The sequence below is a fragment of the Pan troglodytes genome, chromosome 1, assembly GCF_028858775.2.
Source record: "Pan troglodytes isolate AG18354 chromosome 1, NHGRI_mPanTro3-v2.0_pri, whole genome shotgun sequence".
Classification (NCBI taxonomy): Eukaryota; Metazoa; Chordata; class Mammalia; order Primates; family Hominidae; genus Pan; species Pan troglodytes.
In genome coordinates, this window is record NC_072398.2 from 212,804,258 (window position 1) to 213,380,973 (window position 576,716).

General features: G+C 49.3%; 1 protein-coding gene and 1 long non-coding RNA gene across 6 annotated transcripts; both read right to left on the bottom strand.

The window, feature by feature from the left end:
- Positions 1–19,536: 19,536 nt before the first annotated feature.
- IGSF21 (immunoglobin superfamily member 21) lies at positions 19,537–292,904 on the bottom strand. Of its 4 annotated transcripts, none has more exons than XM_063804624.1 (10): positions 292,850–292,904; positions 172,424–172,536; positions 107,791–107,912; positions 64,465–64,583; positions 35,759–35,874; positions 32,292–32,766; positions 21,676–21,761; positions 21,079–21,271; positions 20,640–20,678; positions 19,537–19,764 (listed from the first exon to the last, which is right to left on the bottom strand). In XM_063804624.1, exons 1-10 carry the CDS (start codon positions 292,887–292,889, stop codon positions 19,694–19,696), a joined length of 1,374 nt encoding a protein of 457 aa, XP_063660694.1. In that variant the 5' UTR covers positions 292,890–292,904; the 3' UTR covers positions 19,537–19,693. The 4 variants fall into 4 exon arrangements, with proteins under 4 accessions (XP_063660694.1, XP_003307882.3, XP_054535906.1 ...); XM_003307834.7 differs by lacking the exon at positions 292,850–292,904 and adding an exon at positions 292,153–292,599; XM_054679931.2 differs by lacking the exon at positions 292,850–292,904 and adding an exon at positions 290,471–290,551.
- A 54,201-nt stretch (positions 292,905–347,105) lies between these two features.
- LOC107973884 (uncharacterized) lies at positions 347,106–360,675 on the bottom strand. 2 transcript variants are annotated; one of them, XR_008546813.2, is made up of 8 exons: positions 359,744–360,660; positions 359,064–359,414; positions 357,681–357,741; positions 355,907–356,007; positions 355,683–355,820; positions 355,177–355,566; positions 349,775–349,881; positions 347,106–347,688 (listed from the first exon to the last, which is right to left on the bottom strand). It is a non-coding gene; the product is annotated as an uncharacterized LOC107973884 (long non-coding RNA). The 2 variants fall into 2 exon arrangements; XR_001716395.4 differs by lacking the exon at positions 347,106–347,688 and having other exon boundaries at positions 349,762–349,881; positions 359,744–360,675.
- Positions 360,676–576,716: the final 216,041 nt, after the last annotated feature.

Below are 576,716 nucleotides of genomic sequence, written 5' to 3' on the forward strand. Positions count from 1 at the left end.
GAAGAGTTCCTCAGATTCATGAGAACTGGTGCTCTGGACCCCAAATTGCCCCATTAGTGCTTTCTTCTAGGGCTGTCTGCATCAGAGCCCAGACTTCCCTCAGCATAGCTTATTCACTGGAGTGGGAGTGTTGGGACACCGAGCTGAGCCAGGCCCAGACTGCCCTCAAGGGAAAGCTGGCCAGAGATGAGGAACCCCACCAGGTAGGAAATCTCTGCTCTGCCATCCATGAAACATGAACCCTGTGACCTTGGGCAAATCATGTCTCCTGGTTGAGGCTCAGGGGCCTCATCTTAAAAATGGGGCTCTATTGCCTAAGATATAGAGAAAGATTGTAAAGATGAAAAACGCTAATGAACAATTTTGAAAGAGCTTTGCAAATATTACAGATGTTATAAAATGATGTATCTCTGTTGGTTCCTCCTTCCAAGAATGGTACAGATTGTGGATATTGCCTCTTTCCCACCATGGAAACCCTGGAAATCTTCTATGAGCAAATTTCTTCCTACCTGACCTCAGATCTGGGCAGATTCTTAGTCTTTTTGTGTTGCTATACAGGAATACTTGGGTAATTTATAAAGAAAAGAAGCTTATTTGGCTCATGGTTCTGCAGGGTATACAAGAAGCACGGTGCCAGCATCTGTGTCTGGTGAGGGTCTCAGGCTGCTTCCACTCCTGGCAGAAGGTGAAGGGGCGCAGTGTGTGCAGAGATCACCTGGCAGGAGAGGAAGCAAGAGAGAAGGGAGGGAGGTGCCAGGCTCTTTGTAACAAACAGCTGTCATGGGAAGTAACAGAGTCAGAACTCACTCACCCCCGACCTGGAAGGAGATTCATGAGGGATCTGCTCCCATGACCCAAACACTGCCCATTAGGCCCCACCTCCAACACTGGAAATCACATTTCACTATGAGGTTTGGAAGGGATAAATATCAAAACCATAGCAGCAGAGGAAAGAACGCATGATGGAGATTTAGGGCTGGCTCTGTCACTAATTCACCTGCTGACCTGGCAAGTTCCTCTCTCCCTCTGGGCCTCAGTTTTCTCTGTTTATAACATGGAAACAGCAATACTCCTGCCTATCATTTTACCACCACTTCAGATTCATTAGTTTTCCATCTTGTTCCAGAACCGCCACTAAGATACATCTGTGCTGAAGGCCTCGGATCGGCACTTCTCTGAAGAACATTCCAGAAAAGAGTGGAAAACATTGTTTTAGGTGGGCCCCTCTTGGAGGCTCAGGAGGCATGCTAGCATAGTAAAGGCTCTGATAAGCCCTGCTGCAAGGAGATTTTCTCAAGTTTGTTTGCTCATGGAAGTCCTTTGGGCAGAACACCCACCAGCATCCTACAGTCTCTGCTCTGCCATCCATGATGAACGGTCTGCCTACAGAACGGTCTGTGACTTTCTCTTGGTGGCTGTTGGGCTGGGAGGACTCAGACAAGATCAGTCCCAGTTATATCCACTGAATACAGATCCATGGACGTCCCCAGGTTGGTGGCTGCGTCTTTGCCCCAGCCTCAGTCCATTAGAAAGTGATCTTTGCAGCTGGAACTACTGACATTAGCTCCAGTTCCTCCAGGTGTTATTTCATTCCTGGATGCCTGAAAATCCCTGAAAGTGCTGCTTGAGCCAAATTCAGAAGACATGATAAACCAGGTTAATTTTAGGGCCCATGACAATAAGCAGGCGTCCTCTCAGTGGGTTGGTTGGATAAATGAGTTAATTTTGTCCAAGCTCCAAACATCTTGGGGACTTTGGTGCTGAGGGTGCGCATATGTGTTGGGGGGCGGGTAGGGGAAATAGGTCCTGCATAGAACTGCTCCAGGGGGTTTGTGGAGACCTGACAAAGGACAGCTGCATACTCAGCACTGCAATTACTGGTGGTAAAAGGGTCCGACGGTAGATCCCAGTGAGGGAGCTTGGCGGGTGGGCTTGGCATTCTTTAGAAAACCCCACATCAGCAGCTTTGCTGGTGGGAGTGGGGGTGATTGGGGACCTTGGTGCCTTATCCTGAGGCTGGGCAAGGCAGTCCAGGGCAGTGGAGGGTGGGACAGAGGGGAAGGTGTTTTTCAGAGTGATCCCAGCAAGGGCAGAGACAAGAATGGGGGTTTTAGGCAGACCACATAGGTAGTTGGGGGAACCTCAGCTGTGCTCTGAAGGGACTGTGTGATGTTGGGGGGCTCCTTTGGCCTCTCTGAGCCTCAATTTCCTCATCTGCAAATGGAGGCAATAATCTCTCTCTCTCTTTCAGAATAATGAATGGAATAACTTGGGCTAAGTGCCTAGAAATATCTGGCACATAATATGTGCTCTTGTGAATACCAATTCTCCCCCATTTCTTTGGATAAGCTCAGAGACTGGCAGAGAGGTGTTTTTTTTTTTTTAACTTTTAATTGAAGTGTAACATACACATAGAAAAGTGCATACAGCTTTTTTTTTTTTTAATTTACAATTTATTTCAACTCTTCCAGGGCTGGGAATGTTACAAAACCTTAAACCAACAAAAAGTCCTGTTTTTATTCTTTTTTGTGTGTGTCTCATTTTTTAAAAAGTTATTTTGAAATAACATAAGACTCACAAGTTGCAAAAATCATAGAGTTCCCATGAACGCTTTACCCAGCTTTTCCCGATGACATCTTAGCCTCAGAACATTGTCAAAACCAGGAAATTGACGCTGGTACTCTAGTATTCACTAAGCAAAAAAGTCCACGAGTCTTAAGTGAGCTCAGCGGATTTTCACAACCTGAACACAGCCCCATAATCAGTTCCCAGAATGAGAAGGAACATCGCCAGCACCCCAAAATGCTCTTGTAATCCCTCCAGGCTCCTCCACTCCCAGGGTGACCACGGTGGGCTCTGTGTGCCTGGAACCAAGGCAGCATGAGTTTCTTTCTGATTGGCTTCTTCTGCCCTGCCTCCAGCCTGGGCACTTCATCCACATTGTCGTGTGCAGTTGCAGCTTGTTCAGCTTGTTCATTGCCACTGCTGATGGGCAGAGAGTTTTACAGGGTCACAGGGCACAGCTGCCCTGGTCCCCAGCTGCCCTACTTTTGGGGAGCCAGAGGAACTGGCCTTAGAGTCTCTAAGTCTCAGGAGCACTACTATGGAAGGAGTTGTGTCTCTCAAAATACATATGTTGATGTCCGAACTCTATTTTTTAAAAAATATTTCTTTAAAATAAAGATGGGGTCTCACTATATCGCCCAGGCTGATCTCAAACCATTTGACCCAGCCATCCCATTACTGGGTATATACCCAAAGGACTATAAATCATGCTGCTATAAAGACACATGCACACGTATGTTTATTGCGGCATTATTCACAATAGCAAAGACTTGGAACCAACCCAAATGTCCAACAATGATAGACTGGATTAAGAAAATGTGGCACATATACACCATGGAATACTATGCAGCCATAAAAAATGATGAGTTCATGTCCTTTGTAGGGACATGGATGAAATTGGAAATCATCATTCTCAGTAAACTATCTCAAGGACAAAAAACCAAACACCACATGTTCTCACTCATAGGTGGGAATTGAACAATGAGAACACATGGACACAGGAAGGGGAACATCACACTCTGGGGACTGTTGTGGGGTGGGGGGAGGGGGGAGGGATAGCATTAGGAGATATACGTAATGCTAAATGACGAGTTAATGGGTGCAGCACACCAGCATGGCACATGTATACATATGTAACTAACCTGCACATTGTGCACATGTACCCTAAAACTTAAAGTATAATTTAAAAATATTTCTTTAAAATAAAGATGGGGTCTTACTATATTGCCCAGGCTGATCTCAAACTTATGGGCTCAACCAATCCACCCACTTCAGCCTCCCAAAGTGGAGGGATTACAGGTGGGAGCCACTGCACCTTGCCTGACATCCTAACTTTCAGGACCTCAGAATGTGACCATATTTGTTTCGGGAAGGTGTGGAGGGGGCAGAGTCAGGAGGATGAAGGGTCACATTGGCTGGGAGCCACTGGCCACAGGGGACACAGAAGAGAAGAATGCAGAAGACAGTGGCTTCCTTTGGGCTGAATGCCTCAGGGCATGGAGAGAAATCCCATCAAGAGTTCTGGGTATGGGATTTAAAACTGGGAGTCATTTGCATTTGGAGGTAACTGGAGCCCTGTGGGTGGGTGAGATTGCTCAGGCTGTACCTCCTAACCCCAAATTTCTATGATGGAATCCTAACTCCCAGGACCTCAGAAAGTGGCTGTTTGGAGAAAGGGTCTTTACAGAGGTAATTCAGTAAAATGAGGTCACCAGGGTGAGCCTTACACCAACGTACCTGGTGTTCTCATGAGAGAGGGGATTAAGACTCAGACACTTGCAGAGGGAAGGCCACGGGAGGACACAGGATGAAGACAGCATCCATAAGCCAAGGACAGGGGCCTCCAAAGGAACCCACTCTGCTGAATCCCTGGTCTTGGACTTCCAGCCTCCAGAGCTCTGAGAAAATACACACTGTTGTTTACACCCCGCAGTGTATGGTACTTTGTTATGGAGGCCCTAGCAAACTAGTATGTTCTACTCCTTGGTTGCCATCTCTGTATTTGGTAACCCCCAAGTCTCCAGGCTGGTACCCACAGGTGATGGGGACACAGGGACTGCCTCTCCCGAGAGCATTGCCTGCCTTCTGCCCTCAGGCCTTGTACAAACTGAGCGCAGTGTTTTAAGTGGTTGTTTTTGTGGAAGTTTCAGCTCAGCACAGAGGCTGAAGGAGAGGGAGCTGCTCTACATTCCCTGGCCCCCACTGGGCTGGGCAGAGGAGGAAGGGTCCCTTGGAGTGGGTCTCTGATTTCCTCCCCTCCCCGCCATGCTCCATCCTTTGTCCTCTCTTGACACCTACTCTCTCCTGGGCGGGCCCTGACTCTCAGGTCCCATCATTCTCCTCTGAGCCAAAGTTCTCCAGCACCCAGAAGAAAGCTTCATCGCGGACTTTCCATGTGGCCCCGCTGGACTGCCGCACCTCTCTGGGTTTCCCCTTCCTCCTGCAAGATTGGAGCTGGGGGTGGAAATCTGCTGAGCCGTGGAGGAGAATATGGAGGGTCTCTGGGGCCATGGGCATGACCGTCCATGAGGTAGCACTGTGAGTGTGGCATGTGCAGAATGCGACAGAAAAGCTCTGCAGGAGGACTCCCTTGTGTCTCTCACCCCCTGGGCAGCAGCAGGCAGAAGGCGAAGGGGGCTTCAACGGTGGGGTTGAAACCCAGAGGCTTCAAGGAGGAGGTGACGTGGGAGCACGGTGGGTTCCAGGTCTCTGCTGAGCTTGTGTGCATGTTTTGTGAGGTATGGAGGGGGTGGTAAGGGGAACCCAAATGGAGGTGGGAGGAAGCCTAGAAGAGATAGACAGCATGGGGCTGGGGAGAGAGGAAATGTGGCTGAAACAGGTCATTTGCTGAGATGTTAATTAGAAATAAGGCTGGCTATGATAGACAGGAAGGTGGCATGTGTGATCAGGGAGAGGGATTTTGTCCCCTCCTCTGCACGTGATCAGAATAGCTTGCTTTTTTATCTTTTTGACATAGAGGTGCCCCTGGTATACGAGTCAGCTACTGCTGTGTAACAAACCACCTGAAACTCAGTGGCATTCAACAACAAGCGTTTATTTCTCACACATGGTCCCCTCAGCTTCAGCTGACCCCGGATGGACTTGGCTCCACGCTGAAGCTTGGGCCTTGGACGGCTGCCAGTGTCTCTCTTCCTCTTTGGGCTTGGCTCCCCAAGGCGTGTTCCCATTGACAACAGATGCACAGGTGAGGAAGCCCCAGCTCCCACTGGGCCCAGGCACATTGCATTGGCTACAGCAAGTCACATGGCCATGTCTGGCATAACTGGAGTGAGGAAAGGAGGTATACACAATCGTGGAGACAATTACACTTGGCTTACAGGATGGCAGGGAGGAAGTGAATATTTCCTGGAAGGTAAACTCATCTATTCACCCAGTAAGCTTTTTCACAAAAGGATTTATTTTCCCTGAAAAAACAAAAACCACTGGTTGGCATGATTGCATTCCACAATCTCCCTGGAGCATCACCTCAGGACCCCAGCCTATACCTTGAGTGTCCACTGGTGACCCTGCTATAGCTGCCATCCACCAACAGCCTCGCGGTGGTCTCCCTAACTCTCTCACTGCGCCGCCTGCTGGCAGAGAAGAACATTGGCAAGACCTGGCCTCCGGACCTGGACCACAGACCTCATTCACACCGGCAAGTTATCAGAAGACAGAGCTTAAAAAAATGAAAAAGCCACCTAAGTTCCAATGCTGATTCTGCCACTTCATGACCGGGAGCAAGTTCCTTAACCTCTTTAAGCCTCAGGTTCAACGTGCATAAAATGGGCCTAATCCTAGTACTTTTTCCTTGGAATTTTTGTGATGTTGAGAATATGAAAATAAAACCCTTAGCCCATTGTACGTGCTAAGCAACTGTTTGCTATTATTATACCAGGCGCTTTTCCAGAGATGAAGATATAGCAGTTACACCCTTGCAGAAGCACCCCCATACCCGTAAGCCCAGGGAAGGGTATATTCCGTGATGCTAGCATTCAGCCACCAAGCTGACTGGCTCCCAGGGGCTGCCATCCTCTTAGCCCAGAGCACTGACCCCAGAGCGCCTTGGTTGGCTTAGCCACATGGCAAAGAAGGCTTTCCGTGGATGCTGGCCACTCATCTAAAGGCGGAACCTCGAACATCATGTCCACGTCTGGAGCTGCCCCTTTCTGTGAGCATGGGCCGTGTGGTCTCAGCTTAGGAGGAGAAAAGCTGCCCATAGGCTGCCTGGCACCCACCTGGGCACTGTGGGCCATTGGCCAGCATGCTGAAGTGGGCAGTGAGTCCACATGCCCGGCCTGTCGCAGCTCAAACCTGCTGGCCCACTGCAGTAAAACCGCCTTCGACTTAATATATGCTAATTAGATTTTAATGGGATTCAGATTTCCAACAGTAGTGCAGTGTTAGCCAGGGTAAGTTATAATCATATCTAATTGGTAATTCTAACATAACAAATTTCTTGGATAAATTATTCTTAGTTAATAGTCCCCCAGGAACAACCTCAACACGCGGGTGCCCACACACACACACACACACACACAATCACACACATATATATTTTAGGGGAAAAGAACAAGGGGGAAGCAGGTTCACAGCAAGGTAAAGTTATTATTTAAAACCTGGGCTCTTCAGAGGCTAAACCAGAGCCCCAGACTAAAGCCCTTAAAGTTGTTAGAAACCAGAACAGGGTTCAGAACGCCGGAGCCTGGTCATGGTGGTGCATGTGGCAGTCAGGGCTGTGTCTTGGAGGGTGGGCTACATTCTCTGGTAGAAGATTCCCCTCTCCAGGAGGTGGCAGCAGGAGGGGCCACCGGGCTCAGAACTCAACCCCTACTTGGGACACGGTCCCTCTCCCTGGGGGAGGCCTGCTGTGGTTACAGTAGCCCCTCCCTCCCTGCCTGGGTTTCTCTGGAATTCTTCCCTTCCACCCTCCAAAAGACGTAAAGAGGGACCCACTGGCTACATTACTATTTTCTTTACTGGGCAGACAGCAGAGTGTAATTCCAGAAAAAGGAGTGGGGGTCAGCCAGCCTGGCATCCTGCCCTTACTTTGCCACTAAGCCTGGGCAACCCTGGGTAACCCTGGGTATAACCCAGGTACAACCCCAGGCAAGATGCTCAGGGCCTCTGTTTTCCCAGCTGTAACATGAGTTGAGACTCACCAGGCCTTTCTACTTTAGGTGGAAAGAAGAGGCCTCCTCTCTGGTATTGGGGTGAAGGTGTGGACCCTGCATAGTAGACAGATGGTCTGGGAATATACCAAGCGGGCCTGCCCTGGGCATCCACGGAGAAGTTTCTCTCCTTTTTCTGTCAAGTTGCTCTCTGTCCTCCTAAAGCTGCCATTGGCCATAGGAGAGTGTGGCTCTCTGCCTGCCCTCCTTCCCTGCTGGCAGGAGCTTAAGGCTTGACTTCCAAGAGGGTCAGTGTTGAGGTGGCCGTGTGCAGAGAGCATCATTAGTTGAAGGCAAGAAAGTGGGAGACGTGCTTAAAAAGGATGGGATTCTCACCTGTGCTCCCCACTTACCAGCTGTGTAATTCTAGGCATGTCCTTTATTCCCCTTGGGGTCACTTCTTGTTTCATTTATTGAGTACAATAATAGCTTCTTATATGGTTGTTGGGTGGACCCAGGGAAATAACCTTGCGAAGAATCTGAGTTAGTACATGTGAGTTTCTCTCTCCTTTGTTCTTTTCCTCTTCCTCCATTCCCTTCCCTTTATAATGGGATGATTTGGGGGCGCAGAATGACTTTGGGGGAAGAGCAGCCAGCCCCAGGAGATCCCTTTTATCTAGTATTAAAGATGGAGATTACTGTTAACACCTGGTGCCAAGTGCGTAATAATGACAGGGAACATTTTTTGAGCACATAGTATATGCAGACACGTTTCTAAGTATTTTATATCCACTCTCTCATCAGCTCTCATAACAGCCTTAATGGGCATGATGGGCATGATTGTGATCCTCATTATTTTGACAGATGGGTCACGCGAGCACAGAGAGGTTATGTAAGTGGCCTGAAGTCATACAGCTAGTCAATCGCTAACCAAGGATTTGAATCCAGGGGAGTTTGGCTCTAGAGCTCTTTAAAGACTTCATGGTGCTGCCTCTTGAACTGACTAGCTCAAGATCATCAGAATATTTAAAAGAACCATCTGCCTTCGGGGAGCTTCCAGGGAGAAAGGAGGAAAGGGAACCAACATTTACTGAGTGCCTGGCCTACGCCTGACCCTGTGCTGGGCTTCTCACCTCTGGAGGCAAAATTACCTGGTGCATTAAGCCTAGGTGCAGATCCCAGCTCCAGGACTTACTTGCTGTGTGATCGGGGGCAAGTTACAAAACCTCTCTGAGCCTCTGTTTCTGTATTTGTAAAATAGAGATAATGCTTCCTCTATTGAAAGGTTATTATAAAGATCAAACAAAATGATTCATGCAAGGTGCTTAGCACAGTGCCTGGCACATACAGAATATCTGGTAAATGATGAATTCCTAAATTTATAAACATTGTTACTTATGTAAATTCTTATATGTGTGTAAATATCCCCATTTTGTAGTGGGAAAACTGAGTTCCAAAAGTTAAGCAAGCTGCCCAAGATCCCACATTGGGAAAGTGGCAAAGTTGCAGTTTGACCCTCAAAGTCTTTCAAAGCCCTGGGTCTCACTGTCGCTGGATAGATTTGAGAGCCGTCCTCTGCGGCTCTACAGCTGCACTGCCACCAGGCTCCAGCAGACGCCTCCTGCCCACACACCACCTTTCAGCCCTGACTGCCTCTTCATCAAAATGAAGACCATTCCCGGATGGGTGAAGTCAGCTGCCTGTGCTGGGAGAGGAAGCTCTAAGAGCATCCCCAGGGCTTGGCTTGGGGTCACCTCCAGGGTCAGGAGTGGATCCATTGGGCCTTTGAGCATTGTGCTCGCTGGATGGTCTCCATCTTCACTTCTCTTCCTGCACAGCAGTTCTGTTCAGGCTGCTATAACAAAATACCACAAACTGAGTGACAGCAGAAATCTATTTCTCACGGTTTTGGAGGCTGGAAAGTCCAAAATCAAGGCAATAGCAGATTGAGTGTCTGGTGAGGGTCCACTTCCTAGATGTCTTTTCAATGTAACCTCACGTGGTAGAAGGGGAAAAGGACCTCTCTGGGACCTCTTTTATAAGGGCACTAATCCCATTCATGATAGCTCTGCCTCCATGATCTAATCACCTCCCAAGGGTCCCACCTCCTAATCCCATCACCTCAAGGGTTAGAATTTCAACATGAATTTCAGACCATGGTGCCAGTCTTTGGGCAGCCGCATCCCTCTACCTCAAGAATTTTCTCTCTCTTACCTCGGGATTTCAAAGGGGGCAATGGGTGCCCTGGGAGGCTAAAAGGCTCAGTCTAGCAGATACTATCCCTGCCCCACCTCCATCCTCAAAGCCCACCAAGGGTCTCCTGCAGTTTACCATGCTATGGCTCTCTACCAGGGACTTTCTCTGGTTGGTTGGCTGCAGGTAGTGGATTTAATGTTCCAGCAATTGGTGACAGTGCTTCCAGCTTCCTTGCTCCTTAGTGGGGACAGACTGAGATGCATGCAATGCAAAATCTCAGGGTTCCTTGGGATAAAGCCCCAATTGCCCAGGTCAGGCACACCCTGTATGAGCTTTCTTCCTTTCCCTACCCCATTTGCCTGTGTCACTGTTCTTCCTGGATCTCCTCCCAAATGAACCATTTGCACCCAAATCCCTATCTCAGGGTCTACCTTGGGAGGAACCCTAACTAAGACCCTCAGCCACTTCAAGCACCAGATTATGTGTGTTTGGTGCAGTGGAAAACAGTGTGAGTTCTTCGTCCGGGCGTATGGAAGGCTCTGATCACAGCACTGTGCTGTAAGCTGTGTGGACTTAAGCAAATGACTCCCCTCTGGGAGCCTCCACTTGCTCATCTGCAGGATATGGAGCATCTGTTCTTACAGGCAGTTAGGCGAAGTGCCTGGCCAGTGGTTCGTCCTTAATGAATATGAATTATTGTTGTTCTCAAGGCAGATCATCCCAAATTGTCATGCCTCTTGAGCTCCTGGCCTGCTGGACAGTGGCATGGAATGTCCCTTCTTCCCCTCGAGCATGCCTTGTCCAGAATCCAACTAATCACCACCATCCCCCTGTGTTCCCATTCCTGGTTCTTTTCTTTCTTTCTTTCTTTCTTTCTTTCTTTCTTTCTTTCTTTCTTTCTTTCTTTCTTTCTTTCTTTCTTTCTTTTTTGAGACAGAGTCTGGCTGTGTCACCCAGGCTGGAGTGCAGTGGCACAATCTCGGCTCACTGCAAACTCCTCCTCTCTGGTTCAAGCGATTCTTCTGTCTCAGCCTCCCGAGTAGCTGGGACTACAGGAGCCCACCACCATGCCTGCTAACTTTTATGTTTTTAGTAGAGACAGGGTTTTACCATGTTGGCCAGGCTGGTCTTGAACTCCTGACCTCAAGTGATCTACCCACCTCAGCCTCCCAAAGTGTTGTGATTACAGGCATGAGCCACTGGCCTGGCCCCGTTTCTGGTTCTTTATCCCATCTGTCCGACTGTGCAAGCCCAAGGCCTCTGGTTTCTTATCACCCCCATGACTACACAACTTCCATTCCCAGAGGGCTGGGAGCCTCCCTCTGAAGCTGCCTTCCTCCAGCCCCATTGTCTGGCAGCCCTGCTTGCTGGAATCAGTCCTGACACACACGGGGCATCTGTGCCTGGGAGAGTCACTTAGCCTCTCTGAGCTTTACCCCCTCCTTTGAAGAGTGGGAAGCAGGGTCATTCTGCAGGATAAAGCACCCAGCACAGCGTGCGGCAGACAGGTCAGGGCTGGTGCACCCTAGGGCCCTCCCTGTCCAGCCATGACTGACCTTGATAGCGTCTCACTCTAACTACCTAAGTAAGCTTCTAACTGGGCTCACCTAGGCCAGGAGCAGACTTCTCCAACTTGACTGGGCACACAAATGGGCTGGGACCTTGTGAAAAGGTAGATTCTGTTTCTGCAGGTCCAGGGTGGGGCCTAAGATCCTGCATTTCTATCAAGCTCCCAGGAGATGCAGCTGCCGCCGGTCCTGGGACTGCGCACTGAGTAGGCAGGGTCTGGAACTCTCTTGTTCCACTTTACTTCCAAGCATCTTCTGTGACTCTGAGGCTTTCACCCACTGCTCCCTATTGCATGATATTGATGACAATAGCTAATACTTACTGAACACTTACCATGTGCCAGGCACTGTTCTAAGGATGTTCCACATCTTCATTTATTTAAGTCTCCGAGGTGAACGCCATGGACCTCGGCGTCCCCATTTTCAGAAGAGGAAGTAGAGGCACAGAGAAGTTAGTAAAGTGCCGAAGCCGTGGAAATAGTGAGTGACAGAGCTGACAGTGACTTCAGACGCAGGCTGGGTCCCTGTGCTTGATCGCTCTGCCATGCTCCTCTTAAAGCAGGAGCCCAATCCCCTAAGCCTAGGCTTTAAAGGATTTAAGGAAGGGCTTTTCCTGTGGTCAGAAAAGGATGGTCCCTGGAGGAGGTCAAATTTGGGAAGTTGGAGGGGAGAAGCAGTTTAGAGAAAGATTCCTCCGAGGACCTTTTGTCTGTGGCTCTGGGAACTCCAGGCCCAGTGGAGTAAGAGGCAGGAGAGTATGGGGGCCAGGGTTGGGGACTACAAGGGCCCCTCATGAGCTGGCAGCTGCTGGGATAGGATGGGAGGGAAGAGGGGGAAGAGCAGGGGTGACGCAGGGGAAGCGGCTATGGAAACTCAGCCCCAAGGTCAGGTGCAGCTGGCGGCCAGGGCTCCACTGTGCCTGCTGACATTTAAGCCTGCCGCCCCATTTGAAAAAATGCATGCATTTTGCACGTCTATTTCCTTCCACCCACCACTCAGGACTGTCATTCCCCGGAGGAGGCCAAGGGTGTCATCACTGACGCAGCAGCTTAAATGCTTTTTGGAAAACTTCCCCGCTCTGGCCTGGTCTGCAGCTCCACCTCCCCGGCTGGGCTCCAGGGCCAGTCTCTTTCTCCTTACTGTCTCTCTGTGTCTCACTGCCTTTATCTCTGCTTCCAGGCTTGCTCTCCCAACCCTCTCTCTCTCTGTCCTCTCCTCCCGTCTTCTCTGTTTCTCTCTGCACTCTGTCTTTCTCTGTCTCTGTCTCTGTCTCTATGTCTCTCTTTTTATGTTTCTCTTTCTCTGTCCCTCTGTCTCTGTATGTCCTCTGTATTCTGTCCCTCTCTGTCTCTGTGTCTCTGTCTCTCTCTCTCTGTATGTCCTCTGTCTCTCTCTGTCACTCTGTCTCTGGGTGCCTGTCTCTGTGTACCTCTCTGTGTGTGTCTCTGTCTCTGTCCCTATCTCTTTATGTCCTCTGTACTCTGTCCCCCTCTGTCTTTTTGTGTCTATGTCTCTGTGTCTCTCTCTGTCCCTCTTTGTCTCTGTGTGTCTCTCTGTGTGTGTCTCTGTCTCTGTCCCTATCTCTTTATGTCCTCTATCCTCTGTCCTCTGGCCCCCTCTATCTCTTTATGTCCTCTGTACTCTGTCCCCCTCTGTCTCTATCTATCTCTGCCTCGTTTTTGTTCACTTCCTACTTCTCCAATTTTCTCTTTGCCTCATTCATTGCTGATTTTTGCCTCTTTTTGCTCTCTTTCAGAACCCCTCCCCCAAGTGAGTCCCCTTCTCTGCCCCTTCCATCCCATCTCCTCATCCTTGGAGGAGCCTTCCATCTCCCTGGATCTCTGAGCCTCCCGCTGCTGGCTGCCTCCTCTTCTCCTCTCTCCCTCTGCTCCCTGGCCTCTCCCCACCTCCCCTTTCTCAGCTCCCCTCCCACTCCCTTTCCCTCTCTTTCCAGGCTCCTCCTTCCCCTCCTCTCCCTCTGATTTTCCTTCTCCCTGCCTCTTGCTTTCATTTTCATAGGCACTGCAGTGCTTCTGAAGGGAGTCAGCCCCTGACCCTGGCCCACCCTCATCCCTGCCTCTGCCCCAGAAATGTGCAAGTCCACGTTTGGGGGTCTTTCTGGGGCTGCTGGCTCCCGTGGGCAAGAGTAGAGCCCAGGGGGTCTTGTTTTTGTTTTCTCAGCTCTGTGTACACTTGTGCCTTTAATAAAACCTACAGCTTTTCTGAAGTCAGGACAGTAAATCTGAAAACCCTGCATCACTGTCTTGTGAGGGCAGCCAGTGCCTCTTGGATGGGAGCCACAGTTCACTGCCCTGCGTCTCCCTGCAGACAAGGTAACCATGGCCCAAGATGAAGCTCGCTGCTGGGTCACAGTCACCTGTCAGGGACGGGGCCTCCAGATCCTCTCCTGCTTGGCCAAGAGCCCTGGCCAGGGTATAAGCAAGAGGGATAAAGGTCTCCAGTCTGCGGAGGCGAGAGGGCCAGAGGAGCATGTGACTTCCATTGGGGTGGGGGCTGTTGGGCCCCAGAAGCACAGTGCCCCAATGCTGTGGAGAAGACGGGGACCACAGACTCTGATTCTCTCACAGGCTCCTGGCCAAATGGACCACCATAGAGCCAGCGCCAGCCCTCCTCCCTGGAAGGGGCAGCCTTCCTCCTGGAAGGGGCAGCAATAGGATGAGGGGCATGGCTTCCCTGACTTCCTGTGTCCAGAGTGATGGGGAGGACCCCAGGTGTTCACACTTGAAGAGCCCAGGCCAGAGAAAAGATGGGCCCATCTTAGAGCCACCACACACAAGAATGCTAACTACCAGCTGTGGGCACTTCTTGCTGACGAGCCCAACTCTGAGGGCTGATTGCCCAGGAGGCGGGGGCTGAGTCCTGGGCTGATGTGGTGGGTGTTGGTGACAGTGGCCCCCTTGAGACCCAGCAGGTGTCTCTGCATCTACCCGGCCAGCCGGGCACACCTACAGCCAGCAGGGATCAGTGGGCACCTTGGGCCATCCCAAGAGGCAGCTGACCAGCCCAGGGGGCCTCTGCACAGCCAGAGTACCCCTGGGGGAATCTGCAGATGGTGGGTGGTGACCAGGACTCATGACTGGGAAGAGCCATGGGCTGAGGTGGAGTTTCCAAGGAATGGGGAACTTGGTGGTCTGGCCAGGCCCAGTGGCCATGTGTTTGGCCAGTCTATTTTTTTAAAGATGAGGTCTTCTCAGGTGACAATGCAAACCTAACCAGAACTTGGGGCCTTGTCCCTCCTAGTGACCTGCAGCATTTGGGCTGGTGTCTGAGAGATAGCTGAGGCACCTGAACTAACCTGGGGCCAAATTGCGTTGGTGGCAGAGTTGACTTTGATGCTCTCTCTTATCCTTCAAGGCCTAGCTGCAATGTCACCATTTCCTAGAAGCCTGCCCTGATGTCCTTGGGCAGAACAGCCTTTCACCCTTTCTGTGCCCCTATTGCATCCTCTTCATACTTTTATTCTGATATTTATCACATGGAATTGCAGTGCTCTCTCCCCCAGGTCTGTCATTCCTGATGGATGGGAGCTCTTTAAGGGCAAGGCCTGGCTTGCTTGTCTTTGTGCTTCTCCTGCCTGGCATAGGGCCTGGCCCGGGTGATGCTCAGGGTTTGTCCAATGAGTGAATGAGCGTGTGGATGAATAAATGAGCATCCGTCTCCCCTTTCAGGCTGGACTCCGCTTTGCCCATCGCTGTCCTCCCACTTCTCAATTTCAGGTTGAATAAGCCACCATCTCAGCCTGCTCAGGGCTCAAAGTCCTCAAATTCAAAGCCCAAAGCAGGCAGCCGCCCCAACCCTTTAGCCTTAGGCCTCCCAGCTGGCTCTCTTCGGGCGTGTCCCCTGCCACTTTGTGCGGTTCATCCACTTGCTGCTGAGATATTAATGCCCCTCAGGGGTCAGTGGAGCCCAATGACCATGCTGTGAATGGAGCAAGGCAATTCCAATTTCATGCCTACATGGGCTTCCCTCTGTTAAGAAAAAGAGTGGGAACACATCTTTCTTTTTTTTTAAATTTCCTCCAGAAAACAGGCAAAGGTATTGTGCAGCAGAGGCTTATGTAGAATTGCTAGCAGAGAGTGAGGGGCCAGGTGGTTCCCATGAGACAGAGCAGGGCTTTGGGGAAGAAGGAAGTAGACGGAGGAGGCAGAGGGTACTCTGTGGTTGTTGCCTGCTGATCAGGCCTGGGTGTTTATACACTGATGATTATCTGAGAGCCTTCAGCAACTGAAAATCATCTACTTCTGTCTTGCTATCAGCTTGCAAAATACAGGCATACAAATATTTATTACTGTTCTCACTGGCCTCCTCTGACTCATCCCTCTCACATTGATGCTTCAGCGTCCTGAGCAGGTCCTGGTGCCAAGTGCACATCACAGTTTGACTTCCATTGTTTAGCTGGATAGATGCTTTCCCAACCCAGGACTGTGAGCTCCTTGAAGTTTTCTTGCTCATCTCTGCAGCCTGGTGACCAGCACAGTGCTTGGCTCATAGTAGGTCCTTGGGAGGTACTGATTCATTCATTCATCATTCATTCACTCACTCAATAATTAGTTATTGAGCCATGTGCCAGGCTCTGGTCTAAGTGTGAGGATACAGCAGTGCACAATACAGACCTGGTCCCTGTGCTCATGGGGCTGACGTTCTGGCTCAAGGTAGGGAAAGACTGCCAATAAATAAACAAGTAAGTAGAAAAACCATAGGGTAATAATGCACGCCTTGCAGAGAATTAAATCGAGGGTGGCACCATGGAGAGGGGTGTGGTGGTCGGGTAGGTCTCTCTGAGGCAGTGGGAGTTAAGCTGCCATCCAATTGCATGGAGGAGCCAGCCCTGCAAAGGAGAAGAGAATTCCAGGTGGAAGGAACAAGTAGAACAAAGTCCTCAAGCAGGAGCAGACTTGAAGAATTCAGTGAATGGAAAATGAGTGTGAATGAAGCAACAGGAGAGAGGGAGTGGGGATGAGACACGTTAGAGGGTCAGGCAGAGCAGAGCACATCCAGTCGACCTGTAAAGGGCTCAGATTTGTTTTCTGTGTGATGGGAAGCCAGGGTTCTGAGAAGGAGGTCGCTGTGGCATGACAGATTTAAAATGATTCCACTGGCTGCTATGTGGGGGACTGGACTGGGGACTGGGGAGGAAATCTGAAGACCAGATTGGAGGCTGAGGTGGTTTTCCAGGCAAGAGGAAGCTTTGTCTAGGTTGGCAGTGGGGAAAAAGAAAAGTGGGTAAATTCTGGATGAGTTTTGAGAGGAAAGCCAACAAGCTATTGGGTTGGATGTGGAAGAATGAAAGAAAGAGATGAATGAAAGATAACAGTGAAATGTTTGACCAAAGCAACTGGGTTGATGGTACTATTTCTAGAGAAGGGGAATGCTAGGGAAGGAGCATGTTTTGGGAGGGAAAGCCAAAAATTGGGTTTTGGCCACATGAATTTGGAAATGCATATTTGATGTCCAGTGAGGTAGGGGAACCATATTATGAAGTTGGACATCTGAGTCTGGAATTCCAAGGAAAAGTTAGGGAGTCAGAAATTTGAAAGTCAATGTGGAAATTGATTGAAATGGTCATTCACGACCCGACTTGACCAGGGCCAAATGGGCTATGATGACCACAAGGAGATAGAGCCAATGCTTAATTCTCAGCTTGGTGTGTCTGGCACCTGGAGTTTTTGTAGGGATGTCCCTGATTCTTTAAGACATTTGCACTGTCTGAGAGAGAGGCACAGATGACTCAGTGATGTCTCTGCTGGTTGGAAAGGGAGGAGAAGCACAGGGCATTCATGCAGCAGAAGTGATGAGAGCCATTTCTGGTGATGGAGCCTCCTCCCAGTGCTCCCTCCTCTGGCCACTCTGGCCTGGGCAGAATTCATTAATTTCCATGGGATGAAATAAATGAATGAATAATTTCCATTCATTTCATTTCATGGAAATGAATCATTAAATGGGTCCCACCTTCTCTGTGGCAGATGCAATGCTCTGGGGTCATCATTCTATTTCCTTCTCCAGGGTACACAGGAAAACTGCATTTCCCAGCCTCCTTTGCAGTCAGATTGGGCCATGTGACTACTCCTGGACAATGGGTTATGGACAGGGGTGATTTATGTTCTATTAGGCCTGGGCCTTAATCACATCCTGTGTGATCGTATTAGTTTCCTAACTGCTGCTGTAACAAATTGCCACAAACCTAAGTTTAAAAGAATATGGCAAATTTATTCTCTTAGTTTTGGAGTCAGAAGTCTGAAATGAGTCTCATGGGGCTAAACATGTTGGCAGGGCCAGTTCCTTCTGGAAACTCCAGGGGGAGAATCTGTTTTCTTGCCCCATTTGGCTTCTAGAGCCTGCCTGAATTCCTTGGCTTGTGGCCCCTTCCTTGCGTGACTCCTATCTCTTGCTTCTGCCATCACATCTCCTTCTACTGCCTTTCACCTTCTTGCCTCCCTCTTATAAGGACATTGTGATTACATTGAACCCACCTGGATAATCCAGGCTGATGTTTGCATCTGAAGATGCTTAACTTGATCACATCAGCAAAATCCCTTTTGCCATGGAAGGTAACGTATTTACACGTTCTAGGGATTAGGATATGGACATCTTTGGTGAGAGGGCATTATTCTGCCTACCACAGTGATACTCCAGCCTTCTCTTCTCCTCCCCTGGGGATTTTGGAAGCCACATATTCCAGGTGATGTAGCTACAAGATGGAACAGGCCTGCTTAACCTACTTGGGCTTCTCATGAGCCCAAAATAAATCTTTATTTTTGGCTTAGGCTGTTCTTGCATTGCTATAAAGAAATTCCTGAGACTGGGTAATTTATAAAGAAAAGAGGTTTAATTATCTCATGGTTCTGCAGTCTGTATAGGAAGCATGCTGCCAGCATCTGCTCAGCTTCTGGGGAGGACTCAGGGAGCTTTTACTTGTGGCAAGAAGGAAAGCAGGAGCAGTCACATCACATGGCAAAAGCAGGAGCAAGAGAGAGAGTCAGTTGGGAGTGGGGAGGTGCTACACACTTTTAAACAACCAGATCTCATGAGAACTCACTCACTCATCACCAAAGAGATGGCACTAAGCCATTCATGAGGGATCTGCCCGCATGATCCTAACACCGCCCACCAGGCCACACTTCCAACACTGGGGATTATATTTCACTATGAGATATCGTGGGGACACAGGTCCAAACCACATCAACTGTGTTAAGGCAGTAAGACTCTGGGCTCAATATGTTACTGCAGTAGGACCTACCCTATCCAGACTGCTTACAATCTTCCATGGGCTCTTCTTGGTGAATCCCAAGTCTTGACCATGGCTCAGAGAGGCCAAACCCACCCCTCTCCAAAGACTCTCGGCCCTTCTCTCTGAGTTAATAGCTGAATGGCATGATGAATTTGTAATGGTTGAGTAGAAAGTTCTGAGAAACCTGTACCACTGACATACATGTGACCTTGACTGATGTCAGCCTTGGCCATGTGACTTGCTTTGGCTAAAGGAGTGTTCATGGACATGACACAGGCAGAGGCCTTAAACATACTTGAATGGTTTGAGTTTCTTCTTGAGCTTTGGTGGTCTACCATAAGAGGATCAAATGTCAGGTAGTCACTTCTTTAGTGTGGGCCCCAGACAAACACCCATGGAGCAAACCAACCCATGGAGGAGGCCTGAACCCAACCCATAGCTTGGAGTCCAGCCCAACTGACCTGCTGCCTGAAGCAGAACTGCCCAGCTGAGCCCAGATTAGATCAGCTGAACCACTTTAGCTGAACATGAACATAGTTACAAGTGCTTGTTGTTGCATGCCACTGAGGTTTGGGTTGGTTTGTTATGCAGCATTATTGTATCAATAGCTGACTATTATACTTAGCTCTGAGGAATTTGGATTTCTCATCTCTGGCCACATTCCACGCCTGGATGCTAGGACTTGAGTGAGATAGTGAGCTCCATGTCCACTGTTCATTTGGGAAGAGCATGCCTTCCATTTCCCTTGCCATTCCCCTCTCAGTGCCTGTCCCAATGCTGAATGCCAGGAGGAGGGGCCCAGTTGCTGCTACTGAACAGATAAAGAATGCAGAGCCACAAACCGAGGTGGGGAAAATTGTTCTGTTTGTTTTAATTAAACCCACTGAAGAAGCCAAGACACAGATGGAAAGAGACTAAGAACAAGACTGGAAATAGTTTAGAAAAGAAATGAAAACCGGTCGCGGAGATGTCAGTGCCTGATGGAGTGGCCGGGGCGGGTGCCTTCACGTCAGCTCCAGAATCACTGTCAGGGCGAGCACCAAAGTGAGCCGGGCGCCAGTGGGGCCAATGGAACCTGTGCCAGGAATCAGGGAAAGGGTCAGAGCCTGCAGACCCAACCCCGTACCTGTGCCAGGAGGCAGGGAAAGGGTCAGAGCCTGCAGACCCAACCCCGTTCCAGAACAGCAGAGCCTCCAGGTCCCCAGCAAAGACGCTGGATTTCAGCATCAGGACAAACTGGGTTCGAAGCCCAGCTCTGCCACCTGGCCACCTAACTGTCCATGATCTCCTCCCCTACCACTAGGTTTGCTGGGCTGCGGTCAGATTTCCTAGAGGCCATGAGGATGGTGCAGTGAGGACCAAGAGTGGGAGCCTCCATTGTGAACTGTGAGATTGGCTCCATGTAGGGAGGGGGTGTGGCAGGCCTGGGAGCAGCGTCTGGGCCCCTTGGGGTGGTGCTCAGGCTAGAGCAGGTTGGGGGATGCCCAGGGAGGACAGTATAAAGGGCCTGCACTGAGACATCCGTTGATGCTCCCAACCACCCTACGGAGTGGTCTGGAGTCTCAGAACGCAGCCCCATGGTCGAGGCTGGACACACCCTTCTGAGGTCAGGGCAGCCAAGCTCTGAGCTAGGAAAGCTAGAGATGCCATGGACAGTGAGATCGAGCTCTGAGCTAAGAGGGCCAGAGATGCCATGGATGGTGAGATGGGGCAGAGTTGGCCCTGGAAATCTCAGCTGGCTGCTTTGGCAGGCTGAGTCCCTTTTTATTGCCTCAGTACCCACCTCTGCCCACTTTGGACCCTGACTCTGCCCTACTAGAGGGCAATGACCTGCCTGAGGTGTCAGGGAGTGGCAAGGGTGTGCATATGGGAAGTTTGGGGGACCAGAGCTTTCTGGCACCTCAAAAGCCATTCCCTTTTAAGCAAAAAATCCTGAGGGTAGAGACTTACCATTAGAGTCCTCCGTTCCTCTTGGGATATTTGGGTTTTCTGTTGGAAAGAAACAGAAAGAGAACCAAAGGGTGGATGGCATTCAGAGCTCAGGGAAGGAATGGCCCTTTACCCAGCACCTGCTGTGAGGTATCACACGCACTGTCTCAGCGCAGCCACACAACCTTCAGGGGAGCTGGATAGTATCAGCCCCATTTTGCAGATGGACAAAGTGAGAGAGGTTAAGCAGTTTGCCGAAGGTTCTTTCTGAGTCCGAAGCTGATTTATAGTTGTAACCACTGAGCGACCCTGCCTCCCAGTGGGGCACCCTCTCAGGGCAAATTTGGGGGATTTAGGCCCAAAATTTTGGGCCCCTACTGCTTCTTCCTCCTGGGGAAACCTCCCAGCCAGGACCCGCCCCTGTGGTTGTTCTCCCAGTCCCCAGGTGAGCGCGCCATACCAAACACGATGAGCCGGGTGTGTGTGTCGGTGGAGCCCAGTGGGTTCTGGGCGGTGCAGCGATACATGGAGCCATTGAGCTCGGCGGGAACCCGCTCCAGCACCAGCTCCTTCCCGTCGAACTCAGCGCTGCCGTCCAGGAGGCGGCTCCCAACCCGCGTCCACGTGAACATGGGCTCCGGGAAGACTTCGTTCTGTTGGCCAGATCAGGGGAGAGGTGGGTCGCAGGAGGGCCCATTCTGCCAGAGCAGCAAGGGGTCAGGGGCTGCCTGGCCAGGGCTGGCACAGCATTCTCATCCGACGGGTTAGGAGTGGCTGCCCTGAACTCCAGGAGGAGGAGGAGTCCGGGACTTAAGAGAATGTCTCATTGAAGAGCTAGGTTTACTCTGAGTTCTAGAAGGTGTGAAACATGCATGCACCTCTTTGCCATTCCTCATGGGAGCCGATTCTCCCAATTACACATTGGGAAACTGAAACCCACTGGATGTGGCTGGGGATCGAAGGAAGAGTGTTAGAGAGGACTGCCAGGAATGCTGGTGCTGGGTCGGTGCTTCTACCACCTCCCACCACCCTCCCAGATGCTCAGAGAGAGGCTGACCTGAAACCCATGGACCAGAATCCTCACTGTGTCCCCTACCCGGGCTCTGCTGGGCGTCATCACAATTTTGGGTCCTTTGGGGGCAACTGTAGGGAAAGAAAGGCCAGGTCAGAGAGAGTAAGGAAAGGAGGGACAGGGTACATGGAAGAGAAAGTTCTAGTCTAGCAATCAACATTCTTGGGATCAGCTGCTTCTGTGAGAAGCTCAGTGTGCTCATTCGTTCATTCACTCATTCACAGCTGCATTCATTCAGACATATTCCCTAAGCCCATGCAATGAATCAGATGCTCTCTAGGACCTGGGGAGTCAAGGGTGTATACAGGACACAATTCCTGCCCTTGGGGGGTTCACACATCAGTGGGGAAGAAAGACAAACAACAGACAAGTACAAGCCAGTGCTACTAGGCTGCTGAGGGGGAGCAGCCTGCACCAGCAGCCAGACTTGAGGTACCCCCAACTCCCACCCACGCTACCCCCTTGGGAGGTGCGTTTCTGGTGTCATCAGCCCCACTGTCCAGTTGAGTTAACTGGGCCTCAGAGGGTCATGAAGTGATTTGCCAAAGGTCACACCTTGAGGAGAGCCAAGATCAAGGTGCGGGTCTCCTACTCCTGAGTCAGTGCTCTTTCTAACAGGTTAATCTTCCCAGTGGGATTTTTCCAGAACCTCTGGGTAGGGGTGGACATGGTGTGGGAAGAAAGACCACCTCCTTCCTTGTGCACAGCCTCCCTGCCTCTCTTCCTCACTTTCTTGTATCACCTCTTATTCAGTCCCTTTATGTCTCTGAGCTTGAAAGCCAAGATGCCCAAAGGCATGGCTATCCTCTGAACGACGCCTGAGAATATCAGGGATGGAGGAGCCACTCGGGATCATTGGGTCTGTTCCCTTCATTTCAGCTGAGAAACAGAGCTCCACGGATAATGTAGAGGCTTATCCAAGGTCACTCACAGAGCCAGTTAACCATGTTTCCTGACCTTTTCACCAGCACTCTTTTCCCCAGATTCATTCATTCACTCACTCACTCACTCAACAGTAATTATGGAGCCAGCCATTTGGAGCAGAGCTGAGGATATGGTGGTGAACAAGACCCAGTGCCTGCTGACATGGAGCTCCCACTTCAGCAGGGGTGAGAGTTCATAAGCAAACAAACACATACGTAAAACAGGATGAGAGTGACAGCGCTCCATGCAGATCACTAGACCAAGGGAGGGGGCTCAGAATTGGTGGGTGAAATCCTCAGATAGTGGTCAGGGTGCCTCTTCCAATGAGGTGACATTTAAGCTGAGCTGTGAAGCTCACGAGGCATATTCCAGGCACAGGGAACAGCCAGGGCATGGGACAGAGGCAGGTCAGGGAGGGAAGGGGGTTGGGAGACAGATCCCATTGAGTTTCCAGGGCCGGAGGAAGGGGTGAGGGTTTTGTTTGGTACTCTATGCTTTGTGCTACTCTGTGTAAACATCTTCTAAGGGTGGAAAAGGTTTGTCCTGAGGCCCTGGGGCTGCCCTGGGATTACCCCCACCTTTCCTTGCTGGACCCCGGAACTCTCTTTCTGACACAAAGCTCTTAGAACGGAAATCAGAGCAGTTGGCAGATGTGGGTGGTCTCCCAGGCACTGCCAATTTCATTCTCTGAGAATGAAATCAAAAGACTATTAATTAAACCATAAGCAAGACATCTGAAATGCCACATGGGTCTAGGGAAGCATCCGTGGGAAGAGCAGGGCTTGCACCAAGGAGAGGGAATTGCTGGGAAGGGAAGGGCTGGTTCTACAGCTGCCAGTCGTGTGGAAGGGCTACTGGCCTGGGATACCTGCGAGCTGAGTTCTAATCTGTTCTTTGAGCCCTTGGATGAGTGGCTCCCCTTCGCATTCCCAAGTGCACCATGGGAACAATGATACCCCTTGCCTAACACGCGGGGCCGTTAGGAACATCAGGCAGTGGCAGGTTTGATGGCTAACATTTGTTTAGCGAGTCCTAAGAGCCAGGACCTACATGAAGTGCCATATGCATAATCTCATTTAGCCTTCCAGCCTTTGAGATTGTCGCCATAAGGAAATGAAGGCTCAGGGAGCCCAAGTAAGTTTCTGGGTTTTAAAATGAACCCTCAAGTGCTGTAGACATCGTTTTGCAGATGGGAAACCAGGCCTAGGGCAGTCTGCCCCTGGGTAATCTTGGGGGCTCTTTACGTTCTTCAGGTGCTGCTGGGGCGGCATTGCTGGCTGCAGCCAGGAGAGGGCGCTGAAGGGCATCCCGGTCCTGGAGAAGGCTAGAGCCCTGGAGGGCAGGGGCAGACACCTTTCCCTTCTAGGTTAGATTCCTCACTGCCCTGCTTTCTAAAGGGCTTGCCTTACTCCTTCAGGCCTGGGCCTGGGCCTGCTGGTTCTAAGGGAAGAAGGAACCAACTTTTCTCAGGTGTCAAACATGCGCTAGACTCCATTTTAGGCATTTTAGGACAGTCACACCATTCTGGTACTTACGAGGCAGGTTATCACGAAACCCATTGTGCAGGTCATAGAACTGGCCCTCCAGGGGGGCAGTGGCTTGTCCAAGGTCATGCTATAGGAAGTACCAGTAACAAGACGTGATGGCACATAGGGCTTCAGAGGGAGTCTCAGAGCCCAAGGGTGGAGGTGGGGCAGAGATGGGTGCCTTCTTCCACCCAGGGCACCCCAGCTCCTGGGCTCCTGTGTGCATCTGATCCTGAGGGGCACAGAGGGTGGGCAGAAGAGGGGTCTGGTCCTCCCTCGCTGCTTTCAAGCTCTATCCTGGCAGCTGCCACTAGACAAGTGCGTTTGCAGCAGATGGTCCCTGACTCCCTCTTTTACTGCTGTGTTGAGATGTTGCTTCTGGAAGCCAAGCCAGCTGCTGTCAGCCTCCTCACTCCTTCCACCCTCAGGCTCCTGACACTCCGAGCCTGGCCCATTAGCAGCTACAGACAATCAAAACCTGGCCCCACTTGCCTGCTTCTAGACCACAATGGCTGAGAGTGCCCAAAAGGAATGCTCTTAGTCTCCGGACTTTCCTGCCTCTCAAGCCCTGGACGTAGAGAAAGAGCAGGAGTCCAGAGACCCAGGATTGACACCTAGCCCTCTACTTTCTGGCTGCATGACTTGGATGAGTCATTTCAACTTGTTGGGCTTCAGTTTTCTAACTTGTAAATGGGGAGAATAGGCTACCACCCTGCTTGAGGAAATACTCTGAAAATGACAATGGAGGAGGGAGATAAGACTGCAATGTGAAATGTAAAGTGATGTCTATCTGCTCAGGGAATGAAAAAGATCCTGGACATATAAGTTGCCTTCCTTACCTGTCCTGAGCATCCTGATGCAAGGATAGTACTGTGGAATCTCAAGGAAAAGATCCTCTAGGTTTCCCCTAGGAATTCTGGATGCTTTCTAAGACAATCACTCACCCATTCACCCACTCATCCATCCATCCACCCATCCATCCATCCATCCATCCATCCATCCATCCATCCATCCAAATATCCATCCATCCAAACATCCATCTATTCATCCATCCCTCCAAACATCTATCCAAACATCCATTCATCCATCCATCCAAACATTCATCCATCTAAACACTCATCCATCCATCCCTCCATCCACCCATCCAAACATCCATCCATCTAAACACTCATCCATCCATCCCTCCATCCACCCACTCATCCATCCATCCATCCATCCATCCATCCATCCATCCATCCATCTATCCATCCATCCAAACATCCACCCATTCATCCATCCCTCCAAACATCCATCCAAATATCCATCCATCCATCAAAACATCCATCCATCCATCCATCCTTCCATCCATCCAAGCATTCATTTTATTCATTCATCTATTCAAACATCCAACAATCCATCCACATGCCTACCCATAAACCTACCAATTTGCTTACCCATCCATTTCTTCATTTGCTCTATCCATCTAATTCTTTATTGTACACCTAATTTGTGGTGGTCACTATTCCCGGTCACTGTTGGGGATACTATGATGAATAATAACAGTAGCTTATATTTCCTGAATATTTCCTCTGCCTGTCACTATAAGCACTTTGTATGCACTGCCTTACTTAATCTTCTCAACAACCTAGAAAAGCATTAATTAATTAACTATTAAACAGTTGTTTATTAAGAACTATGTTGGGGTTGTTCTGAGCCCTGTACTCTGTGAACTAGGCGGATAAAGAAGACCCTGCCCATGTGCCATTTAAATTCTAGTGGGTGATGGGAATGCCCAGAGTTTGATTGAAGTGGTGGTTACACCAGCATTCACATTTATTAAAATCTGTCAAATTGTGCACTGAAGGACCTGCATTTCCCAATATGTAAAATTTATCACAGTTAAAAAATATATGAAGAATGAATTGTTCAAGCCAGTTCACCTGACTGCCATTACATCTAAAACCAAATCTCAATTCCTACCTTGTGGGCGATTCAGACAATAAGCAAATATAGAATATACTTGTAGGTGGAAATGAGTTATGTAAGAAAGCAAAGCAAGAGAAGGGGTGGAAGGAACCAGGAGGAAGAGGCTGCTTTAGATAGAGTGTTCAAGGAAGGACCCTCTGAGTAGAGGACTCGAGCAGAGGCCTCCTTCCAGTCAATTTCCATTCTTCATAGGCCAACACTGTTCCCATTTCTATCAATGGATATTTATTTTTTGTTCTAGAATTTCAAATAAATGGACTCACACAGTGAGTACTCTGTCATCTGGCTTCTTTTGATCAACATTTTTTTTTTTTTGAAATGGAGTCTTACTCTATTGCCTAGGCTGGAGTGCAGTGGCGCACTCTCAGCTCACTGCAACCTCCACCTCCCAGGTTCAAGGGATTCTCCTGCCTCAGCCTCCCAAGTAGTTGGGCCTACAGGCATGAGCTACCATACCCAGCTAATTTTTGTATTTTCAGTAGAGCCGAGGTTTCACCATGTTGGCCAGGCTGGTCTCAAACTCCCGGCCTCAAGTGATCCACCTGCCTCGGCCTCCCAAAGTTCTGAGATTGCAAGTGTAAGCCACCATGCCCAGCCTGATCAACATGTTTTTGAGCTCCATCCATGCTAATGCAGGTATCATGAGTTCATTCATTTGTATTGATAAAAAGTATTTTGTTATATGAATATACTACAAATACGTTTATTCATTTTTCTAATTATGGACATTTAGATTATTTACAGTTCTGTTGTTTTTGCTGTTGCCATGAATAAAGGTGCTGTGGACATATGTTTTCATTTCTCTTGGGTAAATACCTAGGAGTGAAATCGTTGGGTCATAAGAGCAGAAATATTTTTATCTTTGTAAGAAACTGCCAGTTTTTCAAAGTAGTAGTACCATTTTATTCTCCAGTCAGCAAAGCATGAGAATTCTGATTGTTCTACCTTCTTGTCAACATCTGGTATTGTCAGTTTTTAAAATTTTAGCCAGTCTAATAGATGGGAAATGGTATCTCATGGAGGTTGGAATCTTCATTTCTCTAATAACTAATAATGTAGTGTATGTTTTTACATGTTTATTAGCCATTTGTATATTTTCTTTTTTAAAAAATTGGGTAGTCTTTCATTATTGATTTGTCATAGTTCTTTATATATTCTGGTTACAAATGCTTTGTCAGATATATGTATTGAGAGTATTTTCTCTCATTCTATAGTTTGCTTTTCTTTTTTCTCAAGGATATCTTTGTAAGAGCAGAAGATTTAATTTTTGATTAAGTCCAATTTACCAAATTTCAATTTATCATTTAGTTTTTATTTAGTTTTTATTTTGTGACCACTTTAAGAAACCTTTGTTACACCAATATCACAAAGGCTATGTTTTGTTCTAGAGGCTTCACGATGCTGACTTTTACTTTTAAATCTATGATTCATTTCAAATTAATTTTTGTGTGTGTGCGAGGCAGGGGTCCAGGTTTAATTTTTCCTTATGCCTATTCGTTTGTTTCAGGGTCATTTTTTAGGAGAACTTCTCCTTCCTGATTGAACCGCCTTGGGGGTCTTTGGCAAAAATCAATGAACTCTGTGTATGTGGGTCTATTTCTGGACTCTATCCTGTTTTGTCAATCATCTATTTGTCTACCACAGGAAGGTTTTGGGCGGGTGTCATGATCTGATTTATATTTTAAGTAGATCAATCTGGGTGGAAAATAGGATAGGGCGAAAGTAGAAGCAGAATGACCAGTTTGAAGGCTACTCTAATAACCCAGGCTTGAACTGATGGTGCTTAGGTTGGGTATTTGGAGAGGAGACCGTGAGGAGTGGCAGATTTGGGATATATTCTGAAGTTGAGCTGCCAGGGCTTAATGATGGTTTGCATGTGGGATAGGAGGAAAGACTGCAAAAGGTGAGGGGTCTGCAAGGCTTCTGATTTGATCAATGGGAAGGACATGGTTGCCATTTAGTGAGATGGGTGCCAGGACGCTCAGACATCTGTGGTCCAGATTACAAGAAAGGTACAAATCTGGTGAGACAAGAACTCAGAAGAGGCACAAACAGCTCAAAGGGTTGGGGGAGGGTCAGAGAAGTCTTCCTGGAGGGGTGGCATTTCAGCTGGGGAGGGCATCCCTGCAAGGGAAGAGGAGGAGCGAAGGCTCATTGCAGGGAGACACGCCCCACCCTCGTTGGCCTGATCTTCAAAATCCTTGTTGAATGATTGGATTTTGTGCTCTGAGGTCATCTAATCCGTCCCACTGTCTCACCCAGAGTGCAGGGTGCCCTGATGGTGCAAGGTGCATACACTCACGACTCTTTGGCTCATGGCACATTCCACTGGTCATATCCCCTGGCTCAGTGATGCCTCACCACAGCCCTGACAGGTGGGCTGTAGAGCACAGTGGTTAAGAATGTGAGCTCTGGGGCCAGACAGCCTTGGCTGGCTGACCTAAGAAAGGTTACTCTAAACCTGAGTCCCTCACCTCTCAGATGGGAATAATATGATAGCAACTCTCAGTGGCCTCACAGGTTCACTGCAGGTTTAAAGGAGACCTGGTGAGGAAAGCATCTTGCAGAGAGCCTGGCTCTGAGTAGGTGCTCAAAACATTTGTGCAGTTACTATTCTCCCCCTTCATCAGGTCAGAAAACAGAGATGTTAAGAAGTCTGAATTCTCACTCAGCAGTCGAGGGAGGCTAGGAAGTCAGCCCAGGTGTCTCTTTACTCACCCACCCAATTAGGGCCCTTCATCTTGGTGGCCCTGCTGTGTCCCCCATGCCCCAAATCCCCCGGTGTGTGCAGACTTGCCTGTCCAGGCCCACTGCTTATGAGTGGGCCCTTCTTTCCCTTGCTCTGATGATGAGGAGTGGGGGTGCCCACAGAGGCGGCTCCAGTTAAGGGAGGGCCTGGGATCTAGGACAGAGCAGGCAAGTGCTTTAATGTGGTTTGGGGTGCTGTTGATAGGGGTCATACAGGCCAGCAGAGGCACACCCCCTCCCATCACTAGAAGATGTCAGCTACAAGCTCACTTTTCACCAGCTGCCTTGAAGTCTGTATCTGGCCTTTCATCTTTCTCCTGCTTATTCTTGGTGGGGTGGGGCAAGGGTGCCACCCCGCTGGAAGCCAGAGCTTCCACAAGAGGGGCAGGAGGGGGCTTTCATAAATGAAGCAACCAGGTGAAGGGTGGAGGCTGCTCTGTTGGGGGAGGAAGAGGCCATGGAAGGATGGAGGGTCCAGAGAGAGGAGTGAAGGGCTGGCAAGGTAGGAGGACCAAGAGAGGGGTCGGAGCAGGCTCTGGGTTGAGAAGATCCCAGCACTTAGTACAGGGCCTGGCCTTAAGTGATGCTTGTAATATCTTTTGTCCCCCCCCACTTTTTTTTTTTTTGAGATGAAGTCTCACTCTGTCACCTAGGCTGGAGTGCAGTGGTGCAATCTTGGCTCACTGCAGCCTCTGCCTCCTGGGTTCAAGTGATTCTCCTGTCTCAGCCTCCTGAGTAGCTGGGATTATAGGCACACACCACCAAGCCCAGCTAATTTTTGTATATATTTTTTTTTAGTAGAGATGGGGTTTCACCACATTAGTCAGGCTAGTCTTGAACTCCTGACCTCATGATCCACCCGCCTTGGCCTCCCAAAGTGTTAGGATTACAGGCGTGAGACACTGTGCCTGGCCCTGCTTGTGATATCTTTATGGAATGATGAACAAAGAGTACCCAGGAAGTGGGCACCTGTGACAGAGGGACGCCATGAGGAGGCAGAGTGAGAGGCTTAGAGCAGACTCTGGAGCCTTTGAATTCTCCCCCACTCATCTTGGGCAACTTAACCTCCCTGAGCCTCAGCTTCCTCCTCTGTGACATGGGATAATAATGGTGCCTGTCTCACTGGGTTAATATAAGAGAAGCCACAGTCTGTGGCATATAGTAGGTGCTCACTAAATGTTAGCCTTTATTGTTAGTTTCTGTATGGGCAGGTGGCCTGTGAAAATCAAAGGGCTGCTGGGTGCGGTGGCTCATGCCTGTAACCCCAGCACTTTGGAGGCCGAGGCAGGTGGATCACCTGAGGTTGGGAGTTTGAGACCAGCCTGGCCGATATGGTGAAACCCCACCTCTATTAAAAAAAAAAAAATTAGCAGGATGTGGTGGAAGGCACCTGTAATCCCAGCTACTTGAGAGACTGAGGCAGCAGAATATCTTGAACCTGGGATGCTGAGGTTGCAGTGAGCCAAGATCACCCACTGCACTCCAGCCTGGGTGCAACAGAGCTGGACTCTGTCAAAAGAAAAAAAAAAAGAGAGAGAGAGAGAAAATCAAAGGGCCATTGTAATGGGTCTTCAGGGAACCAGTCCCATAACCAGTCAAGACACCACATCCTGGGGCTGGTGAGTTCAGTGGTTGGCATGGTAGTGAGTGAAGAAGGCACCAATAAACTTGGCTTGAAATTTCAACGCTGCTACGTACAAAGTTAATGACTTGGCAAAGGACTCTACCAACTTGAGCCTCAGTTTTGCTCATATGCAAAATGGGACTACACAGCCAACTTTTGCTTGTGAGGATTGGATGAGAATCCTTGCAGATGTTCCTGGCACATAGTACATACTATCCGTACAAGAAATCCTTTTCTTTGGTATTTGATACTGAGGAGGTGTTGGGTTTTCTGATGGTCCAGCTGAAACAGAAGCTCTCTAGAACACCTGACACAAGCTGCAGTCCTAATTCTTGTCAGTTACTGCTCTCAGTCCTTGGTCATGAGTGGCCTGGGTTAGAGGCTGTGGACTGCTCCAGGCAGCCCCTGAACACTACAGGAGTTTTGGAGTATGAGCCCAGGCATCTCGGGCTCAGGGAGGAGCTGCTGGGGGCTGCAAATCAAGGTTCAAAGGACATAGGGCAAAGGACAAGCACAGGTCATCGTGCCCATCCCCTGCCCTCGCCCACCCAGTCCATACAAACAACTGGAGATGAGTCTTGTATATTTTCAGCAGCGAAGATTCCACATCTCCCCTTTCCCTGCCCTGAGTCAGTGGGGAGGACCAGTATAAGGGGAAGGGAGTGAGTTACCAGGGAACCGCTTTGGGGATCCCTGGGTTGGTGCTCTGTGGGGAGAGGAGCAGATCATGGACAGGGATTGGATTCTTGGGCTGAGATGGCTCTGGGCAGCCAGTGTCCTCTTTGCCTGCCTCCCACATACCACAGATGACAGGGTTTTCATTGTACTTAAAAGTGTAAGCCGGAGTGATATCCTTCCATGTCCTATGTGTTCCTGACCCCAACCTGGCAAAAATTCCTATGACTTTCAGAATTCCCGAACCTGATCCAGCAAGCCTGCAACCTCCCAGGTTTGCAACCCTTATGCAGCAACTGTCCTCTGAGCTCACTGGGCTCATATGCAATCCAGAAAATCTCCCTGTCACCTCCCATGTTCCCACCTATGTTGTAGAAAACTCCCCTGAGCATGCCATGACCTCAAGGTTCCTCCCCTTGACCCGACAAATGTCCCCTGATCTCTTGTGCTCCTGAGGCTGACTCGAAAAATCTTGACCTCCCCTGGTCTTCACGCTGACCTTCTATGCTTCTGACTTGACTCAGCAACCCTTCCTGAAGAAACCCGACTCTTGTGTATACTTTATTTACCCAGCAAACGTCCTGGTTCCACTTTTGACCTAGAAAACCTCCCCTGTTTTTAACACCAATCCGGCATATTTCTCTGACTTTCCATCTTTTTTATCTGGGCTGTGCAAACTCCCTGACCTCTCATGTTGCTGACCCAGCCCAGTGACTCCCTTGCTTTTCCCCAACCTTTCATGTTCCTGACCCAACCCAGCAAATCTCCTCAATCTCTTGTTTCTGACCCTTCCAGAAGACCTCCCAGACCTCCCATGTTCCTGATCTAATCCAGGAACTCCTCTGACCTCCCCTGATCTCCTGTGTCCCTGACCCTATCCAGCAAACTCTTCTGACCTCTCATGTTCTTGGCTCAACCCAGCAAACTACCTTGGCCTGTGGGTACCTCCCATCTTCTCCAGTCCAGCTCAGCAAACCTCCCTAAGAACCTGACTCTACCATTTGTGCTCATCCTGACTCCAGTTTGCTCCATCTCCTCCGCCTCTCCATGGCTGTCCTCAGCCCAGGAACACTATTCCAAGGCTCTCCCCACACCCAGGTCTGCAAGGGCTCTACAGAAGGGCCCCTACCAAGTCTTACCCAGCGTGACCTCTGCCTGCATGGGCATTGACAGAGCTGGGTGCTTGACCTCGCAGCTGAAGAGGGCCTCGTTGTCGATCTGTGGGTTGAGGGTCCAGGTGAGCAGGGCACGTACTTCCACAGTGCCGTCACTGCTCGGGGTGCGGCTGTGGCGCAGGAAGTAGGTGGGCTCGGCGCTGTGGACCCAGCGGGGGAACTCACGGCTCACGACCGTCTCTGGTATGTTCTCTGTGGTTGGCTGGAGGAGGATGTTGGGATCTGGGGTCAGGCCACGGGAGGGGCGCTCCGTGTAGGGTCGCCCACCCCGGTTCTCGGCGTCCAGGAGGGACAGTGACTTCTGCATCTTGGTGTCATCCAGGTCACGGTGCAGAAGGCTGCCGAAGGGCCTGCTGTCCTGTAGGGGGCCGGAGCTCGCAGCTGGTGGCTCTGACAGGGGCACTGCGTCGATTGGTTCCCCATCTCGTTTGAAATAAACCTGCCATTGTAAGGAGGGTGTGGGAAAATGATTTTGTGCTACTAACTTCAACCTCCCAGTGGGTTCTCCGATGAACTGGGCACAGGATGCCAGTTCTTCCAGAGCGTAGTAGTCTAGACAGTAGCCCTCACCCCACTCTTTTCCCTTCAACACCCCCAAGAACTATGAGCCAGTGTGGTACAATGGGAACACATGCAGGCCCTTGGGGCAGAGGCTTAGCCCAATCCCATCATTTACCAACTGATGAGGTTTTTTGAGCCTCAGTTTCTTCACTTGTCAAGAGAAGAATAAGACACCTGCTTCATGGGGCTGTTGGGTGCATCAGTGGAACCACGTGGGAAATGGGGACTTTGGCCTACACCATGGCAACCACCTGGGGTCCAAGGGTGTGGTCCATGCCCACTCAGGGAGGGCCTGGGGATGAGGGAAAAATGGAAGGCACCGGGGATTAAGTGAGACGTTGGGAGAGGATGAGGGAAGAAAGAATCTCCGTGCATGTGCGTTTTGGAGATGGAAGGCAGAAAACAGGTGCATGTGTGGGAGGAAGCTAGGTGTGGGGATGAGGTGAGAGCAAACATCTCCTCACTTTCTCTGCTAATGGGGAACTCAAGTTTTGTGAGGCGGCATTTAATTTAATTTGCTGTCTTTTTATTTTGGTACATGTGCCCAGAGTCCTGAGGGGATTGGATGTATTTTTAATAAATCTGATAAATAAATCGATAGGGGGGCGGGAGAGGGAAGAGTGGGATGCAGCTCTCTGGGACACAGGTGGGGGAGCAGAAGGAAAGTGTGTGGAGGGAGGGACTGCAGGGGGGTGAAGGAGGTGGGAGGGGATGGGGGTATGAAATGTAGGATTTTTGTCGGAGTTTGTAATGCCAACAAAGAATCTCTTCTGCACATGATAGCCTGCGCTGGTTTTTTCCCCCCCATTTATTTTCTTCTTTCCTTTTTTCTTTTTGAAAAGTGCTTTAAATGCAGGTTTGTAATTTATATCAAAGAATTACTTTAAAGTTCTGATGTCTCAGGCAAACATAAGATGCCTGGGATTTGGGGAGATGAGGTTCTTTTGCATGTCTATATCTGAATATTTTATTGCCGTGTCGCAAATGTTGGGGCAGGCAGACAGGCTGGGTAGGAGGGGTCTTCCTGCAGCCCCTGGGCTGTGAAAAGCCTTTCTTTGTGCCTTTCAGGAAAGGACTTTTTCTCTGTGAGAAAAAAACAGCTTTCCTGATTTTAGGGAGACTGGACCTGTCTATGGCCTCCAAAGGGGAAAATCTGGGGTCATGTCCTGCTTTCAGCAACTGGCTTTGAAGCTACCTTTTTGGGTCCACTTCCTAGGGACTGAGGCTTGTCTCTGTTCCCCTGCCCACCACCCCACCTGTGTCTCTGTGCCCCTGCCCAGTGCCCCACCTGTGTCTCTACTCCTCTGCCCACAATCCCACCTGTGCCTCTGCACCTCTACCCACCGCCTCACCTGTGTCTCTACTCCCCTGCCCACCACCCCACCTGTGTCTTGGCACCTCTGCCCACTGCCTCACCTGTGCTTCTGTGCCCCTGCCCATTGCCCCATCTGTGCCTCTGCACCTCTGTCCACTGCCCCACCTGTGCCTCTGTGCCCCTGCCCACTGCCCCACCTGTGTCTCTACTCCCCTGCCCACTGCCTCACCTATGTCTCTGTGCCCTTGCCCGCTGTCCCACCTGTGTCTCTGCATCCCTGCCCACTGCCTCACCTGTATCTCTGCATCCCTGTGACCCTGCCCGCTGCCCCACCTGTGTCTCTGTGCACCTGCTTACTGCCCTGTCCTGGACCTCTACAGACCCATTTACCAGCCTGCCCCAGGTCCCAAGGCAGGGCTGGCCTAGATTCCCAAGGCCGCACAATTGGACCATGCCTGGGAGACAATTGGGTCTGGAATGAGGGGAACCATTTGGCTCCCGTCTTGAACTGTAATCCTATGTACCCATTGCTCTAGCTCCACACCTTGCTAAATCCTAGTACTGTGCGAAACTCACAGGATCAAGACCCAAAGTATTATAAAATGTCAAAATTGAAAGGGTACGTAGCCCAAACTTTCTCCAAATGGGTTTCATGGAAGCCTACGGGTTCTAAAGAGGTGCTTCAGGTGCAATGAGAGTGACTTGGCCTCTCTTCACTTTTAAATGTCATATATATGAGGCTTCCCTGTATATCATTTAGACCAAAAGGGTCCTGGTGCTACTAAAAAAGCTGAAAAACAAATATTGTCCAGCCCTCTAAACTTCCTTGCAGAAACAGAGGGAGAAGTGGGGAGGGGGCATTTCCTGCTCATGGTTGTTCAGTGAGTACAGCAGGGCCAGGACCCCAGCTCTCTGGACGCTGCACCTCCTGCCCCACCCCCTTCAAGAGGTCATAAAAAATCTCGTGAACTGCACTGACAAATATCAAAGAAACTACGTTGGGTCTAATAAGTTGGTCAAAAAGGAATTTCCTCTCTCTTCCCTCCCTTTCTCCCTTCCTTCTCGCCCTTCCATCCTGTCCCTCCTTTCAGATGGGCTTCCTGCTGATCATGTGGGCTCCTGGGAATGCCAGTGAACCTGGAGCTTGAGACACGGACTTGAGACCCAGCTCTGTCAGGAGTGCCATGGTGACTTGGGACAAGCCCCTTTTCCTCTCGGGGCCCCCTTTCATTTGTCTCCGTGGGACTCAATAACTGGGGTCAGGCATGCTGGGTCTTGGGTTCCCCGAAAGGCTGCTCCTGCTGTGAAGTTCTAGGACTTTGTCTCCAGGAGGAGTGGGGGTTCTCAGCATGGGGAGACGGGTAGCAACAGGGGCACATGGATGCCTGGGCCAGTCCAATGGGTAAACGGGATCAGACCAAGGCAGATGGGGACAGAGTCAGCCCTGGCCAACCACTCCCTTTCCAGGCACAGTGGAGACACCTGCAGCTGGACCAGCCCCGAAGCAGGGTGGTCCGGCAGATAGGAAGGAGCTGGGCACTCCAGGGGTACTCACCATGGGTGCTGGTTTTCCTCCAGACACGATGCAGACCAGCGTGAAGTTCTGGGCTTGGTAGCGGCTGAAGGGGGCTGGTGTGTCAGCAGCCACCACTTCAATGGAGGTGGGAGGAGCTGCCCCAAAAGGAAGCACAGGAAGACAAGGGCTCAACTGGGAGATTCAGGAAGAGTTCACTGATGACCTAAGATGGGCCACGTCCATGCTGGGTGCCGGGGTGGGGGAGGGTAGGTGTTGCCAAACTCCAGGGGGTGCCATTGGCATCCACTACAGTGAGGAAGATGTCCTTGCTGGGAATATAGACAAGAGCCCTCCCCTCCTGGAGCTTACAGTTTAGTGTAGAAGACACACAGGAATCAAGAGATGGCACAGATCAAAGTGTGAAGTGCATCAGATCCCTGGAGGCATCAGTGTGTTGAGGGGACTCTGCCCGAGCCTGGGAGTTCTGGGCAGATGCTGCTGAAGCAGCCACATTGCTGCCGTGATCTGAGGTCACAAGAGTGGGTGGGAGACAGCGTGGCACGTAGAAGGAGCTTTGAGTTTTAACACCTTGAGTTTTAACAAGCCCTGAGATTCCCAGCCTCTCAAGTAGCTGGGACCACAGGTGTGTGCCACCATGCCTGGATTATTTTTGTGCCAGAGCCCGGCAGTAGTTTGGCCAGGAGAGAGCGGGGCAGGCCAGGGGGACTGTGGTGCCCAGCGGGGCTGGGCATATGAGCAGGGCACAGAGCATGTGGCGTGCTGTCAGGGGGATTATGACTTGAACTGGCATGCTGGAGCAGGTTGTGACATTTTCAGGAATTTTATGAACCAGCGGTTAACTGTTTGTAACTTGTCACAGTGAGTATCTTCACATCACAAAAAACAGCAACTGCTATACTTTGGGGCCTTTTCCCCCCTTCCTCTGCCCTAGCCCCCAGAGGGCTGATTTATCTTTAAAGCACAGGTTATGGGTTTTTCTTCTTTATCCTGAGAGCAATGGGGAGCCACTGAAGGTTTTCAGTGAGAGCAGTGACATCATCTGACTTGCATTTGGAAGAGACTGAAAACAGAGTGGGAATTTCAGCTGGGGAGGATGGTACCGTACACTTGGATGGGGGCAGCTGGACAGCTATTTGTGGCCAGGAGTCTTTCCTTCCATCCTTTCTGGAAGTTGGCTTATTTTTGTTGGCCACCCCTCCCACCCAATCAACCTCTCTTCTCTCCTCACCCACTGCCCCTGGCTGGTTTGTCAAAACCCTTGCTCGCAGACACCGTGGGGCATCGCAAGGGGCAGGGACTGGGCCATCAGGCACACTTGGATCTGAATCTCAGCTCGGTCGCCACCACCTCCACGTGCTTGGGCAAGTCACCAAAACTGTGAGCCTCAGTCCCCCAATTTGCTAAATGGGAATAATATTAATACTTGGCAGACATTTTTGCAGGACAAAACTAGCTAATGCATATGAAAATGCTTAGCATATGGTAGGAATTTGCTATTATTGTGATTTCTGCTATTATTTCCCTAACCTCCTCATAATCAGCAGGACAGGAGCCAGAATCTTAGAGCCTCACTTGGGAAAAGCTGTCAGTTCTGATTTACCCAGCCTTGGGACACGCACAGGGAGGGAAGCAGAGAAAATAAAGAGGTATGGGCCTTTCCTTCCTTCAGGGGGTTTTTACTCTAGTTAAGTTTAATTAAATTCGACAAACATTTCCTGACACCTACTAGGTGCCGGGAACAATGCCAGGTGCTGCCAGGAGGTGCCCAATGATGAAACAGGTGAAGCATTGCAAAGTTCACAGTCAGGTGGGGGCGACAGACACACGGGCAACTCTATTTCAAGGCCTAGTGAAATGAAATCAGGTATAAGTCATTCATTCATTCAGGGAGCCAACCCATGCTGTCAGCAAGAGAAGCAGAGCACACAGAAAACAATGGGAGAACAATAGTTGGAGAATTGTAATTAAGCGTAAGATCGCATAAAACAGATGGTAAGCGGGATAGGAATTCCGAGAAGGGAAAAATACAGCAGAACACGTCAATTACCTAGAAATTGCAGATTCTGCAATCTAACCTTTCCAAAACTCAACCGAAAACCTGGATCCCACACAAGAATCCACAACGGCTAACTCTTAGGAATCAGGACCTGTTCTGAGTCCTTAACATGTGTGCATTCTTTCTGTCTTCACCATCAGTCTACAGGCTGGGTTTATTTATTCCCATTTTACAGATGGGGAAAATTAAGAGGTGAAGCAACTTGCTCAGACTCACTCACGGTGCCAGTATGAGGAAGAGCCAGGATTTGAACTCAGGCAGTCTGACTCCAGAGCCCAGCCTCTGACATGAAGCTGAGCCACCTCGACCTTTGGGAAGAAAAAGGGAGCTTGTATCTATTGGTGCCTTTAGGTGTATGTACACATTTGAACCACCAGGAACATTCACTTACCTTCCATGGATGCCTTATAATCAAATTCCATCAGGAACTGATGCTGTGGGTGGCTCTAGTTACTCAGTTACCCCAAAGATCAGTGACCTCTGCAGTTAGAGCTTAGCATAAAACTCTGGCATGGCTCGTGATGGCAGGTGAATAGGTATCAGGATACACTCCAAGAATCCTAGAGGCTCAGAACCAGGCAGGTGACTCCTTTAAAATCACTCATTCATTCTTTCTTATCTTCACTGAGCAAACAGAGATCAGACACCTAGAACCTTCCTGAGAGGAGAGGATTGCTTTTCCTTCCTTCCTTCCTTTCCTTCCTTCCTTCCTTTCCTTCCTTCCCTTTCTTTCTTTCTTTCTTTCTTTCTTTCTTTCTTTCTTTCTTTCTTTCTTTCTTTCTTTCTTTCTTTCTTTCTCTTTCTTTCTTTCTGTCTTTCTTTCTTTCTGTCTTTCTCTTTCTTTCTTTCTTTCTTTCTTTTCTTTCTCTTTCTCTCTCTCTCTCTCTCTCTCTCTTTCTTTTCTTTTTCTTTTTTTTTTGTGTTTTTTGAGGCAGGGTCTCACTCTGTTACCCAGGCTGGAGTGAAGTGGCACAATCATGGCTCACGGCAGCCTTGACCTCCTGGGCTCAAGTGATCAATTGTCCTGCCTCAGCCTCTCAAGTAGCTGGGACCACAGTTGTGTGCCACCACGCCTGTTTTTTTTGTTTGTTTGTTTTTTGTTTTTTGTTTTATGTTTTGTAGAGCTAGGGTCTTGCTATGTTGTCCAAGCTGGTCTTGAATTCCTGGCCTCAAACGATCCTCCCAACTTAGCCTCCCAAAGTGTTGGGATTACAGGTGTGAGCCACTATGCCTGGCTTCTAAGAGGTTTGCTTTGAAGAGTAAATGTGATGGCACATGTAAGTTACCTGCAATGCAGGGTAGCAATTTTAATTAGTGTATGACTATAAATAAGGGAGGTGGTATAGGACAATGGCTAAGGAGGTGGGTTCTAGATCAGACTAGCCAGATTTCAAAGATCAGCTGTACCACTTACTGGCTGTGTGACCTTGGGCAAGTTACTTAACCTCTCTGAACCTGGTTTCCTGATCTGAAAAATGGAATTATAAGGTACTTGTGAAGATTCAGTAATGTAGTGCCTGCAAAGTGTTTTGAAAGTGCACCCAATACATATCAGCTGTGCTTATTGTCAGTGTGATTTACTAACATTCTTATTTGAGCCTCCTTGCTAAGGACTGGGAGAATAAAACATGGTCGTACCTTTGGAGCATTCACAGTTTAGTAAGGAGATCAGAAAATGCCCTAGATTCGGGCTGTCTCGTAGAGCAGCCACTCACCCCATGTGGCTGGGGAGCACCTGAAATGTGGTTTGTTCAAGTTCACATGTGCTGTAAGTGTAAAACAGAAGTCTTAATTTTTTAAGAAGAGCGTAAGATATATTGATAACATATTGACATGATAATATTTTGGATATATTGGGTTTAATAAATATATTACTAGAATCAATTTCACCTTTTCTTTTTTAAACTTATCTTAATGCGGTTATTAGAAAACTTACAGTGACATATGTACTTTACATTATATTTCTCTTGGACAACTCTGGTCTAGACTTTCCATTTTATAAGTAAGCAAACTGAGATCAGAGAGAGGCACAGGTTTGGCTACAATCATACCCTAAGTCAGTGGCAGAGCCTGGAATGGCCCCTAGCCTTCCAAATCCTGGCTAGGGTTTTTGCACAGCATGGCGCTTACACCCTTCACCCCCCTAAACATTCACACACACACACACACACACACACACACACACACACACACACACCCTCTCTCTCTGGAGATCTGCACCTAAGTCACACGCACCACCCACACAGACCCTGGTTGGAGCTGTGTTTCCATCCCTCGTTATATTAGCAATATGTACAGTTAATCAAGCTCATAAGACAATAACAGATTTCAGTTGTATGGACGATGACATAGCAGAGCTGTTAACATCAGCATGGACAGCTCAGGCTTCCCACACCCTCCCCATCAATATACTCCCATCAGTGAGTCCTAGGAAAATGTCACTCTGCATCTCACCTCCTGTCTCCTGGTGGAGGGCTCTGAGTGCCGGCAGTCAGGGAGCCGTCTCCATCCAGGAGTCCCTGGCTCCTGACAGATGCTTCACTCTTCACGTCACTATTAGCATCGCCCTCTTCTTTTCTATTTTTCTTTTTCCCTTCTCTTGACCAAGTATGGCATTCCTGCCTGCATAGCCCAATAAAAGCCAGTTTCATAGCCCAATAAAAGCCTTCCTTCACTTAGGCTTCCCCTTTTATATTCCTACTCCCACCCCACTCCCCCTCTCCACCTGCTCCTCCACCTCATTCCCATCCCCATCCCCACCTCATCCCTCATCTCCATTCCCATCCCCATCCCCATTCCTACCCTCATCCTCATCCCTACCCTCATCCTCATCCCCATCCCTTTCCCCAATTCATCCATATCCCCATCCCCATCTCCATCTTCATCTCCTTCCTTATCTTTATCCCCATTTCCACCCTCATCCCCACTCCATCTTCATCTCCATCTCCTTCCCAGTTTTTATCACCATCCCCAACCCCATCTTCATCTCCAAACCCATATCTACCCCCATCCCCAACCCCACTCCCATCACCGTCTCCATCTCTTCCCCCATCTTTATCCCCATCCCCATCTCAGTCTCCTTCTCTATTCTTATCTTTACCCCATGCCCATCTCCACCTCTATCTCTATCTCCATCCCATCCGCATCCACATCCCCTTCCCCATCCTCATCTCCATTCCTATTTCTATCCCCACCCCCTCTCCATCTCCATTCTCATCTCTGTCTCTATCCTCACATTCAGCTCCATTTCCATCCCTCCCCATCCTCAATCTCCATCCCCTATTCTCTCCTCATTTCTGTCTCCATCTCACAACCAACTTCAACTCCATCTCCTCCCCATCTCTATCCCACCTCCATTCCCATCACCACTTCTATTCCTGTCCCCACACTTAATCTCTATCACATCTCTATCCTCATCTCCAACTCAATTCTCATTTCTGTTTCCATCCCATCCCCAACCCCAATACCATCTCCATTCTCATCGCCATTCCCATCACTGTTACAGTCTCTGGCCAAGGTCAAAAGCCAGCAGCTTTTTATGTGTCCTATGCCTGGGATAGATCCCATGCCCCAGGAAGTGTTCAATCAAAGGTGAAAGATCAGCTGTGAACACAGATATCAACTCTACATGACTTCCTGGGCAAGAATAATCCCAAATATAAAGTCAGGTAACAGAATGAGCAGTGTAAGGTGAGGCCACCTGCCTGTGTCCCACTGTATTCACAGGAGATCCAGGTGGCAAAGAATCATCAACGAAGACCCCTGGCTCACCAATCTCCCTCCCACTCTTCTGTTATCACCTGTAGACAATGATGTCCAGTGCTCCCACCAACAGTGCCTCATTTTTGTGGACTTTGGGGCTGTGTTTTCTGAAATGCCTGTGGCAGTGCAATGCTCTCTGGGGTGTGTGTGGTGGGGGTGGGTGAGTAAACACACTCATCACACTCATCAGCACCATTCATCTGAAATGGCCCTTCTAAGGTGAAGAGACACCAAGCAGGCATATTTTGCTTGGGGAAGAATAAACAGTAGTCGTAGTTGTAGTAGTAATAGTAAGAATCTAGGCCAGGTGCAGGGGCTGACGCCCGTAATCCCAAAACTCTGGGAGGCCGAGGAAAGTAGATCACGTGAGGCCAGGAGTTCAAGACCAGCCTGGCCAACATGGAGAAACCATGTCTCTACTAAAAATACGCAATTAGCTGGGTGTGGTGGCACATGCTTATAATCCCAGCTACTCAGAAGGATGAGGCAGGAGAATCGCTTGAACCCGGAAGGCGGAGGTTGCAGTGAGCCGAGACTGTGCCATTGCACTGCAGCCTGGGTAACAAGAGCGAAACTCCGTCTCAAAAAAAAAAAAAGAAAAAAAAAAGAGTCTAGACATGGGCAGAGTTTCATAATTTACAAACCACTTACAGACACATTATTCCACTTGTGTAACACCAGACCTGGGCAGTAGGAAAGGCCGACCCTATTCTATAAGTCCACCATGATGATCAACCAAGGGTACCACCATAAAACTCCCTTAAATCCACTGATCCCTGCCCCCACCCCCAATCAAACCAGTTGACTTTCTAGTTTTTTTTTTACTGTGCCTTAAGGGGAGAGAATTGCTGCTAGAAGTTTCCATGAATAATTTTTTCTAGCATCGGGAAAGGTAAAGTGGCTTCCCATCTGACACAGCTGCATGTCACAGCCAACCTCCATCACTCCTGTTCCATGGCCACCAAGGGAGGCAGGAGTTGAAGTTATTTTAGACTCAACAGTTAACATCGACACAGGGAGGTAATGGTTGGATGATCAGTTTTATGAAATTAACTCTGAAATATTGCCTGTCTTTATCTTGAAAGCAGAACTTTATTTTGGTCATTATAACTCACTTCGGAGACAATGCAGCAGCTCCTCTTTGCTCTGTAAATCATCCCGTGGCCTTTGAAATTTGGGAACACAAACCTGATCTGATATAAATCTCAGAATTGTTGGAGAGGGAAATCTGCCCCACGCCTGTGTCAAACTGTGGGTACTAGAGTTAAATACTCTTCCATGAGGTCCGCTCCCACTTCTCCCAGGGTGCTGGCTCTAACAGAGTCAGACCAAGGTTCTAGCCCAGGCTCTGCTCCCAACATCTCATAGAACTTTGGGCAAATCAGTTGATGCCTGTGGTCATCAGTCTTCCCATCTATCAAATGAGTTCAATAAGATATACCCTGCCAGCCTCTCAGCTTCCAGGGTTTTTGAGATGAGAAGCAAATGGAAAATAAACATAAACCTTCTGTAAGGATAGCAAAGTGCTGAGCAAACAGGAAAGCTTTAATTATATTATCTCTCCAATGGCCCACGCCCCTCTCTTGGCTGAGAACAATGTATAGGGGAATTTCTTTCCCTCCCAGGAGTAACCATTGTCTCGAGGAAGGGAAAATCTCTCCAGCTCCTTGGGTACCACTCTACGAAGGTGCTTAGCACACTCTGGCTCCCAGTGTCATTCATCATGGGGTGGTAATCAATTAGGTTTGGGGGAGGGATGGGGGAGGGGAGAGACAAGTTCAAAATTATATTGTTTGCAAAAAAATCCATTCTTTCCTCTCAGCATGCCTGCTCTATTGACTGCCTTCCTTTTCAATCAGCTCTTAGTCATTACACCATATTTCACAAAAGAAGAAAACCACCTTCTTAATATAAAAGTGTCCATGAATATAAATGTCCCTCCATGTTCCCTACTTTAATTTCTTTCTTTCTTTTTTTCTTTTGGTTCCACACATCTTAGTTTCTTCCCCATCATCTCCACCAGCCTGTCTCTCTGCTCCTTCAAGAACCTGCTCAAAAGAGACCTCCTCTGGGAAGCCCTCCCTGCTTCAGCAATGCTGAGCTGCCTGTGGTTCCCTCTTCACTTTGCTCATCTCCTCTGTGCCCTGCACACACTGGGCCTTCTGCTAATTACCTCCACCTCATCCTTTAAGGCTGGCCTCAGATGTTGCCTTCTCCAGGCAGCCTTCCCAGGTTTTTCCAGACAGGGTTAGAGCCTGTCCTCTGGGTGCCTGGAGCACCTTGTGCTTTTCATACTCCTTGCTACTTGTTATTCTGTTGTGGGTCAATGTCTGTCTCCCCACTAGAGTGCGTGTTCCCTGGAAGTTGGAGCTTTGTCTTTCTTCCACCTAGCCTCAGAGCTAGTGTCGACCAGCCATGCAATAGGAGTTCAATTTCACTGTCTGTTTGTTTCCTTCATTTCTCCCAGCACAGGAAAGCACATAGCCCATCTGTGGAAGAAAATTCCAGAAGACCCTGCAGTGCTGTAGACCTTGCTCCCTTCTCCAACCTTTACACCTTGACCAATACTTACCCTCCCATCACCATGTGCCAAACACACTGAGACATTTTTCTCTTTGAGTCTATGAACACACTCAGCTCTTTCCAGCCACAGGGCCTTTGCATGTGCAGCTTCCCCTGTTTGAAGTCTTTCACTCAGCTTTTTAGCCTGGCTGAGCCTTGTCAGGACTTTCAAGAAGTCTCAGCTCAAATGTCACCCCTCAATCTAAGCTAAGCTCTCTTTTGTTTGGGGCCCCAGCATTTTGTATATTTTCTTCACAGAGCACCTCACAGTGTATAATTATCTCACATATTGGTTCACACACATCTCTTTTCCTCCGATACCCTCACTAGAATGTAAGCAACACGAGGTCAGGGAAGGCTTCTTACCTGCGGCCGCACCCAAGAGCCTGGCACACCAGGATTTGCTCAATACATATTTTCCAAGTGAATGAGTGAATGGATTGGAGGGAAGGGCCCAGGCATCCTTCCCTCCAATCCCTGCCCAAGTTGGAAGGGCTGAAATCTCCAGCCCCATCCTAAGCCCCTCTCTCCCAGCAGAGACCCGAAGAGACAGATCCCACCAGTGGAAGGGAGTCCCCGGCAAGAAAAAGAGAGAGGGAAAAAAAAGTGCAACTCTTTGGTTTATGGGAAAATTAAATATTGAACTGAGTAGTAACAGCAGCCAAGGGGAAAAAAAAAGCAACAACAAAAAGCCCCCAAATGGAGCCGCCATCAGTGACAGGAGAGATAAACGCTGCGTCTGTGCTTATATGGGCTGCAATGGGCCCTTTTATGTGGCAGCTGCTGAGCTGAATCTAGCCCCACCCCCAAACTTGAAAGCGGCCATGGGAGCTCCTGTGCTTGGTGCAGTGGCGAGGGGTGGGGGGCCCGGGGTCCAGGTCATTGCCGGAATCTGAGATGGGGGCCGTTCTGAGTGGAGCGGGTTCATGAAGGATCCCAGTGGCTGCAGGCATCATCCACCCACACCGCCTCTGCTCTGCAGGGAGGTGCCTGGAAGCACCCGCTCACCTGCCTTGCCCCTCCCCTGCCAGCTGTTGTGCTTTTGCAGTGGTAGAAGATAAAATTAACAGCCCCAACTGGAGGCTCTGGCTGGCTGCTCTGGGGATGCTGCAGACAGGGAAGGCAGCCTTCTAGGCAGTGAATCAGTGAAGCCCGGCAGAGCGGACCCAACTGAGGCTATTGCTGGTGGAGAAATAAAATGCCGCACACCTGTAAAGAAAGGGGTGGTGGGCAGCCACAGACGTCTTGTGTTGGATCTAGATTTGTATTATAGCACTATTTTTAAGACTAGTCCCTTAACCTGGTGGTTCTCCAAGTGTGTTCCCTGGACCACCAGCATCCAAATCACCTGGGAGCTTATTAGAAACGCAAATCCTTGATCCCCATTCCAGACCTGCCCAACCTGGGATGGGGTGGGGTCCAGCAGTCCCCACCCTGAGTTTTCACAAGCCCTGAGATTCTAATCCAAGTTCAAATATGTGGACCGCTGCTTTAATCTATGTAAGCTTCAGTTGGTGCATCTCTAAATTAGGGTCCTAAGAACCACTAAATTATGTGAACTAAGGGCTTGGTTCATAGTAGGTGATCAGTAAACAGTAGTGAAGATGATTACTGATAGAAAACGAAAGGCTTGGGGGAATTGGAGAACCTTAGCCAGGCTACCCCAGGCCTCAGCAGAGGGGCACAGGGGAGAACCCTCTGGAGCCTCCCTGGCCTTATACGCTGATTGGATCAAAGGGCTTCAAATCCCCAAAGCTCCACTCCCCACAACCGGTGCAACTTTCTACTTACGGCTTGATTGGCTACTTGTCAATGTCTCCAGTTTTCTGATTGGCCCCCTAGGCCTCTAGGCCCATGCAGATCCTCTCTGCTCCTGGAGTTTTGCTGGCTGGAAGCAGCCTGCCCCGCAGCCTGTGGGTGGCCGCTGCCTGCAACTGCCTCCGCTCTGTAGTTTATGTGGCAATAGAGAGAATGTGTTTAAGCCCCACGACAGGTGCCGTGTCGGCAGAGATGAAATCTATGGGGTGTAACGTGAATCTGTTTTAAATAGCAGCAAAGCTAGCCAATTTGGGGGATGTTTTCAATATATCTGAGAGGTGAGTATTACACACACGGGCAATTTCACCAGGTACCATACTTGCAGCTTTATGAGAGAAGCCTCTGGAAGCCCACGGAAGCTTGGGGAGGCAGGTAGGGAGGCACATTCAAGAACTGGCCAGTAGCAGAGCACCAGCTCCTTATAAGCTGTTGCTCGTCCGTCCTCCCCCCAGAGAGCAGTGGGCTGGACTTGGAGGCTCTGGGCAGACCCCTCTTCATCTTCCCCCAGCGTGCAAAACCTCTGTCCCTTCCAGGAAAACCGTGTACAGGCCTTGGCTTTCTGAGGCTTAGAACAGAACTTAACCCTGGCCTTGAAGGCCTAGGGCCTGGGAAACCTGGCTCCGAGGTCACAGCCCTTCTGCTTAGAAGCGGTGTGTCCTTGAGTCCATTGATGGCTTCCTGCCCACCCCTACCCCCCCACCCATAGAATGAAGATGGCACGGGTGGCTGTCTCATGCGAGGGTGGGGAATGAAGTACTGCCGCTTAGCGAGCAGAAAGGCAATTCTAGTTGTTACGGCTTTTTTAGTTTATTATTGTGTCTGGGGAAAAGGTGTCAACCGAGAGTCAGGGGGCTGAAGATTCCGTCTCAGCGTTGCCGTGGACTTTCTCTGTGACATGGCCGTCATTTCCCCCTCCCTGGGTCTCGGTTTCCTCATCCAGACAGTTAGAGGTGCAGAACAAGGTGTCGAAGGGCCCACGTGTCCTCTAAATGTGGCAGTGGTAAGAAGGCCTCATGTGTTTGCACAGCTCAGTGCTCTGAGCCACTCCCAGTCTCTGGACCACTCCCAGCACCACTGGGCCACGCCTGCCGATCTCCCTGCAGAGCCCCTACCCCCCACCGCACTCAAGGCCTGGCTCAGAGCCTTCCTTCAAGCGGGAGATTTCCCGGGGGGCTCTGTGGCCACGTCTTTTCCTGTCCTATCAGCATTTTAGGACTGATTTCCCGAGTCAGAGAGCAAGTAAATCATTCTTGCCGCTTGCTCCTCATAAAGCAATTTCCAGGGGAGATGAGGTGGGTGAGTGGGGAGGAGCTCTAGAGAAGGGCGTTTTGTGGGAGGGGGATTTTTTTGTGGGAGGGGGATGCATTTTTTTTCTCCTTGACATTGGACTCTGCAAATTTCCAAACCTACCAAACAGTTCAAGTAATTGTACAATGAACATTCATGCACCCATCACTCAGGTTCTGCAATGAACATTGAACTGCGTTTGCTTGATTGAATATCTCTTGGATTGCATTTTTGTAAAGAGCTTGGTGAGGCAGATCAAGGCCTCATTCCCAAAGGAACACAACTTCTGGCCAGGGTGGCAGGGCTTGATTGAGAGTGAGGGTGTCTCAGAGACCCAGTGCCTGAGGCCTCTTCCCTTGGCCTTGCCCTGACCCAGGTATTGGGACCTCGAATGCACTTTTGTTCCCTAGGAAATACTCTCTCCACCCTCACTCCTGCTCCCCACCCACAGGCTACTGCAGGGAGCGTCCCCTGGCTCGTCTGGCTCTTGAGGCATCCTGGCCATGGGCTCCCCATATCCAGTGGATGGATGGCACTGGATTCAGGGTCTCTCCTTCCCTCTCTGCCTGTGGCCAAGCCAAGTGGACAGTGGGTGAGCAGGGACCGTGACAGCCTGGAGGAGCGAGGGCCCTTTCCTCACCACCCACTGCTTCCTCAGGACTGGGCACAGCATTGGACCTTCCATGGGCTCAGGGCCAGGGCTGACGATTGTATCGTGCTTTGGACACCTACCAGCTGGGTAACCTTGGCAAGCCACTTATCCCTGCTGCACCTCATTTTCGTCGTGTGATTTGTTATTTTTGTAATTTAGGTTTTTTTTGTTGTTTTTTTTTAAGAGATGGGGTCTCCCTATGTTGTCCAAGCTGGTCTTGAACTTCTGGGCTCAAGAGATCATCCCATATCGGCCTTCCAAAGTGCTAGGATTACAGGAATGAGCCACACTGCGCTTGGCTAGTTTCCTCATCAGTGAAATGGGATCATCATAAGATCTACTTTCTAGGGATCTTGTGAGCACTACGTAAAGTATGTAGACCCACACCTGGCACCTGCCAAGTGATGAATAAATGTCAGCTGTGGTGAGTGTTGTTGTGGTGAGTGTTGCTGTGGTGAGTGTTGTGGTGAGTGTTGTGGTGAGTGTCGTTGTGGTGAGTGTCATTGTAGTGAGTGTCGTTGTGGTGAGTGTCGTGAGTGTCATTGTGGTGAGTGTAGTTGTGAGTGCTGTTGTGAGTGTTGTTGTGGTGATTGTTGTTGTGGTGATTGTTGTGGTGAGTGTTGTTGTGATTGCTGTTGTGGTGATTGTTGTTGTGAGTGTTGTTGTGGTGAGTGTTGTTGTGATTGCTGTTGTTGTGATTGCTGTTGTGATTGTTGTTGTGGTGAGTGTTGTTGTTGTGAGTGTTGTGCTGATTGTTGTGGTGATTGTTGTTGTGGTGAGTGTTGTGGTGAGTGTTGCTGTTGTAATTGCTGTTGTGATTGTTGTTGTGGTGAGTGTTGTGAGTGTTGTTGTGATTGCTGTTGTGGTGAGTGTTGTTGTGATTGCTGTTGTGGTGATTGTTGTGGTGATTGTTGTTGTGAGTGTTGTTGTGGTGAGTGTTGTGATTGCTGTTGTGGTGATTGTTGCGGTGATTGTTGTGGTGATTGTTGTGGTGAGTGTTGTTGTGATTGCTGTTGTGGTGATTGTTGTGGTGAGTGTTGTTGTGGTGAGTGTTGTTGTGATTGCTGTTGTGGTGGTTGTTGTTGTGGTGAGTGTTGTTGTGATTGCTGTTGTGGTGATTATTGTGGTGAGTGTTGTTGTGATTGCTGTTGTGGTGATTGTTGTTGTGGTGAGTGTTGTTGTGGTGAGTGTTGTTGTGATTGCTGTTGTGGTGATTGTTGTGGTGAGTGTTGTTGTGGTGAGTGTTGTGATTGCTGTTGTGGTGAGTGTTGTGGTGATTGTTGTTGTGGTGAGTGTTGTTGTGGTGAGTGTTGTGGTGAGTGTTGTGATTGTTGTGGTGATTGTTGTTATGGTGATTGCTGTTGTGGTGAGTGCTGTTGTGGTGAGTGTTGTTGTGATTGTTGTTGTGGTGATTGTTGTGATTGTTGTGGTGATTGCTGTTGTGGTGATTGTTGTTGCGATTGTTGTTGTGGTGATTGCTGTTGTGGTGATTGTTGTGATTGTTGTTGTGGTGAGTGCTGTTGTGATTGTTGTGGTGATTGCTGTTGTGGTGAGTGCTGTTGTGGTGAGTGTTGTGAGTATTGTTGTGATTGTTGTGGTGATTGTTCTTGTGATTGCTGTTGTGCTGAGTGCTGTTGTGGTGAGTGTTGTTGTGATTGTTGTTGTGGTGATTGCTGTTGTGGTGAGTGTTGTTGTGATTGTTGTGGTGATTGCTGTTGTGGTGATTGTTGTGATTGTTGTGGCGATTGCTGTTGTGGTGAGTGTTGTTGTGGTGAGTGTTGTTGTGGTGAGTGTTGTTGTGATTGTTGTTGTGGTGAGTGTTGTTGTGGTGAGTGTTGTTGTGGTGAGTGTTGTGATTGTTGTTGTGGTGAGTGTTGTGATTGTTGTTGTGGTGAGTGTTGTGGTGAGTGTTGTGGTGAGTGTTGTGGTGAGTGTTGTTGTGGTGAGTGTTGTGGTGAGTGCTGTTGTGGTGAGTGTTGTTGTGATTGTTGTTGTGGTGCGTGTTGTTGTGGTGATTGCTGTTGTGGTGAGTGCTGTTGTGATGATATGTTACTCCCTGCCCCTTCTCATGCCTTGGGTTCCTGCCATGCAGGGGTGCCCCCTCTTGCCATGCTTTTCTGCCCCTCATTGTTGCCTATAGAGCTCCTTCTGCCTGCAGCGCCTCCTGTCCTATCTCTTCACCAGCCTGCTAGGCCCAGCTCCATGCCACCTCCTCCATGAAGCCTTCCTGATGCCCTCCTCTGGAGGAAGGACTCCCTCCTTCCTCATCTCTTAGCTTGCACCCTAGTCCTCCCCCATCATCCTTATTTTTCTTCTGCTGGAATTCTGGAAACCTGTGCCCTTCTCTCTCTCACCCATCATTCATGGACTCCTTGAGGGCCAACACTGGACCTTAAGTCCCAGAGCAGAGAGGCCAAGCTCTGGCTTCAGAGAGAGGGGCTTGGACACTCCATTTGGTCACTCCCTAAGTCACGGGGTCTTGGGTAAGTTGCTTCTTCTCTCTGAGCCTCAGTTTCCTCTTCTGTAAAAATGGGAATAACAAGAATGACCACCTCAGTAGCTGTTGTGAGAATTAAACCAAAGAAAGCTCTTAAAGAACTTAGTATAATGCCTGGCACTCAGTGAGCACTCAATCAGTGCTAGCTTTTGTTATGAAAATTATTGTGATTATTGCTCCTAGGGAGTGAGTGAAGTCTTCCTGCCTCAGAGTTGGTTTTCAAACCAGATTGCTTGGCTTGGGAGCTTCTCTACAGCACATGAGCTTCTCATATGCAGATGGGGAAACTGAGTCCAGGGATTCACTGCAAGTTGGCAGCAAATTCAGGGCTGCTGAGCTTCAGACCAAGCCGACTTGCAGTGTGATCCTGGCCTCAGTCTCCCTTTCTGTACCTGTACCTGAGGCAGTAGGATCACCTCTCTCTCCCTAAGAGTGCCTGTGAGCAGCATTCCTCCAGAGGCAGCTATAGCCTCCTCAGGCTGTGATCCCTGCTCTCCCAGCTCCTGATACAGCTGTTAACACCTGTAACTTCCACTTCCTGCCTGCCCCTTAAATCACTGGGCCCGAGGCACTGCAGTTTCAACAGCCACATATCACTAGTAATTAAAGGGCCTGTTCCAGGGAGGGGAAGTTTACCTTCTGCTGGAGCCACTAAATCCAGCTCCCAGGGGTGGAGAGGATAAAGCATCGTACTGACCTCACACTTGTCAAGGTTTAATGATGCACCTGCAGGCCTGCTCTGGCGGGGCCTGGGAGGCTGAAGCTGATCTGACTCTGCAACAAGAGGGGAGCCCTGGTATGTGAGACACAGAAGGTCCAGGGAGTTGGTGAGGGCCCCAGGGGGCTTCAGACACCTGCCTAGATAATTCCAGAAGCAGATGAATCCCTTCAGTTGGCTCAGGAGGGCTCAATGGGCCATCTCATGAGAGGCTGTAGAGAAGCTCCCAAGCCAGGCAATCTGGGTTTGAAAACAAACGCTGCCACTTACTCACTGTGTGACCTTGGGCAAGTTACTTAACCTCTCTGGGTCTCAATTTCTTCATTTATTAAAATAAGAATACTAGAAATACCCATCTCCTAAGGATTGTGAGGATTAAATGAATTTATATATTTAAGTGCCTGGAGCAACATTTGGTACCTTATAACTGAAAAATTCATTGCTATTAGACTGTATCCTGGCTGTCCTATATCAAAATGAATTTCTAAGTTGTATAGCTACCTTGAGGGAGATGGGACTCTCTCAGTGCTCCCCCAACAGCAGGTGCACAGTAGGTGCTCACAAATATTGCTTGAATCAAAGGATTTGTAAGCATGAGAAACGAATGAGCAAGTGGTCTGTTTCCACCCTAGGCTCCGAGTTCCCTTGGAGAGAGGCTGATTATAATCTGCTAGCTCTATTCCCCAGGGACAAGATGCACCAAAAACTGTGTGCTGCTTGACTGGGTTGTCTGCTTCATCCAGTCACAATAATGGGTCAGAGGTTTCAAAGGCCTCGCTTCCCTCCCGAGCTCAGGGCCTCAGATCCCCACGGAAGGAGAGTGGCAATCAGAATATTTAGATTCAAACTCTAGCCTTCCTTTTATTAGCAGACTCAGTTTTCTTCTCTGTAAAATGGGGATACAGATCCCCACCCCACTGAATTCCAGGACTGTTGGGAGGCCCTTGATCCAGAGGTCCATATGGCTACCACATTGTCCCACACTCAGAGAGGTGGATGTCCCTCTGTTTTCCTGACAGCTTCATGGAGTGGGAACGTCAAGGGCTCTGGTCCCAGAAGACCTGAGCTCCAATCTCAGCGCCACTCACTGCTGTGGGACAGTGGGCATGTCTCCTGACCTCTGTGGGCACTCATACTGAGGCACCACAGGCTCTGCCCTGCAGGCTGTAGGGGGATTAGAGGAACAGCTGATGGAATGAGCTGGGCCTGTTTCTGGGTGAGGGTGGGCTATGGTCAAGGGCACTTCTTTGCAGAACTGTGTTCAGACAGGGAGGGAGGGAGGGTTCTAGAAGCCTGTCCAGGAGGCAGTCAGCAGGCTTGGACCTTTGGGGCTGATGCTGGGAAGTGACCGTTCTTGCTAGATGACCCAGTTAGCTTCAAAATGCTCCTCCGAGCCCCAAACCCATCTGTCTGGCCCCTCTCTCAACTGGCACTCAGCTGGTGACCTCAGCTGGCTGGGAGGCCCGTGGCAGGCAGGCGAGCAGCATGGGTGTCCTTCCTCCAGCTCCCTGACCAGGTCCAGGCACTCAAGACGACAGTGTCCCATCTCTGAACATGCTCACATCCAGCTCAGGGGCCCCTGACCACTCCCGCCTCAGTCCTGTGGGCTGCAGCCCCCACTCCAGCCAGCTTGTGGTAGCTCAGCACAGCCAGCTGTCTCAGGCCCCCCACTTCTCATTCTGCTGCCCTTCTCAGAAGCTCTGGCTGGCAGGGAGGAGGCCTGTAGAGGTCCGTAGGCCCTGGCCTCTCCACCCCAGTGGCCCATTTTCTGCGGTCGCTGGCTGCTAAGTGAGATCATGTGGTTGCATTGGAACCTTCTCAGAGGACCATCTCCATCCAGTGCCAGGTCCGCCGTGTCTCCACATCTGTTCCCATCTTTCCAATTGGTCCCCATGTCCTGTGGCTTCTGCTTGGAAAGGCCTCTTATGTCTGGCCACTGCATTTATTGTCCTAAGTTGGCTCCTATCGTCTCTGTTCTTCGAACTTCCTGCCCTGTCCTAACAATGATGCCAGCATCTGGGCCAAGCACTTCCTGTACGCCCAAACATGCCATCTTATTCATTCCTTGAGACAGCCCATAGGGTAAAAAGCATGATTACCTTCAGTTTCCAGAAGAGGAAACTGAGGCTTGGAAAGGAAAAGCCACAGCAAGACAGTGGAGGGCGTGTGATTGGACTCCGGGCTGCTGGCTGCATCCTCTTTCCTGACCACCTTTGCCAGCACCCAGGGTGGGAGGCCACAGATGTCACTGCCTGGCTTTGAGAGCTCCCACAGGGCCATTGTCACTTCTCATAGTTCTGACCCTACCCTCAGCTCCACTGACATTTACAGGGTGAGGGTTGAAGCCAAATACGTAGGAAGTAAGAACAGCTTTCCTCCTCCAGAGCACTCACTGTGAGCTACGGACACAGCCCTTCACTTGTCTGTTACATTTCATGCCCCAACAGGTGCTACTGTAACCCCCATTCAGCAAAAAGGGACACTGAGGTCTAGGGAAATGAAATAAACTTTCAAAAGCCACATTCCAGTGAGAGGTGGGGGAGCATAGTGGCTGGGTCCCTGTGCTTGGCAGGCAGCCTGCCTGGGTTTGAATTCTAGTTCTGTGTCCTTGGGCACATTTTATAACCCCTCAGTTTTCACATTTGTCAAATGGATAAAGTAATCACAGAATCGACCTTAGAAGGCTGTTATAAATGATATAGCAGGTGTTAAGCAGAACAGTCCCTGGTATATAGTAAATGCTCAATAAACATTAACCATAGCCGGGTGCGGTGGCTCACGCCTGTAATCCCAGCAACTTGGGAGGCCGAAGTAGTTGGATCATCTGAGGTCAGGAGTTCAAGACCAGCCTGGCCAACATGGAGAAACATGTCTCTACTAAAAATACAAAAATTAGCTGGACGTGGTAGTACGCGCCTATAATCCTGGCTACTCAGGAGGCTGAGGCACAAGGATGGCTTGAACTCAGGAGGTGGAGGTTGCATTGAGCTAAGACTGCACCACTGCACCCCAGCCTGGGCGACAGAGTGAGACTCTGTCTCAAATAAATAAATAAAAAAACAAGCAAACATTAACCACTTTTATTACTATTAGTTGCAGAACCTGGTAGAAAAGTCATGTCTGAATCCAAAGCCCATACCCTTAGCCACTCCTCAACTCTCTAAGGAAGTAAACTCCATTTATGGTCAAGCTAATTTACTAGAGAGATCATTCTCCAGTGGGGGATTATCTAGCCTCCACCTTTTCTAGTTTGGAGGGGCTGGGCATCTGCATGTCACTCACCCAGACTGGTAAGAAGGGGTGCAGGCAGAGGGAGAGGGCTTGGGAATGGGCTTGTCCAGGCTTTTGCTTGGGGAATAAGAGTAGCCCCAGCCTGGTCCTCAGACCCTGGGGGTTTCTGGGGTAAGAGGTGGAAGCTCGTGTTCATACCTCCTCCCCCTCAGTGCTCTGGGAATTCTCTGCAGCTCTGGCCTGGATCCCAGCCAGCCCATGCCTCCCTCTGCAGCCTCCTCGCTTCCCCTGTGGAGCAGCAGCCTGGCTCCCTGGAGTCTGTGGCCACAGTAATCGCCTGGAGCCTGTTAATGTAATTAGCCCAAGTCTGGCAGGTGGTTCATCCACTCAGGCTCTAAGACAGAGGAAGGAGCTGATCATTTTCCACCCAGCAGACATCCTGGGAAAGGAGGTAGCTGAGGCTCTAAATCTTGACTTTCTGGGGATTTCCCAGGGATCTCAGACTGGCAGCCTCCCTCCACTGACCTACCCTGCCCCTTGGACCACCATACACACCATTGTATGGCGGCTTTGCTTGGAAGAAGCCCCACTTCCCCCACAGCTGTCCTGTGCACAGACAGCCTTCTTGAAAGGGGATTCTGCAAACTGAACTCTGCTTTCCCATTGCTGTCCCCCAGAGAAGCACAGTGGTGTTACTTCTGTTGTGCTGAGGCCTACAGGAGATCAGCAGACCTCTGAGAGGGGTGAGGTCTGCCCTCAGCCCTCAGATCTCCTTAGCTCACTTGGAGGTATAGAGTATTCTTCTTCCCAAGTCAAAAGAGGTTCTTCCAGCCTGACCAACAGAAAGAGACCCTGTGTCTACAAAAATTTTTTAAAATTAGCCAGGCATGGTGGCACACACCTATAGTCCCAGCTACTAAGGAGGCTGAGGCAGGAGGATTGCTTGAGCCTGGGAGGTTGAGGCTGCAGTGAGCTAATGGTTGCACCACTGCACTCCAGCCTGGGTGACAGAGTGAAAAAGAAAAGAGAGAAGTTTTTGGCACTCTGATTATTGGTCCTGGAAATTTGCTTCTTTTTCCAGAGGGGAGTGCCAGGCTGGGATTCCAGAGAATCACATTCAAGAATCTGGTCTTAGAAAGCAAGAATCCAGCTCTCCAGAAACCCAAGGTTCTGGCTGGGCCTCCTGGAAGTAGACTCAGCCTTCATTACCCCCAGGACCTTCTGTACTCTCTTTTCCTCTGGGAACCCTCACCAGTCCCAGGGTAAGTTTCTTTTAAGGGGAAAGGTCGAGAAACTGAACAGGAGAGCTTCCTGTGAAACTCATTGCCCAAAGTCACATAGCTGGAGAGTAAGAGCCAGGCTGGAGGTGGCAGATGGTTAGAAAAGCACCAGACGTGCACAGGGATAGACATATAGAGCAGTGAAACAGAATGGAGAGTCTGGAAATAAACTCGCACTTTCACAGTCAATTGATTTTCGACAAGGATGCCAAGATAATTCAATGGGGATAGAATAGTGTGTTTGACAAATGGTGCTGGGACAACCAGACATCCACATGCAAATGATGAAGTTGGACCCCTCCCTCACACCATATATAAAAATAAACTTGAAATGCATCATCAACTTAAATGTAAGAGCTAAAACTATACAAACTCCTAGAAGAGAAATACAGGAGTAAGTTGTGACATTGAGTTAGGCAAAGCCTCCTTAAATAGACACGAAAAGCACAAGTGACAAAAGAAAAAATAGATAAACTGGATTTCATTGACATTAAAACATTTTGTCCTTCAAAGGACACCATGGAGAAAGTAAAAAGACAATCTACACAATGGGAGAAAAATATGCAAATGATATACCTGATAAGGGACTTACATGTAGGTCAGATAGAGAACTCTTACAACTCAATCATAAAAAGAAAAATAAGGCCATTGAAAATGACCAAAGGCTCTGAGTAGACATTTCTCCAAAGAAGATGTCCAAATGGCCAAGAAGCACAGGAAAGGACGTACAGTGTCATTGGCCCTGAGGGAAATGCCAATCAAAGCCACAAAGAGACATCACTCCACATTCACTAGGATCCACTAGGATGGCTATATTCAAAAAGACAGATAGTAACAAGTGTCGACAAAGATGTGGAGAAGATGGGACTCATATGCAGTTGGTGGGAATATAACACAGTGCAGCCACTGTGGAAAACTGTCTGGAAGCTTCTCAGAAGTTTAAATGCAGAGTCATTGTTTGACTCAGCAGTTCTACTCCGAGGATACATACCCAAGAGAACTGAAACTACACGTTCACACAAAAACTTGCACGTGAATGTTTATAGCAGCGTTGTTCATAATAGCCAAAAAGTGGAAAAAACCCAGATTTCCATCCACTGAGGAATGCATAAACAAAACGCGATCTATCCATATGAAGGAACATTATTCAGCATTGAAAATGAATAAAGTACTGGTACCTGCTACAATATGGATGAACCTTGAAGACATTATGCAAAGCAAAAGAAACTAGCCACAAAAGACCACATATTGTATAATCTCATTCATATTAAATATCCAGAACCAGCAAATCTATAGAGACAGAAAGGGTGTTTGTGGCTGCCTATGACTGAGGAGAAGAGGGACAATGTGGGGTGGTGTGTAACTGCTGATGGGTACAGGGTTTCTTTGGAGGACGATGAAAATGTTCTAAAATTGATTGTGGTGGTAGAGGCACAACTCTGTGAATATGCTGAAACCACTGTTTTGTACACTTTACATGAGCGAATTGCATGTTATATGAATTGTATCTCAATAAAACCATATTTTAGAAAAACCAAAGGGCCGGGCATGGTGGCTCATGCCTGTAATCCCAGCACTTTGGGGGGCCGAGGCGGGAGGATCACTTGAGGTCAGGAGTTCAAGACCAGCCTAGCCAACATGGAGAAACCTCGTCTCGACTAAAACTAGAAAAATTAGCCAGCCATGGTGGTGTATGTCTGTAACCCCAGTTACTTGAGAGGCTGAGGCAGGAGAATCTCTTGAGCCTTGGAGGCAGAGGCTGCAGTGAGTTGAGATCATGCCACTGCACTCCAGCCTGGGGGACAGAGCAAGACTGTCTCAAGACAAAACAAAACAAAGCAGAGCAAACAAACAAACAAACAAAAAAACACAAGGAAAATGCACCAGGCACACTTAATAAAAATCAGTAGAACATACTGAAAAAAGACAAACCAACCAGAAACGTCATGTAAAGTTCATTAACATCTGTTCTTTGGGGTGGAAGCTGTGTTTCCTGGCTCCAGACTTGCAAAGCATATGGTGTGGTTTGTTGCCACTCTGGCCTCAGGTTCCAAAAGTCTACTTCATCTGCCAACCTCACTTGGAAGCTTCCAGAAGAGAGACAAGGATCCCAAGATAGAACATTTTATTAATGTGTACCAATACTTTATGAGTCTGGGCTTCCTACTCATTGGTAAACTTCTGGAGGAGCAGAGATGTTAACATGCAGGATGGCTATATACCCCTGCCCTGCCACACACTGGCTGGGTGATGTAGGGAAGTGACATTACCTCTCAATTTCTTCATCTGCTAAAGAGAAAGTGATAGTACTCACCTTGCAGAGCTTTTGTGAGTGTTCAGTGAGTTAACACAAGAAGAGTTTAGCACAGCGCCTGCATATTAGTCAGTGCCCAACGAAGGGTGACCCACGGGGTTGGGAGCAGAGAGTGTCAGCTTCAGACTCAGACAGGGAATCTTGGTGTGCTACATCCTGACTCAGTTACTGCTGTGGGTTGAATTATGTCCCTGAAGATGATGTGTTGAAGTTCTGACCCGCAGTCCGTATAAATGTAACCTTATTTGGAAATAGGGTCCTTGCAGTTGTGCTAAAGGTAAGATGAGGTGACACTGGATTAGAGTGAGTCCTAATTCAATGACTGATGTCCTTATAAGGAGCAAATCTGTTGAGGTGGGCACAGTGTCTCATGCCTGTAGCACTTTGGGAGGCCAAGGTGAGTGCATTGCTTGAACTCAGGCATTTGAGGCCACCCTGGGCAACAGAGCAAGATTGTGTCACACACACACACACACACACAAAAAGAGAAGAAGAAGGAGAAGGAGGGGGAGGAGGAGAAGGAGAAGAAGAAGAAGAGGAAGAGGAAGAAGAAGAAGGAGAAGAAGGAGAAAAAGGAGGGGGAGGAGGAGGGAGAAGAGGAGGAAAGAAGAAGGAAGGAGAAGGAGAAGCAGCAGAAGCAGGAGCAGGGGCAGAAGCAGAAGCAAATCTGAACACAGGGACAGGAACACAGAGCCAGAGAGAGAAGGCCATATGATGAGAGAGGCAGAGATCGGCATGATGCATCTATAACCCAGGGAACTCCAAGGATTGCCAGCAACACCAGAGGCAAGGGGAGGGACAAGGAAGGATTTTTCCCTTGCATGGGGAGCATGGCCCTACTGACACCTTGGTTTCAGGCTTCTAGGACTAGCACTGTGAGACAATACATTGCTGTGGTTTTAAGCCACCCAGTTTGCAGTAATTTGCTATGGGAAGCCCCAGAAACTAGTTTTGTCCTCTGTACCATGAAGCTATTTCCCTTAGAGAATGTGAGTCCAGGGAGCAAGGACCTTGTCTCATTGTCAGTGTATCCACAGCACCTAGAATTGTGCTTGGCACCTGGGGAATGCTCAGTAAGTCACTGAATCACTGACATGAATGAATGAAGTCCATATAGCTCACCTCTTTTGAATGTTACCTTCTCAGAGAGGCCACATTGACCTAGAACAGCCCCATCCCTGATGGGTTTTTCCTGACGTTGCTTTACCACCCACTGACATCCCATTTGTCTCCCCATCTCTTCACTTGCTCATCTTCTGCCTCCCCTATTGCACTGTCTGTGAGGACCAGTTTTTTGTTTGTTTTTTTGTTTGTTTGTCCTCTTTGTTCATTGGAAACTCCAGTGCACACAACAGTGCCTGCAATGTACTAGGTGCTCAATATATATATGTTAAATGAATGAACACACAAATGAATAAATGCAAATTAGAATGTCCATGTACGTGGGCATCCAAGTCACCTTATAATATATTTGAACAAAAAAGACATTCTGATATGCTGTTTTACCAGAAAGGAAACTCAATACTAGACCGTCCATGTCAAAAGTAGACACTAATTGGGATTTGGACCCAGGTCTGCTGGACTCCAAGTTCAGTGCTCCTTTCAGAGGGTTTGAGAAGTGGGGGAGGTGCTGGATAGCAGTGGATGAGAGAACCAAAAATGGGGATGGGGACAGGAATGGAGGCAAGGGCACAGACTCTCTGTGTTCCTTCCAGACTCCTACATGTTCCGAAAGGCAAACAGCCCCACCCATCCATCGGAATTCGTTGTTGTTGTTTGGTTTTATTGGTTTGGTTTTGTTTCATTTTTGGAGACAGGGTCTCACTGTTGCCCAGGCTAGAAAGCAGTGGCGTGATCTCAGCTCACTGCAGCCTTTACCTCCCAGGCTCAAGTAATCCTCCCACCTCAGCCTGCTGAGTAGCTGGGACTACAGGCACATCCCACCACAGCCCAGCTAATGTTTTGTAGAAACGGGATTTCGCCAGGTTGCCCAGGCTGGGCTAGAACTCCTGGGCTCAAGAGATCCACCGACCTCAGCCTCCGGAAGTACTGGGATTAGAGATGTGAGCCGCCATGCCAGGACCATCGGAGTTTTTGAGCGACCTAGTTAGGGCTCGGTCTCAAGGAAGTCCCCACTCTCTGCACTCTGTCCCCACTCCAGTGCTTGTTTGAGGTTTGTGTGACTCATGGCCTTTGGGTCAAGGGGAGGGAAATTTCCTTTGGGAGTTAAGGCTGCTGTATAAGTACCTGCTCTGGGCTCAGGCAGACCAGGTGGGATGCCCCGCTCCTGCCCACCCTGCTCTGTCACTCACGTGGATGTACCCCTTAAACTCTCGGAGCCTCTGCTCCGTCATCCGTAAAATGGGGATGACCAGGCCCACATCCAAGGGCTTTTGTGAGGTATTAACTGTGGGTTGAACACTGAGCTCAATGCTGGCACGCAGAGGGTGGCCTTGCTTTTTAGCTTTAGGTTGAAAGGGCCCCACTCGGTGGCAGAGAAACCCTGCCCCTTGGCATTCCAGAGGAGCCAGAAGTGCAGAGTCTTTTAACTTCGGTGGGGATGGGAGTGGGGTGCCTGGCTCTCACAACATTTAATTGATTGTAACAGCGCACCCTTAACACGCTCCCTCCCCCCTAACCTGCACCCCCAGAAGAACCTTCAAAATCCTTCCATGACTGTGTATAATGCGTTCCTGGGGCCCAGCATGCAACTTTCAAATTGGCTTACAATTTATCTGCAGCTCGGATAAAAACATTTTAATGACTGTGTGCAGCATACACCCTTGGTGTCACCCACGGGGCTCCCAAATGTCTTTCCCCACCACATAGTGGGATGTTATAGGCATGAAATTACAGCTGCACTCGCGTTTTCATCTTCACCCGGAGGCCTCTGGAAATGGCCGCGTTAGAATGTGCTGGATGTGGACGTGTGGATGGTAGACCGGGGTGCTGGGCTTTCTGGTGGAACTGCTCTGTGCTTTGAGGCAGGTGGGCCCTGGGCCGCCCCTGGCTCCTCGGCTCTCCTTCTCCCCACTGTCCTGGGAGCTTCCCATTGACCTCCAAACTGGGGAGGATCTGTCTTGCCCCATTTTGGCTGCAGTGGCCCTTAGGGTCCTGTGTGGCACAAAAGAGACCCCAATGTTCAGTGACCTCTGCTCGCTTGAAGAGAGGGTCTTTGTGTGTGAATGCAATGCCACAGATGAACCAAAGCAATGAGTCGATTTTAATTTTTGAAACCTGCCCTGAAACATATTTGAAGGAGACGTTCACAGAGATTGGTCTAATTGTGCCTGGTTTGTAACTGACCCGACTACTATTTGTCATTAAGAGATACTATTTATTGATCATCCAGAATGTGCCAAGCCTCAGGCCCAGAACATTCTGTTCTATAGATTATCTCATTTAACCCTCCAACCTCGGCCAAGTCCCATGCCCCTCTGAGCCAGGTCTGTGCAATGGGCTCATTGTGGTGTCTGCCTCCCAGGCCCACGTGGTCGATGGGTTACAGGAGATGCTGTATGAGAAACACTCAGCCACGCCGCCTCCCCCGGCCCTCCCCTCACCATTCAGGACCTTGGTGAGCTACAGAAGCCACGCTGCTCTGGCACAGAGATAACCCCCACCCTATAAGGCCTGGAGCAAATTCATTCCCTTCCCTGGGTCTCAGTCTCTTCATCTGTGAGTTAGAGATAATAGTAATCCCCCACGCGCCGATCTGCAGTGAGGATTGGATGATGTCCTCAGTGTGAAAGCCCCTCTGAAATTGCTCAGATTGGGCAAGTGTGGGACATTGCCGTCATTATGACAGTTGGGATATATCCTGGCTCCTTCCATAGGTGCATGGCGCCAGGACACGCAGACCTTTGGGGAAGAAGCCCAGAGAAGGTGAGTAAGGAGAGACCCCTGTCTCTGCCACTCCCAGAGACACACCCTGGCTTCCAGTTCGCCGCGGTGCGTGAAGCTGTGTTCCCAGAGCAGTCATTCCTCAGACTAGTGCAGGGCTCTTTGGAGCTGTGAATGGGGGACTTCTCTTTGCTGGGGCCAAAACCAGGGGCAAGAGGGAGGCAGCCACAGTTGTGCCCAGGAGTGGGCACACCAGAGACAGTGATAATAAAAACAACAGTATCCAAGTAACTGAGCTCTTCAATGATATTCTTGATGAGGTAGGTGTTCTGCAAACTTTATCTACTTTAAGCCTCACAGCCACCCTAGGAGGGAAGCATCCTTATCCCTGTTTTACAGATGGGGAAATTGAGGCCCACAGGAGCACAGTCCCTTGCTCAGCAGAGACCATCAGGCCAGTTGTGCAACCTGAGTGAGTCCCACGAGATCACTCTGTGCCTCAGTTTCCTCACCTAGTGGATGGAGTAACGGACTCAGAAGTGTCGGAGCAGGGAGGGAGTGTAGGATTGTCTGGTCAACCCTCTGATGATACATGATATGGTTTGGCTGTGTCCCAACTCAAATCTCATCTTATACTGTAGCTCCCACAATTCCCATGTGTTGTAGGAGGGACCAAGTGGGAGATAGCTGAATCATAGGGGTCGGTCTTTCCTGTGCTATTTCTCATGATAGTGAATAAGTCTCACAAGATCTGATGGTTTTATAAAGGGGAGTTTCCCTGCACAGGTTCTCTTCTCTTGTCTGCCACCATGTGAGATATGTCTTTCACCTTCCACCGTGATTGTGAGGCCTCCCCAGCCATGTGGAACTGTGATTCCATTAAACCTCTTTCTTTTGCAAACTGCCCAGTCTTGGGTATGTCTTTATCAGCAACATGAAAATGGACTAATACAGTACAGATGGGGGAAATTGAGGCCACAGAAAGAGAATAACCTGCTCAGGGTTCTTTGGTGAAGTAATGGGAAGTGTAGGCCTCATGGAGGGATGGTTTTTAAGGACTCTGGCCTTGCTTGAAGGCACCTTAGATTGAGGCCTTAGCGCAGTGTCTTCACTGCCTCCAGCAACGTGACAGAGCTGGCCTTGGAGTCAAGATACCTGAGTCCTGGCCCAACACTGAGCTGCCTGATATCATAGGAGGATTTTGTGATCTTGGCTGTGTGACTTTAGGCAAGTTGCTTGCTTTCTCTGTGATCCATTTCTGCATCTGCAAAATGGAGTTAATGCTAGCATGTACCCTCGGATTGGTTGTGAGGACTAAATGACATAACACATGTAAAGCACTCAGCCCAATAGCTGCAGAGGGGCCTTCCCTGAGTCCCCTCCCTATGCTAGCAGCCACCCACCTGCAGTCACTCTTTATCCCTTTACTCTGCTTTATTTCCTTCCAGCATGTTGCAGGCTCTTTTTGATTCATCTATGCATGTGTTTTATGCTTGTCTCCTGCAAAATCTCTACAGATAAGCATTTGTCCTATAAAAAGTTTGGGTCCATTCCCGGCCGCCTCATAGGTAGGTGCTCAGTACATTGTGATGCATAAATGATTGGTTAAGTACATGTCTCTCATCAGACTGGGAGTTCCTTGATGGTGCAAACTGAGTTCTGTCCCTCCTAGGTTCCCTGGTGCGGCCAACCCAGGGCCAGGCACCCAAACGCTGCTAGTTCCTTTATCAGAGGAGCTGAGTGGTGCATGAGTAACTGCGAGAGAGGGGCTTTTCCTAGCAATGCCACCTCCTGCATCGTGGCTCCATCGGGAAGCCAGAACCACCACGGGTGTGCTGCAGGAATCAATGTCCCTCTGGAGGTCTGGCCTTTGGAGGTTTTCAATTTCCCCAGAAGCGGCGGCTTTCAGCGGGGCCTTTATGCTTTCATCGATTGCCTGTGTACTGCAAGCTTTGTTTCCCTGATACATATTATTTGATAAGAAAACCGGAGAACACAGAGTCTGGAGTCAAGGCCAAGTCCCCAGCATCCTGGCAATAGAGCCAGAATCCAAAGGTGTGTATCTGACAGGAACATTAGAGCCAGTGGGGGCTTCTGAGAATGTGCAGAGCAGCATTCTTGTTTTACACATGGGGAAACTGAGTCTGGGATGGGGCTAGACTTACCCAAGGACCCAGCCAGCTAGAGACAGACACCAGTATTATTACCTCCATTTTACATGTGCATAAATGGAGGCATGGGGAGAGGGTGAGAACCCAGGAGCTCTGAATCCCAGCCATGAGCGCTTTCTAATTCATCTCCTGATCCTATGCCCTCTCCCTTAAGGCTTCAGGAGGTGCAGGGGAATCTTTTGGCTGAGGGGCAGAATAGTTCCCTCTGCAGCAGGTGTGCATCTCGGCTGAGGTGCTATCCTTCACTCCCTGGGGAGGGACCTGTTGGGGTACCTGTGCTGAGAAGGGGACCTCCTGAGGGGAGGCCCATGGGGGGCAAGACTTCACAGGTCACACCTTGGCTCGGCTTGGTCTGGTTGCCCCTCCACAACAAGGGCAGGAAAGGGAAGACACCAGCACAACAGAACTTCTGGTGGATGGCCCCCAGGATGGCCGCTCTGTGCACGCATGTGTGCCTGTGTGCACACATTCACACACTCAAGCATACTCGTCCTCCTCACTGAGACACCAGGGGCCAGTGGCCCTGCACTCACCCATGACGTTGAGGAAGATGTTGCCTGATGCCAGGACCACCTTCTCCCTGGTGGCGCGGTCGTAGATGCCCACATGGCACTCATAGGGACCATTGTCCGAGATCCGGACCTCGGGCAGCCTGGGGGAGGCAGAAGACAGGGTGAGGGCCCATCATCATGGGGCTGGGTGAGGCAGCGTTCAAGGAAACTCATCCTGATGCCCACTGGTGCAGCCTCCACTAACAAACATAGGCCTGTGTGCTGGGCTGGGAGGAGGGGAGCACTTATGGAACACCGACTGTATGCAGACCCTATGCTTGGCATCTCAGACAGTGAAGGTGTGGACTGTGTTCAGCCAGAGCCCAATTTGTGCTCAGTGGGTCCTGGAGCAGTTATTTAGCCTGTTGGCTTCCATGAGCCTGGGATGGTGCCCACTTCCAGGGAGCCGTGAGGATGGCACAGGTGAAGAGGTATGGGCATTTAGTATGTCGCTGCATGCAGTATGGGCCCAAAACTGTCACTGGAGGCATCGGCTCCCTCTTTCCTCATGACGGCCTCCACATAGGGTCCATATTCCCATTTCATAAACAAGGAAACTGAGGCTCAGGACGGAACTCAATTGCTAATAAGAACCAGTATGGAAATTTGAATTTCTCTCTCCATGCCACCATGCTGCCACTTCATGCCCAGTCCTGAGATCATGGAAGAGAAAGACAATAAAATTCAGGTCCCAAAGGAGCCCCCATCCCAGAGGACAAGGAGGTAGAGAAGCTGATCTGGGTTCCACACTCACATGGAAAAGCGTGAGCTTATCTGAGCTCAGGTTGGGGAGCAGCCACTTCCACCTCTGAGGTGGTTGGGAGGGTGTCTCAGAAGAGGTGATCCCTAAGGATGGGAGAGACCCCCTCAAACCTGCTTTCAGACTTTTCTCCTAAAAGTCCAGAGAGTAAATATTTTAGGCTTTCTTGCCCTTTACAATTGCAATTCAACCCTGTCCTTGCAGCACAAAAGCAGCTACAATCGGTGCGTAAACAAATTGGTGCAACTGTGCTCCAATAAAACTTCACTTATGATCATTTAAATTTGAATTTCATATAATTTTCATTTGCCATACAATATCCTTCTTCTGTTTTTTTCTCCAACCATTTCAAAGTACAAAAAGCATTCTCAGTTCACAAGTTGTGAAAAAATAGGCGATGGGCTAGATTTGGCCTGCAGGCTGTAGTTGGACGGCTCCTGTTCTGGATCTTTCTATAGCATATATAGGGTCAGACCATGTGAAAATGAGTTGGTATGTTGTTCTGTCTCCCCATGGAAAATGCAAGCAGGGAGGCTCTTTCCTCCCTTCTATATTGAAAAGAGCCTTGACATGGAGTCAAAGAGAACCAGGTTCCAATTCTGCTCCTACTGTTTGTAAATCATGGGACCTTGGCTAAGTCAGTCCATCTCTCCTGGAGACTCCATTTTCTTTCCTAAACAGTGGAGATGCTACTTCCTGTGACTGCAGTGAAGATTAAATGCAATGATGTCCCTGCAGGACTTCTGTAAGCAGGAACGTTGCACCAAATGGACAGAGGGGCCATTTTGTGTTGTTCCTGGGTCCTGCGAAGCTCTGTGGGGAGAGCGAATTCCTGGCAAGTGGAATCTGGACACTTGGATGGGAAGGAGCCTTGGCCTGGAGTTGCAGAGGCTATGTCATTGCTGCATTGGGGAAATATGTCTGTCTTCATGCGAGTTCCAGCCTATTCTGGCTACAACTTAGAGGGACTGGGGTTCTGATTAAGTCTTAGAAGTTCTCAAGTCATAGCAGAAAACTATGGGAAGGGATCCATACCCACAGACTTACCTGACTAACCTGCCTGACAAGGACCCCACTGGGGACAGGAAAGAGCAGCAGTTGGTTGGCGCTCACGCTCTTGGGCGTGTGACCCATCTGCCACCCCTGAGAAGGAAGGTTCTTTCAATCCAGTTCTTATCCTCCCTTCAGCCTCCTGGACACACTTCCTACTTTGCTCTCCCACCTGCTTCTGCAGAGCAACATAACCTCAGCTTCGCTCTTTTCTTCTCTCCTTTTAGCTACCTGCTCCATCTTCGTCTTCTGGCTCCTTTTCCCCTGTGACTCACTGTCCCCCCACACCTGGGCTGCCAGCCTCTTTTTCCATCACTGTCGTCTTAGTGAACTGAGCCAGCCCATCCCTCCCACCACCCAGCACACATTAGCATAAACAAACACCTTCATTTACATAGAACACACAGAGGTTGACATCTGTTCTACCGACTGTCATGGAAGGACTTAAAGAATGGGAAGCTTTTCATCAGGGGGACTTTGTTGAGAAGACGCTGTCCCCCTCCACTCCCTGATCTCAGAAGAAAGAGCACAGTGACATGGGAACAGCAGGGGACCAGTCTCCCCTCCGGGAATGATTTTCTTTGTTTGTAACTCAGCTAGACTGAAAAAATAGCCTCTCTACCAGGCACCATTACTGAGTGACAGTCACCTGGAGTGACATATTTTAGATAAAAAAAAAAAAAGAGAGACTCAGAGAGAGATGGCATGACTTACCCAAGGCCCCATGGCTTACAAAAAGTAGGAGCAGAATTTGCACTTGGTGACACTCATAGGTGTTGGTTATAGAGACAACCTGCTTAAATGACTTTTGTAGGTGAAAGGAGTGCAGGTGGCAGGTTCAGGCGACAGCTCTGTAAAGAAACAGGCTCGGGAGACATGTGTAGCTGGCAGCTCTCCAGGTGAGGTAATAAGATAATAATAACATGGTTGACACCCAGGCAGATACATGCAGGTAACCGCCACCTAGGTGATGGCTGCAGAAGATGTGTTTATAGGATAGCGACACAGGTGTCATGTTTAGGCAACTGCTACCCCGATGACATGCTCAGGTGATAGTAACGTAAGCAATATGCTTGGGTGACACATGTAGGTGACATCTCACAGGTGGTATAGAAGACAGCTTGGGGTACACCGGGATTGCTGCTTTATGAAAAAGGCAGCTTCTCACTGAGGACTATGTGTACAGCCCCAGATGCTCCTTCTACCATCCATTGAAGGAGCAAGCCCAGGTTCCCTAGTTCCTTGAATGTCCAGACCTGTCCTCCACCATTAGCCCAAGGCACACTCTTGGGCACCCTCCTTGACATCTCCCACTTCCACACCCTCCAAATACAGACAGCGACCAAGTCCTGGGTGTTCTACTCCTAATAGATCCTGAACTATCCACTTCCCTCCATCTCCACAGTCAGCATCTCTTCTCACCTGGAATATGGAGGCAGAGGTTTACTGGGCTTTCTGTCCCTGGTAATCTCCCTCCTGATCCATTCTCCAGGTAGAATCCAGATCTTTTCAAATGCAAATGAGATGAATGGTACTCCCTTACCTAAGTCCCAACAAAGGCTCTCTCTGCTTTTATGACAAAGACATTATATGAAAAAGATACTTGCACACACATGTTTATAGCAGCACAATTTGCAATTGCAAAAATATGGAACCAGCTCAAATGCCCATTAATCAATGACTGGATTAAAAAACTGTGGTATATATCTATACCGTGGAATACTACTCAGCCATAAAAAGGAACAAAATAATGGCATTCACAGCAACCTGGATGGAATTGGAGACCCCTATTCTAAGGGAAGTAACTCAAGAATGGAAAACCATACGTTGTATGTTCTCATGCATAAGTGGGAGCTAAGCTAGGAGGATGCAAAGGCATAAGAATGATACAATAAACTTTGGGAATTTGGGGGAAAAGGTGGGAGGGGGTGAGAGATAAAAGACTACAAATTGGGATAGGGCATACTGCTCGGGTGATGGGCACACCTAAATCTCACAAATCACCACTAAAGAACTTATGTAACCAAACACTACCTGTTCCCCAATAACCTATGGAAATAAAATAAAATAAAATGGAGAATATAAAAATCTCCTAAATAGAAATAAAACTGTAAATTTTAAAATATGAGACAGCAATATCAATTCGATAAAAATATTTTAAAAGTAGTAACCTGTGCCAAAACCTAGTAAATGCAGAACACCAAAAGTGAACCCTACTGTGAACTACGGATTTTGGGTGGTAACGATGTATCCATGTAGGTTAATTGATGGTAACAAATGTGTCACTGAAGTGTAGGAAGTCAATGGTGGCAGAGGTTGTACATGTGTGGGACAGGGGCAGGTGGGAACTTTCTGTACTTTCTGCTCAGTTTTGCTGTGAACCTAAAGCTGCTCTAAAAAATAAAGTTTATCAATAAAAAATGGCAAAAAGAGAGATAAGAATCGTCATCTTGGCCAACAGGGCCCAGCACACTTTTTCCTTCTACATCTCTAGCTATGTCTTCCACCTTCCCTTATCCCATGTCCCTGCCCCTTCCTCCAGCCATGTCTCCCACCTTCCCTTCTCCCACGTCCCTGCCCCTTCCTCCAGCCATGTCTCCCACCTTCCCTTCTCCCATGCCCCTGCCCCTTCCTCCAGCCATGTCTCCCACCTTCCCTTCTCTCTCGCCCCTGCCCCTTCCTCCAGCTACAGTGGCATTCTTTCCATTCCTCCCATGAGCCAAGTTATTTTCTAAAAAAATAAAATTTGTATTTTGGATAAGTTTAGAATCACAGAAGATTTGCAAATATAACAGAGATCGCTGTATACCCCTCACCTGGTTTCCCCTGTTACCATCTGACATGGCCAGGATCCCCCCACTTCCAACCAAGGCAGATTCTAGTTCTCATTGGCAGACCAAACAGCTGCCAGGTCACAGCTTTGGTTTTGACCAATCCACCTCTTCTCAGCACCTCATCTAAAATTTGATCTTTTCTGTCTTCTTTCTAAAGTGGATTAAGTGGCCCAGAGACTCCCTTTCCCCAGAATTGAGTGGCATTGATCTGCATGATGAATAGAAGGCTTTCCACAGATAGCAGGGACCCGAGGGGGGTGAGGGTGAGGAGGCCTGCTCTCATCAGCAATGGGCTGTGATCAATAAACTATTAATAACTGCAAAGGTTTCTGGAGAGATCAGTGTAATGCAGTTTAGCGGCTGGAGTTTACCAACACCGACGGCATCTCTGAAGGGCGAGTAATTGTGTTTTTGAAAAGCCAGGCACAGCGAGAGCGGATGCTGCATGCCCAGTGACCTGCATGCCTTCACTAGGTAAGGCCATGCAAGCGCTGGGCACTGCAGCTTCTGCTGAATCTGGGGCCAGGGCTGTGGGCCATCCACCTTCAACAGAAGTATGCCATGCCCTAAACTGAGGCTTGGATTGGGAGTGGGTACACGGATGCTGGAGGTTTTGGTCCCTGCCTCCATGCTTGTGCCTATAATGTTAAGCTCTATAGGCTCTACATTCAGATGCCACCTCCACCAGGCAGGCTACCTTGACTGCCCAGCCCTCCAAAGACATAATTCATCTCCACCTCTCCAGGGCTGCATCTGTCTCTGGGAGCACATACCTGTCCATGTCATGCTGCAGTATAACTTGTTTCTTTTCCCTCCCAGGCAAGGAGGGAAGCCCGGTCACTTGGTAGGTGCTCAAGGAGTATCACCTGTATGAATGAGGTTAGTGGAAACAGCCTGCACCAGGAGTCAAGAGCCCTGGGCTCTAGTCTTGGCTCTGCACCTGACTAGCATGTGATGTTGGATGAGGTCCTTTGGCTTCTTTGAGCTTCGGTTTCTCCATCTGATACATGGGTGCTATGACACCTGCCTTGTGGATTACAGCATCTGGGGAGGTGCCAATATGTATAAAGATTTACAGTAGGAGGCACTGCACTGAGCATTTTACCCTCTCTAACTGAATCTTTGCTACATAGAGTGAGTAGGTGGCATGATTTGAATTCAAGCCAGATGGAGGCTGGAGCCCATGAATGCTCTCCCTGACTGCCCCCTGATCTTCCTTTATCAGCAAATTGATTTGAGCTCTCTGGTCTCTGAATTTGCCTCCATCACTCTTGAGCATGTTTCTATTCTGAGGCTTGCCACCTCTCTAGGTAATGAGAGCCATATGTTTTCTCCCTGCTGGAAGAAACAGGATGGCCTTTTATTTTCCTAAATTTCCTGCTCCAAGCTTCTGGCGGGCCCCTTAATTCTGATGACTGAGGTTTGCTGAGCAAGTCCTGTGCACATTCTCCACGCCCCACACGAGTTTACAGCCTCTGCTTAGCTTTCCTTTCCTGGTTTTGCCTTTCCACTGGGAAGAATCCTAGATTTTCATAGAATGGAGACACTGGAGGGGAGGGTGGAGCTGTGAGGACACAGGAAATGAGTTTGATTTGCTTTTCCTGTGCTGTTGAAGAACCAAGTGATCCAATATTTGACTTTTGCTGAGAACTGAAGCCTGAATGAATGAACACTTACCAGTGCACTTACAACAGGGCCTGGCATGCTGGGAGTGCTTGTCATATTCTCCTTACACTGTTAATTGATGAAAATTTTAAAACAAATCGTTAAGCACCCACCATGTACCACACACCGCTTGTGGTGTTGAGTATATATCAGGGAACAAGACAGACAAAATGATACAGAAGGTCCCCAACTCACAATGGTTCAACTTATGATTTTTTGACTTAAGACAGCGTGAAAGCCATACGCACTCGGTAGAAACCAGACTTTGAGTAGCCATACAACCATTCCATTGTTCAATTTCAGTATGGTATTTAATACATTCCATGAGATACTCAGCTCTTTAATACAAAATGGGCTTTGTGTTGGATTATTTTGCCTGAGTGTCGGCTAATGAAAGAGTTTTCAGCACATTTAAGCTAGGTTAGGCGCTAAGCCATGATGTTCTGTAGATCAGATGTTTTAAGTGCATTTTCGACCTAAGATATTTTGAACTTATGATGGACTTATTGGGACGTAATCCCCTCATAAGTCCAGGAACATCTATACTTTTAAATGACCACACTATAAAGACACCTTTTCTCTGGAATCTGCCTCCTGTCTATATCCGTCTACTTCTTAGAGGGAGGAGGCTGGACGTTAATTCACCTGTCCCAGGATCAAGGTCATTAAAACAAACATCAATCTCATCCTGTCGAGTCTTAGGGGTTTTGCAATGTGTTAGGTGAGCTTATCCTGATGCTAAATGTCTCCTGGGATCCTTGCCTTTGTTTGTTTCAATTTTATTAATTGCTTTATTGGGGTATAATTGACAAACAATAAATTGTACCTACTCAGCATTTCCACATTTGATAAGTTTCAATGTATTGAAACCATTGCCACAATCAAGATAATGAACATACTCATCTCTCCCAAAAGGCTCCTTGTGCCCTTTTATAATCTATGCCCCTCATCCTCAGGCAGCCATTGATCCTCTTTCTGTCACTATAAATCATGATTCCTAGGATTTTATATAAATGGAATCACAAAGTGTGTACTATGTTTTGCTTGGTTTCTTCCACTCCTCGTCATTATTTTGAGATTCATTCATGTTGTTGCCTTTACCAGTTGTTGCGTCCCTTTCCCCACTGAACAGCATCACATTTCGTGGCTACACACCATTTACTTACCCATCCTCCTGTTGATGGACACCTGGATGGCTCTCTCTTCATTAAAGAGCCTCAAAGGCCTGGCAGCTACCTGGATCGTCTCTGTTAGCCCAGGGAGAGGTGCTGTGTGTGCAAATGAGGACATGGCACGGCTGGTCCTATACCTAACTTTATAAGACACTGCCCAAATGTCTTCTAAAGTGGCTGCATGATGGCTTCTTGGTTTTTCATGAGTTTTTGTCTTTTTGCCCACACTGCTCAGTGCCTTCTTCTAGAAGCAGCTCACTCCATGTTGCCCCTCATGCCCCTCCCCGCCAACCTATTCCTACTTTCTAAGTGTTGCTGTCAATTTGCAGTGAGCTTCAAATAACAAGTCCTGTTGGAATTGTGTGTGCAACGTGGATCAAAAGGCTTGGAGAGGAAGAATGGGGAGCTACAGGATTTCTCTATGAGAAAAGGGTGCATGACATTTGCCTAGGTGCCCCTGACCCTCTTTTCTTTTAATCTTCCCCCAGATTAGAGGATGTTGTGGCACAGGAGGCTCAGCGATGTTTCCTCGCCTCCACCCCACTGTCTTGCTTGGCCCAGAACCTCTCCATTTTTGTCTTCATTCTTGCCACCGTCTCCCTGCCTGAGGCCCCCACCCTGCTGTCAGAGTGACCTTATGACAGCGAAGATCTGGCCTGTCCTTTCCCAACATAAACCCTTCCTGCAGCTTCCATCGACTACGGGAGCAAGCCCAAATTCAGTCTGACTGCAAACTCAGATGTGGCCCAGACCCAGAAAGGAGGAAGGGAGGGACAGATGGAGGGAGGAACGTGGTGTGTGGTTTTGCATCCTTGCCAAAATTCAGCAACTGAAGGAGAAGACTCTTCAGGACCAAACTTTCATAATCTACCCGATTTAAAAAGCATTTTGTAATTCAAACGTCTTCATTTATATACACAGTATCTCATTCTGGGCTAACAGAGAAGATTCAGGTAGTGATGGGTCCTTTGAGGCTGTGCTTTAATGAAGAGATGAGAGAGGCTTTTCATTTGTATAACCATTGTTTGCATGGAAACCAAGCTTCTAAAGGGCTGGGGACAGAGTCGTTCCTGCAAGTAGGTTAAACACACCCCCTGCAATCTTATGAGCCAAGTGCCTGCCTGGGCTCTGCCCTCCCTCATTCCTGCTGGAAAGATCCCAAGCATGAAGTAATGAAGTTTTACTGTTTCTGCGCCTGCCATGCATCCCTGATGGGCTGCTTCTTCCCTGAGGCCTGGGCCTTGTTTCTCACTCCCTCCAACACCTGCTCATTCTCCAAGTTCAGGGTCATGCCCTGTGATATGGGGGCAACATTTGCAGAATGCCTGCTCCACCTGGACAGAGCCGTGAGGCAGAGCTAATAAAACTGGCAATAAAGTGTCTGGCCACTCTGGGTACTAGAGGGACGTTTGCTAATAAGACACATGGAAAAGGTTTGCTACTCCCTGGAAAAAAAAGGGGGGGCATGGGCGGGGAAGAGGTCTCTGCTCTTCCCCCCACCTCCTCACACCTGTGTAATTGGCAGAGGTGGCTGGGAGCTGTGGGTGGCTCAGGTCAGTTAGCTTGGCCTAGTGGCCCAGGTGTGCACCTGCTCAGCCAGCCCTGGCTGCTGCCTATCCCCAGCTGCCCTCACGGCATCTTGCTTTTCCATCACAGTCCCTGGGTGAGAGCACAAACCTCCCAGGACTGGGGAATAGATTAGCTACTGGGGGTAGCATTTGTGGTAGCTGGCAGACCTGGGAAAACAGATGGAGACGGGCAGGAAAGGCCTCCCTAGACCTTGTGGTGGGGTGGGGTCCCTTACAGGAGACCCCAGGGGGGTTCTGGGATGTACAAGAATCCCCTGAGGATTTGGTTCCAATGCAGATTCTGGTGAGCCTACAGTTGGAGTCTCAATGAATCAAAAATAGCTGATGTTCTTTTCACCAAACAATGCTGGGGAGTTGTGGTCTAATTTTTCCCCCAGCCACATAGGAAAGAGGCATGGCAGAATCATTCCGGGGCCCTGAGAATTTCTAACCAGCCACCAGGTACTGCTGCTGCTGGTCAGAGAAGCCCGCTCGAAGACTCAGGGCCTCAGTCCTTCTCCCTCCCCCTCAGTCCATCCATCTGTTTACCCTTGCCCTGCCCCACCGCAGACACAGTGGGTGGTCTCCTTCCATTGGCTTCACCAAACCCCAAATACCAGAGCCTAGTGCTTGGATGTTTTTGACACAGGGCAGCTGCCTAATGAATATCGTTGAATGGACATTCCTTGAGGACAGGGGTTCTTTCAAACACCAGGGGCTGCCAGAAAGCTGTACACACACAGACATGGCCCCTGCACTAACCGAATGCTGAGCCTTGATCTGCTCTCCCAGCCCCTGCTCTGTACCTGCTTCCTGTCCTCCGGCTTCTGAAAGAGATGGCGATGCACTCTCTGTCTTTCCCTGCCTGGTGGAGGTGGGTCTACATTCGAGCTCAGCCCAGAAAGTGGGACCTAGACTCCAGACCTAGCTCAAGAGCAAGTTGTCTCATCCTCCCTGCTGTGAACTTGACTAAGGACACCTTAACAATGGTGTCAATATATTCCTGGGGACCTGCCTGTGAAGGCGAAGTTTCAGCTCCAAGGATAGCGAAGATGGAATAACCCCAAATCCTGAAATGACTCCCTACCCTCCTTTTGGCCAAGCCCTGGGTTTTCTCCTCCATCAGGCCCTTTCCAGGGACACAGTAGGGACACACTTCCTCCGGGAGGTGTGGGGCCATTGGACAGCACCAAGCAGAAAAGCAGGGGGACACAGGAGACCCTCCCTTGAGCTAAGGGACCTGTCTTGTGAGCACAGAATGTACATGGAGAAGCTCCATTCCTTTAATAGCTCTCCCAGAAGAGTCTGGTCTTAACCAGGGTGACCAGCTAGTCCTGGTTTGTCCAGTCAAGAAAACTAAAGACAGGGAGGTGATTTATGCAAGGCCAGGCAGCAATCAGCAGCAGATCTGGGAAGGAGAGGCCGGGCCACCTGGACCAGGTGATCCGTCAAAGGTTCTGGGAAATGGAGGCTCATGACCGCCCCCTGCAGGCGGTTGGAGGCTTGGCGATCCGGCCATGTTGTTACAAAGCCTATGCATCCATCCAGAGGCGGATGTGGAGTACGTGCTCAGTGATCGGCAGCTGTGGCTGCTGTGAGCCAGAAGTCTCAATGAGTCAAGGTATCTCAATGAACCAGAAATACATGGTGCTCTTTTCACCACACAACGCAGGAGAATTTGGGTCCAACTTCTCCCCCAGCCAAACAGGGAAAAGACACTGCAGAATCATTCCATGGGGCTGGGAGCCCACTGCCTGGGGTCTCCTGCCACCTTCCAGCCATTCCTCTGGCTGGGGAACCAGTCAGGAGCCCGGCCATTCTTAATGTGGTGGGCTTCCCTGAGAACACTCAGCACAGATGGAAGGTCTCCCAGGTTGTACAGCCTGGGAGTGGGATGGGGGAGTGGGACCGGAGGGAGAGGCAGGGATGGGGCAGCGCGGGACAGGGGGCCTGGAGCCTCCAGAAAAGCCCCACTACCTAAGAGCTGAGCCCCTGGACACTGGGAATTTTATGACCTTCCTCCTTATGTGTTTTCGCCAATTCCAAGGCTGCCTGAAATCTTTTTCTTCAGGGCCTTTAAAAAGCCATTAGTATGATTTTCACTGCCCCCCAACCTGAAAATGGTTTCTGTCATACAGTTGCTCATTGGGTACAAAATATCTGTGGCATCCACTGGAATGCAGGGCTGGCTAGGAGGGGTGCCAAAGAAAGTAGACACAGAGGGGAGAAGTTCCAGAATACTCCAGCCGATGCCCTCTCCGCCCTGCCCCCAGCTCCGTCCCTAAGCCCTCCCCTCACCCGCTTCAGGGAGCCTGGGTCCCGTCTCAGGCTCCACCCCTGCCATAGACGTCTCTTAAATTGGCCTGATCGTTGGCGGCCCAGCTGCCTTAGCTCCTTGGCCATTTCCTCCTGCTGACCTTGAAGGGTGAAAACGAGGGGACAACTCTTGACTCACACTGGGCCATGTTTGAGCCACATCTTTCTCAGTTCTATCTTCACACTGCAAGGGGACTTTTGGTGCTGGACGGGTGGGGCTCACCACACTCTGCTCTACCTCCCAGGACTGTGTGACCTCAGGCAGGTCATCGGCTCTCAGCTTCAGCTTCTGCACCTCAAGCCCTTTGTCCTGAGGCCCTGGGTGGTGAAGCTGGGACAGGACAAGGTCACCATGGAAAGCTCCCTTACTCCTAACTAGAGGGACACCCCAGACCTGCCAGTCATGATTTACCAGTGGGCAAACTGGTAGGAACCTTTTTCCAACATGAGAAAGCACCTCTGAGAAATCAGGTTTTATTTTCCAATGTTGAATTACCCCAAGAAAAACCAGAGAGAGCTTAGCTTGGGATCCCAGATCATCCAAGCCAGGAAGTCAGTGACAGGCCCTTGGGTGGTGACAGATATGGGGTCGCTGGTCCCGACCGCTCTTTCCTGCCCTGTCCAGCCACTGCTGTTCACCTTGGGCCCTGAACCCGCTTCCCCATTCCCACCCTCCATCTTTCACTGGCTGACCCCTTCCCCTGACTTCCTGGCCCATCGCTTCCCGCTCCCCTTCACCCATTCCGACATCTCCCGCTCTTCTCCACCCGCTTCCTCTCCAGGTCTCTTTTCCAGACTCTGGCTGCTGCCATGGAAACCACTTCCTCCTCCAGGTCCTGACTGATCCACTTAGCCCCTCACTGGTCAGCCTGTTGGACTCAGGCTCTGGGTTCAGGGGTGGGCAGGGGCGGGAGGGCCCAGGGTTCAGAGTGTTTTTCCTACCTTCACCCGACGCCATCCCAGGACCGGCAGGCAGGGGGTGTGGGGCACGTGCTCTTCAGAAAAAGACTCCGTGTGGTGGGGAACCAGGAGCCAGGTGGTTGGCCAAAGGGAAATGAGACCAAAGAAGCTGGGCAGTGAGCAAACTTGGAAGGCTGGGCCCGTGGCTGAGCTTGCCGCCTCCTTCCTATCGTTCGTGATTGCTTTATTTAACAGGAATCTCTGCCTCTGCCTCTCTACTTGGTGGTGGGTGAGAACTGGCATCAGGAAGGCCCCAAGCCTGTTGGAACCAAGCCTGCCTCCAGCAGAAGAGGGAAGACGGGCGTGGAAGGTGGCTGCCTCTGGGTTTCCCGGACTTCCTCAACCTGTTGTTTCTATGATCTTTTTTCAATGAACACGGCTGTGCCCCTACTGTGTGCAAGGTCAGCATCAGGTCCCTCGCCCTTGAGTTCCAGGGGCCGATGCAGGCCTCGTTCATCAGTGTACCAGTGAGAGGTTCACTGAGCACCTCCTGTGTGCGAGACCCTGTGCGAGGCACTGAAAACTGATCTCATTCAATTCTCAGGGAAAGCCCTTTGCAATAAGAACAATAATAGCTAATCCTGTCTAGACCTTCCCATGGGCCAGAACCGCCCAGCTGTAACATGCTGTAGTTGAGTGATCTGGGACAAGTTATTTAATGCCTCAGTTTCCCCATCTGTAAAACTCAATTTCACAACACTCCCATGAAGTAGGTGTTGTTATTGTCACCCGGCCCTCACAGAGGAGGAAACTGAGTCACAGGGATGTTGCTTACAACTTGTTGGCTGAGGTTACTCAACCAGAGAGTGTCAAAGCTGGGCCCTGAACCCTGCAGCCAGGCTCCAGAGCTGATATCTGCTACGGTCCCAATGTTTGTGTCCTCCTCAAATTCAGATATTGAAACCTAATTACCAATGGAATTGTATTAGAAGGAGGGGCTTTTGGGAGGCGATTACGGTGGGATGAGCACCCCCACAAAAGAGGCCCCAGAGAGCTGCCTGGTCTCTTCCAGCATGGGAGGACACAGCCACTTTCTGGCTCATGGGGTGAGAGGGCTCCATGTGCCAAGTAGTGGGCCCCCAACCAACCTGGAATCTGCCTTGACCTTGGGCTTCCCGGTCTCCAGAGCTGTGAGAAATGAATGTCTATTGTTCATAAACCACCTGGTTTATGGTATTTTGTTATAGCTTTCCAAATGGATGAAGACAGTGCCCTTAACTCACAGGCTAGTTGCTGTTTGAGGTGGGTGTAGCACACAGAGAGGCCGAGGCTTCTGCAAGGTCACATAATCAGTCAGTGGCAGAACAGAAACAAACTCTTTCAGGCTGGAGAGAGAGTCATAAAGGGCAGGCAGAGTGAGTGGAGGCTCTGGGGTCATCGAGGCATCAGACTATGGCTCTACAGCAACATGGGGGCCTGGTGCACAACCTGCCTCTGCTTCTGGTGACCAAGGGCAGACCCTTTTGTCTGCAGGGACCATGTTTTCCCTGGAAGCAAACTCCAGCAAGAATGCATCATATGGGTCCCTCCAATATGGGGCCAGAGCCCCCGACGCCAAACTCTTCCACCACAGTTTGACAAAACGATCAGAAAAGAGGTTCAAAGAGATGGTGCTTGACCCCTAGAAAAGCAGGCAGCATGCCAGAGCACTGCAATTCAGAGAGAAAGCTCTGAGCTGACTTGGCCTACCCGCGTGGATGTCAATCAGCCCAGTTTCCTGCAGGGAGAGGGTCCAGGTGAAATATCCTCAAAGCCTGAGATGGACACAGCAGTCAACCGGCATTACATCATTTAGTACCTACAACCACCCATTGAGATCAGAATGATGAACCTCACTGAACAGATTAGGAAACTGAGGCCCAGGGAGGCCAAGCAATTTGTCTGAGGTCACGCAGCTAATTCCTGGAGGAACTGGGCAGGAACTCAAGTCCAGGGGCCCATCAACAAGATAAAATATTTGAGAATGGCTGGAGATCTCTCTCTCTCTCTGTCTTTTGGGATGGACCAGGGGCAGCTTCAGAGCAGGACCGATGACTCCAGTTGGGCAAAGCAAACCTGAGCATTCCTTGCGAAGCTGCGGTTAGGGCTGGGGCCCCCACAGGAGGCCTTTCCCAACCAGGTCAGCTGATAGATGACCCAGGGCCGAACCTGACTCCCGCCGCTTCATCAAAGCGGAGCTAAAAACAGCTTTGCTTTGGCAGTGGAAAATTGAAACTCCGAGCTTCCTCTTAAGGCTCTTAAACAGGTCAGCCCACCAAAAGCCCAGTCCTTCAATCTGGGTTCTCTTAAAAAGTAGGGCAGGCCAATTATGTTTGACTGTCCTGCGCTACGTGGTGCTGAAGGCGGGGAAGGTCAGGCCAGGGTGCCCAGGGCTGCCAGCAGATGAGAGACAGAAGAGCCAGCCAGCTTCTCCCATCAGCCCCTTTGTCAAAACAAAATTAAAATGCCTGGACTCCTGCTGGCACCAAGATCCGATCCAAGGTAATAGGTATTTATCTTAGCGTGTTCTGCTCTGGGCTCAGTGCCATGGGGAGATGGAAACTAGAAGATATCTTGCTTCCAGTTCTGTCTCTCACACTGAGCACAGTACCCAGCTCTGAGAAGGCAATAGCTATCTGGTCATTCATGCATCCAACATATTGTTACTGAGTACCTACTATGTACCAGGGTCTATCCTAGGTGCTAGGGATACAGCTGTGAACAATAGAAACCAAAACCACTGACCTCATAGAACTCGTATTTTAGTCAAGGGACACAGACGGTAAACAAAGTAACCTTTGAAAAATATAGCAGGTCGGTGATTACAGGTGTATTTAGAAAAAGAAAGACAGGACAGGGATAGGGAGTGCTGGGAGTGGAGGGGGCGCTTCTATTTAAAATTTGAAATTGCTGGGAGGTCAGGGAGGCTTCACTGAGGAGTGAAGTCCTGACAAAGGGGAGCCAAGTAACATCTGGTGTAGAATAGATGAAACAAATGCACAATCGCTGAGCTTATATTAAGTACCAAAACGTTGCTAGACATACTTACATTCGTCATCTCCTAGTGAATTCCTTGGAACAACTTAATGAGAGGAACAACAGTACATAAATTTTTAATGAAGTAGCAGAAGCTCAGAGCCAAAGTCAAAGACAAAGTTTCATCTTCACGGGCTTACAGCCTGTGTAAAGAAGTTAAACAATTCAGCAGCTATGCTTCTTTTCATAGTAATAGTTACTATGATAGTTTCCTGGACACATGGTTGCCCAAAATAGAGACTACACTTCCCAGTTACCATTGCAGCAGGTGGCCATGTGACTAAGTTCTGGCAGAGGGATGTAAGTAGGTGTGTTACACACAAATTCCTAAAGGGTTCTTATAGGAGGGGGTGTGTCCTTTTTTTCTTCCTGCTTCCTCCTAGCTGGAATGTAGATGTAATGGCTGGAGCTGGTGCAGCCTTCTTAAACTTTAAGGTGACCTTCAGAATGGAAGCCATGCACAGTGGAACATCAAGAGAGAAGGAGCTTGAGTCCCTGACACCAAGGAGTACCCTCTGTCCTTTAGACAGGCTACCTGGGACTCCTAGGAGAAAGAAAAATAAACTCTTATCTAGTTTAAGACACACTCACTTTGGGTTTTTGTTGCATGGAGCCAAAAGTAGTTCTCACTGATATCATTTCAGACAATACAGAGTGGTGTGGACGGTGAGGGAAGGAAGAGGTCATTCCCTGGTTTAAATCCAGCCATTATTTATGGTGGCTGTTTCCTACAATTTGGGAATAACTGGTATAAAAGCCACATCTTCAGCTTTTTAAAGCAAAGCCAAACATATAGATTTGTTTGTAAAATCTCCTGGTTTTCAATAATTTGTCATTGATTTAATTAAAAACATAGTTTTAATTAAAAATGTTCAGTGTTAGTCAAATAGAGCATGTTGACAGGCTGATTCTGGGCTGTGAGTCCCTGGTTTGTAAGCAAGGTCTGGTGAGGAAAGGGCCCCAAAGGAGAGAGTGTGCAAGTCAGTGAGTGAGCTGGGGCCGTCAGGTGCTCAGGGATGATCCTGCCGTGGAAGAAGTGGGGTGGCATCCACCTGAATGGGTGAGTGCCCAGTGGATTCAAATTCCTGGAGTGAGCCCCTTGGATTCTCACCAAGGTCTAAGCAGAAACAGTCCCATTTTGCCAAACGCACACATACACACACACACACACGCACGCATGCACGCACACGTGCATGCACCCTATCAGTGGAGACAAGGCCTGCAGAAGTGATCTGTGGCTCAGCAAACTGGTACATTTTAATGGACGCATCACAATCAACCAAAGCCCTCAGTATCTGTCCCTTCTGCCAATTGCCAACAACATAAGGAGAGGTGTTTTTTGATGGTAGTGAGGGCAAGGTGAGAATAAGGAAGGAAATAACTGTCTACCCACCTGCAAATTTGGGAGAGGGGGCCAGGGCTTCTTCCTCATTCCCACAGCTGCATCATTTAACAGTTATACTGGCTCAGGAAATGCCAATGGCTGGGTGTGGTGTGGCCCACAATCCTGGTTTGGGAAGAGCCATCTATAGTCACCATGACTACCTGCTGGCTTCTAGGAAGGTCTTTCATTTTGCAGGGAACCTTTCCCATGCATTCTTCAGCCCCCACTGCTAGGGCCTGCATGAACAGCGTGGATGACAAAGACAGTGGGGCATGGGCTGTAGAGCCTAGCTGCCCAGCTTTGAATCCTGACTCGCTGCGTGACCTGGAGTAAGTCACTCTACCACTCTGTGTCTCCATCTCCTCACCTTACAATTTGGGGTAATGAGAGTACTTTTCTCATGGGTTGTTGAGAGGATTAAATGAGATAATACACAGAAGGCACTTAGGACGGTGCCTGCCCCGTAGTTAGCACATGTGTGTTTGCTTTGTCATCATGCCATGCATTGGCATTGGTGTTCATGCTTTCTTCCAATCACTCAGCTCTCCTCTGCTGTCTTTTGAGAGGCCTGGGTATGAATGTGGATTCATGGCCATAGACTGAGTGGGGGAAAAGAAAAGGACCAGGAGGTCCCAGGAATGTGGAGCCATTGGGTGCACCAGAGAGAAGGTGCATAGATGCGGCTCTTGACAAACACTCTAGACCAAGCCTCAAGAATCCACATTTTCAAATGATTCCTGGAAGTGCAAGGCTTTGTCCTGGCTCTCAGGTGTGGTTCCCATGGAGAGGAGTGTGGCTTAGTAGCCAGGAGCACAGGTAGTGGCATCCAACAGACTTGGGGTCAAACCTCAGCTCTGCCACTTGAAAACACCGTGACCTTGGGTAGGTTGCTTAACCTCTCTATGCAATGTCTCTTAAGCTGTAAAATTCAGTATTGTGATGCCTGCCTCACAGGATTGTGGTGAGGAGTGAGGTGGTAGTATGTGAAAAGATGAAATGTTCTTTTTCTAGCCACAGACCTGGAGTAGAGGAACCACCACTGGTCCTGGAAAAATTAGCATGAACAAAACTAACCACCATTTACTGAGAAGGCTTTGGTTCTAAGCACTTGATCCATGCTATCTCTAGCCCTGCCCAAAGCCTAGAGGGGCAGGCACTGGTCAATGAGAAACCTAGGGTACAGTCAGATTACGTGACTCACCCAAGGTCACACAAACAGGGAGTGTTAGAGAGAGATGTCGATCAATTCTGCAAAATAAAACAAAGGGTGGACTCTGTCCTTGAGGTTACCTCCATGAGCCACTCTGTCTGCTTGCAGCCCCAGCATTGAGAACATTGCTAGGCATGGATTGGTGTTCAATGTTTATTTGTTGACTAATAATAGATAACACACAGCACTTAGTATGTACCAGGCACTGTTCCAAGCACTTTACACATATTAGCTCATTATGCCCCTTGCAACCCTGTGCTGCCTATGAGGTAGTATGACTATATTATGTACTATTACTCTCATCCTCATTTTACAGTTGAGGAAACTGAGGCACAGAGAGGTCTAATAAGATGCCCAAAGTTACACAAAAAGAATGGAGATCTCACTATCAATCCAAGAGGTAAAATCAAATCAGGGTCTTATCCGGGAGGAATTGGCATCCCAGAGACAGACTACAGCTGGGACCTAGGGACAGGGGTTGCATTAGGGACCTGCTATGAAATACAGGGGCAGGGGCTTGCACACAAGACAGTAGGAGAATTGTTCACACCAGAGTTCAAGGTTGGAGAGAGGATGATACAAAGGAGAGTCCATGCAGAGCCCTGAGCAGGAGTAGGACCCTCTGAGTCCACAAGCAAGGGTTAGGAAGGGGCAGGGCAGCTGTGGTTTCTGGAAGGCCCTGAGGACTGCTCCCTTAACAGCAGGGGAGACTTCCATTCTCCAATAATCAGCTCAAAAACTCATTCCCTCTGGCTTCAGCAGTGGTCAGATTCATGCTGGGGAGGAGGGGACAGGATGACAGCTCTGCTCTGACAGGGCCCAAAGTCTCTGGGGCACCTGACCGCCACCGCTCTGCATCATCGCCTGGCAAAGCCCAGGCCCTGTGAATGGCATGGGCCAAGGACCTCAGTTGGCCTCGTGATGCCTCTGCTTGAGGTTGGCTCTGGGTCTTGGTTTCCCATCAGGGGCTCTGCCTTCCAGAAAGTAAGCTTGAGAGTCAAGCGGGAATACCTGCACTGGAGCATGGCCAGGGCTTTGTGTTTCCAACCTAAAGAACACCAAATGACTTTTCTATGTCAAGCATATGCTGGAGGCTTCTACACAGCATCTCATTAAACCTTCAGCACATCTGTCCATCCATCCATCCACCCATCCATCCATCCACTCACTTCTCATCTCTCCAGCTATCCATCCACTCACCCACCATCTACCTATCTAGCCATCTAGCCATCCACACCTATCCACCACCCATCCATCCATTCATTCACTTCTCATCTTTCCAGCTATCCGTTCACCCACTTACCATCCACTTATCTAGCCATCTATCCATCCACACCTATCCACCATCCATCCATTCACCGTCTACCCATCCATCATCTATCCATTCTCCATCCATCTACCCATCCACCCATCCATCCTACCATCTACTAATCCATCATCCACCTACCATCTGTCCATCCACCATCTACCCATCCACCCATCCATCCATCCATCCATCCATCCATCCATCATCCATCCACTCATCCAACAATTCTGCATTGAGTGTCTAGCATGTGCCACTCAATGGTAGATGGGGTAATTACTAGGAAGATAACAGTGAGCAAGATGAGCATGATTCCTGCCCTGATGGACCTGACTTTCTAGTGTTGCAGACAGGGATGGAACTAACCACCTAAATATGTGTTTAATTAATAGTGTGAGGAGTTCCCAGAGGCATCTGGGGTGCTGGTAGACCTGAGAACAGAAAGATCTGACCAGGCTATACTAGAACGTCAGGAAAAGCTGACCTAGGAAGGGACATGAAAGCAGAGATCAGGAGGAGGAGCAAAACTCTCAGCTCGCTGTTGCATTATCTGCATGCGGCCAAATGAGACCTGCCCTGGAGAGCAGAGATGGGCCGTGGAAATGCTCTCCACTGCTGAGATCCTCTCCTATCCCTGCCCCATCGCCACACTCTCCTCCCTTCACTCCAGCCACAGATCTCTGGAAGCACTGCCTGGCCCTTGTCCCTGCTCTCCCCTCTGCCTGGGATGCTGTCCTCTTATCATCCCCAACTCATGCACCAATCATGATCTCTGATGAACTTCCCAAACCCCTTTCCCTCCTGCACCTCCATCAGCTGGGCCAGGAAGATACCTGTGGCCTCCTGGGACCCCCAGCAAGAGTCCCCATCATTGTACCTGCCGCTGAGCCTGGATGTCATCCGCCCATCCAGCTCTTCCCCTCCTCCTCCCCGCAACCAGGTTTTGAGCCCCTCCCACCGCTCAAGAAATAAATATGTCTCATGGCAGCTTGAAGTCCCAGCAGGCCACTGGTGCAAGTTTTCTGAGAGGTAGGGTAGCACAGTGATGAAGACGAAGGCTTTGGCACGAGACCTCCCTGGCTGGGTCCCAGCTTCACTGCAAGTCACTCTGTGTGGTCTCAGGCAAGTCACTTGCCTTCCCTGATCCCTGGCTCCTTCACTTGCAAAGCAGGGATCATGAGAGGGCGCTCCTTGCAGGCTTATTATGAGGTTTAAGTGAGTTCCTGTAGAGGCCGTAGCAGAGGGCCCGGCCCACGATACCAGTCAAACCCACTCAATTAAAGTAGCACCATTATCATTATTAATTAGGCATGAATCATCTTTATCTATAATGGGCGACCTCTGCTAACCTCAGGGGAGTGAGTCAAATCTCTTAAGCTGGAATCGTGGTAAGAAAGGGGTAGCTAGTCTGGGTTGGAGAAAGAGTCCTGAGACAGACTAGATATTTTCTTTGTTTAAAAAAAAAAAACCACTGGGCTATGCTTATGAGGAAGGCAGATGCAGGAGAATAGGTTTATCAAGGTGGTTTCAGTTCCACTGTAATTTAAAATAAATAAGTCAATTTAATGTTTATAGAGTGAGTTATGCCTTATTAGGGACACGGTGAGCTGAGAAACTTGGCCAAGGCGAAATTTGAGAAATTGGCCCCCGCCGTGAGAGTAATTACAGCAATGCTTCAGTGTGCAGCCTTGCCCAATGATATTTTCATTCTGTCTAATTTATTAGTTTATTAGCTTTATGGTGGATATAGAAAGTTATATCACAACACGGGCCTAATTTGATCAGAGCCAAATTTTCACGTCTTCCCGAGACGGCTGTAATAAAGGAAAAGACCCCCTGCTTCAAAACTGTTTCCAAGTTTTCCAGAAAGATTCAGGGCAGAGTTCCAGGGCTCTGGGTCCCAGCACTGCAAATCTGAAAGGTGAGAGAGCGCAGTGGCCCAGAGTGCAAGCCAGTTCTAAATACTGGCTCCTCTGCTTTCTAAATATGTGGACTCGGGCAAGCACTTGGCAGGTCTAGGCCTCAGTTTTCTCATCTGTAAAATGGGAGCAATATTAATCCTTATCCAGGTGGTGATGGAGAGCCCTGTGTAACCAGAGGCAGAATTGCTCACTGCTGTCTCCCTGGAGCCCAGTACAATATCTGGCTCACAGCAGGTATTCAGAAAATGTTAGCACATAGTCATCACCAGCCCCCTATCCTGCATACCTTGTGCCAGTTCTAAGAGCTTTATTAACTCATTTAAGCCCCATGAGCCCTCTGCAAGATAGACACTATTATCATCATGTCCATTTTAGAGATGGGGAAACCAAGGCATGGAGAGATGAGTGACTTGCCTAGGATTCCACAGCCAGGAAGCGGCAGAGCTGGGATTCAGAGGCTAGGAGCCTGGCTCCAGGTGGCTCTAACATCTCACTCTTGTCTGAAGTGTTCCTTATGTTTTAGCTTTATTATCCATAGCAGAGACCCAGTTCCATGAGTGGTTCCCTGGGAGGGACCCACCTGAGGTGGGGCAAGGGCAAGCCTCTCTCATTTGAAGCCCGAGACCTCCCCGAGTTTCTTCCCCTCCCTCACCTTCCTCCCAGCAGTCCTCCCTGTCCCTCTGCTGGGGCCCTGTCCTCACCGGTCATGCACAGTACCCGGCGGGTCTGCTCAGTCCAACAAATGTTCAGGGCCAGGATCAGCCCTGGATGGTGGGGGCACAGGGATGAGTAAAATGGGGCTCTTGCCCTTCAGGAACTCAGGCCACATTCCTGAGCCCCTGCTGTATGCCAGGCCCTGAAGAGGGAACTAGAGACACAGAAAGAAAGAAGAAGGCAGTCCGTGTTGCAACAAGGTCACTGTCCAACAGAGGAGGCAAACTTGGACATGGTGAGTGATTGTCACAGTGATAACCACAGCTGTGGTATGTAATGCATCCTCCTGCCTCAAAAATGCCCACGTTCAAATCCCTGGAACCTGTCAATGTTTCCTTAGTGGCAGAAGGGGCTTTGCAGGTGTGATTAAGGATTTTGAGATGGGGAAGATTATCCTGGACTACCCACATGGATCTAATATAATCACAAATGTCCTTATTGGAGGGAGACAGGAGGGTCAGAGTGGGAGGGGATGTGATGATGGCAGCAGAGGCCAGAGCGAAGCCGTTGCTGAAAGAGGCCACAAGCCAAGGTATGTGGGTGGGCTCTAGAAGCTGCAAAAGGCAAGGAAGCAGACTGTCCCCTGAGCCTCCAGAAGAAGCACAGCCCGATCAACACTTGGATTTTAGCCCAGTGAGACTCATCTCGAAGTTGTGACATCCAGAACTGTAAGATACTAAATTTGTGTTATTTTAAGCCACTAAGTTGGTGGCGATTTGCTACAGAAGCAATAAAAAGCTGACACAACAGTTAACGTTGACTGAGTTCCTACTGGGCTAAAATCTAGCTAAGCACGACCTATCTCAGTGAATCTCCTGACAATTACCCCTGCTCCTGCCAGTAGTTGCTATTTTTGTTTTCATTTTGCGGATTCATTTAATTCATTCATTCAACAGATATGCATTGACTGCCTCAGGCAACCTTCCAGGTGCTAAAGATGGAGCTGTGATCAGGAGACCAGAGGAAACTTCATTTCTAGTGCAAGAGGGAGACAAGAGATGGGCAAACAAGTGAGGATGCCGTGCCCACCCCTAGGCAGAGATACATGCTACGGAGAAGCAGAAGGAAGGTGAACCTGGTGATGGGGTGGCATTTTGGAGCAGATGGTCAGGGAAGGCCTCTCTGGGGAGGTGACACCTGAGCAGAGACCCAGAGGGACCAGAGGAGGGAGCTGATATTGTTTGGCTCTGTCCCCACACAGATTTCATCTTGAATTGTAGTTCCCATAATTCCCAGGTGTTGTGGGAGGGGCCCGGTGGGAAATAATTGAATCATGGGGGCTATTCCCCCCACACTGATCTCATGGTAGAGAATAAGTCTCACATGATCCGATGGTTTTATAAAGGGAAATCCCTTTCACTTGGCTCTCATTCTCTCTTGTCTGCCACCATGTAAGATGTGCCTTTCGCCTTCTGCCATGATTGTGAGGCCTCCCCAGCCATGTGGAACTGTGAGTCCATTAAATCTCTTTTTCTTTATAAATTACCCAGTCTCGGGTATGTCTTTATTAGCAGTGTGAGAACAGACTAATACAGGAGCCATGTGGACACTGGGCTTCCTCCTGGAACAATCCAGGTAAAGAAATGGATGGCAGAGAGGTGAAGACACTTGTTCACATGGTTTCAAAGACCAGCTCCGCCACTCCAGAGCCTGCAGCCTTCACTGTCACAGAATGACAGTGGAGTCTGTCCAGAATGACCAAAGTGCAGAGACGAAGCAGAGGGAGGGCCCGCTGAACTTGGCCAGGGCAGATGTGCTGGGGGAGGCTCCTGGGGACAGTGATTAGTCTTATGGATGGGGAGGGGTTTGCCAGGCAGAGGTGGCAGGTGCTGCTTCTGCAATGTCTGGATGGGGAGAGGCATGGTGGACACTTTCAGAAACAGGGAGTCATCCTTGCAGCTGGGTCAAGAGTGGGGGTCACACAGGATGTGGGGCACCTGGGGCTCTTATATCCTGCTGGCAGGGATGTGAATGTGTACATGTGCTTTGAAACTGTTAGGCGGTGTTGTGGGGTGAATTGCGCTCCCCACTCCCAAAAGATCTGTTGAATCCTAACCCCTGAGACCTGTGGATGTAACCTGATTTGGAAATAGGGTCTTTGCAGATGTAATCAAGTTAAGATAAAGTCAGGTTGGAGTTGGGTGGGCCCTAATCCACTGACTGTGTCTTTCTAAGAAGGAAATCTGGACAGAGAGACAGACACACAGCGGGAGAACGCCGTGTGATGATGGAGGTGGAGTTTGGGGTGATGCATCTACAAGCCAACGAATGCCAAGGACTGCTGGCAACCACCAGAAGTGAGGAGAGGCAAGGCATGACTTTTCCTTGGAGCTTTCAGAGGAAGTGTGGCCCTGCCAACACCTTGATTTCAGACTTCTAGCCTTGAGAATTGTGAGAGAATACAGTTCTGTTGTTTTAAGCCTCCCAGTTTGTGGCATTTTGTTACAGCAGCCTTGGCAAACAAGCACAGGCAGCATCTCTGAAAGCTGAACATTTGCCTTCCCTGCACCCTACACGTCCTCTCCAAGGGATACCACCAAGAAAAATGAATGCTTACATTCAAAGCAGCTTTAGTTGTCATGGATCAAAAACTGGAAGCAACAGCTCCAATGCCACTCCACAGGAGAACAGGTAAATAAACTAATAAGGTCCATGCAGTGGAGTACTACGTAGTAATGAAAAAGAACAAGCCACTGCTACGAGCAACCACATAGAGAAATCTCCCTGATATTCTAATAGTCTAAATTAGACTTAAGGAAAAACTAGTCTAAGTTCATACAAAAGTCAGAATAGCACCTCCCTCTTGGTGGAAGGAAACCTCATGAGGGGCTGAGAATGTTTATCTTGACCTGGGCAGCTGTGTGTGCATGGATACCAACTCCTTTATAAAGCCCTTAACTGTGTGTATGTTATATTTTAACATAAAAGGAAAATAAATTGGTAGGGATTCCACAGTAGAGAGCCTGGAAGGCCTCACCAAGGCATCTGTTGGTTCTGTCAGCCTTCATGAGGCTGAGGATGGTGGGGTGTTGAGCAAAGGAGGAGGCACATGCAGCCACAGGCGGGACTGGGGATCTTTAGTGGTGTGTAAAGGGAGCTTATGACAAGTCCAGAGCCCCCTTGGCCCATCAGCAGCTAGAGCAGCTGGCAGGGCCTCCATGCACGCCCCAGGGCCTCGTCGGCTGGCATCACAGTCTGGGTAGGTGGGGGAGAAACAGAGCAGGAGAGCTAATGGTGTGGGACTCAGTCCAAACTGTCTCTCCCTCCCCTGCCAGCCTCTCCTAATCAGCTCACTCTGCCGGTCCTGCTCTGTTTCCAGCAGCTCCAGCCCTCCCAGGGCACCCTGGTATTTCCTCTGTCAGACCGCAGCACCTCCCTGCTGACTGCTGCCTCCCGCACTGGCAGAGGGCAGAGGCAAAAGGAGGCCGGCCCTCAGCAGCGGCTAGAGGCGGTGGAGAGAAGGGCCACCCAGGGTGCAGAGGACTGGGCTCCCTGTCATGGAAAGTGCGGTGCAGGGGCTCAGAGAGGCCCACATTGTCGAAGGGACAGATGTGGGGTTCCCCTGAAATGAACTTCCACGCCAATGGGGAAAGGAGGGGGTGTGGTCTAGTGGAGAAGGGCCAGTACCCTAACCTGACTGCCTGGGTTCAAATCCTGGCTCTGCCCCTTGCCAGGTGCCTAACCTAGGGGAGGGCATTGAAGCTTTTGATGCCTCAGGTTTCCCATCTGTGAAATGGGGTTAACAGTGGCATCCCCTCCATGGCTGAGTTCTCACATGTAAGTGCACTTGGCTTGGCACACAGTAAGCCCTAGACCCGAGTGTGTGTTATTATTAGCAAACGGTGGCATCGTTGCCCCTAGGGTGGCTACAGAGATGAAATATGCCTTTATATTTCCTTTCATTCCCCAAAGGGCAATGACAGTAGCATTTCCACTTGGAAGCCCTTTGAGGGCATCAGGCCCACAGACAAACTCCCTACAGCTACCTCCTCCTGTTTCTCAGTGGCTCTGCTCGGGGGAAGCTGGGGGCGGGGAGTATGGGGGTATGCAGTGAGGGGGCTCTCACCCAGCTGGTGGAGCTCTGAGGCACAGCTGCATCCCCTCCTTGGAGGTAGCAATATGAGTATGGGGACCTGGTGCCACCAGGTGCCAAGTGGCTCCCACTTCCCAGCAGCTCCAGGCTGCACCTGTGAGTGCCCTGGCCTGGGCTTGCCAGGCCCCACTGCCCTGATCTAGCCTGATGCCCGCCTTGAAATCCAGGGTCTCTTCTGCAGGCTGCATAGGTCCTGGGCATGGACTCAGGCTCTGCTGGGCCCACAGGTCTCACAGGTCATCAAGGCTATCCTCCTGCCTTCCCACCACACTCAGGTCAAGCCAGAAAAGGGGGCTCCTGCTGCATGTCTGAGTCTCCTGGGGGAGGTCAGAAGTGGAGGAAGCCTGGGCATGGAACACACATATCCTTGGCTCCCACAGCCCATTCCGGGGCTTGCACACTGTACTATAACTGCCTCATTACATGTCTGTCTGGGCCTCAGTTTTTTAATCTATAAAAATGGGACATGGGGCATGAGCTGCCTCAAGGGGTGTTGTGGAGCTCAAAGAGAGAATCCATGTAAGATATTTAAACCGTACAGGTGCTCTGCAAACCTAAACTCTTTGTGTGTGTGTGTGTGGAGGGGCTCTGGCTTTTTCTATGACCCAATCATCCCGCCGCACTTGGCCTCTGGTGCATCAGAGGTGCTCACTACGTGTTTGCTGAATGAAGAAATGAACAGGATGTCCAGTGATGTCTCAAGGCCAGAAGGTGGATAGGGCACGGGCTGCACTTGGAAAGGCTGGCCAGGGAGAAGAGCCAAGAAGCAGTCCCCTAGAAGCAGAGGGAGAGGCCAGATCCCCCGTTAATTCTTCTGTTCCCTCCTCACCTCTTTGTGCTGAGCTCTGTGGGAACTGGGGTGAGCGTCTGGCAGTGATGAGGGAGATGTGGACATGGCCCCTCCGTCCAGGAGCCACAGACTAGTAGGAGGAGGGGGACATTCACCAAACCATGGAAGAGAGAGGCTCATGAGGTCACCCAAGGGAGCAAGGTGTCCCTTTAGGGGCCGTTGGGAGGGTCATCTATGATGCGATGACCTTTTCTCCTTAAGATGACGATTGCATTTTATGATGTGACAATTGTTCCATCCAGGAGAATAAGCATGTAAGTTCTGAAGCACAGCATGAGCAAGGGCCTGGGGTCGAGCCCTCCTTTACTTCATGGACTGTGCACGAGATGCTGGCTTAGGCACCCTGAAGATGAGAACCACTACAGCCCTCACCGCAGCTTAGGAGTCAGAATCGTGATTCCTTTTACCAATGAAGAAGCTGAAGCTCTGAGTCCTGCCCAGTGTCACCACTGATAGCTCCTGGCAGAGGCCGACCACAGCTGCCTGTCTGCCCGCACGTGGCCAAGGGTGATGGGGATTGCGCATCCCCTTTTCCCAAGCCTGCTGGAGCACTCACAGGGCAGCGATGGACAGCCTGTGCCCTGTTGCTGGGTTTTCACCCAGCAGGCGGGTTTGAATCCCGGCTCAGCTGCTTGCCTGCTGTGTGACCTTGGGCAAGTCACTTAACCTCTCTGAGCTCCATCTTTTCATCTACAAATAGAAATCATAACAGGACCTGCTTCATTGTAACATTGTGAGGATAGATGAGTCAATGTGTGTAAAGTTCTTAGAGCAGGGCAGGGCACATGCTAAGAACTTGATAAACATTACTGTGAGCACTGTTATTATTAGTCCTCAGATCTCAGGGCTCTTGCTATATCATCACTCTCATGGGGGAAGCAGAGGTCCAGGGAAGTTAAATTAAAGTGTTCGAAAGCCCCTGGCAGGGTTGGGGAGGAGGAGGGAGAGTTATGACTGGGCTTAGTCCCATGGTCCCCACAAAATACTCAACATGCCCAGGAACATTAACCAAGCAGGGGGAAAAAAAACAAGACATGGCCAAACAAATGCCCTGTCAAGGAAGGAAATATGTAATCAATTAACTGAGCCTCCCCAAACCTCTCCAAATAATAATTAGGAGTGTCAGCCCAGCTCACAAGGAAATTGCCATTGAGAGGGCAGGCCACTCCCCTGAGAATCCAAATGCGAATACGCAGAACCAATCGGCTGACTGGGTTCCTGGCAGGTTGCAGGTTCCCAGCCCCAGTCCTGGCTGTGCCTGGAGCCCGGTCACCCTGGGGCCTGGTCTATTGCCTGTTTCTCTCAATCGTGCACCAAGGAAGGGGCCGATAAGTGAAGCTGAGGGGGCTTCCCATCATCCAGCACAAACACATTTGTGCATTGGACAAAAAGGAAACTGAGGCTCAGACACATTGTGTGACTGGCCACCTCACCCTATGGCTCTGTCACAGGATCAGGACTAGAACCCAGGCCTCTCCGCTCAATGCCAGCTGATGGCCCAACAGCCAGGCCCTCTGATCAGGAATTCGCTTATCCGTATATGAAATCTACATTGGCCCCTGACTAGGGAGGGGCTGCCTGGTGCCATTCTGAAAGCTAGGGGGACAGAGGAGGGGCAGGGGGACCAAGTCTTTATCCTCGGGGTGCTTGATATGAGAGGGAAAAAGGAAAATGTATATTCAGATAAATAAATGAGTCTTACTGGGTAGTAATCAATGCTTTAAAAAACAAGCAAACAAATCGGATCAATGGGTTAAGAATGATGGGACACAGGGGTGGGAAATTCTGGGTGGAGGTGAGGCAGTCAGGGAAAGCATCTCTGCAGAGGGACATTTGATCTGACACCGGGGTAGAAGAAGAATGTAACCGGCAGAGAAAAAGCATGAGTAAGTGTCCTGAGGTAAGAACAAGCTTGGCGAGAAGGCCAAGGTGTCCGGAAGCTGATGTTTATGAAGCTGAAGAGGGAGAGGGTAGGAGATGAGGCTGGCCAGGTGGATGGGGCCGAGCATACAGGGTCTCCTAGGCCTGATGGGAGACTGGGTTCTATCCCAAGTGAGTGGGAAGCCCATGGAGGGCTTCAAGCAGCAGGTGACCTGATTTCACTTTAGAAAGCTCACTCTGGCTGCTGGGTGGGTGTAGAAGAAACTCAGGTGGAAAGAAGCCATGATGCACAGAGAAAGGACCTAAGTTGTGAGCTGGAAAGAAAACTATAGCTCTTAGCTGGACATGAGGAAGGCTGGCCCCTGTCTTAGCTCCATCGCTACTGGGATATGTGACCTCAAGCAAGTTACTCAATGTCTCCGATCATCTCCTTCCTTTCTGTAAAATGAGGACAGCTTCCCTGCCCTGCAGCTTTGTGCAGTGTTGCTTTATTATCTCAGTTGAAGTCTGTTATTTGCAAATAGAGGCAATGGTACATATTTTGTACAAATGGCCCAATGGTCCACCAACTTTTATTTCTGTCATTTCTATCAATGGCAAGTTTAAGATGACTTCTTTTCCTTGACTAAGATTTAGGTCTGCAAAAACCTGATGATTCATCTGGAAGCTCATCCATCCATCCATCCATCCATCCATCCATCATCCATCCATCCATCCATAATCCATCCATCCATCCATCCATCCATCCGTCATCCATGCATGCATGCATCCATCCATCTGTCATCCATGCATGCATGCATCCATCCATCCATAATCCATCCATCTATCCATCCATCATCCATCCATTATCCATCCATCCGTCCATGCATCCATCCATCCGTCCATGCATCTATCCATCTATCCATGCATCCATCCATCCATCATCCATCCATCCATTATCTATCCATGCATCCATCCATCTATCCATTCATCCATCCACCCATCCACCATCCATGCATCCATCCATCCATTCATCCATCGTCCATCCATCCATTATCCATCCATCCATCCATCCATCCATCCCCTTCCCTATCTCTTATTGAGTGCTTACTGTGACCTCAGGCAAGTCTCTTAACCACTCATCTTCTGCCCTCTCTCAGCCTTACTTTCCCAGGAACTTCAGGCTCACCAGACCTTCCCAATCATCCTCAATTCCACCTAACCCTCACTCCCTGAAACACAGTTATCTTTCAAGGCAAAGACTCTCCCAGAACTGGGAATTTTATTAGATTGCCATAATATATTAAAGAAGGTTTGAAGCACCTGGAGCAAATTCTAATGTGAAGAAATACCACGGCAACAAATACTTTATTCTGAACTGTTTACTAAATTGGGTCTTTCCTGGACATTTTTAGCCTTCAATTTTTTTAAATACCAGCAATAAAGCACTTGCATAATTAGTAATAAAGCTGACAGCCTGGTTACTGATTTTTTACTTAGAAGAAGGAAAAGGATAATGTGTGTGTGTGTGTGTGTGTGTGTGTGTGTGTGTGTGTGTAGATAATTTCCAACAGCTCTGGTTTCCTGACTGCAGACATAGAAATGATTTGCCATATCAGCAATTCTGCCCAGCAGGCTGCAGGTCAGGGGGAAGCTGCATTGAGCACTGTGGAATGGAAACAGTTCTCCTTTAGGAGTCAGAAGTTGACTTTTGATTCTGCGGCTGGCTTGCTGTGTGACCTTACGGAAGTCATCCACAGTCTCTGGGCCTTGGTTTCTCAGGTGGAGAATGAGAGGATTGGCCTGGGTGATGTCTGAAGGCTGCCAGCAGATCTGTCCCGAGTCTGGAGGGGATGGTGGCTTTAAGTGGCATCCGTGTGTTGGTGGCTCCCATATTTGTATCTGTGGTCACAACTTCTCCCCCGCCCTGTGTTTCCACCAACCTACTTGCTGGCTGTGCTCAGGCATCTAACAGACATGTCTAATCTGATTCAAACAACTCGTGAGTTCTGTCCTACACCCTCAGCCAGAGCAAGTCTTCATCAGTCACCTCTTCTCAGGAAGGAGCCCCTCTCCTCCCAAATGCAATGGCTATGGCCCTAGGGGCCACATTTAACTTCTCTCTCACTTTCTGGTGTCCCCCTTCCAGCCCATCAGCAAGTGCTGCCAGGTCTGCTTCCTAATTCATCCCCATTTCTTCTCTCCACCTCCGCCTGTCCAGCCCCATCACACCCCACCCCAATCTCCCTGCTTCATCATTTGGCAGTGTAAAACTCAAACCGAGGTCAATTTCAATGACTCCTCATCACTCTAAGAATACAATTCAAGTTCTCTCTAATGACCAAGGATGTTCTATAACAGTGGTCCTCAAACTCACCTGCAGATTGGATGATTTAATACATGGATGCCTGTGTCCCTCACCCTTGCTGAGGTTCTGATTTCAAGGGCTAGGGGTTTGGCTTGGGCACTGGGAGGTTTCTGGTTCCCCTGGGTGGGCCATAGAGCAGCAGCCTCAGCCTCATCTAGGAGGACATTGGAAATGCAGACTCTGGGGCCCCGTCCCAGCCCCACTGAGAATCTGCATTTTAATAGTCAAGTTCCAGAAGCCTGCTCCATAAGGCCTGGCGTCATCTTCTGCATTCTTTGCAGGGCTCACCAACTCCGTCAGCCCCTCTGGACATTTTTCTATTCTTTGTTGACATATCGAGCTTGCTCCTGTCTCAGGTCCTTTCTTTCCCTCTGCCAGAATGCTCATTCTCTGGACTTTGAGTGGCTGCGTCATCTCGCTCACCATCTAGGAGGTAGAGAAAGAGTCCCCCCACCACATATCTGACCTCTTCCTGGCAGAGCCCCACTGCCTCCCCACCTCTCTCTGTGTTGCTAGCATAGCCCTGGGAATGTCAGCTCCATGGGGACAGGGAACTTACCTGTCCTGCTCATCTCTGTCTCCCGATGGCTACAGTTAATAAGCAAACACTTCTAAAAGGATGAATGAACAATTAAGGCAAGCCCTTACTTGAGGTGCTTGAAACATGTCAAAGTGCATTCAACATCGGAACTAACTTCCCACTACTCTGCCCAGGGTGCTTCCTGGCACTGGGCTACAATTCCTGATGGCTGATTCTGGGTGAAGATGCTGTCTCTGGAAGGCCCCTGATCAAGGCAAGCCACTACCCAGAGGTGGGAACAGGTGACCCCAGTGCCCCCACCCTATTCCATGAGCCTAGGGCTCAGCCTCCTCAGCTGGGGAGGCTGCCGGGGGAGGAAAATTCTGCCTTAACGGGGAGCTCTCAGCTCTTGTGCAAGTCGCTTCTCTTCTCTGGGCTGCACCTGAGCCCCCTAAATAGAGTCTGAGATCTGCACTGCACAGGATGGTTGCTAGGGTTTGATCAAACAATCGGTGGGGAAGAGTTTTGCTGAAATCATAATTCCATATTTGGATAACCTGACAGCTCATTAATTTAACAAGCCTTTCCTGAGACCTTGTGCTGGACACTGAGAACCTAGAGATGAATAAGGGAGGGTCCCTAGCCTTGAGAAACAAGACCCATCCTTGGTGGTTGGGGGCCCCAGGCAAGATGCCCCCCACCAAATCCGACCCCCAGCCCCCAAGTTGCAATACCCTAGTGCATCACCAGAGGGCAGCAGACAGCTTTGCAAGTGCTTCCCTCCCTGGGGAGCTAGGCTGGTGTCAGAAGGGTGTGTTCTGGGAGTTCCAGTGGCCTCCTTGTGGGTCCAAGGTCAAATAGAGAGTGGGGGAAGGTAGGTAGAGAACTCAGTGGCAGCTGTGGATGCAACAGGGATCATCTCAATTCCCTGCCTCAAATCTCTTCACTAACCCAAGACCCAACCAAGGAGAAATACCCCTGCCCCTCCTTCTAAATTGGAAACGGGAGCCTCCTTGAAGTTCCAGGGGCCTCTGGGGCATCAAGATCTGGAGTCTGTGTTGCAGGGGAGATTTGAGGACCACAGAGGGACTCCTAGCCAAGAGATGCAAGAATGCATGGGGAGGGAGGGAATGAAAACATCGTGCAAGCCTGTGTGCACAGGATGGCAGGAAAAGGGCACCGCAATAGGAAGTGGGCTATTGGAAAGGGGGAAGAGAAAGAAGAGAAGAATATCATTCTAAAAAGGAAAATCAAAGACTGAAGGTCAAGGAACAAGAGGAGAAGAGTGTCCACCTTCAGTAACAGGAGGTGGAGAGAGTTAGGGAGATGGTGCCGGTCCTCTGTGGAGCTTGCTCCTGTGCATGAGGTAGGAGCCATGGAGAAGAATCAGCCCTGCCCTGCCTGGGCTGCTCATGGCCTTGGTGGAGACAGTAGACATGCGAGTGGACAGGTGGGAGCCAGCAGGAGAAGGCTAAAGTGGAATGCATGGGGCGCTCCCTGGGCACAGCAGGCAGGTTCGATTCTGCCGCTGGGGAGAGGGTCGGGGAGGGCTGCTGCATCAAGCCGAGCATTGGAGCTGGGCCTGGAGCACCACTGGGCTTTGAAAAGGCAGAGAAGGCCAGGCAGCCCCTGGAGAAGGAGAGAAGAAGTGGGAACCTGAGAGGTCAACGCCGGTATGGGGGAGGCAGTGAGAAGGTGGCAGGGGCAGGGGAAGATGGGGAGCAGGGGAGTGTGCCCAGCTCCATGGGGACTGAGGCGGAGCATCTGAAGCACATTAGGTTAAACAGATTTCTCCTCTAGTCAATGGAATTGATGCTACCAGCCAAGAGAGCAGAGAAAATGCAGGGCACTGGCTTCCCAGGTCCCTCTCCCAGAGCCAAGAGTAGGCATCACTTGCTCTCCCTGGCTGTGGCATCCAGGGGCCTGGGACTGCCAAGCTGTGGCTCTTTTTAAGGTGATGACTGATGCTGGCAACTTTCTACTTGGAGGGACCAAGCATCCTGGGTAGATCCTCTGTGTACACACGCACATGTGTGTAGGGGTGGAGAGACAAGCTCACGTGTCAGTCTCCCCTACTAAGTGACGTGGCACAGGGTGAGCATCAATTACTGTTTGTTGGGGCTGGGCACAGTGGCTCATGTCTGTAATCCCAGCACTTTGGAGGCCAAGGCAGGTGCATCACTTGAGGTCAGGAGTTCGAGATCAGCTTGACCAACATGGTGAAACCCTGTCTCTGCTAAAAATACAAAAAATTGGCCAGATGTGGTGGTGGGTGCCTGTAATCCCAGCTACTCGGGAGGCTGAGGCAGGAGAATCTCTTAAACCTGGGAGGCAGAGGTTGCAGCGAGCTGAGATCGTGCCAGTGCACTCCAGCCTGGGCGACAGAGCAAGACTGTGTCTCAAAAACAAACAAACAAACAAACAAAAAAAAACAATTACCGTTTGTTGGATGACCTGCTCACCATGCTCCATGGCCCAGGGGCCCCACAAGTGGACCTGGCTCCAATGGCCCATGGAGTGCCACAGCTTGGGCGTTAACCCAGGCTTCCCACTGCATGACCTGCGTGACCTTGGACAAGTGACCATACCTCTCTGTTCTTCCATGTCAGCATCTGAATAACAGGATTCAATGAGTCTGAGATCTGTGCTCCACAGGTTAAACCAGATGATGGGTTGGGAAAGAGTTTTGCTAACTGTTTGAAATGATAATTCCACATTGGAATACAACCCATCAGCCCATTGATTTGACAAATCTTTACGGAGGCCCTGGTCATCTACCCCAGGAGCTGGGCTGAGCATGGAGGACCCAGAGATGAAGAAGGGAGGGTCCTAGTCAGAGAGATGAGAACCAGGGAGGAAGGCTGAGAGCAGATTCCTGCAGTCTGAGCGGAGCGTTGCTCTGGGACCTGACAAAGGGGGGCCCCCCTTTCCTAATTAGAGCTCTGGGGGTAGGAGGCCTGGGATTGGGTCCAGTGGAACTTCTAGCTGGAAAGCATGGGCACACTCTATCTCTGGGGAGAGTGTCATGGCCAGGGAGCTACAGAAAAAGCATCTTGCTCCTGGCCTTCCCTTTGGCCTGCAGGCAAGGCCTCACTTCCTGAGGAGTTTAGCCCAGGGCCTGGCCAATGAGTGCACCACACATGCCAGCTATTATTGCTTTGCTAATGACTGGCAGCCCAGGCATGCGGGCAGCTCAAGCTCCAGGGCTGGCTGGTGCCTGTGAGTTCACTCTGGCCTCAGGGAATGGACTCTTAGGTCACTGGCTGGCCTGGCTATTTCATCATCTTCAATTAAAAGTGGTCTGGCTTTAGGGGCCTTAGAATAACCACCTGTTGGCAGATAGGGACCAGCAACAATTAGAATTATCTATGCCTTGGTGCCGGCCATTGAATTCTTTGACCCCAGTGTGCACATCCGAGCAGGTGGGTGGGATTGTGTGAAGCGGGCTTTCCAAATCTCACTGCCCATATCTTAACCTGGAAGACTTTTTAGCAAATGAATTCCAGGTTCCCCAGGTCTTGCTCTGGGCTTGAATCAAATTCTGTCTTGGTGGAGCCCAGGAATTGGTATTTTAAAGCAACTTCCAAGGTGATCCTGATGCAGGCAGTCAGTGAGCTGGCCTGTGGTATAGACACCACCAGTGGGTGGCTTGTTGCTCAGTTGATATGTAACTTTATATTTATTTATTATTTTAGAGAAGAAGTCTCACTATTTTGCCCAGTGTGGTTTTGAACTCCTGAGCTCAAGTGATCCTCCCACCTCAGCCTCCCAAGGTGCTGAGATTACAGGCATGAGCCACTGGCCAGTTGATGGGAAATTTAAGGCTGCTGAAGGCTGCTGAGCATCCCCCTAGTGGCTGGGAGGAGACCTGCAACCCTGTCTTCTAAAATCATCCCTGATTTTGAGAGGGGGACAAGGTTCCCACTTGGGGTTGAAAGCCAGGGGCTTTCAATTCTAATACTAAGAGGCATAATCTGTTAAAAACAATAAAATAGACAATTCTACTCTCTCTCATTCACACTCCTGGATGAATTCTGGGTAGGAGAGAGAGGAACGGGTTTCCAGCAGGTCAGGAGCTGAGCATATTCTTGGAGAGTTAGTTTCATAAGGGCAGGGCCTGTGTTTGTTGTTGCTGAGTGCCTGGCAACAACAACGTGTGTTTGCTGAGTGGTCAAAAGAATCAATAAATGAATGACCACTTCATGTGGCAAGCAGCACCTGTTAGGTATATTTTAGAGAAAAAAGACGTATGCTTCATGAAAATATACAGAGGGAGAAGGGAGCTGGAGAATTCAGACTTTGAAATCAACGAGGGTCAGATGGCACTTTTCTTTGTATCAACTGTAAAAAAAAGAGTTTGGCCTCCACATGAATAGATTGTAGAAGGATCATTTAACTTTTCAAAGGGAAACAAACCCCTCTGCTCTTTGAACCAAACAGTTAATGTGCCTATTTAAAAATCAATCCCTTATTTTTTTCATTTGAACAGATTCCAGAGAGCTTCTGCTTAGAAACCATTGTCTGCCTATGGAGTGGTCTTGCCACTACTTGGTCAATTTCCTCTTGCCATGTCTGCACACATGGGGCCCTCTGACCAGAGAATCAGCTCCCAGCTCCTCTTTGTCTAAAACCCACTGACGCCTCTAGAACCACTTCAAATGCCAGCATCACCCTGATTTCCCCAGTCTCTGCATCTCTGATTCATCATTGTATTATATCTGAATCTTCTCTATGACAGCGATCACTTTATTACTTGAATTGTTAGCTATTTATCTCGTGTTTTATCTCCCCTTTCTCTCTTTTCATTACACAAATATTTATCGTTCCTTTCTAAATGCCAAGTAGGTCCTGGGGTTACTGAGATGAAGAAGATGTAGCTGAGCCTTGGAGGAGCTTATAGGCCAGCGGGCGTGAAGGGAGAGGAACAGGCTGTAAGCTCCGAAGAGGCAGGGGCTGATTTTAGCCACCTTTGTGCGCTGTAGCTCTGTGCCTCAAATGCAGCCAACGCTTATTGTGCACTGTTGAGTGTATATGTGAACCGATGCACCTCAGAGTAATAAAGGAAGTGGCATTTCTTCCAGCCCCCTGCATTCTCAGCCTCTTTTTTTCATTTACTCCAGCTCTCCCGAGTCTCCCTCCTGATAAACGTGCATCAAAAGGTGCAGCCCAGCATTGGCTTTCTCTACATGGCCCCCAGGTCCACCCCTCCCCGCCCGGCTGTTCCCCACCACCTGTGGCTTTCAGGATGCTTCAGGAAATGGAAGACACAGCATGTGTGTGGGAGGAGTGGTTGAAGCCTTGCTGTGATTCACCTGGACCTCCAAGGAAGTCACAGCTGCCCTCTGGGATGGCCACATTCCATGGGGAGGGGCTTCAGGACACGCTACCTCAAATACGGCACCTTGGTATATTGAATATTTTATACCTGGAAGTCAGATTCCAGGCTCCTCTGTGGATGGCTTTGTCTTCGTTCCCTGGCACCTCCAACCCACCCTCTCTACCCAGGAACTGAGGTGAGCTTGACAAACCGCATATCAGAGCATGCCATACCCTTCAGCAGCTTCCAGGGCGCAGAGAGTGAACGTCAGCTGACCTCCCCATTCGCTGTGCTCTGGCGGCAATGGCCCTCTGTCAGGTCCCAGATCACACCAAGCTCTTTCTCACCCCAGGACCTTTGCACTTGCCATGTCGTCTACCTGGAGTGCCCTCCCAAGCCCCAACCTTGCCTGGCTGGCTTCTTATACTACAGATCTGTGCTCAGATGTCTCCAGATTCCTGGAGATACATTCCAGGTATCTCCTATGAGGAGCTGTGCAATGCCCTCACTCCATTATTCTCACCCCTCTCTATCACATTTCAGTTGGCCTTCCGGATCCATGGGTTCAGAATCTGCAGATCCAACCAACCGTGGACCAAAAATATTCAGAGAAAAAAAATAATAATGCAACAATATAAATAATACAAATAAAAATATAGTATAACAATGATTTACCTAGCATTTACATGATAGTAAGTATTATAAGTAATCTAGAGATGCTGTAAAGGATCCAGGCGGATGTGCGTGGGTGATGTGCAAATGCTGTGCCATTTTATATGTGGGACTTGAGAATCCTAGGATTGTGGTATCTGCTTGGGGGTGTCCCGGAACCAATCCCCCACGGATCCTGAGGGACAGTTGTACCTTATTCCCTTCACCACACTCATCACACATTGTAACTATTTTTCCTTATTATTTTAAAGGCATTTTTGTAGTGTGTCTCTCCTCACCCACTAGATCAGAAACCTCCCGAAAGCAGGTCTGATTATGTCTTGTTCACCACTTTATCTCCATCATTGTCCCTGATATATGGTAACTACTCAATTCCTTTGTGATGAATGAATGAGTGAGTGTTGGGGGAAGGAACGGGGGCCTGGATGTTCATTTCCTGAGGTGTCTCGTTCATCCACCACCAGCAGCAAGTGTTGCATTGAAAGGACTCTACCACCATGTTCACCACGAACTCATTGACCCCACAGATATTTACAAATCATCTACCACGTGCCCAGGGTTGGGGTGCTGTCCTGGGGGTTGGGGAGAGGATGGTGGTGAAAACATCAGACCTAGTCTCTGTCCTCATGGGGCTTCCAGTCTAGTGGGGGGGCGGGCAGACTCTGAAGACATAGCATCAGTCGGTGAGCTTGAGCAGTCGGGGCTGACTTCCTGTAGGAAGCAACCTTTAAGCTGAACTTGAAAGGACAAGTAGGACCTTGTTGGCAAAGAGCATTGGCCAAGGTGTTGGAGGGACCTGCAATAGCAGGTCGGGGGCAGGAATACACTGAGCCCCTCGAATCTAGATTCCCTGCATCAGTGAATTAAGGCCAGTGAAATCTGTCCGGTGTTCCTCATCGCTTCCTGAGCAGATCGAATGGGACAAGGGCCTCAGGGTGCTTCAGGAAATGGAAGACACAGCATGTGTGTGGGCGGAGTGGTTGAAGCCTCACTATGATTCACTTGGACCTCCAAGAAGGTCACAGCTGCCCTCTGGAATGGCCACATTCCATGGGGAGGGGGTTCAGGACACGCCACCTCAAATTTGGCACCTTGGTATATTGAATATTTTAAGCAGATGGAATTTGAGAAATGGCAGGCGCAGGAAGGACTCTCTGACCTTTCCCTGAAGCAGGTCACAAGACCTTCACGTGAGAGGTTCCCTGTCTGTACCTGGAGGAAGGAAGCATCTTCACTTCCAAGGGATCTGAACAAGCCACCCTGCTGAGTGTCCCCAGTTTACTGCCCTTAGCTCAGATCCTTCTATCCTTCACACTTTCCCATGACTCCCCACCCTTCATCCAACCCAGCAAAAAACACTCAGCTAGAACCACTTCTGTGGGTCTTCATTTCCTTGTAAAGTGTCCTGCATCACCTACAACGTATACAAACTAGACTTGTATCCTTTTGTCTTGTGAATTCGTCTTTTGCTACAGGGGACCCAGCCAAGAACCTAGAAGGGTGGAATGAAGAGTAGACCTTGAAACAAGGATTTAGGAGGAAAGGGTTTATGTGAGAAGGGGTCCCAGGAAGCTGATGGAATGAGCTAGAAGGGAAGGAAGCCAATACAGGTGCCTTCTCAAGGTTATTCTGGGGGGGCACTGAGAAACTCCGGGAGACAGTTGACAGCATTCATCCCATAGTTTCTCAATGTCCCCCCTTCTTATCCCATTTTCTAATTTTACCCATTAGGAAACACCCCCAAGGGGCCGAGGAGCATACCCAGAACTGCCCGCTCATTTTGCACATTTCATTATGCACCCACTGTGTGCCAGGCCCTGGGCTGAGAGCTGGGCATACGAGGTGAAGGAGGAGCATGTACTTTGTCCTCCCGAGCATGCATCTGAACTGTCCCCCTGGAGGGACGAGGGGGCTGGGTATGCACCCAATAAACAGTCACTGGTCAAGGCTGCTCCCGGGGTGGCGTCAACTCCCTGGCACTTCTCACCTTTCTCATGTGCAGGCTGAGTGGGCTCCAGTGCCCTGAGAAAGCCCTGTGGAAGCATCAAGGATGCTGGCACTGCCAGGAAGAGCGAGGGGTAAGAGGATGTGGGCAGGGTGGGATAACTGTCGGCCACATCTGCCTCCTCGCTTTCACAGAGGGCTCCTTCCTGCCCTCAGTTCTCCACCCAAGTGCCACCTTCCTCGATGGCCCTGCCTGACCACCCATCTAAATGGCACCCAGCATCTCATTCCTTCCCGGTACTGCACCCCACTTGCCCCTTCATTACACGCCCACGGTTTAGAATCACTTCTTTGCAGAATGTGGAATGATGTATTCATCTACATTTTGCCATGTCTCTCCGACTAGATTGCACAGCCGTGCTTTTCTCATTCCCCCTGTATCCCTGGGCACCTTCCACCAAGCCAAGGTCCTAGTAGGTGCTCAACTAAATAGCCTTAGAGGGAACACATTCTTGTCAATTCCAACCTGGGAGTTCTGGGCTCTGGGGCTAAGACCTAGAAAAGCATTTGATAGATGTGCCTCTGGGACGCTCAGAGAGGCAGTGATCTGTCCAAGGTCATACAACCAGGGATACGCACCTGCACCCCCTGGGGGCAGAAGTCCTGATGATCCACCCGACTTCCATCCCTCCAGGGCCCCATCAGTGGGACAAAAAGCTCCAGGAGTCCTTGGGGCTCCTCTAGGCTACCCGCGAAATTGCTCTCAGCCAATTCTTGGTAATCTTCTCAGCCTCATTCTCCCCCTACTTTCCCCAGCTGAAGAGGAAACGGCTCAGACAGCTGTGGAGCTGGGACTCTCTCTCGTTGAGATGCATTAATTTGTAAATATCTTCATTTATATGTAAATGCGGAGTCCCGTGCCCCGTCGCCAGCCCTGATTGGGCTCTGCAGCCGGAAGAGGCAGTCGCCCCCAGCATGGACAATCCTCCGTGATCCCGTTAGGCTCCAGAGGGTCTGCTCCTTCCTTCCCTCTCCCTTGGTGGTCACCAAACAGGACGGCTCAGCTCCCTGGGGTGTTCTTTGCTTGGGAGACCGCCCCTGTTACTGAGGCTCAGGGAGATTGGCCCCCACGTGGGGAAGAAAAGAGCACTGCTCCTGATATCAGGCTTAAGTCAGGGCCGCTGTGTGACCTCAGGCAAGCCTCATTCCCTCTCTGGGCCTTGGCTTCCACAACTGAAAAGCAAGGGGTCTGGTCAAGTTCATGTCATTCCAGAGGGAGACTGTTGGGCCTGCTGAACTTTGACCTCTTCTGTAGTAAGAACAGGGCTAGAGAAAATGATTAATAATAATAATACCTGTCTGCATTCATGGGGTTGTTTGTGCAGATCAAAACAGAAAGCGCATAAAAGGAGGCTTTATGAGATTTGTAAAAAGGTGAGTTTTTTTTTGTTTTGTTTTATGGTGGGAGAAGGAGAGGCTGTTCTAGGCAATGGCAGCAAACATGTACCACTTAGAGGCCAGAAACCAGCACTTCACTTGAATGCACGCCATCAGCTCCTCACAAGCTGCAGCTAGCCTCTTAGTGCTGTCATGTTCCTTTGGAGGTCAGGAAACTCAATTGTGGGGTTACCAGCCCCAGATTTCACTAATGCCAGGATGTGGAAGAGGCAGGATTTGAACTCAGGCTGTTGGACATAAGTTTCACTGAAATTCCACAATTGTACAAAGCCTGTCATGTCAAGTCTGCTCTACAGGCGAAGAACCTGAAGCAGAGAGAGAGAGAGGTTAAGGCTCTCATCCCAGGTCATACAGTAGGCAGAGACTGAGCTGGGATTTTCATCTAGGTCTTCTGGTAGCAGGGCTTGCCCTTGAGGCTCCAGGGAGCAGGAGAGGGTGGTGCTCAGGAATGTTCTAGATGGTCCCTGGGTTTCTTTCTTAGCTAGAAATCAGAACCAAGGAGTCCTAGAGGCCTTGCTGGTGGCAGCGGGTGGCTTGGTGAGGAAGGAATTCTCAGAGACACAGTGACCGGCAGGGGTGGGCTGGGTGGCATTAGGCTTCTGGGAGTCGTGGAGATTATTTGGGAGTTCACTTACTACAAAACCATCTGTGGTTTCCAGAATAGCTATTTTCTCCAAAATGAATTTTTATCTCCTTTTTCATCTTGATTGTAACTGGCTTGTTTTAGGTGTGCTTTAATATTTTAAGGCACCATAATTTCTTTTTGGAAGCAGGTTCAGGAGAAATCATAACTAGGGGGATGAAGGAGTTTGTGCGGCTGTTCACACACCTCTTCACACACCTTCACGTCCACATTCTCAGCATGGTCCTGGCACAGAGCCCAGAGAGGAGGAGGACCCAGCCAGGCCGCCTGGGGAGCACACTTACCTTCCCATTTTTACAAAAGCAGGCAGAGGAGGATGCCTGGGTCAGATTCTTGGTGCAGGGTTGGACTTACCCTTTACAATCTTCTTGTCCCACTTTCTAATTTTACCCAATAGAAAACAGGCCTGAAGGGCTGAGGAGTGTAGCCTGAGTTGTCCACTCATTTTGCAAATTTCATTATGTACCCACTGTGTGCCAGGCCCTGGGCTGAGAGTTGGGGATGCAAGGTGAAGGAGGAGCATGTGCCTTGTCCTCCTGGAGCTCATGGTCACAGAGACCCACAGCCCATGCTGGAGAGTAGGGCTTCCCCCTCCTCCAGGCTCAGTCTAAAGACAACACAGTACCAGGCACTAGCTGAGACATCCACATAGCATGGTGCCACAGTGCACATCATGTGGGCTTGCCGGGGCTGCAGTCCCCTTCACGGTACCCGATGCAGCACGGTCCCCTCCAGCTTTGGAGCAGACCACTACTTTCAGGCTGGGCAACTGGCAAAGCATTTGGCGGTGTGGCGTGGAAGAGTGTGTGTGTGCAAAGCTGTGCACTCTTCATGAATGCAGTGAGATTCCCTCTGAGGAGGGGTGGGTACTGGGGCAGTTGCAGCCGACCAGCTTTGGGGGATCAGTTCAGCTAAGGTGAGGGGTCCCATGGGTGGAATTGCTGGAGTGGGGTTCTGAAGGCTGATGAGGAGTTTACCGGATGACCAAAGGGAGAAAGCCCCTTTGAGAAGAGGGACCAGTGTGTGTTAAGGGTCAAAGGGATAAAACAGGACTAGGATCTTGTAGGGAGTTTGTGGGAAGGAGATAGAGCCACACACATAGAAAACAGCAGGCTCTGGAAGATCGAGTCAGCTTGATTCTGCCACCCGCCTCCTGGAAAACAGGGATGGGGTAGGAAAATCAAGCATCTCCGACTTGAGCACTGCTCCTTCCCACCCTGCTGCTTCTGACCTGGGAGTCCAGTTGCTTGGGGTCATTCTCTCTTAAGCTCGGGGCCCTTATGGCCTTGGAGCACACAAAAAACAGTAGAATGTGGTGTTTGAGCTTCCAAGCCAGGCAGAACTGCTTCACCGCCCAGCGGTGTCATTGTTGCCTGTGTAACTTTAGGCCCATTGCTCCCCCTCTCTGGGCCTCAGTATCTCACTTGGAAATAAATGGAGTTTGGAAAACCCACCTTCCAGGACTGTTGGAGGAGCTGGCAGAGGAGGCCAGTCAGAAGAGCGGTGGCCTGGCCCTCTCCTGCCTCTTCCCTCCAGGGGATGTCCCTCCAGGGAATGGGTCCCACTTCCATAAGGGGAGCCCCCAGTTCTGCCTTCCAAGCCCAAGAGCACCGAGGGATTGATGTGAAAGGGCTGGAGAACTGCCCTCTGCCCCACTCCCCATCCCTCCGCCCTTCCCCCGCTGTCGGCCCGCCGCCCCCAGGCACTCACCTCACAGTGGACTGGTACACCAGGTCCTCTCGCTTGCGGTAGTTCTCCATGTGTGAGTAGTTGGTGGAGAACATGGCGTCGAAGGTGAAGATCTTTTGCTTGATGGTGCCACCATCCGTCACCTGCCACAGAGCACAGAGAGGAGTGCTCAGCCGGCCCTGGTCACCCCTTTCCCCAGGACACTGACAAGATGCAGGCAGGAAGCCCAGAAGAAGGACAGCCCCCATCCTGAGAATAAGGTAATAACCGAGGGCTTCCTGGAGGCAGCGATGTTTTAAGTTGCCTCCTGAAGGAAGAGTAGGAGCCAGCCTGGCAACGGGTGGGAGTGTTCTAGGCAAAGGGAACAGCAAAGGCCCTGCGGCAGGAAAGAGCAGTGTGTGCTCAGGGGAAGCTTGCTGCCTTCACAGCACCTGGAGCAGAAAGGAAGTGGGATGAGAAGAGGCTGCGAAGAAAAATGTGGGCCAGATCATGGAGGGTCTCCACAGCAAAGGAGCTCAGCTTCTCCTGAAGGCGGTGGTCCCCGGGGCCAGGATTAGATTAGATTTACAAGCTCCTCTGGCTATAGATTGAGGATGAATCGAAAGGGGCAAGACTAGAGGCAGGGAGCCCGGGAGGAGGCCAGGAATCCAACATCCCGGCATGGGCGATGCAGACGGGGACAGCGTGGGGCACTTGCCCTCGTCTTGGGGTGGGCCAGGAGAGAGGACACGAAGTCCCCATTTCACCTAAGAATGCGGAAGTGGGAGAAGGCAGGGAGGTGGCGATGAAGCCAGCGCTGGAAGCCCAAGGCTGCCGGGCTGTCCCGCTGTTCACGGCTGATGGAAAGCGAACCCAAGCGTCCGTGCCCTCAGCTGCCGCCCGCCTGCTTCCCCACATCTGCGCTGCCTCCAGCTAATGAAAGTGTTACTCCACAAAGCAGCAAGGTATGTGTTGTCACTGTTTCAATTATTTATCTGTTTACTCGGCTGCAGTTTTCCGCTTGTCTCAGCAACTCTATTATAGACTGGGAGCTTGCAGCCTCTCGCAGCTCAGCTGGGCTCTGCGCTAACAGCCTGCAATGGGGAGGCCTCATGCCTGGGCCTAGAGAAGTGGAATTAGCTCCCTGCGGCTCTGCGTGTTGGAGGCAGCGGGGAGAGGGGCAGGGAGGGGGGTGGCTAGGGACGGGTGACTCCAAGGGGCTGGGGTAGGGGGGATGCTGAAAGCAGCTTCCCCAGGCAAAAAGGTGAGGATTGGAGTGTGAATCTGTCCCCCTGTCACCTGCCTGGGAGTACTGGCCCTAGACACAGCTGGGCTCCTCTGGACACATATGTACCCAAGCTGACTTGGACCACATCTCTCTGACCTAGGTGGTGTTGCTACTGGTTTAGGAGAGACTCCATGCATCTGGCCAGCACTGGTTGAGCAACCAGCTGTGTGCAGACACAGGCTACGTCTGTGCCGGTCACTTTCCATAGCCTGCAAGCTTTGTAAAGAGTAAGGTGGCCTCTGTGAGGACCGGGGATGGTTAGAATCATGAGAAGGCCTTCGCAGGCTCTGGGACCCTGAGAGGAAGCGGCAGTGAGACTTCCCAGGGCACGGCTTCTCCTTACCCCTCCGTAAGCCCACACCCCTCCTATCTCTGTCGGGACTTAGCGACATGCACACGCGTCACTTTCTTCCCTTTGAAGGCTTGGCGCTTTCTGACCGTGTGCAGAGGGGAGACAGGGGACCACTTCCTCCCACCTGGCTGCTTCTGCAGCACAGGCCCAGCTTCTGAAACGGGACCATGAGAGTGGAGGAAGATGAGGAGGACGGGGACAGGAGGATTCTCCTCTCCTCTTGGGATCCCTGCTGGCACTCACCCCAAGAAAGATGCTCACCCCAACCAACCACACCTTGACTCTGCGTCCACTGTCATCACCCAGAAAAATCCCTGAGTTGACTGTGTCCAGCTTGGCACGGGGTGGAGAAGAGAGTTGGCTGTACTTGGGATCAGAGCTTCCATCTCCCCACATCCCAATGTCCCAGCCTGGGGTAGAGGCCAAGACCCTCCAGGGGCTCCCCATTCTCCATGCACCCTCTTCCCATCCCCGCCTCACCCATTTGACTTTTTTACAGCCACCAAAGTACCTTTAAAGCAGGGCCTTTTCACTTGGGGGGTGATTTTGCTCACCCTAACCACCAGGGGACATACAGCAAGCTCAGGAGACATTTTTGGTTGTCACAACTGGGGAGGAGAGGTGCGGTTTGGTAGGTACCGGTGTCTAGCTGATAGAGGCTAGGAAGCTGCTGACCATTCCACGATGTCCAGGACAGCCCCTTGCCCCCCTCCCAAGAATTATCTGGCCCCCAAATGTCAACAGTGCCCAGGTGGAGAAACCCAGTTTTAAGCCCATCACATTGTGTGGCTGTACCAGGTCCCTGGGAACAGAGCCGAATAGACAAGAATGTTCCCATTTTGCAGGTAAAGAAACTGAGGCTTGGAGAGGCAAAATGATTCGGCTGAGGCCCCACACTAGGTTCCTGACAAGCGTCTGGCTTCTGGACCAGAGTTCACATCCCATCCCATCAGGCTGGAAGAGACTGCGGGTGAACTGAATGCCTCTCAACGTCCCTTTCCACCCCTGGTGGCCAGGCTCATTAGGAGAAAGGATGTCAGAATCTCAGTGGAGGTGTGAGGATTTTTCTCCCAAAGTCATAAAGCGGAAGGCATCCTGCCTGTTTAACTGGCAGCCCGTCTTCTGGCCTCGCCTCCCTTCAGGTACTGCTTTTTTATCTCCTCCTAAAATGCGGCAGCCCTTATCGTCCCAATCTCAAATTTCACTCCATTTTTTTTATTACACAAAAGAGAAAAAAATCTGTCAGTAAAACTGTCTCCTCAAATTTATTCGCCGAGACTGAGGGTTTTATTACGAGGAAAATACACCCGCACCCCACACATCCACACACATACCCACACACCCCAGATAAAGCACTGAAGAATTATCCGAGTCGTAAATCTCTGTTTCAGGCCGAGGGACAGGGGAGTTTCAAGGACGAGCCTAGTTTTCCTTTGGTTTTATTTACATCTGTTTCTCTGGGGCTGTGTCAGGGCCTCACTGTCAGCTAGAGGAGTAAATAACTGCTTCTGTGAAACCTGCTTCAGGCAGCTGGAGACAAGTGCTTATCTCGGCTGCAGGGTGAGGGATCTGGAGGGCAGGCCCCACTGTCCCAGCTGTCTGTGGTACACACTCCTTCCTCCCTCAGCCTCTCGGAAGGCAAAGGAAATGGGAGGCTCAGACACGCTCAGGTGGGGCCAGCGGGCGAGCAGCTATTTGCAAGGATGTTATTCTGTGGTTCCTGGTGGTTAGAGGGCCCAAGAAAGAGGCCAGGTGGGAGTTGGGGATTATTAGTACAGGCTGTGGACAGAAGGTGTGGTGGGTGTGCTGGAAGACACCTCGCCTTTAATTCTAGAAACATTTCTCCACGCCTGAGACATACAGGGGCAGTTGCAGCCTCACGGCCGAGAAGGAAATACATTTCAGACATGGTTGCCGCCCATTACGACCTTATTCACAAGAGGTACACAGTCCACAGTTAGCTGAGGTTCCAGAGTCAGTAAGATGATGGCTGCAGCAGCAACAGGTAATTACCAAGTGTTATCCAATGATGTTCTGACACTTCTGAAGGAGGCAAGAATCCCCTTGGAGGGAAGGGTGATCATGGAAGGCTTCCTGGAGGAAGTAGGCCCTTTTCAGGGAGTGCTTGGTCCTAGGCTGGCTCTTTCTGTCTATGGGAGGCTTTGGAGCATGAAGCAAGGCTGATTTCCTCCATCCCCAGTTGAATGTTTGATTTCGGTTCCTAATTTTGTGCTCTGAAGAAGTCATTCCACCTCCCCTAGTCTGTTTCCTCATCTGTGAAATGGGGATAAGGCAACGTTCCTCCCTGTGAGGATTACATGAGCCTTGTAGAGTCCCTGGTGGGTGGGAAGTGCTCACTCATGGGGTATTTTCACGAGCACTCACACCTTTCTGGACCATCTCTTTTTCTGTGTCCCTCCCCACCCTCCAGGGCTCTTTCTGTCTATGGGGCTGGAGAGCAAAGTATCTCTTGCTAAAATGCCAGAGGATGTGGAATTCAGTAAATGAAAGAAGGGAGCCCACACCCAGAGAGGGAGGCAGGTGGGAGGTGCCAGAAGGCTGGGTTGTGTCTATAAGGAGTGGGGTGCAGAGAGCAGGGACCGAGAATTTGCTAGTAGTCATCATAGCAGCTTCAAAACAGAGTGCAGGGATGCCCTGAGTGAGTACCTGGAGGCAGGCAGGTCTCATGGGCTCTCAGAGGCTCCCATGGTGCCAGTGGGCAGGGACCATGAGGCCAGGGCAGACCGACAACCACAGAGCTGACAAGGCAGACAAGGTAAGCCAAGCCCTGTGGATGTGTGGGTTTGTCTGGCCCCAGAGCGAGAGGCACTTCTGAAATGAATGATTTCATTCACTCCATATTCAACAGACTTTTGATGAATAAACAAACAGGTCCTTGAATATGAGCTACTCCTAGAACATAAGCTCTATGAGGATGGGTGGGGTTTTTTTGTTTTTTGTTTTTGTTTGTTTGTTTTTTTGAGACAGAGTCTCGCTCTGTCACCAACCTGGAGTGTAGTGGCACGATCTCAGCTCACTGCAAGCTCCGCCTCCCAGGTTCACACCATTCTCCTGCCTCAGCCTCCCAAGTAGTTGAGACTACAGGCACCTGCCACCACGCCTAGCTAATTTTTTGTATTTTTAGTAGAGACAGGTTTCACCATGTTAGCCAGGATGGTCTCGATCTCCTGACCTCGTGATCTGCCCGCCTCGGCCTCCCAAAGTGCTGGGATTACAGGCGTGAGCCACTGTGCCTGGCCGAAGATGGGGTCTTTATCTGTCCTGTCCATTGCTCTGTTTCCAGAATTTAGCAAATGGCACTCGCTCGATAAATATCTGCTGGATGAGTCAATGAGTGAATGAATGAGTTGAGACCTTACCATGTGCCAGGCACTGGGAATACCATGAAGAAAAGGGAAAAGGCCCTTGCTGCTCTGCGATACAGACTGGCCCCAGGACAGCCTGCTGTGCCTGGACCCTCATCTGTCTGGGAGTCCCTGGTAAGAGTAGCCTGGCCCAGGCGGGACAGTGGCCTCAGAACACCCCCGATGTGAGGCTCCAAAAGGAACCAGCAGGGTTTCTCTTTCTTAAAGCTCCCAGCATTAATGATATTCTGTGCAGGAAAACATCCTAACTCTGCAAAGCGTACACCTGGACCAGACAGAAGAGGCTGTGCACGTAGTTATGCAAAAGAATCTGCATCCTAACCAGTGCCTACACAGGCTGAGTGTCCCCCAGCCCTCCCTTCCATTGTTCCTTGGAATCTCAGGACTGTAAGCTCCAAGAGCCCTGTATCCCAGAGCCTAGCACAGTGCCTGGCATACGAAGGGATGTTGAATAAGTGAACTATACCAAGAGACGTGTGTCATGATCCCCATTTGCAGACAGGAACCACGGCCAAGAAAGAGGCAAGTGAACTGCCCAAGGCCACACATGTATTATACTTGTAATAGTAAACAGCAGAGCTGACCGCTCAGCATGGATTAGTCCAAAAGAAGGGAGCAGAAGACCTACTTTGAGGTTGGGGATATGGGAAATGTGCAGAGGCTTTTGGGGTCACACAGCTCTGGAATCAGATCCCAGCTCTGCCACTCAGTTGATTGCTGGGTGATGTTGGAGGGTTCTGTGTGCTTCTGTTTCCCCATCTGCAAAATGGGAAGGATCATGCCTCCCTGTAAGGCACATGTGTGAGAATTCAGTGTGTAAGAGTGAACACACAGAGAGCCCAGAGGATTGCTTGGAATGCGGTAATAATAGCATGACGGGAATAACAATAGCTGGCATACATTGGCGCCTACCCTGTGCCAGATATTGCTTGCAAACATCAACTCCTGTCATCGTAACAGAAAGTGCTCCATCATATTAGCTATTACATATTTTTCTTAAGTCCAAAGTAGGGAGTTTGGTCAGGGTGCGTGGACTGCAATGATGGCAGCAGACCGTAACATGGGTTCTTAAGAACAGGTGTCTCTTTTCTTCCCCATGCTGAGAGCATCTCAGCCAGGAATTCCCCCAAATGACCAGCTACACTGTGTAGAAGTTTCTGAGAGGCAGAGAGCTAGGTTCTAAGTCCCAAAGGTTGTCTCTGCACTGTTCCTCTCTCTGGGACCCAGTTTCCCTAAATGTTCCATGAGGAAACTGAGGACTTTTTGCTGCCCTGAATGCCCATGGTGTTCTGATTCTAGAAGAGTCAGCCTAGAGACCACAGTTTCTCATGCTCCAGAGCTGCCAGACCCCACCTCTGGGCCCTGACTGCCCCCTGACCCCAACCAGCAAATCTGGGCTGCAGCCAGGCCAGGTTGCTTTTCAAGTAGAGTCATCAAAGCGTGGCCGGTGGACTTAGTCCATCCAGCAGTGTGAGAGCCCGCTGACCAGCCTGGCTGTTTAACTTGAAAAACAAATAAGTCTCCAACTTCGGCTGCTTCACCAATGTCCCTGGGTGCTGTCATCCGAAAAAGAAAAAAAAAAAGAAAAGGGGAAAATATCACCTCCCCCCACCTTCCCAACCTCCTTCTCTTTGTGTTCCACAAAACCAATTACAGGTTGGAAATAGCTGTAATAAACTTGATATCCCACTTATGGGCCAATCCCGCCACGGCTGGAAAGTGTAATAGTGGCAGAGAGTGAAAACTGCTGGTGTATTTTGCTGGCTGTTTAAATTGCCTGCCTACATTATCCCAACTCCTCTCCAGCCAGGAAGGAATTTGCTCTCCTGGAAATGGAGCAGCTGAAGTCTCTGTGTCCAGGCAGCCGAGAGAGTGTTTGCAAGGAGGGTTTTAATGAACTGATTGGATATAGAGGAGTGGATGGCACCTGGGATCTTGTGTCAGCCCAGCACAGCTTCCAATCCCAGCCCAGGCAAGAGGTGCTCCCTGGCTGTAAACAGCCTAAGGCGATACCTGCCTTTCATGGTAGTTAGGGGAAAAGGGCATTAAATTAGATAATGCAAGAGACAATGAGGGCTAGAAAGGGACTCAGTTTTACTGTGGGTGCTTCACTCCCTGGCTCTGGGTTCTCAGGCAAGTCACTGATTGTTTCTAAGCCTCAGTTTCCTCATCTGTAACGCGAGGGATATTAAACAAACTCACACCCCAGAGTTGTGAGAAATACTAAAAGAAACAAACATATGTAAAAGCATCTTGCAAAATGCAAAGGCAAGTGGACACTGCTGTTAGTGTGAATTTATTGCTCAGCTTCTAGACTGTGGGAGGTGATGAGCAAATCTAGAAACTTCTGCCATGCAACTATCAAGTGGGAGTCCTTGCCCATCTCACTTGATCCCAGGAGCCTAGCATGGGAACTGGCACGTAGTACATGCTCAATGTGCATTTGTGGAATGAACCAATGAGTCAGTGAAGAAAGGAACGGACTTCCTGTTCACTTAAGCAGATCTGCCGCCATCCCAGCCACTCAGAAAGTATGCCTAGAAAGCGTCCTGCAAGGCTGGGCACAAAGATGGCACTAGACCAAGTCAACCTCAGGCTAGAGCTTGAGTCCACTGGTGCCTTTGTGAGTTTGTCTATTGCTTGAGGTCCTTTCAGGAGCTGTGCTTGGTGCTGGGAGTATGGCTGTAAACAAAGCAGATGAGGACAGTGAGAAAACTGACTCATCTCTTCTAAATTTCTGAAACGTGTGGTTTCCGACTCCTCCAGTGGAGCCTGAAGCCCAGGGTGGGACTTCATTTTGTTCAATGTTGCATCCCCGATTATAGAACGGAGTCTGGTACTTAGAAGACTCTTTTTCAACATTTTTTTTATAGGAATGAACATCATTTTTTCTTTTGGATGCAAAACCCATGGCCAGAGAAGGGATGCCATTTGCCCTGATTCCCAGTTAGGAGGTGGTGAAATGGAGAGCTTTGAACATGGGTCTGATTCCAAAGTCCAGACAGGAAGTGGCTCAGGTAGTAGAGTTGGATTTAGTTTTGGGCAGGGGGGCAAGAAAGGGAGTAGGTATTCTAGGGAGAGGAAAACCAGGGCAGGGGTGTTGAGGGAAGAGGTGAGGGGAATGAAGGCGGAGAGGAAGCCTGGGAGAATGATTCAGCCGCCTGGCCGCCTGCTGTGTAGGGGGAGGGGCACAGGGTTCTTCCCTTTCTTGTTGCCATAACGACCCTGGACCACTCTTCCCCTAAACCTCCCTGCCCACCTGTTCTCCACCCTGAAACCGCTCTTGCAGTTCCTAGGCCTGGGAGCTGGGCCAGAGAAGCAGCCTCAGAGAGGGTAGGGCAGGCTCTGTCCTCCCCAAGGGGGCCTGGGGGAAGAGGATACCAGATGCCCAAAGACAAGAAGAGGCAGAAAATCCTCATGTCAGGTGCCACTCACCTCTCTGGGCAGTCCCTGCTCTCCCTTGTGGGCCCCGGTTTCTGGCAGGGCTGGGCTCAAGGTAATTGGCTTCCCCTGGTGTGTGTGGGAGATCCGGTTTTGACAGAGACAGCTGGTGTCATAAATTGCCTGTCTCATCCGGTTACTGTGCGATGGCAGACAGCAGCTCAGTGATGGGCCTGGGGGCTGGGGGGAGAGTGGCAGGGAGGAGAGCGGCTGCAGCTTCTTTGTAGCACCCACACCCCACATGTGGGCAGGTGCTCCTGCAAGTGTGAGGAGGTGTGTGCCACTGGTGTGAGCTGGGACCCCATCCTGCGTGGGTGAGCCTGCTGTGAACAAGGAAGCCTGTGTTCAACGGAGTATGGGTGTGCATCTGTGCATCCGTAGGGATGACTGTACAAATAGGTGTGTTTCCAGGCTGCCTACGAGGCTGTACATGTGTGTGAAAGGCAAAGTAATAATGAGAATGTTCATGCGTAGTTTTAGATGTTTGCACAGGGAAGACCAGGAGGTCTCACAGGGAGTGTAAGAGAGTGTATGCAGGCATTTTCAGGGCTGCGTGTCAGTTTGTGGACTTACGGTGTTGTGCATGCACAATGCCTGCACCCACAGCTGTAAGTGCAGTTATATACCCTGCTCCTCACTCCGGGAAAGGGTGTGTGTGTGTGTGTGTGTGTGTGTGTATGTATGTATGTATGTAAGGGGATGAGTTTTTGGCAAATGTAAGGTTGTATCTCCCTTGCCATTTCCCATGCCCAGATAGGCACCCACCAGTCGAACACAAAGCCCACAGTCACGACCCAAACACCTGAGCCCCCCAAACTCTATCAGACACATGCATGGGAGCTCTGAGACCTCCTTCTCCACCTCCCATGCAGCACCCCGCTCCCGCTTCATGCTTTAGGGACTAGCAGACAGGAAGCAGGGGAAATAGAAAGGGCCTCAGATAGATGCCAGACATTCGAACTTCAGTGCACAGTGGAATCACCTGGGCCAGAGTGGGGGTGGGGTTTGAAAATGTCAGTTTCCCCAGAAGCCCATCCTGGAGGTTCCAACTCAGTGACTTCTGAATGCAGTCCTTATTCTGCATTTTTAACAAGCGTCATCAGGTCATTTGGACACAGGGGCCAGGAACCACAACCGGAGACACAGTCCTGAACCCCCAGGCCCACTCCTCACCAGGGTCTCTTTGCAGCTTTCCCAGGGGGCCATCAACTGCTGGACCCTTGGTGCCCTAGGAGGTCATTCAGAGCAGGAGCGCCCTTGACTGTCCCATTTAGGGCTCTCATTTTACACAAGGCAAAGCCAAGGCCCAAAGAGGGGAGGCGCATGCCCAGGGTCACAGAGGGAGGAGTCCGCAGAGCTGGGAGCCAGGCTCTTTGCTCTGAAGCACATCCTCTTTCCACCACACCCCCAAATCCAGATGCTTGGAATCCAGACCCTAAAAGCACAGGTTCACCAAGTGCTGAACAGCTGCAGCACCTGAGATACTCAGGTCCCTCCTCCAGACCAGGTGATCATGTCCAGCTCCTCGCTGCCTCCTCCCTGCCTCCCGACAAGTATGCTCTTGGAAAATCCCAGCATTAGAGACAGGGTTCAGGGTCACATGGCTCGCCCCTAAAGAGAGGGGCTCGGGGGCTCTTTCCCAGTTTAACAAATGCCCTCCCCTCTTGTGTTCTGGAAGGAGTGGGCTGAGGAGGAAGGAGGAGGGACTTATTCAGCCACCTGTGTCTCCATGACAGCCACTCTTTTTTTTTTTTTTTTTGAGACAGAGTCTCACTCTGTTGCTGAGGCTGGAGTGCAGCGGCACCATGTCAGCTCAGTGCAACCTCCGTCTCCTGAGTTCAAGCAATTCTCCTGCCTCAACCTCCAGAGTAGCTGGGATTACAGGTGCCCACCACCACGACTGGCTAGTTTTTATATTTTTTTTGGTAGAGACCTCAGGGTTTCACTATGTTGGCCAGGCTGGTCTCGAACTCCTGACCTCAGGGTGACGCGCCCACCTCGCCTCCCAGAGTGTTGGGATTACAGGCATGAGCCACCGCGCCCGGCAGAAAGCCAGTCTTCACTACACACCCTCAGTGTGCATTCCTGTAACCCCAGTGACCTCAGCTTCCCATTCTTTCACTCACCTGTTCTTTCATTCATTCATTCACTCACCTGTTCATTCATTCATTCACTTACCTGTTCATTCATTCATTCACTCACCTATTCATTCATTCATTCACTTACCTGTTCATTCATTCATTCATTCATTCATTCATTCATTTGTTCATTCATAACCACCTCCTGCAGGCCAGGCCTGTGGACAGAGGGGTCATCAGGGAGTTCACAGAATGGGTGAGGTGGAGGTTGGGGTCAGGAGAGAAACATTAGCAGCAGGTGCTCGCTCAGCAGCAGGCTGCTGACATGGAGTGGAAATGGCACTGGCGTGCAGGCCGGGGAGCTCTGCCAGGGAGGGTCCAGGGCAGGCCCTGCCCAGAAGGGGACCCTGAGCCCTGCTTTGGAGGTTGAAGCAGAGCCTTCGGGGCAGACAGGAGGAGATCATGGGGGTCCCCAGGCATCAACAAGAAGGCAAGGCTTGGGTAGAGAGTGAGGGGGGTTCAGGACAAGTTCTGGGGGTGCTGTGTAGAAGGGCCTGGTGTGGGAGGGTCATGGCTCACACATGTGGAGTCTGGGTTTGGTAGTGGTTAGGCTCTGGAGTCAGACCTCTAGGTTCAAGTCAATTTGAGATCTCCTATCTCCCTGTCTCAGTCTCCTTACCTGTAAAATGAGGATAGCAGTAGCACCACCATCTAGGGTGGAGGATGAATCGGGTTCTTCCCTATAAAGTGCTTAGAAGGTGTCTTTCACATAGTACACATGCTATAATTGAGTGCTGTTAGCTGTAAAATGCTAATAATGCATATTATTATTACTATTATTTTATTGGAGGGAAATGGAGAGCCATTGAAGGCTTCAAACAGGAGAGTGATCAGCTCCATTGGTATCAGAGAAATCCCCCTGGCTGCAGTGTGAACAGTAGAACTAGTGGCAATTGGGAAGAGGCATTGGGTTGGAGAGAAGAGACCACTTTTCCAGCCCCTCTTTCAGGGCTGCAAACTTGATTTTTGGATCCCACCAGTCAACAGGGCAGGTGTGGGGGGCGGGAGCATGGCAGAGTCCTATCTGATCCCAGTATCTGTGTACCTGTGTGTGAGGTTCTGGCCCACATACCCTGCCTGTGACACCCCCTACAAGGTCTCCCCATGGTCATGCTCAGCACTCAGTCCCCGTGTCACCCCCCAGGCTGCCGGTCAGTGGGCACACCTGTGTAGACAGGTTGTGTCCAGCAAGGGCTCATCATGGGACAGATGCCCAGCTTGTACCAGTCTGGCTGACCAATGCAGTCAGAAGGGGCTGCCAGTCCTCGGGGAGGGCCCTCGCTGTGCCAATCTGCCTGGCCCACCCCACTTAGCAGGCGCTGTGCACAATTGGGCCTGTGTCAGCATGATCATCCGCCGGCAGACCCGTGGCAGATCAGTGGCCTGCGCCAGCCTGCCCACCTGCTAAACGAGGGGCGGGTGCACCGGCAAACATTGCTAGGCTGGCATATCCTGTCTGCTGTAATTAACACATGGCATCAGGGCAGCCCAGCCCAGTGAAGCCTGTCTGTCCATCTGCCGGCTGTTCCTGGGAATCAGCACTTTACCATGAGCCCCAGCATCCAGTTGGAGAGGAAGAACACTGAGCTGGGAGCCAGAAGACCTGGGCCCCATCTCTGCTCAGCCACTCACTGGTAGCGGATGCTGGGAAATTTACATTCCCTCTCTGGGCCTTGGCTCCCCCATCTGTTAAATGGGGCCCAGGGGATGGCTGATTGCTAAGTTCTCTTCCTGCTGTTCTATGGGGGTGGCGTTAACAATAGGCAAATTCTGGGTGGCAGAATTCTGCACTTGAGGGGTTACGATAGAGCATATGCAGGCCCTACTCATTGCTTCCTTCATTCCACAAAGAGTTACTGCATCCCCACTATGTGCCAGAGATATTGCCACGAATAAGACAATGTCCCTCTTCTCCTCGAATCCACATTCTACTGTCAGGAGACAGATACCTTAAATTAAGGAAGATGGAAGAGATGTATCAGCTAGAGAGAAATGCCATGCAGACATTAACATAGGGTGATGGCTACAAGAGATGGGTGGCCAGGGGAGGGCAGCCTCAGAAGGTCACATGTAAGCTGAGATCCAAATGAGGAGGTGGGGCCCCGCTTGCTTAGAAGAATCAAGTTGCTTCCTGCCACGTCCCCATGGGCTCCTCTTTATTCACTGCTTCTCGTTTGATCCCAGGGTTGCCCGTCTGGGTAGTGCTGTCTGCATTTGACAGATGAGGCTCAGAGACAAGCCCTAGCTTAGTTCTATAGCTTCATGTTTTCTTCCCCCAACATTTGATTACGAACATTTCCCAACATGCAGGAAAGTGTAAAAATCTTTAAGGCAAACACCCATATACCTATTACCTGGCTTCCACAATTAAAATGTGAACATGGGCTGGGTGCAGTGGCTCATGCCTGTAATCCCAGCACTTTTGGAGGCCGAGGCAGGCAGATTGCTTGAGCGAAGGAGTTTGAGATCAGCCTGGGCAACATGGTGAAACCCCATCTCTACAAAAAATATCAGAAAATTAGCCAGGCATGGTGGTATGTGCCTGTAGTCCCAGCTACTCAGGAGGCTGCAGTGGAAGGATTTCCTGAGCCCAGGAAGTTGAGGCTGTAATAAGCCAAGATCTCGCCACTGTACTCCAGCCTGGGTGACAGGACAAGACCCTGTCTCAAAACAAACAAACAAACAAACAAAAAACCTTACACCTGTAATCCCAGCAGTTTGGGAGGCCGAGGCAGGCAGATCACTTAAGGTTAGGAGTTCGAGACCAGCCTGGTTAACATGGTGAAACCCCATCTCTACTAAAAATACAAACATTAGGCAGGTGTGTTGGGGGGGCACCTGTAATCCCAGCTACTCAGGAGGCTGAGGCATGAGAATTGCTTGAACCTGGGAGTCAGAGGTTGCAGTGAGCTGAGATCGCGCCACTGCCCTCCAGCCTGGGCAACAGAGTGAGGCTCTGTCTCAAAATAAAATAAATAAATAAATAAATAAATAAATAAATAAATAAATAAATGCAGCCATGTTTGCTTTATCATATCTCCCCCCACCCTCCATTCATCCCTCTCGATGCAGCCACACAGCCTTATTTATTCGATGCCTTCCAAAGTGAGCTGCAGACACCTGTACAGTTTACTCCTAAACCTTCTATTTAGAGTTCAATATTTATTTACAATTCCTTTTCTTTTGAGGTCAAATTTACACACAACGAATTGCACAAATCTCAAGAGTACCGCTCAGGGTTCTTTTTGAGTTTTGGCAAATGCGTGCACCAGTGTAAGCTGAGCCCTTCTCAGGATGCAGAACACTACCATTACTCCAGAAAATTCCCTCCGCTCCTTCCCAGCCAAACCTCACCCGAGAGATGATCGTTATTCTAATCTGTTTGTCACATTTTATCCTGTTCTAGAATTTCGTATCAACGAATTATACGGTATGTAGATTCCAGGGAAGGCTCTTTTCTCCCAGCATAATATTTTTTAGATCCACCCCTGCTGTGTGTGTACCATGGTTTATTCCTTTTAATCACTGAGTAGTATTCCATGTCAAGGAGACGCTATGTTTGTTAAGCTGTTCTTTTGTTAAAAGGCACCTGGACAGTTTCCAGTTGGGCTCTGCTATGCTTCAAGCTGCTAAGAACATTCTTGCACAAGTTTTCTTTTTTTTTAAAAAAAGTCACGTTTTCATTTTTCTTGCTACTGGTTTGTTTGACAAAGGGTCAGTCCAATCCAACAAGGGTTCCCTGAGCACCTACTATGTGTCAGCCCCTGTGCTAGACACAGAGGTGAGTGAGTCTCAGCTAGGGCGGGGGAGTTTGGCCTCTGAAGGCCTCATGCAGGCACAGAGCATCAGAGTGTACAGGAGGGCCTGTCAGGACCAAGTGCTCCGTGCCTGGCACTGTATTTCATCCTTGCAACCACCCCACGGGATTCACGTTATGGCCCCAATCTTCAAAGGAGGCAACCGAGGCCAGAGTGATGGAGTGATCTGCCTGAGACAAGAGGCAGGAGCTGGGCCTCAAACTTGGGGTGACCCCAGCCTTTGTCCTGCATGATGCAGGGGTGACATCTTTTCTTTGTTCTGCACAATGCAGAAGCAACAGCCCAGGGAGGCCAGGCGATCTATTCAAGGCCACCAGGCAGTACGGTGACAAGAACACAGGCCCCTGGGTCTCTCAGTCCTGTCTCTTTCCCCAACACCATCTTGGAGACTTCAGAAAAGGTCTACACATTTGTTGAACCAGCATTTATTTCCAGAAATTGGGCTGGGAGAGCTGAGTTATATAAAAGTTCTGATAATTTGTATGTATGAGTGTCCTTGTGTGTGGCCCATCTGACTGCTCCCATGCACCTGTTAGTCCAGGACCACCAAACGATGGCCCCAGGAGCCAAGGAGAGAGCCCCTGGCAGGCAGCGGGAAGGGTGGGACCAGTGTTGAGACAGGGAGTCTATGCAGGTCCAAGTCATCTAATTAAAAACAGAAACCCCAGTGTAGATCAAATTAACACAATCTGCAGGACAAATTTGGCCCCAGACAATGGCTTGTGACCCCAGCTCTCAGCAAATGAAGAAGGTGATGACAATGAGAGGAAGGAACGTGTGGTAGATGAAAGATGGCACATATTCTTTGAGATTCCTGCATTAGAGATGGCGGGGGTCGGGGGGTCTAAGATCTCTCCCTTTGAAATTAGACATGTTTGGAGACTGCTTTGACCAATAGAATTGGCGGACATGGCAGACGTGTGCCAATCTCCAAGCCCAAGCCTTAGGGGCTGGAAGCTTTCATTCAGGGCTCTGGGAACAAGCACATCCTGAGCTGCTGCTTAAGACATCCCATTGTGCTGCTAGAGAGGCCACCTGGAGAAGGAGGGGGACCTTGCTGAGCCAGCCTTCTAGCCATGCCTGCAGGTGGGTAAAGCTGCCTTGACCCCTGCAGACCAGATCAGCCACCCACTGAATACTACCCAGTGATCCCAGTGGACACCAGGGGAAGCATTAGAATTGCTCAGCCAGAGCAGTGGTCAACTTCTTGCCAAGGAGGAGCCCTGTTCAGCACCCACCTTTGCAAGAGGAAGTGTGGATGCAACTTCCATCTGTTACAAGGCTCTATTTGACTGAAGCCATTTGGGTTGGGGGAAGATGGTTGTGCCAGGCAGGGCCCAGCAGGAAACAGATATTCCATGAAAAGATCATAAATAAGAAGACCTTAATTCCAAGGTGATTTACAAAGATATGGGCAGGGCGGAGAAATTCCAATGAGGCATGAGGCAACACTGGGGCAGAGACCGGTGGGGACTGTAGTCCTCTTAGGAGAAAAGGGAAGGGGGCAAAGGAGTGGGAGGTCTCCCTGAATCCAAGAGAGCAGCAGCTGAAGAAGAATTCCACCCAAAAGCTTGGGTGGAGGGACCCAGGGGCCCCACTGGGAGGAGCTGGGGAATAAAGACTTTGGCCGCATTTCCATCTGGCTTCCTGTCTCCAGCAGGTGTCTGTGCAATGGAAGGGCAGATGACACAGACTTTAGTCCAGGAATCTAAGGGGTTGGGGTTGAGCGGACACCTAGCATGGAAGGTTTCCATGAGCCCTTGTTCTCATTTTGCTGTTCCATAGTTGGGTGAAGTGAGGTTCCTTTCCCCACTGCTCCCCCATCAGATAGTTCCAGGTGAGCATGGGGAGAACAGCATCGTCAAAGAGAGGGTCCCATTAAACTTCCATGTGTCTTCTTATGGCTGCTGCATGTCTGATCACCAAGACACTCCCGGTGGGAGAGGCAGCTGGGCCCACCTCTGCTTCTCATCACAGCCAGGCTCCAAGAATGGGACGGGAGAGCTGAGACGGGAAGGCCAGTTCTCCATCCCCTTGGCTTGGGGAGTAGATCCGAGGCTGGTCTTTCTGGAGGTTTGGCTTGGGGATTGGAGACGCCAAGCCCCAGCTTAGATCCCTGGGTCAAGACTGCCTCCCAGATCTACTCCCAGTGTGGTTTCCCAGGGAAGAGCATGAGCGCAACTTCTAACTCTGCCCAGAGCCTGCAAGAGCTGCACAAAGACCTGTGCCTACAAGGGCTCTGCAGTTGGTTTAAGACTCTGCTTCTGAAATTTGAAATTTGTAATTGGTTTTTAAGAAGAGGCCCCTGTTTTCATTCTGCATTGGGCCACACAATTTAGGTAGCCACTTCTTTTTGTTTGTTTGTTTGTTTTTGTTTTTTTCAGAGTCTTACTCTATCACCCAGGCTGGAGTGCAGTGGTGCGATTTCGGCTTACTACAACCTCTGTCTCCCAGGCTCAAGCGATTCTCTTGCCTCAGCCTTCCCTAGTAACTGGGATTCCAGGTGCATGCCACCACATCCAGCTAATTTTCATATTTTTAGTAGAGATGGGGTTTCACCGTGTTGGCCAGGCAGGTCTTGAACTCCTGACCTCAAGTGATCCGCCCACCTTGGCCTACCAAAGTGCTGGGATTACAAGTGCGAGCCACCATGCCCAGTCATTAGGTGGCCAATTCTAGTTCTAAGCAAGAAAGAGATTTCTGGGCCTTTCCTTGGCCTGACTCCTTTGTCTAGATCAGTGGACAGCAAACTTTCTCTGTAAGAATATTTTAGGATTTGCAGGCTACACAGCGTCTGTCACAATTAATCAACTCTGCTCTTATAGCACAAAACAGCCCTGGACAATCCAGAAATGAATGAACATGACTGTATTCCAATAAAACTTTATTTACAAAAACAGATAGTGGGCCAGATTTGGCCAATGGGCCAGAGTTAGGCAACCCCTGGTCTAGCTTATAAGCCCCTCTTTTCCTCATCTACCTGTCTGATTCTGGCTCATTCTTTGCGACTCAGGTCAATAGCTTTTCCTAATCTCTCCAGGAAGAGTTCAGTTTCTCCTCTTCTGGCCAACCTGACCGGAACCTGTACATACTTACTTATTGAGCCCAGGCTAAGAGGCTAGCTTTGTGATAGGCACAAGGTCTGGACTGTTGAGCAAGAAGGTGTGGTTATAGCCTTCACAGGCCTTTGTCATAGATACCTGATAGTACCTGGCTATAAATTGCAGAAGGGTAGGGGCTGGAACCATTTTGCCCAACACTGTGTATCTCCAGTCCTAGTATAATAATGGGGTAAAGAAACAAGTTAGCCAATACCCAAACGCTCTGCCACACACTTACAATTCTTTTCTTCTAACTGGACCATGTGAGCCCCTGACTCATCTTTGACTTGGTAGGTGTCTTTACCAGAGAGGCCGAGTGATTTCCCCCAACACATAGAGCAGCAGACTAGTGGCGAAGCTGGGATTCAAACTCCCAGGCCAGGTGCATTTCAGCCACACCCAGGAGTTAGACTTAGGCACTGGGGTCCTAATAGAGCCTGAGAGGTAGCACGGGCAGCTCCTATCTCAGGTCCCAGTGAGAGCTGTGCTCATGTTTTCCCTCCCACCTCGTCTGCAGGAGGCCTGGTTTATTTCCTTTGGGAGAGAGGAAGTTCAAGAGTCTAGTGTTGGTTTCTATTATAAGGAAACTGTTCAATAAAAAATCACCCAGTATATAAAAACAAAATCTTTACCTGGCTTTGAACAAACCCTTGGTGTTATTACAGCAACAACAAAAAAACCCATTTGCTTTTCATTATAGATCTGGTTGTGTTTTGTTTTGTTGTCCCCAGAGAGCAAGGACTTTATGGGCAGAGTGGTTAAAAAAAAAAGTAAAGAAAGACAGAAAGAAAGAAAGTGAGAAAGAAAGAAAGGAAAGGAAAGGAAAAGAAAGGAAAGGAAAGGGCGTGGTGGCTCATGCCTGTAATCCCAGTACTTTGGGAGGCCGAGGTGGGTGGATCACTTGAGTTCAGGAGTTCAAGACCAGCCTGGCCAATATGGTGAAACCCCGTCTCTACTAAAAATACAAAAATTAACCAGGCATGGTGACATGTGCCTGTAATCCCAGCTACTGTCTGAGGCATGAGAACTGCTTGAACCTAGGAGGTAGAGGTTTCAGTGAGGTGAGATCATGCCACTGCACTCCAGCCTGGGCAACAGAGGGGGACTCCATTTAAAAAAAAAAAAGGGAGGATTTGGAGTCAGACAATCTTGGATCTAAATTTCAGCTACCACTGATTCACTGAGCAACTTAACCCATTCATTTAACTTCTGGAAGCCTCAGCCTGCTTGTCAGTAAAATGGGAATATGATGCCTCCTTCCCAAGGTTGTGGCAAGAATGAAGTGATAATGTAGTCAGTAGTTATCACTCTGTGCCATGGCCCTTTATAAGAGACATAGACCCTGCTCTCAGAGAGTATACATTGTACTAAGAGACCAAATTACACAATCTAAAGAGAAAGATGATTTTGGGTGGCGATTATTGCTACGAAACCAAAAACACACAGGGGTTGAGGGGAAAGAAAATGACCTGGGGATTATGTTAAGGGCCAGAGAAGGCTTCTCTAAAGCCTGAATGATAAGAAGAAGCCAGCTTTGGCCAAGCAGAGATCAGAGCAACTGCAAACACCCTGAGATGGAATAAAGCTTGCTTTGTTGAGGGAAGAGAAAGGTGGTTGGTATGGCAGACATGGAGTGAGCAAGGTAGAGAGCAGTGGGGTCTCAGTTAAGAGAGCTATCTGGGATCAGATCATATAAGGTCTTAAAGGCTGGTGCAAGGAGGTTAAATATTCATCTCACTGCAATGGGAAGATATTGTAGGGTCTTGAACAGGGGAGTAAACTGACCTGATTCATGTGTTTAAAAGATCCGAGGCCGGGCACGGTGGTGGCTCATGCCTGTAATCCCAGCACTTTGGGAGGCTGAGGTGGGTGGATCACGCGATCAGGAGATCGAGACCATCCTGGGTAACATGGTGAAACCCCATCTCTACTAAAAATACAAAAAATTAGCTGGGCGTGGTGGCGGGTGCCTGTAATCCCAGCTACTTGGGAGGCTGGGGCAGAGAATTGCTCGAACCCAGGAGGCAGAGGTTGCAGTGAGCTGAGACCACTCCACTGCACTCCAGCCTGGCAACAGAGTGAGACTCCGTCTCAAAAAAAAAAAAAAAAGATCCGTCTGGCAGCTAGTGGAGGGCCCAGTGGGGGCAAGGAGACCTGGCCAGTAATGGGGAAAGACACCAGCTCCCACCTGAGCATAAAGTGGACAGAGGCTGGGCCCCTTGTCCATTCCTTTTGTGGTTTTATTGTCTCCTCCCACATATCTCTGTCATCTGAGGGGTTTGAATGCATGTCAAAGGCCAAATGGGGAAAATTCTGGGGGAGGGATCTTTAAAGTTAAGTGCATCTTTGAATTAAAATGGCTCTTTTGTCCAGTGGGCAAGACTGTGAGAGGCTTGAGAGGCCCCCTCTCCACTGCCCCAGGGCAGCCAGGTCCCTGGCAAGAGCCGAGGGGACACACTCAACCTACTAAGAGATCCAGCTTCTTCCAAACCACTCATTCCAAAGCTGGAAAATGGAAGAAGGGGCTGTCGCGGTCACATGGGTGATGGATCTTCAGCATCAACATAATGATGTGGAGAGCAGCGATGACAACAGCGGAAGTGCGACCATTTCCTCAGAACTCATCTAAGGCCACGTGCTAAGTGCCCTGTGTGCACCTGCTCACTGGATCCTCCCAACTACCTTAGGAAGTAGGGCTCTTATTCCACGCAGATGAGGAAACTGAAGCCTGGAGGGGTGAAGCGACTGGCCCAAGATCAGGTAGCCAGGAAGTGGCAGAGAGGGTGATATGGCTTCGCTGTGTCCCCCCCACCCCACCCCCAATCTCATCTTGAATTGTAGCTCTCATAATTCTCACATGTTGTGGGAGGGACCTGGTGAGAGGTAATTGAATCATGGGGGCGGTTTCCCCTATACTGTTCTAGTGTTAGTGAATAAGTCTCATGAGAGATGATGGTTTTATAAGGGGAAAACCCTTTCACTTGGTTCTCATTTCTCTCTTGTCTGCTGCCATGGAAGATGCCTTTCACCTTCTGCCATGATTGTGAGGCCATGATTATGAGGCTTCCCTGGCCACGTGAAACTGTGAGTCCATTAAACCTCTTTTTCTTTATAAATTACCCAGTCTTGGGTATGTCTTTATCGGCAGCATAACAATGGACAAATACAGTGGACTTGGAACTCAGGCTATGACCACTGCCATGCTGCCCTGCCTCTCAATGACACCCTGTTAGTCCATCACGAGCCACACTCCATCCCTAGCCTCTCAAGGTGCCATCCTCCATGCCAGCTACTCACCCATGGTCTTGGGGCTTCCTACCCAGAATCTCCTTGACACCCTTCCACAGCCCTGAGGGGCTAGGGCTTTGGCTGAGGCCACCCAGCTAAGAAGTGGCACAGGTGGGTTTGAGCCCAAGATTGAGTCTGGCCCATCCACCACGTTGCTGCTTCTAGAGACAGGACCAGCCACTGATGCTCCCGGTTGATCTTTCCTGCCTCCCTGGGGTGCCTAGGGGAGGGAGGGCAAGAGGAATCACAGCAACCGCACTTGTACCTTGGGTAGGCTATCAGATGGAGGAGGAAAGATTTTCAGATTTGCTGACATAGATTTTTCTGCATAGGGTGATCACTAGGCCAGGTTTGCTTGTGATTGAGAGGGTTACCAGGACGCAGGACTTTCAGACTTAAAATCTGGATAGGTTTAGACAAACCACACTGAGTTACTCATTAAAGTGGAGGCCTGGGATGTGGGGCTTTCTGTGTTAAAACTGGGAAACATCTGGGCAAGTCGAAATGAGCTGATCACCTTAATTCTACATCACCCATGAAGCAGAGACAGCATTAATGGGTTGAAGTTATGGGATGACAGATACCATCAGTGTCAATACAGTACTTTGTAACTGTCAGAGGCACTCAGAGATGGAATGGTATGTCTACGGTGGGTGGTGAGCTCTCCATCCTCAGAGGCATGTAAGCAGCAGTGAGACAATGCTTCATAGAGAACCATGAAAACCAATCCTCTGCCCATAGCTCTGCGAGCAGCTGTCTCTCTGTGCTTGTCTGAGCTATTAGGACACCTTCTAATAACATTTTAGCTTCTCTTGGGCCTGCTGTCCAAAGTCAACGCCATCCCTGCTTTCTTCCATGCCTCAGTGGCCCACTAAGTGAAGCCTGAAAATTACTTGCACGGTCAGGTAAATATTACAGCAGTCAAAGGTGTGGCTTCAGTGGGGAGAATGATGTGTAATTTGCAGAAATGCTACCAGTGTGTCAAATCGCACATGCGGCTGGCTCGTAGGGAGGAGAGTGAGTGACAGCCTCAATGGCACCAGTTTGGGTAGTTTTCTTTTTCTTTTTGAATCTCTGATGGACACTGATGTGAAGGAGGCTGAAGAACCCCCCTCCACTGGTGGGGTCTGCACGAAGGGCAGGAAGCCCATTGTCACAGAGCCCGGCCGTTTTCAGTGCAGCCGACATGGCCGCCTCCATGGCCTTGGTCAGAAATCTGGTCTCTAGTTAATGGTGGGCTCTGAGCATCCAAGAAGAGTCCTGCTGCAGATGCTCTGCACAGGGAAGGAAGCTGCATGTGTTGGACACCTCCCACCCAGGTGCCAGCTTGATGCTCATGTGCCCTCTCCCTGCATTCTGACACCAAGGGCTCCCTCTTGCCCGAGGCTGCCCTGGAGTGGCATGAAGCAGGACCAGATGCTGAGTGTTGGCAGAACCTTGCAGGACATGAGTCATCCAGGCCCACCCCCATCCTCTGCCCATTCTCCCTCCCCAGAATATCTGGGGCTTGGGAAGGAAACCATTATAAGGGATGGAGCCAAGAGAGTGGGAAGAAAATCTCAGAATTGTTCTCTCCCTTGTTTAAATTGAGGTCTTCAAAGGAGCTGTTTCCCTGCACTTTGGAGAGTGAGTGGATGGCAGGCAGGGTTGGGGTCTCTTCATTTTGCTTCCCTGCAAGACTGGTAGTTCAACCACAAGAAATGCTGTGAAGGCAGAATGGGGAGCAAAACAGCTAGTGTAGAGTCAGCCAGTGTAAGTGCAAAGATGCCACCTGGCTCTGCCTCGGGGCCCGGGGTCCTTGAGAAAGGGAGATAGCATGAGGGTGAAGGGCGGTGGTTGGTGCAGAGTCCTTAGCAGGTTACCTCCAGAAGGCACATGGCAGGAACTGAGAGAACCGGAAGGATGCTTCTAACATACTGGAAAAGTCTCTGGGTTTTTGTTTGAGGGACACTGAGGCCCAGAGAGGGAAAAGGACTTGCCTAAGGTCACACAGTAAATTCCAGTTCCTAACTCAGTGGCTGCCCTTGCCTTCCTGGAAGACTCTGCTCTTTCTCAATGGGCCCTGCGGGGAAAGAAAGGTCTGAGATCACCACTGGAGGGCAAGAAAGGGCTCACCTTGCTGCTGGAGGGATGAGGGAGATGCGCTTCAGACTGGGGGTATCTAGCACCCACCCACTAGGAGCTGCCAGTCTGGTGCACATGTATACTTACTGGTCTTGGGGAATCATCAGACTGATGGTGGAGACACAGCTCTGACTCTTATGGAGCTCCCAGACACAGCTCTGCAGCAGGAGGTGCAGACTCTGGACTTTAGGGAACTTCTGGGCCAAGAAGAGACCTTCTGTTCAGTCTCACTTCTTGGCTGAGGGGAGCCCACAGTAAGCTTTTCCTTGTAAACGTATCATTTATTCAAATATGCTGATCCTCCTCCTCCTCCAACAAGTCCTCCCCAAACACTTGCATCCATGCCAATGACACAGGATCAAGGCTGTCTGGATCCTTCTGCATCCACTGAGAAAGGACAGTCACCCTAAAGTCTCAGGCAAATGCCCAAATGGCCCCTCGGGGCATCACACTTGTCCAAGACCTGCCCCAGGTGGATCACCCCAAGTCTCATCGGCATCAGCAGCCACCCTCACCTGCAGATGCTATGGGATCCCATGAGTCTGCAGCCACCCCAATCCCCAGTGACCTTCTGTCTGCAAAGCTGCTGCAGCCTCACTTCCTCCTTCAATAGCAGCTCCTCCTGCGCCCCATGTGATGTGGTTGTTTACAGCTCATTTGCTCCTGGATTAAGAGGTTTGGACGAGGAGCTGAGGACATCAAGAACAATTGACCAGCTCGGGAAAGAGATTGCCCTGAATTGTTACAGGCACAGGATTTGCTGTACAACATACCTGGGAGCTATCATGAAGAGTGAGGTGGGCCTGTCCTATATGTGTTTCAACTTGTAGAATCTGCCAAGGACAGGGATGAGGGATTCCTGCTTTTGGTGTCACATATGGGACATAAGACTGCCTTCCATCCGGATAAGCCTGTGGGACAGCTCTCAGCCCTTTCCCCAACCCTGGAGACCTTCAGGAGGGAGACCAACTACATGCGTGATTCCTCCCGCCCTTCTATCTGTTTCTGGATCTGCAGAGGAATAAATTGCCTTTTGTTTTGCAAGTTCTGACAAATAATTTCCCCCACTCCCAAGGCACATTGGTGACCACCTTAGGGCCGGAGGAGAGATGAGGCAAACCACAGCTGCAGGTTTCACCGTGCACCCGAGTTGGGGTTGGGTGTCTTTCCAGACATATCACATGTAAGCTTGGTGACCTGTCTTTGGGACCCACCTCGGCTTCAGCTTCAATTCCTGGGACCCAGGAGTCCCTGACACCCCCAGCCACAGCCCAAAAGCACTTACAGCAGCTGGAAATCTTTTACCAAACGCCAAAGGAGAAAATCTCCTAGCTGATGGTGCAGGCTACCTTGTGGTAAGAAGCTGTTGAGGAGCATTTCAGCATGTCCAGCAGAAAGAGCCCTGCCCTGTGGGTCAGTAGTCCTGTGTCCCAGAGCTGGCTCTGCTACTAACTGGCTGGAGGACTAATGCTGCTCACTTTGACTTCCCAAAGTTCTGTTTTCCCATCTGTAAAATGATCAGTCGAAGTAGATTAAAACAAAGGGGTTGGGTAATATTGCTCCGTGTGGTTGAAAACATGATTTGTAGAGAGGCCAAGTCGTTCATTCCTGCATTCTGCATGCATTGATTAAGCACCTATGATGTGCCAGGCACAGTTCTGGGCACTGGGGACACAGCAGCAAATAAAACAGACAAAGATCCCTGCCCTAGTGGTGCTCTCGTTCTAGATAGAGCAGGGATTGGCAAACATTTTCTGTAAAGAGCTAGACAGTAACTATTTTAAGCTTTACGGGCCAAATGTTCTGGGTCACAACTACTCAGTCTGTTATTGTAGACAATACATGAGTGAATGAGCATGGCTGTGTTCAAACAGAATCTTATTTATGAAACAGGTGGTGGCCCAGAGTTGGCCTGCAGGCTGCAGTTCCTTCTCTCCTAGAGGCCTGTTCTAGAAGACACAGGCTGCAGAATGAGCTCCTCCAACTCTGACGGTGGACCCAGGCATGGTCCAAGGAAAGCAGCCTCCACCTAGGGCCCATGATCTGAGAGCTCAGTGTCTGGGAAAGTCCCAGGTCCAGCCGCAGAGCTACCCTCTTCTCCCGCTTCCTCCATGCTCCCCTTTTTCCAAGCTTCTCAAAGTGGCCTGAGGCCTTTCTCCAAACCTCTTTCCACTCTCCCTCTGAGCCTAGAAATGTCTTTTTCCATAGTGGCTGCTGTGGAGTGAGGGAGGCAGAGGAAATCTAGGATGTTACCAGAGGGTGGGCCCAAGTGGGAGGCCAGGGCAGGGTAGAGAAGAGTCTCCATCAAAGGCCAAGGAACTGGAAAATGAGCTCCCCACATCCTGTTTTCCTGAGCACCTTGATGCTCACCTTCTAATCCTTGTCCAGCTCTTGAGAGCTGCTTCTGCTTCCTTAACTGTAGCCGAACCTCACCACCTCCAAAACGCCCACACAAATTGACTCTCCTGAGTAAGTTCTTCCCATATCTCCCCAAATCAGCTGGTCCTCAGTGTACAATGACATTTATTTTCTGCTTATATCAGTGTCCTGCCTCACCTATTAGACAACCCATTCCCATTAGAGTGAGGTCAATGCTTACCCTGTCCTACTGGGAGCTCTCTGAGCCTGAGTTACATACATACAGCTCTCCACAGCCAGGGGCCATGGGCTCTCCAAGGGCAGAGACTGAGTCTCCTCCATCATGCTGGCCTCTCCTGGAGGTCAAGTGTTGTCTCCCTTATTAGTCCTGGAAGTTTCTGAAAGCAGAGAGTGTTGACCCCATTAGCTGGGTCTCCCTTTCAGTTTGATTGGGAGCTCACAGAGGTGGAACCCAGGGTCATGAGACTCACAGGTGGTCCCTCTTGTCTCCCTGGAGGACATAGGTGCACACTGTGGCTGTGAAGGCCCCTGTGTCACGTAGTGAATTGCAAAAGGGTTCCCATTTTCACGGCTTCTTGGGTCCACACTCAGCGTTTCTCACTAAAAAGGCAGCATCTATTTCTCTGCTCCTTGGACCTGGGATGGCCATGTGATATGCTCTGGCCAACAGGGAGGTGACAATGCATGAGTGACGGTGCATGGCCTCTGGAGGCCTAGCAAGTTTCCACGTATGTTCTTGGGCCACTGCCATGAGTACATGCTGGGCCAGCCCACTGGAGGATGGGAGACACATGGGACAGAATTGGTCACTCCTGTTGTCCCAGTGAGGACAGCCTGGGTCAGTAAAGGTCAGATGCTCTCAGACATATGAGTGTGCACAGCTACCTAGCTCATCCACCTGAATGTGTGAGCAAAAAAGTGCCTATTGTTGTACACCACTGAGGCTCTGTGTCCAAGTGTTACACAGCATGTTCATGGTAATAGATCACAGATACACATATGGTCAAGAATTTGGCTCTTGAATCCAACTGCCGGTGATCAGCTCCTGGCTCTACCATATACTGGCTGTGTGGCCTGGAACAAGTTACCTAGCCTCTCTGACCCTCTCTCCTTTTCTATAAAATGAGAATAATAATGGTAGCCACCTCCTAGGGTCTTGTGAAGATTAAATGAGATAGTTCATGTAAGGTACTCAATGCAGAGCCTGACACATGGAAAGTGATCAATCAATATTATTCATAATAATATTGCTATTCCAGAGCCTGCAGGGTAAATTTCTGGGGCATTCCCACCTCATCTGCACAGTCTGATAGCAAAGAACCCCTTGCCCCTGTCTCCGGGCTTCATCAAGGCTGCATTAAATCCCTAAAAGCCTCTCCCTTAGTGGGCGCCTCCAAGCTCTTAATCTCTATGGCTCAGGAGGAAAACTTGCTGGAGAAAATGCCAGTGGAAGGCCCAGGCGCTGGGACAGAGCCCATTGGCTGCACCTCGCCCGCTCCTCAGCCTGCAAGCTTAAGGAAGGAGCGGGCTTGCCTAGGAAATGCATGCTTTCTGTTTTGAGATCCCGGTTGTGTGGCTCTGGTGCCAAAAATCGGAGTGAAGAGCAGAGAATTCAGCCAGCAGTGCCACATGGGGGAAGGCAAGCATGTGGAGGTTAGCCAGGGAGGACGCTGTCCCTTCCAGTGGCCTGATGGGCACAGGCGTTGGCCTGGAAACCGGACTGGTGTAGGGGCAGGTGGGCAGCGTGATAGGATGGAGACTAAGCACTCCAAGAAAGGGGCTCCCCAAGGATGCAGGTGTACCCAAGTGGGTGGGTTTGAGCTGGATTTATGTACAGGGGCAAGTGAGGAGGCCGCTGCATGAACAACAATTTTCCCAGAATGGAAGCTTGCAGGAGGAACACCCAGAGGACACCCAGAGGTGAGAATCTTTGCCTGACATTAACACTAGTTCCACAACCACCATCCCGAACCCTTGGAGCCAGATGTGTCCCAGAGCTCAGGCTGAACCCTACTTCTGAAAGGTGATATGGGGCTTGTTCAATATATCACACAACACAACTGGGGTCCAAAGAATCACTATGTAATCACTCAACATTAATATTTCTGCAGTGACGCATTTGGATGGTGATACTAAGTGAGAAAAACAAATACCATAAATATCCTCCCATCGACCCAGGCTGGGTTTTGCCACCAAGTCAGTTCAAGTCAGTTCAGGTCAGGTTCCGTTTTCTTATCCAATGAATTACAAAAAATAAAATAAAATAAAATAAATCTTTCATTTATCAGAGCTTTTTGGATTTCTGGTTTGCAGGGAAGGGGTTGTAGGCTTGTGAAAAGAGCCGGGATTGTGACATCATGCTCACGACCACTGTAATAGCTGCTATCTGTGGGATGGCACAGTGGGATGGCACAGTGTGGTGGCCCTGAGCCTAAGCTGGCTGGAATATTCACCATGGCCCTGCAAAGCAGGCCCTGTCTTCTTCATTTGGTAGAGAAGGGGAAGGGTAGGGTTGTCAAGGTTACGGGAGCCATCTAAGTCACCACAACTGATAAGAGGAGACAGAGCATAGAGGAGGTAAATTGTCCTCAGAGAATCATCTGGAACAAAGTGACTAGAAGGACAGAGGTTTAGGTCAAACTCAATGATTCCTTCAGCTACATTTGCACCAACCGGTCTGGGGGCAGACATAGCTCCTGTATGTTCTGTAGGTATGTTAAGGAAATAACAAGGCCTTAAGAACTCTAACCCCTTTGCCTAGGGGCTGTCTGCCCTCATGTCCTCCTGTAATGAGATTCTAGCATAATAATCCCTGCTCTGGGCTCCCTCCGTCCATGTGTTCTCTTCCCATTTCACTGCTGGAAAAACTAAGGCTCAGTGTGCAACGACTTGTCTGAAGGCACAGGCTATCTTGTTGAGACCAGAATCATGGTATTCAAATGCCATTAATAATGACAATAAACATGAGTTGGGCACTTACTCTATGCCAGGAGTTGTTCTATATGCCTCAGATATATTATCTCATTTAATTTAAGGGTTAGGGGCCGGGCAGGAAGCAAACATGCTAAAAGTGGTTCATAAATGCGTGGCTTCTTGCTGCCGGTCTTAACGGGATTCTTGTGAAATAAGAAACAATGAGAGAGGGGGAAATAGGGCCATCCCCTCATACAGAAGGAGGGGACTACAGGCTCCTGGGAATTTAAGATAATGAGCAAGGAAAACAATCACTTTATTTAAATGAGTTGAAGAACTATTTGGCTTCTCTCTGTAAGAGGAAGCAGTTAAGGGGTTTTATTTTATTTTTGGCCCTAATAATATTACAATCTCCAGGCTGGTTATTATCTGTCACTTTCCAGGGAAGATTGAAAAGAAAATAGTTTTATCCCAGGCAATTGTAAACTGTTCTTTTGATGAGTTGTTGCTTCCACTTAGATATTAAATGCACCAGCATCAGGTGACCTGGCCCAGCTGGGTGGCTTTGTTTAACTGGCTACAGAAGAGAAGGAAGACAAGAAAATTTTCTTGTTTTTTAGACAGGACTTCTCAAAATGCAATACGTGTGAGAGTCAGGGGGGATGAGCATGCAGTGGAAGATGAAAATTCCTGGGTTTTACAGGAAGAGTGTCTGACTCTGCAGGGCCCCAGTGGGACCGGGAATCCGCACTTTTCGCAACCGCTCTGGGTGATGCTGCCAGAGAAGGTTGCTCTGGGTTCTCCCTAAACCTGCTTGGCTGGAGAAGTGTTTGGTTCTGAGAGACCTCCCCAAAATTAAGATCCAGAAGCTGTCAGCAAAAAGGACCCCAGAGATAACTGAATAGATTCACATCGCAAATAAAAACCGGAGTCCCAAGATGCTACAGCGAGTGAGAGGCAAAAATGAACCTGAAACTCAGATGTGCATTCGCCTGGTTCAAAACTGGACCCGTTACACTGCAATGGTGCTGAGCAGGTGCCTAGTAGAGGTGGGGGTGGGGCTGGAGGACCCCCACACTCTTTATTCCCTTTGCTCAGGCTCACCTCATTGTTGTTTCACAAGCAGTGATGCAAGTAGGTTGAGAAAGCCAAATGGCTCCCAGGCAGTAAGAGTCCTTCCCGAAACTGGCTCTGAGTAGCATCCTACATCCAAATCCCCAGTGCTATTATAAACTAGAAAAACTCAGTGTGATATGGTGAAACCTCTGAGTTGTTGTTCTTTTATTGCCCCAAGTGGCCCTCCGTATTTTTCACCATTGACCTCTCCTCTTTTCTGCACGACCTCCCACCACCTGAAATTCTTGATTTTGTCTTGCAGGTGCCAATTGCCCCATCCTGCGGATGTCCAGAATGCTTCCTTTTATGCCATCCCCCAGATACTCAAGGGAGGGAGGGAAAAGAATGGGCTGGGAGCTACCCTGGGGTGGGGAAGGGGAAGCGGCCAATGCATTCCATTCCCACAGCATTCAGTGTGCAGTTGCAGTTGCCAACCACCCCTGGAAATGCAGACTTGCCTCACCAGCCCCTTGGAAAACATGCCAGGTCGCAGGCAGCCCCTTGAGGCCAGGTCTCTAGTAAAGCTTGCCTCTGGATGGCTGCAGATGGAAAGGACTTGGTTCTTAGCACCCAGGAAGAATCTCTCTCAATTGATTATTTACTTATCAAGGCAATGAAGATCCAAGCAGACATGGACTCATGCAGGGCTTGTGCCAGCCTGCAGCCTCCAGCTTTCTCCAGGAACCAGACCTCTCTCATCCCGATTCTGGAACAGCGCTGCTACAGATGCAATAAACATTTATGGTGCATCTACTATGTGCCAGACACTCGCACCAGATTAATCTCATTACATCTCCATAATGACACTGATGTTGGAATTATTATCCCCATTTTTTCAATGAGGAAACTGAGGCTTGGGGAGATTATAGACTTTACCTAAATCCCACAAATTATAGATGACAGGGCCAGGATTCAAAGCCGGACCCTCTGAGCTTGCAGCAGATGCCACAGTGTTCATCCCATCTGTCCTCACGTGTCTACTTGCTGCCATCCACTGCACTCTCTGCCTCAGGTTCTTTATCCGGCCGCCAGAACCTCCAGAGTTCATGCCCCCAGAAGCAGCCCTCAACAAGGACAGATGCAGAGTGGGTGGATAAATACTCCAGCTTCCCCATCCCTTTGTGGGCTGGGGATTAACCCAGAGGTGTAGTCTACACTGCTATTCAAAGTACGGTCCCCGATTTGGCAGCATCAGTAGCACCTGGGAGTTTGTTATATGCAAATTCTTGAGCCCCGCCCCAGACCTGCTGAATCAGACTCTCTGGAGGTGGGGCTCTGGAAGGTTTCAGAAGCCTCTTTAGGTGATTCTTACACACATTGGAGATTTAGCAACTCCATTCTACTCCACTTCCCAGAGCTCACTGGTGAAGCTGAGCCCCACCTGCCCAGTGCTACAACTTCACTGGCTTTCTTCCCTTTGCTGGTTCACATCCACACTCCCCTGACAATGCTTCCTGACGTCACCTCCAAAATACATGATTTGTACTCAAATCCTTGTCTGAGGGGTGGGGGGGCTTCAGGGGAGGGGGGGCTTCAGGGGAAACCCTGCCTAGGACAGACCCAAGTCCCTCCACTTCCTCTGGCATCTTCAAGGCTAAGGCGGGGAGACATTCTGGACGCTGATGGTGAGAGTGAGTTCTGAGAGGTACCAGGTCCTTCTGTTCTGGCCCAGAGGGGCAAGACCTAAGACCTCACAGGCAGGGCTACCCCACAGGCTGTGCACCGAGAGTCATAGCTCAGAGGCAGTTGTGCACTCCTATTTATACCCACTTTCAATTACATGCAAATTAAGGTGTGAATTATGTGGCCATTTCTAGAAAAAGGGTGGTGACTTCCAGGTCATCAGGTCATTGCCACAGAAGGGGGAAGTGACTTCTGAGTGTTGGCATGGCAATGGTAAACTGACATGGTGCACTGGTGGGCATGTCTTATGGAAAGTTCCTTCTGTCCAGTCCCTGTTTTAGCTAGTCCTCAGTTTGGTCCAGCATCCGAACCCTGCCTCTGAAGTCAAGTCCCACCTCCTACCTAAGACCCCTGACTGGCTTTTCTTCTCTTTCTCCTATTCTCTCTTCTTGCATGACACTTCTGGAAAACATTTTATAGGCCAGCCACTGTGCTAAGGGCTTCCCATGCGTCCTCTCATTTAGTTGCTGCAAGCATCTTCCTGAAGCAGGTGCAGCCAGAGATGCTTGGCCTGGCTGAAGTGGGAGGAGGAACAGAGAGCTGGGTTGGCCTGGGGTCCCCAGCTGGGTGCTCCAGCAGTCCTAGGCTCCATTTGAATCAGAATACAAGAGATAGGACTGATTAGAATGTCTCCAGTCACTTCTGGCCTCGAGGCAAAGCGATGCTCCCCCATCTCTTCACCTAGGCTCCATCTGCTGCTCCCTCACTCTGCATACCTCCCCTCAGGTAGGTGGCCCCCAACACCTCCACGTGGAAAAGGCACCCACTAGCCAAGACCAGATGGATTCCCATGGCAACTGTGCAGAAGTTCCAAATGAGGTAGGAGGTGGGACTGGACTCCAGAGGCAGGGCTCGGACGCTGGACCAAACTGAGGACTAGCTAAAACAGGGACTGGATGGAAGGAACTTTCCATAAGACATGCCCACCAGTGCACCATGTCAGTTTACCATTGCCATGCCAACACTCAGAAGTTATTGCCCCCTTCCATGGCAATGACCTGATGACCCAGAAGTCACCACCCTTTTTCTAGAAATGGCCACATAATTCACACCTAAATTTGCATGTAATTGAAAGTGGGTATAAATAGGAGTGCAAAATGGCCTCTGCACTATGACTGTGGGTGCACTGCCTGTGGGGTAGCCCTGCTCTGCAAGGAGCATTCCCTCAGCGGCTGCTGGGCACTGCCGCTTCAATAAAAGTCGCTGTCTAACACCATCGGCTTACCTCTGAATTATTTCCTGGTGAAGCCAAGAATCCTCCTGGGCTAAGCTCCAATTTTGGGGCTCCCCCACCCTGCAGCACAAAGATAAGGCAAAGCTCTCCTGCCACCATCTCTGGGCCTCTTGCTTCTTGGCTGGCCTTGGCCCCTGGACCAGCCACCTGCCCCTTCCCTCGACAGACATTGGGCTTTCACTCTCCTCGGACCATCCTCAATGTCCCTCCTGTTTGCCCCTCTCCACATCTTCGCTCATCCTCTGCGTGCTTCTCCAGCCATGAGGAGGAAAGGGAGCCAACATTTGTTAAGAATATTCCAAGTGCCAAGCACTGTGCCAGTCTTGACTTAAATCTACTGCCTCTCCAAACGATGAGGGGGATGTTTTTATACCCATTCAAGAAGGGAGAAAGCCGAGGATTGGAGAGATGAAGGGACATGACAAATGCCACACATCTAGCAAGTTACAGAGCTGGAGTTTTAACCCAGGTTTTTCTGTCACTACACACACATCTCCAGAACACCATTGTGCCCCTACTGTCCAAGAACTCATGCTCCTTTCTATGGTGAGCCCTTCACTTGAGTTCCCAAGCCCGCCGTTGCCTACACATGCTGTGGCCTCATCTCTTCATTGACTTTCGCATCACTGCACCTCCAAGTTCTCTCCACCCACTGGCTCCTTCTCTGCAGCCTATACACGTGTGTACAATTCCTCATCCTATGTGTGTACACACACACACTCACACACCCTTCCTCCTTGAGCCTCATCCCTCACACTTTTCTCTCTCTCTTCTTTATATAAAATGTCAGGAGGAAAGTCCCCATGAAGAGAAAAGAGTGAAGACTAGAATGCAAGAGGTTCTGGGGAGGCAAAGAATGGAGGAAAGGCATTTGTAGGTGGACTTCCTTCCAACAGGAGCTTCATGGAGACCAAACCCAGTGGCCTTTTTCAGACCTCTTCTTTATCCTCTGCAGTTAAAATGAACGACCTTGATTTGTTCTATGATTCTGGGACAGGGTGGAAAACTAGCCTGTACTGAGCACCTACTGTCCACAATGAGTTCATGGTGACTTTCTTTCTAGTCCTGACCATTGTGAGATGGGTATGGATCTCCTTATTTTACAGATGAAGAAATTGAGACTTAGAGTGGCCCCATTCAGCATCAGAAAGATGCCCAAAGGGAGAATCAAGATGCAAACCCAAGCTGGCCTGGCCCCAAAGTTCCACTAAGATTTCTCTCATAAACTGGCCTCAGTCATGTGGCTCAGCCCCGAGGGGATGTGGCAGGTGCCCAACCTAAGAGTAATCTTTCTCCTTTTACTGTTTTATTTATTCACCTAAAGGCCCAGTGGCCAAACCCATTTAATTTCTTTCAATATGTATTTGTGTTTTGCCTGCTTTCAAAAGGGCCCCAGCAGAGGCCAAAGGGAGAGGGAGGGAAAAAAAGGGCTGGACCTGGCTCCTTGACTGGTTCTGTCCACCATCAAACTCAGATGAGCACTGAAGCCTGGTTACTCTTTCAGAATCAGTTGCAGAAAGCATGTCTGGAAACTGGATTTGGCGGAAGGGGACAGATGAGCACTTTTGCACACTTACTAGGTGCTAAGCCTTGTATCAGAAACTGAGCTTTGCTGTGCATTCCATTCTCACAAGATCACATGGAAGGAAGTATCTTCCCATTTTATTGATGAAGAAACTGAGTCTCAATGAGGTGAAGCAAACTGCCCAAGGTTACACAGCTGGAAAACGCAAGGACCAAGCTTTGAATGCAGGTCTGAGCTCTTCACTGTATCATGCCTCCACCCTAAGGAAGGATTCTCTCCTTAAACATTCTTACACAGGGGCTTCATTTCACACACAAGGAAACTGAGGCTCAGACATGCCCAAATTCAAACAGTGTACTTATGACAAAAATCAAGACTAAAACCCAGGTTTCCTGACTCCCAATCCAGTCCTCCTTCTACCATCCTACTGGGCTTTGCTAAAAGCACCAACTGCCAAGGTCAAGGTTGCTGGAGCCCCAAAGGCTACAGGGTCCATCTTACCATTGGTGGTAATGCCTCTGGGACATTCTGCTCCTTAATCAGTCTAGACAGAGAAGAGAACAGAAGTAGGCAGGGTGGTAGACAGAAGTCCCTTTAATCCCCAAACACCCCCTAGAAGAGATCTTGGAGAGAGCAACAAAGCCCAGTGCAAAGAAGGGAACCCCTTTCCCTCTCCCATCCCTTCTGTCTTTGCTTGTGTATCCTTGGTGGGTCACCTTAAGCAGCCAAAAAACTTGGGGAGTGTCAAGGAGCACAATTGTCCCAAAGGAATTGAAGAAGCCAACAGAGGCTGCTACCTCCTGCACATTGGTGCCTGGGTTTCTCAGGAGGACCTGACAGGATGATTTACAAGTTGTATAAATATAACTCAGCAGCCAGCGGCCCTGCCTCAGCTCAATGAAGAGCATCACTCACTTTTGAGTGGGAGACTGCAGCAGGGGACCCCTTACCCACGGGGCTCTCAGAAGACTTCAGGTGAAGGGTTCATGAGGGGGAGGGAGAAGTTTCCCATGTCATTCTACCCTTTGTCCAGTACTGGACAAAGAGAAGAGCCTCAAGGAAAAGGATGCCTTCCTCTTGACTATTCTTCCAGCCCCCTTTTTGTAGATGTCTGTGCTCTGGGCTAAATCCTCCAGGTTGTAATGTCTGAACCTGGTGCACAGTAGGCATGCAGTAGAAATTCACTGTACCCAAGCCTTTCTGTGGCTGTAGCTTGGTGCCTTTGCCACACAGTGGGTACTGCTAAGTGTTTGTTGGCCAGAATTGAGCTCAGTGCATCAGGCATCCTAGAAACTCTAATCAGCAGCTCTAGTTTCCACTCCAGCCATGACTTGACATACGGTCTCTCTGAGCCTCCGTAGCCTCCACTGTCACATGGGGAAAGTACCTATACAGTTGTCTATAGTGTTGGATGGGGAAAAAAATTAGATAACAGGTGGAAATATGATTTATATATATAAAGAGTAATGTATTGCCATTACAAGGGGCTTTCATATGCATTCTCTCCACTGTTAATATTAAGAAGACCTTCCATAGGTCTGACTTCCATTCTGCCTGCTGTAGTTTGGTAAAATAAAGATCTATGTATTCCAGGAGACATAGGCTAGTGCAGTCAACACTGGCATGATGCTCCTGGTCAAAAGGAATGTGGAGATGAAAATAAAGCTTGTGTTTTCTTTAAAAAATAATTTCCCTCACTTTCAACGCTGTTCAGAATAAAGAGTATAATTTGCTTGACTGCCCTGGCCCATCAGCTTATCATGGAGGCCCTAGCAACTCTGAGAGGGAAGGATTATGCAAATAGAAAATCAGCTTTCAATAAAGTGGGCTAATCCAATATTACCAAGAGGGCTGGGTTTGAGAGGAAAAGAGGAGGCAACTGAGATGGGTGAGCTATGGAGAGAGTCAGCCAGTTCCTGGAATGATGTGGAGTAAAGAAGTTGGCTAGAGAGTGTCCGCTTGCTGGCAACTGGGCCAGGGTTTTAGGAAAGGGGACCTGGTCTCCATGTCCCTGGTACTAAAAGATGGAGGAAGAGGGGATTAGGCTAGCGGGTGGAAAAGTCTTTATTAAATTATTTGCGGCTGGGATGTCTCCTGCCCTGTCTCAGAAATATAGCCAGATGCTGAGAGGCAAATATGGTACCAGGAGGTAACGGCAGCAGCTCAAAGCCTTCCCAGTGAACCTCCGCAAACCAGCAGGCCCCGATCCACTGGGAAGGGCAGATCGTGGATTCAGAATGTCAGACCAAGGCCTTTCCCTACCCCTTGGGAAACATCCAGGAGAAGCGCACAGGGCACCGCCAGGGTGGTTTCTGAGTGAGGCTGCCCCTTGCTGAAACACGGGAACTATCAGCACCACGGACAGCTCTCAGGGCTAGCCCTGGGAGCCGGCTCCCTGGGTGACCTGAAACCAAACGTTAGGGAGACAGCTGTACGCTTTCCTTGGGGAACTGGAAGCCTATTGTACCCTAAGCCCTTGTGGCTCCAGCAGTGAAAGCAAACAATTAAACAGGCAATTAGAATTCACTTTAATAAATGCTGTAATTTAGGAATCACAGGGAACCATTGCAGTGTAGTTGCGTCTCAGTGCAGAAGCATCTCACCCAGACTTGGCAGTTGAGGAAAGATTTCCAGCCTAAAGGGGGGTAGGAATTACCCTAGTCATAGAGGAGGGTATGTACAGCAGGCAAAGACCCAGAGGTCAGGGAGGGCATGGCTTATTTGATGAATAGAAAGAAGCCCCATTGCATGGCTAGCCCATCAGGTGGGAGGGCCTGGGTTGGGGCTGATGAAAGATGGGGTGCAGGGTGGGCAGAGGCCAGATTCTGTAATGCTTTGTAGAACATGGAACAGAGCTGCACTTCATCCTGAGGCCAATGGCAAGCTGCTGCAGGGCTTTATGCAGTGAAATGACACCATCAGATGTGCATCTTGAAAGTTCCCTCTAGCTACAGTGTGGAGAATGGACTGGGGCTGCACAAGCCTGCACCCCTGGGCAAGTCGGGAGGTGACAGACATTCAGACTAAGATGATGGTGGACTAGAACAGCACGCGGGACCTCAGGAGGGAGGGGAGGAGCAGGCACATTGAAGAGAGATTTAGGAAGTGGAATTGACAAGACTTGGAGCAAGATGACCTGGGTATGGGGAAACAGTAGGAAGGGGGGTTGAGGATGACTCTCAATGTGTGTGAGCAGGTGTAAGATGCAGAGAGGAAGAGAGGAACACAGGGTATAATCAAGAGGGAGTTGCAGGGAAAGAAAGAGGGAATGATTTAGAACAGAGATGAACAGAGCCAAAGAAATGAGAGTGAGAAGTGTGGAAGAAAGGGAGGGCCATGAGAAGTGAGGGAATGAGGAAGTTAGGGGCATGATGGCAGAATCAGGAGAAGGGATTTGAGCCTTTATTTTGTCATCTGTGTGTCCTGTGAAGATGTGTCCATGTCTGTCCCAATCACAGCATTGCAACAGGCAGAGGGCATATCTCTCTGCACAAGACCATGGGCAATATTGGGCTTGACAAAAACCATCCTGCTTGGATGGGAGAAAGCCCCCACAAGCCCAGCAGGGGCATCAAGGTGGGTGAGTACTGAGCAGGTACCCAGGGGAGTGCAGAGTGAAGTTTGGCTTTAGATTGCCATGCTCTTGAGGCAGGCTTAGCCCCCTCCTCCAAGCTTCAGTTTCTCACTCTGTAATCCAGGTGCTGGGACACTTCTTCATGCACATCTCTACAGAGGAAGGGGCTGGAGACTGGAAGACCAGATCTGGGCAGGGCCAAATTTGTCACTTTCGCTGGGGTCAGTGTATTTCACCTTGTGGCTTCAAAGCACCTATTCCTTGACAAAGCCTGAAGGCAGATGGGCTGTGTGAACTAACCCCTTCATTCTCCAGATAGTCCCAGCCCACAGTGCTGAGGGCCCAGTGTAAGAAGGACAACGTCACTGGCTCAAAATAAGTGCTGGATGAATGGAGGGATGGATGAATGGATGGATGGATAGATGGATGGATGGATGGATGGATGGGTAGAAGAATGGGCAAACAACTGAAGAATCACCATGCTCTTATAGGCTATAAGCATTGACAAAGTTTCTGGAAGATTCCAGAAGTGGGACAGAGCCACCAGACACTTGGCTTGGACAGCCTATGTCCAGGAGTGGCACAGGCAACAGCCTATTTAGTGGTTGATGAGGAATTTCAAGTCCATCAGCCACAACCTGAGAAGGCCACCTGACAGAGAGATACCCCTTTGGGAGCAATGGCTTTCAATGGCACCTACTAGACTAGAAAGGATGAAGACAGCTGACAAGAGGGACCAGGGCCCAGGGACAAGTTCAGGCAGGAGGTCAAGATCCAGTGAATGGGTGGGTAGAACTAAATAAGGTTAGGGTTAGGGTTAGGATTAAGTTTTTGAATCTAACTCTAGGGTTAGGGTTAAAGATACCTAGATCCAGTGAATGTGTGGATGGAGCTAGATAAGGTTAGGGTTAGGGTTAGGGTTTTGAGCCATTCACTGTATTCAGATAGAGGTCTAGATCCAGTGAACGGCTCAAAAAGAGGGAAATGGGGGCCTCTGGACTTCAAGGAATGACAAACTCTCTCCACTTCACATCCGCCTGAGCCCTCCCCAACTCATCTCTCACTTCTCAGCCTGGGGTTAAGAGTGGAAGCACTGGGATCATCTGCTTGGGCCTAGTTCAGGCTCCAGAACTTACTACAAGCATGAACTGGGTAGAAGCACCTAAACCTCAGCTTCTACATCTACAAAATGGTGATAATCATAGAGCCTGTGTCCCAGGGTGGTTTGAAAGATTAGAGATCATGTCTAAAATGCTTAGCGCAGTTCCTGAGACAATGAAAGTGTCCAATCAGCACTGAGGATTAGCCCCTCAGCCTCACCTTTGCTCCTGCAGAATCTCCTGCCTGAGAAGCCCCCACTTTCTTTCCACTTTCCCCTGACTTGATCCACCTTTCAAAGCCCAGCTTAAAATCTGCTGTTTCAGAAAGGCTTCTTTGAGTAACCTCACTCCATTATCTCATTTCTCTCCTTTGGCTTCTCTCTGGAGCCTTCTAGGAAGCAGGCGCCCAGTGACTGTGCGGGGTTGTTCCTGTCAGAGGAAGCAGAGAGGGGGTGTCCCAGAGGCTTCATTGCCTCCTCTTCCAGATAAAATGCTACCTCCCCCCATCCCTCCTCTTCCAGATAAAATGCTAGTAATAAAGTCATGTTGAACTGGCCTGGGCCTTTAATTGGTGTTTTGGCAAAGGACAGATTCCCTGCCAAGCATTAAGAGGTTTTAACATTCTCTTTATTGAGCTACTTCTGAAAGCCATGCTGGATCTAAGGGACTGGTAGGATCCAGCCTGGGGGTTCTCTGGGCAGGACCAAGGAGCAACGAAGGGGCCCACGCAGCTTCTGCGAGGCTGATAGGCTGTGGCCAGAATCCTGGGACCTGGCCCAGTCCTCAAAGGTGTGCATTGGCTCCCCTGCTCCCAGTGAATTTGATTCAAGGCAAACAACAGAAGTTCATTTAAGGATATTAGGGTGCCAGGAAACAGTGTAGCTCATCAGATGACTCAGGAAAGTTTGAGTTTGCTGAGGCCCCCCCTGGCCCTCTGGGCAAGGTGCCAAGGATGCATAGTGTATCTTACAGCAGAGAAACATGGGGCTGGGTAGACCCTGCACATCGGATGAAGATGCTGGGAAACACAGCCTGCTTGGGGAAAGAGGGACACATTCATTTATTATGGTAGAGTGAGTTCCTAAGCTTGTCCCAATTCCAGAAGAGCTTTTACAAGGTGACACAGGGACAGCACCCAGGGTGCTGGGAGTGAGGGGGAAGGTGAGGAGAGGAGGCTCAGCGTTTCTTCCAATTAATTACTTCCAGCGTTACTTCCAGGGTTGAGGATCTTCTAGGTATCAAGCTCTGAGCTAAAGGTTTGTTACCTACACTATATCATTTAGCCCTCATAACAACCTGGCGAGGCTGGCATCATTAGCTTTCTTTTCTAAAAGGGAAGTCTAAAGTTCAGAGAGGTTAAGTAGCTAACTCAAGATGTAACAGTGAGGAAATGGCAGAGGTGGGCTGGAACCCATGATCTTTGTACCCCCGGCCTCCATATATTGTTTCTCAGGAACAAGAAGGAAAAAGAGCAGCAGACAGATTTGGGTGGGCAAGACCAAGTCCTCTCTGATTCCCTTCCTCCTCTTCCACTCAGATTTTATCTAATGTGACCAGGAGAGAAACTCTACCCCAGGCTTCCCCAGCTGTTTGTACTCTTGGACTTGCTGGGGGAGAAGAAATCCGGAAATCACTTGACTTCATAGACAGGCACATAGACCTGGGCCCTGGCCCTGGCCCCTGCTTAGATGTTGACTGCCTCTGTGACTGGAGCAAGGCTACAGCCACCTCTGAAGCACTCACTCTTTCTACCTGTTAAAATGCAGAAGGAAGACTTGAACATCTCTAAAAGCCATTACTACATTCCAAGGTTTTATGAGCACGTCTTTAAAAAAGCCTTGGTCAGGCCGGGTACAGTGGCTCACGTCTGTAATCCCAGCACTTTGGGAGGCTGAGGTGGGTGGATCGCGAGGTCAGGAGATCGAGACCATCCTGGATAACACGGTGAAACCCCATTTCTACTAAAAATACAAAAAATTAGCCGGGCGTGGTGGCAGGCGCCTGTAGTCCCAGCTACTTGGGAGGCTGAGGCAGGAGAATGGCATGGACCCAGGAGGCAGAGCTTGCAGTGAGCCGAGATTGCACCACTGCACTCCAGCCAGGGTGACAGAGGGAGACTCCATCTCAAAAAACAAAACAAAACAAAACAAAAAAAAACGCCTTGGTCAGAAAGTGTTCCAGCCTATTGACCTTGTGAAATCAGAGAAAACCCATTTGGCAAATATGACTTCATCTTGTAAAGAAAGATTAAGGTGTTTTAATTATAAAGGATATTAAAATAAGAGCTATTGTGTAGTGGGGGCCTACTGCTTAGCCATAGTACCAAGTGTTGTATGAATGTTACATGTGTCCACTTCCCTGCATCCTCATTGCCACTTCTCACATGCAGGCCACCATCATCCCTCATCAGGAAGACTAGTAGAGCCTCTTAGCTCTCCTAGTCAGGAAAATTGGGAGAGCCTCCATATACACACTTCTGTCCTTAGCAGAAACAGCTGTATGATCCCCAAATCTTGTTTCATTATCCTCTTCCTGGGCATCCAGTAAAACTACACTTTCTCAGCCTCCCTCACAGTTGCATCCGTGTGGATGGACACAATGAGTGGAAATGACTTAAGCCACCTCCAGACTGGCCCATAAGAGCAATCCACATGACTCTCTTGGTTTTGTGCCCCCTTTGGATGGTAACTGTGCATATTGAGAGGATGGAACTCAAGACAAAATGAGCCTGGATCCCTGAGTCACTTCATGGAAGAGAGTAGCTCTGGAGATTTGCCAGACTCATATCCAACTTTCCATGAATAAGAAATAAACCTTTGTTGCATCAAACCACTGAGATTTGAGGATTATTTTGTTAGTGGGGCACAATGCAGGCTCTCCTGACTAGCACACTCCCCTACAGTCCAGTGCATGCACAACAGCCAGAGAATTTTTTTGAAACCTAAATTAGATCATGTCACTCTCCACCTAAGACTCTCCACTAAGTCCTATTATGCTAAGAATAAGATCTACAAAGCCCAATGTGAGAAAGCCCTGTCAACACCCTGACTTGTGTTCCCCTTTCCTTTGCCTATTTTCCAAGAACACAGTCTAATCCCTTGACAGTGTGACCATGCTCATCCCATCCATAGATACCCTCTCTGCCGGGCATGCTCTTCCCTCAGGTCTTTGCTTGGCTAACTCCTTGTCATATAGAGCTCAGCTTCAATGTCACTTCCCCAGAGGCATCTTTTCTGGCCAGCTGATCTAAGAAGCCCCAATTACTCTCTATCACATCACCTGAAATTATCTACACCACACTTATCATTATCTGATATTTTCTTGCTAATTAATTAATTAATGGTCTTTCTCCTTACCCCACTAAAGCAGATATCTTGTTTGTCTTATTCACCATTACATCCTAGTGCCTAGAATAGTTCCTGGCACTCAGGCACTTTATAAATGCTTGTAGACTGGGAACATTAACTTTTATGGCTCTGTGAGGTTGGAGTTACTATCCCCAGTTAGCACAAGAGGAAACTGAGGTCCAGAGAGGTTAAAACCAGTAAATGGCAGAGCTGAGATTTCAACCTGGCTTTAACTACATGGCGATCCTCTTTCTAGTTTATAATTTTCACCATATAATGTTTGAAGGTATTTTAATTACATGTCTCTTTATGAGACAGCACAAAGAAGAGAGGGAGAGACAGCGATGGGAGACGGGTGGGTGGCCAGGTGCGTGTTAGACACACTGCACAGTGAACAGACGGCTGAGTGAGAACATGGAGGCTGCTTCACCAGATGCAGAAGGTGAGGGAGAGGGAAAAGTGGTGTGGACAGGGGCAGCTGTACGTGCAAAAGCACTTACTCTGTCTTTAGTAATTTCTCTTCATTCAGCCCTTGGCCTCAGGGGTTCCCAGTCTGATGAGGGAGATGCAGTCTTTTGCTCCTGAAGGAACTCCCAGACTGATGCTGAAGACACAGCCCTGGCACCTGAGAGCATCGTCAGAACATTTACAAAGCAATACACATGTGAATTCCCTGGGGTCTCTGAAAAGCCTGTACAAATTGAACTAAGAGAGAGCAGGAGACAGAGGGAGGGAGGGAGGGAGCGAGGGAGGGAGTGGGGGATGGAAGGGGAGGGAGGAGGGAGGGGAGGAGAAAGAGAGAGACAGAGACACAGAGACCATGTTGGGCACTGGGGCCCCAACTGCCTCCTCCGTGTCCACACCTCTCTCCCCAGGGAAAGGAGGGGAGCAGCCTGCCTCATGGCAGAGCCGGCAGCAGAGTCAGATCCTGCCAATGCCTCCCCTGGCAGCAGGAAATGAGGCTGAGGACACACAAAGGGAAGGTGGTCCAGAGCCAGGGCCTGGGGTGCAGTCTGACTGTTGCCAGCACCCGTGCCAGTGGGTTTCCCATCCACAACTGTGGGCCAGTAGAGGAAAGGGAGGCAAAACCTAGCATCTAGAATCAGAGCAACTGTTGGCAGGTGTTATTTGAAAAACTGAAACTTCTTCTCTTGCTGCATGGCTCTGGGCCATTCCTCTGGCCCCAACCAGAGAGATTTATAGGCACAGCGGGGTGAGAGACACCACGGGGGCAAAACAGCTTGGGCTTCATTCAGGGCGGCCATCTAACTGTGCCGGCTGAGCTCTCCAAGCCCAGAGAGGCCGCCCCCAATGTCCACACTGTTTTTGCATGTACAGCTGCCCCTTCCCACACCACTTTCCCTCTCCCTCACCTTCTGCATCTGGTCAAGCAGCCTCCACGTTCTCACTCAGCCATCTGTTCACTGTGCAGTGTGTCTAGCAGGCACCTGGCCACCCACCTATCGCCCGCGATCCACCCCCAACTGCTGATCCCCTAACTCGGGCTGCCATCACTTTCACCTGAATGGCTGCAGCTGCCCTCAACCTGGAGCCCTTGCTCTGTCTTTACACCTCCCACCCTCCCCTAATCCTAGTTCAAGGACCTCACAGCTAGCAAGCAGATAAGACCATGCTGCTCCTCTGCTTAAGAAGAATGGCTCCCCTTTGTTCTCCAGGTAAGGTTCAAGCATCTCACCAAGGCGAATACCTGATCTGGGTCCTGCCCACCTCTCTGGCTGCTATCCATTCCTTTCCTCCTCCCTGTCTGGCCTCCAAACACATGATCCAGTTTAATTTGGGCGGGGGTGCCACACTTTCTCTCATTTTAGGAGGCCTGCGCAGGCTCCCAGCTAGATTCTACTCATTCTTCAAACCTTAGTGTATACTTTTCTTCCCCTGTGAAGCCAACCTTGACCACTCGAGTCTGGCTTGGGGGGGTCCATGCTATGTACCCCTCCATCACTTACCAAGCAGGTCAGGCCTACCCCCTCTGCATCCCAACAGGATGTAAGCTCCTTGGGTGTAGAGAGAACTTGCCTATCTCGTTCAACGCTATATTTAGTCTCAGCAACTAGCACAGGGCCTGACACCCCTGTAGGGGCCCAGTAACTATTTGTTAAGTAAAGGAATGGTGTGGGAATGTTGGAGGAATGAAGGATTTTCACCCAGAGCACCTTGCACCGGAGAACTCGCCATGTGGACTTGTCAGATATTATCTTATCAATATCTGTGTCCTAAGCACCACGGCAGGCATGAAGTGAACACATTGAATGAATCTCTCAAGGCCCCAAGAAGGAGACTGTCTGTCTGCTTGGGTAGCATTTTCCCAGCTCCTACCCTCTGACCTTCTAGAAAGCCACAACAGCGAGCCTCCCTGTTCTAATGGAAAATCCCAGCATCACTTTTCTACAAAGGCAATCTATCAATCACGCCACAGAATTTCACCAGATCACAGAAATCAACCTCCGACAGGCTGCCCAAAGCCCCCGCTATGCTGTGCAAAGTTTTGAGATGTACAGAGGGGTTAATTCTGGCAGCTCGAAATGCGTTGCAGTGTCTCCCTTCAGAGTCCAGTTAGCCAGCATCAGCCAGGCTCCCACTGTGTACACAGCCTCTTGTGGGGAGTGTTGAAGAAACAAAAGGGAAGTAGAGGCAGAAGCTCAGCTTAGGGGACATTTATAATCCCAATAACCTGGTTGCATCTCCTTTGGTGGTGTTACGTGCACATTTCTCTCCAGCACTAGAGGAAAAATCCTCCTTGCAGTGTAGACACTTCTATCCTTGCCAGTGTAGATGCTTTAATCCCTGGAATTTTTAACTGGAGTGCTCACACCTATAGCTAATGGCTCTATTTGCCTGGGCAGACTGCGTGTGTGGGGGGCTGGAGTTTGGGGGCGGAACTAACATTTTAAAGAAGGTACTAAATGAGAGTGTAGACGCTGAAGCCAAACCACCAGAGGTTGAATCCCACTTCAAATCCTGTGGGATCTTGAGCAAATGATTGCCTTTCTGTGTCTCTGTCTCCTCATCTATAGAATGGGGACAATGACAGTACCCACCCCTAGGGTTGCTATGGGGATTAAATAAGCTGATATATGTAAGTGTTTAGACAGCATTTGGTCTATAGTCAGTGCTCAATAAACAGTAGCTTGTTATTGGTATTGATATTATTTGCCAGCCCTTGCCAGAGTGATGTCATTTTCTCCCTGCGATACCCCATCCAGGGGCGTTACTTCTCTCATTTTGCAGATAAGAGAATGGAGGCTTTGACAGGCCAGTGACCTGCCACCTCCGAGGATGGGCTGCTTCCTGGCCCATGGTTCCTGGCTGGGCACTCTCCTGCCACTTTCATCTCTGATGCTTTGAGTGTAAGAGCTCCAGAAGCTCACACTCAAAGGATGGCACCCTCATTCCCTGCCACCACCCAGGGCAACAAAGACACGTGGTAGATGAGGCTGGCAGCAGGTCCCAGGCGGATGAAGGAGTTGATGGCCCAGGGGAGGAAGGGGATGTACCTGCTCCTTCAATCCCCAGCACAGGCCAGGCACCCAGTCTTGCCTCCAGAAGCCTGACAGAGCTGGCCCCCATCCTGGGGTCACCAAGGCTGGCAGCCCCTGTGAAGTGGAAGGTTCACATCCCCTGACCATCTCAAGGGAACAAGAAAACGGGTAGAGTGGCAGTCTGGAGTTAGAAGCACTGGGTTCAAAGTCCAGCTGTGCAGAGATCGTGCCACTGCACTCCAGCCTGGGCGACAGAGCAAGACTCTGTCTCAAAAAAAAAAAAAAAGAATTCCAGCTCTGCAACTTTTGGGAATTCACATCACGTCTCTGCGCCTCAGTTTTCTTGTCTATACAATGGAGCTACTTGTAGTTCCTCCTTCCGGTGGTGCATGGAGAGCTCTTAGCTTAGTGCCTGGCTCAGCATCAATAATCAACAAAGATTCGCTCTCTTCTCCCTGAGTCCAAAGCAGCTTCCAAACTCAGATGTGTTGAGCTTCACAGAATCTGCCAAGAGCCTGGGGCAGGGTGCAGAGCCTGAGGACTTCCCGGGATCCTGGGAGGCTCCCAAGCCTGTTGTTGGTGTGGACAGGGCAGCTCTTTGGTGCCACCAGGGTGTGCTAGACAGGTTGCCACAAACCACACTGCAATTTAGTGTGAATTAATAAAAGATGTCCCAAGCATGGAGTTTGGAGATTACAGCACATACCGAGCTAGCTCCCTCTGCCTTCTCAGTCAGGCACCCTGTGTAGGGTGTAACTCCAGGGACTCCACAGCAAGACACCAGCTGCCATCTTTGCAGGAAGCCAGAGGGGACAAGACCACAGAAATAATTGCAGAGTATGAGCCTGGAGGTTGGAGTCCTAAGCTCCACATGCATAATTAAGCTGACTTGTGTTAGGTGAAGGGAGATTACAAGATACACGCTCATAGGGCTGTCAGTTGCTGGGAAGAGTCAGCGCAGTGATGAGACGGAGTAATTAGCTCAAAAACCAAGGGCAAATCTATAGGCAGGAAGGGGTGGGACCTGAGGCAGCAAGAGTCATGCCAGGCGGTGAGGGGGGCCCACTGGGCACTGAGATGCCATCAGCCTCTTAGTGACATTCACCCAGGAAGCTAGAGGGCCTCATTCACAGACTCCGGGAGGGCCTGGGATGGCAGCATGCTGCCATGCCATCTCACACCCCCCAGAGCTGGGATGCTGCTCAAGAGAAACAAACTATAACTGGGACTTTCACTCCTGTTTAATAGCAGCAAGTCCCAGATACAAGAACAAAAAGTGGGTCAGAGAGCTGGACCATTCAAGGCCAGGTTGCAGGGTAAGGGCATCTATCTTCACCTCCAGGCCAGAAATGACTGCTGCATTCCCAAGCTTTGGTTTCCCCTTCTTTGTCAAGGTTAATTACCCCTGCCCCTTGAAGGGGAGAGTCATCGGTCAGGAGGCAGCCTGACCTGAGGGTTAATGTGTTTGAATCCTGATCTGACTCTAAGTGGTTTGGGACCTCCTGGGATTCATTCCCTCATAAGGCCCCTGCTCTCAATATTCCAGCTGAAGAGGGTACTCCAACCGCCCACCCTGCCAAGCAGCAGCAACAGCAGCAGAGGAAACAGATCCTAGCCCAGTGCCTGGCACATAGTAGGCACTCAACACATGCTTGCTCATTGCTAAATGCAATAGATCTAAAAATACAGGAAAGAAGGAAACAAAAATATCAGCTGGGGAGACTGGATGCCTAGACAACTCAGAGAAAGCACTACATGCTTATTAAAGAGAAAAAAAATGAATTCATCTAATTTGTAGGATGCAAGATAAAGCCACAAAAAATCAATTGCATTCTTACATCCCAGAGACCCACAGAAAATCCAATGAAAAAGATCCCATTTATAATAATAAAAAACAAATACTTGAGAGCTCTTTTAATTTGCTACACAAGCTATTTGTTTAAAGAAATTACAAAAACCCAATGGAGGCTCAATATTAGGAAAAACATCAACATAATTCATTACATTAGTAAATTAAAGGAGAAAAACCATATGATTACTTCAATAGATTTTTAAGAAGCATTTAATTAATTTTTCTTTATAAAAATTCTAGGTGAAATTGGAATAGAAGTAACCTTCCTATTCATAACAAAAAAGAATATTTATCAGAAACCAGCAGGAAGTATCATATGCAATGTTAAAATTATAACTGCATTCCTATGAAAACTAGGAATAAGACAGGGAAACCTTTTTTTACAAGCATTCTGGAAATTTTAGACAATGGAATAAGGCAAGAAATTATAATCAGTTCAATAAGTATAGCCCTACCAATATTTATATAGCATCAGGCACTGTCCTAAGTTCATTACATGAGATGAGGAAACTGGAGCACAGAGAGGTTAAGTAACTTGTTAAAAGTCACACAGCTTCTAAGTGGCAATGCTGGAATTTGAATCCAAGTGATCTGGTTCCAGGATATACATTTTTATACCTTAAAAATGCTGTCTCTCAGGCATTGAGAGGAGAAGTATTATTATTATTATTATTTGCAGATAATATTTTCACATCATAATGCAAAAGATCAAAATAAAAAAAAACTATTAGCACTGATAAGTGTCAGTAAGATGTCTGCATAGAAGATCAATGTGCAATTACCAGTTTCCTTTATTCCACCAGGGCAGGGGCCTCTGTGGCAGCATCCAGCACCAGGCCTGAGACACAGTGGGCTCTCAATAACTATTTGCTGAAAGATGAAGCAGCAGGCTCTACGTATGGCAGAGTTTGGAAAGGCCACATAGGTCAGCAATGCAGCTGGACTTGTGCAAGGGATCCATTGTTCCGGCATTGAGTCCACTCCTGGGTGACTGGGTTGCCTTTCCTTCACGCGCTTCCAGACACAGAGAAAGGCCCACCCAGCATCACCTGCAACAACCCCTTAAACCGTGATTCCTGTCCTGCCCATCACAGTCCAACACCTAGGTGGGATCAAGGCCCCTGGTCCATGCTGGAAAGGGAGAGGGAGGTGAATTCCAAAGTCAGCTCTTTTCATCTGGCAGGCTAGGGCTCCGTCCCTCTTTCTACCATTGCCCAGAGTTGTAGCTTAAGAAATCTCCCGACCGGGGGCAATGCATGGAGCGCTGCCCTTGAATCTGTCCCACAGTCTGTGTGCACAGAGAAGTAGAGCACCATCCTGAGAAACGACATTTGCAAAGCGCTTCCAGAGTGCTGCATTGGCAAAAGTGTCATTTGTCGTCCAAATCAGGCACTTTTGAGGCTGAACAAGGGTTGCTCTTAACAGTCACCCTCAGATAACAAGCGCCATCTGGACTGTTCCAGGCATGCTTGGTTGCATGGTTGCTGTCATGGCCCTCCATGAGGTCAGTGCTATTATCGCCATCCCATTTTACAGACACAGATATGGAGAATGGGGGAGGTGACAGAGGAAGAGGTGGAGGCAGGAGTTGCTCTCGGATCTTTCTGTCTCTAGAGGCACCTTGGCAAAGCAGCATCTTCACTGCTGGTCCATATGCTCGCTCCTCAGGGTTCATGCTGCTCATCTTTGAAATCCCAGCAGCACCCAACACAAGGGCCTGCACATCGTGGATCTGGAGGTGTGGGCTGGCTCCTGTTTACAGAACCCAAATGAGGCTGGTGTGGTGGGAGGTAGTGGAGTGGGCGAGGCCAGAAAGGGGCAGTGCCAGACCGGGTGGTGCCTCCCGGGTTTTATTGTTAAGTATCAGGCAAAACTGAGGAATGATAAGACTGTTCTGATTTCAAAAGGTCACTCTGGCTGCTTGGTGGATACTGGATTTGGGGGCTGAGGGGACAAGAGTGGAAGCAGAGAGTGTGATCAGGAGGGTGCTGACTTGAAGTAGTGATAGAGGCTTCAGCTGGCTTGGAGGCCCAGGAATGGGGAAGAAGCAGTGGATTCAGGGCTTGTCTTTTAGAATGGATTCGATGGAAGAGATGCGGGGAGTGGGCAGGGGCAAGGGATGAGATGTGATAGGAGAGACGCCCTAGATTTTTCGCTTCGGAAACTGGTGGATGGTGATGCCGTTCGCTGAGGTGGAGAAGACTAAGGGAGGGGTAGGTTTAGGGAAGAAATGCAGAGCTTTGCTTCGGCCATGTTAAGTCTGAGATGCTTATCAGACATCTCTAGGGAGGGGTCCAGAGCTTCCTAAAATCGAATGATGATGCTTTTGTGTTTAAAATTTCTTGACTGTTCCCCTTGGATATAGCTCAAGCTCCATTGCAGGGCACCCCAGACTAGGCATAGGTCCCTGATTGCCCTCAGCCTCCTCCTCCTGCCTCCCCTCTTCCTGACCCTTCACTGAGCACCTGATGGGAGTCAGATGGGCCACCCCCAGGCCTTTGCACCTGCTCTCACCTCTACTTGCCATGCCCACTGTCCCTTCCTCACTCTTGAATAGCTCCAGACAAGGGTGCGGATCACATGACACCTGTCCCCTCCAGCAGAGTGTGAGCCAGGGATGGCATCTCTAGGCTGCAGCCAAGGCCCTGCCAAGGTTTTCTGCAGGTGTTAGTTCTCTACCTGGAGGGATGAAGGGATGAACAAATAAACTGGAGACTTCCCTAAATTAGAGCCTGCGATTTCAGACAGGCTTCACTTCTCTGTCTCCAAAGAACAGGCTTTGCATGACTTGATATTCATAGAGTAAAGAGGGTTGAAGGGGAACGTTGAAAGCACGTAAGGAAATAAACAGCCTTCTTACACCCTCAATTATTTTAGAAGCACCTGCTCCCATATAATTAATGTGCCAATTGAAATGACTATTATAGCCATTACAGCAGGTCCCCCAAGAACCACTACTTGACAATACTTGTTTAGACTCATTTGAGTTACTCTACCACTTTGCAAAATAATAAAATAATAATAATACAACTTCCTTTCTTGAAGAATGGTATCCAATTCAGAAGCCATCCCTCTCATTAATGGGATTCCTGAGGTCTGTGTGCCATGACTGGAAGCAGCCTCAGCCGTGGACGGTTTTGCTAGACATTTTCCACCATTCACCAAAAGAGAGTCCAGCTTGGGAGGGGCATGCAGGGAGGCAGCGTGGGGGAGAAGGGGCCCTTCCTTACACCTGTCTGCTCTGCCGTGCTGAGAGTAGGTGAACCATGCTGCCTGTGTCATCTCAGAGTAGGTGAACCGTGCTGCCTGTGTCATCTCTGCAGGGTGGAAGCTGTTTTCCCTCAAGTCCTCATTTGACGTTGACAGCCTCTGTGTGGATCTGTGCCGCAGCACTACTGCAGACAGATGGCTCTGGCAGGGTGATGATGAGGACAGCCTGAAGCAGCCAGGTCCAGAAGCTCCTCTGCCCCCAGGCCATCTCCATCTCTCCCCCACGGAGGAGGCCACAGAGCTTCCCAAAGGGGGATCCAGACCACTCCATCAGCTTAGAGTGAGAAGGCTGGGCTGCTCTAAGGGGACTCAGACAAACCCCTTCTGCCTTACCATATGCAAGACTTGGGGTCAGTTAGTTAACTTCTCTGAGCCTCAATGTCCCCAACCCTAAAATGGACAATTGTACCGGCATCTTGTGATTCCTGTATGGATTCAGTGAGGTGATCTTTGTAACATACCTAGCGCAGCACCTGACCTGAACGCACCGCTACAGCAGTGGCATTCATGATGATATGAGGGAGATGGGAGGAAGGCTTGTCTTACCTGCCACAGGCTCCCCAAGCCAGAGGGATTCAGCGCATTCGAGGGTCCAGTCCTCATACTGCCCATCGCTCAGGGGGAAATCCCTCCAACCCCTAACAGGGTGTTTATGGCCTTCAATGGGACCTAACAGAAAGAGCTGAACTTTGTAGTCAGAGAGTTGGGTTTTGAAGTTTGACTCAACCACTATCTAGCAGCAGGACTTTGAGCAAGTTGCTTAACCTCACCTAACCTCAGTCTCCCTGACTCTAGTCCTTCTACCTCCTTCTCTCAAGGCTCTCTGAGATCTCTGATATCCCCAGAATCTTCACTTATGGGTGCACACTGGGAGAGGAGCCTCGAGGGGCAGGCAGGGGCCAGACAATGCAGAGTCCTGTATGGCAACACCAGGGATATTTGTCTGTATCCTAAGAACCATGGAAAGGCATCACTGATGTGTTTAAAGCAGTGTGGCATGGACAGAGATGCTTTGTATAAGGCCATAAGTTGTGGAGTGGACTTCTGAACCCTACAAAATTCCTTCACATCCCCCCCCTCCTCTCAGCTCCCAGGTGTCCCCTGGCCTCACCTTTGAATGTTCACTCAAGGGTGGGGCACTTTCTCTGGACATTTACAGCCACACATGTCTGCTTCCCAGAACAGTCACATAACACCACTCCTGGGGAATCTGGAAATTTCTGATGCCTGATTTCCACAGAAGCCCCACACTCAACCCCAACTAGCCAGGTTGGCTGGACACTCTGCTTCTTACCCCTTGTCATGATATCATGGCTGCGCAGCTGAGCTTGAGGCAGCACAGAATTCCAGAGCTGAAACAAATAGAGTCAATAGCTCTGGGTGCACTGGGCCCAGGATTACTTCCTACTACAGTTTTGACAGGTGGCCATGCCATTTTCTTAGACATTTCCAGGGTTAGGAAGTCCACCAGTCCTTAAGACAGCCCATCCATGGTTGAAAAGCTCCAATTGTGGGAAAGTTATTAACCTCATCAACTACAAGTTTACCTCTGTGACCCTCAGGGCCACATAAGATATCCATCCATGCATACATCTATCCATCCATCCAACCATCCATCCTCTAAGCTATGTGCTCAGCATCATGCTAGACACTCAGGAGAGAAAGACAAACAGGACACCTGGTCACTGCCAGCAAAGGGTTTGCATTCTGGGAGAGAGACATTCAACTATTACGGTTCATCTCCTACTATGAGCTCTCAGCAAGCAGACACCTGTCTTTCTCTGTCAAAGCGGTGACCACAATTTGAAAGAAGCATTTATTTGACAATCTTTCATGTAATACCTGTTTCCTCCCACTTAACTACAAGCTCCACAAAAAACAGGGCTACCTTGTTTTGCGTATTTGTTTGGGGTTTCTTTGTTTTTGTTTTTGAGACAGGGTCTCTTTCTGTCCTCCAGGCTGGAGTGCAGCGGTGCAATCACAGCTCACTGCAGCTTTGACCTCCTGGGCTCAATCCATCCTCCCACCTCAGCCTCTTGAGTAGCTGGGACTACAGGTGTAAGCACCACCATGCCTGGTTAATTTTTCTGTGTTTTTATAGAGATGGGGTTTTGTCACGTTGCCCAGGATGTTCTTGAACTTCTGGGATCAAGCGATCTATCCTTCTCAGCTTCCCAAAGTGCTGGGATTACAGGCATGAGCCACAGCCTGCGTGTGCCCAGCCCATTGTTCTTATTCTGTGCTCTATTCCCAAGGCTTGGCACTAGTTGGTACTCAAGAAATATCTGCTGCAAAAATGAACACATGAGTCCAGTGTGTTGAGTCATATGGTCACGTGCTTAGTATTTTGAGAGTGTTATGAGAAGCTAACTCAGCCTGGGTCATGGCAGTTGAATGTGGAAGAAGATTGAAGGGGGAAAAATGGATGGGGAAAGGCCTCTGGTGGCGGGGAGGGGGGGCAACACTGAAGCTGGGCCTTGGAGGGCAAGTGGGAGTTGACCAGATGGGAGGGGAGAAGGGCATTGCAGGCAGAGACAGCACATATGCACCAGCTCGGAGGTGGGAAAGAGCGTTGGCACATTCTGAGAACTGCAAATCAGCCATATGATTCGAATGGTGGGCCCATTTGGGAACGTGGTAGGAAGCAAGGCTGAAGAAATCAGTCAACAGAGGTTGAATCAAGAAGAACCTTGTATGCTGGGCCAATGACCTTGAACTTGGTCTTTCAGGTGATGAGAAGCTCTTGTGAAGTGTGGGGCAGGGAGGGGTGGTCATGGTAAGGTCAGATATGTGTTTTAGAAAAGCACACGTCTGTGCCTGTCTGCAACGGGAAGACTGCCTGCCCTGTGGGAGCTCACACCCAACAAGGAAAATGTGGGGAGAGGAGGGGGAGAAAGGATTTAGGAGGGATGGTGAGTCTGAGCTGGGAAACATCCCTCATTTCAGTCATGTTCTTTTTTTTTCACTGGTGTGCTGGAGCTGAAGTTCACCTTTAATCCTTTTCCGACAAGTTAAGTCAGCCCCTTTGTCATTTAAACCCAACAGGGCATAGGAAAGCCAGGAAGAATCTGCTGGAAATCACACTTTGGGCTTAATATACTTCTGGATTCCATGTGCTCGGAGGCCCCAACAGTAGCTCAGGCCAGGACTCTCACCCCTGAGAAAGCATTGTTCAAGCCTCACCTGGGGGGTGCCCTGACCTGGGAGGCACCCACCTCTTCCATTAGCTCTGAGTCTTCTGGGGAAAAGATAGGGGGGTGGGGAGGTTGACCGCAAGGTGGGAGAGAGGCTGCATATTCCTTAGAGACCATCTCACTGCACGCTTTTATTTTACCTATGAAGATCCTGGAGCTCAGAGAGGGGTTGTGGTTTCTTCAAGATCACACAGCAGGATGGTGTGTCCCAGGCCCTTGCTCTTTACTTTTCTTGGTAAGTGAAGTGAGCTGAGCCATCAGTGTGTTATCCTTAGATATGCCATGTCCTTCTCACCCATCCAGTGTGGGAGCCCATCACTGGTGGACTCTGCATGTGGTCCAATAAAACACCTGGTTATTTGGTTGTCCACTTCAGCTGTTGGCACCCCCTCTCAAGAGTTTGGGAGCCAAGAGCTCTTATCAACCCCGTGTGGACCAGGGAAGTAGTCTCCTTGCCATTATCAGAAACTGATCTTAATCCCCAAGAGAAGATGGATTTGCTTGGTCAAAAACCCCTCCCCTTCAAGCCAGGGAGAACAGTGACGTGTGGCCAAAGCCAGCCTTCCCCCACCACCCTGCTTCTTATCTCCTCTTCCCGTCCAAGGGCACCTGTGCACAAATCCAGGCTGACTGAGCTGTGGTGCCTGGACGGATCCCAATCACACAGCAGCTCTTCCTGCCTAAGGTTGACTGCCTCACCTCTCACCCCCATTCCGCACTGCACTCCTTGGAAGCTCGTGGACCACTCATGGGCCATCTGGCACAACCTCGCAGCTACAGGGTCTGGTAGAGCCAACCTAAATATGGACCTTGATGACCCAAGAGTGGAGATAATGAGATGCCCTACACATTTCACACTCAGCGAACACCTGCATGCCTGCTGTTGCATTTCCTGGGTTTTTCAGTTGGGGCATGGGGGCATCACAGAGTCCTTTGAGAATATTCTGCACCTTTCTCCCACAAAAACACACACAACATATTAGGCATATTTTCTGGGGTTTTGAGCACCCCCAGAAGCCCATCCACATATTTCCTAGGGACCCTGAGGCCCCCACATAGAATCCCTGGCCCAAGGATCATTCATAAATGAAGGGCTAGAGCGGGATCTTTCTTTCAAATACCAAATATATTGTTTAATTACATTGGAATCCCCTAAACTCTCTGGGAAGCCACTTTCACATTTTCAAGTAGGAGTGCAAGGCTGCTACCAGTTCCAGATTAAAAGGCTAAAGACAATGGACTTGTAATTTTATGAATGACACATAGGAGAAGCGGAAAAATAAAACTCCGCAAGAGATGCAAAGATGAATAACTAAGCTACCAGGTGCTGTCTCTCTAATCGAAGAATGTACAAAACGCTGAGAGAACACAGCAGGTGATCTCTTAATTCTGCTTTGGTGAGAGGGGTCAGAAGGCTTCATAGAGGAGAGAATGAGTAAGATTTGCCCAGGCAGAAAAGAGAAGATGAAGTAATATATGTGAAGCCTATTTCCCCTGCGCCACGGGGGACAGAAGCAGCTCGTCTGTGGGGCTTTTCGTCTGTTTTGCACAAATCTTTGTGAGATCCTTAGGGAAAGTGCAGTCAAGCCCATTGGCCAGATGATGAAACAGAACTTAACAACTTGATGATGGGCAACTGGACGGGAAGCACTCCCCTCGAGGGGAGTGGGCCCACCTGTCCTTCTTTATACCTTCAGACCTGTGTACTGTGCCTAGGAAGTTTTGGGAATAGTTGTCATCCAAGGCCACTGAGTTAATTAAATGGTAGAGCAGGATTTTTCTTTCAAATACCAAATGCATTTTTCAATTACACTAGAATCCCCTAAACCCTCTCGGCTGCCACTTTCACATTCTCGATGAGGAGAGCGAGGCTGTCACCAGTCCCAGACTGAAAGGCTAAGGATGGTAGGAAAAGACAGTGGGCTTGGAATTTTATGAATGACATGCAAATAGGAGTGGATTCAATAGAAGCAATTGGGTCTTCATGTTACTTGCAAAGGTTTGTTCAGATGTTCAAGCTCAAAACTCTTTACTAGACAAAATCTCAAGGCCATGTTACTGCTGATCTCAATGCACCCCTCAGCCCACTCTAGCTAGGCATTAGCCCCCAGGACCTCCAAGGACTCTGCCCTTGCCCAGGTCCCCAGTGGGCTCCATATGTTACCAAGTTCATGGTCATTTCTCTGCTCTCAAGTCACTCACTGGAGTGTGAGACACAGCTAGCTGACAGCTGACTATGTTATTTCTGAAACCACTTTCTTCTCTTGGAATCCAGGACACTCCACTCTCCTCACCGTCTTCACATCTTGCTGGCTGTTCCTCCTCCTTCTCAGCCTCTCTGTTGGTCTACTTTTCTATCTCTAAATATTGGAGTGCCCAAGGGTCTAGCACTGGGTACCATCCATTCTCTGACAATGCCAAGTATAAGTCTCCAGGCTTCACCTCTCCCCAACATTCCAGATTTGTGGCCTCAACAGCAGCTGCAGCAGCTCCATCTCCATGTCTTAGAGGCACTCCCAGCTTAGCATGGCCAACAGAGAGTGCTTGACGCCTGTCCCTGTGTATTAGTCTGTTCTTACACTGCTAATAAAGACAAACCTGGGACTGGGTAATTTATAAAAGGACAGTTTAATGAACTCACAGTTCCACATGGCTGAGGAGGCCTCACAATCATGGTGGAAGGCAAATGAGAATCAAAGTCACCTCTTACATGGTGGCAGGCAAGAGGAGCTTGTGCAGGGGAACTCCCATTTATAAAACCATCAGATCTCATGAGACTTATTCACTACCAGGAGAACAGTATGGGGGAAGCTGCCCCCATGATTCAATTATCTCCACCTGGCCCCACCCTTGACACATGGAAATTATTACAATTCAAACTGAGATTTGGGTGGGGACATAGCCAAACCATATCACCTTGCAACCTGCTTCTCCTGTCCTGTCCTCCCTGTCTCATTAAATAGCACTGCTCCTGCAAACCCAGCCGAAGCCCCAAAGCAGGGAGTCATCCTGAATCCCCCCTTCTCTCATCCCTTCCACATGTTAGCAAGCCCTTAACTTCTACCTGCAAATCATAAGCAGAACATTTTTCCCTTCCATCATCTCCACTACCACCATCCTGGTAGTCAACCAAACCACTGTTGCCTCTTGCCTGAACTATTCTAACCTCCAAGTGACCCCTCTGCTGCCAGTTTCTCACCTCCTCTGCAAACCATTCTCCACCCAGAAGTGACCTTTTTAATAAAGTAAACCAGATCCTGTTACTTCTCTGCTTAAACTCAATGCTTCCTGGTGCCCTTAGAATAACTCCAGATTCAGTTTCTTATGGCACAGGGCCCGGTATGAATGGTCTCTGCCCATTTTTCCAACATCACCCCCTATTCGTTTTGTTCCAGCCACATGCACTTTCTGTTATTTGAACACACAAAACTTTTTCCCACAGAACTGTCTTGCATTTGCTTTCCCCTCTGCCTGGATTGTTCTGCCTTCTTCCCTTGGCATGGTAGGTTTCCTGTTGCCTTTGCGATCTCAGCTTAAATGTCTTTTCCTGACCACACAATCCCTTTCTATCCCACCACTCGATTTTAATTATATGCACTGCGCTTATCATTAGCTGGTATCTTTCTTATTTGTTTATCTTTTTAACTCCTCCCCCATGGTAAACTGTGTGAGCACAGGATCTTGTCTTCTTCCTTGATGAAATCCCAGTGCCTAGAACCATCCTGGTTTCATAAATATGTGTTGAATTAATGTTGGATGAGTGCATGGAACAGCTCCCTCTATCAGAGTTTCACAAACGCCATGACATGCTCTCTGGCTGGGTTGAGTGCGTCACTGTCATCTGGGGAACTCGTTAAAAGTACAAATGCCTTGAGGCTCCAGTCCTGGAAATTCAGATTCAATAACTGTAGAATGAGTCTCAGGCAACAGTGTATTTTTAGTGGCCTCTGAAAAGTCTAATGAGGTGTCAAGAGTGAGGGACCCCTGCCGGTTTCCAATAGAACTTCCATTAAAGATCAAGGATCAGGGCTGCAATGATTGTGATTCACACTCTGGCCTCTAGAGGGAGCTGAAGGTTTCTCCCATCACCCCATCCCCAGGAGGAGGAGCTCAGTGTGATGAGTCTGGATGGTTACAACTTAACAGCTGTAGTTAGGGGTGGAGTTTTCCTTGGGGTTGAATTAAAGGATTGTGATATGGTTTGGCTGTGCCCCCACCCAAATCTCGTCTTGAATTGTGGTTCCCATAATCCCCATGTGTCGTGAAAGGGACTCGGTGGGAGGTGATTGGATCATGGAGATGGTTTTCCCCATGCTGTTCTCATGATAGTGAGTTCTCACAAGACATGATGGTTTTATAAGCACCTGGCATTTCCCCTGCTGGCACTTCTCCCTGCCACCATGTGAAGAAGGACGTGTTCGCTTCCCCTTCCACCATGATTGTAAGTTTCCTGAGGCCTCCCCAGCCCTGCAGAATTGTGAGTTAATTAAACCTCTTTCCTTTATAAATTACCCAGTATTAAGCAGTTCTTTATAGCAGCATAAGAACAGACGAATACAGATTACAATGGAAGTAGAACTGGGAACTTGTTCTTATTTCCTCTTTATGTGTTATTACATTTGTTGTAAAATCAACTATTGTTTGGTGGGCCCTCTCTGGCTGCCTTCTCTTCCTTCCCATGTGACTGATATGATAAGACTGAGCACTGGACATACCTCATCAGGGAGAACCTGGCTCTTTGGAAGGCCAGGGGTTGGGGAAGGAGGCCTAGACAAGGCAAGTTGGGTTGGCTCAACCCTGGCTTTTGTCTTCCTCACTCACATCCTTTTCCAGACTTATATCTGTAAGATCTGAACTCAAGATCAGAATGTGGGGTCAGAGGAGTAGCAAAGAGCAGCCAGGATGAGTGGCTGCCAAGCAAGAAGGGCCACAGGGGTTGTCTAGACCCATCCTCTGGGACCTTGGTGCTGGTCTCTCTTGGTCACCCGAGAGTGTACCTACCTTCTTGCCCTTATGATATGGTTGGACTGTATTGTCTCCTGTCTCCTTAGGATCATCATTTTCAGTTTTGCTTCAAATAATGAAACATTGTGAAGGGCTGGGACTGAGAGAGAGCCAATGATAGTAAAGCCATTTTGAAATAGCTCCCTGTTTCAGGGAGAGCTAAAATCCATTGAAATGGCTTAACTGTGTTAAGCCACTGGGTTTCCAAGAATTGAAACCCAGTGAGTTCACCAGCATAACCATTTAAAGCGTTGTCTCTGCCCATATCCCTTGGGAATGCAGGTGGTAGGATGGAATTCAAGGAATCTAACCGTGGTGATCCTCCCCAAATACCTTCCTCTCTTATTCTATAATTTCCCTCTCTAGATCCTGTAAGCTATCAACAGACATGAAATGACAATAGCTATCATTGAATAGGTGCCACAATGAGCTGAACAATGGGGTCTTTTGGTTGCAGACATTATCTCATTTAAGCTTACAAAATACATGTTTTCATGCCCAATTTCAGGTGAAGTTTCTAAAAGGCTGAAAGGTTAGGTCACCACCCAAGGTCAAACTCACACACAGGTATTCTGATGCTCAAGTCCTCTCTCTTCCTACCTCAGCCTTCCCAGCCTCTAGTCTCAATTCCTTTTCAAATGGTCCCAAGCAACCACAAACCCTCACTGCAGAGGCATCCAGCAGAACCCAGAGGGGACGATCACCTGGCGAGGTCGCATCATCTGCACCACAAAACACACACCCAGGTATGCATCTTCCCACATGGTGAAAAAGGTGAGATAAGGGGGTACTGAAAGCAGGGATGTTATCACTGTTTGTAGATCTCCTTCTCTCTCTATCTGGCTCTCTTTTCTGTGGCCTTGTAACCTGGGCCCAGAGTGGCTCCTGGGAACAAATTGTAAAAGAAGGAGCGAAAACAAAGGAGGGATGATAAAAACTGCTGTAAAAGGTTAAACTCCCATGATTCTCTGTGGCTGTTTAATGGAGTTCCATGATATAAACAGACCTTCGGCTTTGCCTGCTGGGCAGGCGGCCTCCAACCAAATGAGTTCAGACAGTGTTTCCTAATAAGAAATGTTCCCTTTTCCTTCATACTTAACAAAGCCCCCTGAGTATCCAAAGACCCACACTCCCCACCCCCTGACCAACAGATACTATCAACATTACACAGATGCCCACATGAGACAGAAGGGGGCTACATAGCATGGTCTGTCAACAGGTGCACATTATAGCTCCATGATTTGTTAATTTAGCAAATGTTCACTGAGGTGACTCTGCTCTAGGTGTCAAGAATACAGCAGGAGAAAAGACATAGTCTTTGCTCTTCAGATAGTCATGGTCCAGGGGCAGGTATTTTGACATGATGAGGTAAGCACTAGTGTAAAGACCCACACAGAGGATTCATGGAGGAGGGTGTGCCTACAGCTTTCTGGAGAAGTCAGGGAAGGCAACATGACCTGAGGCACAGTCTCTTCGAATGGCCTCAGTTTCTTCATCTGGAAAATAGAATTAATCATAGTATCTACCTTTCAGTGAAAATATGAAAATGAAATGTCATCACGTATGTAAAGCACTTGATCTAGTGCTCACACATAGTAAAGGCTCAATAATGTCAGCCACTCAAATTAGTATAAGCAGCATTAATAAATAAGTCCCCAGTTACAGATGTAAATAGGAATGATTAAGTAAAGAACATTATTTATTATTCATTTTCTTGAACCAAGTCCCAACTTAAGTGCTAGGGTAGATTAGTTATTAGCTGACAGCCTCCTACTGGTGAAGTATGGAATTGCACCCCTACTCTATTAGCCAAAAAAAAAAAAAAAAAAAAAAGCTCTCTGGAGCTTATCTATATGAGCTGTGAAGATGAAGCCTGGACACTCAAATCTGGGAGATGAACCCAGGTAACAGTGGAGAAAGCAGAGGGGGATGGTGAAAAGCATCCTCAAGTTGGACAGGGCTTTAATAGACAACTACGATACTCAGCACCTTAGAGGGATGACAACTCTCTTGACATCTTTATGTTTTCAAAGAAGTGATATGAGCATGATGACCATCTCCCTTTTTTCACCCTCCCCCACCACACACACACACACACACACACACACACACACACACACACACATACACACACACGATCTAATGATGTCAGGTTACCAAATGAGATCCATCTTACTAAAATTCATTTCAGGGCAAGTTTGCCTGGAAAACTGACTCAATGAGCACTCACTGATATTCTCTTGTCAGGTGAGCACAGTGTATTCCAGAGGCTGCAAAAGAAAATCTCAATGTTCTACAGCAGGTTATCCAGTGAAACTTCCTGCAGTGATGGGAACGTGCTATACTTCATCTGTCCAATATGGAGGCCACCAGCTATAGGTGGCTAGTGAGCACTTGAAATGTGGCTAGTCTGACTGAGGAAATGAATTTTAAAATTAATTTGATTTAATTTAAATGTTAACATCCACGTGTGACTGGTGGCTACCATATTGGACAACCCAGACCAAGGGGCTATGATTACACATACTTCCTTGAGTCTATTCTCATAGTTTTGGCATCTTATTCTACAAACGGGCTGAGCTCCTCCCCACTTGGCCAGACCATGGGGGTAAAGTGTCCAAGAGTCAGGCTCTTGCCACTTCCTCCCAATTTCCTTCCCCTCCCTTGAGGGGTCCACAAGCAAGACCTTCCCAAATATCCAGCCAGAGGTTTTGTTAGCTCCAAGGTTAGGTGATCCCTATGGCTTCAGATAATTTCATCAGCTGCCCTGATTTACCCAAAGAATCCAATGCATTCATGATGTTTTCTGACAGCTCAGGATGATCCCTTTGCTAAGATAATGTATTTAGGACCAGAGGGGAGGCTGCTGGGCTTGACACATGTTTTGGGCCATTTTGTGCCCACTGTGCTGAGCAGGCAGTGGCGGCCTCATCACAATGCCCTGCTTCTTCCTTCTAACGGGGTTGGAGACACAGTCCTGACTGGGCCTGTGTAATCTATTCATTTCCTTCCAAGCCGGGCTCTGTAAGCTCATTCACGGAGGATGGAGAAAGGAAGCTGGGACGGGAAGCAAACACACGTACAGAAAACAAACAGCACTCGGCAGCTCCCTGCTTGGAGGAGGGGGGCAGGCTGCAGGGAGAGGGAGATGGGGAAGGAAGCCACAGTGGGGGGTTCGTCTGGCAGGGGAGGAAGGGGTCAGAGGAGGGTCTGGCTGGAGAAGGAGACTGGAGCTCCTGTTGCTGCTGCTCCCATTCCCTCTGGAAGCCCTGCCCTGACCTTGACTCCTGGAGCCCCCATCTTGGTAGGCTCTTATCTCTCTCCCTTCAGCTGCCTCTTTGGGAAGAGAGACAATCACTAGAGAAAGCTAGAGTGGCAGAAAGCAAAAACTGGCCACACGGAGCCCTTCCCTGGAATTTCCTTCCTTCCTCTGCCCCCATCCTTCCCATCATAGGCGGGCACGTGGGCTCCCTGAGACCTGAGGACAGTAACCAGTCAGCTGAGCCACCACCTCCGTCCAGCTACAGAATTACAAGGGCCCAGGCATTTGGCTCTAGTGGGTGATTTGCATGTGATTTGCATACATCTGCATATGCCTGCTCCAGAGGCCCTCAGTCAAAGGATGTGAAATGAAATAAAATAAATTAATTAGTGCAGCCTACCATGGCCCGATATGCAGCGCCTGACAATGGTAAGAGATGCCACTGATTCTTAAAACTACCAGTGGCATCAAGGTTAGGCAGCAAGAGTGGGGGAGAGAGGAGGGTCTCCCTACCGGAGGATGGCGAAGAAAAAGGAGAGTCTCTGTCCAGCCCAGGACATGGATCCTCCTGCCCCAGTCCTGCTCACCATCTTCAAGAACATCAAGTCAAGCCATGTGGAAACCTGCTCCTGGCTTCTACACCTGGGCACAGCCTGGCACTAGCATTGCCCATAACTCCAGCAGGAGCCTCTGCAGGGAGATTTTCACCACTGTGACTATGGTAACATTCGATTTCAAACCGGAGGGAGGACAGTTGCTTCAAGAGCTTGGAAGGCAATGAGGTGCCCACTGCTATTTTCCCATCTCCAAACTTCCTTCCATTTCGCTCCATTAACTGTTCCCACTGGGTCTCCATATTTCTATCTGTCTTTCACCACCCCTCCCTCTGATCCCATCTATGGGATGGCTGAGGGAGAGATGTGGTCCCATCATCAGCAGTGAGCTGGAGTTAATTTATCCCTGTCCTTCTGCCAGGTGCTAATGAGATGCTCCCAGCCTGTGTCAGCCAAGCAGTTCCCATATCCTGTAAATACACCTCTTAGTGATTCAGTTCATGGCACTATTTAACATATGCCTTGACTTTCTCTAGGCCCACTGATCTATCTAGGATGGCACCCTTCCTTAAGGCTGGGACCCTCTAGGGTGCTGGATGTCAGGTTCACACCTGTGAGGCCCAGGCTACCTGAAGAGCTTGGGTGGAGGGCACTAGAATTAACTCTAAACAGGAGAGACTGCAATGCTGAAATAGAGAACTACGATTTTTGATTAGAAGGAGTGCAGATCACAGCCAACAAAATAGCAACAACAAGCAAACCATGAATCAGAGACCGAAAATGCAAAGCAGAGCAGCCAAGACAGGCTGGTTCAAAGCTCACCTGGACGAAGAGCAAGAAGGAGACTGAAGAGAGCTGTTCTGAGTCAAGACTATGAACAGCACGCATGCCCCAGGGATTCCTCTAACACTGAGTTTCCATGCTCTGTGTGTAGATGTGGTGACAGCTCCAAGGAGCAGAGGAGCCAGCTCTAGATCTTGAATCACAGTTTGGTGCCCACCCCCCACCTTCCTTGCCCTCTCTTCCACGCTCCATCACTTCCTCCAGAACAGCTCCACCTAACTGTGCTATCCATCCATTTCATTTGAAGAAAGGGCAACAAAGATTAGGAAAGCGTGGTTTCTGATCAGGGATTTGCAAACTATAGCCCATGAACCAAGTCATTCTATAGCCTGTTCTGTACAGCCAGCGAGCTAAGAACAGTTTTTACCTTTTTTAATCATTGAAAAAAAATAAAAAGAAGAAGAAATTATGACACGTGAACCTTGTACAAAATTCAGACTTTGGTGCCCATGAGTAAAGTTTCATTGACACACAGCCATGCCCTTTCATTTACACACTGTCTGTGGCTGTTTTGATGCCATATCAGCAGAGTTGAGTAACTGTAACCAAGACTGAATGTTTGGCAGACAGGAGAATATTTACAATCTCAGTCTTCACCAAAAAATGTTGCCAACCCCTGTTTAGATGACAGAAGAGGAGTTCTCCCCCAGGATGGTGGTGCCTTTATCTGTGCACACTCGAGCATGCATTGGAAGAAAAGCATCACTGCCCGCTGGACCTTCTGAGCCCAGCCCCAATTCCTTTGTGGCAAAGGGATAGAAGACTGGGATGCCCCATCCAGACACAAGAAGATTTCACTCAGTGGTTGAAAAGGCCCCTTGTGCTCAAGATTCCAAGCTGTTCTTCCTGGTGCCAACACCTGGGCCCTGGGCAGGTGGGTACCTGCTCATCTCTAACCAATTCCCTTCTCAGATGGTGCCAGACACCAGGATTAGTCCTATATGTAGTCAGATTAGGTGGCAGACTATCTCTGTGATTTGATTTTGCAAAAGGCAGGAAGCCTTCCTGTTTTTCTCTCTCCCTTGCCAAAAACATTATCTGAAGCCTCATGCTCAAAATTCCACCATCAGATATCACTTGTGATTACACTGTGCCCAGTGTCCAGGGTGTTCTCAGTAACTTCTACTTTGCCTAATGGAGTTTTCCAAGCATAGGGGCATAATAGGAGCACAAAGAAGGTGGAAACCAGATCAGTCCTGAGGGTAGAAGGGATGGCTAGTACCCAAGGAGGGTGTCAGCAGAGGGCGGGGACCCAGCAGATGCCCAGGACAACTCAGGACTGGGTCAGGGCTGAGGTCATAGCCACACCAGTGAGGGTGTCCAGAGGGCTCTGAGGACCTCACACCAGTCCTGGCCATGGGCATGAAGGGGGCAGTAGTAGTGACTTACCCGGTACCACACGATCTCCCGCATGCGCCCATCTGTCTTGAAGTTACACTTCAAAGTCACGGCGTCTCCAGCCACCACAGGTGGGAGAGGCTCAATGTTGACTGTCAGGTAGCCTACAGAAGAGAGGAGAAAGGGGTGGTAAGGGCACGAGCAGATCAGGGGGGCTGGGCTGATGAGGGCAGGGCCAGGGAGACAGCAGACAGAGGAGGGAAGTTTGGGGTCTGTAGTTGCACAACTTTGAGTGACGCTGTTCACACTGTGGTTTCTGTGAATGGTGACTGCAGGCCCAAATGGAGCCAATCACCCTCTTCTTCCGTCTCTTCAACATCTCCTTTTTGGCTGCCTCCCTGGCTCCAATGGATCCCTCCAAACCAAAAACACTTCTGCTTGGGACACATTTTTCCCTGAAGGTAGGACCTGCTGACACCTCCAAGAACAGCCTCAATGTATTTCTATAAGATACCCCAGAGAAGGCTTCTGTGCCCCAACATCGCCCCTCCACCCCTTTTTAGAGTTGTGGCATTCATGATTCATCTATTCGGTCCTGCAGGAAATGAATGCCGAAATGTATTTACTTGGCATTTCCAAACCTATTTGAATATGGGTCGCTCAGCCACCCCTTAAGCCCCATCACCATCCTACGCAGCCAGGATCTGAGAAATACACACTGGGACATGGTGTTCTAAGTGCCCATACTCCTCCATTTCCAACCTCATAAACAAATGACTCCTGGTAAAAAGAGAGCCCTGGGAAACCACCACTGGCTTCCTTAACACCCGCCATTGGCTTTCCCACCACACATACTTTGCCACCTAAAGGGAGGGTCGGGTCCAAGCCTTGGCCATGGCAGTGGTGATACGCTAGAGAAGTCCATTATAGACCCACTATCTGGGGAGGAGTCTGAACTCGTTGCAAACACCAGGTGATGCTTCCTGGACTACTACCAGCTGCCCCTGGGAGTGCCTGGAGCAGACGCTGGGACTCTTGCCCTGGTAGCCACACCTTGGGGACACTGCTCTCTCCACACCAAAGTCCAGTCTGGTGAGGCCTCTAACCCACTCCTCTGCCTCCACTAGCCCCATCCCAGAGGCCTGGACCTTCACCACAGTTCCGAGGAGAACCTCATTCCTGGGCTGATCATCCAGGCTCATCTGATCGGCTTCCTGCTGGCTGATGTCCAGTCATTGATCTAATGGATCAATCCAGTCCGATAGTCTTAATGAGAAAACTAGCCAGGATGGGTTCGAAGATTTCAATTGTGCAGGCAAGCTGAATAGATGGAGCCCATGGGCCTGACCCCTGCCTGGAACTCAATGGTTACAACACTCCAGGAAAACAAAAAACAAAACAAACAAATGGACCTGGAGAGGATCAATTTGGAAGTTGGAGTCAGAGTGGACCTGCATGGTCCACGGCTTCAGGACCCAGCCTCCAGGGTGAGGGGCAAGGCATGGGGCTCACTCCAGGGTGGCCTGTAACTTAGGCCAGAGGTCAAGCTCCTGGATAGCCCTGGAGCCCACTTGGTCTGACAAAGCCACGACCAGAACCAACCGGTCCAACTTCCAAGATCAGAAGGACCAATCCGGATCCTCCTTTCCTCATTTACTCAACCCCAGTTCACTCCCACCTACCCTGTGCGGGCCTGGGGCCAGGATCTGGGAAGCAGAGACCCAGGCATTGCCCGGCCCTCCAGGAACAAGCAGTGAGGGCGAGACAGAGATGCCCAACACAGTCACCACTCAGGTGACCAGCCAGCCTCTAGGTAGGCGGACGGGGGCCTGTGGGTGGGCACAGAGGGAACCTGATCCAGCCTGGATGATCCCAGCCATGGGGCATGACAAACAAGGAGGCCACCTTCAGGAGGACAGACCCCACGGAAAGGGAGACCTCCGGGCAAGCCAAGCCCGAGTGTAACATCGTGATACTGGCTCACATGTCCACACCTGCTTTGTGCCAGGCACTGGGCTAAGCACTTGATATGATATGCATCTACTCACTTAATCACCAGGACACTCCTAGGAGAGAGGAACTATTATGATTCCCACTTTCTGTGAGTGAACCAAGAAGTGAAGTCCCCTGCCAGATCACACAGCTGCAAGTTACAGAGCTGGAATTCAAACCCAAACCTTCGGGCTCCATGACAACCACCACGCTATTACAGCCTCTCAGAAGAGGTGAGAGAAAGTGGCAAACACTGTACATCTGCAGCCTGCATACTTTTTTCTTCCAGCCCTAAAGACGGAGGATGGGCATTGTGGCAGGAACGGTGATAGGAGTTGAGGACCTGACCCCATGGCCACAATTCTGAGCCACGTGGCTCAATCTTCCAGTGAGGCTGCCCTCCCCTGGGCTCTCTCTCACCTTTGCAGATATAGTTATGAGTTGAGCATCATCAGTCCAGATGGCTGATGAGATCAAGGCTCATGAAGGTCCTCCTCCCACTGGAAAGAGGAGGGAAGGACATATTCTCAGATGCATAAATCTTTGAGCAGCCCGAGGTGGGTGCAGATGGTGTGTGCCTGTGAGGCAGGCAGGGCGGGATGGAGGGTCATCATTTGTGGGCAAGCCATGAGGGAATTGCAAGTGTAAGTGTGGCGGTGGCGGGGAGGGCAAGTAGGGGAGTGGTTGCAGCTCTGGTGATTGGGTGGTAGTGTTAGGAGCACTGTCAGGTGCAGCAGATGTCTGGGGCAGTAGAATTCACAGAGGCATGCCAGGGTGAGATCAGAGAGCCCACTGCGTACACACTCAGTCTTAGAGGTGAATCAGGAGGTGTGTGCAGGAGTGGGGCGGCTCTGACAGGTTAAGACAAGACAGCTTTTCCCAGAGTGTGCAGAGAATAGGGATCTTCTTACCAGTGTTTCAGGAAACATGATTTCTTTGTGTGTGTGTGTGTGTGTGTGTGTGTGTGTGAGAGAGAGAGAGAGAGAGAGAGAGAGAGAGAGAGAGATACAGAGTCTCACTCTGTCATCCAGGCTGGAGTGCAGTGTTGTGATCTTGGCTCACTGCAGCCTCCACCTACTGGGTTCAGGCAATTCTCCTGCCTCAGCCTCCTGAGTAGCTGGGATTACAGGTGCTTGCCACCATACCCAGCTAATTTTTGTATTTTTAGTAGAGATGGGGTTTCACCATGTCGGCCAGGGTGATCTCAAACTCCTGAGCTCAAGTGATCCGCCCGCCTGGGCCTCTCAAAGTGCTAGAATTACAGGCATGAGCCACCATGTCTGGCAGGAAAACATGATTTCCAACATCCATGAATTTTAAGAGATATTGGGTTAAGTATAATTAAACCCGTTCTTCCCTTCAGGACTTCTCTTAACTTTCTCTCCTTCCTTCTTCCTGTCTTTCCTTTATGCATGAAAAACAAATTAATTGAGAATCTATTCCGTACCAGGCACCGTTGTAGGCAATGGGGACATATCAGTAACAATAGACACGTCCCTGTCCTCATGGAGCTGCCAGTTTAGCAGAAGAGCCCATAATCAAATAAATGATGGAAAATATGTCCAGTGGTGATAAACATAATGAGGAAAAGCAAAGCAGAGTGAGGTGATAGAAGGCAATGGGGGAGGGGCTTCTTTAGCCAGAGGGGCCCTGGGAGGCCCTTCTGAGGAGGCTGGAATAAAGGAAGGTGTGAGCCATAGGGGTACTGAGGAGAGAGCATTCCAGACAGAAGACATGTCAAGCGCAAAGGCCCTGAAGCTGGAGTGTGTGCTCACAGTGCCTTGTGACCCTCCAAGTTTGGGCCAGAGTGGGAAATTTTTCTTCATATTTTACACTCTGGAGCCCATCTTTTTCAGAGCATCTTGTAGAACCTGAGCCAGGAATGGGAGCGAATACAGTGAGACAAGCGAGGGGCCTGCAGTGCAAAATTAAAGGACACCGTCTCATTGCACCATCCTGAGAGTGAGTGGGTGGCTCTTTGAATGTTACCCGCTGTGCACCTGGCTAGCTTCACCCTAGTCTCAGCCCTGCTGGAGTCCTTGAAAACAGATGTCGGGAAACACCACTGTAAACCGAGGCAGGAGTGACTGTGCCTTCCATTCCAGGGATGGCCCTACTTGGAGTCACGGTAGCAGCCAGGAGGAGAAATGCTCGTAGCTGGGCACTCCCCTTCTCATCCCCGCAGGAAGCTGAGGGAGTGGGGTTTCCAGGCTGCAGAGACAGGTTTAGCTCTAAGGATTAAAACTCCTTGCCTGAGCATGTGTCACTTAGTTTTCCCAGCACTCTCACTCCCATTTTTTCAGCAGCTCAGGCAGCAACCAGTGCCTTGTACGATGCCACGACCATGAGTATGTCACACTGGAGTGCAATTGTCTGTTTGCACATCTGCCTCTCCTTCTGGAATATGAATTCCATTAATATCAGTAGAGTATTAAAATATGAATACAATAAGCGATGCATTCTGAGCGTTCATGGGCACAGGCAGTTTGGGTCCTCGTACCCTCCTGTAAATATGCCTCTGTCACAGACAGGGACGAGCTACTGTTCAGAGCTATGGAGCACCTCGTTCCATGCCTCATGGACAGAGCAGCCAAGCTGGGATCTGAACCCAGAGCTATCTGGCTCCAAAGCCAACTTCTTTCTACCACTTCTTTCTACTGGCTGGAGCAGAACATACTACTTGATGGGGTCTCTTGGGAATTCTGGGTGGTATCCCCCAATTTGCAGCTCCATCAGTTGCCACTGAGTCTTCACCAGCTGCTGGCTCTCAGACAGGACAGGGAAGCCAGTGCAGGAGCTGGGCCAGGTGAGTGGGGAAAGGACTGACCCAGAATTACACACTGAATGATAGGAACCATAAACAGAGAGACCTGGGGTTGGGGCCAGGCTCACGTGAGAGATGGTGGGCAGAGGGGAGACCCTACTGCCTCAGGGCTTGAGGTCACAGCCTGGCAATGAGCTGTGGGCTCCACCCTTCTTATCCAAGGCCAGGACAAACATCAGGTGATGTGTGGGGTCTAAGTCTCAGGTCTGGAGGTGGGCTCTCTGGCCGGGGTGAGGAGGGAGAAGGTGGAAAGCAAGGAAATTTTCCAACAGATGTGCCAGGCAAGGCTATGACAGCACCAATCAACACCTGGATCACAGGTGAGAAGACACCTCTGAGACACAGACACACACAGGAGAGGAGATGGCAAGGGTTCATATAGCAAGGGAGCTGTTTCCAAGAGAAAAACACAGGAAAAGTTCTCCTCTAGGTCCAATTAATATTCCCCCAGCCCTGATCTCACAAAATTCCATCATCTTCCAGATACCCTGCACGGATTCTTTTTCTGAAAATCTCCTCCCCATCCTTCCTGGCTCTTCTCCACTCATGTACCTCCCCAGAATTTGAAGTCTTTCGATAGAATCAAGTTTCTCACTCTAGCATTCAGTAGCGACCTGGGCAAGTTATGGGACTGCCATGGGACTCAGTTTCCCCATGTGTAATGTGGATGCAGGAATAATCACAGGGTCCAAAGTGGTAAAGCATGGTCCAGGGCTTCATTCAACGCAAGCTCTACAACAGGACATCCTGGATCAGAGCGAGGTGGCACCATGCTTCCCGCCAACCCCCTTCCCTTGCCTGCACTCCCTCCAGCATTCCACTCTCCAGTCTAGGAAAGACAGCTCCAAGGTAGAGGTTGAAAGAGCAGAGACTGGCATCTGGAAGCTGACTGGAGAGAAGAGAAGATTCAGAGATGACCAGCTCAGCCAGACATCTCATCCAGGCTGGGGTCAAAGTCAGGAGACCCACAAAGTGAGATCCTCCCCCGAGGCAGAGGACATAAAACTAGAGAGGAGGCTCAAGAAGGCTTCTGCTGGGGACCCTCCTGGAGAGGTTTCTGAATGGAAGCACTTCGGGGTTCATCCCTCCTATGGAGCCCCTGGGAATGAGGAGGCACAGCTGAGCAGGCATGGGTGGGGGAAGCCAGGGGCACAGCGGTGAAGAGCAGAGGAGAGGTGAGTTCTGGTCTCAGCAACACTGCCACCCAGCGCTGGGACCTCAGGCAAGTTTTCCCTCTTTCTGGGCCTCAGTTTCCTCATCTGTAAAATGAGAAGGGAGCTTGATTTTGGGGGTCTTCCTGCTCCAACTAACCCCATATCAGATGCTAACTGAGCCTGAACCTGGGAGGCCAGAAGCAGAGGCCACCTTGCCACCTTCCTTTTGGGTACAACTCAACACCGTTCCTTAGAGAAGCAAATCCACCAATTACTCAGCCACCAGCTGAAGACGGAGCTCTGTCTTTCAGGGCATTAAATTTGCCACCAGTCAGCCTTGATGCGTGAGCCCCACTAAGCGCGGTATCCAGAAGTGGATCAGGAGTGCAGATGGATCCATCTTAACTAAGCAGTTCATTATCCTGGATGGCACCATCACTCTCCCCTCTATCTCTGACAGCGTTTACACCACTCCTGTTAAGATACATTTAGCAAAATCGCAGGCAATATTTAGGAACCTGGCACCCTTCTAACGAGGTGATGACAAATAGCTCCTACACCCGGGAACTCTCCTGGCAACATCCCGACATCGCTCCCCGCCCTTTCCCAGCTCCAAGGGGATGTGTCCAGAGGGATGGCTCAGGTCTGGCCCCAGGGGACGGGGTCAGCGAGGGCTTCCATGAGAGGGATATGGGCCTGTCTCTGAAAAGAGACATAAATTATGTTAGAGTCACCACATGTCCCTATCTGCCCAGGGCTGAGGGGGTTTCCTGGGACGAGAGACTTTCAGCACCTAAAACTGACAATGTTTCTGGCAAACCAAGATGAGTTTTCACCCTTGTTATGACTTCACCATGGTCCATGGATGGCCCTGGCTAATTCACTTAAACCTCTGTGCCTATTTGGACAATAGGGGTAACTATGCCTCCCTTGACTCAGTGTAAAGCTGAGTGAAAGTGAATGGCAACCCCCTCCTCAGAGCATGGCTGCTCTTGGGTTCTCAGAAGATGGTGGTGGTGGTGGTGGTGGTGACAAAGTATGCAACATGGGCTTCCTGCACCCATTCATGGTCCCTGATCATTTCTCTAATATGCACGCCCCTGGCCTTCTTTAGGGTCTCCAGGAGCTTCCCATTGCTCCATAGGAAAAGTTGCACATCCTCCCAGCAGGGAGATCTGGCCCATGCCTAGCTCTCAGGTTCCTCTGGCACCTCTCACTCATCATCCAGGGCCTGCTGCCTCTGCTGCCCTGCACACACAGCCTCCTCTAACCTCTGGGCCTGAACACAGGCTGTCCCTCTGCCCTAAGCCCTCTCCCTCACTTGGGTAACTTGGATATTTCCTGGGCATCCTTCAAGGATTCACAAAAATGTTACCTCCTCAAGAAAACAACTCCTCTAACTTCCATAGTTCTCAAAGCACTCCTGCCTCTCCCACTCCTACTGCTTGGGACACCGAAAATTACCTGTAATGACATATTCAGGGTATGCTCACCTCAACACAGGCCATGAACTGTTTCTATTTGCTATGGTCCCCAGGTGCCTAGAACAGCACCTGGATCAAAGATGGTGTTGAAGAAAGAAACAAATGGATTCTACTCATTCCCTTGACTGTTCTATAATTCCCAGGAGGGCCCTCACAGAGGCACCTCTTTCTAATGGGCTTTTCCCTAAGCAGCCTGAGCCAAAGTCTCCCCTGACCTCAGGTGTGTTCTGAACCTGCTTCTCTGACCACATCTGCTTGGATTGGTGCTGCTGCCAGCTTGGAGTATCCAACAGCCTCCCATGAAACCAAGCATCAGAACTGCATCCAACAGAGAAAATCGGCACTGAGTGGTGAGTGGCCACTCAATCGGGTTCTCTCACTCAGGATGGTAGGATATGAGACGTTAACCATGCGTCAGCAGACAGCACGGTGGTAAGGGAGAGACTGTAAGGCAGACAAATCTACAGGTAGTGGCACTTAACTGAACCACCATAACAACAGGGCCCTCAAGCAAGAAACTTGGTGCCCACCTCGACAGGTGAGTGCCAGAACCAGCAGATTCAGGGCTGCAAGAGGAGCTGCTGCTGCTTTCTGAACAATATCCTGCTTCTCCTGGTGACAGTGAGCTGAGCTTTTGTCCTATCTTCCTGGCTTCTCCCATGTCCTTGCCACGAGGGGAGCTAACAAAGGAGCTTGCAGCAGATGAGGGTGTGGTTCTTCATGCTATCTCACCAGCCCAGATGCATGGACTCAGATTAGCCGGGAAAGTTCACACTTAGAAATGCAAACATCCTCCATGCCCGTGCCTAAGTCCTGGGTAGGGAACCCTGCTGTAAGGCAGTCCATCACTGCCTGATGCACCTCTTGGTTGTCTCCAGGCCCCACAAGGAAAAAGGCCCTACAATGATGTGATGTTTCCCCCTATTTCCCAATCGGGGAGCTCAGAGCACACCAATCTACTTCTTGGAACCTCCTCTTTTTCTCATGCTCACATCAAAGCAGCCAGCAAGGCCTGTAAGCTCTATAAAATATATGCAGAATCCAACTAGCTCACCCCTCTGCTGCTATCTCCCTGCACCTGGCCACCATCATTTGTTGCCTCACCTACTGCTCCATCTCCTCACTGGCCCACCTGTTCTGCCTTCACCTGGCCCTGTGTCCTCCCTAACTCTCTGATTTCAGCTCCCCTCACTCTGAATTCATTCAGTTTCTCTACTCACAATGAACGCTGCTGGCCCCTGAGCTTCCTAAGAATATCCTCACCTCAGGGTCTTTGCCCTTGCTGCTCCCACCTTCCAGAACAATCTTTCCCTAGATACCCACATGGCTCAATCCCTCAATCCTTTCTCTGCTCAAATGTCACCACTTTGGAGAAGACTCTTGCAACTACCCCATGTAAATAGCACCCCTGTCACTCTCTCACTTATTACCCTGCTTTACTCCTTCTTAGATGTTTATCACTGCCTGCATATACCTACTTGTTTATTGTCTGTTGACATCCCTGACCTCCAACTAGACTGTACACCCCATGAGACTGTGTGTGTGAGTTTCAATATTTTTTTCTCTGTTATTCAGAGTGGATAATTTCTATTGATCTACCTCCAAGTTCACTGATTCTTTCCTCTGTCATCTCTATTCTGCTACTGAGTCTAGTCAGTGAGTTTTTTATTTTTGTTATTGTATTTTTCAGCTCTACTTTTTCAACTGGCTCTTCTTTATATCTTCTATGTCTTTGCTGAGCCTTTCTATTTCATTATTTGTTTCAAGACTGTTTTTGATAACTTGTTCAAGCATTTTCATAGCTGCCTCAAAATCTCTGTCAGATACTTCAACCATCTGTGCCATCTCATCATTGTAGTCTACTGATTTTCTTTCCCCATGTGAGTTGAGATTTTCATGGGTTTTGTGTGTGTGTGTATCAAGTGATTTTCATTTGTATTCTGCACTTTTTAAGTATTACCTAGTAAGACTGTAGGTTTTATTTATCTTCATTCTTTATGTGGCACCTTGATTCTAGTGTTTTTCCCCAATCCATCTGCTAGTATTTACTTTTCAGATTTTTCAAATAGATGTCCATATATTCTGCCTAGGTTTTATATTTGAATTAGTGAAAGATGAAATGAGGCTTGTCTTCGCTTCATCTCACCAGAGCTGGAAGTCCTTGATTTTGTATTGTTTAATTACTACTTTGATATGATTTGGCTCTGTGGTCTCCACCCAAATCTCATGTCGAATCGTAATACCCAGTGTTGGAAGACGGACCTGGTTGGTGGGAGGTGACTGGGCAATGGAGGCAGACTTTTCCCTTGCTGCTCTCCTGATAATGAGTGAGTTTTCAAGAGATCTGGTTGTTTAAAAGTGTGTAGCAGCTCCCCCACTTTCTCCTGCTCCAGCCATGTAAGATGTGCCTGCTTCCCCTTCACCTTCTGCTATGATCGTAAGTTTCCCAAGGCCTCCCAGCCATGCTTCCTGTACAGCCTGCAGAACTTTGAGTCAATTAAACCTCTTTTCTTTATAAATTACCCAGGCTTAGGTAGTTCTTTATAGCAATGCAAGAATGGACTAACACTACTATATCCCTAGAATCTAGAACAGTGCCTGGCACTTAGTAGGAGCCCAATAAATAATTGTTGAAGGAATGAAAAAATGAACATGTGACCAGTGCTTGGCAGTTTTCAAAGGATTTCTGTAATTACTAGCTCATTGATTACCATTGCAACCCTGTCGGATAGTGTCCCCATTCTACAGGTGAGGAGACTGAGGCTCATAGATGCAGAGTGACTTTCTCACCATCACAGAGAACCAGGCTTGGCAGGCAGGCCCTTTGACTCTGAGTCCAATACTCTTCCCACCAACTCATGGCAACCCACTCCCCCTTGCTTCTAAATGGAGAAGCTGAAAACAGGAGTGGGTAGTGGGTAGTGGGACTAGGGGCTAGGAAGGACACAAGAAGTCTTGCTGGAGTGTAGCAGGGTCAAGCACCCTGCTATAGTCACAGGACACAATGCGTCCACAAGGTGGAAGCAGGAAGACAGATGGCTGAGGCCATTTTCAAGTTCAAAGCCAGCAAAGTCTGCAAGGAGGGCCAGGAAGATGTGTTTGACTGAGAACGTTTCTGGAACTGTAAGAGACTTGTGGCTGCGCTGGCCAATTTGTTCCATCACATCTCTGACATACAGTCCTCTGAACCTAGCTCAGGACCAGTTATTTTGGCCCAGAAGTGTCTGCCATGTGTCACCCAAACCATTACTTATTGATAGCAAGTAATTAGTGAAGACTGAAAAGCAACATGGGTCATCCATCCTTTTCTCAGGGGGCAGCGGGTATGTCTGCCATTGGACTAGGAGTTCCTGAGAGCAGGGACAGGTTCTCAGCCCACTCTGCATCTGGAAGTGCAGCAGTGGTGACAAGAATTCAAGGACCCTTATCTCCTAAGAGAACCATTGTGGATCACACCACAACTTGACCTGGGGCAGACGGGTGGTCAGGTGGTTGGCAGCAGCTCCACTAGCTGGATTTTAGGTCTTGCTGGGATGGACCATGACAGTCAGGGCCACATAAATTCCTCGCACCACCCTCCCCCTGCTGTGGGTCTGGAATTTATCTCCATGTGATAACAGGAGCTCCACGCACTACCACTCATGAAGAAAAGAGGTCACCCCTATCTCATGAAGACAAATACCCTATCTTGGCACTAAGGACATCCTCCCTGGGTTCCAGTGATGCGTAATTACTATTGTAATAAATATTATTACAACAAACCAATTACTGCAACCATATCTTCTAGGCAGGTACAGAGAGTTCTGTGAAATACACTCTTCCATGCTGGACTAATGGGCACTCCGAACCATCTACCTCCTTGTTGGCCGAAAAAAGGGTGAGAGGTGGGGCCAGGAGTAGGCAGTGCCTCTTAAGAAAAGAAAGCCACTCCATAAAGAGGGGGAAAGCTAACAGGTCATCAGTCTCTAAGACGGATCAATTCTGCTTCTCCAATAACTCTCACAACTGTCTTTTTCACTCCACTCTGCACCAATCCGGCCTCAGTTTGGACCCTCCACATCTCCTGGTGGAACTCTGCAATAGCCAGCTCACTGGTCTCTGACCCCCAAACTTGTCCCTGTAAGGTACCCATCCCCCTAAAGTCTCAATGATATTTCTAAAATGCAAATATGATGATGCCACCTGTCTGGTTAATGCCATTCAATTTCCCTGCCCCATTGCCTTCCAATTCAGGATAAAGTTCAGACTGTCATGGCCAACTGAGTCCCTTATGAGCTTGCCTCTCTTTGCCCCTCCAACTCAATCAGTCTCACATTGTGCCTTTGCCCGCCTTGCAGCACCCTCATCAGCCCTTCCAAACCCCTCCAATTATTTTTCCCTGTGCTGTTTCCTCTTCCTGGAATGCCCTTCTCCTCTGAGTTCACCTAGGGAAATTTGCATCCTTCCAGGTTCAATGTGACAGTCACCCCCTTCTTGACTGATATGAGTCTGATACACCCTCTCCTGAGCTCATAGACCTTTGTAAACATCTCAGTCACATCCCAAACACATTTCATTGTAATATAACATGTGGTTCTTCGTGTGTCTGTCTCAGACATCAGACTAGCGCTCAAGCCCAGGGACCCGGTATGTACCTCTGCATAATGCTTGACACATGATGGGTGCTCAGTGAGTGTGCTGCATAAATAAAGTAATGAATGAACCAAGACATGAACACTGTACCTTACGGGGCTTTGTGAGCCATGGAGCCCTGGAACAATGTGGATTATGCTGTAGCCCAGGGTGCTCATGTCCTGGCCTGCATCCAAATTCTTCTTTGTCTCCCTGTTGCCTTTGGGATGAAGTCCAAACCCCTGACCCCTATACAAGACCACTCATGGGTCTTCCTCCTGCTCTGCTCATCTCTTGCCCTTCTATCTTTTGCACCCTGAGCCACAGCCATCCTGACTTACTTAGAGCTCCCCAAGTATGTCAGGCTGCATCGGGCCACTGGGTCTATGCACCTGCCGTTCCTTTGGCCTGGAAGACCGTCACTTTGCCCCCATCACTTTGCTATGTCCTTCAGGTCTTAGCTTAGAGGTCATTTACCCCAAAGACCACTCCTGATGTACACTCCAGCTTCACCTACCCCATGCCCAGCATTCCCAAATCTGGGTTAGGTGGCCTTCTCACAGCATCTACCATAGTCCTAACTCATTGCATGAGGACACTTCTTTTTGCCAGTCTGTTTCCCGCAGCAGACTGGGAGCCTCTAACGGGTCAAATGCCTGTCTCTGTTACTACATTCTTAGTGCTTTGCATGCTGCTGGCCACACTACTGGCATTGAGGACACATTGAATGAATGAATGAATCCATGAATCTATGAATGAATCCATGAATGAACTAATAAGTTCTATAGGTGATATGGTTTCGCTCTGTGTCCCCACCCAAATCTCATCCTGAATTGTAATCCCCACGTGTCAGGGGAGGGATCTGGTGGGAGGTGACTGGATCATGGGGGCAGATTTCTCCCATGCTGTTCTTGTGAGTGAGTGAGATCTCATGAGATCTGATGGTTTAAAAGTGTGGTCTTGGCCAGGCGCAGTGGCTCACGCCTGTAATCTTGGCACTTTGGGAGGCCGAGGAGGGTGGATCACGAGGTCAAGAGATCGAGACCATCCTGCCCAACATGGTGAAACCCCGTCTCTACTAAAAATACAAAAATTAGCTTGGTGTGGTGGCATGCACCTGTAGTCCCAGCTACTTGGGAGGCTAGGCAGGAGAACTGCTTGAACCCAGGAGGCAAAGTTTGCAGTAAGCTGAGATCACGCCACTGTACTCCAGCCTGGCCAGCCTGGCAACAGAGCAAGACTCCGTCTCAAAAAACAGAAACAAAAACAAAAACAAAAAACTGTGGTACTTTCTCTCTCGCTTTCTCTCTCTCCTGCCTGCATGTAAGACATACCTTGCTTCCCATTCACCTTCCTCCATGACTGTAAGTTTCCCAAGACCTCCCCAACCATGCAGAACTGTGAGTCAATTAAACCTCTTTTCTTTATAAATTACCCAGTTTCATGTAGTTCTTTATAGCAGTGTGAAAACGGACTAAAATAATAGGTATGTTCAACTGGCCTAGCCTGGACCATGAACTCTAATTTTGCTGCGGCTGGATACTTTTTGCCTTATTGAGCTATGGATTTCCCATCCTAAATTTGGGCCATGAAAGAACATCAGAGGGGGAGCATCTCACTCAAGATTCCTGGTTCTCACCTCCCCTAACAGGTCAGCTCAGCTCTGGGCCACCAGGGACCTCAAATGATTTACAGCCTTTGCAGGGAGCAGTCCCCAGTGCTTTCTGGCATCCATCCCCTGCCCCGACCTCCCGGGCTCTTTTGAAATATTCCCCCTCTCTAATCTCCAGCAAACTAATCAAATTCCCCTCTGTCAGAGGCAATAGATGTTCAAAAACTTGTAGGATTAATGTATTATTCATGATGTATGTATTATTTATCATTAGTTTGTTTACTATTAATTTGTGTGTCATTATTGATAATAATATGCTTATACTATTAATAAGACTTGGGAAGGCTGTTCTATGGCCCTTTGTAGACACCTGATGCTCCTCCAATTCCCTGCAAAGCTAATGTTGGTCATTTTTCTTCCCATTTTATGGATGGGTGACAATGAGGCCAGAGAAGGGCAGGACTTGCTCAGTCAGTCCTCAGGCCTTTGAAGTGTTGGGGAGGGAAGGTGATGAGACTAGGGAAAAGCTTCCTTAGGCAGCAGATCCTGGGCTGATGACAGGGATTCCTGTGGGATGCAATGCTGGGCCTGCCAATTCCGGGTCCACCTGGGACCTCGCGTTCTTGTGTTTGTCCCAGACTCCTTCATCTGAGCTCTAATTGGGATCTGAAGCTTCTGTCTTGTACGTGGTCCTTGCTCTGTGCTGTGTGTGTGCTCCCCACACCCAGGAAGATGGCCGTGTGCTCCCCACACTCCAATTCCTTTCCCTCCCAGCTACTCAGGCAGTACTTGCAGTTTGGCAGGGCCATGTGACTATATCCTGGCCAGGGGAATATGACTTTCCTGCTTGGCCCCTAGAAACCTCCCATGCTGCCTGCACACCCTCTCTCTCCATTCATCACCAGGGTGGGGAGGGCTCTGAGGACTTGGCAGAGGGTGGATCACAAGATGAAAGGATGAAAGAAACCTGGGTACTTGAATGACTGTATGGAGCCAAGTCCTCCTATGGTCCCCAAAAGCCCTGATATGAATAAGATATACAATACCACTGTGTTAAGCTGCTGAAATTTGGTTTGTTACAGCAGTTAGTCTACTATTACATTCCACTAATGCATTGCATACAGTGGGAATTCAATAACGTTCTTGGTGGAAAAAAAGTGAATGAATGAATAAGGTGAATGAAAAAGCAACAAAATAAATCCGTGGGTCTGGCCATACTGTTGCTGAATTGGCATCCCAAAGCAGGTTTCCCATGGCAGGATATCAGAGGGAGGGGACTTAAGGATCTGGAATTGAAACCCTTTTGTTACACAGATGGATAAATCAACACCCAGGGAAGAGAAAGCCCCAGGCCAAGGCCACAGAGCCAATTAACAGGCAACTCAAGACCAGGACCCCTGTCACCTAAAGCACAGTCCTATGACCTTTCTACCACACTAGTGTCTTTTCCCTGACCGTCTTTCATCTGACAGCCTGCGGTCACCCTCTGGAACTTTCTCCATGTCCTTGGTGGTGGGTGAGGGGAATTCCCATTTTCTTAACCCTGGGTCAATCCTGCATCCAAGGAACAGCTGAAACTGCTGACAGGGAGGAGGGCTGAGACCAATGTGACCACAGGATGCTTGTGAGGTGCCCGGACAGCCCATGGCTGTCTTTGCAGTGCCCTCTCCAGGGCCAGGGGCATGTTGAGCAGAGGGGCCAGGACCCCCCCTGGGTTGGGCTGGCGGTGCAGTCAGCAATAGGGAAACCACAGGCTGAGGCAGGAAGAAAAGAAAGCAGCCCAGACCTTGAAGCAGACCCGGGCTAGCCCTCATTCTGCCATGGACACAAAGGGCAAGTCCCTACTCCTCTCTGGGCCTAGGTCATCTCATCGGAAAAATGGGCTCGTGGCGCTTATTTCTCAGGACAATGGTGATGCCAAGATAAGAAGAGCAGGGAAGGTGTTCTGAAATGTTCTATTGGAGAAGTTGGTCTCCTTGCTTGTAGGAGAATTGTCAGGACCACTAGTGCTGAGAGATTATAACCTTGAGCTTGGGAATCAGACAGACCTGGGGACAGCTTCTGACTCTATCACAAGCTAGCCTTGCAACCCTGAATAAGTCACGCCACTGTTCTGAGCTTCAGTTTCCACTTCTGCAAAATGGGATAATTCTCTTTACTTCTTAAGGCTGGCAAGGGGAGATGCAGAGAGATGGCCCAGGCAAGGACCGTAGCACTGTGCCCGGCACCCGGGGGCCGTGCTGCCGCAGATGACCTGGGATTCACTGCCCTGCCATGCTCCAGCTCCCTGCAGCTATCCCACTTCTCTGCGCCCCTCCCCCCCCATCAGCTGCTCCCAGCAAGCCTGCCTTACGGAACATTGCTGGGAAGCTGTGAGGCAGATGGCCCAACCTGTTGGCTGCTCCACGTGGGCCTCAGGAGCGTGGAGGCTGGGCAGTCACCAGTGGCTGCTGTTTCGCTTTCTGCACTGAGACTTAAAGCAAAGCTGGCAGAGGATCTGGCAGCCCTGCATCCTCCAACATTACTCAGAATCATGAGGAGAGACGTGTGAGCAACAGGGAGGCATCTCTGACTCAGAATAAAATTTAAAATATGGATGATGGGTTATTAAGGAATATTTTAAAAGAAAAATAGTTATTACTCAAGGAATACAGTCTATGCTAGCTTATAAAACTGGTCTTAATAGGTAAAAAGAGGCAACTTAATGAAAAAAATTACAATTTAAAATAGGCCTACATTAAATAATAATGCCTCATAAACACAGAAGTCCTTTAGCACATAAGAATTAATTGCTGGGCTCAGAAGCTAAAAGCAGAATAAAGGAATCCTTAAATATTTTGCCTTTTATTTTTCTCTCCCAAAAAGGCACCTCGCATTAAACTGGATTACCTCGCTTTGGCACGGAAGGGCCTGGAAATTTGCAAAGGGAATTTGCTCAGTAACAACGCTGTTTCCTTGAACCTATTGTCTTAAGACATGTTCTGAATGCAGCATGGCTTTGCTCTCTGGATTTGCATCAGTTTTAAATGAACTCAGGTGACAGGGTTTTCCCACTGAAGAACAAGGGAATGGACTCTTCTTGCAGGATCAAAGCTCTTGAGTTCAGACTCTTCAAGCTGGGCAGCTTAGTTATCAGGGCAACAGCCCGACTGGCCCAGGGAGATTTCACATCTCCACTCTAGCAGCCGTTAGAAATGGTCCAGGGAAGGCCAGGCACAGTGGCTCATGCCTGTAATCCCAGCACTTTGGGAGGCCAAGGAGGGCGGATCACTTGAGGTCAGAAGTTCAAGACCAGCCTGGCCAATATGGTGAAACCCCATCTCTACTAAAAACACAAAAATTAGCTGGGTGCGGTGGTGCACACTTGTAAACCTAGCTAGCTAGTCAGGAGGCTGAGGTGGGAGGACCACTTGGATATAGGAGGTGGAGGCTGCAGTGAGCCTAGATCACGCCACTGCACTCTAGCCTGAGTGACAGAGTGAGACTCTGTCTCCAAAATAAAAAATAAAATAAAATAAAGAGATGGTTCAAGAAAGCAGAGTGGTTCTCAACCAGGGGTGATTTTTGATCCCCAGGGGACAGTTGGCCATGTCTGAAGACATTTTCTGCTATCACAACTGGAGGGGGGCTGCGCTACTGGCATCTGGTGTGCAGGAACTGGGGATGCTGCTAGACACCCTGCAGTGCGGGGACAGCCCCACAACCAAGAGTCATCTGGCTCCAAGCACAAGAAGTTCTGAGGCTGAGACACCCTGCAATAAAGGTAAGAAAACAAACTTCAGGGGGGTATGCACGTGGACTCAGGAGTTCCCTAGCACAGCAGAGAGAGTCTCCAACACCAGGACCGGCCGTCGAAAGCTGGAAGTATAGATTACTGGAAAACTTCTCCCCAAACGTTACCCCACACTAGCTATGCCTAACACCTGACATTCAGCCAAACTTCTTTGCCACTAAACTAGATCCACTCATTCCATGGGAGCATCTTTCCTGCTCTCTACAACATATTTTGATTTTGCAATGCAAAAATCCTATGAGAAAGTCCCTTTACAGTCACTCTGTTAGGATGCATTTATTCTGCAAAGCAAAGGAGTCCTGGCTCACAAAGGAGAGTGTCTGGGGGGGATCCCTCTTCCCAGGGGAGCACCCAGCTTCTCTCTCCTCTCTAATCTCGTTCTTCCACTTGACAGGAGAAGCAATCTGGTCTTCATATTAATACTTTATTAAATGCATACATCCTACATCCAGCAAGATAAACATCAGCCTATTACAGTTGCATGGTTATAGAGTGCCTGGATGTCACCCGAAGGCTATTTGCACCTGATTCACACACCATCTAACTTCGTCCTGCTGAAGGCCCAGGTGCAGACTGTAGACGTCTCATTGAATGGAGGGGTTGGGTGAGGAGCAAGTGGGCCAGGGTGGGGTGAACAGAAGATCATTTATTCCCATTCTTCAGGGCTGCAGGCTGCCAGATTCTACATGAAGACAGAAAGGCCTGGGGCCTCAAGGCAACGGATGCATGGACCGTGTCTGGGGCAGGTTTGTCTCCAGGGAGAAGAAATGACAGGACCAGGGCAGGGCACACTCCACCAACTGTCCAGTGCCATTTAGAAAAGAAAGCAGGCCTGGCCGGGTGCGGTGGCTCACGCCTGTAATCTCAGCACTTTACGAGGCCAAGGTGGGCAAATCACAAGGTTAGGAGTTTGAGACCAGTCTGCCCAACATAGTGAAACCCTGTCTCTACTAAAAAAAAAAAAAAAAAAAAAAAATTAGCCAGGTGTGGTGGCGGGCGCCTGTATTCCCAGCTACTCGGGAGGCTGAGGCAGGAGAATCGCATGAACCCAGCAGGCAGAGGTTGCAGTGAGCCAAGGTCACCCCATTGCCCTCCAGCCTGGGCGACAGAGTGAGACTCTGTCTAAAAAAAAAAAGAAAGAAAGAAAGAAAGAAAGAAAAGAAAAGAAGGCGGGCCCTCTGTATGCAGGTATTGGGTAGGCCCTGGGCCCAGGTCACCTGGCCTTCCTGATAGGAAAGGCATTGAGACAGGCCAAGAAAGCAGCCAGGAATCTTGTTCTGCTACTTCCTAACTATGCTCTTGGACACAGGAAGCTTCAGTCTTTTTATCTATTAAGCAGGAATCATAATGCCTATCTCCCAAGGTTGGAGATAATAGCTGTATAGTGCTAATGTAGCACTCAAAATGTGGTTGATGCTACCACTATTGTAATGATTTTATTCCTTTTTGTAGGTATAATTTATAGTTAAATGCGCAAATGCTCAAGCGAGCAACTCGATGCATTTTTACTTATGTGCACACTCATGTAGACACCACTCAACCATTCCCAGAAACCCAGAAAGTTCCCACCTTCTCCTTCCTCCCCAGTCACTACCTTCACCCCCACGATAACTTCTATGCTGGCTTCTCCATATAGATTAGCTTTGCTTTTTCTTGAGCCCACATACCTGGAATCCTGCAGTATGTGCCCCTTTGCATCTGGCTACACGTTCTCAGCATGATGTTTCTGACATTCCTCTATGTGTTGCATTTATCAGGAGTTTGTGCTTTCAAAAAAATGTGTCCTGGTTAGTATCTCATTGTGTGAAATATTGCAATCCACTTATTCCTTCCACCTACTATTGAAGGACATTCAGTTTGGGGCTATTATGAGAAAAGTCTGTTATTGGTATTAATATATTATTCCTAGACCGGGCTGGGCACGGTGGCTCATGCCTGTAATCCCAGCACTTTGGGAGGCCGAGGCGGGCGGATAACGAGGTCAGGAGATCAAGACCATCCTGGCTAACATGGAGAAACCCGGTCTCTACTAAAAATACAAAAGAAAAAAAAAAATTTAGCCGGGCTTGATGGTAGGCGCCTGTAGTCCCAGCTGCTCGGGAGGCTGAGGCAGGAGAATGGCGTGAACCCGGGAGGCGGAACTTGCAGTGAGCCGAGATTGCGCCACTGCACTCCAGCCTGGGAGACAGCGAGACTCCGTCTCAAAAAATATATATATATATATTATTCCTAAACTGAAGGAGAACGGCCCAAAACCCAAAACCTTTAGACAGCATTTTCCTTCCTTCCCAGGGGAAGGAAAAATTGCTTCCCAGCACATTCCTTCCCAGGGGAACTGAATTCTGCTCTGGGCAAGGAGATCAGGTGGGTTATGAAGAAGGTGAAGGTTGCTTTCAGCATGCCCACCAGGCCTCTGGGCCCCTTCCCTTCCTCCCAGGGGCCCTCAGGCATCTGTGCTATTCCTTCCACCAACCCAAACTTTTTCCGGTAAATCTTCCCTTAGGAAAACTCCCCTGTTGGCCAATGATTTGCATTTGATGTGGTTGTTAATTCCTATCTCTCTCCCAGGGGCATGTCAAAGCGAATTCCTGCCACTCACAAAAATAATGACACTGACTTTTGAACCCGTTTTTTTTCTTCCAAGTGTATAGCCCTTCTGTATCTGATCTTCCCACAAACGTGGGGAGGCCAATACTCCTATTTACTGGTATGAAAACTGAAGCACATTGATTCATGCACTGGCTGGACAAATATTTATGAAACACCGGCTAGTTTCTGAGCCAGGCACCAGACCAGAACATGGACTGGTCTGGTGGGAGAGGTGTCAACAGGAAATCCCAGCCCCTGCCAGATTCTTCCTGCCTTTGCATCCTTTAGCACTGAGCTCCCTTGCATTTTACCAAATCCAGTACTTGCTTTCTGCATCATTAGTTTCAGCTCCCCAGTGATATGCAATTGTCTGCTGTTGTTTTAAATCCTTCATCATGCAAAACACTTTTAGGAATGCAGAAGTGCTTAATAAATGCTCTTTGAGGGAGTGCAATAAAGACTGGTATTGTAGTCCTGACTTTGTAACCCTGGATTTCATGGTCCATATTAGAGAGTCTTCCACATACCCAGATGCCTTTCCCGCAAGGAGAGCTAAACCATGCCTCACATGAGGTGGGCAGAATTCTAAAAACGATCCCCTTCCCTAAGGTTCTGCATCCTAATCACCAGAATCTATGAATTTGATGGGTTATCACTCCATGATCATGTAATGTTACATGACACCCTTGACCTTAAGATAGGGAGATTATCCCAGTGGGCCTCCTCTCATCACATGAGCCCTTAAAAGTGGGAAGTTTTCTCCCTCTAGGGATGGGAGAGGAGGCCAAAGAGATTCAAAGTCCAAGATGGATTCAACATGCCCTCATTGTCTTTGAAGAAAAATGCAGGCAGTCTACAGGAGAAGAGAGTGACAATCAGCAAGGAAGCAGGGACCTCAGTCCTACACCCACAAGGAATTGAATTCTGCAACAACCTAAATGGGTTTGGAAGTGGATTCTTGCTCCTAAGGCTCCAGATAAGAGCCCAGTCAGCTAATGCCTTGATTTTGACCTTGTGAGCCCCAGAGTAGAGACCTGAGTGTAGCCTACTCAGACTTCTAAGCTACAGAACTGTGAGAAAATAGACGGGTGGTGTTGTAAACTGCTAAGTGTGTAGTAATTTGTTACACAGCAATAGCAGACCAATACAACATGTTTATCTGAGATAGCAGCAGTCCTCTGAAGCATCAAGCAGATCATGCTGCTCCTTTGTGCCAAGCCCTCAGGTAGCTCCCATCATACTGAACAGTCAGAGCCAAAGTCCTCTCCATGGCCCAGAAGCCTGTGCGGTGAGGCACCCAGCTCTCACTCCAGCCTCACTTCTACCACTTTCTCAGGCCCACTCTGCTCCAGCTACATTGGACTCTGCTCATTCCTAAACATCCCAAGCTCATTCCCACACCAAGGTCTTTGCACTTACTGTTCCATCTTCCTAGAACACTCTTTTTTTTTTTTTTTTTTGAGATGGGGTCTCACTCTATTACCTAGGCCAGAATGCAGTGGTGCGATCATGGCTCACCGCAGCCTTGAACTCGTGGGCTCAAGCAATTCTCCCACCTCAGCCTCCCCAGTAGCTGGGATTACAGGCATGCACCACCACACCCAACTAACTTTTTATTGCTTGTAGAGATGAGGGTGTCATTATGTTGCCCAGGCTAGTCATGAACTACCGGGCTCAAGCAATACTCCCACCTTAGCCTCCCAAAATGCTGGGATCGCAGGCATGAGCCACGGCACCCAGCCCCAGAACACATTTGAGCCAGCTGTGCACATGGCTTGCTCGTTCACTTTGCTCTGGTCTCTGTTCAATGTCATAACCCACAGAAGCCTTGACTACCCAGTCTCAAATGCTCTAAAATTCCCAGCTAACCTCTCTCTCTATCCTGAAAATTGCTTTATTTGTTACAGCACTACATCTTTGCCTGACACCATATTTAAAATTTATCTACCCCTTGACTAGAATGTCAGCCCCATGAGGGGATGGGTTTTGTCTATTTTGTTCACTGTAGTGTGTCCAGCAGAAGAAACAGTATCCAGGAATTGTTGACATTTTATAAGGCCTATGATGAGGTAGGCATAGTGTTAAGTGCTTTCTACTGCTTCTTGAAAATGACACATCAACCCGACCATTCTGTAACATAGCATTAAAAGAGATCATCATACAGGGCAAGCATTTAAAAGAACCCCGTAGGTAGAATTTTGAATCTTTCTCACGAATCCCTGACAGTTATCATTCACGATTTCTCCTAAGTCTGATTCCAAGCTACATTTTTATTAGAATTCTTCATATAGATCACCTTAGTCCCACCTTGAGTCAGTCCTCCTTCCAGTTCAAGACAGACTCCAGGGTTTCAGCTGAGCTTAAAATCAAACGCTTGGGCAGTGTCTCTTGGCTACAAGACATGGCATTTTATTTGATTTCCAAAGCTGATTCTGCGATTACCCTCCTTCACAATGGGTTGTTTGAGTCATGCTCTGTGGGCCTCACTCGATCACAGTCCCTTTTCCATCCTTCTCCTTGTCAGCAAGATAAGAGGGAGTCAAGGAAACACCGGATGACAAACGTGTCCTGTACAAACAGGATGATTTTTCTCGCTGGAAAGGTAGCTTCCTACTCCTACCTGGCTCTGGAAGAAGAGGCACAGACCCACTCTTATCAATATTTTAATCTTTAATGACATCTCTCTCTGGTGATTTCAAGAATCATATATGTTTATTGTAGAAAATAAAAAATAACCCAGGTAATCATAAAAAAACAAAAATCTTCTCCTATAAACCACTACACAGAGAAAGCCATGGTTAATATTGCAGAATTCTCTCTCTCCTCCTCTCTCCTCTCCCTCTCTCTCTCTCTCTCTCTCTCTCTCTCTCCCCTTCTTATCTTTCTTCTCTCCCCCATTCCTCTCTCTCCCCATCAACTTTTTAGCAGGACTCTGTGGCCTTTGCATCTTTTGACATGTAAATGTCATCCCTCTCTGTCCTACATGATAACGATCTAAAACTTTTCCAGGAGTTTTTGGAAATCCTCTCAGAGGCTGTGTGTCCAACATCAGTTTATTTTAAACAAAAAACGAAAAGGGAGTTTTGAACACCTGAACTGTAAGGAAGGTATTTGTACCTATGGAGTAGTTTTTCTCTGCAGGTCATAAACTCCCAAGCCCAACAGGAAGACAGGATGTAGCCCTGAAAGGTCAACTCAGTCATCCCCCTGCCTCTGGGCTAAAACCAGGTCATGAATTGAATGTGATCCATTCTCAGGATGTTTCTCTAGTTCCTGCTCCTGCCCAACCTAAATCTCTCTTTCCAGGACTGAGAGAAGCCAGCTCTCATGCTCCAAGGGAGATCAGACACACACTGCCTTGTGTGTTTGTAAACTGGATGGCCCTCCTACTTGACCTAGCCTTCTCTAGCCCCTCTCCCCTTCATCTCCCCTCCACCTCTGAGCACACATTCAGAGATGTCAAACCAACAGATTCAAGCCATGGTAACCCAAGAGGTGAACTGGTGGCCAAATAAAACCAAGCAGCGCACGCCACACTCAAAGAAGGAAGATTTTTGTATCATCCATTTTCTGGCAGTGTTCCTGTCCTGGCTCGCTTTAGATTCCTTTGGATCCCTGAGAAGGATAATTAACAGCAGCAACAATGACTACTGCAGCTGCTGATCACTGAAGTTGCGAGCACAGGCTCTGAAGTCTGAGTCCCTGTGTTCAAATCCCAGCTCTGCCATTTAACCAACATGTAACTTTGGGCAAATGACTGCATCGTTCTAAGGCTCAGTTTCTTCATCTGTAAAATGGAGACCGAACAGTACCTATGTTATGGGGTCAGAGGAGCTTATGAGTTCATATTCTCAGAGGAGTGCCTGGGAGTAAGCCCTCCATCCCATAGGGCTTTTAGGATTATGGTGTTACCATGTGCTAAGCGCTGCCAGGCACATTCTGTCTGGTGTATGGAATACCCACAACCACCCTCAGAAACAGAGGTTGGTCACATCTTACAGATAAAGGAAACAAGGCTTAGAACAGCTCTCGGCAAGCGATGGCCCCAGATCAAATCTTGGCCAGCCTGTTTCTGTAGGACCCACCAGCTAAGAATGATTTGCATATTTATAAATAGTTACATTTTAAATGATATACAAATACCCACATAACAGCTTCGATTTTGCCCTGTGGACTACAAAGCCTAAAATGTTTACCATCTAGCTCTTTACAGGAAAATGTGCTGACCCCAGGCTTAGAAAGAACTAATACTGGAGGCAGGATTCTGACCACCCTCGCCCCCACCCCACCTGTTCCCCTTCATAGCAGACTCTGCTGCTCTCATTCTGGTGAATGAAGTTCCTTCAGATTCAAGGATATACAAACAGTCATTCATTCATTCATTAACAATTAGTTATCAAGGGGCTGGTCACGGTGGCTCACGCCTGTAATCCCAGCACTTTGGGAAGCTGAGGCGGGAAGATCACTTGAGGTCAAGAGTTCAAAGCCAACCTGGCCAACATGGTGAAACCCCGTCTCTACTAAAAATACAAAACCTGGCCAGGTGTGGCGGCATGCACCTGTAGTCTCAGCTACTGAGGAGGCTGAGGCACAAGAATCGCTTGAACCTGGATGGCGGTGGCTACAGTGAGCCAAGATCGCGCCACTGCACTCCAGCCTTGGCGACAGAGGGAGACTGGGTCTCAAACAACACAAAGCAAAACAAAACAAAAACAATTAGTTATCAAGGGCCAGAGGTGGAGCCAGTCATGTCCCTAGACTTGAGGAGGCAAAGGCCTGCTTGTTGCAGCATCCCTGGAGCCTTTCCCCACCTAGCCTAGCAACAAGTGGGCTCAGCAGGAAGGACCATGAGGTTTCAGTAAAACTAGATTGATAAGAAAACGTCTCAGTAACTGAGTTGTGATGTCCTCTAGAGAAAGCCCACTCAACCACCCAGAGGCTCAGGGGCTTGCAAATCCCAGTGTTACCCAGCTAGCCTGATGCAGCCTGGCCACTCCCAACTTCCTTAGAAGTGTGTAGAGTGTCACGAATGGTGTCCCTCACCCAGAGCCAAGACTGGGATGGGTCTAATGGACCAGGCCCTTGGCACCTTTCCCTGGGATAACAAGGTTTAGGGGATGCATAGTCTGTGCCTTCTCTGGGTGCCATTTTTGGTGTCTGTCCATTCCCACAGCTTAAGAGTAGTCTAGCAGGTTTTGATGGTTCCAACCAAAAATAGATATACTGATTGATATGGTTTGGCTTTGTGTCCCCACCCAAGTCTCATCTCAACCTGTAATCCCCACGTATCAAGGGAAGGACCTGGTGGGAGGTGATGGGATTATGGGGCCGGTTTCCCCCATACTGTTCTCATGATAGTGAGTGAGTTCTCATGAGATCTGATGGTTTCACAAATAGCTCTTCCCCCTTGGCTCTCTCTCTCTCTCTTTCTCCTGCCACCCTGTGAAGAAGGTGCTTGCTTCTCCTTGGCCTTCTGCCATGATTGTAAGTTTTCTGAGGCCTCCTCAGCCATGAGGAACTGTGAGTCAAACTTCTTCCCTGTATAAGTTACCTAGTCTTGAGTATTTCTTTATAGCAGTGTGAAAAAGAAGGACCACCCAGATTTAGGCATAAAAGAAGGGCCCCCAAAAGTAATGAAGGTGGTAACCCAAGGAAAGACAAAGAAGACACCTAGGAGTTTGGCTCCCAGAGTTTGCCTTGAGCCGTCCTCCTGTGCCAGTCCCAGCCAGCCCTGAGAATGTGAGATTGCATTGCTCATCGACTTTGAATACATGGAGGACTATAACAGGCTTATGAAAATATGGGTGTTTATAGCCTTATTCTCATCAGGGGAAAATTGACATTAGGAAAGTACATGATAAAAATCTTATGTACTTTCCAGAATGTAAATAGAGTTAAAAGTGAGACTGTCAGGAGGCAACAGGGTGCGTGGAAGCAGAAATGAGCTGGGAAGGCTGGGAATGGAATTTTCCAAGTGCTTGGTGCTCTCCTGAACAAAATTGGCCACTTTTGGGGCAACTAGAGGGAGAAGAGGGTCAGGAACGGAGGGAGGACTGAAATCATAGATTTGATATCTAACTTATTTTCAGATGGGTTTAATCAAGATTAGAGGACAGAAATAAATGATTCCACTTGTAGGGCACAGGAAGGGATGCTTGGGCCTGTGGAACCTTCCCACTGTTGACTTTGTGGATGTTCTATCAGCACAGCTCAGACTTGGCTATAAAGGTCAAAGTCTTGGGCATGGGATGGGAGAGGGATGCCAGTAACGGACAGACCCCCCGACACACACCCCAATGAGAGGGCAGAGGAGGCAAAGTCCATAGATACCTATTCCTTGCTATTTCCCTGAGAAGGGAGAGCAGCTGGGTCCCAGCTCCCAGATATCCTGGGGCCATGCCTGGTGTCCCTCACCAGCGTGAAGGAGGAATCAGGACCAGGAGGCTGAGTCGACATGGGTGCTGTCCACCCAGCCAGGCTGGAGGTTCCTCTGGGGAATTTCTGGATGATAGACTTCCACAGCTCCTTGAAATTCCAGTGCTCGTTGTGTCCCTCCGTGGTGAGGCTTTCCTTCAGCAAAAACTTTGAAATGTGTTTGCTGCTGGATTAGCCCTTGGAGCCACGGTTCTGCTCCTACCATGTCTCAGTTCCACAATCTTCACTGGCTCCCCAGTGCTGGCACAATCAAGTCTGCACTTCTTAGCCTGGCCATTCTGAGTGTCAGCCCGGCTGCCTTTAAAGCCTGACCTCCAGGGAGCTCCATCCTTCCCTGAGCACGTGCTCAGTCCCTGACTCAGTCTCCCAGGGCTGCTCACCCATGCTGAGACAGCTCAGGGGCGCTCCTTCCTCCAGTCCCCAGCTCAAGCTCCTTCCTCTTCCCAGAATGCCTTCTTTACCCTTCCAGGACCAGCTCAGTGGGTCTCTCGAGAGCCTTCCTATTTTCACTTCCACTTAGTGAGAAAGGGACACCATCTTTGCTTCCATAAATGCTTATCTCCGTAGTGTGGCCCCTGTCTCATGTAAACACTATTATCTGTTTACACCTATCCCTAGCACAGAACAGGATAGCACAGCAGAAGAGCAAAGGTGGACCCCTCCTCATTATCCCTCCTCATGCGGCTGGGGTAAAGTCAATGACATAAATCACGTGAAACTCAAAGCAGGGTCAGCTCAGTGACAGAGGCTGATCCAAGGGCAACGCGGATCCCGGCCACTCAAGTTAGGAAGGCTTAGCCAAAAGGTAGCATTGTAGGGTGAGCTATATCCCTCTAAAAGGTACATTGAAATCCTAAGCCCTACACCTGTAACTGCGGCCTCATTTGGAAATAGGGTCTTTGCAGACATAATCAAGTTAAGATGAAGAAGGGCCCGAATTGAATATAATGTTCTTATAAGAAGAGCGGAATTTGGACACAGAAGCAGACACAGAGGGAGCAGGCCACGTGATGGCAGAGGCAGAGACCGGAGGGATGCAGGCACAAGCCCAGGAACACCGAACACCAAGAATTGCAGCAGCCACCAGCAGCTAGGAAGGCACCAGGATGGATTATTCCCTGCAGGAATCAGAGGGAGTGTGGCCCACCCACACCTCGATCTTGGACTTCTAGCCTCCAGAAGTGTGAAACAATAACTTCTGCTGTTTTAAGCCACTGTTACAGCAGTCCTAGGAAACTAATTCAGGTAGGAAGCAAAGGGGGGCGCTGTCTACCTACTAAGCCCCAGGCATTTCCCTAGATAATTTCACTCACATAACCTCACTTAAACTCTCTTTGTCAGGAGACAGATAGGCTTGTTTCTTATTTTATAACCGAGGTGACCAAGATGCAGAGAATGGAAGTGACCATCATGCAGTTGGGAAGACGCAAGAGCCCGGATGTGAACCAAGAACTAAGGCAAGCCTTCCCACTGTCCCACAATGGGCAGAATCTCAAGGGTCTTCCAGCCAGCAGGAGAAGCAGCAGAACCCATGAGTGGGGAAGGAGCAGAGGCTTGGGGTCTTTGTCTGGATCCCCAGAGCCCCCTTGGACCCGCTCCTACCCATCCCTCCTGTTACCCTGCTCACACAATGCAATTGCCTAGGGATGGATTCTCACGGGGGTGGGGGGTGCCGGGAGCAGCTTCCCTAGTGTGAGCCCCCAAGCAAGAGCACCTTATCTGACGAAGCGGGGAGGGGCTCTGAGCTCCCGATAAAACTTTGCCCATTTGTTAACATGTGTTCCCAGCTGAGATTACCAGGCGTGGAGCAGACAATGGAAGCGATTAAATAAAGTCGGAGCTTTGCAGCCGAGGTGAGAGATAGGGAGGGAGGGAGACCAGGGAAGGGGGAGGGGGGCTGCCACCCGCTCCCTCTGGGCTCTATTACCGCACCGAGGAGAGGCACAGGCACAGTTTCCCATCACGCACATGCAGATGGCCAAAGAGGAGGCAGTGGAGTCACCAGGGCTGGGAAGCTGAGAACTGTGGAGTCGGATGCCTGGATTGACAGGGCCTCTGTGAGGGCACTTCAAGAGCCGGTGCCCAGGATCCGAGGGGCGCCTGGATGTCCGTGTATCCAACAGCAGTCAAATCACAGTAGCCGTTGTTGTAATGGGGATATCTGAGGAGTTTACTCTGAGCCACGCGCATCTTTTGTCTTACTGAATCTCCACCATGAGAGGTGAGTTCTAGCACTATCCTCATTTTACAGATGATGCGATAGAGGCTGGGAGAGGTCGAAACACTGAAACACATCCCCTGGGTGGTGAGTGGCAGGGACAGTATTTGAACTCAGGGCACGTTACTGATGGGTGCAGGGGCCCCAACCCACTCTTTATTCACCACAGCCACCCTCCCTTCTATCTGTTTAATGTACCGGGGGGCCTTGCAAAACTGAGTATTTTTTAAAAGTTTGCTTTAGAAGGACATGGGCCTAATTCATTCAGCCCATTTACGGGCACCAGAGCACCCCAGTCCAAGGCCCGGTGGGGAAGGGGGACCAGTGAGATGGGCAGGGGAGAAAGACAGAGAGTCCCAGGGGGCCACCCTCATCTGGCCCATGGAACCTGCCACCATCAAGAAGTCTTGCTTTGTGGGGGCATCTGGGCAGAGGGGGCAGGGGAGAGGTCTTCCTATTGTCCTTTTATTCGAATTATTTGTAAATAACAAAGCCTATTACTCCCACGATCTTATTAGATCCTCAAAACACCCCAGCAGTAAAGTAGGGCCAGGGGGGTGGTGACAGAAGTGGCGTCACTCTGCCATCGGATGACCCAGCCCCGTTCCACCTGGGGCCCAGTGTGGAACTGCTGCAATACTCTGCTCTCTCTCTCTCTCTCGATCCCATACATTTTATACTGCCGGCCTCCTCCGTAATTTTAGAATTTTTCCCCAGCAAGTTTTATTACAGCATGAAGAAAGCGCCTGGCAGGCCTTGCCTAACATCACAGACTCATCTGGAGACCGTCTGTATTTTTTTAAGGTCTGGCTATGTGGTTTTTCTATGCTTTATAGTGAAGAAAATAAAAACGGGAGAGATGAATGACGACGATCCCTTGGCACCCTGGGAGCCTGGCTCCTGGGCTCACTCAGTTCTTACAATGACAGCTGCTCCCCTCTCTGCATGGGCAGGGGCCACCCTACGGGCCCATGTGGGTCCTGGCAGCTATAAATGGCATCTCAGGAAGAGAGGCAGGCAGGACCCAGAGCTGCCACTTACGACTGGGGCAGGTCCTACTCCCTGGAGCTGGCTCTGGGCACTCTCCCCCAAGTTCTGATCTCTAGTGGGCTCTTACTCTGGTATGACCACTCAGAAAATGGCATTGTCCGGTCAACCCCATGTTCACTTCGAGACAGAATATACTGTGTACATCATCTTTATAACTTTTCAAAGGATTGCAAAATATCAGATACACTTGAAAACTGAAATTTTATTTAAAATATCTTTCTGCAAAGAGCCAGAGAAATGTCTACAAGTGATTAAGAAACTGCTGTGTGCCAAGCATTTTAAGCACATTGAATTTTTAAATCCCCATCCCCTCTACACAGATGAAGAAACCAAGCCTTGGAGAGGTTACGACACCTTTCCAAGAATCCACTGGATTCTTATAGAAGCCAGTGGCCACGTCAGCACAGCTAAGATACAGTCACAGTGACAGGAGTTGACACTGGCTGAAGGCTTACTCTTGTTCCAGGCATCGTTCTAAGCCCTTGGCTTTCACCATAGCCCCAATATGAGGTAGTCTTGGTTATTTCCCCAGTTGATAGATGAGGAAACTTAGGCTCAGATAGATAAAGTCACATACCCAAGGTCACTCAGCTGTTGAGTGGCAGAGCCAAGGTTTGAACCCACAGGCTGCCTCCAGAGCCTGGATTCAAGGCCCTCTCTGGAGTGTTCCAACGTCTGCCTTTGTCCTTCACACCCAGTGACTTCTCTGTAGGTACCAGGCAAGTTTCTGCTGCCTGGGAATCACTGAGGATTTGTCAGCACCAGACAAATGCAGTTATTAGAACATCCAGCAGGGTGAATGGCTTAGCTGAAAACAGCATTTGTGGGATGATAATTATGGAGCGAGATTTCCAAGGACCAGAAAAGTTAAGTAACTTATCCAAGGTCACACAGCTTACTGTGGGCTGATGGAGACCTAGAATCTGAGGTCAGCCTCCCTCTTGGACTCTTGTACCTTGTGCATCCAAGGGACCCCTCCTGGGTCCAGACACCCCACAGGCTTGCCATCTGGGGGCCACAGCACCTCTCAGCACCAGGCTTCTCTGCTCTCCAGGCACTGACAAGACTGGGTTGCCCGCCCATGACCTTGTGAAGGGACAGGAGTGGCTTTAGCAATCCAAACACACTCCTTCCTCGCATCGAGACACCCGAGTGCTGAGTGATTTGTATGCTCTGAGCACGTCACCTCCTTTCAGGAGACAGAGAGGCTGCCTGAAAAGTCATTTTTCAGCATTTGACACAAAGTCTCTTTCGCTCTCTAGCGAAGCCAGATAACCATCAGCAGCCGGGCCGATTAGAAAAAATATATACTTGGTACCGGGAAGCCGGGAAAAGAGAGGAAGCCAGCTCGTCCGTCTTCCTTCACTCATCTGGACAGGGGCGCGGGGCGGCTCCCCCACTTGTCTCTGTGGCTTGCATAGAAGGATGTCTTCCTGGAGATATCAGCTTCCTGGGAAAACAGCATCTTCCAGAGGTGGCAGCAGAGGCCTGGGCTTGAGAGGCTCAAGATCATGTGTTCAAGTCCCAGCTCCGCCACTGCCTAGGGTTGTGACCTTGGGCAAGTCACTTCCCTGCTTGGAGCCTCAGTTTCTTCGTCTATCAAACAGATATAATAAGAGCACCACCTCATGGGGCCATTATGTGGCTCCGATGAGATAAAACAGAGCACTTCTAACAGACTCTGTCAACTAGACAGCGCTCAATAAAGGTCAGCCTTGACACGGATAATTTTTCAGGGGGTACCTTCAGGACCCTGTGGAGCCCCCTGCTAAGCTTTGGCAGTGAGGACAGACCCTGGGCTCTCTTGCTGACATCCAAGTATGTTGGTTGTTGAGCTCTTGGCTGCACACTGCACACTTGGATTCTGCAGACGCGCCCTGCAGGGACTCAGGAAGTATCCAAGGCATGGCCTCTCCTCCCTGCCATGAGGTCAGATGGAGTCCTGCAGGTCAATACAGAATCCAGCTCAACGAGCATTTAGTAATAACCCAAATTACTCCTCCCTTCCCTGTAACCCCAAATCCATTCAGCCTGCTGGCATCTTTCTCAGGGATTATAAGGTGGCATCCTCCCCGGCCTCCCTGCCTCCAGCCTCTGGATATCTGACAGAGATCCGACCACATTCAGCCCCCTGATTAAACTCTTCAAATCCTCCTCAACCCTACTGTCAATCTCAAGAGAAGGGATACCCCAGGATGAAGCCCCAGCCTCTTCATGTGGACCTCTCCATCAACATTTTCCCTTCCCAAGTCTCTCTGCACACAACCCCCCAGCATCACCAAGCTGCTTGCAGTTCCGGAAGGCTGAGCTCTCGCTTTTGCCCAAGGGCTCTGCACCTGCCACTTGCGCTGGCTGCTGCCTCTTCTGGGAAGACTTCTCTGCCTCCCTCCCATACCATAGTCTGGACCAGGCTTCTCTCTGGGCTCTACTATTGCCATGCACTGCCCTAGGGACCAGCATCTGTTTATGAGTCTTGGTCCCCACCAGACTGTCTTTCATTTCATTCCGATCTGTGTTTTCTGCTTTGAACACATAATTGTGTTTAAAAACTCCTGTGGAATCAGTGAATCCACAGTGTAGCTGTTGTGTGCCGCTGCCTGTGTTAGGTGCAGGGAATGCAGGAGAAAAGAGCAAGCCCTGGCCTTGAGGAGGTCCAAAGAGAACGCCAGGTGCAAAGAGAATGGAATTCATTCCAGAGAGACACAGACAACAGGGCTGGGCAGCTCAGAGCAAGGGAACACATTCACACAGAGCCGGGGAATCTGGGAAGGTGTTAGAGGATGGTGGTCTCTGTGCTAGGTTCAGAAGGTTCCAGAAAGTGGAGAAGAAGGAAGAGGAAGAAGGGGTTCCTCTACCCCTCCAAGCCTGTTCTGATCCTCATTCCAACTTCATTTCAACTGACCTGTCTCCATGCCTGCTCCAGCCGTTATAATCCATCCATGGCACCCAGAGCACCCCAAGTTCCCTGTGCTGTTCCGAGGCTGGCATGACATTCCATCCCCTGGAGACAGCTTGGCTGTGTAGAGTGAGTGAAGACTCTCATCAAAGATGCTCTTGGGTGCAAATCCAGCTTTGCTACTTTCTAGCTCTGTGGCCTTAAGTAAGTTTCTTAACTTTCTGGATGCTCTGTGAAGTGGGGGCGTGATACGGTTTGGCTGTGTCCCTACCCAAATCTCACCTTGAATTGTAATAATCCCCATTTGTCAAGGGCATGGCCTGGTGGAGATCATTGAATCATGGGGGCTGTTCCACCCATACTGTTCTTGTGGCAGTGAATAAGTCTCAAGAGAGCTGATGGTTTTATAAATGGGAATTCCCCTGCACAAGGTCTTTTGCCTGCTGCCATGTAAGACATGACTTTGGTCCTCATTCATCTTCCACCATGATTGTGAGGCCTCCTCGGCCATGTGAAACTATGAGCTCATTAAACCTCCTTTCTTTATAAATTACCCAGTCTTGGGTGTGTCTATTAGCAGTCTGAGAACAGAGGGTGACATTATCACTCCGTCAAAAGAGTGGGTCTCCTGGGTTGACTAGTGAACCCCACAACATCCCTGTCCTCCTGGAACATCAGAATGTGAATTTATTTGGAAATAGGTCTTTGCAGTTGTAATTAGTTAAGAGGCAGTCATACTGGATGAGGGTGAGCCCTAAAGCCAATATGACTGGGGTCTTAATAAGAAGAGAAGGGACAGAGACACACAGGAAGATGTTGGCTGTGTGACCACAGAGGCAGAGCTTGGAGCAAGGCATCCACAAACCAAAGAACACCAAGATTTCTGGCAACCACCAGAAGCTGGAAGAGGCAGAAAGGATCCTCCTCTGGAGCCTTCAGAGAGAGTATGGCCCTGCCGACACCTTGATCTCAGATTTCCAGTCCCCAAACTTCAAAGGAATACATTTCTGTTGTTCTAAGCCACCCAGTCTATGATCATTTGTCATAGCACCCTAGGAAGCTAAGACAATAAGGGTCAAAGGGGGATTGTTTGTAAAATGGTCAGCACAGAGCCTGCACATGGTACCTGCATGAAACATGTTCGCTCTCCTCCCTTTTTAACTCTGTAGGAGGGTCTCCTTTCTCTTCCCTTTACCAAAAGCAGAGAACTGCTGTTTTGTGGAATTGGGAATTCCAGTGGCTTCCCCTGCTGACCTGTTTGCTCCAGCGTCTCTCACATCCAGTCACATCCTAAATTCCTATTATCCTAAATTCACTCATTCACTCTTTCACTCTCTGGGGACTTAGGAAACAGCCCACATGATCATTTCTTCATAAAACCACAGAATCTCCAGGTCACAGGGCTTACTGAGGCTGACTAGTCCAACCCTTTTCTGATTCCTGAATGTCCTCAAGTGTGGCAGCATCCAGCACACACACAGACCCACACTCAGGGGGAAACTCCCCTTCAGCTTGTTCCATTGTAGGCTAAACCATATTTGTATGTTACATAAGCATATAATAGACAAACACCCACCCCGTCCATCCCTGCCCCATCCAAAGCCTCTGTGATGGTCAATGCTGAGTGTCAACTTGATTGGACTGTAGGATGCAAAGTATTAATCCTGGGTGAGTCTGTGAGGGTGTTGCCACAGGAGATTAACATTTCAGTCAGTGGGCTGGGGAAGGCAGACCCACCCTTAATCTGGATGGGCACCATCTAATCAGCTGCCAGTAAATATAAAGCAGGCAGAAAAACGTGAAAAGGTTAGACTGGCCTAGCCTCTCAGCCTACATCTTTCTCCCGTGCTGGATGCTTCCTGCCCTCGAGCATAGGACTCCAAGTTCCTCGGTTTTGGAACTCAGACTGGCACTCCTGGCTCCTCAGCCTGCAGACGGCCAATTGTGGGACCTTGTGATCACGTGAGTTAATGCTTAATAAATTCATATATATATATTCCATTAATTCTGTCCCTCTAGAGAACCCTGGCTAATACAGACTCCCATGGTTCTCATCTCCCTTGGACTAGATTCCAGATTCTAAATTTGGCCCACAGAGCCCTGTAAGCACTGGCCCCTGACCACAGCTCCAGCCACACTGGCTCTCCCACTGCCTCTTTTCTCCACAGGGGCCTCTATGCTGCTCTTCCCTCTGCCTACTGCCCCTGGCCCCACAATTTTGGGCTTTTTCTTTCTTCACTCAGCTGTTGGTGTCAAATGCCCTTCCTCAAAAGCCCCTGGACACAGCCCTCACCCCCTTCCCTGCGGGCCACTTCTCTTTCCCCTTGTCTCAGCCCCGTGAACTTGGTGTGCTTGTCTCTCTGCTTGGGGGGTGCTACCTGCTGCCCATTTGGAGTGAAGGCCTGTGAGGACCAGGATTCCAGTGTTGCCTTATTCACCCCAGATCCTCAGCGCCAGGGCTGCACTTCCCACTTAGTAGATATTCAATTAATATGTGTCGAATAAACGAATTGAATCAGCCCACTGCATTTTATGTCTTTCAAAGGATATTCACGTTTATTTTCTTGTTTAATTCTCACAGAGACTTCAGGAGGGAGATTATCCCAATTTTCTGGCAGAAGGAAACCAAAATTAAACCCAGAGTATGGAAGCAACTGGCTATTGTCCACCAAGATAATTCATTGCAGGGGAACGATGCCAACCCAGGCCTTCTGATCACCCCTCTGCACTGCTCTCCAGCCCTCAGCACACAGACTCAAATCTTAGCTCAGCTATAGGATCCCAGTGCAGATGCTGAACCTTGTGGTCCCCAGTATGCCCAGCTGCAAGCCTGGCAATGGCCTTACCCTCTATGGGTCCCAGTGAAGTCACAGGACAACACCAGTAGGGATGACAATGTGAGCACCCACATGGCGCTAACTGTGCCTCAGGCACCTTCAAAGTACGTTGCAGATATACAAACTCGAGTACTTCCATTAATTCTATGAAGCAGGTCTTACTCCCATCTTGCAGATGAGAAAACTGAGGCACAGAGAGAGATTCACTAATATGCCTTGAAAGAACCAAGATACAGACTCCAGAGACTCGGCCCAGAGCCGTGTTCATGCCCCAGTCTGCTGACCACAGGCAAGAAGGTGTTAGACAAGACTGATCTTGTTGCATCCTTATGGTACTACAAAGTGGGAGCATGATCCCCATTTCACAGAGGCAGGAAACAGAGGCTTCTGGAGGTTTAGCTCAGGATGCTTATGTGGTAAATGCAGAGCCAAGAGTCCACCCAGGCTTGCGTGGCTCCAAAGCCAGTGCTGGGGAAGGCTGGGCTCTTCTGCCATCTGAAGCCTGGTGGGGGAGACAGGTGTGCATGACAGAGCGTGGCAGCCCTCCCCGGCCCAGGAGGGCTGGAGAGAGGAAGAAAGCTTCTTACTGGACTCTCAGGAGGGCAGATGTCACATGTTTGTGTCAGGCAGGACCAGCGCCTTCCACAAAGATCGGCCCTCGCCCCACCCATCCCGGACCCTGGCTCTAAGACCTGCTGAGGCAGCCGGAACCACCTACTGCCCTAAGAGCAGATGCCCAGGTTGCAAACAGATCTGAGCCTCAGAACGCAGGGGGCAGGGACCGGATGAAGCCCCAAACAGATGCCAGGTTCAAAAGAAAATCGCAGGGAAACAGTGACAAAAGGGGAATTCAGCACAAAAGCATCCAAAATGACAGCAGAAAAACAGAGCCAGATGGGCCCGGCTTCCCCAACCCGCAAGCCTGCCACAGATCCACACAGCTCAAGCCGTGTGCTCCCGCGCCAGGGGATACACACCCCGTGTATCCCCTGCCCAGCAGACCGTATGGATCCCATTCCCTTTGCCTGGAATGCCCTCTCTATTTCAACCCCTCCTTCCCCCAGAGTCTTCAGCAAAGCCTCACATAATCTCCTGCTCCGGGAGTCCTTCTCTGGTCCCCCTGAGATGTCCCTCATCCCTCTAAAGCCATTCCTCTAGGTGTGTAATCCACATGCAGGCTTATCCTTTGATCTCATCCTTATGGGCACAGGACTTCACAGTTTGTAAGGCAATTCTTTCATATCCACTGCCTCAAGGGATCCCCATAGTAACCTGGTGAGATGGGCACTATTATTCCTATTGGACACTTGAGGCTCAGAGAGGGCAAGTGACTGGCCTGAGGTCACACAGCAAAGTCCAGCACTTTGGATAGCCTAGCAGAGGGCCTGGCACTGAGTGGGTGCTTAATGAGGAATGGGTGAGGGGGCCACTGACATTGATGCAGTTCTGAATGTTTTTTCTGGAATTATCTCCTTCTGGGTCCCTGGAGCCTCGCAGGGTCCCCCCACACTCTACCATCTCCCTGCAGGGAAGAGAAGAAGGAAGAATGGGGCATGGAATCTGCCATGGTCCATTCCAGTGATGTGTCAGCCCCAGCAGGCCTGGCCCTGATGCCCCCCAGCTCCTCCACCCACCCCAGCCTTTTCCAGAGGACTTGGCTGCTGCCTTCCCAGGGTAACCCAGCTCTCCCCTCAATCACAGGCCAAGATCACCCAGTGATTAGGCCCAGCCGAGAAAGCACTGTGCCCTGGGGAGATGGCGTGATAGCTGGCCATGTTTTACAAGCTCACAAATCCCCGATAACAGCTGGCCAGTGGCTGGCTCCTGTGAGATAAGGAAGTGGCCAGCCTCCTGCCCGGGGCTTTCACTGAGCACCCTGCAGGGAAAGAAAGAGGGACCAGAGATGAAGTCTGAGGAGGAACCACTCACCCCCACTGTCCCCAGCACTGCCCAGCAGAGTTTACAATGACCCACAAGACAGGCTTATCGGCCCCTCGTTGCAGATGAATAGAGGTGAAGAATCCCTTCTCTGTGACTTTCTTAGCTCCAGATGACCTGGCGGGGATTTTGGCAAATATTTATGAACAGTTAGTGTGTGCCAGGAATCTTGTGCACACATCACACGCACACTGGCATGCTTGCCTCCAGACTACCTGACTAGGTGTTCCATTCCCATTTCACAGATGGAATCGGAGGGTCAGAGGGACAAGTATGCTTAGGAAACAGACCATGAGATAGACAGCTGTGTGCAGGAGATTGTGGTACTCTCAAGACAGCTTCTGCAGAAAAGTGGAGACCAGGCAAAGAGGGAGCTGGCTGTGGATCCGCTGGGAGCTCTGAAGCTGAGACCAGCTTTCCCTGAATTGAGGGAAGAGGCAGGGCTTTGTGTCCTCATCCAGCAGCACAGATGGGGGCCGCCTCTGGAGAGCATCACCTTGGGTCTGGCGGTGACCTTCAAGGGCAATTCCCAGACATGGATCAGCTGTGAGCAGGGTCTCTGTCCAGGAAGGGGGCTGAGGGTGGCCCACCAAGGGAGGAGTCCCCATCCCCCAGGCCGTGGACTGGTACTGGCCCCCACTTCTCACCCCTGCAGCAGCCATACACTTCCCTAATACCACAAGCCTGGAGTGGCATTGGTTGGGCCAACCAAAGGGCAGTGGCTAACGGTAAAGGCTCCAGGGCAGAGGAACCAAGTTCAAATCCAGTACCAGCCCATGGCCTGTTAGGAAACGGGCCACACATCAGGAAGCGCATGGCAGGCAAGCTTCATCTATGTTTACAGCCACTCCCCATTGTTCACATGACCACCTGAGCTCCACCTCCTGTCAGATCAGCAGCGGCATTCGAGTCTCATAGGAGCACGGACCCTACTGTGAACTGCATCAGTGAGGGATCTAGGTTGTGAGCTCCTTATGAGAATCTAATGCCTGATGATCTGTCACTGTCTCCCAGCACCCCCAGTGGGGCCATCTAGTTGCAGGAAATCAAGCTCAGGGCTCCCACTGATTCTCCATCATGGTGAGTTGTATAATTATTACATTATATATTACAATGTAATAATAATAGAAATAAAGTGCACAAGAAATGCAATGTACTTTAATTATCCTGAAACCTTCGCCCCTGCCCTGGTCTGTGGGAAAGTTCATCCTCCACGAAACTGGTTCCTGGTGCCAAAAAGGTTGGAGACGGCTGCACCATGGTGCCCAGCACAATGTCCAGCTCACATGATTACTAAGTGAGCTGGGAGGTGATGACACTAAGCCATCTCTCTGAATAAACTCATGATCCAAATTTAGTTTTCTGCTCCTTTCAGCGAGCACGAGAGAGAACTACATAGCAAGAAGGGGATGTTTGCCCCAAAGTCGGGCGACATTGGCTTCAAGGTCTGGATCTGCTGGCACCCCGCTATGAGGCCTTGGGCCTGCTGCCACTGCCCATCTCTGGGCCTGAGCTTCCTGTTAAGTGTGGGGAAGGGCCTCCCTGGCCTTTCCCTGGGCTCTGACTCTGGGATTATCTGTTCTGTTCCTCAGCCAGGGTGAGCCCAGGGGCAGTGCCAGCTCATCTCTGACTCTCACAAAGATCCTCATTCCTCACCCCTGCAGCAGCAGAGGGTTTGTGGGAGCCACACTGCCCTAGCACCGTAAGTCAGGAGTGGCATCGGCTGGGCCAACCAAAGGGCAGTGGCTAAGGGTAAAGGCTCAAGGGGCAGAGGGGCCAAGTTCAAATCCAGCTCTGACACGTCTGGCTATGAGTCCTTGATCAACTGACTTTGCTTCTCTGTGCCTCAATTTCCATGTGTATATGGGGACCATAATAATGTCACCTTCCTCTTGGGAGCTAGAGGAGCTAACACACATGAAGTGCTCTGCACAATTCTGGGTACACAGGGAACCTCATACACCAGCTGTCACCAGCACCAGGTTACCCAGTGGAGTCTACACGCCCAGGTCTGTCCTCATCCCTTCCCTCACGCTGACAACCTTCAAGAAAGTCCAAGTTCCAAAATGTCTCCGTTATTAATTTACCTCCTCTGCTTTCTCTTCCACTCCATATATTTATATTTTACTTTGTGAGGATGTGGTGAGAGTTCCTATTCTCAGCTAGCACCTCAGCCTTCCCTGCGGTGATCTAATCAAAGGCCATATTTTACTGGCATGCACTAACCCAAAGGCCATATTTTATGGGGGAGATCTAATCAGCAAACTCTATTTCCAAGGAGGAGATCTAAATTCATGGTTATATTTCACGGCTTGAGATCTAATCATGGGGCAATACTTCACAGCGGGGGATCTAATCCCAGGGGGATATTTCATGGCTGGGAGATCGGAGCAGTTCCACGTGACTTTTTCCTCTTCTTCTTTTTCGAAAATTTATTTTTGTTTCACAAAAAGTCAAAATATCCTAGCAAGCCACAACTTTGCTACCAGTTAGGTCACTGCTAAGAAAAGATAGAGTCTTTGCTGAATAGTGTCTTATCCAGCCTCCCCTGTTGTCACAAAGACCTCTTGAGGCATACGTGGATTCACAGGGTTCCTCCAAAATCTAGGGGGGACCTCCAGATTCAATGTTCAAGCAGGACTATAATTTTTTTCATGTATTCACTTGTGTGTTCATTCATTCATTCATTCATTTATCCATTTGTTCATTCATTTAACAAACATTCTGAGTGTCCGCTTACTACCAAGGACTGTGCTCAGAATCAGTGGTCCAGAGAGGAACATAACTGCCTGTTACGTACTCAATGTTTATGTCTCCCCCACCTCCCCAGAAAAAATTCATATGTTGAAGCCCTAGCCCTAATCCCTAATGTGACAGTATTTGGAGGTAGGATTTCTGGGAGGTAATTAGGTTTAGATGGGTCTTGAGGGTGGTGCCTGATATGGTTTGGCTGTGTCCCCACCTAAATCTCATCTTGAATTGTAGCTCCCATAATTCCTATGTGTTGTGGGAGGGTCCCAGTGGGAGATAATTGGATCGCAGGAGTGGTTTCCCCCATACTGTTCTCATGGTAGTGATTAAGTCTCGTGAAATTTGACGGTTTTATAAGGGGAAACCCCTTTTGCTTGGCTCTCTGATTCTCTGCTGCTGCCGCCATGTAAGAAGTACCTTTCACCTTCCACCATGATTATGAGGCCTCCCCAGCCACGTAGAACTACAAATCTATTATACCTCTTTTACTTTATAAATTACCCAGTCTTGAGTATGTCTTTATCAGCAGTGTGAAAACAGACTAATAGAGGCCCTTATGATGGGATTAGTGTCTTTGTGACAAGAGGAAGAGAGAGAGACCAGAGTGTGCTCACTCGCTCTCTCTCTCTCTCTCTCTGTCTCTCTCTCTCTGCCATATTCAGACACAGTGGGTAGGCAGCCATCTGCAAGCCAAGAAGAGAGCCCTCCCCAAGAACCAAATCTTCTGCCATCTGATCTTGGACTTCCTAGTCCCCAGAACTCTGAGAAAAAAAAAATATCTATAGTTGAAGCCACGCAGTTTACAGTATTTTGTTATAGCAGCCCGAGCTTGCCTTTATGGTACCACTCCCCTAGGAGAGGTTAAAACAATGGTCACAGGAGGGATGATGGTTACAAAAATAAGTGTGTTGAAGAAAGACAGAGGATGCTATGAGAGCATAGATCCCAGACACAGCCGGGAAGGCCTCCATCAGTGAGCAAGGCAATGGGAACCTGAAGAATGAGCAGAAGTTACCCCAGGGAAGTTAGGTGTGGGCAGGGAGATCATGAGAGGAGGGAAGAGAATTCCAGGGGGCAGGAAAGGCATATGCAAAGCCACTGAAGTTGGACTGAACCCCCTCTGCAAAATAAGGTAACAACAGGTCCTTCTTTATAGGATTTTGAACATTTTTCTTAAAAAAGGGAAGCCAACAAAGAATTGGGGGACAATCAGATGAGTGTTTTTTAAATACTCTGCAAGCTGCTACTTGGAGAGTGGATTCTAAAAGGACAAGAAAGGAGGTAAGAGATGCAGTTAGATGTCATTGTAGACATTCAGGGGAGAGACACTGGGCTCTCCAGCCAGGGAGACAGATTGGGTCACTCCAAGTGCTATTCTGGAGGGATCTTTCTAGGCCTTGGTGACTGACTAGCCACGGAGGGTGAAGAAGCAGGTATGAGGAGTGATTTCCAGGTGCCCGGCTTTGAGACAGATGGTATCCATCTTCTTCTTCAATTGCTTTAGAGGAGGGAGGAAGAGCAGGAGACAGAGAGATTGAGATTCAACAATCCATTTCCCAATCATCTAGAAACTCACTGTTGGGGGCAAGATTTACAATTTCCCTGTCCCTTTGTGCTCAACCCCCTAAGAGCTTTGCCCTCCCCAAGCCAATTTTGAGCAAATCAGTCTCCCAGGTGGAAAGTGGAAAACTACGAGATGTTCCAACACAGTAAGTGTTTGGGGACAGGGAATACAGGCTTCTGGGGAGCTTCAAAGTTCTCATTTAAATAGCCCAGCTCATCACTCACCTCACTGCCACTCACACTTATGTTGCCATCCCCCTAATAATCCCTCAAAATGCATAACGCTTTGGCATTTGGCTAGGCACTTTCCACCACTTTATTTCACCAGATTCTCACCCAGCCCCTGGGAGACAAGGACCAGTGCACCTATTTTATAGAAACTGAGGCTCAGAGAGGGGCAATGACTTGCCCAGCTGCAGAGATACAGTGAAATGGCAACAACAATAGCAACAAACACATGACCAGCTCTCCTGTGCTGGGTACTCTCAGAGGCACTTTCAACATTTTGATTTATTCATCCTTACAGCAACCCTATGACATAGGTGCTATTATTATCATCCTTGTTTTTCCAAGATGGGGAAACTGAGGCTCGGAGAGGTAAAGTTGCTTGCCTAAGGTCAGAGAGTAAGAGGCAGAGCTGGGATTCTGAGCCAGGAAGTCTCACTCCAAAATCTATCTTTAACACCAGGCCCTCACAATTAGGAAGAAGAAATTCAACTCAGATCTGCCCAGTGTCCGTGTAACAATACTCCAGCTGTCTATAGGCTGCACAACCTGCAGCTTAAATGCCCGAGCAATGCCTGAGTGATGCCATTAGGAATTACAAATTCATGTGGATCCTGCTGCCTGGCTGAACTCTGGGAGGGAATATGTTTTGTTCCAGTGTTTCTCCTCAACCATTGACTTTAATACTTGGAAACCACTTGAAGATCAGTCAGAAGGATATTTCCTAGAAGGTAATGGAAACAAGCAGCCAGCTTCCAAACCCACAACCCAGAGACTAAGAGAAGGACAAGCTGTTCGTGTATCTGACATTCCATTAGTCCCTAGATAGGTCTGTGGATCCCACTGATTGTCCCACTATGCAGGGATCCCTTGCACCCTTTCTGCCAGGCTGAGCCAGAGTGTTGGACCTACATTAAGAGAGGGGTTCTAATCCCATCTCTACAACTTGGGCAGCTCACCTCACCTCTCTGAATGACTCTCTCCATCTGCCATGCATGAGTAATTATGACTTACAACAACCAACATTCATCAAGACCAAATACTATTGTGCCAAATACTACTTGAAGCTGTCCCTTGTATTCTTCCAACAACTCTATGATACAGGTACTCTTATGAACCCATTTTCCAGGTGAGAAAACAGTTAAGTTACACATGCCCAAGGTCACACAGCTCAGAAGTGTCTGGACTGGGATTTGAACTCACGGTCTTACTATGGTCTCATCTCACCTCTCAGGGAGATCGTGAGGATTTGACATGCCAAGTACAAAGACAGGGCACACATTCCATATAAGGGATAACTGGTGGCCAGTGGGTCACAAGAGGAGCTGGGGGAGGGAGGGTGCACGTTATCAACCACCCATTCCTACTTCAGGAAACACACAGGTAAAGAGGCAGGACACCCACAAAAGCTTGGGTTGTTTTGTTGGTATGAGTTCCTGATACCCACAATCTTCTTATCTCTGGGGCAGCGTGGTGCACCCTCTCCAAAGGGCAAGAAACCTGTCAGCATGACAGGCTGTCACCAGGCTGCAGCCCGTGTGTGGTGGGAGTCCAGAAAAGCGTCTCATTTGAATCTCATTCGAGGAAAATGATTAAAGGTTCAGAGGGATTAATTTACGAGGAAAGATTAAAGGAACTAAATCTGTGTAGCTTGGCTTAACCATGACCGAGATTGGGGACCTCAGGGACATTTCCAAATATTTGAAGAGAGTGGAGGCCCTGGGGAGGGGGAGAAGGGAGGGTGGTTTGGCCCAGCAGAAAGAAAGGAGGATGCGGGGAACCAGAAAGGATGACAAAGAGGAAACTGGAATATCTCTCATCATCTTTGAAATCATGGTGGACATAAGTGCTCACTCTGTGAGAAGTCCAAGGCTAGAAGGCTTGATGGAGATTATGTCATTGAATGGGCTATGTTTGATATCTGCTTTTTCGGTGGGGAAATTGAGGCACAGAGAGGGGAAGTTACTTTCCTGAAGTCACATGGCTGATGAATATCAAAATGTGAACCCAGACTCCAGAACCTATTCTCTTGACATTATCCTGTGTTACCTTGTGAATGCTTGAACTGATGTTCGGCAAATACCCACTCCCTTCTCCCCTTCTCTGTGGGCAGAACCTACTTCTTCATCCCATCAATGTGGGGTTTTGTCATGTTACTTGCTTTAGCCAATGGGATGTTCGGTTGAGCAATGGCTTGGAATAGGCTTGCCCAGTGGGACCCTCCCTTCTGCATTTCTGCCCCCTTCACAAGAAGAGCTTCCCCCCGCACCACCCGCCACCCGAGGGAGCTGCTGCTCCCTCAGCTGGGACCTCAGAATGAACTACACAGTTCAACCCACCATCTGGAGCCAAGCCCAGCTGGACCAGCAGCTTAAATGGCCCAGCTGAGCCCAACTCACGCAAGCTGACCTCCACCCACCATAAATCTGTGGTAGGAGAATAAATGGTTATATTTAAGCCACTGAGTTTGGGGCTGGCTGTTACACAGCAATGGCTGTTACGTATCTCATGATGTCAAATGCTGCTCAAGGCTATCCATGACCCGGGCTTGTGCCAGCTTTCCAGGCTCACCTCTGACCTCCTCCTCATGGGTACCAGATGCACAAGGTTATCATTGTTCCTGGAATATTATTTCAGCTGCCATATATCCTATCTACTTGCATTCATTGTTACCAGCTACCTTGAGGTTTAATTTACATAAAATAAAATTCACCCATTCACAGACATGGTCCAGTTCTCATGCAGTTTACAACTTAATGGAAAGGAAGAGCCCCCAAATCTCAGAGCTAGATGGTGCCTCAAAATTCGTGGAATGAACCTGTTTTATTTTATTATATTCTATAAAACGGACATTCTTCAGCCAGCCAGCAGGTTCAGACATGCAGGGCAAGGTAAGATCGTGCCTCCGCCAGGGGAATTACCTGGCTGCCTGTCTCAGGGGCTTCCGAGGCTGCTTTTAGAACAGCACATAGGGTTCGGGTCACTCTATTAGAAAAAGGATATTACAGAGGCGAGGGCAGCCAGGCCGAGGAGGGGGCAGGGTGGCTTCCTGTAATGCCTGGGCAGCCAGTTTGCAGCGGGTGAAGGAGGGTGATGTCGCGTCTGCTGGATAAGGAGAGTGATGATGCTGTGTCACCAGGCCTCGTGTGATTCATCAGGGGAACGAGAGATGACGGCAGCGGGGCCTGGAGCATGGGTCAAGTGGACAGACACAGACATGGAATCTACAGGCAATTTCACCAGGTGGAGAGGCTTCGGACCCCATTAGGCACCTTGGCTCTGTTCCCACCCCTATACGGATGACCCCCCTCGAGGGGTGGGAAGTGCTCAGAGGGTAGCATGCTAGAGCAATGAAAGGACAGAACTCAGGAAAGAGTTTCATGTTTCATTCATTCATTCATCCATGCATGCGTTCATTCATTCAACAGTGGTGACAGAGACAGTCTCTGCTCTCACAATGAGTCACTTAATGACAGCTCTGGTCACTGCCAGGAGGGAAAAGAACCAGTGCTGGGACAGCTGCTAAGAGTTGTGACATATGCCACAGGTTCAGGAAAAGAAGAAACAAGTTACCCTCAAAAGACACTTTCTGGGGGCCGGGTGCAGTGGCTAACGCCTGTAATCCTAGCACTTTGGGAGGCTGAGGTGAGCGGATCACCTGAGGTTGGGAGTTCAAGACCAGTCTGACCAACATGGCAAAACCCTGTCTCTATTAAAAATACCAAAAAAATTAGCCGGATGTGGTGGCATGCACCTGTAATCCCAGCTACTGGGGAGGCTGAGGTGGAAGCATCACTTGAACCCGGGAAGTGGAGGTTGTAGTGAGCCGAGATCATGCCACTGCACTCCAGCCTGTGCAACAGAGAGAGACCTTGTCTAAAAAAAAAAAAGACACCTTTTGGAAGTGGTGGCAAGACTTTCCACCTCGTGGTGGAAGGAAAGGAAGGAAAGCTTGGTCTGCTGGACACTCAGGACTTGTCCCGATAAATAAAGGTTTCAGATCCCATTTAAAGGCTAACAAATGGGGGTGCCTGGCATAGGGCAGACACCCAGAGATCTGAATCTGAGTCCAGCTCTGGAAATTCCTAGCTGGACAACTCTGGGCAAGTTGCTTAACTTCTCTGAACTGCTTTCCTCATTTTATAGCAGAGCTCATCAGACACAAAATGAACACAGCCCGCTGTCCCTCTCAGTGTCTTATCTAGTGATGGCAGTGGTGTCAAGATGGGAACATGCTTACTGAAGGCCCTCACACTGACCCAAATGCTGCCTGGGCCGAGGGACCCTGGCTTTGGGTGGCCCAAAGATGCTGCCAAGCCAGATGTGCTTCTGGGAGCTGGGAGAAGAGTCACTATCTTCAGAAGGCCTCCCCTGTTCCCATCTCCTGCAAATCCTTGGAGGACAAATTCAAAAAAGACAGAGCTGACATTCTGCCTAGCCAAGATAGGATGGGCACCTTTCCAGGGCATGGCTAGGCAGAGTGGGCATCCATGTCAGGAGCAGGAAGGGGAAGGAGGAGCTGGGACCTGACCACAGGTCACTGGCTGGTGCCCTGCTCCCTGCCAGAAGCGTGTATTATCTCATTTAATCCCCAGCACAATCTAAAGGTCCTTATTATTATCATCACATACAGGGTTTGGGCTGCTCAAGCTGGAAAATTCTGGGCCAAAACAGCATTTGGGTCAGTGTGCATGGTCCTGTAATTAAATGCACCCTGTCACATCAATGTCGCAGCCATAATTAGACAAGAAGCCGAGCAGGGCAGTGGCTTATGTCTATTTGGAGTTCAGTAGAGCGATGTGCTCACAGCTACGTGTAGGATGGGGCTTCGGAGATATGAGGCAGGTGTTAAATGATGCCAGAACACAACTGCCGCACGACCGAGGATCCACCACCACCTGCAGGCGTCGGGCCCTGAGCCGGGGACTAGGAGGAGGGGAGGCAGCAAGGAGGAGGGCTCATTCCCTTCCCTGGTGGGAAGCCTGGATGCAGAAGAAGGGAGCACTCAGCCCTGCCCAATGCAGGGATCTCAGACTGTGGCCCAGTTCCCTCTTTTACAGAGGGGGAGACTGAGGCCCAGGGGAAAACAGATCTGCTTAGGTTCTGCAGGGCAGGCACTTAAACCAGTGTCCCCAACTCCAATGTCTTTCTTCTTGATTTCAAATCCCTGATCCGCCTCTTACCACAATACCATGTGATATCAAACGAGTTATCTAACTTCATGTTGCCTCAGTTTCTGCACCTGTGAAGTGGGGATAATACTGCAGAACTCATCAGGGTTGTATAAGCCTTAAATGAGTTAATATACGTAAAATGCATAGAACAGTGCCAGGTGCATATTAAATTCTGTATAAGTAAGTATTAGCTATAGTATGACATCCACAGTTTCCAACAAAGAGCCTAGAAGGCTCTGGTGCAGACAGAAACTGAAATGCTGAACCTGGAGTAGAAAGGGAAATCATCAGCCCCCTTATTCCCTCATCCTTCCATAATTGCGCCTTCCAAACCACTTTTTTGCTCAAACCTTGGACCTGTCTACACTTTGTTTTATCCAGGGAAGCTATTGATCTACCTTAACTGTATGACTGTGGGGCATGCTTGTTTGTATGTCCAGGCCTCAGTCTCTGCAATGGTGGAAGAAGGCCAATACCTCCTCACTGAAGGCTGAGGGCTCAGCAACCCAAAGCGCTAGGCACAAAGATGGTTGTAACTGCCATGTATGTGCCAGACACGTTTCATTCATTCATTCATTCAGGATTTTTTGAGCACCCTGCATGGCAGGCACTATTCTAGATGCTAAGTGCACAAAGAAGAATGAGACAAAATCCCTACAACCTGGTAAACATCTACACCTTGCCACATGCAGCGTAAATTCTATTATACCCTATGTTTCCATGTGTCACGCAGTGGAATATAAGGAAGCAAGAAGTGCTATGGAGAAAATTAAGGAGGGGAAAAGAACAGTGGATAAAGGGAGTAGAGGGGCTATTTCGATCCAAAAGCCAGGAAGAACCTCACTAGGATGGTGACCCAAGAAGAAGGGAGAGCAAGTCACTCAAATATCAGGAAAGAGGATGCCAGGCCAGGAGAGCTAAGGCGAAGGCCCTGGGCCTGGAATGTGCTTGGCAGTTTCTTTTCCTTTTGCTTGGAGGCTTTTGAAGAATGCCAAGGTGGTCAGGACAGTCAAAGCGGAGTGCGCTATTCATTCATACTCATTATTATTACTTTTGTTATTCATAGAAATTGATGATTCTTACTTAATTTCAATCTGTGATCTGGACATAAAGGATGGGATCTGAGTTTCCAGATCCTCACATCCCTTGGGTGGCTCTGCCATCCCCTGGAGACCCTCATCCCCAAGCCGACCCCTCCTCACCAGTTCCTGCTTCCCTGGCTCAAGCATCCACCACCCCGACCCCAGCCAGAGAGTTGTCGCCTCCATCAGGCCCAGTAGGCACCGTACCCAGGGCCCAAAATATGTTTTCATTTTGATTCCTTTTAAAATCAGGAAAAAAAATGAATAAAATAATAATGAATATAGAATTACGAATCCAGCCTGGATTACATCTTTGGAATACATCTTTATTCCAATGTGGTCATAAAATAAACATTTTACCATTTTTACATGGAGGCAGGGGCCGACGGAGGTAACACTGCTGGACCCATGAAAGTCACGATGGGGCCAGGCTGGGCTGGGACAGTGGCCCCTCTCTGAGGGATGGGGGTGGGAGTCTGCTCCATGCTTTGGGCAGCTCTCAGGTGGAGTCTCTCTCCCTCCAAGACTGCAGCCTGGGAAGGTTGGAGCTCAAACGAGCACCTGTTGAGTTGCCGTGAGCTGCTTGGATGTTGCCTCTGCCACCTGCCAGCCTCCCTGATGGACAGAGTCCCCTCTCAGCTTGGACAGGAACCAGGTGACCAATGGTCGGTGGCTCCGTAGTCCCACCCCACAGTTGGCTTCTCTGAGCCCTGCACAGTGGCATCTCCAGGACACCTGCTGCCTCCATCTCTTGGTGAGTCCCCCACCCTTCCTCTTAAATCTAGGGAAGTGGTGATTTAATATTAATATTTATTCATGTACTCAATTCTTTCCCTGTTAAATAATTTCTCAGCTGTCGGAGGCTTCTGAAGGCTAATTTAAAACAGGTGTCACGGTTATCTAACTTATGCCCTTAGATTCTCAAAGAGAGGAAGGGCGGAGAATAAGCATCCCTGCACTCGCTCCCCGAGCTGCTGCCTGCCTGGGGGTCTGGAAAACAGGCACAGACCCATCCTCTGGGAGGCCAGACCCTGGGGTGGGGTAGGGGGAAGGGGAAGGGGGGATGACATCACTTGCTGGCCAGAGAAGCCGACCCCAGGGCTTAACTCTTAAAAGGAAGGAGAAGCTGGCAGGAAGGGGCACTGGGGAGAAAGAGGGAGGGACAAGATTTTTAACTGAACAGTCTATGCTCATAGAATAATAACAATAGAATAATAGCTAATACTTACTTATACAGAATTTAATATGCACCTGGCACTGTTCTATGCATTTTATGTACATTAACTCATCTAAGGCTTATACAACCCTAATAGTTCTGCAGTATTATCCCCACTTCACAGATGCAGAAACTGAGGCAACATGAAGTTAGATAACTCGTTCAATATCACATGGTATTATGGTAAGAGGTGGATCAGGGATTTGAACTCAGGAAGAAAGACATTCGGCTGAAACCCGAGTCTCCCTTTCGGTGGCCAAGGGACCTCTCTATGGTTTCACTTCCTCTTCTGTAAATGGAGAACATACAGCTTAATTGTAAAGAATAATTAAGGGGATAACGAGAATATCTGATTGGGCAAGACCTGGCTGTATGCATTTTGGGGCTGGCCTGGGGCAGGTCAACAGGATACGATGGAGGGAATGACGCTGTTGTCAGAGTGTCTGACACTCCCTTTCTCTCTTTTCCAGCCTGCTCCCTGTTTCTCTCTCTCTCTCTCCCCACTTCCCCACCTTCCTTTCTTCTTTTTCCTGACAGCCTCACACTTCAAGGTTATATCTGTTACAGCTGATTGAAATCTATGTGATGGCTTAAGCACTGGCCAATGAGAGCTAGAAAAAAAAGTAAGAAACTCACCCCATTGTGCCCACCTTTGCATCCCACCCCTGCCCCTTCAGATAAACTCACCAATCTCAGCGCCTCTTCATCCACCCCCTAGGAGATCCAAATTCATCATCTTCTCCACTCACTGAGAAGCTTGTTTGCCATAGGATATATTTTGAAGACAACGGGCATACCGAATATGACTTTTTAACATATATGTGCCACCTCCTTGATCCAATCACCCAAACACACCCACTCCCCCTTCCACAGGGTCGTTGCTCTAAATGGGGAATTCCTTGTTGAAGTGGAGAGAGAGGATGAGACATTTGATCATTCCCCAGGCACTATGCAAACCCATGCAAATTAATGAAGTGCACACCACATCAGTAAGTGTGTTTGTGAATAAGAAATAAGAGATGAAGAGACAGGACAAGGCAATAATCAACTGCAGAAAAAAAAATCATCAGAGAGAACCTGAGACTGGATAATGGCCTGTGTTTATGTTTTATGTGCACATGAATATAGATAGGTTTATGCATATGTACCAAGAACCATGTATACACACACACACACACACACACACCCCTCACTGACCCCATCCCCACACACGACCACAGTCCTTCTCAGCCATCTCTGGGTACATGCTCAGGGCTCTGCGTGGACTTTTCGGGGCAAAGGAAAAACCTTGGACCCTGGACCACCTGCCCTGTTGTCTGAGTCCTTCAGAAAGTGCCCACTATTGGATTATTACTGACTCTGGATTCTCCAGGCCACCAGAGTCTATGCAATCTTTAGCTTATGGAAGGATCTGTCTGTAAAGTTCACTTCTAAGTCAGCTTCTTGGATCAAGCAATATATCTTCCCAGATAAACAGTGTCAGTGGATACAATAAAGTCATGGTTAAAAGCACAGACTGGGAGGATGGCAAACTTTAGCCTGGAATTAAACCACTCGGTGTCCTCATCTGTTAAAGGGGGAAATAAAAATACTCACCAACCTCAAATACATCCAGAAAAATTATAGGAAGCGCTGTATGTCAAGTGCCCAGCAAATAGGAGCTCAATAAACAGTGGGCAAGGCTACTAATAGCACTGCTAAAGTCACAGCTGGCCTGTTGTCCTTAAAGTCCCAGGGTAGCCCCCAAAGCCCCCTAATCCCCAAGCGAGCTGACAACGTTTTATTTATATTTGTGGTTACCAATGACCTGTAACATTGTTTCCTTGGGGAATTGCTCTGTATTCGAAATTCTCTGTGGAGACCCTGGAACTCCTCCCACCTCACCAAGGAAGAAGAGGAAAGTCTTCCATGGTGGGAAGGAGAAGGTCACAGGGGCAGGGGCGCAGATACTCTTAAATACCAGTTACGTGAAAACGGCACATCAGTGTGAAAAGGCTTACTCCTTGGAAAACTGCTCCCGAGGATTATCTGCTATGTGCCAGGGGATGCCCTACTTATTAGATTGTATCCTTTAATCTCGACAACAGTTCTGGGCTTGACTGACTCCTTTTGCAGATGGGACCCCTAAGGTTCAAGGAGGAAAAGTCTTGCTCTCAAGATCACTTGGCTAGAGCCTGGGGGAGACCAGACTGGAATTCAAGTCTGTTTGGCCCCAGAGCCTGTGATCGTTCCTTAACTTTGCCACAATGCCTTCAGGTGTCTGAAAAATGAAGCCAGGTGTCTCGTCATTTGCAAGTCAGATATCTTTAAGCTAGGATGCCTCTCTGTGTCCCCTCCTGCAGTTACCTGCCTAAAAGCAGCTCAACCATGTGACACTGCCTTGAAAATCCTTCTTGTTTTCACGCTGCAGGCAGAGCCCACAGCCCGCGGAGCAGGAAGCCTGATTCCCAACCAGGCTCATTGCTGTGTGTCTGTAATTAAGGCCCTTGATATCTCTGAACCTCATTCTGCAGTTTCAGACGTCCAGGCCAGGCACTGGGCCTTCCCTCCTTCACAAGGCAGAGGGTACAATGAGCTCACATCCAGCGGCATGCCCAGGGACTGGCAGAGAGCCAGCATCCTACAAATCCACAGGTCTGCTGGGCATGATCTACTGCCAGGAGCAGGGAACAGGCACTGCCCTCTCCTCCAAGAGGGCTGGAAGAATTAATATTAGTACAATTATTTTAATCAGTGCGTGATTAACAGGCACATGCATAATTCACCCGGCTCTTCCCTCTGCCTTGCTCTGGGCTTTTGGAGGCGGAGGGAACATGGCTCTGGCTCACTAGCTCTCCCTCTACCCTGTCCTGCCACCCCTGTGCTAGGGGAGGTGACCTTCTGGTGAGAGAGTCCTCGTAGGAAGGAGGGTTCAGAACAGCCTCTGCCCAAGGGACCCCTTATAAGGGACTGGGCAGAGGAAGGAGCCCCCGCTACCCCAGGTTCTTCCCGGGTCACTTCCCACCAGGAGCAAGGGACAAGGAGGTTCCAGACTGACCCCTCCTGCCTTTAACCTTGGATGTCTGCACCCCTCTCCCCGCAGCATCCCTCAAGGAGCTGCCCTTGTTATTCCATGGCATCTTCCTCTGAATCCTTCAAATGGCTCTTTCTCGTTTCCTCCCGGCTGTCTGCGGGTGCTAACTCTGCAGTTCACTCCCCGCTAGATAAGATAGGGAGGCCTAGTATTTGTCCTAAAATCACCTCCTTCAACCTTAGCTTCTACCAAATGTCAGAGCTAGAGGGGCCTGTTTACATCACACAATCCAGTCCCTCCAGATTATAATGGGGGAAATAGAGCCCAGAAAGGGGAAGTGACTTGTCCAAGGCCACACAGCACATCTGTGACAGAGGCAGAGACAGAATTCTGAGTTTTGGACTCCCAAGCCCAAGAGTTTTACTCCAACTCCAGATAAGGGTCACACGGGCATTTGAATATGTTTGTTTCAGGGTGGAGGTGGGTGGGGGAGAGGCTGGGAGTCTGAAACCTGGCTTGGCCACCCACTAAGTGCTCGACTTCAGGCAAGTTACCCATCATCTGCAAGATGGCAGTGAACGGTCCCACCTCAGGGGACTGTACTGATGAAAGCAGTGCATAGAGCAGCCAGCCCAGGGCCCCAGAGACCGCCAGTGCTCGCTGCTACCATTTGGCTCAGAATGGGCTTCCCAGAAGCAGACCTGAGGCAAGGATTCTGGTGCAGGTAGTTTATTTGCAGACCATGTCAAGAACCACTGTCAGGGCACAGGAGAAGCCAGGCAGAGCGTGTCGTCGGCAGCTACCCCAGTGGGCAACGGGGCTCAAGCCCTGGGGAAACGCTGGGAGCCAGTGTCGAACAGACGTGAGCCTCAGAGTTATCCTTCCCGGGGGGGGGGGGGGAAGGCGATGGGAATCAGGTGGGCAAAACTGCCCTGCCAGGCAAAGAGAACCCTAAGCAAAGAAATCAGAGAGCTGGCAGGGGAAAGTCGGGTGGCACGCTTGAAGTGACAAGAGCGAGCGAGGGGATGTGGGTGGGCCGTGACAACAACAGCTCCTGGAGCAGGCAGCTTTTTGTCTAAGCAGGGACATGGGAGAGACTCCTGGGCCTTCCCGTCATCCTCTTCCTCGAGCCTTCAGATCCATGCAGTTCCCTCACTTCAAAGCTTCATTTCATCAGCAGCGGGAAGAATACTAATGAAGCATGAAAGCTTGAGACTAGATAAAAGAAGAACTGCCCATCTGTGAAGACGCTTAGACATGGGCTGCTCGGATTCGGGGAACACATGGAATTCCTTCCTGCAATGCCTCGGGGGTGGGGTGCAAGCTCTCTGGAGATATGAGGGAACTAGAGCTATTTAGATGCAAGATCCCAGGATGGCTGTTGGAAAGCAGTACCGGCCCAGCAGCCCCAGCCATCTGGGTGTTTCTGTCTTTGCGGTGTGATTCCCCGCAAGCCACAGAACACATGAGGCTGAGCTTCCCGGAACATTCATGTATGGAAAGCATGATTTTAAAATTCAAAGAGGCCGGGCGCGGTGGCTCATGCCTGTGAGCCCAGCACTTTGGGAGGCCGAGGAGGGCAAATCACCCGAGGTCAGGAGTTCAAGACCAGCCTGGCCAACATGGTGAAACTCTTTCTCTACTAAAAATACAAAAATTAGCTGGGCGTGGTGGCACTCGCCTGTAGTCCCAGCTACTCAGGTGGCTGAGGCAGGAGAATCGCTTGAACCTGGGAGACAGAGGTTGCAATGAGCTGAGATGGCACCACTGCACCCCAGCCTGGGCGATAGAGTGAGACTCCGTCTCCAAATAAATAAATACATACATACATAAACACATAAAATAAAACAAAATAAAACTCAAATAAATCCACATCTGATATTTCCTTATAACAGAATACTACACAGCAATAAAAAGGGATGAACGAGTGGTCCGTGTAACCACATGGCTAAATCTCCAAAGCATCATGCCAAGTGAACGAAGCCAGACCCAAAAGACACAAACTGTATGCTTCCACTGGTAGGAAATTCTAGAAAAGACCAAACTGCAGGGACAGGAAGCAGGTGGGTTGTTGCCTGGGCCTAAGGGCAGGATGCAGGAGATTCCAAAAGGTCCGTGATGGGACTTTTGGGAGTGATTGGCTTGTTCTATATCCTGACTGTGGTGGTGTTTACACAACTGCATACATTTGTCAAAATGCAGCTAATCTGACAGTTCTAATTGGACTTTTTTGTTGGTAAATTATACCTCAATTAAAGCTGATTTTTTGTCGTTGTTGTTTTGTGTTTTTGAGACGGAGTCTTGCCTGTCACCGAGGCTGGAGTGCAGTGGCGCGATCTCAGCTCACTGCAAGCTCCGCCTCCCGGGTTCACGCCATTCTCCTGCCTCAGCCTCCCAAGTAGCTGAGACTACAGGCGCCCGCCACCACGCCTGGCTAATTTTTTGTATTTTTAGTAGAGATGGGGTTTCACCATGTTAGCCAGAATGGTCTTGATCTCCTGACCTAGTGACCCACCTGCTTCGGCCTCCCAAAGTGCTAGGATTACAGGCGTGAGCCACCGCACCTGGCCTAAAGCTGTTTTTTAAAATGTGAAAAATTTTATATTAATTATCTTTCCCAGAGTAGGATAGTAAGATGACTTACGGATTGAGTCACACACACACACCAGAGGGGATGCTTGACTAGCACAGAGAGCACACACTTTAAAGTGCAGACTTCTGTTCAAAGCCCAGCTCTGCCCCTTGCAGGTGATGTGATTTGGGCAAGTCACTTCATATCTGTGAGTTTAATTTTTCTTGGGTGTGCAGTTGTGATATGGACTGAATTGTGTCTTCCCAAGTTCATATGTTGAAGCCCTAACCCCCAATGTGACTGCATTTGCAGATAGGGGTTTTAGAAAGTAATTAAGGTTAAATGAGGTCCTAAGTGTGGGGTACTAATCTGATAGGATTGGAGGATTTGTAAGAAGAGGATAAGATTCATTGTCTCTCTCTCTCTCTCTGCACATGCAACAAGGAAAGGCCATGTGAAGTCCCAGTGAGAAGGCGGCCATCTACAAGTCAGGAGGAGAGCCCTCCCCAGAACCCGACCCTGCTGGCAGCCTGATCTCAGACTTCCAGCCTCCAGAACTGTGAGGAAATCAAATTCTGTTGTTTAAGCCACACAGTCTATGATATGTGTTATGGCAGCCACAGCAGACTAAGACAAATAGGGATATTAATTCTGCTCTATTAGTGTGAGGGTAACAAGAAGTAATATGTACATAAGTGCCTTGCTCCAGGAAAACAGACTCTTACCAAATTTTAATTAATAGAGTATTAGGTAGATGCTTCCATCTCAGGTAACAGGAAACATCAACAGGAAACTCAATTTGGTTTAAACAATGTTGAAAATTATTCTCTCACATAAGAAGTCCTGAGCTAGGGGGATTCTAGGGCTGATGAATTAATCAGCCCAGGCCCTCATCAAGGTCCCAAGTCTATCTTTCTTTCCTGCCCTCCTTAGCCTGTAAGCATGGCTGCAAGGTGGCTGCTGTGGTTCCAGCCCTCAACTGCAGACACAATCCTGTCCAGGGGAGAAGAAAAGGAACTATTTCTTCCCAGGTACCTCTTCAACCTTTCCCAGAAGCTCCTTTATAGATTTCCACTAATTGAACAGAACTGTATCAGCTGCCCATGGTTGAACCAATCACTGTTAGAGGGAACAGGTCAACCAGGATTGGCTTAGCCTTAGACCAATCATCACTCACTTCTTGGCTCTAGAGTTGGTGCCACCCCCGTGAAGTCCATATCCACATGGGGGAAGGGGAATTACTCAACAAAATTAAAGTTTTGCTAGAAGAGAATTGTTGCTAAGTAGGTGGCCAAGGGAGTTTGTGCCAGAAATAAGAATGGAGGCTTTTGTTTATTAAGCGCTTGTGATAAGCATTGTGCATTATCTCAATGGTTCTGCATGACAACTCTAGCTTGATTAATTCTTGATTTACAGCAGAGGAAACTGAGGCTTGGAGAGGAAAAGTCACTCGTGGCTAGTGAGCAGCAGAGCCAGAATGAAAACTTTCTGACGCTGGGAACTGAGTTCCTAGCTGCTCTGCTACACCCCTTCCTCAGCATGACTATTTCGTTACCTATTATTACTTAGCCCTTGCCAGGAATCGTGGACCTTCAGGCGCTTCCTGTTCCAGAGCAGAGAGGGGAGCGATTTCCCCTCCAGGTTGCTATGGGTGCCCTGGCCTTGGTTCTGCCCTGCAGCCCTCTGACCCCAGCCCTCTGACCCCAGGGATCCCATCAGGCCCTAAGGATGAGTCTTCATTTGGGAGGATTGTGAAGCTGTGAATGCCTCCTCTCTGGGCTGACCTTTTAATCATGGCTCAATTTTCACTGAGCCTAGGGTGGCTCTGGAAATGAAGGCGTCTTGAGGGCTTACAATTACTGGCATGAGAGTGAGGCCAGCATGCTACAAGACACCGAGACACTCGCTCCAGACAGTGTCTTCCAAGCTCATTCCACACACCTAGCCTCACTCCCAGGTCCTTCCACAGGCAGCCTCCCTGACGGGCCTGCATTTCTGCTGTTTCCTTGCTTTTGTTCATGCTGTGCCTCTCACCCAGATTGTCCTCCTCTCTGATTCCCTGCATCCACCATAACCTGACCCTCTTAAGTCCACCTGCTCCATGAAGCCCTTCCTGAAGGTGCAACCTACCCTGACCACTGTCTTCTCTGAATGTAAGACCACTGGTTGACAATGATCATGAGTCTCAAATCTGCAGCCTGGAAGAATCACGGACAGGAGGGCGTGTGCCCAGCCAAGTGAGATTTCCTCAGCCTTCATCAGAACCGGGATAGCAGTGTGCTTTAAAGCATGGGCTCCAGAGTCAGGCAGTGTACGTTCAAATCCCAGCTCTGACAATTGCTGCTGTGCCAACTTGAGCAAGTTGCTTAACCTCTCTGTGCTTTACTTCCTCCATCTGTAAGATGGGGACAATAACAGTACCTATTCCCATAGGATTCTTGTGAGGATTACATTAGTTAAACAAAAAAGTAAAATATATAGGATAAAATCAGCAAGTAGAAGACATTTAATACATATTAGGCATTCTTACCTATTGAATCAGACTCTCTGGAAGTGGGACCTGGCACTCTGTATATTAATGTATTAACCAAATGGGGTCTTTGGGGTCTATAGCCAGCCAGCAGGGGTTCAAAGTTGGCCATTTGGGAGCCACCGATCTGTCTTATACAAATCTGGATTCTAGAATCCCTACTCAGAAATGGTCACTGGCTTCATAAGACCCCATTCCTTAGCTAGATGTCTGGTTCCCAAGAATCTCTCTTTCTGACCTCACTTCCTCCCCTGCCCCTGCCACTGGCATCCTTTAATCCTGGCACAGGATCCCCCAAATGCAGCATCAAGGTCCAGTGATGCCTTTGCCCATGTGGCTCCCTATAACTGGAATGCCCTCCCTACCTCCTCCACAATGACGGCACTCACAGCACCCACAGCTACCACTTCCTGGGCGCCTGCTGTGGGCTGGGGCTTGTGACAGATCCTGGGCTTGAACACAGATGCACTTGGTCCCAAGATCTGTGGCCTTCATGGCCACCTGCCATACCTCGTTGGCACTGCTGCTCTGTGGAACTTCTCCCGGTTCCATCTTCTGCAGAGTAAGAGATCCCCTCCCCCGCCAAAAAACCCTGCTCCACTCCTGTCTTATGGTCCACGCATTTTCCAGCCTGTCTGCCTCCCCCATCAACAGGCAGCTCATCTCTGTGGGCCAAGTACCACACTGTGGACCAGGAGCCCCAAGGACAGTCCTTCCCCGCACCCCCAGGACTCCATGATTTGAAAACCCTGCTCTCCCTACCAAAGAAGCGGCTCATATTCAGCAGCAATTAGCCCATCTTTCATTTCTGTTAATCAGGCGCATCTGACTGCCAGTGAGAACTCCCTACCCTGGGCTGGGGGCAGGGGGCTTCAGCCATCAGCAAAGACACTCGCTAACTCGGCCACCTGTGCCGCCATCCTCACGTGGGGCGGAAGCAGCCAGGGTATGTGATTTCCTTGGGGTCTTATGAGGAAGTGGAATTAGCCCTGGAATGCTTGGGCCACCCTTGTGAACTGGAAAGAGCAGAGGACCCCAGCACCACGGTTGGCATCCCAGTTAGCGTGGGCAAGACGGGGGTTAGAGGAAAGGTGGAAGAAAGAAATACGCCTGGGCTTCATCTTCAACCACTCCCAGGCATGAGTGGAATTTCCCAAGCACAGGGGCCCTACTTCCCAGTTCCCTGCTCTTCCTCCACCCTCAGGACCTGACACTGGATCCCGCTCGCCAAAGCTACTTCGCAGATGGGCCTCCATGGCGGATCCAGCTGGTGGGGATCTGATCTGGGGAGTCTCTGCCTGGGACATTGGGGCCCAATGTGAATTCTGAGCCTTTCTCTGAGGGAGTAAACAGCAATTCCCCCAAAGTCATCATCACTCATTAAATATTAACACTGTCCATTTGCCAAGTGGGTGCTCCTAGGTGAGCATAGCCACGCAGGTGAGCAGCCACAGGTTAGTGCTGTGCCCTTGTCTGCAAACCCAGACAGATGCTCTGAGCCCCCTACTCCTGATTTCAAAGCCTCCACACACAGGGCTCTTCGGGGCCCCTCGGGGCTGTCCACCTGCACCAGCACCTGCTCCCCTCCGGCCCCAGAACCCCGTGTTTCCTGCAAATGACATATATGCAAGGGCCATAGGCAGGGTTCAAATCCCAGCTTTGTCACTTACAAGCTGGGTGACCTTGGACAAGTTACTGAGTCTCTCCAGCTATAAATGAGCAATAACACCTTTACTACTGTGTACAATCGAGCATTTCATGAGATAATATGTGTAAAGTGCCTGGCATGCAGCAGGTTAATTCGGATAGGGAGCGATTCCTTTCTTCTTCCATCCCCTGCCCCTTGCAACATAAGGCGTAATTAAGGAGAAGGCTGAGTGAAAGAAGGAGAGAGGGACAGGAGATAAAGTGACAGGGTCTCCTGGCGCATCTAGCAGTGGTAACATCATGGGATTCAGTGGTCCAGCTCTGAGGCAATGCCCCTGTCCTCAGGTCCCCTCGTCTAAGTGACGATGACCCAGGGTGCAGGATGTTGGTTCTGTGCTGCTGAGAAACTCAGGCATGGAGCTGAGTGATGCTTTGATATTACAGTGGTTCTTATTTACGCAACAATGTGTGTGTTCAGTGTGCTGCTAAGTCCTTAAGCTGCCCAGTACCAGCCATAAAAGCCTCCGTATATCACCCTGAATTCCCTTCCTGGGTAGTTTAAAAGAATGACAGGTGACTTAATGGCAGCGTTTAAGGGTTATTACATATAAGTTAACGGCCAGATGCTCTTCCTTGGTGAGCAGAGTGACGAGGAGGGGGCTCTGGCAGCAACAGAGACCCTCCTTGCAGTTCAGAGGGTTTAACGTGTCTTCACCCCACCCCCACCCCAAAGGCAGCAGGGTGGTCCTGCTGGACTCCCAAGGCCCTGTCCGGCCCCTGGGGGACATTTTGGACCATGATGCTAAGCTGGTTGTTCTCTTTCCTTGAATGTGGTCGTTAAATGGAGAGCAGGTGTTCCTGCGGTAGAGGTGATCAAGGTGTTTGTGGCGCACGTGGAGCAGGGAGAAGAATGAGGAACGTGCAGGAGGAGCTGGTCCTGGGATCCGTGGAGAGGAGCCAGACACTTCGGAGTGGCACCCAGGGCGCCGGGAACCTGAGAGTGCCCTGGCCACACAACTGCACTTGCTGTGGGGAACAGAGAGTGTTCAGTGGGGACCCTTCTCTCCCCTGTACAGCAGGAGTGGGGATGGAGGTGAGGTCCCAAATAGGCTCCTCCACCCCAGCAGATCACGAGGGTGGAGGCATGCAATGAGGTTCCAGCAGCTGAAGGAAAGCGTGGAAGGGGCCCTTTTCTCTAGAGCGGGCTCACCATAAACCCCACGCCTTCTCAGCCTAACCCACTCACGGTGGGAAAGGAGGGAACTTGGCAAGGCAGGTGGGTGGTGGAGGGCACTAAGCCTTTCCACAGGGATCACTTTCACTGGGGTCACCACCACCCAAGACCCTTTTCTAACCAGCATGGGGGTGCATGCAGAGAATTTAGGCTCCCCGGGTTCTAAGCTCAGCTCCTCCACCTAGTTCCTAATTTGACTCTGGGTAAACAATTTCACCTTTTCAAGTCTTGGTTTCCTCCTCTGAACAATAAGGCCGGTCATATCTACCTTGCAGGTTTGCAGTTAGCATTAGATGAGGTAAAGGGCCAGGCACTGAGCCACCTCTATCCAGCATCGGCCCTTGGACCAATCCCCACTTCTTGGGGATGTCTCTGATCATCCAGCACTCTTGCTTCAGATACACCCTTCTCAAGCCCTCTGCGATCCGTGCCAGCAGAGCCCTTGCTCCCTGCAAGCTCAGGCTCAGCCAGCGATGTGTAGTGTGAACAGCATCTGCTCACCCCGTGCCCCTTCCCTCTGCAAGCACTTGTGGCCTCACAGTCAAACTCCATCAAACACTTGTGTGTTCTGCCTGTTTCAGGTAAAGACGGTTCCTATTTCCACAACAGAGACTCCACGCTGCCTCCCACTTTCAAACCAGAAACTCTCGAGTAGACAAAGATGCCTTGTGATCCAATGAAGGTGATCTCTCCTTTCCTGCCTCCCTGCTCTGGGACATCTTGGGCCCTCCCCCTGCAATGCCCTCTCCCACACCCCTCCTTCCCACCTGCGAAAATCCTCTTCCACTTACAAGGCTCAGATATGAGTCTGCCTTCCCCACTTGGGCTTTGAAGGACAGCAGGGCCTGGCCCATGCATTCCAGCTCGTGGTCCTGACCATGAGTCCCTGAGAGCAGATGCCCAGACAGACCCCACTCTGCATCCCCCTTCCCCTCAGGCCCTCGGTGCCATGGATGCTTGATAAATACGAGCTGTTATTCATAAAGAAAATCGCAATGGTTGCAGCATACTGAACCCTGGTGACGGGCCAGACACGGAGCTACGCGTTCTAGAGATATCATCTCATTTCGTCCTCACAGGAGCTCTGCCAGCTGGCTATTATTAGCGTCGTTTATAGAAAAGAGACTCTGCGTCTCAGATAGAGTGACTTGCCCAAGGTCACCCTGCGGCTGTGCGAATTGCCAGGACTTCAGGCCAGGCAGGTCAAAGTGACTCCAAAGCCCATCACACCCTTTCCTCTGGATCAAGCTGTCTCTGAAGACAAATTAGGGGAGACCAGGCAAAGATAAACACTCAGTTTTCTGGAGCAAAGCTGATTTCAGATATTCAAATTTGGAGACTTGAGGAGGCTATACTGCATAGGGTAGGGAGAAAATATACAAGGTAAAATTTTTTTTAAAAGCAAGCTCAGAAAAAAAGATATGTGGGACTCTGTTATTGGCTTGTTAGGAATGCTTGTTCCCTGGTTCTGTAAAGAAATAGCACTTGAACATAAATTTAATTTCTTCAGCAAGGCCATTTTTACTTTCTGCAGAAAGGGTACACTTGCTAGCAGTTTTACCACGAGAGTACACTGAACAAAGGAGACAGGGTCGTTTATAACCTGACACATCTACCTTACTGCTGTGTCTGGTTTCTACTGGCTGGAATGGGACCTCACATTTTGTATTTGTCCTGATTGGCTAGCAACTTAGAACTTTTTAAAAGAGGCAAAAGCAGAAGAGAACAAAGGAAGGAGGAAGTAACTTGTGGAAATCTGAGAAAGATAAAAACACTTTTAAATAAGGAAGAGGACACAGGCTATGACTAATGCCTGCTTGGACTGGTATAAACATGCCAGGGCAAATATTTAGGCTAAATTGTGGGAGCTAAGAACATAAAGCGCAATTGATTTCTTTATTACGGCTAGCAGATGTTTAAGGATGTTAGCGCAGGTCTTTGAACAAATTTTGCCTCTAAGAGAAGTTACTATTTATTCTTAATTAGATGGGGAGGAAAGTCTTTGAAGAAGAACCTCTACTTTACTTTTTACAGGCTGAGAAGTGTTCCCTCAAAATTCTTATTTGAAGCCCTAATCCCCGGGACCTCAGAATGTGACTGTGTTTGGATATAGGGCCTTTAAAGAAGTAACTGGCCTAAAATGAGGCTGTTAGGGTGGACCCTAATCCGCTCTGACTAGTGTCCTTATAAGAAGAAATAATTTGGAGGCGCAAGAGACACCAGAAATTGCCATGCACAGAGGAAAGACCATGTGAGGACTCCGCAAAAAGGTGACCATCCGCAAGTCCAGGAGAGAGGCCACACAAGAAACCAACGCTGCCAGCACCTTGATCTTGGACTTCCAGCATCCAGAACTGTGGGAAAAACCATTTCTGTTGTTTAAACCACCCAGTTTGTGGTATTTTGTTATGGCAGCCCTAGCCAAGAAATACAGACTCCTATTATGAATGTTATCCTCAACATATGAAAAGTTCCTAGAAATTGTGAAGAAAATGTGGCACATATACACCATGAAATACCACGCAGCCATAAAAAATGATGAGTTCATATCCTTTGTAGGGACATGGATGAAGCTGGAAACCATCATTCTCAGCAAACTATTGCAAGGACAAAAAACCAAATACCGCATGTTCTCACTCACAGGTGGGAATTGAACAATGAGAACACTTGGACACAGGAAGGGGAACATCACACACTAGGGCCTGTTGTGGGGTGGGGGAGGGGGGAGGGATAGTATTAGGAAATATACCTAATGTAAATGACGAGTTAATGGGTGTAGCAAACCAACATGGCACATGTATACATATGTAACAAACCTGCACATTGTGCATGTGTACCCTAGAACTTAAAGTATAATATATATATATGTATATATATATATATATATATAAAAAAGAAAAAATACCAACAAAGGAACAAATATGGGCAAAAAGTATGAAAGATAATCGCGAAGAAAGAAATACAAATTGCCCATCAATATATGAAAAGATGCTCAACCTCCTTCACGATCAGTTAAAATTGCACTGATCAGATGGGCAACATTTCCTAAGGCGTGTGTTTGCTGACACTGTGTTTGACAAGCCTGTGGGAGAACAGGGTGAGGCTCTCCAACATTGCTGGGGGGAGCGTAAATTGTACAACCTCCGTAGAGGGCAATTTATCAATATCCGATTGAAAGAAAGGAGAGAAAAGGATAAAAAGGAAAGATGGATGGAGGGAGGGAAAGACAGGAAAGGGAAGGACAGCAAAGGAGGTAAGGAGAAGAATGAAAGGAAGGAAAGAAGGGGGTCAGAAGGAAGGAAGAGAGGGAGGGAGGAAAGAAGGAAAGGGGAGAGGGAAGGAGCAAGGGAGGGAAAAACTTGTGCCCTGGAGTCAGTCAAACCCAGGCTGAAATCTCAACTCTGCTACTTATTAGTCCTAAACCCTTGGGCAAGTTACTTACCTTGCCTATGCCTCAGTTTCCTCATCTGTACAAGGGAGCAGTCATAATACATGCCATGTAGAATGCTATACAGATGGAGCTAGTATGCTGTTCTATCATTATTGTCATCATCATTATCCTCCATGTGTCAGCCACTGGGCAGTCTCCCATTGGTGGATTCTCTACTTCTTTTCACGTTCATTGCGGTCCAGTGATTCACCAAATCAGTAACTAAATTGCATTTCATATAAATGATGGCTATCACGGTATTTCCCTTTTCATATAAATCATTTTTCAGGAATTAGAAAACACCCGTTATTGTTAGATCCTGAGCCCTGACTTTTGGTTTGGAAGTTATGAGCACTTAGCTAAATCCATCAGTGCCCCTAGGCTGTGAAGACGCAGTGAAGTCAGAGAAGACATTGGTGGGCACTTCTGTTCCTTCCCTTCTCCCACCCCAAAGAGGCGCTGGGCAGGAGCTTGGAGGGCCTTTTCCCACCCACCAATGCTGGCTGCACCAATGCGGTTGCAGGGAAGTTGGAAAAATGCAGGTCTCTAGCACAAATAGAGTGGATGAAAAGGACAGCATAGGCTTATCTCAGGAGCCTTGTCTCCTGCTGGGGAAACCGAGACCGATGTACCTGAAATGTAGCTGTGCAGGCTCGTCCAGAGCCTTGGGGATCTGCTCTAACCCTGTGCAAATGTGTCATGGTTTGCAAAAGAAACCGCCTCCCGGCAAGCGCCGAGGAAATTGGGACTTAGAGGCAGGTACACCCATCCTCCCATCCTGCACTAACTCCTCCCTCCACCCTCTCACCTCTTTCTCTTTTATCCCTTCTGCAACTCATCCTCTGTCCACCACCCCATCTGCCATACCTCCTCCTGCGACATTACCACCACCACCAATAACAACCACTACTCTGAGTAGTCACCACGGGCCTGCCACATTGCTTTTTTTTTCTTTTTTGCCCAACAACTCCAGAAGGTAAATATCATGATTCTCCCTTTATAGTTTAGGAAACGGGCTCACAGAAGTGAAGCAGACTTGTCCAAGGTCTTGACCCCAGAACACGATACCCGGCCTCTGCCACTGTGCCCCCAAGCCCCGTGGAAACATCTTCCATTCAGAAGAATCACCCTAGAATGATTGGGGATTAATTTAACCTCCCCATGTCCAAATCCTGCATGGCCAACTCCAACTCACCCTCCGTCTACCACCCCCAGTGTGACACCATCACTGTTCACAGAACATGATCCTGGTCCCCCAAGTCCAAAGACTCCTCTGGGTTTCAACCCTTCTGCCTTCTGGACCTCACTTACCATCATTGTCCCCAGGAGAGCGGCTCCTTCCTTTTGGCCTGGTTTAGAGGGTGAATATGGTCTCATATCTCAGCTTGCTAAACCCTCTAATAAAGGGAATGAAACTAACATTTACTGAGCACCTATCATATGTCAGGCCCCACGCTATGTCCCTAATATGCAGACGCTCCTCAACTTACAGTGGAGTTACATCCCAATTAACCAATCTTAAGTTGAAAATATCCTAAGTCAAAAATGTATTTAGTACACCTAACCTACAGAGCATCAAAGCTTAGCCTAGCTGACCTGAAACATGCTCAGAACACTTACAACGGCCTATATTGGGCAAAACCATTTTGCACCACAGTAAGCTGCAGGGTATCAGTGTATCACTGTCCTGATGGCATGGGTGACTGGGAGCTGCAGCTCCCTGATGCTGTCTGGCACTGCTAGGGAGTTTCCTACTATATCAAAATTCAAAATTCAAAGGATGGTTTGAACCATCAAAGGATGGTTTCTACCAAATGGCTATTGCTTTCACACCATTAACGTAAAGTAGAAAAATGGCAAATTGGGCCAGGTGCGGTGGCTCACACCTGTAATCCCAGACTTGGGGAGGCAGAGGCAGGCAGATCGCTGGAGCTCAGGAGCTTGCAACCAGCCTGGGCAACATGGCAAGACCTTGTCTCTACAAAAAAATACAAAAATACAGGCACACGTGGTGGCATGTGCCTGTAGTCCCAGCTACTCAGGAGGTTGAGGTGAGAGGATCGCCCTAGCCTGGGAAGTTGAGGCTGCAGTGAGTTGTGAGTTGTGATCATGCCACTGCACTCCAGCCTGGGTGATAGAGTGACACCCTGTCTCAAAAAAAGAAAAGAAAAAGAAAAAAGAAAGAAAGAAAAACAGGAAATCGAATCATTGTAAGTTAGGGACCACCTGTATATTAAGAAGTTTGCTCTATAGGAAGGGTATGATGATCCCCTTTTGCAGATGAGAAAACAGAGGCTCAGAGACGTTAAGTGCCCTGCCCAAGGTCACACAGCCCTCCAAGGGGATCTGGAATTCCAACCCAGGTCTGCTTCATCTGCTTGATTTCAAGCCTCTGGGCCTTTGCTCCACCGCTTTGCCTTTTGCAGTAAATGCTTCATAAATATTTGGCCTCCTCCCACCGCCACGCAAGACTGTATCAGTGTAAGTTGGGAGCACATCTGTCTGCCATCTGTTTTCCTTTCAAACATGTGTTTGTTTAACCCCGTTTCATAGTTTTTCTCGCCTTTGAAAACTCTGGCAGGCCTCTCAGCCAGGGGATTGCTGAGGGTTCAGGCTTGTTTGTTCTCCTGTCACCGGCGGGATACTTGGAATGGGCGCTTGCAATGTGAGCAGCTGCTTCGGCCTCTGCCTGATAAGCCCAGGAAAGTGGGCTGGGGGGAAGGTAAATAAGGCTCTTGGTGGCCTGGGTAGAGTTCTGGGACTCAAGCTGGCATTTGCAGGCTCGGAATACAGGGCACGATGTTGGAATCAGGCAGGCCTGGGCTGGTGACCTATCTCCAAGGGTCATTCACAGCACCATCCCCGCAAGCCACCTCTGCTTGCTCCTCTGCGGCATGGGGATGGTAATAGTGCCTAGAGAAGCACCTGCTGTATACAGCAGGCATTGTGTGAATGCTGGCTTTCCCTTCTCGTTCATGCCAGTGGAGGTTGGGAGAGCCCCGTAGGGACTCTGTGGAGAAAGGAGGCTGGCCATGCTAAAACAGGAGAGGGCCGAGTCACGGGGTTTTCTTTCCTTACCTGGACCCCTGAGATTCAGGAGTTTTCTGATCTCAAGTGCAGGCCAAGGAGGCCAAACTCTGGCCCAAGAGATTCCCTGGCCAGGCCCCAGCAGGAACAGAGGCCTAAAGCTCTACAGTTGGTCCCCTGCACCCATAATGACTTCCCAGTGTCTTCCAGGATGCAGGGGGTACATGGATCACAGTCACCTCCCATCTCGAGCAGGTCAAGTCAGCCTCCAGGAACGGCCACCACCACCCTCCATACCCTCTGTGGTCCTAACCGTCAGAGCCCACATTGGTCCAGCACTCTACAGTTTAGGAAGGCTGGTCAGCAATAGGATCTGCTGACTGCAGTGATTCTGGGTGGCTGCGGGTGCAGGGACTGTGATTCCCAGATAGAACAAGGAAGCTGAAGTTCAGAATGGGGAAGCTGCTGGTTTAGTTCCCCCCATCAGTGGGTTATAATGACTATGACAGGAGCAGCCATCGTCACACCGAATGAGCACGCTCTGAGTGCCTGGTCCTTCCCCAGACCCTGTGAGGAAGTACTGTACGATCCTCATGTTACCAGAAAAGAAATTATGACTTAAACCAGAAAACACACAAGTTCGCCCAGCTAGAAAGTCCAGAGCCAAGTGTGCCTTAAGTCACACTTGGGCTTGTCACCAGGAAGCCACACCCAGGAGAGCTCACCGCCTGCCATTATAGGAAATCTAACTATAATAACATCTGCCTTTTGTTGAACACCTACTGCATGAGGGCATAATGCTGTGAGCGCTTGAAGTGCTTTATGTCATGTATTCTCTGAACACATCTGATAAGGTAGGTTTAGCCCATTTTATGGATAAGTATAGGAAGGCTCAGAAGGACCCCAAAGCTGGTTAAGTCCCAGAGCTAGGCTCTAACTCCAGCAGAGTGAGACCAGTGAGGCTTTTCTATCTGGTTATAACTCTTCTTAAACTAGTTCGGTGAGAAGTGACTGTTTTTCCTTCCTTCTCTCCCCCTAGCCTGGCCCTGCCCAAATGTCACCACTCTGCCTATCCTAGGGGATCCAGAAATGCTTCTGAATTTGTCCTCTGAGGACCTGGACCAGGTCAAGATTTGGATGTTCATTGGGAAGCTGTACTAGTCTGTTCTCATGTTGCTAATAAAGACATACCCAGGGCCAGGCAAGGTGGCTCACACCTGTAATCCCAGCACTTTGGGAGGCCAAGGTGGATGGATCATAAGGTCAGGAGTTCAAGACCAGCCTGCCCAATGTGATGAAATCCAATCTCTACCAAAAATTCAAAAAATTAGCCAGGTGTGGTGCTGGGCACCTGTAATCCCAGCTACTCAGGAGGCTGAGGCAGAGAATGGCTTGAACCTGGGAGGTGGAGGTTGCAGTGAGCCGAGATTGCACCACTGCACTCCAGCCTGGGTGACAGAGCGAGACTCTCTCTCTCAAAAAAAAAAAAAAGACATACCCGAGACTGGGTGATTTATAAAGAAAAAGAGGTTTAATGGGTTTACAGTTCCACACGGCTGGGGAGGCCTCACAATCATGGCAAAAGGCACATCTTACATGACAGCAGGCAAGAGAGAGAACGAGAACCAAGCAAAAGAGTTTTCTCCTTATAAAACCATCAGATCTTGTGAGACTTACTCACTATCACGAGAACAGTACAGGGGAACCACCAGTCCCTTCCACAACACATGAGAATTATGGGAGCTACAATTCAAGATGAGATTTGGGTGGGACAGAGCCAAACCATATCAGCAGGTGAATCCGAGAGAAGGCAGAGGGAGCCGTGAAGGGCCCATTGATTCTAACATTTCTTCAGCCCCCTGTTCGGAGTCCTTCATGGCTCCCTATTGCCTGCTTTCTCTAGAATCCAAACTGCACCCTGACTTGGAGCATCTTCAGCAGACAAGTCCAGCCTACTGATCATCTTTCATTGAGCACATTTTTCTCAGGTTCCGGAGCTGTGCTGGACACCAGGCTAGTGGGTCAATAGAACAGAACAGGTGGAGGAACTCATAGTCTAACGGGTACAGTAACAGCACGATGTGATGGTCGGGGATGGGCAGAGAGGTGACCAAACTCAAGGCAGAGACCCTCAACACAGGCACCAGGGGTCCTGGGAGGGTCTGGGAGGAGGTGCCACCCTAGCAGAGCCCCGAAGGATGAGCGGGAGGGAATCGCCCTCAGCACCTCCTACATCTGGGGATAACACCCATCTCCAGATTCTCCCACATACCCTACATTCTTTTCTCCTCCAGATTCTCTGCCTGGGCAGGCCTCCCTTCACCTCAAGATGCTATGTGTCTTTCAGGACCTTCCCACCCTTCTCTGGAAGGGTGCATAACCTTCTAACTACATAACCTCCCTGATTTCTCAATGCCCATCACCCATATCCAGTACTTAGCCTGAAGAACATGGCTCAGAGAGGGGAAGTGACTTGTCCAGGGTCACACAGTAAGTGGCAGAATGGGGATTTGAAGGCAAGCCCAGGGCCTTCTGAAGGCAGAGAGATTGAGAGAGAGAGAAGAAAAGAGACTGAAAGCCACAGGAGCTCCAAAGTCAAGGGCAGAGGGATGCCAGGAATGACCCCTGGGCAAGGGCGGCAAGGATGGCTTCTGGAGGCACCGTTCCCCGACGCTGCCCTGGTCAGGAGTGGGCAGCAGACACCCGGGCCTGGGTGGGTGGGCAGAAGTGACTCAGATGTCCTGTCAGGAGGATATTAACAAGCCGTCCATCCAATTAGGAACCAGTAATTAAAATTCCTCTTCGTTCCTACAGCACACTATTAAACCACAAACACTTCATTATATGCCTCTTACCTCGCTGATTTGCATAAATGGGAAGAAACACTTAACAGCAGCAACACTAATTAATGCCGAGGGTGCACTGTGGTTTAGTGGCCTGTTGGCAGCTTCTGCTCCGGCTGAGGGTGAGTCCTGTGCAGGATGTGAACACCATCAGGGGTGCCATGGCAGGGGGTCCTAAGGCTGGGGATGGAATGACAGGGCAGGTTCGTGAGATGCTGAAGGACTTCAGACTCAGTCCCTGCCCTCAGGAAGCTCCCAGTCTGATGGAGGCGCCACTGAGCTTGCCCTTAGGGAAAGATCCCAGTTTGATGGGGGGAGATATGACCCTCATAGTGTCCCCTGGGACCCTATACTAGGATATTCCTAGTGTAATGGAGGAGACGCACGTTCTACTTTTCGAGGGTCTGGCTGACGGGAGGTGCACAGCCTCTGCCCTCAGGAAGCTCGCAGTCTAGTGGGAGAGACAGAGTTCCTGCTCTGAGCAAATGCTTACTCTGATGGAGGAGACCCCATGGGAGCCCTGAGTCAGATGGAAGAAACACCCCTCCCCTCCAAGACTCATCCAGCAAAGAGGCAATCTGATGGAGTGGAAACATCATGGTGTTGGAGTGGCGAACCAAATATGTGACCCTGGGAAAGTTATTTAACCTCTCTTAATTGCAATTTCCTCATCTGCAAAATAGGCACTTAGCATCCCATTAGTGGCTGCAGCCGGGAGGAAGACGGGCTGTAATTGCAGGTGGCAGTCTTGCTTAACGTGTGTACCAGACCGGGCTGGGAGGCAGAAAGTCAGAGCAGACACGTTGAGAACAGGACGATGGTGACCACAGAGATGAATGAACCCCCTGCCTTGGGAGTCCCCAGCTTGTGGGCTGCAGCGTGGAGGCAGGGGAGAAAACTACTCACTTATAGACAGACACACGCACAGGGCCGTGGTGTGGCTATGACCGAGACCATGAGGGGATTGGCGGGGAGCAGTAAACCTGAGCTCCTGGAGCTGCCCCCAGAGTGGCTCACAGGGTGAGGTCCTGGGGTACCCACCAGGCAGGTGAGCCACCATGGCCAGGGGACAGACAGCGAGGCAGAGTTAGCCCTCCAAAGAAAGAGCTAGAAGCCCCACTGCCTCCCCGAAATTCCACGAGGCACCAGCGAGTCTGGGGCCCTGGACTGAGCAACACAGCAGCAGTGAGGGTTGTAGAAAGTTATTTTGAGTCTGAATGTCTCTTTTTTTTTTTTTTTCTTTTTTGAGGTGGAGTCTCCGTCTGTCACCCAGGCTGGAGTGCATGCAATGGTGCAATCTCGGCTCTCTGCAAACTCCGCCTTCTGGGTTCAAGCAATTCTCCTGCCTTAGCCTCCCAAGTAGCTGGGATTACAGGTGCCTACCACCATGCCTGGCTAATGTTTGCATTTTCAGTAGAGACAGGTTTCATCACATTGGCCAAGCTGGCCTGGAACTCCTGAACTCAGGTGATCCACCTACCTCCGCCCCTCAAAGTGCTGGGAGAGTCTGAATGTCTTTTTGACGGGAACTGCTGAGTCCGGATTTCAGTCCCACTGTCCGCTCTCACTTCCAGCCTCACACCTGCACCCTGCCCGGTCACCTGCAGTGGATGCCAGACTTCCTGGGCTGTAAACACTCAGAGACGAAAGCCTCAGAGCTGGCTGTTAGTGGCAGCTCAACTTGTTTGGAATCTTCCCTTAACTTTCTCTGGTTTCTCAACATTTGAGCTAAATTAAGGGGAGAGACCCAGAATGCCGCAGACCTCTCTCCGTATCCTCAGTACAGGGATCAATGGGAATCCTTTTGGGGGCTCAGCAAGAGTGAACTTGGTTGGGGCTGGGGATGGGGACAGTGGCCTTGTTGTTGCTTTCTGGAAGAAACAGCACTCAGGCTTAGAGCCAGGGGACTGCATTTGAATCCCAGCCCTGTCGCCTACTTGCTGTGCTTCCTTAAGCCTCTCTGATTTTCTCCATCTGCAGAGAGAAGAGGAGGAGGAGACGCAGAGTGGGCATGAAGTGTGAGGTTGTGGGCATGGAGCTTGGCCAGCGAGGAGTGCCCAGTGGGCACAGGGCTTAGCCAGTAAGAAGTGGCCAGTCCAGCCTGGTTTCCTTCCTTCCCTGATGACCACCTCCTTAATAGTGGAGAATTCCATGCCAGCTCAGACACTCCAACCCCTGGAAGTGCCAGCCCCAGCCCTGGATGCCCACCCACTCTATCAGAATGTTCCTCTAGGGCTAGACAAGTCCAGGTGAAGCCCAGGCCCTCCCCGTAGGATAGAAGCCAGCCTATCGCGTGTGAGAGGTGCCCTGGCCCACTTACCGGGATTAGCTCCCAGCTGGGTAACTATTTACACAGGCTGCCAGGCCGGTGGCACATCATAATTATATATTATATGTATTAATACTTCACCTTTCGCCAGCACCACATCCGGGCCCGTCAAAACATGTACAACATTAATCAATTAGGCTCTCAGCCTTCTGACCGACTACACTTCTTAGCTTCCCGTTCTTGATCCCGCAGGGATGGGAGCATGGCGCACCCCAGGTCAGCGCCCAGGCCTCCTGGAAGGCCCAGCCTTTGTCTGGCCTTCAGCAGAAAGGGGTGCTGGCTTGCCCTCTTCCAGCCCTTCCCGGCTCCCCTCGACACTGCACCAGCGGTTCATCACCAGTTCCCCAAGCCTGGCTCTGTCTTTCTTGATTTCAGGCTTGCCAAGATGGTCTCTATGTCCTATGACTTGGTTGAGGGGCTGAGTCCCTCTGTTAGGCACCCCAGCTTTTTGGGCACCCTGGGCCCTGCATGCTGTGCATTCTTCCCCTTCGTGAGCTCAGCAGAATTGCCCCTGGAAGGGGCTGGAGAGCCAGCCTGGGTGGGACCCCTTTTTCTGACTGCTCTCAAGCCAGTTGGTTGACTGCCTCAGAGGTGCCAAGCTCATGGTACACAGGGGCTGGATGGTTATTCCTATAGCAACCCTACAAAGTAGGTATCCTTATCCCCATTTTACAGATGCAGGAGCAGAGGCTCAGCAAGGAAGTCACATGGCACCAGCAGAGCCAGGGCCAAAACTCAGAGGACTCATGGGACAGCTTCCATGCAGGGGCGAGGCTCTCTCTATGTCCCATCCCGTGCTGGGTGCCAGGTATAACAGGACAGCCTTGCCTTCAAGGGGTCACAGCTGGGGAGGCGGGTGCAAATGACAAAGGCAAGTGACAAAATCCAAGTGCATGCACAGTGCCATGGGGCCCAGGAAGCAGAGGATCCCTGGAGACCCTTGTGACTGGCTAGAATCTAAAAATCCTGGAAGGCTGCCTGGAGGAAGTGTGAATCTAGTAGCCCTGGCCTCTTGACTATATGAGCCTCAGCTGGGACCTGCAGGAGGCATGAGTGAGCCCCCCCATTTGCCTAGCCCCTGCTCCCCTCCTGCACTTCACAGTCTGCCCTCCCTGGATTCACACTTCCTCCAGACAGTCCTCCAGGATTTTTCCAGATTCCAGCCAGTCGCAAGGGTCTCCAAGGAACCCCTCCTCTAGGGAAGTGAAAGGGAAGTGAAAGGAAAATGAAGGGAGGAAGAGAAAGGAAGGGAGGGAAAGAGGGAAAGGGAGGGGAAAGGAGAGGACAAATTTGGTTACACAAAGCAACTCCATTTTCTCTGAGCCTAAATAGTTTAGCTCTTGTGTTCTCTGCCTGGAATGCACCCCACCCCCACCCCTCCCCACATCCTTCAAGTGAGTTCTAACCCAGAAGCCACTGCTCTCCCAGGGCAGGGCCTTCTTGCCTGGGATGAGAATCATTCTCAGCATCAGATCCATTGCAGCTGGGGACATGTGAGCTTCTCTCAGGGCAGGGCCCAGCACAGGGTCAGGGGTGACAGGGGTGATCCCAGCCTCCGTGAGCCAAGAAGACTGAGTGGCTGCCCACTGATATCTCCTTTCCTTTACTGAGTCTGAAGACCTGAGGAAGTGAATCTTTGAATGGGGAAGTTTTGATATAGGAAAGAGGGCTGAAAAAAGATGTAAAATGGGAGATGGGACTCGCGGCCTTGAAAGAGATGACGAAAGAAAGAGAGAAAAGCACTCAAATCAAATCCCATCCAAGTCCCCTGTAAGGAGAGCCCAGGCAGAGAGGCAAATGCAGACAGTATCAGGCCAGTGAAGCAAATGAGCGAATCAGCCCAGGTGAAGGCGATAGGGAAGGGTGGGGACTGGGGTGAAGCAAGGAATGCACGCTCTACCTAAAGGTAAGAAAATTAACTAAAACACACAGACAGTGGGCTCACCGTGGCTCCTGGGATGCCAGTCAGTGGCCTGTGGATCCCACGGATGCAGATAAGGTGGTGAGACCTAGGAACGGATCGGCTCCTACAATTAAATCACTGTGTGATGCGGGCAAGACCCTACCCTGCTCCGGGCTTCAGTGTCTCCACCTTTTAAAGGAACACATGGGCTCAGGGCTGCATGAGGGGTTCCAGTCCACAGCAGCTGATGAAGTGAGATGCAGCCGGACAGTCCTGGTTCAGTGGTGATGGATTCGCAGACGCTGCATGGGGAATCGGGGACAGCATGCATTTGGGGCTCAGACCAACGGAATTCAAGTCCTGGTCCCTCCGTGTCCCCAACCCCCCACCCCACCACCTCTGCCATCCCTAGCTGGACCACCACAGACGATCACTTCACTCTCCTGACCCTCAGTTGCCTCATTTGCAAAGTAGAGATCATCACACCAAGTCCATAGGATGGTGAGGATGAAAGGAGAAAATTCACCTTCGGCACCTGGTTCCCAGTCAGTCATCCACCCCGTGGCTGCTGCTGTTTTATGAGCAGTGACTGTGCCTTGCTCTTCCTGCCTGTTATTGAGCCAAGTCACTGGGTTTGGCTGCGCTTAGGGTCCAGCCCTAGGCCTGGGGCCTTTTGAGTTCCCTGGGGCTACATTGCGGATGTCTGAGCAGCTCTGAGCCCCGCTCCATCCCTCTGGCTGGGGCCTCCTCTGCGGAGTGAAGACAAGGCTGTTGGCATCGGCCTTCTGAAGCCCATTAGGGCCGTGTGCGGATGCTAATGGGATGGACATCTCCAAGAGGACAAAATCATCTATAACTGTTCCACGGTTGACAGTGAAGCTGAAGCAACGCCCGGGAATGTCTCCATCACTCTCTTGGCCTCCCTACCACCCACTGCCTGTTCTAAGCCAGCAGAGCGGCTGGGAGCAAACCTTCTCCTTTCAGGACCCTGTGGTGGCTGCTGCTGGGCAGAACCTGAGTGCCCTTGGGGGCTCGAACACTGAGCCCCCAAACCTTGGGCTGTCACCATTGTTGGCCGGCACACTGCAAGCAATCAACATCAACCTCGTGCTCTTCCATCATAGCTATGGGCAGAAGCTGTAGGAGGGTTGTTAACTGCATTATCTCTTCTATCCTCACCTGTACCCTATAAGATAGGCTTGGATATTCCTATTCCAAGGAAACAGAGGTTCAGAGAGGCTAAGCTGTTCAGACTCACACAGCTACTAACTGGCAGAGCTAAGGCCAGATCATGGAACCCTATGTGAAGAAGCGGCATCTTGTTATTTAGGGCTCTGGGCACTAGGAATTGGGGAGCTGTCCTTAGTTGGCTTTACAACAATGCATGATGAGAAGGGCAAAACTTCATGATCCCTCCATGGCCAGAGGCCAAGCTCCATAGTGATGGAGCTTCAAGTCTAAAATCTAAATAAGAGAAATCATGATTATGATAATCAACACCAGTTGCTGGGTCCCAACCACCCTGCAAAGGTTTGGATGCCTGGTCTCACTTTGCAGATGAGCGAGCTAAGGTTCAAAGAGGTCAAGTGACTCACCTAGGCTTACACAGCATCCAAAAGGCCAAACCAAATTGTGAGCTCAAGACTGTTTGGAACTGAGTCTATGGTCTGTGTTTTCTAAAGATCTGTGGCTCAAATATCACCTTCTGAAGGGATCTGCTCTGACCTCACACCTGTAGCTAACATAGAATCCTGGGACAGGTGTCTCCAGGGCAGGGCACGATGACTGCATGCAGTGGAACGCAGTTAAAACTTTGAAGCCACCTCCAGACTCAGGCACAAGTTTCTGGAGTCCCTGCATGTCACCCTTTCTCATTTGACATCTGCTTAGCTCCAGGAGGGCAGGAGCACTGTGGATGAATGTGCAGTCGGTCCTCAAAAGGAATCTGTGAGACGGTTAATTCATTCGTTCATCTACCAGGCATATAATGGGCACCTCTAATGTGCCAGGCCCAGTTCTAGGCACTGAGGATATAGCAACAGAGGGAGAAAGGTCCCTGTCCTCACGGAGTCCACTCCTAGGCAGTGATTAAGTGTGAAAAAGAACAATAAAGCAGGCTGAGAGGATGCAGAGTGATGAGTAGGGTGACCACATGCCCCAAATCCCTGGAGCAACCTGCTTGAAACCCGGTGTTCAGAGGATAATCATTAGTGACCCCTTTCACCTTAAAATGGTCCCATTTGGAAGATGAATTATACGGCCACCCACATGATGAGAAGCACTACTAGGATCTCTTTAATTACTAGGTTGTGGGGCAGAAACTGTCAGTTTTCACCAATATCCATGAGCTTCTCCGTATTTCCAAGACCCGCCCCCCACTGCCCCCTGCAGTTAAGGAGGACGTGTGAGTCAGTTGTGGTCCATGAAAGCAGGGAATAAGTGTCGCCCAGGCCTGGCCCCAGACATCCTGTGAAATCCTCTACCATGGTGTGAATTATTCACTCCTCTCCCCCGACTGTTATATGTGGCATGCACTGTCCCTCCCCATTAGTGTTGGATTTGGCCATGTGACCTGCTCTGGCCACTAGAATGTGGATGTCGGTGGTATGTGCCACTCTGGACCTGGCCCTTGAAACTCTAGGTCAGAGCCTCCATGTGATCTTTCTCTTCACTCTTCAGCAGACTGAATACAGAGGATCCAGCGGATCCTCCCAAGGATGACAGAGGCACAAAATGAAAGAGGCTGGGCCCCCAGAACCATTGCCTGGATGTGAGTGCTCAGGGGAGCCTCTAACCAGGAATAAATGCATTCGATTTTGCATAAGCAAAAAATACACTTTTACTGTGCTGCGTCAAGAAGAGGTTGGAATTGTTTGTTACAGCAGCTAGTGTTAATTACCCTGACTGTTACAAGTGGCTCATGAAGGACTCTCTGACAAGGGAAGATTTGAACAGAGACCTAAATGAAGTGACGAAAGGTCCCTCCACACAGAGGACACAGCCTGGGTAGAGGCCCTGGGACACTCAGGTATTCAGTGATTCATCAGGGCCGAGCCACAGCCATTCGGAGACTTTGCTCAGGTCACATACCCTGCCTGAGCCTTTGTTTTCTCTGGTGCCGACTGGGACAGTCACCACCCCTGCTTTTTTTCCTGATGGCACTAAGGTGGGAGGCTGATGTGCTAATGGACATGACAGGGATTTGGGGCTAGGGCTTCCCCATCAGCTCAGAGGCCACTCTTGCCCCGGCCAGCAGAATGATCCAGAGTGCACTGGCATTTGTGATCCCACGCAGCAAGACCTTGGTGAGGGGGGCAACTGCCCCAGTGAAAGTGCTGGAGTCCCTGATGGAGTATCTTGATGGCATTGGTGATGGAGGACACTGCACTGACTTCAGGGCTCTCAGCTCCCTGGGAGGTGCTGAGATGGATTGAGTCCCCTCTGGAATTCAAGGAGGAGAGAGGGGTCAAATATATGTGGACTACCTGGCCCTGAAGTAGGTATGAAGTTACCGGTCTCACCTAGCCCCTTAAGCCCATCTCCACGGAGGCCAGCATTCCTGTCTCTGGCCACATTGACTCAAACACCTACAGCTAACACAGAATCGGGGACAGGTATCTCCAGGGCAGGGCACAGTGACTGCACACGGCAGGAACTCAGTTAAAATCTATAAACTACCTTAAGTATCCTGAGACCCCCCCGCCATGCCAAGCACCATCCTCCTTGTTACCAGTGGACTGTCTCCAATCCTCCCAGCCTCCGTAAGGAAGGTGCTATCCCCATTTTCCAGAGAGGCCCAGGCCTTAGAGCACGTGGCAGCAGAGGATTCCACCCCAGCTCAACCTGGTTCCAAAACCTAAATTCTCTTTCACTCTGTCACCCAGACTGGAGTGCAGTGACATGATCATAGCTCACTGCAGCCTTGAGCTCCTGGCCTGAAGCAATCCTCCCACCTCAGCCTTCTGAGTAGCTGGGATTACAGGCATATGAGCCACTGCACCCGGCTAATTTTTTGTTTTGCAGAGACAGGGCCTCCCTCTGTTACCCAGGATGGCCTCAAACTCCTAGGCTCAAGCAATCCTCCTGCCTCAGCCTCCCAAAGTGCTGGGATTATAGGCATAAGCCACCACTCCGCGGCCCCAAAGCCTACATTCTTGCTACTGAATAAATGAAAATGTAATTATTATAATAATAATTAGCGTATGGTGAAACTTGCGCTTGGCATTTTGCTCAGAGTTCCACATATCCCAGAGGCTCCCCAGAACTACCTTTTATAGTAGACATGAATGATTCCCATTTTACAGATGCAGAAACAATGGGGGAGGGGAAATGACTCCCCAAGGTCACAAAGCCGAAAAATTATGGAGCCAGGGTCTAGAGATGGATCGGTGAAGCCAGGCTGATCCTGCCCCGAAGGAAGCCTCAGAAAAACACCCAGGATTTCCACAATCTGCCCATGTTACGAAGACCTATTGGGCCAAGCTGTCAGGCTGGCCTGCCACCGAGAGAGCTCATGCACGAGTGGCTCAGCCATTTAGCTGAGCGGTACTGGGGAGGCAGGTCTTGCTGGCCAGGCACCCAGCCAGGACTGAGGAGTCAGGATATATCACCCCTTATTATTAGCAACATTAGCTCTGTGATTCGCCAGCATTCATGGTATTGACACTAATGATTAGCACAGCCATGAGTCTGAGCCTCTGAACCGTGCCGGGAAGGCCACCCCCTCCCTCTGTGTGTGTCGTCCCCGCTGTGCATGGTTCACTTAAATCAGTCCCTTGCCCCGAAGCCTCGGAGACTGTCCCTGCTCCCATGGTCTCCCCTGCACACCGAGCGCTCCTCTGTCTCTCCACGTGTCATTACCCACCATGGCCACACACACCCTCTGCAGGCTGCTGGCCCATGTCCCAGCACTGGCCAGCAGGGGCTGTGCCAGGCTGGACAGAGGGGCTCAGGCACACATGTCAGTGACACGCCTGTCCTGGCTGTTGTCCAGGCAAGGTGGGCCGCAGGAGTACTACGGAGCATGCAGACCTCTGAACCCTGCTCCATGCACTTAGCCTGGCAGAGTCTCCGGGATGCTGCCAGACACACCCTGGTGAGCACGCCTTGCTGACACCGTAAGAACTCGTGCACACTTAGCTCAAGCACTGGGTTTATGCTCCGGCTTTTTTAATGAGTATAAGACACTAACTTGTGTGTGCAGGGGCAGGCGGGCTACTCTGTACTTGACTACAAACAATCTCACTCATTCAAGGATAACATGTTTATTCTTTGAATTATACAGGCTTGTTTTTTCCACTTCTTATTTTTATTTCCCTGTGTCTTCTGAGCAATGAAATAAGCGATGATATGATATCTCTGAGGGCAGGGTCTATGCTTACTCACCGTGGCACACATCCTCTCACTCCACAAACATCTACTGTGCACCTTCCTGGTGCCAGGCCTTGCACTAGGCACTGGGGATGCAGCAGGAAACAAAAGAGACCTGACTGCTGCCTTGATGCAATTTACAGCCTAGTGTTGTGGTCCAGAGTCTAGACGCTGAAGCTGGACTGCCTGAGTTCAAATCCCAGCTTTACCACTAGCCAGCTGTGTGGCCTTGGGCAAGTGGCTTAGCTTCTCTGGACTTCAGTGTTGTATTAGTCCGTTTTCACGCTGCTAATAAAGACATACTTGAGGCCGGGCATGGTGGCTCACGCCAGTAATCCCAGCACTTTGGGAGGCCGAGGCGGGCGGATCACGAGGTCAGGAGATCGAGACCATCCTGGCTAACATGGTGAAACCCCGTCTCTACTAAACATACAAAAAAAATTAGCTGGGCGTGGTGGTGGGCGCCTGTAGTCCCAGCTACTCTGGAGGCTGAGGCAGGACAATGGCGTTAACCCGGGAGGCAGAGCTTGCAGTGAGATGAGATCGCGCCACTGCACTCCAGCCTGGGCGACAGAGCAAGACTCCATCTCAAAAAAAAAAAAGGACATACTTGAGACTAATTTATAAAGGAAAATGGTTTAATGGACTCGCAGTTCCACATGGCTGGGGAGGCCTCACAATCATGGCGAAAGATAAAGGAAGAGCAAACAGATGTCTTACATGGCAGCAGGCAAGAGAAAACTTCTGCAGGAAAACACCCCCTTATAAAGCCATCAGATCTCATGAGACTTACTCATTATCAAGAGAACAGCACAGGAAAGACCCACCCCCATGATTCAATTACCTCCCACCAAGTCCCTCCCACGACACATGGGAATTGTGGGAGCTACAATTAAAGATGAGATTTGGGCGGGGACACAGCCAAACCATATCAAGTGTCCTCAGTAAAAATGGAGATAATAATAGTACCTTTCACAAAGTTGTTGCAAATCTCAGTAAGTTATGTATATGCAAACCTAGAACCATCCTGGTATGTAGGAGGTACACGATGTTTCATCATCATAGTCACAACAAAAATTATATTCTAGTGGGGAAACAGATGATGAGCAAAAAAACCAACAAAATTATTAATGCTAGCAAGCAGTGTCCTGACAGATGGCTCAGATGTATTCATATAAAGGGAAAATAGGGGAAGGAGGTGACATTTTCAATGGGGTGGTGTCAGGGAAGGTATTTCTCGGTGCTTTTTATTTAAATTCAGCCCTGCAGGACAGGAAGGTTGTAGTCTTAGGATCATCCCAGCAAGGGTGATCCAAGCGGAGGAAGCTCTGAGTTCAAAGGCCCATAGGCTGGACAAGCACGCTTGGGAGAAAGCAAGCGGGCCAGAGTGGTGGGAGTGGCATGAGCACAGGAGAGAATCAGACAGGGTGAGGTGGGAGAGGAGACACCACCAGAGGAAGCAGAGTAAGGCGTGGGATTTGATGTCAAGCACGATGGCAGACCTTGGAGGGGTTCAAGCCCGGAAGCGACTGGATCTGATTTACATTTTAATAATATCTCTCTGGACACCTGGAGAGCTGGATGATGAGGGTGGCAGCCGCAAGACCAGCAGGGAGGCTGTGGCAGGCGTGGACACGTGGTGGCCTTGGCTGGGGTGGCAGTGGCATCAGAGGGAATCATCATCCAGATGCAGGATGTATTGGGGGAAGAGCCTCCAGAACTCGTTCCTGGACCAGGTGTAGAGAGCAAGGGCAGAGGAGGAATCAGGGTGACTTCGTGTTTTTACTTTTGGTGTTTGCTACAAGGCATGTGTTTTATTTCTTACCCTACCATTAACCAGCTGTGTGACCTTGAATATGTCACTTAACCCCTCTGAGTCTTGCTTTCCTCATCTACATATCAGGGGTGCTATGAGGATCAATTAAGATAGAACATGAAGACAGAGATGGGAGAGTGTCATGAAGAGAGAAATGTGGAAGAAAGCCTGGGGAGAGGGGCATGTCAGAACTGATTCTGGTCTCACCTGGGACGCTCAGTGGCTCCACAACCTTGGCCAGAAACCAATTCCAGTTTGCTCACATATCAAACAAGGCTGAACGCTCAGTTTCTCTCCTACTACCTTGACCAAAAGGAGGCACTTCTCCCCTAAGGGAGTGGAGGTGTGGGCAGCATGTGGTTGGGCTGGTGTGGGGAGAAGCCTGAGTCTTCACTGTCCCAATCCCTCCCTGCGTTGGAGCAGTGATCCCAGGAGGGCCCAGGAGAAGGTGCACTGGCTCAGCTCCAGCCTCTCCTGAGAGTGAAATGACTCAGTCAAGGTCGCCCGCTGAGCCAACGACATGGCCCAGAATAGACTCAGGTTGCCCCACCTCCATACTGCACCCCACCCATCCCCCTCTTGGTACAAAGCAGAGGAAGGGACCATCCTCAAACTGATGGACGCTCACTCCCTGCTAGGCCCAGTGCTTTGGACTCGGTGTTCTGGCACAAATATAGCAAGAGATCTGTCCTTTGCAGTTTGCAAGAAATTCGGAAACTAATGGAGAGTGGGGAGAAACTGGCATTGATTACATATTCCCTCTCTGCCTGTTTCCTTACAGTATGGGACTTAATCCTCATAATACCCTCCTTTTTCTCTCCTTTAGATGGATATGTAAACAGGATCAGAGAGGGTGAGGTATTTGCCCAAAGGTCACACAGCAGAGCCAGGCTCAGTGCCAAGCCCACTCTTCATTCACTGCCCCAGCAGAAGCCACACTTTTCTCCCCTAAAAGACCAAGCTAGGCTCCTGTCCCTTTCTGCCTGGGAGGGTTTGAGCCAGAGCCTGGAAACACTTCTTGGAAGGAGGAATAAAGGAGCAACCAAAGTTCCTCCTGGTTCTGGGCTCCATCCCCTGGCAGAGCGTCGACCTTGGCAGGGGAGCCCAAGGGCATCATTTGGACCTCCCTAACCTCCACGCTCAGCCGGCAGGTGCCCTGCGCATTCCTTATGAACCTGCCACATTTGCCGCCCTGAGAAGCCGACATGAGGGATGGCATTTTATTAGTCCCTCCCCACCCTTCTGTTTGGACTTCAAAACATCTACATAAATTACAGTCCTCGTATTTATTGCATCTGTGTTGTTGTGGCAAGAGGATGTGTGTGCTTCGTGTCCTCGGAAGGAAGGTCACCCCCAGGACTCTCTGCCTGCCCATCCCTCTGTCCCAGGGCCCAGTACCAGTTGGGGCGGCAGGTATCAGGCTGCCTCATGGGAACCAGGAGGGGCTGGGGTCGCTCGGGCACTGGGGAGAGAGTGAGGTGGATTTTACAGCGGAGTTTTCACATGGTTGGTTTTGCCATTAACTTTGAATGCCTTTGTGGGCCTATAAAGTTCCCCATGGTGGTTTATAGGGAGTGTGAATTGAGGAAATTGGTGGCAAGAACAGGGTAATGGGCAGCTTTCAGATACCCACACAAGGGTCAGGGAACAAAGGTGGGGAGGAGCCATCTAGCCACAAAAATGACTCCGAGGATAACTTTTCTAAAAAATATTCCATAAATTCCTCTCTGTTTCCCTCCACGGTTCCCTGTCCCCACGCACAGAAAAGGCTGACAGGGTCAGCACCATGCCACGAGCAGCAGTCATCTCTGAGTCATGCTATTTTCTTTTTTGTGCCTTTCTAAACGCTCCAAATTATCTCCAGCTTTGGGTATTACTTTTGGAATAATAATAAAAAAAGTTATCTTTTGGAGTCAGATAATTCAAAACAGCAGGGAGGAAGGCTTTTTGAGGCACCCGGGACTCACCCATCATAATCACTCATCAGGGAAGCTCCTCTTCTGCTATCTCATTTTATTCTCACCACAATCGTCAAGTTGTGGCAAATGGGGAAATAGAGGCACGGAGAAGTTAAACATCTTACTCAAGGTCACGAAGAACAAGGGCCCCAGCAGGAATCCCACTCTGCCCTTCTGGTCTGGCTCTCACCCCTCTCTGTCTGAGTGGCCCTGCTGACACAAGGGGGAGGTTCTGGCTGACCGTTCTCAGACCAGCAACGTGCTCTGGCTTTGAAGGGTCCTGGGCAGCTTTTCTTGGCGGTCTAAGGGGCTCTATTTACTGGAGGCTTCTCTAGTCAGACCAAGTCACCTAGTACTACCTAGTGGTATCTTCAGGGGACTGGAGGACTGGACCTAGGTGCTTCCAGAGGGTTCCGGACCCAGGCTAAGCTAGGTCAGAATTGGGCAGAGGAATAAATGGAAGGAAAGGTGGGCCAGATCTCTTGAGGGTCAGAGGCAGAGCCCAACAGCTGCTTCAGGCACAGGCAGCTTGGGCAGGGAGGTGACTAGGGGTAGCCCTACCTCTGGGTGGGACCTGGGGAACCGAGTCTAAGGGGGCATGGGGCCCTTGGCTCCTAGCCCGGGGCAGCGGGGCATAGAGGTCTGTGAGCCGCCTGTGGACTCAGTCCTTCCAACTCGACTGAGGCTTACCAAGGCGCTGCTCTGTCCTGGGAAGGGGCTGTGGGCCAGGCCTGGGGAGGGAGAAGATGGGAGGAGCAGAGGCTCCTGCTGGCCTGTCCTCCTTCCTCTGCATGCCTCCTCCCCGAGAGGACCATGTGGAAACATCAAGGAACAGAAAACGGAACAGAGTAGACACTGACATTCCCCCAAGGTGGAAATGTGACAAGGTCTAGGGACACAGACCTCAGGGGGCTCCCACTCTGATGCAGGGAGACAGTCTTCTGCCATCACGAAGCCTTAATCTGATAGGGGAGACACAGCCCCAGCCCTGGGGAGGTCCCAAATCTGATGAAAGAGTCATAGCTCCAGCCCCGGTGAGGTCCCAGTCTGATCGGGGAGTCACAGCTCCTGCCCTGGGGAGAGAGTCCAAGTCTGATGGGCACCACTCACCCCCCTACCACCTAAGAGCTCCCACCTAAACAGAAAGACAAGACCTCGCCCAGAGAAGGGACTTTAGAACCCTTTAACAGAGACATAGAAGGGAAGGCACAGGCCTACCAGGTCACCTGTGTGCAGAGGACTTTCTGAAAGACGAAATCCAGGGGTCGCACAGACAGCATTCAGGAAGCCTCCCTGGGAAGGTGATTCCTCCAGCCTCTGAAAGTCCAGCCAGGCTCTGCCAGGCCACGAGAACAGATTCGCCAGCAAGACTTCATCCACCCCCACAAGGCGTCTGTGGTGTGGGGAGCTGGACACTGACAAGGAAAGCGAGGATTGGGAACCCATGCCATGGGCATGGGCTGGGACGGGAGTTTGCACTTTATGACTGGGCACTGGGGAGCCATGGAGAGTTCTAAGCAGGAGGGAGAGTGCCCAGATTTGTGATTTGAGAAGCTCAGCGGGACTGTCTAGAGGAAGAGCGGAGGCAGGAGATCAGGGTCCAGGCTGTTGTGTCATCCAGCCTAGAGATGAGGGTCCCGGCCTGAAAGGGGACAGCCGAGGGGGTGGGGGATGGCACACAGAAGTCCTGAAGCTCCGCATCCTGAGCCCAGGCCGGACAGAAGGGCCCAATGAGATTAAATCACGGCTGCACTCCAAGCAGCTGCCTGGCTGAGCTCAAGGACGCAGGCCCAGGGTCCTCCTCTACAGATGCCCACTCATCTGCGGGAGCCTTGGAAGCTGAACCGCAGACATCTGCTGTTACTAGGCCTGTGTGGGGTCAGGCTCATGAGTCCTGTCCCTGAGAGAAGGCCCAGGGCAGGCTCTGGGCATCCTGGGGTCCCCCAGATTGGAGAGGCCAGACCCTTTGGGTAGGGACTTGGGGAACATGTGACCACAGCCTCTGGTTCCCCATCCAAACACTCAGGTCGTGATTGGACCCTTCAGCTGCCAGGCAATAGCCACTGGGGGCTGCCCAGGCCACAGGCCGCCCCTGCTTGCTGCATCTCCCATCTGGATGGGCATTTGTCCCACTCGCTAGTGCTTTAAACCAGGCAGTACAGGGGTCAGGCAGAGGCCTGAACTGACCCATCTGGGGGAAGCGCTAATCAGCCCCCCAATTTGCATATATGCAAACAAGGCTCCACTGTGGACAGCGCAATTAGCATTGCCTAATGCCTGGCCAGGCCACCAGGATTGGCTGTAGGGCTTGGGATTTTATCTGTTGGGCTCAGAGCCCGGCTCCTTCTCAGCTGAGGCCTGGTTGGGTGGACGATGAAGTCCCAGATTGAGCCAAGGCCATCTGGGAAGGGGCAGGGAGGGCCCGAGGGCCAGGGAAGACTTCCTGGGTCTTGTTTCCTAATCTTCATTTTGGGCGGGGGGAGAAGAACCATCAAGTGATCAAGTAAGGGTAGAACATCTGACCATCACAGCTCCAATAATGTGGCAAAGGCGGAACAAGCCGGGGCGTTGAGTCAGAGAGGCCTGAGTTCTAATCCCGGTTGGACCAGTTAATCGACCACTCTGGGCCTCAGTCTTCTCATCTGTAAAATGGAGACGAGCCTCCTACATAGGCTGTTGTGAGGATTAAGGCCTTTATAGGTGCTAGTCATAGAGTAGTTGTTCATTAAATGGAGTCCCCTTGTCCTGATATGGATTGCTAGAGAAAGAGAAGCACGTGCTTGTTTCTCACCTTCTCTCCTCACCCTGTTGGTTTTGGTTTTGTTTATTTTTCATCCAAACTGTGCTTTATTTTATATATACATATACATATAAAAATTATTTTGCGACAGTATCACTCTGTTGCCCAGGCTGGAATGCAGTGGCACAATCTTGGCTCACTGCAGTTTAGGCCTCTGGGGCTCAAGTAATCCTCCCACCTCAGCTTCCCAAGTAACTGGGACCACAGGCATGCACCACCATGCCCGGCTGATTTTTGTATTTTTTGTAGAAATGGGGGTCTTGCTATGGTGCCCAGGCTGGTCTCAAAGTCTTGGCCTCAAGCAATCGGCTCGCATTGGCCTCCCAAAGTGCTGGGATTACAGGCATGAGCCACCGTGCCTGGCAATGAACTGCGCTTTAAATTGTATAAAGTGTATGTCCATCTAATAACTTGTGAAACAGCTGGAGATGTTGTCCAGGAATGTTTTATTGTCACCGTTTTTACAAATAAGGAAATGGAGGCCCAGAGAGGTAAAGCGACTTGCCTAAAGTCATCCAGCAAGTTGAGAGTAGAGCAGGGAATTAGCTCTCCAGGCCCCTCACTCTCAGTCATATGCTTTTTCCTGCCCCAGTGGCTACTGGTGATCCACAGCATCCTCCCTGTCCTCTGTGTGTCAGCCTCTCCCCCAACCCCCTGCCCTACATCCCTGTGTTCCAGCAAGTTCTCTGCCTGCTGAGAACTTGATGACAGCCAACCCTGCTCAACCAGAAAGTGGGAAGTTCCTTCTTGTGTCTGACTGCAGCTTCTCTTGCTTTAAAGTCAACCTGTCTCTTTTTCATCATTGGCAGATGGGGAAAACTTTGGCTCACCATTCACCTCATTACATAATAATGATAGTAGTCATTATAATAAATAGAAACAAGACAAAGCAAGGTCTCAGAGCTTTAAACTCTCTCTCTCCTCCTCCCTGTCTTCCTCCCAACTAGATGAGACCTTGAGCTTAAGATCCTTCCTTCTCAAAGCCAATTCCCATCAGCCTGGATGCCCAGCCTTCAGTTCCACTTGTCCCAGCATCCTGTCCTGCTGGGTGACCCCCGAGGTGGTGAGGAAAGAGAAAAGGTTGTGAAGGCATGGAGACTGGGGTGCTTCACTCTGGTCGTGCTCTCCTCAGATGGATGCTAAGCCCTCATTGTGCCACGTTTGCTGAGTTCCTGTGTGCAGACACAGGTCAAAGGCCACAGGGAGCAGAGGGCTAAGGGGTGTACAAGATTCACACCTGGGCTACCTCCTCCCCCAGAGAGCTGGGCAGCAAAGAAATGTGGTCTCAGGCCTCAAAGAATAAGTGGGGAGAAGGGGCAGCCCGCAGAGGATGGTAATCCTGGGTGTAAATGCCATGACAGAGGAAGGAGCCTATGTGGATGCTGAAGAGGGATCCCCCCTGCCAAGCCAAGCACAGGGCGTAGTCAGGGAAGACTTCCAAGAAGAGGTGACCACTGAGCTGAGTCCAGAAGGATGTCTTGGCATGAGCCAGGTGAAGAGGAATGGGAAGGCAACCAGGCAGAGGGCACAGCAGGAGCAGACACGCGACTGTGAAGCATGGTCTGGCTGGGGAATTGCAGCCACGATGTGGGAGTGCCCGCTTCGATGGAGCATGCATGTGCTGCCGCCTCCAGTGCTTTCCAGATCCTCACCCATGTGATCTCCACAGCTGCCCCCACTCTAGGCACACTGAGGCTTGGTTTGAGCTCCCCGAGATGCAGACTCTGAGAAAATAATTCAGATGCAGGTAGCTTATTCGGGAAGTGACCCAGGAAACATCAGTGAGGGAACAGGAAGGCAGGGCAGGATACTGGGTGCATTAAGCCAGCTTTCCTGCAGGCAACTAGAACTCCACCCTGCTGGGGAACTAGGAGAGACAGGGTAGAAGATACACCTCCAAGTATCAACACCAACAGCAAGGAAGCTGCGTGATTCCAGCACTCTGGGATGCCGAGTGGAGAGAATCGCTTGAGTCTACAAGTTTGAGACCAGCTTGGGCAACATAATGGGACCTCTGTCTCTACAAAAAATATTTAAAAACCAGCCAGGCACGGTGGTGCACACCTGTAGGCTCAGCTACTCAGGAGGCTGAGGCAAGGATTGTTTGAGCTGGGGAGGTTGAGGCTGCAGTGAGCCGTGATCACACCACTGCACTTCAGCCTGAGCGACAGAGCGAGACCCTGTCTAAATAAAATTTTTTATTTTTTTTAAAAAAAGGAAGTTGGGATATTCATTCTCGAACTCCCTGTCTGTCCTCGGTTGAGAGCTGCTTCCAGGAGCCCTAGCTCTCTGCACTTCTGGCCTGCCCTGTGCACTGGCCAGGGATGCTGCCTCAGGCAATGAGTTTCATTCATAGTAAGCAGACTTTGGCGGGTGGAGAGAAATACAGAGAGTACAGCCAGGCACTGACAGCGTCTGCTACAATATTAACCCCATCTCACAGATGAGGAAATTGAAGCCTAGGGCATCCAGATAATGAGGCCTAGGTCACACACCCAACACGTTGTGGGGCTGGCCTTCAAACCCAGAGACCTGTCCCAGAGCCTTTGACTATAACCATTGAGCCACACTGCCTGACAGTGGTCCATTCCTGACCTGAGGACAGCACTGCAGGGGGTGGTGAAAAATGAAGACAGAGGGGAAGGCCCTGGGCTCTGGAATGGGAGCAAGAAGCTCTGGGAGGCCGAAGAAGCTGGGAGGAGGGTGGGTGAGATGGATCGCCCAGGGAGCCTGCACGATCTTCCAGCAGGGGGAGGTGCTCAGGAACCCAACTGGCCCCATCATCCTGTGACGTAGACAGTGCCTCCCAGAACCCTGAGCTTTGAGTCAGATGCCCCGGCTCCCATCCCTCTGGTTCAGCGACCGCATTTTCCCAGCCCAAATGAGAATTTCTCATTAGACACAGCACTCCCAGTGGGAAGGGAAGAGTGAATTTATTCATGCAAAAAGTGTTACCAAGATTTAAACATTAGAGTGCATTTGGTTATATATACCACAAATTATCTTTATTGAAAAGAGTAAAAAGTAGTTGCCATTGGGACCATCCTAGAGAATCCAGAAAATACGGACTCTGCACCCAAGAGGGAAGAGAGCTCCTGCACCAGCAGCACTGAATTCAGTGGGTAAGGATGTGGGTTTTAATGGCAAAGCCAGGACCAAGCATACTGGCTGGCACTCAGCAGGTGCTTACTAAGTGCTTGAAGACAAAATGACAGGTCTGAATTGCAACTCTCCCAGACTCTCTTTGCGGCTCTCTCTGGGCCTCAGTTTCCTCATCTGTAAAAAGAGGACAATAATGTCCATTGACAAGACATTTAGCTAATTCAGGGAAGGGCCTTAGCGGGCATCCTGGCTCATAGTAAGTGCTCAGTTAATGGTGGTGGCGAGGGAGCAGATGCCAAGCTGGCATCTTGCACTTCTTTACCTAAAAGAAGTCTGCTGTGAGAGCACTTGGCCAATGTGTGGGGCAGGTCACTGAGAGGTGGGGGTTAGAGGATCAGTACCCCAGCTTCCTCGCCCCTTGCCAGGTGATTCAGAGTATGTCCCACACTGCCTGTCAGCGGTTCCCCCACTGAGAGAGCAAAAGTGAAAACCGCATCAGTTGCTTTTCTTTTCCCAGCCCACATCCCTCCTGCTGCTACCTCCTGGGGTCATTCCCAAAATAAACCCCTGCATCCAAATCCTTCTCTCTGGCTCTGCTTTGAAGGGAACCCCAAAAGCCAGGAATAACAGTAGCAGTAGTAGGAATACGGCCCCCTGTGCTAGACCCCAAAGAAGCAAGTGATCAAGCAACACCCCACTGGTCCCTGCTTACTTCTCAGGCCATCGTAAGGATGGATTGAGATAAACAGCTGGACAAAGCTGTGGAAATGAAGAGAGTGAGGCCACATGTCCTGCGAGGGATTATTATATTTCCTCGATGAGATAAGGATCTTAAAGCTCACTGGTTCTGTAGCCCATGCTTGGGGCTCCAGAGCAAACTGTCTCTGGCTCTGTTAATCCCAGCTCAGCCCACCTGTCACTTACGATCCCATTATCTTCAGCCCAACCCTGGGGCAGCTGCATGTGTCCCCAGCATGGATCACGTGCCCCTGTTGCTGGGGACACGGTGGGCCAAAGACAGGGAGAGAAAGAAGATGGCCCTGGCTTCTATCGCCAGGTCAGATCTGCTGGAAATGGAATCCCAGCTCTGCTACTCCCTCGCTGTGTGGCCTTGAGTCAGCTACATAACCTCTCTGTGCCTCAGTTTTCTCCATTTATAAAATGGAGAAAATAATAGAATCTAACTCATGGAGTTTTTAATGCAGATTACACACATTAATATTTATAAGCGCTTAGGAGACTTCTCAGCGCACAGTAAGCACTACATAAATATTTGTTAAATAAATACCTATCTTGCTTACCACAAAGGGTTGTGGTAGGATCACCAGATGATAAACACATGAAAATCCTTCATATGTGGTAGAAATCCATGCAAATATATTAGAGTTATGAACGTTCTCTATGTCTCCATCCCCCCAAAGTGGCTTTCCTCAGTGGGCTTTGTCCTGCACTGTACAAAGGAGGGACTTTGGAGTTTCCCACGCCCAGCTATGAAATATGGTGCTGCCTCTCACCAGCCACGGGATCTTGGGCAAGTGACTGCATGTCTCAGAGCCTCAGTTTCCCCATCTGTGAAACAAGAATAACAGTGGCTCCAATCTCTTAGGGTGGGGTGAGCATTAAGGAAGACAGGTGATACAGGGGGATCAGGGGGATCAGGTGGATGTGTGTCCCCACCTAAATCTCCTATTGAAATGCAATCCCCAGTGTTGGAGGTGGGGTCTGGTGGAAGGTGATTGGATCATGGGACAGATTTCTCATGAATGATTTAACACCATCCCAAGTTGGTACTATTTTTGCATAGTGAGTGAGTTCTTGTGTGATCTGGTCATTGAAAAGTGTGCACCACCTCCCCGCCTTGCTCTCTTGCTCCTGCTCTGGCTGTGCAATGCACCTGCTCCCCCTTCACTTTCCACCATGATTGGAAGCTTCTAGAGGCCTCCCTAGAAACAGATGCCAGTGCTATGCTTCCTGTACAGCCCGCAGAACCACGAGCCAATTAAACCTCTTTTCTTATAAATTACCCAGTCTCAATTGCTTCAAAGAAAATAAAATACCTAGGAATCCAACTTACAAGGGATGTGAAGGACCTCTTCAAGGAGAACTACAAACCACTGCTCAGTGAAATTAAAGAGGATACAAACAAATGGAAGAACATTCCATGCTCATGGGTAGGAAAAATCAATATCGTGAAAATGGCCATACTGCCCGAGGTAATTTATAGATTCAATGCCATCCCCATCAAGCTACCAATGACTTTCTTCACAGAATTGGAAAAAACTACTTTCAAGTTCATATGGAACCAAAAAAGAGCCCGCATTGCCAAGTCAATCCTAAGCCAAAAGAACAAAGCTGGAGGCATCACGCTACCTGACTTCAAACTATACTACAAGGCTACAGTAACCAAAACAGCATGGTACTGGTACCAAAAGAGATATAGACCAATGGAACAGAACAGAGCCCTCAGGAATAATGCTGCATATCTACAACTATCTGATCTTTGACAAACCTGACAAAAAGAAGAAATGGGGAAAGGATTCCCTACTTACTACATGGTGCTGGGAAAACTGGCTAGCCATATGTAGAAAGCTGAAACTGGATCCCTTCCTTACACCTTATACAAAAATTAATTCAAGATGGATTAAAGACTTACATGTCAGACCTAAAACCACAAAAACTCTAGAAGAAAACCTAGGCAATACCATTCAGGACATAGGCATGGGCAAGGACTTCATGTCTAAAACACCAAAAGCAATGGCAACAAAAGCCAAAATTGACAAATGGGATCTAATTAAACTAAAGAGCTTCTGCACAGCAAAAGAAACCACCATCAGAGTGAACAGGCAACCTAAGAATGGGAGAAAATTTTTGCAACCTACTCATCTGACAAAGGGCTAATATCCAGAATCTACAATGAGCTCAAACAAATTTACAAGAAAAAAACAAACAACTCCATCAAAAAGTGGGCGAAGGATATGAACAGACACTCCTCAAAAGAAGACATTTATGCAGCCAAAAAACACATGAAAAAATGTTCATCATCACTGGCCATCAGAGAGATGCAAATCAAAACCACAATGAGATACTGTCTCACACCAGTTAGAATGGCGATCATTAAAAAGTCAGGAAACAACAGGTGCTGGAGAGGATGTGGAGAAATAGGAACACTTTTACACTGCTGGTGGGACTGTAAACTAGTTCAACCACTGTGGAAGTCAGTGTGGCAATTCAGGGACCTAGAACTAGAAATACCACTTGACCCAGCCATCCCATTACTGGGTGTATACCCAAAGGATTATAAATCATGTTGCTATAAAGACACATGCACACATGCACACGTATGTTTATTACGGCACAATTCACAATAGCAAAGACTTGGAACCAACCCAAATGTCCAACAATGATAGACTGGATTAAGAAAATGTGGCACATATACACCATGGAATACTATGCAGCCATAAAAAATGATGAGATCATGTCCTTTGTAAGGACATGGATGAAGCTGGAAACCATCATTCTCAGCAAACTATCACAAGGACAAAAAACCAAACACCGCATGTTCTCACTCATAGGTGGGAATTGAACAATGAGAACACATGGACACAGGAAGGGGAACATCACACACTGGGGACTGTTGTGGGGTGGGGGGAGAGGGGAGGGATAGCATTAGGAGATATACCTAATGCTAAATGACGAGTTAGTGGGTGCAGCACACCAACATGGCACATGTATACATATGTAACAAACCTGCACGTTGTGCACATGTACCCTAAAACTTAAAGTATAATAATAAAATAAATAAATAAATAAATAAATAAATAAATAAATAAATAAAATTACCCAGTCTGAGGTCTTTCTTTATAGCAATGTAAGAACTGTCTAATACAACAGGTCAGTGAGGCATCTTGGGCAGAGCCTGCCCCAAGAAACACCCAGTCAATGTGATTTTCTCTCCCCAGCTTCCTGAAGATGAAGCCATTTCACGTTTGGGGTTTGGGGTCCTCATCTGTAACAGGAGCTCAATACCCCAGCTCACTAAGCTGACAGGAGGATGGCGTGGGCTGATGTGCGTGGAAGCTCAAAGCCCAGGGCCTGGAGTGAGCATATGCTCAGTAGCAGCCCTTTTCCTCCAGAAAAATCTGTTGCTCAATCTAAATCACAGAGAATCCTCTAATCTCCCAGGCATGGCTGTGGAACCCTATGTAGGATTTCTCTGTCTCACTGTAACTGACTAAGGCCCAGGTCTGAGCAGGTTGAGTCGGGGAGGAGCCAGCCACAGTGGACTCTCACTGCCCATGGACCCTGGGGCAGAGGACCTGGGCTTGGGTGCTGGGGTTTTTCAGTACCTGTGAGGTCCACCCTGAAGGTGTGGGCTGGACAGGTCTTTGCGGTGGGTGCTGTGGCGGGGAAGAGGGGGGTGGGCACTGAGGAGGCCAGGCCAATGCCCATGTGCATCCACAGCCCAGGAAAAGCCCAGAGATGTTTGTCCAAAGGCTCTGCCCTGCTCTGGCCTAATGTGTTTGCCTAAACGCTTATGTCTCAGATAAGAGGCCTGGGAGATGAGCGGATAGTGCCTGCGAGTAATTAACCCTCCCCCGGGGAGATGAGCTGGCATCAAAGCTGGTCACAGAGAAGAACCAGAGGAGGAAAGGGCTGGTTATAGGATTTCTGCCTCAGAAGCTTCTGAGGCCATGTCCACAAGGAATCAGAACATCTCTGGCAGCTCAAATGGGGTTTGAGATGACAGCCTCTCTGCCCCTCTTACAGAAGGGGAAAATTCAGAGAGGGTGACAGCAGAATCAGACCTCTAAACAGCAAAAATGCCAGCTCCCCAGGTAATGGGAAGGCCACAGAGGAGGGTTAAGGGGGGCCACAGAAGATGGTTTTCCTTTTATTCATTCATTTATTCACTCACTCACTCACTCATGATTCTACTAAGAGTAACTGGTAAGCCACTCTCCTAGGTGCTAAAACACACATTACCTTCCTCTAGTTTGTAGCTACCTGAAGGTATAGAACCTCCCCACGCTGCTCGCTGCTGTCTCCAAAGCCTGGCACATTATCAAAACTTGATAAAGATCTCTTAAATAAGGGATTTAGCTCATTTGATTCTCCCCTGCAAAGTAAATATTCTTATTATTCTCATTTTATGCTTAGAAAGCTGAGGAGTGAAGTGACTGACCCGTGTGGTCATCATGAATTTATTCATCCACAAGTAAATATTCACGAGCCCCTACAACGTGCCTGCAGTGACCAAGCCAACAAAGCCCCCCACCGGAGGCTTCCAGCCCCATAACGGGGATCGGCAGTTGTCCAATAGTGAAGGATTTGGCCTGAGGACGTGTCATTATAAACCGAGGCAGGGGTCACGGGGGGAAAGTGGTTACTTTGTATTCTGAGCTCCGTGCCATGGGGCAGACTGTTGGTAGGGGAAGATCTGAAGGAGATGGTGGTGCAAGGGGGCTGGCAGTGCAGTCAGGTGGAGGAGGCTGTAGATTACCTGAAAGCGGCAGCATGGAGCACCTGTCCATTTACAAAGCACATTTGCTCAGATGATCCCACTGGACAATGCCATGAAGGGTAAATTACAGCCGCATTTGTCAGATGGAGAAGCGGGGGCGCTCAGAGAGGTGAAGCGACTTGTCCAGGGCCACACAGCGGCTGTGTAGTGAAGCCGAGTGCAGACCCAGCCACTCTGCAAACCCACTGTCTTCCGCCAAATTGGAATCAGGGAAGCCGTGACATGGGGGTTAGACCAGAAAGGCTGCGCTGCTCAGCAGAGGCGAGATGGAACCGGAGCCCTGGCTCACATGCTCTGGAGGCCTCAGGAAGGTTGGGGCTGGGGCCAGAGGCCTGGCTTCACCCCCAGCCTCAGTGCATGGGTATCTTGAAGCCAAATCCAGCTTTCCCTTCCCCCTCCCTCTTCCTTTATGGAGACGCTAATTTTAGCAAGCCACAAAGTCAGCCTGAGCTTTTAAAACCGGACTGATTTATGCTTTTCCTTAATTGCTCCAAAAAAGTGCTTTGCATCTAGAGGGAGAGAGAATGAATATAACTCTATTTAGGTTAAAAATTTAAAGCCAAATTCTCACTGGTCTGGCAAGAAGAAAGGAAGACACTCAACCCTGTCTCCGTCCCCTCCCTCCCCCACTCCCTCCGCCTGCTCAGAGCCTCTGTTTCTGCCCCACAGGCCAGACCCCGCCCAGTACAAGAAAACAGGGAGATGCTAGGAGGCTTGCCAGATGCTTAAGGGATGGCAGGACACCTTTTAAGGGCATCATGGGGAAGTTTGCAGACCCTGTTAAACCCAGCAGCGGTCCCCCACCCCCTTGCCCACCAAGGGACCCATGAGCACAGGATGGATTGGGTGGGGCCCCTGGAAGTGAGGTTTCAACTCTCAGTCTTTGCCAGGGAGAAGAAAAGGGGCTTCCCTCCCTCCTTGCCTGACAGCCCAAGAGGTGGCCAGGACCCAGAACGCAATCATGGGGTAAATCTCTGCGGTCATTTTGCAGTGTGGGAATTAGCTCATATCTCAGTCATCTTGGCCATCCCTCTGCCTACAGGCTGGGGCTGCCGAGGCTGAGCCCAGATTCCAATACTGACCTTTCCAAAGTTCTTCTCTAAGGCTTCCATTCAACAAACACTGAAAAGCTGCCTTTTGCCATGCACCATGCTCAGTGATGGGAATCTGACAGTCAATGAGTCAGGCAGGGCCCTATGCCCACAGGGCTGACCATAAATCCAGGGGAAATCTATGGGTCATATCTATGGGTCATAGATATGACCTTGTCATAGGTCAGTGTGTTTGTCATAGGTCATAGGTCATAGGTCATAGGTCAGTGTGGTTTGGTTTACTATCATTCCATCCATCCATCCATCCATCCATTCATCCAGACATTGGATAAACATATTCTGTGTCCAGCACAGTGTTAGGTGCTAGGGTTACAGAAATTAATAAGCCAGGATCAATAAGACAAACAGAAACACTGTCTTCATGGATTTCACAGAAGGGATAAAGCAGGCAAGTAAATGAGGTATTTATTAAAGTAGAGATAGCAGCTGGCTACCAAAAATTCATATCTCTCTTCCTCAGCATTATACGGAGTTGTCTCTGGAAGGCAAACCACCCCTCAACCCCCACCCCTACCACCTTGATACATTTCCCAGTCTCTCCTGTATGCAAGTGTGGCCAGTGACCTTTGTACATGAACCATAAGGAGAAGGCATGTGCCACTTCCAGGCTTATAAGAAGTAGAAGACAGTCCTCTACCTCTCCTCTTCCACTGCCTGGAAAGGACTATGTGCCCCAGAAGATGGCAGAGCCACAAGACAGAAAGAGGCCTGGATCCCTGAGTCAGCACATGGAGGAAAACCACCCACCTACAGAGATACCTTCAGTGAACTGTGATGTGAGCTAAAAATAAACTTCTATCGAGCTTGTGCCAGTGAAATTTGGGGGTTTGTTATAGCAACAAGTGTTACCATGGCTAATATAATTAAATTTTATAACACACCTTTCTGTAAGTGAACAAAGAGATAAAATCATGTCATTTGATTCTTAACAATTACATGTAGCAATTAATTGTCATAACATCAGAGATGTGAAGTAACTTGCCCAGCATCACACAGCTTGTAGGCGGTGGGCCAGGATTTGAAACTGCCTCCCACATCCTTCATCCGTTCACTTTATATGACAGTGTGCTCCTAGCTGGAGGTATAGATGAGAAAATCAGTCTGGGATGGAAAAGCGATGTCTTCATCAACCTCTGGGTTCAGAAGCTAGGGTTGGGAGTTTATGTCTGAGCTACCAGTGTGGTTTCTGCTTCTGAGACACGTGAAGAAAAAAACAAAAATCTGCCTCGGGTATGCCCCTCCCCAAGCAGGGACAGGAAGCCTCAGCTGGACCCCTTTCCTCTAGCAGTGGCCATCTTTCTGGAGGGGTTTTTCTTAATCCACGGGGAGCTCCATTCTCTCCTCCCCGGATAGAGGAAATGAGGAGGTCAAGACATGCAGCTCCCTCGGGCCTGGCTCTGTCCTCAGCCGCCTAGGCGGACCCCAAAGACATCTCCATCAGCCGGCCCGAGGCTGTCAGAGCTGACGGGCACTCGGGTCCCCCATCCAGGCTGTGAGAGCTGTATTCTCCAGGGCTGGCTCAGCCATCAGAGCAGGGAGGCCAACAGGGACAGCCGGACATGGACAGATTCTGAGGTGGGTGAGTGGCAGGAGGGTCCATTGCACACCTGTAGGAGGGCTGCTGCTCTCCACAAGCGGTCTGGAGTCATCTTTTTTCTCAGGTAACATTTTTTTTCTCCACAAATGTCCTGATATTCAGACAAGGAGGTGTGCTGTGTAATGAAGAGTTCTGAGCTCCTGAGAGCCAGCTGATTTGGATTTGAATCCGGGCTCTGACACTCACTAGCTGTGTAACCTTGGGTGAGTTACTAACCCTTTCTGAGTTCCTCAGTTTACCTATCCTGAAAATGGGGCTAATGATGTTTACGTCACAGGGGCTACTGAGAGGATTACATGATACAGTGGACAACTGATGGTTTAAGAAGACAGAGACACAGAATCAGAGAATGTTCTAGCTAGAAGAACCCTCAGAGGTCTGGTAAGGAAAACGAGGCCCAGAGAGAGCCAGCCCCTTGCCCTGGGTGGAACAGAATGGTAGGTGCTCATGGTTCATCCTGACTGCTCCATTTCTAGCTTTTCTCTGCCTCCCAGTCTTCTTCCCCCAGGAACTTCTCATCCTGGTGTGAAGAGTTGAACTAAAGCGAGGGAGAAAGAGAAGAAGAGGGTGTCTCACTTCTAAGCCCCTTGTCACACTCAAAGGCCCGACCTCACAGGGTCACAGGGTTTCCCACGGCTTTTGTGGGATGGGGTTGGGGGGGTGGTGTCCAGTGCTTAGAGCAGAAGGACACTGGGCTTTTGTCACTCAGAGGTAGGACCAAGTCCTGGTGCCGCCCATACTCAGCAAGTCTGTTTACCTCCTGCACCTCTGCCCCTCTGTCTTAGCCTGTTTTGTGCTGCTTTAACAAAATATCACAACATGGGTAATTTATAATGAACAGAAATGTATTGGCCCATGGTTCTGGAGGCTGGAAAGATGGAGAGGCTGGCATCTGACGAGGCCCCTCTTGCTGTGTCATCCCATGTTGGAAGGTGCACGGAAGGGCAAGAGGGGCCAGACTCACCCATTGATAACAGCACCAATCCGACCCATGAGTGTGGAGCCCTCGTGACCTAATCACCTCTTAACAGTCCCACCTTTTAATACTGCTACAATGGCAATTAAATTTCAACGTGAGTTTTGGAGGAGACAGACATTCAAATCACAACATATCCTCTGTGCATGGGGACAAGATGCCTACCATGAGGGGTTGCTGGGTCAATACGAGACTGCACCTGCTGGGGCTGCTTTCCATGATGGCTCCCTCCTCACCAGCCCTGCAGTGCTGGCCTGTATGCCTCCACCCACTGACCCCTTCTCAGCCTCTGAGTCTTGCCCGTGGGTGGCATGGCCAGGCCAATAACCTCAGAAGGGCCAGTGCCAGAGTCAGAGGCTCATCGAGGTGGGGTGGTTGAACCAATGTCCAACTCAGAGTCCTTATTCATGGGGAGGAGCTAGAGGGGGCACACGAGAGAACTGCATCCATGACAGACACCCTTGGGAAGACTGGAAGGGTCCCCCTCTGCTGACCCAGCACTCCTTTCCCACCTCTCACCTCCTCTCCCACCTCTCATTTCCCTGCCCCCTGCCTTTTCCCAACCTGAGTAAAATTTGCCATCCTGGTGCCCTCCCAGATGGTCCAAGCCCCAGTTACTCTCTCTCCCCTTTTCCTGACCCAGGCACCTTGAGTGAGGAATTCTCCTGCCTCTCTCCCCAAAACGCTATACTGCTAATAAGATTAAAACGTATCTCCCTCTTACAGCATTGATTCATAGCACTGATTTACTGTTGCTCCTCAGCTGCTACAAAACGGATGCACGGACCGCCACCTTAATCTCTATCCATCTCCCCACTGCTGGGGAATAACTGCTAATTAATACCTTTCTGCCTCCCAATGCCTGCCAGCTTTCAGAGCCATCAATACTCTGTGGGCTCCAGGCCACTCAGCCCACTCACCCAAGCGCTGGAGGCTCCAACCCTGTCCAGAGGCATCCTGGGGTTCAAGGTGAAATAAAAGGAGGTGAGGGGTGGGCTTTTTCCCTCCACCATCCTCCCATGTGACACAGAGACACACACACACACACACACAGCGAATGAGCAAGAGACAGTGGCTAACTCAGTAGTGATGGAGTCAAATCCCAGCTCCTCCACAAACCAACTATGGGAGTTTCATCTCTGAGTCTCAGTCTCCTCATCTGCAAATGGAGAATACAGTAGGGCCCACCACGTGGAGTTCTGCAAGAATTAAATAAGAACAGGTCTAGAATTGCTTCCCTGGGGCCTGGAATGCTCTTTCCTCGGGTCTCCCCAGGGCCAAAGGTGATACTGTCATGGGCCAGCTGAGCTTGCATCACTGGTGGCAGGGAATTACCAGTGACAGATTCCCAGCAATGGGGTCAGAGTCCAGAGAAGGCCCCATCCAGGGAAGGAATCAGCTACAAACATACGCCCTGGCCAGGAGACGCCAACACCAGGGCTGAGCCAGACTTTTCCTGCTATTTTCTTCCCTACTCATCTCATAAGGCACCTCCTCCCAGAAGCCTTCCTTGACCACCCAATCTAGAGAAGCTGCTCTGCTACTGAGTCCCTCACAATCCCACAGCCCTGCTTTACTCCCCTCACAGAGGTTCACAGCCAGAAGTAGGTTATTTATCCATATGTTTATTCTTGTCTCATCCACCAGAATGTCAGCCCATGCAGCCAAAGCTCTTGCCTCCTGTTCAGAACCACCTCCCAGGCACACAGTAGGAGACCAATAAATATTTGATAAACGAGTAGTAAGTTATCCATTAGTATTAGCTAACAACAATAATAATAATATCCAAGAGTATCACTAATCTCTTCCCTTGAATGAAGACCTGATTAAATGCCCTCTCTCCTTTAGTGAGGGAGCCCACCGTGAATTAAATAGCTGTGGACGTCAGACACTTTGGGCAAAGATGTTCATCTTCACCCCCATTTGTTTTTAGAAGACAGTGTCTTGCTACGTCACCCAGGCTGGAGTGCAGTGGCATAATTATGGCTCACTGTAACCTCGACTTCCCGGGTTCAAGTGATCCTCCCACTTCAGCCTCCCGAGTAGCTGGGACTACAGGAGTGTGCCACCATGCCCGGCTAATTTTATTCTTTGTTTGTTTGGTAGAGATGAGGTTTCACCATGTTTCCCGGGCTGGTCTTGAACTCCTGGGTTCAAGCAATCTGCCCACCTTGGCCTCCCAAAGTGCTGGGATTATGGGCAAGAGCCACAGTGCCCAGCCAACCCCCATTTTGCAGATGAAAAACCGAGACTTAAAGCGGTCACGTGCCCTGTCCAAGATGACCCATCTAGCAGGTGGCTCAGCTCCCATTCAGACCTAAGTAGGCCCCACCCTAAGTTCTCCACGTGGCCCTGATACCACACAGCGCTGTCCGGAGGAGGACTGCTTCTCCACCAGAAATATCTAGATGCCAGGACTCTTTCCTCATGACTTCCATATTGAAACTGACAGGTCATAGGGCACCTCCTCCAAGAAGCCTTCCTTGACCACCCAATCTAGAGAAGCTGCTCTGCTCCCGAGTCCCTCACTATCCCACAGCCCTGCTGTACTCCCCTCACATAGCTCCACAGCCAGAGGTAGGTTACGTATCTGTATGTTCATTCCTCTCTCATCCACCAGAATGTCAGCCCATGAGGCCAAAGCCCTTGCCTGACCTGGCCAACTCCCATTTTGCAGATAAGAAACTGAGGCTCAGTGTGGTCATGTGCTCTGTTCAAGATGACCCATCTAGCCAGTGACTCAGCTGAGAGCAAGGCGTTCCATGTGGTCACTGGTAGATGGAACACGAACAGCCTGGGAAGGGACAACAGCCTGGGCTTGTATTTGCATGGGGTACGTGGGGAGGGTCAGAAATGCAGGGTGAGGGGCATCTAATGGGATGTGTGAACACCGGGCAGGATTATCATTCCAAATTCCCCAATCTGTCCCCACCTGCAGGATTTCCCTTCATCTCATCAGCACCTGACACCCTGGCTGTTCCTGGTGGTAGGGGTGGAGGATGGGCGGCAGCTGTCGGCTCTGGAGGGGGTGTGGGGGGAGGAAGCCTCAGGACTGGGCCCAGCAGCTGTGCCAGCGGAAGCCAGCACCAGCTCTTTTAATAAAACATAACGAAGCGTGGGATCATAAAATATTTCGTTTAATTCAGGGCTCCCATGAGGGTGGGGCAGGCCAGTTGGGCTGGCAGAGGAGAGGTTCAGAAGGGGTGTCCTGCAGCTGGGCTTGGGGTGGAGGAGCCACAAGTAGGGGGGCACTGCCGCAGTCAGGATCCCCAACAGCAGCTGTGAGCCTCGGGTCCAGGGTCAGAGTCAAGGTGGGCTTTCTCACGGGCCTCCCTCCCAGCTTGGAAAGAGGCAGAAGTCAGAGGCATTTATCCCAGATCTGGCCCCCTCCTGCTGATGACCTGGGACAACCCAAAGGCCTCTCTAATCCTCAGTTTCCCCACATGTGGAGGAAAGGAGGGTGGAACCAAGCAGAAAATCTCCAGAACCTCCCCCAGCCCAGATGGCCTGCACTTCCTCCGCATCATCCAGCCCACTCATTTTCAAATTCCTTTTCTTGGCTATTTTATTTTCATTCAAAGTGAAGCTGGAGCTGAAGCCCCATCTGTGAAATAGCCAAAGCGAGCTCTCAGCTTGATTGGGGCACGAGAACCCCCTCAACCATCATCTTGAGCCACATTCTCGCCTCCCAAAGTGGTCCCCTGGGGCACCTCTATGGGAAGTTGGGGTTCAAAGGAGCACAGTTTGAAAACCAAAGGCCGGCTGCTAAGTCCTGCCTATGGCCTCCCATCCTTCAAGGCCCCACTCAGCTCTCAGAACCTCACCGAAGTCCTCCCTGATAGCAAGCCTCCCCCGGTCACTACTAACTGGGTTATCCTGGCTTCCTCCTTTTTCCTGAACATTTCCTGTAGTTGGTGATTACCTTTCTTGACTTTTTGGCAGCCCCAAGGCCTGCGCAGGGTCTGGAACATAGATATTCCATCAATAGGGCCCCTCCCCAATCCTGAACCCCCACACTTCACCATTACTCTTCTGGGTCTTAGTCTTCTTCATAGCAGTTACTACTTCCTTACGTTATCTGTTCACGTATGTGTTAGCTGGCTGGTCACACACTCTAGAAGGTAAGCTCCCGGAGGGAAGGTTTTATCTTTGGCCTATTCACCACTGTATCGCCAGTGCCCAGCACACTATCTGGAACATAGCAGGGGTCCAATAAACATGAGTTGAATGAATAAATGAATGAATCAATAGATACACTAAAGGAGAAAGGAAGTGAACTCTCCCTTCCTTCCCTGAGCAGGTATGGCTCTGCCAGCCTTAATCAGTTCATTCAGAGTTCTTGATGTCTCTGGTGTGAATTTCCAACGAGGTAGCCGTATCTGTCCTCCAGACCCCAGAGCATCCACACAGACCTTGGTCAATTTCCTAAACACGTACTGATGCCTGCTCTGCACCAGGACCTGTGCCAGACTCAGGGGACATGAAGAGGAGTCACAACTGGTCTTTGTGCCCCATGGTGTTGTGAACATAGTAGGTACACAGAAAATACATGTTGAATGAATGAAGTGATGTCCCAGATGAGACCGGAATCATGAAGAAGATATAGCCCAAAGAAGAAGGTGGGTTCCGGCAGAGTTCGAACCACATGTGCAAAGGCCCCGGGGCAGCTAGGAGTGCTGTGTCTTCAGTGCTGAGAGCCTGTGTGGCAGGGGGACAGGGCCTCCTGTCCAGTTGTATGTCTCTCCAGTGAGTCCCTCAGATGGCAACCATCCTCCTCTTCTTCCCAGAACGTTGCACAGTAGTTTCTCTCTGAGGCCACACTTTGTGGGGAAGGAGAGGGAGGGGATGCTGGCGGCACATCTCCCCCTCGAGTGCCTTTGCCCTGGCCCCATCGCCATGGATGACATCTCCCTGGTCACTTGCACACCCACCAAACACCACACTCATCTGCTCAGACCCACATGCCGCACTAAATATAACCATCGCATATGCCTCTTCTGTCTCCTTTCCGAGGGAAATAACATTGTTTAAGTAAAGCCCTTTAAATTTTAAAGAGCTGGGTTGTGTGCTCTCTGCGGGAAGCTTTTAGCAGCATGCTGGAAAGAAATAATAATAATAACGAGGCCAGAGACAACACAGCAGAGCCAAGCTGCCATCCAGTGACTGCTGAGGCAGGGAAGGGCAGCCCTGTGACCTTCCACAGCGGCCCAGCCACGGGGTCCAGGGCCACCTCCAGCTGTGGCTGGAGCCCCTGAGACACGAAGAGCCACATAGGGTCAGGATGGGAAGTCCAAGCAGCCTCAGAATCACAGAAGGTCAAGTTGGAAGGGATTTCTGCAGAGAAGCAAGAAGGCAGAGAGTACAGGAAGCAGGCCAAATGGGTTCAAAACTCAGCATGGCCACTTACAAGCTGTGCAACCCCTGAGCCGGTGGCTTAACCTCTCCGCACTAGTTCTTTCTCCTGTAAAATGGGGATACTAGTGGCATGCACCTCCTGAGCAGTTGCAAAGATTTTAGGAGTGAGGTAATACAAGCAGGAGCTTGTCACAGTGCTTGGTGTACAGCAAGTGTTCAATAAGCATTTGCTACTGTTATCACTTTGCAGGTGAGGACTAGGAGGTCCAGGAAGAAGAGAGCCTGGACCTGGCCACACCCCTATTTTGGCTTCAATCTTTCTCTGGATCCATATAGCCGAGAGGGGCTGCTTTATAACTAGTGTGGCTGTCGCAGCTGCAGGGCCTGGGTTAGAAGGAGGCAGCACCTTGTCAAAAGACCAACCTCTGCTTCTTGCTCTGAAGCCCTGTCCCCCTGGAGCGCTCTTCGTGTCTGCATGGGGCAAACAGCACCAGTGGCATTTTCAGTGGGAAAGGGGGGCTTCATGCTTCCCAGGGTGGGGCCAGCAGAGTCCAGGCCTCCGTGAATGCCAGTGGGCCAGGGGGCCCACAGCTAGGGAATCTGTCTAATTGCAGGACTGGCTTACCTCCAGCAAATGCACTTCATCTGTCCCCTGTGTCCCCTCCAGCCTCACTTCTTACCTGCAATACACATCCTTCACCCCTGCCTCCTGACTCTCCCACGTGCCCCAGGCCCTTTCCAGCCGATAGGCCTTTATCGTTGCTGTTGTATCCTGCTCAGATCCCTCCACTCCCTTCTTTACTTGGCAAACTCCTATGCATCCTTCAAGACCCAGTCATGCATCACTCCTTCTAGCGATCTGTGACTCTCCTCCACACCTCAAGCAGATTGAGCATTCCCTTTTCTGCACTCTCCCTAGGACTTGGTACCTATGTCAACCTTAGAATTTCCAATATTATGCCATGATTTATTTGTTTGCCTGCCTATCAGCCCCAAGAGACTATGAATTCCTTAAGGACAGGCACTGGGTCTTATTTGTCTCTGGAGCCCCGCCCTAGCAGAAGGCCCAAGCCAGAGCAGATGCTTGGTGCAGGGCTGCTGACTGGAGCTGGAATAAGGCTCTGTCCCATGCTCCCAGGAAATGGAGCATCCCTTGTCACTGGCACAGCTATTCTTTGCCAGGGTTCTCTAGAGGCAGATGCTTCATCCTAGAGGCAGGAAGCTGGGAAGGCATCAAATTAGTCTTTAAAAAATATTTTGAGCATAGGTGGGGTGCTCCTTCTAAATCCTATTGCCCATCGAAGAATCTTAGAATGGGATCATCCGGACTCACCCTTTCATTTTACGGACCCGGGAGAGTGGGATAGTCACACAGCAAATTAATGGAGAAGTTAAAATCAGATCCTAGGGTCCAAAACTGCTAGGCTGGTGCCCTTCCTACCAAACTGGTATTTTCCAAAGCAGCTGACAGGCTGATGCTAAGATGGTATGAGAGAAGCTTCTCAAAAATTTCAAATACTCACATATTTATCTTAATATGAATTAATAAAAAATCTGGCTGGGTGCGGTGGCTCATGCCTGTAATCCTAGCACTTTGGGAGGCCAAGGCGGGCAGATTGCCTGAGCTCAGGAGTTCAAAACCAGCCTAGGCAACATGGTGAAACCCCATCTCTACTAAAAATACAAAAAAAAATTAGCTGGGGCGTGGTGGCATGCACCTGTAGTGCCAGCTACTCGGGAGGCTGAAGCAGGAGAATTGCTTAAACCCAGGAGGCAGAGGTTGTAGTGAGCCGAGACCGTGCCACTGCACTCCAGCCTGGGTGACAGAGCGAGACTCCATCTCAAAAAAAAGAAAAAAGAAAAAAAAATCGACAGTCAATACAACAAACCCATACATTATTCCCTGGAACCAGACAAGCCAAAAAAGAAGGAGTCCATTATTGAAATTTGATTTTAAGAAAATGATGGTGTAAAAAATAGTACAGTTGGGGTGGCTTGGCGTGGTGGCTCACGCCTATAATCCCAGCACTTTGGGAGGCCGAGGCAGGAAGATCACTTGAGGTCAGGAGTTTGAAACCAGCCTGGCCAACATGGCAAAACCCTGTCTCTATGAAAAATACAAAAATTAGCCGGGTATGGTGGCATGCACCTGTAATCCCAGCTACTTGTGAGGCTGAGGCATGAGAACCCTGGGGGCGGAGGTTGCAGTGAGCCAAGATTGCACCACTGCATTCCAGCCTGGGCAACAGAATGAGACTGTATCTCAAAAAAAAAAAAAGAAAAAGAAAAAAGAAAAGAAAAAAGCACAGATGAGACATAGACATGACAAAAGTCGTGAAGAGGGTGACTGAGGTTTCTTTGGCAATCTCTGCAGTGTGTCCAGGCTCAGACCAGGGAGGGGTTCGGAGCTCACCAGCCATAAGGCAGTACCCCTACCGCCCAGGCAAATGAGACTCATGGGTGACCAAAGCCATCCTGGTGACCCAGGACCTGGCTCAAGGAGACAGAAGTGGTGCACCTGCCTGTGATGGAGGACTGACCTACAGAACGTGTCCCCTTATTCAACTGGAAAATGAGTCCTCATCAAAGGCAATTTGGACAGTCGGGTACATGGAACAGGGGCTGGGTAAAGGAATATCACCTCAGCCAACTTGGACATTGAGAGCCAATGGGGGTGTGGGTGAAATTTTTCCCCCTAAGGCATATTTGTCCCCCTTAGGCAACCCATCTCCTCCTAAAGGGTCACACACCACTGAGCACGTAGGAATGGCTGAGATGGACCTGCATCGGGGCAGGGCCAATAGCAGGGCTGGTGGAGGATGGCAGAGCCGACAGATGGCATGTCGGCGAGGGCAGGGGCACTCTATCTTGCCCAGAGTACTTTAGAGAATGAGCCAGGGAAGAAATTGCCACTGGTATTTGTCACAGCAATTTCAGCAAAGCACCAAATGGGTAAGCGTCTCATGAATTTCAACAGACAAAATTAGTCCTCATCAAAGTCAATTTCAACAGTCAGGTAGACGAGAAAAGGGGCTGGACAAAGGAAAATAGAGGATCGCGAGAAAAGCCACCTCAGCCAACTTAGTAGCTGGGAGCTAAGAGGACTGCCGGTGGAAGTTTTCCCGAGGAATATTTATCTCCACGTAGAAGCCAGCTACTCCCTGAGCTCCAGCTACTCCTTTAGGTCCCTCTAAAAGTGGCAATGGCACTTCCAGCTTTCAGGTGAAGGATAAAGATCCAGTGCTCCAAAGTGCTAAGTTACTCAAGAGTATCTTCCCTTCCCCCATCTGCAAGGGTGAAAGTAGCCTCCGGCAGGAGTAGCTGAGGCTTGGAGACTACCTGCCTTCCATTTGGAAGGAGACAGCTTTGAGCCTCTTCATAACTGATGTGGACCAGGCTGCACATGATAGGAGCCAGTGGGGATGGTGGAAAGATGACCTAAATGGATCTAAGGAGAAAGAATGTCTCCGTGTGAAATAGGGTGGAAAATAGACTGGGGAATGACGAATCGGTAAGCCCTGGGGTGAAGTAATCAATCAGTGAGATGGACTAGGGCACAGGGGAGATGTGGAGATGTCGAAGAGACCAGAGTAGGAAGGACACACTGCAAAGGTCAATACCAGCCTGTGGAGAGCGCTAGTGCTTCCGCTTTGCAAGCTGCAATTTGCCTCCAATGTTGTCTGCCCCTTCAAATTCACATGCTGCTGAAAAGCCAGTTCCACCATGTACCCTAAAACCCCATTCTCATATGCTACTTCCTAGCTCAGGAAAAATCTACCATGGAGCTGGGACTGCAGAGTAGGCACCGTTTTGCTGCTGTTGTTATAAATATAAATAGCTACCAATCATTAGCTATACATATGTTGTCTCATTGCACCATCGCCACAACCCTGTCAGGTACAATGAGCATCGTAGAGCGTTTTGTAAATGGAGAAACTGAGGCTTAGCAGAATTGTGCTGGATCTCTGCTACTTGGACCCCAGCTTGTTCTCTTCCCTTTCTACCAGCTCTGCATTTTGGAGGCTGATCTGTATGGGCTTTCAATAGGGTTTGATCAATGGGTGGCACCATCAAGGGACCCAAAGGCAGGAAGAGGGTAAAGTTGGGGTATTTCTCCCTCCAGCTTCCTGCCAGGCCCCCAAGAGTTGGCTGCAGTCCTCTACACAGGGCCGCCTGGCTGTCTGGCAGTCCTCTTGGCACAGCCCAGCCTGCTTTCTGGTTACATCTACTCCTCCAAGCTATAGGTAGAAAGTGCCCCACTCTTCTAGCTCCAAGGGGCTGCACCATCCCCTGTGGTTTTCCAGAAATCCTATGCAAATAGTCCCTTGAACAAGCCCTCCTCAGACGCTCCAGGCTGAGCCTGCCGTTTCCTGCCGGAACCTGATTGATAAGGACTGAAGTAACTTGTTCCCCGGATCACAGAACATAGAAATGGTGGTGCCTCCAGAAGCCCATGTGGTTCCATCTGAACCGAGGTTTCTAACTGCAGACATTCACATCCACCACCTTCACAGATTGGCCATATCTGCATGCCACCTGCTCCACTATGTACTTAACATTTTTAACTTGACTCATTTTTTACTTAAATAAAGCCATTTTTTTAAAAGAGGGAGAATTTAAATCACTGCCCCAAATGGCAAATTGGTACCAGTTGCCTTAAACAGAGAGTGACTGAAAAATAATTACAATGAAAAAAAAACACCGTTATTAAAAGCCTTGCCCCTTCTGGCTCGCTGGAGGCTTGTTGCCCCAGACCTATTATCTTTATGTTGGAAAGAAATCAGCATGTGATAGAGGGGCATTAAAGCTTGAGGGCATCAGCCTGAGACCTTCTCCTTGGCACAGCCAGAAGGACAATCTGAGAAAGGAAAAGAGAAAGCCACCCCCTTGCTATGATTCCTTGTTACTTTCTTCCTGTCAATGGGCATGCCACACCCAAAGAGGAACATTGTCCTAGACCAGCGCTGTCCAGTAGAGCTTTTGGAAGTGCACTGTCCAATACCGTCATCACTAGCCGCCAATCACTGTTGAGCACTTAAAATGTGACTCGTGATTGAGGAACTGAATGTGTAGAATTCAGCTAAATGGAAGCTGAGAAAACTTGCTTAGTTTTAATTTAAATGTCAGTAGTCACACATGGCCACTTATTGAAACAGCGTAGCCCTAGACTGTAAGCCCCAGTGGGGCAAGAACTTGCCTATTTGCCCTCCTCTGGATTTCTAGAACCCAACACAGTGCCTGACCCCCAGGAAACATCCAATAAATATCTGCTGCATAAATGAACAAGAGCCAGAGAAGGAAGGAAGGAGGGAAGGGAAGAAGGGAGGAAGGAAAGAAGGGAATAGGTAAGTTCTTGCCCTCCTAGGGCTTACAGTCTAGAGCTGCACTGTTCCAATCAATACATAGCCATGTGTGACTACTGATGTTTAAATGAAAACTAAGTAAGGTGTCTTAGCTTCTATTTAGCTGATTTCAACAAAATTCAGTTCCTCAATCAGACAAGGAAAGAAGGAAGGAAGGAAGAAAGGAAGGGAGGAAGGGAGGGAGGGAAGGAAAGAAAGAAGGGAGGGAGGGAGGAAGAGACTATATTGCTTGCTGAAACAAGAAGTTGCTTTCTGCAAGCCAGACTGGCCTGGGAATGACTAACTCTTCCCCATGAGGTAACCCCCATGCTCTCCATGGGGTAACTTGTCCTTCTTCCCCCCACCTTCCCAAAAGCTCCCCAGCCAGGCAACAGGCCCTAGGAATTGGCCTTCTGATGCCTCTTCCCTTCCAAGCTGAGATCAGACCCACTTCTCTGCTGCAGACGGACACAAAGAAGTCTTTGTGGGGTGACTGCCTTTGCCGCCCCCCACCTCACTCCTTCCGCCCCTGCCTGGGACATTAGGTGCTGGGTAACAACTAGCAACTCATCACCTGCTTCTGTAGAACCAGACACCTGGCCTTCCTTCAGCTCTTGGCTGTTGTATGGTCTGAATACCCACTCGACAAAACCAGAGCACTCGGGCAGTGAGCACCAGCTCAAGATGCCACAGCTACCCACCCTCCAGCTGCCCCAGCCTCTGCCAGTGTATCGGACGCTTGTGCTGCCCCTCCCCCAGCCCAGCCCAGCCCAGAATGATGCCAGGGCAGCCTGTGATGGACGCCTTCCTTTGGGGCGGCGTTAGGGAAAAAAGGAGGAAGAGATGGTGCTGGGGAGATAAAGGAAGCACCAACGACTGGTGACAAACAAGCCCATCAGAGGAGCGCTCAGCGCCTCTGTAGAAAGAGAAACAAAAGGGCAAAGGGAACAGCTTGGCAAAGGAACAAAAAAAAACCCCAAAGGCTCAGCTGCTTCTCTCCGTGGCGACTCCCAAGCTGTCCTGTGATGTAGGAGGCTGGGGGTTGCTCCCTACTGAAGTGCTGCCAAGGTCCCCACCCAATTTCAGGGGACCCAGAGGCTTCCCCATGCCAGGCTCTTCAGGTGGTGGGTCCACCTGGCCAAGCCCTGGGACAGGTCCCTGACATTGAAGGAGAAGACCTGCCCCTCACATCATGCTCAGTGCATGCAACAAAGAAGGACTCATTCCTCTCTCTGGGCTCAGTTTTCTTGTCTGTAAAATGGGGAGAGAGGAGACAGTGCAGATAATTTCCCAGCTCCCTTCTGGCTCAGATGCTCTGTAATTCCAAACCCAAAGGTTCTTCCAGTGATCCACGTGGGGAAACCTGCCATGCATCCTCTCCTCCTGGGAATCAAGGGTTATAAACACTTCTTTCCCTTCAAACCTGGAGGGTGCTCCTACCACATGGTGGGGAGCCAAACATCATCAAGGGAGCAACCACTTTTCAAACACCTGCTGTGTGCTAGCCACTGTGCATATGGCCTCCTGGTATTATCCATTCACGCTTCCCAGCAGCCCCCACCCGACGAGGCCACCATGAAGAGTGACAAGTGCGGTTGAAGAAACCAAGGATAAAATAATGAAGAGGTTACTTGAGTCCACAAATTGGACAAGTGGTGGAGGTGGAATCTGAAAGCTGGTTAGACTACAAAGCCCATGCCCATTGGAGATCTAGAAGCTTCTCTCCAGGACCACGCTCCTCCTCCCTTCACTCTTGGGTCAAGCCCAAGGTACACACTCAGGCTGGGGCAGTCTCATTCAAGGCTGTGCAATCTTGGTAGGGCCTGGGCAAGGGCCTGGCTTTCCCTCCTCACTGGGTCAGGATGTGCTGGGAGAAGTGGGCCATCTCCAAATGATGGCATTTCTTTCTGGAGTCCATCGTTTCTTTGGGCAACCCAGAGCAACCATTTATAACCCAGTGGAGGTTCAAAAGAGCTTCCAGCTTCAGGTGGCCCAGAAAAGCCAAATTAATCTTCCTAGAGCCCTGCTCTGGGAATGCCACTCCACTCTTTTAAACCATTCCCCTCAGCCCATGGGCTCAAATCCAGACCGCTTTCCTAGCAGGCAGGTCTCTGCCAACTCCTCCATCCTCCTCCCCAGCTTCTCAACCAGGACCTGCACTTAAGCAAGGCCAGGAGCCTCATAGCTCCAACCCTCACTTGCCCAGATGGCATTCCCCTTTCTTCCCCAGCCCTTTGCATGTGCTGTTTCTCCTGCCTGGAAACCACTCCTGACCTGGCAAGATTGTTTCAATCCTTCAGAGCCTTCCTGGGCCACTCCCTTTAATCCCCAAGGACATAAGCTTGGTTCAAGCCCTGTATTGGCCATTTGATTACATGTGATTTTTAATTGTTCTCAATGAATGTGGGATTGCCCACAACCTGAAACTCCCCGAGAGGTCTCTGTCAGTCCAGAATCAGGCCTGGGGCAGCTGCTTAATTAATGGAAGTGACTGGATCGTGGACTTCTCGCCCAAAGCAGCTCCAGCAGAGGGAGAAGAAACAGTGACCCCACTCTCCTCAGAGTCTCCATGGCCTGCTGGCCCCATCAGGAGGAAGGGAGAGGCCAGTTACATGCCAAAAGCTCTCATGTGTTATTGCTGTATCTCACTCATCCTCCATTTTTAAAAGACAGGGAAACTATGACTCAGACAGCGAGTGTCTTGCCTAAGGATACTTTGTTAGGAAGTGGTGGACAACATGAGCCCATTGCAGATGGAAACCAAAGCACATTAACCGCAGGTGGCTGCCCCATAGAGACAGGGAGGGATTAGGAAGGATGGGCATACCCAGGGGTGTGCTGGCAAGTGTGTAACAACCAATTCTCGGGTGAGGGAGGCCCCAATGTATAGTTTGCTGATTTCCATTGTGTGAATACTCCAGTAATGGTCTATTTCAAGCTACCAATGGGAAAAACTCAGATTTGGGAAGAGATGTGCAAATCAATGCCTGGGTGTGAATCTGGCTCTGCCCCTCACTCACGCAAGTCACACAATCTCTCCAAGCCTCTTTACCTCATCTGTAAAGGGGGAGAATATTATCTCCCAAATGGGCATTTCTGGGATAGTTGAGTATGATGTTATGTGTGAACATGTCTGGCACAGGGTTTGGCACATAGTAGCTGCTCAGTGAACGCTCGCTCCTCCCTCCCTCCCTCTCTTTCTTTCTTTCTTCCTTCCTTCCTTCCTTCCTTCCTCTCTTCCTCCCTCCCTTCTTAACCTTTTTCCTTCCTTTCCTCTCTCCTTCCTTCTTTCTTTACCTTCCCAAATCCCCATCACCCATCTAGGACAGTCCCCTCTCCAAGGAGAACATAGAGGGGACACGAAGTCCCCTTGGTCTTCCCACCACCTTGCAGCATTGGCCCTTCCTCCAGATGCCAGTTGTGATGCCACTGTGGTCCATGGAATGGAGAAGGACAATGGACACATTCTCACACCAGAAAGGACTTCCAGAGGCAACTGAGCAGGGCCAGGAAACAAGCCTGGGTCTGGTGTTTGAACCAAACCTCAGGCTCAGGGGAGACATCATTCATTCATTCAACAAACACATCTTCAGGATCTATGTGCTCAGAGCCAGGCCTGGTGCCAGGGCTGAGGGTGCAGAGATGCTCACCCTCAAGAGCTCTGTTCAGGAGGGAGACTATCCCCAACGATCTCCAGCCCCAAGGAGGGCTGCTTTCAAAGTGTTGCCAAAAGTACTGCTGCCAACATGCTTAGGGCACACCTGAGTCTGTGTGTGTGTGGTGGGGGGCTGTGGAGGGAGGATGTGGGTGAGCAGAAACTTGGAGAAAGCCTTATAGGGAGCCAGGGACTGTGCTAGCTGAGGGCAGATGTCTGCTCTCTGAGCCAAGAAAGGGCGGAAGTGGGGGAGGAGGTGGAGGATGGAGAAGCTAAGGCCAGAAATCTCTGAGCAGGACAAGACTGTGGAGACAGGGGAGACAGTGAGCTCTTGTCTCAAGTTGTGTGACCCTGGGCATGTCAGTGTCCTCACCTGTGGACTGGGGATATAACACCCACCTGGACAGCAGTGGAGGATAGAGGAAGTCACAGCAGCAAAGTGGCTACAGCAGCACACAGCTCACAGTGCACACTTGAGGTCAAAGCTTACTGGCCTGTAAGCACATGGGAAACTGACCTGTCTCATGCCAGACCCCTGTGGGCTAAACGAAGTCCAGCAATGGGTTGAGGATGGGAGGAAGGCTGAGCTCGCAACCACAGAATCTGGGTTCCAGTCCAGTCACTGCCTACTGCCATCCTTTCATCTTCCCGGGCCTCATTTTCCCTCATCTGTTCAACAGGTACAAGACTAGCTGTCTCCATGTCTGATGTGAGGTCTAAATGGAATAATGGGTGTGGAAGTGTTTTGTGCATTTTCAAGTACTGCCAGCAGGTAGAGAGTTAAGATGTCTAGTCAGGGCCTCTGCTACTTTGATTATCTGAGAAACTGCAGAAAGAAAGAATGTAGTTCCAGGATCAGAGCATCTTTGCTGCCAGGAAGTCCACCTGCAAGTCCAGCCTCAGTTCCACATGCTATAAGCCTTTTCACACAATTTTCCATAGAAATAGAAAGCCACATGCTCAGTCTTCTTCAAAACCAGGTTGCACATGTCGAAAGGCCAGAGGTAGCCTAATCACCCAAACAAACAACCTGACTGAGCACCTGCTATGTGTTTTGTGGAGGACTCAACAGTGAACAGAACCAGATGGGGTCCCTGCCTGGGTGGAGCAGGGTCTAGTGGGTCAGGGGATTGGAAGTTCACTATAAGATTGGCTTCCATCTGTACATTTTACTAGCGGGGAACAACTTGAGTCTCACACTGCACTCAATGGGCCTCAAGACTCCAGGGAAAGACAGAGGGCAGGCGGTGGGATTGGTCACCCCCAGCCAGAGGGCCATGAACCATCCTCTGTGCATTATCAAGAGTGCACTGACTGGCAACTCCAAGGCTGGCACTGGTCATCACACCTAGAGTTGTTATCACATGGGATCCTTTCCTTGCAAGCAGCAGAAATTGACACTAGACTCTCAAGCCAAAAAATGTAACCAATGAGAACACTATGAAAAAGTCGAGGAACACAAGGACTGGGGCTGCTTCAGCGGGTACTCATCGTTACCATGGTTAACACTAGTAACAAGCATCAGAGCCCACGGGACTGAGCTAAGAGCTCTGCTTGTAATGCCTGATTCCACCCTCTCAGTACACTGGGAGGTAGGTCCCATCATTATCAGTCTCAGGAAACCAACAAAGGATGGTTTCCTGGGGGTCCCAGTGGCAAGGGGGACATTCTAGTGATTCTCAGTCTTTGTGACACTCTGCTCAATATTCAGATTCCAGGGCCCACCTTGGGGATGCCTTACCCAGTAGTCTCACCCACCAAGATGTCATGCAATTTGTGTGTTTGGTGGGGTGGGGGGGGGGGTGCGGGGGTTGGTGTGATTTCCCAAAGCAAATTTAGTATGTGGCCAGAAGATGTAACAAAGGCTGGTGGAAAAACCAAACACCAGATTCCTTTCCTGGGAGGGGACTGAAGTCTGAGTCTCAGAAAAACCCCACCCCCAAGCCACACCCTGCCCACGACCTGTCTCTCCTGCTCTTTTGGGCTGCAGAGGTGACTGAACAGGGCCTACATCTCCAGCCCCATACACACTACCTTTATTGCTCCATCCATGGAATCTTAGCCAGGGGTCTTAGTGAACATGAGCCCCCTCCACTCCTGGAGCTCACTGAAAGCATAAAGGTGGGTTCCCGGATCTCACCACCCCAATCTTCCCTGGAATTTCATCCTAAAGAAGGACACCTCCTAGGAAGTAATCTCATGTGTTTTACCACCACCGACATCTATCATTCGAAATGAACAGCTTTGCAGCCTCCTACAAGTAGTAAGGGCTGCTGTACTCCCTTTCCAGTGATGAAAAAGCAGCTGTCTCTGGATTGCTTCAGACCTGGTTTTGAAACTCCCAGTTCCTCCACTTACAAAAGATCCTGAACCTCCTTTTATTTAAAAAGAAAAAAGAAGGCAAAAAGAAAAAAGAGAGGAAGGGAACAGGAGTGGATGGGGGAGGAAAGGAGGTGGAGAGGGAGGATGGACAAAATAGATTGTCGTTCGTCTTTTCGGAAACATGCCCAGTCTCTCGCTGCCCTGGGATGAGGATCACACTCATAGGCCTTGCTCTTTTCAGATGTGCCCTGCCCACAGCAGATGCCTATTCATTCTCTTGGTGATGGCAATAGCTTTCAGGGACACTCCCTCTCCCATCTGTGCAGATGAACACCCTGGATGATTCTATTTCAGTGTGGGTTTGGGAAGGAGTCAGGCATCCAGACAGGAGACTGGACACATCCATGTGGCTGGGGCTCAGGAAATGATCACCAGGAGACAGCAGAGCATGGAGGGAGGAAGCACTGGCCAGGGAGTCAGAGGGCTCTGTATCTGAATTCCTGCTTGCCATTCAATGACTCTGCAGCCTTGGCAAAGTCACCTAGCCTCTCTCAGCCTCAGTTTCCTCATCTACAAAATGGACTTCATTTTACTTCTCAGGGTGCTTGTAAGGATTCTGTAAGACAAGAAAGATAAAGCACATGGCGTGACACCTAGCTCAGTTAGGGCCAGAGAGAGATAGTAGCCCCTTCCTCCCTCTAAATGAAGCATCAATTTCCCACTGAGCCTTAAACACCATAGAGGCAGGAGACTCCTCTACCAAGCTCAGGGACGTTTTCCCAATGCTCAGCACCGTGTCTGGCACATAGTGTACAATAAGCATTTGTTGGATGCAAGAATAAATGAATTCCTGGTGGCCTGGGGCTATAGCGGAGGCGGGCAAGGTGGTAAGCCAGGCTGTCAACTGCCTAGGTTAAATACCTCTACAGATCCCAGGAAACCCAGTTAATAGAACTAAACAGCCTCTATTTTGTGGGTCTCTGCCTTTGAAGTCACACACCACTATAAACCAGGCACCTAACTAAGCAAGTCCCCTAAACTCCTCCACCTCCTTCCCCTACTCCGTCCTCTGCCCATCTTGCCAGCGTGTAGTGAAGTTCAAGTGTGTCTGTGACTGACGTTCTGAAATATCAGAGTAGCAGGCAGATCTGAGGCATCACTCAGATGACCTGGGTCCTTCTCTATTCACATGCCCTGCCCAAGGGATTCTTTGCGGCCAGAGAGAGGGAAGATTCAGCGGAAAGAGGAGCCTGGGGCAGAACTAGGAGGGAGCGGAAGGAGCCTGTACTTCTGTCATTAACAAGTCTTAAACCTCAGAACCTCAGTTTCCTAATCTGTGAAAAGAAGGTCTTAAATCCATCTTGCAGCATGAATGAGGACTGCGAAGCAGCAGCCAGCATCCTTCTTGACACATCGCAGCTGATCCATATAATCGGGGCTATTGGAAAAACAAAACCCCAGCTACAATATTAGCTGCGGAGGAAGGGAGCAGTCTTGAGGTTGTGAAAGACTTGTGTGGAAGGAGGGCTCGATGTGGGCCTCATCCCCAGCATCCACCAGGGCAGCTTTACTTTCAGATCTGTCATCTTGCTCAAGGTGTTGGGATTTTAGGAGGGTGATAATGTTTCCTCTAAAAGGGTTTTCCTACTTAAAAGAAAAAGAAAAACACAGAAGTTTCAAAACCACCGAAGTGAGTGATCTCCGAGGTCGCTCCAGCTCGAATATTCTCTGCACTTAAAACACGAAAATGAAAAACTCCCATTTGCAGAGCGGTTATGGGGTGGAAGAGGGGTGGAGTTTATGGCTAGGGGCGGGGCCACGCTGGAGGGGCATGGGCGGGGCAGCCTGCAAGGGATTAGGGCCCTTAACTCCCCCGGTTGGGGCTGGAGAAGAAACCCTGCCGCGCCAGAGGCCCCGCCCGGTGGGAAGGGGGCGTGTGAAGGGAGGATAAATATATAAAGTCGTCACACCCGCTCGCGCGCGCACAGCCCCCGCAGTCTCGGCGTTGCGGTTGCGGCGGCCTAGCGGAGACAGCCCCTCCATCCCATCCACCTGCTGACACGCGGCTGCGGAGACAGAGAACCCGAGAACCCGCGAACCCGCAGGGCCGCCCACCTCCGCCCGCGCAATCCCGGAGACCCCCGGCTGGGGCCGTGGGCTTACCCCTAACTGGGGCTGCCCCCACCCTGCTCTCAGCGGAACGTTTCCCAGGGCTGAACGGCGGCTGAGGACCACTCCTCCATCCCCAGCCCGGCGCCACTGCACAGGCTCCAGTGCAGGACTTCCCAGAAGGGCCCAGGCACCGTTCACGGGGGCTGGAGGAGTTGAAAACGCCCCAGAACACGCCCAGGAGTCCCGAGAAATGTGGGTTTCTCCTTTGGAGGGTCTGATTCTGGGGAGTGGGGAGCCAGGGCAAGGACTTCCGGCCCAGCCAGTGCGAGGGGCAGCGGCCTCCTTCCTCCTGCCAGACCCGACTCTCTAGCGTCGGGCACCCTTGCTCTGCCACCCAAAGGGGCAGAACCGGCGAGGGCGTTCTGGCCGTGCCCCTCCCCGAGCAGTGACCGCCAGTACGTTCGTGAAGGCCGGCCCGGGTTGCTCCTCTCCGCGCCCTCGGAGGCAGGTGGCCCTGCAAAGCCGCTGCCAGGTGCACCTCTCTCGGCCACCTCCAGGAAGGGCGCCCTCCTCCGGCACAGCCCGCCTCTTGCGTCTCTCACGGACTCTTCTCGCACCCCGCCCCCCATTCTGGGCACAGACTTGGAAGGAGGAAGGAGGGACCCCACTCTCGTGTGCTCTCCTCTGCGGAGAAGAGAGGGCTCCCGGCTGCCTCGGACCTCCCTCTGCGCCCCAGACGCGGAAAGTTTCCCATTCGCGATCCGGGTCTGCGCTCTTCCTTCATCCTGAGCAGCGGAGCTCCGAGGCCGCGCTGGCTGCACCGGCCCAGATGCGCTCACCCTCAGGCACGCCAACCCCCGCCTCCCGCAGCCCGCAGAGGCGGGCAAAGGGATTTGAGGCGCCAGGATGCCGGGTCAGCTCTCCGCAGCCCGGCAGCCAGAAGAACCCTGCTCCCGGGTTCCAGGGAGAGCTCGCAGGGTGGGGTCCTGACGGAGCCAGGGTTTCCCAACAAGCCCTTCCCATCAGTCCTCTCCTTCACCCTGCCGCGTCTCTCTGTTCTGCGCATTCCCAGGGAAAGTGGTGCTTACCTTAGGTCCCCAACCTCCAACCCCCGCTCCCTGCAATGTCCAGGTGAGGGCTCCAGTGCCTTTCAACAAACCCCAGTGCCCTCTCGGCGGCGCTGGAACAGGGACCTCCCCCATATAACCTTTCCCTCTAGAGCCCTCCTCCCAAAGTTGAGGGGGGAGATTTTGATCCACTTAGGAAAGTCTCTTGTTCCAAGGGTAGGGGAACAAAGTACAGGGTTTGCATTCCTTCTGGGTTACACCAACCCCTCCCCCCTCGCTGTCAGGACCACCTTCCGGGCTCAAATTCTGCAGCTTCTCCCATCAGCAGACCCAGCACTCCCCAAGGACTTCGGGGTAGAAGGAGTTGGGGTTATTTTTAAGGGGGCACCCCTTCCTGGCAGGCACTCTCAGAGCCCAGGCGGGCACCTCCTGCTGGGACAAGGCTATGGCATAGGACAGAGGTGATGCCCACCTCTATCACCCAGTGGGGCTCGGGGTCGAGACCTTATTGATCATAAAGACGACTTTTTGGCACGTCGCGTCCCTCTCCCCTCCGAGGCGGAGCCAGGCTCTGACTCCAGCCAGGCTGAGGTTGGCACCAGGCTCCGAGGAGGATCCCGGACGCGGACCCTGTAGTCTCGGTGCCTGCGGCTCTTCGCTGGTCCCGCCTCCCTCCCGCCTGGCTTTTAGCCTCACGTTGGCTCTCTGCTCACTGCGCGAAAGGGTTCGGCTCCATTTAAGACCCACTACGCGGCGGCACTGGGTGGGAGGCCGGCCGCGAACCCTGGGGCTGCGGAGCCACCTCTCACTGGCTCCAGAGAACCTGCTCGGCTTCAACCTCCTTCTAGCTGTCTTAGCCTAACCCGGGAGCAAGTCCACACGGCGGGACACACACACACACACACACACACACACACACTCTCTGAGCTGCTCACAACTCCCCAGCCCCGGAAGCGTCCACACCTCCCTGCACACGATAACCACATGCTCCATGGCACGCATACACACACTCCCAGCCCCATGAAGCCCACGACCCCCAGGCACCTGCACCCCCACCCATCCCACATAAGCAGACTCTTGCCCAGTCCCATCTCCTGTGCACACAGAAATAGTAAACCGCTGTCGTACACCCCTAGAGACCTGCACACTCGGGACACGCGTGAAACGCCAAACCTCACATACCCACCCCCTAACACCTCACACCCACAGTGACACAAGCTCACACACTTCACACCCTCACAGGGAAGGTGGCACATGTTCACACCCTCCCCCCAACATTCGCTCACACTCTCACACACACACCTTCTCCATGTAACTGACACAGACACTCTAACACCCATCCAGACCCTCGCTCACTCACACGCAGACCCCACACCATCACATACACACGCACACACACACTTGCATCTCTAAATACACTCCCGCACCTTCTCCCCACACAGCTCCTTCCCGGACACCCTCACCCAGACACAACAAAGACACACAATTGTATACACACACACACACACCCTGGCACAAACCCATGAGCGCTCTCCAAGAGGCGTCTTCCCTCCCTCATCAAGCCAACCAGCTCCACAGACCCCGGGCAGGACCGGTGCTCGTAGCCCGAGCCTCTCGGAGCGACCCCGGCCAGCGCCCTCCCCTGGCACCCCGTCCCCGCGCACGTTCACCGCTCGGCTCCCGCCAGGCGCCCGCGCACTCACCGCGCGCCAGGTCCAGGATCGCGGCGAGCAGCAGGCAGACGCAGCGGCGGAGGCTCGGGGCGGTTCGCATGGTGCCCGGGAGCTGGCGGCGGTGGCGGGGCGGCGGGGGTGGAGGCGGTGGCGGCGGGTCCCCTCGCCATGGGCTCAGACGCGCTCCTGCCTCCGGCCACTGGCCGAGGCGGTGGCGGGCAGCGCCCAGAGCCGCGGGGACGCCCCCATGCCGCCGCGGCCAGGCAGCCCGGGCGCCCGGCTCGACTCGGCTCCGGCTCTGCGAGGCGCAGCGACCCTCGCGCTCTGGGCGTCCTCGGGGCGCGCCGCGGTTCTTGGCTCCCTAGCTGCGCGCGGTGCCTACCGCGGCCCAGAGTCCGATCGGCTGCAGCGCCGGAGTTTGGAGCCGAATCGCGCTCTCTGCCTCGCGCTCGCCTCTCCCGGCGGCGCGAGCACCCCCCTCCCCTCGCCCTCCCTCTGTCCCTCCCTCTCTCCCCGCCCCCCGCCCTCCTCGCCCTCCCCTCGCCGCGCTCTCCGCGTATTATACAGACTTTTCTTTAATCCTTTCTGGGCTGTTCGGCTGTCGTCCGCTAAGCCGATTTATTGCAGGGAGAAGGAGAGCTCACCCCCTCCTAACCTCCCCTCTCCCCTCACTCAGGTCCCCCCTCACTCAAAACTGGCTTGCTGCCTCCAGCTTCTTAACCCTTACCCAGGTGACCCAACACCCCGCCCTGGAAGCTATGCTCCATGGGATCCGCCTTTACCTAGCCCCTCCTATCCCCGGGATTACCATCGCCCTCCCCGCTACTCAGCCTGATGAAAGGAGGCAACCTCCCTCCCGAGAGGGAAAGATGCCATCCTGGGAGCAGGGCAGGCAGGGTGTGGCTCTGGAGTTCTGGCCTTGCCAACGATGAATGCCCTCATTGGGCAAGATTAAGGGGTTTCCATGTTCTGAAACTTCCCCAATTACGGCTGCTCCTTCCCCCAGGGACCCACGGAAATGGGGTGTGTTCTGTCTTTTTTCCATGTGCTAGGATCCATCCAGGAAGGGTGAGGAACTGACTGTTTCCTCCTGGCAGAGACCAAGTTTCCACCTTTTTGCCAGACCTGACAGCTTTTCTTCCCAGGTCCGAGGAGAACAGGTTTGGGACTTGTATGTTACCATTACTCTCCCACCAACACGCACGCGAGCACACACACACACACACACACACACACACACACACACCATTGAGCCTCAGCCCTGGCGGTGGACTTTGAGGCCTCCTGTGAGGATGAAGGGGAGGGGTACTCTAGCCCTTGGGGTGGGCTGGGGATGTGGTTAGATGAGGAAGTTCAGGAGATAGAATTTCACCATTGGTAGGGACCCAGAAGATTGGCAAAGGCCAGAAAAACCAGCACGACCAGGGGCAAAACCTGCTCAGAACTCAGGTGGGTCCCTTTACCCAGGCCTTCTATGGAGAATCTCCAGCTTCCCTAGCTCTGGCAGGTTGCTGAGTCAGGCTGTTGCATCGTTTACCTACATGGGCAATGGGTCTATAGCCAGTTCCATCTCCAGCAGCCCTCTGAGAGGAGTGTAGGGAGTGGGGTGGGCAATGGGTGGTTGCTGGGCTGCCTCTGGGTGAGCTTTGTGCAGAGATGTCCATGAAAGTGAACTGCTCCCTCCACCTGCCCTCTGGAACCTCACCCCATCGCCTCCCAAGGCAGCTCTGCGGCTCAGCTTGCTCACCCGCCCCAGAAGGAGCGATTTGCATTTATGAAGATCTGAAAGCATACGTTCACCTGACAGGCTTTAGAATGATCCTCTCAGTAAAATAATAATAATGATCATAATAAACCCTTATAAATAGGTGTTTGATTACAGTTTGTCCCTACGTGGGATTTTTTTTTTTTTTTTTTTTTTTTTTTTGTGAATCAGACTAATTGGTTGCCAGGTTGATTGGACTGCATATGGCTTGAACACTTGATGAACACTGGAGTCCTAGGTCCTTTCTTCTCCCTTTGGCTGCTGTTCTTTGCTCCCTCTCACTCGCATCCACCCAGGTCTCCCCTTCTCCAGGCTGCTAAGGGTCAGCTCGAGGTCACCTCTCCCCCTCACCTTCTTCTCAGGCTGCAGGGCACAGTCCCTTACTGCCTCCTCCGTGGCCCTCCCTCCCCACTCTGACCCAAGAAAAAGTCAACAAACCCAAAAGTCCATCCCAGGTTCTAAATCCTCTGTGGAAGGGGCTCCCTGGCTGGGGAACAGCATCAGGTTCATGCGGTTCCTTGTGCCGGTCTGAGTTGTGCAGGGAAATGCCAAGCATCGCTGTGCGGGCATTCCTACTCTCTGGCCCCAGCTGCAAATCGGCGTGCAGCTAGGCAGGTGGACAGCATCAGTTCCTCAGGTGAACCCTGAATTGGTGGGGCTTCCTGGCTGTGCTCCCTGCAGCCCAGCCCTTGGAGATGAGGGCCAGGGAGCAGGTGGGATTCCAGGGCCCCTTAGTGATGTTTCTTCCCAGCCATGGTTCACACCAGCTAGAAAAGAGAGCCAGCAGAAGGAGCTAGAGAATGACATCTGAGGATATGCTAGTGAGGAGGAAAGCAGGCCTAACAGCCAAGGGAGGGTTGCTTCCTAGGAGCAAGGATTGGGGCTGGTGTGTTGGAGATCTCCTTCAGCCCCAAGACTTCTGAATCACCTCAACTCTCTTTAACATCACCCTGTATTATGATTATTATTATGCCTAGCCAGTGCCTGACACGTAGTGGATCCTCAATAAATACCAGTTGGATGAATGTGTGAATGAATGAATGAATGAATGAATGAGGGTAGGTCATTCAGTCTTATCCACTCTGTTCCTCAGCTCCTTGCACAAGTCTGTCACTTGGTAGGCGTCCTGTGGCAGTGAACCTCCTCGGAGCGCCAGGATCACATATTCTGACTGGGCCCATCAAAGAGGAGGTGTCTGCTCAGGTGCGCAGTTTGGTTTTGCCCAAAGGGGCCTGGCTGTGATGTGCATGTCTACGGCCATATGGTAACCGTAGTGGTTAATACGGCTGCCTTCACAGGCCCCTCCAGGGAAGCCCACTCCTCCAGCTCCTGTTTCATAAGATATAGCTTTGAAGCCTTTCCTTTGTCCCAGAGAAAGACATCTCTGGAGCACTGAGAAGCACAGTTAGCAGAGGGCACAGGTTGGGGTGCCTTAGCCAAAGGAAAAGGTCATGCGGGACAGCCCTGGGGCTTTTAATTTGCTTAACATCCCTTGGCTCCTGTCTCCTAATGGATCGGCAGGGCCTCCACTTTGCAGTCCTGGCACTCAGACCCATGAGTCACGGCAGGATAGGCCTCTTCCTCGGACACTGGCTGAGCTGGAGTCCTTGGCGGAGGTGTGGCTGTTTGCCCCCAGCCTCCCTCTGTTCACGGTGCTGAGTTAGGCTCTCCCAACAGAGTGCACTACAGCACAAAGCAAACTTCTACTCCGCGGACCCCAGGGAATAGCCCCAGAGGTCAAAGGGCCCCTCTGTGACCTCTAATCCCCACCCTCCCTGCCAGGAAAGGGGAGGGACGCAGCACATGACTGCCTCCCCCAACCTGGCTCCCAAGGGAATGGGCTCTGCTGGTTTGCAGCAGGACACCCAGTGAGGTTCAATAATAAGAGTCTGAAGCACTTATGAAAGTGCCTCTTTGTGCCGGGTGCTGTGAAAGTATTTAATGTATATAAATTCATTGACACCACACAATAATGTATGAGGTGGGTCCCATCATTAGTCCTGTCTTACAGATGGGAAAGCTGAGGCACAGAGAAGTTAAGCAACTTTCTCAGTACAATACAGCTATGAATAGGACCAGATTCCAACCTAGGAAGAGCTCAAGAACCAGAGTTCCCAAACACCTTACCTAGACACACTACACCACACATACACACAGGCACACACATACAAGTGTACACACACACACAAGTGTACACAGACACACACAAGTGTACACACATACAGCCCCACACATAAGTGTCCACACACCAATACAGGCACACGCAGAAGTGTACACACACAAACACAGGCACACACAAGCATACACACATACACACAGGCACACACACATGCCCACAAATGCCCACACACAGGCACACACACAGATGTCCACACACCCAGGCACACACATGTGTACACACACACGTGTCCACATGCACATACAGGAACACACACACAAATGCCCACACACACACAGGGGCGCGCACACACACACACCCAGGCACACACACACAGACACGTGTCCTCACACACAGGCACGCACACACACGTGTCCACACACACATACAGGAACACACAACACGTGTCCACACACACATATAGGAACACACACACGTGTCCACACACACATACAGGAACACACACACACGTGTCCACACACACATACAGGAACACACGACACGTGCCCACACACACATACAGGAACACACACATACAGGAACACACACACGTGTCCACACACATACAGGAACACACACACGTGTCCGCACACATACAGGAACACACACACGTGTCCGCACACACATACAGGAACACACACACATGTCCACACACACAGGAACACACACACGTGTCCACACACATATACACAGACACACATCTTGGAAGCCAGTATTTGTATATAAAAACTCATGAATCCAGTGCGTTCCATCTCTCTTATCTCATTTAATCCTCCTATAAGTCCTCTGTGGCAATTTCATTTATGTCTGGTTTACAGATAAGGAAACTGAGTCTCAGAGAAATGAAAATAATTACCCAAGGTGGCCAGGGTAGAGGATACTGGATTCTGGGGACAGGGATCTAGCGTGGACTTCCCCAGGCAGGCCCTGCCCCAGGGGTCCACATTTCTCTCCCTCTCTATCCTCCTCTCTCCCTCTCTCATCAACCCACTCCTGCAGTCCTCCGGCTTTCCTATCCTGCATTCTGCCTCTCTGTGCTGGGAATTAAACCTCCACCAGCCTCCATCACAGTCAGGACAGAGCTTTTTATTGTTTGTTTAAATTAAATGCAACCGAAAGTGACATCTTAACACCAGTGACCCAAATTGATATGGAGTCAGCCACTTGGAATTAAATCCAATGCTCCATCCTTAATGAACCTCAGCCCCACCTGGACTCTCAAGTTCCATCACATCTTCCCGGTAGAAGATGTCAGCAGGTGTGCGTGGGAATCTCGAGCTGTGGGCTGGGGAAGGGGCCTCAGCATTATGGGACCAGAGAAAAGGGATGGACCCAGGAGGACCATTGCTCCCCAAACTGGGTCCCACTGACCATTTGTTTTGCAGGTTTGTAATAAACATTTCTTGCAAGAGGGTTTCATGGCTAAATATATTCAAGAAGTGCTACAAACCCAGCTGTTCTCCACTTAGAAGTTTATAGTTCACGTGAGCCTATGAAAGGTTATGAGAAGTCCTGCAGTTTTTTGTGTTTGGCTTGTCTATATTCATTTTCCAGTTTTATTTGGTTGAAGCCCACACTTGTTTGGCCTCAGAACCCTCTTTCCATTAATATCTATTAACATCATGTGAGCAAGAGCTCTGGGAATCACAGGGTGGAAAATGCCGCTCTGGCCCTGAACAAGCCTCCTGATCTCTTCCTCGATATCATAGCAGTAGAAATAGTAATAATAATAACGACAACTACTGCCAATTGATGCCATTTATTGAGAGCTTACTATGTGCCAAGTGCTATACTTTGCTTGTACTATTCATTGAATTCTTTCCAGAATCTTGTAGGTCATTTCTGTGTTTAGACCATGGAATAAACAAGAATAATGAGACACTTAGAAATGCAAGCCCTGGCCTAAGGGCATAGAGTCAATAAGAGGTGAAGCTGGCATTTGAACCCAGATGATGTCTTCTAACTAGTCCCTACTTCCAGACCCAGCCTCCCCAGTTCATCCACCCTGCTGCCGTTGGAGAGACCTTTCTCCTGCACGGTTCTCACCATGTCTGTACCTCAACTCCTCTGCTCTCTGTTTTCACAGCACTCCCTATTGTCAAAGGTCCAAGCTCTTTAGTATGCCCCCTTGGCTGCATCCTAAGCCCCCTCTGGTTTTGTCCCTCCTTCCCCTGCTCTCACTTACCTCATGCTCTGGATCATTCTATGTCCCTCCAACACTAGGGGTTTTGTTGCGTCTCTGCCTTTGCTGGTGCTGTTCTTCCTGTCTGATAGCCATCTCCCCTTCTCCAACCAACAATTCCCATTCATACATTAAGGCCAAGGTTGATAGTCACATCTGTTGGGAAGCCTTTCTTTCGCCTCCCTCAGGGTCAGGCGTAACTCACCTTTCCGATCACAGGCCAGCACCTATAACATTGTTTTATGGATCTGTGGGAATGTGACCAACATAAGGGTAGGGAACACGGCTGATTCATCTCTTTATTGACTGTGTCTGGCAGGTGGTAGGTGCTTAAGAAAGTGACTGTTGGATAAATGCAAGGAAGGAAGTTGGTTATGAGAATTACTGGGTGGGTGGATGAATGGATGGGTGGATGGATGTGAGAATGATTGTATGGATGGATATGGGAATCATTGGATGAATGGATGGATGGATGGGTGAGTGGGCAGATGAGTAATGGTAGGTGGGTGGGTGGGTTGACAGAAGGATTAGAGAAAGGATTGTTGGGTGGATAAGGGCATGGATGGAGGCATGGATAGATGAACCGAGGTTAGAAAGCATCAGCAAGATTTTTTCTTTTTCCTGTATCGCTGCACTTGCTAAGTGTGAGAGACATGGACCAACAGATATTAGTCATAGTTAGAACGTGCCAACAGATGTAGTCAAGTGTACTGGCTTAATGCATGGGCTCCAGAGTTGGCCTGCCTAGGCTCAAATCCCAGCTTCAGCACTCAAAAAAAAAAAATGACGGTTGGAAGGGAGGAAGGAAGGAAGAAAGGAAGAAAGGAAGGAAGGAAAGAGGGAACGGGGAAGGTAGGGAGGGAGTTGCGAAGAAGGGAAGGAAGAAAGGAAGGAAGGGAGGAAAGAGGAAGGGAGGGGAGGGGGGGAGGGAGAAGAAGGAGGGAGGGAGGGAGGAAGGAAGGAAGGAAAGGACGGAACTTCCGTAAGAACTTGTGCAAATTATTTAACTTTCCTGTGTTTCCATTTCCTCATCTGTAAAATGGGGTTGGGGCTAAGAGTACCAACCTCATCAAGCTGTGTTGATTTATTAAGACAATGCTTCAAATGACATAAGCACCCAATAAACATTAGCTGTAACAACTCTTACTGAAAGCCAAGGCAGCCATACGATGCTGTAATTATCCCACACTGTGGCTCCTTCTTTTTGTCCTTAGCTTCCTGCGTTCTTAAGTGGAGAGAGGTGGATAAAGACTCCCAGGGTCAAGATCTCAAGAGACTCAGATGTTGGCCATGACTCCAAATCAAAGAAAAAAGCCAATGGGAACAGAACCTGTGATTTGTTTTTCCTCTGTGGCATTTTCCAGCATTAGTCAGTCCATTCCTGGCTCTGGACTCTTGTCTCCACGATTGTCAAGACGGGGCTGGGATCTTCTGAGGTCACCCTTGGAGCGGCCTCTTTCCTCCTTTCCTGGACAAGCTGCAATATCACACATTGACAACAGGTGGCGCCATCGAATACATGATTTGTTCCGTTTTTACAACCTTTCAAGTTCAAGGGCCTATCTATATTCCGTAAAACCGAATCAGCTTCCTGTTTTACGAGTTCTTTAGGCTTTATTATATTTGCAGTGAGGCAGGCTATTACAAAACACAAATCCTTAAACTCCTTAATTAGCCACAAGTGTAGGATGGGTCCATAATACTATAGATGAGACCCAAAGCAAGACTGTCGGCTCCCTGCACTCTTGGAGGGGCATTTTGTCCCTCCTGCATAACGCAGCAATGCTCTCTTCGGTCGGTTCACGCATGTGTCTTGCCTCCCCAGGTAATAGTCCATGCTTTGGGAAGTCTGGGCCCATTTCACTTTGTTCCTTATTATCTTCCACACCTCCGCTCTCTGGCCTGGGTCACGTGGTTCTGGAGGAACCCGGAGCAAAGAAGGAAGGTCCGGCTAACCAGGCTCGTCACTCAGTTGGGAATGAAGAGGTATTTGTTACAAAAGGCCTCTGATTAATTACAAACGCCATCCGGCGAAGCCTGACAATTTCCTCAGCCTGTTTTCCCTCTTGAGTTTCTAGGCCCTGAAACATTGTAGAAAATCCCCATTTGATTTATAAGATAGGGAAGTGATTTCATTTCTCTGGACTTCACAGTTTTCATCTGTAAGAGGCAAAGGCTGGGCTGGCTTTCCGAGGCCCCTGAAAACCTATCGCTTGTCTGGGCACAAATCCACCTCCGCTTTCCTTCTCTTCATCTCTTCCTTCCTGTGCCACTATGGAAGCGATTACTCTGCACCTGGCACTGAGCTAGGACTTGGGAGACTGGCTTTCTGGAGGAGGTGAGACCTAAAGCTCTGAAGGATGCCCAAGTTAGCCAGGGAAAGAAAAGCTTTGGGGGCAGAGCTGCATGTGCAATGCCTTACAAAAGCATGCAGCAGAGATTGCCTTCCAGGAGAGAGCAGGTGGTCCAGAAAGGCTGGAACTAGGTGGTGTAGGGCGAGGAGGCTGTGAGGTTAGGCAGGATTATTGTAAACCACACAGGGCTGATGAAGGACAGCGCAGGAACAATGAAAACTGCATTGAACAAATGAGCGAGATGCACATGCCAGTTTGAGATTTGGTGACTCTCGACATTAGATCCTTCTGTACCGACCAGTTCCTTCTCAGCCCCAGAAGATGCTTCGTCATCCTTGGAGCCCTGACATCTCCACCAAGGTGCTCTTTTTCTTCCTCCTTTCTCTCTGCACTACTGATTGAAGACGAAGCAATCCCATACCCCTGCCGGTCACCTAACACTATCTCCCCTCCCTGACTTCCTTGTGTTGACTTCCACCCACGCTCAGCCTCCTGTCCTGCTCTCCATTGACCCTGGCAAGAGGATGATCCTACAAGGAGGCAATTGATGAATCAGACTGGAATGTTTCCCTGGAATGAAAGGCTATTGGGAGGCACATAGGGAAAATCACTTACCTTTCAAAGCTATCTTTTCCTGAAAAGAGTGCTGATGGACTGCTAGCACTGGGAACATAGAGGCATTGTTCACGCTTTTAATGACTTCAAAGGAAGGTGCCTAGGCACTGGGGGCATGGCAGCTGAGAGGCATAGGCTCAGCCCAATCCCTAACAGCATTACACCAGGGTCCCTAAACAAGTGGTTCTAGTGGATCACTGCTACTGCTGAGGGTTCGAATAACACACATGTTTATTGGGCTTCTCTGGACCAGGCACTGAGCTGGGTACAAGGGACACAGAAGCAAAAGGACATGGTTTGTGCCCTGAGGAGCACACAGTTGGCAAGTGTTGGTACAGAATCAAGACCACCTGAGTGCCAACATCTCAGGGCAGACAGCCTGTCTCTGCTCACCAGATCTCGTTGCCAGCAGAGCTGTACCCACTGCCTGATCCACTTACTTTCTGCTTCCCAGATGCCTCTCTCAGGCTCCTTCCCTCCTGCTGTGTCCCCAGACCTCACCTCACTCAGGCCTCCACATAAAGGAAGGACAGTTGAGCCTCCCCAGAACTGACATCTGCTCAATTCCTTGGACCTCATTTTCTGTACAAAGCACCACCCTCAACTATCCACATCCAGGTCACCTGGGTATACCCAGGGTTACAAGCTGATCAGGATAGCCCCCTTAAAATCCTTCACTGGCTCCCCAGGGCCTGTACACTAAAGCCAGCATTCCTGGAATGGTTTACAAGGGTCTTCAGCTCTATCCTGGGCTCACTTCTGCAGCTTTGTTCACATGTTCAGTTCTCAGAGTTCATGAAGCTCTCTCTCTTGATTGCAGACCTTTCTACATGCTGCCCCCTCTGCTGAGATAGCCATCCAAGCTCCTCTCCCTCTCCCATCTCCCCTACCCTGTCACATGCACCCCACACACATCCTTTAAGCTGGCTAATTTCTGCTCCTGCTCCAGAGCTCAGCTTTCTTTGTCATAGTTCAGGAAGCCTACATTGGATGCCTTCTCTTGGCCTTTTCAGCCTCTGTGCTTGCACCAGGGGATTAAGACTATAGTGGTCAGATGGGCAAAGTACAGGGTGGGTGTATTAGTCCATTTTGTGTTTCTATAAAGGAATACCTGAGACTGGTAATTGATAAAGAAAGAGGTTTATTTGGCTCATGGTTTTGGGGGCTGTACAAGCATGGCACCAGCATATGCTCAGCTTCTGGTGAGGCTTCAGGAAGCTCTTACTCCTGGTGGAAGGTAGAGGGGGAGCAGGAGTGCCACATGGCAAGAGAGGGAGCAAGAGAAAGAGGAGGAGGTGTCAGGCTCTTCTTAATAATCAGATCTCACAGTAACCTCAAGAGGTAGACCTCACTCACTACTTCAGGGAGGGCACCAAACACCTCCTATTAGGCCCCACTTCCAACACTGAAGATCAATTCCAACAAGAGATTTGGAAGTGACAAATATCCAAAATATATCAGGGAAGAAGAAAGGAGAAGGGAAAGAGGGAGAGAGGAAAGAAGAAAGAAAGAAAGAAAGAAAGAAAGAAAGAAAGAAAGAGAGAGAGAGAGGGAGGGAGAAAGGGAGGGAGAGAGAAAGGGAGGGAGAAAGGAGGGAGATAGGGACTGGGAAGGAAGAGAGAAAGGGAAGGAAGGAAAGAAGGAAGGAAGGAAGGGAAGAAAGAAAGAGAAAGAAAGGAAAGAAAGAAAGGAGGGAGGGAGGGAAGAAGGAAGGAAGAAAGGAAGGAAAGAAAGAGGGAGAGAAGGAGGGAGGAAGGAAGAAAGGAAGGGAGGAAGGAAGGAAACAAGGAGGAAAGGAAGGAAGGAAGAAGGGAGGGAGGGAGGGAAAAGAGGACAGGCAGGAGCAGAAGTCTAAATGTACAGCAAGGCTCAGCACCAGAAATCAGAACAAAGTCAAGGAACCATTGAAAGGTTGCCATGGCCAGAAAAGAAGCTCAGCTTCTTCTGAGAATGGCACCTTTCTTAGCTACAGCCTGGAACGGACAGCAGCAAAGTTGCTGGTCCTCACTCCAAGAGGTCTTAACTCACGAACGCCTCCTGGGACCTTCCTTTAAAGGAAGAAATGGTGTTTGGTGGCACATTGGGTTTTGGAGGGCAGAAGGCTGGAGCCCACATACCTGCAGGCAGCTCCCAGGGAGTGGGGTTCAGGGGTCTGTAAAGAGATGGATGCTGAGGGGCCCGTGCACTCCTTTAGCTGGTACCGTCCTCCCTGGAAGGACCAGCTCTCCATCCCAGGGAGGCCAAGGGAGTCCCTGGTGCCCAGGGACCCACAGTCTTCCTGGCTCCTACTTCCACGTCCAGCACTTACTCGCCAAGATAATTAAATTCCACCTCCCTCCAGCTGCCCCCTTGCAATGTCAGGAGGGACACACGCCTCTCCTTGAGAGCCGCTCCTTGCCTCTGTTCCATAAGCCCCATATTTCACACCCCGAGTGGCTGCATTTCAGCGGTGGGTGAAGTGGTTTTATTTTTATCGTGCACGCAGGCATATAAATATGTACGAGCAGCTCAGAAGCACTTTAGGGTCTCTCTGGAAGGAAGGCTCAGTATGAGTGTGAGGGAGCATGGTAATTAGTTCATCCAGGGCATGGGCTCTGCTGGGTACGAAGGTGCCTCTCCTGGCCTGGCAGCATCCCTGGCCCCATCTCCTGAGAATGATGTCTACCCTGATACACTCCTGAGAACAGGGTGAGGCCTTGGCAAACTTTCCATAACAAAGCTTAAAAACAAAACAAAAGCACCCTGATCTGGGTTCCCACCTTAACTCAGCCACTTCCTGGCTCTGTGACCTTGAATGAGGTCCTTGCCCTCGCTGGGCCTTCGTAACTCTATCTACAAAGTGGAGTTAAATGTGCCTTCCCTGGAAGCCTCCCAGGTTTTTTTTTCCTTAAGGAAGAAATATGACGAAGAATTTGTATATTACTCTGAGAACAGTAATATACAACTGGAAAAGGCCTATCATTATTCCTCCCCAGTCATTCATTTGGAGCAGGTGAGAGACAGTACAAGGCCGCATCTAGTAATGCAAACAATGGCTGCTCCAGGCATTGCAGGTTTCCTCACCTGTCTTAGAAAGGAGGACAGGAAATAGCATTCATTGACCTCCAGCTCCAGGGCTGGGTGCTTTACATAGATAATCACATTTGAACATGACAGTAAGGCAGTGCAAGGCATGTTATTACTGTTTACTGATGAGGAAAACTGAAGTTCAGAAAGGGTAAGGAATTAGTGCCAGGCCACAAGGCTATGGAGTGGTCCAGCCCAGGTTTGATGGCAGGTGAGGGTGACACTTCTCTAGGTGGCCTATAGAGTTGCTGTCTCAGGTGCCTGCTTTCCACAAGGGATGGTCTGTGTGCTCCAGTCAGAGGATGTGCCGTACTGTGCTGAGTCCCCCAGAGCAGCCCCACAGTGACGCTGGCTGAAGAGCAAACACATGGTCTGGAAGAAAGCTCATTAGGCCAATGCCCCCTCTGAAAGCTGCATCCTAGCAACCCAGGTCCAGCTTTCATCAGGATTGGGTTGTTGGGTTGGAACAGAGAGAGGATGGTTTCCATCTGCCAGGTCCCCAGAGTCAGAGAGAGAGAGAGAGAGAGAGGAACCAAGGGCTTTGGTGAGTATGTGCCTGGGAAAAAGATGGATTTTAGGGCAATTAAAGGTCTCTGATGGCCAAGGACAGGGGTTAGAGGATGCTGAGCTCTGGCCTCTCAGCTCTTGAACCCACACCCCAGGCTGTAGAAGATCAAGAAGAGATCTTTCTGCAAGGTTGAGTCATCCCAGGAGGCCAGCTGGATGACCCAGAGCCCCAGGGTTCAGAACTGGCTGCCTTTCTATCCCCAAAGGGCTGTCCCAGCCCCCAGGCCCTGGGTCAGGAGGCCCCAGCTGTATCTTGAAGGTCCAGTGGAGGTGCAGCCCATAAGAGCAGGTGCCAAGTTGAAGGGCCCAGTGACCAGGCTGGATTGGACAAGGAGATTGCCTGGGGCTTGCTGACATCAGCCTGCCAGAAGTGAGAACCCCAAATAACATGGTTGATAGGAGTTGACTGTGTCCCCACTCGGGTCTCATCTTGAATTGTAGCTCCCACAGTTTCCACGTGTCATGAGAGGGACTCAGTGGGAGGTAATTGAATCATGGGAACAGGTCTTTTCCATGTTGTTTTCATGATAGTGAATAAGTCTCATGAGATCTGATGGTTTTATAAAGGAGAGTTTCCCTGCACACGCTCTCTCTTTGCCTGCTGCCACATAAGAGATGCTTTTCGCCTTCCACCACGATTGTAAGGCCTCCCCAGCCACATGGAACTGTGAGTCCATTAGACCTCTTTTTCTTTATAAATTACCCAGTCTTGGGTCTTTTTCTTTATAAATTACCTAGTCTTCATCAACAGCATGAGAACAGACTAATACAATGGCAAAGGCAGAGGAAGAGCCTGTGAGGCTGGTGGTGGTCTTCAGCCCCAGCAGTGGGGACGTAAGAGAACTCCATACCAACCAGGCATAGCTTCCCTATACGAAAACCATCTTTGTTTCTAAATGAAGAATTAAATGAGGCCATCAGAGGGCAGCCCCTCTGGGATGGAGCAGTGCTCAGAATCCACAGAAACAGGTTGGCTGTTGTTGGATGGCGGAAACATGGTATTCCAGCTTGGTTGTTCTATGTTTATTTCCTTTCTATTTTATTTCTTTTTTTTAGGAAAGCTGGAAGTAGCAGCTGAAGTCAGCTGTGATCAGTGGTTGTAAGAGGAAAGGTGTGTCCATAGTCAGGCCACTGACAAACAAGGGAGGGTTGCTGAGTCTGGCGGGAGAAGAAGTGAAAGCTGAAGGCACTTAGGGAGGAGGTAGGGCTCAGAGGCCAAGGTCAGATCCCCCAGGGCCATTCCTACCTGCTCAGGTGTTCTTACCCAGAAGGCCTTCTCTCTTCCTCTCTCTCTTTTTCTCTTAAATGTTTAATTGTGGTAAAATACACAAACCATAAAATTCACTGTCTTAACAATGTTTAAGAGGACAGCTCAGTAGTGTTAAGTAGATTTCCATTGTTGGGAAACAGCTCTCCAGAACCCTATTATCTTGCAAAACGGAAACTCCATGCAGATTAAACAACTCCCCATTTCCCCTCTCCCCCAACCCCTGGCAACCATCTCTCCCCTTCCTGTTTTAGATACCTCATGTAACTAGTGTGACACAGTATTTGTCTTTAGGTGCCTGCCTTATTCACTTTGCATAATGTCCTCAAGTTTCATCCATGTTGACACATGCATCAGACTTTCCTTCTTTTTGAAGGCTGAATAATATTCTACTGTATGGATAGACTACATTTTGCTTATCCACTCCTCAGCAGATGGACTCTTCATCCATGTTGTCACATGCGTCAGACTTTCCTTCTTTTTGAAGGCTGAATAATATTCCATTGTATGGCTACTCTACATTTTGCTTATCCACTCCTCAGCGGATGGACTCTTGGATTTTTTGGTTTTTGTGTATAATCCTGCTCTACACACATGGGGGTACAAATATCCCTTTGAAATCCTGCTTTGTTTTGAAATATATACCCAGAAATGAAATTGCTGGATCAGACAACTGCTCCTCTTTAAGGAGAGAGACCTGCCCTGCACCCCTGGCTGCCTCTGAAGCTGCCTCTGAGCCTGGTCAGAGAGGCTGAAATGCACACAGGAGCCTGGGAGGCAGAGAATTCCAGATTCCCCTCACTGGCTGCAGCGGATCAGGGAGGATTTCACAGCTGTCTGCCTGCAGGGGTCCTGCATCTGGCAGGCCTCACTATAGACATGGAGCAGAGCCACAGTTACCCAGTGGGGAAGAACAATGTCTAGAAACCTTGGAGAATGGCCCTTAAGGACAGATTGAGCTGTAGGAAAGAGGGACTCAAGTGCCCTGAGCAACAGCTAATGACTGCCACCAGGGAGCTGGAGACATTACTGGGGTAACTGAGCACACACAACCATGGTAGACAGTGGTAGACAGATGTTTGTTGACCAAATGAATCATGGCAGTTCCAACGTCCTAAAATGAAAATTCCACCAGGCTCTTGTTCACATGGTAGAAGCTCAGTGAATGAATGCATGAATTAGCAGAAAATTGTACTGAGTTGCTTTTCTCTGTAAAGGAAGAATATCCAGAGAAGAGGAAAGGTCAAGGACATTCAGCAGACTCTCCCTAGACCCTACTTGGCGTAAAGTAAATATCTTGGCAGGCAGGGTAAGGGAAGGGAGAGGGAGAAGGTATGTTCCTGCCCAGAAGGGACAGTGGGGACAGAGGAGAACGGGTTCACCCCAAGTGCATTAGAAGAAGATGAAGTATGAAGGAGTATCACAGGTTACCAGTAAACCTGGAAAGGGCCTCACATCTGCTTGACATCTCCTCAGGGCCAGAGGCTTTCTTATAAGGTGTTTCATTCAACGACTCTGAGAGTCAGAATTGTTCCCACTGAACAGATTCAGACACAGGGAGTCATATACTCATTTGCTCTGCAAATGGTAGAGCAGAGATATGGACCCAGGACTGACACCAACTTCCAAGTTCTTCCCTCTTCACCAAAGAGGCAGTCAGGGAGACTTCCTAGAGGAGGAGATGAATTGAGATGAAGATGCATTTTTTTGTCTTGCAGAGGAGAGAAAGGCTTTCCAGGTGGAGGGAAAACATCCCTGCCAAAGCCCTGAGATAGAAAAGAGCAAGGAGTGCTCAGGAATGCAGCAAATATTCCAGTTTGACCAGAGCATGGGGTGGATGGAAGGGAATGTTAAGAAATGGTTGGCTGGGTCCAGTCTGGAAGCTGAGCCCAAGCGTCCCTGATGCTACTGAGTAATGGGAAGCCACTGAGGGCTTCCAGGGTGGGAGGGACACGTTCAGGGCTATGTTTTCCCTGGCAGCTATGTCCTGAGTGTGTTGGAGGAGGTGAGTCATGGGCAAGGCAGGCAGCGGGGAGGCTATTGAAATCCTGCAGGAAAGGGGAAATTCATTTGTCCTACCATGTGCTGAGCCTAAGGGATATAGCTGTGACCTATTAGGCACCTCCATCCTCATAGAATTAATTAAACCAAAATGATTACAAGTTGTAATCTGGACCAGGAAATAGGTAAACAAGATGATGAGAATGGTAATAATGGGAGCATAGTGCAGTCAGGGAAGGCTTCTCTGAAGAGGTGACAACTAAGCTAGATAAGAAGGATAAGGAGCCAGCACTGCAAAGAGCCAGGGGAAGAGCCCAGGCAGACAGAACAGAGCCAAGTCTTGGAGGGAGGAAGAGCTTCCATGTTTCAGGAACTGGCGGACCATGCCTGCGGCAAGGGAGGGCCTAGGACGTTTTTTAGGAGATGAGCTGGGAGAGGTGGCAGGGCCAAAGCCTGCAGGGTGGGAGTTGGGATTTTATTCCAGAACAACAGGAAGCTAGGAGAAGGCTTTAAGGAGAAGAATTACGTGCTCCGATTTGTGTTTTTGAAAGGCCTCTCTGGCTGCTTGAAAAATGGGAAGGAGCGGGGCTGGGTGGGGATGAGGACACCAGTCAAGGGACCACAGCAAGGGACAAGGAGAGAGATGAACGTGGCCTGAGCTGGGCAGCAGCCAGAGAGATGGCCCAGAGGAAGCTGGTAGAAGTTCATGGGCTCTGATTCCAGAAAGGAGGGGCCACGAGTGAGAGGCATCATTCGGAGAAATATTCTGTGTTTCAAAGGCAGGTGACAGCCGGGATAAAACACAGCAAAGTTTGACCCTGGCAGCAAATCCAATTTTCACACATCTCCTTCTGGATGAAATTTGCCTTCCCTCAGAGGGGGAGGTCAGTAGCAAAACACTGCAATGCAACCAGAGGCTTTTCTGAGTGGGGAAGGCTCTCCCCAGGGGGATTATTCTGGGCTCAGGGCTGCAATATTCTGTCTGGGTGCCCAGAGGGGTATAGAGGGGAGACGAAGCTCCTCTTTATCCAGCCCCTGCCCCAGGTACCCTCATTCTGATACACTGGACAAACATTTGTGGAGCTCCTGTGTCGTGCCAGGCATTTTTCTAGGTGCTAGAGACAGAGCAGTGAAGGAAAAGACAAAGCCCCTTCTCCCCATCCCTTCTCACAGGCAGCCCCCAGTCTAGGTGTGAATGGCAGCTTCCAACGTGGCCCTGATGAGGCTTCCTGGTATTCACAGGTCTTTGCAATTCCCTCTGCTGGACAGACTGACTCCCTTCTAATGAATAGAATAGGGAAAGTGATGGGAGGTCCCTTCTGGGATTAGGTTACAAAAGACTGTGGGTTTGTCCTGCCTGCGCTCTCTCCAGGCCCCTCCCCCGCTGGCTCTGATAACGCAAGCCGCCATGTTGTGCGCTTCCCTATGCAGAGGCCCAGGTGGCAAGGAAAGGAGGGAAGACAACGGCTTCCCAGGCTAAGGCCCAGCAACACGTGGGGGAATTGATCTTGCCAACCGTGGGTGGAGGGAGCTTGGCAGCAGATCTGTTCTCAGTCGAGCCCTGACAGAAGCACAGCCTGGGCTGATACCTCGATCAGACTGCAGGACACCCCTGACCGGAGGACCCAGCTAAGCCACACCTGGATTCCTGACCCTCAATTCTTTAGCGATGTTGTTTTATGCGACTACATTTTGGGGTACGTGTTATGCAGTAGTTGAAGACTAGTACACAAGTGAATAGTTATTAAACACTTAATATAAGCTGGGTATGGGGAAGGGTGCTGCATGTAGTTCCAGCTACTCAAGAGGCTGAGGTGGAAGGCTCTCTTGAACCCAGGAGTTTGCAGCTGTAGTGCACTACACTGCACTCCAGCCTGGGCAACATAGTGGGACCCCATTTCATAAAAGATAAATAAAGAAAAATTTTAAAAATCACCTAATGTGGGCTTTGCATACATATATTTTGTGATATAGGAACCACCAATATCCACATTTCATAGATATGGAAACTGAGGCTCGAAGGGGCCATGTAACTTCCACAAGGCCACACAGCCAAGAAGTGGCAGAGAAAGAATTCAAACAGAAGCAGTTGTCTGCAGAGCCTGTGCTGTCAAACACTACACTGACAAGGGAGGCACAACCCCTTCCCAGGAGAGGGCCTGATCTGATGGAGGAAGCACACTCCCCACAGTGAGAGCATTGCTGTTTAGTTGAGAAAATGGCTGTCTCAAGTTTGCACCCATTTTTAAGTTAGCCAATGCATCCCCATACCCTCTGGCAAAATCCAACCAAAGGACTTTCCTGGACGGTCTTACCTCATCCTGTCTTGAGCTGGGCTTCCCAGTCTTTTACTGCATTTCCTCCTTGAAGCCTGACCTTTTGCACTGTTCCCTGATAGAGACTCACATTTACTCCTTGGACCACACCCTGGACCCTACCCCCACCTCCCCAACAAGTCCTGGGCACCCACCATGTGTCCGGCCTTTATTGTACCCTGTATTTATGTCATCCCATTTTACAGATGGAGAAGGTGAGGCCCAGAGACATGAACTGCCTAAAGTCACATGGCCTGTGGCCAAGATCTGTCTGACCCACTAGGCTGTGCTGCCTTCCTGGTCCTGATCCCACTGTGCTTGGCAATTGCCTTGGATGTTACAACCCTCAAACTGTAGATCTCTTCCCAGGCCCCCATCCCTTGTGGGACCTTGTGACTAGCATGCCCTCCATAGTGTGCCCTTGGGGGGTGCATTGGGGTCTCTCTAATGCTGCCTCCTAAAGACCTCCCTGTTAATTCCTTAAGCACAGCCCAAGGTGCCAGCACATAATAGGCACCTAATACATCTTTGTTGAATGAAAGAAGGGCACTTCCTTAAGGGGGAGGCAGAGCAGGCATTTTTCCTTGTCTGTCCAGCACCCATTCCTGCTTCCTAGCATGGCTCTGATTTCCTTTGGAAGGATTAACCCTTCCATAAGGTGTCAGTGCAACGGTGACACCCTCCCATTACCGAGGGGCTGGCAGGTGATCCAGACCCCCTGTCTGGAATTTGAGCAGAAGAACTGACAAAGATTATTTGCTTGTTCAAACTTTAGTCGCGTTCCAGAACTTTCTCTGAGGCCCATTTCATGCACTTCCTTGTGGAATCCAGTTTTAGCAAGAATCCTGCTAAGTCGGTTTAACCAGAATCCTCCATCCTCTATATCTGATAGGTTCCCCATCCTCCGCATCCCCCAGGTGTTGTTTCTCATCCCTTGGTATTGCCTGGGAAACTCGTTCTAGGACCAAAATTTGAGAATGCTCAAGTCTCATATAAAATGATGTAGTATTTGCATATAACCTGTGTCCATCTTCCTGTTTACTTCAAATCATTTCTAGATTATTTATAATATCCAATATAAGTGCTATGTAAATAGTTGTTATACTGTATTGTTTTTATTATTAATTTTTTGTTGTTGTTATATTGTTATTTTTTATGTACTTATTCTCTGCAAATATTTTTGGCCATAGTTGGTTGAACCTGCAGATGAGAAACTGGCAGATAACAGACTATACCCCAACCTGCTCCTTGGCTAAAAATTCACACTTTCCCAGGGTGTATTCAGAAATGAGCCCAGCTCTACACTGGTCTCTTTTCCTCCATTGCAACAGTCCTGAATAAAATCTGTTTTTTCAGCCTCAACTACCGTTCGGTTCGGTTTTTTGTTTGTTTGTTTGTTTGTTTGTTGGCAGAACAAAGAGCCTGGAGAAGGCAGATGCCACAGCAGTAACCGTCTCTGCTCTAGCTCAGCTGCTGACGGGAGGGATCTGGTTTCCTGGTCTCCAGACTGGCCTGGACAATGCTCCCCAACCCTGCCTGCAGCCAAACAGTCCTCCTGCACTCGGGAACTGCCCATCCTGCCTCAGCCTCTTTCTCATTAGGACTTTGAATCCGATTCACAAGCCAGAGGCTCTCGTGACCTAGATCCAGCGAGCTGAGGTTGTGTGCAGACACTGGCTCAAGGTAGGGATACCTGAAACCTTCTCTGCCCTGGCCTGACTTCCTGGGACCAGTCCAGCAGGATGGAGAAGTTGGGAACCCAGCGCCTTTCCTCCTTCTCTGAACCTCACCACCATGCCCAGCCCACTTGGAAATCACAACTTTCTGCCAATATCTTTCCTGACCTTTTTCCCCCCAAAGAAGCCTGTGTACTAATTAGCGAAGTGATAACATGGCAAAACTTTGATTCCTCATTAGCACGGGAGAGATTCCCTGCTACATGACTGATATGCATCTGCAAGAAAATGAACTCCAGTGCGAAGACTCCCTAATCAAGATTAATGAAGAGGTGGGGAGGGGGATCATGGGACCCTGCGAAGACTCCCTAATCAAGATTAATGAAGAGGTGGGGAGGGGGAACATGGGACCCAGAGCTCGAAGATCTCCAGGGTCCAAGGGGTCTCTACCAGGAAGGGGTGTTGGGGAATGGAGGTGGGGAGGTGGAACATAGCAGGGTTATTCTCAGAGGTCGAGGCTCTGTTCTATCCTCCTTAGGCAAAATGGTTCCCTAAGTGAATGCAGTATATACACCTATTGTGTGCCAGGAGAAGGGATACTGAAATGATTAAGTCACAGTCTTGTCTAACTAGGTAGATAAGTACAGTAGAAGGTGATGAGTAAGTGAATGCAGGGAATAGCAAGTATCTATTGAGCACCTACTATAAGCTTGGCATCATCCTAAGTGCTTAATATGCATTAATGTCTTTAATCCCTACAACACAACTATTAGTGGCCCCAATTTACAGATAGGGAAACTGAGGTATAAAGAAGTCCAGCATGAGGCCAAGGTCACAAAGTGTATTAGTCCATTTTCACACTGCTATGAAGAAATACCCAAGACTGGGTAATTTATAAAGGCAAGAGGTTTAATTGACTCACAATTCTGCATGGCTGGGGAGGCCTCAGGAAACTTACAATAATGGCAGAAGGGGAAGCAAACATGTCCTTCTTCTCATGGCAGCAAGAGAGAGAAGTGCAAGCAGTGGAAATACCAGTCACCTATAAAACCATCAGATCTTGTGAGCCTCACTCACTATCATGAGAACAGCATGGGGGAACAGTCCCCATGATCTAATCATGTCCCATGAGGTCCCTCCCTCAATACGTGTGGATAACAATTTGGATTACAATTCAAGATGAGATTTGGGTGGGGACAAAGAGCCGGACCATATCAGAGGGCTAATAAGAGATGGAATAAGGATGTGAATCCCAGCACTACAACTCTGGAACCCCAGCTCTTATGCACCATCCCACAGCTCCCCAGTGAGCACACTCTGATGGTGGTGGTAGTTGGTGGGGAGTGGGTATGGGTTTGATGGAAACCCAAGAGGTGGCCCTCAGTGCTATTCAGGCAGTAGGCAAGGTTTCAGGGAGAAAGAACCTTTGAGCTGTATCTTGATAGATAAATGGAATCTCACCCAGGAGAGTTGATTGATTGATTGATTGATTGATTGATTGATTCATCCCACACGTAAGTACCAGACCCCACAGGAGACGCGGGAAACATGGAGCTAAACAAAAACAGACATGGAATGCCCAGAGTAGGTGGAGAGGCTGACATTGAACAAACAACCACACAACCAATTTATCTACGCCAGGGCCAGGACTAGGGTCCTGCTGCACTTCTGAGAATGAAGGTCTCCTAAAATTGTGTACCCTTGATGTCTCACCCTCGTCTCCACTATGGCCTACCCAGGCCCTGCCATCTGGGACTGTAGAGTGGTAAGGCCTCATTCACACAGCCAAAATCTGCAGCTGGAGTTCAAATGAAATCTTTGCATTTGTCAAGCAAGGGCATTTTACTGTCTACACTCCAAGTTCCCAGGTCCTTCCTGCCACTGGTCAAGGCAAGACCATTGAAACACGCTCAGTTTCTTTCCTTCCACATCTTGCAAAGCTTCTAACTTATCCTTAACTCCCCTCAACAACAAAAAAAGAGTCATTCCTTCAGAATGGAGAGGATTCTCCATGAACCTTCTTAAAGAAGCTTTGCCTTTTTGTTTTTCTCTTCCTGAAGGTGTTAATACCCACTGAGCTCAACAGAACAGATTGAACGCAGTGCTTTGCTCCAGTGGTCTTGCCACCCTCCAGTGCTCCAACAACCTGGAGGTAGAGGACTGGGGCCAGGAGGCTGGAGCTGGAGCACGAGAAAGACTGATCTGATGTGCCTCAGACACTGCCTTTTCTCCTAAGTTGCATTAGTAGGATGCAGCACCCATGGGGTAATTGGCTGAAGCAACTCCCATTAATGTAATAGGGCTACATCTGTTGTCAATTTCCCCTTTCTTCATTCTCCCGGTGCACCAACCCTCCAGGGGTTTGCTTAGCGGGCCTACCTCACATTCTCCCAATCACCACTTCCCACTTCTCAGCCCCTTTTTAATGGAGCAGCGTATAAAAGTCTAAGCAAGACAGCCACAGTCTCAGATGACCCAATGAGGCCAAGAACAATGAGGGGAAAAGTCTGATGGGCTGCTTCTACAATGATTCCCAATGATCCCCATCTCCTGCATGTGTGTTATCTCTTCCTGCTGAGTGTGTGCTGGACCTAGTGACTCACTACTAATGCATAGAATAGGGAAAAAGTGATGGGATGTCACTTCTGAGCTAAGGTTAGGAAAGACTGTGACTTCAGCTTTACTAGCACTCTCTGTGGCCCCCTCCCTTGCTAGCTCTGATGAAGCAAGTCACCACGTTGTGAGCTGCCCTGTGGAGAAGCCCATGTAGCAAGGAACCAAGGAAGCCTCTCCTGACCCCAGACAACAGCTCATGAGGAACTGAGGCCATTAGCCCAAAAGGCCGTGAGCAACTGAATCCTGCCAGTGATAATGGAGTAAGCTTAGAAACAGACCAATCCTCAGCTGAGCCTTCAGATGACTGCAGCCCCTGGAGAGAAACCCAGAGCCAGAGGACTTAGCCAAGTGGCCCCTGGATTCCTGACCCATAGAAACTGTGAGATAATAAACGTGTTGTGTTTTAAGCATCTAAGTTGTGGGGTCATTTGTTATGCAGCCGTAGATAACTAATACAGGAAGTGAGCAGGAAACAGAAGATATTCCATGGGCACACAGACCTAAAAGAACCTTGGGCACCCATTGTATATATGAGCACGTTCCAGGATAAGATAAATCGCTGACATAGCTGATTCGTGGTTGAGCTGGGTCTAGAACTAAGGCCTTCTGGCTGCCTGTCCAGGACTTTCTGCTAGAACATAATTTGTCAAAAGTTGCCATTTTATTTCTTTTAGATTCTAAGTATGGATTTACAAAATGCTTGCATCTCTCAATGAGAATGTGTTTAATGTATTTATGTGTGTTTTGTTTGTATCAGGACCTGTACTACGGTGGATGGCCCTGGGGCACAGGGCTGGTAGTGGCAGAGCTGAGATGTTTCTCTACTACAGAAACTTTCAAAATACATTCATAGATCATGGGTGGTGGAGGCAGGGCATTGTTGGACCATGAATTAATTCATATTTATAACTTTTCTTCCATTCTTCCAGGCAAATGGCTTATGTTTTCATGAGCTTTTGTTTTGACATCAGACAAAGACCTATTGATTACTAACCTACTCAGTGAATTATCATCAGTGACCAAAATGTGGTATTCATAAACTCAGGGATCTATCTTTCTTTTAAGAGGTCTGGCTGCCTCACACGTGACAGTATCACGAAGCTCCTGCTGTGCAGTGGTCATGCAGAGAATGTCAAGTCCCCCAATCCATGGTGGGGAGGGGATGCCGTTATCAGCAAATAAGCAGGGTGGTCACGAGTAAGCTGTGGTTTTCAGCTGCTGTTCCTCTTGCTTTGTAATTAGCAATGCCTGATAGTTCAACTTCACTGTCAATTTAGTTCAATTTAGTTGGTTGGGGATGGTTTGGTTAATTTTACAGTGTTCAGGTAACCCTATTAGATTTTGAAATGTGTATGTGTTGCAGTTAGCAATGAATCATCCATGAATCCTTGGCTAAAGCAAATGTGTGCAATTGCATGGATGTTAATGCTTTGCTGTTATCACCAATTTTATTTTTTCAAGTGTAAAGTGGGCACACATTGGACCCTTTTGTCCCACTGATGTAATCCGTGTAGAGAAATGTCTGAGAGTGTCTGTTACAGCCTTGCCATCCTGCTTAGGGCCTTATCCTTCCCTTCAGATGTGGTCCAGCTATATCCCTTCCATGTATAGACCCAGCAGGATTTCCCTGCCTCCCCCTCTAGCTTCAGCTGCCACTTATTCCCTGAACCCCCTCATTACGGGCTGAATTGTCTCCTCAGCCTCCGCATTTATGTGTTGAAGTCCTAACCCCCAGTATCTAGGAATGTGACAGCATTTGGAGATAGGATCTTTAAAGGGGTAATAAATTTAAAATGAGACCGTTCAAGTGGGCCCTTATCCAGTATGATTGGTGTTTTGTAAGATGAGGAATTTGGACACAAACACACAACAGCAAAGATGATGTGAAGATTCAGAGAGAAGACAGCTCTCTGCAAGCCAAGGAGAGAGGCCTCGGAAGAAGCCAACCCTGTCAACATCTTGATCTTGGACTTCTGGCCTCCAGAATCATGAGAAAATTAATTTCTGTTGTTTAAGGCCCCCCAGTCTGTGGTCTTTGTCATGGCAGCCCTGGCCAGCTCACGCACTCCTGCTCACGGTTTGTGGACACAGTGTACTGCTCAGCATCAGAAGAATGGAAGAGGGCCACACTAGAGCAGAGAGGCTCAGATGTAGGCTTTGGAGCTAGGATAATTCTGTTTGAATCCCAGCTCTGCCACCTTCTGGTTTATTCAAGTTACTTGACCTTGAGCAAGTTATTTGGTCTCTCCATGTCACTATTTCCCATCTATCAGATGAAGGTATTACTAACGTCTGCCTCATAGGATTGTCAAATAGATTAAACTAATAAGCAATGTGCAAGTTCTGACTTTATTATTCACTCAGCGAATGTCTATTGAATGCCTACTATTGCCAGGCATTGTGCAAAGTCCTAGAGTATTATGGTGAACGACGCATAGATTATAAAGCATGCTTTTGATTTCTTTATTTTTTCTTTTTTCTTTTTTTGCTTTTTGTCTTTTTCTCCTCTCTAAAAGGAATCTTTTATTTACATTTCTCTGCCATCACTCTCTCTAGCTTATTTGCCCTTTGGGACTAGCTCAGGAATTGTCTTCTCCAGGCTGAGTTAGATGTCCCTTCACTAGCTCCCACAGTGTCCTGCTTCTACTTCTGACTTAGCCTTACCACCTTGAAGGTTCCCAAAATGTCTGTCTCCCACTCATACATGGCAAGGGCTTTGCTGTCCTTACCATGGGGCCCCCAGGCCTGGTCCAGTCCTGGGGGAATAGCGAGGTTCAATAAATTATTCTTCCATTGTCTTAGAACAATTGTTTCCTATCCCTGTCTTTCCTTCCCAGCTCATCCAGACCCATGGTCTCTTCTATCCATCTGTCCTCATCATCTCTACTCGAGATTTTTGCAGAAGCCCTGGTGTAGATACAACTGCATTTCAGAGCCTAAGCTGGTGGTCCCAGTTCTCAGGTTGATCCAACATGAGTCATTTGAACAGACATTGACATTCAGAGGCTACTTTTTTTTCCATCTAGCTAAGAGGGAAGAATAGAACCGATTCTGATCACATGGAGTTGTATAGATAGAATGGGATTTCAGGAGCCATCCAGTTTTACCTCCCTGCCCATGGGAGAAGTCTCCCAAAGCATCGCTACCAAGTAGTCAGCCGGCCTCTGCCCACTGACTGCCCACTGCTCATGACCCCCAAGGCATTGCTGATGGCTCCCAATGTTCACTCCTTGCTCCTCATCCTGTTCTCCAAAAATGTAGCGGAGAATTCCAGGAGGCAGTGTCAGGGGGCCTAGCTTGAACCTAATTCTCCACCCATGTTAGTAGATATCATTCACTTAATGTCTGTGCTGTATTAGGTATATTTAATCTTTGCAATATCTGTAGACTGACTTATTATCCCCATTTTACAGATGGGAAAACTGAGTCCGAAAATGGACCCAGTTTGGTGAAATTACTTGCCCAAATCTCATCACGAATATGAGATAAAACTAGGGTTAACCCATGTCTGGCTGATTGCCAAGTATGGACTCCAAGTGGTCTCCCATTTTTGCCCCTCAACCTCCAGAGATGAATGTGGGAGGTTGATTCTGCATGTGGCTGGTGGCTGGAGGGATATGCACTTCCCATGCCATGGGCTGACAGCAGAGCAAGAATACAGGCACCTAGTCCAGCCTGGGCTCATCTGCTTTATGGTGTCCATGGGACAGACCCTTGCTCCTGTTGGCCTCAAACTCTCAGGACAAGACCCCGTCCTCTCTCCACCCCCCACCCCACAAGCCCCCTGGGATAGTATCTCAGTGTGTTGCCGTGGGCAGCTGCTGAGCTCAAAAACCACACTCACCATTCCTGGCAGGGTCTATGGGTGGGGTCACCCTATCTGAGGCCTGCTGAGACAAATTCACTGTGATCGTTTCACTTCTATTGGGGAGAAATCTCACAGCCTCTGGGAAAAGAGGTGCCACAGCAAGTGACAGTAAGTCCAGAGACACTTGGAGGTAACTGGGCCAGTCGGGGATGGGGACAGATGACGGGCAGGGAGGATATCCTCCAAGGGGGAAGGGGGAGCCCCAAGGCTTCCCAGGCCCCCCATAACTGGAGAAAGCAGAACAGTGTGAAATCTGAAGTCAGGAAGCCTGGGCTGCAACCCAAACTCAGCCTCTGAGCCTGTGTGATCGTAGGCAAGCCGTTTTGTGTCTCTGAGACTTGGTTTCCCCACCTGTAAAAGAAAGGTCCTAATGCCTACCTTTTAGGGCCATGTGTAGACTAAATATATTTGTTTATGTAAACCTCTTAACCCCATGCTTGGCTCAGCACAGGAGTTATTGTCTCCATAGTCCTGATCATATGCATCCAAAATCCTTCCCTCCTAGTAGTAACTCAAACGGCCCATGTTCATGCAGCCCCTTTTGCAATTTACAAAGCATGTTTCTGGCCATTGTTTCATTTCCTTTGTCTGAGACCTGCTGGGCTGGCAGAGCTTGGTTGGAGCTGCGTGTCAGGACTGTGGGCAATAATGGGGGATCCTGAAGCTGCACCCAAAACACATCCATTACTATCACTGGCTTCAGTGCACAGAGGGGTATGGTGGGGGTGCTGGTTGGATCTGGGAAACAGTGTAGTGATGAAGAGCTGGGAAAGTAGGACAGTGTATAAGCTGGAGGGGCTGACGTCGCTGCACCTGACTTCAGAGGTGACCACTACAGAGCTACCTGCCCTGGACAACCCCGTGCACCTGCCCCCGGGGTCCTCCCCATCCCCAATCACCACAGCCCTTATTACTCAAATCACTTCCCTGAGTCTCCATCGACTCCACACCCAGCCCCTGACAGTCTCTCCTCCTTTTAAAGTTCAAGGCCAAGTTTGGCCTGGCAGGCAGGAGCCTCTGACATTTATGAGGGCCCAGTGTGTGTGAGGCCAGCTCTGAAGGGGCCCAGGAAAGCAGCGAGCCGGGAGGAGGCCAGGGTGCAGGAGGTGCAGGATCTAGCGCCTTTGTCTGGGCCTGGGCTGCCCGGTGCCATGCTGACTGCAGTTATTAAAATGTCGATCGCTCCCCAACTGCCCACCGCCTCCTTCCAGCCCCCGGAGAAGGCAGGGGGATTCATGGTTTTGTCTTTCCCGGGCGTATCGATGTCTCCTTTGGGGAGCCTGTTCAATGACAGTTCCAGAAAGCCACATGGAGCAGAGAGGCCAGAATTAAAACGGCCACACGGAGGGACCCCCGCAGACCCCCAATTTCCAGAGGCTTACAGATCAGAAGGCAGAAAACGCTGCATCTGTTCTTTGGCAAACGTCGATGGTTTTATTCCTCATCCTCCCGCCCCCTCGTGCTCCTACCCTTATCCTCCTCTTTATTCCTACTCAGCGCGACTCTGCAAAGAGCTCCTCTCATCTGCTCTGCACAGAAGCCTGGGGATGAGAAGGCTGACAGGTGTCTCGTTACCACTCGCCCAGCGCGGGGCTGTTCTAAGGAAGATGCTGACCCGTTGTTCTGCGGCTGCCTCTGCTGACAAAGGAGCGGGAGGAGAGCTGGGGGTCTGAGTGGCGGGAAGAAGCTCAACTAGGCCACATTGCAAGTCGGCCCCGAACCAGCAGACCTGGGTGGGGCGCCTCCTCCTCCTTCTCACCAAGGGCACGAAAGACAACTTCCCAGGCCTTCGTTGAGAAATAAGGTCACCAATTCCTCCCTCCCAGGGTGGGCAGGAAGACAAGTGGCACAAGGTACTTTCAGCCTGTCCTCCCAGCTCAACGTCACCCTTGTCCCCCAGGCCCAAGCACATACCTTTCCCCCTCTTCCTGGTCCTTTTTCTTTTCATTCTGAATCCTCAGCCCTCACCTCTCACTTCCTCTTCTTCCCTCTCTGATTCTAGAAGAGAAGGTTTGCACAGCAGGGTCAAGGCTCTGGACTTGGGATACCAGAGTCCCCATCCCTTCCAGGAGGGGTGACCTTAGGTCAGTGACTTACCTTCTTCAAGTACCATTTCCTTGACTGTAAGAGCAGAGAATCGTGGACTCACCATACAGAGGCTGAGAGGGTCGGATGAGCGAACGCCCACGCAGGACTTAGAAGAGGGCCAGGTGCACTCTGGATATTCTGTGAGTGTCTGCGATTGCTGTTATTTTACCCCACTATGTGTGTGCACGTGTGTGTGTGAGTCTCAGATTCAAGATGAATCCAGAAATAGACCCTGAGGAGTGGAAGGGCATCCCTGAAAGAAGAGGCAGGATTGCTGTCCTCCATCCCCTCCCCTCCTGCCCTGCCCTCCCCTTCCTTCCCCCTCTCCTCCATCAGGGAGTTCCTTGCTACTCTACAGGCTTCCCGTTTCTGAAAATTCCCTTTGCTGGCAGATTCTGGGGCCTCGCTCCCCTCTCTGGCCACACCCAGCTTGGGTTGCTGCGCCCACCTTCTCCTGTTTGACGCACACGGGGTGAGAGGGGCTCCGTGCAGCCCTGCCCCAGTCCTGCTGCCTGAAGAGCGCCTGGAGAGTACTCATGTGGGTCTGTGGGAGACACTTCTCATATGCCTTTCCACTCCACGCCATGGATTGGAAAACCGTGTGTGTGTGTGTGTGTGTGTGTCAAACGTGCATGTGTGTGCAGCTCACATGATCACCAGGCTCACATATTTGCATGTGTGTGACTTGCCCACATGTGTGACGGCACGCATGTGTCAAAACATGTGCTCCCATGTGCACAGGTATCCCTTGCCTATGTGGGTGAAGCTGCATGTGTGCCTGTCTGGTGTGTTTGCGTGTGTACGACTCCACCTGCATGGGTACATGTGGGTTTGTGAGGGTGGGTGTGCCCACAGCTGCTTCTGTGGCTTGTGAGTAACGAGACAGGCCCCTTGTTACCGTGTAGTCTCATTAAACATGTGGCATGTTAATGACACCAACAAAATCAGTTATAAAAAGCTCTGTATTAAAAATAATAAGAAACGGCCCTCTTGTTCCACAACTTCTTAGCTGCGTTTGGCCGCGCAAACTGCCAGGTTATTAAAGTGGGATCAAGCAAGCATCTTTAATACGCCTTCTGTGGCAGCTGTTTGGTGGATCTGCCATTATCAGCCAGCTGGTCCCAGCTGCCTCGGTCTCCCCAGCTCACTTGCTCCCTCCGAGACAGGGAAAAGCGGAGTAGGAGGAAGTTTATGGGAAACATGACTGGCGGGGGCAGAGGCTTTGTCCCACTGGCCTGACCTCTGAAGATTGCTTTGCTGTGGTAGCACACCGTCTCTTGTCTCTGCAGGCCACCTGGACCCATGGGCTGGAGGAGGAGTGGGGCAGGTTGCCACCCCAGAAGGCACATCTGCATCCCAGAGCAGGGCCCCCTTTGGGAGCATCTCCAAATTCCTCTGTGGTCTGGGGTAGCCACAGCTCTTCTATCTTTCACTGTCTTCTTGGCCCAGGAGAGGGGAAGCCATGGCAAGCCTGGGCCAGGATAACGAGAGCAACATTCAGTGCCCTGCACCTGCACTTCTTAAACGACCACACACATGAATCACCTGGGGATCTTGTCAACGTGCAGGTGCTGATTCACGAGGCCTGGAGTGGGCCTGTGAGTCTGCATTTCTAACAAGGTCTCTGGGGATGCTTGTGCTGCCGGGCCAGGTGCTCTGAGGAGCAGGACCCCATGTTCCTCTGCAGGAAGAACAAATAAATGACACCTGTGGTGGCCAAAGCTTTTAAGCTCACCAAAGGCAGGGCCCAGCACGCCGCTTGGACTGGGAGCTCCCTGGGGGTAGAGGCTCACACCTGCTGTTTCCCACAGACAACCCACAGTGCCCAAGCCAAGGCTCTGCACCCAGGGCTGCCTGAATTTTGAAAAGGGCAGGAGAGAAAGCTGACAGTTATTGAGCCCCTGCTCTGTGCCAGGCACTATGCTACGACCTTCAATACTGCAGTCTCAAAGCAACTCCCATCCCCACTCTAGCGATGAAGACACAGAGGCTCTGTGAGCACGGCTGTTTGCCCAAGGACATGGGCTGCTACTAGGTGTCAGAGGCACCCTTGACCCCACGCCTGTCAATTCCCTAAACCCTGCCTTTCCCACTGAAGCAGGGCACAGAGCAGCCCCCTCCCCGCAATGTCCTCTCTCCACTCCCCTCGCGCTGCCTCCCTGGGGCTGGCTGGGACCGAAGACGCTGATGCAGGGAAAGGTGTGTTTATCTCATTACCTTTCTGGAGCATCCTCTCCTGGTTGACCCCAAACCCTTTACCAACATTAGTTGCAACAACAAAGATGTCTCACCACCTCTCCAAGATGCCCGGAGCACATGACACTGAAGCTTCCTTTGGAAATGTATTTCAAGGCACAAGTTGCCCCAGGGGGGCTCTGTTTAAAGGCCAGCCAGGCAACTGGAGTCCAGGAAGCAGCCATCCATCCCCAGCATCCTCCTTGCTCCAGATATCAATGGAAAGAAATGAAAAACAGTAGTAGTAGCAGCACTCGTCGCTAATATTTGCTGAGTGTTTGCTAACGGTGAGACACAATAGATGCATTATCTCTCTTATAATTCTCAAAATAAGCCTCACAAACTCTTTTTATTCCTACCTTCAGATAAAGGGCCTGGGGATCAAGCAGGTTAGGTGATTTGTTTGATGATACACAGCTAATATGACCCTGAGCTGGGCTTTGAGCCCCAGCATACTGGCTTCAGGGCCAACATATTTCAGTATTCTATCATGCTTCGTGGAAATATTAATACCTGCGGGTGACAGAGGCCTATGGAAAATCCTTGCTTATGTTGAGAGCCACAGGATCACAGAATAGTGGGGCTAGAAAGAGGTTCTGCAGCACCTGGTCCCATTCTCTCATTTTAGAGGGGGAGCCTGAGGCCCAGGAAGGAGAGGCACTTGACCAAGGTCACAGAGCAAGTTTTGGGAAAGCTGGGACTCAAATTCAGGTGCTCTCTCATCTAGCCTGATTGCAACCTTGAGGGGTCCCACCACAATCCTCCGGGTGTGGCTACCTGCTCTGTCTTCACGCAGGAAAGCCCAGCAGCAGCATGTCGCTTGCTGAACACACTTGAGCATTCAGTAACCTCTAGCCGTGACATTACTGTGGTTCAGACTGTGTCTCCACCACTCTGGGTTTAGGCAGGCACCTATGCCAATTCTGGATCCAGGTCCCAAATCTCCCCTAAGAAGCTCATTCAAGGTGGCCAGTGCACGGCAGAAGCATGAGAAGTCAGTTTTTAAAAGGAGGACTGCAAGCCCTCCCCAGTATTCTTGTAATATCCTCGGGTGTGCACTTCAAAAGATACTCTTGCTGGCTTCTCATCCATTAATGGTGAGAGTGTAAATCGATGCTACTTCTTTGCAGGGCAATTTGACAATAATATCAAAATTTGAAATGCACCAACCCCTTTAACCCATCTAGGAATATACCCTATAGACTCATTCTTGTATTTACATGCAAGATACACTCACACACACGCAGACACAAATATTCAGCATTATTTACAGTAGCAAAGGAGCAAAAACAACCTCGGTGGCCACAAATAAGAGACTGGTTCCACTGAGTACAGTTTATTCATACAATAAAAAGCCCCCTGGTTTAAGTGGCAAACTAAGAGCACAGTTCTGGAGCCCAAGGGTCTGGGTTTGAATCCTTGCTCTACCACTACGAGCTACATGAACCTGGGCAAGTCACTAACCTCTGTGGACTCGTTTCTTTCCCTATAAAATGAGGATGATGCCAGGATCTGCTTCAGAGGCTGCTGGGAAGGTTTAATGAGTTACCACCTGTTAATCACTTGGAAATAAGAATAGAATACGGGCTCAAACATGGAGACTTTTGTTGTTGTTGTTGTTAAGACAGAGTCTTGTCCTTGTTGGCAGGCTAGAGTGCAGTGGCACGATTTTGGCTCACTGCAACCTCTGCCTCCCGAGTTCAAGCGATTCTCCTGCCTCAGCCTCCTGAGTAGCTGGGATTACAGGTGCCTGCTACCATGCCCAGCTAATTCTTGTATTTTTTTTAGTAGAGACGAGGTTTCACCATGTTGGCCAGGCTGGTCTCAAACTCCTGACCTCAGGTGATCCACCCGCCTCGGCCTCCCAAAGTGCTGGGATTACAGGCGTGAGTCACTGTGCCCAGCCGGAGACTCTTACTAGGAATGTGAAACTGTTGAAAAGAATGAGTTAGCTGGATAATGTTGACTTAAAAAGGTCTCTAATGTATATTAAGTGAAAAAGGTAAGATCCAGAATGGTGTAAGATTCTTTCTGTGTAAATTTTAAAAGTTGATATAAATTATGTTTCTCTATAATTCTAAGTATTCTGACCATGTGTGTATATCAGAGTTTTTTAAAAAATATGTAAATGTCAAAAGGGTGTCCTGGCTATGAGAATTAAGGTCCTCTTTTTTGCTTTCTTCTTTATAATTTTGTGTATTAAAACATTTAACACATGTATAATATACACTGTTTTTTGGCATAGAGGGTCTCATTCTGTCATCCAGGCTGGAGTGCAGTGGCATGATCATAGCTCACTGCAACCTCAAACTCCTGGGCTCAAGCGATCCTCCTGCTTCAGCCTCCTGAGTAGCTGGGACCACAGGCACACACCACCACACTCGGCTAATAGTATAAACTATTATTATTATTTGAGATGGAGTCTCGCTCTGTCGCCCAGGCTGGAGTGCAATGGCGCGATCTCAGCTCACTGCAACTTCCACCTCCCAGGTTCAAGTGATTCTCCTGTCTCAGCCTCCCGAGTAGCTGGGATTACAGGCACATGCCACCATTCCTGACTAATTTTTTGTATTTTTAATAGAGACAGGGTTTCCCCATGTTGGCCGGGCTGGTCTCGAACTCCTGACCTCAGGTGATCGACCCACCTCGGCCCCCCAAAGTGCCGGGATTACAGGCATGAGCCACCACGCCTGACCTTAAAATTATTTTAAATTGTGGTACAAAGTATATTACATAAAATATAGCATCTTAACCATTTCTGAGTGTATATTTCAGCAGTGTTAAGTATATTCGCATAGTTGTACAATCTCCAGAACTTTTTCATCTTGCAAAACTCAAACTCTGTACCCAATAAACAACTCCACATTCCCTCCTCCCCCCAGTCCCTGGTAACCACCTTTATACTTTCTGTCTCTGTGGATCTGACTCCTCTAGGTACCTCACATAAGTGGAATCATGTGATGTTTGTCTTTTTGGAGACTGGTTTATTTTACTTGGCATACTGTCCTCAAGCCTTATCCACGCTGCAGCATCCTTGACAGAATCCCTTTCCTCTTGAAGGCTGAATGTTCCATTGTATGGATGTCCCACATTTTGTTCATCCATGCATCCGTCAATGAACGCCTGGGTTGCTTCTACCTCTGGGCTATTGTGTATGATGCTGCTACGAACATGAGTATGTACACATCTCTTCAAGATCTTGCTTTTGATTTTTTAAAAATCTATCTCCAGAAGTAGAATTGCTCCCACAGAGTATATGCTATTTGAAAGCCTGCTTTATAGCTTGTCTGAGGGTGATGGAGCCCACCCCGTTCCCCAGAGGGAAACAGCCACCAGCTCCAGCCTTGGCATGGGAAATGATTTTCTCTGGGGCCTCCATGGAGCAGACAGCTCTTCTCACATTCCCTCAGAGCAGAATAGTTGTCCAAGAAATGTAAAAACATTCAGGAACATTTGAGACACTTCTGTTTGGTTTTTGGTTGTGCTTTGGGGCTAACATTGGCCTGGAAGGTTGTCTAATATTTGGAACGTCTAATGTTTTGGCTGACTCAGGGCCAATGAAACAAAGCTGTGTTGGTGATTTCAAGGCGGCAGCTGCCTCCTCCTTCCCCACTCGCCATGGTGCTTGGGGTGAACAGTTTTCCAGCCCAGGTTCAGACTGGTGTAAATACTCAGCCCCTGTGAAATTGACTTGTCTACTGCTCTCTCTCTCTCTCTCTCTCTCTCTCTCTCTCTCTCAAAGAAGGAAAGAAAGAAAGACGTTGAATTGTGTGTTGATTTCTAAAAAATCTTCTCTTCCATTTTCTCCTGGACTTTCCATGAGCAGGTAGTGCCCACCTGAATGCCAGCTGAGCGGAGGTGTCAAACAAGATGCAATACAGTCAGGCCAGAAATAGACTTTCCCGTCACGTCTACTCTGCGTGAAGAAGGGTTTATTGTACAATCCTGAGAGTAACAAGAATCCATGAGGGGTCTTCACCAGGAAGGCTGGGGGAGCCTTAAACCAGGGTAGGCAGGCTTCAGGTGTTGGGGGTGCGGCCAGGCACTGGGATTTGGGGAGCAGTGCAATAGCTCAGCCTCCGCCCACCTTCCACATCGCCTGGGGCTGTTTAAGAGCCGCCTCCTACTCCTGCAGAGGATTTTGCCCTCGGGTTCTCAAAGATACTGTTCTGTCTCAGACAGGAGTCTGGGAGGAAGGGAGGGGAGGCAGAGTGCGGCTGTGCTGAAAGGCATCCGCCAGTCTCTGGGTTTAACAGACTGCAAGTGGCAGAGAAGGTGACAGTCAAAGTTGGTTTCTTTCTAATGAGCAGCTATCACTCTGAGAAGACCGAACGCCTGGCAACATTTTTCCCTAGGACTTAGCTTGCTCCTTTCGGTGGCTTCTGTATCAGTTATCAATTGCTACTATAAGGCTGCCTAACAGATATCCACAAAACCTCAGCAGCGCGCAACAATAAGCATTTATCCAGCTTGTGAGCCTATGAGGTTCAGCTCAACTGGCCTGCTCGTGTGTCTGTTCTCATCTGCAGGTCAGCCGAGTGGCTCTGCTGATCACAGGTTGGGGGCTGGCTGGCTGCCGGCTACTCTCTCGGATGGTCTCAGCAGCTCAGCTCTGCTCCACACATCTCATTCTCCTGCTGGCCAGCCCAGGCACATTCTCATGGTGGAGACCAGGAAGCCAAAGACAGAGCAGAAAGGCGTGAGGCCCCTTGAGGCCTAGACTCAGGACTGGCCTCTGTTACTTCCGTCGCATTCTATGGGTGAAAGCCAGCCCAGACTTAAGGGGTGGGAAACAGAGTGGGTCTCTTTAGAGAGGAGAACTGCAAAGTGACAGGCATGGGATGTAGACACAGGGAAGGGTGATGCATGAATGCAATCCATGCAATTCATACCACAGCTTCTAAGAGGACAGCAAACACCAGGAGTTGGCCAGAGCAAATGATGATAGTGACGACTTGACGATGACGAGCACAGCAGCATCCATCGACTGTTTACTTTGTGCCAGGCAACAACATATTTGCAGACTGGACCAGAGATCACCATAACGTGGTGTGTGCATGACAGGTGCCGGAGCGGGGGATGCAAAGGGTGGGCTGTGGGGCACAGAGCCAGGGATCTGGCCTAGAATCTGACTCCCCCTGAGCTGGCAACATCTCGGCTGCGGCTGCAAGGATGAGTAGGAGGGAGACAGAGGAAGACAGAAGGGGGGTAGAGTGGATTAGGCAAAAGAATCTGCATGGTGACAGGCTGGGGAGAGAGGACGAGAGAAAGACAGAGACTGAGACAGAGAGAGACTGTGTCAAGGCAGGAGGCTGGAAAGGCAAAGACCAGGTCGAGAACACTGTTCATGCACATTTGGGAATTTAGATTTCATCCTGAGAGCACTGAGGAGTCACTGGAGGTTTTAAGCATTGGAGGGGCATGATCCCATCATCGCATTCGTGTTTTAAAAGAACACCCAGGTCACTGCTGTTGCTGTGTTGAGAATAGATTGGAAGCAGAAGGGAAGCGGGAGCAGAGAGGCCTATTAGGAAGCAGGTGTAGTTGTCCTGGAGAGACAGTATGCTGTAGGTGGCAATGGAGGTGGAGATGGAGAGAAGAGGATGGAATTGATGTTGAGGAGACAGAAGTGGTGATGGGTTGGCGAACTTGGTGATGGATTGGATACAAGGAAGGAAGGAGAGAGAGATGTCAGGATGATTACAGTGAGCACTGATTGAGCACACTGTGTGCCAAGTGCTGTGCTAAGCATTTTACATATCGCATCTCACCGACTCCTAACCACAACCCCAGGATACAGAAGTACTTCATCCCATCTCCTAGGTTAGGAAACTGAGGCTCAGAGAGAGTAAGTGACTTGCTCATGGTCACACAGCCATTGGTGGTGGAACCAAGCTGTAAACCCAGGAGGCTGACTGTGCAGCCCAGGACCTGAGTCCTTAATCAGTTGTACCTTCCCTTTCTGGCTTTTGGAAGGATGGGGGTGCTATTTATTGAGACAGAAAACCCCAGACGTGGGAGTAGATTAGGGACAAACGTGAGTTTTTGGAGGGTATATTGGTTTTGAAGGACCTTCTAAGAGTCAAATGTTCAGGTATGGGAAAAGACTAGAAAAGACATTTGCCTTTGACTAATGAACCCAGGAAGGCATCATGCAGAAAGAGGTGATACCAAAACCCCTGGCCATGAAACATAATAAGGAAGGAGATGGGACAAGCAGAGAGCATTCCATGTGGACACAGCCTCCAGGGCAGATATTTTTAAACAGGAGTGCAAGTTGGAATCACTTGGGGATGGAGGAAGGCTTAAAACATGTACAGCTCTGGGCCAGGTGCCCTGGCTTAAGCCTGTAATCCCAGAACTTTGGGAGGCTGATGTAGGCAGAATGCTTGAGCTCAGGAGTTCAAGACCAGCCTGGGAAACATGGTGACACCCCATCTCTGCCAAAAATACAAAAAATTAGCCAAGCACAGTGGCGTGTGCATGTGGTCCCAGCTACTCGGAAGAGTGAGGAGGGAGGATTGCTTGAGCCTGGGAGGCAGAGGTTGCAGTGAGCCAAAATTATGCCACTGTACTCTAGCCTAGGTAACAGAGTTAGACTCCATCTCAAAAAAAAAAGTACAGCTTTGACCTTCAAATCAGAGGCTAGGGGTGGAGCCCAGCCTTCTGTACTCTTTAAAGTTCTCCTAAGCTTTGAAGGCCTCCTCAAGACCCTCCACCCTGGCCAGTCTTCTGCAAAATCAACCTCTTATTTAGCCTGGTCTATCTGCCCCTCTATCAGTTGCCTTTCAGCCATGAGATCAAATTCCAGAGACTAAAAATCCTGGAGTCTGTCCTATAATGGAGGCTGTGTACCCTAAAGCTTGTCCCCAAAGAAATAAACAAGCCAACCCCTCCCTGCAGAGGGAGGGCACATTGACGATGTGATTCTGGAGAGCAAGCAGCCGGCCTTTGAAGGTAACTGAAGGCTTTGATGACTCCACGGTGACACTTGTCTCCGGAAGGTGTCATGCACTTCAAAAGCAGCACATCTCTCCTGCTTTCTGAAAAGAAATTTGTTCTAGAAAATGTCTGGGTATTCACAGCTAGTCAGGGGAGAGACAGAGGGATGGCTTGAGAGCTTGAGTTCTATGGTCAGATGGACCTGGGTTTGAATGCTCAATCTGTCACCATGACTTGTGTGAGTTCTGGCAAGTTATGATTTGATTTCCCCATCTGTAAAATGACTACGATAATGAACTTCCCTCATACGCATGGAAAGACTGAATTTGGTGCTGTGTGTTAAGTGCTTAGCCTAGTGCCTGGCCCATAGAGAAAGCTTAATAGCAATACTACTACTATTACTTCTTTTTCTGTTATTTTTTTTCCTTTTTTTGAGACAGGATCTTACTCTGTTTCCCAGGCGGGAGTGCAGTGGTGCAATCACAGCTCACTGCAGCCTTGACCTCCTGGGCTCAAGAGATTCTCCCACCTCAGTGTCCTGAGTAGCTGGGACTATAGGCACATGTCACCACACCCGACTAATTTTTGTTTTTTTTTTTTTTTTTTTTTTTTTGTAGAAACAGGATTTCGCCATGTTGCCCAGGCTGGTCTCAAACTCGTGGGCTCAAGAAGTCCTCCCACCTCAGCCTCTCAAAGTGTTGGGATTATAGGCGTGAGCCACCACACCCAGCCTATGACTGTTACTTCTAATAATCATTATTTTTTTAATCTACAGTGTGGGAGTTAAGGGCATGAAATCTATAATTGGAATATCCTGGACTTTTATGCTGGTTATGCCTGTCTTAGCCAGGCTTCTCTAGAAAGCAGGGCCTGCAGCCACAATCTGCTCCTTGCCTAACACTGGCCATATTTCTGTCCTCTGAACCCTGACTTGGAACCATCTCAGGGTCTTTTTCCTTGCTCTTCCCTCTGCCACGTATGCTCCTCCCATCCCTGAAAGAGTTTGGCAGAGGTTGAATCATGCAGGGCCTTAGAGGTTAGAGAAGGAGTTTAGAGTGTCTCTCAGTTTCAACAGAAAGCTGTGTTCATCAGCCATCTCCACATAATGCTGCCTAACAAGCCACTCAGTGGCTTAAAGTGACAATCACTTGTCCTCCCTCATCTTCAGCTTGGATCAGGGTTGTCTACTTTTGCTGGCGCTTGGCTGGGCTTGGCTTGAACTATAGGTGAGGTCCAGGTGTACGCCACATGTACCCATCCTCTTCCTGGGGCCAGCGGACTGCCCCAGGAATGCCCTTCTTGAGGCAATGGCAGAAGCAGAAGATGGTAACAGGTGATGTCTCTTAAGGTCTAGTCAAAACTGACTCACTGTCCCTTCCACTCCCATGCCATTGGCTAATGTAAGTCGATGGCTGAACCCAGTATCACTGGGACAAGGAAATGGACTCTGCCTCTACTGGAAGAGGGTACAAAGGCATATGGCTATGGGTGTGGAAGGATTAGGAGCAATAATGCAGCCCACTGGAGAAGTCATTACAGGGCTTTCAACAGTTCAGCAGAGGTTCTCAACAGGGAGCAATTTGGCAATATCTGGAGAGATGTTTGGCTGTTAAGACTGGGGCAGGTGTTGCTGGAATCAAATGTGTAGAGGCCAGGGATGCTGCTAAACATCTTACAATGCACAGAACAGCCCTCCACACAAAGCATTATCTGATCCAAAATGCCAGAGAAACCAATAGAGATCTTTAAACGTATGCATCATGGTTGTGTTTCTGGCTGCTCTGCTGAAAGTGGCCCATAAGGGGTGGAGGGAAGAGAGAAGCACGCCATTATTTCTTTACCTCATCTTTGTTCCCCTTCCTCCTCCTTCTCAACTTCCTTCCTCCTCTGATGATGACAATCACACCTAAAGTAGTGTGATACCCACAGCTCTTTAGCATTGGCCCTGTCTGGTGATCCCAGGAGAGAGACAATGTGATCAACCCTCCCAATACAAACACAAGATAAAAACTAATAGGATAAGACAAGCTTCTTTCCCTTCCCAGTTCCCACATGATGCCTTAAGTACAGAATCTGTCTGCACCACTGTTCTGCACTGATATGCAGTTAGGGTTGCTGATGGGCTCACCATTTGAAATAGAACAAGCCTGTTGGGTGAGTTGGAAGCAAAGTTTGGGGGAAAGAGCCAGAAGCACTTGGGGAAGAGCCACTCCCGAAGCCAAATCCAGAGGTCCAGGGCCATTGTAAGAGATGCAGCTGTGATCTGAACCAAGAGAAAGCTGGAGCAGGAGCTGGCCAGGGGCTCATGGGAAGGCCAGAGGGGATTGCCCCAGGCAGGGGCTGGGTGCCTGCTAGAGACGGAGTGGGCCTGGGAGGTTGGGGAGATGGTCAGGCTCTTTCAAATCCCTGAGGTGCTCTGTTTTGGACCGTAAGAACTCACTCCTGGGTAAGTCACTAAAGCCTAGGGTTAGGATGAGGACCAGGGGCCACCACAGAAGCCTCTGCTTTCCATCTGGGAAGTTGTTTCTTCTCCAGAGACCCAAGAACACAATCATTTTTGTTTCTTCCCTGTCATTCGACTTAGGCGACACAAGTCCTCAAGGGGCTGTTCTGTAAGCACAATGAACACAAATATGGATAGTATGCAGTGGTCAAATTCCAATCCATTATCCGTGTGGCCTTAAGCAAGTCACATAACCTCCCTGGGCCTCATTATCCTCAACAGAATAATGGAAATACCAATACTGAACTCGAAGGGTTCCAGGGAGGAACAAATGAGCCTGGTGCCTAGAGGGCCCTCCATGAATAGTGAGTGCTCAACTCATTGCCTTTTCTGCTCCTCTACTCTGGCTTTGCCCTCTCTCCCTTAGTCCTCATCCTGCTTTTCCTATTCCCCCTCTCTCTCTTCTCCAAGCCTGTTGGGGCCTTGTGGACATTGCTTGTCTGAAACCAGTATGCAAACTGGTGGCTCCCAAACCTACTCCCTAAAAATGCAAAGTCAAGTCCCATCCCAGACCACTGAGTGGGAATCTGCTGCAGGAGGTCTCCGGAGCACGCTCTGTAGACAAGCTCCCCAGGTGATTCTGCTATATCTAGTTCAGGTGTCGTCATTAGAGACCCACTAGAGGAGACCTCAGAATCATCCAAGCTGGCGACACCTCTTCCCCGTCTTCCCCAGCATCTCCCCTGAGGCAGTTCCAGCACCCATCTCCAACAACACCCGCCATCTCCCACTCCTCCCATCAGTCCTTCTGGGCTAGGCAAGGGGCCTCCGGGAGAGCTGGCAGCCCTGCCTAGGAAAAAGACAAAGGAAAAGGAAACTGCCGCCCGCTGCTTCCAGCAGCCTGAGTCGCTGCTGTGGGTGGCTCATCTGTCTCACTGGGGAGTAGGAGCCCCTCCCTTATCAGAGTAGATCCTGAGATCGAGCGCATGCATCTCTCCAAAGGAGAACATGATTTGAAGGAAGAGAAACTTCCCACTGTCACTGTCCCTTAGTCCATCTCCCTGGGTCCCTGGGTGGTTTTTGCTCACAGATGCTGTCGTAGGTTTCCCCAGACCTTGAGGCCTAGGGCCAATCCTACTCCTAGCCAGGAGCATTGTAAGGAGCCCTGGACCAGCTCAGCTGTCCCTTCATCAAGGAAGGCTTGCCCTGACCTTCGACCCAGGTAAGGGGTCTCCTACCTCACCCTATTATCAAGCCATTGTCCAGTTCTCCGTATTGACAGTTGGTCCTGCCAAGTCCTCACTCCTAATTGCCTGCACAACATTTAGCTTCCCCCAGAATTTGCTCTTGCCTTTCCTCCCTCTCTATGCATCAACTGGCCACCCCTCAGCCAGTATAAGGGCATCTACTGACTAAACAAACTCCATGAATTAAGCTCTGCTTGATAAGCTTGTGGTGACCCATGAGACTGGGACCACAAAGGGTTTGACCACTGCTTGCATGGGCATCAGAAATCTGTGTGAAGCTCCACATTCCCACTTCTCTGAGCTGGTAATGCCAAGTAGGCACATGTAGAACGTTCTCTAGCCTGGTTTCCTCCTTCCAAGAAGATGGGTGGGGTTCCATGTATGACCTGAGGGATTCTGGGAGACATCTGAGAAGCTGGCACTGGCATCATCAGCATCATGGTCTTCCTAGATACATTACTTTCCGTCTTGATCCTTTTAAAAATTATCACAAACTCACCGGCTAAATCAACACAAATTGCTTTTCCTGCAGTTCTAGAAGCCAGAAGTTTGACGTGAGGCTTATGGGCTAACATGAAGGTGTTCACATGACTGGTTTTTTATGGAGGCTCCAGAGCACAGCCTGTTTCCTGACTTTCCTAGCTCCTAGAATCCACTTGTATTCTTTGACTCAGGACCCTTTTTTCATTTTCGAAGCCATCAGCATGGCATCTTCTCTCTCTGATTCTGCCTCTCTTGTTGCATGGCCTTCTTCTCACACTGAATTCTCTATTCTCTTGTGTTCTATTCCAGGGCCCATTGTGACTACACAGAGCCCGCTGGAATAATCCAGGATAATGTTCTCATCCCAAGATCCTTCATGATTCTGCAGAGTCCCTTTTGCCATAAAAGTGACATTTGCAGGTTCTGGGAATTACGACAAGGACATTTGGGGGGGAGCATATTCAGCCTACCACAGCAAGTGCCATCTATTGAGAAGAAACCATATACCCGCCCTGGTGTGAAGTACTCCTACCCACATCAACTCCTTGCATTTCTCCTAAATAACCCTATAAAGAAGGTCATATTCTTTCCTCCAATTTACACAGAGAGGTTAGGTAACTAATGGAAGGAAGTGGTGAAGCTGGGATTTGAACCCAACTGGCTCTTGGTGATACCAAAACTGTGCTCTTAAAACTAAATGAATCTACCCCTCCTTAGTGCTCCTCTCCTTCCAAGCTGCAGACTTGCAGATTTGGGCATTTCAAGTTGTCTCCTAACTACCCTGCTTCCTTTCCAGAGTGGCAGGGTATGGAGCTACCCTTCCACCCACCAGGAAAGAAGTCACCAAAGGAGACCCGGCAATTTTCTCACCCAAATCCTGCTGCTCCTGAGGAGCCCACCTGGCTCTCCAAGCCATGCCTCTGCTCCCAGGTCAGCCTTCTCTCATGTGGAGACAAGGTAGACCCTGGGGGAGGTTTCTCAAAGGGGTAGGTGGGAGAGGAAATGTCAGGAGAGGAGACCAGAGCTCTAGAGCACCCAGCCGCCTGCAGCCAGGGTGGAGAGACTGACCTCGATTGAGTCTGTCTTATCTCGGGCTGTGCTAACCTCACTCTCCCTTGCATCCTGGGCTCACGAGCTATTTCCGTCTCTGGATCAGATACGAGACCATGATTTATTGATTGTAATAAACATTGCTTAACACGGGCTTTGGCCACACAGCTCACTCACCATTTAAATAAATCCCAGCCTTAGGGGCTGATGGAGCCCTCTGTAATATGGAATGCCAGGTTAGAAGGAAGCCAGATGCTGGGCAGGGGGAGGAGGGGAAACAGGAGCCACGTGGGTGAATAGATGAACTCATTTGCAGCCAGAAAATTAAGGATCATCTGTTCCCCCCAACCCATGCTCCCTTATTACTCTATCAGTTACTCTTTAAGGGGCTCTTGCCGAGATGCTGCTTGTGGGCAGAGGCTGCCAGAGCCCAGCACAAGCCACAGTGTTCTCCCCAGTCCCTTTCTGGCATCTCATGGGCATTTTTTTTTTTATTTGGGAGAGCCACAGTCTTTGTGTTATTTCATTTCCTGCTCTGGGGAAATGCAGCTGTCTCCGGGATGAAGCATCAGCTCCTTTTTACACTAAAAGAATTTCCAAGCAGGTCAGACAGCCCTCCTCCACCCATTGGGCTTTGGGGGGCTACACTCTGCGGGAAAACTGGAGGCGTGTCTCTGTAAGGAGGGATTTCCCTCTGTGCTGATGATAAGATAGGAAGCAGAACATGGGCTGCAAGGATGGGGTAACTTTTTTATGTGCTCAGCTCCAAGCGAAGTGCTCAGGAAACAATGGTTGATGATATTATAGTGATGGTAATGGTGCTGGCAGTCAAGGTCATGGAGGGAGTAGTGAGGATGATGAATGGGATGAATGGAAGACTCCGAGAGCTGACACTTGATTTTGTTCACTGCTGTGTCCCCAGTGGCTAGAAGAGTACCTGGCACATAATAGAGGCTCCATACATATTTGCCAGATGAAGGAAGAAATTAATGATGGTGCTGATGCAGGTGGTATGAGTGGTGTGGAGAAGACATCTATGAAATGTTGTCACAAGGTCGGGGGATGGAGGTACCCATTATTGGGCTGATGTCATGGAAGAGTTCAGCGTGATGATGATATTGGGAGTAGCCACGTGGCTGGCTACTCAGATGGCAGAGAATATATGCTCTGGGGTTCCTCAAGGGATGAGAAACCATCCCAGCTGCTGCTGGGCCAGGCCTTGTGGAGAATGGGAGTTTTGCTCAGTGTTGGTGCCTGGCACTTGCTGGGTGCCCAGTGAGAGATTGAAAGGTCACAGTCATGGGGCAAGGCTTGGACCATCCCCATAGGCACCATCCCCATAGCTCAGGTCTTTCCTTTCTGTTGCTCCTCTTTTCTCAGCTCTTGGTCCCTGCTCTTAAGACATCTATTCACCTCTGGCTTCAGCTTCCAGCCTTCTTACCTCACTTTTTGGCCACATCTGTGCTTCCCCATTCCCTGAGTGTCTCTTTCTCTCTCTCTCTCTCTTTCATGCACACATACACACACGCACACACATACACACATTTGCGGGCAGGGGCACTACAAACTTCATGGTTCAAGAAGGAGGAATGGAGAGCTTTAGTTAATTACCACCCCAAAGGAGAAGATAGGGAGGCATTCCTAGAGACTGCTCTGGAGTCAGACAGATCTGATTCAAATCCTAACATCAGGCAAGTTGTGTAAGCTCCCCAAGTCTGTTTTCACATCTATGAAATGAGGCATGATAATAACAGCACCAGCCTCAAAGGACAGCTGTGAGTTAGGAAGATTGTGTGGTGGAGTGCTCAGTGCTGTGCCTGGTGTGCAGAATGTGCTCAATACCAATGACTTATTGTTGCTAGGCTGGGGTTGAACCCCCAACCCAGGCCAACTCACAGGCTTCCCATCAGCCTACAGGCGGATGATTTTGGTTCAGGCCTTGATCCCAGATCCAGTCAGCCATGACCAAGAGTGAGATCACTTCCTGAGCTATAAAGAATGAATAGAGTTGGGCCAGGCGCGGTGGTTCACGCCTGTAATCCCAGCACTTTGGGAGGCCGAGGCGGGTGGATCACGAGGTCAGGAGATCGAGACCTTCCTGGCTAACACAGTGAAACCCCATCTCTACTAAAAATACAAAAAATTAGCCGGACGCTGTGGCGGGCGCCTGTAGTCCCAGCTACTCGGGAGGCTGAGGCAGGAGAATGGCGTGAACCCGGGAGGCGGAGCTTGCAGTGAGCCGAGATGGCGCCACTGCACTCCGGCCTGGGCAACAGAGCGAGACTGCGTCTCAAAAAAAAAAAAAGAAAGAAAAAAAAAGGATAGAGTTGGATAGAACAGGAATCCAAGGTGCTAGGAAGTGCTAGAGCAAAATCAGAGCCAGGAATGGGTAAAGCACTCGTGGGGGCCACTGAGAGAGCAACGAGAGATCTGATCATGCTGGGAAAGTAGAGTGGTCTTGGCGCTGTCCATGGTCCTGAGAAACAGCCCCGAACAAGAGTGACAGAGACCCCCACTCACAACATTGATCATCTAGATGAGGTAGGGACAGTCTATGTGAAGAAGACAATGTGCAAATCAACAAATAATGGAATCCCCAAGGTGAACTGGGTGAAGGGAGTTTTGGAACAAACTGAAGTAGGGTAAGTGGCCAGAGAGGGACAGGACCCTGTCTATCTCTGTGGGTCATCTCACGCCTCTGTTGGGTCGGGTACTGTCATTACTGGCCCTACTTTACAAATGAAGAAACTGAGTCTCAGAAAGGCTAAATAACTTCTCACTGACTCTTGAAGCAGAATTCAAAGACAGGTGGTTGTACCCCAGAGTTCAGACCATTAATGCTCACAATCCTACCTTGTCTTAGGTTGGGATTTTCCAAAAGGACACCCTAAGACAAGGATTTGAGTGCATAGAGTTTACTTTGAAGTGGCTTCCAGACACACCTGTAGGAGAATGAGGGAGTGAAACATGGAAGAGAAGAGAAGGAAGCCAACTAAGAGTGTTATGGAGCAGGTTTCTGCAGGGGGCAACCAGAGTTCCAGCCTGCTGGGAAGCAGTAGGTGAGAGCACAGAACAGGCCTGTGAGTTATTCGATGAATGAACGACTGGGGTGTGTATGTACCATTTTCCTACTTTGGTGGTTGAGGGTTGTTTTCTGTGGAAGCTGCTCCCACCTCCAGCCTGCCCCTTTGGCATGTGAGTTGGGATCTGACCACCAAAGAAAGCCCTCCAGTATGCTGGCTGGTAGAAGCCATAGAGTCACCATACACAGGAACGATGAGCTCCAGGAAGAGACTTAAAAGGGCACCAACAACATCAACCATCCCAACTGAATTATATCATGTCCAGGCACAGTGAGAGTAACAATTCCAGAGAAAGGAAGATCAACAAGGATCAGAATGTCAGAATACCAAGGACCTCAGGTGCCAACACAAGGAATTTTATTTTATTTTATTTTATTTATTTTATGGTGTCTCACTCTGTTGCCTAGTTGGAGTGCAGTGGTGTGATCTTGGCTCACTGCAACCTCCACCTTCCAGATTCAAGTGATTCTCCTGCCTCAGCCTCCTGAGTAGCTGGGACTACAGGCATGCCCCACCACACCCGGCTACTTTTTGTATTTTTAGCTGAGAAGGGTTTTCATCATATTGGCCAGGCTGGTCTCAAACTCCTGACTTTGTGATCCACCTGCCTCGGCCTCCCAAAGTGCTGGGATTACAGGCATAAGCCACCCCGCCTGGCCGGGAATTTCCATTTCATCTTACGCATCACTTGGCACAGACACAGAGACATAAAGAGGAGAGAGTGCCACTAACAAATAAATGCCTACAGTGAACAAAAAGCTTTAAATTCATTAAATCAATCAAAGCTTGCATGTTCTCTGTAAGATAAAAAAGGCCTCTTTTTAGCTGAACAAACTGAGGCTCAGCTTTGGACTTTTCCCAGCATCCATAGCTCACCATTACAGGGCCTGGGTTAGAACATTTGACTAGATGAGCTCCTGCACTTTCCACCACGCCAGACCTTAATCTGAAGGAAACTGAGTCTGGGGGGCCTGGGAGCAGAGCCAGTGCCTCGCTGACTTCGCTCCCACATTCTCTTTCCAGTGTGAATGTCAACTACCTAAATAACTTCGGTTATTTGGCTAAATTAATCCTCCAAGGAACTGCATAAATAGAACCGGGAAGGCATACACAGACACACAGAGACGTATATATATTTAACACGTACGAGAGATGCGTCGCCGCGTGCCGATAAACAGCCTGATGACAAGCAAAGGAAAGACATAAATACAAAAAATTATAACCCAGGGCTGGGTGCTGGGGTGCAATCCAATGGCTCACAGTGCCCAGTGCCAACAACGCGGGAGTGTGAGTTCCCATGGGGATTGTCGTAAGGACTGAATGAGACAATGTGTATAGGTTGGTTAGCCCAAGGCTAGCTATAGTGGGGTTGGTAATCATAACTGCTGTGAATTCCCTCCAGGGATGGGCTGCAAAGGCGGTCAGGGAGCTCTGGCTCAAAGGATATGTGTAGCCCATGCGGAGAGAAAAGGCCAAGCTGCCCCAGGCAGGTATCCCTGCAGTCGCGCGTACATGCACGCCACCAAACCAGTGAGCCCGGCCCCCACCATTCCTTGTGCCGTGGAACTATGAGCAGGCCATGCCACCACCCAAAGCCTCAATTTCCTCATCTGTTAATTGGTAATAATAATACTAATATTAGGTTGGTGCAAAAGTAATGGCAGTTTTGGCCATGACTTTTATGGCAAAACTGTGATTTCTTTTGCACCAACCTAATACTTTTGTAATGATTAAATGAAATAGAACGTACACAGCACTTGTCAAATAGATTGATGGAGTTGGTGAATGAATGGCAAAAGTGTAGCCCTATTGGGGTTGCTAGGAGGCAGGTTACAGCAACGAGGAACCCCAAGAGGCTTGAGAGTTTACTTTCCACCTTTCCTTTTACTTTGTCCATTGAGAGTAAATGCATCAATGATCATGGTCCCCTCCCTCAAGCAGAAATTCACAGCAGCTATGATTATCAACTCCACTATAGCTAGCCTTGGGCTAACCAACCTATACACCTTGTCTCATTCGGTCCTTACAACAATCCCCTGAGGATGTGGCAATTTTTACACCCACTTTCAAGATGAACATTTCTTAGGACCTAACAGGTGATGTGACTTGCCCAGGGCCACACCTCGTGCTATAGGTTGGATCCCATCCCCTCAAAATTCACGTGTTCAAGTCCTAACCCCCCAGTGCCTCAGAAATGTGAGCTTATTTGGAAATAGGGTCTTTACAGAGATAATCAAGTTAAAAGGAGGTCATCAAAGTAAAGCCTAATCCAACATGACCGGTGCCCTCGTAAAATGGGGAAATGTAAATATGGAGAAGACACACACTCAGACACACACCACGTAAAGCGAAGGCAGGCAGGATGGTGCCTTTATGAGTCAAGCCATGCCAAAGAGTGCCAGCAAAACACCCAGTGAGAGAGCTAGAACAGATTCTTCCTGTAGCACTCAGAAAGATGCAACCCTGCAGACACCTTGATCTCAGACTTCAAGCCTCCAGCACTGAGTCAATACATTTCTGACTGCTTAAGCTTCCCATTTGTGGGACCCTGTTACAGCAGCCCTGGCCTGTAATACAGCTGCTAAGTGCACAGCCAGGATTACACAGAGCTGGATGCTCTCATTTCAGTTCGGTGTGCTGAGATGTCCTTTCACTCAGACCCAACCTTCCACTCAGGCCCAGCCAAGGGGAGGTGGAGTGAGGATGTGCTCAGCAAATGCTGGAGGAGGCAGGGCGTGGAAGGACGGGGGAACAAAATACCACTGCGACCCCTGCCAGCCTTTCTAATTAGAGAGCAAAGCAGATCCTGGCAGGAGCCAGGGTCAGGGGTGCAGCAGGACAGAGCTTCCACTCATGCAGGAGGACATGAGCTGGCTGAGAAAAGCCCCTCATGCCCACTGAGTCCTGAACCTCTTTAAACCTCCAAGTGGTTAGGGATCAGCTCCAGGAGGAAGAACCGGCTGTGCCTGACAAAATTGACCGCCTTGGCAGCTGCCCGGGCTGGGTTGGGCTGAGCTAGGCACAGGGTCAGAGAGGGACGGGGCTGGGTGAGCAGGGACAGGGAGCCCCCGCTGCCTGTGGGTTGCCATGGTAACCATGATCTTCCTAGTATGAGCCAGAGGAGGCTGAGGTCTGAGGGGATTTGGTGAGGACAAGGGTGCAGGTGCCGGGGGCTAGGATGGGGAAGGCCAGGGTTTACCCAGAGTTGAGCGTGTGCCGGACATGAAGCCAAACACTAACCTTAACTTCCCTTGTTTAAAAACCCCACAATAGCCCTTTGGGATGGGATTTTTTTTTTTTATCTCTCTTCTGCAGAGGAGGAAACTAAGACCAAGGGAAGGGGAAAGCTTTGAGTCAAGTCAGACAGCTGTTACGAGAAGGAGCCAGAATTTGAATCTGACCTCTCTGTCTCCAGAGTCCCTGCTCTTTCTTTCCACTCACGAGGCTGCCTCTGGGACTCAGTGAGTCTGTACTTTGAGGCAGGGAAAGGGACATTTATTTGAGCTTCCAGCCAGGCTACAGGAGACAGAGACCTGGGAGTCGGCAAGCGCCTTCCACATTTTGGAGTAAACTAAAAAGTTTACTGGACGGTAGAGCCTCCTTGCCTCCCAAGGCTGCCACCCTCCATCAGCCATATTAGTCAGATGGAAGAGGATTAAGACATGGTGGAAACAAAGCACCAGACATTCCACACGGGCCAAGCCGGGGCTGCACTCTATGTGCCCAGGCAAATTGGAAGATTATGGGGAACAGGCAGAACTGGCATCAGACCAATCCTGGCCAACTCTACTTTCTGCCAATGGTGATGATCCAAGAAGCCAAGGAGGAGGCTGGAGCTGGGATCTAGCCCCAGCTCTGGGGTCAAGCCACAGCAAACACCACATAGGTCAGATCCTGCTGCACAGATGAGGAAAGTAAAGCACAGACACCTTGTCCAGGGATGCAATGACCACAGCCCCATTGCACAACAGGCAGAGGGGTGGATTCTGAGGTCCTTTCCAGCTCTCATTTTCTGTCTGCAGTAGCCAAGCAAGTGACGTGCATAGGAAGGATTCCACTTGCTCTCAAGCCTCCAACAGCTGAACTGCGAGGTCTGGGCTGAAGATACAGAGTTGCCGTCTTGAAACTACATCAAAGGAAAACTATGTGAGAGTTGGCGCTGCTCAAGAATGGACTTGCTCTGCAGGTAGTGAGTTCCCTGTCTTCAGAGGCATCTTAGCGAGGCTGGAAGAGGTGTGCCCTGCTAGTCCTTTCCATGTCTGTGCCCAACCAATAGGATGCCTTGCCATTCTCTGATGATCATGATTTTTCTTTCCAAATATAATCAGGTCTGCAGTCAGAGGCAGGGAGAAATAACAGAGCAGTGGAGTCCCCACCAGTGATGATTTGCAGTTCCTACCCTAACCCCTTGTGCCTCCTATACCCAGTCCGATGGGAGGAGGTGGCCTGTGTTCCCACTTGCAGAAGCCCCTGACCACCTTGTGTTGACCTTCAGTCGCAAGTCCTTGAAAGGTCAATAATGGACCTGTTAATGGGGCCAACTTGCAGCAAAGACCTTTGCACAAAAATCACATATTTTGTTATGAAAACAATCTAATAATTCACACTTGAGTTGCTTTTTTTCTAATAACACTTCTATTCACACCACAGGAAGACCATACAGATATAAGGGATTCGAAAAGTGAGCATGAGGAATTTTATGCCCCAAAGAGGAAGGTCACGTTGAGGGTGATGCTTATCCTGCAGACGTGAGGATAGTGATGAGTGTCAGAGGAGGCACATCCCAGGGTGAGTGCAGGGCCCAGCAGGGTCTGAGCTGGTCAGGAAATTTCTAGGGGAGTTGATTCCAGAGCGGAGTCCTGACTGATGTGTAAGGTGCACTCTGGTCAGCAGCCTGGAGATGCTGATGATGACAAGAGTTCAGTTGGACCAGAGTTTCTCAGATCCTCCCTTCCCATATCTCAAATGCAAGGATTTGCATCTCCCTGTGGTCGCTCCCTCCTAATCCTGGCCCAGGGAATGCTCCCTCCTCTTTTGTGTCCACCCACTATTGTTTGCTCACAGGTTCACATGGCTCTGCTGAAAGTGAATTAACTCTTGTTAATAGCCCTGTACTCTAGGAGACTGTAACTCCTCTAAGGCAGATACCTCTACCCTGTGGGTATTCCTAACTGTAAGGCCAGCCCTGCCCTGGCAAAGCTAATGACTAAACCGATGCTTGGGATGGTGGTAATGCAGGGTCTTGGGAGGTGATGGGTGAGAAGGCACACCTTGGGGCTGACTCCAGAATCTCACCTCTGCCCCCACTGGCTCTGTTCTCTTAGGCAAGTTACGAATGCTCTGAGCCATACTTTCCTCACCTGTAAAATGGGATAATAAATAGCACTTACCACGTATGGTTATGAATACTATTTACCGAGAGCTTTTAATAAGTACTGTGCACAAATTATGTGATTTTCTTTTATTCCTCCTGCTAGGATAAAGATGAGTATTAATATCACCCCCATTTTGTCCTTGAAGTAACAAGGTGTAGTGAGCTTTACTACCTGAGCAAGGTCACAAAGCTGGGTGAGAGGGGCTGGGATTCACATTCAAGCACTGTGTTCCTAGGCCCCTTGACCCCTGGCATCTGTGGGGTTATGAAGATAACACGAGATCACACACCGGGATCAATTGCCAGAGTGCCTGGTCTTAGCACTCCTTATCTTCCCCTTTGTCTTCATCTTTGACTTCTCAGAATTCTTTTCCTCCAGATTATTAGTAGTACCATTATAATTAATAAAGGTGCCCTCTGATCTGATGGGGAAGAAGATAACGTCCACTCTTTTCATACATGGCTGAATTATCTCAGGATCCAAACATCTGCTATAGTGCCCAGTACTCAGTAAATGCTAGTCCATTTGTATTGAATGAATGAATGAATGAATGAATGACTTAATGGTCCTCACAGTGGAGTCTAGGAAAGGTGTGCAGTGGGAAAGGGAGCCCAGGGCACCCTCAGAGCCTCCTGCCCTCTTGCTTGGGCCTGGAGGAGCAAGCCCCTTAGAGATGCTCAAACTCTCTCTGAGCCCCACTTTCCCTACTCAGAAAATGGGTTTGCACCCACCTCATATGGTTACCATAATAGTATTTACTGAGTGTCTTCCATACATATTGTGCACAAGAGTGACCTCTTTATTAGTGGACAAAATAGAAACACCAGGACTTCCCTGCAGGAATCTTTTCACTGGGCAACCCCCAAAATCCAAGGCCTCTGGGTGGGGCATCACTGCCAACTGGCTCGGAGGCAGAAACACCACTCTCAGGTCTAAATGTTCTCGTCCTCAAAGAGCGGAACAAATCCCACAGGGGTATTGATTGAAACCATTACGGATTCGTGGAGACAACACGCTGGCCGGGAATAGGAGCCAGCTGCTGCCGTCTATTTCCATAAGGTAATAATAAGACGTGCCTTCGCTTTATGAAGTAGAATTTGTTACGGCCGATGAGCCGTAAAAATTGCCGAGTGGGGAAAAAAAAGAAAGGAAAAAAACTATAAATAAATTTGTAGTTTTAACAGGGATTACCATGTAATTGAGAGGGGAAGACAACTAATGGCAGAGGCAAAGGCCAGCTCAGCCCCCAGGTCTTGGCTCCAAGGCAGGGCTGAAATGCTGAAGCAGAATGGGTCATGAAAGCTCTGGAAGGAAAAGTTAGCAGGCACCAAGCCTTGAGAACAGACTCAAGGAGAACGGGGAAAAAATTCATTTGGCAATAATTTACTGAATGCCTACTATGTGGGCCTGACATGAGTGGGGAAACACAATGGAGATGTCCCCACTGGCCATGAATGGGCGCCATGATGGATTCTAAACAAGAGCATGACATGATCTGCTTTCTGCTTGATAAAGCCCCCCTCTGGCTGTTGTATGCAAAATGGGCTGGAAGGGACAAGAGTGGGACCTAGGAGATGAGTCAGGCGGCTACAGCCATGAGACTCAGGTCTGAATGAGTGTTGGTTTGAACTAACACAGAAAAAGAGGACACACAGAGGGAAGAGAGTTGTTAAGGATGCAGAGGATGTAGGGCCTGGGATGAATCAATGGATGGGAGAACACAGAGGAGGAATACGATGGCTGGGGCCTCTGGCTTTAGTGACCTGGGTGGGTGACAGTACTCTCACTGAGAGGGTGGAATGTTTTGTTCAATAGTTGTCATATTACATTTCAGAGGCCTACAAGACATCCCAACAGAGACATCCAGTAGGCAGTTAGGTAGCAGAGAGATCTGAGCTGCGGTGAATGTTGGAAAGTTGCCAAGAGAAAAATGGTCCTTGTAACTGGTAGGAGATGGGGGAGAGCTGAGGAAGAGTGGAAAGAGGACAAAGAGAGGGGGCCGAAGACCAAATGTAGAGAATAGTGATGTTTAAGGAGCGGGCAGAGAAAAGACTGACAGGGAGGAATAGAGAGAGTAGAAAAGACAAAGAGTGTTGAGTACTGACAGAGTTAAGCTCACTCCAAGGACTGGGTGTGGTGACTCCCGTCTGTAATCCCAGCATTTTGGGAGAATGAGGTGGGCAGACCACTTGAGACCAAGAGTTTGAGACGAGCCTGGCCAACATGATAAAACCCTGTCTTTACTAACAATACAAAAATTAGCCGGGTATGGTGGCGGGCACCTGTAATTCCAGCTACTTGGGAGGCTGAGGCATGAGAATTGCTTGAACCTGGGAGGCGGAGGTTGCAGTGAGCACTCCAGCCTGGGCAATAGAGTGAGACTCTGTCTTAAAAAAAAAAATACTAAGCTCACTCCAGCTTGGGTCCCTTATGACCAGAGGTGGACATTTCAGGACACTTGCCATGGCTGCCATCAGTGCACAGCCATGGAACCATCCATCTTGATTGGAAAAGTAATTGATATTTTGAAAACCTGATCTCCAACCCTATACCCTAGCCCCATCACCTCTAGGAAATGTCAAAGGGAGTGGGTTTTGAAGGTTTGAATCAAGGCTCTTTCATTTAGTGGCCCAATATCTTCTAAGGGGATGGGTAGCTCAACATTTGTGTGCCTCATTTGGTCTTCTATAAAATGGGGAAATAAAACATTGCCCTTCAAGACTGTTGCCGGGACTAAACGAGATGGATTAAAGGAACTTGCCTGGTGTGTTGCAGACACTTAATCGATTTCAGTTTGGTTTCCTCCAACACATCAAGGTACCTGACCCAGAATAATCTCATCTTTAAAAGCAGCCCGGAGATAAATCATCATTAAAATGGGCTGAGTGTAGATGGTACCAGGGAGAAAGTGGGATGCTGGGATGTAGCTCTGAGTAGTCATGGAAACTTCCTGGAAGAGAAGAGTTTCTAGCAGTTTCCACAAATGATGGTGAGTGGCTCAAAGGGCTCAGAGGAGGTGAATGTTCCAAGGTGAGCCTAAGGTCTCCAGGAGGCAGATGAAGGAGTCAAGAGGAGGATACTGGGCCAGCCCGGGAGAATGCTTGGAGCACGTGATCCTGAGCTGACAGACAGCCACATCCCCAAGTGGCTTGGGCAGCTGTGCACAGCATCCGCCACACAAGATCTCAAGTTTGTCTGGGAGTGACATGGAGAATTCCTGTCTCCAGGGAACCCACTCCGGTGGGAAGGTTGCATTTTCCTTCCTTGTTTACACTTTGGAGTTATAAAATTTCACTTTTTCCCTCTCTCCTAAACCCCATGATGCTTATAAACAAACATCCCTGATATACAAAGATAAATGGAAATCATAAGTTCCCAAGCTTCAGAGTCCAAACACAGAAGAGGAAAGAGAGCGGGGGTGGGGAGGAGGCAGATTCGATGAAATCTAGACCGTGCCAGCTCCGTTCTCTGGTCATAATCAATATGTTCTCCAAAGTGCCTTTTAAATTACTGTCGGAGGCAATGTGCCATATTTATGTATATACATGCTTAGAGGTGACACAAGGGAGAAATGCAATTTCTATTATGAAATCATAATGTGCATTTATCTTCAGGAATAACACATTGAAATGTTGGAGTGAGAAAAGTTGAAAAGCAATCTGTCTATAAATAAAGACCGCAGACATCCTGACATTTTACGATGCGGGGAATTTCAGTGAGAACTTCTTTGGACATATCACCCAAGGGATCGTGTTTAAACTCCAAGTTCTTGGAAGACAGCATTTGGAAGTCCACAAGCCTACATGCTGGTATCTAAAGCAAAGGAAATTGATTTTGCTTCCTTGACAGAGAGGAGTATGGAGTTGGGCTGGGGTTAGGGGGTACATGTCAATTCAGGATAAATTTGGTTTCTACTTTGGTGGTAGTATTTTGGGGGGTTTCTCAGAATAAGGAGAATGTAGATTTCTGCAGCCAGGTTGCTGTAGGTACACCTGTTCTTCCTTTTGACAGTGAACAATCAAGTGTGAAAATCCAGGCAAATTCAGAGGAAATCTTTGGTCTCTCAGTGATCACCATCCCTTGACATCTTGCATCACACTGGCCCGTGGACAGGTAGATTGCATTCTTAGCCAGGGGCTGGAGTCCAGAGGTCACTGTGGTCTTGACCTTCTAGATGCAGGACCAAAACAAAGAAGAAGAAAGAGGGTGGGGGTGGGGAGGAAGCAGATTTGGCAGCATCATCGGCAAAGATGACAGGCAAATTTAAATGCTGAGAAGAGGTGGGTTATTGTGGTGGATGGGGGTGTGTCAGGGGAAGGAGGAGGGATGGGAGAGGGATCCTACCATCCGTGTCTCTGACCCAATAAGGCAGGATAGGAGGGCAGCTTGCGCTGGTTCTCCCATCACTCATTCATTTGTTGATTCATTCATCTGCTTATTTGTTCATTCACTCTGCAGCCATTTCGGAGCACCTTCTAAGTGCAGCACAGTGTTGGGGACATGAGACAAATATGACACCTTCCCTGCCCTCAGGAACCTCACAGTACTCTAGACAGACATGTAATTGGCAATTACCAGGAAGAGAGAGATGTAAAAGGTGCCATGGGGCCAGCAAAGGAAGTGGGGGTATGTCTAACTCAGCCTAGGGAATCAGGTGAGGCTTCCTGGAGAACTGTCTGAGAGAATGAGCAGAAAACGACCAGGTGGGAAAATAGCAGAGATTTCAGGCAGAGGAAATGGAGATTCCAGGCATGCATGCAGGAAGGCTCTGAAATACAAATGGGTTTATAGCTAAATGTGAGGGATCCCCAGGCCTGGAGAAATTAGACAATGTTTACCCTCGTGGGGGATGCGTGGGGGCACTGCACCAACCTCTTAATCAACCAAATAACTACATACTACATCCGTGCATCCACATGAGCATCCCTGCATATCACATAGGTCCTCGCATGTATATAGGCATCCTGTCATTTACAGGGCATCAGGATTTGAGCTCACGCCTGTCCAACTGCAGCTCACACAGTGACCCCCACCAAAATGTGCCCAGGTCTGTGCTAAGCTTGAGAGGGACACAGAATCATCAGAGAATCAGTCAGAACAGGTCCTGTATGAGTTGGTCCAGTGCCTTAAAAACAGTATGGGCTGGAGTCAGACCCAGGGGTGAAACCAGCCCTGCCACCCACAGCCGGGTGAGCTAGGGCAAATCTTGGAGCCCATGATTCCCGCCTTTACAGGGAGGCTGGCAAAATGATTCCCTCCCCAGGGGGCTGTCATGGGGGTGAATGAGATCATGTTTGTAAGACATCAAGCAGGTGTCTGGCACAGAGAAAGGGCTCAATCAGGGTAGCTATTATTACCATAATGATTAGGGGTAGTATGATTTTTATTACTACTATTACTAGAGCCGCTGAGGGGGTGGGGGCTCTGGCAGGACTGGGCTGGAAGTCAGAGGCCCCACTTTGCTCTTGACCTCAGTTGCTCCATCTGCAGAGCCTGGGGCCGCATTTGCTGGGTTCTGAGCCCCTGGTTCTGTCATCGGTCTGCCTCTGCCCTTCTCAGACCCCCTGAGGAGCCCAGGGACCCAGCTGGTGGCAATGCTATCCAGGTCTCAGGGGCTTTCTGGTCAGCCTCGCTAACCCCTTGTTCTCTCCACAATGGAGCGACGCTGAAGCCGATTATCTCTGCACCTCCAAGTGTTGGGATGGATGTGCATGCTACATCCGTGCACCCACATGCGCATCCCTGTGTATCACGTAGGTCCTCGCATGTATACAGGCATCCCGTGAGGAGAGGACCCAGCCCCCTAGGCCAGTCCATGCAGCCCTCAGGGCTTCTGCACCTAACCCTCTCCAGGCAGGTCACATGAGCTCTCAACCTCAGCCCAGTCAGCAAAGTTTAACTGGAGCATGGCCTTTGTCACACCCCAGGCCCTGCAGGCACTGGTACTTCATCTTACAGATGAGGAAACTGAGGCCCATAAAGGGAAAGTGACTTGCCCAACACCACCCAACGACTCGAGGCAGGAGAATCCTTCTGTGAGTTAAGACAGAAGATGCTGCTCAGCCAGAGCCCTGCTCCTCTGTGGGCTTGGGAGAGTCGCTGTGCCTCTCTGGGTCTATCTTTACCTGGGAATGGGAGGGGATGGTGGTGGCTCCTGGTTGGATGACAAGAGACCATTTGAGAGGGTCACTGGTGCAGCATCAGGCACACAGTAACCACTCAATAAACAGCACCTGCTCACAGTATGGTTACTCACATTGTTATTTTTATCCCAGTTCCTTAAAGAAATCAGCCCACTGTGAAGATTCTGCATTTGTGGAAGATCTTGCATTTTCAGGGTTGGAAATTGGATTGGAAGTGAGTCTGGGGACAGAAAGAAGGCTGGAATAATACCACCAATAACACTACCACCACCACCAATAATACCACCACCAATAACACCACCACCACCACCAATAATATCACCACCACCACCAATAACACCATCACCACTACCAATAATATCACCACCACCAGCACCACCACCAATAACACCACTACCACCACCAATAACACCATCACCACTACCAATAATATCACCACCACCAGCACCACCACCAATAACACCACTACCACCACCACCAATAACACCACTACCACCACCAATAACACCACCACCAATAACACCACTACCACCACCACCAATAACACCACTACCAATAACACCACCACCAATAACACCACCACTACCAATAACACCACCACCACCACCAATAACACCACCACCACCACCAATAACACCATCACCACTACCAATGATATCACCACCACCACCAATAACACCATCACCACTACCAATAATATCACCACCACCACCAATAACACCACCACCACCACCAATAACACCACCACCACCACCAATAACACCATCACCACTACCAATAACACCATCACCACTACCAATAATATCACCACCACCACCAATAACACCACCACCACCACCAATAACACCACCACCACCACCAATAACACCATCACCACTACCAATAATATCACCACCACCAATAACACCACCACCACCACCAATAACACCACCACCACCACCAATAACACCATCACCACTACCAATGATATCACCACCACCAGCACCACCACCAATAACACCACTACCACCACCACCAATAACACCACTACCACCACCAATAACACCACCACCAATAACACCATCACCACCACCACCAATAACACCACCACCAATAACACCAATAACACCACCAATAACACCACCACCACTACCAATAACACCACCACCACCACCAATAACACAGATGCTACCACCACCAATAACACCACCACCACTACCAATAACACCATCACCACCACCAATAACACAGATGCTACCACCACCAATAATACCACCACCATCACCGCCAATTACACCACCAACACCGACACCATCACCACCACCAATAACACCACCACCACCAATAACACCACCACCACCACCACTACCAATGACACCACTACCACCACCAATAACACCACCACCATCACCACCAATAACACCACCACCACCAATAACACCACCACCATCACCACCAATAACACCACTACCACCAACAATAACACCACCACCACCACCAGCAATAACACCACCAACACCAACACCAATATCACCACCACCATCACCACCAATAACTCCACCATGACTAACACCACTACCACCATCACCACCAATAACATCACCACCACTACCAATAACACCACCACCACCACCAATAACACCACCACCACTACCAATAACACCATCACCACCATCAATAACACAGATGCTACCACCACCAATAATACCACCACCATCACCGCCAATTACACCACCAACACCAACACCATCACCACCACCAATAACACCACCACCACCACCAATAACACCACCACCACCACCACCAATGACACCACTACCACCACCATTAACACCACCACCATCACCACCAATAACACCACCACCACCACCACCAATGACACCACTACCACCACCAATAACACCACCACCATCACCACCATTAACACCACCACCATCACCACCAATAACACCACCACCACCACCAATAACCCCACCACCATCACCACCAATAGCACCACTACCACCAACAATAACACCACCACCACCACCAGCAATAACACCACCAACACCAACACCAACACCAATATCACCACCACCATCACCACCAATAACACCACCACCAACACCAATGACACCACTACCACCACCAATAACACCACCACCATCACCACCATTAACACCACCACCATCACCACCAATAACACCACCACCACCACCAATAACACCACCACCATCACCACCAATAGCACCACTACCACCAACAATAACACCACCACCACCACCAGCAATAACACCACCAACACCAACACCAACACCAATATCACCACCACCATCACCACCAATAACACCACCATGACTAACACCACTACCACCATCACCACCAATAACATCACCACCACCACCAATAACACCACCACCACCACCAATAACACCACTACCACTACCATCAATAACACCACCACCACCACCAATAACACCTGCCACTACTGCCAATAATACCACCACCACCAATAACAACTGCCACCACTGCCAATAATACCACCACCACCAATAACAACTGCCATCACCGCCAGTAACACCACCACCACTACCAGAAAAGGCAGTAGCAAACACTTGTATTACACTCTTATGCTTATTTACAATGTGCCAAGCACTGCTACAAATGCTTTATATTTATGAACTCATTTGGGCCTCCCAGCAGCCCTGTAAGTTCTATGATTCCATGTTACACGTGATAAGACAAAAGCTTCTGGAAGCTCCCCTCCCACCCCATCTCACACAGGGCAGGACCCTCTCCTTTCCACAGCATCCTTTGGCAGGGTTTTGGGGGACAGGGGTTTGAGAGGACATTGCTTTGTGCTTTGTTGCACTTGTTTTGAGTCTGGGCAGGAGGTGAGGAGTGGCAGAGGTGAGCGTAGGGGCAGGGCTGGCACTGTCTCCACTTAGGAGGTCCCTATGTCAGGGGTTCATTTACCGGAGAGGCTCATGCATGCAAACATGCCTTCCTAAGTGCCTGCACTGGGCAGAGAAGAAGATAGCAAAGTGTGGTCCCTTGGCCCTGTCCTGCTGGGAGACGGGAGGGGGACAGATTTGTAAGAAGGTGGGTGGATGTGCTGCAGCAGGGATGGTTCCATACTGAGCCCTCCCTGTAGATGGGGTAGGGCTTTATGAAGGGGTGTGTGGGAGGCAGGAGTCCCTCTTCACTTAAAGGGAGCTTCCTAGGGCTTTGGGCTGGAGACCAAAGGGAGGCTTCCCCAAGCAACTAAGGCTGGGACTGGATGTGGGCAGAGTCCAAGTCCCCCACAGGGCCCCAGAGAGAGCAAGGAGAGGCAGGGGCAGTGTTGTCTTAAATGGGGAAAGGCAGAGCCAGCCTCTGACAGCAGGAGGGACAATAGTCTCCCACACCTGGGGAGAGAGAGCAAAGGAGATTGTCAGTACTGCAGAAAGATGGAGAAGCCAGAGCCTGGCAGACAAAAGCCGAGGGGGGAGCAGAGGGAGAAGGAGAGGTGCTCACGGAAGAGATAAGCCTGGGAATGGAAAGATTGAACAAGGGAAGGAAGGGGGCGAGTTGTCAGGGTTGGGAGACTCGCTGCTGAGCAGGGCTGCCTTGTTCAGGGGCTGAAGATGGCAAAGGTGTTTTATGCCAGCACTAAGTTGGCAACATCTGTCCCCACCCAAAAACATCCCCCTGTCCCCTGGGCCTGGGTGCCTCACTGCATCCTGATTCTAAGTGTCCCACCCTGGGTTTCCATAGGTCTCACTTACAGACCCCCTAGCTCACGCCAGACCCTCAGGCCCTGTCCATCTCTTAGCTCATTTCCTCCTCCCCAGGTGAGGTAAGAGTGAACATCCCCAATGTATAGATGACAAACAGAGGCTGTAGGATGTGCAGGCCCCCACCTAAGACCCCATAGCCACGCCTACCCCTCAAGCCTTGGCAATTCCTTAGCATGGGGGTCTGGCTGCCCCTATCTCTCCTCAGGCTCACAAGAGCAGCAATGTGGGGTCACAAAGCAGGTAGCAGGCCTGAACTCTGGATGAGAGTTCCTGCTCTCCTTGACCTCAGTTTCTACATCTATACAATAGGATTCCTAGCCTGGAAACTTAGAGACTGTTAAGAGGTGCCATCAAGGGGGTGGGCATGAATATAAGTCTCACAGAAGCTACTTCAGTGCTGTCATCACCATCACCGTCACCACCAACACTACCACCATCACCATCACCACCAGCACTATCACCGTCACCATCACCATCACCACCAGTACTAGCAGAAATGCCATCACCACCAACATCATCACTATCACCAGCAGCAACATCACCAGCACATGCACCAGCAGTATCACCATCAACACCACGGCATCACCATCACCATCATCATCACCATTACCATCACCGTCATCATCACTATCACCAACATCACTGCCACAAGCACCATCACCATCACCATCAGTGTCAGCAGCAGTGCCATCACCACCAACATCATCACTATCACCAGCATCACCATCACCAGCACACGCACCAGCAGTATCACCATCAACACCACGGCATCACCATAACCACCAGTACCATCACCATCACCAGCATCACCACCAGCAGCACAATCACCATCGCCATGATCAGTATCACCACCACCATCACCATCACCATAACCACCAGTACCATCACCATCACCAGCATCACCACCAGCAGCACCATTACCATTACCACCATCACCATCATCAGTATCACCACCACCATCACCATCACCATCACCAGCATAACAAACACTAACACCATCACTATCACCATCACCACCAGCACCATCACCATCAGTGTCACCAGCATCACCACCACCAGCACTATCACCATCACTATCACCAGCATCACTACCACCAGCACCAGCACCATCACTATCACCAGCATCACAACCAGCACCATTATCATCACTACCACCAGCACCAGCACCACCACCACCAGCACCATCACCAACATCACCACCACTAGCACCATCACCACCACCACCAGCACCATCACCATCACTATCACCAGCATCACCACCATCACCACCACCACACTACCAGCACCATCACCATCACCAGCATCATCACCACCATCACCATCACCACCATCACCAGCATCACCACCACCATCAGCAGCATCATCGCCATCACCATCACTATCACTAGCATCACCATCATCAGCACCATCACTATCACCACCAGCCCAGCAACATCACCATTACCATCACCATCACCACCACCATCACTATTACCAGCATCACCATCACTATCAGCAGCACCAGGATTATCGTTACCATCACCATCACCATCACCACCATTACCATCACCAGCATCACCATCATCACCATCATTATCAATATCAGCAGCAGCATCACTATCACCATCACCATCACCATTATTATCACCATCAGCACCAGCATCACCAACACCATCACCATCACCATCTCCATCACCAGCAGCAGCAGCAGCAGCTCTATTCTTCATTTCCATTTTCCACTCCCAGCCACCCCCAGCCACTCTCCTGGCTTGGGCCACCAGGCTCCCTGAGCTTGGTACCTTTTGGGTGGTGTCTGCTGGGGCTGAAGCCCCACTTCCCTTTGCAGTCATAGGAACTTGGGCTCCTTTTCCTTGTTTCCTAGAGGTCATTACTGTATTTATCACAGAGGTTTTTTTCTTTACTCTCTTTTTTTTATGAGGATTACTTTACAACCAGAGATTTTGCTTTTTGCAGCACCAGATGTGGCACCAGCCAGGCCTGCTGTTTATGAGGGCTTTCGGGAAGGTTTATGAGGCTGCAGTTTGGGCCCTTCCTTCTGGATCCCACCAGTCCAGGGCTGGGGGAGGTGGGGGCAGATGAAGCTGGAAAAGCTGTTTGTTTGTGGGTTTCCTCTTCCTCTTCTTGAGATCTTAGGCTGTTCCTGGGGCAGGGGATCCCTCATAACTTGTCTGGGAAGAGATAAAGAGACATGTGGGTTCCCAATTCACGTGGTCTCATGCATTTCCCTTCTACCCCTGGGACTGAGTTTTTGCATGTATAAAATAGGAGTGTTTGAAGTAATTACTGTGCAGGGTTGTTGTGAGGAGACATGCTCAGCACAGTCAGCAGACAGAATAGGTAGGAACCTCTCCACTCTTTCTCACGCCCTAGGAAAGGCAGGTGGGCCGCCAGCCGCACTTTGCACCTAGAACTTTCTGGGATCCTGTAGCAATAACAAACAACATCTTCTCAATGTCTACATCAGAACCAGGTACTATGCTAAGCCCGAAAGCCCTTCATTGTACTTACTCTGCATAATAACCTCAGGAGGTGGGTGTTGTCATCGTCTGCATTTTACGGATGACAAAACTGAGGCTGAGAGGTTCTATCGCTTACCGAAGGCCACCCAGCTAGTAAGAGGTGGGGCAGAGATTAGCATCTGGATAGTTTGACTCTAGATACTATATTCTTGGATTTGAACCCTGATCTAGGAACTGTGAGAGGAGACAGGAAGAAGAGTCAGGGAGCCCAGTGGAAGAGGTTCATCCCAGTTTAGTGCAGGGAGCTCCTGGTCCCCAGAAAGACACCCAGTTTCTACCCTCGAGAGCGCCTTTCTAGACAGAAGAGGGACTGATTGATGCCCAAGGCCCTGGAGATTTAGATCTAGGGCCAGACCTTATAGGATGACTCTGCCTTGGGGAGGACACCCCAGCCATGCTTATGAATGTTTGTTTTCCCTTTTGACCTAAGACAGCCTACCAGAATGGGGCTTGTGCAAAGGCAGGCACACTTCTGTTCAGACACTAGGAAGAATTTCCAAATAAGCCAAGCAGCAGAAGAAACTCAAAATAAAGATGCTTCAAAATGTCCTCCTCTGGGAATTTTCTAAGGGAAGGGCTGATTTCCAGGGTGCCCACATGGAGGCAGGGGTCTGAAACAGATGCCCCCAGAGCCCTTTCTGCCTGGGCCATGGACAGAAGCCCCCACTATTAAGCAAGTGTGAGACAGCCACATGCCAGGCCTCTAGGCCCTCCTTTGCTGCATGGCCTCTGCCTTCCCCACCCTCCCCGTGGCCCCTGGCTCCCTCCTAGCCTCCTGGGCCCTGGAACAGCTATTTAACAGGCGGTGATGCAGCGCTGATGGCACACGGTCTTGTCTGCCAGCAGGAAGGCTCTGGGAGCGGGATGTAGCAATGCGGCTTGTGGATCCTGCTAAGAGATATTTAATAAATATGCAAATCGCTGCCTCTACCTCCTCAGGCAGGTAAGGAGTGGGGAGAGGCTGGAGTCAAGTATTAAATCTCTGCACAATGTGGAGTGCTCAGCACACAGGCAGGGACTGGAGCTGAACTTCCTGGGAAGCTTCCATCTGGCATCCTAGAGCTCCTGCTTAAGAGGATGGAAGAGAGTGGGAGAGGAAGGAGGACTTAAAAGTAGGATATGGAAAAGAGGAGTACAAAGGAACTGTTTTACTTAGGAGTCTGAGCATAACATTGGAAGGTGAAAAGACACTTTGTGTCTTTATGCAACCATTACCACACCAGCCAACCACTCTATTATACCACATGGATCTACCCATCCAGATCCTCACCACCCACCCAATATACACTTAACTCACCATCCAAACCATCAACCTACCCACTCAACCTTGCACCCACCCATCCAATCATCTTTGGCCTGCTCACTCTCTCACATCCAAACACGCAGCCATCAAACCCTTGTTCCATCCATCCATCTGTCTATCTTCCAATTCATCCATAAATCCATCTATCTGTCTATCCACTTAACTACTAAATCACCACTCAACCAAATGCCTATCCAATCATCTGCCTGCCTTCTTACTTTTTCATCAACTATTTATCCATCTATCCATCTATCCATCCATCCATCCATCCATCCATCCATCCATCCATCTATTCATTCATGTTCTATTTCCTCTATGCAAAACCCTGTTCTAGGCACTGAAAATGCAAAAACAATTGGGCAAGACCCTTTCCTTTGAGGAGTCTTCAGCAAATTCAAGGGGATCAAGTGCACAAGGTGGAAAGTGCTTCTGCTATCCATGGCTTAGGGGAAGGTCTCACCTAAGATGTTCTTCCTCCTGGGAAAATCAAGAAACTATTCCTGGACAAGGTAGCATTTCAACTGGAATGACAAAGATTGGTTAGTCTCCTGCTCCCAGCCCCAAATTAGCTCAGTTTATAGCACATATATTTCTGGAGCTCTGGGATAGAGAGATAGATGAGCCGGTCATGATCTCTGCCCCCAAGATGTTACGGTCTAGTAGGGGAGAGAGATGTAGAAAGAATAAGTAATGCAATCACAGAGGACTGCAAGGCCCTGGGGCAGCAAGTGGAGGGTGTGGTTAACCTTGGTGTCTGCAGGTGGCAACCAGGAAGGTGCCAGTTAAGCCTTAGCCCATGTGGCACAGACACACCTCACCTGGAATTTAGGGCATGGCTTGCAGATGTCTGCTTTTACATTCTGGAACCCAGGCCTGGCCAAATCTCGGGTTGAGCAGAAACTGCTGAACTGTAAAGGAGGGGTCGTCTGCTCCTGTCGGCATGACCTGCCATGCTTTTGCCTGTGTATTAACTTTGCAAGTCAGCAAATGACCCACTGAAGGTCTTAGTGGAAGGAGCACTGGTTTTAGAGTCTGGCAGACTTTCCCTCCAATTCAGGCTCTGCTCTTTACTGAGAGTGAGACTTGGGAATCTCCACCTCCTCCTCTTCTAAATGTGGGGAACGATGCCTTCATCAAGAGGAGTGGGGCTGTGTGATGAAATGGCCCACGTGAGGAAGGCACTTAGTGAGTGCTCTCGGGCATGTGGCAGGCTCCCGGGCCGGCCAGTGCTAGCGGGTGGCTGGGCTCCCGGAGGCCTGGGGCTGGGCTGTGTGCTGTTCTGTACACAGGTCTGCACCATCCTTCCCTCTCCTCTGCCTGCCTCCACTTGGGTCAGTAGCTCGCTCCTGGGGGAGTCTCAGGGGACCTCATGCATTCACTCTTTGAGTCATTAATTCACATATGAATTGCCAGGACAGTTCTCTCTGCCAGTGACCAGCAGGGCATCTATTTCCAACCTCTCTAACCAATTATATAAAGCACTGAAATTTTCTTAAAGTACCCTCCCTCCCTGAAGTCTTCATCTCCTTCCTCCCCCCTACTTTGCAAGCTGAAATGGAATTATATATATTTTTTGCCATCATCTGCTGTAGACTATGGCTCCCAAAGAATCATGGGTAATTTCACATGCAAATGTCCTATGCAAATCCAGCTGCTGGTTAAAATTAGGAGGAAGCCCAAGGCAGATGCAGTTGCAGGCTGTAACTGGAATCTCCACCGAGCCTTGATTTAAAATGCAAGTGACGCTGCAGGCTTTCAACACGGAGCTACAAGCTTAGTCCCAGGTCCCAAGGTTCTGTTGCTCCGTGCATGGGGTTTTGTAAAGCAAGTGTGGGTCACTTACCTGGCAGACTGGGAGCGGTTTTTCAGGCTTGTATTCCAACCCAGTGGTTCTCAACCAGGGTTGATTTTTGTCCCCCAGGGGACATTTGGCGATGTCTGAAGACATTTTGGGTGTCAGAACTTGGTAGGTGCAACTGGCATCTGGTAGGTGGAGACCAGGGAAACTGCTAAACATCCTACAATGCACAGGCCAGCCCCAACTACAAAGACTTAGCGGGCCCAAAATGGAGATAGTGCAGAGGCCGAGAAACCTTCTTCAAACCTATGCTAACCCATGCCCTGGAAGTTTGCTGGGATCCACGAGAGGAAGGGAAGGTGGAATCTTCGTTCGTTAATCAGTCATTACATTCACCTTGAAAAGAGAGTTGGATTAGTCCGAGTCCAACACAACGTTCAACTCACCATCCATTAACATCCTGATCTCACAAAGCCTCACTCTTGCTTTGCTTTGTTCGATTTTTCTCCTTCTCCCTGATGCTATTGCCTGGCCCCTCCTGACTGCCCCCTCTGCAGCTCCACTCTAAAATCTCTAATATATGTCCTCAGATATGGATGGTGCCTATAAAATATATGGTGTTGTTTATCGTGCGAATGTGTTTTAATTTACATAAATTGTATTGGGCTATAGATCTCATTCTGTTGCTTAAGTTTTTCACTTAACACCATGTTTTTAATATCTACCTGAGTTGCTGTGCATATATCTCATTCGATGCTTCTGACTGCTGCGGAGTTTCTCGAGAGATGTCCGCTGTTCCAGGGGTGGACGCTAGATTGCCTCCGATGCCCCACCATGTGGGTGACCCACTGGGACCACGTGAGTGTTTCCCCGGAGTCTCCCCAGGAGTGGGATGGTGGGGTCAGAAGGCGTGCAGTACTTCATTTCCCTGAATACTGACAGGTTTCTTCGAGGACACTGGTACTCAGCACATGGCATTATCCAAATTTCTCATTTTTTTTCCAACCTGATTGGTATGACATTGTTGTTTCCATTTGGGAAAGGAAGATGGAATTTTAAAAAGCATTTTCTAGGACCTAAGAATGAGAAGTCATCTTAAGAGTGAGCTAGTCCTGGGGACCTAAGGCTCCACCTACTTACGGATGAAGCAGCTGAAGGCCAGAGAGCTCTAGGTGCACAAACTTAGGAAGCCATTCATTCTTCAAATGGTAAATAATTACCCAGAGTCTTCTCTGAGTCAGGGCCCCTGCATTCAGGACAGGGTGGTAAACAATAGAGACATGTTGCCATCCCTTGAGGAGCTTATGCATGAGTGGGGAGAGAGCAAACCATTGCAGAAACAACTCATTAAATGCCACTGTGATTAGTGCTACAGAGATGCACAAGATGCTGCATTGGAGTGGGGAGGATGGGGTGTGGTGGTGGATGTCAGAGAGAGTTTCCCCAAGGAAGGGACATTTAGGCTGTGACGTAAGGGACGACAAGAATTCCCCGGGTGATGGGGGAGCGAGTTGTCAGGCTTCTCAGAGCCTTGGTCTCCTATGTATTGATGAGATAACATACATGGGCCATGTAGCTAATGTGAGATAAACATAGTGGCTGGGCACTGTGTTAGGAGCTGAGAGATGAAGCTGATGAGATCAGGAGGCCAGCCCTCAACAAGTGATGAGCTCACAAACAGGGGTTCCATTGCTGGAAGCCATGTACAAAGGTGAGGACACTAGGGAGCTGAGAAGCTGCAGGGATGGGTGGTACAGATGGGTGGGGTGGAATTGGGGAGAGGGGTGATGGGGATAGATGGGACAGTGCAGGTTAAGTGGAAGTGAAGTGGGGTCAGATGCCTCTTTCTGAGGGACCCAAGGCAGTCAGAGAATTCAGACTAGATGCGGGGACCAAGCTTTGAAAGCAACACAGTAAGCATTGAAAGTAGGGAAGGCTCCTCTGCGAGACCCCTTGGCACAAGTCTGGGGGTGGGTAAGAGGTGCCAGATTTGGTGACTGCAGAATTGAGAGTGAAGAGGACTTCTGCGTCAGAGCTTCCTGTGCTTATGTAGGTCCTCCTTCCCCTATTTCACTGGGGACTTCCCTGTGAAACAAGAGCTGGAGCTTTCTCCTCAGCCTGGGAGCTCTCAGTACCTAGGAGGTCAGGGGCTCTATCCTCCACCACCTCATCAGGCCATCAGGTCCTAATGTCTGGGTTCTCCCTGCAGCCCTGTGCTCATCAACCTGGGAGTTCCCTTTAGGTGGCACCTTCCTTCCCTGGGTTTGCAAAGAGCTGGGCGTCTGCTGCTGTGCCAGGAGGGCATCACTGCCCCAGTGATTCTGCTGAGTATCTGGTGGGCGGTGTCCTTATCCAGGCAGCTTTGTAGCAGCTTTGAAGGGGCTGACAGAGGTTACTGTTCTGTACCCTCCTCTTTACCCTGCCTGCCACAATTTATAAACGTGCCTCTTTTCTGGAACTACACTGACCCCAGAACCTCAGCAATTCCCCATCTTAATCTTTTTCCTGGGCACGAAGATGCCCTCTGAGGCCTTGGGGCACGTGAAACATCCTTTTCCCCTCCCTGTTTTGAGAGGGAATCCCTGATGGGCCAGGCGCGGTGGTTCACGCCTGTAATCCCAGCACTTTGGGAGGCCGAGGCAGATGGATCACGAGGTCAGGAGATCAAGACCATCCTGGCTAACATGGTGAACGCAGTTTCTACTAAAAATATAAAAAAAAAATTAGCAGGGCGTGGTGGCGGGCGCCTGTAGTCCCAGCTACTCAGGAGGCTGAGGCAGGAGAATGGCGTGAACCCAGGAGGCAAAGGTTGCAGTGAGCCGAGATCGCGCCACTGCACTCCAGCCTGGGTGACAGAGCGAGACTCTGTCTAAAAAAAAAAAAAAAAAAAAAAAAAATAGAGGGAACCTCTGATGGCCCAGCCTCTGAGAGAGCAGACCTCATTTTGGATAGCCCAGGAGCAGCAGCCCTGAGGGGCTTCATCCCTCCTCCCCGACCTGATCCGATTTTCTCCTTCAGGCTTAGATGAACAGGGTGGGACCCCCTGCCTCTGAGACCCATAGGCGTCTCCGTCCCCTCCCACCCCCGCAGGGGCCCCTGCCTCCGCCTGCACAGGGTACTGTCTTCCCAGCTCTGGTCTGCGCTCTGTCTGCATACTTATCAGTCCAGCAGCCTGAGGCCATTAGACTTCAAAGACTATATAAAATGTGTTTGTGATTGTGTGTGTGTGTTTTTAATATCAGCAAACTGTATTTTCAGGGAGAGAAGGCCAGAGCCACAGAAAGAAAAAACAAAAAAAAACAAAAAAACACCCAGGAAAAAGATTGCGGTTGTGAGGGAGGGGGGACTTACTGCTGAGAGTGGGAGCCAGGTGGCTGGTTTTGAAGCAAGCCTGGGTACATTTAGTGCACCAGGAGGTGGGGGTGTCCAGGTCCCTCTCTATTCCCAGATGAAAGGCAGGGAAGGATGGAAATTCCAAGCTTGCAGCAGGGACTGCCCTTGGAGCCAAAATTCACCTCCAATTTCTTAAGGGCTCTGGGTTAAGATCACAGGCCGTGAAATCCAACAGCCAAGAGCCCTGGTGACTAGCTGTTTAAAACGTGACTAGTAATGGAGCCCAACCTCAGGGTTGTTGGGGGAATTTACTGGGATGACAGCTGGGAAGAGTTTGGTGAGTGATGGGCTATTTTTGGAGAATGCAAGCTGAATGAGGGTTTCCTCGTGTCACCTTGATTCCCCAGGACAGGGAGGGACGGCCTAATCAGAGGCATCAGTCCCTGACTTATCTCCAAGATGGGCTCTTAGTGAGGGGTTTTAGACACCAGGCTTGGGGTCTTTGGCTCAGCTCAGTGGCAGAAGACCATTCAACTCAATACCAACTTGGCTAGAACCAACCCTAGGAGGCTAGATGCCCCACTGCAGGCTGTACACTAGGAAAAGGAAGTGAAACTTTACGAGGACAGACTGTACAGGGGGAGGCTTACCACGCACCATCTTACTGCACCCTCACCATTATCCTGAGGGGCAGGCAGACCTTGTGGTTCCTGTTTTTCTAGATGAGGTGACCCAGGCTCAAGAGACGGTTCCCAGGATACAATGGGAGCTCCAAGCACCCCCCCCTCCAACTTTCCTACCAGCCCCCTTCTCTGCCTTCTCCAAGTCCTGCCCCTCCTTCGAGTGTATTCCAGTGTGGAGTTGTTCAAACCTCCAAAGGCAGCAGGGGAGATGTTCAGGCTGAGGAATGTGGGAATGCTGAAAGAGCCCGACAAAAACCAAGCAGGGCTCCACCATCACCCGATGCTGGGGCCTGCAGTGGCTGTGAGTGATGGTTGACGACCCACTGCAAAGGCTTTATCTCTGATAAGGCTCTTCCTGAGCTCCTCCATGACCAGGGAAAAGGGAATTACCTTTTTGGTGTCCTGAAGAGGTAAAGAAAAATCTGCTTGGCCTCTCTCTTTTAGGTGTGAGGTTTGATTCTGTGCAAAAGACAGCAGGAGCTCCATGGCCAGCTGATACTTACCTTTTTGTGGGGGATGAAGGTAATGTGATTTAGAAGCCAAACATGGACCAAAGCTACCTGCCCCTACCCACAGCTGCTTACAGGTATTTACAGGACCAGGCCAGGCATGAGTGGAGGGGGCACTGCATCGATCAGTGGCCAGGCTTCCACGTGGACTGGAGCTGGAGAGAGGAGACCTGTGGCTCAGAGGCCAGAGGCCTGGTTAAAGGAATATTATTAATCCCATAGACAATGAACAACCATCAAAGGTCTTTGAGCACTTATGTGGCATTTTTAAAAAGTGGAATGTAGGAACTTTTACTAGAACGACTGGATAAGGTTGCCAGATTGGGCAAATAAATGTACAGGATGAATAATTTTTTAGTACATGTTATGTAGCATGTGATATTTGTGCATGCAATACTTGGAACATGCTTATAAAATTATTTACCATTTAATCTGAAATTCAAACCTAATTGGGCATCCTGTTTGTGTGTTTATCTGACAATTCTAACTATAAAGGAAAAAGAAGACAGAGAAAGGGGAATTAGAGAGTTAATGTTTTTTGGCTGAGCGAGGTGGCTCACGCCTATAATCCCAGCACTTTGGGAGGCCAAGGCAGATGGAATCTCTTGAGACCAGGAGTTCGAGACCAGCCTAGCCAACATGGTGAAAACCCATCTCTACTAAAAATACAAAAATTAGCTGGGCATGGTGGTGTACACCTATAATCCCAGCTACTTGGGTGGCTGAAGCATGAGAATCGCTTGAACCCGGGAGCCAGAGGTTGCAATGAGCCAAGACCATGCCACCGCTCTCCAGCCTGGGAGCAAGACTGTCTCAAAAAAAGACAAAGCAAGACTCTTGTCTCAAAAAAAAAAAAGTATATAGTTTTGTTTTGTGTTTTTTTTTTTTGGTATTTTATTCAGTATTTTATTAATTTTATTTTATTTTCTGGAATTTGCATTAAACATGATATTGCCTCTTGAATTATTGTTATAACTATATCTATCCATCCTGTCCCTCCATCTTTCCTACCAGCCCCCTTCTCTGCTTTCTCCAAGTCCTGCCCCTCCTTCAAGTGTATTCCAGCCTGGGCTTGTCCAAACCTCCCAAGGCAGCAGGGGCGGCATTCAGGCTGAGGAACACACATATGCTCTTTCTCTCCCTATTTCTCTCTCTTTCTGTCTCTCTTAGTCTCTCTCTCTCTCACACGCACACACAAAAATCATGGATTCTTATGTCTGGTCATTCAACAAATATGTGTCAAGTATCTATTATGTACCAAGCACTTTGCTAAGAACTAGAAATAGTCTAGAAATGAATTCAAGAGAATATCTGGAAATAGGCTTGTCTTTGTATTTCTGTAGTGCAGCTCCATCTCTCTCTCTATTTACCTTTGCAAAATATGCACATATTTATGCATTTATTATATGTGCGTGTATACTTATGTATGCATACAAATATGTACATTATGCATCATGGAGCTCGCTAGGGGTGGGTGGCATGGGGTGCCCAGTTCCAAATGGCTGGCCACTGGTATTCTAAACCAGCCATTGCACCAGCACTTCTCTATTACCTGCACATCATCACATGCATTCACATATATGGCCTCACTTAATTTTCAGAGACCCTGCACTAAACAATGAGACAGACTCAAAGGGGCTATGAGACTTGCTTAAGGTCACACTGCTAGGAGATAGAAGAGCCTGAATATGAACCAGGTCCTGGGTCTGGAATATAATGGGCACCCAAAAAATGCCTGGCAGCTGACCAGCATATCAGGACTCACAGATTCCCAAGGTCATTGTCTTTCTGCTGTGTTGCATAACCCCAGGTGGCTGTCTCTGTGTTTCTTCCTTGATGTCCTCCCTTGACTGCCTTCATCACCATGTTTTATCAAGATATAGTTTGAATTTTTTAAAAGAGCAGACCTTCTCCTTGGATGATGCTGACTGGCATTGCTCCTTCATCCAGGGCTGTAGTTTTGCTACAGTGGGTGTCTGAAGTAGGATTTGGATGTGCAGCTGCGAAGAGAGGCTGGATCGGCTAGGCGAAGCCTAATACTTCTGGGGCCCAGAGCAAGATAAATAAATCCAGGGAAATGGATCATCCAGGCGAGGAGCTTCTAGTTCCCAGTTCTTGGGAGAGACAGAGAGGGATGATCCATTTGAAGAGGAGAGTGGAAGACATCCCTGAACAGCCAATTAAACCACTTTTAGTGGTTTCGAAGAATATATGTTCAAGTTCCAAACCAATCTCAAGACTTAGTGAAGCAGAGATAACTGGGGCTTTGGCCGTGCAAGATAAACTAGCAAAATCTGAAATGCAGGCAATCCTGTTTTACATTAAGGCAAGTGAAAATCAACATGAATTCAGCTCCTTCTCTCATTGCTGTTTGATGCATGATTACCCACGAGAAAATGCTCCAGCATTCAGGAGACAGCCTGGTGCAGAGAAGATACCGAATGAATGAATGAATGAATGAATGGGTGAATGAATGAACTGTTTGCTCTGAGGCTCTGATCATTACAGCCAGAGGACAGAGCATAAGCTGCTTAGGGGATCCAATAAGGAAAGTGGATATTTGGGATTAAAGAGGGAGATGTGGACAGTGCTTCGATTTATTCATCGATTTGTAAAATGCAATATTAAGCAATTAATTTCACAAGTGCTTATTTAACTTGTGTAAACTGGGATTATGCCAGAAGGGAAAGTTTTTGCATATCAGGAAGATATCTGGCCCAAGGTACAGGTTACCAGGCACAGAAAGGTGTCACTCTTATTTCAGAAACAGCCAAGCATGGAACCCATCTGTGGGTGGAGTCACCTCCCTTAGGAGGAGCTTGTGGTCAAGACAGGTGCACCTGCCGCACCTTTTTCCTGTATCTGCAGCTCTAATGATTTCCTGTCTTCCCTATGTTCATTCTGTGTGGTTTCATGGCTCAGCCCCAGGTGTCAAGAGTTCAGCTGCCTTGGTGCAAATTCTGACACTACCACTTCCTTGGGCAGACTATTTAACCTTTCTGAGCATCTGCCTTCTCATCTACAAAATGGGCACAAGCATAGTAACCACTTCCTACGGTTAATGGAAGAATTAAATGAGGCGAGGCGTATAAAGTGATACTCGCCACCTTGGCTGTATATTAGAGTTACCTGGAGAGCATGAAAAAAATGCCAGGGTCCGGTTTTCACCCTAAACCAATTAAAGCAAAACATTTGGGGAACAGGACTCAGGTGTCAGGATCTTTTCGATCTCCTGATGTAGCTGCATTTGCAGCTGAGGTTGTGTACCACCCTTGTAAAGTTCTTAGCAGAGGGTCTGGTATCTAGTAAGCCCTTAATAAACATGAGTTATTGTTATCATTCAGTACCTATTTATTGAAACCCCTACTAGGTACTAGGTCCTAGGCCTGGGAGATTTCGCAGTGTAAAAGATAAACATGCGTTCCGCCCTTGTAGAATTTACAGCCCCAATCAAGTGGTGCCTAATTGAGCCAGTACATGGACTGCCAGGTATGACCACAAACACTCTTGTTCCCTTCCAGGTGAGATGTAATCCTCCCCTACCCCAATCACATTTGGCCACATTCCATTAAGACAATTCAGTGCCCCCAAAGCTAACTGGTCTTGTCTCAGGGTTGTTACCCCAGCTTCTCCTGGATTCCCTTAGAATGTCATTAAGAATTTGGACAAGCTTGCTGTTAATTCCAGATGCAATGGCCACCTTGGTTATGGATAAATGTGGCCACATCTCACAAGGTTCTGGCAAGAAAGAACCTGGCCAATTAGTGACTGTTGAAAAGATGGGTCAATTGAGGTGGCATCAAGCTTCTTAGCCTAGGCATTGGGCAGCTGGTACCAGCGATAGGTGCCAATAGAGGAGTCCAGTTTCCTCCTCCACTCTGCTTTCTGGCTCTGTAATTGTAGTCAAATTACTTGCTATTTCTGAGCCCCATGTTACTAATACAAGAAGGACAATACCTACAGCTTTGAGTGGCTATGAGGAATCAGTGATGCAGAGACAGCAGCTTAGAACTTGGTACACAAAGGAGTTCCATGAACACCCCCTCCTGCCAACCCCAGGGCCCAGCTTTCTTTCCCCACTGCCTGTGTGAGCCCATACTACAATTCTACATTGCTTTGGGTGGCTGGTTTGATGCCCAGGGAGATGTTAATTGGAGGGTCTTTGATGTGTTCATGAAGGAGGGTTCAGCAGGGCCTCTCCATGGCAGCATTTTGTAGGTGGCTGGTTTGAAGCACTCTCAGATCTCCTAGGTAGCCCGGCTGCTTCTCTCTTGGGACACTCAGAGTCACCACCAGTTAGCACTGGACTTACCGAAGTTGGGCTGTATTTGTGGGGGCCTGTGCTCCTACTTAGGAGTAGTCAGTGCATTTGTTAGGGGCCCAGGCTGTAGAGCTGGACAGACCTGTTTTCCTATATTGTCGTTACCACTATCAGTGGCGAAGCCCAAGGCAAATCTGCATACTTCTCTGGGCTTCTTTTTCCATGTCCTTGAGATGTCCCCACTCCCCTGGAGAGTTTTGGAGAGGCCTATGTTACTCTCCAGCCACAGCGACTTTCTTTCCTTTCTCCAACCACATCAAGCTACTTTCTACCTCAGGCCCTTTGCACTAGCAGTTCGCTTGCCTGGAACTCCCTTTCCTGAGTTCCCTTTCATATTTCACATTTTAGCTGCAAAGCCATCTCCTCAGATAGCCCCCGACCACCTGGCTAAAAGGGTCTCCCCTCTCTAGTTACCCTGAGTCCCACCAGCCTGTTAACTTTCTTCCCAGCATTTATGGCAATCTGAATTTGTCTTGTTGGTTAATTTTTTATTACCTTATTATCTGTGTCCCCAGTGGAGGATCCTTGAAGGCAGAAACTGTCTTTTGAAGTTCACCGCTGTACTCCCACGGCACCCATCACATAATTAGAGCAGAGTAAATATTTCCTGAAAGAATGTGTGAATGAATTATGATATTGACAATAGTAAAAATAGTACCAATAGTAACAATAGTAAAAATAACAATATTGATTGAGCTCTTATGGCAGACACTGTTCTAGGCACTTTACATGTGTGAACTTCTTTATTTCTCTTATCACCCTGTTTTACAGAGGAGACTGGGGCAAAGGAGGGTGAAGTTGTGTGTCCAGGGTTACACAGTCAGCCACACGAGGTGAAGCCAGGATTCAAACCTAGGCTGTTTGGCTCCAGAGCCAGCAAGGCTAAATGAGTGAATGTAAATGAGTGAATGAATGAGTGAGTTAGAGATAAAGCACTTCGCACGATGCCCAGCACACCATAAGTGTTCGGTATATGATGGTGATGGTTAGTATTTCAATATCACACTTCTTCCTCCTACCTGCAAAACTATTTTGCATGTCCCCAAGGGTTCCAGCGCCCCACCATGCCCTTCCACCCCTGTCATCCTGTCTATGGTGTCCATGTCTCTGTGATGAAACTGCAAAATACACATACATATATTCAAAAGTACAGTTCTACATTTTAAGTAGCTGGAGCCCTAAATATTTAAAGGAGCCATGTGAATTATTGACTCTGCTCTGCAGTGGGGTCTTTTCTTTGGTCACTCCCTGGCCTCACAGTTGTCATCCGGCTCCAGCTTCCCATTCTCCCCGAGTCCAGGCAACTGCCTCCACTGCCTTCCCTTTGGAGAGGCTGGGCCCTTGAAATGGGACATCTGGGAAAGAGATGGGTACACGGGGGGGGCGGGCTCCCCCATCACGATTGCATTTGTGTAGCCAAGGCTTTCCTCTACCCAGAGCTGGGAGGGACTGTTGGAGTTTTGAGATTTGTTTGTCTTCCTTGGGGGAGTTAATTCAGTTAATTTCAACTACAGAAACATTTAATGATCACTTACTGCATGCAACCACCCCCCCAATATCATCACATCATCATCATTATCAGAAGCTATCATTTATTGAGGACTTGCTGTGTATGTGAATTAAATACCAGAACTTCCACTTGGTTGACTCCTTGACTAATCCTGTCTGTGCCTCACTTTTCTCATCTGTAAATTGGGTATAATACTAGCCCTCCTTTATAAGATTGTTGTAAAGGATACAATGAGTGAATATAAAAAGGTTATCCTCATCACCCTTTTAAGAATTGCAGTCCTGGGCTTTCATCTTCCTTACCCCAACCTCCTTTTGGTTTCTTTTCTCATAGCACTCATTACCTTCTCACAAACTATAAACTTTACTCATGCTTTTTAGATAGATAGAGGGATGGATGGATAGGCAGATAGACAGATAGATAGATAGATAGATAGATAGATAGATAGATAGATAGATAGATAGATAAATGAGATAGATAGATAATAGATAGATGGATAGATAGATAGATAGATAGATAGATAGATAGATAGTCCATCTTTCTCCTGCTGGAATATAAGCTCCATGAGGCTAGAGATCTGCCTTTTATTCATAGATATATCCCAAGTACCTAGGAAAGTACCTGGCCTGTAGTAGTTGCTCATTCAATATTTATTTAATAAATGAATGCATGAAAGAAAAAAATATGCCCTCATTAGTTCAGTAGACACTGAATACCTGTTAGCCACCATTATTAACCCCCCAACTCCCTCCTCATGCCTGTAAGGCAGGTCCTGTCATTACCTCCATCTAGAGGTTCAGGGAGATGCAGACAGTCCCTGTCCTCAAGCAGCTTATGACCAAGGGGATAAACAGTGGGACCCTGCTCACTCTTGGGAGGGACGCCCTGAGGGAACCTTGGGAACCAGGTTTCCTAAGGACCACCTGTATGGCAGACCCACCAATGCGGGGTTGTATTTCAGCCCCAGCCCTGCTCAATCATCTGTGTGTGAGAATTCTCCATTTTGCAGATGGACACACTGAGGCTCAGAGGCTTTTCGGTGGCTCCCTGTCCAGTCTAAAGGATTTGGTCTGAACCCCTTGACATTCCTGGCTCTGCTGCTCACTTACTTACCTCTTTTCCTGCCCCCTGACCCCACACCCCTCACTCTTAAGCTCCAACCCCACAATTATCTTCAGGTCTCTAAGAGGGGCTCACCTGCACTTCTCTCTGCCCAGGTGCCTGGCTAATTACACCCATCCTTCCTCTCTAAGATGTCCCCCAAGGCCTCTGCCCCCATGGGCAATGTTCCCTTTTTGACCCTGCCCCAGGCTCCTTAACACCCCAGCTCCCCAACCACTGCACCCCACACACTTTATCATGTTGGCTCAATGTTCTCTTGTCCCAGATTCCCTCAGGCTCTATGCAGGCAGAGAGGCTGCTCTCTGGCTCATTGTCCCATCCCCAGAGCCTGCTTCTGTGCCTTGTGCATAGTGGGCACTTTCCAAGGTGCGGGTAAATGAACGGGCTTGTACCCTAGGCCTCTCAGCTTATGACATTATGCTAGAATTTAGACTTCGGCTGACCCTGAAGCAAACACTTCTGAGTTCAGCTTTTACAGAAGCTTTCATGGCTGAGGAATATTCTAGGCAGGCCCTGAGGAGTGCATATAACATTGACAGGCTGAGCCAATGAGGAAAAACATAGTGAGTGGAAGGAACAGAATGAGCAAGGCTAAGAGGTTTGTGAAAAGGTAGGGTAGGGTTAGGGAACATGAGTAGCTCCGTGTGACGGAGCACAGAGGCTTTCCAGAAAAAACTGTAGACGTATCCATTGGGGGACTGGAGAGGTAGGTTGGGATCAGAATGGAGAAGGTTCTGAAAGCCGACTAAGGAACTTGCTTGTCTTCTTGTAGGAAATGAGGAAGACTTGCTGTTTAATCAGAGCAGGGCTTTAGAAGTGTCACTCCAGCCAGAGCGGGAGAGAGATGAGGAAAGTGGTTGGATATTCTTACACTCTGCTGACACAGGGTGTGCTGACCTTGGGCAGCAGCAGCAAACATAAGGCAGAGAGGTCAGATGCAAAGGGGGCATCAGGGATTGGATTTGGTGGCTGACTGCTGATAGGGTGGAAAAGACGAGAGAGACCTCCTTGTTGCCCTCTGGAGCCAGGCGCCCTGGCCCCCATAGTAAGGATTACAGAAGGGACGGTCGTCTCGAAAAACACAGAGGTCACCTCCAGCCCGACCTCAACACAGGCTGTTGCCAGGTGATGTTTCATCACAAATAAAAAAAGGGAGGCAGGAGACACCAGCCGCAAGGACTCCGACAAGGGAAAGATTTCCAAATAAATGGGTCCTTTGATCACTGGACCGATTTCCACAAAGGCTTGTTAGCTCCAAGAAGATCAAATGGGGAAGATAATGAGCAATTTTCAGGTAGTAGGTGCAGCATGCGAGGTGACAACCCAATTTAGGCAGATTCTTAATCAAGTCAGAATCCCTGACTTGACGCTATTTGTGGAGTCTATTACTCCATTATGCTGAGTGCTTTGCTGTCTATGGTCCCCCCATTTCCAGTCGTTAGAGGTATTTATCTCCATGCGATTTAATTAAAGTCTAGTGTTTAATGACACAATGTGCGCTAATTATTTCTTGTTGGTTGTTGAGGGTGTTTTTTTCCCCTCCCCACTTTTGCAGCAAAGCAAAAATCTCATTATGTCATCTGGAAAAGGCAAGGGGGAAGATGGGGCTGGGTTGGGCTGGGTGGACCTGGTGACAGATCAGATGTCCAGGCTTCTGAGAAAAGCAAAGAGACCCTCTGTTCCCTGGATCCTTAATGCCAGGCAATGGAGGATATGCCTCTCTCTATAACCTTACAGCATGAGAAGGGCTTGGCACAGTGCTAGGCACCCAGGAAATGCTCATTAGGTGTTGGTCTGCATTTTGATGACTATGATTGTTATGCTGCACATGGCTATCAGCTGGTCTACCCACATATGAGAAGGGTGGAGCCACGCCAAAGCACAGCATTTCACGGGTAAAATCCTGGCTCTATTGCTGGAGTCCTTGGTAGTTTTACTCTGAGCTCTTGTCAATGCAGGACACATACTAAGTTAAAACACCTGACTGGAGAGCAGTTTAGTCCCACTCTGGAGCACCAAGCCTAGGACAAAAGACGACCTTTGAGGAGGTGGTCCATCCACACACAGTGTCCAGGGAATAAGGGGAGCCTGGGCTTTGAGGTCAGAGAGCCTGCGATGTCAGCCTTGCCACCTTGGGAGTGTCATTTCCTCACTCTAAGTCTCAGTTTTCTCATCTGTACAGTGAGACCCAATGAAGATTAGAAGCGATAAGACCATGAAGCCACCAAGCCTATGCCTGGCACATATTCCTGCCTCCATGAAAAGCAACTTGTGTTATGATAGCGTCTCTGCTCTCAGAAGTACTTGGTGGAGGGCAGAGCCCAGCAGTTTGTGGCAGTCAGTGTCTGGGAGTCAAAGGGGCTGTCTAGGGTGTGGGCAAGAGTCACTGGGGAGGGAGATGGTGTATCAGACCCCAGCCCATTGGGCCAGGGGGTGGGCATAGTTCAGGACCCAGAGAAGGAACAAAAATACCTCCAAAGGACAGCTAAGGCCAAAGCCCACCCCGGGGCCAGTGAGCCTTTGGCAGGTTGTGTTGAGACTTGACCATGTCCTTTCCATGTCCTTGAGATGTCCTTGAGTGGTCCCAGGTCTGCTGGGCAGCAAAGAACTATAGAGTGGCTGGCAATTCCTGAGGCTGACAGTGGGGCTCATCTCTGGACACCACCAGGCAGATGAAGTGGGACAGTCCCCTCAGATGGCCCAGAGACAAGAGACAGCTTTCAGGGAGCTGGGACAGGCAGAGGCAGGGACTGGGGAGTGGTGAGTCTGGGAACCAGGGCTGCTGGGACATGCCATGTGGGCAGTGTAAGACAGAGGTCAAGAGCACAGGCTTTGGAGTCTTCTTGGGCTAGAGGCCTGGTCCTTCTATGTCCTGAAGCAGGTCACTTCGCCCCCAAGTGGGCACCCCCACTCACCAACCCAACTGCCATTTGCGCACCTGTGAAGTAGGACAAGACTACGACCTAACCCCATCAGGTTGCAAGGAGGATTAAATGGAATCATGCACGCCCATACACATGGCACGCTTAACACACCATAGTTATTTTTATTGCTTGGGAATCAGGGCACTCTGGATACTAAGACTTCATCCACGGAAGCCCTGAACTGGGACTCCAAGAGAAGGATTCTGTGGGTCCCCTGCAGGTTCTGGAATGCCATGGGGACTCCACATTTCTTTCACTCAACTTCCTTCCTGCTGCCTTTCTCAGTTCCCTTGGTGAGGCCAGATACTTTCCCATCTTGAAGCCAGGCCCCCTTCCGACGCCTTCCTTCCACTCTGAAAGGCGTGTGCTGCTGGAGAGGGGACCAGGAGTCACTGGGGGCCTGCCCTGCCACTATCCCCTTTGAGAAAACACATCCTAGGTGTATCCTTTTTTTTTTTTTTTTTGAGACGGAGTTTCACTCTTGTTGCCCAGGCTGGAGTGCAATGGTGTGCTCTCTGCTCACTGCAACCTCTGCCTCCTGAGTTCAAGTGATTCTCCTGTCTCAGCCTCCCGAGTAGCCAGGATTACAGACACCCGCTACCACGCCTGGCTAATATTTGTATTTCTAGCAGAGATGGGGTTTCACCATGTTGGCCAGGCTGGTCTCAAACTCCTGACCTTGTGATCTGCCCACCTTGGCCTCCCAAAGTGCTGAGATTACAGGCGTGAGCCACCATGCCCAGATCCTAGGTGTATCCTTCTACAGACTGGCTTTGGCCTGTGTCGTGAGCGTGGAGACCCTGCTATCCCCAGCATACCAGGCAGGCCACGTCTGTAAGGGAAGCCCACGACCTCTAAGGAGAGCTGGGGGTACCCTGCCTAGTCATGATGCTTTGTTCCAGATGGAAGCAAACAGGACCCTCAGATTCTCTCTCTCACGTGGTCTAGATGCTGGGGGTTGCACAGAAGGTGGGTTGGGTCATCCTAGGTATTTCTGGACTATTGCTGAGCATTTGTTCCTGTTTTTCATGAACCTAGTACATTCTGGAACCTAGTATGTTTGTATAGCTATACTAGCTCTCTGCCCTTTCTGTCCTCACAGTGACTCTCCTTCCGCTCACCAAAGGCATCATGGACAGATTCATCCTTGAAGCCTTAGAAAGCCAGATTGATACAGCCCCTGCAGAGCACCAGCCACTGAGACCAGCTCCTGACAGCCAAGAAACTCCTGCCTAACAGGAGACGGACGTGAGAGTAGGTCATGCGGTATCATGCAGCAGGTGCTAAAATAAAAGCAGGCACAGATGAGAGAGACAGGGGACTGGGGGGTCCCTGGGCTGCAAAGAAAGCTTTCATGGGAAGGTGATATTGGAACTGGGTCCATGAGAGAAAGGGAGCATCCCAGGAGGGCAGTCCTTTGTGTAAAGGCACTGAGAGGTGAGAGAGAGAGGTGGGTCCCAGGGCTGCAAAGAAGGTGGGGATTGAGGGGCACAGAAACCAGAAGGGAAAATGAGGGTGGATGAAAACATCTTTGCTGAGAAGCAGGCACCTCAGCCCACAGGCAGACACGCTGGTGTTGCCTTCTCTAGAGCCGGGTGAAGCCTAGGTGCTAGAAACTTCATGAACACCCAGTCGAATCTTGGGAAAACTGAACCCCTGGGCTGACCACAGGTGAATGCCTTCTGCTGACCCTGCCTGAGCCAAACTCACTGTCCTTCCCGCCCCAGCACTGGGGCCTGGGCTTCAGGTCAACCATGAGGAAAGCAAAATGATGGAGACAAGGTACTTGCCAAGTGCCCCCAGGGATTCTAGAAGCAGGGCTCACCTTTCCTGCGGCAGGAGAAAGACTTGGAAAATCACCAAGCAACGGCTAAAGAAAGTGGGGAAAACAGAGAGGTCTTTGGATCCAAGGGGCTCTGGGACTCAAAAGCAGCAGCTTGAAAGGTTTTATGGGAGTTTCTTCAAGGAAACAGATATCTTCACTGACACTTGCCAGGGCATTTTCTCCGGTAACAAGCTTCTTTATTCAGCCAAACAAAGAAACCCTCGCATACAGAGGAGTGAGGAGAGCTGTCAGATGCTGTTCTGGGGAGAAATGAAAGAGCTTTCGCAGAAGCTAAAGCACATAAAAGCTGAAGGTCAAGGCAGAGGCCTCCTTCCGGCTGTTCTGCAGCGCGCGGGACATTCAGGAAGGCCTCTCAACCCTATGTTCCCGCTCTCGGGGCCGCAGCATGCTCTGGCCCTCAGAAGTAGAATTTGACTGGGCTCTCCTGGAGCCTCAGAGTCTACTCAGCCATCCTCATGGTCTCTGCAATTCAGGCTTCTCTCTCTGAGTGGTGAGATGGGAATGTTCCTCTCCCAAATGCAAGTCTTCCCAGGCTGGGGTGGGAAGGCAAAGAAACAACACGAGCTCCCGCTAGAACCCGTCATGGGCTTAGCCAACCCGAAGGGTGGTCCCGAGACCCGAGAGACCTTGATCCTTCTCACTGCTTTCACATCCCAGGCTCTCACTCTCTGCCTCCTTCCTGCCCATCCTCTTGGTACAGGATCATCTGGGAGATCTGTGCTGCTGGTTTGGAGCCATTTGCATCTTTGCTTGGTCGCAAGAGGGACCCACGCTGTCATCATAACAAGAAAAGTGACAACCACCAACGTCTGTGGAGGGTTTCATTATTTACAAACTATTTGCATCCCTCGTTCCCTCTGTTCCTAACAACAAGCTGGGGACCAGCATGGAGGGATTTTCTCCTTTCCATTTTACAGATGAGGGAACGGAGCCTCAGGTGATTCAATGACTTGCCCAAGGACACGCCTCTGGTAAGAGGTCCAGCCACGACTCCAACCCAGCTTTGACCTGTTCTGAATCTCTGATGGTTTCTAGCCCCATGAACACAAGATAGTAGTTTCATTGTCAGATTCTAACATTAGGGAGAAAATCCACTGGCCAGCCTGAGCTGACCACACAGGAGTGAGCCTAGTAAAAGACCTCACCCTTCGGCTATTCCCCTGCATATCTCAGTCTGACCACTGAACAGTTTTGTGAGTGTGATGTCTGCGTCCTCTGATGCTTTTCATCACAGCTTTAACAAATACTGATAGAACACAGTGATTTTAAAATGTGCTTTAAAAGGCTCCTCCCACCACTACCCCAGCTGGGCATGAGCTCTTGAGTCAGAGAGACCTAAGTATAAACTATGATCACTCCTCTTGCTAATTGTGTGGCCTTGGGAAAATCTCTTCACCTCTCTAAGCCTCAGATTCCCACTGCAAAACGGAGATAATAAAGCTGTCTACTACAGAGGGATGGTGAAATGCTCCATACGTGGTAGCTATTGTTAAGAGAGTGATGGTGATGATGACAATGATGAGGGTTTTGGTTAACTAAGGCTGCATATCAGACAACTGCAGAATCTCCATGGCCCACAACAGCATTTAATTAGTTCATGGTGGCTGTGGATTGCTGACCGAGGCTGGGCTTGGCCAAGGTTGTGCTGCTCCACGTGGGCTTCCATTCTCTTCCCAGGTTCGACAGAAGGAAAAGAGCACAGGCTGAATGGAGCAAGTACATCTCAAGACTGCTTGAGCCACATCTGCTGGCTTCCAGTTGGCCAAAACAAGACACATGACTGAGCCCCAGCTCAAGAGATGGAGACGTACCGTCACGCCACAGTGGGAGGGCATTGCAAAGAAGCATGCCCAAGAGTGTGGAGGTATAATCCTATCAAACATGCCAGGAAGTCAAGAGGCAGACACATAATCCAGTCTTCCACGATGAGCAACTCACTTTTATGTTTTACCCACTCATATAAGTGCAGAATTAGGATGGTGATGAAGTGGAACCAGCTTCTTCTTTGTCACAGTGATTTCTCCTAGTAGATTGCAGGTCTTCTAAAACCTAGTCAAGGGGGATTTCTTATCTGTCCATTAACTCACGTATTGTTAGGCAAGTATGCATGTGTGGGCATCTGTGCACACCTTGTGAATATGAATGCATTGTGTATGCATGTGTGGAGGCTATCTGAAGAGCACATAGCCAGGATAAGAAGGCCAGTTGGGGCCAGGTGCGGTGGCTCATGCCTGTAATCCCAGTACTTTGGGAGGACGGGGCGGGTGGATCATCTGAGGTCAGGAGTTCGAGACCAGCCTGGCCAACATGGTGAAACCCCGTCTCTACTAAAAATACAAAAAAAAAAAAGTTAGCCAGGTGTAGTGGTGGGCATCTGTAATCCCAGCTACTTGGGAGGCTGAGGCAGGAGAATCACTTGAACCCGGCAGAAGGAGATTGCAGTGAGCTGAAATTGCACTATTGTACTCCAGCCTGGGCGACAAGAGCAAAACTCCATTAAAAAAAAAAAGCCACTTGGAACTAAGCCATGTTATGCTAGAAGAGGAATGGAAATTCACAAAAGCTGCTGGTGGGTGTACGAACTAGTTTCCATCACTTTAGAAAGCAGCTTGGAATTATCTGATAAAGATGTCTATATCCCATGATTCAAACGAAACTGTTGAACATATGATCTAAGTACCTGTATCAGAACATTCATAGCAGCATTGTGTATCAAAACCTGTATCAGAACATTCATAGCACCACTGGGTATCAAAACACAAACTTTGACACATCCTAAATGTCCATCAGCAATAGGATGGACATGTAAATTGTAATATATTCATACAGTGGAATACCATACAACAAGGAAAATAAATGAAATATAGCTACAAGCTACAATATGAACCTTATCATGTAAATTAAAAGAAGCAAGGCACGAAAGAGTACTACAGTATGATTCCATTTACGTAAGGCTCACAGACAGGCAGAACTAAACTATAATATTTAGGTGTGGATAAACAAGTACAAAATCTATAAAGAAAAGCTGGGAAATTATTATCATACATGTCAACACAGTGGTCACAGCGGTGTGAGGGGCACGAATAACAAAAAAAGGACACAGGGGGTCTTTGGAAGGTGACAAAATTCCATCTGCTGGCCTGAAAGGACTTACATGGGACTCACTTTAGAGTTATTTATGAAACTGTGCTTTTGTATTTTATGCATTTTTCTGCATGCAATATTTCACAATAAAAATGTGTTTTCTTGAGGACAGCTAGAGGAAGTAGGGGTGTTTAGTCCAGAGAAGGGAAAACATGGGGTGAATGTAAAACCTTTCTTGCAATATTTGAAAAGCTGGGATGTGGAAAAGACATCACCATTTTTCTACATAGTCCCAAGCAGGGGAAAAATTCAGAACCAAAGAACAGATGTTTCAGAGGGAAAGGTTTTGGTTCAATACAAGGAAGAATTTCCAATAACCAGAAATGTTTAAAGATGAAGTACCCTTCCTGGGGGAGGAGATAAGCTCCTTTTTATTTAATGAAAGGACTCCAAAGCACACTGATGGAAACCTTGGCAAGGATCTTGGAGGATGAGTCAATGTCAGAGAGGCCTGGAGCAGGGAAGGTTGAGGTGGGCCAACCCCAAGAAGTGAGGTCAGCGTGGATGAGTGGGGCTTTTGGAGCCAGCCAGACCTGAGACTGACATTCCGATTCTATCACTAATTAGTTAAGTGACCTTGGGCGAACTACCTGACCCCTCTGAGTTTCCATTTACCCAATAGAAAATGATGCTGCATATAAATGATCTAGTACAGAGCCTGGCACTTAATAAGCCCTCGATCAATGATGGTCATTATTATTAATAAAAAGTCATTTCTTCGAAACTTGAGATTCTAAGATTCTCTGTGCCCATAAGTGTATGCGTCAAACTAGTCAGGTTTTGTTGCAATAAAGCTGCATATCAACCCAAAATCACAATGGCTAACAACCAGCACCTACTCTGTGCTCATGGGTCTGTGGACCAGCTGCAACTTGGCACGATGGGGCTCCAGGCTGCAGTTTCCAGCTGTGGATTTGGTTTAGGTCTATTCCACATTTCTCTCATCTCAGAACCGGGAAACCTGGGGCACGCCCTGTTCATGACAGAAGACAGAAATTTTGCAAAGGACAAGTAGAAACACACACCGCGTACTGCAAGTCACCCAAGAAAGTCACAGCGCCACACTAATACAGTTTGGATATTTGTCCCTGCCCAAATGTCATGTTGAATTGTAATCCCCACTGCTGGAGGTGGGGTCTGGAGGGAGGTGTTTCAGTCATGGGGTGGATCCTTCATGACTTGGTGCTGTTTTCATGATGGTGAGTTCTCGCGAGATCTGGTCATTTAAAAGTGTATGGCACCTCCACCCCAGCTCCCTCTTGTTTGCTCCTGCTTTTGCCATGTGACATGCCTGTTCCCTCTTTACCTTCTGCCATGATTGGAAGCTTCCTGAGGTCTCCCCAGAAGCAAATGCTGCTATGCTTCCTGTACAGCCTGCAGAACCATGAGCCAATTAAATCTCTTTTCTTAGAAATTACCCAGTCTTAAGTATTTCTTCTTAGCAGTGCAAGAATAGACTAATACACACTCCCAAACTCAACGGTGCAGAAAGCTGTGCAGTGCCTTCTCTGCTGTACATTATATGGCAAAGAGGAATGCAGGTCAGTGAAAACTTACGAACAATAATGCTATCTATTGCATGCTGTATGCAGAATGTTTAAAAGGGACTTTTCCCAATCTGAAAGAACATATTAAAAAAAATTGAGGAACCATGAGGCTATAAAATATAAGGTTCAAAAAACTCAGTCTAACAGTTAACAGTGAAAATGTAATTTTCCCATTTTATTGGCTTATATAATAAAAATCATTGCATAGCTGATTAGTTGTAATGTTCCATGGTATGTCATTGAGGAGGTAAATTCAGAGCTCTGGGGGCTTTCTTCCTCATTCTACTTCTTACCTGTTTTCCAAAAGATCCTTGAGACTTACCTATCCCCTAGCTGGAACCTGTTTTTGCCTCAGACCCCCACCCCATTGTATCTATTTTATTTTATTTTTTATTTCAATAGGTTTTTGGGGAACAGGTGATGTTTCATTACATGAATAAGTTCTTTGGTGGTGATTTCCGAAATGTTGGTGCCCCCATCACTTAAGCAGTGTACACTCTACCCAGTGTATAGTCTTTTATCCCTCACCTTCCTCCCACCTTTTCCCCAAGTCCCCAAAGTCCATTGTGTCATCCTTTTTTTTTTTTCTCTGTCACCCAGGCTGGAGTGCAGTGGCGAGATCTCAGCTCACGTCAGCCTCAGCCTCCTGGGTTCAAGCCTCAGCCTCCTGAGTAGATGGGGTTACAGGCATGCGCCACCTGGCTAATTTTTGTATTTTTAGTAGAGATGGGGTTTCATCATGTTGGCCAGGCTGGTCTCGAACTCCTGACCTTGTGATCCACCCGCCTCAGCCTCCCAAAGTGTTGGGATTACAGGCGTGAGCCACCGCGCTCAGTCCATTATAGCATTCTTATGCTTTTGCGTCCAAATAGCTTAGCTCCCAATTTTATTTTATTTTATTTTTCTACTCTAGGATTCCTTGGTAAATAGGAATTTCTGTCTCAGGACCAGCATTGCCTGTTTGGCAAGCAGAGGTGTTTAAGGGGAAGACTACAGGAGTCTGGGCTTAGGTAGGTCAAGAAACCAGGTGCAACCAAGCAGAGTACAGCTCTAGTCTCTTCTGAAGAATTTTTAGCGGCTGTACCAGGTCCTGGCCTGGTGGTAACCCCCTCCCTCTTGTTAGCATGTCCTCCATGGCTGGCAGCTCCAGCACAGAGGACGGTGGTTGGGGATGCATCTCTCTTGCTGTTCTGTGCCATTTCTGAATCACTTCCAGATGTGCCTGGGAGAAAAGCAGATTGCTTCGTATGGTTCCCTGGAAGGAAGAGCGGGCCATTTCTTCCACGGGGGGCCGAGTCTTTGGGGATAAGGAGGAAGCCCTGGAGGTGCAGCAGGGAAGAGAGAAGACAGAGCCATGCAGCCTGGCACAGATCAAAGGATGCCCCATGAGAGGGATGTAGGGCTCATGGAATAGAACTGATGGGGAGTGGATCCGTTCCTAAGTCTGCCACTAACTTTCTGTGGGAGTGAGAGAAAGTCATTTTGTCTTTCTGTGCTGTATCTCCAAATAGAATTGAATTTGAGGACCCCACTGGTTCCTTCCAGAAAGGCACGTAGTATACCGGGGAAGGAGGGAGACTCAAGGCAGAGCATGCAGGCTTTAGGTACTGTCTCTGATACTCATCCCTGTGTGACTCTGGGCAAGTTGCTTAACTGCTCTGAGCCTCAATTTCCTAAGCAGAAAAATTATCACACCAGCCCTTGGGGTTGTCACGAGGAGGAAATAAGTCAATGTGTCTGGAGCATTTTCAGCAGTCCCTGGCGCAGAGCAAACCCTGCCTCAGCGTTCGCTACCGTTATTATTATTCCAGCTTAAGATGCTCAAGCACTTTGCTCCTTTTTTCAGCATGATTTATGTTTTTAGGTGGTGAGGGCTATTAGGGTGACTACGTGAGTGTATAATATATGGACCAGGGGAAGCAGTGAAGGCACAATCTATGCAGAGCTGCCAAGCAATGTGGCACCTGGAAGGGGTCCAGAGACAGGCTGCAGGCATGATTCAAGGCCTGAAGCGTAACACCTCCCAGCAAGAAAGGCCAAGAGTGGATTATTTACGAGAGCAGAGGTGGAGAGGTTACAGAAAAGAATTCCCAGACACCAGCTCACCCCAAACAGCGAGAAACTTTAGGGGTGAGATTCCAGCTGAGCTTCCAGATGATGAACAGGGAGGCAGAGAGCCGGCTGGATCTTTACCCACCTGGCAGGAGGGTGTGCAGCGTGATCCAGCCTCTGAGACTCAAGCCCCAGGTATGAGTTTTTGTCTCTCAAAGTTCACTTCACCCCTTGTGCCACCCTAAATAAGATATGAAGGTAATACTCAGGTTCTTGGAGACCTCAGAGCTGGGGAAAATGGAGAGAGGTTTTAGGGAGGTTCCAGGGACATTCAAAACACCATAATGTGTCCATATGACCTTGAAAACATGAGCCTCAATTTCCCACCTCATCTTAAGGGGCTGAGATGAGATCATGGTTAATGACAATCGCCACTTTTTGGACCAACCTGGATAATGTTCCAGGCTGTCTCCCAAAGCCACAGTGCTCTGACATCTGATGACCTAAAAAGTAATTGAAAAAGCCAAGTTCAGCTGACGGATCACCTTCTGTCTCCATGATACTGGACATTCTGTCTGATTTTTATTTCCTGAGCTGAGCAGTGACTTGTAACCCCTGGAGCAATGTCATGGCTAGCAAAAGAAAGCAATGCCAGGACCAGCCCAGCAAATGGTTCAAGGCTGAGGGATCCCTCTTCTACCTTGGAGGTTTGGGGAGTTTCCATCTGACCAGGAAATATGTGTTTAGGAGCTGTGGTTCTGAACAACTGTGCAGTCCTTGACCTGGGGATCACCTTCTTAGAGCTGGCCCCAAAGCAGGGACCCGTGTTAGTCAGGACAGGATGAGTCATGTTGCAGTGACAATGATCCCCGACTTCAGTGGCTTACATCAACAAACATTTCTTTCTCCACCTGTGGCTTATATCAACAAACATTTCTTTCTCCGCCTGTGGCTTATATCAACAAACATTTCTTTCTCCGGCTGTGCATCCATCAGAACAGGGGTCTCAGCTGCCTTATCGTCTTACAGGACCCAGGCTGACGGACCTGTCAAGTCTACATCTACTTCCACAGTCACTGCAGCAAAGGGCAAGGAATTCTACAGGGTCTTGCAACAGCCATGAAGAGCTGCGGCACATAGGCGACATGCATCACTTCCCCCAGAAACTCGATGGACCAGCAACTACAAGGGGGCCAGGAAATGCAAACCCACCTGGTGGCCCTAAGGTGAGAGCAGGAATGTTTGATGAGCTGCAATGTTGACCACCATGCTCCCCTTCTGAGCCCCACAGGGCTATGCCTTCGACACCCACCAGCACAGGCTTGGGCTTTGCTCTCTGCCAGGGCTTCATCCTCCCTCTCCCTACCTTGAGCAACATCCAGTGTGTGTGTGTGTGTGTGTGTGTGTGTGTGTGTGTGTGTGTGTGTGTGTATCAGAGAGAGAGAGACAGAGAGAGAGAGGGAGACAGAGAGATAGAGGGAGGGAGAGGGAGAGAGAGAAGGAAGAAGAGGGAGAGAGAGATGGAGGGAGAGAAAAAGAGGGAGGGAGAGAAAAAATGGGGGAGAGGGAGAGAGAGAGGGAGAAGGAGAGAGAGAGGGAGAAGGAGAAAGAGAGGGAGAGGGAAAAGGACAAAGAGAAGGATGGAGAAGGAGAGAGAGGGAGAGGGATAAAAAGAGGGAGAGGGGAGAGAGAGAGGGAGGGAAAGAGAGAGAGGGAAAAGAGGGGGAGAGGGAAAGGGAGAGGGAAAGAGAGAGAGAGAGAGAGAGAGAGAGAGAATGCAATCCTCAACTCCTCCCTCAAGAAACAAATGAGCCCCTGACATCCTCAAGCTATTACCAAGGTAATTCGGTCTCTGTAGTCCTTCTCATTACACACAAACACATGTTATTATTATTGTTTATCATTTGTATGACACGGCAAGTCTGTGCTGTTCTCACTCCTCCTGCAGAGTGGCTCTGCTTGGCTCTAGGTGGCCTTACTCACCTCTTTCATTCTCACCTCCTGCCCTTGGGCCTCCTTCCTGCTGCCCCACATCTGTGTCACTCCCACCAGTGGGTCTCCCTGCCTGCCCTCTGCACCCAACGTCAGAGTAGCTCCTTGGGCTACTTCTTCTCTCTGTAACACTCTACACATCAGTAGCCCAGATAGGAAAGAGGAAGCAGCAACTCAGGTGTGAACACCTGCTGTTTGCATGGCCCCGTGTCAGATTATGTACCCATGTGGTCACCCTCCTGTGAAGCAGGCAAGTGGAAACTTTCATGCACATAGCACAGGTAAGGAAACTGAGGCTCAGGGAGGAGAGTGACTTGCACAACATCCCACGGTGCACGGATAGAAGTGAAAGTCCAGAAATAAAGCAGCCCCTCTGTGGGCATAGATGATCTGTGTCTAGGACCTGAGTGCCGAGTGGGGCTCCTGGAACAAGTCCTGAGCTTGGAGACAGGCTCTGAGTTTGGGGAGGGACACCGCCCAGCTCCATTCATGTAAACCTGAGAGGGACTTCGCCTTCTTAAGCCTCTGCTTCCTTTGCTGCATGAACTGGGGAATGGGCTCACTATTTCTGTCTGCCAGGATAAATGAGATAGTAAAGTTAATATCAAGTGTAACCATGAATACCTCAAGGGAAGCAATAGGCATGGCTACCTCTTTGCAACTTCACTAGTTCAACATACGTTTGTCTCAATGGAGTCCAGCTGTCCCTAAAAACCCAGGAACTCAATCTGTAGAAGGTCATGAGCAAGTAGATGGATGACCTCCTCCCCAGGCTGCCCCACGACCCACAGGATGGCACCGTCTGCATGCCCACTCATTCAACCAGCAAGTCACAGGCCCACTCTCTCTGCACCAGTGCTGCTTTGAACACTGGGGATGTGGCTGCCCTCTCGGAGCTCATGACCTAGTTAGGGGAGACGGACAATCAGCAAGAGTGCAAATAATCACAACAATTTCAAGTACCAACATGGGTAATGAACAGCAACAGGCGGCTGCGGCACTGCGTAGCTGCCTGCTTCACTGACCTGTACCACCGTGCACTCATTACCAGGCACTCTGCTAAGCCCACACTGAAACTCTGGTGGACCATCATCAGGGTTTCACCAGAAACTCACCTCCCCAAGAAAGGCCCCTCTGATCCTACCTGCCAAAAGTGTCCTGCCTGCCTTGAATTTCACCTCTCTCTTCCAGACTTTGAGGTTGCCTTTTGTTTGTTTGTTCTTTGTTTTTTGCAACGAGGTTGCACTCTGTCATCCAGGCTGGAGTGCAGTGGCACGACCTTGGCTCACTGCAACCTCCACTTCCCAGGTTCAAGCGATTCTCCTGCCTCAGCCTCCCAAGTAGCTGGGATTACAGGTACATGCCACCACACCCAGCTAATTTTTGTATTTTTAGTAGAGATAGGGTTTCGCCATGTTGACTAGGTTGGTCTCAAACTCCTGACCTCAAGTGACCCGCCCATCTCAGCCTCCCAAAGTGCTGGGATTACAGGCATGAGCCACAGTGCCCGGCCTTGGAGTTGCCTTTTAAAAATGCTCTTAACAGCTCTAGTAAGCAGGTATCATCTCCATTTTACATATGAGGAAGCTGAGACTCAGAGAGGTGAGATGCACACCTGATCTGGACCACGCCAGTCTCCCTCCAAAGCCTGTGTTCTTTCCACTGTGCCACGTGACCCTGGTCCCTATCATCCTCATGTTTCAGCTATTTGTGGGCGAGCCCTTCCTCCCTCTCATTCGGGATGATTCTGGGCCTGATTTTCTCTGCATGTTTACCAGACTGTGTGCTCTGCAGGGTGTCGGCAGTGGCCGTCTTAGCCACCACTGCATCTCCCTCACTGAAAACAGTGCCTGGCATACACTAGTGCTCAGTAAATATTGATGGGTGGGTGAGTGAGTGCATGGTGTTGCCCCAGGGTCCTGGTATATAGGAAGCCCACAGTAACTGATTGAGGAAGGGAGTGAGGAAGGAAGAAAGATCCCCCACTCAAGAAGCCCAAGGCTGTTCCCAGCAATAAGGCAGCAGGCAACCTTATTTTCCCTAAATTCCTCCAGGAAGCCAATTATTCCCCGAGGCATCCCAGAGGATGGCTCTTGCTGGGAGCTGTCCCTATGATCACCTTCTCTCTGCCTGCCTGGAAACTGAAGCTCCCTCCCCAGGGTCTGAACTGTCCCTGGTCATTAATTAAGACATTTTGGAACTTCTTAAGGGCCCAGAAATTTCATGCCAGTGAGGAGATCCGCTGACAGGCAGCCCAGGACAAGGCAGAGAGTCCCAGGGGATGTCCTCACCTAGCTTCTCTATAACAGCCTGCGTTAGCCTCAGTTTCTCCAGCTGGGTACCAGGCCTGGGTTTGTCTAATCCCGCCCCTTCGGAAGAACTGCTCTATGGCTCCCCAGCAATATGATCAGTTTTGTGGACTGAATGTGTGTGTCCCCCCTCCTGAATTCTTATGTTGAAGCCCTAACCCACATATGATGGCATTTGAAGGTGGGGCCTTTTCGGAGGTAATTAAGGTGAGATGAGTTCATAAGGAATCCTCAGAATGGGACTAGTGGTCTTATAAGACGAGGCCAAAGAATGTGCTCTCCTCTGTCCTTTTATCTGCCACGTGAGGACACAGTGAGAAGACAGCCTTATGAAGGCCAAGAAAGGGACCCTCACCAGGAACTGAATCAGTTGGCAATTTGGTCTTGGACTTCCAGCTTCCAGAACTATGAGAAATAAATGTCTATTGTGTGAACCACCCAATCTATGGTATTTTGTTATAGCAGCCGAACTGACCAAGACCAGGAGGAGATGGACAGAGGGAGAGCCCACCGTGTCAGTGCCTGTCATCATTTATCAGCTGCCTGTTGTGTACCAGACCCCGGGTTCTACCAACAAGCAGACCAGGTCCCTGCCTTTAAAGAAGGTACAGTCTATGCAGAAAACAGACATGTGATCAATTATTGTAAAACTTTGTCCACATAATCATGGACTAAGAAGGTGCTAGGGGAGTACTCAGGAGGCCAGCAGGGCCCTCCTCAGGCCAGGGGCAATCAGGGAGGTCTTGTTTGAGGAGGTGACTTTGGAGCTGGAACTTGATGTTTGACTTGCTTGGAGAGCCTGTCCTGATCTTTAATATTAACCACTACCCCCTAAGCTGGACTGTCTCCCAATGTGCAAAACCACGCCTTCTTCTACTGATGGACATTGTTTTCTCTGTGAATAATCCTTCCAGGATAATCCCCCTTCTTGGGACCCTCCCTAGATGGCCAGGCCATGTCTATGTCTCTAGAAGGCCACTGTGAAGTCTTTAGGGGCATTGGAAATTCTCCCTTGCCTGGATGTCAGGCACTAGCTAAAGACCAGTGGAGACAATTGGATGTGTACTATGGATCGGAAAACATGTTTTCCCCGAAAAAAGCTCTATTGTTAGCTAGCCTGCTACAAAGAGATTTTAGCAAGTCTTGCCTGAGGACAGAGACAAGTGATGTCTGCGGCTGTCTGCACTTCCAGTTCTGAAGGATGGGCCTGTGCGAGATGGATCTGGACATCATCCCAATCTTCAGCACCATCAGCGTCACCACTGTCACTGTTGTCATCACAAACTCTCTCCTCTCATCATCACCTGCTGCATCACCACTGCCACCGCCTGCATCACCATCACCTTTCTTCTACTGCCACAATCGCCACTGTTATCACGATTCTGCATCACTGCCAGCACCTTCCTTATGTCTTTGAGTATCACGACCACAGCCACTGTGACAACTGATCCCATCATCACCATCACCAAACCTTCTGCACCGCAACTCATAACCAGCCTCCCATCACCACTCTTTACCCCTAAATTAACAATCTATGCCAACCTTGCAGAAAACCCTCCAGGCCTCTTTCTTTTTACTGTCTGCCTGGCCTCTGGGGCCAGGGAACCCTGGATGACATCCTTGCAGATCCCCTGTCTTACCTGGGACATGCAGATCCAACCATGGACCTAGGAGGAGCTGGGCTTGGCAAGGTGATGACGACCATGGAGCATTAGTACTTCCAAGTAATAGGTGCTTCACCACCCAGGATGCCACCCATGACCTTTAGGCACTTCTTGGTAAATGGAGGGTTGGGGCTCCAGGGCTTGTCAGCCTCAGGTGGTCCTTCCTTTTTCCCTCATCACTCTTGCACTGATTCCATTGTCTGTTCTCTGTGTCCTCTCCCCTTCCAGACCACCAGCCTCTCAAGGCAGGTTTGTGGCTTTTTCATCTGCTTTCTCAGCTGGAAGCTCAGAGCCTTGGACTCAGCAGTCACTGGGGAATGGCTGTTGACCTGGGATGTTAAAACAGGAAAGAACAATGCTCTTCAGATCCCTGCAGGTCCGGCTGGGCCTCAGTGCTTCCTTCCAGGAAGAAATATCTTGCTGGGCAGAAGCTCCCGCTTGGCGAGGCCCGTGTAGCGGCTTGCTCTGCCATGCCTGGCAGCAGGTGGGCCCGTGTCAGCAACAGAAATGAGGTCACTTACTACCCTGCCTGCCACCCGCATGAACCTTGCATGCATTCCTTGTTCAATGAGATGTTGTTTTCAAATGCTTCCCAGGGAATTGGTGTGGGTTTCTTTCTTTCTCCTTTTATTTTCCTCCTCTCTGTCTGGCTTAGGAACAGAGTTCCAGCTGCTACGGCAGCAGGCTGGAGACTGAGATCAGGGTTTGTGGGCAGCCCAGCTACTGAGCTCCCTGCTCCTTGGCCTCAATCAGCTCAGCCGATGATATGGCCAAGTGTTAACTGCAACTATCCTCCACTGTCCTGTCACCAGAGGCCACGAGAGAAGGGCTAGACCCTCTCCTCTGAGAACCCAGGGAGCTCAGCTGCCATGTACAGCGATTCCCCCAAGCTCCAAGATCCCCCTGCTCTCAGCCCTCCTCTCTATCTGCCAAGGCTGTGCCCAGGCCATTCCCAACCCTGGAGGCAGCATCCCACCAGGAAGCCTTCCCGGGATTAGCTCTTTTTTTCTACCACCTGCCAATACAACCTATGACCTCCTAAGCTCTGCAGGGGGCAATTGGTATGTCTTGTATGTGGTTATTTCAATCAACACTTCCTGAGCACCTACTAAGTGTCAGAGCCTAGAGATGTGATAGAAAACAAGACAGGCTTGTTTTGTTACTGATATGGTTTGGCTGTGTCCCCACCCAAATCTCATCTTGAATTGTAGCTCCCATAATTCCCACATGTTGTGGGAGGGGACCCGGTGGGAGGTAATTGAATCATGGGGGCAGGTTTTCTCTGTGCTGTTTTCATGATAATGAATAAGTCTCATGAGTTCTGATGGTTTTATAAAGGACAGTTCCCCTGCTCACGCTGTCTTGCCAGTTGCCATGTAAGACACGTAAGACGTGCCTTTGCTCCTCCTTCACCTTCCACCATGATTGCAAGGCCTCCCAAGCCTTGTGGAACTGTGAGTCCGTTAAACCTCTCTCCTTTATAAACTACCCAGTCTTGGGTGTGTCTTTATTAGTAGCATGAGAACAGACTAATACAGTCACTGTCCTCTAGTAACTTCTGTCTAACTGGAGAGAAAGAGGTGAAAGAAGTACACAAAGGATAAAGAACTGCGAAGGATGCTCATTGCTATAAAGAAAACAAAAAAGGATGGGAAGACAGAGACTATGAGGGGAGGGAAGGAGCCTCCTTTCTAGGGATGGATCAAGGAGGTTGTCTTTAAGGCAGTGCCATTGGATCTGAAACCTGAAGGATAAAGAGAAGCCCATTATGGAAACACTGGGGGTAGAGGAACATTTGAGGCAATAGCCCGAGGCTCATGGTGGAGGGTGAGGAGGAAGAAGAGTCCTGGGGGATGAGGTTGCAGGGGGTGGCAGGGTCTGATGGTGCTCAGGGAGGACTGTGGGTTTTGCTTCTGTACAAGGGATGGCTTGGAAGTGCCTTAGGCAGACGTCTAAAACAATGTTGCTTTATCCCCAGTGTGCACACCTAGTACCCTCAGAGAGTATCTGCCAAATAAATGAGGTGAGGCTCTGCTGGTTATTTGTACCTTTCCCTTTACTCCATGTTGGATTTTCTATTCCATTAGCATGTGGATTTTGATGCCAGGCCTGTTCCTTCCTTGGCACCCCAGTGAAATCTGGTCCCTCTAAGTACCTGGAGTGTACATTACTCTGTGCACTATTGGGCCCTTGGCCAGTCACTCCCTTCTTGCCCTCTGTTTCTCCATCTCTGAAAATCAATAATGGTCCCTTCTACTTTTCCCAGTCCTGGAGGCTGACAGCTCACATCTGCAAAATCAGGCAAGCATGGAAACTCTTCCATACAAACGGTGATTATGCTCACCATTGCACATAAAATCTGATTGAAATAAGAATGGGCCGCACATAAGAATGGGCCGCACATATAGGGCTCTGGAAAGAGGAATGCCTGCCTTCAAATCCCAGTATACTTCCTAGCTGTGTGGCGACTGTCAAGCCACTCCACCTCTCTGAACCTGTTTTATTTCCTGTAAAATAGATGTTTTGAGGGCCTTCACAGAGTATCTTGCTTTGGCAAATGCTCTATTCATAGCAGCCGTCATTCTGATTGCTCCTGTTCCCATGTAACCCTCGTGGCAATATTGCAAGGAAGATATTGTGATCTCCAATTCACAGATGTGGAAACTGAGGCCAGAAGATAAAGCCACCTGCCCCAGGTAACTCAGAGACTGAGACAGGATCACTGGTCTAGGTTTCCTGACTCTAGGTCTAGCACAATTCTCGTGCAGCCCTGGCTCCCACCACAGTGGGAGACTGTTCTCTCTTGGGGGACTCTTGCGGCAGCTTCCCAAATGCCACTTATACCGGAGAGTTCCTTGAGGGGATCTACTCTGTCTGGATTCTCAGTGGGGGGCATCTTTTCTTTGATTGTTTACCAGCTGAGTTCCAAATACAAGAAAGAGAGCAGGCAGGGCCCAGGCAAGGGCTGGGGAAGCTGTCTGCTGACAATACCAATGAATTTTTACAAAATTACCAACTCCCAGCATCTCCCATTAACGAGCAATTCCTTGCAAGGCAGACATGCTAACAAGACGCTTCTGAACTCCCATCTGCATTTTCTGCTGCCAATGGGGGAGACAAGAAAAGTAACGTTTGGGGGAGCCACATTCCTAATTATTGAGTGGGGGAGGAGGAAAGCTGGAAAAGGCTTCTTCATCCTTTGCAGATCTTTAATGAACCTTTTAACATAGTTAAAAAAAAATGAAGAGAAAAATTTTTTAAAGCCCTTTTTTAAAGTTTTGGCAGGTTTGATTAGTGGTTTTGAAAGCCCTAAGCAGCCACTTAATTGGTGAGCCCCCTTGACAGCTGGTGAATGGAGGCAGGAATGCAGCCGGCCACGCTGGCCTTTTTCTCTTCTGTGTACCTTTTCCAAGATGGCTCACAGGCCCCGGACTCGCTGACCCCCCCCATCTGCTGTCCATGGTGCCCTACAGATGCAGCTGTGCCAAGCAGGCAGATGGACACAGAGAACTTTACGAGTATGATGGGTTCCTGCCATATGCTGGAAGCAAGATCCAGAAGGAGGGTCAGAGTGGGTACAATGGGATGAGTTTGGGCAGGGCTGGGACAACAAGGAGAACTTATAGGCACAATGAAATCCTCTCTGGAGTGGGCTGGCTGCCATACCTTCGAGTCACACCCTGGTTCCTGGGAGGAACTCATGGTGTTGCTACAGAAGTGTAGGCTTGGGGACCAGGTAAGTCTGGATTTGAATCCTGAATGTGCCTCCTTTCAGTTGTGTGACATTTACAAGTGAAGAACTTCTCTGAGCCTCAGTTGCCACATCCATAAATTGGGGATAATTATACCTACCTCATAGTGTTGTAAGAAGCAAATAGTTAGGCCAGGCGTGGTGGCTCATGCCTGTAATCCCAACATTTTGGGAGGCTGAGGCAGGCAGATCACCTGAGGTCGGGAGTTCAAAACCAGCCAGACCAACATGTAGAAACCCTGTCTCTACTAAAAATACAAAAATTAGCTAGGCATGGTGGCACATGTCTGTAATCCCAGCTACTCAGGAGGCTGAGGCAGGAGAATCACTTGAACCTGGGAGGTGGAGGTTGCGGTGAGCCGAGATCACACCATTGCACTTTCAGCCATCTCAAAAAAGAAGAAGAAGAAGAAGAAGAAGAAGAAGAAGAAGAAGAAGAAGAAGAAGAAGAAGAAGAGGAAGAAGAAAAGAGTTGTAAGAAGTAAATATGGTGTGCTTGGCACATAGGAAGCACCCCACACCCAAAAAAATTAATTTCCTCCATCCTCAACTTCTACACCGTGACCTTATTCTTCTTGGGTATCAGGAGCTATATAAAAAGTCAACCATATAAGTAAGGAATGGGAAAGCCATAGTTAGGATATGTGAAAAACACAAGGGTTTAGAAAACAGCAAGTATATTGTGGGTCTTTAATGAAATATGGTGATCCAAACAACAACGGGATGCTGTTGGTCATATTAATAGAGGCAGAGTAGGTAGCATGTCAGAGGTGATCATTTTGTTGTACTACAGAATTCCCACCCCTGGAAAACTGGCATCACATTTTGGGCAATATATTGACCAACAGGATTGGGTCTAGAGTGGGCATCCAGAAAGGGGAGAGGGACTCCAAACCATACCATATGGAGAACAGCTGAATAAACTAGTCCTGTGTAGCCTAGGGAGAGACTAGATGGGTAGAGGTGAGAGACTTCTGGTAGTCTTCAAATGCCTGACATGTGGTCCCCTGGAAAACATAAAGTGTTTCTGAGAAGATGGAAACCCCCAGAAGTTTAATTTTGATTAAATATACATAAAAGGAGAATATATTTTTTATTATACTTTAAGTTCTAGAGTACGTGTGCACAACGTGCAGGTTTGTCACATAGGTATACCTATGCCATGTTGGTTTGCTGCACCCATCAACTCATCATTTACATTAGGTATTTCTCCTAATGCTATCCCTCCCCCATCCCCCCACCCTGCAACAGGCCCCAGTGTGTGATGTTTCCTACCCTGTGTCCATGTGTTCTCATTGTTCAACTCCCACCTATGAATGAGAACATGTGGTGTTTGGTTTTCTGTCCTTGTGATAGTTTGCTTAGAATGATGGTTTCCTGCTTCATCCATGTCCCTGCAAAGGACATGAACTCATCACGAGGAGAATATTTTTAAAAGTCAAAGCCAATTGTGAAAATTCATGCAACAATGCATACTGGGCACTGTCCTTGGTCCTGGAAATTAAAAAAAAGTGAAGAAACAAAGTCCTTGCCCTCAAGGAACCCACCTTCTAGTGGACAAAGCTGCCCAGGAGGAGCGAGTCCCCAGAAGTACTGCCAGCCTCTCAGGGAGGCTGTGGTGGCAAGGTTGGACTTAGTGACTTAACATCTGTTATTCCCTGAATTTCAGTTGACTATTGCCAAGATCTTGTGCTGTAGTCAACTGTCTGGCTGATAAATGCTTTGCCTTGGTCTGGGGTTGACTGAAACATGTGCCAGCTCTGAATTTGGGAGCTGTGAATGTGGTAGTGGTCAAGGGTGGGGATGTAGTGGTGCCATCTAAAGCATAAATATACATAAATATCCATCTAGGTATTGTCTGCCCGGAATGCATCCCCTTTACTTCCCATAAGATCACTCTGGCTTCCTGGGATGGCTAAGCCCCCTCCCTCTCAGTCCAGGTGTCTTTAGTGGGATCCTCTCATTTATTGCTCAAGGAATGGGCATGTGTTCCAGCCCTGTCCAATCAGAACCACTCCTTCTTCTGGCCACATCGATTGGTTCAGAGTTGAGCATGTGACTCTAACTGGGCCAATGGGACCCCACAGGAGTCAGTGCTGGTCTTCAATGGGGATTGCTGGGCAACAGAAAGACTCTTTCCCACTTAGAGGATGGAATGGCAGCTTGGAGGTGCTGGCAACCATCTTGCCACCCTGAAGGAAGAGCCTGGGAATAGAGAACACAAAGGAACGCAGAGCCAAGCAAGGGAGAGAGAAAGATCAACATTTTTATATTGAGGACTGATTATATTTTGTATAAATGAAATATTTATATTTTTATCCTGACAATATTTTTAGAGTGACCTGGATCCAACCAGACCTGAAGCACCACCCAAACTTGTGCATTCTGGCTCTGACAAATCACCTGTTGTGGTGGTGATTTGAGGCAGCTTGAATTAATTTTTTTCTGTCACTCGCTCCCAAAAGGGTTCTCTCTGATGGAGGGGGCTCTGTTAAGTGTAAGATTGTTCCCTCTCCTGTGAAATCTCAAATCTCAGGTGATCTAGTGGAAGGAAATCATTTTAAAAGAAACAAGAGGGGATCCATTAACATCTCAAGGAGTTCCCCAAAAAGGATTGTGTGGAACTCATGAAGATACTCGTGCTTCTTAAGACATTTGAAACTGGGCAGGGAATTCACCAATCATGCTGACATGATTCTAGAAGAAGGAGGCAGATTAGCATGTCTGTTATCAGCCCGGTTTGTGGTGATTTCAGGGAGTGATTTTTGCACCCCACCCCCAAGCTCAGGCTTTCCCACCAGGCACCATGAGTCAGCTTGCAGAGGCCCTGTGGGAGGGAATGCCACTGTGTCCTCTGATTATCATCATCATTACTATTACTACGTTAAAAAAACACCTTTGGAGATTATTAAAATCTCAAGCAAGGACACGTGGGCCCACAGACCAGGCGCCTGATGGGTCCCTTGTGTAAGCCCCTGACAGGGCAGTGGAGTTGAATAATAATGCTAATTTGTCACTAATGAGCTTCCCTCTTCAGCGGGCAGGTGAGAAAGGGGCTGGTGCCAGGGGGACTCCTGCAGGCTCGAAGGCTGTCACGCTGGTTCCCAGAGCCAAGAGGGTGACCGAGCCCCTGCCCCAGATGCTGCAGAGATGAGGCACAGCTCAGGCTCTGACTTGGCTAGGTGAGGTTGTGAAAAAAACAGGGATCCCCAACCAGGATGGAAATTGTCCTAACTCCACCTCTGGCATCTAACCGCTGCAGACCCTGTTGGCTGAAGGCAGTGGTGGGGTGAGGGCTGGCCTGAAAGGGGATGGGGCCAAGCCCAGCCTACGCAGCCATCCTGTGAGCACCCTAGCACCCCTGGACAACAGCGGCAGCCTCTGGGAAGCTACCCCATCAGAGGCAGGGGAGGCTGGGTCTGACTGAGGTGGAGCCATGGAGCTGATTCATAGGAGGGAGGGGCAGAGGACTTGCTCCTGTGGCACCAGGGAGTGTGGGGTGGGGATCCTCAGGAGGGAAGGAGGGTGAGGCAGTAGGGGTTCCATCTCATTGAGCTGTGGCCTGCCTGTGAGCTGGGGGATCTCCAAGTGGGTTTAACCAGTAACTTTTTCTTCTTTTCTTTTTTTTTCTTTTCTTTTCTTTTCTTTTCTTTTTTCTTTTGTTTTCTTTCTTTCTTTCCTTCTTTCTCTTTCTTTCTTTCTTCTTTCTCTTTCTCTCTCTCTCTCTCTTTTTTTTTTTTTAGAGACAGGCTCTCACTTTGTTGCCCAGGCTGGAGTGCAGTGGTGCAATCATGGCTCACTCCAGCCTCGACCTTCTCAGGCTCAGGCAATCCTCCCACCTCAGCCTCCTGGGCTGGGCATGGTAGTGCATGCCGGTAGCCTTGGGAATACTACAGGTGCACCACCATGCTCAGCTAATTTTTGTATTTTTTTGTAGAGACGGGGTTTCACCATGTTGCCCAGGCTGGTCTCGAACTCCTGGGCTCAAGTGATCTGCCTGCCCACCTTGGCCTCCCAAAGTGCTGGAATTACAGGCCTGAGCCACTGTGCCCGGCCAACCAGTGACTCAAACTGTGCACTGAGAAGCCCGGAACCTCTGTGGGTGATCGTGGAGGTGAGAGACGAGGTGAGTGGGGAGCACTCTTACCCACTCTTACCTGGTGTAATATCAGAGACCCATCTAAGGTTTTATCCAAAGGAAAAGGTCCACGGGCTTCCTGTCCTCCGTGGTTTTTAAAAAATGGTTTGAAAATGCCTGACATGGTCCATGTTCCCCTGCTGCAGTTATTTAACTGAGGCTCAGAGAAAAGAGCAACATTTTAGAGCCAGTATATTTTCAGCTCCCAACAGGACATAGGAGCATCTGTCGCAGCTTGGCATCTTGCAGGGCCTGAGGCTGGGAAAAGGCTTTGCTGGGAGAAGCTGTAGTCCATGGGAATGTAGAAATGGGAGGCCCTGGGGACCTGCAGGGAGACAGCTGAGCCCTGAGGGCCCCCCAGAGATCCAAATGAAAGTAGGAAGATCAGATCCATTTCCATGGGTTCTGGCCAATGGCAAGTCCCAGCCAGAGAGTCCTAGGGCAAAACCCCACATCCCTGGGGTTGTGGGTTGCAGGAAAGCATGTCGGCTCAGGAATCTCAGTCTGGAAACTCTGGTGGAACTCAACACCCTGACAGGGGTGCTGGGGGGCCTCCCAGGTGTAATTAGTGGGACTTTTGTGTTACCGATGCGCCTACAGATGGCCAGGTCCTGCTCTCCAGAGCCTGCCATCGCTCTCTGGCAGGTTCAACCTGTCCTGGCTCTGTGCTCACTGCATGGCTGTGGTCCACCCATCAGACAGCTGCCGGCACATCTGGGACAGCTGCAACGGGCCAACGCTGGCACCTCTACTGTGCAGAGTTATTCCATCCTCCCTACGAGCCTGGGTGTTGAGGAAGGACACTGTGGTTTAGAGAGGGTAGAGGACTCTCCATGGAGGACAGGAAGCCCATGACAGAGCCAGGTTTATAAGCAGATTTGCCAGCTCCCCTCTGAGTGCTCAAATCCTTTCCCAATGCTGCCCTCCTCGTCACGGCCCATGAGCATGTCTCACATGAGACATCTTCCAGCGGCGACCCTTGAGTCTGGGAGAGCACCGTGGAAGGTTTGTGCTGCCACCCTGCTGTCCCGGACACTCACTCCCTACCGGCCTTTCCCAGAGATGTTCCACTGGATATTCATGGGAAGGATGGCTTGCTAGTCTATAAGTCCAGAAAACCTTGAATTAAAACAAAGTAAACATGCTGTTCTTTTTTTTTCTTTTCCTTTCTTTCTCTTTCCTTCTTCTTTCCTTCTCTCTCTTTCCTTCCTTCTCGTTCTTTCTTTTCTTTCTCTCTTTCTTTCTTTTTCTTTCATTCTTTCTTTCTCTTTCCTTCATTTTTTTCTCCCTCTTTCTTTCCTTCTTTCTCTTTCTTTTCTCTCTTTCCTTCCTTCCTTCTTTCTTTCCTCTCAGATCCTTCACTATAATCATGTCTTGTGAATCCCCAAGAAACAGATAGGGGTTGCAGCATTTCCCATTCTCAGTGAGTCACTTTATCTGTGAGGCTGGACTCAGTTATTCTGCAGTAACAATAATCTCCAAAATGTTCCTGACTTATAACAACCAAGGTGTGTTTCTTGCTCACGATCTATGTCCCCTACAGGGTGACAGAGGAGTTTGCTCCTCGTAGCCACTCACAACCCCTTTCCAGCAGGTGCTTCCCAGCAGGGGGAAACTCAGTCAGGATTCCTGAAAGTCTCCCATGAGACGCCCTGGTCAGAAAGTGATGCACGGGACTGTCACCTTGCAGACGTTGGCCAGAACTGGTCACATGGCTTTGCTCAGGGACAAAGGGGCCAGCCAGTGCACTGCTACCATGCGCCCCGGAAGCACACAGCTAGGAAATGTGGGGGAGCACCATGCCCAGGGGCTTGCTGGTCTGCAGAACAGGAACTGACATTCCCCAGGCCCTGTGGCTCTGCAGAGCCCAGCTGGAGAAGGAGGCTCCAGGCCACGGCAGTGGGAGAACTCTTGGATTTCTGGAGTTCTTTCCCCCACTCTTTCTGCCGACATCCCAAGAGTAGCAGTTGCCCATGTCCTTCCTTCTTCTGTTCCCTCCTCAGCCTCCCTTGCCCTTGTCACTTTCCATTAGACCTGGCTAAGCCCACTCAAGGGCCCCCTTCTGAGAAGGAATCTCACCACAGACATCTCAGTTATTGCCTGACAACCAAGGAGACTGTAATTACCAGGAACACATGTTGGGATGCGAACCTCTCACTTTCCTACAATGAACAGTCCCCACACACTCCTGCCTGAGGTGTCAATTTAGCCCACCCAAGTCAGAGGGGAGTTGCAGAAAGGATCAGAGTTAGAAGATAGAGCCCATGGTCAATGTCACCCTCTGCCTACAGCTCAGCTCAACCCAGAGACCAGGCTGGTGAGGGGCAGTGGTGCCCAGTAGTGAAGGTCACGAGCACTGGATCCAACAAACTAGCATGTGGCCTTGAGCAGAACAGGGAGCCTCTCTGATCCCCAGTCTCTTCATCTAAACATACAGATGTTAGCAAGATTGAATCAGATAGTACCGGACACATTGATCTGACTGGATCATACTGAATGTTGTTGTGGAATGGTTGCTGTTGTCATCACCAGAAGGAAAGAAGGACAGGTGTATAATGGGACCTCAAGGGCCTGGGCCCAGCCCCGGCTCTGCCTCTAACCTACCATGTGCCACTGGCACTCCGCCTCTCTTGGCCTTGGCTTTACCCAGTGTAAAGCAAGAACATTTCCAATATCTTTAAGACGGTCTATAAGGCCCTGCAAAACTCCGGCACCTGCGAGTTTTTCAGCCTCATGTTGCACCCTCTCCCTGGCCTTCTCTCCATTCCAATCAGGACAGAATTTTTCTTCCAATAGCTCAGATCTTATGTCAGTCAGCTACAGCCCCGCCAGTGCTTCATAACAAGTCTTCTCAAGGCTCAGTGGCTGACAAGAACAAGCATTTATCCTCAAGCTCATGGGTCTGCAGGTTGGCTGAGGTTTGGTTGATGTAGGCTATAGAATGATCTCACTTCTGCTTCACATTTTTCCCCCCAGAGTCTAAGGAGGTTCTGCTCACGGCAGATGACCAGAATGCAATAAACCAAGCCAAACCAAGCCCTGCCAATTTCCTGTCTGACCAAAGCAAGTCACGTGGCTAAGCCCAACATCAGTGGGGCAGGGAAGTACACACCACCCACGTGGAACGGAGAGGGAAATGAACACTGGCTGAACAACAATCCATACTGTCACAGGGCACAGGTATCTATGCTTCCTTCCACCCCAGTCTCAGGGCCTTTGCACATGCTGTTTCCCCAGCCTGGAGTATTCCATCTGCACCATTCCAATGGCAGCTTGGACAGCACCTTCCCCAGGGAAGCTGCCTCTGCCCCCACAGTCTGGATTCACCTCCTCCTCATCCTCCCGCAGCATTCTGTGGGCCTTTGTTCCCGAAACCCTCAGGGCTGCCCTGCATGGCAACCATCAGTGCAAGCTTCCATTCCCAGCCCCTTCTCTGTTTCTTCCTGTAACTCATGGTCTGGAAGGCTGAAATCCCCATCTCCCAGATTTCTCTGTAGCTTGGATTCAGGATAAAACCAAGTTTCCACCAATCCATATACTTGCACAGCACTGGGGAGGCAGACATGAGGTGGACTACTGACCCTCTCTGCTGGTTAGATAGCTGTGATTTGCCTACAGCCAATTTCTAGGTTTATTCACCAGCATCCTGGGTGTCATAAAGGAGTGATGGTGGGGACAGCTTCTTGAGCCTTAATCACTGAATCACAGCATTAGGGTCCTTCCATCACCTCCTCCTATGTGGGGGCTGTGGATCAGGATAGGGGCTCAAATCCAGATAGCAGGGCATTGGCGTAATCTCAGCGGTCCCAGCTGCTTCATGATCCGGGCCTGACTTGTTCTGACATCCATTCCTGGAAGCTTAGCCTTGAACCCTGCCTTTTCAGACCTTCTTGTGGTTTTACAAACACATAATCCCCTTCCTCCTGAAAATACAGCACTGTGCCACGATGGATACCATGTTTTAATTACCTGTTCAAATGCCATATTCCTGACAAGACTGCAAACGTCTGCTGGCAGGGACCAAACGAGTTGTGTTCACCGCTGTGGCGTCTGTCACAGTTCCCAGCACACAGCCAGGACACGGTAAACATGACTTTGAACGATCAAATGCATGCGTCCACGTACTGCCTCTTGCAGATTCTCACCACGATCACCAAATGGTAGACAGAGATTGAAATGGTAACCCAAGGAGAAGCCCCAGCCTGTTCCGCATCCCCAAAATGCCCAAAAGAAAGACATCACAAACTTTGTCCCCCAATGCTGTCTTCCAGGAAGGTGTCATGAGGTTGTATCTCTTTCAGTAGATAGGCAAATAGATCCTATTCTTGGGAAGCCAGAGGGCTGTAACAGTTGAGGAACAGGTTGTAACATCAGGCAGACTTAGACTGAGTCCTCTTTCTGCCACTTATGAGCTGTGCAGCTTTGAGCAAGTGAATTAACCTCTCTGAGACTCAGTTTTTTCATCTGCACAATGGGGAAAATAATATCTATCTTGCGGGTACTTGAGTACTTTGTATACACTGGGGGCTTAATAATCGGTCGCTTTTCTTTCCAAAGCCTGAAGCCTGACATGGAGCAATTGCTTGCCTAGGGCTTCCCATTTTGACTCATCAGAGGCCTTGGGATTCTCCAGGGGCTTCCTAAGCTAAGGCACCTCATTGCCCCCACGCATAAGCCTTTCACAGAACCAGTCACCAACCATCCCTTGGTGGGAATACTCTGTTGGGCCCCTTGGACTTCATGCTGTTTCAAGACACACCTATAACTTAGCAGATAACAAGAGCTGTTAAAAATCCAGGTGGCAGAGTCATTGTAATATGTGATCTTGCAACAGGGACAAGTTATGTTCTCAAGTGAGGATTCCCTACCACCCTCAACTTCCCCTAATGGAAGGGTGTTTGCCAGCTAGGAGACTCTCCCACCCCTCCACCTCCATAACAGCCAGCCCGGTGTGCTCAGCCCACATAGGAGACTGGATAAAGAGACAAGGAGCAAATGGGGAAAGATTGGGCCAGGATGGCTTATGTTCTACGTAAGAAAGAGCTGGGGCGGATCGGAGGAAGGAGAAAGAGTTCTGATGCTTAGGTTTAGAGAGAGAGCGTTAGCCATGGGGAATAGAGTCAGAGATGATGGAAAACTGGCAACTGCCCTGCCCCCTGCCCCAACCTTTCCGGCTCAGAATGTTTCCTCCACCAACCCAGGCAGATGCTGGACCGAGAGCTTCTGTGATTTCTTGGGTTTAACAACACAAAGGTCACAGTAAACAAGGGTGTATTAAGTCATCATGACGCAGGAGGCTGAGGGGAAGGACAGAAAGACCTGGGTAGGTATTTTGATGAAGGGAGAAGCTCAGGGAAGATTTGGAATGCAGCCCTCACAGGAGAACAGACAGTTCTGGGTGAAGTATGGGGACCCCCCTGCCCGGGAAGCCTGGCACCACTGGAGATAAGCTTCTTAGGAGCCTTGAATCTGCTAGCAGTGAGCCCCACTCCTCCCTACATCCTTGGCAGAAAGGAGAAAGTCTTTTTTTTTTTTTTTTTTTTTTTTTTTTGAGATGGAGTCTCACTCTGCCACCCAGACTGGAGTGCAGTGGTGGAATCTTGGCTCACTGCAAACTCTGCCTACTGGGTTCAAGCGATTCTCCTGCCTCAGCCTCCCGACTACAGGGACTACAGGCGTGCTGGGACTACAGGCATGTACCGCCACACTTGACTAATTTTTGTATTTTTAGTAGAAACAGGGTTTCACTATGTTTCCCAGGCTGGTCTCAAACTCCTGACCTCAAGAGATCTGCCCACCTTGGCCTCCCAAAGTGCTGGGATTACAGGCATGAGTCACTGTGCCTGGCTGAATAAAGTTCCTCATATGCCTTTGAGGGCCTCTCAGCAGCCCCTCCTGAGGTGTGGAATCTCCCCAGCCCTGCTCCTTAGCAGAGGCAAAGGACACTTAGGGATGGTAAGATGAGACAATGATAGAGCAGGACACTTGGAGTCAAGAGACTTGGGTTCAAGTCCTGATTCCGCCACTTCCAGCTGTGAGTGTTGGGCAGATTCTCTAGCCTCCCCTGGGCTCGGTTTCTTCAACTGTGAAATGGGCACAGCAGTACTTACATCGTGGGGTTGCTCTAGATACAAAACCATCGGGCATTTGAAAAGGCTCAGCACGAGGGCTTGAACATGGGAAGCATTCAGTCCTTGATGGTTACTATTTTCAGTGCCGTTGATACCTATTCTGTCTTGTCCTGTGTCCCTGAGCCATGACCGCTTAATAACCCTGTTCCCCACCCCCTTCCAGGCTCCAAGCCCTTCTCCTGACACTTGCTGTTTCCATGACATCCCTGGTTTGGGGAGCTAATTTTAATGAAAAGGATTGATTAATACCAAATTATTACTTTTCTTTTGTGTCCCTTTTGTCATTTAGAAATGGAAACAAAAGATATTCTTGAGCTCAAGTCAAACATTTACCAAATTAATTCTACTAAGAAATTGTTTGAGATTTCAAGGGTTGGTGGCTCCCCCCCGTCCTTAACTCTACTACATCATAAAGTAATTGCCTGATTAAGGGACGCGCAGCTTGGAGAGTGACACATTTTTTAAAATTAGAACATGCCTGCCAACGGACACAGTTATGCAACTGGTTTTCTCTTTTCCAAACAACTTGATTCTCAAGGAGAAACGACAGAAGGGACAAGGGCACGGGAAAGAACCGAGGAACAGGAAGCAGGCAAGAGCGCCGGGCAGAGCGTGTCTTTGGCAGCCCAGTTCAACTCCTTTTCCCCAGGACTCCTCACCTGACACCTCTCTGGGGTCTGCAGCTGCCTTCCACTGACCTTCATTGATGTCAACCCACTGTCAGGAAAACCAACAATGGGGAATGTTGTTGTTGTTGTTGTTGTTGTTGTTGTTGTTGAGACGGAGTCTCACTCTGTCACCCAGGCTGGAGTGCAGTGACACGATCTTGGCTCACTGCAACTTCCGCCTCCCTGGTTCAAGAGATTCTCTGGCCTCAGCCTCCCCAGAAGCTGGGATTACAGGCGCCCACCACCACATCCGGTTAATTTTTGTATTTTCAGTAGAGACGGGGTTTCGCCATGTTGGCCAGGCTGGTCTTGAACTCTTGACCTCAGGTGATCCTCCCACCTCATATTCCCAAAGTGCTAGGATTACAGTCATGAGCCACCGTGCCTGGCCCAATGGTGGGGATCCTTGTGAAGGCATCAATTCGAACACAGACTAGACCCCTGGTGGGAACCATGCCCCATGCTAGGCAGCAGGCACTAAGAGGTCCCTATGATTTAGGCCCTGCCCTCCAGGCTGGCAGAGGAGATAACATCATAAGCAAAAAACTGCATGACTATGTGTAAATGGACTTGGGAGGGTGGAGGGAACAGAAAACCTTACCTCCTGCCACTGTGCCCAGACTGACGCCCCAGCCACACTGGCCTGCTCTGCAACCACTCTGCACCACTCCAAATTCAGCCCCTAAATGCAGTTCCTGCTTCTTAATGCTTTTCCCCAAGACCTTGGCAGAGCTGCCTTCTTCACACCAAATACCCTCTTTTCCAGGAGCCTTCTCTGACCCCCACAAACTGAAGTAGTAGCTTCCCCAGGCCAGTCACTCTCCCCAGCTTCCCTCTTTTGCTCTGTGCACAGCACTGGTTGCAATCTGACAGTTCCTTTTGTGTGTGTCTGTTTCTATGTAAGTTTCACAGGCCAGGCCTCTCTGTCTTGTTCTCCTCCATCTTTCCATTGCCTCAAACAGAGCCTGCCATGTTACTGCTTGCAAGTGAAGGAATGGACGAAGGAAGGAAAGAATGAACAAATGAAGGACGGAAGGCAACTGCTTAACTACTGCTCCACCAACGGAACTCATTCCCTTCCCAGGATCATATCTTTAAACAGCTCCTGACCCCGGCTTCCTGAGAGAAGGGAGGAAGAGCAGATCAGAATGGGCATCTGGAGACTCAAGTTCTAATCCTGAGCCTAAGGGTGCTCAAGTGACTACCCCTCTTTGGGCTTCACTTTCACATCTGAAATATGAAGGATTTGGTTCAATGATCTAAGGGAGCCCCGCCCCCCAACTCTGTCCATGTGGAGGTCTATGCAATAAATCCAAAGAAGCCAGTCACAAAAGACCACATAGTATATGATTCCGTTTATGTGAAATGTCTAGAATAGGCAATTCTATGGAGACAGAAAGTAGATTAGTGGTTGCCAGGGCCTGGGGCAGTGGGTGGAGGGATCGCGGGGAGGGAGTGATAGCTAAATGGCATTCTTTTTGGAGTGATAAAATGTTCTAAAATTGATTGTGGTAATGGTTTCACAACTTTGTGGATATACTAAAAACCATTGAGTTGTAAAAAAATTAAAAATAAAAAAATCAATTAAAAACTAAGTATGATTTAAGGAACTGAAAAATGGGTGGTTGGGGCTGTGATCCTGGAAACTACACTACAGGAAGCCACCCACGCCATCTATGTGAGCCCCTTTGGGTCCCTTGGAGGCAAGAGGGGAGTCAGGGTCAAGGGTGAGGCTCCTGGACACGCTGCTCCCAGAGACTTTGGCGCAGGACCAGGCAGAAGTATCTGCCTGACTCCTGAGTTTCTTGACAAAGCCACCATCTCTCCCTGGTGCTTCATTTTTAAGACTAATTTGCAATTCCCTTTGATGGAGAATGTGCCTCCTGTCTTGGCCAAGTGGCTTCTCACCCAGTTTCTCAGCAGCAGGGAAAGGCCTGTTTCAGCACCACCTGGCCTGCAGCATCCATAGGCTGATGACAACTGCCCCCTACACAGCACTTTCCACGGGACAAGCTCTGTCCTGGGCACTTGGCAGGTACTTCACCCTCCCAATAACCACGGGACGTAAAACTTCATTTTACAGATGAGCCACAGCAAATGTAATTTGCCCCAGTTCACATGGTGAGGAAGTGGCAGAGCCAGGATTGGAACCCTCAGTCTGGGCCCAGGGCTGTGCTCTTAACCTGACACCTTGAAGCCCCTGTGAGCCTGGGAACAAATGACAGCCAGTGAGCTGGAGGGGCAGACCCTCCTCCAGACCACCAACCCACAGCTGGAGTGCAAGTGAGGAGTAGGGGGCTATGGACTCTTCCTCAAGTCTTTGAACTATGGGGTAACAGCAGCAGCTCCAGGGCAGGAGACCAGAGCCCTGGATCCTGCCATGGAGCAGCTTCATGGTCTCCCTTGGAATGACCATGACCATTGCCACAGCAGACATGGCTCTTACCAGGCACCAACGATGAGGCAGGAGCTGAGCTAGGCACACATGTCATCCCACGTGATTCTTACAGCCATCCGAGAGGGAAACTCTTATCATCTCCACATTATAGGTGAAAATCCTGAGGTTTGGAGTGGGAGAGGCCACACTCTCAGGTTCAAACCCCGGCTCATCCCACTCCCAAACCCATCCGCCCCACACTGTGCTCACCCACAGCACCACCTGCTCACTCACGGGCAGGGGGCACTTAGCAAGTCACTTATCTGTCTGAACTTGTCTTCCTGGCTTTAAAATGAAGATGATAATGCCTTCCCAGGAGGGCCATTATGAAGGTTAAATGGAAATGATACACCATGATATAATATAACATGATAAAACAAGATAAATTTCATATAATATGATATAAATTTTATATAACAGAACATTAATAATATAACTACCTCCACTACAGCATAATAGAATAAAACGGAATATACTACCCATGCCAGCATGCAAACTTCATGACACCAGAGCCATCCCAGCACCACTAAAGCAGGACCTAGCAAATGGGAGGCATCTGAACAAGATTTATTGAATGGATCGCTACATAAGCCTGCAGAAAGGAGAGGGCACAAGGCAGGTGCTAAGACATGGCCAGCATTGCTATTGTTACTGTTATTGTTCACTGTTGTTAAAAGTAAACCTGCCAGCCTGGGCAATATGGCAAAACCTCGTCTCTACAGAAAATTAGCTGGGTGTGGTGGCATGTGCCTGAAGTCCCAGCTATTCAGGAGGCTGAGGTGGGAGGATCGCTTGAGCCTGGGGGATTGAGGCTGCAGTGCGCAATAATTGTGCCACTGCACTCCAGCCTGGGCAACAGTGAGACCCTGTCTCAAAAAAATAAAAAAAAAGTAAACCTACCCCTAAAAGCAACAGCAAGTTCACAATGTCCACAGCCTAGACTTGGGAGGGGGCGGATAGGAGCAGGTACAGGTAACAAAATTCTTGACATTGGCATAATTCTGACACAAAGACTTAACTGTGGGCATAGGTGACAGACATCTGTCAGCTCCATCAGGAATCTCACTGGATTCCCTAAAAACCTTTCACCACATACTCAGAGTTCAGTCAATTCAGTTTAGTCATTCTGACAGTGAGATACTCAGCCCAGTGTGTGAAGTCTGATAGACAATCTACCCAAGATCACCTGGCTGGTGACATCACTGAAGTTGAAGAACTGGTCAGTGAGAGCCATCTATTTTTATTTTTATTTTATTTTATTTTGTTTTTGAGATGGAGTCTCACTCTGTCACCTTGGCTGGAGTGCAGTGGCGTGATCTTGTCTCACTGCAACCTTCACCTCCAGGGTTCAAGCGATTCTTCTGCCTCAGCCTCCTGAGTAGCTGGGACTACAGGCATGCAAAACCACACCTGGATAATTTTTGTATTTTTTGATAGAGATGGGATTTCCTCATGTTGGCTTGGCTGGTCTCAAACTCGTGGACTCAAGTGACCCACCTGCCTCGGCCTCCCAAAGTTCTGGGATTACAGGCGTGAGCCACCGTGCCCAGTTGATTTAGAGCCACTTAAATCAATTCAACAAGTATATTTTGATGTCCTGAATGTGCCTGGTTTCAAGCCAGACATATGGGATGGGGTCCACTACGAACAGGCGGATGCAGCTCCTGCCATTGGAGCTCACCCTCTGTGGAAAACGGCTGGATCTACTTCCTTTGCAGAGGAGACAAGTCTTCCCACAGCAGCTGGGAACCCTCCTAAGAAGAGAGACGCCAATTTCTCATCTCTCTGTATTCCCCACTCTAGGGTCCCTTACCCCAAGGATACCCACATGCTAGCTCTGTAGGAGGGCAAGGATGAGCTCTATAGTCATTAAATTGCCACGAAACAGTATCAAGCGAAGCATGACCCTGCCTCCAGCCCCAGCACCCCAGGTTTAACCAGTTTGGCCAGAAGACTGGTCAGAGTTGAGCATCCAGCTTTGCACCTCCAGGACTGAACACCCAACCTGCATGTGTTGAGACACAGAGGTGAGTACATCCCTGCTCATAGTCCAGGGGATACAGAGAAGAATATGCAAATCCTGGAAGTCCAAGCAGATGTTGTGGGTCCCCAGAATGTGGCTGAAGCTGTCCAGCTGGGATCTGAGGCAGTCACCATATCTTTGGAGTTTGGATATGATTTGGCTGTGTCCTCACCCAAATCTCATCTTGAATTGTAGCTCCCATAACCCCATGTCATGGGAGAGACCCGGTGGGAGGTAATTTAATCACCAGGACAGTTACCCTCATGCTGTTCTTGTGATATCGAGTGAGCTCTCGCAAGATCTGATGGTTTTATAAGGGGCTTTTCCCCCTTTTGCTTGGCACTTCTTCTCTTTCTGCCACCACGTGAAGAAGGATGTGTTTGCTTCCCCTTCCGCCATGGTTGTAAGTTTCCTGAGGCCTCGCTAGCCATGCTGAACTGTGAGTCAATTAAACTTCTTGCCTTTATAAATTACCCAGTCTCAGGTATGTCTTCATTAGCAGTGTGAGAACAGACTAATACAGGGGACTTGCTGGCATGACAGCAGGCAACCTACACAGCTGAGACCACAAGCAGCCTGGTGGGAAGGGGGAGCAAAGGCTTGTTTATCAGGGGAGGGAGTGTGGCAAGTGGAGGACAGGATCAGAAGCGGGCTTAGCTTGGCTGGAAAACTCGATTTTGTGGAAATCTGGGTCTGAAATGAAATGAGCCTTTGGGGATGGAATTTAATATTGTCTCGAAGCCTTTGTCTTCATTTAGGGCGATGGGATTGCATTTATCGTGGCTTCTCCCTTCGTCCCGGTTACATTTATTTTGGATTTATTCACTTATGAGTCTTGCAACAAGAAGTTGAAATGAGTAAATGTACTTTTTTTCCCGAGCTACATTAATTTTGAAGTGAGATTTATTCTGCCCACTGCTCCTCTTATGGTTACTGATGAGCTGCAGAGCTCTGCTAGGGGCTGAAACAGGTAGGTAAGGCTCGGGCTCATAGAGACAGAAGTGAGGTGGGGCTTCCCAGTGAGCCTGGGATCCAGGAATGCTTCCACTGAGCTGGGTCCTCAGCCCCTCACCAGCATTTTCCCAATAGGATCATGGTGGGGTGAAGGAGTGAAGTGTTCCATTTGAAGGACTGTAGTAGGAGGGAAGAGTGAAGTTGTCTATTCAACAGGTATTTTCCTCCAATGCCTATCAGCTGACCTGGCAAATAGAAGGTGTTATGGATTGAACTGTGTCCCCCCAAAAATGTGTGTTGAAGTCTTAACCCCTAGTACCTGTGAAAGTCACCTTAATTGGAAATGGGTTCTTTGCGAACATAATCAAGTTTAAAATGAGGTCATTAGGGTAGACCCTAATCCAATATGACTGGAATCCTTATAAGAAGAGGGATATCTGTACAGAGACACATAGTGAGAGGGTGTGATGTGTGCCTCTGTGTGATGACAGAGGCAGAGATTGGAGCCAAGGGACGCCAAGGAACTCCAGGGACTGATGGTCACCACTAGAAGCTAGGAAGAGGCAAGGAAGGACTCTACCCAGAGTTTCAGATCTAACACCGCCTTGGACACTTTGATCTTGGACTCTGGCCTCCAGAACTGTGAGAAATTACTTTCTGTTGTTTTAAGCCACCCAGGTTGTGGCACTTTGTTATGGCAGCCCCACGAAAATAGTAAGTATATGTATTATTTGAATAAATAAATGAATGAATGGATGTCTTCATTGCCAAACTATGCTAGGTGCTTGAGATGGAGAAGGTATTGTTCTTCTTTCCCAAACTTCATCTTATGGGGACTAGGACCCCGTTTCCCGTAAATGTGGCCCTTTAAGGGCCTGGGGGTAACTTAAAATAAATAAAAGACACACCTGGTTTGCAGTATTCTCATGAGACCCATGAACCACAGAGACAGGCAATGAGACTGCCCAAACTTCTCTCAAATCATGTGTTTCTGACCAAGGTGTTTATGATTTCTATGAAGCCCTTCTCAGTTTATCTTTACTGATCTTCTCTTTGTCAGATGCTATAAAGAACTCCTCAAGGCCAGGCGTGGTGGCTCATGTCTATAATCCCAGCATTTTGGGAGGCCAAGACAGGCAGATTACTTGAGGTCAGGAGTTCGAGACGAGTCTGGCCAATATGGTAAAACCCGTCTCTATCAAAAATTAGTTGGGTGTTGCTGTGTGCATCTGTAGTCCCAGCTACTCAGGAGGCTGAAGTGGGAGAACCTGGGAGGCAGAGGTTGCAGTGAGCTGAGATCATGTCACTGCACTCCAGCCTGGGCGAGAGAGTGAGACCCTGTCTCAACAACAACAACAACAAAAAGAGGACTGCTCAAGACTGGGTAATTTATAAAAGAAAGAGGTTTAGTTGACTCACAATTCTGTATGGCTAGGGAGGCCTCAGGAAACTTCCAGTCATGGTGGAAGGGGAAGCAGGCATGTCTTACATGGCAGGTAAGAGAGAGTGCTTGAAGGAGGAACTGTCAAACACTTATAAAACCATTAGATCTGGTGAGAACTCCCTCATCACGAAAACAGCATGAGGGAAACTGCCCCCATGATTCAATCACCTCCTTCCCTGGATACATGGGGATTATAGGTCCCTCCCTCAACACATGGGGATTACAGTTCAAGATGAGATCTGAGTGGGGACACAGAGCCAAATCATATGATCAGACTTCACCCTCCTCCCTGCACCACTTATTGGTTCTCTGTACCCATAAGGTCCAGCATACTCCCTAGGGAAAGGAGAAAAGTATTCAAATATCAAGAAATAGTGGAATAGAGGACTATGATATAGTCTGGAGCAGCTACAACTCCAGACCACTGATGCTTAGGGGTCCGGAGCCCAGAATCTTCCCCAACATTGCTTAAAGTTTCCCTGCACTTGACTCAGTTGATGCACCTCCCCCAGTCTGCACACCCGCCTGCCCCTAGTCCTGGGTCTCTTGCCCAGCTTCCTGCTGGAGCAGCCCCTGGGTTGGCTCATGTCATTGCCATGGCTGTAAAGCCCTGGGCATCCAGCCCAGGCAGCTCAGTGACCTTGCCCCCACGGCTGCTCCTGCCACCTGCATCTCGGTCACCAGGCCCAGTGCCCAGGTGACGCAAGAGTGTTTGTGAATGTACAATAAGGATGTATGAGTGAACAAATGAATGACTGAAGTGCTTGATTCATGAACAAATGAGTGAGTGAGGATGTCAGCCGGTGAGTGAGTGAGTGAATGAATTGGGGAGTGGGGTGGTAGTTGGGTCAAGAGGTGGTCTTTCCCTGAAATGGCAGTGGCAGCCTTGTCCAGATTGATCAATGTCATCTCAGGCCATCCAGGAAGTTGGGGAGCTGGGGGATTTGAATGGACGCCTAACTTAATAGCCAATCTGCCAGATAATTGCCCATTTCCTTCACAGCTAGGCTGGGTGGGGGTGTAAGACACAGGGTGGGAGGGGGTGCTGGCCTCACCAGGCCCACTTATTCCCACTGTTGCAGGAGCTTAAAGAAGTGAACACTAGTCTTTCCCACATGACAACAAGCAAAAGTAAATGCAACATTATCTGATGCCATTTTCTCTCTTTTCTCCTGGAGGCCGGGCTCCTGGGGTCCCTCTGTGCTCAGGGAGCCCTGCTTAGATGTTGACATAATGGCACATCCTAACATGTACTTCTAGTGCCCAGTGGGTACCTGCTTTGGCAAAACAGCCCCACTGGATTTTTTTTCCCCTACTGAAATTGACCAGTAACATAACTGAACTGAGCAAACTGAATTGAGGATAAGTTACTTCTGGGTTAGGTAGCTGCAAATTCTTCTTCTGAAAAAAGGACAGGGCATTTTTGTTTATAGCAACAAGCTAGGGCTTTACAACCTGACGCCAACCCAGACACTCCACTCTCCTCCTGCCTCCTCCCTGGAAGGCTTCCTGCTACCAGGTGGCAGTGCGGAGTGCCACCCCTGCTATTCCCTGCCCCAGCACTATTGCCCACACTAGCCCCACCATCTGGAATCCCTTCATTTCTTCCACAGACTTGGACCCTACACACCCACCCACTTTGTGAATGTGTAATGGTTAGCATGTTTTCTTTCCTCCACCTGGAGTGTTCCTGCCATCATTAAATTAATAATAATAAAAGACTGAGTTAATTTACTGAACATTAACTCTACGCTGGTCACTGTACTAGCCTAGTGTGATACACTAGCCACATTACATGTGATAAACTTATGTCATCACATTTAATTCTCTCAACAAACCCATGAGGTAGATGCCCATTTTACAGACGAGGAAACTGAGGCTCCAAAATGGTAAGTCATTTGCCCAATGTTACAGAGCTAGCAAAAGGTCAAACCAGGATTTAAAGCATGCAGTGATGCAGGACCCAAGTAACTCATCACGGTGGTCCTGCATGACGTTTCCTTAAATGTCACTGCCCCTGGGCACCCGCTTCATTTTCCCTCCCTGTGCTCTGGGAAGGGTGGCCTGTCCCTTCCCCTGAGTTCCCAGGCACCTTGCATATACCTCTCTAATGTGCCCCACACCATGGAAATTAATGGCATCTATGGCAGTTAATGGCTAACTAGGCTGTGCACCCCTCAAGGGCAAGGACTGTGTCCAATTCATTGCTGTACCCCAAGGTCTGACACATTGGGGCTCAGGCTTCATGGCAGATGTGAATCCCCTCACAGTCCCTGGCCCTGGGCTGGCACACAGCAGACAAGGAAATCCCAGCTGGAACCAGAGTCATAGCCAGTCCTTGTCAGAGCTCATTGGCTTGCTTGTTGCAGAAAAACCAACTCAACCAGCTTAGGAAACTCAGGCCAATTTCATAAGCTCAAATAACGAAGCAGCCCAGCATGGCTGGACTCAGAGCTCAAACAGTTATCTCTCGGGTCTCCTTCCTTCCTTTGTATAGGTGACAGACAGGCAGGCTCTTGCCAAGAAAGCTCAGGGTTTGCCTCCTCCTGGTTTCAAATCCATAGAAAAGAACAGTTTCCATCAATATCCCAGGCCTGCCTCTCATGGGCTCAGGCTGGGTCCATGTGCCTGAAACTGAACCAACGTGAGAGAGCAGGGAGAGAGTGCACATGGATTGGTTCAGTCTAGATCACATGTCTACCAGGGGCAGGGTCAGCCCCACCCAGACCAGAGGGCCTGAGAGGGAGGAGAAATGGCTCCCCTGGACACCGGGCAGGGAAGAGGGTGGCTTTGCTGATGCTGAACGTGAGTCTTCATCTCAAGCCTGGGGCTGTCCTTTTGCGCCCTCCATCCTGTGACATCGTCTCTCAAAGGGAACACACAGGGCACCCTCCAGAGTAGAGCTCCGAGTTACAGAGCCTCAAAGGCCGTGGCTCTGCCCTGCAGGTGTCCAGGAGAGGCGGGCTGGACCTACCCCGGTTGTGTGAAAATCACGTTTGGGTTTTGATCTGCCCTCACCTGCTTGCAGTCTGCAGCATCAGCAGAACTTCTGCAGAGACAGGCCTGGACCAAAGCGGGGAAGCCTGCCCAGGAAATGCACCCTTCACATCTCAGCTGTCTCCTGCCACCCTCAGGAAGCTTCCCCCAAGAACTACGTATAAGAGCATAAATATTCATAGAACATGCATGTGTTCAGGCCCTTCAGAACAGTATAATGTAGTGACTCGGGACACAAACTTCAGAACTGGCTTCAAATCCCAGCTCAACCACTTACAAGCTTGCTTAACTTCTCTGCTTCCATTTCCTCCTCTGTAAAATGGGAATAAGATAATATTTACCCCAGGCTGTTGTAAGGATCAAATCAGTAAAAATATGTAGTATGTTTAGAATGATGTTGGGCATCCAGTAAGTGCTATGTGCATGTTAGCTAATATTGTTACTATTATTATTCTGCGTGTAGCAGCACTGGGCTTGGCCTGGAGGTACAGCTCCTTTTCACGTGCTCATTGGTTAGACTGATGGGATGAACCACGGAGAAAGTGTCAGGTAATACACTGGGCTCACAGGTTGAACTGCACAGCTATAAGGGAGGGGGCATCTGGCCTGGCTCAGTTCATGTAAAAATTATCTCACATTTTCTCACATGAGCTAATGGCATAAGATGATCGTTTTAAAAGCTAATAAAATCCTAGGCTATGTTAATAAAAGGAAAATGTCAAGACCAAAGTATAATACTTTTTCTCTATTGCATTCTAATCGGATCATACACTGGATATTTTTTCAAACTCGGATTTTACATTTTAAGGAAGATGATGAAGGCAAAGGGAAAAATAAGGGAAAGCAGGACTCTAAAGGGCCCCACGTCACATGTCAAGGACTGGAGATATTTCTCTTGATGAAGAGGGACATGACCTTTACCATCACATTATAGTTGAAGGACTTTCTAAAAGATAAAGATGTTTGATCTCTGAGCCCCCAGCAGGTACAATTTAATGTAATGGATAATGCTGACTGGACAGTGGGTTTGTTGTCACATGCCAGAACGTTCCAGGCACTGCAGCTGGACAGTAATGAAACAGATTACCTTAGGACATGGTGAAGGCTTGGTTAAGTGAGGTGTGAGTGTGAGGCCAGATGGTTATCTGACCAGAACACCAAAAAATAGGAACACAAATGGGCTTCATCTCATGTGCCAATCTAATAAATTGGTGGTGGGCATGTTGAGTATTAAAGAAAGATTGGATTTTGTGATCAAGAGTTCCATCATTGATTAGTAATGCCTGCAATGGGCACAGACGGGGTATTGGGTGAAAGGTGAGGTGCATCTTAGATTTCTTAATCCTGCTGTGGAAATGGCATTGAGTAGAAGGTTGGACCCTATATTCTACAAGGTCTCAGAAATCCTGTGGTTTTGTGATTGCATTTTATTGCACCCCTTAAAGAGCAAGTCAGGTCCAAATTAACATTTTTGGTAGCAGATTAGACAACTGAAACTCGGAGAGGTTACCTTTGCTCCAGGATCTTAGAGGGCCAAGCCAGCAAGACTGAATGAGAGTCCCCTGTCTAGCCAATTCCAGACCCTAGATGCATTCCAGACTCTGAAACTTCAAGCACCAAGTGGAACTTGACACCATCCCAAAATTTTGAGGGTGCCTGGTCTGTAGCACCAGGCTTTACAGTTGGCAGGCCTGAGTTTATGTCCTGATGGTACCATTTTTTGCTGTGTGACACTGGACAAGACACTTCACCACACTGAGCTCTGTTACCTTGGTGGAGAAATAGGAAGTAATATGAGTAAAATAATGTCTACCTTAAAGGTTTATTGGGACTTCAGACTGAGATGGAGTAACAGGAATTAGATTTACCCTCCTGGATGAAACAACAAAACATAGACAAATATTTAAAACAATGGTTTTCAAGACACTTGGCATCAGAGAGTGAAGGAGCTTGATCCCTAAGAGACAAGAAATACATAAAGTAGGCCCCTCAGCTTCCCCAGCTTACTACCTTGAGAGAGTTTCCAGACTTTGGGTTAGGCAACAATTTCTTGCATATATCATCAATAACATGATCCATTAAAGAAAGAGTTGATAAATTGGACTTCATCAAAATGAAAATCTCCTAATCTTTGAAATCATGTTCAGATAATGAAATGATAAGACAAAGACTAAGAAAAAATATTCACAAATCAAGTACCTGCTAAAGGACTGATACCTGGGATATATGTAGAACTCTCAAGACTCAAGAAAACAAACAATTGAATTTAAAATGGGTAAAAGACTTGAACAGACATTTCACCAAAGAAGATATACAGATGGCAAATCAGCAGAGAAAAGGACACTCAACATAATTAGGCATCAGGAAAATGTCAATTAAAACCATCAAGAGATGCTAACATACTTATTATGTTGCTAAAAGTAAAAGACTGACCACGCCAAGCCTTGGAGAAGATGCAGAGCAACTGGAAATCTCATACATTGCTGGTGGAAATGCAAAATGGTACCAGCACTTCAGAAAACAGTTTGGTGGTTTCCTTTTTCTTTTTTCTTTTTCTTTTTTCTTTTTTTTTTTTTTTTTAGAGACAGAGTCTTGTTCTGTCACCCAGGCTGTAGTGGCATGGTGCAATCATAGCTCACTGTAACCTTGAGCTCCTGGGTTCAAGTGATCCTCCTGCCTCAGCCTGCTGAGTAGGTGGACCTACAGGTGTGCACCACCACACCACCATGCCCAGCTACTTTTTAAAATTTTTTGTAGAGATAGGGTCTTACTATAGGGCCCAGGCTGGTCTTGACCTCCTGCCTTGGTTTCTCAAAGTACTGGGATTACAGGCATGAGCCACCACTCCTGGCATTTCCTTAAATTAAACATGTGCTTACCATATGATCCAGCCATTCCTAGGTATTTACTCAAAAGAAAAGAAAGCGTGTATCCACAAAAAGTCTTTTACACAAATGTTCATAGCAGCTTTATTCATACTCATCAAAAACTGGAAAAGATCCAATGTCTATCAATGGATGAATGGATGTATAAACTGTAGCATAACCACAAGCTGGAATATTAGCCATCAATAAAAAGAAGGAACCACTGATACACAACACAACGTGGTGGAATCTCAAAATAATTATGATGAAAGAAATAAGCTGTGCAAAAACAGTCAATACTGAATGATTCCATTTATACAGAACTCTAAAAAATGCAAACTAATCTATAGCAACAGCAAGCAGATTGGTGGCTGCCTGGGAATGGGACGGATGGTGGGGAGGGGAAAAAGAGAAGGTTGCAAAAGGGCACAAGAAAACTTTTGGGGGAGTGGCATATATATTCTCTATCTTGATTGTGGTGATGGTTTTACAGGTGTGGTTGTGTGTGTGTATGTATATATTTATATCAAAATCTATCAAATGTATTACTTTAAAGATGTGCAGTTTCCAATGTGCAAATTATGCTTCAGGGGTGCTATTACAAAAAAAGAGAGAAAACTCAAAGTTTAATGAGGTGATTAAATGATGTGATACGCAGTGGCTGACACTTTCATCTCTATGGTGTTTGTGGGATTTCACTACCAAAGGTGGGAAAGGCGTAGAGGGTCTCCCGCCTTTGATTGGCTTCATCCAAACCATCAAACACTGGCCAGAGCTGTCACATCTGGGAGACCCTGAAATTTACTGGCAAAAGTTCAGAGAAAGGCAGGAAGAAGGAGCTCATTAGAGCAGCAGCGATTGAGATTCTGGGCTTAGACAAGCTTGACTCTTGCAGCAAAGTCCCCAGGATAATGCCGCCTGCTCTCCCTCCCCAGGGGGGAGCTGCTGGTCCTGAGGTCTCCCTCTGCTCGATGTCCCCTGAGTCACTTGAAAGAGTCACTTGCCTGAAAAGGCTGCGCGTGACTCCTGTGTCCTTCCTCCTGCATCCAGAGGGGTGCCCCACTGACTGCCAGTTGCAGGGTGGTTCAAGGGGCATCTCCAGGTGCTCCGCAGAAAGTGTGGGCATCTCTGAGCCCAGCGAGGTTTGAGGAGAAAGTTGAAGGATGAGAGCAAGAGTTTCGGAGCCAGAGAGCAAATCTTGACCCCAGCGCTGATTCTCCTAGGAGAATCACACAGCCTCTCTGATCCTCAGTGCCTCACGGGTGAAACAAGGTAAGATGAACTCTTCAGAGGGTTCTTTTGAGGATTCACATAGTACATCTGGGAGGGCAGGGTAGGTCTGCATTCAAGAAGGGGTGCAGGGGGAAGGCCCAAAAATGTCCCTCCCCCAAAAGATATCCACGTCAAATCCCAGAAACCTGTGGATATGACCTTATTTGAAAAAAGGGTCTTGCAGATGAGATTCAAGTTAAGGGATCTTGAGATGAGGAGATAATTCTGGAGTCTCCAGGTAGGCCCTAAATCCAATGACAAGGGGTCTTATAAGAGAAGACAGAGAGAGATTGGAGATGGACACAAGAGGAGAAGGTGACATGAAGATGGAGGCAGAGATTTGAGTAATGCAGCCTGATATGGTTTGGCTGTGTCCTCACCCAAATCTCATCTTGAACTTTAGCTCCCATAATTCCCAAGTGTTGTAGGAGGGACCCAGTGGAAGATAATTGAATCATGGGGGCAGTTTCCACCATACTTTTCTCATCATAGTGAGTAAGTCTCATGAGATCTGATGGTTTTATAAAGGGAACTCCTTTTCTCTTGGCTCTCATTCTCTCTCTTGCCTGCTGCCATGTAAGATGTGCCTTTCGCCTTCTGCCATGATTGTGAGCTCTCCCCAGCCACGTGGAATTGTGAGTCCATTAAATCTCTTTTTCTTTATAAATTACCCAGTCTCAGATATGTCTTATCAGCAGCCTAAGAACAGACTAATTCACAGCCTCACGCCAGGAAACACCAGCATCCACCAGGAAGCGGAAGACCCCAGGCACAGGATGTCCGCTGGAGTCTTCAGCGGAGCACAGCCCAGCCCACACCGTGATTTCAGGTTTCCAGCCTCCAGAATTGTGAGCAAACACGCTTCGGCTGCTGTCACCACCCAGTTTGTGGTAGTTTGTTACAGCAGCCACAGAAAACCAACACAGGTGCTTTGGAACAAAACAAATCTGACTTTAATTTCCTGCCAGGCCATGATAGCCAGGCTCCCCTGATAGTCAGGCCAGAGTTTCCCGACCGCAGCACTGTTTTCATTTTGGGCCAGATCATTCTTTGTGGAAGGATTTCCTTGTAGGATGTACAGCTGCTTTCCTGAACACTACCCACTGGATGCCAGTAGCACCCCCTCCCCAAGTCGTGACAACCAAAAATGCCTCTAAACATTGCCAAATGTCCTCTGAGGAGACCAAATTGCCCCCAGTTGAGATGTTAGAACCATTGCTTAGGCCAGCCTATCTGCCTCCATTTCATCAGCCGCAGAAAGAGAGCAGGGGACGGACAGTGGTGGATGTAACGCTAGCATCCACCTCGTAGGACTTCCATCTCAACAACAATTTATTGAGCATTGATGTGCCAGGCACGTACTAGGCCCTGGGGCCACGGCAGTGAACTAAACAGATGTGATGTCTGCTTCATGGAGTTTACAGTCTACCAGGTTGGTCGTGCTGAGGGTAAATTGAAACAATACATTTAAATAACTAGATGCAGGCCTGACCCATCCTATGTATTCAACAATGGCTGTTTTTTAAGTTATTATTCATTTCAGTATCATTGTTAGCATAACCCTAATTAGCATCATAAGCATTTAACACAATGCCTGGCACAGAGTAGGTTCCAAAATAAGATAGACATGGTAGTGATACAATAGCATGATGTGTGGACAGTGTTTAGCCCAGTGCTGGGCCCCCAGCAGATGATCCACAGATGGTAGCTTCTTTCCTCTCCTCTGGAGGCATAGAGGAAGTTAGCAGTTTTTGGACTACAGCTCAGGTCTCCTGCCTTGTAATCTGGAATAATCAGTTCTGTTGTATCATTATTTGAGTTCCCACCCAACCCTCTGTGCCAGCCAGACCTTTACAGCAATAATGATGCAAACAAATAGCACAAAATCTTGGTGGCTTACAACCGTGAGCATTTATTCTCATGCTCATGGGGCTGCAGGCTGGCTGTGGCTTGGCTGATCTAGGCTGGACCTGGCTGGGCTGCTCCACTATAGGCTGTAGATTGGGTTCAAGTCTGATCCCTGTGTGTTAATTCTTGAGCCTAGTCTGGTGAGGCAGTGGTCACCCTGGGTATCTTCTTCTCCTGTTAGGTCACAAGAGCACAAGAAATCAAGCCAACCGACACATGCCTATTTAAGGCCTCTGTTTGGGTTATGTTCACTGACTTTCCATTTTCCAGAGCAAGCCACATGGCTAAGCTCCCCATCAGTGGAAAGGAGTGATAGGCATCACGGTGGGAGGAGAAGGGAAGCATGTCTGCTGATCGGTAATCTCAATGCCCCTGCTCCCTCCAGGCAAGACCCACATCCAAACACCTGAGGCTTAGGGAAATAAAACTGCAGGCTGGAGAGGAGGGGCCAGCTCCAACAGGCATGGCCAGGGCTGTGGATCCCAAAGGAAAAGAGAGAGGGAAGGGGTGAGGACAGAAACTGACTGGAGGAGCCTTGGAAGCATTTCCTTTTTCATAGGGTGAGGGTCATAAAGACAAAGGAACTGGAAGTGGTACTCAGTTCCCAAGGCCTGGACTCCACAGGTCCCGTCCCCAGGGGCTGGCTGTTCCCTTTCTCTGCCACAGGTCCAGCCTGAGACCACAGAGACTCATTCCACCAGCATCTATTATCAATATCTAACTAAATCTAACTGGGGGGACGGGAAGGGAGAGAGAAAGAACATGCAGTCAACATAACGAATAGGGTCTAGCTATGATTCATCATCCCATGACCACAAGCTGGGCGTGACTCCCAGGCCAGGAGCTAAAACCCAGGGAATCGTTCCTTTGCCAGAATTAACCCATATGGGTCTTGGAAATCATTGGAGCAGACTCTGCATCATCACTGTGTGGTATGATGCAAGGGTCATAGACCTCCCTTTCCCTTAAATGTCACAGCACCCAACTCTGCTGAAAGGCCACCGTCACTGGAGCATTCCCTTGGGTTCGGCGTCGCCCTCTGTAGGTAGATTGTGGAATTGCAACATCACATATCATTCTATCCTTCCTTTTGAAGAACTCCTTGTAATTTGCAGTGTTTTCATATCTACTATCCCAGATTCCTCACTAGTCAAACTTGCCAGGTATATATTGCATGCATATTATGTACCAGACACCTTGATGAGCATTGAGATACCACAGTGAACCCAAAAGACCCAGACCCTGCCTACCCTCTGAGAGCCCACTGTCTTCTGGAGAATACAGACATTTAAAAAGCCAATGATTATGGTCTGCGATCAATGCTATGCCAGGGTGCACAGCTGTCACAGGAACACAAAGACAGAACATCGGTCATTAGAGAGGGCTTCCTGGAGGAGGTGACATCTAATGAGACCTCAGTAATGACTGGGTGTCAGCCAGATGAAGTAATTGGAGGAAGGGTCAGAAGAGGAGAGGGAGTCCATAGTGTGTGGCAGGCAGAGAATATGATTGCAGAGTCATCAAGACCTCATATTTCAAGTGCCCAGCCCAGGTGCAGCACGCAGTAGGAACTGAGGTGTCAGCTGTCTTTGCCCTTATGTTTATACCTATCAATCAAACTCCCAGCTGCCCTTTGAGTTGGATGGGGCCAGGACTTGTACCCTCATTCATCCATGTGGGGAAATGACAGATCAGAGGAAGTGGGACCTGCCCATAGCCATAGAGTGAGCTAGTGGGGGTCTGGCCTTACCCAGGGAGGCTGTGCCCGGTGCAGTCAGGAATACTGATCACAGGGGTCAGAGGGCTTGGGTAATCATGATGGCTCTTCCATTAAACGCCTGCTTCTCCTCGACTGGCTGCTTCCTGTCTCTGGCCTTGGAGTCTCCAGTTGGAACATGGATGGAAGCAGAACTGAAGGAGCAGGGTCCCTTCCAGCCCTGACGTTCTGAGATGCTAAGACGCCTTGTGAACAAGGATGATTCTGAGGCTGCTGTGAAAAACTGAGCCTGACCCTGACACTCTCCCACCCACCCTGGTTGGGTGGTGGGGATTTCCTCCACCTCTCTCCACTTCCTCTGATGCAGCAGGAAAGAGGGGCAGGTCAAGGTCTCTGGGAGGCAAAGTCACGCCATCTTGGCCAGGTCATCAGCCTGGCATATTGGAAATAAACTACTGTTCAACAAACCATAGTGCCCATTCTAGCATTGCCCATTATTACTGGGTGGCCCAATACAATCTCCTAACCTTTCCAAGCCTCAGTTTCCCCATTTTATATGCAGAAAGTCATTGCCACTTTTCTCCCTCCCAAGGTTCTTTTGAAGATTGACAAATGTATGAGATGGCTGAAGGGCCAGCACCTCCCTAAACAACCTGGGATAATCTGGCAAGATCTGCCCTCTTCCTTCTGCTACCGCAGGCCTTGGTTTTGTCCCTTTGACTGCTCAAGGGACTGCCAGTGACTTCATGAACAGAAAAGTCAAGACAAAGCCCTCAGTTCCAGGGGGCTGGGGGTCGGGGCAGTGGAAAGTAGAGAGAGGGCATCTCACTCAAAGTCTACACTAGAAAGAGGCGGAGACAACAGCTACCCTTGGATTGGGGAGGCCATGGAGAATCCGATGGACTATTCCTCTGCTGTTCCTCATGACCAGGGTCCTTGAGTGTCCCCGAGTCACCCCAACATCTGATGCATCTGGTTGAAAAGATTCAGCTTGCCTTCCAGATGTGACCGTTGGCCACTGGACGTCTGGCTCTCTGAACACTCCTGGCAGCATGGAGGGATAAAACAGCTCATTTTCCCTAGCACTTTTTCATCCAGATGTGTCGCAGTCTATACAGAGCACACATCTGGAGAACCAGAGACAACCTTTCCTATCGAAGCCAATGAATAAACATGCAGAACCTAGACTGTGGGGAACGGAAGCAGCCATCTGCCTTACACTGATAAACCGTGAACCACTTACTGTCTCCCCTCTCCCAGCCCCTCGCCCATTCTTCACTGTCTCCTCCCTGCCTCTGCCAACTCCTCTGTGCCAGGGGTGGCCAAGAAATGTCAGGGGGAAAACAAGAAAAGGAAAAATAAAAGCTGAGGGTTTTTTGATGCCTGCTAACATAACTTCATGTGTTACACCTTCTTTTCATTTGGGGACTTAGTCTATGAGTCGAATCATTTTTACAAGAGTTTACATTTTTTAGTTAGCCAAGAGGAAGACACTGTGTTACGCTCTCTACACACTTTATCTCATTTAATCTGCAAGGCTGCATGATTAAGTTGGGACTATTAAGAGTGCTCTTTACAGGGGAGGAAATTGAGGCACAGAAAGGTTAAACTACTTGCCCAAAGACACACAGCTACAGAGGCCCAGACAAAAAAGGTCTTCTAAGACAAGATTGACTTCAGCGTCTGTGTGCTATTGCCCTACAGCATGGAATTCTTGCCAAATGGGCCAGGGGAGTGATTATTTATTCAAGCAGGTGGTTTCAGTGATCCCATAATAGCATGCTAGACCACCACTCCATCTTAAAAGCAAGCCCCACAGGGCCAAGATTAAGGTAAGGCCAATGAGGTGGGGTCATGTAAGATTAGATCTTGTCTTTATTTAAAATTTTAATATTTTGTTCATCATAGATTTCTCACACTAAATCAATATTTTTAAATATTGCATTAAAATATTATTTACCTTAATTACTGAGCTTTGGAAGCCCCCTTAAGTTTTGCCCCTGAGGAGACTCCCCTTGCTCTAGCCCTGACCCTGAGTTACAGAGCCTCTATTTGGTGTCCATGCTGGGTCAGGGTCAAGGTCAAGGTGGGTAATGAGGAGTGTAAGTACCCAACCCCTGTCTTTAGGGAATTCACAAGGTCTTAGGGAAATAAAACTTCTGTAAACTCAGTACCTAGGGCAGTAGAAAAGCAAGCACTGGCTTGCGGGAAGCACACGTAGTAGCTTTAAGAGCAGACGTGGTCATGTCGGAGTGCCTGGGCCTGAATCCTGCCCCTGCAGCTTACTAGCTGAGGAAGCTTGGGCAAGTTACCTAACTTCCCTGGGCCTCAGTTTCCTCATCTTTAAAAAGGGACTAACGACAGTACCTAGTTCCCAGAGTGGGCATGCAATGATCCAGGCAAAACACTTATAACTTGCCCCAGGACACCTTCACCAAGTGTTAGCAACTGTTGTTAACACAGTCATGATTACTATATGAAAACCATAAGCACCCAGAATATTTGGAGACAGAAGAGCTGGAGAGGGCTGGGGCAGCCTGTTGGTGCTGCACCAGGAGGCAAGACTTATGGTACAGCCTGACTGGAGCAGGTGAGAAGAGAGGGAGTGGAATTCTGCGGAGGGAATACTGTAGCCTCCTTGTGAAACTGATACTTTAAAAATTTATTTCTAATTGTGGCAAACTATCGATAGCATAAAATTTACCACTCTAAGCCATTTTTAAGCTCTTTTTAGTTCAGTGGTATTAAGTACATTCCCATGGTTCTGCTACTATCACCACCATCCATCTCCAGAATGTTTGCATCTTGCCAAACTGAAATCTGTCCCCATTAAACACTAACTGCCAATTCTCCTCTCCCTTCAGCCCCTGGCAGCCACCACTCTACTTTCTGTCTCTATGAATTTGACTGTCATATAAGTGAAATCATACAGTATTTTCCTTTTTATGACTGGCTCATTTCACTTAGCATAATGTCTTCAAGGTTCATCCATGTCGTAGCATGTGTTAGGATAAAGTCTGATAATTTTTCAAGTCTTGAGAACTACCTGAAAATGGAGAGATGGATGGATGGATGGACAGTTGGATGAATAGATAATGGGTAGACGGATGGAAGGATGGATAGATGGACGGATTGTTGGATGAATGGATAATGGGTGGATGGATAAAAGGATGGAGGGATGGATGGATGGTTGGATGAATGGATGGATGGGGGGTGGGTGGGTGGAGAGACAGATAAATAAATGGTTGGACAGATGGAGTGATGAATGTCAATGCAAGTATTCCAGTGAATTGATTGAAAAACGAGATGGTAAGTTAGGATACAGTCAAACCCTGCAGTGGCTCACAGCCTAGGTAAGGCACCATGAGGACAAACACTCCCTAGACACTATCCTAGAGTCCACACTAGACACAAACACAAAATCCCAAGGGGCCCACCCAGGAAAGGCATGACAATGCCAGCTGAAGATATCACAGAACCTCCTCCCAGGCCACCCCTTCCCTGCAACATTGCAGCCAGGTGGTGAGGGCCGCTCTGGAGTTTCCCAGGTGGAGGAGAGAAGACTCGGGCACCAGGACAGAGGACACAGCATGTGCAGACGCCCCTGAGGCAGAAAAGCATGGAACAGAGAGGCAAATCTTGTTTAAACAAGTGCCTCTGAGTCTCTGGAATAGGGAGGACCTGCGTTCCATTCCAGGAATTCCTACTTATTAACTGTGTGATGCCAGGTGAGTGGCTTCACCTCTCTGAGCCTCTGTTTCCTGAACTGTGAAATGGGGGTAATGACAGCATCTACCTCCAAGAGCTATTCTGAGGATCCAATAGGACCGTGGAGGTCAAGCATGAAGTCTGGAATAAGCTCTCAAGAAATAGGTCAGCTCTTAACTTCCTCCCACCCCTGAACCCCTTCCCTCCCAGGGTGCTCAGGCCAGGCTGGGGCCAGTCTGGGAGGGGCCTCGTTGCATCGCAGAGAGAATCAAATCCCCTGGCAGCTGTGCAGGTGGCTCCAGAGTACCTGCTTCCAGCTCCCTCTGGGGCCCCGCCTCCACTGCTGATTGGCTGAGGTTTCTCCTCCCCCTCCCCCCTTATTATTGTCTAATGTGCACCTGCCATCACTTTATTCATGAAGATTTGCATTGATTTTGCCATAAACCGTTATGAATTTAGCTTGTGGAAAAAATAACATTGATTCTGCTGCCTTGTAATTTCTCTCTGAGCTGCAGGGCCCACCGCTAATGGTTTTCCCAAAGATTTACGTTGGGAAGCAGAGGACGTGGCTCCAGCCACCCACTCCGTGCCACCCACTCCGTGCCACCACCTTTGCTCTCGGGATTTTTTTTGGCCATTTTGTCCCTTTAGTTGGACATGGATGGGCAGGTTTAGTGGCTGCAGACCAGAGGCCGTGCCAGCTGTCATCTGGCTCACAGCAGGGGAAGGAAGGGGAGAAGATGGAAGGGGTGGGATGGAGGGAAGTAGAAGGCAAGAGGAAGAGGAGGCTTGGGGAAAGAGTGGAAGGAAAGAAACATTTGCCAAACATCTTCCATGCACCAGGCACCTTGAACTTACCTTTCCTCATGTGAACCTCACAATAATAACACTGGTGTCATTAGCTCCATTTACAAGAAAACGGAAGCTCAGAAGGTTGAACATGTCAAGCTCCACACACTATACAAGGAATAGAGTCAGTGTTACAGCCCAGCTGTGGCAGGAGCCTTGGTGGCCACAATGCTCTGTTCTCTCCCAGGCACGTGGTGAATGACTCCCTTGTAGTTTAGTGGTGCCTTTGACAACTTCTGGCCACTGGGATGTGGGCAGAGGTGATGTGTGTCACTTCCAGGCCTGGCCCTTAGAAACATCTTCCATCCCTCTCTTCCCTGCTTGAAGACTTGAGTGGTGTTAATTAACTAGTTAGAAGATAGAGAAGAGCCACTGGCTGGCATCAGGTTGATATGAGTGAGAAATAAACAATTGCATGAAGCCACTTAATGTTAGAATTCGCAGCTCACATTAATCACCCTAACACAACACCTGATGTTAATTGAGCATTTACTACGTGCCAGACACCATACTAGGCATTTTGTATTATTTCCTTGTCTAAGCCTTACAACAACCCCATGAGATAGATGCTACTGTTACAGATTGAGGCCTGTGGAAATAAATTACCTGCTCAAGGTCACATGGGTAGTAGGTGGCACAATCAGGACTCATATCCAGGCAGTGGTGCTCACGCCTGGGTGCTCCTTTCTCTTCGCCAGAACATCCTCCATGGCCCTGGAAGGAGGCAGAGTGAGTAGGGGTCAGGAAAGGGGTGGCAATTATGCAGATGCCACTAGCTTGGTTCATAGTCCCTCGTTTTTGCACACTTTTTTTTTTTTTTTTTTGAGACAGTTTTGCTCTTGTTGCCCAGGCTGGAAGGCTGGAGTGCAATGGTGCAATCTCAGCTCACTGCAACCTCCATCTCCCAGGTTCAAACAATTCTCCTGCCTCAGCCTCCCAAGTAGCTGGGATTACAGGCATATGCCACCATGCCTGGCTAATTTTGTGTTTTTCATAGAGATAGAGTTTCACTATGTTGGTCAGGCTGGTCTCAAACTCCTGACCTCAGGTGATACATGCACCCTGGCCTCCCAAACTGCTGGGATTACAGGCATGGGCCACTGTGCCCAGCCCACACTCTTTATTTTCACAAGCATCATTTCTTTTCATCACACGTGGTCCTTGAAGTTATGCAAAAAGGAGTGGATGACAGGTAGAAACCTGTGGTGAATCCTGGAACTGGGGTCATTGCTCCCTAATCCATCCACTAGAAAGCTGTGTGTTCTGTGGCTGGCCACTGTCCCTCTCTGGTCCTCTATTTCTCTATATGCAAAACCAGAGAAGGCAGTGAACCAGATGAGCTCTGAGGCCCAGCTCTAGCCTGCCAGGGCAGGAATGTGCATTTCCAAGAGTGAGTGGGCTTGACCAGAGGTGCCTGGATACATTGTCAGCCTCATGTCAGAAAGCAGCAGGCTTTTGTCTAGGGCAGTCACCTTGTCCCAGAGAAATGCACAATTTCTTTGGCAATATAATTCCCGTAAGAATTGTATAGAGTTTCATTGAATTTACTTCTTCTCAGTTCCATGTACAAATAACAACAACCAAGATCTCTTCCAGATAGTTTTTATGTTTGAAAATTGTTTATCTTTAATTTCCTAGTGTCTCTGTCCTGCCTAGCCCCCAACCTGAAGGTGGCCTCCTGGGGCCATGTGGGATAGTGGGCTTGGGGAAGAGATCACCCTAATGGGACCTTTGCAGCCGTATTTTATTCTATGGTCTGGCTTGAGGTGCCTGAGAAAAGCCTGAGCTTCAGTCTTCTTCTCTCCTGCCCCTGCTCAGGCTTCCTCTTCCGAATCCCTTTCTAATGAACCTGACATCACCCCTCCTGTGGGACTTTGCTAAGCATGAAAGAATAAGTCAATACATATTACATTCTGGGATTTCCAACAGACCCCCAAGAGGGACACACACTATTGGCACATGATCTGCTTCCGAGGTTTCGCAGGCAACACCAGATGTTTTGCCTCATCATAACAAGGGCCGTCTTCCTATCCTGCGATATCTCCATCTTCACCACCTGCTCCTTGGCCACTGAACCAGAGCCTTATGGTTTAAGTCTCATTATGGCTGCACTCACTCTGGAACCAGTCAGTTTGAGTCAAACTAAAGACTCAGTTGCTGTAACAAAATCCAAAATGGGGTGCTTTAAATAAGACACAAGTTTCTCCCTTGTCTAACAGTCGATCTAGGGCTGATAAGGTAGCTTCCAATGCCAGGGACAAGGCCTCCAAATTTATTCCCTGCTGTTGAAAACATGTGGCTTCCATCTCAAGGTCCAGCATTCTCACCAACAGGCAGAGGAGAGAGGGGAAGTGGAGGATATTCCATTTTATTTTAAGGGCATGACCTGGAAGTTGCTCCTGAAATTCCCTCTGAAATCATATTGGTCAGCACATAATCACATGGCCATACCTGGCAATACGGGAGTATGGGAAATGTAGTCTTTATCAGGGGACCATATGCCCAGCTGAAATCCAGCAATTCTATTACTAAAAGAAAAAGAAAGATAGAAATATGGGAGACAATCATGTACACCAAAGTCAGCATTCCATAGGTAGGAGAGTGGAAGTGCAGAGAAGTTAAATAAGTCACCAAAGTGTGCACAATTAGCAAAAGTGATAGAACCAGACCTCAGACTGGCAGTCTGAGTTCAGAGTCCATGCACACAGCTATAATAACAGGCTGCCTCCTCAACACAGCTGATGTTCCTAAAATCATGCTCAAAGATTAAAAAAATAATAAGAAGGTGTAGCTACCACTGCCCAAACAGGTAAGTTTCAGAAAGATAGTGTTGCTGGTAGTGATTTCAGGAACACGGTGGGAAGGTTTAGCAAGTAACATCCTGGGTGTTTGGGTCTCTTGAGAAAATAGTACCCAGCTGTTCCACAGCATCCGTTTGACTTAATTAGGGCTATGGGGAGCACAGGGATCTGCCCTGATTTGGGTGAACACCAAAGTTTGACAACCAAATGTTTGGAATTTTTGCAAGGTGCTTGGAAGATGGTCACCTGCAGCCAAGTGGTAGCCAGGTGGGGTAAATACAATGTTTGACTTCTGAGCCAGATCAACCTGGGTTCAAATTCAAGCTCCCAGCCTTGTGAGTTCGGACAAATCACTGCACTTTTAGGATCCTCAGTTTTCTCATCTGTAAAATTGAGTTGAAAACACCTGCCTCACAGGATTGTTCATTCATTCAGCAAATATATATTAAGCACCTGCTATGTACTGAGAATGAATAAAGCAATAAACAGAGCAAGTCCAACTCCCACTCTCATGGAGCTTATGTTATAGTGGAGAGACAGGAAGCAGACAAGAAGGAGAAGTAAAATGCATCATATGGTAGGTGGTGGGAAGTGTTATGGAGAAAAATGAAGCAAGGGAAAGAGATCAAAATGGTGATGGGATGCAATTTTAGATCAGGCAGAGGGAGGTAGAGCTCATGTGATCAAACATATCACAGCTTCCATGGGGGTCCCATGATGTATCTTTCTGCTTTGGCTTCTTGTAGCCCCAACTCACTGCCGGCATGCCCCCCAAATGCCAGGAGGGGAGGAGGGGCAGGGAGAAGACCACTGGCTGTGTACATGCTGAGCACCTGTGTGGTGCTTTCTGTGTGGTGTATGTTGGTTTGTGTACCTGTGTGAAGTGGGTGGGTAGAAAAGACCTTTCCTCTTCCATTTCCTGGTTCACCTGGCTGTATATGTCTGGTTGCACATAGGTGTCTATTTATTGCCACTTGTATGCTTAGGTGCATATGCATATATGTGCACATACCTACATGTGGGTCGTTGTGTGCACACATGTCTGGGTATGCATCTATATTCAGGGGCATATATGCACATGGTGCCTCTAAGGTGTGCCTTTGTGTGTTTGTGTGCCCGTGTTTGCGTTGCTGTGTGTGCATCTATGCTTCTGACTCTGTAAGAATGCAAGAGTGTGCATATGTGTACACACTTTCAGGCACTTAGCCCTTCCCTCCTGGAATGCAGGACCCTTGCCAGCTCATTGGTGACACAAAAGGCCCTCTGTCCGCTTTGGGAGGCAGGAGGCTGAGCGGACAACTGAGGCAGATGGATCTTCTGGGAGCCGGGTGCAGTGGCTCACGCCTGCAATTCCAGCACTTTTGGAGGCCAAAGCAGGTGGATCACTTGAGCCCAGGAGTTTGAGACCACCCTAGGCAACATGGTGCAACCCCGTCTCTACTAAAAATACAAAAAAAAAAAAAAAAAGCCAGGCGTGGTGGCGTGTGCCTGTAATCTCAGCTACTCAGGAGGCTGAGGCACCAGAATTACTTGAACCCAGGAGGCGGAGGTTGCAATGAGCCAAGACTGTGCCACTGCACTCCAGCCTGGTGACAGAGTGAGACTCTGTCTCAAAGATAAACAATAAATAAATAAATTTTAAAAATCGATATTCTGGGCAGTTAGATTTTTTTCCTACATGGTGAAGCGTCTTCAAAGACTGGGGTCATGGCTGGCTCACAGAGCAGTGTCTCCAGGCTGAGGAGGAGGCGAGGAGGATAGAGAGGACAGGAGATAGTACAGGTGCAGGGAGAAAGAGAGGATGGAGAGAAGGATGAGAAACAGGTGGAAAGAAAAGCAACCAACTGAATAAACATGGGCTGAGGAACACGTAACACATCCCCAAACGGATTAGTTGAAAAATGGAAAAATTCCACAAAATTAGGTAACTGGTGCTGCACAGAACATCCACTGCTCATTCATTCATTTTTCAACTAGAAAACGTTCATGTCTCTGCCTGACACCACCCAGTCCAGCAGTTTTAGTTCTGCCTCCTTTGCAATGTTGGTGACATGCCCACAAGATGCTGGGAGAACCCCACGGACAAGCTGGTTGGTAATGCTTCCCGCTTCCTCTTATGGCTCAGTATAAGACAAGGACCCCTGGCCTTTAATATAAAAATGTAATTGACTCAAGTCTCTTATCAGACATTCTGTGGCAAGCCTGATGCCCTCCTCAAGTTTTCTGAGCTCTCTTAGGGGAGCAGGTGCATGTGGTCACCTCCGGCACAGAGTTCTCCCCATCAGACTCTGTCATCCCCTGCAGCTGCACTGGTCCAGCTACAGAACCCTGTCCCATTTTCCTGATTTTCTCCAAAACCATTACAGGAGGCATTGCATGTAGCAGGCTCAACTCCATATGTGGAGTCCTGGTGGGAAGGTTACCCTGCAAGGCGAGGTTACCGTAAGGCATTCAGCATTGTTCATATTAAAACTTCTCCACAGTCACTGGCCCCATGGGCCATGCTGTCCACTCCACTGTCTTTCTCTTGCTTCCCCTTGTCTGGAAGTTGAATGGACTGGATGGCTTCTGTGGACTTTCCGAGCTCTGAAATTCAATGGGGCTAGAATTTCAGAGCTCGGAAAGTCCACAAAAGCCATGCAAGTAGAAAGAAAAGTAACCGATTGAATTTAAATAGGCCGAGGAACACCTTCTCAAACTGATTAGTTGAAAACTCGAAAAATTCCACCAGGGCTGACAGAGCTTCTGCACTCCAGGAGGGAGTGACTAAGCACCTGAAAGTGATCTGCCACTTGTGGCTCCAAGAAAGAGCCCTGCCCAGAGACTGACACCAGCTAATTATGGTTTTGTCGCATCCCATTCTTATTCAACTACATGTTCCCCCTTATCCTCAATTTCCACTCCCGTTACCTTCGCTTCGGTAGGCAACCCTTCTGACATGTTTTATGTGTATTCTCTTTGTATGTCCTTTTATGAAATGCACACTGCTGTTTAGTCTGTGCATTTTCAGGATACTAAATGGCATTTCTGTTCCAGCCCTGGATTTTTGCAGTTGATCCACGTGCTGTGGGTGCATCTGGTGTGGTGCTGCTGACTGCTCTCAGCCTCGTGATGGACGCACTCTCCCTCTATTATCCAGATACTCTGTGGGAACTAACATTTTCAACATCTGCCTTGTGGAAGACACTGCCCAACAAAGGCTTGAACTTGAATTATCAGACTTAATCCTCACAGCAACCCCTGCCATAGGCTCTCTTATTATCATCATTTGATGGAGGAGGCAACTAAGGCAAAGAGAGATTAAGCAACTTTCACCAATGTCCTCTCTTTTAATCACTCTGGGAAACAGCCCCCCTCTGGACCCCTTCCAAATACAATATTCTAGAGCTAGTTGTACTTAGGAATAAGAATCACAATGATAACAACAGCTATTACCTATTACATACCTACTGTGTGCTGGGGTCTTTACATCATACACAGCTGCCATGTACTGCTGCACAGGTAGCACACTGCACAACTTCAGGGAGCATCATCTACTTAGAGTACAAAGTAAATAACATCCCTTGGAGATGGAGGGTGAGGTGACAGCAATCCAATAAGGCTGGAGTTGCTATGACTATTTCATAGCAAAAAAAAATTGAGTCTCGGCCTGGTGCAGTGATCAAACATAATCCCAGTACTTTGGGAGGTTGAGGCGGGAGGATCATTTGAGCCCAGGAGTTCCAGACTACCCTGGGCAACATAGCGAGACCCCATTTCTACAAAATAATAATAAAAATTAGCAGGGGGTAGTGGCACACACCTGTAGGCCCAGCTACTGGAGAGAATGAGGCAGAGGATCACTTGAACCCGGGAGGTGGAGGCTGCAGTGAGCGATCATGGACCCAGCGCACTCCAGCCTGAGCAACAGAGCGAGACTCCGTCTCAAAAAGAAAAAAAAAAAGTGTGTCTCTGAGAAGTTATGAGACCTGACCCAGAGCACAGTCTGTGAACAGCAGAGTGCAGCTCTGACACTGACAGAGTCTGATTCCCTGAGGCCTTTAGACTCTTCCCCCGCCTCCTGCTGGGTAGTGGGCTGCCCATGCCACATGGTCACTTAAGAGGAGTCCAGCTCTCAAGCTGAATTGACCTCCAGTGTTCCTGAGGGCTGCTGCCTAAGTGTAGATGTTGACAGATAAGGTGCGTCTCCAGAGTGTGGGGACTGAGCATGGCACGACTGCCACCCAGACACTGTTGGTTCTGGGTGTGCCTACTCACACTCACCCATCCTCTCCACCCCTACCAGCCTGTGCGTGGCAGCTTATGCTCCCTCAACCCCGCTGCTTCACCGGCTCGGTCCCTATCCACCCGCCAGGTGGTTGGTGAACTTATCATGGCAGAAGGCCGTGAGAGGGGCAGTAATTCAAGAGAAGGAGCCCTTGAGAGATCTCCAGGCTTTGTTCACAGCATTAAGACAGCTTCAGAGAAAAGCCTTTACTGCAGACAGAAGAATATTATTTCAGAGCTATTCCCCCGGCCCATTACAGCAAAATAATAGAGCTTTAGTTTCTATATATTTGTCATGCTTAGCACACATGTATTTCAAGTGTATTTGACAGCATATAAAATTGAGGTGAAATATTGCAAAATTGGCCAATTCTTGTACATTTTAAATGTATTTCCTTTATTTGTCACACTTATTTTACATATCTACATAATCCATCTTTGGAACTAGAGAGGTAATAAGTGATGAATCGATACTGAGGTTTTCCATGGCAAAAAGGCTCACGTTGGATGTGAAATTTCCTTCTTGCCTGGCATGTCCTGGCTCTAGCTACAGAAAGAAATGGCTGCTTTCCCTGGTCTTCCTGGGCGGCTACATCTCCCAGGAGCAGGGAGCCAGCAGTTGAAAATTACAGGCACAAGCCTTTTCTTTCCCATCTTGGGTACCAGCTTTCTCTAATGATACGAGAAAGTTTTATTGGTCTGAGTCGGAACTCTAATTAGTTGAACAAGTCTTCTTAGGTTGGAGCTCTTATCCTGAGGTTCAAGGTGGACTTCAGGGGTTTTTCTAAAATTATTTGCATAATTTTGAGGTCAAAGACATTTTTCTGTGGCTGCAAAAGAAGTTAACCACATCTATTTAGGAGTGTGGGTTGGGCTCTGTCTTACTGAAGAAAAGGGTCTCCTTGACTTCCTGGCCCCCACCTCCACCCACTCTTGTAGGGAGTTTTGTGGTGGATGGAGCCCAGGGCCATCACTCCACCTATACGACTTCTTACCTGAAGTTGGCTCCTCAGTAGCCCTTCCCACGGGTGGCCACAAAGCAAGGGGCTTGGGATGCTTATTCACAGCTGATCAAGTGCAGCAGGGGTAGGAGGGAGTGGCCATTCCTTGGGGCCCAGGCCACTGGATGATGTCAGAAGCTTAGTACCAAGGCTCCCAGAGGTACACATCCCATCACCATGGTGTTCATCCATGAAGACTCTCATGGTTCAGCATCTTAAATGCAGGTCCACGATGGGCAAAGCTCTGATCCTCATATTCCATCCTGAGGTGACCCTTCATCCTTTACGTGTTGGAAGGCAGCATGGGACCCATCAATAGGACAGCGGTTTGAGCCTGCAGAAAGCCAGCCACATCTATCTCTAGGTTTCAGCCTGAGTACAGTTCCCTCTCAGGCCTGGGGCAGAATTTACTCCTTTCTCCATGCTTGGCTGCACCCAACACCCAGAATGGTGCATTGACTGATTATTTGTGTGTCCTCCCCTCTACAGTGCTGGGGCTATGTTTTATTCCTCTCTGTACTGTCTGTAGCTGGATTAACACACACAAGGCCTTAAGCAGACTGATGGGCTGGGCGTGGTGGCTCACGCCTGTAATCCCAGCATTTTGGGAGGCCAAGGCAGGAGCATCACGAGGTCAAGAGATCAAGACCATCCTGGTTAACACGGTGAAACCCCATCTCTACTAAAAATACAAAAAATTAGCTGGGCGTGGCGGCAGGCGCTGGTAGTCCCAGCTACTCGGGAGGCTGAGGCAGGAGAATGTCGTGTACCCGGGAGGCGGAGCTTGCAGTGAGCCGAGATCGTGCCACTGCACTCCAGCCTGGGCAACAGAGCAAGACTCCATCTCAAAAAAAAAAAAAAAGACTGATGAATGGAGGCTTGGATGGATGGATGGATGGATGGATGGATGGATGGATGGATGCTTGGATGCTTGGATAGATGGATGGATGATTGTGGATGGATGCATGGGTGGATGGATGGATGGATGCATACATGCATGAAATAAATCCCTTATATGCAGTCTCATACAGGCTTCAGCATGTAGAAACTGAGTCTGTAAGATAGTTCTCTCCTTTGTGTCACCCTCCCCACCAAGGTGGCATCCATAAAATCTTCATTAATTTCTCAAACAATGGGGAGACCAAATCAACCACATCCCCTCCTCCATTAAGAATGAATGCCTCTCAGGGCCATGAGAGGCACTAATGCATCTCTCCCCATGACTCTACCACAGCTGCTGACCATCAGGGAGCCCATTAAGAAACAAGAAGAGCTATTGATTTCAGATGAAAGATGCCCAGGATCCCAGAGCAGGCACTTGCTGGGCCCAGCAGAGAAGAGGCGGAGGCAAGAGCCTCCTCCTCACTGTGGCCAGCTAGAATCCAGATGGGCCCTGGAAGCCTGGGATGAAGTGGGTCCACAAGTCATCTGAGCTAGAAACAACATCCTATGCAATGTCTTTGTTTTACAGATGACAAAACAGGGCCAGATAGAGCGAGCGACTTACCCAAAGCTCTGCTGTTGTATATGAACTGCAAAAATGGCCCTATTTCTCCATCTATCCTTGCATCCACACCCATTGCAATGGGACTTCGCAGCTCTGCCCATCAAGAGTAAGAACCTGTGTCCTTAGCCCTTGAATCTGGGCTTGGCCATGAAGCTTTTTTGATCAATAGTCATGCCTATATGCCAGTTTCAAACCCTTGTCTCAAGAGTTATATGAGTTTTGGTCTCTGCTTCGCCTTTCTACCTCTGGTGAGAACATTCCTGGATGAGACTTCTGGAGGAATAAGCAGAACTCAATCAGTTCAGTCGTCCTAGTCAGGTCCCATACGTGAGAGAACCCAGTCAAGATCACCAAAGCTGCTTTGCTGACCTGCGGCCAATGGACATAAGTGTGGGCCCTGCCTGATACCGGCCCTTCCCAACTCCAGCCTTCTCTCCTTCCTGAACCCAGCTTCCATCAGAAAGGCCTCAACTGGTTGTTCCTGGCCTTCAGATTTCCCATCTTTCCATTTCCTTTCTTTTTTTTTCTTTTTGTACATACAGTGTACTAAAAATTTAAAACAGAATTTGACCCAACATTTAAATATTGGATGCTCACATAGAATCCTTCTTTTGAAAAATCAGATCTTGGCCAGGCACAGGGGCTCAAGCCTGTAATCCCAGCACTTTGGAAGGCTGAGGCAGGTGGATCACTTGAACCCAGGAGTTCAAGACCAGCCTGGCCAACATGGTGAAACCATCTCCCTACGAAAAATAAAAAAGTTAGCCAGGTATGGTGGTTTGTACCTGTAGTCCCAGCTACTGGGGAGGCTGGGGCGGGAGGATCCCTTGAACCTGGGAGGTCGAGGCTGCAGTGAGCTGAGATCGTGCCACTGAACTCGAGCCTGGGTGACAGAGTGCAACCCTGTCTCAAAAAACATAATATAATATAATATAATATAATATAATATAATATAATATAATATAATATAATATAATTAATATAATATAATATAATAAACAAAACAAAAATAAAAATGAGAAATCAGATCTTATACCCTGCCTTCCTGCACAGCACCGCCCATCTGGGTCTGAGGAGCAGCTGCCCCACTAGAGTAGGATATGCACCATCCCCGCACTCTGACCCTGTCCTCGTCACTAACTCCTGTTCCCCCATGAGGAGTCTGAGCACAGTCACCATGGATCTTCTGCTCTTGGCTTTGTGGTTTTAGAGAAAGCTCCCTGTATGTGTCTCTGTCAAAAGTTGGCAAACAAAAGATAGACCTTGAGGGCCTATGAATTCAAAGAAAATAAAGACAGCATGTTTCTTTATGGAAGTGATGGATATTTCCATGTATTTAAAATGCAGACAACAGTTGATTCCTCCCATTAATGCTGGCCTCTGGAGGCATCTGGGCTTTTCACCCTGGCTCTAGGCCAAACTTCTTCTTCAGACTGTGGTCCTGCTCATCTTTCCTGGCTTCTCTTTACCCCATGTCCATGTGCTCCAAATCCCATGCCCAGGTGACCACTCACTTTGCCTCCTTGCCCTTGCACCCCTGCCTGAGAGGTACCTCCTTACTCAGTGGTTGGTGTTGGCTTCAGACTTGTATCTTCCTCTCAAACCCTGCCTCTTCCCAGAAATCCCACCTCACCCCAGTCATGACTGCTTTTATTTTCCCTTGCACCCCACACTGCCCAGCCCCATAATGACCCCCCATATCAGCAGCTATCACAGACTGCCTCAGAGTACAACCCCCCAGCACAGCTCTGCCTTCCCCTCAAAGGCGGGACATGTAATGCACCCTCCCTGCCAATTACCAGCCCTGCCACAGACTTATTACCAAAAGTAGCTTTGGACTGAAATTGAATGTTCATGATTTGCATAGTTTTGCATTCCATTTGCATAGCACTTATTTCCTGTCCAAAAATACTGACATTCACCCACAGTTTTGCTCCTGACTCTCTAGGGCTCCCAACGTTGTCCTCTGTAGCCCTGTCATCTCACCTGCCCACCTCATCTGGGGCTGACCACACCTGGAGAAACACCTGGCTGGCCCAGGCCTGGTGGGGATGGGCCCCTCTCCCTCTCTCCCTCCCACAATGCTGCTGGGATCTTGGCCCTGGAAACCCCAACTTGGATTCTAGGATTGATGTTGGCTGTGCCCAATGCCCAGCACATTGTCTGGGCAGGCCAGGAGTTTAGGAAGAGCCTGAATGAAAGAATGAAAGAAAGAAAGAGTGAATAAATACATGCATGGCTGAGTAAACGGGTGATTGAATTAGTGATATCCAGTGAGTGGGTGGGTGAGTAATGACAGCATGGCAAAAGGAGAGAGATGGAGCCTGGAAGGAAGAGCATGCTCAGGGAAGCAGGGTCTGCAGATGCAGTTTGCACAGCAGTTAGGAGCTCAATACTGAGAGTGAGACAGGTCTGGGTCTGAATCCTAAATACCTCAAACCAGGTGTGTGGCCTGGAGCAAGCCCTTTCATCACTGTGTGCCTCGATTTCTCACAGGGAGCCATGGACCCCACCACATCCCAGCGCCCAATGCAGTGCCTGATTCACAGAAGGTGCTCAAGAAATATGTTGGATGGGTGAATGAATGAATGAATGAATGAATCAGTGAATGACAACCTCATGGAATTGCTGAGCAGATTAGCAAGATGCTGCATATGTGTCCCTAGCCTTTCACTGAGCACAACTAGAAACACAAATATGTGTCATTCAACAGTTTAACAGGAGCCAGCTTTGTGCCCAGCCCTGAGCCAGATGCTGGAGAGCCAGAGCTGGGACACAGAGTCCTGCCCAGGGGTGCTTGATGGTCAGGCTGGGAGAACAAGGCTGACTCTCGCGAGAAATAAGAGACATGCAGGGGGCTGGAGCCCGCCAGGTGCAATGCCACGGAGTCAGTTTTCTTGGAGGAACTGAGCTTGCCATGGCCCTGGGTCTGTGAGGTTATTTGAAGGGGAAGGATGACAAGGAGAGGGGAGGAGAGCAAGGACAAAGGAGTGAAGGTGGAAATACATGTAAAGGCTAGACAGAAAGCAGAGGAAAGCGGGGTTGGGGAAGAGAGATGCCAGTAACAGGTGCACATTGCCGTGGGCCACCTCCACAACCTCTTGCTCCAAACTCTGCCACCACAAGAGGTTGTTTCCTAAATAGAGGCCCATTTTCCCAGCATCAGGGCAGATCTGCATGTACTGAGGATGCCAGAGTCTCCAGTTGTATCTCTGAATGGTCCCATCAATGTTGCACAGAGGAGAACGCCACCCAGCTCAATAGCAACCAATGGGAGCCCAGACAGGGGACGCCCACGCTAGTTGGGGCAGCAGCCAAGTCAGCAAGGCTTCCCTGAGGAAAGTGAGCTGTGCTGAATTTGGAAAGATGATTCCAGCTAGCTGGGGAGAAATGTTGTTTCAGGCAGAGAGAGAACCATCTGCAGGGGCTCAGAGGCGAGATGGACTGCAGCAGGCTTGGAGGCAAGGGGCCTGGGAGCTGGAAGGGACCTCAGACCCCTTTTGAAGCCACAAGCACCAATTAGCCTGAACTCCAGAAAGGGTAAGTGACTTTTTCAAGGTCACACAGCGTTTCAACAGCAGAACGTTGGTCTCTGGTTCCTGATTCATGGCCCAGAGCACTGCAAGCAGAGAGTATCAAAGAGGCCAATGAGGGTGGGATAAGAGAATACAGACCACAGGATCTTCTTGGCCCTGAGTGCACCTTATTTTTAAACATACGATCAGAAGTGACCCCAAGAAGAAATTACTAGAAAAAAATCACTATTTGAATTATTCCCTTTTAATTTTAACCTCTTCTGGAGAAACATGCATTTGTTTGCCAGGGAGCCTAGAGGCAGTGAAACCTCATCCCCTCATCTGGGGATGAAAAACCCATTCCCAGACTGGCCTAGGCCAGGGGGATTTTATTTGCTCAATCAACTCGTAAGTCTAGGACAGGATGGACTTCAGGCACAGCCTGATCCAGGGGCTCAGACTGTGTCTTTCTAAGCTGGATTTATCTCTCCTCCCTCTTCAGCTGGATTTCTCTTCTGTTGGCTTCCTTCTTGGAAAGGCAATCTCATCTTCCTCACATTTGAGCTTGGCTCCCACAAGCTCTGGGAAAGTCTCAGATGGCAGAGGCCTCCACACCCAGGGCTTCACCACTCAGAGCCTTAGTTTTGCAATCTGCTGCCTCACTGCTCTCCCTGCCCAGTCCTTCTATCCTGAAGATTCATGACATATATCATGATGTCATTTTCTTTAATTTTAATTTTAATTTTTTTTTTTTTTTTTTTTTTGTCTGTTGCCCAGGCTGGAGGCCAGTGGCACGATCTCAACTCACTGCAACTTCTGCCTACTGGGTTCAAGTGATTCTTGTGCCTCTGCCTCCTGAGTAGCTGGAATTACAGGCACTCACAACCATGCCAAGCTAATTTTTGTACTTTTAGTAGAGATGAGGTTTTGCCATGTTGGCCAAGCTGGTCTAAATTGATCCACCCACCTCAACCTCCCAAAATGCTGGGATTACAGGCATGAGCCACCACGCCCAGCCTCATGACATCATTTTCGAAGGGGCTTGGGAAAGCTTGTAATCTTGGCTCCACCAGGACCACACTAAACAGCTGTGGTCTTTGCCAAGTCACTGCCTCTCCCTGGGCCTCTGTTTCCTCACTTGTACAATGAGGGAGTTAGAGTGGATTCGTGGTTTTCAAACTTTTTTTTTTTTTTTCCAGACAGAGTCTCGCTCTGTCGCCCAGGCTGGAGTGCAGTGGTGCGATCTCAGCTCCCTGCAACCTCTGCCTCCCAGGTTCAAGCAGTTCTCTGCCTCAGCCTCCCAGGTAGCTGGAATTACAGGTGCCTGCCATCACACCCAGCTAATTTTTTGTATTTTTAGTAGAGATGGGGTTTCATCATCTTGGCCAGGCTGGTCTTGAACTCCTAACCTTGTGATCTATTCGCCTTGGCTTCCTAAAGTGCTGGTATTACAGGCGTGAGCCACCACACCCGGCCGTGGTTTTCAAACTTTTTTTTTAATTCTAAAATTTAAATTTTTTTTTATTATACTTTAAGCTTTAGGGTACATGTGCACAATGTGCAGGTTAGCTACATATGTATACATGTGACATGCTGGTGCGCTGCACCCACTAACTCGTCATCTAGCATTAGGTATATCTCCCAGTGCTATCCCTCCCCCCTCCCCCCACCCCACCACAGTCCCCAGCGTGTGATATTCCCCTTCCTGTGTCCATGTGATCTCATTGTTCAATTCCCACCTATGAGTGAGAATATGCGGTGTTTGGTTTTTTGTTCTTGTGATAGTTTACTGAGAATGATGATTTCCAATTTCATCCATGTCCCTACAAAGGACATGAACTCATCATTTTTTATGGCTGCATAGTATTCCATGGTGTATATGTGCCACATTTTCTTAATCCAGTCTATCATTGTTGGACATTTGGGTTGGTTCCAAGTCTTTGCTATTGTGAATAATGCCGCAATAAACATACATGTGCATGTGTCTTTATAGCAGCATGATTTATAGTCCTTTGGGTATATACCCAGTAATGGGATGGCTGAGTCAAATGGTATTTCTAGTTCTAGATCCCTGAGGAATCGCCACACTGACTTCCACAATGGTTGAACTAGTTTACCGTCCCACCAACAGTGTAAAAGTGTTCCTATTTCTCCACATCCTCTCCAGCACCTGTTGTTTCCTGACTTTTGAATGATTGCCATTCTAACTGGTGTGAGATGGTATCTCATTGTGGTTTTGATTTGCATTTCTCTGATGGCCAGTGATGATGAGCATTTTTTCATGTGTTTTTTGGCTGCATAAATGTCTTCTTTTAAGCAACAGAACACATCGTCTCAATGAAGTATTACAGAGAAGGCCAGTGCAAGGCAGAGCAAAGCAGAGTAACTCTGGTTGGTGTGGGGGTGATGGGGGCAGAGTTTGGGAACTAAGTTCTTCTCCTCCCCACCCTCACCAGTCTGCAAAACACTGGACTGGTTGCCTAGAAGGCCCTCAGCACTGAGGACACATGGCATTAAGGAAAGAGCATGGACCTTAAAGACAGATGGACCCAGGGGCCGGGGTTTGAATTCCAATCCCTCCAATCTATTGGTTAGCTCTTGCTGCCTCAAAACTCAGCGAATTCCAACAGCAATTACTTCTTCCCACTCATGCACCTGCAGGTCTGCGGGGGGTGGCTGATCCTAGCTGACCTCCATGGGGGCAACTGTGTTCCACCTGTCTCTCACCCTCCCCTTGGGGACCTGAAGGCAAAACTGGGCACATTCTCATAGCTAAGGCTGCAGCACAAGGGAATCCATGGAAACACACACAAGCATGGAAGGCCAAAGCCTCAGAACTGCACCCATTGGCGCCTTCGCCAATGTGCCAGCCACTGAAACAAGCTTCATGGCCAAACTCACTGTCAGGAGTGGAGAAGGGCATTCCATTCATAGTGACACCAAGGCTAGGGTGGGGTGAGGAGTCGAGGTCCACATGTCAATTTACTGAAGCCACCTTTTCAGTGGGAAGCTTTACACAAGAGAACTAAACTGTGCCTCAGTGTCCTCATCCAGGAAGTAGGACTAATCATAGCCACCTGCCAAAGTTGTCATGAGAATGAAATGGCATTCAGAGATGATATCTCCTGCTTCTCTACCAACTTAACCTGTGACATGCTGCCCAGTAACCCCCAACTCAGACGTAGGATCTGAGCAGCTGGTTGAACACATAGCTACTATCCCATGACAGCATGTGATGGGGAAGCCTGGGTTCTGAATGTGCATGTGTGTGCACGTGTGCAAGGGCAGATGTGGGAAGCACTCTTTCTGACAGGCGGATGCCACACATACTGCGTTAGGCTGCCTCTCGGAGGCTGAAGTCTCTTTCAGGGCCCAGCTCCCAGATTCTGCCCGCTGCAGAAATCATCGCGTTATAATTACAAGTTAATTAAAGCAGAGGAGATCAAAGCCACTTTAGACAGATTAATGATACAGCGAGTGCCAGAAATTTCACCATTTTATTTATTAACCACATTGTCTTTTTTATTCCACATTTTTCCCCTCTTTTGTGTCAGCCGAAAAGCCTTTCATATCTTTTCTCTGCCCCCATCAATGCATGAGGAATTTGAAGTCCTAACAGCTGTGAGGAGCTGTCTGTGGAGAAGGAGTCCATTCAAAGGATATCAGAAAAACCAATGAGCCTTTTAGCTTCTGATTAAAATGAAGCTGCCACCGCCTAACCCTCCCCTACCTTAAAAAAAAAAAAAAAAAAAAAAAAAAAAAAGACCTAAAAAACATCAGTCATTAAAATCAGGCCAAAGAAATGGGAGGAATTGAAAGCTGGATTTCCCAGCTTTCTACAAGGAATTTTTGCATTCAGTTTCGCCACCTGGCTGGGCATGATAGTCGAGCCATCAAAGCTTAGCCTGGAGGTGAAGTGTGATTCAGATAACCCAGGCAGGAAAGTAAATAAAGAGAGCATGCACTCACCAGGTGTTTACTGAATGTCCACTCTGTGCCAGGCTTTGGGTTAGTGCATCAATACATTGGAGAACAAGGCAGAGGCTGTCTCTGCCACCATGGTGCTTACAGTCTAGCTGGTGACAAGAGAATTAAACTGTGTCTCATGTCCTGGCTGGCTGAGGGACATCGCTAAGGCATTTCCTTTGTCTGGGTACCAGAGTTCTTACTGTTATTGTTCGACACATACTGATCAAGCCGGGGATGTTTCCCAATTCCAAGCTAGGGGTTGAGGTCGAGGCACACAAGGGTCTTCTTGGTTGGGAGCTTATGGACACATTGAGGAGACAGAGGAAAACAGCAAAAGAATGTCCCGGAGTACATGATTAATTGGCAATGAACACGTGTATTGTTAAGATGATGTGTAGTAGAACCACCACCACCCTCCAATCTCAAGTGGCTTAAAGTAAAAGTCTATTTCTCTCCTGCCTAAAAGTCCATCTGTGGGTGAGGAAGGGAGTTCTCTGGGATGCAGGCTGATGGAAGCACCTTCATCTTCAACGTATGTTCCCAAAGTCACATCCAACTGATAGACAGACGAAAACAGGAAGTACAGAAACTGCATAGGACGTGCTTGTAGGCCAGGACTGGAAGTGATGCACATCACCTTGCTCACAATCTCAGCAAAGGTGAACTCAGAACCTGCCAAGCTGCAAAGGGGGCTGGAAAAGGTAGCCTCTGGCTGGGTGACTGCTTTCCAACAACTACACTACCTATGAAAGGGAAGCAGAGTCTTGGTTGAATAGTCAACCTCTCTGCCAATATGAGCAATCACAACAACGCATGATGGATGCTTAAGAGGAGAAGCTCAGGGTCCCGTGAGTGCACACAGCAGGGGACCTGTTTTGAGGATGTGCTCTCATGGAAGAAACCACCCTCACAACTCAGTGGATTAAAATATAAATTTATGATGATCTCCCACAGTTCTACAGGTTAACTGGGAGTTCAAGATGTTTCTTTACTCGCATGTATAACACCGCCGCTGGGATGGCCAGATCAGCTGATGCTAGCCAGGTGTCTCTCTCTCTCTCTTTCTCCCAACCTGGCCAAAATGACCTTCTTCCTAGCATGGCGGACTTGGGGCAGTAAGACTTGTTACATGGCAGCTGGCTTCCCCTGAGTAAGTATTCTCAGAAACCCAGACAGCAGTTGTAAAGCTTCTTATGACCTGGCCACGGAGGTCCCAGGGCATCACTGCCACAGCATTCCACTGGTTGAGCAAGTGACCAGGGCCAGCCCATATTCAAAGGGTGAGCAATCAGCTCCACCTCTAAATGGGAGAAGCAGTATGAGAGCAGCTCTCTGTGGGGGCCAGAGAGCACAGGGCCAACCTCATCTTGGTGATCATGGAAGTCTACCTGGAGGGGGTGGCATGAAGCCATCTGTGTAAGGTGGGGAGGATCATAGTCAAGCTCCTCAAAGATGTGGTTGAGCTCAATGGGAAATAGAAGCATGGAGAAATCCACTGTGGGTGGTGCCTGAGAGCAAAGGGCACTGAGGGGGAACTGAGACTGGAGAGACTGGCAGAGAGGGGTGGAGGGTTTGCAAGCCACAGCAAGGAGCCTGGATCTCAACTGAGGGCAGTGGGAAGAATGGAAGAGTTTGAGGCCAGGAGGTGATCTGGACACATCAGCACCATAGAAAGGTCCCTTTAGCTCCTGAGCAGGGAACAGATGGGAGAGAAGCCAGTCTGGAGGCAAGAACAGTTTTAGAGAAGTTGCAGGAGTTGCATCCTTCAGGGTGTCCGCTGCTTCCTTATCTCATTATCTTCTCTTAGGAGGGAATACGTAGGACCGAAGAGATCAGTCATTCACATTTTACAGATGAGGAGGCTGAGATCTGGACAGGGAAGGAGATTCACCTGGTGTCACCATGAGCCGGTTCTACAGAAGCAGCCACCAAATATTCCCTTACACAGGCAACTGCATCTATGATCCTCATGATAGGTATCCTTTTCTATAAGGCCAACATCAGAACTCTGCCCTTTTGACTCCCGGGCAAGGGACTTTCCCCTTGAAGTTCCTCTGTAAGATGATAAAACCCAGCCTGGAGTGAGACTGTGAGGAGGCAACAATGGTAAATAGGCGAGGATGCAAGCTTGGTGCCAGCGTGGTTCAGTCTGGTAGAAAGGGTGCAGACTGTGGGTCCAGAAAACAGGTATTTGAGTTAAGCACTGCTACTGGCTGGCTGAGGGACATCTGTAAGGGATTCACTTTGTCTGGGTACCAGAGTCCTTACTGTTATTGTTCCACAGATACTGATCAAGCCTGGGATGTTTCTCAATTCCAAGCTGGGGGTTGAAGTCAAGGCACACAAGGGTCTTCTTGGCTGGGAGCTTATGGACACATTGGGGAGACAGAGGAAAACAGCAAAAGAATGCCCCAGAGTAGGTGATTAATTGTCAAATGACCATGGACAAGATATAGGAATTCAGAAGGAGAGACTCCTGGGGATGAGGGTGGTCATGGAGAGCTTCCAGGAAGAGGTGAGATTTGATTGAGGCCTAGAAGGATGGGTAGTATCTGAACAGAAAAGGAAAGAGGAGAGGGCACAAATGGGGAGCATGGAGTGAGCATTCATTCCCCAAATGCTTATTGTGGGCTCACATATTAGCAGCACTGCACCGACCTGTGTGTGCAGAAAGAATGTGGGTCACACAGGACTTGAGAATGTTTAAGGCGTGGGCATAGGGTGATGAGGAAAGAGGTCTGGCTAGATCAGAGATTTCTGATCCAGTGTGATGAAACCTGAGGACCACATTCCCAAGCCCTTGAATTGCCACACCAAGGAGTCTCATTCTTGTTCAACAGTCAATGGAAGCCATGGTAGAACACTGAGGAAGGCGTGGCATCTGGAAAAAGTATTGCCGATAATGTCACTTATTCTACAGGTAATGTTAGACGAACCACCATCAGCAGCCCCAAAGCCTCACAGGAACATAACCTCTGCCTATTTAACATAATTGTGAGAAGTTGGTAACATCACAAGCCTTCATTCGTAAATATCTGTGCCAGACTCTGCTCCAGGCACTAGGGAAATAAAGGTTAATAAGGCACTACAGAGCAATTTGAAAACTGCCGTGCCCTGTACAAAAGAAAGAGATGTGTTTAGGATTCTTGGGTCTTGGTCTCATCTCTGACCCTCACTGGATCTTGGGCCATGGACAAATGTCTCAGCCACCCTGAGCCTCAATTCTTTAATCTATCACATGAGAGAGGGAAACTGTGTTCTCAAAGGCTTCTTCTAGCTCTTTATGTTCTGTGAGTCTTCCTCAGATAATAGGAAGACTTCTATTGTGTTGGTGCAAAAGTAATTGCATTTTTTGCCATTAAAAATAGTTGTGCAATTATTTCTTTGCACATATTATTATTTCTTTGCACAAAAATAAATGGTGTGATTATTTCTGTGCACTAACCTAATAGAAAATGAATCTGGCTGCATTATCCAGCCTAAGTTGAAAGAATGACATGTAACAGACAAGGAGACTAGGCAGAAGATCATCTCATGGTTGTCTTTTTGTGCATTTTGCAGTTTTCCACTCACATCATCCCCCATCCTCCATCACCTGAGAAATGGGGGCCTCAGGAGTTGATGCCTTTGGTTTGATCGGTCACCTTAACGTATTCACCTCAATTCATTCACCTCTCTAGGCCTGTTTCTACAAGCTGAGTCTGAAAGAGCTTTTCACACTTGGAAAAATACTGGTGATGAGAGAAGCCAGAGGATCTACACAGGAGTGTGAAGACATTTGTGGAGTACAATTTCCTTCCTCTTGAGTGAGAGCAGCTAGAACAAGTCAGCACCCTGGTCAGTTCCTGTTCCATTCCTTACTATGCGCTTAGCCAGTTTAGTACTCCTGGGATCATCAGCTGAGTGATGGGAGAAGGAGCGCTCTTTCTCAGGGAGCTCCCAGTCTGAAAGGAAAACTCAGATCCTGCTTTGAGGGGTGTATTAGTCCATTCTTACACAGCCATAAAGAACTACCTGAGACTGGGTAATTTACAAAGAAAAGAGGTTTAATTGACTCACAATTCCTCAGATTGTACAGGAAGCATGGGTGGGGAAGCCTCAGGAAACTTACAATCATGGCAGAAGGGCGAAGGGGAAGCCAGCACCCTCTTCAGATGGCAAAGCAGGAGAGAGAGAGAGCGAAGGAGGAAGTGCTCCATGCTTTCAAACAACCAGGTCTCATGAGAACTCTATCACAAGAACAGCAAGGGGGAAGTCAGCCCTCATGACTCAATCACCTCCCACCATGCCCCTCCCCCAACATTAGGGAGGATTACAATTGAATATGAGGTTTGGGTGGGGACACAGAGCCAAACCACATCAGGGGGGTGTTAGAAGAGAAGAGAGCACACTAAGAGTCTGTCTGATCCAGTGAGTAGAAAACATACTTGCAAAAGTCACGACATATGCAGAGTTGAGGGTGAAGGCAGCGGTGGAGAGTATAGAAAAAAGAAACTTAACAGTTACTTATGTAACCCCATGCCAGGTGCCAAATAGATAACAGACAGGCCCCTCCCAGCCACTGTAGGAGGTCGATCCTAATATGCCTGTTTTGTAAGGAAGGGCATGGAAGATTGGAGGAGGGAGGCAGCTCCCCTAAATCTTATACCTTGTTAAGTGCAAGAGTCAGGACTTGAATCCAGGTCCAGCTGAATCCAGGCTATAGCCTTCTTCTGACCCTACCACAAACTCCAGAGAGTCCAGATGCCATCTCAGAGTAGGACGCACAGCAGGGTCTCAGTAAATATTTCCCAAATTATTGAAGGAAAGAATAGAAGAATGGCGAGTGAACTAGGTCAGTGCTTAAGCAACTGGGAGGCGATGCATCTTGAGTTATATTCAGATGCTGAACTGCAGAGGAAGATCAGGTCATCCCGACTCCTCTCTCCCCCAAGGGAGCTGACCACCTCACCAGGGTCATGGGGTGAGTTGGCTGAGGAGTTCGCGTTGCAGCAGGTGGACTTAGGTGCTCCTCCCATCTTGCATGACTGGAGGGAATGGAGCGCCTCGAACTGGGATGAAGGAAAGAGCACACTCTCTCCCCTTCTGGCTCAATTTGCTCAGCAACAGCATAATGAAGCAATCAGTGGCATCTCTGACAGGCCTGGACACGCACCAGCACACGATGGCAAATTCAGGCCTGTTCTGAGTTTTGTCTGACATGAAGAAAACGACAGAAAGCATCCTTGAAGAAGAAAGATAGAATGGGAGTGGGGGCTCTTACGTTAGACCTAAGGGGATCTTCCCTACAAAAGGAATTGTCCAGCCCCAGGTTAGGTGGGAAAACCTCACTTGAGAGCAGATTCCTGTGAAAAGGGCAGGGAATTCTCAATGGGCCTTTCTCATGCAAACCCATTGTGCAATACAGGAACTGTCCAAAGGAGCTCACCCCACCCTCCAACATCAGAGCTGGAAGGGCCTTGAAACAGAAAATCTCTTAGATCAACACCCCCCTTTACAGATCCTGAGGTCCAGGGATGGGTGGGAAGACAGCAAGTTTACACATCGAGGAGGGACCAAGCAGTCACCGAAGATCCCTGTCTCGCCTTCTGTCCCAGGCCAGTCACCAGACAAAAGTTTTCTCTGTGGCTCTTTGCTCTGATCTTTTTCCCTTTAGCTGTAGGATTTTTCCCACAGATGAATATCATTTTCCTCTATTATATTTCATGAAACCACTTTGAATCTGTCTACTTTTTGGCCCTGGGACTCTCCAATTAAGACATAGTAAAGAAGACTTTTATAAAGGAATTCAGCAGCACGTAAAAGCAATTGGATTGTAAGTGGGTAACGACTTGAGGGCAATGGGCCTTGGCTCCTGGGAAGCTGCCTCTTCCTAAGCTGTCAGTCACTTTGAATCTGGAGCCCTATGGTCTGGGTTCAAATCCCGACTCTGCCATTTTCTAGTAGGATGACTTTGGGCAAGTTATTCTCTGTGACTCAGTTTCCCCATGTGTGAAATGGGGATAATACCACTACTTCCTAAGAAGTGAGATAAAGTAACTGAATACTTATAGAGCATTTGGAACAGAGACTGCCACATAGTAAGTGCTCAATACATATTAGCTACTGCTTTTGGCATGGTGGGGCAGGGGTATGGGAGGCTGGCTTGGCAGAGACCTGATGCTGGCTAGGACTGGAAAGCTCTTCGGAGACAGGCTGGTCTATGACTCTAGAAATGTGGGCTCTAAGTCCAGCTCAGTCAGGTAGGTTTTGCTGTGTGGCCTTGAGTAAGTAACCCATCTCCAATCTCTAAGCCTCAGTTTCCCCATCTGGAAAATGAAGTAATAGTACCAAGAAATCTCCATCTTGTACTCCCAACTCTAAGATTATAAGAGTCAGAAGGCCGGACGCAGTGGCTCACGCCTGTAATCCCAGCACTTTGGGAGGCCGAGGCAGGCAGATCACAAGGTCAGGAGATCAAGACCATCCTGGCTAACACAGTGAAACCCCGTCTCTATTAAAATACAAAAAAAAAAAAATTAGCCGGTGCTAATTTTTTAGTGTCTAATTATTTAGGTGGCGGGCGCCTGTGGTTCCAGCTACTTGGGAGGCTAAGGCAGGAGAATGGTGTGAACCCAGGAGGCGGAGCTTGCAGTGAGCTGAGATCACACCACTGCACTCCAGCCTAGGCGACAGAGCGAGACTACGTCTCAAAAAAAAAAAAGATTATAAGAGTCAGAGGTTTTCACTCCCAGCACAGCAAGGGGAATCTGGCTCAACAGGCCTGCTTTACTATCCTCACCCTAATACAATAGCATTTGTAAATTCCATCCTTCCCATCTAGCCTGTTCTCATCTCACCCATTCTGGGAGATTTTCTCATGGATCTTGGAGTCAGGATAGCCAGGCTGGGCCATCAAAGTCAGCTGTCAGGGCGGAAAGCTTGTCTGTGGGCACTGGGGCTGGCCACTACCTGTCACCCTCCCCACAGCTTCCGTCAACCATCCTCGGGTACCAGTCTCCCTGGCTCCTGAGCCAAGAGACAGTGGGCAGCCTGTCAGAGAAGCTGGACAGATGCTCCTCTAGTGAGGGAATGGGAAGCCCCATGCTGGCTGCTTGCCTCCCTGAGCTGGAGTGCATCTGACAGTCTGAGAAGCAAGGAGAAGGGCTGCTCCCCTTCTCTGCTGGCCTGGCATGTGAACAAGGGACAGGCTGTCTGTGTGAGTCTGGGATGTGCCACAGCACTGCCTCAGTTAAGGGACTTGGGGGAGCAAGGAGGACCTCTTGGGAGCCTTCAGAACCCTCAATTCTTCCTTCCCTCTGTGCTTAGCCACACCCAGCTGCAGATGCAGGAAGCAGGAGAGGGACAGGCCGGGCACGGGTCAGGCCTGGGTGTGGCCCCACTGTGCCCCTCCTCAGCTTCGTGGTTTTGAGTGAGTCATGTCCCTCCTGGGCCTCACTTTCCTCATCTATAAAATGAGGATCCTACTAGGACACACCTGCGGGGTTTGGGGAACGTCTAAAAGAAGAAACAGGAGAATAGCTAACATGGACCTAGCATCTCAGTTTAACAGGCTCTGATCCAAACGCTTTACTTGTGTGCTTTATTCACTGTTCATCACAATCCTTTAGAGTAGACACGGAGAGGTTAAGCAACTTGCCCAAGGAGAAGCACAGCTGGTCAGAGGCAGAGCCAGTTCAACCCTGAGCATCTGGCTCCAGACTCTACTCAACTCCTGCTAGTTGGAGAGGGTTTCCAGCACCAGCTAGAAAGCTTGATCAGTGTTAATTTCCCTGCTCTTCCCCTCACTGAGACTAAGTTTGGGCTACTTTGGGAGAGGCTGTGCTCTCCACTGCTCCAGGAGAGAGAAGCAGAGATGCTTCTGGACAGCTGCCTCACACACTGGGCTTCAGTGGTACCAAAAAAATGCCAGCAGCGGCTGGGCATGGTGGCTCACACCTGTAATCCCAGCACTTTGGGAGGCTGAAGTGGGTGGATCACGAGGTCAGGAGTTCGAGAACAGCATGGCCAATATGATGAATCCCCATCTCTACTAAAAATATAAAAATTGGCCGGGTGTGGTGGTGTGCGCCTGCAGACCCAGCTACTCAGCAGGCTGAGGCAGAAGAATCGCTTGAACCCAGGAGGCAGAGGTTGCAGTGAGCTGAGATCGCGTCACTGCACTCCAGCCTGGGCAACAGGGCATTACTCCATCTCAAAAAAAAAAAAAAAGAAAGAAAGAAAAAGAAAAAAAAAATGCTGGCAGCAACCTGAAGTTCCCCCGTGTTGCCCAGGTCTTTTCTGGACTTACCTGCACGGATTCCCACCACCTCTCTCTCTTCCCAAAAGTCCTTAAACAGAGTTTGAAGCCCCATAACCTGGGGGAAACATTTCTTCAAGCACATCAGAATGCAAAAACTTCATTCCCTGATCACCCCATATCACCTGGGGGCACAGGGTTCGGGGGGTATCTTCTAGACCTGGACCCTCCTAAGCCACATCACCAGCCAGGAGCTGGCTTAGGACACCCAGGCCTGCACTATGGACCCAGCATCCTGAAGGCTCACCTTTGAGGTCCTGGCCCACAGGTTTAATTCAGTCTAGGTACAGTGGCAGGAGGTCCAGCCACCAGCTAGCATTAGGATGCTCAGAAGACAAAAGCCTTATCCTCAGGGCAACCCTGGCTTCCAGAGGGAATGGCAAGATGGGGCAGGAATGCCTGCAATTAATTAGATTAAAACCCAAAAGCAGGAATTTTCTTTTAACTGTCTGGCATGTGTCACCATGAGGGAGGGGACAAACGCCTCTGTGGAGGGAAACAGGGTTTGCAGCCACCCAAGGCTCTGGCTTGGTGACTGAGCCCTGTCTGTAGGGACAAAAAGGCTTTGTGCAGGGCCCCAGTCCCATGGCTCTAAGGAAACCCAAGGCCAATCAGCACAGGTGACATCCCTGGCTGATGGCCCTTTTCTTTCCTAAATGTCAATCTCCATCGCCCTGGGTCAGCTTTTCTTGTTCCTGTCTCTACCGTCTAACTTCCCCTCCTCCTCCAGCCCATCTTTATTAATTTATTTATTTATTTATTTTCTTTTATTTGGAGACAGTCTCACTCTGCTGCCCAGGCTGGAGTGAAGTGGCACAATCTCAGCTCACTGCAACCTCTGCCTCCCAGATTCAAGCAATCCTCCTACCTCAGCCCCACTAGTAGCTGGGATTGCAGGCACGCGCCACCATGCCCAGCTAATTTTTGTATTTTTAGTAGAGACAGGGTTTCACCATGTTGGCCAGGCTGGTGTCGAACTCCTGACCTCGGTGATCCACCCACCTTGGCCTCCCAAAGTGCTGGGATTACAGGTGTGAGCCACCACGTCTGCCCCAACCCATCTTTCTATGAGTCTGCTGCTCTTTCTTTCTCCTCTTCTCTGTGCTGGGCTTTCTCTGTTTGCCCTTCCAGACCCCTGCCCTGTCCTTCTGTGGCTGGCTCTGTGCCCCAAGAGGCTGACCTCTCAGGTGCATCTCCAGGGCTCCCTGACCCTGGCTTCAGTTGACCAGGAAGTACTGGTGGGTTGGAGGCCAGAGGAGAAAGTAACCCCAGACCTGACTCCCCTCTACTTCCCTTGGGGCCCCTCAGGCACTGGCCAATCCTGCAGCTACAGCTCCTATCCAGTGGCCCTGCCATCACCTGCTGGGTTCTAGAAGCAGCTCCCTCACCCTGGGCTTTGGGCTTGCTGGGGAAGGGGCCATGGCTCCTCACAGTCACGGCTCCCTGGGCACTTTCTCTCGCTGGCTTCCCCTCACCCTGCCCACATCTCTATAAAAGACCCCTTCGTTAAACTCTCTTCAGTTACACCTGACCGCGTGCCCAGTGTTTCCCCAGAGACCCTGACCAATGCCCCCCGCATCCCCGTCTCGGTCTCCCTGCCCCACCGGCACCTGCTTCTCGACCCCATCTCCACCCCCTCTGTCTTTCCATCTCATTCTTTCCAGCTCCATCTTCCTAATTCCATCCCCCTCCATTTCGGTCTCATTTGTTTGTCTCATTTTCTGGGTTCTCTCTTCTTTTTCTCTTCCCATCCCGACTACATAAAATCCTTCATTTCAGAGACAGGATCCACCATCCCACATGACAGCACAGAGGAACGCTCACTGAGAGGATCTGAGGGCCCCTGAAGAAAGTGCCCCCCTGAACTAGTCCCTCAACCTCCCATGCCTGCTGCCTGAATTCCACCTTTAGGTCTCTCCATGAGAGTCAAAGCATTGTCAGGGAGGAGAATAAACACCCGGCGTGAGAAAGTGAGTCTGCCCCACCCCTAAACCCCAAGCTTCCTCATCAGCAAACCCCATCCATGCCTCACAAACGTCTCAGGCTCCACAAGCCCCAAACAGGATCTTATCTTCCTCTCCCTCTCCTCCTCTCCCCTAGCCCCCATTCCTCCCTGGGAGCCACACCTGATCCTTCTTCCTGCAGCCCCCACCTCAAAACTGGCGGCGTGGCTTGGGAATTCAGTGTCTAAAGTAAATCTCCAATACGTATATTGGTCTCCAGCTCCCACGCCCGAATCCAAGCCCCTCTCCCCTCCTGCCTGGATAATGCGGCAAACCTTCTAACTGGCCTGTCAGCTGCACTCCTGGCTCCTTACCCCACATTCTCCAACCAATCACCAGCGTGATCTTTTTAAAGCGTAAATCAAATCAAGTCATGTTTCTGCCTAGAACTCCGCACAAACCTTCTACCACTTACACTAAAAGCCAAACTCGGGCCCCAGCCCACAGTCCCCAAGGAGCCATCCGCCAGCCTCTCCCTCTCTCAACCTGCTCCACACGGTGTCCCCACCCACAGGGTCAGATCTGCCCAGACCTGTGGGCTCCTAGGTGCAAAGAGTGGTGTTCTAGACCTTCTGGTGCCCCCTCTTAGTGCCTGCTGCTGATGGGCAACATGCTGTCCCTGAGAAGGGGAAAGGCTGCACAGCAAGACATGGCTGCCAGCCCCACATTGCCTGTGGAAGCGGAGGCTCCTCCAGGAAGTCCTCCCTGATCTGCCCAGTTCTCAGTGCTTCCTATCTAAGCTCCTACCCAAGGCTTGTCTATCCACCATGTCAACATATGCAATACCTGCCCAAGTTTGTTCTTTGTTGTTTTTTAACATCTAAATCTGTGCTCATCTATGAGCTAAGTATGTGTCTAAGTCTCATACATAAGGTTGGACCAAAGTCTCCTGAGCACAGAGGTAAGGTCTTGGATATAGGCGAGCCTCTGAGCATTGCAGACCTGCCCTGCTTCCCACTGTCCCTCCTCCACTTTCCCCTCCCGCTGCAGGCACCCCTCATTAGCCTTCACCTGTCCCTGAGCCTCCCCTCTGCAGCCCCTACCTTCAGATGCAGGTGAGATCAGGGAAAGTGAGCATCAGCGGCTCCTTGACAAGGAAAGAATAGAAAGGTACCAGGAACAGGCTCCCCATGATTCAAGGCTAGATGGGGGCTCATAACCAGTGTCAGTGGGCCACAGATTTTCTCTTAAAGGGATAGCCATGAGCTCCTCTAGGGAAAAAGCAAACTTCTGCCCATTTCTGAGCCCCAGAGCCTGGGAAAGGCTAACTTTGGAATCTGTCCTGGGGGGAGAGGTTTGGATTTGCACAGCTCTGGTTCCGTCTTCAGACCCTGTCGCCTACTGCCTCTGTAACTTGGCCAGCAAGATGATGACAATCACTGATATTTATTGTATACCTGTGGTGGGCACAGTGGCCAGTGCTGAAGGTATTCACTCGTTTAATTGACACAAAAAACATAGGAGGTAGGTACTATCATCTCCATTTTACAGATGAGGAAAGGGAGGCACAGAGATTAAGTGGCCTGTCCAATTTCACAGACCTAGTAAGTGGGAGAACCGAGGAGAATACAGCTCATAGCCCCTGTTCTCACCCTGACCTCACTAGTCAAGGGACCGTGTGGCCCAAGGCAGGGTGGGCTTTGCGGAGTGCAGTCTGTGCAGGCACAGGGGACTTGGTTTACTCTTCTGCTGTTGCCATCCTGAAATTCTCAATAATTTTTTAACAAGAGACCCCACGTGTTTATTATGCCCAGGGCTCTGCAAATTACATAGCCAGTCCTGCCTCCAGATGTCAAGGTGACTTTGCAGGGTGATGGTGAGACCGAGGACCAGCAAAGCATGCCCTGCTTCCAGCGGTGTGCCTGGGCCCACAATAGCTATGACTCAAGGGAAGCGAGATCCCACACGCACAGCTCCCCCACGAGGCGGACAGTCTGCCTGACTGTGACGCTGATCACCCAGTGTCACAGTCAAGCTCCGACCCAGGCAGGCCGACAGACCCACACATGGGTGAGCACACACCCACAGCATTCACATCATCACTGAATGCTTTGCATTTTGTCACTCAACTCCCCTAGCCCAATGTCAGATGGGTGTCCATAATCACCACCCCTGGCAGTGGCATGGCACCTCTCCTCATGACCTGCACAGCAGCTCAAAGGACAGGAGATGAAACTGAGGCCCAGTAAAGCATAAATTTGCTCAAGGTCACAGAATCAGAAAAAAAAAAAAATGGATAGCTGGCCAGGCTCGGTGGCTCACGCCTGTAATCTTAACATTTTGAGAGGCTGAGGGGAGAGGATTGCTTGAGCCCAGGAGGTCAAGGCTGCAGTGAGGCCTGGGTGACAGAGCAAGACTCTCTCTCATTAAAAAAAAAAAAAAAAAAAAAGAGAGAGAGAGGAGAGGAGAGGAGAGGAGGAAAAGAAGAATAAAAAAGAAAAGAAAAAAAAAGAAAAGAGTGGATAAGCTGAGTCTCAGCCAGGCGCGGTGGCTCATGCCTGTAATCCCAGCACTTTGGGAGGCTGAGGCAGGGGAATCACGAGGTCAGGAGATCAAGACAATCCTGGCCAAAATGGTGAAACCCTGTCTCTACTGAAAATACAAAAAAATTAGCTGGGCGTGGTGGCGGCCGCCTGTAGTCCTAGCTACTAGGGAGGCTGAGGCAGGAGAATGGCATGAACCGGGAGGTGGAGCTTGCAGTGAGCCTAGATCGCACCACTGGACTCCAGCCTGGGCAACAGAGTGAGACTCCATCTCAAAAAAAAAAAAAAAATACACAAATTAGCTGATCATGGTGGCACACACTTGTAGTCCCAGCTACTCAGGAGGCTGAGGCAGGAGAATCATTTGAACCCAGGAGGCGGAGGTTGCAGTGAGCCGAGATTACACCACTGCACTCCAGCCCGGTGACAGAGCGAGATTCTGTCTCAAAAAAAAACAGTGGATAAGCTGAGTCTCAAATCCACAGCTCCTGCCTCCAGTCGCACCTCTTTCCAGCCCACACCCCTACCAGTCTGCCTCTTTTGGTCCAAACTCACCCTTTGATCTGCATCTTTAGTTCCTTCTCATAAAGGCAGACAGAGGCGATGTGGCCCGGCTGCCCTCAGAATTTCCCCTAAGTCTTCAGCCTGCTAAGGTGCTGAGTCAACGTCGGGCTCTTTTTCTGTCTTATTATGAGTGTGTGACAGTGGAGGGGCGAGTGAGAGAGGAGGAGGGGCTGAGCAGAGGACACCAGCCATCACTTACCTATCTATTTATCTGCCAGTCTGGCAACCTGCCCGTCTACCTTTGCTTCCGTCTTCTATTTATTTATCTGTCAATCTTTTTTTCTTTCTTTTCATCCATCACTTGTCTCTATGTGTCAGAGCTACCCATGCCTTTGCTCTCTCGCCCACCTTCCAGTGGGAATCCAAAGGCATTCACCCTCCACAGCCTCATCCTCCAAAACCACAGCTCTTTTCTTCCTGCTCCCGGCTGGAAAAACCCCACCAGTGTCTGGAAACTCATGCCTGTTCCTGCAGGCTGGCCAAAGGAAGGCTTCCAAGAATCGACCTCAGAGTAAAATTGTTATTATCATCAATAGCAACTAAATAAAACAGCTAATAATAAAATTAATATCATCAACAGCAATGATAATTGGGCACCACACCCATGCAGGCTCTGCGCTCCTGCCTTTTACTCACTCGGCACTTATTTTCTGAGCTCCTGTCACATGCTAAGCTCTGTGTTGGGCCCTTAATGTCAGGAAGTCAAAAGGCCACCACGCTCCCTGAGGAGATGTTTCCACCCTGGGCCACACATACAAATGGGATCATCTCCCATCCTTGAAACAATCCTTCCGAGAAGCCAGGTGACTCCCTCAGGGTCACACAGCCAGTGAGGGGGCACAGCTGTGTCAGATGCCAGCCAGGTGCTTCCCAAGCTGGTCTGTCTCCTTCCTGCATCACTGATGAACGCCTTGGCCTGGAGAGGCCCCTGCAGCGCCTGGGAGCATGACAGGGAGGGAGGGACGGGGGTGGGGTGCATGCCCGAGCTACTGGCTGATCAGCATCTGACTCTCCAGGGCCACCCACCCCATCAGCTATTAATCCCTCCACTCAGCCGTGTAATTCTATAGTGTCATGTCGCCCAAGCGCTGTGATGGGCATGCGATTACCACAAACAACATGCTCGGGAGAGGGTGGGGGGGAGGGGACAGGGGGACGCGCACCTCCAGGCATCTCTCCTAGAGCCACCATCACACTGAGCTCTGGGCCTGGGTGGGACAGTTTCAGGGTGAGGGCAGGGGGACAGGAGCATCATCCACTGAACCCTCACCCCATCCTGGTGCAGGATTGGGCCAACCCTCACCTCTGAAAAAGCATGAGAAATCTGTGCTGAAACATGCTCTGAAAGGGAGCCAATTTGGTGTAGAGCATGGATGGGCAAACTTTCGGTAAAGAGCTGGGCAGGACATACTTTTGGCTTTGCAGCTCTCCTACTCATCCACTGTAGCCACAGACAATATGTAAACAAACGAGCATAGCCCTGGCCCAATGATTCTTTTTTTTTTTTTTTTTTTTTTGAGACGGTGTCTCGCTCTGTCGCCCAGACTGGAGTGCAGTGGCGCGATCTTGGCTCACTGCAAGCTCCGCCTCCCGGGTTCACGCCATTCTCCTGCCTCAGCCTCCCGAATAGCTGGGACCACAGGCGCCCGCCACCACGCCCGGCTAATTTTTTGTATTTTTAATAGAGACGGGGTTTCACCGTGTCAGTCAGGATGCTCTCGATCTCCTGACCTCATGATCCACTCGCCTCGGCCTCCAAAAGTGCTAGGATTACAGGCGTGAGCCACCGCGCCCGGCCCCAGTGATTCTTTACAAAAACATGTCCTACAGGTTGGAGTCCGCTGACTCCGGGGCTAGATTCTACACCACCACCACCACCACCAATAATAATAATAATTAATAATAATAATGAGAGCTAATGTTTACTGAGTACTTACTATGTAGCAGGTCAGTCTTCATAATAACCTCATGAAGCTCAGACTGCTATTCTCCCAAATTTACATTTGGGGAAACTGAGGCACAGAGCTGTTAAGTAACTAACTGGTCCAAGGTATCTTAGTCAGTAAGTGGCAGAGCTAGTCAGGAAGTTCCACTTGGTATCCATCCATTCCGTTGTTCAGACTGAAAACCTCGGCATCATCTTTGACCCTGTTCCTCTCACCCCCCTACTTCTAACCCATCAGCAAATTCTATTGGATCCACCTTCACAATGCATCCACGAATCTGATGGCTACTCACCTGCTCCCCGACAGTCATCTTGGTCTATGTCCTCATCATCTCTCACCCAGTTACTGCAACACCCTCCTCCCTTGACTACCCGAAGTGGGTTCTCCACACAGTAGCCTGAGGCACCTTTTACAAAGGTAGGTTGGATCCTGTCGCTCCTTGGCTCAACACTCTGCAACGCTTCCCCATCTCACTGAGAGCAAAAGCTGAGTCCAGCCTGCGTCACATGGCGAAACCCCATCTCTACAGAAAAATACAAAAATTAGCCTGGCGCTGTGGTGCATGCCTGTAGTCCCAGCTACTCAGGAGGTCCAGACAGGAGGATCCATTGAGCCTAGGAGGTCCAGGCTGCAGTGAACTGTGATCACGCCACTGCACTCCAGCCTGGGTGACAGAGCAAGACCCTGTCTCAAAAAAAAAAAAAAAAAAAAAAACCAAAGGCTGGGCACAGTGACTCATGCCTGTAACCCTAGCACTTTAGGAGGCCGAGGTAGGAAGATTGCTTGAGGTCAGACATTCGAGACTAGCCTGGGCAACATGGCAAACTCCCATCTCTACCAAAAATACAAACATTAGCCTGGCGCAGTGGTGCATGCCTGTAGTCCCAGCTACTCAGAAGGCTGAGATGGGAGGACTGATTGAGCCTAGGAGGTTCAGGCTTCATTGAGCCATGATGTGCCACTGCTCTCTAGCCTGGGTAACACAGCAAGACCCTGTCTCAAAAAAAAAAAAAACAAAAACAAAAAAAAACAAAGAAAGAAAAGAAAAAGCTGAGTCCTTCCCATGGTTGAATTAGAAGTAGCATTTGCCCCCATCCCTCCCATCTCTCTGACCTCCTCTCCTATGTCTCCCTCTCCTTCCCTCTGCTCCAACCACAATGGCCTCCTTGCTGTTCCTGGAACACACCAGCACTTCCCTGCCCCAGGGCCTTTGCGCTTGCTGTATCCTCTCCTTGACATGCTCCTCCCCAGACACCCACACGGCCGCCTCCCTCACCACCTTCTTAATTCTGCAACTTGTCCCCCTGCCCTCATCCCTGCTCCCCCTTACTATGTTGTATTTGTTTCTTTTATATCACATATTACCTCTACCACAGCATATAATATAGCTATTTATTTTGCTTTTGCTTAGTTGCCCGTCTTTCCCCACTAGAATGTATTCCTGCAAGGGCAAGGCACCTCCTGCTCTATCACTGATACCTCTCTGCCAGCAGTACTGGTCCACACACTAAAGGAGCTCAAGGGTGTTTACTGAATGAATGCATGAATCCCACCTAAGCCTTATTCAGCCAGTGCCTGCTGTTTCCTAGAGCACTAAGTAGAGATACAGACCTGAAAGGCCCACATGTTCAGGCCATGATGCATTTGCTGGATACCCCAGAGAACGTCCCCCACTAAACTATAGATTCCAGCACTGGAATAGGAGTGTCCACATCAGCTGGATCCTGATGAGCCTGAAAGACAACCGAGTTGTTTGTGTCTTTTTATTTGAGCACACAGTCAGGCCAGTCCTCAAGAAATAGGTCATCTGCCTCCGTGGGACCCCACACTCTTCTAGAACAAACAAATCAGGAAGAGACTTCCAGCTCCCTTGGAAACAAATGAGGCCAAGGAAATCCAAGTGACCTCTGGGGACTGGCCCAAAGGGACTCTCTCTAAAGCTGTCTGGCCAATGAGGTGGGCAGGTGGTGAAGCTTAGTTACAGCCAAGCTGGCCCGCTGTACCTGCCTGCTGGGACCAGAGGGTAAGTCAGGAAAAAGAATGTGATTCCCTGAACAGGCACAATGTTGGTCTACGGATGATGTGAATCCCAGCATCAGGCACGTTTGGAACTGCAAGCTCATTCCCCCACTTCACTCTCATCCCCTAGACACAGCTGTGGCCATCACCCTCTGACCCAGGTCCTGTTAATGTCCCATTGGCTTGCCTTGGACAAACTGCCTCAATTTCAACTTCTTTAATTTTCCCAACTCTAAATTGTTATTGAGGGCCCCATCCAGCAAGGACAATCTATGGTTCTGGGATTCCATATCTAATCCCTCTCCAATGACCTGGAATGGATTTTAACTCAAGCTGGAAAAAAAGGGGGAGGGGGCAGAAAGTTCCCTACAACCTGCCCTGGCAATAGAGGCAGGGAACTGATTTTGAATTGCAGTTCTATCCCTTGTCAATTGCACAAGTTTGCCCTCTTGGCTTCAGTTTTCACATCTACAAAATGGGGATAATAATTCCTTCATCATAAAGTTGTCAGAATTAAGTGGCAGGGTGTGTGTCAATTGCTGAGAGCAACTTGTAGGTGGGGAACTATTATCAATACAGAGATAGCGGGACTCTCTTATTTTATTATTATTATTATTTTACCAGGCTGGTCTCAAACTCCTGGCCTCAAGCAATCCTCCCATCTTGGCCTCCCAAAGCACTGGGATTACAGGTGTGAGCCACCATGCCACGCCATAAAGGGACTCCCAATACAAGATGGCAGTGACTCTGAGGACTCAAAAGAAGTGGCAGTGACCTTCGGTTTTAATCTGGGGAAAGCATGTCATTGCACTTAGCCTCGTAGCTCTAAAAAGAGACCCATTCCACTGCAAGGGAAAACAAGATGTAATTTCATCTGGAAGCTGAAAAAGACAGCCAGGTAGAGGAAGGCAATGTGTCGGCAATGCTTTGGACAGTGGCATGATAGTCAGCTGGAACTACATTTCCCAGAATTCCCTTCTCTTTGTAGTTCTAGGAATGGCCCCTGAGGGTGTCCAGTCAGGCCAAATTCATTGCCATGAATGCATTAAGCAGAGATTCTGGATCCAGTGTGTTGGCTCAAGCAGCTCAGACTGGCCCTAACTATTTGCTTGGTTGATTGACTAAACCTGGATGCAGAGGTGGCTTACACTAAGTAAAGTTCTAATGCCAGCATCTCCTTGATAGGTTGTAAAGAAAGGTAACCAAAGGCTTGGGGGTGTTGGAATGCTGAAGTGGATTTATCAGGCAAGACCTGTGCATCCATCCCCCAACAGGTGCAGGCTGCCATGCAAGCTGCTCTGCCACATGGGCTGTGTGACCAGCAGACAAAGTCTGTGGCTGAGAGGGATGCTGTACAGAGACTTTGGCAGACCCCTATGGGTGACTCACAGCACAGGCCCTTATGATTTGGGGGGAAAGTACGACATTCTCTGAAAATAATTATTCTCCTTCTGAGAAACAACGTCTGGAAGGCTACTGGGCATTAATAGAGATTGAAAGCTTGACTATGAGCCACTCGTTATGGTGTCTTCTGAGCTGCCTGTCATGGACTGGATTTTGCCTAACCAACCAAACCATAAAATCAGGCATGCACGACAGCAATTTTATCATAAAATGGAAGTGGCATATACAATATCAGTTCGAACAGGCCATGAAGACGCAAGTCAGTTGTATGAGCGAACACTCCCCATGCCCCGTCTACTCTTCAGACTGCATCCTTCCTCTCCCTCAACCCACACCGATAACCCATGTGGCATGCCCTGAGATAAGTGGACTGTGAAAGGTCACAACTGATTCTGGCTGACACATAGTTCTGCACAACATACCGGTGCTACCCAGAAGGGCAACTGCAACAGCACAGCCTGCACTTTGGGACAATGGTGACGGACAATCCTCCAGGGGCATAACTGAGCAGTGAACCTGATTGCTTATTTAGCCTGTGGGGAGAAACGGCCACAGCCTGTGGATTCACAGGCTGTGGCTCCTGGTCTGGCTGAATAGTCAGGCCCTTGGGCCATAATTGGAAATAATAATAATTATTACATAATTGTTCTTTTGTAGAAATAATTATTATACTATATATAATATAATAATTATAAAAATAATTATTATTATTACTACAAAATAATTATTACAAAATAATTTTCTATAATTGGAAAATTGGTGAAGGAGGTCTTGAGAAGAACTATACAGCTAGAATTTTCTGAATTGGTAGACAAGGTGATAGTATGTGTGTCCCATGTAAATATTCACAGAAGAGTGACCTCAGTATAGGAGGATCTTATTAATTGGGTGGACAAGATGATCCATTTAGTTCCCAAGACCCAGCCCCCATCATTATCCAATGGGTTCATGATCAAAATGGCCACAGGGAAGGGGATGGAAACTATGTAAGGACTCAGCAACCTGGACTTTCACTCTTCCAGGCTGACTAGGCTACAGTCACTGCCAATGCCCAAGTACCAACAGCAGAGCCCAGCACTGAACTCCCAATGTGGCCCTACAGTACAACTCCATGCTTCATTCTCATTCACTTACCTAGATCCTTGCCCAGACATGGATCTGCCTTCCCTGACCACAGGGCCTCTGCCAAAACCACCATCTGTGACCTTGCAGAATGCCTCATTCACCATCAGCATGCCATATAGCTTTGCTTCTGACTCAGGAAATCTTCAGAGCAAAGGATGGGCACCAGGGGGCCCACGTTCAGGTCGTCCACTAGTCTTACCATGTTCCTCATCATTCTGAAGCAGCTGGCCTGGTGGAACGATGGAATGGCCCTTTGAAGACTCAGTTAAGGCACCAGCCTTGTGGCAACACCTTGCAGTGCTGGGGCAATACCCTCCAAGATGCAGTCTATTCTCTTAAACCAGCAAACAAGATATGGTGCTATTCATCCCACGACCAAAATTGCCGGGTCTGGGACTTGAGGGGTGGAAATGGGAGTGTCTCTTCTCACCATTATCCTATGTAATCCACTAGCTAAATGTTTGCTTTCTGTCCCCATGTTGGTCCAGAGGTCTCAGTTCCCAAAGAAGGAATGCCTTCACCAGGGGACATAACACTGCTGCCATTAAACTGGAGTTGGGAGTGCTGTCTGAAAACTTTGGGATCCCCATGCCAGTGAATCAATGGATATAGAAAAGGGTCTCTATACCAGCTGGAGTGATTAATCCTGAATATCAAGGAGAAATATAGGTTATTACTATAAAATGGAAATAAGAAGATGCCTTGAATGGAAGATATCCCAACAGGCACCTGTTAGTATATGCATGCCCTGTGATAACATCAATGAAAACTACAACCACCCATAAGACTCAGGACAGCTAACAGCCTAGATCCTTAAACAGGGAAGGTTTGAGTCACTCAATCATGCAAGGAACCATAATAGGCCAAGGTTCTTGCTGAGAGCAAATGGGATAAGAAATGGGCAGCAGAAGAAGGAAATTATAAATACCAACTACAACCACAAGACCAGTTGAAGAAAAGAGGACAGTAATAGACAGTGAGTATTTCTTCCTTATTTTGATATGAAAATTTTTGTGCATATGTTAATTACTTCTTCTCCTCCTCTCTCATTCCCCTACCATCTAACATAGGATTTGTTAACAGTAGCTAACCTTATCATTCAGAATTTAAATAAGAGGTCTAAGAAGGAATTTGACTCAGCTAGGAAAGGAATGAACCTCACCCAAAGAGGAGGTACAAAAGAGACTTTGTGTCATCTTTTGAAAAGAAGGTTAGTGTAGCGTGTTTTCAGTTTTACAAGGGACAGTTGCATTATGTTAGGAGGAAGCATGCTTTTGCATGCTTAATTTGGAAGTTAAATATAGTTAAAAGAAGCGTGTGGGTGTGCCATGTTGACAGGGGGTAGCCTACGGTGGTTTTGTGCAGGGTCAATTTAACTAAGCTGGAAATAACATTTCTTAGAATACCTTTAACTTTCTCCTTCTGAGTTAGGTTGGCAGCAGATAAATTTGCTTGAAATTTGGAAGGCAAAGTGAAGTGAAACAGCAGCCATGTTGCATTTAGAAGTCAGGGGAGGATCAGGCATGGTTCTCACACATGGTTGCCGATCTCCTGGCTCAACTTGTTGGGGTGGGGCAGCAGCTGGGCCCACAGCAACCCCAGTTCCTGCCACATCTCAGCCAGCATCTCTGGGTCCTGGGCTGGGTGCCGTGCAGCTCCATGATGAAGCATGCTGGCTTCTTCTGCAGGTCACCTGCATCATGGGAGTTGCAAGCTGGCGGGTGGTGAGAGACACACACAAGTTCTAGCTCATCACTGTGAGTTCTAGCTTGTTCTTTGCAGGAGTCATTGTTTTCCCCACTTCACAAGCATCTTTTTTTTTTTTCCCAGTTGCCTGCTGGCTGACTTCAGGATCAACACCAGATGCAGAAGCAACAACCTTACATAGACTGTTTCACTCGTTCCCATGGTTGCAGGAGGCCAAATCTCTAAAACAAATTTTTTATTCTTTATCATTCCTATTAGTTCTGCTTTCAGGATCAAACCTACTTGATATGGTGTCTTAGGTCAGGTTTTCTACAAGAAGGGCCTGAGAGGGAAATTCCCATGTAAGCGATTGATTGAAGGAGCACTTTCAGGAAAGTTAGGAGTGAGTAAAGTACGATGGGGGCAGGGGAAGAAGCAAAATAAAGAGGTGGGGTCACCTGAAATCTAGCCTCAACCTAATCCCACAGGAGCTCTGCAGTCTGACGTCAAAGACTTGTCCCACCTTGAGTGAAGGGCATCAGCAGTATATACCCTGGATCAATCAGCTACTACTTCCTGGGGCTACCCTGCAGGGAGGGTGTAATCTTCCAGGCATTTCCTGGTGCAATGACTTCTGGGGGCTGAGGGAAATTCTCAGGAGAAGAGGACACCTGTGAGCTGTTAGCAGCCAGCCCTCCCAGCAGCTGGGGATGGGTGCATTGGCCTGGTAAAGGGGACCTGGAAGCATCAGCAGCAGCATCTACTACACAGTCATATTAGAAGATCTGGATTCTAATCTTAGCTCTACCACGTAATGGCTCAAGCAAGTTTCCTGAATTCCCTAAACCTCAGTTATCTCATCTGTAACATCAAAGCTACAATAGTGCATAACATATGTAAATGGTCTTGGAACAGGGCTGAGGACATTGCATACATTTGATGAATTAAAAGTATTCTAATTCATCTAATTCATTACTAGTAATTAAATTATTCAGAGTAAATATTAACAATAACTCTAGCTTAAAAAGCACGAGTCAGAGATCTGGGTTCTGGTCCTGGATTTACAACTTACTGGCTGCAGTTTCCTCAACTATAAAATGGAAATAACTGGGTGATAATGCCTGTGTTCTCTACCCTGGAAGGAATGTCAGGGTCTTTGATTGGCAGAACAATGGCCTCCCAAAGACATCCACATTCTAATTCCTGGAGCCTGTAACTACGTTACCTAGCATGGTAAAAGGGACTTTGCAGATCTTGAAACAAGGAGTGCCCTGGATTCTCTGGTCGGGCCCAATGTAATCACGAGAGGCCTTATAAGAAGGAGGCAGGAGGCTCCGAGTCAGTAGTAGATGATGTGATGATGAAAGTGGTAGGCTGCACTGATGAGAGGAAGGGGTTAAAAGCTAAGGACTGCAGATGCTTCTGGAAGCTGGAAATGGCAAGGAAACAAATTCTCCCTCAGAGCCTTCAGAAGGAACCAGCCCTGTCAACACCTTGACTTTAGTTCAGTGAAACTGCTCTCAGACCTCTGACCTCCAGATCGTAGGAGAGTGAACGTGTGTTGTTTTAAGCAGCAGTAGGAACCGAATACAAGGTTTGGTGAGATGGTATCTGTGAGTGGTGAACACTGGGACCGATTCACCACGGTAGCGATGGCCCCAGGGCCCCAGGGTCAGGTCCTGAGAACAAAGACAACAGGCTGGCAAGATCTTAGAAGATTTTATTGGCATGTGCTATATCAAGGGAGTTGGGTAATACCCAAACCAAGCCTAAATCAGAAAGAGAGATTTTCATAAAGATTGTCTGAGCTCCAAAATTATAGAAGTTTTCCAAGTTCCTTCCCCACCATTTCCATCTCCCTCTCAGCATACTACTGAAACCACTCACACGCATATAACAGATTCGGGGGGCAGAAAGAGGGGACACATCAACCTTTTTCCTGAGATATCTCCCTTCACTGCTTAACATTTCAAATCATCCAAAACAGACTCTTCCATGCCCTGGATCAAACCATGGAGGTCCTGGTTCTGTATTAAGTATTTCCAAGTGATGGAGAGGACAGGACAAATGGCAAGGAAATGGGCTTTGCCCACTCAAGCCTTTTATTCTACAAGGCTGTGCCTGAGTACTTCCTTTGGAGGCATGCTTGATTATCAGAGGAAATGTAGCTTCATTGGCTGTAATAGAACCAAGAAGAGTCATTCTAGGCCAGGTGTGGTGGCTCACATCTGTAATCCCAGCACTTTGGAAGGCCAAGGCGGGTGGATCACTTAAGGTCAGGAGTTCAAGACCAGCTTGGCCAACATGGTGAGACCCTGTCTCTATTAAAAATACAAAAATTAGGCAGGTGTGGCACACACCTGTAATCCCAACTACTCGGGAGGCTGAGGCATGAGAATCGCTTGAACCCGGGATGCGGAGGTTGCAGCAAGCCAAGATGGCACCACTGCACTCCAGCCTAGGCAACAGAGTAAGACTCCATCTCAAAAAAAAAAAAAAAAAAAAAAAAAAGTCATTCTATTGTCTGGTCAGGTCATACCTAAGATGTTGCCTAGCAAGGACTGAGAGAGGAAGAAAAGTCTGAATGTTTTCTGTTTGCTTAAGGGTTACTGCTAATGTTAGATCTCATTCTGACTATGAACAATATAATTCAACAAGGATGCTACACTCACACTGGTCTGGTGCTTAGTCTACATATTGGTCAGGTTTCCTCTATACTAACGATACATAACAAACAGTCCCAAAGTCTCAGTGGCTCATACCACAAAATATGTATTTCATATTCACAGGTTTCTAGGTCAAATACAGTTCAGCTGATTTTGGCTGGATTAAGTTGGGCCAGGCTGAACTCTAAGCCTTCAAAGGGACCAGGTCTGCTCCATGTGTCTTGATTCTAGGAAGCCCCAAGGCTCAGGCTTTCCTGTGGGGAATGGAGCATCAAGAATGCTTTTGGGAATTTGCCGTGGCTCTGAAGAGCTTGTCTTGGAACTAGCACACAATTACTTCCACCCACATTCCATTGGCCAAAGCAAGTCCCATGGCCAAGTCCAAAGTCAGTGGGAAAGTATATTCTATGCATGACAAGAAGCCATGGCAAGGGAGAGATGGAAAGAATTGAGGGAAAACAATATAATCTAACACAGTCCAGAGTCTCTGACGTATTCAAGCTATCACCCATTCCCCTGTTCATCCTTCTAGACCAAAACTGTCCTAGAAATAAGAACTTGTTGGTACTCTCCTCCTCAGCCCTGTAGGGTCCCAACCATATTTCTACAAGCAGGAGGCTGCTAACTATGGAGACATCATAGTCTCCATAGAAGAGAATGGATAGAAGAGAATCCAAAGAGAATTCTCACTGAAAGAATTCTTAAACATTACCTCACCCTAACAATTCATTGTACGGATGGGAAAACTGAGACCCAGACATGTGGAAAGAGTGGTCCAATACCACAAAGACATTCAGCTTAAAGGCTGTAAAGCCAGCTTGCCAAGGTTCTGTTTCTGGCTCCATCATTTATTAACTGTATAACCTTGGATAAATGACCACAATCTCTCTGTGTCTGTTTTCTCATCTATAAAAATGAGATAATCACAGTTCCTATATTACAGAGTTACTATGAGTATTGATGTCAAAGTGCTTAGAATAGTCACTGACACATAGTAGGTAACCACCAACGTTATGATAATTCCACAAATAGTTATTATTGAAATGATTCTGGCTGGGCATGGTGGCTCATGCCTGTAATCCCAGTACTTTGGGAGGCCAAGGTGGGCAGATCACAAGGTAAGGAGATCGAGACCATCCGGGCTAACATGGTGAAACCCCATCTCTACTAAAAATATAAAATATTAGCCAGGCATAGTGGTGGGCACCTGTACTCCCAGCTACTCAGGAGGCTGAGGCAGAAGAAAGGCGTGAACCCGGGAGGCGGAGCTTGCAGTGAGCGGAGATCGTGCCACTGCACTCCAGCCTGGGCAACACAGCAAGACTTCATCTCAAAAAAAAAAAAGAAGAAGAAGAAAGAAAAAAAAGAAAGAAATGATTCCACAAATACCACTCTGTCCTAGGTGCAGAGGAAAGAGTTCCCGGTCCAAAGAGCTCTCATTTCATGGGCAAGACAGACAGAAATAAGCAAATTCACCACCTGTCATGCTCTTCAGTAGAGGAGGGGGAAAGTGTGAGTCTAATTTTGCCCTAACTGGGGAGAACAAAGACTGGGAAGACTTCCCAAAGAAGGTATAATCTGAAGTCAGTTTCAAATAGTGGGCAGAAGGTTTTCCAGATGGACAAGGGATTGGAGGAGATTCCTGAAGGAGAAAGAACATGCAAAGCGCCTGATGTATGGAAAGATGCCCGAGAGTGTGTTTGGAACATGCAGCCAACTCCAGCTGTGAGGTGGGGTGGGGGACCTTTTACAGAATTACAGGAGAGGATGGCAGGGGTTGGACTGGAGAACTCAGGATGACAGGTAAAAAACTTGAATTCTTCCTACTGGCGGCTGATCTCAAACTTTCCCTCATAAGAAGAATTAAAGGCAGATAGAAGGAAATATTATCTATAGGGGCATAGACAATGGCATTTCTTTATACGCTTTGAAGACTCCAGTTTATCTGAATTCCTATAAATTTGTGTCTTCTTCAATATTATAGTAGTGTTCATTTACTCGTTCAACAAATATTTATTAAGTACCTCCTGGATGGCACTTAGAACACAAGTAAATAACACCAAGATTCTTGCCCTTATGGCTCTTTTATTTTAGTGTGATAGGGAAAATGGTGGTGAAGAGAGAATGACAATAAGTAATGATGATAGGTAGGTAGATAGATAGATAGATAGATAGATAGATAGATAGACAGATAGATAATTAGTTCATTTTCATACTGCTATGAAGAAATACCCAAGACTGGATAATTTATAAAGAGAAAGAGGTTTAATGGAGTCTCAATTCCACATGGCATGGGAAACGGAAGGCAAAAGAAGAGCAAAGGCACATCTTACATGGTGGGAGGCAAGAGAGCGTGTGCACAGGAACTGCCCTTTATTTTATTTTATTTCATTCATTTATTTATTTTTGAGACGGAATTCCACTGTTGCTTGACCAGGCTGGAGTGCAATGGTGCAATCTTGGCTCACCACAACCTCTACCTCCCAGGTTCAAGCGATTCTCCTGCCTCAGCCTCCTGAGTAGCTGGGATTACAGGCATGCACCACCACGCCCAGCTAATTTTGTATTTTTAGTAGAGACAGGGTTTCTCTATGTTGGTCAGGTTGGTCTCAAACTCCCAACCTCAGGTGATCCACCAGCGTTAGCCTCCCTAAGTGCTGGGATTACAGGCATGAGCCAGCGTGCCCGGCCCAAAACTGCCCTTTATAAAACCATCAGATCTCGTGAGACTAATTCACTATCACGAGAAGAGCATGGGAAAGACCCGCCCCCATGATGCAATTGCCTCCTACAGGGTCCCTCCTATGACACATGGGGATTATGGGAGCTACAATTCAAGTTAAGATTTGGGTGGGGACACAGCCAAATCATATCAGATAGATAACTGTTTGGGTGTGTTTAAAAGGTGATAAGTGCTTTGGCAAACAGGAAAATTAGAGCAGTATAAGGTAGGCCGTCATTAAATGAATTAAATAATGAATGAATGAAGATGGATGGATGGATGGATGGATGGATGGATGGGTGGAAGAAAAAAGAAGGGAGGGACAGAAGAAGAAAGGAAAGAAGGGAGGGAGGGAAGAAGGTGGGAGGGAGGGAAGAAGGCAAGAAGGCAGGTAAGAAGGCAGGCAGGAAGGCAGGCAGGAAGGAAGGCAGAAAGGCAGGCAGGCAGCTGATTAGAAGATGGGGAACCACTGAAAGGTAAAAGTGAGGGAATGACAATAGTCCTATCTGACAATCCCCTGCCTGATATGAGGCTTCCATTATCAAGGCTTCCATTATCTTTGGCACACTCAGGATCATGGAAAGGTGAGGCTGGCAAAGCAGGATTCCTAGATCCTACCTGGTCCCCAAGCAGGCCATCAGCTTGTTACCCACACTTCAAAGGCTGCTACACTTCCAAATGCGCAGTTGATATAAATACCTTCTGGGTGCATAGCAGTTAATGAATAACTTGGTTAAATTGCTGCAGAGGGAGGAAGCTCAGAAACTGGAGGTGGGGACGGAAGGCTGGGGAATGCTGCCCTTATTAACTACCGAAATCCAATCTCTGAAAGGAAGGGAATGATACTTTGGGAAATGAGTTTATGATAATCATTCCTTCTGCTGGCAGAGCACCTTGATGCCTCCTCCCAGAGACACAGCCACCTTGAAGCCAGTGGCAGGGGCTCAGGTGGCCACTTCACCTCTCTGGGCCTCACCTTTCTCATCACTAAAGTGGGAAAGCAATTTCCCAGCCCTTCTCATAGGATCAAATAAATTAACGAGTGGGGAAACTTTGAAATCTGTTTTAAAAAGGGAAGTGGGAGGGATTTTCTTTTTAACTAAAAATAAAACTAAATTTGTTCAATATTCCCCATCTTATTTTATTTTAACTAATTTATTTATTTAGAGACAAGATCTCCCTCTGTTGCCCAGGCTGAAGTACAGTGGTGCATTTATAGCTCACTGCAGCCTTGGCCTCCTAAGCTCAAGTGATTGTCCCACCTCAGCCTCCCAGGTAGCTGGGACTACAGGCGCGTGCCACCATGCCACGCCTTCCATTTTATAAAGCACGTGGCAGTGCCGTGGTTAAGAATGGAATCACACATAGCTGGGTTCAAATCCTGACTCTGTTTCTTTCAAACTATGATTTGGGACAATTTGTTTTATCTCTCTGAGCCTCAGTTTTCTCATCTCTACAGTGGGGTCATCACACCTTCCTCAGCAGGCTACTGGGAGAATTGAAAGAGACACTGCAGGTAGGTGCCTGGCACATAATAGGCACTTTCTGAAAGTCATTCTAATGACACGTTGTCATGGCCCTGTGCCCTCCGGCTGAGAGCCCTTGGATCCAGAAGGAGGTTGTCCCAGCCTGGCAGCAGGTGCGGGTGCGCAGGAAGGGGTCTGGATAGCACAAAAGCTTGGAGTAGACACCTCAGCCCCACTCCCTGACACAGCCCTGCTCTCCCTCAGATCATTTCTGGGCAAGACAGAAGAGCAGACAAAAGGCAGGAATACGAAAGAAAGAGAGCGGTGGCTTTGATCCTGGAGGGGAGATGCAGCCACTCCCTCTCAAAGCCAGAGGAGCCGGTGATGGAGCTAATGGGGAAGGCTCATCAGCTCAGGTCTCTCCTGACCAGATAGAGTGCCCCAGGCTCAGAGATGACACTTCCTGAGTGCGTCCAGACCCTCCGCTCCCTGCACACAAGCCCGTCACAGCCCATGATGTTTAAACACAGCACTGCAGTCCCCAGCTACGGGCTCCCAGCCCGGAGCCCAGAGACCCATGACATTCCACGGCCGGTGAAACAGCTGGTTTGTGAAATTGGTGTTGGCACTGCTGCATCACCTCTGGGCTGTTTTCTCCCTGGCTTCTGTCTGAGAACCTGCCCAGACATGGAGGCCCCTCCCTGAGCTGAGCTTTGCTTTTGTTGTTGTTGTTGTTGTTGCTATTCTCACTGTTTTGCTTTTTGTTGTTGTTGTTCTTTTTTTTGTTGTTGTTTTTTTAATGCAATTGGGATGCAAGGGTCAGGACACTGAGAGACAGAAACAGAGACAGGAGAGATTTGTTCTCCTTTTATTCCCTCCACCAAACTCAAATATAACTATATTATCTGCACGGCTCCTCCCCTCCACCTGGTGTCCTAGGAATACTCTAAATAGTAATAATAAATGGTTTACATTGACCTTGAGCCTGCTATGTGCTGGGCAGGGTTTCAAGTGCTTTGCCTACATCAACTCATTTAATCCTCGGAAAAGCCTGGTGGGTTCCAGGGCTCAGAGCTGGTCGGGGACTGGATCAAGTGCACGTTCCCAGTGTAGGGAGCTGGTCTGACCTCGTATATTGCCCTCCTTGGGGAAGAAATTATGCGGCCAGAATGACATTAAATTCCAGCTCCTTTAATTCACTGAAAACTCGCCATGACAAGCTTCACCATGTTCTCCAATGGATCCATATTTTTCGAACCCCAAAGTGATTTCTAAACAAGAAAAAACTTTTACCAGGGAAGTTGCAAACCTCTGGGCTCTCATCCCCTGCTGCAGAGACATCATCCATCTTCTTAGAAGTGACACTCGTTGCTTCTACGCAACTTGGTTAAAAGCAGAGTCAATAGTCGCAAGCTATGAATCTTTTCTGCTCCTCTAGAGAAGGAAAAAATCATTGCATGTTAGTGTTTGGGGGTCTCAGGCCCATAATGCAGTTTCTGAGGTCTCATAAAAGGGGCCCAGCCCTTCAATGCTCCCAGCTGAGGCCTCTCAGAGGGAGTTTGGGAGTGGGTGGATGGGTGGGAAAGAAGCTGAAGAGTGGGAGGTGGGGGACACAGGGAAGCCAGGCCGACACCATCGTGGGAGGCCACAGCACCAGGCTGGGTGTCATGAGGCCACTGGCTCTTTGTGACCTTAGGCCCGTCTCAGCCACCTCTGAGTCTCAGGTTTTCCCCTTTGAAAAACGGCAGTAACGTGTGATTGGTCCTGTCCTACACAGCTCACAGGGCTGTTGAAAGGATCATGCGAGATGGAGTTATGGAAATAGCTGAAAGACCTTAACATCCCATTCACATACAGGGGATGGTAATGGTGATAACGGTGATGCTGGTGGCCTGGCACTATGATCACTTAACAAGAGCCTGGAAGTGTTGGTTGTATCCATGTGCTGTGTGACCCCAGACAACTTGCCAAACCTCTCTGGGTTTTGATGTTCTCTCCTGTCAAATAGGGATAGTGAAGGACACAGTGAGATAAGAGGTATGGAAGGACTCTAAACACTGTTTGACAGGATTCTGCTCTTGTCGATAATCATTTGACGAGAAGAGCTCTTTTGACAATTACAGAAGGAGAGCCACACCCAGGACAGTAAACCTCCTAGGTCAGCAGAAATTGGCAAATTCAAATCTTCCCAATATTCATCTTCATAACAACAACAACAACAACAACAACAACAAAAGCCTTGACTTCTAAAGAGAGCAAGTTGAAGTATTTATTGTTATTTTTGCACCTACTAAATGCCCAGCCGAAGAGACAAAGAAGAACCAACAGGCGTAAACTGTTTATGTGCCAAGCACAGTACCAAATGCTTTCTGATACAGTTTGGTTGTGTCCCTGCCCAAATCTCATCTTGAACTGTAGCTCCCATAATCCCCATGTGTCGTGGGAGGGACATGGTGGGAGGTAATTGAATCTTGTGGGCGGGTTTTTCTTGTGCTATTCTCATGATAGTGAATAAGTCTCTGAGATCTGATGGTTTTATTAAGGGCAGTTCCCCTGCACAAGCTCTCTTGCCTGCTGCCATGTGAGATGTGCCTTTGCTCCTCCTTCACCTTCTGCCATGATTGTGAGGCCTCCCCAGCCATTTGGAACTGTGAGTCCATTAAATCTCTTTTTCTTTATAAGTTATCCAGTCTCAGGTATGTCCTTATAGCAGCATGAGAATGGACTAATAAACTTTCCATGCCTTACCTCTTTTAATCATCACAGAAAAATAATGGATTCAATATTATTTTTACTATTATCCCATTCTATAGAAATAACTTGATGTTTAGTAGAATACTGTCACTTGCCCAAAGTCACACAGCTAAGAATTGTCCACGCCTGTTTTTGAACCCCTCTAACATACTCAAAGGTGAGGTTTTCAACCACCATGGGACACTGTCTCCAGACTTAACCCTCACACCAATCCTTTGGGATTGGAATTGCTACTATTCATTATCTAGATGAGAAAACCGAGGCTCAGAGTGATGAAGGGGCTCCGCCAAGGTCACATGTGGGTAAATGGTGGGTTGAAACCAGGTCTGTTTTTGGGAATTCACCTTTGGGTACCAAGACTCCACATAGAATGGCAGGCACAGGATTCACCAATGCTATGAGGTGCTTGCAGGGAGGAGGGGGCAGAGTCTACCACTCAGAGTTCTGGAGGGAAGGCAGAGGCAGAGGGAAGCCACTGGCTCTCCTCTGTCACCCTGGGCAGGCTGGGTGGCAGGGAGAGGAATTACAGCCATGGAGGGGGATCTGGCCAAGCACTTCAGCCCCAGCTGAAAGTCAGACCAGGAGCAACGAGAACAGATCAGCCTTGCCACTTTACAGCAAGGAAGAGCCTCCCAGAGTCAGGAGACTGAAAGCCACAGAGTGTGGCCATCCCATGCCCCAGGAAGGACTTGCAAGGCCATCCTGCCTGCATGCAGCCATCCATTCCTTCAACAAGTATTTATGAAGCACCTGCTCTGTGCCAGGCACTATACCAGGTGCTGGGTATGCAGCATGAGCAAGTCTGAGTCTGTGCCCACAGGAAGCTTGGAGTCTGGTGTTTGGAGAGAGAGCACACCAGATACATCAACTTTGCAGTGAGGCAGACGGTGATACATGGAGGAGGCAGTGGGTCAGGACTGAGGAGCTTACGTGTTAGCTGTCTGTTTCCTCTTGCTACTAGAATGTGAACTTCACGAGGGCCAGGACCTCCCAGGTCTTGCTGGCTTCTCTATCTGCAGGGCCGGGTGGGTCATAGAGCATAGAGAAGCCTCTCCACTGGCAGCCATGTGGTTGTTGTCACCTTCCTGCTCTTCCTGGAGTCCTGGGCTGGGATCTGCCAGATCCCCTGGGCCTGGAATGAGGCCTCCCAGCCAGTCCCCGAGACAGGGAACAGAAATAGTAACAGCTCTCATTTAATAAGCACTTGCATTGTGTCTGAATCTTGTTCTAAGTGCCTTAAATGCATCTCTCTCATGGAAGGCACCATCTTTATTATCTCCATTTTACAGTGGAGGAAACTGAGGCTCAGGGAGGCAAAATCACTTGCCTGAGAGCCCACCCACATAGCCACCACTCCCCACTGGCAAGCTTGGCCCAGCCTGCTGTCCAGATGCAGAAATGAAGGCAGGAATCAGAGCTGGAGCAGGAAGCAGCAGCCAGGAGAGGCCAGGAAGAGGGGACTTTTCTGAGCAGCACATCCCAGGGGTGACCGGGAAGTGGAGAATCCTCCCCATCACCCAGGAACAAACCAACACACTAGGGGCTGGGCCAGGAGACAGGGAGGAAGGAAGGGCCATTCATCCCAAAGGGGAGCAAGGAGAGAAAACCATTTCACCATGGGCTGTTCTACTCACCAGCCTTGTTCAGACCAAAAGGATGCTTTCCCCAAATTGGGGTGGATTTTGAACTAGGTTTAAAGGCAGCTCATCCCAACTGCTGAATGGGCAGCTCAGTCATGTTCACTGATCGTTAGCTCAGTGATAATTAGTAACTGGGGAAGGGGGCTAAGACTAAGAACAATTCTGTCCTTTCTGAGTGTGTCCAGACCCCATCTCTAGCAAATCCAAAATTTCTTAAAATTATGTTTTAAATGAAAATCCATCTCCAAGGAGTACATGTGAAGCAGAGAGATGGATCTTGGCACCAATGGCCTCGTGCTCACCTACTGCCATCCACACCACCCCTCCAGGGTGTCATGATGGGGGCTCAGCGCTGCCAGGGCTCCGGACATGGCCGGATCTGCTTTGGGAATTGCCTTCTGAGTCATTGCTGAGTCCCACAAGGAAGTCCATCTAATTATGTGCTAGTCTGACCTTATATTTGTCAACCCGGCTTCTAGTTCATAATATCCATCATTGGGATGACGGGATCAGGAGAAAACAGTATCCTTTTGCAGCAGGAAATAGTCAGGTTAGACCCCAAAGTGCACTTCCCAGTCAAAATGGCTGGGCCAGCGCCAGCCCCTGAGTGAGACTGTGCCATCCATTTCTCAGAAGCTCCTTTCTTGTTCTTCAGCTCCTCTGGGGCTTGGAACCGTATCTCACCACTCGGCTGTAGATTTATTAGTCCCCAGGAAGGATTCATCATATCCCAGAGCCTGAAGCCACTGTTTTGGTTTAATGTATGTCGGGTTTGCACCTCTGCTCTTGAGAGCAGGCAGTTCGAGGTTTGTCTTCTGCCTCCAGTCCCAGAGGCTGGCATGATGCCCACATACAGCAGGTGCTCAACAAGTGCTCTGGTTTGCTGGAGATTTTCAGGATAGTAGGGGCCTGTTAGTCCATTGAGGGTGGCAGCAATGGAGGGAAGAGCCACACAACAGGACTTTTGCACCTTTATCCCTCTTCATCCTCCCGGCAGCCCTGCGTGGTAGGCATAAGCAGCTCTGTTTCACAAAAGACGAAACTGGGGCACCAAAGAACTCACCTGAACCTTTACAATCTTAGATCTCACAACAGTGGTCCAGGATGGGGGACTCTCCTTTCTGGAATCACTTGTGGGGGAAACTCCAGATTCAACCTCTAAGAACAGGCTCCATTGCTTGGCTTCAGTCCTGTCTGGTGGCAGGGGCTGGACCAGATGAAAAATAAGAATACAAATAGCTGACATCTCTCAAGCACAGGTCATGTGCTGAGCACTGTTCTGAACATTCTGACACTAACGCTTTTGACCCCTCAAGGACGGCAGGCATCACCTCCATTCTACAGTCAAGGAAAGAGAAGCGTGGAGTTAAAGACTGCTGGCTTGAGTTCATACGGCAAGTGAACAGTGGAGCAGGGGAGGGTTGGAGCGCAGCAGTCTTAGGCGAGAACACATGCTCCTTTCTGCCTGCCCTCCAGCTCTCTGGAAAATGTGCTTTACGTGAAGGCCCGGAGAAGCCAAGCAGGCAATCTGATGTCACACAGCAAGGCTGTGGTCCTCCTGGTTTAGAGCGCAGGTCTCTGGCTTTACTTGCTGTGGGAGCAAGAGGAAAACAGGTTGGATGTGTCCATGCCAGGCACTGTGCTTGGCACTTTCTTTACACGTTGCATTTGATCCTGACAAGAGTCCTATAAGGTAGACATGCACCTGTGGTCCCAGCTATTTGGGAAACTGAGGTGGGAGGATTCCTTGAGCCTGGGAGGTTGAGGCTGCAGTGAGCCAAGACTGCACCACTGCACTCCAGTCTGGCCAACAGAGCAAGACCCCATCTCAAAAAAAAAAAAAAAAGGAAAGAAAGGAGCTTCTGTGAATGGGATGGCACAGCATCACTCAGAGGCTGGTGCTGGACCAGCCATTTTGACTGGGAAGTGCACTTTGGGATCTAATATATATCCGTATAATCCCTGTAATATGGAAGAGAAAACAAAAAGGTTGATATGCCTGTTCCCAGCAGCTCAGCAGCCTGGCTCTCCACCGCTGAACTCAGGCTCCTGCCAGTGCTGCAGCTGGCCCTGTCTCCCCATCCCAGGGCACTCTCCCTTCTTCCCTCACTCCTCCTAAATTCTTCAGACTAATTTATGGACGGCAGGCAGAGCGGGTTCCAAGTCTGAGATAATGAAGGCACGGTATTAGGAGAAGGCAGGAGAAGGAAGAGAGGGGCGGGGCTGTAAATACTAATTGTTGTATCAGGAGGTTGCTTTTTATTTCCTTACTGAAGGGAAGGCTATGTTTAATTAACTCTGCCTGTGTGCTGGGGATGGGGCCTGATTGAAAATGAGTTACTGGGCCTCTGTGACAAGGCGGAGGGCACAAACTCTGAGGCAGAAAGGCCCAAAGGCTCTGAGCTATCTGTTCCCAAAAACCCTGCCACGGCCCCCTCGCACCCCTCCTGCAGCCTGCAGGTATCCAGGCCTCTGCTTGAGCCCCTCTCCCTTCCAGGGACGCCCTTTCCTGTTTCCTCTGGCCAGCACCAACCTATCCACTCACCTGCCCTTGGGCTGGCATTATTTGGGGACAAGAAACTGGAGGCCACGCTAGCTTCACTCAAGTCCAGGGAATTTGATTATCAAGCTGTAGGTTGCCCATGAACCCCAGAAGCTGGAAGAATGGCTAGGCCTCTAGAACTCAGAAATGGTAAGGAATCAGACGCAAAGCAGGTGCATTCCCTCTTTTCCCCCCACCCCTGGCCTCTGCCCTACTCTCCTTCTCTCCTTGGCGCTAGCTCCTCTCTGACCCTCCAGTCTGAGGCCACCACAACTCCCGCTCTCTGGTTATGTGGGTTTAAATTCTTGGGTCTGATCGCAGTCTCATTGGTCAGACGCGCACCTGGGTCCCATCAGCCAGGGCTAGCACAGTCATGTGACTGTCCCTTGAGAGTCAAGCATGGGGCTGGTTCCCTGGGGTAGAAGTGAGAGGACAGGATGGCATTGATGAGCAGAAAAGGAAGGACAGGGGTGGTCTCAGGATTCAAGGCCCACCTCAAAGCTCTCCCTTTCATAAGTGTCCCGCTCCTGGACTCCCCTTTTGGAGTTAGTTATGCTTCCACTGTGTTTTCACTACCCCTTTTACCACGTACCAGCTGTGTGACCTTGGGTAAGTTACTCGCCCTCTCTGTGCCTCAGTTTCCGCATCTGTAAAATGATGGAAATAACAGTACTCACCTCATGAGGTTGTTGTGAGAATCTCTTAAGGCAAAGAGGCAAAGCATTTGGCACATCCCCTGGGAGTACAGTAAGCACCTAGATATGTGAACTCTAATTATTGTTGTGAGTACTGTTTCATCTTTAATAGCATTTTGGGTGTCATTTGGAATCACTTTCTTATGTGTGTGTCTCACCTACTACCCTGAGTGCTCCTCCCTGGAGACACTCGGCGATATTCCTCTAGCCATTTGCCTCTGAACCTGCACCTGCCCCAGCACCTGGCATGAGGTCATTCTCAGTCAACGCCTGATGGACGAATGATACTGACAACCACTTCTGTTTGCTGAGCACCTACTATGTGCCAAGGCAGGAAGACCAGAGATGGAGTGCCCCTGGGGAACAGGGCCCTTGATACCCATTTGCTGAACAAATCCAGAAGCAGGTGCTTTACAAACCTTTATGTAATTCCCACCACTGCCTTGAGAAATAAGAACTTCTGTGTCCATTTTAGAGAAGGGGAGATTCACTGTCCTCGGTGAGTCTCAGGGGGCCCAGAGTCACCAGCCATCAAGGGGACAGGCAGGACCCAGGATTGTTGACTCTGCTTGTTGAACTCCCGGCTGTGCTGGCTTCACAATGAGGCTGGAAACAGGGTTTAAGGTCTGAAAGCCCCAGACTGAGTGGGGTGGGAGGTGGGTGGTCAGAGAGTCTCCACCCACCCGAGACAGTCGAGAAAGGGGTTATGGGTGGGGACACCCAGTCCAGGCAGATGGCAAAATCACTGTAGCCTCCAGAGATTCAATTCAGGTACCAGCTCCAGGAGCAGGTGTGCCTGTGTGCACACACACCTGGGGATGCCTCTGTGTGTGAATGTGTGCAGAAGCATTTCTGTGCATGTTCTCTTTATGGCTCCCTGACAGTGCCAGTATATGTGATGTGCTTGCCTTTTCTTGTCAAATTATTTCAAGGCATGCAAATCTTGAAGCCTCCTCATCCCTTAGTTCCAAACTGAAATTCAGGATCCTAATCCCAGCATTGCCGTGACCTTGCTGTGTGACCCAGGGTAGGTGCCTTCCCCTCTCTGAGTCTCTGTGTAACAGCGGAGTTGAGTGAAAATATTGTTTTAAGTCTTTCAGCTCAGGATAGTGGAGAGACCTCAGGTCTGAGCCAAGTGCCTTGTTTTGTCCCTCCATGCAGAAAAGGCCTGCCCCCTCCCCCTTCTGTGGGGAGAAGACGGAGGGGACAGGGGCCTGCACTATTTTTATCCCAGATTAGGAGCCTCTTGCCAGTTGCTAGGCCCGCTGACCCCACACTTGCTCCTCTGAAGGGCGCGCCAACTGCTTAATCAGACTGCTCTCAGCACAACTGATTAGTAGAGGTTCCTGCTTTTAAAAAAAGAAAGAAAGAAAGGAAATGCTTCTGTAAATCAGCTGTTTATTTAACTTTCCCTGGCATTTAATGATTGCGAAGCTTGGGAGAGAAGGAGAGATGGAAAATTAATTTGAGTCTCGCCAGAAAAGCCAGTCAGGGAAATAATGAACTTCCCAAGTCTTATGGGGAACAGAGACAGAGGAGATGCCAGGAGGAGACAAAGCCCCTGAGCCTCCATGCTGTGGGCTGGAGCTGGGCTCTGCTGAGTGGCAGACAGGCAGCCCATCCTCCCTGAGCTGCTGTCAGATAGGGAGGGTGAGAGACAGGCAGGGTTTTCAGCTTCTTTCAATATGCAAAGCCTCGTCAATTTCCCCCCAATCTTGTTAAAATGGAGGAAAGCAGAAGCACAGCAAGGAAGAGCCAAGAAATTGCAGATAATAACAATTGCTGGATGTTTGTGTGTTTGTGTGCTCAGATACCCAGCAGAACTCCTCCCCATCCACCCACCTCCCCACAAGATGGTGGCATCGGGATGGAGAGGAAATGGGACTAAGAGATGTACAACTCCAGAGTTAAAAAGTTAGTAGCACCTCGAAGGTCATCTACCTTGAGTTCCTTCTTCTACAAACATGGAAACAAAGACCCAGAGGGAGGCAGGAGTTTGCCCAAGACTACATATTGGGCATGGAACAGAGCCAGAGCTCAAGCCCAAACCTCAGTTCCTGGCCTGGCTATCTCTCCACCAGAGGCTGTGTAGAAGATAATTCCATTGGCTGTAAATGACATAAGGGATGAGGGTGATTCCAGCAAAAATCCCATGGCTGATTCTCATTGGAACATCTTGGATCACATGCCATTCTGGAACCAATCATGTAGCCAGGAGAATGGACTCTACTGATAGGCTAGACATGGTTCAGGTGACCCAGCCTTCCTGCCAAGGCCAGGGTCAGGTGACCTCAGCACCCCTGCTGAAACCACATGCCTCAGCCACATGGTAGGCTGACACTCCTGCCTGGGCCTTGCACTCTCCCACCTCTGAGTCTGTGTCTACATTGTCCTCTCTTCCTGGGTATTCTGAGATACTGCAAAGCCCAGGTGAAATACCACCTCCTACAGGAAGCCTTCTGTGACCACCTGGTCCCAAGTGTCATCTCTCTTCTAATCTCCTGTTGGTCCTTCTAAGATGCCACCACCCACTTTAGCTGTGTGTTTTAGTTAGCTAGGCATGTGCCTTGTCCCACTCACAGACTCCTGGAGGGCAGGGACTTTGTCTTATTTATCTCCCTTGCCCAGGGCTCAGCACTGGCACACAGTAAGAAGGATGGATGATGGATGCATGGATGGATGGATGGATGGACGGATAGATGGATGGATGAATGAACAAATGAATGAATCAGAGCTCATATGGATGATTCAGAAATCAGACACAACAACCTCTACACAGGTATCCACAGTCCTCTTTGATAATAAAATGATAACTGGTGCTGCTGAGATGTTCTTCCTAGTATCTGACTTAAACACTTCCTGCTTTTTTTTTGGTGGGGCTCTATAGAGACAGTCCTCCCCACTCTCCCCATAAAAGTCTTCCTTTCCAGCTCTGCTCTGACTTCTTCCCTCACAAGCCAAATCCCTCACTTCAGGACTCAGCACACACAGGCTGTTGCAATGTTTTCTTCCAGGGGTAGCGGGATCCAGCCAGCAACAGCTTCACTGGGTGGGTGTGTTCTCAGGAGAGACCTGGAGGCTGGTGCCCGGAAAATGCCACCGCCTCTCCCTAGCTCCTCCTGGCAAGCCCATCTCTGCACCCCTCCCTTCCCTTTCAGCAGCCTGTCAGAGGCTGATGGCTGATGAATGGGAAGCTCTCGCCCTCTCTCCCTACCCAACATCACCACCACATCCTCCACTCTGGCCCCTCCTGGCTCTGGGTAGTGGTGAAGCTATTCCTAATAAGTTGGCACTCAGCCTGGCTTTTGCCACTCAAGGGAAGGCAGCTCCTTGCATGCTGTGCCAGGATGCTGATAAAGGAAAAGAACCATCTCCCTGCACAGGGGGCAGCAGGGAGGAGCTATCCTCCAAGCCTGGCACTCAGAGTGTCCTCATCTGGACCCCAGTGCTAAGCTGCCCCTCCATATCTCAGGCTCTCCTGAGATCAGAAGCACCCAATGCCTCTGTCTTCCTGAGTTCTTCCCCAGGAGCCAGGAAACGTGGGAGCCAGAGAGGTTCTTAAGGATGATCCTGTACAAATGTCTCATTTATAAGATGGAAGGCCAAGGCTGGGGCAAAGAAGGAAATGTTCTCAAGGAGGCAGATTTGCTCCAAATGCAGACGAAAACTGTCAGGACCATCTGGAGATGGAGTCAGAAATCCTGTTGGTGCAGCTGCCCTGGGACCCCACTCTGAATATCATGAGCTCCCCAATGACATTGCCAGCTCCAAAATGGCATAAATGTGCTTGTTTCTCTCAGCATCGTAATGCTGATGCTTGGCATTGTGCCTGGCATATAGTAGATGCTCAATAAATGTTTTCTGAATGGATGGTTATAGAACAAACTTCATTTATTAAGCAATAGCCAATATGGATTTAATCCCAGGTAAATTCTTGGTCCCCTTTTCGAGCAGCTGCAGAACCCCTGGGATGGCCTCTGGCGCCCTCTAGAGATCTGGAGAACTTGTGTTAGAAACACTGTTCTTGCCCACATGTATCATCATTCATCCATCCATTCATTCAGTCCACAGATCTTTACTGAGCACCTCCTATGTGCCAGGTACTGTTCTCAGTGCTGGGGATACAGCAGCAAACAAAAATGTGTTGTAGAAATTATCAGGTATGGGCCAGGCGCGGTGGCTCATGCCTGTGATCCCATCACTTTGGGAGGCTGAGGCGGGCAGATCACAAGGTCAGGAGATGGAGACCATCCTGGCTAACACGGTGAAACCCTGTCTCTTCTAAAAATACAAAAAAAAAGTGGCCTGGCGTGGTTGTGGGCACCTGTAGTCCCAGCTACTCAGGAGGCTGAGGCAGGAGAATGGCGTGAACCCGGGAGGTGGAGCTTGCAGTGAGCTGAGATCGCGCCACTGCACTCCAGCCTGGGCGACAGAGCGAGACACCATATCAAAAAAAAAAAAAAATTATCAGGTATGATGCTAGATTCTCACAATAAGCAAACAAACAAAGAAATATATAAGGTAAGGGAGACAAATGCTTTAAAGAATAGGGAGTGACGGGGGTGCTAGTTTAGTTAGGGTGGTCAGGGAAGTCTTCTTCACCGAGGTGACACGTAGATTTGAAGGAAGCAAGGGAATGAGCCATGCAGATATTGGGGGAGACCATTCCAGAGGGAGGGCTGCAAGGTCCTGGTATGTTCCAGGAAGTTAGAGAAGGTTCATGCAGCTAAGATGGAATCAGCAAGCAGGGAAGTAGCAAGACACAAAGTCAAAGAGCTGGAGAGGGGCCAGATAGACCCTACAGAGGCTAGAGGAGCCCAGGAAGGACCCTAGATGTTATCCTGAGTACAGCACAATCATTCGAGCAACTACTTTGTGCCAGGCAATGTCCCTTACTGCTATTTTGTGACTCTGTGACAGTTGCCCTCTGTCAAGATCTCCAGGGCTGAATGGACCAATGGGTTATGAGAGAGAAGAGTGTGTGTGGCCATAGCTCAGCCACAAGCTCACCATGTGGTTGTGCTCCCCATGTTTAACTTGACCTCATAAATGGAGGTCAGAAAGGGGTGGGGTGTCACCAACATGCATCAAGCACCCATCATGTGCCAGGCACCTCCCACATCATCTTACCTGCCCCGGTAAGCATGGCTGCCCTCCATTTAGAGAGGGTCTGGATGGTGCAGGTACCCCTCGTCGGAAAGAGTTTCACCACTACTCGGAGCCAGGAGGGGACAGGGTGAGGGAAGTGGTGGTGATGTTTGGTGGGAGGAGGAGATGACACCTTCCTGTCCATCGGCCTCCAACAGGCTGCTGGAAAGACAGGGAGGGATGCAGAGATGGGCTTGCCAAGAGGAGCCAGGGGAGAGGCGGTGGCATTTCCCAGGCATCAGCCTCCAGGCCTCTCCTGGGAAACATACCCACTCAGTGGGGCTGGATCCCTCCTCTTCCGGAAGAAGCCATTCCAGCAGCCTGTGTGTGCTAAGTCCCAGGGAAATGAGAGACTTGGCTCCAGGAAGGAGGAAGTCAGAGTGTATCCCAAAAGGTCACCCGGCTGCCAGGATTCAAGCCCACATCTACCTGGAGCCAAAGCCGAGGATGCTCCATAAAGCAGCAGGCATCCTCCAGCAGCCTCCCCAGTTCCCTCCCAACTACTGAATGGAAGGAAGGTTCTGCTCTCCCAGTTGGCACTGAGCAGGCTACTCTCACCTGCAAGAGAATTACTTTAAACTCAGGAAATGCAAACCAGTTTTGACATCCATCAAAATAAAAGTTCCCTTCCCCCAGAAATAAAGGACATAATCTCTTAGGCCGCCTTGAGGTGCTTGCATTTTGAAATAGGAACTTGGTGAAGGCATGGCTCTGGAATGGCAGACTCCAAGCACATTGGCAGTGGATAAGCGATGGAAATATTTCGGGCAGGGGCCCTTCCCAGCAGCCATCATTCACACCATACAGGCTGCCGCCTACTCCATTTGTACATAAGGCTGGGTTTGTGCATATGTGGGTTCCTGCAAACAGTTTTTAAAAAGCTCTCGTCTCAGGCAAAGTCTATTCATAGACTCTTAGAGCTGGAGGATCCTTAGAGAGCATCCTAGTCCAATCCTTCTGTTTTCCAATGGGGAAACCAAGGAAGTTCCTCATCGAAGGTCACACAACTGCATTCAGGAGCAGAGCCAGGATCAGAACCGTTTGGCTGACTCTTGGCCAAGATCTCTCCCCACAACATCACATTGTTTAATTCACCCCCAGAGTCAGACAGACTGGGCGTGATGTTCAGCTCTGCTACTCCTTAGCTGCGTGGCCTTTGCTAAATACTTGAACCTCTCTGGCCATAGACTTCATAATGATGGTGCCTGCATCGTCTGCTTAAGTGAGGTGTGTGCTTGGCCCTGAGCAAGTACTCAAGACTAAAGTATCCATCACCCTCATGTCTCAGGACCTCATTTCCACTTCTTGACCTCCTGTGACTCAGAGAGCATCACCTCCTGCTCCCAGCAAACACAAGCCCCTCCTGGAGCAAAAGAGCAGCACAGGACAGGAAGCAAGGCTGGGGCTTCCCTTTCCCTTCTACCCTATGGCTCCACTGTGCTGGACCAACCCAGAACGTCCTACAGTGGGGGACAGGAGGGGTGGAGGAGAGAAAGAACTGGGTGGATTTTTCCCCAAGCCCTGCAATGCAGACCTCTCAGGGGAAGGCAGAGGACCAGGCAGCAATACAGGGTCAGATAGGAACAGGACAAACATTCATCTCAAAGGCAGGCACAGCCTCAGCACCTGCTGCCATGGTGATGAGAGGCAGGGGATGGGGTTTTGGGAAGCGGATAATGAAGGAATAATGGAGAGCGGAGACACTCAGGGTTCAAGGACTCCACTCACTCCAGCCAACTTTCAGATCCTCAGCGGTGTCTTGTGGGTGGCCAGCCAGGAAAGCTTGCCCCATGGGTGGACACAGGACAGAGGGTGCCATCTGCTGGCCCCAGGGACTCATGGCCTCCATCCCCAGAGGACCAGCACGGACCCAAAACCTGCCAGAGCCTGGCAAGTCTTGGGAGAACAAACTCCTTTGCTTTGCAGATAAGAAAAGGGTGCCCCAGAGCATGGGAGGAGGACCCTCTCCTATCTCCACCCCTCAAGTACATGCACTGGTAAGGACGGACCCAGGACTCTTAAGTTCTCTCTCTCTGGCTCCTTCAGTCTTTTCTCCATGCCTCCTGTGGGCAATCTTGATTAGACACAGACATCATCGCTGGATGATGAACATTTGGGGCCCAGTTCTGGGGGACCCTTATCTTGTCAAGGTGCTTGGAGGATGAGCAGTTGAAATGGTTTCTGTGATTCGTTGTCCTTTGGAGGAAAAATCTTTCTTGAGATGGAGATTGGGAGCTGTCCCTGGTGCTGACTCCTCTCAATGTCCTGTCTAGGTGGCTGTCTGGGCTTGATCTACTTGTGTAACATTCATGGAAGTCCTTTAATGCCAGAACAACTTCTCCTGCCATTTCAAATCTTCTGGGTCAACTCCAATTAAGTGAAGATGATGGCAGATAACATTTGGGCCAGATGCGATGGCTCACCCCTGTAATCCCAGCAATTTGGGAGGCTGAGGCGGGAGGATCACTTGAGGGCAGGAGTTTGAGACCAGCCTAGGCAACATGACAAGACCCCATCTCTACAAAAATTCAAAGAAAAAAAAACATAAAATTAACCAGGCATGGTGGCGTGCGCTTGTAGTCCTAGCTATTCAGGATTCTGAGGCGGGAGAATTTCTTGAGTCCAGGAGTTCGAGGCTGCAGTGAACTATGAATGGACCACTGCACCCAGCCTGAGTGACACAGAAAGACCCTGTCTCTAAAAAATTAATAAAAGTAAATATTTTAACAAAACTTTCTACCAAACATTACCATCAAGGCAAACATTTATTGAGCAGTTACTATGAATCAGGCAACACTCCAAGGGCTGGATATGTCATGATTTATTACGCTGACAATAGTTGTATGATATAGGTACCACTGTTAAATTCTCCTTGTTTCAGGTTAGGAAACTGAGGCACAGTGAGGCTGAATAACTTACTCAAGGTCATGCAGCTAGTAAGTGGTAGAGCCGAGGTACACACTAGGCAGTCTGTATCCAGAGTGCCCTTACTTACTTGATGTCATCACACTTCTCCCATCCCCTTGCAATCACGTAATGCAACTGAAGGACAAATGTAAATGATTTTGTATTATCTGCTGCTTTGCATGATTAGTGACATGGCTCCCTTCCATAAGTGCAAAAACCAGGAGCTGGCTGGTGAAGACAAGGGCTCACGTCCTTCCTCTAGAGAAGGCTTTACTGGAGTCAGAGGGAAGCCCAGAAACAGGGGAGAAATTCCCCAGGCACTTAGTAACCACATCCAATTGTCAGGTTGGGTCTGAAGGCAAGAGATCAGGACCCTCGGGACAAAAGATGCAGCCAACAGGAAATGGGGTCAGGAACAGCAGAGCCAGGAGAAGCAGACCTGGGTCCCAGAGTGGTCAGGGTAGGACTGACCTAGAGGAGACTTCCGAAAGCCTCTGGGCTAAGCTCTGTGATGTGCTACCCAGGCAATCCTTCAGGAATGAAAGACTGGAGAGACTGGGCACCCACCTACTGGGAGGGCTACCAACTCACAGATCCTCATTGCCAGCCCCCTTCGAGGATTGCCTCAGTTGGAGAAAGTCACCACAACCAAGTCTTGCTCACTCCCCAGGGAGCCCACACCTAGCCCTCACCCCCAACTTGGGCAGACTCTGCCCAAGTTTGAAGAGCCCTTCAAACTCTGGCTAGCCAAGTGCCATTGGCCAAGATCATTTTGGGACTCTGTCCCAGCTCAAATTCTCCCTCTGCCCAGTTCTGTTTCCATCCTCTCCCTTCCATGGGTGATGTTTCCAAAAGGCTTCCTAATAAACATCCTGCACACTGAGCTCCATCTCACAGTCTCCTTCCCATAGTTCCCAACTCGCAACAGTCTTAAATGCCCAAATTTACTTAGTGGATGCCCAGCCAGCCTATCCACTGGCCAAGTATGTACTGGCACTTTAGGTGAGCTACATATTGGCAAGCTGATTTTCCGTGTAGGAAAAAGAGCATAGAGAAGGTTTTGCAACAGCATTACTGAAGAGGAAAAATGTCTCCTCCTGCACCCAGACCATCCAAGTAGAACACCTCATTGGGGAAGGGAATGACAGGGTGGGCAAGAGGTGGAAGACAGTGCCAGTGTGAGTGGGGGATCTGGGCCAAACCCTTCCATGTTCATGAAGGAGACCTGTGGAAGTGACACAATGGTATGAAGCGGGTCATGCATGTAGAGGAAAATAGAATTAAAGTTGGCATTTGCACAATGTGCCCAACCCTAGTTGGCAGTGGAAATCCTGCTTGCATCCCACTTACTTTTACGTCCTGCTCACCATGCCATCATGAGGCTAGTGCACCCACTTTGCACTGTGTTTCTAGTGCACATATTTTGCATATAAAGATATGGAGATCCAGTCGCCCACCTGGACAGGGATAGGCCTGAGTAGATCTAGAAACCAGGATTTCATACCAAGTTTCCCAGCTGCAGAATCCAAGTTCTCCCACACCAGGCTGAAGGAGTGGAAAGGCCAAGACAAGAAAGGAAAAAGCAAACAGAAGAGCAAAGAAAGCAATTCAGATGGTGGTAGAGACAACAGCCAGCACTAACTCCAGGAGCTGCTCAGCCATCTCTGTGGCCAGCGTGGCCAGAGGGTGGCAGCGGGGAAGGAGACACAAGTGTCTTTATTTCCCAAAGCCAAAGCTCCATGAGGAATTTCAAAATTCTCTCTGCTGCCCTGGCTGGGACTCACCACTGACAAATGGAGAACAAATGAGACTGTTTAGCCAGTAATTAAGCAATAATGGCCTGCTCAGAGGTCTCCACCAGGCAGCAACCAGCCCAAGAAAGGAGCTAAAGGTTTCATAGAGGATCCGGGGGAGGAAGAGCCATTTATCAGATTATTAGAGTGAGAGCGACTCATCAACCCCACGCCAGGCTCTGAGCCTTCCTTTCACTGAGCAGACAGAGGGAGGCCTTGGCATCTCTGGGTTCTCATATGGGGGAAGGCCAGCCTCCTCACTCAGCCTCCTTCTTGGATCTGACTCAAGGCAGGAGACACCCCAGACACCAGAGCATCTCCCAGCCCCCAGCCCTTACCCAGGGGCTCAGAGCAGAGATTTAAGTGAGGTAGTGCTGCCTACCTTCAAGTTCACATCTATGGCTACAGACACACTCCAAATGGCCCTGTGATGTCCTGGTGTGGACTGAAATCAATTCTACACAGAGATACTAACATCCCTAATGGTGGTGATAATAATAATAATAATAGTAGCAACTGCCACTCATTATATGCTTACTATGTGATTTGTACTCTGCTGAGCTGTTCATGTGAAAACATTGCAAATGGGTTCTACTATTATCCTATATTGCAGTAGAGGAAACACAGATGAGGCTCAGAGAAGCTGAGTAACATTCTCCAAGGTCATCCCACTCTTCTGAGGTTGCACCACGTCTCAAACTTGCATCTGACTCCAAAATTCATGTCTCAACCACCATGCCACCCAGGGTCTGCTCTGAAGACACTCAAGAAAGTCCCTAACATGAAGCTTCCTACAAGCAAAAGGTTGCTTCTAGCTAAAGGAATCAGTACAAACTTCCTGGAAGAGGGGTATTCTAACAGGACCTTGAAGAATGAGTTCTATTCATAGGCAAAGGTGAGAGGCGATCGAATGGGTGAGACTGGGGGAGTAGGGGCGTGTTCTGAACAGCTTCATGTCAAGATTTGCCCTAGAGATTCTTTGAAATGTTAACTAGAGTTGCAAATGAAAAAAATAAAAGTCCTGGAGTTAAATTTATTTGGAGAAAGTAAGATTGAACAACATTAAATCCGTTTGCTTATTCTGGGACTTTCTCAAGGAGTGGCCGTTTGCTTATCCACACACTGTTTTAGGAAATAACCAAGCCCTCCCCCATTCTTCTGTGCCCTGGAGAGCCCTGGCTGGAAGAGTACGCAGGGTTCTTGTAAACATGTGCATTTGTAGGAGCATAAACCTTCAGCTCTGAGGGCAGTTTGTGTTGAGCAAGGGAAGCAGAACGGAGAATCCTGGCAGAGCGAAGCTGCACAGTGGAAGGAGTGACCTCCAGAGGCGGAAGGAGGGTCCAGGGTCAGGGTCAGGAGGAGAGCAGGGTGAGGGTCAGACCTGTAAACCCAGAAAATCTGGGACAGATTTCAGTTAATTTAGAGAGCTTATTTTGCCAAGGTTGAGGACACACACATGTGACAAAGTCTCAGGAAGTCCTGACTACATGTGCCCAAGGTGGTAGGGGCACAGCTTGGTTTTATACATTTTAGGGAGACATGTGACACCAATCAATATATGTAAGAAGTACATTGGTTCTGTCCAGAAAGGCGGGGACAAGCAAGGAGGGGGCTTCCAGGTCACAGATAAGTGAGAGACAAATGGTTGCATTCTTTTGAGTTTCTGATTAGCCTCTCCAAAGGAGGCAATCCGATATGCATCTATCTCAGTGAGCAGAGAGGTGACTTTGAATAGAATGGGAGATAGGTTTGCTCTGAGCAGTTTCCAACTTGAATTTTCCTTTCAGTTTCGTGATTTTGGGGGCCCAAGATATTTTCCTTTCACAGATGGGAAGCCTGTTTGAAAAGCCCTTCTGCTGGAAAGAGGGCAGAACTGGAGCACCCAGAGACGGTCTTCGCCCTACCGCAGGGATCCACGCAGCAGCTTGAAGTGTGACAGGGGCAGACGGCCTTCCCAGAGCTGGGCAGAGAGAATCTGCAGGAGAAAGCGCGTGGGACAGGAGATGCCTCCCTCAGAAAGGAGAAACAGTGGCCTAGAGGCGAAAAGCTCAGGCTGTGGCCACTGGAGTGCCAGCTCTGCCCTTCAGTGCTCTAGCTACTCTGGGCATGTTCCTCAACTTTCCTGCGCCTTGGTTTCCTCACCTGTAAAATGGGACCATTTTATAAATTCAATGAGATCTTTGTCAACTACTCAGCCCAATGTCTAGAACACGAGCTCTCCAAAAAAGGGAGTTATTGAGGGAACTTTCATAGCCCACAGGGTCTGAGTGTAACTTCTGCCCATGTAAGGAGCCCTTTGGCAAACAAATGGCAGAGGCTCAGCAGGGACAAGCCACCTCCAAGGCTGGGAATGAGAACAGGACAGGGCATGGTATTTCATCTGAACTCAGGGAGGCAGGAAGAGGCAGGCTATATGCCGTGGGAGATGCAGGGTCTATGACAAAGGAGGACAGGAGGCAGGGACCATAGCTGACACTCCCCAGGACACCCATGACCTTGAACATAACAATCCCCACAGCTTGCATTATTTTTTGCACATTTAGACTATGGGTCAGGAATTGTGGTAAGTCCCTTGCAATTAACTTATTAATTCCTCACAACAGCCATGTGAAGTGAAGACTGTTTACACGCCTGTCTTTCAGATGAGGAAGATGAAGTATGAAGAGGGTAACTAAGTTCCCTGGGGCGTCACAGCTGCTGTGCCTCACTGAGCCTTGTAGACAGTGGGAGCTCAATCATGGCTGTGTCCTCCATGAAGCTGAGGATCAGAGCCCCATCACAAGTAGGCACTGATGGATGCGGTAAGAAGAATTTGGGTGTGGGCTACAGAAGCAGACCTAGATGCCAAGAGGGGGACTGAGCCATCCCCAAGGACTAAGACTCAGAGTAGCCAGTTGTAGTCATGGAAACCAAAGCTCTTGAGCTCCCAGCGCTCACTGCATGCTAAGCGCTGCACCGAGTGCTTCCCATGAACTAATTTAATCCTTACAGCAACTTTGTGAGGTGGGTCCTCTTATCACCTCCATTTTACAGATGAAGAAACTGAGGCACGGAGCAGATATGTCCCTTGCTCAAGATGGAACCGGTTCCAGAGCCAACTCCTCCCCACTTGCTGTGCTGCCCAGATGTGGGAGGCAGTGTCAACATGAGCAGATGAAGGAGAGGCGGTCTGAGAGCTGTCAAGGGCTTGCAGTCATGACCTGAACCCACTGCAGAGAAATTCTTTCTGAAATTTTGTTGCTTAAGTTTGGGCAAGGCTGGGACACTGGGGACACGGGCTTGGGGGAGCACTGTCGGGTCACTTGGGGACCACAGCTTGGGGTTGTGCAGGTGGGAAAGCAAGGTGAGGACTTGGTGACCAGTGGGTCCTGCCTAGAACTTGTCCTGGGGCTGTTCTGTCATCAGTTGACCTTGGCTGGCTGGACTGAGGTGTCTCTGAGGAGGACTTTGAGTGGGACAGGCTGCTTGCTGGGGCTCTACCCTGTGCCCACCATGACCAGAATGCCAAGTCTGAGCCCAGGTGGTCTCAGCAGGGGAGGTAAGAATGGCCTGATGATGAAGCATGGGGTGGCTCTGTGCCAGGGTCACAGGCCACGAGGGAACAGCGTACCTAAGAGAGGACAAGGCAGGCAAAAGGTCATGGCAAAGAGTCCCTCTCAGGAACGCCTCTGTGGGGTTCTGTCATGACTCACAGAGACTTATTCACTCTCATGAGAACAGCATCGGAAAGACCCACCCCTCTGATTCAATTATCTCCCACCAGGTCCCTCCCACAACACGTGGGAATTATGGGAGCTACAAGATGAGATTTGGCTGAGGACACAGAGCCAAACCGTATCACTCCGTGTGAATAGCTTACGAGGGTGCACAGAGAGTAATGGGGCCCCCAAAACATGGCTGGGGTGAGAAAGGAGGGCAGTAGGAAAGGGAAGAAAGAAAGAAGATAGGGGAGAGAAGGAAGGAAAGAGGAAAGAAAGGAAGGTGGCAGGGAAGGCAGGAAGCATCTCAAGACCAGAAAGTTGTATTTCTCTTTATGCCACTCCCCTCCCCAGATCTAGCTTTCAGCCTTGCACCTAATATGCCAACTGATCATTATGAGTTGAATCTGAGTGAGGCACAATCAACCTAAAATATCAGTGAATGGAATCCCATAGCAAACTTCAGCAGAAATCCTCCTAATAATGCTATCCCCGTCTTCTCAAGCTGTGAGTAATAGAGTTGTTGTTTTAAATACAGTCTATCCTGGCACTCCCCATAATTCAAAGTCATGTACATTTGTATGTTTGTCTTCTACACAAATAATCACATTAGGGCCTGCAGGAGGAAAAAAAGCTCTGTGCTGTCTTCAGAAAAAAAAGCAGGAGAATTAGAAGAAATGGCAGCAATATTTCCAGTTGATCAGTGACAGTTCTGCCCATGCAGAGGAGCAGGTGGGAAACCGATGCACCGTCCGGTGCTGGGGACTGCGGGAGTCTGGAGCGGCTAGGAAAAGGCAGCAGGGGGCGGAGGGATGGCTTCTGCCCAGACTCAGACAATGGCAATGAGACAGCAAGGCTGGTCCCCTCTCTGGCCTCAGTTTCCCCACAGGGGGGATTAGGACCAGATGAGAGAAGCAATGCAGTGCTGTGGTTTTGATCATCAGCCCTGGGGTCAGACAAGTCTGAATTCAATCCCAGTTTTGACGCTTAGTAGCCTGTGACCTTGGGCAAGTAACTTGACCTCTCTGAACTTCAGTTTCTTTCTGGACAAATAGGGATTGTGGCAGTACCATCCCATGGGGTTGCAGTGAGGAATAAGGTCATGTAAACCACTACAGTCAGAGCCCAAACTACAGTAACTACTAAAAAAAAAAAGTACACATCTCATATAATCTGCCATATATCATATGCAATATGTAATATAATAGGATATACACACATACGACTTAAATATTTCCCTAAAATCCAGCTGAACATGCCAACAATTAGGCAAACATCCACAAACACCAGTAATAGCATAAAAAAACATGTCATCAAGTCATAAATGATGACAGTTAAAGATGACGGGTAGATTGTAACTATTTATTAGTCACTGTTTATCACTTAATCGTCTTAAAAACAAACTTAGAATTTTCACAAGGTGGAAGAGTCAACATGGGCTCTCTGCCCTGATTCAGCAAATAAATCATTTACAAGCATTTCACTCATTTCTGGGTGTTGGTCTAATTAATCAAAGAATGTGGAATGTCTTTGAGCATCCATTTACTTCAGCAGAGATTTCACTGTGTAAAAAATTTTAGAGAAGAAAAACAGCTGAATGGTACGCAAGAACTCAGATAAGCACAAGAGAAAGGCTAATAAAACTTAAGAGGCAGGATTAACAGAGCGTACGAGTGAAAGAAAGCCCTGTGTTGGGTTTCCTGAGGTGTGGCACATATCTGTGTATAGCAGATTTTCTGTGATTTCAGTATGATTTGTGAACTTAGAAAATCTGAGACAGGTCTCAGTTAATTTAGAAAGTTTCTTTTGCTACAAAAATTAACTTGGTGTGGTGGTGCACACCTGTAGTCCCAGCTGCTCAAGAGGCTGAGGCAGGAGAATCGCTTGAACTCGGGAGGTGGAGGTTGCAGTGAGCCGAGATTGCGCCACTGCACTCCAGCCTGGCGACAGAGCGAGACTCCCTCTCAAAAAAAAAAAGAGAAAGTTTATTTTGCCAAGGTTGAGGATGCAGCCATGACACAGCCTTAGGAAGTCCTGATGACATGTGCTCAAGGTGGTCAGGGCACAGCTTGGTTTATACATTTAGGGAGACATGAAACATCAATCAATATATGTAGGAAGTACATTGGTTCAGTATGGAAGGACGGGACAACTTGAAGCAAAGGCAGGAAGACTGGAAGTGGTGAGGGAGCTTCCAGGTAACAGAGAGGTGATACGCAAATGGTAACATTCCTTTGAGCTTCTTTTTTTTTTTTTTTGAGACGGAGTTTTTGCTCTGTTGCCCAGGCTAGAATGCAATGGTGTGATCTCGGCTCACTGCAACCTCCGCCTCCTGGGTTCAAGTGATTCTCCTGCCTCAGCCTCTCGAGTAGCTAGGATTACAGGCACCTGCCACCATGCCTGGCTAATTTTTAGTAGAGACAGGGTTTCACCATGTTGCCCAGGCTGGTCTCGAACTCTTGAACTCATGATCCGCCTGCCTTAGCTTCCCAAAGTTCTAGGATTACTGGCGTGAGCCACCATGCTGCCCTGCCAGCCTGACTCTTTTGAGTTTCTGATTAGCCTCTCCAAAGGAGGCAAATCAGATATGCACCCATCTCAGTGAGAAGAGGAGTGACTTTGAATAGAATGGGAAGCAGGTTTGCCCTGAGCAGTTCCCAGCTTGAGCTTTCCTTAGTGATTTCAGGTGCCCAAGATATTCTCATTTCACAGATTTCAGGTGTTAGGAGAAATGGTATTGGTGGCATTGATAACCCCAAATCACACAGGGTCAGAGCTAATCCCTCTTGAATTCTATTTCAGTCCCTCTGATTACACCAATGAGTCATCTCCCTTGGTGCTACTCTTCAACGATGTTTATTTTTTAACATTTTCCCTTTTTAACAAAGAGCCTCATATTCATGGTCTTTGCCTAAGCTGCAGGATCTAGCCAGAATTTAATTAACACTGATTGGGTTTCACGGTATTTATTTATATTGATGGCATATGATTCTGATTTTCTATGTACAGCAGTGATCAGTTTTCTCCATTACTAAATTTATTAATGTGTTCAAAAATAAAGTGGAGAAAACAATGGAACACGTGGTACACAGACACAACAGAAGTGATGACATGATATCTGAGTAAGGCAACACTGAGAAGGGGGTCAAAGAATGTCTGAACTTGAGAAACTGTTTACACCTTTGTGAGCAGGAAGAGGAGGAAATCCCGAACTGAGAAAGGAATGGTAGCAAGTGAGAAGAGGAAGACCACTTAGGACTCATAAAAGCTGACTGCAAATTACAAACAAGAGGCAATAAATGGGAACATCTATCTCCTGTGAGCGACCAAGGTGGGCACTGCAGTGAACTTGGATGCTGTGCGAATTCTCACCCTTCCCTCCCCTCCCTCCATATAGATATACTTTTTACGGTCCCAGGCATTCAGCCTTGTCAATGGTCATCAGGGGGCCTGAATTTTAGCAGAATCCACATATCCCTTCTGGCTGATCCTGGGCCTGGTTGCCCCTCCCTCATTCCCCCCTAGCCCATGTTTGGTCTATTAAGCAGGGGAGAGCCCAACCCTGCAGTCTGAGTTGCCGACTCCCACGGGGACTGGCTTCTGGTGGGATTTAGCCAGTAGGAGGCACTGTTGGAAAATTGAAAGGGCAGGAGGAAGAGAAGCTACAGTAATTCTCTCCCCTTACTTTCCGCTAAGCAGTTCTCCAGTGGCCGCCCCTCCTCCATGACTCTAGCACCACTGGACAGGGACAGGGTGGCTGTGGTTCCAGCTCCCCATTGGCTGCCTGGGCTCCCGTACCACCATCTGCTCCCTCTTCCCAGCAGCCTAGGGTTCATAGCAGCTTCCTTTCCAATGTTTTATTTTCCAGCTCTTCCATCACCTGTAGATGCCGATTTACTTACTAAGCCCTTATCTATCCCTGCTGTTTTAAATACTTACTTAGGGCAGCTTCTGTCTTCCTGGTTGGGTCCTGACTGATACACCTCCCAAAACCTTTGCTTATTCAGAAATAACCTTATGTTGCTCTATGAAGAACGACCTCTCATTAGACTCATTAAATGTTGGATCTGAGAATAGTTGGTTTATTCTGTTTACAACGAGATAGATTAGGGGTCAGAAACTTTTCCTGTGAAGAGCCAGATAGTAAATATTTTAGGATTTGTAGACCACATAAGTCTTTGTAGCAGTCTTTGTTGTGTTTTTTAATTAAGCCCTCTACAAATGTAAAAACTATCCTTAGCTGTGGGTGGCACTAAAGCAAGCTGTGGGCCAGATCTGCCCCATGAACAGTAGTTTGCTGACTGCTACAACAGTGGAGAAATACACACCCTGCCTCCCCACTCTCCAGTCACATGGCTGAGTGTGGCCCAGTCCCCTCTCCAGGGTCAGGGCTGGTCATGTGACCTGGGTCTGGCTGATCAGAGCCTCCTATTTTCCTGGCCCTACATTGCCTTTAAACATAAAATAAGTGCTTTGGGAAGGGCATCCCCACAGGAAAATAGCATTTGAAATAAATTCACCCACTTTATGCCAGGTATTGTACTAGGCACTTTCATGCCCAATCTCTTTTAATCCTCATAGTGGGGCTTAGAGACCTGAATGAATAAGTCCCTCGAGGTAAGTGGCAGGGCCAGGTTTTGGAAGCAGATGATTTTGGCTTCAAATCTGTTTATGCACTAGGCCATCCTAAAATAAAGCCTGGGGGCTCAAGACAGAAGAGAAGAGAATTACAAGTCTTCCTTGACATATTGTCGGGAACCCCCAGGCTAAGAATAAATGTGTCTGGCCTCCTATCTATAATCATTGCTTCTATTTACCAAGTACTTTATGGTTTCCAAGGCACTTTCAGACACATAATTTCATTCCATCCTCACAACAACCTGGTGAGGTAGGCAGAACAGGAATCCTATCTCCCAGTTTACAGATGAAAAGCCTGAGGATCAGAGAGGTGAAGTGACTTGCCCAAGGCCACACAGCTCAGAGGCGGCAGAACTGAGATTAGAACTTGTGAGGTATTAAACAGGGCCTGTTTTTTGTTTTTTTCTTTCCTAAGCCACAGAATTGCAGAGTTTGGAATCCCTGGCTATCACACCCTCTCACCCATGCAAGAAGCCCTGCCTCTTCCTTACTACCTCTGCAAATCCTCCTGTCCTTCAAGCCCAAGTTCAGAGCTTCTCTCTTTCAGAAACACTTTCCTGACTGCAGCCCATGGTCTTCACTTTCTCCTCTGAACTCCTGAAGCAATTACTGTCTGTACCACTCATTTAGCAATTAATCACCGACAGCCTTGCGGCAACCCTTCTATTGCTGCCTCCAACTACTGCTCAAATCCATTGTTGTTTTTTAACTCTGCTTTCCCTGGATAGATGGGAGATACCCCGTTGGCAGGGGCAAGTCTCCTGCTCCTCCTTGCAGCTTTGCAGATAGTAGGTGCTCAATGATGCTTTATTCATTCGATTTCACCTAGTTCCAGTCTTCCAGATTCTTTCTAGTGAGTCTGAATGAGTTGCCCAGGGTCACTTGCCAGCTATGTGACCTGGACAGATTATTCATCCTTTCTGACCCTCCGTGTTCTCATCTGTAAAGTGCAGGGTGTCACGTACCTTTCTCATGGGGTATTTGTGTGAGGGTTAATGAGACTGAACTGGATATAGATTGTCTTTTTTGTGCATTCCAGTAGGACTGCCTATCATTGAACCCCACCTCCACCCCACTACACCCGCAGAGGTGGGCAAGTGATGGGTGTCTGGCCAATCACAAAATCCCATCACTCTGGAAGCACTGATTGGCCCAGAGATGGGCTTATGCTCCAGAGGAGAGCCAATCACAGGCCTTCCCTGGAATGACTATATACAGATTTTGGGTGAGAGATGATCTCTATTCCACTGGGGTGAATAAGTCAGAAGAATGGAAATCTGGGGGCAGCCCCACAGAAAAAGTCTATTTCCCATAGGAGGGAATGCAGTCACACAGGAAAGTTGAATGAAGAAAACTGAAAGCAGGATTCGAGCCCCTGGATCTGGCTGTTCAGGGATCCAGCCCTGGATTTAACAATTCTATGAGCCAATAAATAACATTTTATTTGAACCAGTTTGAGTGGAATTTCTTCACTTGCAAATGAAAAGGTCACCACTGATGAAGAGACATTGCAAGTAAAATCACCTAGAGTAATGCCTGACAAACAGGAGATGCCCGATAAATGGTCGTTGTTGATGTTTATCATCATTAGCAGCCACGGCAAGAAAATTAAATGCTTTTCCTTAGGAAGCTGCGTAGCTTGGTGGCTAGACGGACCTGGGCTCAGATCTTGTTTCCATACCCTAGCCATTTTGTGTCTATGGGTGAGTTAACTAACCTCTCAGAGCCTCTGTTTCTTGGTTTGTAAATGGGCTTAGTTGTGCCAGCCTCACCAAGTTATGGGGACAACTATGTTTGCTGTTTGTCATGCCTGGTACATGAGCTAGCACTCCACTGAGATTCCTGGCCAGGGTTACAGTCAGAAGAACTACACTGTGCATTCAGCCCAGTTCCCTCCTCCTCCACAGGGAAAGGGAATACACAGAGTGGGGAATCTCCTGTCCAGGATCTCACAGCTAAGGACAGGGCTTGAGTTCAAACCAGGTCTGCAGGGTTATGATTTAGGGCTCTTGCTACCCTTTTTTAAAATCATGCTACAGTGCACTTTCCTTCTCCTCATGACATCATGCATCTTATAGCCTCTCTTTTGGGGAAGGATGAAAAAGAACCCTGAACAAGTTTCCATTCCCATCTCACCACACGCATGCAACTCCATAACCTCAGGCAAATCACATTCTCACTTTGGGCCTCACTTTCTCCATCTGTAAAATAGGGACAATCATGATAATGTGGATGACACAAGGGTGGCATGAGGTGTGAGAGTTGTCATTTGTGACCTGTTTTCTTTTAGGGGGGAAAGGGAGGCAGAGATGTTGAGTCAAGTGGCCACTGATCTGAGACTCTCTTAGAAGTCCAGCCTTGCATTCCCAGCCTCGCGAACAGTTGTTCCGGTCCAGTTTCCAGGTGGTGAAACATCTTCAAGGTCTGTGATTTTCCTGTTAGTCCTCCAGAGAACGAGGTTATTTCTCTAGCAGGACACCGCTTGGAAGAAAAAGTGCTGTGGACTCTCCCTCTGGCCCAACTCTGCCTTGTGTTAGGTGCCAGCCAGCCAGAGGCACTGCTGATGGCTATCTCCCTCTTACCCCACCCCTCCCCCTCTCTCTCACTCTCTCTCTTTCTCAGAAGTCTCATTCTCCTGGAGCTCAGTGACAATGCTCGACACCTCCTCACCAACTTTTGAGGAGAGAATGAAGTGGGGATGGAGCTGAATGGAACAAGGGGCCATTCACTTAGAGGGGGTTCTACCAGGATCTGGAGGTAAAGGCTCTCGTATGTTCACTCCTCTTAGCTGGGTTGTTCTGGCTTGGGTTCTCTCATGAGGTTGCAGTCATGATATTGGCTGGGACTACACTCATCAGAAAGCTTGACTGGGGATGGAGGATCCAATTCCAAGATGGTGTACTCACATGCCCAACATGTGGAAGGCTCATGCTATGTCTGGGCCTTGAGACTGCACCAATGGACCAGGAGGGTGATTTTTCTTGCAGTGCTTGCAGGTGGGTGACCACCCCAATGTGGACTCATTCATCTCCTCCTCCCTCCCCTGCTGACCCCATTATCCACTCAGTCAACCATTCCCTTACACTTTTGCCCACTCAGCACTCACTCAGTCACTCAGTGTACCGGACCCCTCTTGGGCACCGAATTCCTATCCTCTCAGCCACCTCTTGCTCCAGCCGCTACTATGATGACAGTTCTACTCAGGCTTCAGTCAGCTTTGTGCGGGTGTGAGCTGATGGTTTCTCACCTCAGACCTAATCACATCCTCTCGTTTCCTGCCTGGAGACTTCCTCACTCCATGATGTAGGATGCCCACAGGGACCCTCTTGGCATACACACACGTGTAACCACAAGTGCAGAGGAGCCAATGCCTGTGAGGCAGCCCTAAGACAATGGAAGATGGAAACCAGTGGGTTAATGCTTCCCCTATTTTCCCCTGGACAGACAGTCTTGAGATACATTTTACAGGCTTCACAGAGGTCTGTTGGACTCAAACAACTAGTGACTCATAGCAGGGGCCAATTCAATAATGAAACTTATTATCATCCAAAAACTCAATGGCTAAAAGCAACAATAAACACTAAAAATCTTAGTTTCTGTGGGTCAGAAATGTGGAAATAGCTTAGTTGGGTTGTTCTGGCTTGGGGTCTCTCATGAGGTTGCAGTCACAATATTGGCTGGGTCTGCGCTCATCTGAAGGCTTGACTGAAGCTGAAGGGTCCAATTCCAAGACAGTGCACTCTTGTGCCCAACATGAGGAAGGTTCATGCTGGCTCTTGGCAGGATGCCTCAGTTCCTCAGCAAATAGACCTCCCCAAAGGGGGACCTGTCATGTCCTCATGACATGGCACCTGGCTTCCCCCAGAGAAGGTGATCCAAGAGAGCACAACAGAAGCTTCAATGCCTCCTATGACCCAGCCTTGGAAACCACATGTTATCATTTCTCCAATACTGTATAGTCACAAAGGTCAGCCCTCTTCGGTGTTGGGGGATTACGACACGAGGGTATTAATACCAGGATGCACAGCTCACTGGGGCCATCCTGGAGGCTGGTGAAACTCATGGTAGCTGTGTTCCTCCCTTTTTTCACCCCCACTTCATTTCTGCCTTGGAGTCACATTCACAAATGGATGATCTTCATTTAAGTCTTTGTTCCAGACTCTGCTCTTGAGAGAAACTCAGGCTAAGACATTCTATCAATCAACTCACACATTCAACAATTATTGAGCACAGACTGTGTGCAAGCCACCATCAGCACTTTCCACAGTCCCTAGACTGTCAAACTTGGCACCACTACCCCAACTGGAGACGGAAGAAGGCAAGCCCTGGGGCACTGCTGACAGGTGAGCAAACTGGGAGTAGAGACAGCCCAGGGCCTGGAGCCAGGAGGAGAAACCTGCTTTGAAGGAGCTGGGAGACTGAAAATGTCGGTGCACTCCTCTGAACCTCCATTTCCTTATTGGCAAGTTTGGTATCCTAAAAATAAAGTAACTTTATTCACAGGGCCCCTATTCAGAGGTCAAGACCTATCAGAGAAGTTCCAGGCCCCTTTTGTTTATTTAGTTTCCTCATTTGCCATGAAGCTGTCAGGGAAGGTGTAATTCATCTTGGGAATCCGGCTCAGGGAGAGTTCATAGATTAGATGCAGGCTGAGTCCTCCAGGGCCTCAAAAAGCAGCCTCCTAAATTGTGAGGGTCTTAAAGAGAAGAGGTGGCAGTGGGAGCCTGGGACGTAGCACATTTCAGTCTCTGCAGCACAGAGGTCCACTCATGGTAGATGGACATAAGGGTTTGACGACATTGATGGTAACAATGTTGGGTATGTCCTTTAAGGCTGAAACTAAGTTAAGCAAAACAAATATTATTGGCTTGTATAACTAAAGAATCCAGATGTCCACATCAGGTATGGCCAGATCCAGGGGCCACAAAGATGTCTCCATTACTCCATCTCTTGTCATCTCTTGACTTTATGTTTCTTCATATTGGCCTCTTTGTCAAGCAGCCCATGGTGAAAGGAGGGCTGCCAGAAGATCCAGGCTACAACTTCCCAGATGCAAGTCCAATGGAAAAGAACGCTGCCTCTCTCTCAGAAAAGAGTCCCAACAAAAGCCTCATTTCATCTCACTAACTCTGGTTAGGTCATGCACAAAACCAAGGGAATCCAATGATCTTAGTCACTAGATCACGTGGCCACTCCTAGAGCCAGAGATTAATTCCACCTGAAGTGGACTAGGAAGGCAGAGAGGGTGGATTCCATCCAAGAGGAAATGGATGGAGCAGTAAGAAAGTGGCAGTTATCTGCTAACTGGCCTTGGCCTCCCCCTTGCGCAATGCTCGTCTTTCATCTCTCTTCTTAACTACTGACCTCTTTTTTCTCCAAACACATTGGCAGAGCCTTCTAAACACTATTAGAGTTTAGTATCACAGAAGCACAGGCCATCAGAGTTAGAAGAGGCCTTCAAATTCAACCATCCATAAATTGCAAATACACAGCATGTTCACTGTCACTCTTCTCTCCCACCCCTGGGGTAGACATCACCAATAGATCATAATTCTCTTTCCTGCAGGGCAGAGATACAAATCCAGGATCATTTTCCCAACAGCACTCCAAGAAGCCACTACTAATTGATCACAGTGGACTCCTAAGATGAAATCTATGTCTATTCCTTTATCTAGACCAACATTTCATAGATGGGAAAACAGGCCTAGAGAGATTGTTATGCTCAACCTCATGCTGTCAGTGGATTGTCTTGCTTTCTCTTTCCAATTGGAAATATGTGGTATTGTGTGATCTTTCTGTTGCTAAGACCTCTTCTTAATAAGACCCTATGGTTCTCATTTTCCTTTCTCCTTTCCCCCTGGACCAGCTCCCTCTTTAGTACAGACAGACCAGCCAACAACTGGAGCAGCAATAATGGTAATAAGAGCTATGTTGAGGTTTCTGTTTTTGTGGGGCTTAAGCAACAGAAATTTCTTTCTCACATTTCTAGAGACTAGAAAGTCCAGGATCAAAGTTTGGTTGCTGCTGAGGGCTCCCTTGCTGGCTTGCAGACAGCCGCTTTCTTGCTGTGTCTTCACATGGCAGAGAGAGCCTCTTGTCTTTTGGCTGACTTACTGGTAGTCTCAAGAGTTAACTTCTAATGGAATATTTATATACATTATGGACTCTTCTTCATAGTGCCTATGTGTGAGAGGATTAAATTAGTGGAGTGCTTAGAATGCTTAGAATGCTGTCTGGCATAGAGTAAGTGTTCAATAAAATGGTAGCTATTAGGTTAGGTTTTTAGAAGCAGAACCTTGGATGGGAATTTTTGTGCAAGGGACTTTTTTTCAAAGAATGCTCTCAAGAGAAATCTGTAAGGAGGTAAGGGAAATAGGAAGAGAACAGCAAGAAATTAAGCAAAGACGCAGTTCAGACGAAGTCTAGCCTCAGCCTGATCCTGATCCCATGGGGAGTTCAGGAACATAATTGCATTGTAGAGTGTGTCCCACTTTAAGACAAGGGAGTTGGGTTCCTGTATCCCCTACACAAGAGTACTCACCCTTCCCCATGCAGTCATGTCCAGTGGCCACCACTGAGGGTAAGGTCTTCACCTCCCTGATAGCCCCAAGCTAGTAGCTCTAGTCATCAAAGGGCTACCCTTTAGAGGTAGTTGTGCTTTCAGCAGTAACACCCCCAGCAACTAGGGGCTGGGCACACATAACCAGTAAAAGGGAACCAGAGGATCTGGGCAGATGCCAACAGTATCTCCAAAAATGATTACCAATCCCATGAGGAAGATACTATTGTTATCTGCACTTGATAGAGGAGGAAAAAACACAAAGAGGTTAAGTCACTTGTCCAAGGTGTACAGCTAAGAAGTCGTGGAGACAGAATTCAAAAGTCCTGGCCAAGCAACTCAATTGTCAGTAGATGGATGAATGATGACTAAATAAAATGTGGAACATACATACAATGGAATATTGTTCAGCCTTAAAAAGGAAGAGAATTCTGACAGAGGCTACAACATGGATGAAACTTGAAGACACTGTGCTGAGTTAAATAAGCCAGTCACAAAAAGATAAATATTGTTTGATTCCACTTATATGAGATACCTATTGTATTCAATTCATAGAGACAGAGAATGGAATGGTGGTTGCCAGGGGCTGGGGGAAGGGGGAGGAAAATGTGAAGTTGTTCAATGTTTACAGAATTTCAGTTTTGCAAGATGAGGAGTTCTGAAGAGTGGTTGCACAGCAACGTGAATATACTAAACACTACTGAACTGTACACCTAAAATGGTTAAGATTGTAAATTTTATGTAATATATATTTTACCACAATTTTTATCAATTTATTTACATTTTTACTTTTAGACTCAGGGGATATACGCGCAAGTTTGTTGCATGGGTATATTACATGATGCTGAGGTTTGGGCTTCTAATATCCCATCACCCAAGTAGCAAACATAGTACCTAATGGGTTGTTTTTCAACATTTACCCTGTCATGCCCTCTCCCCCTTTTTGGAATCCCAGTATCTATTGTTTCCATCTTTGTGTCCGTGTGTATTCCAACTTACGTAGCTCCAACTCATAAGTAAGAACCTGCAATATTTGGTTTTATGTTTGTGCTAATTCACTTAGGATAATGTCCTCCAGCTGCATCCATATTGCTGCAAAGGACATGATTTTGTTCTTTCTTATGGTTACATAGTATTCCATGGTATATATGTACCACATTTTCTTTATCCGGTCCACCTTTGATAGGCACCTGGGTTGCTTCCATGTCTTTGCTATTGTGAATAGTGCTGTGACAAACATATGAGCACAGGTATATTTTTAGTAGAATTATTTATTTTCCCTTGGGTATATACCCAGTAATGAAATTGCTGGGTTGAATGGTAATTCAATTTTTTGTTCTTTGCAAAATCTCCAAACTGCTTTCCAAAAGAACTGAACTAATTTCCACTCCCACCAATAGTGTATACACCACATTCTCTTTTCTCTACAACTTCACCAACATCTGTTATTTTTTGACTTCTTAATAGTAGCCATTCTGATTGGTGTATGGTATCTCATTGTGGTTTTGATTTGCATTTTTCTGATGATTAGTGATGTTGAGCATTTTTTATGTTTATTGGCTGCTTGTATGTCTTCTTTTGAGAAGTGTCTGTTAATGTCCTTTGCCCATTTTTTAATTGAGCTAATTCTTTTTCTTGCTGATTTCATTTCCTATAGATTCTGGATACTAAACCTTTGTTGGATGCATAGTTCGCAAATATTTCTCCCATTCTTTAGGTTGTTTGTTTATTGATAGCTTTTTGTTTTTTGTTTTTGCTGTGCTCTTTAGTTTAAGTCCCATTTGTCTATTTCTAATTTTGTCACATTTGTTTTTGGGGTCTTTAACATAAGTTCTTTGTCTAAGCCAATGTCTAGAAGAGCATTTTCTAGGTTTTCTTCTAGGATTTTTATAGTTTGAGGTCTTACATTAAGTTTTTAATCCATCTTGAGTTTTGTATATGATGAGCAATAAGGATCCAGTTTCATTCTTCTGCATATGGTTAGCCAGTTTTCCCAACACCATTTATTAAATAGGGTACTTTTTCCTCTTTTCCTCATTGTTTGTTCTTGTTGACTTCGTCAAATATCAGTTGGTTGTACATGTGCGACTTTATTTCAGAGGTCTCCATTCTGTTCCAGACAATGCCTATTTTTTACCAGCACAATGCTGTTTTGGTTACTGTAGCCTTGTAGTATAGTTTGAAGTCAGGTAATGTAATGTCTCCAGCTTTATTCTTTTTGCTTAGGATTGTCTTGGCTATTTGGGTTTTTTTTTTTTATTTTAATTCCAAATGAATTCTAGAACATGTTTTCTGTGAAAAATGATGTTGGCAAATTGATAGGAATAGCATTGAATCTGTAGATTGCTTTGGGCAATGTGTACACCTTAATGATATTAATTCTTCCAATCCATGAGCATGCAGTGTTTTTCCATCTGTTTGTTCCATCTATGATTTCTTTCAGCAGTGTTTTATAGTTCTCTTCATAGAGATCTTTCACCTCCTTGGTTAGATGTATTCTTAAGTTTTTATTTTTTGTGTGGCTGTTGCTAAGTGGGATTGCACTCTTGATTTGTTTCTCGGCTTGAACAATATTGGTGTACAGAAATTATACTGGTTTTTGTACACTGATTTTGTATCCTGAGACTTCGCCAAAGTTGTTTATCAGGTCTAGAAGTCTTTTGGCAGAATCTTTAGTGTTCTCTAGGTATAGAATCAAATCACCAGACTTCCTCTTTTCCTATTTGGATGCCTTTTATTTCTTCCTCTTGACTGGTTGCTCTGGCTAAGACTTCCATGACTATGTTGAATAGGAGTGGTGAGAGTGGACATACTTCTCTTGTTCCAGTTCTTAAGAAGAATGCTTCCAGCTTTTACCCATTCAGTATGATGTTGGCCATGACTTTGTCATAGATGGCTCCTATTATTTTGAGGAATGTTCCTTTGATGCCTAATTTGCTGAAGGTTTTTATCATGAAGGAATGTTGGAGTTTATCAAATGCTTTTTCTGTGTCTACTGAGATGATCATGTGGTTTTTGTTTTTAAATATGTGTATGTGGTGAATCACATTTATTGATTTGCATATATTGAACCATGCTTGCATCCAGGAACAAAGCCCACTTGATCATGGTGAATTAATTTTTTGATGGGCTGCTGGATTCAGTTTGCTAGTATTTTGTTGAGGATTTTTGGGTCCATGTTCATCAGAGATACTGGCTTGTAGTTTCCTCTTTTTTTGTTGTGTCTTTGCCAGATTTTGGTATCAGGACAATATTGGTTTCACAGAATAAGTTAGGGAGAAGTCATGCCACTTCAATTTTTTGAAATAGTTTCAGTAGGATTGGTACCAGCTCTTCTTTGTATGCCTAGTTGAATTCAGCTGTGACTCCATCTAGTCCAGGACTTTTTTTGGTTGGTCGGGATTTTTTTTAAATTACGGATTCAGTTTCATTACTCATTATTGGTCTGTTCAGGATTTCTGTTTCTTCCTGACTTAATCTTGGGAGGTTGTGTGTTTTCAGGAATTTATCATTTCCTCTAGATTTTCTAGTTTGTGTGCATAGAGATGTTCATTGTAGTCTCTGGAGATCTTTTGCATTTCTGTAGGATCAGTTGTAATGTCACCTTTGTGATTTATGATTGTGCTTATTTGGGTCTTCTCTCTTTTTCTCTGCTAATCTAGCTAGCAGTCTATCAACCTTGTTTATCCTTTCAAAGAACCAACTTTTTGTTTTGTTCATCCTTTGTACACTTTAAGGCAGCCTCAATTTCATTTAGTTCTGTTCTGAGTTTAGTTATTACTTTTCTTCTGCTAGCTTTAGGTTTATTCTTGTTTTTCTAGCTCCTTTCAGTGTGAGATTAGGTTGTTAATCTGGAATCTTTCTGTCTTCTTGATGTAGGCATTTAATGCTATAAACTTTCCTCTTAACACTGTTTTTGATATCCCAAGAGGTTTTGGTATGTTGTGTCTCTATTTTCATTTGTTTCAAAGAATTTTTTTTATTTCTGCCTTAATTTATTTTTTTTTACCCAAAAGTCATTCAGGAGCAAGTTGTTTAGTTTCCTTGTATTTTTGCGGTTTTGAGAATTCATCTTGGTATTGATTTCTACTTTTATTCCATTGTGGTCTAAGAGAGTGTTTGGTATGGTTTCATTATTTTAAATTTATTGAGACTTGCTTTATGACTGAGCATGTGGTCACTCTTAGAGTATGTTCTGTGTACATATAAGAAAAATGTATATTCTGTGGCTGTTGGGTGGAATATTCTGTAGTTGTCTATTAGGTCCAATTGGTCTAGTGTCAAAATTTAAGTCCAAAATGTCTTTGTTAGCTTTCTGCCTCAATAATTGTCTAATGCTATCAGTGGGATGTTGAAGTCTCCACCACTATTGTGTGGTTATCAAAGTCTTTTCTTAGGTCTAGAAGTAATTGTTTCACAAATCTGGATGCTCCAATGTTGAGTGTGTATATAGCTTGAATAGTTAAGCTTCTTGTTGAATTGAACAGTTTATCATTATGTAATGCTTTTCTTTGTCCTTTTCTACTGATGTTGGTTTAAAGTCTATTTTATCTGATACAAGAATAGTGACTCTTGCTCTTTTTTGTTTTCTCTTGCATTACTATAATTTTTTAAATATAAGAATCTGTTTTGTTTTTTGAAAGAAAGAAAGGAAGGAAGGAAGGAAGGAAGGAAAGAAGGAAGGAAGGAAGGAAGGAAGGAAGGAGGAAAGAAAGAAAGAAAGAAAGAAAGAAAGAAAGAAAGAAAGAAAGAAAGAAAGAAAGAAAGAAAGAGAAAAAAAGCAATCCTGGCCATAATTCCCATCTGCTAGCAGACCTCTGAGTAGACAGCTCCAAACCAGGAGTCAGGAAGCTCAGGTTCTAGTCCCAGCACCACCAACAACTGGCTACATGGTTGGGCAAGGCTTTTGTCATCTAACTTCTCTAGGCCTCAATTTACCCATCTATACAACGGAGAAGAATATTCCAACCAGGCAGCCAACAGGAGTCCAGAAGAGTGAGGCCCTTGACCCAGGGAAGAAGCAGGCCTAGAAAGCATTGTTCCCAGGAATCCTGTTTTAATCCTGTGCAGATCACCTCCTTACTCTCTATTGGGAGAGAAACAGCAAGCGGTCAAGCACCGTGCTGATTATAAAACTAAAAGACCCCCTCACGAATTGGTTTCCACTCAAGTCATGACCCTGGACAGGAGGCCCTGGGGCTCAGGCCAATGATGCCTGACTGAGGGGTGAAAATAACTGGATGGGGAGCTCCTCAAGGCCGTCTGAGGATTTCCATGTCTAGCGCAGCAACTCAGTGCATCCTGGAGGCAGATTCGCCAAAGCAGGAAAGGACCTACATTTGTCGGCTCCTACTCTGGGACCAGCTTCAGCTCGTGGTGGGAAATGGAAGCCCGCAGGATACATTTCTTTCCTGGGAAAACTAAGTCCATTTCTGTCTCATTCAGCCAATTTCTTGTACCTTCTGGGATGCCCTGGAAAACTCTTCTCTGGGGTTTGAGGCACAATTTAGGAGAGATTTCAATGATCCTGGCTGGTCCAGTGCTAAGACAAAAATGCACAAAACAGTTCAAGAACATACAACAGGACTTTGGGGAGTGCAGATAACATCTATGCAGCAAAGGCCAAGTGCTTTACCCACATCATCCTCATTCATCCTGACATAATCCTGCAGGAAAAAACATGATTACCCTTATTGTATACAGAGGGGAAAGAGAGGCTTCAAGAAGTCCAGCAACTTGCCCTAAATTGCTCAGCCAGTGAACAGCAGGGCTGAGAGTTGAATTGAGATCTGTCCTTCCCCAAAGCCTGTGTTCATGACCAGGGGACTCTCTACATTGCGGAGGCAGAGTGTGGGGGTGACCTGGAGGCCTGAATATCAGGAGCCTCCAGTTCCACGGAGGAGACGTTGGGTCCCCAGAGGATGTGTCTGGAGGCCAGCAAGTGCTCCTGGGCCCCCATCAGGAGGCATGACAGCCATGGAGTTGCTGAGAGGGATGTGGCGGGCCACAAGCTTGAAAGTATAGTCAGCAGGGGCCTGGATGAGGGGTTCCAAAGACACCGAGCCTGACAGACCAGCCTTCAGCCTCTCCCACGCCTGGCTCTGCTGCCTGCCTGCTGGATGGGGAAAGAGGGAGGCACTGACAGGCACCCACCTCTCCCCAGCCGGGCTGTCTGCTGGCTGGAGTTGGAGGCTGGGAGCAACTTAATATTTACTGGGAACCCAAACTGTCCTCTGAGAAACTACCCAATGCCATCACCCTGGCCCTGACATCTTCTTCCCACTCACCAGCAGCCAGGTCAGCCAGCACTTCTTGAGCTCCTAGAAATGCCGGGTGTTCATGCATACACACACGTGCACACACACACAAGTGTTCACATGCACACACATGCACACGCTTCATCCTCAACACCCCCTTCAGGGTGTCAGCCCCTGCCTTGCTGTGGGCAAGGGGGCATTGATTGCTTCACCTACCCACCATCCCCTTCTCCTTTGGGGAACAGCACCCTGCTCTTCCTTATGATGGGTCCATGGCGGGGTGAGGCCAAAGGCCCTCCCCACCACAGGAGTGGGCATGTGATCCACGTCTAGCCAGACAGCCTATTTTATCTCCCTGGCCACAGTGATTGGCACGGATGAAGGCCTAGGAGAATGGATAGCTGAGATAGAGAGGTTGAGGGACCTGCCCCGGGTGACACAGGAGTGACACAGCTGAAATCAGAATGACGCCTGCCACAGACTCCAAAGCACGTTTCTCCACTTTCCCACCAGACTGTCATCTTCACCAACAGAAGCTGGTCAAGGTGACAGACAACTTCAGTGCCTTATGTATTTCTGCTGGTCTACTTATGGCCAAATGGACACCCCATAAGAGTTTTCACTTGGATGACGGATCTCTAACAGGCACTGGCTACCAATGGAATCTACATCTAGGCAGAGGCCATAGGCAGCTATGGCTCAGTTCTTCATTGGGATAGCTGGGACATTTCCTGGGCACCTGTAACCATGTCCCTCTGTCCCCCTTTTCCAGTCACACCTCCAGTTTACAAAGCCCCATGCTGCCCACAGCCCCCCATAGCACCCCTGGCCTCACAAGGACTCCCAGAGATATGCTCACCCTGATGTAGCCAGAGGCAGCTCCTTGTCTAGGAGCTAGGTGGAGAGGTGAGGTGTGGCATGTAAGGGCTGGAAGGGACACTGGAGAATGACTGATTAGCCAGTTTTGTTTTTTGTTGTTGTTGTTGTTGTTGTTTTGAGATAGAGTCTCACTCTGTCACCAGGCTGGAGTACAATGGCAGGATCTCGGCTCACTGCAACCTCTGCCTCCCGGGTTCAAGCGATTCTCCTGCCTCAGCCTCCCAAGTAGCTGGGACCACAGGTGCGCGCTGCCACACCCAGCTAATTTTTGTATTTTCAGTAGAGACGGGGTTTCACCATGTTGGCCAAGATGGTCTCAATCTCTTGACCTCGTGATCCACCCACCTTGGCCTCCCAAAGTGCTGGGATTACAGGCGTGAGCCACTGCGCCCAGCCGACCTAGCCATTTTATACACAGACAGCAGAGACCCGAGGGAGACTTGTCCGAGGTCATATAGTGTTTTAGTCCGGACTCTTTTATTGCAAAATGACAGAAACTCAACTCAAACTAAGTGAAACAAACAACAACAGAAATAACTGGCTGACATAGCTGAGATGCCCAGGAGAACATTGTCAGGCTCCGCTGGATCCAGGGGTTCACATGAGTCATCTGCTCTGATCTCTCTCTGCCTCTCAGCTCTGCTCTTCTCTGTGCTGACTGTACTCTCAGGCCAGATTATCTCAACCTGGCAGCCTCCAGCAGCTGCAGGCTCAATCCCCCTAGCTCAGCAGCCTTCGCAGAAAGAGCACAGCTTGTTGCCGATAACCGCATCCACAGTCCTAGGGTGGACACTAATCTAATTGACTTAAGTTGTGTGTCCTTTTTGGCCAATCTCTTTAGCCAAAGAGGATGGGGTGTGCTGGTTGTTCAGGCCTGGGTCACATGCCCACTCCTGGGACCAGGGAAGGGGGATTAGTTCCATCCACCCCACGTGGACTGTGAGTTGGGGAGGGAGGCCCGCTGAAGGGATGCCAGGGTGCTGCCCCTTAGGAAGGAGATGCAGACCACGAGCAGGCAAAGCAACCAACATCCACTCCACCAAGCAAGTCTGAACACAGCAGGGCTAGAACCAGGTACCTGACTCTCAAACCCTAGACCCAGGGTTCTCAACGTTGGCTGTGTGCTGGGATCGCCTACAGTGCTTTAAAAAGTGAAAGTACTAGTTGGGCATGTTGGCTCACACCTGTAATCCCAACACTTTGAGAGGCCGAGGTGAGAGAATCGCCTGACGCCAGGAGTTCAAGACCAGCTTGGGCAACATAGCAAGGCCCCTATCTCTACAAAAAATGTAAAAAATTAAGCCAAGAGTGGATCACTTGAGCTGAGAAGGTCAAGGCTGCAGTGAGCTATGATTGTGCCACTGCACTCACCTTGGGCAACAGGGCAAGACTCTGTCTCTTAAAAAAAAAAAAAAAGCAAAAGTACTAATGTCTATGTTCCAGCATAGAGACTCCAATTTAATAAGGCTTCGGTGCAGTCTGGGCATCAAGACTTTTTAAATTTCCCAGGAGATTGTAATATGCACCATGTCTGAGAAACTCTGCCCTGTATCACCTGCCACTACACAGAGAAGGGAGGTGAGTGGAGAGGAAGGGAGGGGATGAGGAGAAAAGGGGAGGGGAGGGGAGCATTGAGGGAGGGAGGGGAGGTGCACTAAAGAAGCTTTTTCCACCTTTGCTGAATGTGTCCATTGCTCCCGCATTGAGCCCAGTCTGTGCCAACAAAGCCCCTTTAGGCACAAATGTCATACTTCCACGGCCCTAAGATCCCTGTTCCCCTCTCCCATACAACCCCTGGGACTCAATCTCCCTTCCTTCTCTCTCAGGAACCTCTAGCCACATCTTTATAAACAAAGTATTAGCTTCTTGAAGCTGCTTAAGGTATCACCCCAAACTGGGTGACATAATACAAATTCATTCTCTCACAACTCTGGAGGCCAGAGCCTGAAATCAACATCCCTTGGCCAAATTCAAGGTGGCAGCAGGGCCACACTCCCTCCAGAGGCTGCAGAAGGGGAACGGATTCCCTGCCCCTTGCAACTTCAGGGAGTGGTCAGCGTTCCCCGGCTTACGGCTGTGTCACTCCAATCTCTGCCTCCATGTCACAGCACCTTTCTCTCTGTGTGTGTGAAATCCCCTCTGCCTCCCTCCTACGAGGACACTCGTGATAGCATTTAGGGCTCACCCAGATAGTCCAGGGTAGTCCCCCTATCTTGGGATCCTTAACTTAATCACATCCACTAAGACCCTTTTTCCAAATAAGGTCACATTTGCAGATTCCAGGGATTACAACTTGACATCCTTGGGGACACCATTTAGGGTGTGTGGCTCCATTTTCCACCTGTGGAAGCTGAGGCCTAGAAGATTTGCAGACTCTGCCCAATGTGACAGCCAATGTCATCCTCTCCACCCAGCCTCCTTGGGGAAGAAGAGGCTGAAAAAGCATCAGAGAACAGAGATTTTCACTACAAGAAAAGAGGAGACCACATAGGACATACTGTCCTTTGAGCGATGTCCCAGACAAGCAAGCTGCTAAGAGGCTGAGCTGCCAGCAGTGACCCCAGCCTGGCTGGCAAACAGCTGGCACCAGAATCATGCCCTGGAGTCCAAGGGTGGCTGATGGCAACCTGCCATAGAAACTCTATTTATAGCACATCTGGTCCCAGGTGCTCCTGGAGCTGGCCCAGATTAACCCTGCAGAGCCCAGAGAGGAGAGCAGAGATCAGAGGAAGAGCGCCTCTGCAGATGGAGAAACTGAGGCAGGAAAACCTCCACGACATCTCCAGAGTTGAAGGGTGCAGGACGCTGAGAAGTGGGTGGGGACTTTTTCTTGGTTCCAGCCCAGCTATGCAGACGGCTGGCTGTGTGGTCTTGGGTAAGTCACTGCACCTGTGACTCAGTTTCCCAAATGTAAAATGGAGCTCCTGCTGTCACCTGGAAAGGCTATTGTGAAAACAGATGGCAGGTGAGCATGCTCCTGGCTCAGGGTATGTGAGTGTGGATTTGGGGGGTTGGGGAGTTGCTGAAGCCAACTGGGCTTGTGGGAGGACATCAGGACAGACACCTTTGGAAGGCAGGGGCTGGGCAATCAGGAAGCTTTAAATGGCAGCCAACCTTGACTCCCTGGCCTGGAGGCTGTCAGGGAACATTAGTTGACCTCCCTTTTCCTGCTCCCCAGCAGAGACCACTCAAGAGCAGAGGGGTTGTGATGGGCGGCCAGGGGGCACCCTCACAGAGCCAGCAGGCAGATTCAGCAGACAGCAGGGGTGTCTCCCCAAACCTGCTTGTGCTACACACCAGGTGGGTCCTCTTGAATTTCTTTGCCCCATAGTGCTGTTGTGGGCTGATTTTATTGCAGACCTGCTGGTGCACGCTGGGCACCCAAAGAGTCTAATAGTGACACCTTTGGAAACCCCACAACGTTTGTATATGAGTGCAACCTGCCTCCCTTGTCTGCCTGGGAGGTCCTGAGGTCTGAGGTGTGTCCTCTCCCTATCAGATTGAGGGTCCCCAGAGAATAGCTCCTTCCCCACTCACTGATTTGCTCACTCAGCATTCATTGAAAACTTACTGTATGCCTGGCACTGCACCAAGCACTGGGCAGAAACAAAGATGGAAACAAAATGGGTCTCTCCTTTGAGGGCATCCAGGCCGGCCATCCCTGGGGCTAATAATAGTAACAACAACAGCAGCAGCGGCAGCAGCAGCAGGAGCAATAAATAGCTCTGTGATTGCACCTCCTTTCCGTTCTGCTGGGTGCCATGAGAGCTCTTCACATCTGAGCGGAGCACTGTTACACTCCTCAATTTATAGATAGGGAAACAAGTGCATATTGAGGTCAATGATTTGCCCACCCCTCAGCTTGTAAGTGGCAGACCTGAGATTTGGACCCAGAGCTGATGCTCCAGGGAGCGAGTGTGTGCCTTGCCGTGGAACTGCAAGTGTGACATGTGGGTGCACATGGGCAGGGGGTGAGAGACAGGGCAAGGCTGGAGGAACCCAATCCCAGAGGGAGGGCTTTGCCAAGCTGAGATCTCCAACTTCGAGTCCAACAGGTGATGAGGAGAGATGGAAGGGATGGGAGCAAGGCAGAGGTGTGGTCAGATTTAGAGAGACCACTCCGACAGCATCAAGGAGGATGGGTGAGGACACGTTCATGGGGTCCTAGTGCACGAAGGGACAGGGCTGAGCAGAGCCACAGAGATGGTTGGGAGAAGCAGACGGATACTGGAGGTGCTCAAAGGATAGGCAGGCAACCTCAGAACGAGTTCTCCACCCACTCCCTCGCTTCTGCTGGGGGAGACAGACACCACTGGGTGGGGGCCAGTCCTCCGACTTCTGCTTTCGAGTGTTCCAGAGGATGCAGCCCTCACGACCAGGCGCTGGAGCCCCTCCCTCATCCACGTGCCCACCTCCAATGCACGATTCATCTCCCTGACTGACCTACATTCCCTGCTTGCTCGTCCTCGCAGACAAAGCCCAGGCAGGCAGTGCTGAGCTCCCCTCTGGTCCAGGGGCTTGGGGAATGGGGAGACTGGAAACAGATGTGTGAGGTGGGGGGAGGAGGAGAACAAAAGTGGGAAGGATGGAGAGGGGAAGAAAAGGCGGGAGAGAGGGGAGGGCACAGGGGCAGATCCCTCAGCCTCTGTCGAAGAGCAGCTGGCTGTGTAGAGATTTCTGGTGCAGGGAAACTGACCTGGCTCTGGGGGACTGGATGCCACCCCCAACTCCACCACAGCCGCTGCATGACCTTGAACAAGTCACTCCAACCAAGCCGCAGTTTCCTCATCGCGAAAATGGCAATAGGGCTGGAGCCAGCCTGATTCCAAGACCATGATGTCCCTCCATGGCCCCAGGTGCCCTCACCTTTTTCCCAAGACCTGGCTCGCCAAAGAGGAACTGCCTCTTGAGGTGTAGTGAGAACAAATCTCACCTCTCCCAGCACCCAGCAGGCAGGAACAGGCATGCACTGCTATCAAGATTAATAGATGAAAAGAAGGCATTAATTAATGCAAATGGCTCCCAGCTTAACAGGACCCTCATCTTCCAGGTAAGGGAGCCCAGCCCACTTCTTTCTGCCCAGAAGGCTCTGAAAAGCCCAGCTCCTCTCAAGAAGCAGTGTTCCTCTGAGAGATGCTCAGAGGAGAAGCATCTCCTCTGTGCCCCTCCTGAAGAGCTCAAAGTACCCATCCCATCCTCAGTACGCCACAGTCTTGGGAGTCAGAGAGAAGAAAGGGCATCAAATTCCAGCCCGGGGCATGGTGCTCCGCGTTGGGTGGGAACTGCCTCCTCGAATCTTTTCAGAGATGCTCTGAAGATGATGTGTCTCAGCCATATTCAAGTCTCTCTCCTCTCAGAACTCGTTCCTACCAAACACTTGCTGGTCCCAGACACACTGGGCTGATCTTGGCACACACTGTTCCCTCTGCTTGGAATGCCCTCTCCCCCACCCCTTCTGTCTCAGGGGTGACCATCCACCCCCTGGCCACAACTCAATGTCACCTTCTCCCTGAGCATTTCCTGATCTCGTTATGTGGAACTGACCTCACTGTGCTTTGCAGCCCACAGCCCCCACAACAACCCCTCCAAGACGTTGACAGTGGTGATGGCATAATGTCACCTGTGCCATCGTCCTCATTAGAACCCGTAACCTAGTGTGCTTCAGGGTCCTCATCTGTGAAATGGGGCTATGGACAGTACCTGTCTCATTGCATTGTTTTGAGGGTTAAATCACTTACTATATGATATGGTTTAGCTATGTCCCCACCGAAATCTCAACTTGAATGGTATCTCCCAGAATTCCCATGTGTTGTGGGAGGGACGAGGGACCCAGGGGGAAGTAACTGAATCATGGGGGCCAGTCTTTCCCATGCTATTCTCATGAGAGTGAAAAAGTCTCATAAGATCTGATGGGTTTATCAGGGGTTTCCGCTTTTGCTTCTTCCTCATTTTCTCTTGCTGCCGCCATGTAAGAAGTGCCTTTCATCTCCCACCATGATTCTAAGGGTTCCCAGCCATATGGAACTGTAAAGTTCAATTAAACCTTTTTCTCTTCCCCAGTCTACGGTATGTCTTTTTTTTTTTTTTTTTTTTTTTTTTTTTCCAGACAGAGTTTTACTCTGTCGCCCAGGTTGGAATGCAATGGCACCATTTCAGCTCACTGAAACCTCTGCCTCCCAGGTTCAAGTGATTCTCTTGCCTCAGCGACCCAAGTAGCTGAGATTACAGGCATGCGCCACCATACCCAGCTAATTTTTGTATTTTTAGTAGAGGTGGGGTTTCTCCATGTCGGCCAGGCTGGTCTCGAACTCCTGACCTCAGGTGATCCGCCCACCTCGGCCTCCCAAAGTGCTGAGATTACAGACATGAGCCACCACACCTGGCCTCAAGTATGTCTTTATCAGCAGCGTGAAAACAGACTAATACACTATACAAACAGAGTACACAAAGCGCTTGACATATTTAGCTAGCTATTATTATTACTACTACTACTACTATTATTATCTTGGAAGCTCCAACGTGGTTCTTAGCACAGAGGAGGTACTTATTATAAATGGCTAATGAATAAAGAGATGAATCAAGATCCCCACTTTACAGTTGGGGAACGCGAGGCTCAGCAGCGGAAGGAGAGGTGGGAGGTTGCATCCGTGGTCACTCAGCCAGCCTCCAGCAGAGAAAGATCTGACGCCACAGCCCAGGCTATTCCTGCAGTTCCTCAAGGCCCTGCTCACTGAGGCCAAGTCAACAGAAGGACCTTTTCCAAGTTCATGCACTGGTCAGCCGACTGTAGAACCAAGATCAGAGAGCGGGCCCCTGGCTACAGGGCAGATAGCAGTCTGCGGCCAAGCACAAGTGGCCTTCTGGAGGTGATTTTATCGACCCCTGCTTCTCTCCGCGACCAGGCCTGGCCATTCCCCAACTGCCAGGAGCAGCGACAGGTGATGGAGCAGGAGGTGATAAACACATCCCCTGACGTCCGTGAACTCCCATCCAATTTGCCATTCCCGGGCTTATGCCAAGAGTGTTTGTGTTAATAAACCAAATGGGCTTTTCAGAGTCCACCCAGAGTGACTGATGGCAGAGGCAGCGTGCAATCCTGGCGGCTCCTTGGCCTCTTTCCTACTGAGCCAGGTGCCAGCTGCAGGGGGGAGGGGGCACAGGAGAGCACAGACTTCGGCTTCAAGTCACTTCAAGTCGCAGACTTCCAGAGTCGCCTGGGCCCAGGGACACTCTCCCAACACCCTCAATGTGCAGGTGAGGAAACTGAGGCAGGGGTAGAACAGGCAGGGGCATTGCTGGGACTAGAACCCGGGATTTCCGAGTCCCAGGTGCGTGTGGGTCAGGTCTGGGGTCTGGGGTGGGTGGTGGTGTTCTGATAAGCCGAAGACTACCGGGTGGAGAAATGAAGCAGGAGCGGTCGGAGCGAGGAATGGAAACCTGGAGATCAGATATTTGACAGGGGAGGGTGTTGGGAGGGGGTTAGGAGGGAGACACACCCCAAACCCAGCCCCAGAAGAAGAACTATTAAGCCTGCTTTAGGAGAGATTTAATTGTTCTTCAAAAATGATCTTTCTGAGAGCAATCTGACCCCCTGCAGGGACGGACTGTCCACCCAAGGGTCCCTCCTCCCCTCTCCCAGCCCCCTGCTCTCTCTCAGAGCCCATACCCCATTCCCTGAGCCTGGGGGCTCTTTTCTGGAATTTGTCCCTCATCTCCAGAGCCTGCTGACATGGGCTCCAGTGCCAGCCCAGGGGATATCCCTGCCCACGTCCTGACATCCCCTAGCCACACTGGCCACACCTTCTTCATGGCCCTGTTCCTGCCCCATGTGGGGTCCTGCCCAGGCTTCCTCTGAGCACGTGCCAGTCCACAGTGAGCCATGCACAGTGTGGGTGAAGGTGTGGGAGGCTAGAGAATCAAGATCCTCTCCAAGTCCCTATTTCTAACATCAGAGGGTCAAAAGGCAGTGACTCCGAGCTACCCTGTCCAGCCCTTCTGGAGGAGGTGACTGGAGGAAGCCCAGCCTGGATAATCCACAGGCCTGGGGTCACCTACGGAGAGGCCGGCAGGGACACTCGGGTAAGAACTGGGAAGCCCTGCGAGGCCTGTGTCCCTTCCAGCTGGGAAGGTTGGACTCATGAACTTTCAGGTCACACAACCCTCTGAGTGACCCCAAGTGGCTGTTGTTACATCCTCCAGGTGAGCCTCACCCTGGGGAAGCTTTGACCCCAGAAGTCCCCCAGTGGAGCCCTGTTGGTTGCAGAGTGGAAAGGAGGGATCAGAGAAGGCCCACCCCACTGACCCCCTGCTCGCCCACCCCGACTCCTGCTTCAGTCGGGTCCAGTCTGCTTTTATCTGCTTTCTATAAAGCATTTCTGGGTGAGATTTTGTTTGAACAAAGCTTCCCTTCACTACAAACATTTTGCAAACCTCTGATCCAGCCCAGCCCCTCGTGTTAGACAGTGGAGGTCTGCAGTCAGGCGGCCTTGGGCTAAATCCTATTTATAACACTCCCTAGCCGGGGGTCTCTTTCCCAGTCTGAGCCTCAGTCTCTCTGTACAATGGAGAACTTCCCAAGCTTGCTCTACAAATGTAATTTTAGGAAACCTGGTGCATAGTAGGTTTTCAGTGACAGTGAGGAAATTCCTTTTCTTTACAAATGAGGAGCCCAAGGATGTACGAGGATGTCACTCATCTGCTGGTCACCCGAGGGTCAGTGGCAGTGCCCCTGGACTGGACACCAGCAAGCTAGCTCCCCACTGCATGCGCTGCCTACCCCACCCCATCTCCAGGCCCCTCCAGGGGCTGCAGCCTGCCCAGCCCTGCTGTGTGTGCAGGCCTCGGCCCCTCAGAGATCCTCACGGTGCTGACAAAGTGTGAGCACTAACCAGGCCTGACAGGCTTTCAAGAACAGAATGGGGCAGGAGAAGGATGGCAGGCAGGAGATAGCCAATAAGCCCACACATTGTTCATAGAGCCCATCTCGGCTGTTACTGCTGCTATTTAGCATTTAGATAACGCTCTATATTTCCACAGGGTTGGCTGCCTGAGCTTTCAGTAACCAGCCAGGGGGTTCAGATGCTGGTTCCAAGCAAAGAGGAAAAATTGGGTGGAAGCTGCCTGTCTGTCTGTTGAACCTCACCCCATCTATCCATCCACTTATTCACCCATCCATCCACCCACCAATCCACCCATCCACCCATCTCTCCATCCTTCCATCCAACCACTCAACACATAATAGCAAAGCCCCTAGAATATTCCATGTCTTGCACTGAGGACATGGTGGTTAGACCCGAGCCCTGCCCTCAAGGTGAGTACAGTCTAGAGAGAAAACTTACATATTTACAGTCAGTGTGATAAGTCTAAGTCTAAGAAGCATAGGTGGCTGAGGGACACAAGCATGAGACACCCACGTGATCTGGACAGGGAGGAGAGTGGGTGATAGCTGAGCAAAGGCTGAAGGATAATGAAGAGTTGGCAGTAAGTAAAGTGGAAAGACAGAGCATCCCAGGCACAGAGAATAGCTTGTGCCAAGGCCTGGAGAGAGCTGGGCATTTTGGGGGAACTACTAGGAGCTCAGGAGAGCTGTACCCTCAAGTGTGATGGGAGAAGGAGGTAAGAGGTGAGATGCAAAGGAGGTGACCAGGGGTCTCCACCTGAAGGGCTTCCTGGACCTTGGCAAATAGTTGGACTTCATCCTGAAGGCCAGAGGCAGATTTTCTGTGATTTTAAAGGACTCATCGCCACCTACAGCAACATCTCCCCTGCCACACCCCCTCGGTAGGGATCAACTGCTTCTCACCTCCCAGCCTGAAGTAGCCTGGGCTCCCTTTCCTTGGTACTAAGCCCTGAAAGCTTGGCTCAGGGCTGCAGGGTTTGCTGTGTCCAGGAAGGTTTCCCTCTCCCCCTCCATTAACACACATTGTACCCATGCCTGAGGCCACACCATCAGCACCGTGGAGTAGTCACCAGGCAAAGCTATCACCAAGAGCTGACTACATTCAACTCTTCCCTGAGGTTGCTAAAACAGACATGGAGGGCAGTTTCTCCAGCAGTAAGAATGGATTGCATTGCAATATCCAGACCCTCTCACTACCTGCAGGGCCTCTGCACACTCTCCTTCCACCTGCCCATTACTAACAGGAGTAGTGCCCATGAAATTTGTTGAAGGCACAGTAATGAATGACCTGCATTTGACAGACATCCACTGAGTATCGGGCTATGGGCCTAATCCATGACCAAAGTTGAGGGGCAGTCTGACCAGGGTTAGGGTCAGCCATAAGAGATGACATCTATTAGAATAGAGGCTACCTGAGGACCAAGATATTGTCTGTCTAGGTCCCCACTGTAATCCCCAGGACATACAGCAATGCCTCCTGCTCAATAAATAGACACTGAATAAATGAATGAATGAACGAATGTTAACCAAGCTTCATGGAATAGCCAGGGCCCTGGCTCAGGGACAGCCTATGTCCAGTGGTAAGTCAGTCTGAGAAGCGTGTTGGAGCCTTTCTGTAGTGAGCACCAGGGCCAGGGAACTGAACGAAAATCAAAGGACCCCCTTGGTAATCAAGCCACCATCTTGATTTCCCCAGCAATGGGTCCTGCTCCAGCCCCCAAACTCACTGACACCTCCAGCCCCTGGAGAACTAGTATACCATAAGACCACACCCATCCTTCACAGATGTCTGGCTCATGCAAACTTCCCCCCACCCCACCCCGCCACACATAAGAGCTGGTGACATCAGGTGTCTTTGGACCTCAAGTCCCAGCTGATCTGGTTGTGCTGTGTTGTCAGTGCCTCCCCATCATTGTAAGAACAAGGCCAAAATCCTTGACATGGCATCCAATGCCCTGCCTACCTCTGCAGCCCCTGCCTTACCACCTCAACGCTGGCCCAGGCTCTGTGCTCCAGCAACAGTGAACACCCTGCCATTTCCTACTTCCACGCCATAGTAGGCATGGTTCCTGCTCCATGCCATATGCTTTTCCTCCTTAAAAATATGGCAAATCATTACTTCTTCAAAACGCGTGTCCTTACATAGTTGACCAATTCATTCTGACGTTCCTCACTGTCACAAAGTATGGTAATGACCAATTCTGTTTCTCTTTCCTGCCTTTTAAAAAATCTCCGTATCCCCAGCACCCAGCCCCAGGCTTGACACTCATCACCACCACCACCACCTCCATCACTACCACTGCTGTCATCATCACTACCACCATTGCCACCACCCCATCATCACCACTCCATCATTCCCACCACCACCACCACCACCATCACTGCCATTACTGTCGTCACAGCTGACATTCACTGAGCACTTACTGTGTGCCAGGCCCAGTGTGAAGACAGCCCCAGAAAGATCCCAATAAGGAGGACGGTCCTTTATCATTATCCCCATTGTACAGATGAACAGATCGAGGCTCCTAGCCATTCGGTAACTTGTTCAATAATTCAAATTCAAGCTGTTTCTTCCTTATCCAAACCAAGGTAAGAGCCTGGAGCCCAGGTAATCCAAAAAATTCCTTACAACATTGGTTCCGTTTGACTTTGGACTGTCTTGAAGAGGTCAACCACTTAGAAAGCCACTAATATCTGTGGACTCCAGACACTGCCCCAGGTACCACATCTTAGAATATGAACCTTTGGGGCAGAGCTCCTGAAATGCCATCTGCCCCCGTGACCTGTAACCCCTGCTCCACCCCTGGGCTTAGATACAGCACCAGGCAGGTGACCTGCAGAGCCACTGATGAGGAGCCAACATCTACTCCGTACAGCCCCACCAGGTGCCACTCGCCTCCGGAAGGATGGATCCCAGCAGCAGCCAACTCCTGGGGCAGTTTGATGGATCCTACAGGAAAAGAAAACCTCCCAGACAGTCAGCTGGCACTCTCTGCTTCTCTCCATGTCTCTCCCTTACCCCCTAGGCTGGAGAGAGAGATGAGGAGATTCCAGGTGATGTCACCCTCCTGCCCAGCATCCAAACCTTCCCTGGCATTGTCCCCTCCATGTGCACAAGCCTGCTGAGGCCTTCGCAAGATGTCCTGCCCTCCCATGACCCCTACCCACAGTCCAGCCCAAGCATCAGGAAAGGACCTTTATCCCAGCATCCTGCCAGTCCACCGAGACGGGCAGGGCAGCTCCGGGGACAGCTCCCATACCTCGCAATAGCACCAATAATCCCTTCATTTCAGACAGCACAAGACAGTTTATCACTCACCTTCACACCCATTTTCTCAAGAATATTGGGGGCCCCACTTCCTCCTAGAATCAGAGCCTATTACAGAAGCATCTGATGATCATACTTACGGTCTGGTGCCTTTCACTGACTCTCAGCATTGCACAGCAGTGATGAGAAGCACAATAAAAATTGAAGCAATAGGCCGGGCGTGGTGGCTCAAGCCTGTAATCCCAGTACTTTGGGAGGCCGAGGCGGGCGGATCACAAGGTCAGGAGATCGAGACCATCCTGGCTAACATGTGAAACCCCATCTCTACTAAAAATATTTTTTAAAAAAACTTAGCTGGGTGTGGTGGCGGGCACCTATAGTCCCAGCTACTCGGGAGGCTGAGACAGGAGAATGGCGTGAACCTGGGAGGCAGAACTTGCAGTGAGCCGAGATCGCACCACTGCACTCCAGCCTGGGCAACAGAGCGAGACTCTGTCTCAAAAAACAAAATAAATAAATAAATAAATTTTTAAAAATCGAAGCGATCTTCATTAAGCTCTTGCTTTGGGCCAGACATGTTCCAACTGCCTTGCAGGTATTCAATCATTTCATTTGCACATGAGCCTATAAACTAGAAACTCTCATCATCTCCATTTTACAGATGAGAAAACTGAGACTGAGAGAGGCTAAGCCACCTGCTATAGGCCTCCCAGCTAGAAGGTGGCAGTGCCAGGATTACTTTTATATACCAGGAGGGGAAATGCCTTCTGCAGGTTTCATGTGTCCTGATAACACCCCCACTCACTTGCTGTGCACCCAGCCCCTCCCCCACGTTTCCCCTTTCTCCCCTCCCCCAGCCTCTGATTGGTGAGTCTGGAGAGGGTACCCCAGATGCATGAGATGCCTACCCTCCTCCTCTGCCTGCAGAGGGCACTTGCCTGGCCCCAGTAAAGGGATTAGGACTGGCATTGCCTGCTCTGCCAGGGTCTGGGTGGTAGGAGGCCTGCTGAAGACAAAGCCACCCGCTCCAGACAGCTTCATCAGCAATCAGAATGACGTTTGACCTCCCTCCCTCTGACACACGCATCTGTCTCTCAGTTGGTTCTAAACTTGGGAGCGGAACAAGTTGTTTGCTGTCTGCCCAGTAGTTACAAACACATAAATAAATAGATTTTTTTTCGCCCCTATTGGAATTCACTGCCTTCTAAATATATCCCATTCTAAATATAAACTTTGCCATTCTCTAACACTCACCTCACATTTCATTTAATAGTAGAAATAGCAGTATTAATAATAAGACAGACCACTGCTGTTTGGTGTCTGCAGCACGCCAGGTGCCACGGTGTTACTCTCACACTTCATTTCACAACTCCCATACAAGGACGCCCTCTTGGCCCCGGTTTGGCCAAATGAGGACATTTTAGCTCCAATAAGGCTTTCGCAAGGACACACAGCTGACAAGTGATGGATCAGAATTTGTAGAGGTTCAGTTGTATCCCCCAAAATTCATGTCACCTGGAACATCAGAATGTGGCCTTATTTGGAAATAGGATCTTTGCAGATCATCAGTGAAGCGGAGGTCATACTGGAATAGGGTAGCCTGTAAATCCAATGACTGGCGCTTTTTTTTTTTTTTTTTTTTTTTTTCTGAGACGGCTTCTTACTCTGTTGCCCAGGCTGGAGTACAGTGGTGCGATCTTGGCTCACTGCAATCTCCATCTCCCTGGTTCAAGCAATTCTCCTGCCTCAGCCTCCCAAGCAGCTAGGATTACAGCGCATGCTACCACGCCCAGCTAACTTTTGTCTTTTTAGTAGAGACGGGGTTTCACTATGTTGGCCAGACTGGTCTCGAACTCCTCACCTCAGGTGATCCACCCACCTAGGTCTCCCAAGGTGCTGGGATTACAGATGTGAACCACCGCACCCAGGCTTGGTTTTTTTTGTTTTTGTTTTTAATTGAGACAGAGTCTCGTTCTGTCCCCCAGGCTGGAGTGCAGTGGTGCGATCTCGGCTCATTGCAACCTCCACCTCCCGGGTTCAAGTGATTCTCCTGCCTCAGCCTCCCAAGTAGCTGAGATTACAGGTGTGTGCCACCACGCCCAGCTAATTTTGGTATTTTTAATAGAGGCGGGGTTCACCATGTTGGCCAGGCTGGCGTCAAACTCCTGACCCTGTGATCTGCCCGCCTCAGCCGCCCAAAGTGCTAGGATTACAGGCATGAATCACCACGCCTGACCTGACTGGTGTTTTTAAAAGGACAGGAAGGCTTGTGGAGACACAGAGGAGAAGGCCAAGTCATGACAGAGACAGAGACTGGCGCGATGCAGTGACAAGCCAGGGGACTCCAAGCATTGCCGACAGCCCCCAGAAGCTGGAAGAGACCAGGAAGGATTCTCCCCTGGAGCCTTCAGAGGGAGCATGGCCCTGCCCATAACTTCACTTCAGACTTCCAGCCACCAGAACTGAGAGAGAATCAATTTCTATTGTTTTAAGCCACCCAGTTTGTGGTATTTTGTTATGAAGGCCCCAGGAAACAAATACAGAATCCAAGAGTGACTATTCCGATGCCTCCTCCGTGCAATCTTCCCTTCCCACAGTTAGGGTCACACAATATCTCTTTGTGCAGTCAAATAAGTATTTCCTGACAGTCAGTAGGTGCCAGGGGACTGAGGACACAGAGAATATATGGCCCCTCACTCAAGGGGCTCACACATCAGACACTGACATTATAGCTTTCTCCCATCCTGGGTGCTTGGCTTATGGTGGGGAATAGGCAGGAAGAGGCTGGATGGATTTTGACAGGTCTTGCTTTGGAGTCTCGGCCAATCTCTGGCTGCGTGGCCAAAGGCAGGTCACAGCTCACCTCTCTGAACCTCCATTTTCTCATCTGTAAAATGGGGGCACTTATACCAATCTGCCTTCTTCACATTAGGTGAGGGATGTGGAAACACTTTAGCCACCATGTCTGGCTGCAGGACAGGGTGAGTGTGTGCGTATCTGAGCATAACTGTGCAACGCTATGCTTCCGAAAGGGGAGATAAAGTCCTGGTGGCCAATAAGTAGGGCTTGGTTCCTCTTATTCTTTGTATCTTTCTGTGTGCAGAAATATTTCTTAGGAAATTCAGAAGAGGAAGAGAGAGAGCATGGTCATGGAGGGTGTCAGGGCTGCGAAGTTCTGCCCTGGGTACATCTGTGCTCTTCCCAGACAACAGCGCCTTTGGGAGCACAGAGCCATCCTCAAAGGGCATCTTGAATCTCAAACAGACAGAGCCACAAAGGAAAGGAAAGGCCCATGGGAAGAAGGCACATTTGGATCTGTCACCAGGTCCTGCCACTATCAGCTGGCAGATTTGTTTCTCCTGCCTTGGCGGCCAGCATCGGCCATGCCAGGGACTGTTCGGTAGCCCTGAGGTTTGTCAGAAGCCACATCTGATCGCTGCCATCAGCTTCCAGTCAAGTAGAGGGGAAGAAAGACCCACAAGATCAAACAAGACTCCTTTGAAAACTGCTGTTTTCAAACGGGAAGCCTTGGAGTGCAGGCACCAGAGCATGAGCTGGTGGCTGCCTCGAAGTTGGAGCATTTTCCTTGTAGATTCTGAGATGATGGAGAGAATGGGGTCCCAAGAGTGCTAGGGGAGGGCATGTCCAGCCCGGAGAGGGGACTTGGCAGCTCCTGGTACCACTAAGCCAGGTCTGAGCAGGGCACCCCTCTTCAGAGCCTCTGAACCACTGCCGGGCAGCCCAGCCTCCAGGGCCAGGCCAGGGCAGCTCATGGAGGTCACACTGTCCTGGCTACAGGGCTAATAACCGTGCCTTCATGGGAGTGTGACTTCACTCCCTGAATCAGAGTCCAAAAGAAAGATGGATGTGGTTGACTCAGCCCCTCAGGGACTCATGAAAACTCAGCCCCAAGTAGGCCTGGCAAAAATCATGTGGGTGATTTAATTCAATCCAATTCAACCACTGTTTATTAAGTGAACAGACAGCAAAACATGGAACCTAAGAAGACGGACTGTGGAGCCAGGTGGACTGGGTTTGAATCCTAGCTGCAATGCTTGGACAAGTCACTTAGCCTCTCTGAGCCTCAGTTTCCTCATCTGTAAAATAGGAAGGGTAATAGCACTTACTTCACAGGGCGGCATGAGCATGAAATTAGTTAACAACTGTAAACCACTTGGCTGGGCATGGTGGCTCACACCTGTAATCCTAGCACTTTGGGAGGCCAAGGTGGGCAGATCACCTGAGGTCAGGAGTTCGAGACCAGCCTGGCCAACATGGCGAAACCCCGCCTCTACTAAACAATACAAAATTAGCCAGATGTGGTGGCACACACCTGTAGTCCCAGCTACTCAGGAGGCTGAGGCAGGAGAATCACTTGAACTCAGGTGGCGGAGGTTGCAGTGAGCTGAGATCACGCACTGCACTCCAGCCTCTGTGACAGAGTGAGATTCCACCCTCAAAAAAAAAAAAAAAAAAAAATTAAATGTTCACCATCACTGGCCATCAGAGAAATGCAAATCAAAACCACAATGAGATACCATCTCACACCAGTTAGAATGGCAATCATTAAAAAGTCAGGAAACAACAGGTGCTGGAGAGGATGTGGAGAAATAGGAACACTTTTACACTGTTAGTGGGACTGTAAACTAGTTCAACCATTGTGGAAGTCAGTGTGGCGATTCCTCAGGGATCTAGAACTGGAAATACCATTTGACCCAGCCATCCCATTACTGGGTATATACCCAAAGGACTATAAATCATACTGCTATAAAGACACATGCACACGTATGTTTATTGCGGCATTATTCACAATAGCAAAGACTTGGAACCAACCCAAATGTCCAACAATGATAGACTGGATTAAGAAAATGTGGCACATATACACCATGGAATACTATGCAGCCATAAAAAATGATGAGTTCATGTCCTTTGTAGCGACATGGATGAAATTGGAAATCATCATTCTCAGTAAACTATTGCAAGAACAAAAAACCAAACACCGCATATTCTCACTCATAGGTGGGAATTGAACAATGAGATCACATGGACACAGGAAGGGGAATATCACACTCTGGGGACTGTTGTGGGGTGGGGGGAGGGGGGAGGGATAGCATCGGGAGATATACCTAATGCTAGATGACGAGTTAGTGGGTGCAGCACACCAACATGGCACATGTATACATATGTAACTAACCTGCACAATGTGCACATGTACCCTAAAACTTAAAGTATAATAAAAAAAATAAAAATAAAAAAATAATAAAAAAAAATTATAAAGCACTTAAAGTCTTTTCAGGCATATAGTAAGTGCTAAATAAGTGCTCCATAAGGGCTTGATAAATGAGGCAGTGTGGGGCAGTGGTATGAACACAGGCCCTGGACATCCTACCATGCACCCACACACAGACACCTGGGTCTGGAGAGAAGAAACGCCTGCTCCACGGGGGCACAGCTCAAAAGCTATCAAGGCAGGATTTGAAACCAAAAAGCCCAATTCCAGAGACCCCCCTCCCTCCTCCCTTAATCATTAAGTTGCAGAGATTCCTCCTTTCAGTTCAGTATTTTCCCCGGGGAGTTGAGCCCACAGCCTGGCGCATGGAAGACACTTGGTAAATACCAAAGGAATGAGAGCCTGGCAGTTGCATCAACAGCCCTTCTTTCGCTCTTTATGTGACCTTGGGCGTGTGACACAGTCTGTCTTAAGTGTCAGTTTCTTTGTGTGTAAAAGTATGTGTCCGAATATCCAATTCACAGGGCTGTCGGTGGGAACCAAATGAAAGCTTGGATGCAAACACGCCCGGTGGGGTGTCTGACAGTCCAGGTTAAATAAATCTCATCTTGATTTTATTTCATTTGCTGGATTCTGTGTTCAGTTCCACCCAAGGACCCACAGAGAACATAAGAGAAGGAGAAAACGTATTCTTGTCCTGAAGGGCTTTACACAAGACAGAGAAGTAGGAAGCTGTTCGTTTAGAGGACAAGCTACAATTAGGTGTTGAAGCAGAAGTCCCCTGGGAGTTCAGAGAGCACCTTGTGGACTGCAGCAGTCTGGAGGGCCTCTGGGAGGAGGTGTTTGAAAGAGCCATCCACCTCATTATCTGCCACATGAAGGGCCTCGTGGATCACGTTCCCATTAGGCAAGACTGGACCGGCAATGTGGGTGAGGACATGAAAACGCTGCCTCAAGGTTTGAAACCCACTGCCTCTGAGGGGAGAAAGAGGCTCTCAGCACTTCTCTTGGATCAAAGGATCAGGGATGGCAGCGGAACCAACTGGAGTGCTGGCAGCGGGCGAGGCTGAGTGAGTGATGTTCAAAACCGCACGCTTTGGGTCCAGACATTGATATCCTTCCAGAAAGTGCCCTGCATGGATGTGAGGGAGAACAAAAGGATGGAGGAGAGAGAAAATGCTCAGCTAGGAGAGTCAACCTGAGGCCTAAATGAGCCAATTCCATGATGTTCCAGCAGTAAGGAAATCTGAGCATCACCAAGTCACACATTTCAGGCCTGGACAGTTTGGCAAGGTCATTCCATCCCGGCAAACCCTCCGCCATACCTGTGTGTCTGGCATCCTCACTGAATCAGGAAAGGATGCTGACACTCAGAGTTTCTGAGCACTGTTCAAGTTCATGGCGATGCATAAATGCCCAGAATCTAGTTTCCTCCCCAAACTGCACCCCATGTGCAATTAACTCCACCCTCAGCCCCATGAGTGAACATGTGCTGGGCTGACCAACCCAAACGCTGCTACCCACCCGGACACAGTAATTCATTCTGGTATAAGCTCACAAATTTAAGTGATGAGATACAAGGTCTGGGACACCATTAAAACTATTAAGAGGGTGGTATATTTTCTGCTGGCCTTAAACCTAGGACCCTCCGGATCTCTCCGTGTTCTAGAGTTGCCGGCAGCTACGTTGCTATCCCATGGGCCTGAAGAATGAAGCCAGCAGAGAAGCAAGCAGAAGAGACAGCTGGAGAGAGAAGAGGTCCTGATGGTATCTGTAACAGTCAGAGAAATGCTAGTTGCTGTAACAAATAAACCCTCAAATCCTAAATAATAAAAATTTATTTCTTGGCCATGGTGGCTCATGCCTGTAATCCCAGCACTTTGGGAGGTTGAGATGGGAGGACTGCTTGAGCCCAGGAGTTCAAGATCAGCCTGGGCAATATGGCAAGACCTCATGTCTATTAAAAAATATATATTTTTTAAATTAAATAATTAACTGGGCATGGTGACACACACCTGTGGTCCCAGCTACTTGGGAGGTTGTAGTGGGAGGATTGACTGAGCCAAGGAGGTTGAGGATGCAGTGAGCCATGATTGCAACCCTGTATTCCAGCCTGGGCAATAGAGTGAGACCCTGTCTCAAAAAAAATGTATTTCCTGCTCACATAATAGTCTTACATGGATCTCTCTGGTAATTCAGGATCCAGGATCCTTCTACCTTGTGCTTCACCCACGCCTTGTGCCTTGGAGTTCTCCAAATTCCACCCTTGGGGGAAGTTGGAATGCAGGAGGCATATCTGCTCCTTAAGCTCCCTGGTCTGGAAGTGAGTCACATGCCACCTCTACCCTTTTCTATTGGTGAGAACACCTAAATACATGATCACATGTATTTAGGTCACACCTAAAAACATGGTCACACCTAAATACAAGAGGTTCTAGGAAATGTAGCTCCTGGCTGGCAGGCCAGCTGCTTCTAAGCAACAGCCTACACCATAACAAAAGGAACCTGAGCTCTCGGTGACCAGCCAGCCAGCCACCTCCACATCATGGAATGCTTCCCTCCGGCAGCTCCTGGAGCCTGCTTCACCCCCTGATCTTCTTCACTTACATAAGTTATTAAATTTTCTATTCCTACTTAGGCCAGTTTAGGCTGAATTTTATGTTATTTGTGCCCAGAGAGTCCTAACTAACAGATTCCTGCAGCCCATTTCTGCAGATAAGACTAAAACCCAGTTCTTGCTTTCCCCAGTCCAGTGCCTGTCCTACGATACCCTGCAACCTCCCCCAGCAAAGCTCCATGGCCTAGGCCACACCCCAGGGAATCAACTAATAACGCAGTCATCCCAAGGAAGAAGGGGAATGGTCAAGACCATGTGCAGAAGCCAGTGATTCAGCTAAAAGTCCATCACCAGTAAGAGAGTTAGTCTGAAACATGTTAGATGCTTTTTTTTTTTTTGTCATTAAACAAAGGGTAAGTTATATGACCCAGGACAAGTTATTAAGTTGAACCACATGAAATACCCAATATACAACCATTTTCTGACCTACAAAAATGGTAACCTCATATGGTTCAACCTGACCCTTCACCTTCTTGTGAAATAGAGGTCATGATCCTCATGGTAAGGATTAAGCTGATAACCAAAATGACATTACAAACCACAGATGGGCTGCCCAGAGCAACAGGATGACAGTGAGTGCCTTGCCAAGGGCATAGAAATCAGCTACTGGGGAGAGGGAACAGAGAATGAAAGTAAGGATCTGCCAGTTGTTGGAAACTTGAGATCTGTCCTTGTCTCCCAAATAGAGAACTGGGACCTGAAGGTGGGATCTCAGTCTTCCTCCCGGTGTAATGGGAATAACATCTGCATGGTGCCTTTCCTGAGCCAGGCTTGCTTTTCTGGCCCATCCCTGGAGGAAGTCAGAAAGGCCAGGAAGCTGTGTCCCTGATGCTGGGCCCCACAGCCAGCAGGAGGAAGGGACGGTGGGGGACAGCCCTCATTGCTGAAGCAGGCCTCGTCCCAGAGGCTGGATTTGGCAGGATCGTTCCAGAAAATGGCTCAATTCCCTCTGGTTTTTGTAGTACAAACAATCCCAGACAAGTCTTAGAGGGAGGGGGAAAAAAGAGTAATTTGTGTGGTGTAAAAAAACGTGAAGCATTGAGCGTGGCCTCACAAAGGCATTTGCATTTCTCAACAAGAAACCGCTGCTGCAGAGTGGCTGTCACTTAGTTATCTTGTTAACTCCCTCCTGCCCCAGGCAGGCGAGACAGCAGGCTCTTAGCTCCCAGGAAGCCTGGGGCACAGAAGGAGAGGCAGATAGATGGCAGCCCTGAAGAACGGAGTTCAAATCCAGCTTTGTCACTAAGAATGGGGGTGCCCTTGCGTCATCTCTTCAGTTACCCCTCATCTCTGTAAAATGGGAGGGTTGGATTAGATGACTGCTATGGGACTTCTAGAAGTAACAGTCCATGGTTATACCTGAGAGTCCAGACACCTGCACTTATTCTAATTGTGAACCTGGCATTGACTTACCAGGTGGCCTGAACATAACCATTAGACTCCTCAGAGCTCAACACCGGAAGGCATCTGTGGTATGAACTGATTCAGCCTCTGATTCCCCCTAAACCCCTCCCTAGCATTCCTGAAAGATGACCATCTGGCTTCTGTTGGAATACCTCCAAAGATGGGAGCTCACTTCCCTGGACCAGGAGGAAGACATGCTTTCTATTGCCAGCTCGCTCCACAAGTTACAAAGTCTTTTCATAGATATGAGCTCAAATCCACTCTCATGAAACCCCTGCCCAAAGGGAGGCCCAGGAAAGCCCGGCGGACAATTGGAATCCGACAGGGTGTGTGTGCCCATCCCAGCTAGGGGAGCTGCAGTGCCTTCATCCCTCCATGTCTTAGTTTCTTCATCTGTGAAATGGAAACAATAATTCTGCTTACCTCTAAGGTTGTTGTGAAGAAGCTTCGAGCTGGTTACTCAGCACGGTGCCGGCTACATGGCAGTTGCTCATGGATGTCAGCTATGTTAGTAGTGATCGTACATTGGGGGGGTCTCCACCAGTGTCCCCACCCTGACACTCAGAACACATGATATTAATAAGTGGGGAGAGGGAACAGAGAATGAAAGTAAAGATTTGCCACCTGTTGGAAACCTGAGATCTTCCCTTGTCTCCCAAATAGAGAATTGGGACCTAAAGGTGGGACCTCAGTCTTCCCACCTGTGTAATGGGAACAGCATTTCTGCATGGTGCCTTTCCTGAGCCAGGCTTGCTTTTCCGGCCTATCTCTGGCCCCCTGGAGAAAGAAAACAGAAAGGCCACTTATTCACTTAATCATGCAGCTATAATCTGCAGCCAGGGAGAAGGGCTAATGGGTACAGACAACTCCCCGAGAGTCCCTTAACTGTAACTCAGCTGTTTCTGTCCTCCCTAGAAAGCCCATGAGTGCAAGTGAGGGCTGAGCACAATCATCTGGGGACAGCCTGGCCTCTAACTTTTTTTTAAAGCAAGTCATTCATGCAAACTGGCACTTGTGGTGGACTGGACATCAGTCATCATCCTTCATGCCCTCCCCCTATAAAATTATACCTCCACACGCTGTGTCATGTACCCTCGCACAACCACCCATTAGAAAAAGCAGAGTGAATCTCTTCCTTCCCCATGGATATTGGGTGTGGCCATGTGACGTGATCTGGCTGAGGGCTTGTGGATGGGAGCAACAGTGTGCCAGTTCCAAGACGAAGCCTGCATCGTGCACCATGTTTCTGCTCACTCCCTTGTACCCTGGTAATCGAGCCTGAGAACAGCATGCCCTGACAGCTGCTGGCCCTCAGCCCAAGTCCCAGAAGGAGCACCGGGGAAGCAGACCTGAGCCAAGCCTGCAGCCTGGAGCCCAGCCCACCTGACCTGCAGGCAGAAACAGAGCCATGGGACAGGCCCATCTTAGACTCATGAACCCTAGTACTGTGAGCTTGAGAAGAAATGCTTATCATAGTAGTCCAACTGAGTTTAAGGGGGATTTGTTATGCAACCCTATTGTGGCAAGAGCTGGTGCCTTATTACCCATCGGTAGCAGGTGACTTATGGCACCCCAACTTATTGAGACACCTACTGAGTCCCACAACCACTGCTGAACACCCAGACTTCATTTCCAGTCCTTCCAAAGAACAGTTTCTTGTAGGGTGTTCCTGGTCTGATGGGAGAGAACAAAGTCTCCTTGAAAATATCCAAGTCCACCCGGCAAACTTAAACTTGCATGACAGCCTGGCTTCCTGTCATCTCCCAGTTCTGGTGCACCCCAACCCCAGCCCCGGGACTTCAACTTTCACACTGATATCATCAAAAGGATGAGAGAACTTGTGGAAGTTGATTGGTTGGTTTGGAAGATCCACAATACAGTCCCTCTTGAGTGCTCAGGTAGTCTCAATTTCCAGTGAATGTTCACATCCAATAGGTGGGAGTCCAGCTCCAAGATGGCCCCAGTGGTCCCAACCTTCTGGTGTTCATATCTTATATGGCCCCCTCCCACATTGCACCAGGGTTGTTCTCTGTCACCAAAGGACAAGGGGTGGCACAATACTTCTAAGACAGTGAAGATATGATACCATATTTGTTCTATGACTGACGGAACAAGTGATGGCGTGACACCCTTAAGGTTGCAAAAGACACTGCCATCCTTACAAAGATCCCTGTGGGCTTCTTTTTAGAAATTAACAAGCAGATCCCAAAATTTATATGGAAATGCTAAAGAGGTAGAACAGCAAAAACAATTCTGAAAGACAACAGAATGAAAGAACGTATACTACCTGATTTTGAAACTTACTATAAAGCCACACAAATCAAGATAGTGTGGTATTGCCACAAAGATAGGCACACAGACCAACAGAATGGAATTAAGAGTCTAGAAATAAATCCTTACATTTATGGTTAGTTGATTTTTAACAAAGGTCCTAAGACATTCCAGTGGAGAAACAATCATCTTTTCAACAATTGGTGCCAGGATAATTGGATATTCACGTTAAAAATATCAATTGATACCTTTACCTTATACCATACACAAAAATCAACTCAAAACAGATCCTAGGCCTGAAAGTTAGAACTAAAACTCTAAATATTTTAGAAGAAAACATAGGAAAAAAAATTTTATAACCTTGGGTTGGACAAAGAATTATTATATATGACAGCAATAGCATGATCGATGTAAAGAAAAATTGTTAAATTGGACTTCATCAAAATTAACCACTTTCACAATTTAGAAGATACCATTAAGAGAATAAAAAGAAAAGCCACAGACTGGGAGAAAATATTGCAAATCATATATCTGATTGTGGGCTTGTATCCAGACTATATAAAGAACTTTGGCCGGGTGCTGTGCCTCATGCCTGTAATCCCAGGACTTTGGGAGGCCGAGGCAGATGGATCACCTGAGGTCAGGAGTTCAAGACCAGCCTGACCAACATGGTGAAATCCCATCTCTACCAAAAATACAAAAATTAGCCCGGCGTGGTGGTGCATGCCTGTTATCCCAGCTACTCGGGAGGCTGAGGCACGAGAATCGCTTTAACCCAGGAGGCGGAGGTTGCAGTGAGGTGAGATCATGCCATTGCACTCCAGCCTGGGCAACAAGAGAAAAACTCTGTCTCAAAAAAAAAACAAAAAACAAAAAACAAAAAAAAAACTTTGATAACTTAGTACTAAGACAAAAAATCCAATAGGCAAAAGATTTCAATACATATCTCATTAAAGATAATATACAAACAGCAAACAAGCACATGAGAAAATGCTCTACATAATTAATCATCAGGGAAATGCAAATGAAAACCACCATGAGATACCACTACACATCTGCTGGAACGACTTTAATCAAAAAGACAGACAATACCAAGTGTTGAGGATATAGAGGAAGCGCAACCCTTATGCATTGCTGGTGGAAATTTAAAATGGAAAACAATTTGGCAGTTTCTTATAAAAGATAAACAATAATTTGTCAAGACCCAGCAAGCCCACTCCTAGGAATTGACCCAAGAGAGATGAAAACATGTCTACAGAAAGATTTGCATGTGAATGCTCATAGCTATGTCATTCATCACAGGCAAAAACTGGAAATACTCTAAATGCTCATCAACAAACCAATGGGTAAACAAAATGTGGTATATCCATTCAACAGGATGCTACTTGGCAATAAGAAGAAATAGCTCTTGATCCCTGCAACAACATAGCTGAACCTCAAAAACATTTTGCTAAATGAAAGAATCCAGAAAGAAAACATTGCCTATTCTATGATTCCATTTCAACGAAGTGACCAGAAAAGGCAAACCTGTATAGACAGAAAGCAGAACAGGCCAGGCACAGTGGCTCATGCCTGTGAGTCCAGCATTTTGGGAGGGCAAGGCAGGAGGATCACTTGAACCCAGGAGTGTGAGACCAGCCTGGGCACAGAGGGAGACCCCTTCTCTACAAAAGAAAATTTAAAAATTAGCCGAGTATGGTGGTGCATGCCTGTAGTCCCAGCTACTTGGGAGATAGAGGCTGGAAGATCCCTTGAGTCCGGGAGGTGGAGGCTGCAGTGTGCCATGATCATGCCAATGCACTCCTGCCTGGGCAACAGAGCAAGACCCTGTCTCAAAATAAAAATTAAAAAAAAAAAAAAAACAGAAAGCAGAAAGCAGAAGAGTGGCTGTCTAGGGCTGAGAGTGGGAACAGGTATTTACTGTAAGTGGGCACAAGGAAACATTTAGGGATAATGGGAGTTTCCTAAAACTGGTTGTGGTGATGGCTGCACAACTCTATAAATTTATTAAAACCACTGGCGGGGGGAAAGACGTCACAGCTGCCACCTGCATAGCTCTTGCACTTTCTTGACCATTTGTTGCCCACTGCTGTGTCACTTGCAACCCTGTGGAAAGGTCCAAGTCATGAAGAAGTGAAGCCTCCACAAAGCCAGGAGGAAATGAGGCTGCCTGGAATAGCCATGTGAGTGCGCCACATTGGAAGCAGCTCCCCTGGGTCCAGGCAAGCCTTTGATGACTACAAGGCCTGCTGACGTCTTGACTGAAAAAACCTTCAAGAGACTCTGAGCCAGAATCACCCAGCTGAGATGCTCCCAGTACCCCACCCTCAGAAACTGTGTGAAAGAATATACATTTGCTGTTTTAAGATGCTAATCTTGGGGTCATGTGTTACACAGCCATAGATAACTAACATGCACTATCTCATGGTGACCCTCATAGCCTAAATTTTAAGTAGATATCTGTATCCACATTACAGAGGTACAGAGACTGAGGCCCAGGGGTTTGGTCCAAGATAATACAGCTTAGCAAGAGATAGCGCTGGGGCTTAAACCAGCCTGACCCCAGAGCTGTGGTCTTTCCACCACACTTCTCTAAGCATCCCGAACCAGGCCCCTTGGGAGATCCCAAGAAAGGAGGAAAAGTTGGGATCTCTGCCCTGCAGGACCTCCCAGGCTGATAGGGCAGGCAGGGGAGCAAAGCAGAGGGTCCTCTCAGTCACGCTGAATGACGGTCCCCCACCTGCGGCTCCCTGTGGCTCCCGTTCAGCACCAGAGCTGCCAAACCCATTTCATTCAATTCTGCAAAGAGCTCAGAACACCCTGAGGGGGGGTTCCTGCCTCTCCCTCGAAGCAGAGAGCAGCAAAATTGGACAGTAATGTGTTGTCGTTCAAATATTTCAGCTGGAGCCGGGGTGAATTATGATGCCGTCCCACTTTATTCAGTGTAGCATCTTTCATAAGAGCCGTGTCTCAGAAACACTTTGGAGAAGGAAATAATAAATAATTGCCCAAGGGGACAAAGCATAAGATGAAAAGCTCCAGGCTGTTGGGGAGGGGAGGAGAAACTCTGACTTGAGGAGCTGGTGTGTCCAGGGAGCCCAAGCTGGGCCCTGGGCCCCGGCAAGCACAGCCTTGGGCTTGAGTGCTGGGTTCTGGATGCTTCTGGGACCTCTAGGAGGCAAGGCCACAGGGCCCCCACACCCCAGGACTCCACAGAGACTGCCCTGCTGTCAAGGAGTCCTAGAGCTCCCTCCATCGGAGCTAGGCCCCCTGGATAAGCGACCTTTTTGTAGAGACAAGGTGCTCACTCTACTCTGAGCTGTCAGTCAAGGCACAGGTCCTCACTCTGAGCCACAGAGCCCTACACAGTCTCACTCCCATTACTCCCCTGACCTTCTCTGAGAAGGTCCCTAAAGCTCTGTTCTTCCCGCACCAGCCCCACTGATCTCCTTGCTGTTCTTTCAACATGCCAGGCACATGCCTGCCCCAGGACCTTCGCACTGGCTGTTCCATTTGCCTGGAACACTCTTCACTCAAATAGCCATATTGTCAACTCCCTCACCTCCTTCAAGTCTTTGCTTAAATGTTATTAGATTGGTGCAAAAGTAATTGTGGTTTTTGCCATTGTTAATTGCATTATTAATTGCAAAAACCACAATTACTTTTGCACCAACCTAATACCTTCTTGGTTAGGCCTTGTGTTAGTCCACTTCATGTCATTATAAGGAACACCTAACTCTGGATAACATAGAAAGAAAAGAGGGTTATTTGGCTCACAGTCCTGTGGGCTGTACAAGCATGGCGTTAGCATGTGCTCAGCTTCCGGTGAAGCCTCAGGAAGCTTTTACTTCCGGCAGAATGTGGAGAGGAAGCAGGTGTGTCACTTGGCAAGAAAGGGAGCAAGAGAGAGCAAGAGAGAAGGGAGGAGGGGCCAGGCTCTTTTAAACAACCAGCCCTCACATGAACGAATAAAGTGAGAACTCACTCATTATCATGAGGATAGCACCAAGCCATTCATGAAGGATCCACCGCCATGACTCAAACACCTCCCACCAGGCCCCACTTCCAACACTGAGGCTCACATATCAACATGAGATTTGGAGGGAGCAAATATCCAAACTATATTAGGCCTACTATTATTGCACTATTTAAAATTGCTTTTCCCTTTTCCTTTCTCTTGATCACTCTTACCCTGCTCTGTCCTCCCAGCAATATGATACCTCTCACCTTCTCACATACTCTGCAATGCACGGATTCTTATGATTATAATCCGTCTCCTCCTGCTGCTGTTTCTGGATTCTTTCACTTAGCAAAACGATTTTGAGGATCATCCATGCCGTTGCGTGGATCGAGTTTATTCCTAGGAGTTTGAGACCAGCCTGACCAACAAGGTGAAACCCTGTCTCTACTAAAAATACAAAAATTAGCCGGGCGTTGTGGCACATGCCTGTAGTCCCAGCTACTCAGGAGGCTGAGGCAGGAAAATTGCTTGAACCTGGAAGGCGGACGTTGCAGTGAGCCAAGATCGCGTCACTGCACTCCAGCCTGGACAACAAGAGGGAAACTCCGTCTCAAAACAAAAAAAAAGTTTATTCCTTCTTACCGCTGAGTAACATTCCGTTGAATGGATATACCACATTTTGCTTACCCATTCTTTTGTTGATGGATGTTTCGATTGTTTCCAGATTTTGCCTGTGATGACACCTCTCACCTCTCGCACACACTATGATGTACATGTTATTAGGATCAGAATCCATCTCCTACTGCTAGGTAGTAAGCGCTGCAAGGGCAGCGCTTTTGTTCCCACATGGTACCTGCCACACCCTCAGTGCTCTGTCAACATTTGTTGAGTGAATGCAGGCATGTACCAGTGGACCCTCGAGCATCACACTTACAGGTAAGTACATGCATGTTCCTACCTGTGGGTCCATCTGCAGAGGCTCTCTGACTTGGAAGACCTGTCTCAAAATGGGTAAAGTCCCAGGCCTGACCCTCCCTAGATTTTAATCCTAGCTCTGCCATGGGCTGTGAGGCCACCTTGGGCAAGGCATGTTGCCTCTCTATGCTTCCAAGTCCTCATCTACAAAAAGGAGATAATCATGATTACTGCTACCCTGTTAGGTAGAAACTAATTATTATGTCCATTGTGCAGATGGGAAAACCGAGGTATAGAGAGGCAAAGTGAGAATGAAATAATTGCAAAACAGCTATCATCACTCAGGTGTTTGCTGAGCCTAGAAATTAAAACAGAGAGGACACAGGAGGCAGAAGAAGGCTGGAGTAAAAACCTCAAAATAGACACTAGGACTGACCTGGAATAATTTGTCCCCAATCCCTGTATGATGGAAAGTAAATTTGCTGGGACAAAGTGAACCAAGAGCCAATGTCCGCCATGTGGACTAAAAATTATCCTCAAGCATCAGTGCAGGGAGGTCCTTAGAGATAATCAACCCACGTACCCACTTTCCAAATGAGAAATGAGGTTCAGAGAGGGAAAGCCACTTGCAGGCAATCACACAGCCGATAAGAGTGTGAAATCTGGGATTTCAGTAGGCTCTGGCTGACATTTAAGCTCTTGCCCTTTTTGTTGTCTGATTTCATATTGATTCATTCTCCAGGAAGCCAGCTCTTGCCCAACTCCTGAGTCACCGAGGGGGCTAGAATCCAGTCACTCTGGAGCAGGCTCTCTGGAGGCCATGAAGATCCCTGATCCTGGGTTTGTGCTGAGGCAGCAAAGCCACTCATAGGCCAAGAGAAGGGGTCTGTGGGGTATGGGGCAGGATGCTTGTGTGCAGCTCAAGTGCATCGGTCAGATCCACAATTGCCAGCCACAGGGGCAGGAAGCAGAGGCCAGCAGGGACCTCCAGGAACAACTGGCTTGAGGCTTTTCAGGGACATTTTTTTCTTGCTTGCTCAGAAGCAGTGATTTCTTGTCAGGAAGTGAAGAAGATGTCTCAGCAGAGTCTGAATTTAAAATAATTAAAGCTGCCATGTCCCCCAGGGCCTAATAGAAAATTTAGGACTACGTACAAGAGTGAGTTTTACATGCCAATGGGAAGGGGAAAATGATGGGGGAGGGGTGTTTAATTCCTATACTCAGTCTCTGTTCAACAAAACTATCCTGGGTCCAGCACCAGGCAGGACAAGGGGGAACAGGCCAGGCACTGGGGCAGGTGGGGATTCAAGGATGAGTAAGATATGGCCTCGGTATTCACAGAGCCCACAGTCTGTTTAGAAGTAGGCCAATCCCACGGTGTTGCCTGAATCTAGCCAGATGCAGCTCCCTCCACCTCAGTGGTCCTCAAGGGGGCAATTTTTATCCTCCAGGGAGTACTCGGCAATGTCTGGAGACATTTTTGTTTGTTGTAACGGGGAGAGTGGGCGGCCTTGCTACTGGCCTGTAGAGGGTGGAGGCCAGGATGCCCCTAAGCATCCTACAGAGCCCAGGGCGGTCCCACAACGAAGAATGATCCACCTCTAAATGTCCATGGCGCTGACGATAACAACCCTGCTCTACACAAGGAGTTTTATTTTTATTTTTGCTTGTTTGAGGCAGGATCTCTGTTGCCCAGGCTGGAGTGCAGTGGTGCAAGCATGGCTCACTGCGGCCCCAACCTCCAGGGCTCAAGCGATCCTCCCACCTCAGCCTCCCAAGTAGCTGGGACTATAGGTGCACACCATCACGCTGGCTAATTTTTTTTTTTTTTTTTTTTTTTTTTTTTTTTGGTAGAGACAGGGTTTCACCATGTTGCCCAAGCTGGTCTCAAACTCCTAGGCTCAAGCGATCCTCCTGCCTTGGCCTCCCAAAGTGCTGGGTTTACAGGCATGAGCCACCGTGCCTGGCCTAAACAAGTTTTTTTTTTTTTTAAACCAGGGATTCTAGGACCCTTACAAGGCCCAGGGATGTTCTTCCAGAAACCCAGGTATCTCCCTAAAATCACAAGCAAAATTGGGGGTCTATGTGTATATATGAATTTTTCCAGCCTGACAACCATTGTAAGTTTCAGTTCAGTTTTAAGACTAGATATCAAGCTGAATTGTTTGACTGTTTTGTGCTCAGCACAGGCAGGGGGTCCTTAAAGACTCCCACAAAGACCTTGCCTCTTCTCCACTTAAGTTCTGAACAAATTGGGAAATAAGACAAAGGATTCACAGATGGAGGCCAACATGTCAGCTCTGGTATAGATAAAGGCTAATTTAGAAAACAGAACATAGAATAGTGTGAAAAGCAAGTGGGCCTATGCAGTGAACTCCCGAATCAAGCCCACCAGCCCAGCTCATCACAGACAGACTGAGTGAGGCCTCCCAGCCCCCTCACAGGAACAAAGCTCACGTCTAGATCAGCACTGTCCAATAGAAATATAATGCAAGCCACATATATATTACTTTAAATTTTCATGCAGCCACATTTTTTAAAAAGAAACAGGTGAAATTGATTTTAATAATATATTGTATTTAACCCAGTATCTCTAAAACATTATCATTTAAACACATAATATAAAAAATTATTGATGAGCTATTTTACATTCTTTTTGAATACTAGTTTTCAAATTCCAGAGTGCATCTTATCCTAACAGCACTTTTTTTTTGAGACAGGGTCTAGCTCTGTTGCCCAGGCAGGAGTGCAGTGGTGCAATCATGGCTCATGGCAGCCTAGACCTCCTAGGCTCACGAGATTCTCCTGCCTAGGCCTCCCAAAATTAATAGTATGTGTCAATTTGGACTAGCCACATTGCAAATGCTAATAGTCACAAGTGGTGAGTGGCTACCATATTGGATAGCAGAGGTCACAGAAGACCAGAGAGCAATGCCTGCCCCCTGCGGACAGCAAGCTTTCAGCGGGGGAAAGAGGGAAAGGGCCAGGCTGCGTGAGCCAAAATCACCAATCAGATCAACCACTCCACACCCCTGGGACAGAATGGAGAGAGGCCAAGAATTATACTAATTGAGCCACCTGTGAAGGAAACATTGGAACTGGAGACACATTCCTCCCAGATGGATGGATGGATGGATGGATGGATGGATGGATGGGGTGGACGGATGGGGTGGATGGGTGGATGGTGGATTGTTAACACACAGATGATGTGAAATCCAGGGAAGACAAACCATACCAGGGCAGGGAGTCAATTTCTATTTTAAAAAGTTACAAATGTCAAACCCTTATGAAAGAGAATATTGTGCTTTTGGTAGCAATAAGTCCTTGTCTTAAAAAAGACCAGAATCCCATCCACTGTCACCTCATCCAGCCTCTGAGGGAGGAGGAAATAATACCTAAATAATAAGTAAGTCACCATTGAAAAGCTCTTGCTGTATGGCAGACAGTTGAATACTTCATCCAGTAAGAACACAGGCTATAAGCAAAGAGGGATTTTTTTGTCTGGTGATTTATGTCTCTATCTCTAGTACCTGCATAAAATGGGTACTCAATACATTTCTATTGAGTTAATAAATTATTCAATTGACTCAAAAGGCTCAGGAGGACAAGGCCAGTTCACATCACTACTAAATGGTAAAACTTGAACTTGAACCTAGGTCAGTTTCCACCACCTGTCTCTCAAGCGAATGGTGCAGAAAATCACATTTTCCCATCTGTTCTTCAGAGAGTATGGCACCAGCTCAGATCTGTGGATTACCTGCCTTGGAGACTACCTCAGCAAAAGTTCAAAGCCAAAGTGTTTTTCTCCATCTCTCCAGCTAATAATTTGGCATGATGCTCTCCTCAACCCCCAGAGTTGAGAGTGCCAGGGGGGAAAACAAACTTATTTAAATGAGAAAAAGTGGTGTGCTGGTGCTGGCTCACAAGGGCTTGTGAGAACCCATTGTCAAGGGTTCAGGAATTCTGTGAGCCTGTTGTCAAACACAGCCATTATTAAAAAATCAGATTACATACACTAAATACATTTTGTCTACATCTTCTGTCCAGCTGAAACTTGTCCCTATTGTAAGACTTCCTCAAAGCAATTCTTTTACATTTTATTTGATTTGATTTATTTATTTTGTTTTTTGAGACAGAGTCTCGCTCGATCACCCAGGCTGAAGTGCAGTGGCACAATCTCGGCTCATTGCAACCTCCACCTCCCAGGTTCAAGCGATTCTCCTGCCTCAGCCTCCCCAGTAGCTGGGACTACAGGCACATGCCACCATGCCTGGCCAATTTTAGTATTTTTAGTAGAGACAGGATTTCACCATGTTAGCAAGGCTGGTCTTGAACTCCTGACCTCAAGTGATCCACCCACCTCGGCTTCCCAAAGTGCTGGGATTATAGGCATGAGCCACCGCGCCTGACCTTCTTTCACTTTTGTTGCTAAGACATAGGGGACTAAGTTTTGTTGGGACTGGATTTAAAGTAAGAGAGGAAATTGAAAATCTGTACCTGAATCTCTCACTAGAGGAAAAATATCTAATTAGTGTTAACTAATAATTTTGTAGCATCTGATATTAATTTGAATGCCATTTGTTCTTCATACAATATATTTTTCCCTATTAAATGAGAGTGTGGACTAGATCAATTCTAGTTATATTATTAGTTTCAACATTATATAATTTATTTAAATTATGAACTATACTATACATATAGTGTTTGGTATAACTGATAATACAATTAATGATCATGATAACAATAATTTAATAACAAATATCCATGTACCCACTAGCAGTTTTCTGAATTTTGTATTAATCCCTTGCCTTTTGTACAGTTTTGCCATATATGTATACCTCTTTAACATGTTATTTTACTTTGCCTGTTCTTGACTGTAATAATGTGTGTAATTCTTTTTAAAAAATTACATAACTTGCCATTAATTAAATCACATTAAAAACAAAGATGATTAACACTCAAAATTCATCACTTTATAATTATTTTAGTATATTTAGTACTACCTATGTTTTTGAGCTTATTTCTGTCTTCTGTATCTGCAGGATCAAGATAATCTAGGATGTCCTACTGAGGTTCCCTTCCCAACTCCATGTTCAATGACGTCACATTGGATGGCTTGAGATCAGCCATGGTGGGAGTACTTACATCACAGAAACTGGCAAATGCTACAAACCAGGTCCTGTTTTTATTAATGTCCCAGAGACACTGTTATTAAACATGTGCCAACAACGTTATGGTCACATAATCAAAGAGTATGGTTTTCAAACTCTCCACTAGGCCATACATAACTGAGAGAAAACCATCTTCACTCAAAAAAAGACGTCTCGCTTCAGAAGCCAGCACCAGCCTTGCACTTTCTGATGCTTCCCTATGGGGGATGGGAAATTCAGCACACATTCCGTTTGGGGCCTAGCTGACCTGTTCATCTCTGCAGGGGGCCTCTCTGACCACAGGATTCAGTCAAAGGGCTCCCCCACAGACATCTAGCTCCCTTTGGAAATATCAAAGCCCAGCCCACTGGAGTCATTGCTATGCATGTCAGAGCAGGTCTCTCGTCTCTAATGAGCAGTTGGCATGATGCCAGCAGTATCATCCCAGGCCCCCTGCTGAGATGAAGTTGATTTAACCATGTCCTGCTGTCTATATTGCCCACCCTTTATCTCTGCTTTTAATACTCTGAAGATTGTATCAGTGGTTGGAGTGGAGACCATGCAAAGCAGAGAACAAAAGCAGAAGTCAGCCTCAGGAAGCACGTCTGCCCCCAGCCAGCCATCTCATATATACCTTGAGAGCCATCTCACATATACAGGAGGGTCTTTAATCAATTTCGCATTTCCACTTCAATGGAGTTTAGTATTTGTTGAGTATCCCCTGGGTGCCACGTATGTTGCTGGGCACTTTATAGACAATCTTATTTAACCCTTCAATTATTTCACAAAGTAGGTATCATTAGCCCCTTTTCAATAAAAGGAAATTGAGACTTGGAGAGGCTGAGCAACCTTCCCAAGGTCATGCAGCCAGTGAATAGCTGAGCCAGAATGATAACACTCATCTCTGGCTGCAGAGTCACCTATTTTCTAGTGTTCTCTGCTTGCTCGAAATAGAGTTTTTAAATAAAACCTTGAAGAGTGAGTATGATTTCAACAATCAGAGTTCAGGTGGAGAACATGAGAGACATGGTAGAGAGCATCAACAAACTAAACGGAAATAGGAAATGACGGGGCTTATGAAGAGCACTGAGTAGGCTTAAGGTTCACACAGGAGGTGAAAGAATTAGTGTAGATGGACAAACCAGGAGTGGTAAAAAGGACGGGTGGGTGGGTGGATGAATGGATGGGGGAATAGATGGATGGGTGAATAGGTGGGTGGGTAGATAGGTGGATAGCTGAATGAGTGGATAGATGGATAGGTAGATGGGTGAAGAGGTGGATGGGTGGGTAGGTGGATGGGTGGGTAGGTGGATGGGTGGATAGGTGGATGAGTGGATAGATGGATAGGTGGGTGGATGGATGGATGGGTGGAGAGGTGGATGGGTGGAGAGCTGGAGAGGTGGATGGGTGGAGAGGTGGATGGGTGGATGGGTGGAGAGGTGGATGGGTGAATGGGTAGAGAAGTGGATGGGTGGCTTGATGAAGAGGTGGATGGGTGGGTGAATGGACAGGTGAATTGGTGGGTGGGTCGGTGGATGAGTGGATAGGTGAATAGGCAGGTAGGTGGATGGATGGATAGATGAATGGATGGATGAATGGAAGGTTGGATAGGTGGATAGGTGGATGAGTGAACATGAAGTCTGGATAGATGAATGAATGGAAGAGAAAAGGTAGAAGGATGAAAAGGGAGATGGGTGTATGGGTAGACGGGTAGACAATGAATGGTGGCAGGGAGGGGAGGGTACAGGGAAGGGTGAAGGGAGAATTGGTAGGTAGATGAATAGGTGGAAAAGTGGAAAGTGAAGGGTGGATGGGGTGAGATGAATGAAAGGGTGGAAAGGTGATGGATAGATAAGGAGAAAAATGAAAATGTGAGCAGCGGCACATGGATGCATGGATGGGTGTTAACATGATCATCTGGAAGGATGAATGAGTAGACATATGGATAGTGGTAGACTGAAAATGTGGGAAGGCAGACAATGACAGGTGGATATAGGTGGGAGGGTGGGTAGGTAGATGGATGAGTGGGTGGGTGGGTAAGGATGGAAGGGTGTCTGGGTAGATAGATGGTAACATGATTGGATGGATGAACACGTGTGGGCCTGAGAGAAGGAAGAGACAGAGGCAGAGAAGAAATGAAGGGAAGAAAAGAGGGTAGGGCTTATCCCAGCCAACATCACCACTGAGGTACATCCTAAGGCTGCTAGGGAAAGAGAGTCACCCTCACACCGCATCCAAGAACCAACCAAAGCCAGGCTTCCTGGGGAACCCAAGGAACTAAGAGGTAAGCTTTCTCCAGGGGCTCAATGCCTCCTCTGAGTCCCTGGTCAAGGACTAGGCTCTGTCCCAGGCCTTCCTCCACCTGCTCCTCCCTCTTCCCACCTCCCTGCTCCTCCCTCTGCCACTCCTTCCACACAGCAGCGTTCTCTTGGCAAGAGTCTTGTTGGAGTTGAGCAGTGGGACCAGCCAGTTTGACCTTCTCTGTTCTTGGACATAATTACTGTTATCCCAGATAATCACTTTGAAATAACTCTATGTCAGTACGCACCTTTGTGCTGTTTTGCCCATTTATCTGCGAGCAGCCCTGTCCTGGGGAGTGGGGATTTGGAGGGAACAGCCTGCTGGGTTGTTTCTCTTTCTCTCTCTCCCTCTCCCCCTCCCCCTTCCCCTCCCCCATCTCTCTCTCCCCCTCTCCACCTCCTCTCCCTCTCCCCTCCCCCTCCCCCATCTGTCTCTCCCCCCCTCTCTCTCTCTTCCCCTCTCCCTCTCCCTCGCCCTCTCCCCTCCCCCTCCCCATCTCTCTCTCCCTCTCCTCTCCCCCTCCCCCATCTCTCTCTCTCCCTCTCCCTCTCCTGTCCCCCTCCCCCATCTCTCTCTCTCCCTCTCCCTCTCCTCTCCCCCTCCCCCATCTTTCTCTCTCTCCCTCTCCCTCTCCTCTCCTCCTCCCCCATCTCTCTCCTCCCCCTCTCCCTCTCCTTTCCTCTCCCCCTCCCCCATCTCTCTCTTTCTCTCTCTCCCCCTGCCCCCCTCCTCCCAGGCACCACACTTGCCTTAACCCTTCCCATCACTATTCTTGTCAACGTAGAGTTCAAAAAATAGGAGAGACAGCCCCTTCAGGCCAGGGACCAGACACCTCTGGATAGGTAAAGAGCCAGTGGCCCAGGCAGACTCTGAAGCCATACTGGACCAGATGCGCATTCTGAGGACCCAGGAGTAGGTAGGGGTGGGAGGGAGAGAAAGTCTAAAGCCAGTAGCAAGAGCTGTACATGCAGAACAGAGGAACCAGAGTCAGGCCCAAGACTGAGTCCCGGGAGGCAAGTCCAAGAGTGAAAACCCTTGGGGAAACTGACCTGGAGGGGGCTACCACTGGATGGTGATTGAGATTGTCATCAAGTGTCCCCCGGTGTCCCATGGTGAGCTAGCAGAGCTGGTCATATCTGGAGCATTCCAAGGCACAGACGGTGGATAAAATAATGAACCCAACCAGGAAGGGCACTTCCTTGGGGTCAAAGGGCTGCGCCCTTCAGCCAGAGGAGACTCCATCCTACAGGCCTACCTCTGAGTCTGCAGAAGGAGTGAGGGTCCAGACAAGCCCTGCCCATGGAGAGGACTCCAACCTCCCATGTCTCAGCTCTGACTCCCCCACCCCTATCATTTTCCTGGGAGGCCCACCCACGGTCTTTCCCCTAGGATCAGCCTGCTTGGAATACTGCCTTTGGGACGAGACAGACTTGCATCTGAGCCTGGCTTCATCACGGAGTAGCTGTGTGACTTGGGAAAGTGACTTAGCCTCTCTGGACCTTGGTTGCCTCATCTGTAAAGTGGAGATAATGGTTACACCCACTCATAGGGTGGTTGGGAAGATTCGACGTGATAACGCACATAATTAGCACAGTGTACAAAACATAGCAGTTGTTCAATAAATAACAATAAGAGGAACAGTCAGCTTGGGAAACCTTCCCCCTTGCCAGTCCTGGTCACCCTCCAGACTTCTCTCTTGCCATGCCAGACCTTGGGTCTGTGATCCTCCAACTTCCCACTGGTCTCCATTTGGTTCTACCTGTCCTAGTATCAACAACGCCCATCGGCTCTGCCGTGGGACCCAAGCCACATATGGCAAAGGCTGGGAGTTTAAGTAGAGGGAATGGCATGTCACTAGGGTCAGGTGGGCTGGAGGTCAAGGCCAGAGAAGCCAGCTCAGGGAGGGGATCAGGCAGTGTCCAGCCCTTAAGCCCACCTGACGCATCCAAAGAGGAATAGCTCCCAGCAGCTTGGCTTGGTTCCCAGGCCACATTCCAAGACTCTTGGAGCTTCCTAGCCTTTCCCAACCTCTGCAGTCCCTGTTTGTTGCCTCTTCGCCTGTCCATGGTGCTTGCTAACACTCTCACTTCTGCCTGTCTGGCCTGGCTCCAGCATCCAATTTGTCTGCATTGAACGTTGCCATGACAGGTGACCGGGAGCAACTGATGTAGCCATTGCAGAGAGTATTCATGACTGGGGAGCACGGGGTTACTCAAACCTGATGGCTTTTCCATTATAAGCTCTTCCAGCGGGTGTCTTCTATCTACTTTAATTATCTTCATTACACCTTTCCATTACAGCCTTTAAACACGTCCTCTTGCTTTGAATGCACCACCACTCCTGAGCAGCTTGGCTCAGCTGCCCAGGAAAGGTGCAAGGAGAGGTGAGGAGGCCCAAAAGGGCTGAGAACAATTCAGTGGCTGAGCTCCTCCAGGGGAACTCTGAAGGGTGGCCGGGCGCGGTGGCTCACGCCTGTAATCCCAGCACTTTGAGAGGCCGAGGCGGGTGGATCACGAAGTTAGGAGATCAAGACCATCCTGGATAACCCAGTGAAACCCTGTCTCTACTAAAAATACAAAAAATTAGCCAGGCGTGGTGGCGGGCGCCTGTAGTCCCAGCTACTCAGGAGGCTGAGGCAGGAGAATGGCGTGAACCCGGGAGGTGGAGCTTGCAGTGAACAGAGATTGCTCCACTGCACTCCAGCCTGGGCGACAGAGCCAGATACCGTCTCAAAAAAAAAAAAAAAAAAAACCTCGAAGTCCAGCCTCAATGCTCTCTTCCTGCAGGAAGCCCTCTGTGATTTAAACCTACCCAAATAAAATCAATCAGAGTAGCTACCATGCTTTGGGTGCTCACAGCCAAAGACTGTACTTGGGGCTTTAGGAGTATTCATTCATTTAAATATTAACCCTGTATTTGGTGAGAAAATAGTCTCACTAGGCAGAGTAACAGAGCCAAGGTCACACAGTTTGTCTGCAGTGGGGCAGGGATTCCAACCCAAGCCGATGTGACTCCAAAACCAGTGTACCTCCCATAAGGCCACACTCCCTGTCACACAACATCAGTCCTTGATGCAGATGTCGCTTTCTATGTTTTTAAACAGAGTTTCCAGTGATTCAAAACTACACCAAGGCTTTCTAATATTTATCTATTGTCTTCATGAGACTGAGACGACCCCAAGGGCCAGGATTGTCACCTCACTAGACTGGGAGCTCCTTGAGGTAGGAGCTGTGCTTCTTCTATCAGGCTGGAAACAGAAGCGGTGCCTCCCCTATCAGACCAGTAGTTCCTTGAAGGCAGAAATTGGGCCTCCTCCATCAGACTGGGAGATCTCACCTTCCCTCCGCCCCTGCCCTCCTCTGCACTCCCCATCTGTCAGTGACTACAAAAAAGGCTGCTGGGCACCATAGCGGGACCCCCTCTCCCAGCACACGGCCCTGGTGCTGTCCCTTCCCTGGATCCCCTTTTGTGTCTCCTTCTCCTGGAAGCAAACAGCACATCCATCATCTCACTAACAGGTGCCTCATGCGGCCCGCCCCAGACTCTCCAACAGCTGGAGCAGAATGGAGTGTGCACGCTTATGTGGGTGGGGAGGGAGGGGCAGCATGGCCTTCTCTCCCTCCATGGCGGTGCAGAGCCCACAGCTGGACCAGGCCATGGCAGAGGGTCGGGAGGTCCACAAGAGAGCACACAGAGTCCACCCCACCCCACCCCACAAATACTGATTCAAAACCCTGGCTTGCCAGTTCTACTCCTGGGTCCAACTTACAAGCCGCATGGCCTTGGGTAAGTCTCCTCTCTACTCTCGGCCTGAATCTACTCTCAGCCTGGAAATCTATCTCTGCCAGACCTGCCCCTCCTCCTGCCGTTCTGCAACCTGGGAGTTTTTGGAAATGGAATGGCAATCGCCTCCCTTCCCACTTCACAGGCTGCCTCTGAGGACGGATGAGGCTGTGCGTGTGGAGGCTGTTTCTGAATGGGGGTTGCTTATGGCTGCAGCCTACAGCCTAGCAGCTCATGCCAGGCTAGGATGCCTGAATTCCTGCCACCTAGGTCAGAGGCTCCAGAACAGCTGGGGCAGGAGGTCTGGATGCCAGGATGGTGTCCATGGGTCGTGCCCTCATCTTTTACCCTGGGTTTTGTTTTTTTTTGTTGGTTTTTTTGGTTTTTTTGAGATGGAGTCTCATTCTTATCTCCCAGGCTGGAATGCAATGGTGCGATCTTGACTCACTGCAACCTCCACCTCCAAGGTTCAAGCGATTCTCCTGCCTTAGCCTCCTGAGTAGCTGGGATTACAGGAGTCTGCCACCACACCCAGCTAATGTTTATATTTTTAGTAGAGATGAGGTTTTACCATGTTGGCCAGACTGGTCTCGAACTCCTGACCTCAGGTGATCTGCCAGCCTTGGCCTCCCAAAGCACTGGGATTACAGGTGTGAGCCACTGCGCCTAGCCTACCCTGGGTCTTTCTTGAGCTTTGGAGTCAGACATATTGGGATTCAAATCCCGCCTCTGGAATCTATGAAAACATAAAATGTTTATAACCCTTGACCGCAGTCCCAAGTCTAGAATCGATCCTCAGACATCAAAGTACCATTATCAGTGGACACCCACTCCACGTGGCACTACTGTGAGAATGGAAACCTTGAAACAGCCGAGACGTGCATCGAAAGGGAAGCTGGCTGAATAACTACACTAATGCATGCTACTGGCTACTAAAACGCTATTAAAAACAATCACCGACATCTGTGTTATTGACCTGAGGTATCCAGAATATATTGTGAAGCAAAATATATATTGTTGAGGAAAAAACATATTAACGTGAAAACAAAGTTGCAGAGAAGACAGCAGCACCCCACATTTTTCCCAGTGCCCCCAAATACGTGTGTATATGTTTGTATATATTTATAGGTGTGGATGGAGATTGTTTACCTCTGGGAAGAGACACTGGCAGAACAGAAAATGGAAGAAAGGTAATAAGGGTTATTAATATTTTGTATACTTCAGAATTATTTAAATCGCTTTAATGAGCATATATTTTAAAAATAAAGAAATGGTTGGTGGGGCACGGTGGTTCACACCTGTAATCTCAGCATTTTGGGAGGCTGAGGCAGATGGATCACCTGAGGTCAGGAGTTCAAGACCAGCCTGGCCAACATAGTGAAACCCCGTCTCTACTAAAAATACAAAAATTAGTCAGGCATGGTAGCAAGTGCCTGTAGTCCCAGCTACTCGGGAGGCTGAGGCAGGAGAACTGATTGAACCCGGGAGGCAGAGGTTGCAATGAGCCGAGATCACGCCACTGCACTCCAGCCTGGGCAAAAGGGTGAGACTCTGTCTCAAAAAAATAAAATAAAGAAATGGCAATTTTTAAAACTTCCATCTCTGTCACTGATTTACAATGGGATTTGGGCATGTCACTGCATGTGCTTCAGTCTTTCCACCTGTAAAATGGGAATAGCAATGTCTCTCTTGTAGATGTACTGTGAGGATTAAGAGATTGTGGCACCCAGTACGTAGGAGGGCAGAGGGGAGAAGGGGAGTCTACACTGCTGCAGCCAGAGGCCCATCTCTTTCGGGGCATTCGCTTGGACTGACATGTGAAGATTCTACTTTCATTCCCCTCCACAAATGCCACCCCACCCTCCCTGCCTTCCCTAGCCACTGAGAATGCTAAGCCAGCCTTGTCACTTTGCTGCCAAATGACCTTGACAAATGTCCATCCCTCTCTGAGTCCCAGTCTCCCCTCCTGGAGAAAGGCAGGTGTCTCCTCCCCGCCTCCTCTGTGTGTCCAGGGTACCTGGCTTCCTCAAGCAGCTCAGCACAATTCCAGGCCTGGGCAGCCTCTCCAGCAGAGCCTCTAGATGGTGGATGAGTGGAGAGGCAGAACTCTTGGGTAAACATGGCTTCTTACGCAAAAGCTCAGAGCTCTGCCCCCAAAAAGCTCACCTGAGATGTCTGAAACCAGCCAATGAATCCCAAAGCGCTTTGCAAACAGAACTTGAGCAGGCTGCTGCCCCTCGGGAATGGGGGTTAAATTCTGGGCTTCTGCACTGAAAAGCAGAGAGATTTGCTACATTCTACCAGGGAGGGGAAGGAGGTGCAGGGAGGGGAGGATGAAGAGGGGGAAGAGGAAAGGGATTGGGGAAAAGAAAGAAGAGGAAGGAGGAGGAAGAGGAGGAGAGCACCCTCTTCCCTGTCTTACTCCTCAAGAGACAGAAATGAGGCACAAACCTAATTCCTGGAGACCAGCTAGGAAGGTAGATGGCTCCAGGAAGGAGTGACCCCACTGAGGGGCCAGGCTGGCCACTGCCCACCCAGCAGAAGCTCTCGTGGACAGAAGCTGAGGACGAGGCACCGGGCACTGCCTGCAGATGCCACAACAGCCCTGGAACTTAGATGGCATCCCGAGCAGCAGGAACGGAAGGAAGTCCCAGATCAACTGAGCTTAAACCTGAAATGACTGAGTTTACCTGGAATTGTCTGAGATTACATTTTCTGCCCTCGGGCAGAAAGGGAACTTGGGACGGAAATTCAGTTCCGTGATAGAAAAATAAAGTTACAGTTCTTTGCACACCAGAGTACGTGGCTTGAAAATTCATACTCACTCTCTAGATAGCCCTTAAATTTAAAAATAATAAAAAGAGTAGCTAGGGAGCAGAGGACCCCAGACCCCACCAACTCAGCTCCCGCTCTGGGGTCATAGGGAGGCTCTGGAAACAGAGTTTGAAAAGTTCTGCCCCAGGCCAAAGGGGGATGGGGTAGGAGAAGGGATGGCTGCAGGCGGCCTGCCCCTATAGCACTGTGGCTGTCTGTCTTCTCTGAAGTCTGAGCTGTTGCCTCAGATGAGAGCAGATTTGAGATCCCGGGTCCTGTCCCAGGAGCAGGGCTGGGGGAACGCACTTCCACATAGAGCCTCATGACATCCCCTGGACTTGCAGAGCAGTGCTACCCACCCCTGCAGCTTTGGGCCCCCAAAGTAGGGCTTCTCAACCTCTGCATCATTGAAAGTGGGGCTGTTGGAAGGCGCAGTGGCTCACGCTTGTAATCCCAGCACTTTGGGAGGCCAAGGAGAAGGATCACTTGAACTCAGGAGTTTGAGACCAGCCTGGGAAACCTAGCGAGACCTTGTCTTAACTAAAATTCAAAAAACAATTAGTCAGGCGTGGTGTCACACGCCTGTAGTCCCAGCTGCTTGGGGTGGGGGAGGCCAAGGCGGGAGGATTGCTTGAGCCTGGAAGGTGGGGCTACAGTGAGCCCTGATGGTGCCACTGCACTCCAGCCTGGGTGACAGAGCAAGACTCTTCCTCAAAAAAAATAAAAATAGAAATAGAAAAAAAAAGTGGGGCCGTCTTGTGTACTGTAGGGTGTTTAGTAGCATCCCTGGCCTCTACCCACCAGATTTCAGTAGCACCCCCACCCCTAATTGTAACAACCAAAAATGGTTCCAGGCACTGCCAACTGTCCCCTAGGGAGCAAAATCTACTCTCCCTCCCTTCCCCACTCTCTTATTTGGAATCTCTGCTCTGAAGAGTTTTCTAGGCCTCTTGTTGTGTTTTGAAGTTTCTCCAGGCCCTGGGCTGCCAATGGGGCTCCCTTGAGCTCCGCTCAAAGATTTGGTGCCAGCCACTTGAGGGGCCTTTCAGCAGGTGCTAGGCCTGGGTCTTTGCCAGCTCCCGTGAATGGGAAGGGAACCTGCCCATCTGAGCCTGGCTGTCCGTCCTGGCAAGTTGCTCCATGGAGCCGCAGTATCAAACCCAGCATGGGAAGGAGCAACAGAGCAGCTCTGGACTCACACAGGACACAGATGCAAAAGCAGCGCTCTGACCCCGGAGGGCAGGGGTGATGGAAAGAGCCTCAGGATCTCTTGGGGAAGGTATTCTCCCAACACCCTCTGACCCCGCCCCTGGGCCCAGGGTGACTGTGCATCTCAGCCTCAGCCAGGAACCAGGCCCTGCTCTGTGAGCTCAGGCCCTGGGCAGCCACTCCATGAGACACACTGAGCTGCTCCAGGGGCCAGGCCTGGTGTCCCTGGGCTGGGGAAGGAGCAGGCAGCTGTCAGTTTGGGAAGAACAGCATATGAGATGAAGACGCTGGTCGCAGCCACACTCCTGGGCACACCATCAGGATATGCTCTACAGCTCCAAGCTCCCCGCTGCCCGGTGCATTTCCCATTGCACCCACCTCAGAGCAGCCTGCAGCACCAGACCCAAGACCCGGAGCTCAGTGAACCCCTCCATGTACATCCCCAGGGCACAGCCATGGGCCAAGCTGCATGCTCGGCATTGGGTGACTGGAGGTAGCACAGACACAAGGCATGGGAATGACACAGGGTGTCGGGGAAACAGGCACATGTGGTCTGATAAGAGCTAACAGGGCTGTAGGGCATGAGGGCTCTCCAGCCCTAGCATCTCCTTGAGCTACCTACATGCACTTCAGCATCTCAATCTCAACACATCCCAAAACACCTCCTTGCTCTGCCTCAAATCTGCCCCTGCTATGGTTTCCCCATCTCAGGTTCTGGGCCCACCCTGGGTCATCCACCCTGGGCCCAAGACAGGAACACAGGCGAAGACAGGAACCTGCATGCAGGTGGCTTCCTTTTCTCTCACTGTCCGTCCAAGCAGGTGCCAAGTCCAATTCTCAAGCACCCCTCATGTCTCATTCTGTCCTGCATCCATTCCTGCCCTTCTCATCTCTGGGCCCCTGGCCTCCAGAGAGGTTAAGAAACTGCATGCATGCAAAATCCAGCATCATTGTGACCTATTAGGTGTGTGATATGGAGTGAGTTTTCCAACCTTTCTAATTTTCTTATCTTCAAAATTAGCATAATAATAGTATGTACCTGATAGGGTTGTTGTGAGGATTAAATAAGCTAACACGTGTGCTGTATTGGAGCTGTGCCCGGAACATAATAAATGAGCAATAACTAACAGCTATTTTTCATTCCCCAACGCGTCCTCTACGCTGTAAAGAGTGATCTTCCTAACCCACAAATCTGACCTTCAGCTTGCACTTAAAGGGCTCCCATGAGACCCTTCACGGGTTAGTAGCTCTGCTAACTACTTGTATTAGTTATCAACTGCTTGTGACAAATTGCCCCAAAATGTAGTCGCTTAAAACAACAAGAAACAGTGTCTCCCCCAGGTTCTGTGAGTTAAGACATCAAAGCAGCCGGCTGGGTGGTGCTGGCCCTGGCCCTGGCCCTCATGCGGTTGTAGTCAGTGCGTCACCTGGGCTACAGCCATCCACACACGATTGACTGGGGCTGGAGGACCCACTCCTTAGATGGCTGATTCTCACAGCCACTGGCTGAGACCTCATTCCTTGCTGGTGGTTGTCAGAAGGCCTCTGTCTCTTGCCACAAGGGCCTCGCCATAGGGTTGTTTGACATGACAGCTGGCTTCCCCCAGAGCAATTGATCCCAAAGCAAGACAGCAAGGAGGACACCAGAGTGCCTTTGAGGAATGAGCCTTGAGAGTGACATTCCATTCCCTCTACCAGGTCTCAACACAGACCAGCCCCAGTACAGCATGGGAGGGGATGACACAGGGCGGGATGACACAGGGCAGGACACCACTGGGAGGCTGCTCCCACACCTCCCCAAGCTGCATCTTTCCCCGCTCCACAATGTTCAGGCGACACTCCTGGAACCCAGAACTACTGCAGTTCACATCATGGGCAGTGCCTCCAGGCCTTGGCACATGCTGTTCCCCTCTGCCTGAGATGCTCTTCCTTTGCATCTCAACCTAGCCAAGGTCTACCCATGTTTAAAGACTCAACTAAGAATCTCTTCTCCAGAAAAGCTTCTCTGACCCTAATAGGCCAGGTTAGGTATCTTCCCCTTGCTTATGGCTGTCACAGCAATTATTAATAAATGGCCACAATGATAATGATATAAACGAACATTTATTGAGCACTTACTATGTTGCAGGCACTACACTATTGATAAATGCTTGACACATGTATTAGTCCATTATCACGCTGCTGAAGACATACCTGAGACAGGGTAATTTATAAAGAAAAAGAGGTTTAATGGACTCACAGTTCCACGTGGCAGGGGAGGCCTCACAATCATGGCAGAAGGTGAAAGGCAAGTCTTACATGGTGGCAGGCAAGAGACAATGAGAGAACCAAGCAAAGGGGGTCTCCCCTTATAAAACCATTGGATCTCATGAGACTTATTTACTACCACAAGAACAGTATGGGAGAAACCACCCCCATGATTCAATTATCTCCCACAGAGTCCCTCCCACAACACATGGGATTTATGGGAGCTACAATTCAAGATGAGATTTGGGTGGGGACACAGCCAAATCATATTAACACATAATAACTCATTTTTCCCTCAACAGCCCCATGAGGGAGGTACCACGTTACAGATGGGGGAACTGAGGCTCTGAGGAAGTAAGCAGTTTTCTGAAGGTCACACACTTGGTAAGAAGTAGAGTCCAAAGCTGAACCTCAGCCCTCTGACTCTTATGCATCAAGACGGTGCTAGGTCTCTCTCCTTGACCTTGAACTCTACAAAAGGACAGAATTTTGACTGATTTATCCCTGCACTTCCAGTGCCTAGGGCATGCCTAGCCTGCACCAAAGAAAGAAGGATAAAAAGTAAGAGACAGGAAGAAATAAAGAGAGGAAAGGAGGGTAGAGAGGAGGAGATAAGCCAAGAGCTGGGCCTGGATGGATGAGGCTCCAGGCAGAATTCTGAGCAGGCAGTCTGGGTCCAGCCTTCCAGTTCATCCTTCTTTCCGAAGAACTTCGAGATTCCCAAGGCCCCAGCCTGTGCATGGAGCCCCTCCCCATGGCTGGAGAGAGAAAGGCACCCAGCCTCACCACACCCCACTCCTGCAGACTTTTGGAGTACCGGTTCTTCATTTTTATGTCTGCTTAGCCACTTGTCCTATCAAAAGGATAATTTCATTAATTCCAAGAAATGTAATTAATTTTAATTGTTCATGATAATTCATTGTTTAATACTCTATTAATAATTATAAAAAATCCTAGTGCCCAGTTACTGTCCTATAATAGGGTAATTAAATACTTGTATGGGAGACACTTCATTTTCAAGTGCCTCCATGTCACTTCGGTCTGCAGAGCAGAGCTTCCTCAGCTTAACCTTCGATGCGCTCACAGGGAGGCTCCCAAAGATTGTGACTTCATTTGATTCTTTTTTTTTTTTTTTTTTTTGAGATGGAGTCTCGCTTTGTCACCCAGGCTGGAGTGCAGTGGCGTGATCTTGGCTCACTGCAAGCTCCGCCTCCTGGGTTCACACCATTCTCCTGCCTCAGCCTCCCGAGTGGCTGGGACTACAGGCACCTGCCACCGCGCCCAGCTAATGCTTTGTATTTTTAGTAGAGACAGGGTTTCACCGTGTTAGCCAGGATGGGCTTGATCTCCTGACCTCGTGACCTGCCTGCCTCGGCCTTCCAAAGTCCTGGGATTACAGGTGTGAGCCACCATGCCCGGCCCATTTGATTCTTTAAATTTATTTTGCTTTGGAGAAGGAAGCAGGGGGGTGGGTGGCGGGAGGGGGCAGAAGCTGGCAAAGAGCTCTAGAGTGGGCAGAAAAGACAGGGTGCTGCTGCATCAGAGGTGGGAGAAGTCCCCGGAGAGGTGCCCCGTGTACTCACCTAAGCCAGGCTGGTACCTTGGACAAGCAGGTTAACTAGGCAGTCGGTTCACACACATTATTGACTATTTATCATATCCGGTGCCTACCATGACTCTTGATGCAGGGACTATGTTAGTGATCAAGACAGAAAAAGTAATGTCCTTATGGAGCCTAAAGTCTAGAAGGGAGAGTTAGACCATGGATGGATGGATGGATGGATGGATAGGTAGATGGATGGTGCCATGGACTGAATATTTGTGTACCTCCCAGAATTCTTATGTTGAAACCTAATCCCCAGCTTGATAGTGTGTGGAGGTGGGGCCTTTGGGAGGTCATTAGGTCATGAGGGTGGAGCCCTCATGAATGGGATTAGTGCCCTTATAAAAGAGACCCCAGGAGCTCCCTCATCCCTTTGCCAGATGAGGAGGACAGACAGAAGGTGCCATCTATGAATTAGAAAGTGGGCCCTCACCAGACACTGAACGAGCCAAGACTTGGATCTTTAACTTCCCAGTTTCCAGAATTGTAAAAAATAAATTTTTGTTGTTTATAAGCCACCTAGTCTAGGGTACTTTCTTAGAGCAGCCCAAACAGACTGAGACAGAGGGACAGATGGATAGATAGATGGATGAATAGATGGATGAGTAATGTACAGATGGATGGATAGATGGACAGATGGATGAGTGGTTGGACAGATGGATGGATGGACAGATGGATGAGTGCATGGATGAACAGATGGATGGATGAACAGATGGATGGACGGATGGATAGAGAGATGAATGGACAGATGGATGATAGATTCACAAACAAACAAATGAGTAAATAAATTCAAAGAATGATAGCGCTCTGAAGAAAATAAAACAGGATCCAGCAAAGCAAGACTTGGGAAGGTGCTTTTTAGACAGACTGGTCAGAAAAGGCTTTTCAAGAGGATAACATCTGCCCTGAGATGTGCAGAATGACAGAGTCAGTCTTATGAAGATCCAGGGGGACCGTATTCGAGGCAGAGGGAACAGCACATGCAATGTCCTGAGATAAGGCTGCACCTGCCATGTTTGGGAGACATAAAGAAGGCCTGAGTAGCCCAGGCAGAGGCAGCAAGGAGGAGGGAGCGGGGTGGTGAGGTGTGGGGAAGGGAAGCAGGGATGGCTCACACAGAAACCTGTAGATTAGGGGGCAGCAAACCACAGGCTGCAGTCCAAGTCTGGCCCACCACTTGTTCTTGTAAACCAAGTTTTATTGGAACACGGCCATGCCCACTCCCTTACAATTTGTCTGTGGCTGCTTTTGTGCTACAATAGCAGAACCAAATAATTGCAACAGAGACCATATGGCCCACTAAGTTGAAAGTATTTACTATCCAGTCCTTTACAGAAGAGGTTGCCAAGTCCTGACACAGGGCACTGAGTTTTATTCTAACTGTAATGGGAGCCCCTGGAGGGTTTGGAGCAGGGGAATGTCCTAATCTAATTTATATTTTTAAAATACCCCCCTGGTGGAGGAAAGACTGGGAGGTAGCAGGCAAGGCAAGGAGTGCAGTGACGAGGCTGCAGTCGATGCTGCTGCAGGGAGATGCGGTGCTGCGGGAGAGGTGGTGAGAAGTGGGCAGAAGTGTGCAGGAGGCAGCGGATCTGGCGGGACAGACCTGAGGATGACTCGGACGTCACCTCCCTCCTCTGAGCCGCAGTGGCCTCATTTCTAAGGCAAAGATGAGGATCAACTCCACTCCCTAAATTGAGGAAAGTTATAAGGTGGAGAAGTGGGGAACGCAGTGAACCAGAGAGGGAAGGCACCTCCGCCTGGGTAGCCTAGCGAGTGCTGGAATTGAGGAGGGAACAAACTCGTCAAAGGCAGGGCCGGCTTTCCAAACATCCCTGAACTTACTGAGTATTGAGTTGGGGGCAGAGCCCAGTGGGAGAGGTGTCAAGTGCATCCCACATCCTTGAGGAAATGAGAAATTCATGGAACATGGCTAGTTTATTCACTCACTCACTCCTCAAACATGGAGAGCACGTGCAACCACTTCCCAGGCACTGGGGAGAGTGGAGAACAAAAGCAGGGAAGGCTCCTGCTCTCAGAGTCCACAGGCTGGCAGGAAACCAGACATAAATCTCGCAGTCACATACATTAATGCAAAAGTGCACCCATGGCAATTGCCATAGGGTGTGTGGGTTTTGAGAACCTCATATGGAGAAATCAGACCCTGTCAGGGAGGCTGGGTGGGTCACATGATGCCGAAGCTGAGATTGGAAGGAATTTTCTGAAGAAGAGAAAGAAGAGTGCTGCAGGTTGAGGACACAGCACATGGAAGGTCCCTGGGGTAGAGGGAGCGTGGCGGCTACGGAAGGCTGAAAGCTGGCCAGTAAATATAGTGAAACATTGGGCCGGGCATGGTGGTTCACACCTGTAATCCCAGCACTTTGGAAGCCCAAGGCAGGTGGATCACCTGAGGTCAGGAGTTCGAGGTTTACAGGAGAGGGCAGGGATTTGGTGAGGGGACAGTGGGTGGGATCTACCCAGCTCAGGTATGCCTGATCTCAGGGAGGCCAACCAAAGTTGTGCTTCTAGGCAGCTGGCCTGGCTGGAGCTCGGAGGGAAGAAGGCAGACAGGGACCCAGCTGAGAGCTTGTTTCTGAGGCAGCCAGCTGCCCTGCAATGTGTGCACACACACGCACATACACACACACAACCAGGCACACAGGTCGGCACCTGGGGGGCCCACAGTCCAAGAAGGACAGTGTCCTTAGAAACCCAGAGAGAGACCCAGAGACAGATACCACCTGGACAAGGGCACTGTAAGACAGACAGACACACACACACACACACACACACACACACACTGGCACAGACACACAGAGGCACACACACAGTGACAGCAGCCAGCCAACGAGCTTCCCTGGAATTATCCTCTTCCCTATCTGTCCCTCCTAGGCTCTGGAAGAGAATGACATGTTTGCACCCTTGCAAGGGGACAAGAGTGGGTGGGTCTACAGAGCTCATCCCCCCTCCGAACCTGCCCTTTTTACAGCAGGCAGCAGGTTGGAGAAGGTGAGGCCACAGCTCCTCCCTCTGCACATGGGCTCCGGCCTCTGCTGCCTGCAGGTGGAGTGTAAACTGGGGGTGGGAGTTAGGGGGGTATAGATAGGGTGCAGAGACCAGAACCAGCTCCTAGAGGGACTAATCACTACTCCCTATGGTCCCCAAGGCCCAAAATGTGGCCCACCCCCATCCTGACTCAGAGGCCACATGGAGGAAGCAGGACTGAGAGAACCAAGGGGACAGAGGCCCTGCTATCTGGTAGAAAGGTGGTCGGGAGAATGGGTGTGTTGTTTCTTTCATGGAGAAACACAAGTTCAGAGAGGTTAAGCAGCTTCTCCCAAATCACTCAGCCAGGAAGCGAGGAGCCTGGCTCATAACCTGGGTCTGTCGGGTCCATGAGGACAAGAGAGGTCACATGGGGAGGGGGAAAGGTGCCAAGGGCCTGTCCCAGCAGTCTACAAGCACCACCTCCAGGAAGCCTCCTCAAAGCCCCAAGGTAAGCACCATTCTCTCCATTCCACATACAAAGAGCTGGCGATAGCATGCCCCAGCAGAGGCACTCGAGTGGCAACCCGAGTCAAGGAGTCCTCACTATGCCCCTTCACCTATTGGATTCAGTCAACTCATTTATTAAGCACCTGCTGTATACCTCACGAACAAACCAGATGGGGCCCCTGCCCTCTTGGGGTTCCACAAATGCCTAAAGATCCCACTGTTCCCTGCAGACTCAAGGCAGTGAGGGAGACCTGGCCCCTGAGGGGACTCAGGGAGGGGTTAGAGCACAAGCCCTTGAACCCACCACCCCAGCCTGGTCTTCTGGTGTCAGGCGCCACCATCTCAAAGGAGGGTAAAGGGTGGACCCTGTCTTGCCTCACAAGACAATATGGTCGGGCGGTGGGGGGGGGGGGTGCCATCTGCCTGTCCTGCCTTTCTAAGCCTCTGGAGGGAGGAATGGGGGCCCCGGCACATGGTTCTGTGCTCTTCCTCCCTCCTCCCTCCTCCTCCCAGCAGGAGCTCGAGATCCAAGGGCCCAGCATCGTCCTAATTTCCACACAGAAGAAAGTACCGCGGCTGCACTCCCACCCTAAGCACTTAAATATACAATTTACTCACAGGAATTATACACTGCCGGCTGCTTTTAAAATAGAGAAGACCCCCCGCAGAACTGGCTCCTTTCCTCCAGTGGCATCATCTTCTACAGCGAATCTGCCCAAGCCTCTAATTGCACCATCTGTGCTGGGCAGGGCTGGGGCTCGGGGTTGGATGACAGTCTCTTCCCCTCTGATTTTGTTGTTAATTTCACACCCCCACCCGCAGGGCCCCTGCTGAGCGGCCCTCCCACTCTGACCCCACCCACTGCCCTTGGACACAGCTGGACCAACCCCATCCCTTGAACTCTTCCCCCCATCACTATGCATGATGTTGACCCCTCAACCCCTGCCCTGTGGGGTCCCCAAGCCCCAGACTCGAGTCAGCAGTCTCTTCTAAATTCTGTCCCTTACAGAATCTTCTGGAAGCCAAGCTGGATGTGACCCCAAGATTGACCATCCCTGGGGAGCACAGACTCTCACCTTTTGCTGCCCTATAAACAAGACCCCAGGAAGGCAACAACTCCAGAAATCCAGCTCCTCTTTCCCCCTCCCCACGTGACCTCTCTTGTCCCCATGGACCCGACAGACCCAGGTTCTGAGCCAGGCTCCTCGCTTCCTGGCTGAGTGATTTGGGGGAAGCTGCTTAACCTCTCTGAACTTGTCTTTCTCCATGAAAGAAACAACACACCCATCTCCAGGCCACCTTTCTTATTTGGGTTCCCTCCAAAGCAGACAAGAATTGGAGTACAAGTCTGTCATTAAGGAGGTGACTGCAGGAAGCACGGCAAGGTGGGAAGTGAAAGGAGAAGGAAGGTGGCCAGTAAAGGGGAGCTCATGGGCAGTTACCACCGCAGGCACTCAAGAGACCCTGTGAGCACAGCTCAGAATTGTCCCTCAAGGGATAGAGGATGAGGAACAGGCAAGGAAGCTGGGCTTCTGTCCACCAGCACCCCCACCTCTCCCCCCACCAATTCCACACTGGAGCACTGACTCCCAGGCATATCTGGTCTGTCCCAAGCGTGGCTGATCCTGAGCTCAGGCAGAGCTGTGCACGGTGAACACCTGCAGCCCACCCCAAGGAGGCACCTAGTCCCACATCTGCTGCCCCTCCCTGCAAAGTGGTGGCCAGAACAGCATCTCGTACCTGGCAGGTGCTCAGTGAATATTTGCAGAGCTTTCCCCTTTCCCAGCAGGTAAATGATCCCATTCAAACTCCTGACCTCATTATGATTAGGACGAAGGAAAGTGTCTGTGAGCTTCAGGTTGGGTATTAAGTGTAGCCCAGGCCACTGGGCCACTGTCCTCAGCATGGACTGAAGCCAAGCCAGCCAAAGAAAGCTGGGACCAGAACCCTGGCCCCAGAGAAACTGACTCTCAGGCCCCTTCTCCCCTGGCTAGACTGACTCTCTCTGCCTGACCTCCCTCCTGCCCCATGGGTCTGCCTGTACCCCGTCCCTGCCAGCCCCCACTCCCTGGTCTGATTAGCCCCTCCCACAGGCCAGCCTGCTTCATGAAGCCTGCTTCTCCCTAGGGGGAAGCTCTGCTCCTTCCCACTCGCAGCAGGCCCTGCTCACAGCCGAGCCTCCTCTCACTTCTGGGCAATCTCGGGGACCTAGCATGGCCCCCCTCTGGGCAAGGAGGCATTCAGCTTCCCATGGGCACCACCCACCAAGACATCTCCCTGCTTCTTCCTGTTTCAATATTCACACCCACCTCCCCTGGCCCTTGACTTCCACTTGCGGTCTGCACATCTGAGATCCAGCTCCTGACCCATCAGTGTAGGAGAGGACCCAGGGAAAGCTGGACAATGTGGCTCATGCCGTTGTGACCAGAGACACACATTTGCCACCTGCAGCAAATGGATGGGCAGAGAACTACTGTACCTATTACCTCGGCCCCTTGAGATGTCCTAATGGCTTGATCAAATCCCACATGCCAGGCTGTGGACTCCTTGCATGGACTGATCGGGGGATTGAGAAGATCACCCAAGGCATTCTAAGTGTCATCTTTGCACCAGGAACTTCCATCAACCCCAGGGCTATGGTGGTGAACAAAACAAACGAAGTCTTGCGGAGCTGATGGGCTAGAAGCAACAGAGGAAGTAGTGGGGGCGGGGGGAGTGGGGACATACAATAAACAAGCAAACAAACAAATCATTCCAGGTCTCTATAATCGCTCTGCAGAAGAAAAGAGAGAAGGATGATTTGACAGCATGACTAGCTGGGGAGGGGGAAGTGCATGACTAGATGAAGTATCTGAGGTCATAGAATGAGGCTCCAGCCATGCAGGGATCTGGGGACAAGGCACTCAGGCAGAAGCAGCAGCAGCAGCATGTGCAAAGGTACTGAGGTGGAAATGCTTAAGCATGCCTGAGGGTAACTAGGTGTTGAAATGGAACCATTTTGGCCTCTGTTTTAGATGAGGCCCTAAGACAACAGATGCCAACCACATCCTCATTCCAAGGTGAGGTGTGAGACCACCCAAGCAGGATCTCAAAGGAGGTGGCCAAGAACTGGCCTTGCTGATCCTTCCTCTAGTTAAAAGAGGTTGGAGGACGGGCACGGTGGCTCACACCTATAATCCCAACACTTTGGGAGGTTGAGATGGGCGGATCACTTGAGGCCAGGAGTTCGAGACCAGCCCGGCCAACATGGTGAAACCCCATCTCTACTAAAAATACAAAAGTTAGCTGGGCATGGTGGTGGGCCCCTGTAATCCCAGCTACTCGGGAGGTTGAGGCAGGAGAGTCACTTGAACCTGGGAGGTGGAGGTTGCAGTGAGCCAAGATCATGCCACTGCACTCCAGCCTGGGCGACCAAGCGAGACACTGTCTCAAACAAAAAAAAAAAGAGGTTGGAGAGGCCAAGAGGGGGCTGGAGGAGATGAGGAGAGTTCTGGGGAGAGTGATGAGGGAGTATCCCTCCAAAGAGAGAAGGGTGGGTGCTCATCCTGACCCTGAGCCCAAGCAGATGGTCTTCAGCAAGGCTACTTGGACAGCTTCATATGCCTCCCTTGGGTGCTTGAGTGGGGACACAATCATATGTGCCTCGCCCAGGAAAAGTTAAGTTGGTGTGGGGGAGGGGAGGAGGCACCTAAAACCTGGTGTTTGTCAGGGCAGAGCATCTCTCAGGGACAAGAGAAGGGCACGGGAGTGATCGAGGATCCCCAGGAAGCAAAGACACCTCAGCACCAGGCAGCTGGAGAGCCAGGACAGATGGCCAGCCAGAGGAGCTGCAGGTGAGGGGGCCCCGGAAAGGGGCAGGGCTCCAAGGAACCCAGCAAAGTCCCACATGAAAAAGCATGGGATTTAAACATGGGCCAAGCCCAGAGTGCACTCACCCCAGCTCACAAGTGCCACTCTGGTCCACTTCTGCCTATTTCCCTTCCTTCTCTCTTCCCACCTCTCCTACCTCTGACCCCAGAGAGCAGGACCCTCAAGAAACACTGCCAGCCATCGGGAGGAGACAGGAAAAGCAAGGTGGGAAATCGAGACCCTACCACAACCCTGCTTCTTTCCCCCAGCTGACCTGGGCCCAGGGACTGAAAAGGCCTTGAGTTTAAATGAATGAATTTGCACGTTTTCACTATTCCATGAGACTGGACATTACAGAAGTAATCAGGGAAACTTTCACTGCCTAAGTGACCAGGAAAGCTGTGGGACTCGCTCTCAGTTTCATCTAGTAGCAAAGGATGACATCGCCCCACAGAGCAAGTTGGATCAGAACACAGAGGAGAAAGCACCACTGTGTTCCCTTCACCCTCTGCAAGTCCCATCTGCCCAATGTGAAGGTGAGCCTGGATCAGAAATCAGGCCAGAATAAACGGAGAGGCAGGGGGCATTCAGCCTCTGTACCTAAGTTATCCTCTCCCACAATGATCACAATCAGCCCTCAGGGTGGGCACCGCTGTCTGCACATTACAGACAAGAAACCCACTCGGAGAAGTTACTCAGCGTTCATGGAGTCACCCTGCTAGGAAGTGGTTGGTGGAGGTGGGATAGGGAGGCCGAGGCGGGCGGATCACGAGGTCAGGAGATCGAGACCATCCTGGCTAACACGGTGAAACACTGTCTCTACTAAAAATACAAAAAAAAAAAAAAAAAATTAGCCAGGTGTGGTGGCGGGTGCCTGTAGTCCCAGCTACTCAGGAGGCTAAGGCCGAAGAATGGTGTGAACTCAGGAGGTGAAGCTTGCAGTGAGCCGAGATCGCGCCACTGCACTCCAGCCTGGGCGACAGAGCAAGACTCCATCTCAAAAAAAAAAAAGAAAGAAAAGAAAACATGCCTGATTCCTTCAATCCTCTCTAGTATAACTTCTGCAGGAGAGAAAGGAGTCTGAGAAATGGTGAGGAGATGAGAGAGAGAGAGAGAATAAAAAGCAAAAGAATCTGAAGGTGTGGGAGAGCACCAGGCAAGGGCCCTGAAGTCAACTGTCCGGAACCAGCTTGCCCTTCCCTGGGGCAGCCCTGCACCCCACCCCTATAGCAGGACCCCAGCCTGACCCAGGCCTGTCCTCAAGCCACCCATTCCCAAAACCGCAGCGAGGGACTCCAACAGGAGACCTGGACAACCCCAGTGGGGAGCTGAGACTGCCCTTTTAAGAGCTGTGCCCAGCTGGCACCTGCTGTGTCTGCTGCTACAACCACCAACCGGCTACCACCAAGCCAAGCCTGCTGGCTGTTAATGGGCTGAAACGGGTCAGGCTTGTCCTGTAATGTGAAAGAGGCAGTGGAAATAAATAGACACACACACCCCTCCTCTTTCACCTTCGTGGCCAGCCCAGGGAGACAGAAGCAGGAGTGGGGTCTCCAAAGCCAGGACCCTTAGACCAGGCTGTCTTAGTCTGTTTAGGCTGTTGTAATGAAATAGCATGAACTGGGGAGCTTATAAATAACAGAAATGTATTTCTCACAGTCTGGATGTTGGGAAGTCTAAGATCAAGGAGCCTGCGGATTTGGCATCTGATGAGGGTGCTCTTTCTGGTTCACAGATGGCACCTTCTCACTGTGTCCTCACTTGGTAGCTGGGGAGAACTCGGGTCTCTTCAGCCCTTTATGGAGCCCTGATCTCATTCGTGAGGGCTCTGCCTTCATGGCCTTATAGGCTCCTGAAGGCCCCACCTCCTAATATCACCCCACTGGGGATTAGGTCTCAACATATGAATTTTGCAGAGGAAAAACATTCAGTCCATTGCAGCAGAGTATGTGACTTTTGGCCATCTGGCCATCTCTGGGCCTCCCTTCCACCAGAGTGCATTAATATATTCATAACAAGAACACATAGTCCACATAGTAATTCCAGGAGCTAAGCCAGGGAATACTAGCCCCATTTCACAGAGGAGCAGACCAAGGTCCTCAGAGAGGCAAAGTGACTTTACCCTGGACAACCAGCTGGTAAGAGGGGCTGCCAGAATTCTTGTTCAGTAAAGGGGACCAAGGCATGAAAGGACAACGTTCGCACAGGCTTCACTCCTTGCAAGGCGGAGTGTGGGGGGGCCGGTGTGCTGAGTCCTGATCCTGCTGGGCCACCCATTTGCTGTGTCCTTAGGCAAGCTGAAACTCCTCTGAGCTTTGCTTTTTCCAACTGCTAAGCTGGGAGGCGGGACTGGGAGAGGCAGGAATGGCTGCCCCATCTGGCCAGAACATTCTATGAATCTTCCCATCATAGAAGTCTCCCCAGGAGCTCAAGGGACAACCCCCTTCCTCCACCAATAATGTGTGAAGCCCCATGTTATGGACTGATTTGTGTCCCCCCAAAATTCCGGAAGCCCTAAGCCCCAGGACCTCAGAATGTGACTGTATGTAGAGATAAGGCCTTTTAAGAGGTGATTAAGTTAGAATGAGGCTGTTAGGGTGGACCGTAATCCAATCTAACTGGTATTCTTATATAAACACACAAAGAGATCCCAGGGATGTGTGTGCATGGAGGATACAGCAAGAAGGCAGCCATCCAAAAGCCAAGGACAGGCTCCTCAGAGGAAACCAACCTGCTGACGCCGTGACCTTGGACTTCTAGCCTCTAGAACTGTGAAAAAACACATTTATGCTGTATAAGCCACCCAACCTGTGGTGTTTGTTATGGAAGCCAGAGCAGACTAAAGCACTCCACCAATCCTACCTAATCCAAGGAAGAAACAGGGGCAGAGTGGGGTTGGGCAAGGGCAAACCTACTTAAATTCCACCCTGGCTTTGGTAAGGTTGTATATCACAGGATAAGGCACAGAACTATGGAAGCTCCACCAGCTTCCAGATAAAGCCATGCTCCTCAACCAGGCATTCAAGGCCCCCGGCTCCAGCCCTATCACTCATCCACCCTCCCAGGTCACCTTTGCTCTTGATGGAAGCACCAGCCAGTCTTCCAACTGCTGGGCCCTCCTCTGCGCCTTTGCACAGGCTATTCTGTCTTGAATGTCCTTCCTTGAGTAACTTCTACCCATTCTCCAAACTTGGCTCAATGGCACCTTCTCCAGGAAGCCCTCCCAGGCTGGGTAGCTGCTGCCCCTCTCCTGCACATCCATGGGACTCTGGGCTGCTCTGATGTTGTGATCAGTTTCTTGGATGGTTTTCTACACTGAATTGAGAGATTCTAAAGAGCTGAGGCTGCCTATGTCGTAACCACCTCTTTTTTCCCAGCGTCTGACAAAGCACTTGGAACTTGGGTAAATGGAAGGATGACTAGAAGGAAGATTGGGAAACCCGGAGTTGTTTTCCCCAAAATGCACACTCACTGCAGCTGAGCATTGTTGACCATCAGTGCTAGCCGGGACTCAGGAGACCACCTGCTCCAACCTCCTCATTCTACACAGGGGGAAGCCAGAGCCAGGAGAGGTGAAATTGCCCGCCCCCCTCCCCCAAGGGCACAGAGATCAGAGACAGGCCAGAGTCCCAGGACACCTATCTCCCAGCCCAGTGTTCCTCACACACACCACGTTTCACCACCCTTTCCCAGCCCCCTTGACAAGTGGAGTTTAATTATTTATGACGGCACTTTATAGCTGCAGGTGAACCCACCAGAACATATTTTGTAAAAGTAATGAAGGCTCAGTAATGCGAGACCTCACTACAGCTCCCGTCTCTAAATCTTGGCCTATGAGTCGGCCAGACTGTGTAGGCATGTTTTTTTTTTCCTTTCCCTTCCCTCTTTTGGAGAATTACAGGGTTTGCAGATTAGGGGTGGTTGCAGCACAAGGCATATCTAAGACATTTTTTCTCATTTAGGGGGAAAAGCAGCAGCCTTCATGGAACCAGCGTCTGCATCTCCCAAATGGGGATTCGAATGGCATGGCAGCTACAGTTCCCCCACAGACGCTCCCTAGGAGGTGCCACATTTGCAGCAGGCAGGACACTGTCACCAAACCCCCACTGTCCCCATCCTTGGGGGTGGGGGGGGGGGACAGACCGCAATCAGTAACAATGAAACTGAGGAGAGAGGGCAGGCCTAAAAGTCAGGGACCTGTGTCTCTGCTATGCCTCTCTGGGCCTCAGTTTCCCCATATGTAAATTAAGGAGCTAGAAGAGACCCTGCCTCTCCTAGTTCCTTCTACAACATTCCACCATTTTCCTAGCAATGATGACAAGACAAAGGCTTTATTCTAAGAAGGCACGTGTGTTGTGGGCTTCCTACAGGATCTCCCTGAATCCTCCCTCCCCACAACCCCATCAGGCAGATATTAACTACATCATACAGAAAAGCCAAGTCACGGTGCTGGAGAGTGACAGTCCGGGTTGGCACCCAGGCCTCCTGGCTCCAGAGAGAACACCTTCAACCACAGCTCTGCAAGCTTCTCGATGAATGGTTACAACAGGCCGGGCACTGCGATGGGCATCTCACATGCTAGGACTCATCACATCCTCCCAATAATGACAAGGAATGTTTTCTCATCTTAATTTATAAATGAGAAAACTGAGGCTCACAGGGAACCAAGATTTTCAACTGGATCTCCCATCTAAAAACAGAGGCTGAGGTCTCTCCACTCCAATTTACTGTTGCCCAAGGACTCTGAGATGAAGTTCCCTGGACTCCAGTAGCTGCGGTTGAGTTAAGAGAGATAAGGCTCAGCCTCCCCAAAATATCCAAGAAATAGAAATGATGCTCCAATTCATTATATGCAAGAGCCAGAACACAGGCTGAGCTGAGTACATCACAGCCTGTTGCATATCACAGCCTAAGGCACAGAACTCTGGAAGCTCCACCAGCCTCCAGATAAAGCCTTGCTCCTCAACCAGGCATTCAAGGCCCCCAGTTCCAGCCCTATCCCTTACCCACCCTCCTAGGTCACCTGTGCTCTTAATGGAAGCACCAAGACACCATGGTGTCTTGAACCAGATGATGGTGTCTTGAGCCATAGTGTCTTCGAGTCAAGCTAAGGCCTTGGTCTGCTCATCTGTAAAATGGGGCTAATATTCCCTGGCTTAGATGATGAGCCAGATTCCTTAGCCAGATGATGGTGCTTTAAGCCAGACTGAAGAGAAAGGGAGAGAGGCAAGCCAGCAAAAAGTGCCAAGGTAGCAAGATGGTCAGGGAAGGAGGTGGGGAGTGTGCCCGGAACATTGCAGCATGAGGGAGAACAGGTGACAGAGCCTTAAATGATGGATGGATGGGAAGATCAGGTGGTGGAATCAAGGGTCTAGACCGAGAGCCCCTCAAGGGTAGGAGCCATTCATCTGTGTAGCTCCAGTACCTACGCCATAGTAGGTGCCTGATAAATGGAAGTGAGGACTGTTAAATAACATGACCTGACTTGGACCTTGATTCTGCTACTAAGCGACCAACTTTGACTGCATCCTATCACCTCTCTCGGCTTCTTCTTTTTCACTCTAATCAGACCCACCTTCCCATGACAGAAAGTTCTACCAGGCAGCTAACTAAATATACATCCCTGCAGATGACAGGCTTTCAAACCTCCTAGAAAGGCATCTCCATCAATGCACTCACAAGGCTATACCAATCTTTAGCTCAATGCCAGAAACTTTTACAAGCGGATCACCTCAATACCTCCTGCTGGATGCTGGAGCCACACGCCTTTGTTTGGTTCTCAGAAGAGAAGGAGGAGTTGACTGCCCATCCTGTGTGTAGATTATAGACACACCCTCAGGGAAGGAAGGTTCCATCACTAATTCATTTGATAAACATTTATTGAGCAACTACTATGTGCTGTCACTGTTCTAGGCACTGGGGATAACAGCAGTGAATGAAACAAATTCCTGCCTTCATGGAGCTTCATTCTAATGGAGAGACAAATTAGAAAAAAAAATCAAATAAATCAGGAAGAGGGAAGAGAGGAGCTGTGGGGGCTTTTAATTTTTAATGGGAATGGGGGCAGTCAGGGATGTCCTCTCTAGTAAAGTGGCATTTGACCAAAGACTTGAAGAAGCAAGAGAATGCACCAGCAGCTGTCTGGGGAAGGTGCTGCAGGCAGAAAGAACAGCAAGGGGAAAGGTCTGGGCAGAGCACACTTGGCAGGACCAGGGAGCAGTGGGGAGGCCGGTCTAGTTCCTGGGGGGCCTGAAGACTGAGGGAGGGAGAGGAGAGGCGATCAGAGTGGACCAGGAGCCAGACTGAGCAGGCCCTTACAGGATGCAGTGGGGACTTGGGCTTTCTACTGTGCATGAGATGGGAGGGCTTTTAAGCAAAGGGGCTGAATGGCCCGATACGGCCTTTCACAGGTTCCCAGCGGAATGGGGGTAGAGACAAAGCTGAAGGCAGGAAAGGCTGGTAAGAGCTCCTTGCGGGAACCCAGGTGAGAGATGGTGGCCTGTGGAGCACGTAAAGAGTGGCAGTTTATGGAGAGAGTCTGAAGTCAGAGACAACAGGGAAAGTATTTATTGTGACTCCGGCTTATCCAAGGTGAATCTGACTTTCAAGGTCATGGCCACCAGGTCAACAGTTTAGCCTAAAGGAGTCCTTAGCTGACACTGACATTCTCTTTTTTGACTCCAGTCCTCCAGAAGCTGGAGGAGAGGCAGCTTTTCACATTAAAACTCTTACCCAGCACTTAAAGGAGAGGCCTGGTCTGAGCCTGCTCTGAGACGTGCCATGCGGCTCTCAGGGGTGTCAGGATGAGGGTGTCCATCTACATCTGGCAAGATGCTGCTCCCTGCAGCAGAGTCACCAACTCACAGCCTCCAGCCACAACTGATAACCCCAGACCAATTGTGTCTGTTCATGCCAAGGACCCCCTATGAAAGCAGCTGAAAAGATGAGTAAACATGATCGCAATCACGATAATCATAGCAGCAGCCAACACTGCACATTCACTAAGTGCCAGGCCCCGCACTAAGCTTTCTGCTTAAGATAAGCCCAGATAATGCTTTATAAGCCATAGGGTAGATACTATGATTATCCTCATTTTAGAGATGAGGGGTTTGGAGCTCAGAGACGCTAGGTAATCAGCCGAAGGTCACACAGCTAGACAGTGACAGAGCCAGGGTGGAAATTCGGGCTTTTCCTCCAGCCTTTATCCTTCCAGACTGAGCAGCTCTTGGCTGAACGGACCCTCTCAAGGGCTCACCAGGCAGATCCACCTTGTTTCACCTCCTCATCGCCTTGGCCCCGGCTCCACCATCCCCACACCCTTCTCTTCCAAGACAGGGCCAGCCCTCGACACGTACCCCCTTTCCCTCCCCATGCACAGATGGTTCCACTGACTCCCCAAGTCAAAGGCTCCCCCATTTCCTACCTGGAGTGAGACCACATTAACTCCAGGTAGAGAGCCAGGTGGTTGGAACCAGGTGCTGCTTTTAGAGAGATGAAAGCCAAGTTGGTCTTTGCTTATTGCAGAGACAACAAACTCATACCTTAGCCACGCCCTCAGGGACCATCTCTAATGACTATGTAAATGACTATGGTGTTTGATAAAATAACGCGACCACAGGAAGATTGTTTCCGCCACCTCCATGGCCTCCTGATGGGCCAGGCCCTGTGCTAAATACACAGCCACACACAACCCTGCTGCACAGCTGGGGCTGATGGCCAGTCTGTACCATTTTGCAGATGTGGAAACTGAGGCTCAGAAAAGCTAAGTAACCTGCTCAGGGTTTTGCAGCTAGTGAGGGGTAGGGGATGGGGGGTGGGGGTGAAACAACAATTTGCACAGTTTCACTGTCTACACGGCCCACTCTCCCAAAGACTATCACGCCAGCTAGGCGAGGGAATGCGTCCTGAATCATGTTCTCTTCAGCAGGTTAAACATCACACCTGCAATTTTGCTCTTTTACTTTCAACCAACCCATTCTTTGCTCCATAAATCACGCAGCATCCTACCCTTGTCAAAATCATCAAAGGCCCGATTAACCCTGAATGCCGTGGCCCCTTCTCTGCAAACTGCCCCCAAAACCATGGCATTTCAGGCTGGGAATATTACAAAGCTGGTGGACAACCAGCCCAGCAGGCAAGCAAGCATTCACTCTACAGTGACCCTGTAGGGGGAAGGGAAAGCCCACATGCGTAAGAAAACCACCCACAGCAGCTAAATTCCGACTGCCAAGCCTTTATTAGTGGTGACAAAAGGTAGCAAAAACAGCACAGAGCTTTCTACTCCCAGGTGGGGGTTGCAGTCCCAGGAATTAGTCATGTTTTGACTGGTAGAGTTATGGAATTTATAATGGAGGCCCTGGAGAAATTAAACCCGGATTACGGCCAACCCCTTCCCCCTGCCGAATGTCTCCAGTGGGAGCAACATGGCAAGGCTCTCAGTCGCTCCAGGAGACTGATTTGCTGGCTGGAAGAGCTGGGCTAAGATCATGACCCCACAAGCACAGGGTTACAGAGGAGATGGCTCTGGCCTGCCCCCCACCTCCCTGGGGGTATGTCCACTCCCATCAAACCCTAAGGAGTGGGAGTCAGGTCTGTTATCCATGTCCCCAGCAGCCCCACCTGGTGTTCAGCAAGGCTTGCCGAGATGAATCTGTGTCTTCAGTTCATCAGTGTTGTCCTTCCTAGGTGAAAGCAATGTCCTCTCCCTGGAGGGAGGTAATTGTAGAGGGGACAACCACAGATCTAGGTAATCAGGAGAATGGCCTGAATTTGGGCGAGTGTCATTAACTCTGTATTAATTACAGAAGAAGAGTAGACCCACCTCTCATACTCTGATTTTAGGGTCTCTTAAAACTCTGAAGATTCCTAAGATGGTTGTATATCAAGATCCTAACACCTTAGTGGAAAAGTTAATCAAAAGGACAGGATGAAAAGGAACCTTTCCTAGTAGCATGAATGTGTGCTGGGGCCCGTGCATCATCGTGGAGTCTCCTGGCATCCTTAGTCCTGGATTTTTGTTGCAGTGATTCAGGGAGAAAAATTACCTTTATTGAGCACCTACTATGTGCCAAGCTCTGCTAAGCCACTTTACAAACATGCTTCAATTTAACAGAGCCTAGCAAAGGGCCTAGGACACAGAGAAAGTGCTTACTGAATTTCACTAAATGGATAAATGGCTTTAATTCCCATATCAGCCTTATGAGTTAGGTATTATTATCACCACTTTACAGATGAGGCCATGGAACCAGAGACGGGCAGTGCTTTGCCCAAAGCAACACAGCTTATAAGTGAGGAACAGAGATTCCGGCCTGCATCTGCCTGACTTTGACAACAGAGTTTGTCCTCTCCGCCAGGGTTCCTGCTTTCTCAGTAGGGACTGGCTTCTTGGAACCAGAGATCATGAATGAGAGGGGAGAGGAGGTGAGAAGCCCAGGGGAGCTGTCCAAGACTTGTAGTGCTGAACGGAAGAGCTAATGGAACAAGCACAGATGTACGCAACTGACGAAGAGCTGGTCTTGCCCTCAATGTGAATTCATCTCATTCTTCCACCTTGAGATTACTCTTCCGAAGTCTTTCACTCTGGGCTGCCTTTCCTGCCATAACCCAGGCACTAAAATAGCTCCAAAACTGATAACTAATTGCAACCACTGCTGGAGGATAGGGAAGATCTGTTAGCCCCTCAAACTCACCAAGACCCCAAGTATCACTGAAGCCAAATTCCCAACCCAAGACATCAGAGGGGAACAAGGTCCCAGGTGATATAGAATTGTTAGCCTAGAGTCTAGTGAAATATCTATTTTATGGTGTATGTTATCACTCTTTGTCTGATCCCTCTCTGAGCCCCTATATTCTCCGAGCTATACCCAGAGAGCCCTGCGTTCTCCAGTGATGTCATAATTCTGCTTACAAGTCTGTCCTTGATGTGACCCCTGATGTCCTTCAAGAGCTGAGCCTGTCAACAACCACCTTCATCCTTCCCTACTCCCTCTCATTCCCCAGCCATTTCAAATGTTCCATCTATTTAACCCCCCATACCAAGGTGTCAAAGGCAACCATGGGGGTGGCAGTGGGGAAAAGCATTCCAAACAAAAGGAACAGCATCTGCAAAGTCCTGTTCCTCTGGCAAGAGCCACCTCAGGCATCATTTCCTACAAGAAGACACCTCTGGCTGTTTACCTCTCCCTGGTGCCATGTACCCCCGACACCTGTGATACCTCCGTGTCCAGAATGTGATTCTACCCCATCACTCCATGTCTTAGTCTGTTCCTGCTGCCATAGTAAAATACCACAGACTGCATAATTTACAAAGATTAGAAATGTTTGGCTCACAGGTCTGGAGGTCAAGATCAAGGCACCCACAGATCTGGTGTCTGGTGAGGGTCCACTCTCTGATTCCAAGACCGTGCCTTATCGCTGCATCCTCCAGAAGGGAGGAATGCTGTGCTTTCACATTGTGGAAGACTGGAGGGCCAGGCAGCCAAGGCCCTCTTCTATGGGGAATTAGTCCCATTCATGAGGACAGAACCCTCATGACAATCACTTACTTCCGAAAAGGCCCCACCTTTTTACCACCACCACTATGGGGATGAGGTTTCAACATGAATTTTGTAGGGACACAAACATTCAGACCACAACATTCAGACAAGAAAAGAAATTACCCTGCAATGCCTTTCCCCGGGGAAACTAAGCCAGTACTTTATGTTTTAACCATGTTGTATCACTAGCATCTATCTGCCTGTGAGCAAGTAAATATAAAATGAGCCAGGTGTGTGCCTAGGGATTTGGCCAATAGAGGCTGGTGTGTACGAAATAATAGCTAACCTTCATGTGCCTGGCGTTCGCTTAGTGTTTTATGTATGTTAACTCACTAAAACTATATGGCAATCATCTAAGCCACCCTGAGGTAGGCATCTTTATTGGGCCCACTTTACAGAGAGGCAAAGTAAGGCATAGGGAGGTTAGCAGAGCCAGAAAGCAGCAGAGCGGGGACTGCAGTCCATGAAGTCTGGCTTCAGAGCTCATGCCCTTGTCCATTTCACCATCTGTCTAAGAAAGGGCCCTGGAGGTGGGAGAGGCCACACACTTCTCCTCTAGAGCCAGGAGAGTGCTCAGTGTCAATGTCGACTTAGTTCTCAGCATCAGCAGAACCTAAAGTTTCTGCCAGGGTTATCTTGGGGAACTCAGGCATCCAAACCCTACCCACACCCAGATGCAAGGGTACTAAGCCCCAGCCTTGGCAGCAGAAATTGGCAGGACTGTATTCTCAGAACTGGGGATGGGTTGCCTGGGGGCTCTTTCCCTTTGTCCCCTCTGCCAGCCCCACCCAGCCCCTGACCCAGCTGCCAAGACCCTGCCTCCCTCCCCTCTGCACCTGGCTGCCCCTGGCAGGCAGCCCCAGACCTCTCACAGAGGATGAGCCTCCTCGAGCTCTGAGCAGCTGCCAGGACTTGCTGGAGCCCAGCAGGCATCTTCTGGGCACCACGTACCACCCCGCCAGGCCAGGCGTGCCAGCAGTTCTGCATTAGGTTGAAGGCCCCACACAGCCCATGGAGCTGCTATTTTTAATTTAATTGGAGAGTCAGAGGAGAGAGATAGTACCCAACAAGGGAGTTCTAAAAGCTTTGAGAGTGGGGGAGGGGGGAGAGAAAGTGAAGAAGAGTTCATAATTATACACTAGGCAGCCAGATTTGATGCTTGAACAGAAAGGTTAAATGTTACATTCAGAATGAAATGAGGAAAAGAGTTCTGATGACAGTTGCCCAGAGCTAAATAAGGAAAGAAAATGCCCCTTGCCCATCTCCTCTCCAGGCCCTCCTTTTCCTTGTCCTCATTTCTAAGTTTCCCCCACTTCTGCCTTTTAAGGCTCAGGTGTGTACAAATATAAGGGTTTCAAATGCAAAGATTTCTGCCCAG

Bases quoted from the DNA above. Each gene is read 5' to 3' on its own strand.
- IGSF21 (XM_003307834.7), bottom strand. From the start codon at position 292,222: ATGCGAACCGCCCCGAGCCTCCGCCGCTGCGTCTGCCTGCTGCTCGCC. The intron at 172,537-292,152 runs GTGAGTGCGCGG...TCTCTTCTGTAG, and splicing joins GATCCTGGACCTGGCGCGCG to GCTACCTGACAGTCAACATT. The intron at 32,767-35,758 runs GTGAGTACCCCT...TTACAATGGCAG, and splicing joins GAGGAAAACCAGCACCCATG to GTTTATTTCAAACGAGATGG.